The 417,266-nt window shown below is 39.5% G+C and overlaps 15 protein-coding genes, 1 long non-coding RNA gene and 7 other non-coding genes across 38 annotated transcripts; 8 read left to right on the top strand and 15 right to left on the bottom strand.

Annotated features, from left to right (window-relative positions):
• The first annotated feature begins 2,527 nt into the window (after nt 1–2,527).
• armc7 (armadillo repeat containing 7) lies at nt 2,528–13,328 on the top strand. Its single transcript, XM_022208109.2, has 4 exons — nt 2,528–3,477; nt 4,814–4,957; nt 5,065–5,431; nt 12,424–13,328. Exons 1-3 carry the CDS (start codon nt 3,390–3,392, stop codon nt 5,406–5,408), a joined length of 576 nt encoding a protein of 191 aa, XP_022063801.1. The 5' UTR covers nt 2,528–3,389; the 3' UTR covers nt 5,409–5,431; nt 12,424–13,328.
• acsf2 (acyl-CoA synthetase family member 2) lies at nt 8,911–71,580 on the bottom strand. The gene is made up of 16 exons (XM_022208107.2): nt 71,247–71,580; nt 67,618–67,813; nt 61,236–61,364; nt 59,409–59,462; nt 59,202–59,320; nt 58,034–58,196; nt 57,357–57,452; nt 55,007–55,158; nt 29,600–29,691; nt 29,419–29,495; nt 14,684–14,791; nt 14,438–14,589; nt 13,408–13,549; nt 12,389–12,499; nt 12,228–12,296; nt 8,911–10,428 (listed from the first exon to the last, which is right to left on the bottom strand). The coding sequence occupies exons 1-16, from the start codon at nt 71,363–71,365 to the stop codon at nt 10,372–10,374; spliced, it is 1,836 nt and encodes a 611-aa protein (XP_022063799.2). The 5' UTR covers nt 71,366–71,580; the 3' UTR covers nt 8,911–10,371.
• On the top strand, nt 19,546–28,847 carry chad (chondroadherin). The gene is made up of 4 exons (XM_022208108.2): nt 19,546–20,603; nt 24,799–24,962; nt 25,846–25,997; nt 27,294–28,847. Exons 1-3 carry the CDS (start codon nt 19,818–19,820, stop codon nt 25,985–25,987), a joined length of 1,092 nt encoding a protein of 363 aa, XP_022063800.2. The 5' UTR covers nt 19,546–19,817; the 3' UTR covers nt 25,988–25,997; nt 27,294–28,847.
• A 3,455-nt stretch (nt 71,581–75,035) lies between the features above and the next one.
• On the bottom strand, nt 75,036–104,305 carry LOC110960748 (antigen peptide transporter 2-like). Of its 2 annotated transcripts, none has more exons than XM_051939786.1 (12): nt 104,178–104,305; nt 85,921–86,468; nt 85,044–85,158; nt 84,778–84,908; nt 83,809–84,014; nt 81,103–81,300; nt 80,836–80,964; nt 80,560–80,748; nt 79,677–79,850; nt 78,271–78,430; nt 76,107–76,243; nt 75,036–76,035 (listed from the first exon to the last, which is right to left on the bottom strand). In XM_051939786.1, the coding sequence occupies exons 2-12, from the start codon at nt 86,423–86,425 to the stop codon at nt 75,841–75,843; spliced, it is 2,139 nt and encodes a 712-aa protein (XP_051795746.1). In that variant the 5' UTR covers nt 86,426–86,468; nt 104,178–104,305; the 3' UTR covers nt 75,036–75,840. The 2 variants fall into 2 exon arrangements, with proteins under 2 accessions (XP_051795746.1, XP_051795747.1); XM_051939787.1 differs by lacking the exon at nt 104,178–104,305 and adding an exon at nt 87,517–87,782.
• On the bottom strand, nt 88,248–102,856 carry LOC110947617 (antigen peptide transporter 2-like). Its single transcript, XM_051939788.1, has 11 exons — nt 102,721–102,856; nt 100,408–100,496; nt 100,145–100,275; nt 96,278–96,483; nt 94,371–94,568; nt 92,487–92,615; nt 92,217–92,405; nt 91,118–91,291; nt 90,491–90,650; nt 90,020–90,156; nt 88,248–89,948 (listed from the first exon to the last, which is right to left on the bottom strand). Exons 2-11 carry the CDS (start codon nt 100,479–100,481, stop codon nt 89,754–89,756), a joined length of 1,593 nt encoding a protein of 530 aa, XP_051795748.1. The 5' UTR covers nt 100,482–100,496; nt 102,721–102,856; the 3' UTR covers nt 88,248–89,753.
• Nucleotides 104,306–105,527: 1,222 nt separating the features above from the next.
• On the bottom strand, nt 105,528–125,821 carry slc16a5a (solute carrier family 16 member 5a). The gene is made up of 5 exons (XM_022208104.2): nt 125,627–125,821; nt 119,676–120,130; nt 115,516–115,659; nt 113,734–114,573; nt 105,528–108,127 (listed from the first exon to the last, which is right to left on the bottom strand). Exons 2-5 carry the CDS (start codon nt 120,034–120,036, stop codon nt 107,865–107,867), a joined length of 1,608 nt encoding a protein of 535 aa, XP_022063796.2. The 5' UTR covers nt 120,037–120,130; nt 125,627–125,821; the 3' UTR covers nt 105,528–107,864.
• A 1,164-nt stretch (nt 125,822–126,985) lies between these two features.
• kctd2 (potassium channel tetramerization domain containing 2) lies at nt 126,986–140,925 on the bottom strand. The gene is made up of 6 exons (XM_022208105.2): nt 140,232–140,925; nt 139,290–139,398; nt 139,119–139,210; nt 136,822–136,917; nt 135,755–135,880; nt 126,986–133,252 (listed from the first exon to the last, which is right to left on the bottom strand). The coding sequence occupies exons 1-6, from the start codon at nt 140,601–140,603 to the stop codon at nt 133,223–133,225; spliced, it is 825 nt and encodes a 274-aa protein (XP_022063797.1). The 5' UTR covers nt 140,604–140,925; the 3' UTR covers nt 126,986–133,222.
• A 772-nt stretch (nt 140,926–141,697) lies between these two features.
• On the top strand, nt 141,698–153,267 carry tubgcp2 (tubulin, gamma complex associated protein 2). Its single transcript, XM_022208103.2, has 18 exons — nt 141,698–142,021; nt 142,389–142,549; nt 142,703–142,831; nt 143,278–143,454; nt 143,589–143,748; nt 143,860–144,067; nt 144,645–144,844; nt 145,574–145,763; nt 145,850–145,995; nt 146,075–146,255; nt 146,466–146,646; nt 147,128–147,300; nt 148,606–148,734; nt 148,817–148,937; nt 149,018–149,161; nt 150,740–150,856; nt 151,205–151,368; nt 152,679–153,267. Exons 2-18 carry the CDS (start codon nt 142,400–142,402, stop codon nt 152,752–152,754), a joined length of 2,646 nt encoding a protein of 881 aa, XP_022063795.1. The 5' UTR covers nt 141,698–142,021; nt 142,389–142,399; the 3' UTR covers nt 152,755–153,267.
• Nucleotides 153,268–154,228: 961 nt separating this feature from the next.
• On the top strand, nt 154,229–175,036 carry LOC110960743 (zinc metalloproteinase-disintegrin-like 2d). The gene is made up of 23 exons (XM_022208102.2): nt 154,229–154,676; nt 156,052–156,158; nt 156,843–156,916; nt 157,007–157,082; nt 157,468–157,544; nt 158,788–158,989; nt 159,389–159,454; nt 159,534–159,596; nt 159,669–159,838; nt 159,918–159,999; nt 161,027–161,166; nt 162,932–163,118; nt 163,427–163,516; nt 164,519–164,717; nt 165,413–165,515; nt 165,595–165,760; nt 165,843–165,923; nt 167,810–167,894; nt 170,329–170,449; nt 170,530–170,689; nt 170,776–170,817; nt 171,560–171,610; nt 173,089–175,036. The coding sequence occupies exons 1-23, from the start codon at nt 154,637–154,639 to the stop codon at nt 173,215–173,217; spliced, it is 2,511 nt and encodes an 836-aa protein (XP_022063794.2). The 5' UTR covers nt 154,229–154,636; the 3' UTR covers nt 173,218–175,036.
• A 5,348-nt stretch (nt 175,037–180,384) lies between these two features.
• On the bottom strand, nt 180,385–206,959 carry LOC110960740 (inhibitor of nuclear factor kappa-B kinase subunit alpha-like). The gene is made up of 22 exons (XM_051939507.1): nt 206,816–206,959; nt 206,242–206,360; nt 203,788–203,882; nt 202,094–202,211; nt 201,212–201,281; nt 201,023–201,111; nt 200,857–200,946; nt 200,174–200,298; nt 197,605–197,712; nt 197,275–197,410; nt 196,817–197,011; nt 194,837–194,939; nt 194,608–194,731; nt 191,658–191,809; nt 191,519–191,580; nt 191,311–191,420; nt 188,064–188,113; nt 187,859–187,964; nt 187,366–187,513; nt 185,727–185,863; nt 184,744–184,843; nt 180,385–183,294 (listed from the first exon to the last, which is right to left on the bottom strand). Exons 2-22 carry the CDS (start codon nt 206,344–206,346, stop codon nt 183,229–183,231), a joined length of 2,289 nt encoding a protein of 762 aa, XP_051795467.1. The 5' UTR covers nt 206,347–206,360; nt 206,816–206,959; the 3' UTR covers nt 180,385–183,228.
• A 2,270-nt stretch (nt 206,960–209,229) lies between these two features.
• Nucleotides 209,230–320,679, bottom strand: LOC110960741 (PH and SEC7 domain-containing protein 1-like). Of its 9 annotated transcripts, none has more exons than XM_051939255.1 (17): nt 320,065–320,650; nt 283,924–286,346; nt 283,384–283,501; nt 279,569–280,109; nt 277,370–277,837; nt 268,982–269,173; nt 264,957–265,037; nt 262,733–262,845; nt 260,899–260,957; nt 257,157–257,246; nt 232,708–232,751; nt 223,871–224,064; nt 222,064–222,134; nt 220,118–220,275; nt 217,731–217,875; nt 216,705–216,848; nt 209,230–215,861 (listed from the first exon to the last, which is right to left on the bottom strand). In XM_051939255.1, the coding sequence occupies exons 2-17, from the start codon at nt 286,072–286,074 to the stop codon at nt 215,595–215,597; spliced, it is 4,836 nt and encodes a 1,611-aa protein (XP_051795215.1). In that variant the 5' UTR covers nt 286,075–286,346; nt 320,065–320,650; the 3' UTR covers nt 209,230–215,594. The 9 variants fall into 9 exon arrangements, 8 of the variants coding, with proteins under 8 accessions (XP_051795215.1, XP_051795211.1, XP_051795214.1 ...); XM_051939251.1 differs by having other exon boundaries at nt 268,982–269,176; nt 320,065–320,648; XM_051939254.1 differs by lacking the exon at nt 320,065–320,650 and adding an exon at nt 312,227–312,330 and having other exon boundaries at nt 268,982–269,176.
• trnaf-gaa (transfer RNA phenylalanine (anticodon GAA)) lies at nt 304,485–304,557 on the bottom strand. The gene has a single exon. It is a non-coding gene; the product is annotated as a tRNA-Phe (tRNA).
• On the bottom strand, nt 305,471–305,543 carry trnaf-gaa (transfer RNA phenylalanine (anticodon GAA)). The gene has a single exon. It is a non-coding gene; the product is annotated as a tRNA-Phe (tRNA).
• On the bottom strand, nt 305,941–306,013 carry trnaf-gaa (transfer RNA phenylalanine (anticodon GAA)). The gene has a single exon. It is a non-coding gene; the product is annotated as a tRNA-Phe (tRNA).
• trnaf-gaa (transfer RNA phenylalanine (anticodon GAA)) lies at nt 306,852–306,924 on the bottom strand. The gene has a single exon. It is a non-coding gene; the product is annotated as a tRNA-Phe (tRNA).
• trnaf-gaa (transfer RNA phenylalanine (anticodon GAA)) lies at nt 307,382–307,454 on the bottom strand. Its single transcript has one exon. It is a non-coding gene; the product is annotated as a tRNA-Phe (tRNA).
• trnaf-gaa (transfer RNA phenylalanine (anticodon GAA)) lies at nt 308,367–308,439 on the bottom strand. Its single transcript has one exon. It is a non-coding gene; the product is annotated as a tRNA-Phe (tRNA).
• On the bottom strand, nt 308,746–308,818 carry trnaf-gaa (transfer RNA phenylalanine (anticodon GAA)). Its single transcript has one exon. It is a non-coding gene; the product is annotated as a tRNA-Phe (tRNA).
• LOC127531052 (NLR family CARD domain-containing protein 3-like) lies at nt 319,796–340,193 on the top strand. 7 transcript variants are annotated; one of them, XM_051939260.1, is made up of 11 exons: nt 319,796–319,934; nt 329,227–329,344; nt 332,544–332,675; nt 333,272–333,344; nt 333,505–333,712; nt 334,942–336,718; nt 336,796–336,969; nt 337,324–337,497; nt 337,668–337,841; nt 338,222–338,268; nt 338,419–340,193. In XM_051939260.1, exons 3-11 carry the CDS (start codon nt 332,587–332,589, stop codon nt 338,961–338,963), a joined length of 3,261 nt encoding a protein of 1,086 aa, XP_051795220.1. In that variant the 5' UTR covers nt 319,796–319,934; nt 329,227–329,344; nt 332,544–332,586; the 3' UTR covers nt 338,964–340,193. The 7 variants fall into 7 exon arrangements, with proteins under 7 accessions (XP_051795220.1, XP_051795219.1, XP_051795224.1 ...); XM_051939259.1 differs by lacking the exon at nt 319,796–319,934 and adding an exon at nt 326,674–326,981; XM_051939264.1 differs by lacking the exons at nt 319,796–319,934; nt 336,796–336,969 and adding an exon at nt 326,674–326,981.
• Nucleotides 340,194–345,256: 5,063 nt separating this feature from the next.
• Nucleotides 345,257–360,041, top strand: LOC110969333 (elongation of very long chain fatty acids protein 6-like). Its single transcript, XM_022219392.2, has 4 exons — nt 345,257–345,542; nt 351,324–351,455; nt 353,448–353,599; nt 355,072–360,041. The coding sequence occupies exons 1-4, from the start codon at nt 345,445–345,447 to the stop codon at nt 355,500–355,502; spliced, it is 813 nt and encodes a 270-aa protein (XP_022075084.1). The 5' UTR covers nt 345,257–345,444; the 3' UTR covers nt 355,503–360,041.
• A 4,034-nt stretch (nt 360,042–364,075) lies between these two features.
• On the top strand, nt 364,076–398,429 carry LOC110969334 (transmembrane protein 150A-like). Its single transcript, XM_051939278.1, has 8 exons — nt 364,076–364,257; nt 366,000–366,081; nt 371,614–371,661; nt 375,850–375,936; nt 378,263–378,330; nt 384,288–384,415; nt 394,700–394,877; nt 395,901–398,429. Exons 2-8 carry the CDS (start codon nt 366,017–366,019, stop codon nt 396,146–396,148), a joined length of 822 nt encoding a protein of 273 aa, XP_051795238.1. The 5' UTR covers nt 364,076–364,257; nt 366,000–366,016; the 3' UTR covers nt 396,149–398,429.
• Nucleotides 398,430–398,779: 350 nt separating this feature from the next.
• Nucleotides 398,780–415,220, bottom strand: LOC110971551 (S-adenosylmethionine synthase-like). Its single transcript, XM_022221916.2, has 16 exons — nt 415,102–415,220; nt 414,927–415,032; nt 414,071–414,180; nt 413,794–413,891; nt 413,531–413,663; nt 411,189–411,261; nt 410,503–410,575; nt 407,029–410,380; nt 404,267–404,344; nt 403,120–403,242; nt 402,902–403,014; nt 402,638–402,781; nt 401,284–401,502; nt 400,803–400,985; nt 400,309–400,442; nt 398,780–400,176 (listed from the first exon to the last, which is right to left on the bottom strand). Exons 8-16 carry the CDS (start codon nt 407,396–407,398, stop codon nt 400,074–400,076), a joined length of 1,467 nt encoding a protein of 488 aa, XP_022077608.1. The 5' UTR covers nt 407,399–410,380; nt 410,503–410,575; nt 411,189–411,261; nt 413,531–413,663; nt 413,794–413,891; nt 414,071–414,180; nt 414,927–415,032; nt 415,102–415,220; the 3' UTR covers nt 398,780–400,073.
• On the top strand, nt 404,351–416,217 carry LOC127531055 (uncharacterized). Its single transcript, XR_007937916.1, has 3 exons — nt 404,351–406,059; nt 414,883–415,057; nt 415,684–416,217. It is a non-coding gene; the product is annotated as an uncharacterized LOC127531055 (long non-coding RNA).
• Nucleotides 416,218–417,266: the final 1,049 nt, after the last annotated feature.

The raw sequence follows: 417,266 nt of genomic DNA, 5'->3' as shown, positions 1-417,266 counted from the left end.
TGTTTTTGTCACAAAGTACACTTCAAAATATGATTATAGCTGTAAGTCATTAATCAGACTGATTCAGATGTGCACAGTTTGAGAACCACTGGCTCAGTTGTCTGCACTCACTGTGATATTAGTGTCTAACATGGGCTGAGCTTAAAGAAAAGTAGGATGACTTTAATTAGCAAAAAGCAGAATGTGTCACATTTTAGATTCATTTTACTCTGGGATGGTTTTAAATATCGGGCTATAATATAAAGATTTGTGGGAAGAGCTCCTCATGTGTCAAGACTGAGACAAAGAATCTGCATGTAAGGTAAACACTTTTTAGTTTTTACGTAAAGTATAAATGACGTTTTAGAAATTTACAGGTGCAGTGAACGTCTCTTACCTGTTAAAGAAAGCTGTAGCCAGTCCAACAATCAGCGTCCCGAACAGGATGGGTTTGGTTAAACGCTTTTTGGCGGACAGTTTGCGAGGCTCCATTGTAGAGTAGAAAAATACACAAAAAATGAACCTACATGTGGTTTGGAGCTGACCTTTCCACACAGATCTGGCACGGACGCTCCTGCAGACTGTCACGTAACCACACACTTCCGTACGCGCTGACGTCACCATCCCTTACGCCAGTTAAGGGAAACGTTAAGAATTTTTTTTGTTGTTTTATATTGTTTTTATTGTTGTTGTTTTCATAATTTTAAGAACATTAGATGATAAAATGTATTTTTTATCTTTGAAAATGCTTTAAGTACAGAGTTTGGCATAGCCTCAAAACAATAAATGGACAAACATAAACTTTTTACCATAGACTGAAAATATCTTGATATACAGTCTATAATTTTTACATAACTGCAGGATTATAAGACAGTTGAAGTTTTAAATGAATTTTCTCACTCTTACTGAAACCATTAAACAGCTACTATCCAGGTTCAAACGGGCGGACATTTTTAACAGAAAAGGGACTGTTTTCGGCCTTGATCTTTAAAGAGTGATAAATATGTATGTTTCTAAATCTAAAAAAAATATTTAACTTTGGTGTTTTATAGTATAAACTGAGATTATTATTTAGATTAACCATTAACTGCAATAGTCTAGCAGTGATTTTATAAAGCAATGTTATCCCAAGAAACAAAAATAAAACATTACAGATAAACTTTAACCATTTACGAAAGTTTGATTTGTGTTTGCATGTTTAGCTTTTTTAAATATTACATGCAGTGGCGGATCTTCCGTGGGGGCACGGGGGGGGGGGGGGGGGGGCAGAGGCCCCTCCGTGATCTGATTGGCCACCCTGTGTGCCCCCCCCAAATTTTTTGTTGGAAATTTACATTACTGATCTCCGATTTCTGACACTTCTGAACGCAACTTCGTTGTCCGACTGCACCTGAATGCTAGCCTAGCCACATTAGACCCATGCTCTGAAGACGCAAGGGTCTAGGCATGCTGGACAGGGAGGGAGGCAGGCTAAAAAGGTTGTCTATCAAATCACTCTGCAGCAATTGGGTAGGTATACAACCAATCAGCGCAACAAATAGGCTGATAGGTTTCCTTCTCATTTCTACTCTGAAGCTCACCTTCTCCTGCTCAAACTGCTGACAAATGTTTCTGCTGCTCTAAAGTCTGGTCTCCAGAACTTCCTAAAAACTCTCAAAGTCTCTTCTGCTGCAGGTTGCTTTGTAGAACTGTTCCAGAAAACCTCACTAAACCACATGGAGGGACCTCAAGATAATCATCCAAATGAAACCGTACAAAAACCAAACTAGTACAACCCAAACGCTAAAGTCTCCTGCAGCCTACCAGAGAAGCTCTTTAAACAGAGAATCATGACAGGAACTCTTACCTTCTGGACAACCAGTGTTGGTGCACAAACAAGAATACAGAATGTGTCTGACCAAAAACCTCTAAAGACTCACTACAGCCAAGATAAAGACACAACTCAGTTGCACCAAATCCACTAATCACTGCATACATTAGCACCATGTGCTGACTGTGGCTAAAGAAGCACATTTACCAAGACAACTATCCAGTAGAAAGCCCTAAAACACACCAAGAAACACATTAAAGAGGATTTTACTGCAGAAAGCTGCAAGCCAATGCCTAAAGAACAAACTAAAGCAACGGAGCCAAACCCGGTTCAGTGAAGAGAAACAGAGGAAATGTTTGACTGCAGTCATAAAGCAGGAAGACACTGAGCTACTCAGGTGTTCCTGATTATACCAAGCAGCCACATGGACAGCCAATAGGAACACAGCTTACTGGAAGTCCAGAGGGCTGGCTTAGTGAAGGAAATTTAGTTTGAAGTGGAAGCAGAAAGTTAACAGAGAAAGTTCATCTCTTGACTCACACTCCAGTCCAGTAGGTGGCGGTAAATGCACCTAATAGTTGGGTGCCAACCACCAATAAAAAAACGAAAGAAAGAAAGAAAAGAAACAGAGGGTGGCTGAATCCCAAACCGCCCCCTACACACTATCCCTACACACTACCCCTCCGTTTGTGCGTTCCTGCGGAGGGTCCTCCATATTAAGGGCTGTCCCAAACCGCGTAGTGCAGAGGGGGAGTGGACTGTTCAGCCCTTAAATAGCGAGTCTGCATCGATGCTCACTCTGGACAACTTTTTCAGGAAGTGCAACGTCGAAATGGAGGAGGAAGCAACATTGATTTGAGTTCCACATGCGTCCATTATTTCTCCCACGCCTTTTTCACACTGACAGAACATCACAAAAAGAGTGATGTAAAAAGATAAATCAAAAGAAACAAATCTTCTTCTCTGCTGACGTTTGATTTAATTGTGCACCCCCTGACACCTTAAAATTTGAACACAACTGACAGAATTCATTTATTCATTCATTTGTTGGATTTGAAATGCCAGATAATAGGATTGGAAAAAATATGAGTGAAAAAAAGTGGGATGCTTTCGTCTTCTGGAAGCAGCAGCGATCCTTGTTAGTTGCAACCTGTGCCACAGCGCTACAGCCATGACAGTAGGCGTCTTTCTGTTACCATGGCGATGACGTCTTCCGTTTTCCGGTGAGGCGACAGGGCGTCCCATTCCTGACGATCGTATTTATACCCTCCCCCTTCAATAATAGGTGCCCTCCACGGCTGCGAGTGTGACTTCTTTTGGAGTGACACTCGGTAGTGGAGGGGGAGTGTGTAGGGGGCGGTTTGGGATTCAGCCAGAGAAAGTTGAAAACCACGTTCTGATACCTGAAATTTTCACACGAAGAACGCCTGAACACATATTAAGCGGAACTGTAGATTTACCCGTGTAGGTTCACGGACATATTTTAGCGACGGACCAAACAGGGAAGCGAGTGAAAAACATCGGCTGATTTGTTTACCCGCTTGTTGGTTTGTGTTTTGAACAGAGGGGTTGAAGTTAAGAGCAAAACTGAGGCTGGAAGATGTGGAGAAGAAGCTCCGCTGAAAGCTCCGACCGGTTTGAATATTTACAGACTTTGGTGACGGAGTTTCAGGACACCGACAGCGAAGGTGAGAAAGATTTAATTTGAATATTTCACCGATTTGTGCTGAACAGAATCAGTCCCCTAAAAACACAGAGCCTGAATGGAGGTGTCTGTAAATTAACAAGTAGTTCGTTTTATTATTTAAAGACGTAATCTGTAATGTGAACAGACATGATATTTTCTCCACTTAAATCAGTTTCTGAAGCTGCATCACAAAACACTGAGTTTTAAATAGACTGCGTTAAGAGTCACACTGAACTGATGCAAATTAAGTCTAACTGAAAATTCTGTGGTAAATCGTTCCTCCCTGAAGGTTCTAATCTTCAGTTTGTGTTGTTGGACTGTTTGTTTTATAAGGAAAATGATTTTAATGCTCATTCAAGAGTTTTTCTTCGTTTGTACTACTTTTTCTTCGTGCTGATCCTCCACGATGAAATCCATTTTTAATTCTATATCCTCCTGAGAACCGAGAAGAAAAAAAGTATCTTTCACTTTCCTGCCTTCTTGGAACCAAAACAACTCACAATATAGAAATATCTTTATTTTAGATTTCACATTATGTCCACTGTAGTGCACAACAGAACAGGAAAAAACAAAAACAGCGACACCTGGAAATCAAAACAGGCAGACAAGAAAAAAGAATGTCAGTCCATTTTCCAATAACAGTTTAACCCTCCTGTTATGTTACAGGTCAAATTGACTCATTTTAAAATAAAATATAAAATCAATTTCTTAGTCAGAAATTGTTAAAAAAAAGTTTTTATGAAATCTCTTCTTCTGAGCTTAATAAGTAAATGAATACAGCTTGTGGTATTTAATGTACATTTATGACAGGAACATAAGAAATACGACTGGCTTTTGTTATGTAAAATAAAGATAACACTAAAGTTGGTGGCCACAGTTTAACTGTTGACACTGATTTTGACCAGATCTTTCCATTTCAGCCCTACTGTACTTTCAAAATACTTAAAACATCCATAAGAAATGTTTAATATTCATATTTAGATGTTGATCTGCTTTTAACACACCCATAAATCACTGTTATTTCTGGAGCATGTTTAACAAACATTCACCCAACCAGCTTCCCCATAGAGAAATAATGCTACAGATTTACCCAACAAGTTAAACTATTGGGGTTAAGTCACTAGAATATTGTTTATTTTATATCTTTGCATGAGTACTTTGCATAATATTAATGTCACCCACCGGCTTTCAGCGCCTCCTGGTGGACTAAAAATGACCTTCAACTTAAATCAACCAACATAATGACACCAGCATGCTTGTGATCAGTGCATCTACTTTAAGTTAATTAATTCTGGTGGATTTTAAACATTTAAACTCTTTTCTTTTGTCTACATCAGAGGCGAAGGAGCAGGTTCTGGCTAATCTCGCCAACTTCGCTTATGACCCAAAGAACATGGATTATCTGAAGGAGCTGCAGGTGGCCGATCTCTTCCTGGACATGCTGACTGAGGACAACGAGAACTTTGTGGAGTTCGGGTTGGGTGAGTCTCACACTCTAAACCCACTCTAAACCCTTGTCACCACCGTCTCGTTGTTTCCACGGTTACCGTCGTCCCGTTAACTCGTCTCGTTGCGCTTCGTGTTTCAGGCGGGCTGTGTAACCTCAGCATGGACCCTGAGTGCAGAGACGTGATCCTGCAGAGCGACGGCATCAACTTGGTCACAAACTGCCTGTCCAGCCAGAGAGAAGAGACGGTTCTGTCGGCCGTCACCACCCTCATGAACCTCGTCACGCCGTCGTCTCACTCCCAGATCACCCATCCGTCCATCCTGCAGTGCATGCTGCGCTTCTCCCTCTCAGAAAGCCCTCGACTTCGGAACCTGGCCGCCGTCTTCCTGCAGGACTGCTGCAGCGAGGAGCAGGTGAGCCGAGCCCAGCAGCAGATGGAGGTCCAGCAGACGGCGGTCGGAATCCCGCTGCCGAAGGACTGAACCACGGAGAGCAGCTGCTGCATGTGAGTGCACGAGTTTTGTTTATTTTACACACAGCATGGCCAAAACTACGCAGACCAACATCACAGACATGCAGCTGTAAAGGACCTCCTAAAACAAATCACCTGTCAAATCCGTGTCTTCTCTGAAATTTACTACTTTAATGGCAGAGATTTTTTTTCTTTTTTCATTTTCTTTTTTATTCCGCTTAAATTTGCATCTTTCCATAAATTTACTATTTTAATCTTGCATATTAAAGTCTTATATTTACAAGAAAAAGGGACCAAGCTTTTTAATACTTGGGAATATTGAAGTTTTTTTTTTTCCCCTAAATGTGCCACTGTAATGTCTTCTCTTAAATTTACCATTTAAATATTAGAATATCAAAGTTTTTGTTTTTTTAAAATTGTAAATCTACCATTTAAATCTTAGAATATCAAAGTTTTTTCATCTTAAGTTTGTGTCTTCAGATAAATTTACGACTTCAATGACAGAATATTATTTATTTCTCTCAAATTTGTGTTTTTCTTGTGAATCTAACTCTTTAATCTCACACATATTCAAGTTTCTCTTTTCTTAAATTTACAATTTTAATCTCAGAATATCAAAGTTTTGTCCTTTTTAATCGTAAATCTACCATTTTAATCTTAGAATATTTAGGGTTTTTTCATCTTAAATTTGTGTCTTCAGATAAGTTTTCTAGTTTAATCTCAGAATATTATTTATTTCTCTCAAATTAGTGTTTTTCTTGTTTGTTTCTTTAATCTCACACATATTCAAGTTTTTTTCTCTTAAATTGACCATTCTTCAACAAACACAGCAATTTTAATATAGAGCTATAGAGAAAATATTTTTACTTTTCCTGGAAATCTAAATTAGTTCCAAACATCTGCTTTCTGTCTGCTTGGTTGAAAACAACTTGTCCTCCAACTATAAGCTCACAGCTGTCCAGGTTGATGCTTTCCACCATCGAAATCCATTAAATGTAAAATAATTTTAAAGCTGTGTATTTTATTAATTGCTTCACAAATGGGTTATTCCGTTTTAGTTTAATTTTTAATTATTCATATTTGTGCTGAACATCTAAAAAATCAAATCCTATTGCGATTATTTTGACAGTTGTTGTGATTTGAATTCACCTCCATGATACAGATGGAAATGACAAATAATGTAACTTAAAATAGCCGATTATTTCTAACAGGACAGCTGCACGTTAGACTTCTGAAGCTTTACATTTAATGTATTTAAACACACGATACTGAAAAAAAGTGCATTTAGGTCTGATAGTGTCGCTTAATAATTAAACATTCTCTGTAATAAATACCAACTAACTAATAGATTTTAAAACTAAATATAAAAAGCGTATTTATGCATTTTCAGGTTTCTGTGTCAAAATAACAGACCGTTAGCAAAACCGTACCTTAATGTTGACTTCCAGTGGGATTATTAACCTGCAGCGTAACGGAAATATGTTCAGGAATAGAATTACTGACAGGGAGACGCTTCTTACAGCCGTTTTAAATCTGAAACTGTCAAAAAACTTTCTCCAGAGCAGCAGAAGTTCCAGGTTAACAGAGATCCACCTTTATGAGGCTGAAACCTCCACATAGCTCCCTAACCCGCTGCTTTAGCTCCGTACGACGCCCTCCTGGCTGCAGGGATGTCGGGTGAAGAGGTCTGACTCTCCTGGATGTGGTTGAGGTCTTTGTTCAAACCAAAGTGGGAGAAGAACCATTTCTGTATGGAGCTGAAACGGGGGGAAAGAAAAACCCAAAATCCTGCCACAATGTTGGAAATTCTACAAAAGGTTAGGGCCACTTAGAAATGTTGATATTCTTAAAAGAAAAACAGTTGTTTTTATCAATGAAGATAAATATTAGATCCATATTAAATAACTAATGTGGAGCAACTTTAACTATCATAGAGCAACTTTAAGTAATATAGAGCAACTTTAAGTCATACAGAGCAACTTTAACTAACAGAGCAACTTTAAGTCATACAGAGCAACTTTAACTAACAGAGCAACTTTAAATCATTTTGAGCAACTTTAACTAACAGAGCAACTTTAAGTCATAGAGAGCAACTTTAACTAACAGAGCAACTTTAAGTCATAGAGAGCAACTTTAACTAACAGAGCAACTTTAAGTCATACAGAGCAACTTTAACTAACAGAGCAACTTTAAGTCATACAGAGCAACTTTAACTAACAGAGCAACTTTAAGTCATATAGAGCAACTTTAACTAACAGAGCAACTTTAAGTCATACAGAGCAACTTCAACAGAGCAACTTTAAGTCATATAGAGCAACTTTAACTAACAGAGCAATTTTAAGTCATATAGAGCAACTTCAACAGAGCAACTTTAAGTCATATAGAGCAACTTTAACTAACAGAGCAACTTTAAGTCATATAGAGCAACTTCAACAGAGCAACTTTAAGTCATATAGAGCAACTTTAACTAACAGAGCAATTTTAAGTCATACAGAGCAACTTTAACTAACAGAGCAACTTTAAGTCATATAGAGCAACTTTATCCTATTTAGAGCAACTTCATCGAATTTAGAGCAACTTTGTCATATAGAGCAACTTTAACTAACAGAGCAACCTTTTCTTATTTAGAGCAACTTTATCTTATTTAGAGCAACTTTAACTAACAGAGTAACTTTAAGTCATATAGAGCAACTTTAACAGAGCAACCTTTTCTTATTTAGAGCAGCTTTAAGTGGTAGTGTACTTTTTGTTGTCCAAACAATGCGATGTGATGCTTCTTGATTTTCCACGTAGTTTTGGCCGCTTTGTGTGTTTTTATTCCCCTCATGTGCTTTAATCTAAATGCTGTTCACTGTCTGACCACATGAGGGAGACTCTAACTTCTATTAAAAGAAGAACTTTAGCAGAAGTTTGGCAGCAGAGAGCCAGAGTGATTGAGAGATTAGTACAGTTAATACGAACAGCAGCATGTCTACAGTGTCGTTTTCTAACTTCTAAACCAAAATCTGGAGTGCAGAGAACCAGACTGGCTCGCTGTCGTCTCCATACCTGTTTGCCCACAAAAATGCACATTCTTCTGGCCTTCAAGTGATTTCCTCCAACCAGGGCGGCCGCTGGATCGCGCTGAAGCCAACTCCTCCCCTCAGGAAGAATGCCATGTCCTGAAACATTTAATCCAAGCCCGAAATATGTCAAATAAAAACTGCTAAGTAAACTCTGAGGTTCCCCGTTAAGAGCCAGGAGCACCGTTTGTTCTCTTCTGGGCTTTAAGGAGCTATTTCTGGGCCGAGTCCTTCAGGTCTAGACAGGAGACGACATCCGATCCTACTGCACATGTAGCTGCTCAGGAAATTCTTTACAGCTTCCAGTGCGTGTCCACGATATCCGCTCGCTTTAAAGTTCCCTTTTTTTTCTATAATCTCGACCCGTGTGAGTGTTTCTGAGGCTGCACCTGCCGCCGAGATCAGTAGAAATACCTCCGTCCTTCCCGTAAAAACAGAAACACCCACCGGTGGTTTGAACAATGAAAAGAGTTTATTTCAAGTTGATATAAAAAAACCTCATATTTTTAAAGCTTTCTGCTGGATAATAAAAAGTACAGAGCGGCAAAGTGAACAAATCTCATGAAAACACGAAAATCAGCGTCAGAAATTTTCATTTTAAAAAGGCTCAGAGTTTCCTCTTCTTCATGGGGCCCTTTAAAAGTCATTTTTAGCTGTTTTTTTCTGCCGATACATGAAAGAAAAGACGTTTGCAGAATTATTTTTTTTATAGAAATCAAAATATTTTAAAAATCCTCACTGTGACTAGACAGAAATGACTAAAATTATGACTTAAAAAAATATTTGAAAAAAAAAGAAAAAGAAATGACTAAAATTAGCGTTGCGTTAGTCGGTCCTTAAATATAAACCAACTGATTTCTCATAAAAACAAATATTTCATTTCAATAAAAACAGACATAACAGTGAACTGGAGCTGTTGTAGGTTTAAAAATTATAAAAAGTCTGAGGTTGTAAAGTTGTATGTTTGTAATTATCACGTTTTAAGTCTGTAGTGGATTTTATAAAACTAGTTTAATACTTTCTCCTCATTTTGTGACTAATCTGAGATACTGTCCGAAAATATGAGGTTTTGTTGTAAATTTACCGAGTTTCTTTCTTTTAAACGTGTGTTTTTTAACACTTCAATCTTTATTAACCTCAGAATATCCACGTTAATTTCTCATAAATGTGAAACTTAACCTCTTTGTAATCTGAGAATATCCACGTTTTTCTTCTCAAATTACTGTAAAGTTTTTTCTTGTAAATATTTCATTTTAATCTGATCATTATTTTTTAAAAATGTTTACAGCATAATCTAAATGTACAGAATTCTGACTTTTAATCTCAGAGAATATCATTTTTTTCTCCTAAATTAGATCCCCCCCCCCCTCGAATTTACCACATTAATTTTAGAGAATTTTGGGAATTTTATCTCTTAAATTTGGAGATTTTCTAACGACTTTAATCACAGAGAATGTCACTTTTACTCTCTTAACTTTGCATTTTTTCCTCTAAGTATTATTCCCCTCCCCCTGACTCTGTAAAATCTTTTATTTTTTCATTTTTAAAAGCTACAACAGTTCAGATTTGCTTCCTCTAATGTCTGGTTACTGGTAAACGCTGTGTCTGTTGGGGACTATTTTCTGCAGATTTGTTGTTTTAGGTTGCATTCACAGCAGCAGGACGGTGTAACGTTGGTCTGAACCATTTTTTGGTGTTTTCATGTGATTTGTTGACAGTTAACCCTTTAACTGCTGCTTCCAGGAGGAGACACACGACCTCCCAAACCATCACACATCTGCAGAAAACGTTCCGTCTGCAGATGTTCTGATGTTCGGTTGTGTGAATCCTGACTGGGCTTTGTTTTTACATACGAGATATTTTCATATATAGTAACTATATTCTCTCCATACGTATACGGAGTCCTCATTCTCATTTCTTCAGCTGCAGCTGCTTCTCAGCCACCTCTCTTAGTTTATGCTTCTGGATCTGAGAGGAGAAAAAGGAAAATATGTATTTTAGTGGTGGGATGCGATCAAATAATGGAAAAAAAAAAAACACATTTTTTTACACCCCATACATCTGAACATAATATAACCCTGAAAGAAAATTTAAAATAGAATTAAAAAAAAAAAACCAAAGCAAAAAAGACATAAAAATAAATTAGAATTTATGTAAAACATAGAAAAAATAAGCAAAATAAAACCAAAAAAATACATGATATGTACTATTTTCAAATTTAAGTTGTGAATCTACCACTTTAATCTCAGAGAAATGTGAGTTTTTCTCTTCTTAAATTTGCTATTTTAATCTCAGAAGTTTTCTTCTCTTAAATTCGAGTCTTCTCATAATTTACCACTTTAATTTCAGATATTTTTTTCTTCTTAGGTTACAGGATAAACATCATTTACAAAATTCTGATTTTCTAATCTGACATTATTTTTTTGTAAACCAATTTCAAAGAATTGTCGCAATTTTATCTCTTAAATTCATTTTTTTCTCATAAATTAACTAATTTAATCTCAGTTTTTTTTCCTTTCAAATTTACCATTTCAATCTCAGAATGTCAAAGTTTTCTTCTCTTAAATCTGTGAATTTACCGCTTTAATCTCAGATAATTTGAATTTAATGTTTGAATATCCGAGGTTTTTCTCTTCTTAAATGTGTGTCTTCTCACAGTTTTACTACTTTAATGGCATATTGTTTTTTTCTCTCAAATTTGTGTTTTTCTTGTGAATTTATCACTTGAATATATGTGAGACTAAAGTTTTTTTCTCTCAAATTTGTGGATTTCATCTCACTTTTTTAGGTTACAGGATAAAAATCATTTAGAAAATTATAATTTTCTAATCTCAGACAGTAGTTGAGTTTTTTTCTCTTAAATCTGTCGGTTTTCTTTCTCTAAAACTTGCCATTTAAATTTCAAAGATTTTTTGCAGTTTTATGTCTTCAATTTGCACTTAAAAAAAAATCTAATCTCATAAAATGTCAGTATTTTGTTTCTCTTAGCTTCATATTTTTTCCTCTAAATTTACCATTTTAATCACAATATGAAAGTTTTCTCTTAAATTTATGAATCTACCTCTTTAATCTCAGAGAATTAGATTTTTCTCTCTTGAATTTACCATTTTAATCTGACAAAAAGAGTTTTCTTCTCATAATTTACTACTTTAAAGGCAGAGAATATTTTTTATTTCTCTCAAAGTTCTGTTTTTATTGTGAATCTGCCACTTTAATCTCACATATATTTAAAGTTTTTTTGAAGGAAAGACCTTAAATCAGCAGCGTTGATTAAAATTATGTTTTTTCTGTTTAGTTAACTAAAATGCATGTAGTTGCTGTGGGGTAAAGTATATTTTACTAATATTTTGGTGAAAACGCCCCCACAGTCTGTTAAAGCCTCATTTGATGCCTTATACTGAGATATCGACCTGTGAGGAGCTGAAAACAGCAGATTTTCTGTATTTTTCTGCTGTGTTTCCATATGTTTTCATTAGATCTGATCCTATCTTTGGGATCTTACACTGAGGGTGTGGTTTGATCTGATTTGCCGCCCTGCTGGCTTCGTCTAACGGGACTGGGTTGCGTGCAGACGGGTTAATAGCCGCCCTTTTAGCCGCCCTTCCCTCCTGTCTGGAGGCGTTCAGGGCCGAACCGTTCAAATTATTCTGAACTGCATCCCAGGAGGGAAAATTATCCCAGCTGCTGCTAACTGTACATCTGGTCCTCGCTCTGGACGATCAATAAAGCCGTTTGTCTGTAATTTATGTCGTCTTGGAGGAAATTACCTTTCCAGTGACGGTGAGCGGGTAGCTGCTCACAAACAGAACGTAGCGAGGAACCTTGAAGTGAGAGATCTGAAAGGAGAAAAAACAAAGACGGAGACGCTGAGCAGAGCCGCCCAAAGAAGGAAAATACTTCCTGATTTACTACAGGTAGACGTCCCAACCTGTCCTTTGCAGTAATCTCTGATTTCCTCTACAGTACAGTCGACTCCATCGGCCAGCCGGATGCAGGCGCAGATCTCCTCCCCCATACGAGGATCCTGAACGCCGACCACCTGCAGGACAGAAAGCAGAGAGTTAGTGGATTAAAGAAGAAAAAACTAAAGTCATGAGGAGAAAACAGGTGCACAGAGGCCACGATAAAAGCCAGATGTGGACACTGACGCGCTCTGCACTAAAATATGAAACGTTTAATGATTTTATTCATACTTTTTTCTTGCATTTTTTTCTTATTTTTTTTTTGCATAGTCATTTAATTTTTTTGTACAAATGAGTAGCTTTCATCCTGTAAAACCCACTACTGCAGAAATACATCAGTTAAATTTTTTATTATTATAAAAATATAATAATTTTATTATATATTTTATGTGGGGAAAAAAGAGCACAAAATAAATAAAATATTTTCTATATATTTTACAAATATATATGCATATATATATATATATATATATTAAATTAAAATTATTTATTTCTTTTTTGCTATTTTTTTCTTTGTACATTATATTTAATATACATATATACACATAATTTTTAGTTTTATTAATTTTTTACAATTTTTTTGCTATATTTGGGTTTATATAATTTTTTTATTTATTTTCCATGTATGTATTTATGTATTATGCTTTATATATATATATTTTTTAAATGTATAGAACTTTAGTTTGAGTTTCAGTTTGATCTTAAAATCAGCAAAGTTTGTAAATTATTCTTGTGCAGCTGGTTAAAGCTGCAACTTTTTAATTTTTAAAAAAATAATATTTCCTGTTCTTTCTTAGCAGCAGGAATATCATTTTGTGCCGATCTGTCTTTAAAGTTCAGACGCTGTGTGTGAATGTATGATAATAATTCATCTTGAACATACAATAAAACAGAATCCTGTTTTGAGACGCCTCTCTGAATGTCCTCCTGTAATGACCGCTCTTGGCCACTAGGGGCGCTGTTCCTCCTGGCCGTTTGAACTCACCTGAGCCTCCTTCACTTTTTGATGTGTGTGTAGAAACTGTTCAATCTCTGCAGGATAAATGTTTTCTCCTCCTCTGATGATCATGTCTTTAATCCGGCCCTCGATTTTACAGTAGCTGTAGGCGTCCAAACTGGCGATGTCTCTGGATGGGGGTAAAAAAAAAAAAAAAAAAAAATAGTAAAACTCTCAACAACTGGATCAAAATAAAGATAAAACAACCTTTGAACCAAAATATAATTTATTTTTAAATTCCTGCTCTGCCCTCAAAATTGGATTTTTTCTAATTAAACTAGAAATTTGACAAATTATTATTTTAAGCAAAGTATTTTTTACACATCTTGCACATTTTAAATAAAAATATTTGCGCTTAATTGCATTTAAAATTTTAGGTAGTGACATAAAATAAGCATAAATTACGAAACTAGAGGCTGCAACAGTTCACTGATTAACACCAGCTATTGCATTATTTCTAAAGAAACAAACATTTCCTAATTTCTGCTTCCTAAATGTCAAAAATCTCTGATTCCAGCTTCTTAAATTTGAATATTTTCTGGTTTCTTTTCTCTTTCATGATAGTAAACTTTATATCTTTGAGTTGTGGACAAAACAAGACATTTCGGGACGTCATCTTGGACTTTATACGGCCGTGATGGACTTTTTTTCCACCCTGTTTGGATATTTTTCGCCATTTTCTGACATATTTCTAAATTTTCAGACATTTTTGGAATTTTTTTTTACCAATTTTCTGACATTTTTCACATTTTTTTAAATATTTTTCGTCATCTCTGACAATTTTCGGACATTTTTCTGTAATTCTCACCAATTTTTGGATATTTGTCACCATTTTTCGACAGTTTCTGACATTTTTCTGTAATTTTCCGCCATTTGTTCATCAGTTTCTTACAATTTTCAACATCTTTTGACATTTTTCACCATTTTCTGACGTTTCCTCGGCCAGCCAGTCAACCAACGATAAAAATAATCTTGACTTGCGGCCCTAAATCAGACGGATCCAGTGTTTTTGACTCACCCGGTCTTGTACCAGCCGTTCTTGGTGATGCATTCTTGAGTTTTGGGCTCGTCGGCCCAGTACTCCAGCATCACACAGTATCCTCGGATCATGAGTTCTCCGGTCATCCCCACAGGGACGATCTCTCCGGTGGTCGGGTTCACCACTTTAGCCTGAGAAGCAGATAGATCGGGTTTATTTAGATAAGTAAAACTCCTTACTAGAGATTAACTACATTTACACAGAATAAGGAACACGTTGAAGCACCTCTAAGTGATCCATGATGTAGCCGACCGTCTCACTCTTCCTCTCCATGTTGTCCAGCGGAGATCCACAGAAGGTCACTGGACTGTTCTCTGTGGTTCCGTATCCAATCTGACAACCAGCAGAACATCAGAGCATCAGAGCAGAACCAAACACTAGACCGGGACTGAAGAATCTGTACTTTCAGGTTCAGTTTTTTGTGCCGATAACTAGAGCGTAAACACCAGGAAATGGAGCAGGAATGATTCTTTCTGACTCTGAAATGAACTCTAAAGCGCCTTAAACAAGGAAGCTGAAATCCAAAAAAAACTGACTAAAACATACTGTTTTGTGTTTATTGGACAACTATGTTCAGTTTGATTCATTTTTTCATACAAAACGAAAGTGAAAAATATCAGCTGGAAAAATATCTTGACTTTTTCTCACTGAAACTAAAAGAAAACAGTAAATAAAGTCAAAATAATAAAGAAAAGAAGTCCATATTTAGACAGATGTGGAACTACTGGATTCACTAGTTTTATTTCTGTTGAAATTGTGGAGCAACTTGGAGGCAAACTTTGGAAATAATGCAAAGAAAACCAAAATCAGCTGCTTTGGAGTGAATAAACGCGGCTGCATAAAGTCACCAGAAGGTGGCGCTACAGGACATGTTACACATGACTGGAATAAACAAAGTAGAAGAAGTGAGAACTAAGGAATGGTGTAGCAAATGTTTTTCTAAGGTTGATGCTACGGGTACGGACCGTACCCGTAGCATCTGTACTAGAGGTACGGACCCGTTAAGGTCAGTGAAGAGCTGGCGCCGGTTAACTACTATTTGCTGCACATTACAGGCAGTTTATATGAATGACTTTGACGGCGAACATTGTATAATTTAACCAAAAATACACCGTCTCCTCTCACACTTCAAACATTGCAGTTTTTACGCTTTTAGACGCCGTGTCTAAATTGTTTGAAGTCCACAGGCTCAGCACGCAGATTCACCTCGAATCACGGAAGCGCCTTCATCACTCCAAGCCGGCTCATTAATATTTATGTACGTCGGATTACCAGCCAATCACAAAGCGCGTTCATCAGTCGGCTCATTAATATTCATGTACGTCTAATTAATATTTATGAAAGGGAAAGTGCCGTATCCGTAGGCCACAGGCTACGGGTACGGTCCGTATCTGTAGACACTACCAACATGAAAGTGACTGACGTGCAGTGTCTGTGTGGACAGACGTAGAAAATACGTCAGGGTTTTGTTTAGGTTGTTAATATGTAATAGTCTGTCGCTACTTTTGAAGGTAAAAAAATACTTGTAGTTTGCTGGCTGTTAGTTCCGCCATTTGTTTTGTTTGCTGTTTGTGCTTTATTAGAACAGGGTCACGTGAATAAAAAGTTTTGCTATTTTTAATAGTAGTGCTGATTTCAACCCCCAAATCGCTGTCCGTGAAAAAGTCAGATAATGATATTTATAAGACATTATGCATGATAGAAAAGAGAACAGCAGATGACTGACATGACAGGCTCGTTAGAAAAACGTAGTGTCTACAGATACGGACCGTACCCGTAGCCTGTGGCCTACGGATACAGCACTTTCCCTGACCATAAATATTAATGAGACGGACGTGAATATTAATGAGCCGTCTGATGAACGAGCTTTGTGATTGGCTGGTAATCCGACGTACATAAATATTAATGAGCTGGTTTGGTAATCCGAGTGATGAAGGCGCTTCCGTGATTCGAGGTGAATCTGCGTGCCGAGCCTGTGGACTTCACACAATTTATACACGGCGTCTAAAAGCGTAAAAACTACATTGTCTAAAGTGTGAGAGGAGACGGTGTATTTTTGGTTAAATTATACAATGTTCGCCGTCAAAGTCATTCATATAAACTGCCTGTAATGTGCAGCAAATAGTAGTTAACCATCGCCAGCTCTTCACTGACCTTAACAGTCCGTACCTCTAGTACAGATGCTACGGGTACGGGTCCATACCCGTAGCATCAACCTTTTTCTAAAGTGTCAAAAATCACCTCAAATTAACAAAACTGAAGTTTTTCGCTAGTTTTGTATTTTCCGTTAACTTTCTCTGCTGAAAATTGTCAAAATGCAAAAAAAAAAAAAACGTGATGGAAGCAAGACTGAAGTGACTCACAGCTAAAAATAACTGATCATTATCAAGAAATGATTTATTGATTGTCTTTTTGACTATTTTCTGAAAGCCATGATAGGTTATTGTGCTTCCATTTTCTGTAAGTTTTCATCAATTTTCAGACTTTTTTAAAATTACTTTGGTTTCCTTGTTTTTTGATTTTTTTTTTTTGCATTTTCTGACATATTTCAGAAATTTTTGGACATTTTTCACCGTTTTTCTGTCATTTTTTTGAAATATGACATTTTTCACTATTTTTGAACATTTTTCACAAATTTTCAGACTTTTTTTTTTACCTTTTCTATCATTTTTTTCAGCATTTCTTGGATGTTTTTTTTTTTTTTTACATTTTGACATTTTTCACCAATTTCTAGACTTTGTTTTTTAAACCCTTTTCTGTTATTTTTTTTCCTAATTTTGTATTTTTGTCATTTTATGTTTTTTTGTAATGTTTGTCCTGTTTTTGTTGTTTTTTGTCTGACTTATGTCATTCCTCATGTTTTAGTCATTTGTTTCTCGTTTCTGTCGTTTTGCGTTTCCTTTTTGTCTCGCTTGTGTTTTTGTTCATTTTTTGTTGGTTTGTAACTTTTATGTCTCTTTTTTGTTTTGTTTCATGTCATTTCATTTTTTAAATTATTGTTATTCATGTCTTTGGCGACATTTCAGAGGGAAATAAATCACTTTTTGCTCCATAATATTTGTCTGAACTCTGCAGATTCGCTGTTCATTTTTTTTTTTTTTTTTTTTTAAACCATTTTCTGCAGAAAAGTCCAGATCTGAACAAACGGGACTTGCACGGCATTTTAGACGTGAGAACTTCAACCTGAAATATTCAGGGAGGAGGAGACGATATTGCCAATAAAATGTGAGATTTGTTGAGTAAACTCTAGATTCCGTTTTTCCCGGGTGTGTCCATCCATCTTCTAAATGAATCCACCTAAAGCCAAACCGTTTTCTGACCCGAGCCGCTGAAAAAACGTCGTGTTCTCGCCTGGAAGCGGCCGTTGCATAACACCGCAGGCAGGAGAAGGAATGCACACAGGAATGTAAAGTGGCATCTGAAGCTTTCACTCCTGCCATGATGGAAGGATCCTCTTTTTTTATTATTTTAATTGTTCTCACTTGAAGCAGCATCTGGAGACGATTACAGGTTCAGGAGAGGAGACGCTCCTTTTTCCTGCCGCCGCAGACCGAAAACAATGGAGGCGTCTGAGATCCAAGCTGACCTCGAGCCACGTCGTCCAGCTTCCACCGGGAGGATGCTCACATGTTTTAGACCAGGGGTGTCCAACATGCGGCCCGCAGGCCAGAACCGGCCCTCCAGAGGGTCCAATCCGGCCCTCAAAGTGTAAATATTGCAGAGAAGACATTAACTATGAATTAGTAAAACTATAATTTCTAGATCATGACACGTTTTGATCAGAAAGTAAAATACAAGATTGTTCATTGTTCTTTTGTCATTTTGTCATTTTTCGTCTTTTTTGTTTTGTCTCATTTGTTTCGTTGTCATCATTTTTGTTTTGTGTTGTCATTTTGTCTTACGCTTTTGTCGTTTTCTCATTTTTGTGTCTCATTTGTTTCGGTTGTCATTTTTTCGTTTTTGTTTTGTGTCTTGTTTCTGTCATTTTGTCTTACGCTTTTGTCGTTTTCTCATTTTTGTGTCTCATTTGTTTCGTTTGTCATTTTTTCGTTTTTGTTTTGTGTCTTGTTTCTGTCATTTTGTCTTACGCTTTTGTCGTTTTCTCATTTTTGTGTCTCATTTGTTTCGTTTGTCATTTTTTCGTTTTTGTTTTGTGTCTTGTTTCTGTCATTCTGTCTTACGCTTTTGTCGTTTTCTCATTTTTGTTTTCTTGAGTCTCATTTTTGTAATATTTTGTCTTGTTTCGTTGTTTTTTTTTGCCTGACTTTTGTCACTTGTCACTTGTTTTTGTCAGTTTTTGTTTCCTTTTTGTCTCGCCTGTGTTGTTTGTCTACTTTGTTTTCCTTTCTCGCTTTTGTCATTTTCAGTCTCTTTTGTGTCATTTGTTCATTTTTGTGGCTTTGAAACTTTTTGTCAAATTTTTCATCATTTTGTTGTTTTTTTCTCATGTCTGAATTGTGTTTTGTCTCATTTTTTTGTCGTTTTGCGTTTTTTTGTCTCGCTTGTGTTGTCTCATTTTTTGCTGTTTTGTTTCTTTTGTCTTTTTTTTATCTCGTTTGAGTCGTTTTTCATAATATGTTTTCTCGTTTTTGTCGTTTGTCCATTTTTTGTCACTGTCATTTTTTTATCTCGTTTTTGTTTTGTTGGTTTCATTTTTTTTTTTTTTTTGCCATTTTGTGTCTCATTTTTGTCATTTTTGTCATTTTGATCATAAAGTAAAATCCTCTCTGGTTCAGCTCCAGATGACTGAATGTTGTGTTTTGTGTTCCTTTGTGAACACTCTGATCTGGAAGTTGTAATGTGGAAATGATAAACTGAGGCTGAATGTTGGTGAAATTTAACTTATTTTCATTCAGAAATTTCAGGTTGTTCATGTTTTGTAAAAAGATAATTCCTTAAATTGTACTTTTTTGCGCTAAAACAGAGGAAACGTGGAGTTGTGGTTACTTCTAGGTTGTTATGCTGTGATTTTTCTGGTCACTGGAGATGAAATTGGGCTGAATGTGGAACCTGAACTAAGATGAGTTTGACATCGTTGCTTTAGGGCTCTTTCTGATGCAGCTCAGTGTCGCCGTTTGATTGCAGCTCCTGCAGAAAGTTGCCGCCTTGCTGCTCTTTGAGGGTTAAATTCTTACAGACACTTGACTTCCTTCTCGCCCCAACACCCTGGCAAAGCCCTCCTTTTTTCCCCCTTAAGTAAATGTTATAAATAGCGCTGTGTGTTCTGTCCGTCGGCCGTCCTCCTCCTCTCAAAGTCTCTCAGCTCTGCCCACCTTCGCTGCTTCTCACAACACCGACACGCTTCGGTTCGGCGTTCCTTCTCTGGACTTTCCCGCTGAAGAGTGGCCTCCTGCTCAGGATGCGTTGCGTGAGCTGGCTGCTGCTGGGAACCTGCCTCCTGGTGCTCGGCCCGGCGGTGCAGGGCGCCCCGAGCCAGTGTCCCACCCTCTGCCACTGCCACGGCGACCTCCAGCACGTCATCTGCGACGGCGTGGGGCTGAAGAAGATCCCTCGGGTGTCGGAGGCCACCCGGCTGCTGAACCTGCAGAGGAACAACCTGGGCGGCATCCCGACCGGAGCCTTCAGCGACAGCAAGGGGCTCATCTCCCTGCACATGCAGCACTGCCAGCTCCGGGAGATCGGATCGCAGGCCTTCAAGGGGCTCAAGAAGCTCATCTACCTCTACCTGTCCAACAACGAGATCAGCAGCATCAAGCCGGGCGCCTTCGAGGACCTCACCGAGCTCACCTACCTCTACCTGGACGGGAACCAGATCGCTGACTTGGCCAAAGGCATCTTCTCCCCGATGATCAACCTCTTCATCCTGCAGCTCAGCGACAACAAGCTGAGGGAGCTCCGGCAGGGGACGTTCGCCGGCGCCAAAGACCTGCGCTGGCTGCACATGAGCGGCAACGAGCTGACGACGCTGCAGCCGGGCTCTCTGGACGACGTGGAGAACCTCGCCATCCTCCACCTGGACCGGAACAAGATGTCCGTCTACCCCGGCGCTGCCATGAGCAAACTGAGGGTGGTGGAGGAGCTGACGCTGGGGAGGAACCCCATGAGGAACATCCCCGACAACGCCTTCCAGAGCTTCGGCCGCTACATGGAGAAGCTACACCTGGACGGCATGGGTCTGGAGAAGGTCAGTCCAGGGTTTACGGGCTTTACTGGGGATTCTAGTGTTTAGCTGAGCAAGAAAAGGTGGGATTTTTGGCCTGAAGTTAAAAGGATCTCTATGTTCAATCAAAATACTTTAAAGTGTTGAACCCCAAAACCTTCGGATAAGTTTAAAAGTTATGTTTTTTTCAAAATTACACCATTTTCCAGAACCAGAAAGTGTAAAAGCAGTAAAAGTTGTGGAATTGCTCAAGTTTCTGATTAAGTTCTTAAACTTAGAGAAAATAAGATAAAACAGAACATTCTCGAGCCCGAAGGAACTTTTTGTGTCAGATATCTCAATAAAAAAAAAAACACAATAGCATGAGAATAAACCCCAAGTAGTACAGAATTGTATGAGGTAACAGCTGATAAAACGAGAACAGAAGAATGCAGAGGGGGAAAAGTACAATTTCAGTTGTTACTGAACCGAAATTGCACATAATATTAAGAAACTTCTATTATGTTTCAGTTTATGACGTTTTTGTGGGAAAAGTCCCACACCTGTTATTTCACATCTCTTAAAATTTTGCCAAAAATAAACCCTTTCTATTAACAAAACTTTGTACAAATCTAAAAATTATGCGTTTTTTGGTGCAACTATGAAGCCATCATTGACTCAGCTGCAAACAAAAGGCATATTTTAAAAAATTCAAGGACTTTTCGGTTGAACTGCAGGCACCAGGGGTGTCAAACTCATCTTAGTTCAGGTTCCACATTCAGCCCAATTTGATCTGAAGCAGGCCAGAGCAGTAAGATCACAGCATAATAACCTACAAATAACCACAGCTTGAAATTTTAATCACAGGTGTCTGGAACTGAACAACACAGTATTTTACTTTATCATAAAATGACAAGTCAGACAGAAAAACCGACCAAAAACAAGACACAAAATGACAAAAAACAAGGGGGAAAAAAGACAAAATATGAGAGAAATGACACGAAACTAAACAAAAAAGTGATAAAAGTTACAAAACGACAAAAAGATGGACAAACGGCATACGCAAGACAAAAAACAAACACAAAATGACAAAAATGATGCACAAGGCAACGAATAAAGCGGAACACAAAATGACAAAAAATTAGTCAAACAACATGAAACAAAACAAAAAAGAGACTAAAACTTGGACAAACAAGTTGCAAAGCGAGAAAAAATTGGACAAACAACAAAAATGAGACAAAAAATTATACAAATGACACAAACAAGACAAAAAATGACAGGAAAGGAAACAAAACGACAAAAACAAGACAAAATTTTTCAAAAATGAGGCACAAAATAAAAGAAGAATGAACAATCTAGTATTTGACTTTCTGATCAAAACAACTTGTCATGGTCTAGAAATTATTTTTAAATTCATAGTTTTACAAATTTACAATCTGCAGTTAATGTTTCGTCAGATTTTCAACCGATTTTTAACAGTCCTTGTGTGAAAAGCTGTTAATGTGGCCAAATCTCAGCTTAAAATTAGGATATTATGTCAAAAAATACTTGATTCTGCACACTAAACATCAAAACCTGCTAGAGGGGTTGAAATGCTTGTTGTCTTTAAAGAAAATTCCAAAATGACACCATTTATCAGCACCAGAAACTGTAAAATCTCATCAGATTTTCAACAGTCCCTGTGAAACAAGTGTGAAGAGCTTATAACATAACCGAAACTAAGCCTAAAATTTGAATATTATGCTAAAAAAATACTTGTTTCTGCAGTCTGAACACCAAAACCTGCCAGCCTGCATGTTGTCCTTCAAAACCTTCCAAAATTACACCATTTATCAGCACCAGAAACTGTAAAATAAATAATCAGATTTTCAACCGTTTGTAGCAGTCGTCGTTTGAAAAGCTGTTAACATGACCAAATCTAAGCTAAAAAATTGGGATACTGTGTTAAAAAATACTTGATTCTGCATGGCTGATTTAAAAATTCTGCAAAATATAAAATTGTTTGCACCAGATCCTGTGAAAAATGAAATATTTTGTGTCCCTCAGTGTAGTTGAGAAGCCATTAGTGACTATCAGCTACAACCAAGAATCACAAAACAAAAATTTAGAGTTTTCTGCTGAACTGCAGGCTGTGTTCTCTCTGCTGCTTTCCTTAGAGATGCAGGACTTTACATCGCTGTGAAAAATGAGCCCACAGTGAATAAAAATGACCAAAAAACACCCAGAAGCTGCAGAGGACTATTATGTGAACCATCCTTTTAGCAGTGGAACCTGAAAACATGGGTTCGGGTTCAATATAAGCTCTCTGCTGCACCGTGCTCCTTTCTGAGCGCACATTTGCTCCATACTTGAGGTTAATCTAATATTTGAGTGTCCCTGCGCCAAACTGTGAAGGCATCCCAGAGGGGAAAACTGTAAAATAACAAGCTTCTCACGCCGAGGCCCAGCGAGAGCCAGGTGGAAGCAGCAGCAGGAGGCAGGTTGAGCCATTTTCCAGCCCAAAAACGTGGGTATTTTTAGGTGTTTTTGTTTGCTGGACCTCGGCCAAGCATGTTCGATTCTAATTATTACACAAGTGTTATTTTCAGCGAGGTGCGTTTTCTGCTTTGGGTCCTGTAAACAGGTCAGGAGGGGTTAGGAGACAGGTAAACAGAGGCAGGGTGTTCCACGCTGCATGAAGAGGAGTATTTTTAGCCTCTCTTGAATGGACAATCGGGCCCTTTGCGAGCCTTTCCTGGCAGAGCAGCAGCCCGAAGAGGGAGACGACAGAAAGACCGAAAACACCTCGGCCACACTGGAAGTCGTCCATCTTCCATTGCTTCAGAGCACCAGGCGCTCGGCTACTTTGGAAATTTCCAAACGGCCTCACCTTACGTCCTCCAGACTCGCATAAAACGTCTCTTTAAAGCGTCTTCCGCCTGCAGGAGACAAAACTTGACGCAGGTCGGCTCATGTAGCACCTCTCTGAAGCTTTTAGCGCCCTCACAGATGCATATGAAGCAGAGGGAGAAGAAGGAGGCCACTGACTGAGTGTTTACTCAAGGAAGGATGAGAGGAGGCTTTCATGGCACAGAAACACTGGCAAGAGTCCCTCATTCAGCATCTGTCTGCTTCCTGACAGACACAAGGGTTCATGGGTGGAGGAGGCGTGCCAGGGTTTGAAGGACAACCGTGGACTCCAAACAAGCAGAACGTTTTAACCACTGATCATAACACCGATTATCTCTTCATCATGGATCCAGTTAGTGGGTTGGATTTACACGACTGTTCAAAAGTGTGGGCTCACCAAGAAATGTCCTTATTTTTGAAAGAAAAGCATTTTTTCCCACTGAAGATGACATTAAATGAATGATAATCCAGTGTAGACATTGTTAATGTGGCAAATGACTGTTCTAGCTGGAAACGGCTGATTTTTAATGGACTACCTCCATAGAGGTACAGAGGAACATTTCCAGCAACCATCAATCCTGTGTTCTAATGCTACATTGTGTTAGCTAATGGTATGAAACCCTTGTAGCAGTTATATTACCACATGAATAAAAGTGGGAGTTTCCTGGGTGACCCCAAACTTTTGAATGGTAGTATACAACTGCTGTCTTACTAAATGTCAAAGTCACTTTAAATCACGGTGCCTTGAAATGTGTAAATACTGCATATAGAATTCTAATTACATTTAGATCATCTATCTACAGTCTATCATCTATCTGCCCATCTAGCTATAGTGTATCCATCTATAGTCTGTCGTCGATCATCTAACTATCTATCTATAGTCTCTCCATCCATCTACAGTCTATCATCTATCGTCGATCATCTATCTATCCATCAGTCTATCCATCTATCTATCTTTAGTCTATCTATAGTCCATCCATCCATCCATCCATCCATCCATCAGGTAGCAAGTGAACATTTTGTCCTCAAAGCTGATGTGTTAGAAGCAGGAAAAATGGGAAAGCGTAAGGATTTCAGTGAGTTTGACAAAGGTTTGAACCAGCGACAGAGTCATGGACGATCAAGGCTCAGTGATGACCGTGGGGAGGAAGTCTGACCCGTGTGGTCGTTCAGATTAGATAGATGGAAACGTGTCAGAATACACAGAGCATCGCAGTTTGTTGGCAGCAAAAACGGGGACTGACACAATGATAGGCAGGCGGTCATAATGTTATTCCTGATTGATGTATGCAGAAAAAGTTAGAGAAATTTAAAGATGATGTTTAATGATGGGTAAATGTTCCCTTTCTAGTTCTCTGATGGGGCGTTTACTGGCGTGACAGCGGTAAAGTCGCTTCACCTGGACAACAACAAGCTAAAGTCGCTTCCCAGAAGCCTGGAGTTCGGCACTATCACCAACCTCACCATCTCCAACAACCCGTGGAGCTGCACCTGCCAGCTGGCTCCACTACGCAGGTAAGAAACTCACCTGAAACACAACAACACAACTATAATCCCCAAATGGTGCTTTTCTTAGATTGTTTTAGGGTGTTTTTACAGTTAGAGGAACAGGAGATTGGGAGAAAGAGTGACAGCAACATGCAGTTCCCCAAATGTCCACTAGAGGCTGGAATCATCCCCATAGATCTCCATGTTAAAATGACCAACTTTACAGCAAAAACAAACATATTTACAGCCCGGTTCAGGTCTCTATAGCTAAGTTTCATGTACATAGCAACAGCACACGGTGAGAATTTTTAAATTATTCACTCGTTTAAATTGTATTTAGGCTTAAAGTGACGCTTTAAATGACAGTTCACGTCATCACAGTTAAGTTCATGGCCCACTTCAACTCCAACTAGTTTTATGAGTTGTAAGAACCTTTTAAGAACCCACAACTTGGAGGTTCGTGCATCTTTATATACAGTTTGTGGGAAAGAGTAAAGGTATTTGCACCCACGTTGAATGTGAAGTTAAAACTCGACTTTTAGACCGACCAATTTGTTACATTTTAGCAGTGGAAGGATCCTTAAAAACTCATAAAAAGACCTGAAAGTCACCAAAACAATCAAAATCTGAAAACTTGGTCGTATTTAAGAGGAATTAAGAAGCTGCAGAGCTGAACAGGATGCACGAATAGTGATGACTGACGGAAACTGAAGAGCATTTTATTTGAGTAGTGGCCTGCAAATCTTTGCATCTGCACTGATTTATGATCTACAGCTTTTCTGTGTTGTTTCTAAGCAGATTTGAGTCCGTAGTGTTGTGCAGACCTAATACCTGCAGAACAAGCAGCTACACAACAGGCAAAAGGGAAAGTGTCTCCTTTGTGCTTCTTATCTTTTGGTTTGACCTGCAGGTGGATGGACTCCAGCCGTAACCGCCCAGATGCAGTTTGTGCATCTCCACCTTCACAGAAAGGAAAACAAGTCAGAGACAGCCCGGCCTTCAGCGGCTGCAGAGTGAAGGTGAAGCGAGCCAAGAAGGGAACACGTCACTGAAGCCATGAAGGTATGAAGAAGACGATGTGACGAGAAAAATGTGTCATGTTTACTTTAAATATGAAGCTACAGCAAGCAGATGATTAGCGTAGCTTAGCATATAGACTGGAAAGTACGATATAGTTGTCGTCTTTCTAAAGGTTACCGATTAACTCGCTCACTGATTAACGTCTAGATTCTGTTTGTATGCACAAGATTGACTTCATTCAATCACCACGGAGGCCCCAAAGCAAAATCTGTTGTTGGGTGCAAACGCCCAGAAACCTAGCAGTGCTATAGAGCTGAAAAAAAAAAATCAGCCAGTTCAGTCATAAACTAGCCTTTTGGCTAACTCGGGTGCATTTACATTTTTATAAAATGTTTATTAATGTGCAGTGTCCCTCCAAAACAAATAAAGGAAATGAATGAATGAATGAATTTTCATGAACAGACGCCAGACTAACAAAAAATAGACAATCAACCCAAGTGAGACAACATATAAAGGACAGAATGACAAAAACGAGACACAAAATGACAACAATGACAAACAAAACGACAAAAACATGAGACAACCAACTGTTGGTTCACTGCACATATATTTATGTTGCAGGTTTTTATCTATTGTATATATTAGTGTGTCTCTTTATACTTAAATTGTCTTTATGAGAGTGTTTTTATATTGTTTTGATGGCTGAAACCGGGACCAGGGTCCTGTTTCGTATTGTTTCATGTGCAAATGTGGAATGATATGACAATAAAGAACCTTTTGACCTAAAGTCAGACAAAATGACAAAAAACAACAAGGCAAAATATTACAGAGATGAGAAACAAAACAACAAAAACTGAACAATCTAGTATTTTACCTTATGATCAAAACAACTTGTGATGGTCTAGAAATTGTTTCAGATTTATAGTTTTACAAATTGCAGTCATCGTCTTTTTCTTTTGTAATTTTTACACTTCATACCTCTGCACTAAAACATCTGTAACATCTCCAGACCTTTGTGTGTATTATTTTGCGTTTTTACCAGGAAACATTCTGCATAAAGTTACCTGATAGTTAGATCTCCCCTCACTGATCTCTACTTAGTTCCTCTAAATCAGCTCCATGCGGCTCCAACTCGAGGCTTTATGTGGGAGTTCAGGTTTTGGAGCTGCTCACATTTGGCTCTGCACGGTTTTCCACTTTTCTCTCTCCCTGACCACAGTCCTCCCCTCTGTCCTTGTCTGAACTTTTCCATGTCGGTCCGGAACACCGAGTCCAGGTCACCGGGTCTCACTCTGTTTGATCTGGAAGCTCAACCTGTGTTTCTTTTTCTCCCAACAGGAGGCGCTGATGAGGAGGAGGAGGAGGAAGAGCCTGTCCAGGAGACCGGCTGAACGCTAACTGATTCTACTTTCAGACTATCCGTTGTCGCTCTCTGTCTGTCTTTCTCAAACACATGTGGACCGGTTTTACTTTCATATCCAAGATGGAGAATAAAGTACGAGGAAGCAAACGAAACGAAAGAAAGCGTTTGTGGAAGAAGAGGGCTGAAGGAAGCAATTAAGGAGAGAGTAAACAAGAAGGAAACAAGGTTCAGGTGCTTGATGAGCATGAAAACATTAAGAGTTAGTCGGAAAACTGATCCTTAGCTTAGCATACTTAGCATAAAGACCGGAAACAGCTTCCTTCTGCAGCTCATTATTTAACACTTTATATCTGGTAATAATCAATATCTCTCTGCTATCAGTATCCTCAGGTAGCTCTGATTAACCCCATTTCCCAAAATGTCACAAAATATTCCTTTAATTTATAGATCTTTTTTTAGTTATGTGAGGAGCAGCGGAACAAAGTGAAGTTGTAATGCAGATGTTTTGCTGAATTTTTCTCCAAATTTGGGCCTTTAATCCACACGTAAATGTTTTTAAGGTCACTCAAACTGAGATTTGAAATGCAGATTTTTAGAAATTGTGCATCCCCATTGGTATTCTGTGAAATGAGCTGCACAAACAACAAAAACACTGCATGTATACCAGTTTCTTTAAGCTTGGTTTGCATTATAGTGTAAAAAATAAATAAAAATCTGCAAGAAAATGTTAATAAGTTGCAAAGATGCCAGAAAAAAACAACAACATTCTAAACACTGAGGAATGCAGTAATGTTCAAAAACTTAAAAAAAAAATTGTGAAAATAATGGCAAATATCTGTTTTTTTATACTGATTAAAAAGTGGTAAAACTAATTTTACACACACTGTAAAAGAATGGTAATAATGTTTAATGTCGACATTATTTACAGTTTTGTCATGTTTTTTCCAACATGTAGGAGCTTTATTGGTTTATTTTGGGATTAATGTTGCTAGAAACAGAAAAAATGTTTAAAAAACTGTCCTGCGTTGATTATTATTTTTTTAACTTATAATTCAAGAATTAAATGGAAGAAACTTACAGAAACTTTATTCATTTATTTAGTTTTTTCAGAAGTAAAACTAAGTACTGGATGAATAGTAGTCCTGTTAAATTATTTATAAGCATCCCTCATGTGTAATAAATTCATCTATTGTTGATAAAACTACAAGGTACAGCTTTAATTTTTATATTTTGAAGGTTAATTCTACAAACAAGGGACCAATAAGACTGTAAGAGGTGCAGAAGCTTAACAAGAGTCTTTTTTCTGTATTTTTTTTTTCCTTCCTGAAGAGCTACAAAACTGGATTTACTTCATTTTTTTGTCTGAGAATGTAAAAGGAGGAAAAATGGATGTGGGATCATTAATGCAAATTCTGTGTAAACGTTTTATTTTACAGCAACTATCTCATGTATATTCAGCATCTTGACACATGCAGGACTTTTGGATGTGGAGACCAGAGCTCACATCCAATAAAACTTTTACAAAAACAGCCTCCGTCTCTGATTCTTCTACAAGACAACGAGTCTCTGCAGAACACGACTCCAACAGGAATCAGTGTAAGTTTGTCTCCCCCTGGTGGTGTAAAGATGAACTGCATCCCTGAATCTTTCACTGAGATGCATTAATTCTCGTAATTACTAGAAACAGCAGCCTGGAAAATAACTGTCAAATGGCTCCAGTTTGATTTTACAGAATCAAAACCGGCACAACCAGTCACGAGTGCAATTTACTTAAAGAAAAGCACCAATTTGTTAATTTTTACTAAGATAAAATGTAAAATAGGATTTTTTTTCTCTGTATTTGCATGTACTGAAAGCAAAAATGCATATAGTACTATAATATATATGTACAATACCCCTGTATAACAAAGTCAATCCTCATCATCGCTGCTACTTGCACACTTTGCTGCATCCATCAGTAGATTTGAAACCTTCTTGTTGCTTTTCTCTTCCTGTTCATGTTTCTGCTGACATATTTAACAAGTGTTTGATGAAAACTACCTCAGTTTCAGTTGCAACGGAAGCTGCTTTATTGATTTTATCTTGTAAAAATGGACTCACTGTGATCCCCTTGATGCCCATCTTAGTGATGATGGTCTTCGCCAGCTCTGAAGGACACGGAGATCCAGCAATAAAGCCTGAAGAACCAAAATAATACAGGAAAATGAACCAGCTGAATGAAATATTCTCAGACTAAGTTAAATATATGTGTGAAATCATCACTTCTGCTGCAGTGTTTTACCTGCAACCACCGATGAAAAGTCAAATTTGTTGAAGTCCGGCTGGCTGAGCATGTCGACGTACATGGTGGGAGTACCATAGATGATGGTGCACCTGAGAGGAGAAAGAAGATGGCAGAAAATATAATTAATTACAGCAAAATGTATCTAAGAAATGAGTCTGCCTATTTTACACACACAAAAAAAAATACAGGTATGACATGAAAAAGTAAAAGTCAACACAACACTTTAAGACTGTCGCTCTTTCAGTCAAGGCTCAAAATCTACCTTTTGAGACTCCGAGAGCCATTTTATTCATGTTGTCCAGAATGCCTCATTTATTGTTACTGTTTCTTCTGTGCTGCTTTTGGGTTTTATCCTTTTTAAGGTTTTATGGTTTCTATGGCTTTTATGCTTTTGTGGTTTTTATGGTTTTGTTAACCAAATTGTATTGTTTTGTTTTATCATGCTGTTGAAAAGCACTTTGGTCTTCTTTTATGATATTGTAAGGTGCTATATAAATAAATTTTGATTGATTGATTGATAAACTATGAAGTTTTTTTGCACATTTTGTACGACATACTAAACTATGACGTTTTTGTCAAATTTGGGACGACATACAAAACTAAGACATTGTTGTCAAATTTTGGACGACATACTTAACCTCATGTGTAATAAATTCATCTATTGTTGATAAAGCTACAAGGTACAGCTTTTATTTTTATATTTGGAAGGTTAATTCTACAAACAAGGGACCAATAAGACTGTAAGAGGTGCAGAAGCTTAACAAGAGTCTTTTTTCTGTATTTTTTTTGCTGTCGCGTTTCGGACAACATACTAAACTATGACGTTATTGTGAAATATCGGACGACATACTAAACGATGATGTTTTTATGAGGTTTCAGAAAACACACCAAACTAAGACGTTTTTGTCAAATTTCGAACGACACACCCAACTAAGACATTTCTCTCAAATTTTGGACGACATACTAAACTATGACGTTTTTTGTCCATTTTCGAACGACATACTAAACTATGATGTTTTTTGTCCATTTTCGAACGGCATACTAAACTATGACTTTCTGTCCATTTTCGGACGACATACTCAACTATGACTTTTTTTGTCCATTTTCGAAGGACATACTAAATTATGACGTTTTTATCATGTGTCAGGGCGCCTGTATAGCTCAACAGGTTAAGCAGGTGAGCCACACATAGGGGCTGGTCCCTGACACACAGCGGCCTGGGTTCGATTCCCCCTTGCGGCCCCTTGCTGCATGCCTTTCCCCCCATTTCCTGTCTCTCTGTCACTTCAGCTGTCCAAGAAAAGGCCATTAAATTTAAAAAAAATAAATAAATCATGTGTCGGACGACCAACTAAACTATGACGTTTTTGGTCCATTTTCAGATGACATACGAAACTATGACATTTTTTTGTCCCTTCTCGAACGACATACTAAACTATGATGTTTGTTGTCCATTTTCGGACGACATACTAAACTATGACGTTTTTTGTCCATTTTCGAACGACATACTAAACTATGATGTTTTTTGTCCATTTTCGAACGGCATACTAAACTATGACTTTCTGTCCATTTTCGGACGACATACTCAACGATGACTTTTTTTGTCCATTTTCGAAGGACATACTAAATTATGACGTTTTTATCATGTGTCAGGGCGCCTGTATAGCTCAACGGGTTAAGCAGGTGAGCCACACATAGGGGCTGGTCCCTGACACACAGCGGCCTGGGTTCGATTCCCCCTTGCGGCCCCTTGCTGCATGCCTTTCCCCCCATTTCCTGTCTCTCTGTCACTTCAGCTGTCCAAGAAAAGGCCATTAAATTTAAAAAAAAAATAAATCATGTGTCGGACGACCAACTAAACTATGACGTTTTTGGTCCATTTTCAGATGACATACTAAACTATGACATTTTTTTGTCCCTTCTCGAACGACATACTAAACTATGACGTTTGTTGTCCATTTTCGGACGACATACTAAACTATGACGTTTGTTGTCCATTTTCAGACGACATACTAAACTATGACGGTTTTGTTCATTTTCGGATGACATGCTAAAGTATGACATTTTTTTCCATTTTTGGACGATATACTAAACTATGACATTTTTTGTCCATTTTCGAACGACATATTAAACTATGACGTTTTTTGTCCATTTTCGAACGGCATACTAAACTATGACTTTTCTGTCCATTTTCGGACGACATACTAAACTATGACATTTTTGTCCATTTTCAGATGACATACTAAACTATGACATTTTTGTCCATTTTCGGACGACATACTAAACTATGACATTTTTGGTCCATTTTCAGATGACATACTAAACTATGACTTTTTTGTCCATTTTCGGACGACATACTAAACTATGACATTTTTTTGTCCCTTCTCGAATGACATACTAAACTATGACGTTTGTTGTCCATTTTCGGACGACATACTAAACTATGACGTTTGTTGTCCATTTTCGGACGACATGCTAAAGTATGACATTTTTTGTCCATTTTCGAACGGCATACTAAACTATGACTTTCTGTCCATTTTCGGACGACATACTCAATGATGACTTTTTTTTGTCCATTTTCGAAGGACATACTAAATTATGACGTTTTTATCATGTGTCAGGGCGTCTGTATAGCTCAACGGGTTAAGCAGGTGAGCCACACATAGGGGCTGGTCCCTGACACACAGCGGCCTGGGTTCGATTCCCCCTTGCGGCCCCTTGCTGCATGCCTTTCCCCCCATTTCCTGTCTCTCTGTCACTTCAGCTGTCCAAGAAAAGGCCATTAAATTTAAAAAAAAAATAAATCATGTGTCGGACGACCAACTAAACTATGACGTTTTTGGTCCATTTTCAGATGACATACTAAACTATGACATTTTTTTGTCCCTTCTCGAACGACATACTAAACTATGACATTTGTTGTCCATTTTCGGACGACATACTAAACTATGACGTTTGTTGTCCATTTTCGGACGACATACTAAACTATGACGTTTGTTGTCCATTTTCAGACGACATCCTAAACTATGACGTTTGTTGTCCATTTTCAGACGACATACTAAACTATGACGGTTTTGTTCATTTTCGGATGACATGCTAAAGTATGACATTTTTTTCCATTTTTGGACGATATACTAAACTATGACATTTTTTGTCCATTTTCGAACGACATATTAAACTATGACGTTTTTTGTCCATTTTCGAACGGCATACTAAACTATGACATTTTTGTCCATTTTCGGACGACATACTAAACTATGACTTTTTTGTCCATTTTCGAACGACATATTAAACTATGACGTTTTTTGTCCATTTTCGAACGGCATACTAAACTATGACTTTTTTGTCCATTTTCGGACGACATACTAAACTATGACTTTTTTGTCCATTTTCGAACGACATATTAAACTATGACGTTTTTTGTCCATTTTCGAACGACATACTAAACTATGACTTTTTTGTCCATTTTCGAACGACATACTAAACTATGACTTTTCTGTCCATTTTCGGACGACATACTAAACTATGACATTTTTGTCCATTTTCGGACGACATACTAAACTATGACTTTTTTGTCCATTTTCGGACGACATACTAAACTATGACTTTTTTGTCAATTTTCGAACGACATACTAAACTATGACTTTTCTGTCCATTTTCGGACGACATACTAAACTATGACATTTTTGTCCATTTTCAGATGACATACTAAACTATGACATTTTTGTCCATTTTCGGACGACATACTAAACTATGACATTTTTTGTCCATTTTCGAACGACATACTAAACTATGACGTTTGTTGTCCATTTTCGGACAAAATACTAAACTATGACCGTTTTGTTCATTTTCGGACAAAAAAAAGGACGTTTCTTGTCAATTTTCGGACAACATACTAAACTATGACTTTTTTTGTCCATTTTTGGAGGACATACTAAACGACGGCATCTTTGTCCATTTTCGGACAAAAATGACGTTTTTTTTTCCCATTTACGAATGACATACTAAATTTTGACGTGTTTTGTCAATTTTTGTTCGACATACTAAACTATGACATGTTTTTCCATTTTCGGACGACATACTAAAGTATGACATTTTTTTCCATTTTCGAACGATATACTAAACTATGACTTTTTTGTCCATTTTCGGACGACATACTAAACTATGACTTTTTTGTCAATTTTCGAACGACATACTAAACTATGACTTTTCTGTCCATTTTCGGACGACATACTAAACTATGACATTTTTGTCCATTTTCAGATGACATACTAAACTATGACATTTTTGTCCATTTTCGGACGACATACTAAACTATGACATTTTTTGTCCATTTTCGAACGACATACTAAACTATGACGTTTGTTGTCCATTTTCGGACAAAATACTAAACTATGACCGTTTTGTTCATTTTCGGACAAAAAAAAGGACGTTTCTTGTCAATTTTCGGACAACATACTAAACTATGACTTTTTTTGTCCATTTTTGGAGGACATACTAAACTACGGCATCTTTGTCCATTTTCGGACAAAAATGACGTTTTTTTTTCCCATTTACGAATGACATACTAAATTTTGACGTGTTTTGTCAATTTTTGTTCGACATACTAAACTATGACATGTTTTTCCATTTTCGGACGACATACTAAAGTATGACATTTTTTTCCATTTTCGAACGATATACTAAACTATGACTTTTTTGTCCATTTTCGGACGACATACTAAACTATGACATTTTTTGTCCCTTCTCGAACGACATACTAAACTATGACGTTTGTTGTCCATTTTCGGACGACATACTAAACTATGACGTTTGTTGTCCATTTTCGGACGACATGCTAAAGTATGACATTTTTTGTCCATTTTCGAACGGCATACTAAACTATGACTTTCTGTCCATTTTCGGACGACATACTCAATGATGACTTTTTTTTGTCCATTTTCGAAGGACATACTAAATTATGACGTTTTTATCATGTGTCAGGGCGCCTGTATAGCTCAACGGGTTAAGCAGGTGAGCCACACATAGGGGCTGGTCCCTGACACACAGCGGCCTGGGTTTGATTCCCCCTTGCGGCCCCTTGCTGCACGCCTTTCCCCCCATTTCCTGTCTCTCTGTCACTTCAGCTGTCCAAGAAAAGGCCATTAAATTTAAAAAAAAAATAAATCATGTGTCGGACGACCAACTAAACTATGACGTTTTTGGTCCATTTTCAGATGACATACTAAACTATGACATTTTTTTGTCCCTTCTCGAACGACATACTAAACTATGACGTTTGTTGTCCATTTTCGGACGACATACTAAACTATGACGTTTGTTGTCCATTTTCAGACGACATACTAAACTATGACGTTTGTTGTCCATTTTCAGATGACATACTAAACTATGACGGTTTTGTTCATTTTCGGATGACATGCTAAAGTATGACATTTTTTTCCATTTTTGGACGATATACTAAACTATGACATTTTTTGTCCATTTTCGAACGACATATTAAACTATGACGTTTTTTGTCCATTTTCGAACGGCATACTAAACTATGACATTTTTGTCCATTTTCGGACGACATACTAAACTATGACTTTTTTGTCCATTTTCGAACGACATATTAAACTATGACGTTTTTTGTCCATTTTCGAACGGCATACTAAACTATGACTTTTTTGTCCATTTTCGGACGACATACTAAACTATGACTTTTTTGTCCATTTTCGAACGACATATTAAACTATGACGTTTTTTGTCCATTTTCGAACGACATACTAAACTATGACTTTTTTGTCCATTTTCGAACGACATACTAAACTATGACTTTTCTGTCCATTTTCGGACGACATACTAAACTATGACATTTTTGTCCATTTTCGGACGACATACTAAACTATGACTTTTTTGTCCATTTTCGGACGACATACTAAACTATGACTTTTTTGTCAATTTTCGAACGACATACTAAACTATGACTTTTCTGTCCATTTTCGGACGACATACTAAACTATGACATTTTTGTCCATTTTCAGATGACATACTAAACTATGACATTTTTGTCCATTTTCGGACGACATACTAAACTATGACATTTTTTGTCCATTTTCGAACGACATACTAAACTATGACGTTTGTTGTCCATTTTCGGACAAAATACTAAACTATGACCGTTTTGTTCATTTTCGGAAAAAAAAGGACGTTTCTTGTCAATTTTCGGACAACATACTAAACTATGACTTTTTTTGTCCATTTTTGGAGGACATACTAAACTACGGCATCTTTGTCCATTTTCGGACAAAAATGACGTTTTTTTTTCCCATTTACGAATGACATACTAAATTTTGACGTGTTTTGTCAATTTTTGTTCGACATACTAAACTATGACATGTTTTTCCATTTTCGGACGACATACTAAAGTATGACATTTTTTTCCATTTTCGAACGATATACTAAACTATGACTTTTTTGTCCATTTTCGGACGACATACTAAACTATGACATTTTTTTGTCCCTTCTCGAACGACATACTAAACTATGACGTTTGTTGTCCATTTTCGGACGACATACTAAACTATGACGTTTGTTGTCCATTTTCGGACGACATGCTAAAGTATGACATTTTTTGTCCATTTTCGAACGGCATACTAAACTATGACTTTCTGTCCATTTTCGGACGACATACTCAATGATGACTTTTTTTTGTCCATTTTCGAAGGACATACTAAATTATGACGTTTTTATCATGTGTCAGGGCGCCTGTATAGCTCAACGGGTTAAGCAGGTGAGCCACACATAGGGGCTGGTCCCTGACACACAGCGGCCTGGGTTTGATTCCCCTTGCGGCCCCTTGCTGCACGCCTTTCCCCCCATTTCCTGTCTCTCTGTCACTTCAGCTGTCCAAGAAAAGGCCATTAAATTTAAAAAAAAAAAAATCATGTGTCGGACGACCAACTAAACTATGACGTTTTTGGTCCATTTTCAGATGACATACTAAACTATGACATTTTTTTGTCCCTTCTCGAACGACATACTAAACTATGACGTTTGTTGTCCATTTTCGGACGACATACTAAACTATGACGTTTGTTGTCCATTTTCAGACGACATACTAAACTATGACGTTTGTTGTCCATTTTCAGACGACATACTAAACTATGACGGTTTTGTTCATTTTCGGATGACATGCTAAAGTATGACATTTTTTTCCATTTTTGGACGATATACTAAACTATGACATTTTTTGTCCATTTTCGAACGACATATTAAACTATGACGTTTTTTGTCCATTTTCGAACGGCATACTAAACTATGACATTTTTGTCCATTTTCGGACGACATACTAAACTATGACTTTTTTGTCCATTTTCGAACGACATATTAAACTATGACGTTTTTTGTCCATTTTCGAACGGCATACTAAACTATGACTTTTTTGTCCATTTTCGGACGACATACTAAACTATGACTTTTTTGTCCATTTTCGAACGACATATTAAACTATGACGTTTTTTGTCCATTTTCGAACGACATACTAAACTATGACTTTTTTGTCCATTTTCGAACGACATACTAAACTATGACTTTTCTGTCCATTTTCGGACGACATACTAAACTATGACATTTTTGTCCATTTTCGGACGACATACTAAACTATGACTTTTTTGTCCATTTTCGGACGACATACTAAACTATGACTTTTTTGTCAATTTTCGAACGACATACTAAACTATGACTTTTCTGTCCATTTTCGGACGACATACTAAACTATGACATTTTTGTCCATTTTCAGATGACATACTAAACTATGACATTTTTGTCCATTTTCGGACGACATACTAAACTATGACATTTTTTGTCCATTTTCGAACGACATACTAAACTATGACGTTTGTTGTCCATTTTCGGACAAAATACTAAACTATGACCGTTTTGTTCATTTTCGGAAAAAAAAAGGACGTTTCTTGTCAATTTTCGGACAACATACTAAACTATGACTTTTTTTGTCCATTTTTGGAGGACATACTAAACTACGGCATCTTTGTCCATTTTCGGACAAAAATGACGTTTTTTTTTCCCATTTACGAATGACATACTAAATTTTGACGTGTTTTGTCAATTTTTGTTCGACATACTAAACTATGACATGTTTTTCCATTTTCGGACGACATACTAAAGTATGACATTTTTTTCCATTTTCGAACGATATACTAAACTATGACGTTTCTTGTCCATTTTCGGACGACATGCTAAAGTATGACAATTTTTTCCATTTTCGGACGACATACTAAACTATGACATTTTTTGTCCATTTTCGAACGACATACTAAACTATGACGGTTTTTGTCCATTTTCGGACGACATAGTAAACTATGATGTTTTTTGTCCGTTTTCAGACGACATACTAAACTATGACGTTTGTTGTCCATTTTCGGACAACATGCTAAACTATGACGTTTGTTGTCCATTTTCGGACAACATGCTAAACTATGACTTTTTTGTCCATTTTCGAACGGCATACCAAACTATGACTTTTTTTTGTCCATTTTCAAAGGACATACTAAATTATCATGTTTGTATCATGTGTCAGGGCGCCTGTATAGCTCAACGGGTTAAGTAGGTGAGCCACACATAGGGACTGGTCCCTGACGCACAGCGGCCTGGGTTTGATTCCCCCTTGCGGACCCTTCCTGCATGCCTTTCCCCCATTTCCTGTCTCTCTTTCACTTCAGCTGTCCAAGGAAAGGCCATTAAATTTAAAAAAAAAAAATATCATGTGTCGGACGACATACGAAACTATAACGTTTTTTGTCCATTTTCGGAGGACATACTAAACTATGACGTTTTTGGTCCATTTTCAGATGACATACTAAACTGACTTTTTTGTCCATTTTCGGACGACATACTAAACTATGACATTTTTTTGTCCCTTCTCGAACGACATACTAAACTATGACGTTTGTTGTCCATTTTCGGACGACATACTAAACTATGACGGTTTTGTTCATTTTCGGATGACATGCTAAAGTATGACATTTTTTGTCCATTTTCGGACGACATACTAAACTGACATTTTTTGTCCATTTTCGAACGACATACTAAACTATGACGTTTGTTGTCCATTTTCGGACAAAATACTAAACTATGACCGTTTTGTTCATTTTCGGACAAAAAAAGGACGTTTCTTGTCAATTTTCGGACGACATACTAAACTATGACTTTTTTTGTCCATTTTTGGAGGACATACTAAACTACGGCATTTTTGTCCATTTTCGGACAAAAATGACGTTTTTTTTCCATTTACGAATGACATACTAAATTTTGACGTGTTTTGTCAATTTTTGTTCGACATACTAAACTATGACATTTTTTTCCATTTTCGGACGACATACTAAAGTATGAAATATTTTGTCCATTTTCGAACGATATACTAAACTATGACGTTTCTTGTCCATTTTCGGACGACATGCTAAAGTATGACAATTTTTTCCATTTTCGGACGACATACTAAACTATGACGGTTTTTGTCCATTTTCGGACGACATAGTAAACTATGATGTTTTTTGTCCGTTTTCAGACGACATACTAAATTATGACGTTTGTTGTCCATTTTCGGACAACATGCTAAACTATGACGTTTGTTGTCTATTTTCGGACAACATGCTAAACTATGACGGTTTTTGTCCATTTTCGGACGACATAGTAAACTATGATGTTTTTTGTCCGTTTTCAGACGACATACTAAATTATGACGTTTGTTGTCCCTTCTCGAACGACATGCTAAACTATGACGTTTGTTGTCTATTTTCGGACAACATGCTAAACTATGATGTTTTTGGTCCATTTTCAGATGACATACTAAACTGACTTTTTTGTCCATTTTCGGACGACATACTAAACTATGACGGTTTTTGTCCATTTTCGGACGACATAGTAAACTATGATGTTTTTTGTCCGTTTTCAGACGACATACTAAATTATGACGTTTGTTGTCCATTTTCGGACAACATGCTAAACTATGACGTTTGTTGTCCCTTCTCGAACGACATGCTAAACTATGACGTTTGTTGTCTATTTTCGGACAACATGCTAAACGATGACGTTTGTTGTCCATTTTCGGATAACATGCTAAACTATGACGTTTGTTGTCCATTTTCGGACAACATGCTAAACTATGACGTTTGTTGTCCATTTTCGGACAACATGCTAAACTATGACTTTTTTGTCCATTTTCGAACGGCATACTCAACTATGACTTTTCTGTCCATTTTCGGACGACATACTCAACTATGACTTTTTTTGTCCATTTTCGAAGGACATACTAAATTATGACGTTTTTATCATTTGTCAGGGCGCCTGTATAGCTCAACGGGTTAAGCAGGTGAGCCACACATAGGGACTGGTCCCTGACGCACAGCGGCCTGGGTTCAATTCCCCCTTGCGGACCCTTGCTGCATGCCTTTCCCCCATTTCCTGTCTCTCTGTCACTTCAGCTGTCCAAGAAAAGGCCATTAAATTTAAAAAAAAAAAAAATAATCATGTGTCGGACGACATACTAAACTATGACGTTTTTGGTCCATTTTCAGATGACATACTAAACTGACTTTTTTGTCCATTTTCGGACGACATACTAAACTATGACATTTTTTTGTCCCTTCTCGAACGACATACTAAACTATGACGTTTTTGGTTCATTTTCGGACGACATACTAAACTATGACGTTTTTGGTCCATTTTCAGATGACATACTAAACTGACTTTTTTGTCCATTTTCGGACGACATACTAAACTAGGACATTTTTTTGTCCCTTCTCGAACGACATACTAAACTATGACGTTTGTTGTCCATTTTCGGACGACATACTAAACTATGACGTTTGTTGTCCATTTTCGGACGACATACTAAACTATGACGTTTGTTGTCCATTTTCGGACGACATACTAAACTATGACGTTTGTTGTCCATTTTCGGACGACATACTAAACTATGACGTTTGTTGTCCATTTTCGGACGACATACTAAACTGACATTTTTTGTCCATTTTCGAACGACATACTAAACTATGACGTTTGTTGTCCATTTTCGGACAAAATACTAAACTATGACCGTTTTGTTCATTTTCAGACAAAAAAAAAGGACGTTTCTTGTCAATTTTCGGACGACATACTAAACTACGGCATTTTTGTCCATTTTCGGACGACATACTAAACTGACATTTTTTTGTCCATTTTCGAACGACATACTAAACTATGACGTTTTTTGTCCATTTTCGAATGACATACTAAACTATGACGTTTTTTGTCCATTTTCAAACGGCATACTAAACTATGACTTTTCTGTCCATTTTCGGACGACATACTAAACTATAACTTTTTTTGTCCATTTTCGAAGGACATACTAAATTATGACGTTTTTATCATGTGTCAGGGCGCCTGTATAGCTCAACGGGTTAAGCAGGTGAGCCACACATAGGGGCTGGTCCCTGACGCACAGCGGCCTGGGTTCGATTCCCCCTTCCTGCATGCCTTTCCCCCATTTCCTGTCTCTCTGTCACTTCAGCTGTCCAAGAAAAGGCCATTAAATTGAAAAAAAAAAAAAAAATCATGTGTCGGATGACATGCTAAAGTATGACATTTTTTGTCCATTTTCGAACGACATACTAAACTATGACGTTTGTTGTCCATTTTCGGACAAAATACTAAACTATGACCGTTTTGTTCATTTTCGGACAAAAAAAAAAGGACGTTTCTTGTCAATTTTCGGACGACATACTAAACTATGACTTTTTTTGTCCATTTTTGGAGGACATACTAAACTACGGCATTTTTGTCCATTTTCGGACAAAAATGACGTTTTTTTTTTTCCATTTACGAATGACATACTAAATTTTGACGTGTTTTGTCAATTTTTGTTCGACATACTAAACTATGACAATTTTTTCCATTTTCGGACGACATACTAAACTATGACATTTTTTGTCCATTTTCGGACGACATACTAAACTATGACGGTTTTTGTCCATTTTCGGACGACATAGTAAACTATGACGTTTGTTGTCCATTTTCGGACAACATGCTAAACTATGACGTTTGTTGTCCATTTTCGGACAACATGCTAAACTATGACGTTTGTTGTCCATTTTCGGACAACATGCTAAACTGTGACGTTTGTTGTCCATTTTCGGACAACATGCTAAACTGTGACTTTTTTGTCCATTTTCGAACGGCATACTAAACTATGACTTTTCTGTCCATTTTCGGATGACATACTAAACTATGACGTTTGTTGTCCATTTTCGGACGACATACCAACTATGAGAGTTTTGTTCATTTCCGGATGACATGCTAAAGTATGACATTTGTTGTCCATTTTCGGACGACATACGAAACCATGACTTTTTTGTCCATTTTCGAACGACATACTAAACTATGACGTTTTTATCATGTGTCAGAGCACCTGTATAGCTCAACGGCTTAAGCAGGTGAACCACACATAGGGGCTGGTCCCTGATGCAGCGGTCGGGGTTCAATCGCCCCTCGCGACCCCTTGCTGCATGCCTTTCCCCCCCATTTCCTGTCTGTCCCTTCAGCTATCCAAGAAAAGGCCATAAAAAATTTTTTTTTTAAAATATCATCTGACGGTTTTGTTCATTTTTTTTCCATTTTCGAACGATATACTAAACTATGACTTTTTTGTCCATTTTCGGACGACATACTAAACTATGACATTTTTTTGTCCCTTCTCGAACGACATACTAAACTATGACGTTTGTTGTCCATTTTCGGACGACATACTAAACTATGACGTTTGTTGTCCATTTTCGGACGACATGCTAAAGTATGACATTTTTTGTCCATTTTCGAACGGCATACTAAACTATGACTTTCTGTCCATTTTCGGACGACATACTCAATGATGACTTTTTTTTGTCCATTTTCGAAGGACATACTAAATTATGACGTTTTTATCATGTGTCAGGGCGCCTGTATAGCTCAACGGGTTAAGCAGGTGAGCCACACATAGGGGCTGGTCCCTGACACACAGCGGCCGGGTTCGATTCCCCCTTGCGGCCCCTTGCTGCATGCCTTTCCCCCCATTTCCTGTCTCTCTGTCACTTCAGCTGTCCAAGAAAAGGCCATTAAATTTAAAAAAAATAAATCATGTGTCGGACGACCAACTAAACTATGACGTTTTTGGTCCATTTTCAGATGACATACTAAACTATGACATTTTTTTGTCCCTTCTCGAACGACATACTAAACTATGACGTTTGTTGTCCATTTTCGGACGACATACTAAACTATGACGTTTGTTGTCCATTTTCAGACGACATACTAAACTATGACGTTTGTTGTCCATTTTCAGACGACATACTAAACTATGACGTTTGTTGTCCATTTTCAGACGACATACTAAACTATGACGGTTTTGTTCATTTTCGGATGACATGCTAAAGTATGACATTTTTTTCCATTTTTGGACGATATCCTAAACTATGACATTTTTTGTCCATTTTCGAACGACATATTAAACTATGACGTTTTTTGTCCATTTTCGAACGGCATACTAAACTATGACATTTTTGTCCATTTTCGGACGACATACTAAACTATGACTTTTTTGTCCATTTTCGAACGACATATTAAACTATGACGTTTTTTGTCCATTTTCGAACGGCATACTAAACTATGACTTTTTTGTCCATTTTCGGACGACATACTAAACTATGACTTTTTTGTCCATTTTCGAACGACATATTAAACTATGACGTTTTTTGTCCATTTTCGAACGACATACTAAACTATGACTTTTTTGTCCATTTTCGAACGACATACTAAACTATGACTTTTCTGTCCATTTTCGGACGACATACTAAACTATGACATTTTTGTCCATTTTCGGACGACATACTAAACTATGACTTTTTTGTCCATTTTCGGACGACATACTAAACTATGACTTTTTTGTCAATTTTCGAACGACATACTAAACTATGACTTTTCTGTCCATTTTCGGACGACATACTAAACTATGACATTTTTGTCCATTTTCAGATGACATACTAAACTATGACATTTTTGTCCATTTTCGGACGACATACTAAACTATGACATTTTTTGTCCATTTTCGAACGACATACTAAACTATGACGTTTGTTGTCCATTTTCGGACAAAATACTAAACTATGACCGTTTTGTTCATTTTCGGACAAAAAAAGGACGTTTCTTGTCAATTTTCGGACAACATACTAAACTATGACTTTTTTTGTCCATTTTTGGAGGACATACTAAACTACGGCATCTTTGTCCATTTTCGGACAAAAATGACGTTTTTTTTTCCCATTTACGAATGACATACTAAATTTTGACGTGTTTTGTCAATTTTTGTTCGACATACTAAACTATGACATGTTTTTCCATTTTCGGACGACATACTAAAGTATGACATTTTTTTCCATTTTCGAACGATATACTAAACTATGACGTTTCTTGTCCATTTTCGGACGACATGCTAAAGTATGACAATTTTTTCCATTTTCGGACGACATACTAAACTATGACATTTTTTGTCCATTTTCGAACGACATACTAAACTATGACGGTTTTTGTCCATTTTCGGACGACATAGTAAACTATGATGTTTTTTGTCCGTTTTCAGACGACATACTAAACTATGACGTTTGTTGTCCATTTTCGGACAACATGCTAAACTATGACGTTTGTTGTCCATTTTCGGACAACATGCTAAACTATGACTTTTTTGTCCATTTTCGAACGGCATACCAAACTATGACTTTTTTTTGTCCATTTTCAAAGGACATACTAAATTATGACGTTTGTATCATGTGTCAGGGCGCCTGTATAGCTCAACGGGTTAAGTAGGTGAGCCACACATAGGGACTGGTCCCTGACGCACAGCGGCCTGGGTTTGATTCCCCCTTGCGGACCCTTGCTGCATGCCTTTCCCCCATTTCCTGTCTCTCTTTCACTTCAGCTGTCCAAGGAAAGGCCATTAAATTTAAAAAAAAAAAATATCATGTGTCGGACGACATACGAAACTATAACGTTTTTTGTCCATTTTCGGAGGACATACTAAACTATGACGTTTTTGGTCCATTTTCAGATGACATACTAAACTGACTTTTTTGTCCATTTTCGGACGACATACTAAACTATGACATTTTTTTGTCCCTTCTCGAACGACATACTAAACTATGACGTTTGTTGTCCATTTTCGGACGACATACTAAACTATGACGGTTTTGTTCATTTTCGGATGACATGCTAAAGTATGACATTTTTTGTCCATTTTCGGACGACATACTAAACTGACATTTTTGTCCATTTTCGAACGACATACTAAACTATGACGTTTGTTGTCCATTTTCGGACAAAATACTAAACTATGACCGTTTTGTTCATTTTCGGACAAAAAAAGGACGTTTCTTGTCAATTTTCGGACGACATACTAAACTATGACTTTTTTTGTCCATTTTTGGAGGACATACTAAACTACGGCATTTTTGTCCATTTTCGGACAAAAATGACGTTTTTTTTCCATTTACGAATGACATACTAAATTTTGACGTGTTTTGTCAATTTTTGTTCGACATACTAAACTATGACATTTTTTTCCATTTTCGGACGACATACTAAAGTATGAAATATTTTGTCCATTTTCGAACGATATACTAAACTATGACGTTTCTTGTCCATTTTCGGACGACATGCTAAAGTATGACAATTTTTTCCATTTTCGGACGACATACTAAACTATGACGGTTTTTGTCCATTTTCGGACGACATAGTAAACTATGATGGTTTTTGTCCGTTTTCAGACGACATACTAAATTATGACGTTTGTTGTCCATTTTCGGACAACATGCTAAACTATGACGTTTGTTGTCTATTTTCGGACAACATGCTAAACTATGACGGTTTTTGTCCATTTTCGGACGACATAGTAAACTATGATGTTTTTTGTCCGTTTTCAGACGACATACTAAATTATGACGTTTGTTGTCCCTTCTCGAACGACATGCTAAACTATGACGTTTGTTGTCTATTTTCGGACAACATGCTAAACTATGATGTTTTTGGTCCATTTTCAGATGACATACTAAACTGACTTTTTTGTCCATTTTCGGACGACATACTAAACTATGACGGTTTTTGTCCATTTTCGGACGACATAGTAAACTATGATGTTTTTGTCCGTTTTCAGACGACATACTAAATTATGACGTTTGTTGTCCATTTTCGGACAACATGCTAAACTATGACGTTTGTTGTCCCTTCTCGGACAACATGCTAAACGATGACGTTTGTTGTCTATTTTCGGACAACATGCTAAACGATGACGTTTGTTGTCCATTTTCGGATAACATGCTAAACTATGACGTTTGTTGTCCATTTTCGGACAACATGCTAAACTATGACGTTTGTTGTCCATTTTCGGACAACATGCTAAACTATGACTTTTTGTCCATTTTCGAACGGCATACTCAACTATGACTTTTCTGTCCATTTTCGGACGACATACTCAACTATGACTTTTTTTGTCCATTTTCGAAGGACATACTAAATTATGACGTTTTTATCATGTGTCAGGGCGCCTGTATAGCTCAACGGGTTAAGCAGGTGAGCCACACATAGGGACTGGTCCCTGACGCACAGCGGCCTGGGTTCGATTCCCCCTTGCGGACCCTTGCTGCATGCCTTTCCCCCATTTCCTGTCTCTCTGTCACTTCAGCTGTCCAAGAAAAGGCCATTAAATTTAAAAAAAAAAATAATAATCATGTGTCGGACGACATACTAAACTATGACGTTTTTGGTCCATTTTCAGATGACATACTAAACTGACTTTTTTGTCCATTTTCGGACGACATACTAAACTATGACATTTTTTTGTCCCTTCTCGAACGACATACTAAACTATGACGTTTTTGGTCCATTTTCGGACGACATACTAAACTATGACGTTTTTGGTCCATTTTCAGATGACATACTAAACTGACTTTTTTGTCCATTTTCGGACGACATACTAAACTAGGACATTTTTTTGTCCCTTCTCGAACGACATACTAAACTATGACGTTTGTTGTCCATTTTCGGACGACATACTAAACTATGACGTTTGTTGTCCATTTTCGGACGACATACTAAACTATGACGTTTGTTGTCCATTTTCGGACGACATACTAAACTATGACGTTTGTTGTCCATTTTCGGACGACATACTAAACTATGACGTTTGTTGTCCATTTTCGGACGACATACTAAACTGACATTTTTTGTCCATTTTCGAACGACATACTAAACTATGACGTTTGTTGTCCATTTTCGGACAAAATACTAAACTATGACCGTTTTGTTCATTTTCAGACAAAAAAAAAGGACGTTTCTTGTCAATTTTCGGACGACATACTAAACTACGGCATTTTTGTCCATTTTCGGACGACATACTAAACTGACATTTTTTTGTCCATTTTCGAACGACATACTAAACTATGACGTTTTTTGTCCATTTTCGAATGACATACTAAACTATGACGTTTTTTGTCCATTTTCAAACGGCATACTAAACTATGACTTTTCTGTCCATTTTCGGACGACATACTAAACTATAACTTTTTTTGTCCATTTTCGAAGGACATACTAAATTATGACGTTTTTATCATGTGTCAGGGCGCCTGTATAGCTCAACGGGTTAAGCAGGTGAGCCACACATAGGGGCTGGTCCCTGACGCACAGCGGCCTGGGTTCGATTCCCCCTTCCTGCATGCCTTTCCCCCATTTCCTGTCTCTCTGTCACTTCAGCTGTCCAAGAAAAGGCCATTAAATTGAAAAAAAAAAAAAAAATCATGTGTCGGATGACATGCTAAAGTATGACATTTTTTGTCCATTTTCGAACGACATACTAAACTATGACGTTTGTTGTCCATTTTCGGACAAAATACTAAACTATGACCGTTTTGTTCATTTTCGGACAAAAAAAAAAGGACGTTTCTTGTCAATTTTCGGACGACATACTAAACTATGACTTTTTTTGTCCATTTTTGGAGGACATACTAAACTACGGCATTTTTGTCCATTTTCGGACAAAAATGACGTTTTTTTTTTTCCATTTACGAATGACATACTAAATTTTGACGTGTTTTGTCAATTTTTGTTCGACATACTAAACTATGACAATTTTTTCCATTTTCGGACGACATACTAAACTATGACATTTTTTGTCCATTTTCGGACGACATACTAAACTATGACGGTTTTTGTCCATTTTCGGACGACATAGTAAACTATGACGTTTGTTGTCCATTTTCGGACAACATGCTAAACTATGACGTTTGTTGTCCATTTTCGGACAACATGCTAAACTATGACTTTTTTGTCCATTTTCGAACGGCATACTCAACTATGACTTTTCTGTCCATTTTCGGACGACATACTCAACTATGACTTTTTTTGTCCATTTTCGAAGGACATACTAAATTATGACGTTTTTATCATGTGTCAGGGCGCCTGTATAGCTCAACGGGTTAAGCAGGTGAGCCACACATAGGGACTGGTCCCTGACGCACAGCGGCCTGGGTTCGATTCCCCCTTGCGGACCCTTGCTGCATGCCTTTCCCCCATTTCCTGTCTCTCTGTCACTTCAGCTGTCCAAGAAAAGGCCATTAAATTTAAAAAAAAAAAAAATAATCATGTGTCGGACGACATACTAAACTATGACGTTTTTGGTCCATTTTCAGATGACATACTAAACTGACTTTTTTGTCCATTTTCGGACGACATACTAAACTATGACATTTTTTTGTCCCTTCTCGAACGACATACTAAACTATGACGTTTTTGGTCCATTTTCGGACGACATACTAAACTATGACGTTTTTGGTCCATTTTCAGATGACATACTAAACTGACTTTTTTGTCCATTTTCGGACGACATACTAAACTAGGACATTTTTTTGTCCCTTCTCGAACGACATACTAAACTATGACGTTTGTTGTCCCTTCTCGAACGACATACTAAACTATGACGTTTGTTGTCCATTTTCGGACGACATACTAAACTATGACGTTTGTTGTCCATTTTCGGACGACATACTAAACTATGACGTTTGTTGTCCATTTTCGGACGACATACTAAACTATGACGTTTGTTGTCCATTTTCGGACGACATACTAAACTATGACGTTTGTTGTCCATTTTCGGACGACATACTAAACTATGACGTTTGTTGTCCATTTTCGGACGACATACTAAACTATGACGTTTGTTGTCCATTTTCGGACGACATACTAAACTGACATTTTTTGTCCATTTTCGAACGACATACTAAACTATGACGTTTGTTGTCCATTTTCGGACAAAATACTAAACTATGACCGTTTTGTTCATTTTCAGACAAAAAAAAAGGACGTTTCTTGTCAATTTTCGGACGACATACTAAACTACGGCATTTTTGTCCATTTTCGGACGACATACTAAACTGACATTTTTTTGTCCATTTTCGAACGACATACTAAACTATGACGTTTTTTGTCCATTTTCGAATGACATACTAAACTATGACGTTTTTTGTCCATTTTCAAACGGCATACTAAACTATGACTTTTCTGTCCATTTTCGGACGACATACTAAACTATAACTTTTTTTGTCCATTTTCGAAGGACATACTAAATTATGACGTTTTTATCATGTGTCAGGGCGCCTGTATAGCTCAACGGGTTAAGCAGGTGAGCCACACATAGGGGCTGGTCCCTGACGCACAGCGGCCTGGGTTCGATTCCCCCTTCCTGCATGCCTTTCCCCCATTTCCTGTCTCTCTGTCACTTCAGCTGTCCAAGAAAAGGCCATTAAATTGAAAAAAAAAAAAAAAATCATGTGTCGGATGACATGCTAAAGTATGACATTTTTTGTCCATTTTCGAACGACATACTAAACTATGACGTTTGTTGTCCATTTTCGGACAAAATACTAAACTATGACCGTTTTGTTCATTTTCGGACAAAAAAAAAAAGGACGTTTCTTGTCAATTTTCGGACGACATACTAAACTATGACTTTTTTTGTCCATTTTTGGAGGACATACTAAACTACGGCATTTTTGTCCATTTTCGGACAAAAATGACGTTTTTTTTTTTCCATTTACGAATGACATACTAAATTTTGACGTGTTTTGTCAATTTTTGTTCGACATACTAAACTATGACAATTTTTTCCATTTTCGGACGACATACTAAACTATGACATTTTTTGTCCATTTTCGGACGACATACTAAACTATGACGGTTTTTGTCCATTTTCGGACGACATAGTAAACTATGACGTTTGTTGTCCATTTTCGGACAACATGCTAAACTATGACGTTTGTTGTCCATTTTCGGACAACATGCTAAACTATGACTTTTTTGTCCATTTTCGAACGGCATACTCAACTATGACTTTTCTGTCCATTTTCGGACGACATACTCAACTATGACTTTTTTTGTCCATTTTCGAAGGACATACTAAATTATGACGTTTGTTGTCCATTTTCGGACGACATACCAACTATGAGAGTTTTGTTCATTTCCGGATGACATGCTAAAGTATGACATTTGTTGTCCATTTTCGGACGACATACGAAACCATGACTTTTTTGTCCATTTTCGAACGACATACTAAACTATGACGTTTTTATCATGTGTCAGAGCACCTGTATAGCTCAACGGCTTAAGCAGGTGAACCACACATAGGGGCTGGTCCCTGACGCAGCAGTCGGGGTTCAATCGCCCCTCGCGACCCCTTGCTGCATGCCTTTCCCCCCATTTCCTGTCTGTCCCTTCAGCTATCCAAGAAAAGGCCATAAAAATTTTTTTTTTTAAAAATATCATCTGACGGTTTTGTTCATTTTCGGACAAAAAAAAATGACATTTCTTGTCCATTTTCAGACGACATGCTAAAGTATGACATTTTTTTCCATTTTCGGACGACATACTAAACTATGACATTTTTTGTCCATTTTCAGACGACATACTAAACTATGACATTTTTTGTCCATTTTCAGACGACATACTAAAGTATGACTTTTTTGTCCATTTTCAGACGACATACTAAAGTATGACTTTTTTGTCCCTTCTCGAACGACATGCTAAACTATGACATTTTTTGTCCCTTCTCGAACGACATGCTAAACTATGACGTTTGTTGTCCATTTTCGGACAACATGCTAAACTATGACGTTTGTTGTCCCTTCTCGAACGACATGCTAAACTATGACGTTTGTTGTCCCTTCTCGAACGACATGCTAAACTATGACGTTTGTTGTCCCTTCTCGAACGACATGCTAAACTATGACGTTTGTTGTCCCTTCTCGAACGACATGCTAAACTATGACGTTTGTTGTCCCTTCTCGAACGACATGCTAAACTATGACGTTTGTTGTCCATTTTCGGACAACATGCTAAACTATGACGTTTGTTGTCCATTTTCGGACAACATGCTAAACTATGACTTTTTTGTCCATTTTCGGACGGCATACTAAACTATGACTTTTCTGTCCATTTTCGGACGACATACTAAACTATGACGTTTTTGGTCCATTTTCGGACGACATACTAAACTATGACGTTTGTTGTCCATTTTCAGATGACCTACTAAACTGACTTTTTGTCCATTTTCGGACGACATACTAAACTATGACATTTTTTTGTCCCTTCTCGAACGACATACTAAAATATGACGTTTGTTGTCCATTTTCGGACGACATACTAAACTATGACAGTTTTGTCCATTTTCGGACGACATACTCAGCTATGACGTTTTCTGTCTATTTTCGAACGACATACTAAACTATGACATTTTTATCACGTGTCAGGGCACCTGTATAGCTCAACGGGTTAAGCAAGTGAACCACACATAGGGGCTGGTCCCTGCCGCAGCGGCCGGGGTTCGATTCCCCCTCGCAACCCCTTGCTGCATGCCTTTCCCCCCATTTCCTGTCTGTCCCTTCAGCTATCCAAGAAAAGGCCATGAATTTTTTTTTTTTTAAATATCATGTGACGGTTTTGTTCATTTTCGGACAAAAAATGACATTTCTTGTCCATTTTCAGACGACATGCTAAAGTATGACATTTCTTTCCATTTTCGGACGACATACTAAACTATGACATTTTTTGTCCATTTTCAGACGACATACTAAAGTATGACTTTTTTGTCCATTTTCAGACGACATACTAAAGTATGACTTTTTTGTCCATTTTCGGACGACATACTCAGCTATGACGTTTTCTGTCTATTTTCGAACGACATACTAAACTACGACGATTTTCTCAAGTTTTGGACGACATACTAAATTATGATGTTTTTATCATGCGTCAGGGTGCCTGCATAGCTCAATGGGTTAAGCAGATGAACCACATATAGGGGCTAGTCTCTGACGCAGTGACCCGGGTTCGATTCCCCTTCGTGGCCCTTTGCTGCATGTCTTTCCCCCATGCTTCTCCCCCATTTCTTGTCACTTTAGCTATCCAAGAAATGGCCAAAAATGTTTTTTTATTTTAAAAAAATATCATGTGTCAGATGACATACTAAACTATGACATTTATTGTCCGTTTTCGGACGACATACTACACTGACATTTTTTGTCCCTTCTCGAACAACATACTAAACTATGACGTTTGTTGTCCATTTTCGGACGACATGCTAAACTATGACTTTTTTGTCCATTTTCAAACAACATACTAAACTATGACGTTTGTTGTCCATTTTCGGACGACATGCGAAACCATGATTTTTTTTTGTCCATTTTCAAACGACATACTAAATTATGATGTTTTTATCATGTGTCAGGGCACCGGTATAGCTCAACGGGCAGGTGAGCCACACATAGGGGCTGGTCCCTGACGCAGCGGCCGGGGTTCGACTCCCCCTCACGGCTATATGCCTTTCCTGTCTCTCTGTCACTTCAGCTGTCCAAGAAAAGGCCCTAATTTTTTTTTTAAAAATATCATGTGTCGGACGACATACTAAACTATGACATTTTTTGTCCGTTTTCGGACGACATACATTTTTTGTCCATTTTCGAACGATATACTAAACTGTGACGTTTTTTGTCCATTTTCGGACGGCATACTAAATTATGACGTTTTTATCATGTATCGGGGTGCCTGTATAGCTCAACAGGTTAAGTAGGTGAACTATGTATTGGGGCTGGTCTCCGACGCAGCGGCCTGAGTTCGATTCTCCTTCGCGGCCCTTTGCAGCAAAGGGCCGCGAAATGGGGGAAAGGCATGCTGCATGCCTTTCCCCCATTTCCTGTCTCTGTCACTTCAGCTATCCAAGAAATGGCCATAAAAAAATTTTAAAAATGTGTGTCGGACCAAATCCTAAACTATGATGTTTTGTGACATTTTGAACGACATACTAAACTATAACGTTTTTGTCAAATTTTGGATAACATACTAAACTGTGACGGTTTTGTCACATTTCAAGCGAGATACTGAACTATGACCTTTTTTGCCCTTTTTCGGACGACATACTAAACTATGATGTTTTTTGTCCATTTTTGGACGACATACTAAACTATGACGTTTTTGTTGTGTTTCAGATGACATACTAAACTATGACGTTTTTTGTGACATTTTGGCCGACATACTAAAGTATGACGTTTTTACCCCAATTTGCTTTGATGTGTACCTCTCGGCTGTGCCTATCAAATAAAGCCAACAAAAGGCTAAAAAAAAAACCTGAAAAGTCAGTTTCGCATGTCACTCATAAAACGTTATAGTAGGTCTGTCAAAAAGTGTCATAATAAAGTATCTGGTTAAAAAAACTGTACTAGTAGTATTAATAGTCCAAGTACTCATTGTAGTAATACTACTTCCAGTAGTAGTAGTATTAGGGGATGTACTAGTGGTATTAATATCTGTATTAGTAATATGAGTCGTAGTACTTGTAGTGGTTGTAATCTTAGTAGTAGTACCAGTAGTATCAGTGGTAGTCATGGTACTAGCAGTAATATTAGGAGAAGTAGCAGTTGTAATATTAGAAGTGCTACTAACAGTGGAAGTAGTAGTACATGGATTTGTTGAGAGCAAAGCTGATTAGAACAGTATGCTAAGTGGTTGATGCTGCTCTGATGCTGAAGGAGCTGAACTGTGACAGCTGCAATACAGAGTTCAGCTCTTGTACAGCTTGTATTTGTACTTCATTTTTCTTCATCTTATTCAGATCATACAGTATAACTACTTCAAAGAGGCAAAACTGGAAAACAGGTTGTTCTTATCAGTGATGCTGATCTACTCCATATGAACAAAAGGCCTCAGTCATGTTCACCTCTGGCCTAGATAAGACTCAACGGAGCTGCTTTACATTATGTAATCGTAGTAGAGCCGTTTCAAAAATACTCCACACTTCTGCCGCTGAAACACAGACGCTGAAGCTTTTTGTCCTCAAGCAATGAAACAACAGGAGATATCTGATTTCACTCAGGAAGTCACTGATGTTTACCAGACGTCTCGCTGTGAAACAAGAACAAGCAGTTTCTCTTCATGGACCTTATATGTCTGCACTCATGCAGTTCTTCCTACCGAAGACAAGTAAACATCGGATTTACTGTTTGAATTCCTTTAATACTTCGTTTTACACTTCAGATCTACAGTGTGCGCAGTTTTACAAGCACGGAATGTTTTTTTAATTTTTTTTTACCACAAGTAGAAGCATTAGGACTATTAGCAGCAGTATTAGCAGTATTAGCGGTATGTTGTTGTTTTGCTGTTGTTGTTGGTAGTAGCTGTTGGTAGTACTAGTAGTTTAAGTAGTTGTGTCATCAGTATTTGTATCAGTGGTAGTAGTCGCATTAGTAGTAATAGTATTTGTAGCACTATTAGCAATAGCAGTATTAGCAGTATGTTGTTTTGTTGTTAGTAGTTGTATTTAGTACTCGTAGTAGCAGTAGAGCTCGTAATTTAAGTAGTAGCAGTATTAGTATCAGTAGTAGTAGCGTTAGTAGGAGTAGCATTAGTAGTAATAGTATTAGTAGTAGTAGTATTAGCAGTAGCAGTCTTAGCAGTATGTGGTGGTCATCGTTTTGTTGTTAGAAGTAGTTGTATGTAGTACTAGTGGTTTAACTAGCAGCAGTATTAGTATTTGCATCAGTAGTAACAGCATTAGTAGCAATAGTAGTATTAGTAGCAGTGTTATTCGTAGCAATATTAGTAAAAGCAGTATTAGTACTAGTTGTCATCGTACTAGAACTAGTAGTAGTAGTACTAGTAGTAACAGTAGTAGTAGTATTGACGGTAATAATAGTAGTACTAGTCGTCATCGTACTAGAACTAGGAGTATTCGTAGTAGCAGCAATTTTTGTAGCAAGTAGTAGTAGTATTGGTGGCAGTGATCCTAGTAGTGAGAAGTGTTTTTGTTACCTTTCACTGTCCATAGCCACTAAGTTTGCCCGTCCATTGTAGCCAGTGGAGGGGAAGACCAGGGAGATCCCGTGGACGGCCATACACATGGCAGCACCGACCGACCCGAAGCAGTGGTACAGAGGGACGGGAACGCAGACACGGGTGATGGGCTGGAGGACAAAATCAGGAATCATTAAACACAATTATTCTACTCTCTGTACTTTGGAAACACTGTTGTATCCCATTCAATATGGAGCTGTGGTGCAGTGTGTTGCTTCCAGCTGTTTAGGAGTCTTTCCTCTAAGTTTATTAGAGACAAAAAAGAAAGCAAACACCTTTTCTCATTCCTTTTTCTCCATTTCAAATCTATGACAAACTGAAACGTCCATTTAAATAAGGCTTTACTGTGATGAAGGCAGACTGTAGCTGACAAAACCTTAATTTGCTGCTTCAAGTTGTATTCAAATCTTTCTTCTGAGTTTATTAAAAGGCAATTTGTTGCCAAAAATCACAAAAACCTCTCATTTGTTTGCTCTACAGTTTAACATTATTCCAAACTCCAGAAAAATAAAAGTAGCCAAAAGGGTCAGATTAGTAATATTTGACAATGATGAATGTAATTCATGTTTTAACCAAAACCTTAACAGGAGCTGTGGTTTAGGTTGTTGCTTCCAGCTGTTTAGGAGTCTTTTCTCTGAGTTTATTAAATATCTGCAGCAGGATCCATACATATCAAATGTCAAAATCAAATCTCCATAAAAATAAAGCTTGACTGCAATGAAGACAGATACTGACATGTTTCATTAAATAGCTTCATCAGTTTCACATCCATACTGCTAATCTCCCACTAGATCACATCCTTCAGCTGCTCAGGGATTAAAATCTGGTGACTACAGACATTAAAGTCCACTGAACTCGCTGTGACGTGTTTTATTAACCTGCTGCCAACTGTAAATCTTAATCTCTGGCCTTAAAGAGGTGCTTATGGTCAGCAGCAACTCTCAGACACTGTTGGAATTAAGGGTCCTATAGTGTGTCAAGAACTCATTCCACACACTATAAAACCACCAGCAGCTCAGACTGTTCACACGGAGAACGTTGGAACATCTGCAGCCTCAGCAGACATTCCTCAGACCAACATTGTTCTAGCATTGTTCCCCCGCTATCTCATATTTCTGTCCTCAGATGGCAGGGGCGGAACCAACAGACTGGAATCCGTTCACTTCAGAGTTGGGTTACCCGAGTTAACGTCTCCTGAACACGATGTTCTCATTGGAGAAGCTGTGTTTGTTTATTCTGACTGAACTCCAGGGAAACCATAAGGAGAAGCTTCAGAAACGCCCACCAACATATTTTCTCTCTGTTGTCAGCATCAAGATTCAAGATATTTGTCATTGTACCGTAAAGGTCGTGCTTTTGCCGTTTTCTGTCTCGCTTTTATCATTTTGTCATATTTTTGATGTTTGTCTCATTTTTCTCTTTTGTGTCTTGTTTTCATCATTTTATGTCTTGTTCTTATATTTTTGTGTCTACTTTTTGTAGTTTTCTGTCTCTTTTTTTGTCGTTTTCTGCCTTTTTTGTGATTTTCTGTCTCATTTTTGTCATTTGCCATCTTATTTTTGTCGTTTTCTGTCTCATTTGTCATTTTCAGTCTCGTTTTATGTCATATTTTTGTTGTTTTCGGTCTCGTTTCTCCCTCTAATGTCTTGTTCTTGTAATTTTGTGTCTGCTTTTTGTAGTTTTGTCTCGTTTTTTGCCTTTTTTGTGATTTTCTGTCTCATTTGTCATTTTCTGCCTTGTTTTTGCTGTTTACTGCCTTATTTTTTTGTCATTTTCTGTCTTCTTTTTCTCTTTCATGTCTTGTTTTTGCTATTTTGTGTCTCATTTTTGTTGCTTTGTGTCTTGTTTTTATCACCGTCTCATTTTTGTCATTTTGTGTCCACTTTGTCGTTTTCTATCTAGTTTTTGTCATTTACTGTCTTGTTTTTGTTGTAGTCTACCTTCAGATTTTGGATTCAAGTGAGGCCTTTTGTGTTGTCATTTTTTACTCTTATACAGCTCAAAATTATTCATATTCTTGGAAAATTTTGACTTAATCTTACTTTTATTCAACCAGGAAGTATTTTTTTTTTATTGGAAATGACACAGGCTTCCCCCAAAAGATAAAACAATGTACAAGAGGTGTGTCTAAAACTATTCATACGCATTGCAAACTGTCACAATCTATGGGAAAATCCAGGAGTATTAATCATTTCTACTATATCACACCCCAGACTCAGCTTTCTACATAAATATAGCTCTGAAGGTATTAAAACAAATCCACTTCATCAAAAGTTTGATGAAACACTAAAAGTCCGTCCACACTCACCCTCCAGTGGTATCCCATTCTTCTCCCAACAAAGTAGGCGTTGTTGACGATGTTGTGGTGCGTTAAGGTGGCGCCCTTCGGAGCCCCGGTTGTGCCCTGATGACAGATATTAACATTATCATGATAAACGACTGGATTTAAAAGGCCATACATCAGTTTGATCACAGTGGCTCAGACAGGCAGCTTTTACTGCTCTGGAAACGTTGATCTAGAACAGAGTGATAAAGAACGCTGTAAATGCAACAGGCAAATAAAGATCCGTTTTAATCTGACTTTTTATTTATGCTCATTTTCTGTTTTTAAGTCTGCAAAGCACAGTGGACTGTATCTTTAGATGAAAGGTGCAACACAAATGAAGTTACTATCACAGCTTTCTTACAACACGTACGGACCTGCAAGACTGTTGAATCTGCACTAAAACACCAAATCAACTCCTTGTAAGTGAAATTCGCTGCAATAAACACTTTGAGATTCTGATTATTTGAGCTGCAACCAGTGACTGGTTAATCTGCAGATGATGATAGAGTTTTTTCTACTTTAACCCTCGTGTCGTCCTGCAGGTCAAATTGACCCGTTTTAAAGTAAATGCTTCATTCAGTTTGCAGGCATCTTTCCTCGTGTTAATGGTTAAAATATTACTGCAGATGCTTGAGGACATCCATTTGTGCAGCAGTTACCGAGGTGAACTGGATGTTTATGGGGTCGTCGAACTGCAGCGTCTTCTGTAAATCCTGCAGCTGCTTCACGTACTGGCTGCTGCCGGCCTGCATCACGTCCTCCAGGTGAAACATTCCCGGCTGTCGGCTGTCCAGAACGATGACGGAGCGAAGGTCTGGGAGTCTGAGGGGGATAAATGGAAACATGCAAGAATGTGGGTCAGCCAGGGAAGTGAAAGTTCTACTGAGCTGCTCTGATGGTTCCTGCTGGAGCTGCAAGTTGCTGTTTAATGCAAGTCCAGTGGAAGTGAATGAAGGTCAGGAGTTCAAACATGTCCACAGCCTGCTAGCCTGTTAGCTTTCAGCACTTACCTTGCAAAAATGTGTGAATGAATTTTGCTTTGGAACTTTCAAATGTGAGCTGGACGGTGTTATAGTGGTTAGCACTTTAGCCTAGCAGCAAGGAGATCCCCGGTTCAAATCCCGGCCTGGGGTCTTTCTGCATGGAGTTTGCATGTTCTCCCTGTGCATGCGTGGGTTTTCTCCGGGTACTCCAGCTTCCTCCCACAGTCCAAAAATATGCTGAGGTTAATTGGTTACTCTAAATTGTCTGTAGGTGTGAATGTGAGTGTGATTGTGTGTCTGTATATGTAGCCCTGTGACAGACTGGTGACCTGTCCAGGGTGTCCCCTGCCTTCACCGAGTCAGCTGGGATAGACTCCAGCACCCCCCATGACCCTAGTGAGGATGAAGCGGTGTATAGATGGATGGATGGATGGATGGAACTTTCAAATGTGATGCAAAAACATCAGAGCTGTTGCTTTTGCAGCAGCGTTTGCATGTTCCAAGATGACGGTGCCAGGATTCATGGGCTCACACTGAGAATGAGAGGATCAGGGAGCAGGAGATGGATTGTCCTCCACAGAGTCCAGACCTCAGACCCACTGAGGATCTCTGGGATGTTCTGGAGAAAACTTTGACTCTCCCGTCATCCATATAAGATCTTGGTAGAAACTTAACGCAGCTCTGGACAGAAATACATGCTGTGATGTTGCAGAAGCTTATCGAAATGATGCCACGGCGAATGAGTGTCGTACTCAAAACTAAAGGCGATTTAACAAAATATTAGAGTGTACAACTATTTTTTTGGCGTTCAGTGCATTTAGTTGACCAACACCAGCTGCTGTACCTGGCGCTCTTGAGGTCTCCTGGACTGGCCTTCTCTATTTCTGGACAGATCTTCCTCAGCATGTCGCAGTATTTCTGAGTCTTAAACTGCGTCGGGCAAACTATGGCTTTAACGCCGACCTGCACAAACACAGACAGAGGATTCAGTTCAACGAGATGCCGTTAGTCTGCATATAAAACATTAGCATCAGTCTGTAAAATCACGCACCTTCTTCAACGCAAACTCCACCTCCTGCAGCTGGTACGCTGGATTCACCGACACCTGGAGAGAGGAAACACAAAAAGGGTTATTAGGACAGAAAAAAAAGCTGTAAAAGGTTCTACATATATTTTGTTTAGGTTTTTCCTCATTAAAATTGATCAAAAAGAGACAAATTTATGCTATAATACTTTTCCTGATTAACACTGACTAATAAGTTGAAGAACAAGGCTGATGATTATTATGCATTTTCCTAATTTACATCCGTCTTATGAAAAGCAAATCATTTATGGATCATTCTGTAGCAAACAAACAATTTCTGCTAAAACTTTTCTGCGTAAAATATATAGTGACCTGTCCACCTTAAACAGCATAAAATGCGGATATTTAGAATGGTATTTTTCAAATTTTAGCTTGATATAGAAGAAATTCCTTTGGAATCAATAGTTTTCCCTTAAATTTTCTGAGAAAAAAAAATTATTTAGTTTTTCTTTTTTTTAATAAAATTAACCCATTCTGGGCACGATATTCACACACTGAAATTTGAGGCTGAACAATTTCTCAGGAATTATTAAAGATAAAAACCTGAAATTATCACTATTTTTCCTCATCATGTTATTGATTCAGAATCTGTAATACTGGACAAGCAGATCAAACAGTCTGATTATGGGTGCGTTCAAAAATGAAAAACAAATTGAAGAAAAGTAAAATCTTTCTGCCTGTATTAACAAAAAAAAAAAAGATAAAGCAGGAGTCACAAAGTGATCATTTCTGAACCACGTTAAATTAAAACAGCTGGAAACTGTAGCTTTTAGCAAAACAGAGTAAATGAGGAATTAATTCGGGACTATTTTCAGCAGCGGATGAATACTAATAATAAAAAACAACAAAGTATTTCCAGAAGATTTCCCCTCATGTGGTGTTTTGATGCTGCTGCTGGAGAATGCTTCTAAACAGTCCAAAATGTCCCATAAGTGTTAAATTAGGCTGAGATCTGGTCACTATAAAGGCGTTTTCATTTTTATCAAACTGTTCAGTGACCTCTGGTGACCTGTAGATGGAGGCATCATCCTCCTGGAATGGCCATCATCAGAGGATTAAGGCGATCACTCAGAACAACTTGGAGCTGGTTTCCAGTGAACCTTCCCTCTAAAGCAGAGAGTCGAATTCATTTTAGCTCAGCTTCCACATTCAGCCCAGTTTGATCTCCAGTGACCAGTAAAATCACAGCATAATAACCCAGAAATAACCACAACTCCCAATGTTTTCCTTTGTTTTAGTGCAAAAATAATAATCACATTTAATGAACTCTTTTTACAAAAGACTATGAACAAATTTTCTAAGAAAAATAAGTGAAATTTCAAAACATTACACCTCAGTTTATCATTTCCACGTTACAACTTCTAGATCACAGAGTGTCTACAGAGGAACACAACATTTAGTCACAGCTATCTGGGACTGAACACGATAGGATTTTACTTAATGATCAAAACAACAACAAAAAAAAAAAAAACAGACAAAATACTACAAAAAGGGGACACAATAAATGAGACAAACGACACGGAACAAAACAAATATTCAACAAAAAAATGAACAAAAGTCACGAATGAGACAAAATATGACAAAAGCGGAAAAATTACAAAAAAAAAATAGGTAACGCACACACAAAAAAAAAAAAAAAAAAAAAAACACAAAGCGACAAAAATGATACACTAAACAACGAAAAAAAGCGAAACAGATCCGGAAAGGTCTCAGTTTCTGAATTTTTGGTCTCAAATCTGGCAGCAAGAACAGCAAAGTTTCAGCGGTATAATCCCACCCCCCGTGTTGGCTCACCAGTATAATCCCAGCTTTGGCTGTAGCGAACTGGAACACAACCCATTCATAGGTGTTGGGGCCCCACATACCGAGCCGGTCCCCCTTCTTCAGTCCGAGAGCCAGCAGGCCGGCAGCAGCCTGATCCACCTGCAGAACAGAAAACATGTTTAACTAAAGACGATACAATGAAGCATCCTGGAGATTCTCTACATTCCATCCATTTACATGGCTTTAGATCTATTTAAATCAATTAATGCTGTATATAAACTGAGTGTAATGCTTATTTTTGAATTAAATAAATCAGTATATATACAGGGTCTGACAGAAAGTGTCCCCAAATGTACCATAAAATGCGGAAAATCACCTCAATGTCAAACCATTCAAAGTTGGATCATTGTGCAGTAATTACATTACTTCTAACTTGAACAGGGTTTGTTTGGATGCCACAATAAAAAACAGTTTAGAATACAGGAACTTAATGCATCAAAAGCAAACACTCATCCCATTACAGGCATCCAGCGCTTGGATATTTTCAGTCGCTCACATGTTGCCTGTTAATTTACTTTATATCTGTAGAATCAAACCAATCAGCAGGATAGATAGAATGTTGTTTAAAAATATTAGAAATTTTACTGATATATTTGGAATCACTTATTTTTAGGATTTTTTTGGAAGATTTTTACTCATTTTTTGAAAATGTTTACACGAATTTTATTGCCAAATTTGGGGGAATTTTTAAAAAAAATCTAAAACCTTTAAGGGAAACTCTTAAAGAATTATTGGAATTTTTTTCCTGAAGGTTTTGCATATTTTTAGACATTTGGAGAATTTTTGGGCTGATTTTTTTCAGACGAAGAAGCAACATTTTTGGTGCCCGTAAACGAGGACAACAGGAGGGTTAAAGGAACCACTGAACGCCGACTTCAAGAACCTCATCATGGTCAATTTATATCTTCCCTTTTCTTTAGTCTTCTATTTTATTTGTTTTGGCACCAACATTGTAATTTTAACACGTCTGTCATTCACATGTGGTCATACCTGCTGTCATTCTGATCAGCTGTCCATCAGTAATGCACTCATTTAAACCACGTTCACCTAATTAAAGTATTTTTTGGAATTACAGACACCACAAAAGGGACATCAGCCCTCTCTGATGGAGGATGTACCAGACCAGAGTTAATGATATGCAAAAATCCACATCTGGAAGCACAGTTTTGAGCTCTTCTATTCCATCGAGTCTTCCAATCCAAGACTCCTCCTTTCTGAGAACAATCCTTCATCATCATCATCATCACGACACACACAAACACCTTTCAGTCGCTAGAATTTGGTGCATCTTTGCTAAATTATCTTTCCAAAGACACAATTTACAGGCTAACAAATTAGCCTATTATCAAATTGACGGCTGCTTCCAGGTGTTGTCTCTTTCTCCTTTTCCCTCAGAACGCCACATTTCAAACTAGGGCTGCAACTGACGACGCGTCGACTAATCGTCTGAGCACGATACGTCATCGAAAGCGGAAGTGAGCGTGCAATGCAACAGAAATCAGCGTCTGACCAGAGCACGGAACACGGACGGACATCGGCGCGGCATCGTGCATATATTACGTATGCATGATACAGCGCGGACATACACGATCTATCGTAAACACGTTTACTATACAGCTGTATCTAAACACGGACATCCGCGCTGCATCATGCATACATAATACATGCATGATGCAGCGTCAATGTCCATCCGTGTTCCGCGCTCCGGTCGGACGATGATTTCTGTTGCATTGCACGCTCACTTCCACTTTTGATGACGTATCGTGCTCAGACGATTAGTCGACACGTCGTTAGTTGCAGCCCTATTTCAAACGTAATATTAATCCCAGTGTCACATAAAAATGTTGTGTTCTCTTCCTTCCTTTTTCCGTCGTTCACATGCTATCATCTTATTTGTTTTGTTGTTCATGTTACTGTGTGTTGTTGTTACAATACAAAAAATAATTCCCCTTAAAATTCCTGAAGCTCTTCTCCACAGCGAAACAAGAGGTGCTTCATTATTAGATTTGTCTAACCTAAATAATATCAGGTAGAGTATGTAATAATTCTGCATAAAAACCTGAACCCCATTTGAGCAAACATTTATTCTGCATTTTATTATGGTGGAGAAACAATATTTAATAATCTTACAGTTATATTTGGTGGAGAAACGTTTTAAACTTCACAAACATGAATTAAGAAATCCTACAAGCGACATTTAACTCAACATCGACACCAAGTCTTCATCCACATTCTCTCCTTTTCTTCCTTCTCTGCTTCCATTAAGCTTCTTAATAAGTAACATTAGTTTGTTCTTTAATGCTGTAAAATGGCATTAATAAGTAAATACCAGCACTAAAACAGCAAAGATATGAATCCTGCTATCTGAGCGCGGTTTGACTGAACCCTTTGTCGGGTTAAAGTCGCCGATCGCTGATATCACGGTGACTTGACAGTGACTGGGAGGTAACTGGGTCATAGTTTACAGCTGGCTGTCCACGTAGACTTTGTCACTGCTGCTGGAACAGGTCCTGATGTTTGCTGTGAGAATGTTCTATAAAAAGCCGCAGAGACCCTTTGATCTGTAGCGCCACCACTAACATAAACGCAGCATCAACAGCTAGGCATTGAACGCATCACAAGTCTGTGCTCCCTGCAGCTGTGATGAACGAATACCTGCATTGTCTGTGGACTGTAGATTAAATATTAAACATTACTGCATGCGTTTCGAGGAGGAGGAACAACCGACATGAGTTATTGTTCTTCCAAACATACCTTTTATAAAAGGATGGATCACCAATGAGGAACAGGTGCCAAGAGTCATTAAAGCAATCCTGCACTGCAAAAACTCAAACTCTTACAAAGTCTGTTTGTCTTATTTTTAGTCAAAATGTCTCATCCCACTTGATTTAAGATAAATTCACTTAACAAGTGACATTTCAGCAATAAGGAGGGACTCGTTTAAATACCTTGTTAAGTCAAACAATCTTGAAATTATGTTGTTTTGAGTTGTACTTTATAAGAAAACTCAAAATAAGTTTAACCCTCGTGTCGTCCTGTGGGTCAAAACTGACCCGTTTTAAAGTTTGAAAATGTGATAAATAAATATTTTCACAGTGAAACTTCCAGTGTCCACGTTTTCATAATTTTTGGGACATTTTTGAACATTTTTTGGTGAGAAAAAAAAAATGTTAAAAATGTTTCTTAAGAACATTCACAAAAAAAAAAAAATCAACCGAAATCCAGCAATTTTGCAGGATTTGGGGTGATTTTTTTTGTGAATGTTCTTAAAGAAAATATTAGGAAGTTTTACTGATATTTATGTAATCACTTTAGATATTTTTAGGATTTTTTTTCAAGATTATTACTCATTTGTTGAAAATATTTACAAGATTTTTTTGCCAAATTTTAGGGATTTTTTAAAAAATAAAATTTTTAAGGGAAACTTTTAAGGAATTATTGGAATTTTCTTCCTGACGGTTTTTGCTAAATTTTTAGAAATTGTAGGAATTTTTGTTGCTGATTTTTTTGGATTTTTTTTCAGACAAGGAAACAATATTTTTTTGGTGCCCGTAAACGAAGACAACAGGAGGGTTAAAACATCTCAAATTAGGCGGTTATATGAAACCAAAAATCTGTTTGAGTGAAAATTTGCTTCTTTTTTTAAGCATATATGGCTTATTTTAAGACACCTAAGCTTGACAATTCTGGTAAAAAAAAAAATGCTTAAAATACGTTTTCCCAGCTAATTTTAAGATCTCAATATTCTAAATATCAGATCTTATTTCAAGAAATCTTACCAAGCCATTTTTCAATTGTTCTATTGGCAGATTTTTTCACTTATTTCAAAGTAAAAGTTCCTTGAAATGAGTTTTTTTTTTCTTGTTTTGAGGGGGGCATTTTTTCCAGTGTAAAGAGACACAAGACGGCAAAAAAAAAAAGCCGGCGACCAACCATAAAGAGAAACAAAAAGATGCAGAAGAGATGAAAAAGGGACAGAAAGCAGATGCAGAAGAACTGCTACTATATGCAAAACAGCTGAAAATCATGAAAAAAAAAAACCACTCAAAATGACCAGAAAGAGATGCAAACTGACCAGAGGTGACAAAAAAACAGATCATAAAGACGAAAGCAGTGCCAAGACACACAAAAAGACAGCAAGGAGACACAGAACTAGAGCAAAAAACAAATGCAAAGACATGCAAAACAACCACAAAGGCTCAAATCAACCACAAAGAGATACAAGAGGTCAGGAAAAATGCAAAAATGATGTTAATTCACTGCAAAAAAAATGTGAACAACAACTCAGAGATGCACAAAACAGATAAAAAGCACAGCTCTGTGTGTGAAAGCACAGAAAGAGGACACATTACTAGAAGCAAATAAATGCAAAACATGCAGAAAAACCTCAGAAAAACAACCAAACTGACCACAGATTGACAAAGCTGGTGGAAAAGAAGTGGGTAAGAGGATGTAAAGGTAAAAGCAAAGCTAAGACACACAAAAAGCAGCAAGAAGAAATGTCACATGATGTAAAATGGATGCAAAAAACCCCACAAAGCCTGAAATAAACCACAAAAAGATGCAAAAAAGGACCTGATACAGACGCAAAATTGATGCTAATTCACTGCACAACGGAAAAAATCCCTCCAAGATGCACAAAAAGGCTGCTACTGCCACAAAGAGACGCAAAATCAACAGAAAGAGACGAAAAGTGATCAGAGACAGAGCTGACAAAAAGAAAATGCAAAACAAATAAAAAGTGATGTAAACAGGGTAAAAAAGGCAGCAAAGAAACACACCGGATGCAAAATAGAAGCAAAACAGCCACAAAGTTAACCAAAAAAAAGATGCAAGAGGAACAGAAAGAGATAAAAATGGATTAAAATGTAATGAAAGAGACACAAACCGATGAGAAACAGATGCAAAAGGAACAGTTAAACGACCCACAAAAGAACAGCAAGGACACACAAAAGGACCATGGCTAGATGCAAAACAACCACAAACACTTAAAGAAACAGTAAGGACACAGAATGATGAGAAAGAGATGTACAAACAATTAAAAACAGATCAAATCAACCCAAACAGATGCTAACTCAGTGTAAAGAAAAAGAAAGACATCTTCAAAACACCAAATGAGACCACGGCCAGACGTAAAAAAGCTGCAAAGACTCTCCGAACATCTACTCACAGAAGCAAACCACGAAAAAAAGATGAAAAACTAACATTAAAGAACACAGACAGACAGACTGATTTTTGTAGAGAGGGTTAGGGGCTTTTATAAGTCTGTAAAATGCAGAATTTCTTTCATTATTTCTATTACAAACCGTTTCCATTCTCATCTCTTATCTGCTCTGAGCAAACACAGTCTGCAGTTCAATCCGCAGCTGTTGGTCTGAGCTGTATCAGTACCAGGGCTGGACCCGAATATCCTGAATATTCGTTTGCTACAGCGGTATCCGGATATTAATTTTGGTATCTGAATACTACATTTGTAGGAAGCCTTTTCCAGTGTTTTTTTTTTAGATCACATATTTTGTATTAATAGTGCATGTTTTTACGTTGACAATAAAGTACACCATACTAAAATCAGTTGAGAAATGAGCAAATTATGATATATTTTCAATGTACATGCATTGCTTTGAATGGGAACTTTGCCCTCTTCAAGATGGCCGCCATGTAGGCACATGGATTAGCCGGCTGCTACAGCGAGCTGGTGCATCTACTCTTCATATTATCTAGGTTTGTTACCACCACCTGAATGGCCGGGTTGCTGCTGACTCTGACGTCACGCTTCACTTGGTTGCATAAACACAAGACAAGATGCTGAAGACCTCCGCTGTTTGGGAATTCTTCAGTTTAACTGAAGAAAAAACAAAGGCAAAATTTGGACCCGGGAGACCAGACGAACGCCCCCGCCCCCCCCCCCCTGTCGGATGTTACGGGACGGAACGAATATTCGGATATTCGTCTTTAATAGGGCCCAAATATTCAGAGGCCAGAAACCACTATTCGGGCCAGCCCTAATCAATACTGTGTTTGCATTGCAGAAGTTTTGATGTTTGGGATGTATTTGGAGCAAACAGCTTATTTTGGATTTTCATTTAAGATGGGAGACGTAGAATAAAGAGATACTGATGAAATATTGCGACTTTGTCGTTAGATTTAGTTAAATTTCTCGATTGAACCACACGTCATGGGCTGTCGTGAAGTTCAAAATCCAACATTTCTTCTGCTTTTTGATTTCTGGCTTCAATAAATTGGGTTGTTTTGTCTATTTCTCAAAACAAAATGTCTGTGAGGTCTTATTCCGCCTCGTTGTTTCCGGTTCGTCACACTGACCGGCACTAATATATACCTGAAAATTACTCACATCTTGTTGAAACTCTGCGAACGTCTTGCGGACTCCGTCCTCCATAAAAACCATCGCCTCCTTGTCCGGATGGAGCTCCACAGACCTCAGCAGGGTTTCTGCCACTGTGGCCTGCAGCAGCGGCGTGGACGACGTACCGTGGGCGTAGCTGCTGGTGAGAGTGGGGATGATGGGTGGACAGTCCACATGGATGCCGCTGGAAGGAAAATAACAGTTAAAACAACAGATGATGTTCACAACACAAACTGTCAGTTTATAATTCCAGCTGTAGGAATCTTATTGTTCATGTTTGTGATTGATGTGTTTCAAACTGCGTGACCTCCAGAGAACCTGCAGCCTGAGGGGCCTTAGAGGTAGGGCTGGCTGATAAATCGAATTAATTCGCCTTTTTAAAACCTGACGATTTGAAAATTTGCCAAATCGTAAAATCGAGGCGAGCTTAAATATATAACAATACAGATTATTCTCCTGCCTTTCCCGACTTGTACACTGGCGTTTGCTTCCGCCTCTCATCTCCTTCCTCCAAAACACTCACACCCCCGTCATGGCGGACAGAACAGCAGACGAAGAGTTGGTCGCGAGAAAAGGGCCTCATGTTACATCGATTATAAGGAAGTGGTTCGGCTTTGACAAGACTGACACAGAGCAAACTACAGTCATGTGCAAGGTTTGCAAAAGTACTGTGAAAACGAAGAGTAGCAGCACAACTAACCTCTTTCAGCACCTCCAGCAGAGGCATCCTAAAGAATGGGAAGAGTGCTGCAGCTACGGGAGTGCGGCATGGCTAGCACTAGCCATAGCAAACAGAGCGCAAAGAAACAACAAAAATCGATTAAAATTGTAATCGTCCAAGATGACTAAAAAAAAAAAAATAGAGATTTTATTTTTTGGCCATATTGCCCCGCCCGAGTTTCAAACTGCGTGACCTCCAGAGAACCTGCAGCCTCAGAGGGTTTGACATCTTCAAGATCTGGGGCCCAAAGAGGGCTGTGGTCTACAGCAGCTCCAGTGCAGTCCTCCTTATGACTGAATGAGCTGTAAATGTACATTCCTGCTGTGGTTGGAGCTGCAGACCTTTGGCCTGCTCTGCTCACACATGTCCGGCTTCTCTCCGATATCAAACAAGACCAACGTGCCAAGAAAAACAAAAAAAACATGTTGGCAGGCAAAGGTGGAAAAACAGTTGAAATCCTCTAAGAAGTCCTGAAGTTAGGGCTTTTTATGGATGCACTGGTGCTGACGCAGCATTTTACTGCTCCAAGTTCGGTTACTTAATCTACTAGATAAAATAAAATTTAAGACCTTTGGTTGTCAACATGGGGGTCAAGGTCTCTGGAGGGGTCACAACATACATCTCAGGTACGATGAAATGATTAATGGGCGAGATTAGAAGAAGTTCTGATATCTAAATGTGTTCTATCACTATTCTTTTCTTCTTTTTTTGTGAAACACTGAACAATTTTACTCAAACTGTAACTTAAAGTCACTCTCAGGTCATTGATTAAACCAATAAAACTCATCTTGGTCTATTAAAGTCGCACATTTAGAAGCTGTTTGCGTGAAAACAATCCACATCACAATAGAATCTACTCTACATACATGTTTAAATCTTATCATTGGGAGGCAAAGGAGAAAAAACTCTTTACATGAGTAAAACAAGTCCCGAAGTTAGCTTTTTTTAGACTTTTAGCAATGACAACCACTGCTAAAAGTCTAAAAAAATAATCTGTGCTGATGCAGCATTTTACTGCTTGAGACCCAGTTACTTAATCTATTAGATGCAGTCAAACCTCAGACCTGAGGTTCTTAACATGGGGGTCAAGGTCTCCTGATAGGCCACAAGATAAATCTTTGGACTGAAGAAATGATAAATGGGCGAGATTAGAAGAAATTCTGATATCTAAAAGTGTTCCATCACTATTCTTTTCTTCTTTTCTTGTGAAAATACTGAATCATTTTAATGGGGGGGGGCTTGTGGTAGAGACGCCCGAATATTCGGATCCGTTCGTCTGGTCTCCAGGGTCCAAATTTTGCCTTCGTTTTGTCTTCATGGGGTGGGGGGGTGGGGGTTTGGGGTGGGGTGGGCGAATATTCGGATACCAAAATTAAGATCCGGATACCGCCGTAGCGAACGAATATTCGGGTCCAGCCCTAAAAACATGATTTTTACCAGAGGAGACTTTCAAAATAAACTATTTTACAAGTTTAAAGTGAAATGTTTCAGATGGACCTGCTAAAACCCATCTTTTTGAGATTCTTGGACACAATTTTCTGTCAGTTTTTGGTTGTTTTAAGTCCTCTGACATCATTTTCTGTCCATTTGAGGTTGTTTTGTATCTCTTTGTGTTCATTTAGTGTCTATTTTGAGGAACTTTAGCATCATTTTGTGGCAGTTTGAGGTTGTTTTGTGTCTTTTTGGGGTCATTTAGTGTCTATTTTTAAGTATTTTGAGTCCTTTCGTGTTGATTTGTTGTTGTTTTGAGTCTCTTTGCCATCATTTTCTGTTGGTTTGTGGTTGATTTGTGTTTCTTTAGCATCATTTTGTGTCAGTTTATGGTTGTTTTGTGTCTGTTTGCAGTCATTTAGTGTCTATTTTTAAGTATTTTGAGTCTTTTGGCATCATTTTGTGTTGTTATATGGTTGTTTTGCATCTCTTTGGTGCCGTACTGCATGTTTTTGGGCATGTTTTTCTTTTCCTTGTGTTCATTTTACTCATCTTTGTTGCATTTTTTTTGGGAAATTAAAGCATAATAGATGGCAGCTTTGTTATTCTAAAACTAAATGTAAAGTCTCAGAAATGTTTGCAATCTTGCCTCAGGAGTGATCCATACAAACTTTATATTTATGTATAAGATGAACTTAGTGTTAAAATTCTGTTGCTCCTTTTGCTTCATATTAGATGAGAAATAACACAAACATTTGTTTTAATCAAATATTTGAAATTAGTTTAGATTAATCATGAAAACAGACACGTTATAATCAGAGAGTAAGGGCTCTATTGAATGATGTGTTGCATTTTACAGGCTCAGAATGTACTTTTTAGAATAAAACTATAATCAGAAAAACTTAATGACTCAGATCGATGCAGTGGAGTAACGAGCAGATTGCTTTTTGAAATGTGTGACAGAAACCATCTTAAAAACGTCCAAAAGTGCACTTCTTGAGTGAATCTAATTTTCTTGCTGATGATATGAAGTGACCTCTGACTCCTGCTGAGTTCAGTCTTTTGTTTAAACCACAATCATTTTTATTTTAGATGAAACGTTCTGCAGGCTGCAGGGTTGAATCAGAACAGGAAGCTGCTGAAGTTGTAAAGAGGTGGACACAATCTGAACACAAACAACTCAGACTGGAACAACTATATCCATCCTTTTGTCTCCTCCCCTTCCTTCCGCGGTTTGCAGAACTTTTCATGCACATACTTCTATCACTGTTGTAAAGTTTGTGCGTAAAAACAGCTGAAATGGCGCTAATCTAAAATCAGGTAGAGATTGCGTAATAGTGAACAGTTCTGGAGAAGAAAAAAAACGCTCCCTTGGAGTCACGGCACTCATGTGATCCTCCAGGGGGACCGCAGTTATTTTCTCACATACTGAACAGAAACAGTTTTCCTCCACTTTTCCACTCACCGGCTGGCTGCAGGTAATCCTCCCTGCCGCGTCCACCGTCTCCACAGCAGCTTCCCGGCTGCGGGTAAAGCGCAGCTGTTCCGCAGAGACTGGAGGCTCTGAGCCGCCCTGGGGATCATCGTGAGCTGCTGCAGTTTACCGCGTCCAGATGCACAAACTTCAGGAGAGACTGAGCGCGTCAGGCCGCAGAGCTGCTTGGATCCGAACGCAGCGCACCGCGGGACGCACCGGACAGGACGCAGCGAACTGGAGGCACCGGATTGGAGGCACCGGGAACACTCAGGGGTGTGACTGAGTGCAGCTGTGGGCGGCTACTGCCTCGAACCTTGGTCCTTCAGTGTTGATTTGCTGTTTTTATGGAGCTGATCTGGCCTGCAGGGGGCGCTGCAAGAGGATCCAAACATTTGCCCAAAACAGAGGCGTGGATCTGGGGGGAGACTCAGAGGAAACTCCCTCTGAAAGTTAAAACAGGAGCTCTGTTTTCTTCCCTGCATAGGCGTTTCTAGCCCATTTTTGGGGGTGCTCAAGCACCCCTAAATTGAATCCCAGCACCCCTAAAATTTGAGAGATTTCTTTTGTATTGCATGTTCTTTTTTAAAAAAAACAAACAAACCAGAAAACTGTAAAAACCATACAGTACTTGGTTGATACGTAATATTTTAACGACAAAAATACAGCATCCCCCTATCTTGCCTCAAAAATGGTTTGATCCAGCATAACTTTTCCAACTAGGGCTCTGAGCCTCTACTTGCACAGAGCTAAGCGCTGCGTCCCACAGAAGCGCATGTGCTGTAAGTGGTGCAAGTACCTGGTTTAAACCAGGATATGTGACACAGGTCTTTACTTTTAGCACTCATTACCAGCAAATTATTATCTATACAAGTCCTCATTTTTGCTGCATTTAATCATAGGTCAGTGTTTATGTTGTTAGGTAGGAGTTAGCTGACGTTATTTCTAGCTAGCAAACGTCACAGGTGGTCAGTGTCTGTTTGAACTGGACTGAGACAAGCGAGCTGTTGTGTCAGTGCATGTGTTAATATTAAAGCCAAGGTGCTGCTGACTAGCTAACTGACTGGATGCACATTAACATTATAACTCCTATTGTGTGTGTGTGTGTGTGTGTGTGTGTGTGTATAGACAGATCATGGACATGATTGTTTTTTTCTAAAAAAAAAAAAGAAACAAGAGCCAGGATCAGGTAGGAGTGTAAGATCAAATGGTTTATCTATCAAGAGTAATATTGTAAGTTGGATCAATGTATCAGTGTTTATATCTCTTATTAGATATGAAACACATTGTTTGGTTATTTGCCTTTAGGTTGACAGTACAAAGAGAGAGAGAGGACATTATTTATTCATATTCTTATTGGTATTTTTCATATTTATGTAATTTTTCATCGAGTTGAATACAATCTATTTGTGTATGATTGTCAGTCCAAAGAGGGAGAGACAAAAAAAGGGGAATGAGAGAAGAGAGTGCAAGGTCAGGAAGAACCAGGTAAGAAAACAAACAGAGAATAGTGGCACGCAAAACAGCAACTGTTAAGCTGACAAAGAAAAACATCCATTCACAACATAATTTTACATATATGTCATGGATGTTATGTGTTCTCCCCACATTATATGCTTTCCAGAAGCACACTTAACAGATATCAGTGGACTTCATTCTAAACAGGACATCATTACATTTTACTCATTATCTATATGCTTTACTATTTGCTTAATTTCAAAACTATACAAGGAGGAGAAGAACAGGAAGAGACTCTGGGAGATGAGAGAGAGCAGACCAGGGAAAGAGATGCTGTGTATTGCATTTCAAATAAAAGTCAAAAAATAAGTCCAAGGTCCATTTTAGGTGTTTTTGGTTCTTAGTATAGTTGGCTGGTTTACTCCAGAAACATACATGCTATTTATGTGTATGCTGAGGAGCTGCTGTATCTAAATGAGTCGTCTTTTCCCAGAAATTAGGTTTACGATATGTTTCTTTAAGATTCCAGTGCATTCCTCCTTTGCTCTGACTCAGCATTTAAATAACCTTTATCAGATTGGATGATTAGTCACAGACTTTTTCAAAAAATGTTATGCTTTTCTTTCTCAAATGTGGGAATGAAATTGCATCAAAATGTACAAAACAGTGAAATTTATCTTGCCTGGCACCTCTGGGTGCTCAGCACCCCTAAACCTCTGATCCTAGAATCGCCCCTGCTTCCCTGCAGGGTTTTCTGTTTTGGTTTGTTTTGTACTTCAGTAACACGAATGTGATGGTAAAAGAACTTTGTAAAAGTTTGTTTTTGAAGTCCCATATAAATAAAATCATTAGTGTTATAATGATATTTGGAGTCATTTTGTCTTAATTATTGTTTTTGATTTGAGTCTGTTTGTGTCTCCCTCCATATTTAGAACACACACATTGTTATTTTTCTCTTCATGTTCTTGTTTTTATATATTCAGTAATATGAATGTCATAGATGAACTGGTAAACCTGTGTTTTAAAGTCCTGCATAAATAAAGTTATTATTATTAATAATATTTTATTCTATTTTTAAAATGTTTGTTCTTCTTCTTGTTATTATTGTTTTTAATTTTAAGTTTTTTTTGTTTGTTTTTTTTTGCTTTGAGTCTCTTTGTGACCCCGTCGGTGTTTTTTTTCAGGGTAAACTTTTGTTTGAAAATCTCATATAAGTAATTATTATTATTAGTAGTAGTAGTATTACTTAATTTTTAAATTCTTTTCTTTCTTGCGCTGAGTCTCTGTGGTCCCCTTCAGTCTTGACAACACAATCAGTTTCACAGTCAGCAGGTGATAGTTTGCGTTTTTTTCCTGATGGTGGCACTAAAACAACTGGACCATGCACTTCAGACTGACAAATGATTGTTTTCACAGCTGATTTTGGCGTCTGTAGCTGCTTTAAAAAAAGGCTCTTAGAATTAACTCAGAGTCGTCACAAGATGCAATCAATCACAATCACTCCTTAGATGATCAGACATCATTCCACGAAGAGGATTTGATTAACACAACTGTCTATCTGTAAAACTGTAAATAACACTTCTGTTTAATAGTTTGGGGTCACATAGAAATGTCCTTATTTTGAAAGAATTTTTTTCAAAGAAGATAACATTAAAAGGATGATAAATCCAGTATAGACATTGTTTATGCGGCAAACTTTATTTATTTTACCAGGTGAGTTAGTTGACAAGTTCTCATTTGCAATAACGACCCGGTAAACTCTATTCGAGCTTAGATCCTTCTGTTGTCATTTTGCTCATCTTTGTGTCGTTTTCTCTTCCTTTACAGTCGTTTCACTTCTTACTGAAGTTGGTTTGCATTTCTTTGTGACTGCTTCAAGTCTCTTTAGTGTCATTTAGTCTTTTGTTGTGGTGATTTTGCATCTTTTTGCTGACATTGCGGATAGTTTTGGTTTCGTTTCCTTGTCTTTGGGGTTATCTTTGTGTCGTTCTGTCTTTCTTAGTGGTTATTTTAATTCTCACTGAAGTTGGTTTGCATTTATTTACAACTGTGTAACGTCTCTGTGGTGCCTTTAGCCTTTTGTCGTGGTAATTTTGTGTGTGTTTGCTGTCGTTTTAGATCGTTGTGGTCACCTTTGTGTCTTCTACTGGCATTTTGCAGGTAAAATCCATTTTCAAAGCCAACGTACTTATGGTCTGTTAAAGGAAACTATCATAGAAAACTGAAGCTGTCCTTTACTTTTGATAAATTTGCTGCAGAGAAAGAAAAGCTCAAATAACTTTTTGTGTAAAAGTGGCAAAAAAAAGTTTAATGAGTGTGAGGTATAAACACAATCAATCAATCTTTATTTGTATAGCACTTTTCCTCTGATGAAAACGCACCACAAAGTGCTTCACAACATTAAAACATTGAAATAAAAACAAGAAAATCTTTCCCTCCCACCCTGGGTATGTACAAAGAACACTTGCTGTAAAACAGTACTGATAATTCATCAACTCACAAAGTTTCTACACTTTCACTTCCTTCAGTCTAAAGTCGCTGCTCTCTGAATAGTTTCACTGATTTACTCTCAAATCCTCTCAATGCAAACAGTAAACATAATCTATGCAGATAAAACCACAGCTTTAGAGAGAGCAGGTTCAGTGGTTGGGAGAGGTCTGGACGATGTGGGGACAGAGAGATGCATGAGGGTCAAGGTGCAGAGCATCCTGACAAATCCCACCCATCCTTTGTACAGTACTGTGTCTGGACAGAAGAGCAGCCGCAGCGACCGTCTGCTTTCAATGCGCTGCAGGACGGAGCGCTTCAGGCGATCCTTCATCCCTTCAGCCATCAGAATACAGAACTTCTCTTAGCTCCCCCACTTTCAGCTCGGTTGCCCTTTTTATGTTTTTATGGTTTTACATGTGACGATGTTTTAATGTGTTCTCTTAGGTGTTTAATATGAGCTGCCGGATACAACAATTTCCCTATGGGGATGAATAAAGTATCTATCTATCTTTAAATAATGGAGATGCTTTTTGAACTAAGAGTGTTTCTTAACATTATCAGACCAAAATCAGGACACAACTCAACCACCCAGTTTTTATCACAGCTATCAAACAAACAGAGACTACAGCAGCTTTTCTTAGTTGCTCTGAGAGAAAAGCTCCTCCTTTAAGCGATGGTATCGTCCTCTCCTGGCCATCAGCTCGCTGTGCGTCCCCTCCTCCATGATCACTCCCTTCTCTATGAAGATAATGTGGTCCGCCTTCTCCACGGTCTTCAGCTGATGAGCCACGATCAGAACCGTCCGGCCTCGAGCCAGAACCTCCTGCACAACCTAAGGCATGAAATAACGTCTTTACGGCCATGTCTGTCTGGTATTAACGGGATGTTTCCTTTCTAACTTACAGCATGCTGCGCGTCCACATCCAGTTTGCTGGTCGCCTCGTCCAGGATGACGACCTGCGGATCTCGAACCAGAGCTCTGATGACGGCGATGCACTGCTTCTGCCCCTCGGACAGTTTGCCTCCACGCTCTCCTACGTCTGTAAAGACAAACAATGCAGTTTAAAATAAACGTACACACCTATAGATGGTTTTCTGGAGCACGTCTGAGCTTGTTCCAGAAACTCCATCAGAATTCTACAGTCAGTTGTTGAAATATTCGGTCCGGTGGCCTGAACCTCTCATCCTCTTATGACATCTGCTGTTTAAAGTTAATATTTCACCACTTTTACAACTGGACTAGAGTCGGTTTTACTGTCATTGCACAGAGTACAAGCACTGAGACAACACAAGCTCCAGTAAAGTACAGTCCCTTGTGACAGTATTCGGCCCCCTTGAACTTTTCAACCTTTCGCCACATTTCAGGCTTCAAACATAAAGATATAAAATTTTAATTTTTTGTCAAGAATCAACAACAATTGGGACACATTCGTGAAGGGGAATGAAATTTATTGGATATTTTAAATTTTTTTAACAAATAAAAACCTGAAAAGTGGGGCGTGCGATATTATTCGGCCCCCTTGCATTAATACTTTGTAGCGCCACCTTTTGCTGCAATTACAGCTGCAAGTCTCTTGGGGTATGTCTCTATCAGTTTTGCACATCCAGAGACTGAAATTCTTGCCCATTTTTCCTTGCAAAACAGCTGGAGCTCAGTGAGGTTGGATGGAGAGCGTTTGTGAACAGCAGTCTTCAGCTCTGCCCACAGATTCTGGATTGGATTCAGGTCTGGACTTTGACTTGGCCATTCTAACACCTGGATACGTTTATTTGTGAACCATTCCATTGTAGATTTATCTTTATGTTTTGGATCATTGTCCTGTTGGAAGATAAATCTCCATCCCAGTCTCAGGTCTTTTGCAGACTCCAACAGGTTTTCTTCCAGAATGGTCCTGTATTTGGCTCCATTCATCTTCCCATCAATTTTAACCATCTTCCCTGTCCCTGCTGAAGAAAAGCAGGCCCAAACCATGAGGCTGCCACCACCATGTTTGACAGTGGGGATGGTGTGTTCAGGGTGATGAGCTGTGGTGCTTTTACGCCAAACATATCGTTTTGCATTGTGGCCAAAAAGTTGGATTTTGGTTTCATCTGACCAGAGCACCTTCTTCCACATGTTTGGTGTGTCTCCCAGGTGACTTGTGGCAAACTTCAAACCAGACTTTTTATGGATATCTTTGAGAAATGGCTTTCTTCTTGCCACTCTTCCATAAAGGCCAGATTTGTGCAGTGTACGACTGATTGTTGTCCTATGGACAGACTCTCCCACCTCAGCTGTAGATCTCTGCAGTTCATCCAGAGTGATCATGGGCCTCTTGGCTGCATCTCTGATCAGTCTTCTCCTTGTTGGAGGTGAAAGTTTAGAGGGAAGGCCGGGTCTTGGTAGATTTGCAGTGGTCTGATACTCCTTCCATTTCAATATGATTGCTTGCACAGTGCTCCTTGAGATGTTTAAAGCTTGGGAAATCTTTTTGTATCCAAATCCAGCTTTAAACTTCTCCACAACAGTATCTGGGACCTGCCTGGTGTGTTCCTTGGTCTTCATGATGCTCTCTGCACTTTAAACAGAACCCTGAGACTATCACAGAGCAGGTGCATTTATACGGAGACTTGATTACACACAGGTGGATTCTATTTATCATCATCAGTCATTTAGGACAACATTGGATCATTCAGAGATCCTCACTGAACTTCTGGAGTGAGTTTGCTGCACTGAAAGTAAAGGGGCCCAATAATATTGCACACCAGGTGCAGGTTTTATTTACAGTTTTTACTGATTTTATTTATTGGTTTTATAGATTTTATCTATCATTTATTACACATTGTATTTATTGATTTTACAGATTTCAATCATGATTCTTTACAAATCTTATTTATTGTTTTAAATTATTTCATTTATTGTTTTTCCAATTTTTCTTTTTGCTTTTACTAATTTTACCTCCTCTGGTGCAATCATCAACAAGGACCTGCTATTTAACCTGCTACTTAAGTGCTACAACATTAAGGACTGAGAGGTTTCAATGGTTACTGTAATAAAAACAGAATAACGTGTGTCTGTGTGAGCTACCTGTGTCGTATCCGTTCTCCATTTCAGTGATAAAATCATGAGCTTTGACCCTCTCTGCAGTTTCTTTTATTTTCTCTGTGGTGCAGCCCTTCAGCCCATATTCAATGTTGTATTTCAGGGAGCCAGAAAACAGCACAGGATTCTGGGAAACGAGGGCTACCTGCATCAACAAACAAAGGAAGAACACGTCAGAGAGTCAAGGAAACGAGGTGTGTATATATAGCTTATTTTACATGTTCTTTGATGAGGAAATGTGGATAAAAACTTAAAGTGGTAGAACAAGACAAGAATTAAGCTTGATGTGAAATTCATTTAACAGGGATGGGAACAACAAGTTCTGATTCCAGCGGAAAGTTGTTGATGGGGGGGGGGGCAACTTCCAATCGCTGGGCTGTTTACAATCGAACGACAGCTTGTTAACATCGTTAACAAGCTGTCGTTAACGTCGTTACCATCTCGCGGGAGTATCAGCGACAATAAAGTGTTCAAACTTGAAATGAAATTCGCGGATCCGTGGAAAATTCCCAACCCTGATTTAATCGGAGCAGAACATTTTTGTGTAACTGGGGTCTCTTTATCTACTTTTAGGGCTCGTATGAAAATCTACTGATGAATTCACCTTCAAATTAGCTGCTAATCCTGAAGATTCACATACATTTGCCACTTAAAATTGAATAATTTTCTGTGATAAATAAATAATAATACAGCAAATGATTGTTGTCTAATTTGTTTAATTGGGGTCTCTTTATTTACTTTTAAGGTTAGTATGAACACTTAATAATAATAAATGTTGTAGAAAGTATCTACTTCTAGGTCTTTTGCCAACAAAATCACCTTCAAATAAGCTCCTAATCTTGCAAGTTCACATACTTTTGCCACTCAGAATGGATCATTTTTCACAATAAATAAACGGCCAAACATCTCTCTCTTTATCTACTTTTAGGGCTCGTATGAAAATCAGTGAATTCACTGCTAAACTACCTGCTAATCCTGAAGATTCACATACGATTGCCACTGATATTGAATCATTTTTCACAATAAATAAATGACCCATTAGAACATTTTTGCCTCATTCATTTAACCGGGGTGTCTTTATCTAGTTTTATTTCACCCTTCCTGACTGCCAGAGTTCTCCTCAGTGAGGAGAACTCTGGCAGTCATCCAGGGTTCATAAAACCGTGGTTACATGCGTAACCTTCGTTTTATTTCACCCTTCCTGACAGCCAGAGGCAGTTCTCCTCACTGAGGAGAACTCTGGCAGTCATCCAGGGTTCATAAAACCGTGGTTACATGCGTAACCTTCGTTTTATGGCTTGTATGAAAACGTTACTGTGTTTTTGACCATATTTCAGCAGAAATTTAGAAAATTCTAGAAGGTCTCCCAGCATCACCGTCGTCCCATTTACCTTCTGATGCAGGTTTTTGTGTTTGTAGCGATGCAGCGGTTCTCCATCCAGGAGGATCCGTCCCTCCTGAGGTTCGTAGAGCCTCTTCAGGAGGCTGACGCAGGACGACTTCCCGCTGCCAGAGAGTCCCACCAGAGCCGTCATCTTCCCCGGCTGCAGCTCCATCGACACCGACTGGAGGGAACAGAGCAGCGATTAGCCAATTATGGATCGTAATCACTTCTCATTACTCCACCAAGGAACGCGGCGGAATTATGCGAGGATCTGCCTACGTCTGTCTGTCCGTCTGTTAGCAACTTTACTCAAAAACAAACTAAATGATTTGGATGAAATTTTCAGTGAAAGTCAGAAATGAAACAAGGACCAAGTGATCAGACTTTGGCAGTGATGCAGCTTTTAGTCTGGATCCACTGATTTGTTAAATATTTCTGTGTCATTGCCAGATAGCGTCATGGCGTCACTGTAACCATGACAACAAGTGAACACTACACGATCACATGATTGTGATGCTACTACAAATCCACCAATGAGGACTTATATGACAGAAATGATACAAGGAACAGCTGATTAAACTGTGGGGGTGTTTCTGAGTCCCATCAATTCCAGCCACCCGCTACATATTTAGGTCACATGATTCCGTATCCGTGCATAACGTACACATGCATAACTCACACCTGTACTCAGTGCATTGTCATTTAGTTTGTGGTTACATCTATAATAAATGGACACATTCTGATCATCAATAACTAACAAACAAATGCTGCATTTCTGATAATGTCATATGGGAGAATGGACAGCCTTTCTCTCTCTGAGTGCTTTTATTGTTCTGAATATAATGACGCTGTCTGACACAAACGATTACACAGAGCCGTCCTTTATTTACCTTCAGGGCTGGTTTATCTGGAGCTGAGGGATAGCTGAAGGTGACGTTCTGGAAGACAACTCTTCCCTCCAGAGTCTCAGGAGCCAGCTCTCCCTCCTTTTTACTCTTCGGCGTCCTGTCGATGTATCCGAACACTTTGGAAATGACTCCGACTGTGGACACGGTGTCCTCATAGCAGTGCAGAATCTCCTGCAACAAAAACAAAAATAAATCAAAGTTTATCAACAAAAAAGAAGTTACTACTCAAATACCTAAATTATCGGTGCCTCGGCTCACCTTTAAATTCACTGACATGGGCTTCTGGTAGAGGAAGAAGGACACGAGGCTGCCGATGCTGAGGCGACCGGATGAGATGAGGCTCCGGGCCTGAACCAGCATCAGGATCTTTATGCTCAGAGTCAACAGCTAAATGGAACAAATGCACAGAATCACTCACTCTGGAGTTGGACTTATAAACAAACAACAGACAAAAAATAAACCAAACTTCAAGCTGTCTGTGTATGTTCCTGGTGGAAAAGTCCACTCCCTCCACGGCCTTCTTACCCTCCGTGTGAAGCCAAAACAAACGCTGTAGATCCCTGAGCGTCTCTTCAGGCTGCACATTCTCTCCACGGCCTCCTGGTACCTCCTCACTTCTCCTTCCTCCGCCTTGAACCTTCGGACCGTTCGGATCCCGCTGATGGTCTGAGAAACCCGGTCCCGGTTCTCAGCGTGGCAGTCCTGGATCTTCTCCTTCAGCTCCTGTTAGACAAAAAATACAGAAGCAAACATCAGCAATTAATGTTGCACTCATTCTATATTTAGTTGTCTCACTGGCCTCCATTTGCCTCCTCGTAGATATTTTACTGTTCTTTGTGTTGATTTACGATCTCTTTGTGGTTGTTTTGAGATGCTTTCTAGTTGTTTTACTGCTCGTTGTGTTTATTTAGTGTCATGTTATGATAATTTTTTGCCTCTTTATGTTAATTTTTTTGTCTCTCTCTGGTTGTTTTACTGCTGTTTGTGTTCATTTAGTGTCTCAGTGGTTATTTTGACATTCTATATGATCATTTGGTGTCTCTTTGTGGTCATTTTTGCCTCTTTCTGGTTGTTTTACTGTTCTTTGTGATTAATTAAGGTCTCTCTGTGGTCAGATTCTGCCTCTTACAGTTTTATTGCTGTTTGTGACAATTTTTTTCTGCCTCTTGTTTTTATTTTACTGCTCTTTGTGGTCATTTTTGCCTCTTTGTTTTTATTTTACTGCTCTTTGTGGTCATTTTTCTCTCTTTGTTTTTATTTTACTGCTCTTTGTGGTCATTTTTGTCTATTTGTGTTTATTTTACTGCTCTTTGTGGTCATTTTTTGCCTCTTGTTTTTATTTTACTGCTCTTTGTGGTCATTTTTGTCTATTTGTGTTTATTTTACTGCTCTTTGTGGTCATTTTTGTCTATTTGTGTTTATTTTACTGCTCTTTGTGGTCATTTTTTGCCTCTTTGTTTTTATTTTACTGCTCTTTGTGGTCATTTTTCTCTCTTTGTGTTTATTTTACTGCTCTTTGTGGTCATTTTTTGCCTCTTTGTTTTTATTTTACTGCTCTTTGTGGTCATTTTTTGCATCTTTGTTTTTATTTTACTGCTCTTTGTGGTCATTTTTTGCCTCTTTGTTTTTATTTTACTGCTCTTTGTGGTCATTTTTTGCCTCTTTGTTTTTATTTTACTGCTCTTTGTGGTCATTTTTGTCTATTTGTGTTTATTTTACTGCTCTTTGTGGTCATTTTTTGCCTCTGTTTTTATTTTACTGCTCTTTGTGGTCATTTTTTGCCTCTTTGTTTTTATTTTACTGCTCTTTGTGGTCATTTTTGTCTTTGTGTTTATTTTACTGCTCTTTGTGGTCATTTTTTGCCACTTTGTTTTTATTTTACTGCTCTTTGTGGTCATTTTTGTCTATTTGTGTTTATTTTACTGCTCTTTGTGGTCATTTTTTGCCTCTGTTTTTATTTTACTGCTCTTTGTGGTCATTTTTTGCCTCTTTGTTTTTATTTTACTGCTCTTTGTGGTCATTTTTGTCTATTTGTGTTTATTTTACTGCTCTTTGTGGTCATTTTTTGCCTCTTTGTTTTTATTTTACTGCTCTTTGTGGTCATTTTTGTCTATTTGTGTTTATTTTACTGCTCTTTGTGGTCATTTTTGCCACTTTGTTTTTATTTTACTGCTCTTTGTGGTCATTTTTCTCTCTTTGTTTTTATTTTACTGCTCTTTGTGGTCATTTTTTGCCTCTTTGTTTTTATTTTACTGCTCTTTGTGGTCATTTTCTCTGTTTTTATTTTACTGCTCTTTGTGGTCATTTTTCTCTCTTTGTTTTTATTTTACTGCTCTTTGTGGTCATTTTTCTCTCTTTGTTTTTATTTTACTGCTCTTTGTGGTCATTTTTCTCCCTTTGTTTTTATTTTACTGCTCTTTGTGGTCATTTTTTTGCCTCTTTGTTTTTATTTTACTGCTCTTTGTGGTCATTTTTCTCCCTTTGTTTTTATTTTACTGCTCTTTGTGGTCATTTTTTGCTTCTGTTTTTATTTTACTGCTCTTTGTGGTCATTTTTCTCTCTTTGTTTTTATTTTACTGCTCTTTGTGGTCATTTTTTTGCCTCTTTGTTTTTATTTTACTGCTCTTTGTGGTCATTTTTTGCCTCTGTTTTTATTTTACTGCTCTTTGTGGTCATTTTTCTCTCTTTGTTTTTATTTTACTGCTCTTTGTGGTCATTTTTTGCCTCTTTGTTTTTATTTTACTGCTCTTTGTGGTCATTTTGTGTCTCTTTGCAGTATTTTTGTGTCCTTTTCTGGTTGTTTTGAGATTCTCTGGAATCATTTTGCATGTTTTTGTGGTCGTTATGAGGCTCTTGTGGTGACTGTTTTATTTCTTTTCATGGCCACTTTCTGGTCATTTTGCATGCTTTTGATGCAGTTTTAGATTTAGAGGCCCAGAGGTACTATCAGCTTGTTGGACACAAGGAATTGACGCACTGTAAAGTTACACTGAAGTGAACAGAGAAAGTTTCCTTTTGTAGTAGATAAACGTGAAAATGTCCTTCTGGCCCATCACAGTGTATCATTCTGCACAGTGAAGCTCAAATATCCAACATCTAGAGAAGCAGCGATGAGCAAAACACATTCTTAAACTCCTGAGTTGGAAACATCTCTTAATTTAAAGTTAACAGATTCATCCTTGTATGTGCTGCCATCCAGTGGACATTTCTGGTAACTGCCGGTGCACTTACCTTGGCCAAGGTGATGTATTTGTTTTGCACTAGAGCTGTCAGCGGCATCTCTATGCAGGTGAGCACAGTCAGCTCCCAGGAAAGGTTCAGCATCACTGCAAACATGAGGCCGGCTTTGACCGTGCTGCGAACCGTAGCGTTAGCGTTTAGCGCTACCGTCCGGCCCATCCTGTCCACGTCCAGGTGCAGCCGGGAAGCAAGAGATCCTGAACAAAAGCAGAGTTCCAGAATATTCATTTACAGCCAGGTTTCAATGTTTGCTACAGATTATGAAGGAACAGCTGATCTCATGTTCAATAATGCAACTTTAATGGAGGGGTGCAACAAATAATCAATCAGTTTTAAGCTATTAAATTAATCTACAACTATTTTCATAAACAATTAACATCGGATCTGATTCCAGCTTTTTTTTTTTTTTTTTTCAGATTTTTGTATTTTTTTCCCGACGAGGAAACAATTTTTTTGGTACCCGTAAATGAAGACAACGGGAGGGTTAAAACATTTCAGATTAGGAGGTTACATGAAAGTGAAAATCTGTTTCTTTTCTAGCATGTCAGGCTTATTTTAAGACACCTCAGTTTGACAATCCTGGTAAAATACGTAGAGCTTAAAATAAGTTTTTCAAGCTAATTTTAAGATCGCAAGATTCTAAACATCACACCTTATTACAAGAAATCTGACCAAACAATTTTTCACTTGTTCTATTGGCAGATCCCCCCCCCCACACACACACACACACACACACACACACACTTATTTCAAGGTAAAAGTTCCTTGGAAAAAGTTTTTTTTTTGTTTTGAGAGGGGCAGTTTTTCCAGTGCAAAGGTGGTCTAATCATTTTTCTCATGACGGTACGTTTGACTACCTTTAGAAAAAGATGTGGAGAAATAAAAAGACACCCTGTTGACCCAGTTCAGTACGGCAGCTCTTGAATAACTGAACAGAAATGTCAGATAAGCTCCTCTTACCGGGGTTATTCTCCTCAAAGAACTGCACTTCCTGCTGCAGGAGGCTCTGAAACAGCAAACCCTTCAGCCTCTTGTTCAGTCTGGCCAGAGTCAACATGAACGTTCCTCCTCTCAGGCCAGAGAACAGCACGCTTTAAAGACGGATAGAAAAATACAGCTTAGTCCTCAAATCAGGCAAACTAATCACACTGTTTACTGTTAGAATGAGGCTGCAGGTGACAATAACGATGCTGTTGTTTCTAGAAAACCCAAAACAGAAAGATTACCTTCCAAGAGAGACAAATGCCAACCATCCGATGGCGTAACCGAAGCTGCTGTGAAGCACTTCACCTCGTAACATGTCGATGACCTTCCCCTGATACAAGGGAATCAACGAATCACCTGTTAGGAAACATGAACGACATCAATCAGATAAACAGGGACACTTTCGGCCTTCTTGTTTATGTATTTTTGTGTCTTCCTGCAGGTCACAATTTAACCAGTTTTAAGTTTGAAAATGTGGAAAAAAAATGTTCACAGTGAAACTTCTGACGTCCACATTTTCGAGAAATTTTTGAACATTTTTTGGTGGAAAAAAAAATATTTCTTTAAGAACATTCACATAAAAATCAACCAAAATCCAGTGAATTTTACTGGATTTTTAAAAATTTTATTTTTATGTGAATGTTCTTAAAGAAAATATTAGAAGTTTTACTTATCACTTCAGATATTTTTAGGATTTTTTGGGGAAGGCTTTTCCTCATTTTTTGAAAATATTCACGAATATTTTCTTGCCAAATTTGGGGGATTGTTTTTTAAATAAAACTTCTTAGGGAAACTTTTCTCTTCCTGAAGGCTTTGCAAATTTTCAGAAATTTGCAGAATTTTTTTAGAAGATTTTTACTCATTTTAAAAAAAAATTACTAGAATTTTCTTGCCAAATTTGGGGGATTTAAAAAAAAAAAAAACTTCTGAGGGAAACTTCTAAGAAATTATTGGAATTTTCTCTCTGAAAGTTTTGCAAATTTTCAGAAATTTGAAGATTTTTTTTTTTTTACTAAATTTAGGGATTTTTTCAGACAAGGAAACAATATTTTTTGGTGCCCGTAAATGAAGACAACAGGAGGGTTAAAAAGCTGGTGAGCATCCGTTTTTCACACTCACAGATGACGGCTAAGATGAGGAAACCGAAAGCTGCGACCAGATAAAGAGCGTCTGGTCTGAAGAGCTTCAGCGTCCTCATGAGCAGCTGCCCGGTATCCAGTTTGCCGCTGTCCTTTTTCCCCTTTCCGTTCCCACACAGGCCCTTTTCCCAAACCAAACAGGCCAACACCGAGGCCGCGGGGCCCAGCAGCAGCATGTTGAAGTCAGGAGACGGTTCTGAATACGGCTCCGACGGAGAGGATCCAAGAAACCGTCCACTTTCAACTGCAGGAGTGAGGAGGCAGAGGAGAGCCACCAACCTGTGGAGCACAGCCTGAGGATTTCCTTCAGTCAGTAATAAGGTGAAAACGTGGAGACAGATCCACTTTACCGTCCCGAAGGCCCACACAGCTGCCAGCCCCCCACAGCTGGAGCTCTGCATCAGCAGCCGTCCGGCCCACAGAGCCGAACACAGAACCGCATCGAAGAGGACGATGTAAAATCCACACGCAGCCACATCCTTCATTCTCCTTTAGTGGATGTTCAGACTGACAGAGGCTGAATCTGACCTGAAAAGACAAATATTATGGATACTAGATAAAGCTGCTACACCCAATAATGAGACTGAGCTGAATGTTACAAATAATGTGCTTTTTTTAACAACAGAGTCAAAAAAATTAATTATACACCTGTAAATGTGTAGATTATGGGCTCTTTAACTCACAGTGTAATCTAGGACCAGTGTTTTGGCTCAATGATGCTCAAATATTTCACTTGCACAGTGATTTAAGAGCTTTATTTCATCAAATTTAAGTAGATTTATTTCGGTTTTAAAGAAAAATGCACCAACAGATACTGTATTTGTGATAAATTAAAAGTGTCTTTTGAACATTAGAGCAGAAATAAGCCTTTAAATGTGCAGAATATGGGCTCTTTAACCACTTGCACAGTGATTTATAAGTGCTTTATTCCACCACATTTGAGTGATTTATTCCAATTTTAATACAAAAATGCACAAACTGATGCTGCAGTTATTAAAAATAATGTGTTTTTTGAACATTAAAGGACGTAAACACATTCTACTAGAGTCAAAGTAACAAAATTATGAACATTTAAACTTCTAAATGTGCAGAAACTGAGCAAAATTCGCTGGCAGCTACAAGTTTGTAACTCTGTGTAAATGATCATAAATAAGACTAATTCACACACTGCTGAAAACTGCTTGTCTGGTCTGAAACAAAAGCTGAGCACAAAAAACACAGAAGAATGACCTTAATATACTGACAGAAACAGAAAGAACAGTTATATCACGTTATGCTCATTTCACTCTGAAATAAGTTAAAACACGACTGGGCTGAGCTAAGACAATTATATTCCAAAATACTCTGCCTAAAGCTCTACAACATTACATTAATTTTGAAGCTAACTTTTTGTAACTCAACCACAGTAGGTAGCTACTACTAGCTAGTTTTAGCTAGCTTATAGCCTCGATGCTAGGTGGCAATAGCGCTTTAAGTGTCCGCTGTCCGGCTGCTGTTTAATATTTAGCTGCACAAACCTGTGATACTCTGAAACATATATGAACCGAGGTTATGTGGATGAATTTGAACGACCTACCGTGTGTTTATCCACCGCTGACTAACTAACGGCTACATGCAGCTGCTTCACTTTCAGTTTCATTTTCAGTCGGATGACGTCTGCTCGACCTGTTTACGGCTCCGGACATCTGGAAAAAGGCGTACACACGCAAAAGATAAAACTCAGGTCTCATTCTGGTTATATTATCTCTTTCTTTATGAAGCATGAGTGCGAGTTCTGAAAGTTTGGGTTTCCTGAGCTCCAACGGCTGTTTCACACAGCGGCCACAAGATGGCGGCAGATCTCTTCAGGCAACCGTCTTATTTTTTCTTCTTTTTTTTTAAAAAAAAATACACAAATAAATATTCCTGTAAAATAACTCAACATGGCTCAGACTTAAATCTTCAAAACAAATAAATGAAAAAATAAATGTGCATTTTTTGCACACTTAAATATCTTAATACACTCTATGAAGTGAAGGGTCTATTTCAGGCAACTGGACTTATTCTTGTGATCTTGAAGACGTTTCCCCTCTCATCCCAGAGGCTTCTTCAGTTCTAAAACCAGTTTGGAGAGTCTCAGGTATTTAATCATTAGAGGTGAAGGTGGTTAAATACCTGAGATTCTCTCGATTAGTTTTAGAACTGAAAAGGCCTCTTGGATGAGAGGCCAACGTCTTCAAGATCACAAGAATAAGTCCAGTTGCCTGAAATAAACCCTTCACCTTAAGATGACCTGGACGACTGAGAATCTTCACAGACACAACTCTATGGAATGGAATGCTCTTTTATTTCATATTAATTAAACACTTAAATAAATAAACAAATATGTCAAATTATCACCTGGTGTATCCAGCACTTTCAAAATAAAATTAATATCTCAGAAATTATTGAAGCTAAAACTCTGAAATGATTGAGAATCTGTGACATGTGCAATAAATACATCAAATATTATACTCACAGTACATTCATTGGGTAATTCAATCATAATACATGGCAGACTGTTTTATATTGGGTAATTCATTGCATTGAATGGGTCTGGGACACATCACAAGTGACAGATATCAAAGAGAAATGTTAAAATCTACAATCATAGCAGCTAAAATATAATTATTGAAAAGAGTAAAAATTAACTCGAAAGCACTCAGAGTGCAGTATTCTGCCAAGGCCACTCAGTCGTTGTATCATTTCTGAAATATTTAACCAGTCCGTGGATCCAGACTATAAACCACATCACTGCCAGAATCTAATCACTTGGTCCTTGTGTCGTTTCTGACCTTCCCTGAAAATTTCATCCAAATCCGTTAGTCTGTTTTTGAGTAAAGTTGTTGACGGACAGACAGACAGACAAACCAACACAGTTTTGGTCATTTCACAACTTTTCAGTGCAGTGTTAGATCTTTCTGTTGTCATTTTGCTCATCTTTTTGCCGTTTTCTTTTCCTTTACAGTTGTTTCACTTCTTACTGAAGTTGGTTTGCATTTCTTTGTGACTGCTTCAAGTCTCTTTAGCGTCGTTTAGTCTTTTGTTGTGGTGACTTTGCATCTTTTTGCTGACATTTTGAATAGTTTTGGTTTCATTTGCTTGTCTTTGGGGTTATCTTTGTGTTGCTCTGTCTTATGGTCTGTTAAAGGAAACTATCATAGAAAACTGAAGCTGTCCTTTACTTTTGATAAATCTGCTGCAGAGAGAAAGAAAAGCTCAACTTTTTTGTGTAAAAAAAGGCCAAAAAATGTAATGAGTGTGAGGTTTCAAAACACAGCAAAGAACAACAGTTGTTGTAAAACAGTACTGATAATTCATCAGCTGACAATAAAGTTTCTACACTTTCACTTCCTTCAGTCTAAAGTTGCTGCTCTCTGAGTAGCTTCACTGATTTACTCTCAAATCCTCTCAATGCAAACAGTAAACATAATCTATGCAGATAAAACCACAGCTTTAAATAATGGAGATGCTTTTTGAACTAAAAGTGTTTCCTTTTTTTAAACATTATGTTCTTGGCCTTCTCGAGGCTTTATTGGATAGGAGAGCGAGAGAGAGACAGGAAAGGGGGAGAAGAGTTGGGGGAAGACATGCAGCAAAGGGCTGAGAGCGGGAATGAAACCCTGACCGCTGCGTTGGAGACCAGCCCCTACACGTGGTTCGCCTGCTTAACCCATTCAGCTATACAGGCGCCCCACTAAAAGTGTTTCTTAACATTATCAGACCAAAATCAGGACACAACTCAACCACCCAGTTTTTATCACAGCTATCAAACAGAGACTACAGCAGCTTTTCTTAGCTGCTCTGAGAGAAAAGCTCCTCCTTTAAGCGATGGTATCGTCCTCTCCTGGCCATCAGCTCGCTGTGCGTCCCCTCCTCCATGATCACTCCCTTCTCTATGAAGATAATGTGGTCCGCCTTCTCCACGGTCTTCAGCTGATGAGCCACGATCAGAACCGTCCGGCCTCGAGCCAGAACCTCCTGCACAACCTAAGGCATGAAATAACGTCTTTACGGCCATGTCTGTCTGGTATTAACGGGATGTTTCCTTTCTAACTTACAGCATGCTGCGCGTCCACATCCAGTTTGCTGGTCGCCTCGTCCAGGATGACGACCTGCGGATCTCGAACCAGAGCTCTGATGACGGCGATGCACTGCTTCTGCCCCTCGGACAGTTTGCCTCCACGCTCTCCTACGTCTGTAAAGACAAACAATGCAGTTTAAAATAAACGTACACACCTATAGATGGTTTTCTGGAGCACGTCTGAGCTTGTTCCAGAAACTCCATCAGAATTCTACAGTCAGTTGTTGAAACAACTAATTTTATTTTTACAGATTTTATTTATTGTTTGTACTGATTTTTTGCCTTTACTAATTTTACCTCCTCTGCTGCAATCATCAACAAGGACCTGCTATTTAACCTCAAGCAGATGGTTAAAAATACAAGAGAATTTTCCACTGCAGCTAAGAACTTGTGGCCTCACATTAAAATACATGCAAGAAACAGAATAACGTGTGTCTGTGTGAGCTACCTGTGTCGTATCCGTTCTCCATTTCAGAGATAAAATCATGAGCTTTGACCCTCTCTGCAGTTTCTTTTATTTTCTCTGTGGTGCAGCCCTTCAGCCCATATTCAATGTTGTATTTCAGGGAGCCAGAAAACAGCACAGGATTCTGGGAAACGAGGGCTACCTGCATCAATAAACAAAGGAAGAACACGTCAGAGAGTCAAGGAAACGAGGTGTGTATATACAGCTTATTTTACATGTTCTTTGATGAGGAAATGTGGATAAAAACTTAAAGTGGTAGAACAAGACAAGAATTAAGCTAGATGTGAAATTCATCATTTAATCAGAGCAGAACATTTTTGTGTAACTGGGGTCTCTTTATCTACTTTAAGGGCTCGTATGAAAATCAGTGAATTCACTGCTAAACTACCTGCTAATCCTGAAGATTCACAAACGTTTGCCACTGATATTGAATCATTTTTCACAATAAATAAATGACCCATTAGAACATTTTTGCCTCATTTATTTAACCGGGGTGTCTTTATCTAGTTTTATGGCTTGTATGAAAACCTTACTGTGTTTTAGACCATATTTCAGCAGAAATTTAGAAAATTCTAGAAGGTCTCCCAGCATCACCGTCGTCCCATTTACCTTCTGATGCAGGTATTTGTGTTTGTAGCGATGCAGCGGTTCTCCATCCAGGAGGATCCGTCCCTCCTGAGGTTCGTAGAGCCTCTTCAGGAGGCTGACGCAGGACGACTTCCCGCTGCCAGAGAGTCCCACCAGAGCCGTCATCTTCCCCGGCTGCAGCTCCATCGACACCGACTGGAGGGAACAGAGCAGCGATTAGCCAATTATGGATCGTAATCACTTCTCATTACTCCACCAAGGAACGCGGCGGAATTATGAGAGGATCTGCCTACGTTTGTCTGTCCGTCTGTTAGCAACTTTACTCAAAAACAAACTAACGAATTTGGATGAAATTTTCAGTGAAAGTCAGAAATGAAACAAGGACCAAGTGCTCAGATTTTGGCAGTGATGCAGCTTTTAGTCTGGATCCACTGATTTGTTAAATATTTCTGTGTCATTGCCAGATAGCGTCATGGCGTCACTGTAACCATGACAACAAGTGAACACTACATGATCACATGATTGTGATTTTACTACAAATCTACCACTGAGGACCATAAATGTTTATAAAACTGTAACTGTAAATAATTCTGACTTTTTAAAGAAAATTTTAATCATTTGAATACATTTTAAAATCATTTTGGACCCATTTTTAGTATTTTTTAACCCTTCTCAGCCGTCGTAAACAATAACTCTTTTTGGACAGGTTTTGAACAGTTCAGGAGGATTTTTTTGAGCAAGTTCTGGACAAATTTGAGTCATTTCACACATATTTAGTGTCATTTTTGACAAATTTTGACAACATTTAGAGAGCATATTTATTTTCTGAGGTCAAATTTGAGTCATTCTGGACGCGGTTTTATTGTTTTTAGTCATTTTTGGAACCCTTCTAAGCCATCCTAGATGTTTAATTCATTTTGGACAGCTTGTGAACAGTAAAAGAGGATTTTTTGAGCAAGTTCTGGACAAATTTCTAATCAGACGGTCATTCTAATTCTAATGCTAATTCTAACTAATAAACAAATGTTGCATTTCTGACAGTGTCATATGGGGGAATGGACAGTCTTGGAGGAGGACGCTGTCTGACACAAACGATTACACAGAGCCGTCCTTTATTTACCTTCAGGGCTGGTTTATCTGGAGCTGAGGGATAGCTGAAGGTGACGTTCTGGAAGACAACTCTTCCCTCCAGAGTCTCAGGAGCCAGCTCTCCCTCCTTTTTACTCTTCGGCGTCCTGTCGATGTATCCGAACACTTTGGAAATGACTCCAACTTTGGTCACAGTGTCCTCATAGCAGTGCAGAATCTCCTGCAACAAAAATAAATCAATGTTCATCAACAAAAAGGAAGTTGCTACTCAAATATCTCAGTTATCGGCGCCTCGACTCACCCCTAAATTCCCTGACATGAGCTTCTCGTACAGAAAGAAGGACACGAAGCTGCCGATGCTGAGGCGACCGGATGAGATGAGGCTCCATCCCTGAACCAGCATCAAGATCTCTATGCTCATTATCACCAGCTAAACGGAACGAATGCACAGAAATGAATCACTCACAGTGGAGTTGGACTAAAAACAAACAAAACAGACATCAGACAATAAAAATTAACCAAACTTTAACCCTCGTGTCGTCCTGCGGGTTAAAATTGACCCGTTATAAAGTTTGAAATGTGGGGAAAAAAATTTATTTTCACAGTGAAACTTCTGATGTCCACATTTTAAACATTTTTGGGAAATGTTTGAGCATTTTTTTGGTGGAAAAAGAAATGTTGAAAACGTTTCTTGAAGAACGTTCACAAAAAAAATGTACCAAAATCCAGTGAAATTCGCTGAATTTTGTGGTGATGATTTTTTTCTGAATGTTTTTAAAGAAAATATTAGAAGTGTTACTGATATATATATATATATATATATATATATATATATAAAAATCACTTTAGATATTTTCAGGATTTTTTTTAGAAGATTTTTACTCATTTTTAAAAAAATATTTACAAGAATTTTCTTTCCAAATTTGGGGGATTTAAAAAAAAATTTAAACTTCTAAGAAATTATTGGAATTTTCTTTCTGAAAGTTTTGCAAATTTTTTTCTCAATTTTTGGATTTTTTTTCAGACAAGGAAACAATATTTTTTGGTTGATGCTACAGGTACGGGTCCGTACCTGTAGCATCTGTACTAGAGGTACGGACCCGTTAAGGTCAGTGAAGAGCTGGCGCCGGTTAACTACTATTTGCTGCACATTACAGGCAGTTTATATGAATGACTTTGACGGCGAACATTGTATAATTTAACCAAAAATACACCGTCTCCTCTCACACTTTAGACATTGCAGTTTTTACGCTTTTGGACGCCGTGTCTAAATTGTTTGAAGTCCAGTTCCTATTAATTAGTTTACCGCGTTCAGTGGTGGAAGCGGCTGACGAACTCCATTGCAAACGTTCCCATTTAATTTCGGACGCTAATTTACAAGATAAAGTTAAGGATGTCGAATATGAAACAAACACTCGTGAATGGTGAGGAGCAGCTCTTTAATTCGGCATGAATTTAAAAAACCCACAAACTCGATTTACTGTGATATTGTGAGATTTGTTTGTGGTTATGTAACTTAGCCATTCAACAGAGTCCGCTAACATTAAAGTGACTGTGACAGTGTCTGTGTTGACAGACGTAGAAAATACGTCAGGGTTTTGTTTAGGTTGTTAATATGTAATAGTCTGTCGCTACTTTTGAAGGTAAAAAAATACTTTTCGTTTGCTGGCTGTTAGTTCCGCCATTTGTTTTGTTTGCTGTTTGTGCTTTATTAGAACAGGGTCACGTGAATAAAAAGTTTTGCTATTTTTAATAGTAGTGCTGATTTCAACCCCCAAATCGCTGTCCGTGAAAAAGTCAGATAATGATATTTATAAGACATTATGCATGATAGAAAAGAGAACAGCAGATGACTGACATGACAGGCTCGGCACGCAGATTCACCTCGAATCACGGAAGCGCCTTCATCACTCGGATTACCAAGCCGGCTCATTAATATTTATGTACGTCGGATTACCAGCCAATCACAAAGCGCGTTCATCAGCCGGCTCATTAATATTCATGTCCGTCTCATTAATATTTATGATAAGGGAAAGTGCCGTATCCGTAGGCCACAGGCTACGGGTACGGGTCCGTATCTGTAGACACTACCATATTTTTTGGTGCTCGCAAATGAGGACAATACGAGGGTTAAGCTGTCTTTTTATGTTCCTGATGGAAAAGTCCACTCCCTCCACGGCCTTACCCTCCGTGTGAAGTCGAAACAAATGACGTAGTTCTCTAAGCGTCTCTTCAGGCTGCACATTCTCTCCACGGCCTCCTGATACCTCCTCACTTCTCCTTCCTCTGCCTTGAACCTTCGGACCGTTCGGATCCCGCTGATGGTCTGAGAAACCAGGTCCTTGTTCTCAGCGTGGCAGTCCTGGATCTTCTCCTCCAGCTCCTGTTGAGCAGAAAATACAGAAACAGTAAACATCAGCAACTCATGTTGTACTCATTATAAACAGGATTACAGGATTTCTGACTGCGGTTTCTTAACTTTTGTCCGGTAAAGCTGACATAATATTTAGTTTTACAGTTCTCGCACTGGTCTCCATTTGTCTCCTTGTAGTTGTTTTATTGCTCTTTGTCTTAATTTACGGTCTCTTTTTGGTAATTTTTTGCCTCTTTTTGTGGGTTTACTGCTTTTTCTGATCATTTAGCGCCTCTTTGTGGTCATTTTTGCTCCTTGTAGTAGATTTAGTTCAAAATATTAGGAAGCACTGAAATAGGTATAGGAATTTGGGGAAGATAATCATTTTAACAGTGTTTATTCTTCCACCCAGCAAAAGTGGCAGCAAGTCCCATTTCTCAAAATCTCGTTTTATTTTGGAGAGTAGCGGTAGATAGTTTGCTTTATAGAGTTCCTTGTGGTCACGTGTAATCCAGATCCCTAAATATTTTAATTTCTGGGGACTGATTTTAAAGGGAGTCAGAAATGAAGGCTGGCCTGTAAATTCTCCAATCGGCATTAGTTCACTTTTTTGAAAATTCATTTTGTAACCCGATATTTTCCCAAATTCTTCAAGTAAAACCACAGACTGTATATAAAGATGGACGTAGCGCCTGGCTCCAAAAACGAAGCCTACCTGGAAGTGTCAAAAACTTGCAATATCACACCGTCCACCAGGGGCTGGCTCCAAAAAGCTCCACAGACCTAGCCTAGCCGCGCTATACCCATGTTCTGAAGGCACAAGGGTCTAGGGCCGCTCGACAGGGAGGGAGGCGGGCTAAAAGGTTGTCTTTCAAATCACTCTGCAGCAATTGGGTAGGTATACAACCAATCAGCGCAACGAATAGCCTGACGTAGTTCCGAGAGCGCCGGATTGTGGCTAAGTCCCATTAGCTTCCCAACCAGCGGAGCCAACTGGTATATTAAGGATTTGCCATATCCCGTCGGCATAAGTCCAAATACGTCTTTCTTCTCAATGAAACACTTCAGTGCCGTCCTTTGTTTATCTTTCAAGTTGAATTTTAGCTTCAAATCTTTAAGGGCTGTGGCCAAAGCCGAGTCGAAAGATAACTGTTTATTGTGCGCCGGTTGTTTCTGTCAGAATCGTCACGCCTCTGTCGTCACTTCATGGTGATTGGTCCGGCCAGTTTTAGGAGAATCCAGCCTCGAGGCTTATGGAGGGTAACTAGATCCACCCTGGCAGAGAATTAAATTCGTTGCCGTGGGTTGTCTAGCGCCGCCAGGCTACCATAGACCCCAATTCATCACGGGAAACACTAAAATTTGATAGACTGATTTTCTACAGCTCAGGATTTTTTTTTCCATTAGCTGTTATGGTCAAAACGAGAGATCAGGTCGCTGATCTTAAAATAAACCAATGCTGAATTTTATAAAGAGCGTTAAAGTTTTGCGTGGAATACTCGATGTGGTCCTGAAAGTGCAGCCTCTGCCTCTGTTGACAAACTTACTGGGGCCAAAATGAAAGTGACATACTCCTTGAGGAACCTTTTAAATTCTAAGTATATTTTGAGTGAAATCACCCTGTAAAGCCGTAAGTTCCGCATTAAACTATAACTTGTGTACTTTTGTGATCAACCATTGTGGTAACTTTGCTCTAAATGTGCGACCGGAAGTGTGCAGGCCTCTCGGTGCAGCCATACCCTTCTCAAGGTGAAATATTTGATTTGCACTACAGCTGCCAGCGGCATCTCTATGCAGGTGAGCACAATCAGCTCCCTGGACAGGTTCAACATCACTGGAAACATGAGGCAGGCTTTGACCATGCCGCAAACCGCTGCGTTAGCGTTCTGCGCTACCGTCCGGCCCATCTTGTCCACGTCATCGTGCAGCCGGGAAGCAAGAGATCCTGAACAAAGACAGAGTTCAAGAATATTTACTTACAGCTAGGTTTCAATGTTTGCTACAGATTAAGAAGAGAAAGCAGTCAAGCTAATCCCGTGCTAAATAATGCAACTTTAATGTAGGAGTGCAACAAATAATCAATTAGTTTTAAGCTACTAAATGAATCTACAGCTATTTTTGATCATAATAATATCTGGTTTGATTCCAGCTTCTTTAATTTCAATATTTTCTGTCCTTTTCTTTGACAGTTTACAGAATATCTTTGAGTTGTGGACAAAACAAGATAAACAACCAACTGATTATTTCAAAAAATATTTGACAATTTACCCCAAAATTTAAAAAAAAAACCCTCATAAGTTGTTAAGTACTAGTTGTTTGAGTTCTTACTACTAGTTAATGGGAATTTTAATGGATACAACATTAGTTTGTACAACAGTGTGATTCTAAATATGTGTTTCTCTTTATCCAGGTCCATAAAGAACTATATTTTCCCAGGTTGCTGTGGAAGAATCCCACCGGTCTGCCCAGAGCCCTGACTTTACAAACTGAAATGTCCACAAACACTTTACGACAAATGAAGACGCTCTATAACGAGTCAGACTAACGAGACTCATCAAAACATTAAAAGATGTTTTCTGTTTTTGCTTCCAGCTTTTTGTAGGATTCTTGATTGAAAACCTGCAGAAAATGAAATTATTAAGCTTGCTAGTAGTTTAGACTATTTATCATTTTCATTTTTATTGCATTATTTATTTAATGTCTTGCCAAATCTCTAAAATGTTACTGCTCTTTGTGGTCTTTTTTTGTTTCTTTTCGGTTTTTTGGAATCTTTTGTAGCCGTTTTGAGACTCTCTGGAATCATTTAGCAGGTTGTTGTGAGTGTCTTACCAGACAGATGAAGCCACATAAATTGAAACATTCAATCCAAACAAGTTCACACAACGCCGACTGAGCCTATCGGCAGCAGAAAAATCTTGATATTTCATACTATACTAGAGTTTAAACCTGGTGTCTGTGGTGATATTTCTGCTCTGGTGCAGCAGTAGTGATGCAATTTACACCAAGCAGTAATTAGTGGTTTGCAAAAGCTGAAGAGGGGAGAAGTCACTGCAGCATAGTGGAGCCTATGATGGGGAAAAAAGGGCAGACTGCAAAAAACTGCAGATAAAAAAAAAATACTGCAGAGAGACTTCCGGGTCACCAAGGGATGGCTGCTTAGCGCGTGGGTCCCCGACCAAAAACAAGAAATTGCCCCCAAAAAAGCCAAGCAATACCTATAAATACTATTGTCATACATTTCTCAGAAAGGGGAGAAGATCGCTTCTACGTAGAAAAGTAAATCCGGCAACCAAAGAAATGGATGTGCGGGTGGACCAAGAAGTTAATGCTAATGCTAGCTCCATCGCCGCTAACCTGGGAGGAGACGAGGCAGGTGAGCCTCAAATGGAGGTGACGAACAACGCGATACTCAAAGAACTTCGCGAATACAGGCAAGAAATAAAGACAGTTCGAAAAGACAAATACCAGACTGAATGAAGCCGGAAAAAGAATCAAAGGAAACAAGGGAAAGTTGCAAGACATTGAAGAAGTCGTGGTGGAAACGCTGAGAATGCAAGAACAACTTAAGGAGAGATTAACGGATCAAGAATGTAGATCGAGGAGCGAGAACATCAGGATTTATGGAATTCTTGAGCAAAAAGAACAGAGCCCAAAGACAATGATTTCGTTCATAGGGAAACTGCTCAGAGAAAACCTTGCCATCCCCGCTACTCTGGATCTGCAGATACAGAGGGCTCACCATGCGTTCGCCCCACAGCCCCCACCTGGAGCCACACCGAGATCTATTGTTGTTAAATTCCAGAGTTTTATGGTGAAAGAAGAAGTCATCCGTTTGGCATGGCTCAAGAAAGGCTTTACTCTGGATGGCCAAAGATGAGCTTGGATCATGATTATGCTGCTGCCATTCTGCACAAACGTAAAGCATATGCCGAGGCGAGACGAGTCCTCAAAGAAAATCAAATGCGTCTTCAGGCTCTTTATCCTTCTCGAGTTCATTATGAAGAAGGGCGGGTTCTTATGGCACAGCGGAGGAAGCAACAGTGGACATGGCAGGTCGGGGCTTGATGAAAGTGATTGAGCAGCCAGCGACATTGCTGGAGAGGATTCCCTTTACAAGCTGCAATTGCAGACAAAAGACTAGCAGAACAGTTAGAAGATGCTAGTCCATGGCTTGACCATACACTAAAAATATGGCATAAAATAATTAAAATCTGCAAAATAGGAAACATGTTAAACAGCTGTAGGTGGTGTGACCATGACAGAGATTTCCAACCAAACAAGGATGTTAAAGATTTCAAACTTGGAAAGAAAAAGGACTGACAGCATACATTTCCTTCACACACAAAGGGATATTACAGAACTTCCGGTCCCTGTGAACTAAGTTTGGTTTGAAGCAGAAAGACTTCTTCAGGTTCCTCCAAATGCATGACTATTTTAACACTGGTGGGTGGATATTATCAGACATCCCGAATAAAAATGCAGCAACATTGTTTGTGTTTTTACTGGACAAAAGTTGTGCTTTCCAGATTTTTTATCCACAATTCGGGAAATAATGTGTCAAACAATCACATGGGAGGATATTTGTCTGTTCACATACAGCGATGGAAGAAATTATTAGACCACTTTGTCATCAAAAACCATGGTTTTGAATCAGAACTGACTCCTGCGTGGATCATGTGACTAAAACAGACAAAAACGAAAACATGGAACGTCTAAAAGCTGTTTTTGGCAGCACAATGCCATAGCTACTGATAGAAGAACTCAAGTGTTTTTGGTTATAATCAAGAAAACCACAGAAATTGTCCAGATATCAGCGCTGAAACTAAACTCTTATGAGCCATTTTTGTTGTACCTTTAGATAGATAGATAGCTATTTTATTAATCCCGAAGGAAATTTAAGATTTAAAGGCATTATGGAGGATGTGTTTTTTTCTTTAATTTGTCTGATTCACATAAAATGAATATACTGACCTTTAGTGGACTTGTATGTATGGGCTCTAAAAGAATAAAAAATAAATAAATAACTGTGGACATGGCAGGACCTGAAAAACATCAGCCAATCAACGCGCTCGGACCGAGGCGTTTAGTTTGCTCCCTTTCCTGTCAATCAAAAATCTTCCGGCTCAGGCCTAGTTACGTAGATTACGTACGCCTTGGACTTACGTGTTTTCTGTATGTGTTGCTTTGGTATAGCTTCGTAGTTAGCTGGTGACTTGTTTTGCTCATCTTTTTTTACATAATGGCAGATAAAGATCCAGGGGGACCCAGCCGTAAAAGACAACTTCACGAGTGCTACGCAAGTTTCTGGAGGGGGGCGTTTCTTCGTAAATGTTAAGAGGGGGGAGGTTAGAGGGGGGTGAGGGAGAGGTTGTATGTGCGCATGCTACGTTCAAAGTCGTAGGAAATTAAATTTCCTCTAATGCCTTTAAGAAATTTAGTTGTACCAGGCATTAAAATGAACAAAACGAACAACAAAACAAGGGTGGTCTGACCATTTTTTCCATGACTGTATGTTCAGCCACCTTTAGAAAAGACACCCTGTTGACCCAGTTCAGTACGGCAGCCCTTGAATAACTGAACAGAAATGTCAGATAAGCTCCTCTTACCGGGGTTATTCTCCTCAAAGAACTGCACTTCCTGCTGCAGGAGGCTCTGAAACAGCAAACCCTTCAGCCTCTTGTTCAGTCTGGCTAAAATCAGCTTGAATGTTCCTCCTCTCAGGCCACAGAACAGCACACTGGTAAGATGGACAGAATACATCTTAGTTCTCAAATCAGGCAAACTAATCACACTGTATACTGTTAGAATGAGGCTGCAGGTGACAATAACGATGCTGTTGTTTCTAGAAAACCCAAAACAGAAAGATTACCTTCCAAGAGAGACAAATGCCAACCATTCGATGGCGTAACCGAAGCTGCTGTGAAGCACTTCACCTCGTAACATGTCGATGACCTTCCCCTGATACAAGGGAATCAACGAATCACCTGTTAGGAAACATGAATCGGATAAACAGGGACACTTTCTGCCTTCTTGTTTACCAATTTTACCCTCGTGTCATCCTGTGGGTCAAAATTGACCCGTTTTATAGTTTGAAAATGTGGGGGGGAAAAAATATTTTCACAGTGAAACTTTTGATGTCCATATTTTCAACATTTTTTGGGAATTTTTGAAGCATTTTTCGGTGGAAAAAATAAGTTTCTTTAAGAACATTCACATAAAAATCAACCGAAATCCAGTGCTTGATTTTTTGTGACTGTTCGTAAAATAAATATTAGAAGTTTTACTGATATATACAGGTAAAAGCCAGAAAATTAGAATATTTTCATAAACTTGATTTATTTCCGTAATTGCGAACAAAAGGTATAACTTTTACATTATATGTAATCATTGCACGCAGACTGATGCACTTCAAATGTTTATTTATTTAATTTTGATGATCATAGGTGGCAACAAATGAAAATCCGACATTCCGTGGGTCAGAAAATTAGAATATTACCTGAGGCCAATACAAAAACAGGATTTGTAGAAATGTTGGCCAACTGAAAAGTATGAACGTGAAAAATATGAGCATGTACAGTACTCAATACTTGGTTGGAGCTCCTTTTGCCTCAATGACTGCATTAATGCGGCGTGGCATGGAGTCGATCAGTTTCTGGCACTGCTCAGGTGTTATGAGAGCCCAGGTTGCTTTGATAGTGGCCTTCAGCTCTTCTGCATTTTTGGGTCTGGCATTCTGCATCTTCCTCTTAACAATACCCCACAGATTTTCGATGGGGCTAAGGTCGGGCGAGTTGGCTGGCCAATTGAGTACAGAAATATCATGGTCCTTAAACCAGGCACTGGTAGATTTGGCACTGTGTGCAGGCGCCAAGTCCTGTTGGAACATAAAATCCCCACCTCCATAAAGCAGGTCAGCAGCAGGAAGCATGAAGTGCTCTAAAACTTGCTGGTAGACGGCTGCGTTGACCTTGGATCTCAGGAAACAGAGTGGACCGACACCAGCAGATGACATGGCACCCCAAACCATCACTGATGGTGGAAACTTCACACTAGACTTCAGGCAACGTGGATCCTGTGCCTCTCCTGTCCTCCTCCAGACTCTGGGACCTCGATTTCCAAAGGCAATGCAAAATTTGCTTTCATCAGAAAACATAACTTTGGACCACTCAGCTGCAGTCCAGCTCTTTTTTTCCTTAGCCCAGGTGAGACGCTTTGCGCGCTGTTTCTTGTTCAAAAGAGGCTTGACACGAGGTATGCGGCAGTTGAAACCCATGTCTTTCATGCGTCTCTTGGTGGTGGATTTTGAAGCACTGACTCCTGCAGCAGTCCAGTCCTTGTGAATCTCCCCCACATTTTTGAATGGGTTTTTTTTCACAATCTTCACCAGGGCGCGGTGATCCCTGTCGCTTGTACACTTTTTCCTACCACAGTTTTTCCTACCCTTTGCCTCTCCATTAATGTGTTTGGACACAGAGCTTTGAGAACAGCCAACCTTTTCAGCAATAACCTTTTGAGTCTTGCCCTCCTTGTGCAATGTGTCAATGGTTGCCTTTTGGACAGCTGTCAAATCTGAAGTCTTCCCCATGTTTGTGTAAGCTTCAGAACTGGACTGAGAGACCATTTAAAGCCCTTTGCAGGTGTTTTGAGTTAATCAGCTGGTTAGTGGGTGGCACCAGGTGTCTTCAAACTTGACCCATTTCACAATATTCTAATTTTCTGACCCACGGAATGTCGGATTTTCATTTGTTGCCACCTATGATCATCAAAATTAAATAAATAAACATTTGAAGTGCATCAGTCTGCGTGCAATGATTACATATAATGTAAAAGTTATACCTTTTGTTCGCAATTACGGAAATAAATCAAGTTTATGAAAATATTCTAATTTTCTGGCTTTTACCTGTATGTAATCATTTTCGATATTTTTAGGATTTTTTTGGGAAGGTTTTTCCTCATTTTGTTGAAAATATTTATAAGAATTTTCTTGCCAAATTTGGGGGATTTTTTAAAATAAAACTTTTGAGGGAAACTTCTCTCTTTCTGAAGGTTTTCCAAATTTTAAGAATTTTTTTAATTAAATTTTTGGATTTTTTTCAGACAAGGAAACAATATTTTTTGGTGTCTGTAAATGAAGACAACAGGAGGGTTAAAAAGCTGGTGAGCATCCGTTTTTCACACTCACAGATGACGACTAAGATGAGGAAACCGAAAGCTGCAACCAGATAAAGAGCGTCTGGTCTGAAGAGCTTCAGCGTCCTCATGAGCAGCTGCCCGGTATCCAGTTTGCCGCTGTCCTTTTTCCCCTTTCCGTTCCCACACAGGCCCTTTTCCCAAACCAAACAGGCCAACACCGAGGCCGCGGGGCCCAGCAGCAGCATGTTGAAGTCAGGAGACGGTTCTGAATACGGCTCCGACGGAGAGGATCCAAGAAACCGTCCACTTTCAACTGCAGGAGTGAGGAGGCAGAGGAGAGCCACCAACCTGTGGAGCACAGCCTGAGGATTTCCTTCAGTCAGTAATAAGGTGAAAACGTGGAGACAGATCCACTTTACCGCCCCGAAGGCCCACACAGCTGCCAGCCCCCCACAGCTGGAGCTCTGCATCAGCAGCCGTCCGGCCCACAGAGCCGAACACAGAACCGCATCGAAGAGGACGATGTAAAATCCACACGCAGCCACATCCTTCATTCTCCTTTAGTGGATGTTCAGACTGATAGGGGCTGAATCTGACCTGAAAGGACAAATATTATGGATACTAGATAAAGCTGCTACACCCGATAATGAGACTGATCATAGCAGTTCCTCCATCGCCTCTTCTTGATCTGGAGTTTTCTGCTACATATTATGATGTGATTTGAATTGAAATATAATCTTTTAACATGCGTCAGTTCATTACCTTTGTTTATTTGATTAAAAACATGTTAAAAAAAGAGCATTATGACCAGGGATACCATTACAAGTGTCACACAGGAGGACAACAAATAAAACCTGCTACAACCAGCTGCAGGATGAAGAATTTTTGCCATTTAGATGCACAGATTATAAAAACCCGACAGACAAGTGGAGCTGGGAGTTGAAATAATGTGTTTTTTGAACATTAGAGGTAAAAAAAAATGTAATTACAAACCTGTAAAATATGCAGAATATGGGCTTTTTAATTCACAGTGTAATCTAGGACCAGTGTTTTGACTCAAGAATGCTCAAATATTTCACTTGCACAGTGATTTAAGCGTTTTATTCCACCAAATTTAGGTGATTTACTTCCGTTTTCATATAAAAACGCACAAGCATATGCCGCAGTTGTTAATAACAATGTGTTTTTTTTTAATTAAAGGATGTAACGTTTCACCAGTAGGAAAATCATTCAAAACACAAGGTTTAAATGGGCTGAGCTAAGACAAATACATTCCAAAATGCTCTGCCCAGAGCTCTATAACGTTAAATTAATTTACAAGCTAACTTTTAAAAACTTAACCACTGTAGTTAGCTAGTTTTAGCTAGCTTATAGCCTCGATGCTCGGTGGTAACAGCGCTTTAAGTGACCGCTGTCCGGCTGCTGTTTAACATTTAGCTGCACAAACCTGCGATACTCTGAAACATGTATGAACCGAGGTTATGTGGATGAATTTGAACGACCTACCGTGTGTTTATCCTCCGCACGTTTATCCACCGCTGACTAACTGACGGCTGCTTCATTTCCTGTTTCCCTTTCAGTCGGATGACGTCTGCTCGACCTGTTTATGGCTCCGGACATCTGGAAAAAGGTGTAAACACGCAAAAGATAAAACTCCGGCCTCATTTTGGCCATATTATCTTTTTCTTTATGAAGCATGAAATAAATCAATCTGTCTCCGGCTGCTCAAAATAAATAAATGTAAAATAAAATTAGCATTTTCAACCCACTTCAGTGATATCTTCATGGATTCCATGGAATGCTGTTTCATTTAATATTAAATATATAAACACATAAAAATATTTCTGTGAAATAAATCAACATTACATAATAATGTAATCTCATAAATAAATGATTTAATTCATAGATCTTCACAATAAATAAATTAGGCAACAAACATGTAATAAATAAAGCACTGAACTACCACTTTTATTTTTTTGGGCAGCATTTTTGTTTCCTGATATATTTCACAGGCATATTTGTTTATTTCATGGGAATGTTTATTTGTTTTGTTTGTTTTTAATGTGTGTTTGTTTAATAATAAAGGTAATGGCATTCTAAAAAAAACACTACAGGCAAAACCTTTTTTCTTTTTTTATGCATTTTTATGCATGGTCAATTCTGAGATTTTAAATGCATTTAAGTGTTTATTTTATCATACAACACTAAAATTTATTTATGTAAACTCATGCATATATAATGTAACAGCCCCAATCTTTTATATATATATATATATAGATATATTATTTTTTGGCCTTTTCTAGGCTTTATTTGATAGGAGAGATAGAGAGAGCCAGGAAATGGGGAGAAGAGATGGGGGGAGACATGCAGCAAAGGGCCGCGAGCGGGAATTGAACCCACTGAGCTCTACAGGTGCCCCAAACAGCCCCAATCTTAACAGTTAAATGAAATTTTTTAGAAAATTTGTACTACAAACAGGTGAAACATCTTGCAGAACCATAAAGAGGTCAGGTGTCTTCAACTGGAGCGATTAAGCTCCATTAGTAAAGTTCAAACATCTGTATACACTTAAGAGCCCAGATCCAATGAGTTTATACATTTTCTTTTAGACAAAATAAGCATCTGTGTCACCTCTAATGACTCTTCTTGGGAGTTCATGGGTCAGTTCCTGACAGCTGTTGGACATCTGGATTAAAATCCGTTTATAAATGGCACTAAGCTACACACTGGGCGTGTTCTACGCGATAAAACCATTAGAAGAGATTATTTTTAATAACATCAGAGGGCAAATGTCACTGTTGTTGATGTTTTAAGCTCTGATCAGACACACTTAAAAGAAAAATCACAAGAGCCAACTTTGATATTCAAACATTTATTTATCCCCTGATCACAATGTATAAATAATTTATACATATAATAAAGATATAATTTGGCCCACAGCAAGACAAGCCTCTAAAAATTACTCATAAATCCTCTGCTGGGAAAGAGGTTTGTTTACTGGAATATAGCTTGTACCTGAAAGTGTATTTGATTTTCAGTCACTTAAAACAGCTTTGATAAAACCTTAACTGGAGGTGTGATTGTGTGAAATTCACCCAAAGACGAGTCTCTGATTGGAACTCGTGTTCAGTGTGGTAAAACTTTGATCGTGTCAGACGCTCGGTGCTTTTGAGATGTTCCAAACCTCTGAACGGCCGACAGAGTTGAAAAATCATCCGTGTTCCTGAAAAGGTGTGAAACTATCCTGTGTTAGTGAGTCACCATTAAAAATACACCAGCTATGTAAAAAGGCACTGTAGCATCAAGGAATGAGAAGCATGCTGAGAAAAAAAAAACATGATTAATCTACTGCTGCTACACCTGACAGTGAACGACAGACAGACGTGTCTTATGTGCTCATATAGTCATCCACATCGGTGTAAACCTGCTTTAAATGTAATAAAAATGTAAAAAACTAAACAAGCCTGCCATCTGCACCCTGTTCAAGCTGATTAAAAGCCCACTATAACAACGTTTTACGGTTTAGTTGTTAGCGTTAAAAGGAAAAGGCTGGAGCTGCTTTATATTATTCTTACAGTGAAACAAATCCCATTAAAAAAAAGAAATCAACAATAAATTAATCTGAATAACAAATATTGTGTGCGTAAAGCGTGATAGATCATTATTTTAAAAAAAAAAAACAACACATATTCCTTCATTACCATAAACGTGTATTCATCCGCAGCTAAAAATAGTCCCCAACAAATGCACCTTTTCCTCAGACCCCATGTGAATCCCAAACTCAGAAGTTAGCTGTGCAGCATCTGTTACCATGGTGATCTAGCAAGTGAAAGGCATCACAGAGAGCAGTGTGAACTTACACAATAAAAGTCCTAATATTTCTCAACATAAGCTCAGAATGTCCCCATTAAAGGCGTGAAGGGTTTCTGTCAACACCGGGTGAGCTCCAAATGAGCATGTTTAGTCTAAATCCAGTTTTGTTTTCCTAAATAAATGCATCTTAAATTAGTGAGGTCATGCAGTTTTCCAGCGCCGGTGCACTGGTCTGGTAGCCTAGCCGCGCTAGACAACCCACGGCAATGAATTTAATTCTCTGCCAGGGTGGGTCTAGTTACCCTCCATAAGGCTCGAGGCTGGATTCTCCTAAAACTGGCCGGACCAATCACCATGAAGTGTAGAGTCAGAAGGCGGGCGTAACGAAGTGACGACAGAGGCGCGACGATTCTGACAGAAACAACCGGCGCACAATAAACAGTTATCTTTAGACTCGGCTTTGGCCACAGCCCTTAAAGATTTGAAGCTAAAATTCAACTTGAAAGATGAACAAAGGACGGCACTGAAGTGTTTCATTGAGAAGAAAGACGTATTTGGACTTATGCCGACGGGATATGGCAAATCCTTAATATACCAGTTGGCTCCGCTGGTTGGGAAGCTAATGGGACTTAGCCACAATCCGCCGGTGCTCTCGGAACTACGTCAGCCTATTCGTTGCGTTGATTGATTGTATACCTACCCAATTGCTGCAGAGGGATTTGATAGACAACCTTTTAGCCCGCCTCCCTCCCTGTCGAGCGTCCCTAGACCCTTGTGCCGTCAGAAACATGGGTATAGCGTGGCTAGGCTACTGGTCTGGTGTCCAATCACAGATGTTCTGTTTGGGATTGTTCACTCAGATGTGCTAACTTTTCACATTAGTATATATAAAGGGGGTTGCTTTTAGTGTTGTAGGATTTGTTTACAATAAGACAAATTTAAAATAAAACCAGCCATTGACACTTGAACACGTTTCCTGCTGGATCATCACCAACAGGAACGTACCTCTTCCTCAAACACCTTTTCCAGCCATCGTCTAGCTGTGATTTCCATTTAAAACACGGGATCATGTATGCGTCACGACTTGATAAAACTGAGTGTGAAAGATTGTGTCATAAGATCAGCAGCATTTTACAAGAGAACAGTACAATCACTTCGTAGTTCTAAGTGCACATCTGTTCATTTTGGTATGGAACCGCGGCCAGACGGCGCAAACCGTTCGTTTGGACTTCTATGGAGGGGTGGACAGCACAAGGTCGTCCAACCACACTAAAGTAAACTCTGCAGCACCTGGCGAGCTGCCCGCAAACATTAGGAATCATCTGCCGAGCCGTCTGAGCCGGAGTGCGACGTGTTGAAGGTGACCCACAGTGTGAGGGTTCAGACGCTGGTGATGTATTCCGCCCCATTGGCCGAGGCCTTGTCTTTGTCGCCCTCTGTGGGGACGCTGCGGTACTGGCAGCCGGGGGCCACCTCGATGGAGGCTTCGGCCGGCGTGGAGGGTTGACCCTGCTGCAGCGCCTTCCTCTCCTTTTTAGCCAGCAGGTAGAAGGACACCATGAGGAAGAGCGCGGACGAGGCAACGATGGCGCTGCAGACGAAGAAGACGTGGTAGTACTGGCCTGTTCTGTCCACCAGAACTCCTGCAAGGAAAGAAAAACACAACAGAGTCAGCTGGTCAGCTTCAGATCCTAAACTTTCCTTCTGTGCAGCTACAAATTAACCCTCGTGGTGTCCCGCAGGTCAAATTGACCCGTTTTAAAGTTTGAAAATGTGGGAAAAAATATATATCTTCACAGTGAAACTTCTGATGTCCACATTTTCAACATTTTGGGAATTTTTTTAGGTGGAAAAAAAAAAAAGTTTCTTTAAGAACATTCACAAAAAAAAAAAAAAAAAATCAACCAAAATCCAGCGAAATTCACTGGAATTTGGTTGATTTTTTTGTGAATGTTCTTAAAGAAAATATTACAAGTTTTATTGATGTATATGTAATCACTTTTGATATTTTCATTCATTTTTTGAAGATTATTACTCATTTTTAAAAAATATTTACAAGAATTTTCTTGCCACATTTGGGGAATTTTTTTCAATAAAACTTTTAAGGGAAACTTAAGGAATTATTGGAATTTTCTTCCTGAAGTTTTTGCAAATTCTCAGAAATTTGGGGGAATTTTTTGCTGAATTTTTTTGATTTTTTTTAGACAAGGAAACGATATTTTTTGGTGCCTGTAAATGAGGACAACAGGAGGGTTAATGTTATCTTCATTGAAAAAAAAAAATGCTTTTCTTTCAAAAATAAGGCCATTTCTTAGTGACCCCAAACTTTGAACAGTAGTGTATATATTTAGAAGCTTTTTCTACTAAAATAATCCCTTCCTGCCCTAATACTCTGTCCTAAAAATGCCAGTTGTGTTGGTTCTACACCGTTTCTTGGAGTCAGAAATGCTCAAAACTAGAAAAACAGTTGGATTTTCCACTTTCAGATTCTCCTTGAACTATAAATTAAACTATAAATCATGACGTTTCATCGAAATCACTGATTTTTTTTAAAAAAAAAAAACAAGCCAAAATTAAGATGTTGCTGGAGTTGGCTGACGCCAGTAGGGATGGGAGTTTCTAAATACAGAAAACAACAGTGGTCAGTTTGCATGTAGCTGCTAATCATTGACTAATGGTGGAATCAAACGGTCTAGCAGAGAGTTGGCAATAGTAAAAGGTGACTGAATCAAAGGGTCTGGGTTATCAATGACAAAGCAGGGCTCCAGACTCCGACGAAATGGTCGCATTTTGCAACCAAAATTTGAGCGAGTGCGAGTAAATTTTTCATCTATTTGTGCATGTGCGACCAGTAAAATTGCCGATTTCTTTTTAATTATTGTTTTTATTTTGTTTTGTTACTGACAAGTGTCTGCTCCACGCTTCAGCCCAGTAGACAGAAATGCGCAAATGAGCTGTTTGCCAACAAACATTAACTCCAAAAGAAGAAGAAAGGAGACGAACACCAACGAAGAAGACGGTGGGCCAATGAGCACGGGGCGAATGACGGTGAAGCTTCTGATGTTTCACAAAGCCTTTATTTACGTTCAGCCTTATTTTGAACACAAATTCACCTTTCTGTCCTTCACTCCTTTCTTGTCCTCATTCCAGCTGCTTCTAAGTTTAGACACATCCTTTGCTAGACAGCAACAGCTGGAACTGTTTTCTTTCATCTTTACGTGAATTTTCAGACTTTTCTGCAGCGTCTTCGTCATGTCAACAAACCTCGTCTTAAAGAATCATTTCCTGTGCCACTGGAATGGTTACAAAATAAAAGCTCGTAGCATTAAAAATACGCCTTCAAAATAAAAGCCCGGAGAGAACGGTTATTTTAACACAAGCAAAACAAAGGCTTGCAAAAAGTGATGAATTGATTAGCAGACCTTTATAAGAGTAATTTACATGTGATTTGGTATAAATACATAACATGCACATGCATAACACATGCCTGTGCTCAGCACAAGGTCATTTTATTAAAGTTTTCATCTGTCAGAAATGATTCATCAACTGAGCAGCCTTGGTGGAATACTGCTCTGAGTGCTTTTCTTGTTATGTTAAACAAAAAAAAACAAAATTGCACATCAGCTTCGATAAAGGTTGTGCCTTGACAGAACTGCACATGTAAGTGTTAGCCTTAATACTCAGGAGATATTCTGAAACATTGAAAATGAACAAACATGCAAACACTGTTGCTTTTTCACTGTTTACCGACTGAATTCATCACTGACTTTCAATTACATGTTAATCAACACTCAACAACACTCAATATATGGACTGGGTGTTTGTTTTTTGCTGCACTATAAAATGTGAATTGAAAACATAGTTTCTGCATTTATTGTGCAAGTATTTATCAGTGAAAATGAGAGGAAATGTGAATATTTATTTTGCAAGTCGATTTTGGTATGCACGCCTAAATTTTCTGCTTGCGCTCCTAAAATTTTAAGTTAGGGTCCACTGTGCTCCTCGGAAAAAACGTTAGTCTGGAGCCCTGCAAAGGTAATGGAGTAAAGAGTGACACCAGTGGTAGAAGGCCGTCTGTCGATAAATGATGTGCTATTTTCATCATCAGAATAAAGTCCCCCCCCTCCCTGGAAATAACAGTCATAACTCCATAACTGGATTTATTGCAGCACCAAATGCATCCTCCTGTAAAACTGATCTGTTTTAGAATGTGTTTCTCTTCTTTCTCTAAATACGAGCAGTTAAAACCCAAATCCAACCGTAATCTGAGCTGATCATTTCTATGTGACCATGTCAGACGTCCAGCAGCAGGAAAGCGATCCGTTGTGTCTCTCTGGTTACATCACCGCAGCAGATAAACATAGGAGGCATCTGAAACCTGAGCTCTGCCCTTTTCCTCGCTCTGCTGCCCATATTGACTGAGAACAGGAGGTTATTTACAGCAACAGCCTGCAGCGGCTCCGTCTCCCGCATCTCAGCCATTCACGTAAAACACAAGTGGAAACACGTGCACGAGACAAAACGCACGTAAACAACGGGCAGAGAGCGTCGTTTATCAGCGGGTTTCTGTCATTTCTGTTTTAGTTTATAGCAGATGAGGAGAAAAGACTGAGCTTCACTGTGATGATGCTGGATTTTTAGGTTTTCTGAAACACGTTTCCTTGACCTTCATGGAAACACCAGGAGGAGATAAGAAAAGGAAGCAACGTTCTTTAGTGCTTAGATCATTCGATTCTTTCCTTGTGAACTTTTCCAAAAACAGACTCTTCGACTGCAGGATTAGTGATTCTAGTATCGATCAGAGGTGGACAGAGAGCTACAGTGGCCCTGAGAGCTCAATGCTCTGCTATCTGACAAAAAACAGGCAAAATAAGAAAGCAACTCCACCTGAGAAAACTCTTCCAGATGAAGTAACAAGTAGGGACGGGCATTTTAGCAGAGCTGAAGCCACATTTCAAATCATTCAAACACCACAGAGCAGCTGCATTTTGGTTTTAAGCCAAGTTAAAAAGGAAAGTCCGATAAAGAGGCCATTTGTCGGATTCGCAGTTAAAAAAAAAAAAAAAAAAAAAAAGGTGGAGTTTTGATAAGACAGAATAGAATGACATAACATTAGGAAACGCAGTGAAGCAGGATACAACTAGAAAAGCACTCGGAGAGCGCAGACCTCCGCCAGGTCATCTGTCTGTCTGTCTGTTAACAGCATAACTCAAAAAGTCATGGATGGATTTTCATCAAATTTTTACAGGATGTCCTGGTGGCCATCTCTCAATTGTACAGAGTCCTTCAAAAAAATCCTGGATCCAGACGGTGATCCCAAAATCTAATCGATTGTTACTTTTGCTCTTCCGGACATCCTGTAAAAATTTGGTGAAAATCCGTCCATAACTTTTTGAGTTATGCTGTTAACAGACAGACAGACAGACAAACAAACTCCGATGATTGCATAACCTCCTGGCGGAGGTAATAAGTGATACTGATAATAAACTAAGTATGCTAAGATAAGACGATAGAATAGAAAAGTGAGCGGCAATACTGACAAACATCCTGAGCTGGAAAACAAATATCACATGCGACCATGAAGTACTGCACGTGAAACTGGAATATTGCACAGATGAAGATGCAAAGTCACTTCTGAGGCAACTTGAAAGTGTTATTTATGCTGAAGATTATCACGCGTTTCCTCTGTAAGCGCTGCAGAAAACAAACCACAGTAATTGTTCTGTGCATTTTTAATTTCATTTGAAACTATAATGAGGCTGCAACAGTCGAAACAAAGGCCTTTTCAGTGTCAGATTTCCTCATTTTGTTTGCCTGTCGATGCTTCTGTTGATCGTTTCGCCACACAAAGAGGGAATCTGCCACTAAATAAACGGAAACTTTCGAAGACGTCCCACAAGTTGAGATTTGCAAACGCCTCGCATTAGTTTGAAAGGAATATATATTTGCACAGAAAGAGGGCTGCGGACTTTTCATTACGTAGGACTCTTATTTGGGGCCAGTAGAAACAGGAGCGAGCAAAACCGGTTCCGGAGTTTAAAAGGGCATCTGGCAGTCGTAGTAAAAATGTGAATCTGTTCTCTAAGCCGCTTATTAGCTGAGCCCGTACAACATACAGAGTGTTTATGTAGGGAATCACAGGAGTGCCATAATAAAAGCTAAATAAGGAAATAAATGTGCAAATATAAAGAGGAATTGAAATAAAATAAATTAATTTGTTAAGAAATACGGAAATAAATGTGTAAATACAAAGAGGAATAAATAAATGAATAAATACATTAAACAATAAGGAAATAATTGTGTAAACATAAAGGGGAATAAATAAAAGCATGAATACAAAATAAATCTGTTAAAAAAGGAAATAAATGTGTAAATATAAAGAGGAAAAAATAAAAGCATGAATAAAAAATGAATCTGTTAAAAAAGGAAATAAATGTGTAAATATAAAGAGGAAAAAATAAGAGTAAATAGAAAAACAAATCTGTTAAAAACAAGTAAATAAACATGTAAATATAAAGAGGAATAAATAAAAGAATAAATAAAAAAATAAATCTGTTAAAATATAAGGAAATAAATGTGTGAATATAAAGAATAATAAATAAAAATAAATAAATCTGGAAATTAAAAGGTAAATTTTGTCTTTGCTTTACCCTTTTCCCTTTGCCTTTGCTTTTATTTGATGGACTGAGCTGTCAATCAAATAGCTTTGGGCGGGGCTTTCTGTCCAGGAGAGTAATCAGTACCTGATCACAGGATTCCCGCCTGACGCTAGCTCCTAGCACGGCTAAAGGGAAGGGATGCCACCGGGGGGGGGGGCTTCAGCTGATTCTACCAGCAGACACTGAAAGGACTCCGATAGTTCAGTAAGTTAATGTTAATTTTCTTATCGGCGCAGCTTTTAAAGGACTCTTATCTACAACCAACGACAGAGATGGAGCTGAAAATAAACTGCAGATTGTGCAGCCTGAGGAGGAAAATAAAGACTTAAATCTGTGGATTAGCTTTAACGAGCAGCAGCAACATAAAACTGTTGATTGATCTGTGCTTTTACTGCAGAAAAATGTTTGCTTTCTTGAGTGTACCTTATTATCTGTGTCACTTCATGTGTACCGTGACTAAACGTTCCTCCTGCCTGCAGGCCATAAACCTGCTTGCTGAGGTAGATCCTGTCTAGATGTTTCTGATTACGGTGTCCTACATTCTCGCCATATCTCTGCTCTGGATCTCCCCCTCTCTGCGTTTACTTTACCTGCCAGCGGCGGCCCGATGAGCAGCGTGATGCTCTCCATGATAGCGAGGAGGCCCAGGGCGGAGGGGAAGCGGCTCATCTCCACGGTATCCATGAGAACGGTAAACATGAGGGAGCCCACCATGCTCATGGAGAGACCGTAGATCACCACGTACGCCAGCAGCACGGAGAAGCCGGGCCCGATGGAGCAGATGCTGTTACTGAGCCCGTTGACCAGCAGAGCGAAGGCGAACACGTAGATGTGTCGTCCTTTGAACCAGGGCAGGTTGAAGAGGACGCCGACAGGAGGCCGCACCACGATGTTGACGATCCCCAGGATGGAGAGCAGGAAAGCTGCCCGGCTCTGCTCCATGCCGTGGGCCGTGGCGTAAGGAACCAGGTAGATGAGGGGCACCACGAACCCCAGCATCATCCACGTGATGCCGATGGCGTACACGCAGTACCGCGGGTTGTTGCAGAACTGATCGAAGGCCATGTGTTTGCTCAGGGTGGCCAGCAGGCAGCTCCATATCGTCCTCACCGCCCCCTTTTCCTTCCTGCCGTTGTCCTCGTCGGGAGGAGGGGGTCCGTGGTTCATCAGCGGCTGCCCTCGAGGCCTGTTGGGCTGCAGGGGCCTCATGACGGCTCCGCAAACGCAGCAGTTCAGCAAAACGGCCCCCAGGACCAGAAAGCTGCCCCTCCAGCCGTACTCGGTGTGGAGGTAGTTTCCCAGGAAAGGCAGCGTGCACAGTCCCAGGGCCGTGCCCGTGGAGGACAGGGCGTTGGCGAACGTACGGCGGCGCACAAAGTAGTGTCCAAGGATGGTCACGGCTGGCTGGAAGCTGAAGCAGAAACCGAGTCCTGCAACAGAACAAGTGGACGGTCAGTTCCAGCATCAACAATAACACGAATAACAGTCGTGTAGAAAAGTTGTGTTGTTCCCAATATGTTCCAGCTCAAGTATTCTGCTCTACTTTAACCCTCTGAACTCCAAAAAAGTAAAATGTAGGCTAGAAAACTTCTCACTTGTGGATCCAAAACTGAAAGGTACGTTTCTTTCTTTTTTTTTTTTGAAAAATCACTGAAATTGCACAAAGCAAGAAACTGTAAAAACGGAAAAAAATTGTTGGATTTTCAGGTTTCTGGCAGTCATTGTACTAATCTTCTGTGATGTTCTATTCCATCAGGAAGCTTTAAATGATCATATTTCATTCATTTATTCCAGAATAGAATAGGTCTAGAAAGCAAATCTCGTTGCTTTCTAGCGTCCTGAGCTTTGGATACAGACCACAACAAAGAGCGATCGCCAGGTAATGTGGAGGTTTTCGTTCACTTCTCATCTCTAGTATGTTGTGGGACACTCGTTGAGACTATCTGAGCCGGTCAGTGTGGGGAAAAAAGCACGTTAGGGCGGACTTTGACGCGGGGGGGCCAGCTGCCCCATACTTTTCGCCAGCTGAGCTGCTAAGCTGCCTGCCTGGCTAAATGCTGGAGCTATGTCGAAAATTCATTTCTCCATCACTCACATGTATGAAATGACATATGGAAACAGAACCCAGGTTGGAAAAACCGAAGTTCCCCTTTAAGTTGCAATAAGTGATTTTTAGACAACTTTGGGGCTGAAAAAGTTGCAACAAGACACCAAATTTGTTTAGAAAGGTCCACAGTCTGATCGGTTTGGGAAAAACCTCTGACGCTTCAGCTGCCTCATGTTCCCTGAGCCGTCTCCTGGCGTTTGGTGTGGGCAGGTAGTCAACAGTCGTGTGTCAGGTGGGATAATAAACGTGCCGAGTGTTTGCTGACCTGTGATGACCCCGGCGGTGATGTAGAGCTCGGTGATGGACCGGGTAAACGAGCTGGCCGCCATTCCCAGCCCGCTCAGGACTCCGCCTAACATGACTGTTGCTCGGCAGCCAAACCTCCCCACCAGCACGCTACAAAAGGGACCTGTGGATCAGATTTAATGCGCTTAGTTTAATGCATGCTGGAGCAGAAGTGGGCAGAGGAGAGGCTGTTTTCTTAATCCTACCGACACGTTTCAGATAACTGCCATACGCTGGAATCTGCCAGATGAGTGACCTTCTTAAAACCTGGAAGCATGACTGAAAACATGTTTGCTCTCTGGCTCACTTTCTAATTCATGTGTGCGTATAAATCTGGCATGGACTGGTTTTTGGACCCACACAGCTGAAGATACACCGAGTTTGTGTACAGAGCAGATTTTCCCATCTGCTAAATATCATTTTACCTCAACTGTTGCTCATAAATCCCCTTTGATGGAGAAGGAAATTTCACTTGTGTGTTTGAAAGCCTCTGTACTAAATACAGTAGTGTACGCTGGTTAAAGGTCACAAACGGGGGTTAAATTTAACTCGGTCTGAATTTGCAGTTTGGCAACAGAGCTGCAAGAAACTGATGAGGGTAAATGTTAGAACAAGCTAAGATCAGTTTTTCTACAAAGGAACAACATTTAGCTATCTGGAACTGAATGATAGTATTTTACTTGATGATCAAAACAAAAGTCAGACCAAAGAAAACAAAACAAGACAAATGAGAAACAAAATAACAAAAAGACAAAATGTTACAAAAATGAGACACAAAATGACAAAAGAACAATCTAGTATTTTACTTTATGATCAAAACAACTTTTCATGGTCTAGAAATGATTTAAAATTTACAGTTTTATTAATTTACAACCTTCAGTTAATGTCTTCTCTGTAATTTTTCCACTTTGAGGGCTGGATTGGACCCTCTGGAGGACCGATTTTGGCCCACATGTTGGACACCCCTGGTCTAGTAGTGACTTCACATTTCAGTTTTAAATCCTGCTGAACTGAACAGAAACTTGGTGGGAGGCGGCTGCTTTGATTCGTGTCGCTAAACGAAGATAAAACTCGGATCCATGTCACATTTCTTTCAGCTTAAGGGTAATTTCTAAGATCAAAGCATTCCTGCCTCCAACATTCATGAGAGCTTTGTGCAAAAACGAGCTGCGACTTCTAATTCTCTCATCTTGGCGCCCCATATCACTGTAGTTTCTGCAGAACAAAGTAGAACTAACGGTTACTCCTGATATTCTTCATTTGTTTGTAAATAGTAAACCACGAAAATGCAGAACCAACAATGTGTGATATAACTAGCATTTTAATGCTCTGGTTCTGCTTTTAAATTATCCCATTCATAAATTCCTCCTTATCAGTTAAACCTATAATTGAAACGATGTAGTCATCAAAATCTTACAGCATCAGGGAAAAAGGAGGACGCTGTTTTGCAATAAACCTTTACCTCGGGTGTGGTGGGTAGTGTGACAATAGGCAAATAAAAACTGGACTTTTTGCCATTGTGTCCATGTTTATTTGGAGAAGGGATTTCTAAAGAGGCAGCCTTATCAGTCAATAATCAACTAAATACCACCACCGTTTTTAACCCTTAAAAAGCCGGGACCGAGTATACTCGTTCACGCTTACTCGTACACACAGCCGAAACCGAACATTCTCGGCTCAACACGTGACTTGTTGATGATTGCTAATTAACATAAAATATGCACACATCCGTATGTTTGGTAAGATATAAACATTGGCCTCAGATTTGCTTATTTCAAACAATAAAGCCGTATGAGACGTTATAACGAAGCCGCAATTACGAAGCTCTTATCGCCTACCAGCCGAAATTCAATATGGCGAACGTCTACGACACTGCGACCTCGCAGGACTTGATCAATATTTTTATGGATTAGGTGGTTTTGGTATATCTACTTCTCCAGAAACATGGCCCTGTAAGGGTTAAGATGCATTTCACATTGAATTTTCTTGCACACAGTCACTTTTTAATGTTGAATACAGGCTTTTTATTTTTCCCCTTATGGTTATTGCCACCCAAGGAGGTGGAGTCTTGGTGGAGTCATAAGTTATGTGACGATTGGTGTTGGTTTGTCTGTCTGTCTGTCTGTTTGCAACATTACTCAAAAATGGAATCACGAATTTGAATGAAATTTTCAGGGAAGGTCAGAAATGACACAAGGACCAAGTGATTAGATTTTGGCAGTGATGCGACTTATAGTCTGGATCCACGGGTTTGTTAAAGATTTCTGGATCATTGTGGGATAGCGAAACGGCGTCACTGTAACCATGACAACAACACTACATCAGCTGCCTGCTGATGATCACATGATTGTGATCCTACTACAAATCCACCTCCGAGGACTTATCCGTCCAAAATGATCCAAGGAACAACTAATTAAACTGTGGGGGTGTTTCTGAGGCCCATCAATTCCCGCCGTAAAATGTGCTCGCTAGCCTACAAAATTGGATTTGAGATTCTTGGTATTCTAACGTTGGAATATTGTTAAAGACAAAAAATATACAGAATATAAAGGACTTGAGTGCCAAATTAAATTAAACCAATGAATAAGACTTGTATGAATTTTACAGATAAAGTAGAGAATCACAATAACCTGGCACACATTTTCACTTTATCATTTTGATCACTGAAAAAACAAGAGATCCATTCAACAGTTCAGAGAACCAGACTGTTGACAGGCTAAACACAGAAAATCCATGCCAAAATGTCAGGCATAATAAATGGAGCTTAGAGTTGTGTTTTCAGGACAGGAAGGGAAGAAGGTAGGAGCTGGAAAGCCCTGTGATAACATGAACCTACCGATTGTTTTGGTGTGGCCTCAGGTTTCTTCCGATAAAAAAGTAGTAATTACTGAGCACCGCCCACAACCAACTACAATTATTCTGTATGTGAACGAAACAGTCCTCCTTTAATGTTTTCTAGCCAATAAATAAATCTTAAGGACTCTTAAAAATAACATTAATGCAAAGATGCATCATGCCTGTGACTTCTTTTGAGCAATTACTGCAGTTAAATAGGAGGAATTATCGAACTGTTCTGATAACATGCAGATAAAACACAGTAGCTTTTTGAAGCCGCTTTTAAAATACTGACAGTTCAGATTACTGATTGGGAAACACCTTACAACGTTTACCACCAAGATATTCTATTCAGTTAACCTGCTGCTTATCAGTCTAAACAAAAAGGCTCCCGAGTGACCATAAAAGACCAGATTAACAAGATTCTCTCCAGCTACGGTGTGCAGGGGTTAGATATCCTGAGAAATGACTTTTGCCACACTAAAGGAATCACTGCTTAACGAATAAAACACTTGGATGCATTGAATAAAGTTTCCAAAACAAACATCTGTTACTAATAAATACAGTATTGCAGCCATTCACCTTGAAACTCAGTATTAGCCAACTAAGTTCATGGCTTTAAAGTTTGGATTATTGTTACTACTTAAGCTAAATTCTTGATTTAGCGTTAAGTCCTAATTCAAATATTTAATTCTGTTAAATAAGGACACAAATAGAGGAGAGTCGGTCACAAAGCCAGCGGTGAGGTGGTTGGAAAACTAATTTAACAATGTCAGCATGAGCCTCCATGAGCCCTGCTCATACCAGACCAAGTAGGGATTTAGCAGCAAAACCCCCGAGTGTACCGATTCATGGAAGGCTGTGTTCTTTTGTTTAACTTCTAAAAACTGCAAAATGAGTGTATAGATATAAGTTAATGTAGTTTATCACCTTTGTAACCCTGAATCAGTCACTGTGGGCTGAGAGAAACAAGCAGGCTGCAGTTTCTCATGAAATAATCCTCTTTAAATCAACAGCATCACAGCAAGACCGTTTGATAAACACTCGGATCCTTCCTCTCAGGTTTCATGCCTTTCAGGACGATAACATCAGGTAGGACTTCAAATAACCCCGAGGCTGGGGGCATTTAAGGGCAAATAAGTGACCAAACAAGCCTGCAATAAAACACTGAGCCCACAAAAGCCCAAAGTAACATTGTGTAATTAAGTGACCTGTGACCTAAAAAAAAAAAAGGAGGAAGATTTAATGGTTCACTGACTAAGGTTACACTTTAACTCCACAGGTGACTCGGGCCGGTCTATTTACCTCCTGCATGCAGAACTGATGTCATGATGGAGGGCACCCAGGAGGTTTCGCTGTTGGAGGCGTGGAACTCATTCTGCAGGTCGGTGTAGTAGATCCCCACACAGGAGGGGAACGCCAGGGTCAACGCCAGGACTATGATGGTGGCAACCAGCACCACCCAGCCCCAACCTCCATCTGGAGCCGTTACTGCCCCCGCTGCTGGCCCCGAGTCTCTGGCTTCGCCTCCCGACCGCCTCTCCTCGGATTCACCGTCGTTGGCCTCCTGAACTTTCTCCATGCCGTTGGCCCCTTTGAAAGCCTCAGAGGCCTCCGAGTGGAGGGAACGATCGCTCGCTCCCCTGATTCCATTTCTCTGAGTCATTTTCACCTTGGCAGCTCGGGCATGGCTGCCGTGTTAGCTCTGCAGGGTGTGGAACCACTTCTGTTGTCCATGTCACTGCAACCTTTAAGGACACCTACGAGCACAAAAGCAAACAATTAGTCAGAAGTGGAGAGTGCTTTTAAGAGGCGGTTATCGGTCCACTTTGGTCCAGACCAAGATATCTGAATAACAGCTGTACCGTTCTTGTTCACTGGAATATAAATCCTAATACTTTGAATGAGCCTCTGATGGTTTGTGGTTTGATGTTAAATGTCTAAACAAATATATGTGGTGCATGTTCCCCTAAAATAATCTTTGGAGATCCCTTGATGTTTCACCTGCTGACATCTACTTCAAAATCAGCACATTAGCATGCTAGCAGGCTAACCTAAGGTGGTGAACATGGTACACATTATGACGATCAAACATCAGCATTGTAGCGTGTAGTTACATCCTCAAAGAGCTGATGATTATTTAGAGTTTCAATGATAACTGGATTAATCAACTAATTGTCAACTATTAAGTTAAACCCAACTAATTTGATTCACTGGTTCAAGTGACTTTGTCGGGGTATTAAGCAACAACTCTCTCAGTCCAGCTTCTTAAAAGTGAATATTTTCTGGTTTCTTTCCTCTGGTAAACTGAGTATCTTTAGGTATTGGACTAAACAAGACATCTGAAGACGCCGTTTTTTGCTTTTGAGAGTGATGACCACCGTTTCTAACCTAGAACTACTTGACTAATGGAGCAAAAAAAAATAAAAATCAATGAACATAATTTAACTGCAGCCACTTTGGTTTCACTACAAATAAGTCCTGTGCTGGGTCTTACAGTAGCATATTAGTAGTACAGCAGTTGTCCTTGTAAATGGTGCTAAAAGTTCTACAAAAGTTTCCTGTTCAGAGCTGTTGAAAAGCTGCTGAGAGGAACTGTACTTTTCCAAAACATCTGGCAAACATGTAACTTGCAGTAAATTACATAACTCGTCCAGTTTCACAAATGACTCCTCAGTCTCAGTCCAGACCCTCCCTGGACAAATCAACAACTGGTTAGCAGACTTCAGGCTATTAACACAGGTAGATGCAAAGAGACGAGCAATAGCTAAAGGGAAAAACCTGTGCAGGAAAACCTGTGAAAAGCCTGCGTTAGTAAACTAGCTGGCTTGAAGCAAAGGCGCCGATAAGAGTTATAAAATGAAGGAAACGTCCAAATCTTGGCATCGCTCCTGAGCTAACAGCTGGCGTTACCGTAATGTTTAGAAAAACTTTAGACAGACTCATGAATCAGCTGAAGATTTTTCGTCTTCTGCGTAGAATAGAAGCCATGAGGGGATCCAGCAGGCTGCAGACATTTCCTGTGTAGGGCAATCACTTATCAGACGTTACAATCAGAAAGTGACGTAACATTGAGGTCTGCAGCCGAGACTCTGGGTTCGTTAACAGAGAAGACGTCTGCTGAGCCTCAGGATGAACTCGCCTGTGGATGTACAGGGGATGTGGCTAACACGAGCCTGAGAAAACCTTCAGATGAATAGCCCTCTGTGCAAATGTCCCAGAAGAATTCCCCCCAAAGATATTTAATACCATTTCCAGCTCTCCAACCACTGAGGAGGGCAAGACTTTCTAAGATTACATTCCTCTTCTGTATTCATTCTCGTGTGGGTGGACTGTGGCCAACATTACACTGATAAATGGTTCAACTTTGGCTCAGTTTTAGGAATAAATGCAGAGTTTCAAAGCACAAAAACACAATCAGCTTGATAAATACTCACCAAAACACTGAATGATATAAGTTATTCAGAGTACAGACACGTCCTGCATTTTGGCACAACTTCCTGAATCAAGTTTAATTGGTTTTATCATGTTTTTTCAACTTTATAATTACCTGTGCAATTAGAAAATACAATTTAGTCTCTTCTGATTGCCAAAATATTGTATTTAGTGACTGTTACAGCAGTGGTTCAGTGTCATATGCAGTATTACTGTAGCTTTAGTGTATGTTAGATGATTAACCTATCCGATATTTGGCATTTTGGATTTAAAAAACAAACGGTGGCACAAAGCACAAAAAGTGAATGGATGCAGAAAAGTCACACATCTATGTTTAAATGAGGGATGTACCAGAGAGTAAAGGTGAAAATGAGTTACTGTCTGACAGCATAAATAATAATTCTGATTATATTTTAAATTTAAGCATAGTTAGAATCAATAACGTTGGGATTTTTCTACATAATTTACTTGGATGCATGCAGATGTTTTCATTTCGTTTGTGATTTTTATGTCAGAATTTGAGGAGTCACGCTACCTTGCAATTTCCTCTTTATTCAAGCTGTGCAAACACTGTTTCAGGCTGTTATCTGCGGTGTTATTACCTTGACTACAAGCAGCGACTTCCTGGAATCTCTACGTGTGCCGGGCAACTGAAAAAGGCTGACGCATAGTTTAAACGCCCTCAACATGATGATTTATCACACTGGCATATCAGTTTTTAGGCAAAATAAACAAAAAGAAACAACGCCTGAATTACTCAGGTGGAGATTGTTGAGCTAGAACAGAACCGAGCTTCCCGTTTCCCGTCCTGTAGCTTCATATTTACAGTACAGACAGAAGCCTGACTGAGCAAAGCAAACAGAATCTATTTAGTGGCATCTCTGAAGCTCACTGCTTATCACAACATTTCCTCGGTCAACCTGTACAAACACCAAAGAGTAAAAATGACAGATTATGATTTTATAGGGGACAATCTGTTGAACTTATTTCTTGGCTTGGAGCCAGCAAACTGGAGACGACCAATAAAAAAAAAATATCTGGCACAAACTAAACCCCCTGAAAATTGCTAAGTGGCTGTATTTAAACTAAAGTCTGTGAATACATTAAACTAGCCACATTGTGTAAGTCACTGAGGTGGATTTAGTTACCTTTCAGTGCCTCTTTACTACCTTTATGCTAAGCTAATCAATGCTAGGGGCAAGTGTTAAAATCAGAGTAACTACACTTTTACATCTTCCCATTCCACTTGAAGCTACGGTCAGCAGCTAATTAGCTTAGTTTACTGACTTACATGCTGATATAGCTGTAAAAGGCCAACATCAGCCTGCAACAGCGCCTGAGAATGCTCATTAGCCTTTAGCATCAAACCAAGACATTATCTGGAGAGTGTAGTCAGAGCATTGCTGTGTAGAATGGTCTGACTGCACCTCTTCATCATTTTCCTACAGGGAAGAAAACACTCTTGCTTGCTGTATTTCTATAAACTGATCACAATCGAAGGCAGGCTGAAGAACTAAACGTAAAGATGGTGTTCACTTTAAAAATAACAGCTCAGCAAAATACAAAAAGACTAGCTTGAATTTTTTACCATGTAGGTTGCTATCCAGAGGTCATTGCTTCCCATAGTGAAGGGACTTTTGAAAACAGTGTCACTAAGATTGTGTAAAGGAGAAATTCATGGGAAATCAAAAAAAGATTGGCAAACTTATATACTTGGTTAACATGGGGAGTCAAAATAATCTGGAAATAACAGTCATGTTCAGTTTGAACATCATTAACCAAAAACAACAAGGTTTAATCAGTTATACTAGTATGTACAAGGTTTTCGTTTCATGAAAAATATTAATATTTTGTTTGTGACCACTGAAAACACTGTAGAATGGTCTGAATGCACCTCACTGTCATTCTCCTACAGGGGAAAAACCCTCTTGCATGTTGTATTTCTTTAAACTAATCACAATCATCTTGGGCAGGGCTAAGAACAGGATGCAAAGATAGCCACTTAAAACAGTTCAGAGAGGATTTGGGGACAAAGTTGTTGCCGACCACAGATGTAATATTCCATGGAAGGAGAAAAAAAAAAAGCCCCAGAAACAAAGTACACAAGAGTCTGTGGACATAACGGGGGTGTCTGCATACTTCTGGCTATTATGTGAATCTTTCTTTTGTGATTGTGTAGTGGAAGTGGGAGGAAACTGAGGCCTCGGCGAACCTCATGACATCCTGTTTTGATCTTTCACCTCATGCACTCTGCACACACTGATGCACACGACTGAACTGTAGCTGCACTCATCACATTTTGACAAAAGAGTCCAGCGAACAAGAGGTGAGATGTCCGGTGACGGTCTGCAGAGATGTCCACGGACCGTTTCATGACCTCACGGAGCTCTAAGATTGGAGGGACATTTCCAGACACTAACCTCTTCTTCATAGGAGACGATGTTGACAGAGGATTCTACTCTATGGAGACAGTCACACTCCTGGTTTCTCTTAACGTTAGGTTCCCGAAAATGAATCACAATTCTCAGAGGGAACCATTTATTCATTTTCATTCTTGTATATATTCTACATATTATCATTTCTGCACACATGATTAGTGCTGCTTTGAAAGATGTTGCTGCTGTAACACTGGAAATTTCTTCTGATGTGGTGAGCAATAAAGGACTCTCTCATCTTATCTTGATTCTAGCTGCACGCATCGCTGAATTGCAGCTGCATGTCTTATTTTGTAGCTGTGCACATGTTTTAATTTTAGCTGCACATCTCTTAACAGTAGCTGCACACATGTCTTTATTGTAGCTGCACATGTAGGTACACACATCTCTTAACCCTCCTGTCATCCTGCGGGTCAAACTGACCCGTTTTAAAGTTCTTAAAGAAAATATAAGTTTTACTGATAAATATGGAATCACTTTAGATATTTGTAGGATTTTTTGGAAGGTTTTTATTCATTTTTAAAAAAAAGATTTACAATTTTTAGTTTTAAAATTTTCATTTTTTGCCAAATTTGTTTTTATTACACTTTTAAGGGAAACCTTTTAGAGTTTTCTTCCTGAAGATTTTGCGAATTTTTCCAAATTTGGGGAAATTTTTTTACTGAATTTTTGGATTTTTTTGAAGAGAAAAGGACAATATTTTTTGTTTCCTGTAAATGAGGACAACAGGACGGTTAATTTTAGCTGCACACACGTCTTTATTGTGGCTGCGCACATCTCAACTATAGCTGCACACGTATTAATTGTTGCTGCATACGAATCTTAATTAAAGCCGCGTATCTCTTAACTGTAGCTGCACACATACGTCTTAATTGTAGCTGCATGTCTCTTCATTGTGTTGCTGAAGGTGTCAGGAGGCAGGGGGAGGGTTTTAGGGAAACATACCTTCCTTTATTCTCTCCCCTGATAAATAAAAGTGATGCTGATCTCCCCTGTGGTGGGACAGCCCACAGAGGGATGTCAGCTCTGCACAGCTCCTGGAATCCACACACTGGATCCATCCAGCAGCTCATACTGCTCATTCCCAGCCTGGAATATTTCCTCTTTTTCCAGCTCAGCCGCGTTCACACGGAGGCTGTTTCTCCTCCACGTTCACCCACGTGGCACCGCGTTAATATTAACTCAGAGCTCAGACCTCATCCCTGCTCTTATCCTTGGAATAACTGGAATTGTGTTTTATTCGGAGTGATTTCCATGAAAATCTTCCGCTCCCATCAGTCTAATTCCCGTCCTGACAGATAAACAGCAGACAGCAGCAAAAAGGGGAAGCGGTTCCAACATCTCACTCTTCCGTGAATCTGTGAATAATAAAAGACATTTACTCGCCTTTTGCCCCTCCGCGCTGATCTCGGCGTGTTTCGGCTCCACACAGGCGCGGTCGCTGCTTGATGACTGCCGGAGCAGCAGCGGCCGTCCGGGGGTCTTATCGTCACCGAGCTCCGCGGTGGGCGGGGACTGGGCGGTGGGATGCGGGCTGCGCAGGCCCCACGGAGCTGCTGCATAATGAGCCCTAACGGCGGACACATGCGAAATGCATGTGAAAGGAAGCTCTACAAGCAGCACATTTACTCAACTACAGTACTCGAGTATTTCCACTTTCTGCAGCTTTTAACTCCTCCTACAGTAAAATTAAAAGACAGAGGCTGGAATTTTCACTCCACAACATTTTTTGATACTTTAAATTACTTTGCATTCAGATTAATAATGCATGATGCAGTTTATGACATCCTTTGCAGTATTTAATTCACTGCATTACATCAGAGTTAAACAGTCTCTGCTCTTGTGTAAAGTTAAAAAACAGTTTAGATTTACTAGATTGTAGAAAATCGAAGTTTTACCTGCTTTTACGTGTATTTTTCTAACGGTGCTGTCTTAAAAGATCCACCTGTTTTGTTAAATTACATATAAGAACTAATAGAATCTCTTTAAAAAAATATTATTTAACATGTTAACAGAAACAGGCCAAAATTTTGAATAATGTTCTCATTAAAAATCTACATTAATGTCTGAATTATAAAAAATACATTATTTATTTCTGGATTTAATAAAGCAAAAAAAAGTACTCATACTTGCAATTATTTGGACAAAAATCTATGTAAAGGATTTAAAAGGATAGAGCATTTAAAAGTTATTCTACACACTAGCTTTTTTATTTTTACAGATAGTAACTTATTCTTTTACATTTTACAGATACTATTATATATTATAACAGAAATCTACCATTATTTGAATAAAAAGTCATGAAAATGAGGCCTGAAAAAACTTTTTTAAACTGTTATTTTATATATTCATGAGTATCTAGAATAACAGTATTCATGAGGCTTTTTTTATGGACTTTAACAAACTTTAGTGTTGCAGGTTTGTATCGGATTAAGTTTTTCATTCTTTGGTAGAGGCTGACTTCATGAACTGTCCTTCACTTTATCTGAATTGTTACACAAACTCAGATTTCCACCGATACATTTCTGAAGCAGCTTTTGTTTTTGTTTCGTTTTTCAGAACCGCACTGTGAAAGTACAACTTTATTTCTCTCTCTATATATATATTCTGTATAAAGTAGTAAACGGACCAATCTCATCTATTTCATGATTAAATTTGTATGATTAAATAAAACCTTTCATGACAATGTAATGAAATAGTAAAAAGACACAGTAAACGGCACCAATAAATAGTCAGTGAGCCACGTTTTAAAACACAGACACATTTTATGATTAAAAACCAGACTGGGTTTTGTTAAAATTGATACATGTAAAGAAACGACATTGGTAGACAAAATTCAAAAAATATAAAATAAATAAAAATGAAACAAACAATCGGACAAAATGTTTTGTCAGCTTCCAAACATTTCTCCACAGTCTCCATTGACAATATTCACATTTGACATCAATACTGTTGATAAATGAACACAAAGTAAGTTAATAGGTGACATTTTCAATACGTCTAAATGAGTGTACAAGTGTGCATGTCCACAAATGCATGCAGGTGTTTACAGATTAACTGGCAAAATGATCCATGAATTAAAAAAATCTTTTTTTTTAATTTCTTATTTTATGTTTTTTTTTTTTTTTTTTTTTTGCGTGTTGACCTGTAGGTCGCATAAATGCTATATAAACCAAGGTTGAGGGTGGTAGGGTCTGCAGTCTGACTGATTGGTTAATTTGTGGTCAAAGCTAGCTATTCTTTATCTACCGTTAAGTTAAATTGACGTGACGAAGATACAAAACCAACAAAGAAACGGAACATGTGAGTAGAGAATATGTCTAGTTGTAGACCAACCGTTCCACACTAGAAATCTACACCTACAAACCACAGAGCCATGCCGTCTCTCTGCTCCCCCACCATGCATCACATACACTTTGCACTAACACAGAGGTCAGACAAAATCCAGTACACAACATCATAATCTCTAGAACAATGCATGCTCTCATGTTTTCACGTGCCCAAACAACAGAGATAATTTTTTTGCAGATTTGTTAACATTGCACATTATCTGGAGACTAACTAGTGCAGGTGAAAATAAAATCCAATGGTCAAAAGTTCCTTTTTTGTTTTAAATAAGTGGTTTTAGTCAAATACTAGGATAATCACACGACAAAGTTCAGCTAGTTCAGTGGCTCCCAACGTATTTTGGCTTGTGATCCCTTAAAATAAAGCAAACCCCAATCACAGGTTGCATACGTCTACGGGGTGTACCAGTTCAAGGAAAAACATCTTCCACTTTTCTGACTTGAATATGTATTTGGTTCCTAAAGAAGTAAAACAATCTGGCAATTCGCAAGAAAACACTCAAGATTCTACAGCCATGCTAGCAGCGAGAGGCTGCTAATCACATCCTTAAAGCCCGAGGGTCCATGTTTACCTTGTTAGCCATTTTAACTTAGCATGTTAGCATGGTAACATTACAATCATGCCACTATTACAGTTAAAATGGACAGCCATGCTAGCTTGAAGAGCTTTGAGCTAAATACCAACATTAGCTTTCTGGCATGTTTAAATTTAAAGGACATACATTTCAGCTGTTAACCATCTTAGATTCACATGTTAGCATGCTAACATCTATTCACTAATATTAAGCACAAAGTAGTCATTGAATTCACACTGTTAACATTAGCTTGTTAGGTTTACAAAATACATATTTTTTGCTAATCATCTTAGTTTATCATGTTAGCATGCTAATATTTATTTATTAGCACAAAATACAGCTGACTGGAACGTGCACTAACCCGTAAGATCACTCTGTTAGGAGTCTACAGCCATGCTAGCAGTCAGAGTACAATATTTAAGAACAGCATTATTTTGAGCTAAATGCTAACGTTAGCCTACTAGCATGCTTAAATTTAGAAGACATGCATTTCCGTTGTTAACCAGCTTAGATCTGCATGTTAGTTACTGAAGTCGCACTGTTAACATTAGCTTGTTAAAAGAGTTAATTTCACAAAGTATAAATGTTTTTGTTAAACATCTTAGTTTATCATGTTAGCATGCTAACATTTATTTATTAGCACAAAGCACAAAATACAGCTGACTGGGATGCGCAATAATCAGTAAAGTCATTTGGTTAGGAGTCTACAGCCATGCTAGCAGTGAGAGGCTGCATTTAAGAACAGCATTATTTTGAGCTAAATGATGACATTAGCCTGCTAACACACTAAAGTTTAGAAGGTGTTTTCCCATTTTTAGCAAGCTAACATTGTACTAGCACTAAGCATGAAACATAGTTAGCTATGATGTGCATTTTATTACACATCACCTAAAACATTCGCTGTTTGGAGAATATTTCACAAATGTTGGAAAAAAGAAAAAAAATCAGTCCACAGACTGTTTTGAAAATGTTCCCGAAAAGTAAACATTCCCTGGACTTGGAACCTTGATTGAGAAAGTTCCCTGAATGAGAAAATGGGAGACTTTAGGGATAGAAGTGAAGCTAAATGCTAACACAGCTAAACATGCTCACAGTGACAACGCTAACATGTTGATGGCAACTATGACGTTTATCATGTTCTTCCCCTTAGCTTAGCATGCTAACTTTGTAATAGGTCTAAATAATGTTTATCTGAAATTGCAGCCTTTTCAGGTCACTAACTGCATCGTTTCTAATTTCTGTTCCATTTGAAATCTCTTAATGGTTCAGTTCTTGCTGCTAGCATGGCCGACGTGATAAAAGCAGCGACTGAAGGAAAATCTAAAACATTGCAACTTTCTCTTTTTTGCTTTCTTGCCCACTCTGAAGTTGGGAACCACTGAACTGTGCAACCAAGGTAAGATCAAACAGGGTTCACAAAGTTACAGTAAATGCTTTAAAACGTTGATTACAAACATGTTAAAAAAAAAAAGAAAGGGTCATTATAGGTGGTTTCAGCATGCAACTCAAGAAACAAGAAGCAAGTTTGTAGTCGAATCGATTCCCGATATCAAGTGCACCGCTGGAGTTTTACTAAGATACAAGCAGAACGGTCTTCCCATTTGGTTGTGGTGTAAACACGACAACCAGCCACCGCGAGTGTTTACAGCAGATATGGACACAATTTTGAATCTCCAGGAGCCTAAGGGATTGTGGGTGGATTTAGCTGTAAAGCAATGGCACAAAGAAAGCAGCTGTTTTGTCGGTATATATATATATATATATATATATATATATAATAAAACTGAAAATAACTCGAGGGATAACGGTTTTGTTTGGCTTGCCTCTTACTGGAACACGAACAACAGAAACCAACCTGTATACACTACACCTCAGGTAGGTGCCTCCTGGCTTTTTTAAGGTATGAGAGGCACCGTATGATAAGAGGGGAGTACAACTGTGCACAACACAGGTCAAAGGCACAACACCGGACACAGACGAAGGGAAACGACACCCAAGGTGCTTTGCAAAGGGCCCAGAGAACAACAAGAGAGAAAAAAGGTGCTCCTCAATGAGACGTTATGGGCATTTTCAGCAGCACACGGTCTGCTCATGATTAGTAGAATAAAACTACACAAAAACACACACTCGAGAGGAAATAAAAATAATAAAAAAACAAACAAAGAAGAAGTAGTCACATCAAAGTCTGAGCTCTGAGGCCTGACTGGTCAGGGAGCATGACGACAGCAATTTCTTTTTTCCCCCCCTGTTTAAAACGCATTCTTTTTGTTCATGCTTGGTATCTGCATCAGATATGTTCTCTGTACAAACGATGGGTTATCAAAGTGATCGATGCCACGACGGGTGTCGGCGATGATAAAAGCTCCTTAGCTCTACAGGAGCAGCGATTAAAACGCGAACAAGATGTTTGGATTCACCATCTGATATGTGTAAATATGGCTCACACTTTGCATTAAGTTGCTCGTGTGAAAAGGCTGCGTTTACACCAACATCACAGTCACATTGTAATATAGCCGACTGACAGAAATGAAGAGTTTCACTATTAATTCACCTGAGTCATTTATGAAGCAGAAATGCCAAAATTTGTCACTTTTCCCTTCTTCTACAGGTGCAAAATTGCTTATTTTTGAGTTTTGGACTGTTGATATGCCAAAAAATGACACTTGGAGATGCACTGTTTTGCCATTTTCTGACATTTTATCGCCCAAACAGCAGCGTGTTTAATTGAAAATGAAAGCCAAGTCTGTTGTTAGTGGCAGGAAGAGCAAAAGTAAGGAAGCTGGGGTGGCTGCAACCAAAATGGTAAGTCTCAAATGTGCAGAAATGGTTTGTACACTCCAATCAATTAGTATAATAACTTTCTTTAAATGAATTTTGCTAATTTTGGCAAGATGTTCAAACCATTTTTTTACACTTTTTGCACACACAAAATGCCTGAAAATAGTAAATTATCAGCATATTTACCCAAGAAGGCATCTGTAAATTGCTTATTTTTGAGTTTTGGACTGTTGGTATGTCAAAAAAGACACCCGGAGGTGCACTTTTTGCTATTTTCTAGGTCAAATAGTGACGTTTTAATTGAAAATGAGTGCAAAAGAGCAAAAGTAAGGAAGCTGGGATGGCTGCAACCAAAATTGTAAGCCTAAAATGTGCAGAAATGGGTTGTACACTCCAATCAATCAGCATGTTAATTTTTTAAAAATGAATTTAGCAAATTTTGACAAGGTGTATGAACTCCTTTTTTCACTTTCTGCACACATAAAATGTCTGAAAATAGTAAATTCTCAACACATTTACCAAAGATGGCATCTGAAAATGTTTTTTGTTTTAACAAACCTCATTTTACAATAATAAAACAGAAAAAATGAGCAATTTCTGCTTCATAAATGACTAAAAAGTAAAGAGACATTTTCTGCCAGTTTTAGCTCTTGATAGAGCACAAAAATCACCAAATTCTCATGCATAAACTGGAATCAGGCGGGCTTTTATGTCTACGTCAGTGTTCAGAAAACAGCGCGATCACACGGCAACTTAATGGAGTACATTTCCAGAGAAACGCGCTTCGGCCGCGTTAGTACCCATCCGCCGGCACGGAAACAAAACGTCACACAACGTCTGAAATAAAGGCTTCCCTCAGAAGCTCAGAAAAGAAAAGACTGAGGACGTTTCCCATCTGGCAGGTTCACTCCCGGTGTGTGAATCTGTGGTGATGCAGGCTCAGGTGTCTCAGGGCTTTGAAGCGTGAGCGGTACAGTTCAGCTTGCGCCACGGTTGCTACAAGTGCTGCAGAACGTGAGACAACACAGTCGTTTTGGGCGTTAAAAGCCGAGGAGCGGCGACGAGAGGCGGCTGCAGGGTGAGCGAGTGTCGGCGTGGGATTAGCACACGGATTCGAGGCTTTGAGGCAGCATACAGACTGGCCACGGTCCAACCGCCGCCACGCCACGCTTGTCCGGACAAATGGCGATGACAGTAGTTTTCCTTATCCCTAATTACAATTTTAAGATATGCAATAGATCAAAGTAGGATATTTAAGAGAAAACCATTGACAGTAGCTGTTTTTTCTTCTTTTTTTTCCCTCGAGGAACACTACAGAAAACGTGCAGCTGAAAAACTGGTGATATTTCAGTCATGGACAGAAAGCAGAGAGGCACTGCGTACACAAAGCCACACCCAGGCGAACCGGGCGGGAAAACTGATATTCTTCTTTCTCCATCGTTTTAAATAGACTCACCCACCGGAATATGTAAATATATGACAACTATGATACAGAAATCAATAATTACACCATTTGCATTCAATTTTTCCATATAATTTCATCATGTAGCCTATATAGATTTATATAGATTCCTCACATGCCTTGACAAAGTGTACACTAGTGTAGTTTAAGTCTTTTTTTCTTTTTTTTTTCCGAGTCATTTCTTTTCGTGGAAATTCTCACAGATCGAATCGAGCCAGAAAACTGGAAAAAAAGAGGAGCGGGGCGTCGTGATCGGACCTCCGTATCGAGAGGTTTGTTGTGCCGCCGCCTGCAAATCCACGGAGTCGGCGGCCGTCGACGATCGCTCCATCGACAGGTTCAGGTAGAGAGAGGCTCAGTCAGTGGAGTTGTTTTCATTCCTTTATGTCCTTTGAGAGTCCTGAGGAGATTTCTGCTAAATCGACAGCCAAACGTGTAAGAGAGGAAGGATCCTGTTTGATAAAAGCGATGGAGATGACGATGTAAAGTAGCTCCGCGCTGGGCGTCCATCCACCAGCGGCAACGAGAGGCTTCAATCGGCACCGTAGCCTTCGCCGCCGCGACACTGACCATCGAAAAAAAGCTGCGATGAAGAAAAACCACTGGCTTGTCACCTCTTTTAAACTGGAGGAGAAGAAATGGGACGACAAGTCGGGGCGGCGTTGCAGCACTGAAGGAAAGGAGGAGGGCGCTGTGGAAAGGCACACCAGAGGAGAAGGGAGCAGGATGAGGACGACGATGATGATGGAGGCGGTTTGATGAAAACTGGAGAAAATGTTAATGTTGATAAAGTGTTGCTGGGCTCAGGATCTGGGTCTCTTCACATCCGCGAGCCTCGTTCTTGAAGGATCTGTGAGGGCAGGAGCAGAAAACACGCTTCATTGTCAGACCGTTCTAAACAGTACGTGGCTCTGTGACGTCATTCAGCAAATTAAAATAACACAGGAGGTCCTCCACTTACATCAGAGTTCCATTTCTACTCTTCAATGTAAGCGAATTTTGCCGTAAGTTGGAACTATAAAAGCCGGTCCGTGCATCACGACATCGATCAGTTCTTCATAAACTCACGACTACCGACGACTTTCATGCATGTACGAATCATTTTACTAGAAGATAACAGAATATTGTAACAGACTGATGTTGTTGTTGAGGTTTCAGTGTTTATTGTTCAGTTCCAGATTTACCTAATGTCAGTGAACGTGCCATGTTTAGTTAGCTCACCTCCGTTTTGTTTCTTATTTTTGTCCTTTTGTGTCTCGTTATTGTCACTTTGTGTCTCATTTTTGTCCTTTTCTGTCTGGTTTTTGTGATTTTGTGTCTCATTTTTATCATTTTGTGTCTCATTTTTGTCGTTTTGTGTCTCTTCATTTCGGTTTTGTCATTTTGTGTCTCGTTTTAGTCATTTAGTGTCTCTTTTTAATCATTCTGTGTCTCGTTTTTGTCATTTTGTGTCTCATTTTTGCAGTTTTGTGTCTCGTTTTTGTCATTTTTGTGTCTCATTTTTGTCGTTTCGTGTCTCGTTTTAATCATTTTGTGTCTCGCTTTTGTTGTTTTGTGTCTTGTTAAAGAGAGCACTGTGGGAGTTTAGCATCAACAGGCACCATGACCAAAGAGTAATGAGGAGGTTCATGATCTGAAACATTCCACCTTTAAATTGTAGGAGCTTCAGGAGAAACCAGCGGGACTTCTCTGGAAGACGTTCACCACGAACCTGAATGAGTTTGTTGAGGTTTCAATGTTTATTGTTCAGTTCCAGATTTACCTGATGTCAGTGAACGTGCCACGTTTAGTTAGCTCACCTCTGATTGGCGGAGAGTCAGCAGTAGAGAGAGCTGGGAACGGCGGCTAATTCTGGAGCTAAGTTTTGGGGTTTTTCTAGTTATTCTGGAGCTAAGTTCTGGGGTTTTTCTAGTTATTCTAGAGCTAAGTTATGGGGTTTTTTTCTAGTTATTCTGGAGCTAAGTTATGGGGTTTTCTAGTTATTCTGGAGCTAAGTTATGGTTTTTTTTCTAGTTACTCTGGAGCTAAGTTATGGGGTCTTTCTAGTTCTTCTGGAGCTAAGTTCTGGGGGTTTTCTAGTTATTCTGGAGCTAAGTTATGAGGGTTTTCTAGTTATTCTGGAGATAAGTTATGGGGTCTTTCTAGTTCTTCTGGAGCTAAGTTCTGGGGGTTTTCTAGTTATTCTGGAGCTAAGTTATGAGGGTTTTCTAGTTATTCTGGAGCTAAGTTATGGGGTCTTTCTAGTTCTTCTGGAGCTAAGTTCTGGGGGTTTTCTAGTTATTCTAGAGCTAAGTTATGGGGTTTTTTTCTAGTTATTCTGGAGCTAAGTTATGAGGGTTTTCTAGTTATTCTGGAGCTAAGTTATGGTTTTTTTTCTAGTTACTCTGGAGCTAAGTTATGGGGTCTTTCTAGTTCTTCTGGAGCTAAGTTCTGGGGGTTTTCTAGTTATTCTGGAGCTAAGTTATGAGGGTTTTCTAGTTATTCTGGAGATAAGTTATGGGGTCTTTCTAGTTCTTCTGGAGCTAAGTTCTGGGGGTTTTCTAGTTATTCTGGAGCTAAGTTATGAGGGTTTTCTAGTTATTCTGGAGATAAGTTATGGGGTCTTTCTAGTTCTTCTGGAGCTAAGTTCTGGGGGTTTTCTAGTTATTCTGGAGCTAAGTTATGAGGGTTTTCTAGTTATTCTGGAGCTAAGTTATGAGGGTTTTCTAGTTCTTCTGGAGCTAAGTTCTGGGGGTTTTCTAGTTATTCTGGAGCTAAGTTATGAGGGTTTTCTAGTTATTCTGGAGCTAAGTTATGAGGGTTTTCTAGTTCTTCTGGAGCTAAGTTCTGGGGGTTTTCTAGTTATTCTGGAGCTAAGTTATGGGGTTTTTCTAGTTATTCTGGCGTTGGCTACGGCCCACAGCAGCCTGTGCGAGGGTTCAACAAACCAGCAGAGAACCAGATAAAGTCTCACTCATTCATCACAGAGGGACCCCAAACATTTGAACGGTAGTGTTTGTGTCGCTTTTACTGAGATCTTTGTGAATACATGACAGTGAAATCAGATTCAGAATCTTTGGCTGAACAAATCCATGATCCACAGAAACAGGGTCTTGCTATTACTTTTACAACCCTCCGCATTCAGCTCATCCTGTGACCCCCTGAAAGCTGGAAACCATTGTTCTAGTGAGTATTTGGAGCAGCAGGAGGTGTGTGTGGGAGAGAGTCAAAGTAAACCCCAGTGTGTGTTCGTGGTGTCCAGTGGTGACACGTTGGAACAGAAGATAAACTGCTAGTGGGACACCTTCGGCCTTTTCGTGGGATCAGCTGACGACGAGAACAACACTTTGTAGAGGATGAAATGTCCGCTCACCTTGGCCTTCTCAGTGGGCTCGATGACGATGCCGTTGGTGGAGTTGTTGAGCTCCCGGGAAACGACACATAGAAACTCCGCCTGGTCCTCGTTGCCGTAGTTATACGAGGAGCCGATACTTATGAGCTGAGGGCAAAAACACAGAAGACATGCAGTCATAAAAATACCCCATATTGGAAAGTTACACCAGAGATGTGAACTTCCTCTACGTGGGCATGTTTAACCCTCTGATTCTCAAAACCAGCTGGTGGGTTGGAAAGGTGTGATATCTTTAAAAAAAAACAAAAAACAAAATGGCATTACTACTTAACTTACAGAAGTTATAAAAACACAAAAATATCGGAATTTTCAACTTTCAGATGAATTGTGAACTGTGTGACGTGGAGTTTTTAAGTTTTAAAACGTGATATTACACCAAAATAACTTTATTCTACACGTGTCTTTAAATTTTAGCCAAAAACATAAAATTTGCACAAAGCAGATTATGTTAAATAATAAAAAAAATTGCACTTTTTGGCGTAACTCGGAAGCCATCGGCAACCAGCAGTCATGCCACAAAAATTCAGACACTTTTCGGCTAAATTGGGCTGAACTGCAGGCCGTGTTTTCACAGATCAGACAGGAGACGTATGAAATCAAACTCCAAATGTAATTATTTATGTCTATATAAAATACTGTAGGTATTGTCATATTTTTTCCAGTAATGGTAACACCTGTCAGCACTTAAATATATAAATATTCCACTTTCCGTTTGTCTTTTTTATGATTCATGCCGCTGTAACTTAGTTGTAAAGTATTAAAGACATTTCTGAGTTCTCTTTACTTCTAGTCTGCTGTTTCCATAGAGGTGCAGAACTTTATGTTGCAGATATAAACAAACCCAGAGTGAGTAAAAAAGTGACAAATAAAAAACATCTAGAAACTGCTTGAGGTTCAGAATATTAAACCATTTACTCCTCAGTCTCTCATTTAGTGATAAATACCTCAAAATCTGCTCTTTAAAATCGACCTCCACACTGCAGCTAAAAGACGAACTAAAAAAGCGTTTTTTAAAAAAAAATCTGCACCTGCTCAAACTTCCAGCCGTCCGACATGGTTGAAACCATCTGTGTGAGCTCCTCCTCTTGGCACTGTAGTACTCGGTACACATGCTTCACCGGGCCCTGAGGACACAAACACACACAACAGCACAAAAACGGCATCACTAACCTGCATGCCAAAAGCTATTTTGGTTATAAACTACGTGTCCAAATAAAAAGTTGCACACTCTGATGTTTTGTTGGACCCCCTTTAGCTTTGAGTACGGCGCTAATTCCCTGTGGCATCGATTCCAGGGCTCCAGACTAACGTTTTTTCCTAGGAGCACAGTGGACCCTAACTTAAAATTTTAGGAGCGCAAGCAGAAAATTTAGGGGCGCACACCAAAATCGACTTGCAAAATAAATATTCACATTTCCTCTCATTTTCACTGATAAATACTTGCACAATAAATGCAGAAACTATGTTTTCAATTCACATTTTAAAGTGCAGCAGTTGACACAACATAACAAGAAAAGCACTCAGAGAGCAGTATTCCACCAAGGCTGCTCAGTTGATGAATCATTTCTGGGAGATGAAAACTTCAATAAAAATGACCTTGTGCTGAGTACAGGCATGTGTTATGCATGTGCATGTTATGTATTTATACCAAATCACGTGTAAATTACTCTGATAAAGGTCTGCTGATCAATTCATCACTTTTTGCAAGCCTTTGTTTTGCTTGTGTTAAAATAACCGTTCTCTCTGGGCTTTTATTTTGACGGCGTAGTTTTAATGCTATGGGCTTTTACTTTGTAACCATTCCAGCAGCATAGAAGTGTTTCTATAAGACGAGGTTTCTTGACATGACGAAGACGCTGCAGAAAAGTCCGAAAATTCACGTAAAGATGAAAGAAAACGGTTCCACTGTTGCTGTCTAGCAAAGGATGTGTTTAAACTTAGAAGCAGCTGGAATGGAGACAAGAAAGGAGGGAAGGACAGAAAGGTGAATTTGTGTTCAAAATAAGGCTGAACGTAAATAAAGGCTTTGTGAAACATCAGGAGCTTCACTGTCATTCGCCCCGTGCTCATTGGCCCACCTTCTTCTTCTTTGGTGTTCGTCTCCTTTCTTCTTCTTTTGGAGTTAATGTTTGTTGGCAAACAGCTCATTTGCACATTTCTGTCTACTGGGCTGAAGCGTGGAGCAGACGTTTGTCAGTAACAAAAAAAAATAATTCAATAATAATTTAAAAAGAAATTGGCAATTTTACTGGTCGCACATGTGCAAGTAGATGAAAAATTTACTCGCACTCGCTCAAATTTTGGTCACAAAATGCGACCGTTTAGTTGCAGTCTGGAGCCCTGGATTCAATAAGCTTCTACAGCGTCACAGCATTTATCTCTGTCATGATGAGTTCATCACTTTATCCGCCTCTCTTCTTACCCTGATGCCCCCATCTGCTGGTTCATCTTTGACTCCTCTGGACTCTATACCTACCGTCAGGCATGGAGGTGGCAGCATCATCATACTATCAATTTAACAGACTCAAGTCTGACACAGAAAGACGACAAATTTAGTAGGAATGCACCAGGACCAAAATCAAACCTAAACCAGTCCAAAAAAAATGTGCAGAACCAGTCAGAATCCAGTCTGAATCCAGTCCTAAAAAAAGTCAAAAACCAGCACAAAGTCAGGACCAAAACCAAACATAAACTTCTGCCCCCATCACTCTGGAACAGGGTAAATCTGGACTCATCAGACCTCATGACCTTCTTCCACTGATCCAGAGTCCAATCTTTATGCTCCACAGCAAACTGAAGCCTTTTTTCTGATCATCCTCACTGATGAGTGGTTTTCTTAGAGCTACAGCTGTTTAGTTCCAATCCTTTGAGTTCCCTTCATGTGGAAATGTTCTTACTTTCACTATTAAACAGCCGTGAGTCCTACTGTTGATTTCCTACGATCATCTAAGAGTTTGTTCCTGAAGATGATGGTTCTCTACTATCCTTCAGGTTTTAATGACCCGTTGGGCGGTTCTTAACCTGATTATAGTCGTTTCATCTCCTTTGTTGTTTTCTTTGCTTAATGCAGGCCAATGATTTGACCCTTCTGAGATAGATTAACATCTTTTATGTCTTCCAACACGGTTGTTTAAGAAATGAGAAGCTCCTCACTGCATCAGCTTGGGTTAAAGAAGTTGTCATCATCACTGCAGTAATTATCCAATGGAAGGCTCTTACCTGTTGGCCTAGTTAAAGCCAGGTGGAGACTTTTTTTGACAGTGTATTTGCAGTAGAAGAGCGTCTGGTTTACAGATTTCTGCTCCCATTGTTTCGTTTTCTGTACCTGAGACGTGCGGTTCTCGTTGTCCCGTATCCTCTCTTTCACCAGCCGGACCAGCGACGCGATGTTGTAGAACTCGGCTTCCTCGAGAACACCTGGAACACAAACGGAAAGTGAGACGTCGATGTTTGGGGTCTGACGGGTGCAGCTCTGCGTCACGTCTGCAGCTTTTACCTTCTTCAGCCAGATTCTTGTCCATGATCAGCTTTCCGTGTCGAAGGTAATTGAGGATGGGGCCGAAGTATGTGGGGTCCCTGTCGATCAGGTAGGCTCCTGTCTCGTCCTGGAGGAACACCAGGTAGCATCTTAAAACACTTTGTATAAACCAGAAAACTGAGGAGGATTATTAAGTTATAGAAAGGAGAAATGTGGCTTCTCTACCACCAAAACCCAGATATCAAATCCTGACAGACGCACTAAGTGGACCAATATTATCAGCAGATTTTTACCTTTTTATAGATACACTAATACCCGCTGATATTCCAATCTAGATGTGATGTTATTGAGATCATTTGGTGGAAAAATGAAGCATCTGAGCAGCTCAAAAAAAACCCACAAGACTGTTGTTGCATTGTTTTTCAAAATTCTATTGAAATTTTCACTTATTCTCAAACAATATAATTTGTTATTATTTAATAATAATACATCAACTCAACCATAATCAGAGACTATTTGATCTACTTGTCCAATATTACATATTCTGAATCGGTGATATGATGACAAATATCAGTAAAAATGTCAGTTTTTTATCTTTGATAGTTCCTGAGTTATTGTTCATAAAATAGCATCATTTTTTGTCGTTTTGGGTCTCATTTTTGTAATATTTTTTGCCCGTTTTTTGTCTTCTGATCATGAAGTAAAGCACGATATGATTACAGATAGCTGGGACTAAATGAAATGCTAAACTGAGGTACAATTCAGTTAAAATTGAATTTGTGTTCAGAAATTTCAGGTTGTTCATAATGCTTTGTAAAAAGATAATATTTTAAGTGTTTATTGTTTAGTTTTATGCAGAACATTCGGTAGAGCTCTGTTTATGTTTTTTTTAGTTCCTATTTGGTTTGTGAACGTGTTTAAACCTGAGCTGTGTTGGTGTTTTCTGACAGAATAACTCACTTTGTCAGAGTCCAGGTCCGGGTCCTCCTGACACAGCCTGAACAGGAAGGACTTGGGGTCTCTACACAGCGTCTGTTTGGTCGTGATGAAGTAGGTCCCGCCGACGTTCAGCCGGACCCAGCGGGAGCCCGGCTTGTCCACCGGTTCGGACGAGGAGCTCGGGTTGCTCTTCACCGGGAACCCGAACACCGACCTGGCTCCACCGCCGCTGCCGCTAGTGCTCGACACCCCGCCGGGACTGAGCTGGCTGCTCCGCGGAGGAACCATGAGAGTGGGCGACGCCAGACGCACCGAGCCCCGGACCGAGTCGCGGTGCTCGGGCTGCTCTATGGTGCCAGTGCCGCTCGGTTCCACTACATGCAGTTCAGCCATGTTTTCGCCTCCCGTCTGAAAAACACTCTCTCGGTTAGCTAACGACACACTGCGGGGAAACGGGCTCTCGGAGCGACTTGTAAACAGCGACGGGATTTCTGACCGACTCGGCGGCTCATCAGGGCGTTGCTGCCCGCAGTTGACCGCCCGCTCCGCCGGCACCGAGGATTAACACGCCGATGTGACTACGGAAGGCTTGACGACGTTGGCAGCATCGCGTTTAACCGTCTGTGCTGGAGATAAATCGGTCATTCTTTCTGTTCAAACGTTCATCAGAGAAGCGCAGTGCTTCCGGGTTGTAACGTGATTACTGTTTACTACCGCTGTGTCGCGGCTTTTCAAAATAAAAGCCGCCCCAGATTTAACTATACAGCCATGGCCATAAGTTTGGACACAAGTACCATGACGCTTGTGAATCTTAGAAAATACCACAAAATTGTCACTTACAATACAGTACACAACTCCTGAGAACTATATTAAGTTTCATATTTTAAAAAAAAACATCAAAAGAGTTTGGTGTGATTTTGTTATTCTTACCAAATTCGGTCGTGAAAGTACTGCATTTTTTTTGTTATTTTCTTCTAATATTATGTTTTGGGAACAAAGTTGTTCCAATTGTTGGAATTTATTGATAATATTATATCCCTTGTTGATTTGTTGACTAATTAAACTGGTGCTGTCAAAAAATATTAGTTATGTTCTGTAATAGACATCAAAACAGACATAGCAAGTCATGCTGTGTCCAAACTTATGGCCATGGCTGTAGCTGAAAATTCCAGCAGGGCCTAAAACCAGCTTTATTGAATTCATTGAAGTCATGCAAATGTATTTATATTTTTTTATTTCATTTTACCTTCACGTTATGCCCTGATATTGTCGAATAAATATGTGCGGATGTGCATGTTTACAGGTGTGTATATCTATCTATTTATCTACACACATACATATATACACACACATATTTATATATATATATATATATATATATATATATTTACATATACATATTGTAATTGTTTTTCTTTTAGAACAGGACGTTTTCAATTCTTGTCATAATTGCATTTTTTATTAATCAAAAAGATAATCATCTTTATAATTTGTTAATCCAGATGTCCGGATGTGATCTATGTATCGATCTATCTAGGTTTTGTCGTAGTTTCTCTTGGACATCGAGGATGTGCAGATGTTGAAGAAAACGTCCGTTGATACTGTTTCTATCTATCTATCTATCTATCTATCTATCTATCTATCTATCTATTATCCAGTAGCTGTAGGACGCTGTTTGGCCTGTAGGGGGCGAAGCGGCGTTAAAAGCTGCTCAGATTACAGCCGTAGAAGAAGAAGGATTTGACTGTCGGAGGGCGCGTTAGCTACCTGCTCTGCTGAACGCTGCTGGACGTTTATAACACCTCCGACAGGTACACTGCTGATTTCTGACTGTAGTTACATCTATAATAGGGCGTGATATTACTGAGCTACGTTGTTATATGTGTATATTCACATATTATTACATGTTTCGTTTGCTACCTACTAGTTAGCATCCTTATCTTGCACGCCAGTTAGCCAGCTAGCTTTAAACAACTGTTAGCTTCGCATCACCACCAACAGAGAAGTTATTACAGAAATACACCCTTTATTATAGTGTTTTATTATCAGTGCATGTGTCAGCTAAGCTATAGATCATTTTTCTCATTAAGTGTTTTGGTTTTATGTCCTCTGTAACGCGGCTAAGATGCTCTCCTCCTCCTCTGTTCTTCAAAACAAACCCCTCTGTCTTCCTAGCAGCTGTCTGAGCCATGAGTGAGTTCAGGATCCACCACGACGTGAACGAGCTGCTCAGCTTGCTTCATGTGCGAGGAGGTGATGGAGCTGAGGGCTACATAGACTTACTGCAGAAACACAGGACTCCATATGTCACCACTACTGTCTCTGCTCACAGCGCCAAGGTGGGTGATGCTGCAGTTCAGTTCGATTTTATTTATATAGCGTCAATTACAATTAAGACTGTCTCAAGACGCTTAACAGAACCCATATGCCTGAACCCCTAGTGCCAGGCTCTGACAGTTACTGTGGATCAGCAGGTTTTTTTTCATTTTCAGGTGAAATTAGCCGAGTTCTCTAAAACCCCGGAGGATTTCTTGAGAAAGTATGAAGAGCTCAAGTCCAAAAATGTTCGCAACCTCGACCCTTTGGTGTATCTGCTCTCCAAACTTTGCGAGGATAAAGAGGTAATTCATAATTTATGCTGCTATTTATATGGTTATGTTGGTTAATAGTTATCAAATTAATCGATCAGTACCATGAATTTGAAATATTTTGCTGGTTTTATGCATTTTTGTGCTGAAAGCAGGACAAAATACTCTAAAGTTTGCTCATTTCAAGTAAAAATATCTTCCAAAGTGGTACAAAAAATGATGTAACAAGTTTTCTGGAAACTAGTACAATAATTTTGCCACTAGAAAAACAATCCAGCTTAGATTTAAGTCAACAGCTTCAAGTTTTAAGTGCTTTAAATTAGACTACTCAGTTTTGGAGGAACAAAGTCTTGAGCTTGAAACAGATTCATGAGGTGCCTGAAGTGTTCTAGATGGTCAAGCAGAAAACAGACAAACAAGACATGTTCATTTATGTCCCCTGGATGTAAAGTCACATCTTTGTTGCATTATTGTCACAGACGCTCCAGTTTCTGCAGCAGAATGCCAAAGAGAGGTCAGAGTCATCGGCAAACACGACCTCGACCACGACTACGAGTTACTCTCTGCCTCAAACCAGCACCAAGATTTCCATGCAGGAGCTGGACGAGCTGAGAAAGAAGCTCGGCAACGTGACGGCAAGCTCCAACGCTCCTCTGGTGAGCATTTCTTACTCGTGTGGCAGATCCATGAAGGACAGATCATGATAGTAGACTGAACTGCATCATCTTGCCCTAGCTGATCATCTGATGCTGCTCGTACCTCATCAGTGTCTCTTTGAATTCTCCGGCAGCCTGCTGAAGTCACACGGAAGATGCTGAGAGACAAACACAACAAGAAGAACCCGACCCAGCCGAACCCGGTGTTTCCTAACTGGGTGTACGACCGTCCCGCTCTGCTCGGAGACTTCATCACCAGCCCGACTCCTGCAGGAGATCCAGCTGTGGCCGTCGGTACGCCGCTAAACTTTTACATTCACCTCATCTACACTTAAAGATTACTCCTGCATTTATTAAAAGGTTGCGTGGGTTTTTATAAATGTGGTGTCGTCGTTGTGTGGTCAGGTACGTTACCTCTGCCGACTCAGGAACAAGCTCTAGTTGAGGATCTGCTGTTTGTCCTGATCGGAGTGGATGGACGAGACATCACCGCTCAGCCCGTCCTGGGGAGGCAGAACCGCTCCTTCATCGTTGACTCGACACTCGACATGTCTATCAAAGAGCTGGTCAACAGGATATTACCGGTCGCATCGTATTACTCCACGATAACACGGTAAGAGAGAGAAAACATCACCCAGGTCCTAGAAAGACTGAAAAGCACTGAGTAAAAGGCTTCTAAAGGTGTGGAAACATCCTAAATTTGTTTTTATAAAGGTCTTAACACTGTAAGCATCATTTTACAGTGTTATTATAAGTCAGGAAGTAATCACTTTTGTTGTTAAAATGCAGACATTAGATGTTGACTGTGAAGTGAAATAGTTAAATTGTTCGGCTTAATTGTTATCCTGTGAGGCTTGCAAATGCAACCACAAAGAAGAATGTTGTGTTGTTGCAGTAAATGAGCGAGTGGCGGAGCAACATGGTAGTTTTACTGTTGTCGTCGTGTAAATGCCTCCATCCGTTTTCTGCTACTCATACAGGTCAAGATCAAGTTTAACGAGTGTTAAATGATAATAGTGGGAATTATTGTGATTTAAAGCCGGAATGGAGCAGCAAAAGTGTAACATAAATGACCCTGGTAAACAAATAAAGGTCATATCATCCTTTCTGACTGTTACTCAGTAGTTATATATGAATCACGTTGTTGTGAATCCTGTAGGAAACCCTGTAACATGTTGTTTGTCCTCCAGCTTCATTGAGGAGAAGTCGTCCTTCGAGTACGGTCAGGTGAACCACGCTCTGACGGCGGCCATGAGGACGCTGATGAAGGAGTATCTGATCCTGGTCACTCAGCTGGAGCATCTCCAGCGACAGGGTCTGCTGTCCCTGCAGAAGCTCTGGTTCTACATCCAGCCCACCATGAGGACCATGGAGATCCTGGCGTCTATTGGTAAGAGTCTGAACACAAGCCTCATGGTTAGATCTTCTATTATTTGTTTGTTACCATTTAAAAGTTTGGGGTCACCTCGATCATGTCACGCTTTCCATTAAACTCCCACTTTTATCCATGTGCTAACATAACTGTACAAGGGTTTTCTAATCATCAATGAGCCTTTCATCACCATTAGCTAACACAATGTAGCATTAGAACACAGGAGTGATGGTTGCTGGAAATGTTCCTCTGTACCCCTATGGAGATATTCCATTAAAAATCAGCCATTTCCTGCTACAATAGTCATTTACCACATTAACTATGTCTACACTGGATTTATCATTCATTTAATGCTATCTTCATTGAAAAAAATGCTTTTATTAAGAAAAGGAAATTTTTAAGAGACCCCAAACTTTTGAACGATAGTATATATTTTGTGTGAAGTCCATTTAAATACAGCAAATTCAACTAGCACAACTTATTCAAAGAAAGCGGCAGTTACTTACTTTAACCACTGGAGGGCGATGTCAGCCAGATTTAGGCAGATTTCAGAAACAGGAAGCTGGACCGAGCTGTTGTATTTTATCACTAAATTGATGGAATACAGTTTGTCAGAAATAAACCAAACATAAATGAGACTAAACACTTCCAAAGTACCTGTTAAATATTTCAAAAATATGGATGCAGTCACTCCAATAATTAAATGCTTTAGTGAAATTAAGTAACGTCTTTCTGCTGCTACCTCAGCCTCCTCGGTGGATAAAGGAGAGTGTATGGGCGGGTCGACACTGAGCCTCCTCCATGATCGAACCTTCAACTACACCGGAGACAGCCAGGCCCAGGAGCTGTGCCTCTACCTCACCAAAGCAGCCAGCGTCCCTTACTTTGAAATACTGGAGAAGTGGATCTACAGGGGCATCATCAAGGATCCATACAGGTTCAGCTGCTCTCAGAATATTCACTTTAAGCGGTTTAAAATGCTGCCATAAAGCTCATACGTGTTGGTATTTTGTGTCGACGCAGCGAGTTCATGGTGGAAGAACACGAGCTGCAGAAGGAGAAGATTCAAGAAGATTATAACGACAAGTACTGGGATCAGAGATACACCATCGTACAGCATCGGATTCCCTCCTTCCTGCAGAAAATGGCAGACAAAATATTAAGCACAGGTGACAAAAAAGCACGAAAAACATGCAAAACATTTTAAGGCAGTCTTTAGACGGTATGTTTACGTGTGTTACTGTGCAGGGAAATATCTGAATGTGGTGCGGGAGTGTGGCCGGGACGTGACGTGTCCTGATGCTAAGGAGGTTCTGTACACTCTGAAGGAAAGGGCCTACGTGGAGCAGATAGAGAAAGCTTATAACTACGCCAGCAAGGTGCTGCTGGACTTCCTCATGGAGGAGAAGGAGCTGGTGTCACGCCTCAGGTGAACATTTGGTGTTTTTCTTTCAACGATGGAGCGCCTGTAAAGATAACACACGTAAAAATAATAATATATTAGATAGGAAGCTCTTTTTACACTTAGAAATACATTAACCTAAGTAAGAACAGAAATAGGTCCAATCTTTACCTGTATAGTGATGGACTGATGGTGTTAATTTTCACCGTGAATCTCGTGTCTGCCGTGTCACTTCAGATCCATCAAGCACTACTTTTTGATGGACAAAGGAGACTTCTTTGTGCACTTCATGGACCTGACGGAGGAGGAGCTGAAGAAGCCGGTGGACGACATCGTTCCTCCCAGACTGGAAGCTCTGCTGGAGCTGGCTCTGAGGATGAGCACGGCCAACACAGACCCCTTCAAAGACGACCTGAAGGTGGGCGGAAATGAGCTGATTTGCTTAGAAAACCAATGAACTGCTGCTGTCCCCGCACCCTTCAGGAATAAAACTCGCTCTGCATCTCTGATTGATCATTGAAGCTGTAAATTACAATTTAAAACACTGATATGATTCTGCAAACCTGCTAAAATGGATGGACGGATGGATGGGGAAAGTAGTTTAAATATTGATGTCATTAACAGTCGGTATATTTCTGTATCCTCGTTAACCAGTTTGAATGTCCTCGTATAGTTTTTAGACCCATTTGTAAAGCCTGACAGAAGACACGGTCGTCTTTACAGTCACAACTTCAGCAGCTGCACAACTCTCAAAGATACAGAAGCAATGTTGAGAAACAATAAAACATTCAGCAGCTCCTTCATTCCACCATCAGTGATCCAGTAACATGAAGTCACTCACTGATCTCATGATAAATGAGTCACCGTTTCACACTTTCTACCGTCTCCTCTGTCCACAGATCGACTTGATGCCTCATGACGTCATCACCCAGCTGCTGCGAGTCCTGGCCATCGAGACCAAACAAGAGAAGGCGATCATCAACGCCGACTCGACAGACGCGGCCCTCAGCGGGCTGGAGGCCTTCTCCTTCGACTACATCGTCAAATGGCCGCTGTCGCTCATCATCAACAGGTTCGGCAGATCTCAGCTGTTTTTACTGCCCTCGACTTCTCAGTCTGAGCGGCCTGGGGTTCGTTTGAAATGAAGTTTAGAATTTCAAACTATAGTCCACAAACATTTTAAAAATATGTCCATGTTGATGATAAACTTCCATGGAGACGGCTTTCATTTCCTCCAAGTATCAGAAGAGTCTGACTTGTGCTTGGGAGCCATAATGAAGGACAAAAAGTCAGTGAATGTAGCTCAATCCAAGGTGGAGTACAACCGGAGAACGGAAACAAAGCTGTCTGATAGCGCCGTGTGACGACGTATTCGCCAACTAGTTCCACGTAACGACAAAACGCTGGAGGTCGATGACGTCTTAAACCTCCTGTTCTCTGCTTTTCAGTGCAAATGTTTTATAAAAGGGGTCACAAATGTACAGTGTAATGAAACAAAAACAGCTCAGTGGTTTCCTAAAACAACCAGGCACAAGAAACTGGAGGTTATAGTGGATTTGTTGGGAATATTTCAGATTAACACACGTGATGCTGCGGAGTCAAAATAAACTCGATATGTGCTGATGACACTGAAGAAAAAACGACAGCCATGCAACAGTCTGATGTGATTTTTGCGATGGAGCACAGAGGAATCAGGGTTCTGATGCACACGACGATTGTTAGGAGGGCATGTTTGTTAGCCTAGCCACGCTAGACCCATGCTCTGAAGACACAAGGGTCTAGGACCGCTCAACAGGGAGGGAGGCGGGCTAAAAGGTTGTCTTTCAAATCACTCTGCAGCAATTGGGTAGGTATACAACCAATCAGCACAACGAATAGGCTCCTAGAGCTCCGGAAATCAGAGGATGCGGTAGTTCGGTGAAGCCTTATTTATACAGTCAATGGGTGAAGCTCAAGTATATTACAGACATGTTAACAGAAAGATTATTCAGAGTCGGTGCTAATGGAGCTCAACGACTGTTGTTGTTTTTGTTGTCGACCCTGGCAGAGAATTAAATTCGTTGCCGTGTGTTGTCTAGCGCGGCTAGGCTAGTTGTTTCCGGTTGTTTCTGTCAGAATCGTCGCGCCTCTGTCGTCACTTAATAACGCCCGCCTTCTGACTCTACACTTCATGGTGATTGGTCCGGCTAGTTTTAGGAGAATCCAGCCTCGAGCCTTATGGAGGGTAACTAGACCCACCCTGGCAGAGAATTAAATTCGTTGCCGTGGGTTGTCTAGCGCGGCTAGTCTACATGTTTGTAGGAGTTTGTCGGAAATAGAAAATTCACGCGGGTTTCACGATCAATAAGAAGCTGTAATGTTTGTTTCCGTTGTCCAGGAAAGCGCTGACGAGGTACCAGATGTTATTCAGACACATGTTTTACTGCAAACACGTGGAGCGCCTGCTGTGCAACGTGTGGATCAGCAACAAGGACTTCAAGGAGTACGCCTTGCACTTGGCCAAATGGTGAGCCGACGTCCGGTTTTGTGTGAGTTTCTCTGAAAATCAGAGCCTTCAGAATGTCCTCACGCTGTGTTTGAACGACCAGGTTTGCAGCAGCGTTCGCCCTCCGACAGCGAATGCTCAACTTTGTGCAGAACATCCAGTACTACATGATGTTTGAGGTGATGGAGCCGACCTGGCACGTCTTGGAGAACAACCTGAAGACGGTGAGTGAATCGAGCACAGAGAGGTTTGAAAATGTGTGGGTTTTTTTTTAATGCTAAACGTCTGTGTTCTCTCTCACCAGGCCTCAAACATCGATGACGTTCTCTGCCATCACACGAGCTTCCTGGATAACTGCCTGAAGGACTGCATGCTGACCAACCCAGAGCTGCTGCGGATCTTCTCCAAACTCATGTCCGTCTGCGTCATGTTCACCAGCTGCATGCAGGTTTGTCCACATTGGGACTAAATTGTTTCTGATCCTGCACCTTTGATTTAGGTTTGACAGCGTTTTATCAAACCTAAATCCTTCTGACGCTCCTATCAAGCTTGGCTTTCATCCTGCTCGCCTCGTTAACCCTTTAAGGCGGTAGTCTACCCTAATTTCTTAAACAACTTATGCTGTTATAATTTCTAAACAATGCAACCAATCAACAAAAAACTTGGCACAAAGAAAGATAGATTTAGTAGAAGCATTTTACATTTGGCTAAAGTCTGCCACATTTTATAGTTTCCATAAATACAGATTGGGTGAGATACAGAAAATGTTGGGGAACAAATATCTTCAGAAGGAAAACGGCTATCAACACCAAATTTGGTGTGCTGACTCCTTATGTTATGTATTTTTTAAGCAGACACTTTTTTTCCTATTTTTGTATACTTGAATGATAACCATGAAAAGAGTCCTTTTTTCTATTTGAGCAGAAATATTAGATGAAGTAAAAATCTGTCTAGTAAATTAGGGTAGACTACCACCTTAAATCCCACGAAGGCCGCACCGCTCGCTCTTTAAATTACCGTAACTCCTCAAACATTTGCACGAGAGAGAAAATTCAAACGGCTCCTGAAAGAAGAAAGATGCACTTTACGAGGTATTCCGGTACATCAAAGGAACCACATGCTCCAAGTATTATAAAATTAAAATGTATGTAAATATGCATTATAGTTCATATTTTACATTTTTGTTGTTTAATATATTGTTCATGTTCAACTCCAGCTCCTAATTTAGCAAAATTCGCTGGATTTTGGTAGATTTTTTTCCTGAATGTTCTTTCAGAAAATATTAGAATTTTTACTGATCTATATGGAATCACTTTAGATATTTTTAGGATTTTTTTTTGGAAGATTTTACTCACTTTTTCAAAAATATTTCTAAGGGTTTTCTAGGCAAATTTGAGGATTTTTTTAAAAATAAAACTTTTAAGGGAAACTTTGAAGGAAATCTTGTAATTTTGTTCCTGAAGGTTTTGCAAATTTTTGTGAATTTGGTGATTTTTTTGCTGACTTTTTTTGGGATTTTTTCAGACAAGGAAACAATATTTTTTAGTGCCTGTAAATGAGGACAAAAGGAGGGTTAAACGACTCCTTTTATGTGAACAGTTAGAAGCAGAAAGCCTGAGCTGACAAAGAAAGTAGAAAACCACCTTTGTTATATCTGTGAATTCAGTTTCAGTTTTGTTGAGCCGACAGAAAGCCCGGCTCTGTTGAACTTGCTTTAGTTTGTATTTCAACCCTCACGATGCGTTTGAGTTGCTCTGATAGAACTGCTCTGGGGCACCGTGGTCGTATGCGACCCGTCTCTGATCGTCTAACTGAAAAGCTAAACGTCCTGTTGCACCTTTACATAGTTTTTAGTACTATAGTCGAGCATCTCCAGCAGCTACGTTAGCGTCACCTGTTCAGGAAGACGTCCCCGATCAGAACTAAACCCTTTATCTTCATGTCTGTATCTTTGCTCTGCTTGATCGAACACACGACTGAACCTGAAAACGACGCTAGCGCTCGCTTCGTTTTGTTTTCTTTCCAGCGCTTCACACAGAGCATGAGGCTGGAGCGTCTGTCTCTGGAGCAGGGCGGCGTGGACGGACCTCCAGCTCAGAGCGAACACGCTGAGGAGGCAGAGAAGAAGAGGCTGGCCACCAAGGTATCTACACAACATCCTTTTACTTTTACAGATGTTAAACAGCTGTCCTGTTATTAAATAGTAATATCGTGTTTAATTTATGTGAGTTAAATCCTGCCACCTGATGGCGCTTTTGTGTCTGAAATCTGGATTTTAAATGGTCTTTTTCCACCTGGACTACCTACGCTGGCATTTTAGAGTATAAATAACCTCACTCTGTCCCTGAACTTTAAAAATCTGAACATTTTGTGAGACGAAGAGGTGATTAGAGACACAACTGAACTGATCACAAACCATCAGGAGCTACTGCAGCATTCAAAACGTCTCATAATCCAACATATTTGCTGTTTTCCTCTTTCGCTGCCTCAGTTTTTAGCCGAACACGCCGACGCCATCCAGTCGGACGCAGGATTTGAAGCCACCATCAGCAAGTTCGACAGCAACTTCAGCATGTTGCTGCTGGACCTGCTGGACAAGCTGAGCATCTACAGCACCAACGACTGCGAACACAGCATGATCAGCATCATCTACAGGTAAATATGTCCGTCTTAAAGGAGATTTTAGAATGTTTTCATCTGTATTTTACTGGAAGCTAATGTTTTCCTTATCAGCTTCCTACTATTGGTTTCCATTAAGTCCCATATTTAGCTTCTTTTTAGGATAGTAATCAAAATTTCACAAGTTTTTCAGCTGAAAATATTGCGAAGATGGTTCATTTCACCGTGACCGTGTAACTCCTGGTTTTATGTCTCTTTTCAATGAGCTGATTTGCTCAGAAAACAAAGAACCGCCCCCTTCAGGAATGAAACTCTCTCTGCATCTCTAGCTGTGTTTCCATTACCCTTAAATGTAAACGACGCAATAAAAAACTGGTAATGGAAACACCTGAATTTCGAAAAAGGACTAAAATATCGCAAAAAAGTTTTTACGCTCTCATGAGGTGGTTTTTCAGACGTTTCGATATTGAAAAATATCGCAAAAGCGCAATGGAAACACTTTTTCCGCAATTATACGTCACCGGACGTGACGTACCTGGTCACATGACCAGTTCTCTGAGTAAACATGGCGCGGTACGTGTGGACAGAAGAGGAGACCGAGACTTTTCTTGCCATTATTCTTGAGAAAAACATCACTGCCATACTAGACAGCAAACAGCAGAGGAATGCAGAGTGTTAGAAGGAGATAGAAGCGTCCGTGAAATCTCGCGGGATGATATTTTACGAGAGTTACGATGCTTCTGCCCAGAACAACCTTCAATGGAAACACGTTCAAAGCGCAAATATACTTTGTCGACATTTTAGAAATATCGCTTTTATTTTGCGAAAAACTGTAATGGAAACCCAACTTCCGATTGAAAAACTGATATGATTCACTTCAGCTGCAATAGTTGATATTTTTGTACTAAGAACTAATTAAATTTGCTGCAATAAAAATAAACAAAAAAAATCTAATCTGTCTATTTATTTACCCAAATTTAGCAAAAATTAGCTTTATATATATAAAATAATCTAAATAAAAGTAGAACTGATGTAATTTTGCAACAGTGGGTTTTACAGGGTTAAAGTGATGATAGACGCCAAAAAATGACAGAATTAGGATTTTATTTCATGCAATAAACTTTAGACAAACTCCAGCTCCGTATTTTTCATCCTAAGTGATCGCAGAATACCTACAATGTTAATATCTTTAATTTTTAAAACATTTTACAGCACTAATGTCCACTTTTTTTAGAGCTACAGTAACTCTGAAAGTAGCTAAAACTGATTAAAATCCAATATCTAACATAAACCATGTGTGTTTTTGTTGTAAATGTTCTGACATATTTGTGTAAACGGCTCCACAGGCTGGACTTCAACGGTTTCTACACGGAGCGTCTGGAGAGGATGGCCGTGGAGAGGAGTCAGAAAGCAGCAGCGTAGCGCGTTGTCCACCGTTTCTGCGTATTTACCGCAATAAAAATTCCCGTGCTTCAGTTCACCGCCCAGATAGAAACGATTAAAGCCGGATCAGACCGGGCTGTGTGTATATTAATGTTATATATTCTAAACTGTTTGTTTGCTGCCTCATTTCACTGCTCTGATAACGTCTCACTCCTTCTGGGTAAATTATTGTACCTGTACAGTGAAAAAGTATGTTTGTATCGATCTTCATTAAAACCAGGAGACTGAATTATTTAGAGTCCTGATTTGTGCCTCAGAGAGACGCTAATAATAGAAAATAAACCTGATTTTTCAGCCTTTTCCTGGCAGCTGTGACTGAGTCTAAGGTGAGTGTGTAACCGATGATGTAATCAGCCTCAGATTGTGAGTTAATTTTTGTGTCATCGGAAGCAACAAAGATATTACAGCCTGAACACTCCCTGGTCAAGTTAACACATGGAATGGAAAGACTGAGATTTCAAAATAAAAGCATGCAGTGTGTTTTTGTTGGCAGATATTGATTAATGTGCATTAATATCAGCAACTATGCTTCTATGGAAACAGTTTAACTAAAATAACACGTATGTTGCTGCTTATGCAACAGAAATGTCTCTAACATTTTATTATTTTATGGATAAACCTCAAAGAAATCTCAAAATTGACAAATTCATGCAAACAGTAATTTGATAAGTGATTATTTGTGGAGTTTAAAGAATAAAAATGTGAAATATTTTCTGATATGTGAACTCTATTTGCTAGTTTCATAGTTTGTGCAAACAACAAAAAGTCATTGTTTTTGATTGTTGGTCGGACACAAAACAAGCCGCTTTACAGTTAGAGCGTTTGCAGACGTTTTCTGTACACTGTTTGAGCAATAATACCAAAAATCACTGCAGCTGGGACTTAAATGTGAATATTTTCATAGTTTTCTGTGATTTTCAGTTCAATACGTTATGATTTTGGGCTGTTGGTCGACCAAAAAATGCAATTTGAGTCCAAAAAGAAGTTTAATAGTTGACTTTTTCAATGTCCGTCTGTATCATTAATGTGGGGGAAGTATTGTGATTTGGGTCATTTTACCTCAAATTTCAAATAATTCATGTGCAAAATACTAAAACATGCCGCTGCCGTGTAAATAAGACCAAATCTAAAAAAACTAGGTGAAAAAAATGTTTGAAAATCATTTTAAAAATACCAAATAAGTCTGAAATTCCTCCTAAAACGTCATTTTTCTCATCCCACAATCTCAAATAAAACTGTTCAAATTCAATTTCTGAGCCAATCAAGCCTTTGATAGTTTATTACCAATTTGAAGCAGAAAACTGTAAAAGAGAAGGTTTATTTTTCAAACATTTTGAAGCCCAAATGTCCGCCAGTTATTCTGTTTTCATCGCAATCTAATTTACAGTCAGGTTTCATGAACACTACTAGATTAGATTAATTATATTCATAAAATGCCAGAAATTCACTGGTATCATTTTTTAATGTGAATATTTGCTGATTTTGTAGTTTTCTGTGAGTTTAAACTCAACATATTTGGGATTTTGCTTAAATATAGACTGACTTTATGAATCTTCAGAGGGAAATTCTGTTGTAACAGCAGCTGATATTCAACAAGACAACAGTGAAGGTAAAATAAATAAGAATGTAGAAATAAATATCTAGCCAGCACTGACCTGTTTTAATTCCTCTGAGACTCATTCAGTCTCTGCAGGTTTGATTTTGAAGTTTCTTTTTTAATTTCCTGGAAGTGTAACGACGACAGCTGCTGCTCTGACGGTGCTTTCCGGTAAATGTGTGAGGCGGAGATAAGCACCGGGGGCGGGTCCTGACCACCAGCCGCCTGCAGAGCCTGATCATCGGCGGAGTTTAACGGAGCATCATGACGGGAACCGGAGCTCTGACGGTGCTGCTGAGCTGCGGTGAGACTTTCTTCTAATTTAACATCAGTTTATAATTTATTACTGAAAACCGGCTGCTGGTTAACCAGGAGGAAAGTGAAGGAAAGCTCGTTAATGTCGGAGCAGAAATGATGTTTTAAAGCCTCACATTTGTCCTAAAGCTGCAGTAAAACTGTTTCTACAGAAAACAAACAGCTGGAGAGGAATGGAACTGAGTAATTTTACTCTATTACTAAAGTATTTTGGTTTCATGGCTCTTTATTTCTAAAAAAAATTGCACTTTAAAAATAGCAGAAATATGTAGATATTTTATAGATTAAACTACTCAACAGTGCAGAAGAGAAGAGCTGAGTCTTGAGTGTTTAAACTGAAGTTTTGCTGCTTTTTCTATATTCTTATACAGTAATTTTCTTTAGTTTTTAGTAGTTTTGGAAGCTTTAATTAAGCACTGTATAAAATAAACTGGATTTTAAGCCTCAAATTTGCTGTAAAGCTGCAGTGAAGCTCTTTGTGCAGCACATTTACTTTAACATCTCCATTTTCTGCTTCCTCATTTCTAAAAAAAAAAAAAAAAGAAATGCACATATAAATGAACACAAATATAAACGTGTATGTTTTATAGATTAAACTACCAAATACTGCAGAAGAGAGATAACATAATTACAGGATAAAGAATGAATGTTTTAATGTTTCAGTGGTAAAAATGTGAAGATTTGCTGCTTTTTCTTTATAAAAACTAATAATTTTACTTCATTTCTTCTAGTTTTGGACTCTTTTTTACAAAACACTGTGATGCAGAAACTAAATTTAAAGCCTCAGATGTGATGAAAAGCTGCACTTAAATGATTTTATGGTTTTAGGTTAAAGTAACTAAGTACATTTACTGCGTTACTCGACACTTTATGCTGTTTTTATATCAATATGTAAAGATTTTCTTTGTACTTCACTGCTGCTTTATTTTCTAACACGCTGACAAGCACAAAAATGCTTTTCTTTTTTATTTATCCCTCTAATTTTACCTTATTTCTGATAGTTTTGATCACCTTCACACTGATAAGGCGGTGCTTTATATTATTATTTATAAACCAAACACTTAGAGAGCAGTAATTAGTTACAGTCCTGAAGAAAAACAGCTAAAAATGAGCAGAAATGGAACCGAATCCAACTTTAAAACGCTGCTTCCACACTGATATACTAGTGATAATATTTTAAAGATATAAAATAACCGTACTTTAACGAGTAACTGAGGATTTTAAGGTGGTATTAGTACTTAAGGGCTCTGAATGCTTCTTCCTGCTCTGCTACAAAGAGTATTCAACAGTAGATAAAAGCAGACTGACTGTTTATTCTCATCATTTCTGCTTTATATCGTCTAACTCCAGCCTGTGTTTTGCAGTCGGTTTCGTGCTCGGCTCTGGCTCGTTGTCTCACGTGGAGCGTTTCGAGGTGGTTCGACCTCAGAGGCTTCAGCAGAGACAGAAGAGGAGCCTGCAGGACGACCAGGTGAAGAAACGCTCACCTTTCATTAACTCATTCATCAATTATTCATTTAATAAACGGAGAGTCCTGGCAAAGACGAGCAGCAGCACAAACCAACAAGCTACAGACATAAAACAGTTTAAATGACGTTTACATAAAGATTAAGAGTCTTTTCTCCAATTAAGTACAGGCTCTGGATTCAGTAAAGTAGCTTTTAACGATTATAGATCCATAAATAAGAAGGAGAAAGGCCAGTGATGGTTTAGAAATGAAAACAAATGAATCCAAAAAGAAGAAGAAAAGCACTCGGAGAGCTCAGTCCTCCTCCAAGGCTGCTCATTCCCCAAACAGCACCATCAGAAAGGCAGTAAATAATCAGCCCTATTTTAAGTAATTGTGTAAAAGCAAACTTCTAAGCTAACTCTAATTGATTTTTGTCTTTTCTGTTCCAACTTTTCTGTTAAAAAAAACAAGTAGTAATAATCTAAGATCATCTAATTCATCGCTGTAGTTCCGCTGCTCATTTTAAAATCATAAAAAAATCTCATTTAATTTAATGTTTTAAACAACATAAAGCAAAAATACATCTTCCTGATTGTGGTAAAACATACTTAAAAGCAGGATTTCCACCTTTAACAGCATTTTTCTGTGATTTTTTGGTTGTTTTTTTTTTTTTTTTAATTCTCAATGATGGAACATTTTCTGCAGATTTATCCTGACTCGGTTCGGTACGAGTTGACCATCGAGGGGAGAAACCACACCATTCATCTGGAAAAAAACTGGTAAATTACACATTTTGTCCAATAAAAATACATCGAAATATGTAAATATATTGAGAATAAAATATAAAGCTTCTGTTTTGTACTTAATAGGAATCTTATTGGGAGAGACTACACTGAAACGCACTATTCAGAGGATGGAAGACGAGTGGAAACGTCGCCAAAGGAGGTAAAATTTAATTCATAAAGTTAGTCGTGATGGTTAATAATTGTGTTTTTTGGCATTTTACAAACAAAAAAATGTGTTATTTTGTTGCACGTTGGTTAAATTACACTTTTCTTTGCCAAATTAGTTAAATTTCTGTAATTTATCTGCAGTTTTAGCTGCAAAAAACACACAATATTAACATTTTAATCCATTTGGGTGAAACAAATAATCTGTAAAACGTTTGTCTGGCTTCATATCTGAAAGCACAAGTTCTGCTTTGAGGGATTTCTCAGACATTATTGCCTGCAAGTGACCCAAACGTGGTGAATATCGGACATTCCTGCGCTGTGATTCATGGATTCATGCAGCGTTAAAAACAAAGACGCTCTTTGACTGTTTCCTCCAGGATCACTGCTTCTATCAGGGAACGATCCAAGGAGACGACGAATCCTCGGTCAGCGTGGGGATTTGTTCCGGCATTAGGTGAGAAAATAAACTGTTTATCTGCAGTGGAAACGTGACGCTTCATCGTGTTTCGTTTGTGAATATTACCCACATCGAGTGAAGTTAACTTCCTGTGCAGACTGATCCGATTACTGCACTAAAGCTGCATTTCTGCTCATTTATTTAACCCTCCTGTTGTCTTCATTTATGGGAACCAGAAAATTTTGTTTCCTCGTCTGAAAAAAATCCAAAAATTCTGCAAAAAAAAAAATTCCGAAAATTTCTGAAAATTTGCAAAAAATTCAGGAAGAAAATTCCAATAATTCCTTAAAAGTTTTATTGAAAAAATAATTTGGCAAGAAAATTCTTGTAAATATTTTCAAAAAATGAGCAAAAATCTTCCAAAAAAAATCCTAAAAATATCTAAAGTGATTACATATTTATCAGTAAAACTTCTAATATTTTCTTTAAGAACATTCACAAAAAATCAAACAAAATCCAGCGAAATTCACTGCATTCTGGATTCGGCCATCTATCAATATTTTTTCCTTTTTGTGGCACAACTTGTCAAAGTTAAATAAAAAAAACACACTTTTTTTCTCTCTCTTTTAAAAATTTGTCCAAAATTCTGATAAAAGTTTAAAAATATGTAAACACTCTCCAGAATGCCTTAAAAAATGTTCTAAAAATGACTTAAATTCAGGTCTGCATCCACAAAATAGCAGCAAAATGTCTTAAAATTTGTTCAGGATGATAAAAAAAAAAAAAATCCAAAAGGACTTTAAACTTCTCGTCTTCAGTGATGAAAAAAATGACTGAAATGACTGAAAACCTCCTCAGTGATTAAAAACTACCCCAAATGACAAAAGAAGTGCCCCAAATTATTGAAAAAATGTCTAAAATTAGCTTAAAAAACAGACCTTTATAACACACTGAAGGAAAAAGCAGCTACACTATAAACTTTTCAAGGTTTATGTTGGCGTTATAAACCTTTTATTGTGTGTAACTGAGTCCAAACATGATTTATTTTATTTTGAGTAAACAAACTGAATAAAAGTGGAACCAGAAAGCAGATTTAAAACACACAACAGGAACTAAAAAGCAGAATCTGGGCTCTTTAAGCTTAAATGTGGAGCGTGGTGATCGATAAAAAGCATATTTAGGTTGAATTTTGAAGCAAGTCAGCGATGGTTAGGCAGAGTTTGAAATGTCTAAATCACTCCGTAGGGGTTTCATTCTTCGATTCTGTAAATAAAAAGTTGTTTTGTGCGACGCTGTGCAGCGGCTTCCTGAAAACTCGGCAGCAGGTTTACCTGATAGAGCCTCTGGAACAAACCGACGACGGGGAGCATGCAGTCTACAGACGAGAACATCTGAAGATGAGCAGCAGCGTCTCCTGTGGATCTTCTAACAGCACCATGACGTACGACCAGGACCAGGATCTGGGCCCTCAGCTCGCCGGCCTCTTCAGGTCCAGATCATGGGTAAGCAGAACATCAAGACGTCCCTTAACAGGAAATAGAGCTGGTATGACTCTAAACACTCAAAGCAGGACACTGAAAGTAAAAGAAGACACAAAACCTTCACATTTTACCACCAAGAGAATTCAAGCAAAACAACAAAAGACAAGTGGAACAAAAAGGAAACACAAAGCGACAAAAATGAGAAACAAACCGACAAAAATATGAGACAAACGACAAAAGTCAGACAAAAACAAAACAAAAAACGACAAAATATTTTTTAAAAATGAAACACAAAATGACAAAAACAAGAAACAAAAGAAACAAAAATGAGACAAATAATTCTAGCGACATTTCGTGGTTCTGAAAAGCTGCAAACAGAAACTTTCAATAAAGTTCTGAATGTTTTTTTGTCCCTTTCAGAAAACTAAACCAGTCGCAGGTCCAGAGAGGTTTGTTGAGCTGTTCGTTGTCGTGGACAACACCGAGGTAAACATCTGATTTTCACCACACCTTCACCTCCACCGCTGCGTGGATCTGATCTGCTTCTTCTCTCCTCCTGCTTCAGTACAAACGATACGGCAGTGACACCAAACCCAGAATCCTCACAGCTGTCAATCACATCGACAAGGTAAGCAGCTTTAAAGCTTCTGTGATCCGTTTGGCAGCATTTTGTTCCTGAACGCCTCCTCGTCTTCTGCAGCTGTATCGACCTCTGAACATCCGCGTCATGCTGGTGGGTTTGGAGATCTGGATGCACAAAGACTTCATCAACGTCGAGCTGAACTCAGAAAGGACTCTGGACAACTTCCTGCTCTGGCGTCAGTCTGACCTCCTGAAGAGGACGAAGCACGACAACGCTCAGTTTGTGACGTGAGTTTCACCGTCCGACATCAGTCCAGATGTTCAGAACACACAGCTTCATCTGACGTTGGACTTTTCTCCTCGACAGCGGCAAAGACTTCGACGGGGACACGGTCGGACTCGCCAACAAGTTCGCCATGTGCACCGGGAACTCAGGCGGAGTCAACCAGGTAGAGAGACGAGCTCTGAGCTGCAGAAACTCAAACTCTTACCAAGCCTATTTGTCTTATTTTTAGTCAAAGTGTCTCATCCCACTTGATTTAAGATAAATTCTCTTAGCAAGTGACATTTCAGCAGATGGAGGGACTTGTCTTAAGACAATGCATCTTAAACATCTTGTTAAGTCAAACAATCTTGAAATTGTTTTAACCCTCGTGTTGTCCTGTGGGTCAAAATTGACCTGTTTCAAAGTTTGAAAATGTGGAAATGAAAATATATATATTCACAGTGAAACTTCTACATTTTCAACATTTTTGGAAAATTTCAGAATTGTTTGATGGAAAAAATATTAATATTGAAGTGTTTCTTTAAGAACATTCAGAAAAAATCCATTAAAATCCAGTGAATTTTGCTGAATTTTGGTTCATTTTTTTCTGAATTTTCTTAAAGAAAATATTAGAAATTTTACTGATATATATGGAATCACTTTAGATATTTGTAGATTTTTTTGGAAGATTCTTATTCATTTTTGAAAATATTTAAAATTTTGATATTTTTTTAAAATTTTTATTTCTTGCCAAATTTGGGGATTTTTTTAAAAGTCAAACTTTTAAGGGAAACTTAAGGAATGTTCTTCCTGAAGATTTTGCAATTTTTTTTAATTTGGGGAATTTTTTGCTGAATTTTTGGACTTTTTTCAGACAAGGAAACAAAATTTTTTTGTTGCCGTAAATGAAGACAACAGGAGGGTTAAGACACCTAAACTTGACAATCCTGGTTAAATATAGTTTAATAAGTTTTCCCAGCTAATTTTAAGATCTCAATATTCTAAATATATCTTATTTCAAGAAATCTTACCAAGCCGTTTTTCACTTGTTCTGTTGGCAGATTTTTTTCACTTTATTTCAAGGTAAAAGTTCCTTGAAATAAGTTTGTTTCCCCTTGTTTTGAGAGGGACATTTTTTCCAGTGTGAGCTGCAGGTGAAGATTTACGTGAAATGTTTAGGATTTAAAGCGACAGATGTGCTCCTCCTCCAGGATCACCATGACAACCCCATCGGCCTCGCCTCCACCATCGCTCACGAGATGGGACACAACTTCGGTCTTTCCCACGATGCAGCGGGGTGCCTTTGTGGTCCGTACGGCAGCGGGAACTGTGTGATGGCAGAAAAACTCAGGTAGGAACCCGACAGCAGAGTAGAAACGCTGGATTTATTTTACTCTGGCAGGGATCTGGGGAATGTTTCACTAAAAAACACCCCAACATGCATCCATAAAGTATTTTAAGGTGCATTTTGATGTATTATATTGGAAAAAACATCATAGAAAAAGGCTAAATTTGAAAAACACTTCCCCAATTTTCCAAATAAATATGCTTTTGCTTGCTTGTGATCATTTTTTCTTGTCTAGAAAAGAGTTAAAGCACACCACAGTGGACAGAAACACCTTTTTTGAATTACTTTGAATTAGTTTGGATGTGGTAAAGTATTTTAAGGTGCGTTTTCATATATTATATTGGAAAAACTTAATAGAAAAAAAGGCTATATTTGAAAAAGACTTTCCCAATTTCAGAAAAAAAACTGTTCTTGCTCACTTGAGATGGTTTTTTGCCTTTTTTTAAAAAAGAGCTAAAACCCATATTAGTGGACAGAAAACACTTTTTTGAATTAAATTCCCTAAAAAACATCTCCACATGCTTCTGTAAATTATTTTAAGTTGCATTTTGATGTATTATATTGGAAAAATGTCATAGAAAAAAGGCTAAATTTAAACAAAAAACTTCCTCAGTTTTGCAAAAATTGTGCTTTTCTTGCTTGAGATCATTTTTTTCTTTTCTAGAAAAGAGTTAAAGCACATATTAGTGGATAAAAACACCTTTTTTGAATCATTTTGAATTAGTTCAGATACAGTAAACATTAAATTCACTAACAAACACCCCAACATGTCCCGCTTGTGTGTTTTATTTTTGTCATTTTGTGTTTTGCTTTATTCTTTTTTTTGTGGTTTTGTGTCTTTTGTCATTCTGATCATAAAGTAAAATACTACATTGTTGAGTTCCAGATATGATGAAACATTGTTTTCCACTCTGATCTGTAAGTTGTAATGTGGAAATGTTAAACTGAGGTGTAATGCTGTTGAGATTTGACTTATTTTTCTTCAGGTTGTTTTGTAAACAGAGAATTCTTTAAACATGAAAATGATCAGAATGTACTATTTTGCTAGCCTAGCCATGCTAGACCCATGTTCTGAAGGCACAAGGGTCTAGGAACTCTCGACAGGGAGGGAGGCGGGCTAAAAGGTTGTCTTTCAAATCCCTCTGCAGCTATTGGGTAGGTATACAACCAATCAGTGCAACGAATAGGCTGACGTAGTTCCGAGAGCGCCGGCGGATTGTGGCTAAGTCCCATTAGCTTCCCAACCAGCGGAGCCAACTGGTATATTAAGGATTTGCCATATCCCGTTGGCATAAGTCCAAATACGTCTTTCTTCTCAATGAAACACTTCAGTGCCGTCCTTTGTTTATCTTTCAAGTTCCATTTTAGCTTCAAATCTTTAAGGGCTGTGGCCAAAGTCGAGTCAAAAGATAACTGTTTATTGTGCGCCGGTTGTTTCTGTCAGAATCGTCACGCCTCTGTCGTCACTTCATGGTGATTCGTCGGCCAGTTTTAGGAGAATCCAGCCTCGAGCCTTATGGAGGGTAACTAGACCCACCCTGGCAGAGAATTAAATTCGTTGCCGTGGGTTGTCTAGCACGGCTAGGCTACTATTTTGCGGTAAAACAAAGGGAAAACGTAGGAGCTGTGATTTCACTGCTCCGGTCCACTGGAGGTAAATGTGGCCGTGAACTAAATGACTTTGACCCCCTGCTCTGCAGTTCAGACTTTATGTTGAATCAAAGCTGTGAATCCTCCGTTAATCTGGAACCTCTCTGCTCCTCCTCAGGACGGGAAACGCCGTCTTTCCGGAGCTCTTCAGCGGCTGCAGCGTGGATCAGCTGGCCGAGTTCCTGGAGCGAGCTCGGCCCAGCTGCCTGCAGCGGCCGGCCTCGGTGCGGACCCTGGCCTCGGGGCCCCGCTGTGGGAACGCCCTGCTGGACCCCGGGGAGGACTGCGACTGTGGCACCGAGGAGGTAAAACACGAAGCCACTCGTCGCTTTCGGGGCGTTTAAACGCATCCTCTGGTGAAGGGAGACTCCGCTTTCCGTTCCAGCTGCTGGCGTGGCTTCCTGTGTGTGAGGCTAATAAAAGAGGAGGTGACGCTTGTTTACGGAGATTAAATAGTTCTGTCCTCACTTCTTATCACAGAGGAGGGATTCTTGGCAGACGCTGCTCATGTGGGAGGTTTAGATCTGATCTGGTGACCCTGAGCTTTCATCACTGCCGTCCAGCTCAGGGTGGAACTCTTTAAACAAGAGTTTTTTTTCCTGTTTTTTTCCAGGAATGTACCAACCCGTGCTGTGATGCTTCGACCTGCCGGCTGACTGAAGGCTCTCAGTGTGCTCATGGAGAGTGCTGCGACGGCTGCCAGGTACTGAAAGCTGCTCAGCGGCCTCGAGTACAGCTTCAAATCTGGGCCAGAAATGCAGAATAAAGACGTATTTGCAGTTTAAATGTAAAAACACAAGGAGGAAAAGCATGAAATCATTTCAAGAGCTCCCTATAACCAGATTCTATCTCCTGCTGCTCTTGTTTTAGCAAATCTAGTTGTTTTAAGGCTTAAACGTTCTAATTCAGGGATGTCAAACTCATCTTATTTAGAATAGAACAGGAAGTAGTTATGCTTACAGTTACATTGAGGTAATAACTAATATCACACATGATAAACTCGAATTATTGTCCATTGCATTGACAATTTAAAAAGACATTTGTGAAGTTTTAGCTTTATTTAACTTTAAGTTTTGATTTTGCATATTGAAATTTGAGGCTGAATGACAGCATCACAGGAGCTTTTCAAAATAAAAGCCTGAAATTTCCACTGAGTCTTGAAACTCAGATTGGATTTTCTTGCTTTTCTGGTATATCTGCTAAAAAAAAGTTGAACGAAAATAATTTTAAAAACATTTTTTGTGGCCAAGCACTTCAAAATAAAAGCGTTCTACATGATTTATTTTGTATTATTGTTACATGCAGCTACATATGATTCAGAAAATGTCACTAATTAAAGTCTGCATTATCAATTTTTTCATTAATTTGTGCTCGGAAATGGGATTTTCCATCACTGCTTTATTTGTAGATTTTATCTCACCCAGAAACAGTCATTATTAGATTTTCCTGTCCAATATTGCAGACCTTAAATCAATGACATGATGAGAAATAACAGTGAAAATTCCACGTTTTTATCTTTAATAGTTCCTGAGATACTGTCGCTCAAACAGCCTCAAATTGCAACAGACGAAAAAATGATGCTGACAGATACATCGAGCTAAATTAGAGACGGTCAGGCAGGATTTATGAAGCTAATTCTATTAAACACTGATGGATTAAAAGTCCCTGCTGCTGCTCTGACCTGAAGCGTTCCTTCAACCCTCAGCTGAAAGCGTCCGGCAGCGTCTGCAGGAAGTCGGTGGGCGACTGCGACCTTCCAGAATATTGCACCGGAGCGTCCAACGAGTGTCCAGAAGACAGCTTTGAGATGAACGGAAAACCGTGCTACAGCCACAGTCAGGGCTTCTGCCACGACGGACGCTGCCCGAACCGACAGCAGCACTGCTGGAGGCTGTTTGGACCAGGTACCCTGTGAACAACGTGGCTGTTTAAGGTGGAAAAAGTAAATACTGAGGTCATTTAAGGTGGAAAAAGTAAATACTGAGGTCATTTAAGGTGGAAAAAGTAAATACTGAAGTCATTTAAGGTGGAAAAATTAAATATCAAGGTCATTTAAGGTGGAAAAAGTAAATACTGAGGTAGTTTAAAGTGGAAAACTAAATATCAAGGTCATTTAAGGTGGAAAAATTCACTATTGAGGTAATGTAAGGTAGAAAAACTAAATACTGAGGTCACTTAAGGTGGAAAATCTAAATATTGAGGTCATTTAAGGTGGAAAAATTATTGAGGTAATTTAAGCTGGAAAATTCAAATATTGAGGTAATTTAAGGTGGAAAATTTAAATACTGAGGCCATTTAAGGTGGAAAATCTAAATATTGAGGTCATTTAAGGTGGAAAAACTAAGTATTGAGGTAATTTAAGGTGGAAGAACTAAATACTGAGGTCATTTAAGGTGGAAAATTGAATACTGAGGCTCCAGTTAAGATTTTAACAAAAAGTCTGATAAGACACAATAAAATCTGCATTTTCTCAACCATTCTTGCAGTTTTTGCAGTCACATTTTCACTTAAAAAATGTCCCCTCCTTTAAACTTTTGTGTAAAATTTCCCAGCAGACTAAAGATTATAACCAATAACCTCCATTTGTTTGTTCTTCTAGGAGCCAAAGATGCTCCAGATATCTGCTACAACCTGAACAAACGAGGAGAAGAAGGCGCAAACTGTGGGAAAACCAAATTCGGCTTCACTCGTTGTGCTTTAGCGTACGTATCGCTGCACCAAACAGACGGTGAATTCTCACCACGTTCTGGATTAATTTATGTCTCTGTGTTTATTCTGCAGGGATCAAAAGTGCGGCTCTATCTTCTGTGAAGGCGGCGGTGAGTCTATAACGGGGAAACGAGCCTCCTACACCGTGTTCAGCCTAGAATGTAAACTGCCCGTGGAGGACGATAAAAGCAGGAACCTCGACATGGTGCCCAGTGGAGCCCCGTGTGGACCAAACAAGGTAAATAAAACATTACAAGGAGACTTTTTCTACATTATTTTGGATGTTTTTGCTTAAAAAAAAAATCTAACTTTTATTGCAGGTTTGCCTCAACAACAAATGTGTGGACGTTTCCGTTTACGGGAAAAAGGAGGAATGTTCCAAGAAATGCAACAACAACGGGGTGAGATGATTATTTTAGTGTTTTTAAAGCTCCTTGTTGAGTTTAGTCGGTCATGTTTCATGCTGGTGGGTGTAAAAACTAAATAAAAAATCAGGAAATGCGCCTGCTTTGTGCTCGAGCTGCTCTGAGGAAGAATTTTATCGTGTTTGTAGATATAAATGTATTGATTTCTGTGAGTCTGAGGCTGTTTAACTGAACTATACAGATGTTTCTAATTGAAAAGCCTTCCTACTTTCAAACTGGACCTACTAACTATTATTTTAATCATCAATTTACGCTATTTGGTCTTTAAATTGTGAGAATTTTTTTTTTACAAAAGTCTGTCATAAAATCCAAGATATCGTCTCCAGATGTTCAGTTTGTTGTCAGAGAGAAGAAAACAAACCAGAAAAACACACACATTAGATGCTGAAATAGGAGAATTTAGGCTCATTCCTCCTTTAAATAATTACTCAAACCAAAGGTTGCCTAAACAGTTGCAGCTCTAATTTGGAAATCGTTCAGCTTTAAGAGGAAAGTTTCAAAATCGACAGTTCACTCGAGGACACAGAACTAGAATTGCTTATTTCTTTCAAGGACGAAGCTTCCTGTGTTTGACAGAATAGGATTAAACCTACTGCAAAAAAATTATAATTCTGATTTTAACCTTAGAATTCAGAGAAAAAAGTGACAATTCAGCACGGCGTCACTGTAACCATGACAACAGGTGAACGCTACATGATCACATGATTGTAATTTACTACAAATCCACCGTTGAGGACCACGAATAAAACTGTAACTGTGAAGAATTATAATTTTTAAAGAAAATTTTAATAGTTTGAGGCCATTTTAAAGTTATTTCGGACCCATTTTTAGTCATTTTTTTAACCCTCCTCAGCCATCATTAACTCATTTTGGACAGGTTTTGAACAGTTAAGGAGGACTTTTTGAGCAGTTTCTACTAATTTTGCATGTTTCAGGTCATTTTTGACAAATTGTGACAACATTTAGAGAGCATACTTACTTTCTGAGGTGAAACCTGAGTCATTTCGGATGTTTTTATTGTTTTTAGTCATTTTTGGAACCCTTCAGAGCCATCCTAGATGTTTCAATAATAATATCTGAGGAACTATTAAAGATAAAAGCCTGAAATTATTATTAAGTTATTTCTCATCATGTAATGAATTCACAATCTGAACTATTGGAAAAACAGATCAAATAATCTGAGTGTAAAATCGGTTCCTCTCAATCAATATTTTTTGGCACAACTTGTCAAACCTGCTCAATAAGTTGTAAAAGTTAAATTAAAAATCATTTTTTTCTCTCTTTTTTCTGATAAAATTTCCCAAAAATTAGTTAAACACTCTCCAGAATGCCTTAAAAATCTTCTAAAAATGACTTAAATTCAGGTCTGCATCCACAAAATGTCTTTGAATTTGAAACTGTGCACTCAGAAGTGATTCCACGGTTGCGTAGACGAGTGCAGAATTTTTACTTTTTTCCAGATTTTGATTTAAGCAAACTGTTTATTTATGGTATTTTAAATAAGACGTGTAGAAATAAAGTGGTTTAGATGAAACATCACGATTTTAAGCTCAGATTTGGTTAATTTTCCAGAAAGACGGCAGCAGAAAACTTCCCCAGTTTATTACTTGCAGTAAAACTGTCATTTTTAGTACTATAGGTTTTCTAAAATTGTATATTTAAACATGCAAATGAGTTGTTATCCATCCAAATATGCAGCGATTTGCATTAATTTCCAGAACAGAAGCGTCACACGGGCCTGTTTGTACTGAAGACGTATTAGATCGTGTTGAATCAGGCGACTGAAGTTCTGTTTTCCTGAAACTAAAGCTAAAATCAGACTCCACTGGCTCTTCTTATCTCTAATCTGTGTTTTGTTTCAGGTGTGTAATCATAAGAACGAGTGTCACTGTGATCCCGGCTGGGCTCCTCCGAACTGCGACCTCCAGTACGCCGATTTACCTCAAGGTACCCAACACTTTTTAAACCTTAAATATCAACTTTCTGGACAAACTGTTGTGTGTAAACGTAAAAAGAAGGTCAGTGGTCCAGACAAAAGGAGGTCAAACCAGCTGCATGAATCATTCTTCCAGTCAGAAGCAGGAATGATTCATTATGACTGATATGTTTAACTAAACCTCAGGGCTTTTTCCACAAACGGTATATTGCTGTAATTCTTTGCACATGAAGCTTGAAAGCTGCAGAGCGATTGTGAAACTTTTCTCTGAGCAGAAACAGAGGAAGGAGAAGAAGCAGTTTGTTCTCTGATCAACAGAACTGAAATGATGAAACTATGAAGCCAGGATTTATTTTTAGCAAACAGCTTCACCGCAACTTTTCCTCAGAACGTTACGAAATCTGTTGAATGAAGAAACGATACGTCTTGTTTATTCTTGGTTTCTGCAGAAATTAAGCTTTAGAGAGTTCTATTCTCCACCCAAAACTGTTCATTTTATAACATTTTTCTTCATTTAACCCTCTGAACTCCACAGTACTTCTTACTTTTTTACTCACTTTTGGTTCATTTTTCTCTCTAATGTAAACTTCTACACCTCTATGGAAACAGAACAACCATGGCTAGAAGTAGAGAAATGCCCATTATATAGTAGAATTGAGTTCTAATGCCATAAATCTTAAAAAAGCAGAGATTAAAGTTGAATTTCCTTGAGACGGCCCGAATATTCGGATCCGTTCGTCTGGTCTCGGGTCCAAATTTGCCTTCGTTTTGTCTTCATCTAATCTGAAGAATTCCCAAACAGAGCGGAGGTCTTCAGCATCTCGTCTTGTGTTTATGCAATGAAGTGAAGCGTGACGTCAGAGTCGGCAGCCATCAGGCGTGAACTAACCGTGACGTCACCCGTTGGTTTCAATGCCGAGAAAATGAAGCGCGGATTTTGCTACTTCCTGGTCGCCATTTTGGATTTTTTGGAGCCAGTGACATAAAAAGCGTCATCAAACAGACTGGACCGGAGAGCAACTTGGGGCAGGACCAGTCAATGGGACTGTCAATCAAGTATAGCCACGCCCCCTGGCTCTGCCAACTTTAACGATTTATTTAAAATTCAGTATTGATTTATTTTAAGATCGGCCACCTGATCTCTCATTTTGACCATGAAAACTAACGAGAAAAACGGGTTTGGGGAGATATTTGGATACCAAAATTAATATCCGGACGGCGAACGAATATTCGGGTCCAGTCCTACTTAGAATACTGAAAAACGTGCAATTGTGACACTACAGTCCATACTGTAGATATTTTACTTTTTACACACTCGTCTCCTCTCTGCTGTGTAAACACGGCCTGCAGTTCAACCAAAAACTCTCTGAATTTATCTCACATCTCTGTTCATCGCAGCTGACTCACTACCGGCTTCACAGTTGTGCCGACAAATGCAGAATTTTTTGATTTTTACAGAATCTGGTTCGAACAAACTGTTTATTTTTGGCATGTTTTTTTAAATAAGACGTGTAGAATAAAGAGGTTTAGATGAAACACGATGATTTGAAGGTCAGATTTGGTTAATTTTCCCAAAAGAACCAGATGACTAGTTCAAACATCAGATGATTCTTTCAGTTTTTGCAGCTTATAGCTTTGATAAATGGGTTTTCATTAACGTTAACGTGCCTTTCAGGCTTCCAGTGGGTTCAGAGGATTAAAAATAGCCTTTTTAGTACAACAACATTTAGTCATGCTGCTATTAAACAGCTATTTTTGATTAAACAACATTTCCTGCCATAGAAACATAAATTAATTTTATTTTATGCAACTTTACAGATATTCTGCCACATTTCTCCTTGTTATAACATCAGCTGATATGTTTTAATACAAGAAAATGAGGATAAAAGATGCTTTTTCTTCCTTATTTAGCAAAAAATGCTTCTTCTTCTTCCCTGTCTAGGAGGTTTTAGACGCTTTCTGTGAGAACCAAACAGTAGTAACTCGTGTTTTTATTTGGATTAGCTGCTTGTGCTCCGAGTTACCACTTTAAACTACATGCTGATATTTGCTGGTGTCATTTTAACTTATTAGTGTTGTAGCATCACAGTTTTGTGTAAATACTGAGAGTTTTGCTGCCATTTCGTTACAAAAAAACTAATCGAACAGACGGAAAGTTAAAGTCGACAGTTCATCCTCAGGGGACCATGAATGTTTAAAACAAATTTCCTGATAATTTATCCAGTAATTCTTCAGATATTTCTCTGTGGACTGAACTGAATGGACAGCATTTACATCCCTGAAGCTCCACTGCTGATGAGGCTAAAAATTAGCAGCACACCATTTTTTTTTGTAAACCTATGTACATTTTTTTGACTTAAAAGTTTCATTTTCAGACAGACTGACCTAAATTGTGTACTAAAGTGTTGTGTAACTGTCGTGTGATTGTTCTTTGTGTGTCTGCAGGTCAGACGGGGATCATAGCCGGTGTCTGTGCAGCTCTTTCCATCCTGCTGGTTATAACTTTGCTGGTCGCTGGACTCATGTGCTGCAAGAAGGACAACATGGACAACTACACCTCCAAAAGGTCGGTTCTCTTTTGATTAGGCTTCTCGTTTGTTTTTGTTGTTTTTTTTACCTCACAGCTGATTAAAGTTGTCTCCACAGGAAAGTGCATTCAGCTCCAGACAAGCTGAACCCGATGTTCCAGGAGGGCAGCGTTAAAGACAGACCTCAGATCAGCCAGCCCACCTTCATGGAGTCGACGGCCACTCAGGCCTGCAGCCCTCTGATGGTTGCCGTGACGCCCAGCAGACCTGCTCCTCAGGTACAGACATCACGACGTTAACCACGTCACAGAGATTCACCGTAAACCATCAGAACGTTCACAAAGAGCTTTTTTTTCTCCTGCAGCCACCAAAGAAAGCGTCCAACACATCAGCAGAAACTGAGCCGGTGAGCTTTCTCCTTTTTAATCTTTAACGTCCTCTAATACATAATGCAGACTGAGGATCAGATCAGCCTACAGTCTGCTAAAGTTCAGAAAGTCACATTAAATAATTCAGGGAGCTACCTGAGGAACATTAGACCTGCTGTCAAATTTAGAGTTCTGACTTTAACCTCAGAATTTTGAGGGGGAAAAAAAAGTCTGAATTTTGACAAAACGTTTCTCCAAGAATTCTGAGAACAAAAATCTGTGAATGCTCATAGAAAAGTTGGAATGCTGAAGGGAAAAAATGTTGGAATTCTGACTTTAAGAGAAAAAAAGTTCTAAATTTAAAGACAAAAGTCAGCGTCCCGACTCTTCAGAGTTCAGACACGAGTTTCTTATCGACAACAAATCAAAACAAACCTGGACTTTATCTTTGCTGGTTCAGACTCCAGGATGTTTGTCTGATTAGGGCCAGATCAGACGATTAAAGAGTCAAACGCTGGACAAACGACAGATCTCATGTCGACCATCTGCTTCTAGTTGAGGAAACTGAAGGTCTGAGCAGAAACCGTTAGAAAACCACATCTGTAAACGTTTAAGATCCACTTCCATGGATCAGTTCGATCTGTGTTGTTTAGAATTTGTGAAGCAGCGAAGTAAAGAAAGACGCATTCTGAACAGATAAACTCTAAAATCTGCATGTTTAACGTGGAAAATGAAGCACAGATGTCTCTTTGACTTCCTTCTTCTGATGTTTCACCACAGACCAAACCTCTACCTCCATCCAAACCTCTACCTCCGCTCAATAAAACACAGGTGAGTCTCTTTACAGGTAAAACAACTGATTCTGAACATGTTGGTTACAGCTTATAAAATATGAATATTTTTACTTTTTTCAGTTTTAATTGCTGTAAACTGATTGTTTTGGGGGTTTTAACTGTTGGTTAAACATGTAAAGACGTCTTCACAGTAGCTGGGAACTATGATGGGACGAACAGCAGATTAGTTGCAGCCATAAATGAAACTACTTTGAGCCATAATATGTGTAAAAAAGTTGAACTCCTTTGAGGACAACATCTACACTGATTTCTTTCACCTTAAACTGGATAGCGTCCACTTTATTCTGGTGTTGAAGACTGCTAAAATGGAGACTTGTGGAAACGCTGCTAGTTTTTGGGGTTGTGTTTTCGTTTGGATGGGCAGAAACTTAAAGACTTTTGGAGAAACAACAACAACAACGCTTTGTCGTTGGGTTATCACGAGACCTTTTTCTGGAAAAAAATGCCTAATTCAAGACTGAGAATAAATTTCAATTTGCTCACATTGTTTTCAGCTGCAGATCCACCTATTGTTGGTCCAAGATAAGAAACCTCTGTTCTCACTTTTGGAAAACCTGAAGTCTTACAGGCAGATTCTGAAAATAAGAGTTTGATTTACCTGAAAAAATGAGAAAACTAAACTCTAGAATTACACACAGGCTATGACGATAAAATAAAACTGCACAAAACAGAACATTTACGAGGTGCAGTCAAAAATTAAAAGACTGGACCAATAAAACTCAAAAAGTGTACCTGATTTAGATTCAAATTTAACTGCCATCCTCTTCGATGGAATCTCCTCGCTCTGCTCCCAGTGCTCCTGAAACACTTGGTTAACATGTAAAAACCATCTGCGCCTCCTAAACTTTGGCAAAACAACAACTTTCAACCTGAACTTCACTTTATGGAAGAGAAAGAAGTTACAGAGAGCAGCCATTGTGTTATTATGTCCAAAAATCTGCACAATCACTGAAGGATTTAGTCAATGTTGTTCATAATACGACAGCAGTAGTTTCAAAACTTAAAGAAATGAGACAAGAACTAATAAGTGACTTGGTTCTTTTGTTCCTGTACACTGATATTCTCCTCTGTAAAGTCATTCTCTAATATTTACTGTTTGTTTAAGGCCTCTGAACATGCACTGAGACTATTTAGTTGTGACAATGAAGCGTGTACTTTACACAATAGAAGCAACATGATACATAACACATGCCTCATTTAGTTTAATTCATTTCTTTTTAATAGTTGTTTTCATGTTCTATGTCGAGTTGTTGCTGCTCCCTCTGGGGATCATTCAAGTCTAATTTTGCAGCTGAATCTAAGTCACAGGTTGCACCACTACTCTTTGTTTGGACCAAATAAAATTCCCCTAAAATGACACAAAACCCTCCCACCATCCTCAGCAGGTCTGAGTGCAGAAGCGGCAACTTCACTTTTACACATTTTGACTAAAATCCATCCTGTTTTGTGTTTCAGCATAAAGCAGCCAGACCCAGTCCCCCTCCTGTACCTCCAGTGAAGCCCAGCCCTCCTCCTGCAGCCAGATTTAAACCTTCTACTCTTCCTCAGCCTCCAGCGAAGCCTCAAGCTTTCAGACGCTCATGAAACTCTCATTAGGACTTCCATCTTCAACCAAAGCATTCATGGCGTACACACAGGAAGAGATGGATCCTCTGAGGTGTCGTCAAGTTTAGTCACAGAGGCCAGAGAGTTTGGAAAAGTTCCCTCTTCAGGAAGTTGATCAGTTGAATCTTCACCGATTGAGAATGTGTTAAAAGACACGAGACCAACAGCTGCTCAGCTGCTGTGGAAAAGTGATTTATTTTGGTGCAGACATTTGAATTTAACTGCTGTTGCAGTTGTTACTGTTCTCCGTTTGTTAAACTGTCCTTTCTGCTAACTTTATCTTGTTGCACTTTTATAAGACGCTCAAATGAAAATGTTGTTTTTGAATATTTATTTAATGTCTAATTTAGGGACTGTATGAACACTTTTTAATGGGGAGAGCAGGGCAAGTTCATTTAGATTTAGGTTTTAATTTAGCTTTAAACTGAGCTGCCTAAAGCTTGATTAACACTCCTGCATTGAACAACAACCGGTCGCTCATCCACATGACACTGCAGAGATTTATCTGGTTAGCCTGTAGCTTTACGTCACTTTACAGAGTATTATAGCAAGGTTTGGCTCATTGATTGGCTGTTTGGCAAGAAACTTCACTGTCTCGGGTTACTCTTGCCACTCTTAAGCTGGGATCTACATCACTCGGACACACAGATGTGCCTTACAGATGTTATTTTCAGCAGCAGATGCCACCATATGCCTTAAACTACCCGTCTAGCTGGTAACCGTAGTGGAGCGTTTGGCAGATACTTCCCTCAGGAGGTGGTGGAGACCAAAATCAGAGCTAAAAGAGACAGAATATTGGACTTGGATTGACAGCTGGATACAAACATGACTTCAAAGGAATAAAAAGTTCTGTAACTGCTGCATTTAGAATAATAATAACTTGGTTCTGCTGCACAAAAGTGGCCAAAAAAAATCTAGTGGCGGTTCTATGTCTCTCATATTGAAAGTGAGTGCTAGACCTTTGCATATCAATGAACATGTGCTACTTTCAAGCCAAATGAGTAAACGCAATGCTGATTAAACCCTGTTAGCTTCAGGTAAATTCCTCTGTGGGAGTTTTTAATCTCAAGCTGGTGCGGTAGCAACCGAAACCACAACTGTAGCAGCAGATAAGCTGGTGGAAAAACCTAGGAGGTATTCAAGAAAAATTGCTGATAAAAAAGAAAGTCTACGTAACGGACTAAAAAAAACAAAGCATGACGAGGCATATGTTACAACTGTGCAACAACATTTCTATAATTACAATCACTGCCAGAAGTTTGTGCAAAAGTTGTGCACTGCAACAAACTAATAATATACAATTATTGCAGGAATCCTAATTCAAACTTGAACACCGTTACATTCTGATAAAATATTAGGTGGGAGTTGTTTCTAAGCCGAGTGGGAGCCTAGTTTCCTTTTTTAGTTTTCATACAGTCCCTAAACTGGGTCTAAGGTCAGTCTGTGCCTTCTACCAGGTGATTTTTTTTAAACACTGTACTTGAAAACCTCTGCATGGTACATCAGTGTGGGAGTTTCTGCACACTTCAGATAACCGGTGTGTTACTGTGGTTCAACCTGAATCCCTTCTTTGTTTGTTTTCAGTCCCAGTTGGGTGTATGACTGAGCCTCGAGGAGCAATTACTTTTCAGTTTTTATTTTACTGCACTGATATCTTCCTGGGGCAAAAGTCACGGGGGTTTTATACCTTACAAGTTAAATCGGGTGCTCCAATAATGCTTAAACGTGACTTGATTGTTAAAACTTTCCTATGAGTGGCTTTTTGTTGCATTGAATAAAGTGCACTTTATTTCAACAACATGTTGCATCAGCAGATTTCACATTTTTCAGTGTTACAGAAGCGATGTCAGAGAATTGAGTTTCATCAGTGTCCTGTGCTGCTTTTCTTTCATCCTTGTGTAACATCTCTATTAACCTATTGACAAGCCTCTTTCCAGCGAACATCAGTTAACAGTTAATTCGTATTTATTGCTCTCTAGTGAGGAGCTCCAGGAAGGGAGGCAGCAGTGAGTCAGAGTTCTCATCATCCAGACTTCCTGCTAAGCTAATTTAACTGTTGGACACAAAGGCTGATGGGGTTTTCTGTTTCTACTTTAAGACAAACTCAATGCTCTTGTGGGTAAAAACGAAGAAACTCTAAAAGTGAATCGAAAAACAATATCAGCTTATTGCAGATGTTAGAGTTTACTTGTAGCCAAGTAGTAGTGCTTTTTTTTTTTTTTTTTTAAATAGATGGAAACGTTGGCCGGTTCACTTTGGTATAAACTAATTTAAAATTCTTTGTCTTGATAACTCTTGGCTTTACTGCCATGAAAAGTGCTGCAAACATTCATGCTTCAAGCCCGCTGAACTGTAATAACTTTGCTGAGGCTTTTACTTTTCTTCTGTCGCAATCATCGGGTCAGATCTGAAACGCTCCACTTAACCGCCAACAAGCTAAACTGAAATGGTGACTGAGGTAAACATTACGTACTCGGTGGTTTTCCACTACAGGAACTTGTCGCAGATGTGAGGTGGCCAAACAGTTCTATTTATGGATGGAAATTTTGGTCGGTTTAACTCTTACAGTATATTTTAAAATTCATATGACTTTGTTTTGGCAACTATTGGCTGGACGGCCATGAAATTTGGGACATACGTTCATGTTTTACTCAGGATAAACTGTAATAACTGTGTTCATGCTTTGACTTTTCTTCTGCTGCAATCATCCCGTCAACACTCTACTTAACCGCAAACATGCTAAACTAAAATGGTGTATAACATCATTAGACAGCTTCCAAATGCGGGAATTTGGGGCAGATGGAAGGTGGCCAGATAGCAGCATATATGGATGGAAATCTTGGTCTGTTTACCACTTTGGTCCAGACTAAAGTATCTTTTGAAATACTTACAAATTTGTCTTAACAACTAAGAGCTGGACTGCGGTGAAAGTTGGTACGTACATTCATGTTCCACACAGAATGAACTGTAATAACTTTGTCAAAGGTCAAATCTGCAATGCTCTACTTAACTGCTAACATGCTAAACTAAAATAATGATCATTGCAAACATTAGTAATACTATTTATGCTAGACCACTTTGGTCCAAGCTTAGTTTTCTTTAGAAACTCCTATGACATTGTCTTGACAACTATTGGTTGGAATTCAGTGGAAGTTGCAATTATTAAGTCACAATCTGAAATACTGTCCAATGCTCTACTTAACCGCCAACGTGCTAAACTAGAACGCTGATCGTGTTAAACATTAGTAGGCAGCTTTAAACTGGATGGAAATATTGGTCACTTCACCACTTTGGTCCAAACTGAACTATCTCCTGAAAATTCTTATGACTTCGTCTTGACAACTATTGGCTGAAGTACCATTGACGTTTCAACTCAAACTCTGAAATTTGTCCAACGCTCTACTTAACTGCCAACATGTTCAACTAAAACAATCGTGGCAACATTAGCAGAAGACTATCTACGGCAGAAATACAAAAGGAATGCTAATGTTTACAGAAACAACTTCGTAATTGTGTCTTTTGACTTTTTTTGCTTCCATGGCAGTGTAGAATTCAACAACGTTGACACAGAATGCACCCAAACAACAACAAATAGTAGTTAATGGACTCAACTCCACTTCTACGAGCACGCAGGAAACAGAACAATGGAGGTTTGTTGGGTTATCCTATACGGCGAATCATACATTGTTAATAACATCTCTGTGCTTAAATATGAAAAAAATTCCCGAACATCACTTCACAGAATTCAAAGTATCGTCATGCCTACTGGAAAGCCTTGTGGGGAAAATGTCAGTTTCAAATGTGCTGCATAAATAACGATGATTTCAACTTGACTAGTTCAGACTTGCAGCATATTGTGAGTGATAAAGAAACATTGCTAAGAGTGCTATCACTACTGTTAAGGTAAACAGTATGCTCATTCAGACATGAGGCCAACATGCTCAGATTAATGGATTACTGTGCATTTTGGGAAGGGTTTTTAGTCACAACTGTTGGCAAAGTGTCTAAAAAAGAAGGCCTTGTATGTTTAATACGTCCATAAAGACTAGAAGTTTGTTCTTGGGACTGTTTATACCCACCAACATCTGTATGGACTCTGCAAGTTTGACATATTTTTTTTAAAACTATGTTCTCAAACATATGTGGACACCCACACAGCTCAGTCTTGATTATTCAACATGTCATTAATCTAGAGCCTCGTCTCTTCTGGTTTCAGATTTTCCACCAGACTTGCCCATAACAGCATAACTGAGGTCCAACACTGATGTCGGGTGATAAGTTCTGGCTCCACAGTCAGCGTTCCAGCTCATCCCAAAGGTGTTTGACGGAGCTGAGGTCAGAACTCTCAGCAGGTCAGCCAAGTTCTTCCACAGCAAATTGGGGAAAACATTTCTTCTTTCTGCAAAATCAACGTATACCGAAGACTAGCAGAGCATCAGCTGTCTGTCACACTAACCCCCACAAGTGTTAATGTGCAAATCTAACTAAAAATGTGAGAAAAACCACATTTCAAGCACCGCTGCAGATCAGCAGCTCAGACATGGGAGCCGAGTTTCGAGGAATGTGGTTCCTGAGCAGGGGGTTGGTTTCTCACCGTCTGATTCAGTCTGATTCACAAACCAAACAGCTAATAAAACATCTCGGTTTACAACAAGAGCGGCTTGTTCTACAGCGAGGCTTCGTCCTTGCTTGTTGCTGGTTTTACTGTTCGCATTCTGCAGGAGATGATATGCGATGACGACATCCCTCCTCAAAGGGTTTGTAGGGCGTTGACTCAACCGTGCAGCTCTCTGTGCGTTTATTCTGGTTTAAACTCCGCTTTGAGAATAACCCACAAGAAAACCACAAGACTTTCCAACTAAACAGACGACAGGACAATGCAAAGAGTTTCTCTGTTAAACTTTATCTTTTTTGGCTGCTTTCTGGCTTTCTCAGGCCCAGTACAAAACAAGATGACAGTTTATTAAATATTTCAGTGTGCAGATGTGCCAAACACTCAGATCGTAATCTGAAACACTTGTAAGGGAAACAGAAGTGACCTGGCATGACTCCTCTTGCTCGCAACAAATCATTTCCTGACAAGCAGCAAAGCAGTCGAGCCTGAACTGAGCCAGAAAAGCCTTGAAACGGGTCATGAGAAGGGAGGAAGAAGTCAACAAGATAATCTGCTCGGCTTAGTGACTCACTATTAATCACTCAGATCGAAGGTTGAGCCTCTTTGGTTAAATAGTTGAGTCAAATTATCTCGATTGTTTCCAGCTTTTCCTTTTTCAGACTCAGACAAGCTGCTGCTGAACTTTTTCCAACAGTGTTATCTGTTGAGTCACAACTTTTAAACCTCTCTGAGCAAAGACATCGTAGTTACAACGAATGAAATCCTGTGACAAACTCATACCAGACTTTTCCTTCCTTTTGTACAACTCAGCAACTGCAAGCCGTTTCCTCTGTTCTTGAACCTGATTATAATTAGTGAAATGGACAACCCATCGTTTCCAGCTTGGGGTTTAAGATCTCCCAAGATAAATCTAAGAGCCAATTCTTACTTTCTGCATCCACAAGGGTCTGGAAGGGTAAATAAGATGCAAGTTTTCTCATATGCCGACATCCACAAGACTCTGCGAGAACTCCTTTGCAGACATCAGAACTGTCTGGTCTGCACACATTCCAGGAAAACAAAAAGATTTGTTATGAGAGGCTGTTCAAGGAGATTCGCCATCATCCGCATCTTTATAATCCATCCTTTTGCAGTCTCTAACTTCCTGTACAGACCAAAGGCAGCGGGAAACAAAGATGCCGCCTGCCCTCAAGGCCAGGTACACTTAATCTCAAACAAGGCTGCATGTTTAAAACTCCAGTCCCTATGGTAAATCATGAGACAAAAGCTGACAGAAGTCTTACTCACACTTGTCGGGATGCTGACCACACAGGAAGGTCCCGCATGTGTGGTCTGTAGAACGTCCTGCATCTTTACAAACAGGTTAAAAACTATATACGTGTACAGGGAATATGAGCAACCATGGACAAAACAAAGCTGCTCATATTCTTGGCTAATTGCCCAAAAAGATCTTGTTCACCACAAACCAACAACTATATTTTGCTTTGTAAAGGGAACATTTTGCCATATTTTAAAAGTATGTTCACACAGCTAAACATATCTGGAGATCCACTCTTATCTTTCCACCAGATTTTAATTTTGGAGGTGCTTCGATTTGAAAACGCTTTCCACCCGAACACGGTTGGAAGTGCTAAAATTCTAATCTTGTGCTACAAAAACTGCCCGTCGAACCTCTTTTAGGGCTGTTATTGGGTCTGAGAATAATACCGACTCCCCAGTACTTACGTCACAGCAAACCTGAGAAGCTATTGAAGCAGGTCTCAATATGATTGGTTGAATTCAAGCACAGATTAAAGTCAGAGAGGAGAACAAGCATCATGTTTTCTGCCCTTCAGATGTCCTCATCAAGCAGTCCTCTAACATCATCATCATGAAGTCACAACCATCTAGCATTTGTTCTCACTGTAGTGCAGTAGTAGTTTAGCCTAGCCGCGCTAGACCCATGTTCTGAAGACGCAAGGGTCTAGGCACGCTCGACGGGGAGGGAGGCGGGCTAAAAGGTTGTCTATCAAATCACTCTGCAGCAATTGGGTAGGTATACAAAGGGTATACCTACCCTCAAAGAGTTGATATTTTCCAAAGCATACAGATATATGGGTTTTTCAACCCAATTGCAGAAAACTTCATGTCTCTCCTGTAGAGGAATTAACATATTATTAAGTCCACTTTTATCGTGTTTGCCCACTTTTCAATGGACTGAGACAAAATACAAGTTTTCAAAGGTACACATTCACTGGGGAAAGATGAATTCAAGTTAAACATGCAATTTATTTTCACAAAACATTTTTAAACAGAACTAAACTTTAAACCTGACAGGTGTTCTCTGCCTGTCAATGTTGATTTTGGATTGATATTAGTATTTCATTTTAAAGTCTATTTCGTCCAATACCGACTACGATGTTATCATTGTGCATCTCCATTAGATTCTGTTTCCTGTAATTAAGTTGACCACATGCTGAAACCAAGAATAAAACATTATGAATGGAATCCAACAGTTAATTGAACCAAAACCAGACAGATCAACACAGGAGTCGTGTCAAAGTCATTTATTTTATTACCAGGTAAACATTTGATCTTCATACAATGAAATTTCTAAAACTTAAACATTCAGAGACAAATTCAAACCATCAGATGGAAACAATACTCGAATGCGAAGAAAACTGACCGATCGATTGACTTAAATACAAAAAAATATTTTCTGCCATTGCACTTTCACTTCATAAATACAACTAAGAAGGTTTGCGTCTCTCTGCCCAAAGGAACCAAGTAACCGGCCGTGGATTTAACACCAGCAGTGCATTCAACAGTTTATCATACTATATTTCCTGTAAGCGTCTCTGCTGTAAGAGCCAATCATTGAGATTCATGTTGCTGTGGGTCAGCGGTTGAAGAAGCCAGACTGTCACACTTAGATGTGTAATGTTGCTTTGGGATGGATGGTGGCAAGGAAGAGTTGAAACGATTGCCCCAATGACTAAGCAGCTGTTGGACAGAACTATATTTTTATAATAAAGTGAAAAAGCCAAATGTTCTCATCTTCCTGTTTCTAAAATGCGAGGACTTGCTGCTCTCCCACTTCACGTGGTTGATAGCTGGTAAAATAAAACCACCACAGACCGTATATTAAAGACGGATGTTGCCATGGTGATGTCATCATTTGGTTTGTGGACAACCAATCAGAATTTAGCTATCTTGATCTATTTAAACAGTATGTGACAAGTGAAGGGTGGCTCTGACAGAAAACTGTAGGGTTCTACAAACCCTGATTTCAATCACAAGGAGAGCCACCCCATTAAACATGTCCTGTTTATCATCCATTTTCCTCTAAATTGGACCACAATTTACAAAATCATGGTCATTCTGTCTTGACAGAGATTTGAAACTGCAGATTGAGACCATAAACTCATCAGGTTAATGTTCACAGGGATAATAAATCAAGGGAGAAGTAGGATGATTTCCACATAGACTTCTATACAATCTGGCTTCTTTTTGCAACCAGGAGTCGCCCCCTGTTGGTTGTTAGAAAGAATGCAGATTTAAGGCTTCACTCTTCAGACCCAGAGGTTACGTCCATGTCTTATACACAGTCTGGATTAAACTATCAACCTGAATAGATCAAAAAAGAAAAGGAGCAAATTCTCACAATGATGAGGACAGAAAGAGAAAATATTCTGACATTAAAACTTAAGCATGTTTACTCTGCTTTTTCAGTGTCTTCCATATTTTTTTTTTTCTGAGCAGGAATACAAGGATAAATGTTAAATATCGTGGAAAAAATTGTTTTATCAAAGAAAACAAAATGCAAAACCCAAATTGCCAAGAAGAAATTGCATGACGCACGTGAACATAATAATGAAACTCCGGTTACATCCACACTGATGTTTTCACTTTAAAATGCGCTTCTAAACAGAAATGATCTCCAACCAGACCAGCATTTTAGCTCAGTTTCAGAAATATCCTCTGTGCAAATTAACTAAGGAAGAGCAGTAGAGGTGAAAGGTAACACTAGACATTACCTTAATGGCACAACAGCCTCTAGCGGAGACAACAAAGTCGGCAAAGTCTCTAGTTTGACATTTTTTGTTGAATTAACCACCAGTTTGTTTGTTTTTCCTGGAAAACAGTCACATGAGAGAAGCGTCTGCGTCATCCTTTCAGAAAAATTCTGTTTACTCCGTCGCCTGTCCATACAAAAATGCAACTTCAAAGTTTTCAAACTAGACTAGAGACAGCAGAAAGTCTCCATATTTGGGGTCCTAAAAGTCTGGAGTAGCGTGGACACGAGCTGGAAACATAGAATTAACCAGATAAAAGTGGAAATGTTTTAGCATAGATGTAATTTTTATCACCTCTTCATCTAGGACTGAATGAAGATTTAGCTCCATCACCTGTTCATTTTCATGCAATTATGAATGGAAAGCCACGCTATTTTGAATTTTCTTTTGCCGATTTTCTCCAATTTAACCTTTTTTTTTTTTTTTTTTTTTGCTAAATTTGACTACAGGCTAATCGTTTCAACTCTACATGACACGAACAAACCACCCACTGAAGGACTACGTGCACATGAATGAGACAACGAAACCTACTGCATCTCCATGACAATTAAAAAGACACAGGTACAGTACAGACATCTTATAAACATAATGGCCAGCCACGTCTGTCACTTAAAACAAGACAAAAACACTTCTGCCTATGATATATAACATTATTTTCCAAAAAACCCAGACATACCTAGATAGAATTTAAACCCCCACATGTTGATAGTAAAATATATCAAAGTGATTATGAGCGACAGGAACGGTTTCTGTAAATTCTGCGACAGTTTTGGCAGCCTGGAACGTTTCCGCTACTCTTCACAGAGAGGACATTTGGGAGTATCAAAGTGCTGTTTGCTTGATTGTAATTTCCTCCTGGAACCCACCACCTTCCCCCCGACCACTTCCTGTGCTTCCTGCATGTCACAGAGTCAAACTAGCTCGTGTGTTTCTGTCCGATGTGATCGATCCGCCTCAAAAACCCTCAAATCTGGTGCTACAATTTTGCAACGACAGTGAAATCCTCATTTTATTTGTCTATGATGAATATTGTGCAGCATAAAGAAAACGAGTAGAGAGACACAGCTTTGTTGTTTTGTCATATAAAAACAAGGTCATTCGTCAACATTGGGAGTAGACCGACACCACTGGGCATGTGTGAACTCCGTCTTTTGTTTTTACAGATGATCAGGAAAGCTGTTTTTTTTTTTTTTTTTTGAAAAGGCAATGTCCCGAGTCCATGTACAACTGTACAACGTTTGAAGCCACTCCGCTGCGTGAACAGCTTACAGTCCTTAGTGTTACTCGGAGAACAGGCGGGGATGGAGGACGTGACGAGGTTTACGCGTTCCGCTTTTTTAATTTTGTCGTTAAAGTTTCGTATTTTGTCCAGCTCCAGTCTTGGTCCTTGAAAGAGGAAAAATCAAATAAACAACCAGATAAATATCATGTGTCTGTGCAACAAAAAAAAACAAAAAAAAACCCCTAATTTTTATTCCCCCCCCCCTTTTTTGGGGGATATTTTCACCATCTTACAGGAAATCATTTCATGGACTGTCTTTAAGTGGACTTCCTAACTGTATAACAACAAACCATATTTATTATCTGTAATTTAAATAAATCCTTTGCTACCCAAACTAAAATCCTTTGCAGTACACACTGGACACTCCTGTTATACACACTGTAGATTTTACTGTGTTGATTTCTGTCCGTGAAACGTCAGATTAAAACGCTGTAAAGGGAAGACTCAACAATCCAAAAAAAGAAATAGAAAACGGTCTGCTATGACCACACTTGCTCCTCTTTAGTGTCACTGCTGGTAAAAGCACAGACCTGAAAACATTTTGTACTTGTTAGGGGAGTAACTTTTTGTATAATCATCACAAAACACTCAGTATGTGAAGTCCGGGGTGAGACTTTTGCTCGACATTTCCTGTAATTTACGTTCTTGTGTCCGGAAACAAAAAAACTCTGAAGTTAAAGTTGCAGCATGCTGTCAGATGTGTGTGATTTTTATCAGCGCACAAACACACGAATCGACCTTCCTGCAGCCAGAACCTGCAACTTTGTCCACAAACAATAAAGTTTATTCAAACAAGATGGTTGTGTTGTCAGAGTCGACAAAGTTAGTGAGACTCTGTGCGGCTCCAAAGCTTTAACTGCCGGCGTTTTTACATGATTTACTCATTTATGGACATGTTGCACTTGTCTTGTTTGCACATTTTTATTTTAGTCAGCAGGTAAGACTTTTTTATTGACTGTATTATTTAAAAGCGTTTATGTGCTGCAACTGTAAGAATTATGGTGAATTAGACACCAGAATATTTTCTTTTATTGGAAATAAAAGCACAGAATTGTCTATTTTATGCATTTATTTATTTTCCTGCACTGTTACACCCCTAATACTTTCACATTTGGCTTCACTAGAAATTAATTTCAATGTTTGCGTCTGGTCAACCTTATTTCTGTGTGATCTTTATCTTTTTCTTCTTACATTTGCTACAATATAGTTTCCTTTAAATTAAAAGAATCTTTAAAAAGTGATTTAAGACATTTTCAAATCAGCAAACTAAAGCATCTCTAGTAAGACAATGTGACGCCTTAATCACATTCTTTTCTACATTTGAACCCTTTTCTAAATTGTAGATTGATTTTTATGAAGCTTTCTTTAAATGCCAGTGGTTGTCTCCCAGTTCAAACATTCCCTTAATATTAAGTACTTCTCAGACATTTTCAATAGATCTGCAACATCAGAACATTTTCAAGGTTTTCCAAAGCAGAAATCGACTGCACAAACTAAAATGACGGCTAATTTAATGAAGGCAGCACTCCACGGGTTAATTGTAGTGAACTCACCACTATGCTGTTGGCCTGGTCGTCTGCAGCCTCCTGCATCAGGCTGGTCAGCTGACTGAGGTACTTCTGGTTCTCCTGCAGCAGCCGGGGGGCAGCATCACTGAAACATACAGAAGACAAGTCAGTCACATGTGGACCTCGTTCATGTGTACAACGGTTTCCTGTATTACCACCGGCAGGGAAACCCAGAGGCTGAATCCACAGACCCACTACAGCACGTCTATACATTTATCACCAAACATCTGTTGCTGCGTCAAAGACTGAGGTCGAGTATTCACCCCGCGGCTTTTCTCACGTTTTACAAACACTGAATGGATGCATTTTTACACTGATTGAGAAAACATACAAATCTACCCCGGTGCAGCCAAAAACTGGGACAAACTTGTCCACATTTAGATATGCAGCGGTCCCTCGTCTAGTGACCATATTTGTTTTATTATTTATGCATATTTTAAGGCTTATAATATCCTTTTAATTATCACTTTCTATGTATTGTTTTCAATTTTGTTAGGCTAATGCTAATTTTACTGCAAAAATAATTAAAATAATGTAGCAATTTCGGGGTGTTGGGGGTTTAAATGTCACTATTGTGGTTTATGTTAGTGTTCCAGACAATCCGGGAAAGGGTTGGTGGCACAAAAAGTATATTTTCTGATCGAAATATTTTGTAAATATCATGTCTGAACTATCAGCCTTTACCATCAATGTAAAAGTACATTATCCAAGACAGCTGTTCATTAAAAAAATTTCCCTTCGAGGACGAATAAAGTCATTCTATTCTATTCTAAAATGCAAGGTTTACCAAAAAAAGGCGATAAGAAAGACGAAAGCTGGTCGCAACTATTCTACTAGTGAAAAAGTTGGTCTGGACTACTGCAGTAATCATGTTGCGTTTCCATTTTAAGCTGAAATTAAACCAGCTTTTCCCCACAAAGAGGCATGAGACGAGTCAAAAGAAAACACCACATGAATGAGTGTGTTACCTGTCATTTGGCCCGGGTAGGGATGTTAGCGGATGTGGGGAGCTGACTGGCTGAGCTGACTGCGACCACTGGGAAACCTGCAGCAGGTTGGACGACTCCGGACTGGCTGCCATCGAGTTTCTTGACGAGTTCTGAGCCTGAAGGAGGAAAACAGATCACAGTGGTTCAGGCAGCAATAATAAAATCACGTTGTGTGTGTCCTAGAGCAGGAATGTGGGCAGGACGCCCTCCGAGTCCGGGAACAGAAAGTAGCACAGCTGGAGAGCAAACGCTGACCAGCAGGACATAGTGTGGAGCTGAGCTGGTTGGTTTATTGACGGTTAGATCTAATAAAATCAACAGTTTTATTTTTTCCTCAAGTAAAAAACAGCAAACATTAAATCATCAGGGGCTTTCTGATAGACCATCTCTGAGTTCTAATCATAAATTCTGAATATTTAAAATGGTATCTGTGAAAATTTAGACTGATATATCGAATACTTTCCAAGGTAATAAAACAGCCTGTTCACACGTTGAAATTTGAGGTTTTCTGAAGGACGATATCTCAAGAACCATTCAAGATAAAAGCCTAACATTTTCACTTTGATTTCCCATCATGTCGTTGATTCAGAACCCAAAACGCTGCACACGCAGGTCAAATCATTTCCAGTTATGGTGGAGCTGAAAGTCTCATTTTTGAGCACATATTTCCAAAATAACGTACACGGTAGATGTTAACTAATGATGTTTTCTCAGTTGTAGGCAGCTGCATGTGACAATAATAGAAAACTAAACACACAGAAAAGCTTTTAATGTGAAATAATTGGTCACAAACATAAAGTCATTTTCATTAAACTTACTCAGCGGGTATGACACGTTGTACCACAAAAACAAAAATATTGCTGCATAGCCTGATAAAAGTCGAGCAAAAAAAAAAAAAACAACAACATTCTGGAGTTTCAAAATGGTTCTCCAAATATAAATAAGACAAATTTTCAGACACGACTTCAGTCTAATATTTGGCTTTGAGGAGACTTTGATGTGTGAAAAACTTGCTAGAAGTGGGTCAGCGGGTATTTTATATTTATTTTTTAAACCTCAAAGTATTAGATATATCAGCTAGAAATTCAGAAATATCTTTTTATATTTCATTATTATAGAATGGTAGAGACAGGTGAGCAGAAAGCGTTCTAAAAAAGGTGACGATTTGAGGCCGAATAATCTTATTGTAAAGATTTATCGATATTGTCTGAGATGATATCAGTTAATTATGAAAATAATGAGCCACAGGAAGCGAGATAATGAAAATAATTATGCAGCTGGGGCTTAGTAATTAATTAAAAGTGGTATCAAAAAACTGCGATACAACAAAAACTGCAGCCGAAAAAAAAATATCGCATTCATTTTCATATTATGCGACAAATATCCATCAGAATATTTTAAAACATGATTACTTTTTGTACATTGTTCAGGCCCAAGACAATGCAGTGCAGTTTTATTTAGCTGCAGCAGATTATTCAGACAAACGTAGCCTTCTGTAAGAACATATTGATATAAAACTTCCTGCTTTTCACATCCTGTTTCGTAATGCATTTCTTAGTAAAACAACAAAATCTACAGAACTGATATGGCTGATAATAAACAAAGCACAATTACTCACACAGGCGATCTTGAGCAAATGCCAGAACTCCCTCTGTCTCTTTATCTGCATCTGCATCACTGTGTTGTCGGCGTCCTTGATGCTCTCCAGAGTTTTCTCGATTCGTGGAAACAAGTCGATGATCTTCTGTTTGCTGATAAGGATCTTACTGTTGGAATGAGAATAGAACAGTCAGCACTGGAATGATGTAGTGAACAGTAACTTATTGTGTTGATTTGACATCTGAGAAAGCCAACAGTGAATTACTATCATGACCTTTAGAGGAAAACACAAGGAAGATTATTTGGCCGTTTGCAAATTAAACCCACAGCGAGGAAAACGGTAAAATTACAACTCTTGATGCCCGGATAGCTCAACCGCTTGAGCAGGCGACCGTTAACAGGAGCTATCGTCCTCAACTAAGCAGCCTGGGATCGATTCCAGCTCATGGCTCTTTCTCCATTCTTCTTACTTGCCAAAAAAAATAAAAAAAACACCCCTTGAGGAGTCTAACCTGAGGTGTGTGAACAGATCTTTGAGGACCTTGTCTTGGTTCTGGACAGTCTGGATGATGGCCTTCACCATCTCTGAGCTGTCGCTGCTCACATCCGAGTCAGGAACTGAGAGGAAAGAATCCGAACACACATCCAGTTTAGAAACAAAACACATTAGCGAGACATTGAGTGAAGCGTTACTGCAATCATTAAAACGCTCCTTACCTTTGCATTTCATCTTCAGCTGTCTGTAGAGCTCGATGGCTTTTTCTTCTCTGCAATAAAACAAATTAGCCGCATTGAAACTCTTCAGCTTTTCACCGTCTTTACATCACAATCTGATGCTTCGTGTTTAAAATGCTACAAACATCCTCGCTTCCTCTTGTTTGCCCGACGGGAAAAAGACACCAAAGTGTTTACAGCGGCACAGAAGACGGTTTGTCTTTGAACAACAATCCTTTTAAAGCCAGAACTCTGGACTGCAATCCTGCTCGTGACACAACAACTATTCCCAGGAATCACAAAAGGAAACGCAAGAGAAAGCGGCGGCTTGTGTAAACATTTCACAAAAGGCCAAACTTCCTACAAACTTCTTGCACACTATAGTGACGTAGAGGATAAAAAAAACCTCATGACCAACTGTGCATTTCTTCCTTGCTGTAACCGTCTTTACTTCGCTCCATTTACTTTGTGATATGAGTGATGGTGGAAGCATCTGTGCACATTTCTGCTGCGTCATTCTCTGTTTACTAAACAGTTGGGGGTTTTGGTGATCACAGGGTTTACAGAGGAGATGCCTTCACTGGATATCAGTGAGAAAGAGATCCAAGACTCTTCAAAACTGCTCGTCTTTGCTCCAATAATCTCCAACAGCACCAGAAAAGAGAAACACAAGAAGCCCTGGTGTGTGTAAAGTTACATTTTTGAGCAAAATGATGAGTTTTGCATGTGTTTAGTCAAATAATCACGGTGGTGCTGGGAACATGAATGACTTTACCGCTGTTCATCCATAATGATTGAGAAGGTCAGCTTTGGAGCTAAATGCTAACCTCAAGAACACGTGTTGCAGAATAAGTCTTTGTCTTGGTTATAAATTCTAAAATGATATCCAAGCCTCTTTCCTGTTTGAAAATCCCAGAATCAATGAAAACGCTAATATTTGTCACTTCAAAATCTTAATCACAGGACAGAAAATGCCTCCTACTTCACTGATAATCATCAGCGTTTCTGCAATAAACTGAGGAATTTGAAAATAGCCTTCTGTTGTACTGTGTGTTTGAAAATAGCCTCTCTGTGACTTTTCTGATGCTACTGCAGTTACATTTCTTTCACATCAAGCTTCAGTTCAGCGTTCACTGTGGAATAACTTTAAAAGGCGTAACTGAGCTTTATAGCGTGAAACAGCATTAAAACTGAGACAGAATGAGTTTGGAAAACCACCGAGTATAAACTCTGGCTCAGACGTGCGGCCATTAAATTACAAGATTGTGCTGCTGTCAGTTGAATTACAGCCTAAACTACGTAGTTTATACCGATCAAATATAAACAATCAGCGAAAGTTTAAACTTGCTTGAACTGATTGAAGCTGAATTACAGCATCAGTCTCATCATTTAATAGCCACAACCTTCACATTTCATTTAAAATCAATTCATTGTTCCACTTCTGGCTACTGAATCCTGGTGTTCAATAAAAATGTTTAAATATTGAAGGAGAGATAATCAGCTCTGCTATCAGTGTTTAGAACGTTGTGTTAAGGCCTCTACACACTGTGTGATTTTAACAATCTTATACGCTCACATCTTGCTACGCTGTACGACATGAATCTAATCCTAATCTGTGCAGATTGAACGATGAACATGCAGCTGAATCTCAGCCTACGACGTACATGAGTCAACGTGAATGCACAAGAATAAAATATCATAAGCAGGCACAGTCCATCCATGAAAATAAACAACTGAAGCATAAATGGAGCTCCTACAATCACAGAGGAACATTAAAGGAGCCCTCGCCCTGCTGACATTTATGTGTTTGGAGAAAAGAAAAGGAGGAGGAGGAGAATACGGACGCGGGCGTGGCTCGGAAAGAGATGCAAGGGGAGCTTGAAGTCTGTGCCTGTTAGCATCTACTAGCATTTAGTGAAAAAATAGCCATGAACTAGCTCGTTGTTTCGCTGCGGCTGCGCTGATAAATTCAGTCTGAAATGGTGACAGCTTTATTTGAACTCTCATTCAGATTATCAGCTTCACAGTTAAAGTGCCTGAAACAAAGGATGCTGTCTTTAACCGGATGTTTGTAATAGTGGTGGAAAAAGTACTTCAACTATGAACACTGCACAGTAAAATACTGCCAGAGAAAAAGTCCTGAGCTGAATAAAAGTGAAGAATCCAGCACAGCGTACTTACATTTACTTATTGTCTGTAAAAGTTGGATCTTTTCAGTTTGACTCTAAGATGAATATTTTATATAATAATGAATATTTTATTTAGTGGGTAAAGCCCGTCTCTCCAGTGCTCTAATCGTTCCCACCAACACAACATTAGCGTCTATGAAGGGATCTGTTCAAAAGGTTCGTTTCTTTTGCAGGAAATAATTATCGCATGTATTTGAGATTTAAATGATTTTATTATACTGTAATTTATTGTAGTGACTTGATCAAAACAATGCTGCTGCTGCGTGAAACTCGAAGCTGTTCATTTATAAACAGAAAAAAGTAATCTCAATCCTCTTCCTGATATCAAAAACTGGATTGATGAGCAGTATACCCAACCATCTCTACATTCTACACATTAATGAGAAGCATCGCTGCCTAAAGCACACTTTTGAGTGGAAGCTTAACCGCTTCAAGCTTCAGGCGCTTGCAGTGGCGTGCAATCGTAATATCCCGGTTAGGAGTCTGTCTGAGGCGCCTCTGCTGCATGTGATCCCCTCAACACTGTTCAGTCTGTGCCGTCAAACTCTCAAAATAAACCTGCTAACCGATAAAGGGCTAATAAATAAATCTAAGCAGTAACAAGTTCATTACAGTCATTTCTCTCACAGACAACCAGAAAATTAAATATTACTTATTTTAGCCACACTGCGAGCAAAAAAAAAACTAAATGGTAAATGGTTGTATTTATATAGCGCTTTTATCCAAAGCGCTTTACATGATGATATGTCACATTTACCCATTCACACACTGATGGTGGGAGCTGCCATGCAAGGCGCTGACCACAACCCATCAGGAGCAATTAGGGGTTAGGTGTCTTGCTCAGGGACACCTCGACATGAGCTCGACGGGCCGAGGATCGAACCGGCAACCCTCCAGTTACAAGACGGCCACTCTACCCACTGAGCCATGCTGCCCCCAACCTAAAAACTAAAACCTTAGCTTGAGCAGTACTTAAAATACTTCTAAAATGATGATAACTGTGTGAATGAATGACTGTAGCGTGTGACTGCGTCCTCATGTTGGACCACGTTAACACTCACAGCTGCTCCATCTTCTCTCCTTGGCGTCGGGCGTAAGGACTCCTCTGGAGCTCCACTATCTCAGAGTGCAGCGCCATGATCTCATCGTCCAAATGGCTCACCTCTGCCACCTGCAGGACAAACCGGGAATCAAACGGCAGCTGCCACAGCAAGGCCCTGTGCTGCTAAACATCACTGGCCAGCTTTATTTTTCAAAAACACGCCTTACCTGTGCGAAAGCTGCTGCTCTCTCCTCGTTCTCCTGCCAGGCCTTCAGCATCTTTTCGGAGGCTTTGAACAAAAACAGACAACCCATGAGAACAAACCTCCTCTCGCTCGGCGCCATCGACTCGAGAGCGAACACTCACAAATGCCGTAGTGCATCTGGTCGCTGTACTTTTCCAGGTCGTACTGGATGCTGCTCTTGAAGAAGTCCAGCTTGGCCTTGAGCTGCTGGGAGAAGCCGAACATGCAGTTTTTACACCTGGTCAGGTTGGTGTTGTAGCGCAGGAGACTCAACCTGAAGAAAGAAGGACGAAGGGAAATAAATAAAGCAGAAACAGGTTCGATCTGTGTGTAGTTTTGCTTCTTGTTTGTCTGAATGCACCGTCAAAACTGAAAATCTCTCTCCTGCATGATTACTTTCTAAGTGTCGTTTCTATTGTTTTTAATTCTTTGACTTTGATTTTTAATTTCTAATTTTAACCCTTAATTTTCAAACTGCCTAGTTCCTTTGTTATTGCTAATCTAGCTAATTGTTCATTTAATTTATTAGCATTTTTACTATTTATTTTAACCGACTGCTCTGATTTGTCTCCGATATCTTGTTTAATTGTCTGTGTTGCACGTTTTAACTGTCAAACCACTTTGTGAACACTTTGGCAAATAGAATACCCAGCATAGACATGGGTGTTGATTCTGTGAGTCTGCTTAGATTATTATTACACTGACAAGGACATTTATTTATTTTTCATCTTGACCTTTATTTTACCAGGTAAAAAAGTTTGAGAACCAGTTCTTATTTGCAAACATGACCTGGAAAAGAGGTGCCAGCAGGAACAAATACACATGTAAGCAACACACATATAAACAAAACACAGAACAAAAGTAAACGGGTCAACAAGTAAGAAGCATGGAAGCTTGTACATGTGAGTGAAAAAATGTGCAGGAAAGTAATGTGTAAGCGTGTAAGTAAGGTGATCAGCAGGAGACAGAGTCAACTACAACTTGTTGGAGTTTAAGCTTGAAGGTGGTGAGTTTTGTACGGAGTTCCAGTCGCTAGCTGCTGCAAAACGAAGAGCGGTACGGCCAAAAATAGTAGAAGCATTGGAGACGATGGGAGAAGAAGAAAAAGAACAGGCAGGGAAGTGTCTAATAATTACTGCCAATATTCAATCAGTTAAATGTTGCAAGAAGGTTGTACAGGAATGAACTCAAATGAAAATGCTTCTAAAAAAACTGTTTAGTCGCCATACCCAACAAGCAAATATGAATTATGAACAAACAGTATTATGTGATTGCAATCGTCATATTTCTTGTCTATTGTGTTGTTTTACAGTGTGGTCAAAGAAAAGATGACCTTGTCCTTGAAAATAAGGCCTGCATTTATGTTTTAATACCTCCCATCACTATTTCTAATAATTCCTAATCGTATAATTGACCTTGAGTCAAACAAGCAGCAACACTGGAAGGACGCAATAACTAATTAAAATGATTAATAAAAAGGTAAATTAGGTCAACTTCCTTCCTCCTCTAGCAGCAGCAGCGACAATGTTTGCAACAGGTCTGATTTTGTTGACTAAAACTCTACGAAAATACCCAACCCACTGCTGAGACGATCCCACTTTTAGTTTCTAGGTGTATAAAAGTCCCAGTCTGTCTGCAAACTGCAAATACCAAAGGCGTTTTATAACTGAGCTAATGATAGATAAGAGAAAAATGCTCCTCCTGTAAATACCATGTTTGCTGTGCAGACTAATTTTTCCAAAGAGATCTGGCCACTTTGAACCTGCATATCTGACATAGCCTGCATTCTGTTCTCGTACATCTTGTATACTGAACCGTCTGTGACCTTCGTTCTGAGAGGAAGTCTGTAAACATGCTGCCTTTTGTGTGCCTCATATTAAAAAACAAAAACAAAAACAACCTTCTACCTCAGCAATTTCCTGCACAAAAAATGTCTTCTGCAGAACTGTAATAAGAATTTGGGGCCATTATGTTCATTTAGAAGCTTTTCTTGGTCTCGGCTCGGCTAAAACATCAAATCCAACTTTAAAAAAAAAAAAAAAAAAAAAAACTCCAACTAATTCATCACTCCCACGTGAATCGAGGAAGCTATTTAATAAACTGACTCAACACCCAACGACACCAATTTAAAATACTAAGACATCTCAAGTTAGTTTTTTGTTGTTATGAGCTTGTTTACTCCTGTAACATTTGTAAGCAACAATGTAAAAGTTCGAGTTTTGTTCCTATTGGACGTCATAATTTGCAGTTTAATATTTGCACGTCAGCAGTTACATTTTGTCTCTAAAATTTATTAATAACCAAAATAAATGTTTGTAATCTCAAAACCGACACAATGGCTGCTTGTGTTTAAACTAGGGCTGTGAGATTTCAATTAACCAGCAGATTATTTGATCAATTTAATGATTTGTCAGAAAACACAGGAAAAAAAAAAGTCAAATGCAACTTTAGAAAGTCTACAGATGTTGAATTATTTGTCTTAATGGCATTGCAGATTATTTGTCTGTTGTTTCACCTCTTGTATAAACAATATTTACTCTTTTATAACTTTGGCTTTTCCGAATAAATACAACAAGTTCCAAACAAGCTGCATAACCGACATAACTTGTATTTTCTTCTTGCGTATCTTCCACCCTGAACAGTCTGTGACCTTAGTTCTGAGAGGAAGAATGTAAATATATGTTGCAGACACAAAATAAACAAACTTCTACCTCAGCAATTTCCTGCACTGAAAACATCTTCAACATAACTTTAATATAAATTTGTGGCCCGTGTATCTGCTGTGCTATCTGAGGATCAAACAGGCTAAAACATCAGATTGTTAATGAAATATAAAATGCTCCAACTACCAAAAAGCTAAACTAGTTTGAGCTTTTATTACTCCCAAATTGACTGAGGGGGGCTTTTAATAAACTAACTTAAATTAGCAACAAAAAACTAAATTGAAGGTATTAAAAGTAATAAGAAAGCTCTGTTATCTTACTGCTATGACTTTAAAAAAAAGCAGAGTTTTTATTGCCAGCAGTTGATTACACTCATACTGCATGATTTGTGGTTAAATATGCAACTCACATGGCAGCTCTCTGTCCTTGGAAAAGTCTGCTGTAATCATCTTTCAGGCCACAGATGTAACTCACAGCTTCCCCCCAGACTTTCTTCAACACCACCAGAGGCAGCTGCGTCTTGGCGTCTTGCACTGCCAAGGAAAAATGTGACCGACGATAATTTCACAGACCGGAGGAGGCGACAGCGCTGTCATCTTGTAGATTAGATAGCATCAGGCAGTAGTAAATAAACTCACCGATGGTGTTGACTTTCTCAGACAGCCGCCTGGCGCTGAAGGGACCGGAGTACGTGGTGATGCTTTTGTCAAACAGGTAGACGATGTAGCTGTCCCATCCTCTCTACACAGGAGGAAAGAAAATCACCGCTGATACAGAGTGAAAACACCTTTCTATTGTTTCAAAGGAGCCTTACTGTTTGGGTAGAGTCCCTTAACACTGATTCAGTCGGTGTGGGCTGAGTGACAATGCTGGAGGATGAAGCTTTTTCTGCATCGTTTTAGGATTTCTCTGTATTTTCACACAGCTTTCTGTTTTGTTTAGGCTGTGGTCATTTATCCATTTATAACAAGTGGAAGTAGTAGAGAGAATATAAAGAGCAACCACAGATCAAACTGGATGAGCCCTCAGTAGAAGGCAGAACCACGCCCTCTGCTGGCGAAAACCCTGTCCTCCCTATATAACTGATGCAATATGTATCAATTTTGATCATCCTACATATCTCCCTCCCTACTTGATCCGCTGACCTGTAACTCCACACCTAAGCAGGGGACCTTAGACTGATCTTCAGTGCCAAGTTTGATTATCCTGAGTTCAGCGGTTGCAGAGATATCGGACCGGACATAGCCACATACATACATACATACATACTTACCCAGCCAGATACCACACTGAATGCAATAACCCCGCTGACGTACCCGTCGGGCGTGGTTAATAATACTTTTTTTTTTAAAGGGCCACCATAGATTATTGGTGCTCAAGCAAAGCAGATATCAGATTTTTATTTGTAACCTCTATACATTAAATGCAATATTCTAACCACAAGTGATAGCAGAGAACCTGTCATTCACACTTCTTCATTGATAATGGTGACTATAGCTGAATATCCATCCATTATCTAAACACCGTTTAACCCTCATTAGGGTCATGAGGGGCTGGAGTCTATCCCAGCTGACTTAAAATGAAGGCAGAGGACATCTGGACAGGTAACAGTCTATCACAGGGCTACACATACAGAAAACAATCACACCTACAGACAATACAGAATCACCAATTAACCTCAGCATATTTTTGGACTGTGGGAGGAAGCTGGAGAACCTGGAGAAAACCCACGCATGCACAGGGAGAACATGCAAACTCCATGCAGAAAGATCCTGCAGAAAGTGGTGACGCCAACCACGGATCTTTTAGCTGCAAGGCGATAGTGCTAACCACCATCCCACTGTGCAGCCACATAACTGAATATGCACGATAGAAATACGAGTGATTAAATTAGGATTCTCTCTTGAGATTGATCAGTTTGTCTCCTGCTGTTCTTCTCCATTTTCCCAGTAATCCAAAGTAGTTCTATTACTTTAATGGCCCACTAAGATCCTCAAGTATTAATTTTTGTTTTGGAGACCGTCTCAGGGTTAGATGGCTGCCATCTAACTTAGCCGTTAGCTGCTAGCATAGCCTTAACCACTGAGAAAAGCTATGTCTACATCACTCAACTTTTACAGAGAAAAAATAAACCATCTTTAAACCTGTATACTATGTCAGTTTTCAGGAACAAGATTTAGATCTTTCTGTGTGAAATGAACTTCTTTGTGCGGTCATAAGACAGAAAAAAAGCAAGGTTGTGCCTAACTACGCAGGTAAAGTGTGGGACAGTCCTCCTTTAGTAAAATGACAGAAAGACATGCCGAGTGGTTTTGTTGCTGACAGATTTCCACCAGAACATCCGCTGATGAAGGTTTTAACTTTGACAGGTCGTCAAAAAACTCAAAGGCTGCATTTTGCAATTAAAGGGTTCAGGCGTCACTATCAGCACATTTAAAGGCTGGAATCTGTGCCAGGTCAAACACAACCTCTCCACCGATGTGTACAGTAACTTAATCTGCACAGCGACCATTCAACATTAACAAAACAGATCATTCCAGAGGTTTGGCGAACACTGCAGCTGCCACCAATGATTGTAATTCAACAGTGAAATCATAGCTGCAGCAGAGTCAACATACCACTCCATCCAGGACACACTGTGCTGCAGGCTTCCTGGGGTCCAGCGACACTCCCGTCTCCTGCAGCAGCTCCTGGTTCACCACCTCGATCTTGGTCTCGGCCTCGATGCGCCTCTGCAGACTGTGGAGACTCTCGTCTGGAGTCAGCTGGAAGGAGTGGACCTGAGCCGTGGTCATGTTCAGGATGTGGACGACCTGAAGAGAGAGTAGAACAAAACACCATTTAATCCGGGGTTAGACTATTTGTAAGATCTAGCGCAGACATGTGCAAAAAACTTACACTTTCAAGTCTGACAGCGTGCAAGAGTCTGCTTAAAAACAGTGCACAAAGAGTTGCTTGTAATAAACAGTAAAAACAACAGAATGGCAACAGACATACAACTGTTGACCCAGATGCAGCTTAAGAACACTGATCAAAGTGTACCTTGATCAGACAAGCAGCTCTTCTAGCGGCTCACCTTCATGCTCAGGATCTGCTCCAGCTTTTCAAAGCACTGGGGTTTCCTGGTCTCGGAGTTTATTCTGCCTCCTCTCTGGACAGGATCCCATTTTAACATCAGCTGAAGCAGCTCCTCCATCGGCTCCAGCAGCGTCCTACAAATGTGGGTTCAAGGAGAGAAATTAGCGCCAGTCCACATGCTCAGGGCTGTTTTATTGTTTTTATTTTAATTACTGCAGCACTGCGACATTTTGACGACATAATTTGTCTTCACAGGCGGGAAAAACAAAATCAACAAACGAGTGGCTTTTACAGGTTTTCTCGGTTAAAGAGGTTTTAGGGTCCTGACCTGCTGAGATTGTTGGGGTAGGGGAGATGTGTGGAGAACCTGACTTCTCCGTTCAGCTCCTCTGTGGCCATGATGTCTTTTGGACCTTTATTCTTCACTTCACTGGCCCTGTGGAGGGAAACAAACAATCATGAACGGTCTTAAAACTGCTCAGTTACAGAAGCTGAAATATGTTCGGTACAAAAACATCTTTTTGTCTGGGAACATGCCGTTTTCAGTTCATCAACACTGCAGCAATTTCTTTAACCCTCCTGTTGTCCTCATTTACGGGCACCAAAAAAAAAAAACAAAAAAAACAAAAAAAAAACAGTTTCGTCTGAAACAAATCCAAAATTTCAGCAAAAAATTTCTGAAAATTTGCAAAACCTTCAGGAAGAAAATTCCAATAATTCCTTAAAAGTTTCCCTTAAACGTTTTATTTTAAAAAAAAAATCCCCCAAATTTGGCAAGAAAATTCCTGTAAATATTTAAAAAAAAAAAAAAGTAAATGTCTTCCTGAAAAATCCTAAATAAATATCTAAAGTGATATATATATATATATATATATATATATATATAAAGTAAAACTTCTAAAATTTTCTTTAAGAAAATTCACAAAAAAAAAAAAAAAAAAAATCAACCCAAATCCAGCAAAATTCACTGGATTTTGATTGATTTTTTGTGAATGTTCTTAAACATTTTTGACATTTTCTTCCCCACCAAAAAAAGTTCAAAAATGTTAAAGATGTGGACATCAGAAGTTTCACAGTAAAAACATTTTTCTTTCCACATTTTCAAACTTTAAAATGGGTCAATTTGACCCGCAGGACAACACGAGGGTTAAAAATCTGTAAACCCGTTCCCTTTTCTGTAGGCATTACAAACATTAATGCATTCATTATAAATTCAGTTCATAATATTAGTTCAGTCGGTTTAGTCCAGACTGAAGGAGGAAACAACTAGATATTTCTGCATTTTAGTTCTGGTTTGGTTCAAGCTCACAATGACTTGTTCTTACAAAAAAACAACAAGAGGAGCAAACACAAAGGTAGGAGGGAAGATGGGAGATAAACTGTGGATTTTCAGTCCACAACGTTATGACCACTGACAGGTGAAGTGAAAAACATCAATCATCTGGTTATAACGGGTTGCACAGTGGATGGTTAGCTCTGTCGCCTTGCAGCTAGAAGAGCGCATCCGCATGCCGACACTTCAACATATTTGGCGTGCTCGACATTACAACCTACTGACAAGGAGCATTGGTAAGGAAGTGATGCTGTTAAATCTCACTGGTAGGGCCAATATTAAAGGCATGCTGTCAGCGTTGTGGAATGAAACCAGGAACCATCTGGATTATTACTTTCATACCAGCTCAGACAATCTGCACTAACTGAGCACCACGCTGCCAAATCCTTCTTGTTTCTTAAAACGGGTAAATCAGGAAGTAGCTATGGTTTTCATTTTAATTACAGGTGTATTAAAAGCAGGAATGATCCGTTTAAAATACGAGGGGACTTCCTCACTTGTGTTTTGTCTGAGCGGCCAATCGGCTCAGGTTTTTGTTGCTGTGATAAACAAAGTAAATTTTGTCATATTAGTATCTTTGATTTGGCTTCCACTGTGTCTCTTTGCCTCAGTTGATTTAATTATACTGTGTTTATATCCAATTTACCCGCATTTGTAAAGCTCATTGTTGACTTTCTAATAGTAAAAGCCTTCAACAGCCGGAATAAAAAAATGGTAATATGCGGCTTCCCTTTCCCCTTGAATATCTGGGTTAATGTGGGATAATGTGGGCAAATTGACACTATTGAAAAGTGGCATGAATGAGCTATTATCAGCTCCTGTTTGTCGTGTGCCCATGAATGTACAAACAGCTTCCACTGGATCACCGTGACACTGAAGGAAAGTGTGCCGATCTTCATTAAGTTTGATACGAAGAGCAGGTTTTTAACGTTCAGAACCCAAAAACTCACTGGAAGATTTGAAAGGCGTGTTATCTTAGAGAGAAAAAAAAAAAGTCAAAATTACACTATATATCAGAGCCAGAAGCTGTAAAAACAGAAAGAGTTGTTGGATTTTCAGCTGTCTGACAGTCCTTGAACTAATCATGTGTGAGGTTTTCTTTTTCTATGATTTATGGCATTATAACGGCACCGCACAGAAGACAATTTTAGAATTCTCTCTCACTCCATGGAGGTGCAGCACTTCATATTTCAGTGAAAAATAAACCCACAGTGAGTTAAGATGCGACAGGAGCAAAAATAACACCCAGAAACTGCTTGGGGTTCAGAGGGTTAAGCTGCATATTTATGAAGGACACCAGAAATAATGACGTCCTTGTCAGCTAAAAGTCACATTGAATTTAAAAATATGTGCATCATGTCTGTGTGTTCAGATCTGACTGAGATTTCTGATGCAAGTTGCAGCTTTTAGGCGCTAAAGCTGCAGCAGCTGTTTAACTCCACCTCTGCTGCACACCGACAAGGTTCCTCCAGGTAACGTTGCTCTGATTTATCACGTCTTAAACACGCCTTCCTCCAGCCCAATAAAATAAATCACTGTGCTGTGCGGCCGGTCAGTTTCTTACCACTGCACGGGCTGCAGGTTGTCCAGGAACGGACGGAAACCACAACTGCATTCAAATATCATCGTTCCAAAGCTCCAGTAGTCCACAGTGACAGTGTACGGCTTGTTCTCAAACAGCTCGGGTGCCTGCAGACGAAAAACAACAAAGCACAGCGAGACTAATCAATCAATCAGACTTTATTTATACGGCACAAACAATAAAGCGACATAAACAACCCTCCACTCCAACAGTCAAGATATCAGCACAGGACTCCAAAATACAGAGACTGAGGAGACACTAGATAAGATAAGTAAATAAAATTAAACATCTATTATTAAAACAGAGATAGGAATAGAAGCAAAAATTATAAAAACAGAATAAGAAATGATAAAAAGTTAAGTATTAATGATAAATACATAACAACAGGATGTAAATAAGTGAATAAATAGAGAAAGCGATAAAATAAATCAGTTTCAAGAAGAGTAAAATAATAAATAACATCCATCAGATCAATCATAAAGCAGGTCTTGAGTTTGCTTTTAAAAATATCAACACTCTCTGCTGCCCTCAGGTCTTCCAGAAGGCTGATCCAGAGATGAATTATACATCTCTACATGCAAAAATAGACAAAGGCAGGAAGAAAAGCAAAGGATTTCAATGCATAATTGGAACAACACAGACCGAGAGGAGAAGCGTTTGTTTACCAGGTACTGAAGCGTGCCGACGAAGGAGGTGCACAAACTGCCCTGGTCCAGGTCTTTAGCGTAGCCCAGGTCGATGATTTTGTGAACCAGCTGCAGGAAAACAGCAGGTTATAAAAAGAGGTGCAGTCACACAGAGCAAGAGCAGAGCCAGAACGCCGTCGTTCACCTTTCCGTTGATGTCTTGCAGCACTATGTTTTCAGGTTTGAGGTCTCTGTGTATGATCTTGTTTTCGTGCAGATACTGGATACCTGATCCTGGAGCAGAAGGCAGCGGTTTAGGTCAGCGATGAAAGAAAATGAACGAACGGATGAAGGAACGAGCTGCACACACACACGGAGGAAACAGTAGACCTACCAACATCGTTGAGTAACGAAAGCACCTCGCTCTCCTTCAGACCGCAACAGTTTTCAGGTTTGCCCAGCATCTGGAAAGCCACAGTATTAGGACAACTTCAGACAGAACTGTGGGGAGTTTGTCGATTAATATAGTGCAAAATCATACTTATTACCAGACAGTTTAATGGCTCAATACTCAGCTCCACTAAAGCCCCTTTAAAGGATTTATTTCTCCAGGAGAGAAATAATCCAGTCCAGAGAAAACACATTTCCGTATTTACCTCCTGTTACTGAGCAAACTCTGCTCCTGTAACTTCAGTCTGGTCTGGAGTGTCGTCTTCACATTTCAAAGCGAATCTCTGACCAGTTTTTGGTGTGAAAAAGCGTGTTCAGATGGACCTTTGGTGGGTGATTACACATGAAATGAAGCATGCTCGGTCTGCGTACAGTAAAGGAAATGAGTCTGCATTTCCTTATCTGACAGAAATCTGTGCATTTTCCTGTTTCTGTTTCCTATTCCTGAGCTTTTGGTAGACAGAAATATGTATTCTGCTTCAGTAAATGAAATTCAAACTAACAAAACCGGCTTTGGTGTAACATTTGTAAGAAGAAGAAAAATTAAATCCAAAATATCCGCGAGAAAGTAACGTTGCAGGTAGATGCTGCTATTCTACTCTGAGCCCTGTTTTTAGCTTGTATTTGTTCTACTAGCAGTTCCATTTTATAACATCTAAACCTCAATCACTGGATTACTTTAACAGCAAAGACAATAAAAACTGTAATGCACTTTTTTCTATGTTTTCAAACAGGATCTAAGGTTGTTTATTAAATTCTCTCTTGCCACCTTACGTGACGTTAATTCCGCGTGAATGAAGTCTAAATCTGCCTTCCAGTCGCTCACCTTCCTCAGGTCTCCTCTGGAGCAGTACTCCATGGCCAGCAGTGGAAGATCATTTAAGGCGATGTACTCTATTTCCTCTGGGACGTCTTGAGCCGTCACAACATTGATGTGATTCAACCTGAGTGAAGGAGAAAGAGGAGATGTAACTGCATTACTTTTTAATCATCCCCAGACACTTTTTTTTTTTTTGCACAGTCATCCACCACTGCAGCGCATTAAACCGGTTTCTGGAGGTAAATGAGAACTTAACACGGATGCACAGTATATCATTTGTAGCATCGACGCTGCGACGGGTGTAAAGTGAGGAAAATGGCCAAACTGTTTATGCTGCTCGACACAAAAACAAAACCTGCACGGTTTTCTTTTTTCCAGCACTAGTCTGTCTGGCAGAAAATCATTTACTCGGGTTGTTGAAGTGTTTCTTAAACCATTTAACCCTCGTGTCGTCCTGCAGGTCAAAACTGACCCGTTTTAAAGTTTGAAAATGTGGAAAAAAGTACATATTCTCACAGTGAAACTTCTGATGTCCACATTTTCAACATTTTGGGAAATCTTTGAACTTTTTTTGGTGGAAAAAAGAAATGTTAAAAATGATTCTTAAGAACATTCACAAAAAAAAGAAAATCAACCAAAATCCAGCGAAATTTGGTGGATTTTGGTTGATTTTTTTTGTGAATGTTCTTCAGGAAAATAGAGGTTTTACTGATATATATGGAATCAATTTATTTTCTTGGAAGACTTTTACTCTATGTTTTAAATTTTTACAAGAATTTTCTTGCCAAATTTGGGGGATTTTTTTTAAATAAAACTTTAAAAATTTTCTTCCTGAAGGTTTTGCAAATTTTCAGAAATTTGGGTATTTTTTTCCTGAGTTTTTGGCTTTTTTTTGAGACAAGTATATTTTTTGGTGCCCACAAATGAAGACAGTAGGAGGCTAAAAAGGCGTACAGATTCTACATGCACACAGAAAAATGTGGAACAGGAGGAAAAAAAAAAAAGAAGAAGATTTTGCAGCAAAAAGTCAGCAAATGTCAGCTATGTGGAAGTATTCTGGCAGCAGAAAGGTGCGGGTATTTTGTCGCCACAATGAAGGAACACAAATAGATTTATTAAACTGTTTCATTCAGCTCTGCATGACAAGTGCAAAGCCAGATCTGCAAAAAACCACTATGAAGAGCATGAGAAAGGCTCAAAATGTCAGAGAGAGTCACTGATGCAATAACTTCTCACAACAAAGATGATTTTAGAACCATGACAAGCGATACGTGCCACCATCACGACCTTATTTTTCTCAACTTGCCATCCAAAATACTGGAAAGTACAAGAACAAAGCAGCCAAAAGGAATATTATGCTTCTTTAAGACACAACAAAGGCCTGTGTAAGTCTATCCTCTCTGGTAAAAAGCAGTAACAACTGAAAAGCTCCAGTTTTCCCTGGATGGCGGCCCTCGATAAGCGACCACAATCTACACAACGACAGATAAATCAGTGAACATGATGAAGGCCCTGAGTACGTGGACCAGGCTGCAGTGCTTTGGCTTCCATCTTACAGCTGCTAAGTTAAACCCAAACTATCTTTACTAAGGCGCTTTTACATATCACAATATCACTGCAGTTTCCCCCAATATTGTGCAGCTCGACTGTGTAAAAATGATATCAGTGTGAGATCGAATGTGGGCAAAACAAGTACAAACTTCTTCATGATCTGGATTTCTCTGCTCCATCTGTCCTTGTTCCTTGGTGTGAGCTCCAGACGGCACATTTTCACAGCTAGTTTTTCATTTGTTTCCTATAAAAAAAGAAAAAAAAAAAAAAACAGGCAACAGAGATCATCAGTACACAAATACATAAAACCCAAAAATAGCAGCTTGGTTGTACTTTGGAAGAAGCCACTTCTTGTGAGGTGTCAGAATATAGAAGGCTAATTATACTAATTTACTGATTACCAAGCACAAACGTTCTGTCAGTTTCTAAAGTTCAGCCTTCTTCTTTCCTACAGTATACAGGAGCGACTAAATGGAGGTTTAATATTAAAATGATTCAAAAAGTGTACCACCTTACATTGCCTGGATTATTTTAGGGTATTTCCTCTTGAGAAAAATTAAAAACTAACACTTCAGATTTAATGTAGTAAAGACTCAGGCCCTACAGTGGGAACATAAGGCAGCGTACCTTTCATTCATGAGATTAAAATCTAATGGAATAGAATGGCTTTATTGTCATCATACACGGCATGACGGAAATATAAACAGCTTCTGCTTGACGGTGCACAACAACAAGCAATAAGAAATAAAAATACCAACATTAAATAATAAAATCTAATGTACATATTTAACAAACAATATTAAAAATGACACGATCTGCAAAGAAGGCCAGGTCTAGACGATATGGGAGGTAAATGAAATGGAATAAGAACCAGTAAAATAGAAGAAATATGTCAGGAAATTGCACAAAAGCAGCAAATGTGACATTGTGCATTCAGGTAGACGTGTGTTTGGTGTTCAGGAGTCTGATGGACCATGGGTAGAAACTGTTCCTAAGGCGGTTTGTTCTGCATTCTGAGGATCTCAGCAGGCTCTCCTTCATAAATCAGACACCATTTACCAGTCTGTTATCCGCTTTGCTCCCACCACTGCAGCTTATACAAACGGGTGAACCGCTTTTCTCTTCACTGCTGTAGACGGTTACACTGGTTTCTTTTCATCTACCAAACCTTCATTTGTAAAACACCACCTAATCTGTGCTCATTATTCACCATCCCCAGCTCCACTCGTACTCTTCGTTCCAACAGTTTCATTCACTCCCACTCTCAGTCCATCCTCATTTCAGTTTTCTGCCGCTAATGACTAACTCTCTACAAAAGTCTCTAAAACTTTCTACTTTAAAAAGTCTTTGTGTATGTTGTTATTGTCATACTGTCTGATCTGCTGTACATGTAACCTGTTTTTTGCTGTTCATCTTGTTGTATGCTTCCTCTTGACCCGATCGTTATTGAAAATTGTTTTCACCTGGTAAAATAAAGGCTGAATAAAATGAATACAAACTAGTGGCACTACACTGGTCTACTGCTAATAATACATGGTAAATGGTCTGTATTTATATAGTGCTTTGCTATACCTGCAAGGTACCCAAAGCGCTTCACAGGATACGTCACATTCACCCATTCACACACACACTGATGGTGGAAGCTGCCATGCAAGGCGCTAACCACGACCCACCGGGAGCAGTTAGGGGTTAGGGGTCTTGCTCAGGGACACTTCATGTCCACTGTGGGATGCTGCTGCTGACCTTCCTCCAGCCCTCCGCTCCCAACTCCCCTTTTCCACCAGTCAACTCTGCATCGCCTTCACTATACTTGTTATGCTAACTTACATACTGTTTGAATTTTACTGCTAGCTATATATGGAGTATGTTTAATGTCAGAGCCGTACATCATAAGAGTAAATTATGAGTCAGTTTTCAATGTCAGCTTATACTTTGTCTGTGTCACATATCCTGTCATACATGTATCCAAATGTGTGTTGTGTTTTCCTTGCTTTCCCACCCCTCCCCCTTGCCCTCCTCTGTCCCGCTCCACCCCCCTGGCCAGCAGGCAGATGGGTCCCCCCTTTATAGAGCTGGGTTCTGCTCGAGGTTTCTTCCCTGTTAAAAGGGTGTTTTCCTGCCACTGTCGCCTTTGGGCTGCTCTGGGGGTCAGGCATATGGGTTCTGTAAAGCGTCTTGAGACAATTTGACTGTAATTGACGCTATATAAATAAAATTGAATTGAATTCAACATGAGCACAACGGGCCGAGGATCGAACCGGCAACCCTCCAGTTACAAGACGGCCACTCTACCCACTGATCTATGCCGCCCCACATTGATGCAATTAGGGTAATTGGAATCCACAGCTCAGTCTCAGATTGTTTTCGGCGATCACATGTGCTTTGTGCCGCATTTGGAGCCTGTTCTTAGAATCCTTCCAAAGTTTTTGTTTTTGATTGTTCAAAAGAGGAAATACTCTTAAAAATAAAGCTGTTGCTGAAAGGTGATGCAGTTATTAATCATTTGACATTTAAGTGATGTTGCACTAACTTCTGTAGGACGCTGTGTGTGAGGTTTGGGGTGAGATGTGCGGCAGTGTGTGGGTTTGTGTCTCCACTCTCACCTGATGCTGGTAGAGGTAAACATGGGCAAAGCCGCCCATTCCCAGCCTCTCTTTCAGCTCCCAGTCTCCGCAGTTCTGGTTCTGCCTGAACGGAGGTTTCTCCATGGTTGAAACGCGAGCTGGACCAAAATGTGGACAAAATACACAAGTCAGCAACTTAACAACATTCACTGTTATTGTTTTATAACTGACAAACCTCTTTAAATGTCTACAAAACACAGGGGCAGGGCTACATCCTGGTAGAGGTGCCAGGCTAATGTCAGTTAACATTAGCACAAAATTAAATGGTTAATAAGTGAAGGTGTGGCACAATGGACCGTTTAATCCTGAAGTGACATGCTTACTATTAAATTACATGTAAGACAAATACATAAACAACTGCATTTGTGCTGCTAACAAAGCGAGCAGCAGGCTACAGCTAGCCAACAGCCCCATATACACACAGGCCAAGACATAGACGGCGCCGCTTACTAGCTCTGTAGCATTAGGAAATGAAGCCGTCGTCGCCAGTTAAGCGGCGTTTTTGTGAATGTTGTTGAGACGAACCGCCGTTAAAGAGCGTTTTGAGACTTACTTGGGGTTTCTATGAGAGCGTCATGAGCCGTCGTCGGCAGAAAGTGAGTCTCTGTGTCAGAGTCCTGTTGTTTTCAGGTCGATGCAGCAGCGCTGTACTTTCCCATTTATACGTCACCACAAACCCCGGCTGGAAGTGAAGCGGGGTGCGTTCAGGGACACAACACATGCTGCGTTCAAAGATGCTCGAACTTTTTGACAACCAGCAGAGAACGAATTTAAACCAAATGCGACCAATAAGATGATTTATGTCATTATAAAAATACAAAACCATAGAAATATGCAACTTTTGAAAAAGAAAAAGTAGTAATAATTCACAAGAAGTAAAGGATACAAATGACACTGAATGCATCTCGTATCGCTAGTTACAACTACCTGGAATTCAGCTAAATCAAGTTTTCTTTCATAAACCTAAAAATTACACTTAAAAATGATTTCAATTAAATTTAGTTTCATGACTTCATAACTAATAACAAAATGTAAAGTAAGACACAAAAAGCAAGCAATGTTTTAGGCTCTTTACACTGGCTTCCAGTATGTTTTAGCAAAGATTTTAGGAATTTACTGATAAACTTTAAAGTCCTTCATGGTCTCTCTCCTAGTTATAGTTTCTTATCTTTTAGTTCCTTGTGCACCAACTGAAAGCAAAAGGAGACGAAATATTTGGTCTCAGGATCCCCAGGGTCTCTTCTTAAGACATCGGAGAGTATTTCCTGATTTTATTTTATTTTATTTTATAACAATACTGGGTTGTGAGTTTATCCTTCTCTACAGTCTGCTGATTTTATGACTTGTCTGCATATTTTGTTGCTTTGCGAACCACTTTTTATCCTAGATATGAAAAGTGCACTATAAATAGTGATTATATTATTATTTCAATTATTATTATCTTCATTATTAAAGACTTTACTAAATGATACACAGAGATCAATATGATGAGGAGACGCCGCTGATGCTAGTTTCCTAAAAAGTAATAATCCTGTTTTGCTTAGTTATGGTGGATATAATTAGAATTTTATGTGTTTAAGCTGACTTTAAATCCCATATTTCACTGTTTAATTCCTGATTATTTCATTAAATTAGTTTGTTGATGCATCAAAGGTGGAACAAGGAAACATTTTGATCAGATTAACTGCACTTTCTCCGTGTCCTTTAGATGCTGTAATGTAGAGAGCAGTGAATGTTTTTTTAGATTTTATATAAGATTTGTGCAAAACATCAACAATAAAAAAAATCTGCATGATTTACAAATAATAATCTTTTTAATTTATTAATATTATTGGACTTAATTTTCTGTATTTTGATGATAATTTTAATGCACTAATTTGTATCTTTCTCCCAAAATTTATGGTGGAAATGTTTTTATTTATGTAAACAAAAAATACATTCAGGAGCCAGGTGACTATTTAAAAAAATCTGAAAATTGTCTGCAATATAATGTAGTAAGGCTCTCAATAATTGATTGTAATTTTCAAATATTTATTATTCTGTACATCAACTTTTTTATTCTCATGGACATCGCTATTTCTCGTAAAATTTTAAGATTTTTTTTAAAGATTTTGATGAATATTACATGTAATTATCATATGTTTATTAATTATACCAGTGTTAATGGAATATATCTCTTAAGGCGTCTTTAATCTGGGTAAATATGATGAATGCAGCTGACAGGTGGTTTATTTTAAGTTTAATTTACGCTCACATAATGTGGAACTTCGGGGTAAGAAGTGGCTGCATCCACTTGTTCTTGCAGCTGTGATTTGAACCATGTAGTCTTATTTGCTGTATGTGGACCGAATTAAAGTGGATTAGGACCTAATCTGGTTTGTGAGTGAACTGATTTCCATTCCTCAGCCGCAGAAAGGTGACATTCATTTAGTTTTTGTGCACAAAAAAGCACTGGAATACCCAAAAAAGGTCAAAATGGGAACCGTAAAGATCCTCAGGCTCCTTCAAACTCACATTTTCACAACAAATACTTGAGTTCTTTGTCATTTAAATGATATATTAGAATATTTGCACTACTTAAGTACTCAAAATTGACATTTTGTTTTCCACATATGCTCTCATTTTCCCATTATTTTGCAGATTTAGGATCCAGTGCCCAGTCTTGATGATGTTATTGTGGTATAATCATGTCAAATTTAGTGCAAGCAGCTCTTAACTTGAGATAAAAATGCATATAAAAATGTACTAATCATGCCTCAGAATGGCTCCTGGTTATTATTACTCATACATTAACATATAAGCAGCATTTTAATATCATAGGTCACAAGTTTGAATCATTTTGTCGCGGTTTAATGCACATTTTTGAAGTGTCTTAGCATCAAATTTGCATAAAAAGGCTCATAATGCCTCAGAAATGCACTCAAGCCGAGCCCCTGAACAGCTGCACTTCAGTCACAGGACACAGCAAACCTTTCAAAACACTTTTATTTTTGATCTTCCGCGCCTCCCGGAACGAGAGGCTCAACAAACAACATTTTTCCATTGGTGAGTTTTCAACAAGGCAGTGACACACATAGCTCACTGTAATGTTTAGCATCAAACGGACGTCGCCTTTACCCGCACCGCTCTAAAAAACACTGAGATGGATCACATCAGAACCTCCTAACGTGTAAAAAGAGTTCATATGAGCTGGCTCGATTCTCTAAAACACAACGACAGCTTTAAATATCATTCACATTGATAGAAAATAAGAAAAAAAGAAAGAAAAAGAAAGAAAAATGACCATGAGCTCAAGGACAGGAACAAAACGTCAACCTACCTTATATATAAACCCTCTAACCGTAGTAGAAATGAAAGCAGGCCGTAGTATCTCATGCTTTATTTACATTCAGAATGATGGGAGCAGTTTAAAGGAGCGTTTCCTGCGTCTGACAGCTTCGCCGTCGCCACGGGAACCAGACATTTCCACGCTAACCGGAGACCCAGCAGCTGCTCTTTGATGGAAGCGATGGGTGACAACACGAGAGAGGAGGAAGGATGGACCTCAGAGGCTCTGGAGAGCTGCTTTTCTGTTCTTAGACATCCATCTGTAGCGGAGGGAGGCTTAAAGAACAGCAATCAATGGATGTTCTCTCTTTACATGGTTTGATTTAGTCGCTTTTTGGATCTTATATCAGAATATCGTTATAATTAATAAGTAATCTGCATTATTTACTCGTCACACTGGTATCTGAACTCACAAATTTAACACTTTTAGGCTTAAAATGAACCCTTTCATTTTTAATTTTTATGTATTTTAATGTCTACCTGTTTAATAAACTCTCTGCGGTCGACTTTAACGCAGTTTTTTCTTCAGAATGTTAGATTTCAGATTTTATTTTCTACGTTTCATCAAATAAAAACGTAATCATTTACCCTTTAAATGATATGCCTTATTCTGTGAGGGACTACTTCTGTAATTTCAGTGTAAAATCTTGTGTTTAACACTGAACTTTGAAGCTCGACCCTGTTTTCTGTGTTATTAAAATGCTGCTGACGTGTGGTTTAGTTTTGGTTCACTTTAAATTAGCTTTTCGTGCCAGAAATTAAACCCAGCGCTGAGGTTTGACCTGTTCTGAGAGCCAAAACCACGGTTGTAATGTCGCCGTATGTGAAATGAACAATCTGGCTGCAACAAATGATTATTTGTGATTATTAATTGGTCGTTAAAAAATCAGAAAATAGAGAAAAATATTGATTCCTAAAGCCTAAGATGACAAATATTTAATATACTGTTATAGAGAAGGAAAGAAAGTGGAAAATAATCACATTTAAGAAGCTGAAATCAAAGAATCTAGCTATTTCTTTAAGTTAAAAATGACTGAAACCAATTATTTAACTGTCAAATCAGTCGGTGATTTATGTAATTTTTGACTAATTTTTTGCCCCAAGAGCCCCAGATGAACCAGTCAGCTGATTTCAAAGCTAACGAGTTAATCTGGCCTTTAAACATGATATTAAATACTTTCACAGACAAGTTATTGATGTGATATTGTGTGCAGGAGTCACACCGACGAGCCACAACATTAAAACCACCTGTTTAATACGGTGTGCAGCTAAAACAGCTCTGACCTGCTGAAACACGGACACAGGACTTCTGGCTGTGATCCTGTTCAGTTCATTCGCCCTCCGTGGAGCGGACTCGTTCCTGGACTGTGATCTGGGGAGTTCGGAGGCTCTTGGTCGTGTTCCTCGAGCCGTTCCTGTGCAGTTTAGCAGTTTAGCAGGGCAGATTATTTCAGCTAAAGAGGGCTTCTTCTGTTGGGACGAGACTAAAGAATATTTTAGTGGGTGCAGGACTCAAGGTTTCCAGCAGAAAACTGTATTATAATCTGATATTTTATCTATATTTACATATACATACTCTGATGTTTTCCTATGAAGTGTCCACTACGATTCATGCCGCTACTGTCAGAGATTGGCAGCAGAATTTCACTGTATTTTCATGTGTATTGATGATAAAGGCTTCTTTAATCTCTTAAATCTTAAATAATCCATGATATTTACTTCACCTGCCTGTGGCTTTAATGTGGCTGATCTGAGACATGAATATAATCTTTTATCTTGTGTACATTAAACTGAAGAATCTTATCTTTTAGGACTTTAAGGGGAAAATCCCATACTTTTGCAACAAATTACATAAATATTGGTGTAAAATCTTTACAATCCAAACTGATTTCCTGCAGGAATAAAGAAAAGAAAAAACATCTGAGTGGTTTTGTTTTGCTTAAAGACTGCAGAGCTAAATCGATTGACAAAATAGCTGTAAATTAACTGATGACTTCTGGATGCCGGAAGCAGCAAAACAAAGTAGAAATGTGACTTTTCTGTAAACCTGAAGATGACTGAACGCTTCAGAGCAGCTGCAGGCGGCTCCTCGTGAAATGTTTTAAACTAAAACGATGAAAACGTGCACAGAGATGTTACTTTCAGTCCAAAAGCAACACGGACGAGAGCTTGTTAGGAGTGAAATTATAATAAATGTGAGTTTCCAGGCTGAAAAATCTGAGAAGTGCTTTTACATTTACGCAATATTGGCATGAGAGTTCTGTGTAAGTGAACGCTGAGGAGCTCAACGTGAGTCTGGCTGCTTTCTGACATTATAAACAGCAGAGTCAAACACTATTAATAAATACACAACCGTAAAGTCAAGTTACATAACCGCTAAAAGGTACAGGGCGTCAGTTATGGCAACAATATACACATGAACCTTTTTAAAAACACCAGAGTGAGCCACGGAGGAGAAAAAAAAAAGAAAAAGTGGGAAGAGCAGACAAGAAAAGCTGAAGATGAGATGAAAATAAGCCGTTACTTTCATTACTGATGAAGAAACAGCATCGGAAATGTCTTTGAATTATTATTTTGTCCGACGAACAGGACTGCAACCAATGATTAGTCTAATGATTGAGTGTTTTCCCGATTAATCGATTAGTTTGGTCTAGAAAACGGTGAAAATCAAAAGCCCCAAATGAAGAGAATCAGTTTGTTGTCACAGAAGAGGAAATAAACCGTAAAATAATCAGATTTAAGAAGCTGGAATCATGGAATTTAGACTTTTTAGCTTAAAAAATGAATTAGCTGACAACTAATCGATTAATCGATTAATCGTTGCTGCTCTACTGACAAACAGCCCAAAGAAAGTCAGTTTCAGCGTCACACAAGACAATAAATAGAAATAAATCCTCATGGGTCAGCATATAACCGCAGGACTTTTTGTATCAGAGTCGACATTTTTGCCGTTTTCAGGCCTAAAATCAGCATCTATAACCAAACACCACACGGCATTTTAGAGAAAGATTCTTCTAAATATTATACGTACAGTTAGTGAAATTTAAATTGAAAGTCATTTATAAAGACATTGCAGTAAACCTGTTGACATGCGATGATTTTCATGTCATTCTGGACTAATTTTCTGTAATTATGGATCATTTTCAAGTCATTTTGGACAAGCTTTGAGTCATTTTCAATTAGTTTTAATGTCAGCTTGGATCGTTTCTCATCATTTTTGTGTCTTTGGAATAATTTTCATAACATTTAGGACAAATTTCATGTCATCCTGGACTAATTTTCTGTAATTATGGATAATTTTTAAGTCATTTTGGACAATTTTGAGTCATTTTTGTCAAACTTTGAGTCATCTCAACTTAAGAAAAAGAACACAATCCAAACTATTTCTGATTCAGCTCATTTTATTATTGTTTAGCTCATTAGAAGGTGGTTGTTTTTAAATACGGACGGTTATTTAGTGAACATTTTAGGGATATCCAGTCATTTTTCATTAATAAGTGATTGTTTTCATAATAAATAATGATGGAATTTGTAAAGACGTGATCATAATGAACTTAGAAAACATTACTTTTTACTTTTAATAAAAATGTATGCAGATATACGCCATGGACTTCAAAAGACCCTAAATTATACATTGATTCAGACAATTTTTGAGTCATTTTTAACAAGTTTTATGTCATGACGACGATCATTTCTCATCATTTTGCACCATTTTTGAGTCTTTGTATATAACAATCACTAATTTTCAAGTGATTTTGGACGAGTTTTGAGTCAATTTGGACAATTTTCAACTTCAAAAGTCTCTCAGTTATAAACTGACCCTCATGATGGAGAAGCTGGAGCTGAGAATGTTTGAGATTTTTTGCTTTAAAATGACCCAGACGAAGGCGAAAACACTGTCAGATTAATGTTTGAGCTCCACACTGCAGCAGGAACACGACTGACAGACGAACACTTCGCTACGCTGAAGCCTGAATATTCAGCCGTCTGTGCTAGAAACTGTACAAATTTAAACTACGACGACACGGGGAGCTGCTGCTGGACGACGACAAACCCAAAGTGAACGAACCAGCGCAGTTCCCAGCATGCACACGCCGACACACACTCCCAACACGCAAACACACTCCACATCCGCAGGTAAAAACAAACAGGTGCTGTCTCGTTGGTTTTTTTAGTAGTTCTTTAGCCCTGCGTCGCCCCTTTAGGCCAACGACGCCGTGCATATCGACTGCAGGTGCAGCAGGTGTGATTATGGCTGAAATGTTGACAGCTCTCCCTGCTGGTTGAACGCTGGCGCTGCAGCCGCTCAAAGGTGTAAGTGTGTGTTTTTTTTTTTCTTTTTTAAAGCCTGAGTAGAAAATGGCTATGCATCGATAATGCTATGAGGTGTATGGCTACCAAACATTACGTGGTTCCATATTCTAGACCAGTCCATCCCCCTGAAAACACACTTATACATTCCTCACCCTTTTTCATGCATCTTTAAGAACAGAATCAGCCCCGATCCGACTAAAATCATGCTCGTAGCAAACCATGCGCTGTCTTTGGATTATTTCCTGCGCAAACCTGCCAAAAACACCTTTTACTAATCTTTGATAGGTACATACTATAATATTCATATTAAATAATAAAAAAACAACACGTGATTATCATGTTGCGGGACTTACACGAAGATAAGTGTACCTGTAATGCATCGTCACGTCAGTGTGCTGAATATATTGTAAATATACCGTCATGAATCCTACAATATAAGCAGGTGGTGCGTTATATACAACATATCCTGGGTGTTTACAAAGAGTATGGGTAACATATTTCCTTTTACATCTTCAATATCATATTTCATCGTACACTTGACACACACAGGAGGCTCGACGACAACAAATGACTGTAAAATACCGTAAAAATACAGAGAAAACAACGACATTCAGGGTCTGCCCGGTGAGTGTCAACACAGGGTTTACAGTAGAAATGAGCGGCTAGAAGTACAGACAGAAGATGGTTGGGTTATGGCACCGGCATGAGGAGAAAGATGTGAAACGACCCCCCGCAGAACAATTGATTTGGTGCTGCGCTCAAAGTAGCAAAAAGGCCCTAAAAGAAGCTGCGCTGGATGCAGGCATGCGGATCACTGCAGAAAACAACATTCGGCCAAGAAGCAGAAAGAGAACAGAAGCACGTCACGGGACAAGAAGCAAAGCAAACTGGGAAAGAGATGTTCGAGTAGAGCAAAGAAAAACGGAACAAAAACAGAACCACAGCCTCTGTCTGTGAGACGCAGTTCTGTCGCTGCATATCAGAGTCTGTAACGTCCGCTAACGGAAGAGAGACGAGCTGCACGTCTGCTGCAGCCGCAACTCTTTCAACCTGACGCCGCCTTCAGGCGAAACGCAGAGAAGCTAAAAAAGCTGTAACTTCCGGCTCCTGTGTGGAATGTGAACACACCGTGGTGATGTGGCAAAAGAAAGGAGCTGGAATGTGAGCCGGCGATCAGTCCGCAGTCAGCCGGCTGCGATGCGATGACAAAGTTCAAGTGTGTAAACGTGTTTGGTCCCGAAAAAACAGAGTGCAAGGTCACGAAAAAAAAGGCGGGAGAATGTGAGGTGCCTCGAAAGAACGAAAGGGGAGGAAAGGATGGTGGATGAGGGCCCCTGTGGAGCCCCGGTCATCCGTCTGCAGCTCGTGGTGAGGCTGCTCAGCTCAGTCTGTTGCTGCTCCCAGTTCCTAAAGACACCTTCATCCCTGCAGACCTGTGACCTCCTGCACCTCGCTGCTGCTTCCAGCCGCTCTGCCAGTCACAGGATCTGCACCTCCTCTGTTGAATGAGAAGATTGGGGTGCCGGGTGGGGCGTCGTGGTCGGGGGAGGGCGTGGGGTCAGACCCTCACTCCTGCTCCCCCTTTCAAGCAGAGCTCCAAACCCTCCTGGATCTCAAATAAAAGCCGGTGCAGGGAGACGGCCTGATGCTGGCAGTGCAACGCCGTGCCGCTCCCGGCCCCCCGCCCCGCCTCACTTCTTCACGGCCTGCCGGTAGCTGTGTCTCTGGCCTTCCTGCCGAGGCTTGGTGCCGCTGCAGCCGCTGGCTTTGCTGCTGTTGCCTCCGTCCCTGGTGCTGCTGGCCAGGCTGGCCTGGCTGCTGTCCTGCAGCGTGGGGCTGGAGTGCGCCCTCTGCAGGCCGTTGTCCTCCAGGAGCTGAGACTCGAACACCGACAGGTCGTCCTCGCCGCTCCGGATCTTAGCTCGAAGCAGCATCACGTAAGTCCCGTATCGAGTTTTCTGGGAAGACGAGGGAGGAAGAGACAGAATAAAGTTAGAATTTGACCACTAAGTAAAACTAATAATAATAATAAGAAGAACTTTATTCATACAGTGCCCTGAACAACAGCGTTCACAAACGCTTCGACATAAAACAGGCAACACAGACAGCCAAGCAAGATATAGGAGACGAGTCACAGCAGTTAATTAATCCTCGTGTCGTCCTGTGGGTCAAATTGACTCGTTTTAAAGTTTGAAAATGTGGCAAAAAATACATTTTCACTGTGAAAACTTTTGATGTCCACATTTTCAACATTTTTGGGAAATCTTTGAACATTTTTTGGTGGAAAAAAGAAATGTTGCCACACATGCCAAGTTTGAGCGTTTTGGGGTATGATAAGACCGCCAAAAGTGCGATCAAAGTGGTGGGCAAAGAAAGTATAATAATAATAATAATAATAATAATAAATAAACCTTAGGGCCTCAGTAGGGTCCTTCAGCACCATCGGGGCCTTGGGACCGTCGGTGCTCGGACCCTAATTAAAGATCTTATTGCACCATATTTCCCGAACAGAGAACTTCACTCTGTGACTGCAGGTTTATTTGTTGTTCCAGAAGTAAAACAGGATGTAAAGCCATCAGACATCGGCCCCTCTGTTGTGGGTTAAAGCCGGCTGAGGGTCACATGAACCATCTCTGAGTGTTTACTGTTCTCTTATGTGTTTCTTGGTTCTCCAGACGTTCTCCAGGGATGTTTTCTGAGGTTGGAAGATGTTCAAAGGTTCAGGTCGTCCTAAAACCCGCCTGCGGTGTAAAATTTCCTCCTGAGAGCTGCCTGACTGCCCACAATGATGCCTTCCTCACCTCAAAGTCCAGGTACTCGTCTCGCTGCCGGTACTCCTCCAGCTCGCGGCCTTTCACCTTACGGTCGGGAGGAAACGATCGCAGCTCGGCCAGCTCGGTGGAAATAGCTCTGAATCTCGTTTCATGGGATCTGACCTGCTCCTCCTGGAAGCACAGAGTGAAGACGAACACACTGAAGGAAACAATAAACACCTGCTGCTCTCATTCATCTTCATTCTGTCCCACTGACTCACACCTGCTCCTCATTTCTTACTCATCTCGTAATTCATTCACAGTTAAAATAGTTTGAACACAAACTCTAATAGATAGACGCTGCTGAATAAATATTAATGGATCACAGATTTGTTTAGCTTTCCAGGATGAACGTCGCAAAAAACTCAAACATCTGCATCTTTGTTGGTGATTCTAATGTGTGGAAACCAAATACTTTAACTCCTCACTATTGTCCTCATCTATTTTCATTCATTTATTAGTAGTTAAGTCTGATTGGTGAGTAGGAGACGTAAAAGGTCAAACTGATTGGGAATTTAAAGTCGCCCCCTGCTGGAGCTCAAGACAAACTACTTCTGAATGTAGTTAGATTTTTTGTGAATGTTCTTAAAGAAAATATTAGAAGTTTTACTGATATATATGTAATCACTTTAGATATTTTTAGGATTTTTTTGGAAGATTTTTACTCATTTTTTAAAAATATTTACAAGAATTTTCTTGCCAGATTTGGGGGATTTTATAAAATAAAACTTTTAAAGGAAACTTTAAAGGAATTATTGGAATTTTCTTCCTGAAGGTTTTGCAAATTTTCAGAAATTTGGGGAATTTTTTGTTGAATTTTTGGATTTTTTTTCAGACAAGGAAACAATATTTTTTGGTGTCCATAAATGAGGACAACAGGAGGAGTTAAATAGGTGTTTTAAAATGTGCTGCATCAGTGAACTTGATTAAATTTTACTGGACTGGACTCAGATTCGTCTCAGAACCGGCTCGGCCTCCTTTCTGGCTGACGAGCGTCTTTTATTTTGGCGGTACCTCGGTCAGTTTGGACGTGGTCCCCGGCAGCAGCGGTCGGCTGAACTTCTTCTGGGATCCGATGGCGGCCGGGAAGGGAGGAGCTGAGAACATGGCGGCCACCGTGTTGATGCGAGTGATCCAGGACTGCATCTGCTCCGCGTTCCTGCAAACAAACAAACAAACAAACAGGCAAAATTAATTAACAAACAAATCCCCAACTCCCAAACGCACGGCGCAGGTAGAAACCCACTGATCCTCGGCCGGATTACAGCATCAAAGGGGTAATTATGAGAGAGCAGAGCTGCTGTTGACAAAGAAATTATTTTGGAGCCAATTAAGGCGTGAGAGAAAGGGGCCTGTTTTACACTAACAGACCCATTAGGGGCCCATGAGAAATATCATATGGAATCAGACAGCCTCGTCTAAATCCCCGAGGAGAGAAGGAAGGCGAGGTGGAGACAAAGAGAGAGGAGAGGCTCTGGGAGGGTTTGGTATCTGGGACAAACTGCAACTGGAGCACAGAGCCGTCCTCCTGGGGGATGGAACATGTGGACGGTCGTGTGCCACTTCCTGGATCCTGTTTTACATCCGCACACCTTCACCTTCAGCACGCTCAACATGTGAAGGCTTCAGCCATCCGTGTGCACACGAACACGGATGCATCACATGTTGAAGGCTCAGCTGCTGAATGAGCTGAATGTGGAGCAGCAGAGAGTCATCCTCAAACCACAAAGTGGGAGGAAATGAAAAGAAGAAGAAGAAGAAGAAGAAGAAGAAGTGTGTTTAGAGGCGCTGGTGTAACCGGGTTGCAGGCTGGATGTAGGTGATCAGAGAATCCTGGTTTCCTCCAATGAGGGACAAAGATAGCTTGGTTTGAGTAAAAGTTTTAGGAAGTTACTTCTTATTCTTCATTCACACACCGGGTGCATCAACCCTCCTGCTGTCTTCATTTACGGGTGCCACAAAATATTGTTTCCTTGTTTGAAAAAATACAAAAAAATGCAAAAAGAACTCCCCAAATTTCTGAAAATTTGCAAAAACTTCAGAAAATTCCAATAATTACGTAAAAGTTTCCCTTAAAAGTTTTATTTAACAAAATCCCCCGAATTTGGCAAGAAAATTCCTGTAAATGTTTCCAACAAAATGAGAAAAATCTTTCAAGAAAATCCTAAAAATATCTAAAGTGATTGCATGTATATCAGTAAAACATCTTTCGTCTTCTGTTTGATCCAGATCGCTGTCTGTGGAGTCCAGTAAATACTGCTATCCATCCCAGTAAATACCCTGCACCCTATTATTAATCAACTGCATTTGATAGCTGAGCTTCCAGAGAGTCCGCCTGACACGTGCTGACAAAATGACGAGTGCGGAGGAATTCTAAATGTCTGATGCAGGCGGCTAATTTCTGTTTCCTTTGAGTCAGACTGAAAACAAACCTTTAAAGTGACTCATGTAAAAATCAGCTCTTTTGGAAAGCTGCAGGGAGCTGGTGCTTGTTGCAAACATGTACACTGTTCTGTCTGTTTTATCTCTAAAAGAACCCAAATAATTAGAAATACCAAAGGTGCAAATGAACTAAATCACCTTTAAGTTCATGTAAAAGCACTAAACTGTGTTCAGATTTATGTTAATTTGAATTTAAGATGTATTAAAAAAACTGACCGTGCATAAGAACAGCAGCATCCACATATTTTGGACTACATGGGATAGTTTGGATGCAGACTGCAGGTCAGCTTTAGCTTGTTTTATGCACGTTTTTCATGGCTTGGATGCTGATGTCCATCCATCCATCCATCCATCCATCCATCCATCATCCATCCATCCATCCATCCATCCATTCATCCATCCATCCATCATCCACCATCCATCCATTCATCCACCCATCCATCCATCCATCATTCATCCATCCACCCATCCATCCATCCATCCATCCATCCATTCATCCAGCATCCATCCATCCATCATCCATCCATCCACCATCCATCCACCCACCCATCCATCCACCCATCCATCCATCCATCCACCCATCCATCCATCATCCATCCACCCACCATCCATCCATCCACCCATCCATCCATCCATCCATCCACCATCCATCCATCCACCCACCATCCATCCATCCACCCATCCATCCATCCACCCACCATCCATCCATCCATCCATCCATCCACCCATCCATCCATCCATCCATCATCCATCCATCCACCCACCATCCATCCATCCATCCATCCAGCATCCATCCATCCATCATCCATCCATCCATCCACCATCCATCCACCCACCCATCCATCCACCCATCCATCCATCCATCCATCCATCCATCCATGTTGTTGACTGTAGCTGTGTTTGACTGGACATCATGTGTTTGTGTTTATTCCGGCTCAGCGAGGATCATGAAGACTCACGGTGCCTGGAAGAGATAAACCCTCCAGTCGGCGGTCCTCAGGTAGAAAACGTTGGGTCTCTTGCTGTAGTCGGAAGCCTTCATGGCCAGAGAGTGATGGATGGAAACGGCGTTCTTCAGGTCCTCGTCTGACAGCTGCTTGTCAGGCCTGTACTCGCCCTGTAAGAAAGAAATAAACAAAACGATTAACACATTTATTATAGAAGATATTGATTAGAAACAGCCGATATTCTCCAAAGACACAGCTCTGTTTTCATCCATCTCAACCTCAAACTCATCGACTTCTGGATTAAGAAGCAAAAAGAGTGAGAATTTTCAAAACCAACAAATATAAATAACATCTTTGCACACAGCATATCTTGCTTTAATCTCATGTTATTTTTCTATGTTTCATCTTTAACTGAATGATTATATTCGCCTCGTTGCAGCTTTGAGCGTTCTTCTTCCTGCTTCAGCTCTGTGGAGCACCTTGTCTTGAACAATGCCGTACAAATCCACTTTTTATTGGTAATATTGTAGAGAACAGAGCCACAGCCTGGCTGCAGGTCGAGTCGATCACGTTTTTCTCAGCAGCAGCGGCTCTGTTGTGCTGGCAGAGGTTGACCCGGACCACAGCCAGGTCCTTCAGCTCCGTATGGTTTCTCTGCAGGCCGCCAGGACGTTATGTCACAGCAGCTTTCAGACTGTAAACAGGAAGACTCCCCCTGAAGCTGGACGGCTGCTGCTGTCCCTGATATCTGGTTTAAATAAAGCATTCTCAGAGAGCTGAGGGCTGGACTACGAAGCAAATTAGTGGGTTAATGAGGTGCACTGCTGTTCAGAAGTTTAGGGCTGCTTAGAAATGTCTTTATTGTTGAAAGAAGAGCAGTTTTTTTTCAATGAAGATAACATGAAATGAATGATAAATCCAGTCCAGACATTGTTTATGTGGTAAATGACTATTCTAGCTGGAAGCTGGAGCTTTATTTTGTGTAGAAGAAGAATCAACGCCCACTTTAATATGAACAGAGTTTAAAGCCGAAAGAGTTGACAAAGAAAGTTGAAATCCACCTTCATGATCTCTGTGTAGGTTCTCATTCATCCAGGTCATGGTTATCCAAAGTAGTTTAAATCAATCCACTGGACTTTAAGAAGGTTTCTTGAAGACGTTTCACCTCTCATCCAAGAGGCTTCTTCAGTTCTGGTGGTGGTTGGTGTTGCCTCAGCTTTTAAACCTCTGTGAGGTGTGTCCAGGGTCTGTGACATCATCTTTCGCTAATGTACAATCAGGTCCTTTCAAAACTCCCCAAAAGAACGACTCAGCAGACTCATGCTAATGACCACCATTAGCACATGAGGGCTCAGTGACGCATTTCAAAGACCCCCACCGATACTCACAACGACCGTCATTGAGTAGTCAGATGACTTTTGGTTTCGGTCGTTGGAATAACAGCCCTGGACACACCTCACAGAGGTTTAAAAGCTGAGGCAACACCAACCACCACCAGAACTGAAGAAGCCTCTTGGATGAGAGGTGAAACGTCTTCAAGGAACTTTCTTAGAGTCCAGTGGATTGATTTAAACTACTTTGGATACACCTCCATGATACCCGTTAACTCTGACTCAGGTTTTAGTTTTTGTCCGGCCGAATCACACAAAGAAAGCCTGGATGTGTTGAACTGGCTTCGTAGTTCAGCCCTCAGGCAGCATCAGGTAAAAGAAAACAAATTTCTGCTTTGTTTCTACGGAAACAAACACCATCGGGATAAAGATTTTACTTCTGCTGGCATCAGAGTGAAATAGGATGTTTATGGAGATGCAGTCAAGCGTTTTTTAAAAGGTTGAATAATGAATATCAAGCAGGAGCTGTTACAAATCGCTCTGCCTGTTTATTTATTTACTGGCAGTAGTAAACATGCAGGTGATAAATATTCTCTATACGTGTGTACAGCGTTATGAGGAACTTACTTTCTGCAGGTAGAGAATGAGCCCTTTTAGGATGGCGTAGAAAGTCTTCCAGCCTCGTTTCCCTCTCGGTGCTGCAGGAGAAGAAAACACGTAAATAATGTAAATACGACACGCATGCACACATGATACTATCAGGCTGTCAGGTTTTTAATTTTACACTTGAACAAACAGCATAAAAACAGAAGCCAACATGAGGAGACGCTGTGTATGTGCAGTGAATCGCTCTCCAAATTTAAACGAATAAAAAGCATAAAAGACGTGAAATGGTAAAATAATACTCAGTAACATGCAGTGTTCTCTGCTGCAGGTGCTTTTTATCCACAAATTTCACGTCAAACTGCTCCTTAATCACCTGAATGTTGTATTTCTTTGAATGCATTTGCACACTTTCACTGCTCCGTATTTTGCATGTGTTGCATTCTTTACATTTACACACAAGAAAACTGGTTTAGACGTCATTTTAATTAAAATACACACTCAGTTTCCAGTCCATGACATACAGTTAGTCAAAACAAGCTCTCTGATAGAACAATCCTCTAGTAAATCTGCTCTCTGTGATGTTTATTTTGAGTTAAAGTGATTTTAGAGGCGACTTTAAACATCTGGATTTGAGATCAAAACGCAAGAATGAGACAAAGTACACATAGGATTCAGCTGTAGCATCTACATATTTTTATATGAATATCCAAAAGTTATGTGCATGAATCTACTTTGATAATACATTTAAATACTGATTAGGTTCTACCATACACCCCCTGTCAAAAGTTTTAGGACACTTTCTCATTCAAATAAAGTAGAACCTGTCCTACAACTTTTGACAGGGGGTGTATCTACCAAATTTGGTACACATATGCAGCACATCAGGCTGAACAAAAAAGTCAGTGACAGCCACATTCCAAACCCAACAGGAAGTGAGCTATTTTGAAATGCCAGATTTTGCCCATTTTTCATTTTTTTCTAGAGCGAATTCCTCCTAGGGGGAAACTCCAATTCACCTCAGATTGGGCCAGTACATACAGGAGGCCTTAATGATCCAAAGTTATTAAAATCTTTTTCCTAAGTCAAAGGGCGTGTCCATGGCGGCCTCTGGAATTTTGATCCTTTGCCATGAAATTTCAAATGCAGTGTAAATGTCCTGAACATGCTCCAATCTGCCTGAAACTTCACATGTATGATCAGAGTCCTGCCCTGATCACATCCATGTGATGAAATACACCCCCTGTCAGAAGTTGTAGGACAGGTTCTACTTTATTTGAATGAGACAGTGTCCTAAACTTTTGACAGGGGGTGTATGTGCGATTTACTCCCTGCTATGTTTCTAGTTTTATGAGCGTCTGCAGCCCTTTCTGATCGGCTGCACTCTACCATTATCTGATCAGCACTGAATGATAAATGATAAGTTCTCTTTAATTTAAACAAAACATTAACAAACAGAAAAATTTCAATGATAATTTGTGTTACTATTCTATAGTACACTACAATGTATCACCTTATACTATAGTATAATATAAATAAATAACTTCACAGAGCAGAAGATGGGACTTTTTGTCATCCCTTCTTATGAACTTTATTATTCTTGTGAATACTGATGTTTCTGTTCAAAAGTGGGCTACATTTAACTGTATTTTATAGCTAATGTGATCGTTTATATGGGTTATTTTAATAGGAATGAAAGCAGCGTTACAGTGGTGTGTGCTGGACATAAACTGAGATTATCCTGGGTTGTTTTCAGGTTGTTTTCTTGCTCTTAAACAGATATAATAGCGTTGGTACTGTACTGCAGATGTGAGAGCTTTGCATCTCGTACTTCTCTTCCCGTCGGAGTCGGCGTGGACTTTCCGGACCAGGAAGCCGTTCTTGTAGAGCAGCGTTCCCGACGGCTCCGTCTCGTCGGACAGGGGCTTCCCGCTGCTGCCGACCCTCTTCATGGACCTGGAGGTGTTGGACTCGCACAGACTGTCCCCGAGCTCCGAAAACGACTTCCGCAGCTCTTCCTCGTCTCTATGGAGACAACCACAAGACTCCATGGGGATCAACACTTATGTGTCATGTCTCATTAGCAATAAACACATCATCATTCATCCTGCCCGTTCGCCTCCCTGTCGCACGAGGACAAGACATTTCACACTCGTTCACATGTACACATGAGTAATACAGTATCGGTGCAGCGTTTTTTTTTGCTCTCTGAGACGTTTACGAAGCGCCGCATCGCTGGGGGAAACCTGACTCTTCAAAGCTTTAACTGTACGCTTCCCCCTCGGTGCTCCGGAGAACAAAGTCCAGTCTCCTTGATCAAAAGGCAGCACAGGAACAGATGACACCATCTATCTTGCTCCAGCTTTGAGGTGAAAAACAGGGGCATGTTTACCCAGAGGGCCGGATGCATCGCTGCAACTCCTCACAGCAAGAAGAAGAAGCAGCAGAACAGACTTCACTGTAACACAAACTGAGGCTCTGAAGACTTTTCGAGACACAAGAAACCTGATTCTGTCCCAAAATGAGACCTCTGTGGCCATTTTCAGTCTACAAACTCAAAACTTACGAGCCAACATAGGTGTTGAATCAGTAAAAATATCGACACCTTATTAAAATAATAATTTTTCAGGTTTTTCAGAAAACACAAAAGACTGAGCCACACCACACTGAACTCTGATCCTATTTTATTCATACAGACCCAATCTGATATCAAATCAGAGCATAACAACCTGTAAATAACTAATGCTTCCCTTTGTTCTAGGGCATAAAAGTACATTCTGAAAATGTTCACATTTAATCGTTTTACAAAACATTATGAACAAACTGAAATATCTGAAGAAAAACAAGTGAAATTTGAACAACATTCCTCCTCAGTTTATCATGTACACATTACAACCATAGAATGTATACAGTCTATGATTACAACTAACAGATCAAAGTGGAACTGGATGATAAAATATTTCACTTCATGATCGAAACAACTTGTCAAGATCTAGAGATTATTTTACATTTAAACTAATTTTTACATCTGTATAGTAACCCTTACCTCCTGAACTGACACATTATTATACTGCATTTATACTACACTATACCATATTATACTATACTGTACTATGCTATACCATACCATACCACACTATATTATACTACACTATATTATGCTATGCTATGCTATGCTATATCGTACCACACTATACTACAGGGTGACCCAAAGGTTTGGAAACAAATGAAAAGTCTATAATCCAAATAATATAATGTTATTTCAATAAACCAGTACCACAGATATGTTCAGAAGAGTAACAGATTAGTGTAAAACAAACATATTTCGACATGTTCATGTTTGTTTCTTATACAAAGACGTGAACGTTTCCACCAACTGGCTGCACTGGAATCTTCTGGAATGTACCTTCATTCATGCTTATGAAGGTTCCTCAAACTGGCCAGTAAATGTTGCCTCATAGTACTTTTGGATGTTTAAAAAAATTAAAACTGTCAGATACTTTACCATCAAGAGTTTTGAAATCTGACACTGATGGCCTGCATTTTGAAGTTATGCTCCAGCATTCCTGGACCTTTTGGTTCTATTCATTTTCTTCCGAGATATTGCACTCGGCAAATACTATGCTTTTAAGTTATTTTATTATGCTATAACAAAAATGGGTGAAATAAGAGTGAATTCATGCAGCCCCAACTCAAATAGACACTGCAGTTAAACTTTGTTTCCAAACTTTTGGGTCACCCTGTATACTCTACTTTACTATGCTATGCTATGCTATGCTATGCTATATCGTACCACACTATACTATGCTATACTATGCTATACTATACTATGCTATACTATGCTATGCTATACTATACTATACTATACTTTACTATGCTATGCTATGCTATGCTATGCTATGCTATATCGTACCACACTATACTATGCTATGCTATGCTATGCTATGCTATGCTATGCTATGCTATACTATGCTATGCTATGCTATACTATACTATGCTATGCTATGCTATGCTATACTATGCTATACTATACTATACTATACTATACTTTACTATGCTATGCTATGCTATGCTATACTATGCTATACTATACTATGCTATACTATGCTATGCTATACTATGCTATACTATACTATACTTTACTATGCTATGCTATGCTATGCTATGCTATATCGTACCACACTATACTATACTATACTATGCTATGCTATACTATGCTATGCTATACTATGCTATACTATACTATGCTGTGCTATACTATGCTATACTGTACTGTACCACACTATACTATACCATACCATACCACACTATACTATACTTTTCTATGTTATACTGTACTATACTGTACTATGCTATGCTATGCTATATCGTACCACACTATACTGTACTATGCTATGCTATGCTATGCTATGCCGTACTGTACCACACTATACTGTACTATGCTATGCTATGCTATGCCGTACCGTACCACACTACATATACTATACTATACTATACTATACTATACTATGCTATATGTTTAGTTTTTCACTCTGTTTTTTACAGTTTCTGGGTCATGACAAATGGTGTAATTCTTGAGAAATTGTGTAATTTTGACATTATTAAAACACTACTTACATGATGGATGCAGGGCTTCAGAGGATGAATGACTTCTCTCTGTCTAAACTTTGTTTTTATTTAGTGAATTAATATTCTACACTTTTAATACTGCACTACCGTTTTAATTATAAGAAATCTGCTCGTTCTTTTGGTTTCTGTTCTCATCTGTTCATATCATTACATCAAAGAATTGCTAAAAGTCTTTCAGCCACATTTTTTTTGTCTAATAATAAGATATTACTTTCCAGTTTAACTGCAGGAAAAAGGCAGTTTTCTGGTACAATAACAGAACCAATGCGGCATGTTGGATGTCTCACCTTTAACTCAGAATCAAATGTTTACAGCTTGTCTGATTACCTGACTGTGAGTCTTCGCTGTGAAGAAACCGGAGCGCTGACAGATGATTTACTTGTCTCTTTATTAAACTGAGTTTTGGGGCAGTGAGCTGCTGCTGATTTGAAGCTTCCATTCATTAGAAACGGGCCTCCAGGAAGCATCGCTCTAAATGATGAGGCTTCATTTCTTTCTAACGGCTCTCATGTGAACTGTGAGTCTGAATTTCTGGGAAGAAGAGTCTCATCACGACTTTATTTTCCCACTCTTAATCCAAAAAGGGAAAAGAATCTCTGTTTAGAAGGCTGTATTTCTTACATAACTAGCCCCTTTTCTGTGTTTAAATGAGCTTTAATAACATTTTTTACTGTTTCGGTTCCACTTTTTATCCATTTTTAATGTTTCATCATCAGCTTTAGCTTTCATCTTCCTGCATATTCTCCTTCACAAGCCCCTCTTTCATCTTTAATGTCTTTTATTAATATTAATATTGCTTTAAAGTCAATTTTAGTTGTTTTTGCTTGTATACTCACATTTTTTTATTTGTAAATAATTTTGTTTTATTTTTGCAAAATGTTTTCTCAACAAATTTATTTTGCACATTTCCTTTTCTATTTCTGTTGTGTTTTATTTGATTTTAACTAAATTATTGCCATTTCTAAATATACTTCATGAGCCAATATTATATATTTTTTGGATTTTTATCCTCTGCCCCATTTTCTCTTTCTAATGTTTGAATTTTTGTACGGTTTTGTTGAATTTTGTCAAATGTTTTCTCATCAATTTTAATTTTTTTCAACCAGTTTTTCCTAACTGCAAAATGCTTTATTACTTTTTTCACCGTTTTGCTTTTTTTTAAACTACTTTATGACCTAAATTTGCATTCTGCTCTTGTCCATTTTATCTTTCAAATGTATTTTAGTTTTTACAATTTGACTAAATACTTTCTCTTTTGATTGAGTGTTTTACATTTTTTTCTTTGCTTTAGTTTATTTCTTTAAATTATGTAAATTAAACTTTGTAATGTCATTTTGTGTCTTGCTCATATCACATTTTAGCATTTGTATTGGGTTTGATTTAGATTTTTTTCTTTCTTACTGTACATAAGCATTTCTTGTAGCCCTTTAATCCATTTCTAATATTGAAATATCGATTTCTTCCTGGTAGTTTTTGTTATTTTTAAAAACAGCATCTATTTGAACCTTTTAATCTCCTGCTTGCCTCTGCTCTTTGACTCCAAATCCACAACATTATTTCGTTCGTCGGTATATTACACATTTCTGAAACATTCCAATGATTGAATATACCAACAATGTACATCTCCACGGCGGCGATAATCCCATTCTCTCCTAAATAATCCCCTACAATGCACGGTATGCATATTTTGCTTGGTAAAGGGATTTGTCTCATTAGGAGATGATAGATGCTTTGCGCTGCAGCATCTGCCCAGCAAGGTAACGCGGCGATTCCACTTGTTACCTCGCCGGGCGGCACCGATGCAAAAGTTCAGCCTGAAAATAGAAAATGGCTGGATGCCGAACCCCCCCGAGACCACGCTATGAGTAACCAACAGCACATAACAGCAGTTAACCCCATGCAGGAGCCGGAGAGAGAACGAGAGGCTGAGATGGAGCCAATGAGCTCGTAGCCTGTTGCCTGGTAACCGCCTGGATCCCTCTTCACACTGAGGCAAAGTGGAGCTGAGAGCGGGGGGATGGATGGATGGATGGATGGATGCTGGATGGATGGATGGATAGATGGATGGATGGATGGAGGATGAATGGATGGATGGATGAATGAATGGATGGATGGATGGATGGAGGATGAATGGATGGATGGATGGATGGATGCTGGATGGATGGATGGATGGGTGATGGATGGATGGAGGATGAATGGATGGATGGATGGGTGATGGATGGATGGATGATGATGGATGGATGGATGGAGGATGAATGGATGGAAGGATGGATGGATGATGATGGATGATTGGATGATGGATGGATGGATAGATGGATGATGGATGGGTGATGGATGGATAGGTGGATGATGGATGGATGGTGGATGGATGGATGTATGGACGATGGATGGATGAGTGAATGATGGATGGATGGATGGATGATGGATGGATGGGTGGATGGATGTATGGACGATGGATGGATGGATGGATGATAATGGATGGATGGACGATGGATGGATGGATGGATGAAGAAAGACAGCAAGAAAGACAAAGAAAGAAAGAAAGAAAGAAAGAAATTAAACCAAGAGAAAGAAACCGTGCTGGTGTGACCTGGACAGATGCAAAGTTGAAGCAGTGCATTGTGGGATGTTTGAGCTGCTGGATCAGGAACCAGGTGGAGTTAAAGGACAGGACGTCATCCATGATGACATCCCATAATAATCCACTCTGATTTATCTTCACGTCGTTCAGAGAACATTTTAAAGTATTTATCTGTTAATTATCTGAAGTTTATTACAGCTGAGCTCCAACATTAAACCTGGTTTACCTTTAAATATCAAAACAAGCTTTTTTTTATCTTTACTTTGACAGATTTAAATGTGTAAACTGATCTCCACAGCGCCCCCTGCTGTATAGACGTCTACAGTCTGTATACTCGTATAACATTAAAGTAATTCTATTTCTACTTATTAAACCATTGTTTTTGTGAATGTCTTTGCATCTCCTAATCTGTCATCTTTTATTTTATTTTATTATATTGGGGGTTTTTAGAGTGTAGTTTTGTATTTTTATCATTTTATTAATTTTTTTCATTTCTATTGCATTTACAAAAACTAGTTTCTCGTTGTTTGTACATAAACTTGTCATCAAGGTCATTTTTTCCCCCATTTCTAATGTTTATAAATGTATTTTTTTTTACAGTTTTATACCATTTTTAAAATAACTTTTCAATTACTTGTGCATCTCCTTTGTGAGATTAATAAAGTCTATCTTATTTTATCTCTTTGCATTTCGTAATCTGTCATATTATTTCACCACCAAACACAGTTTTCAACCCGAATATATGCCAATTAAATGTTTAACTAATCAACAAAAGCTGCACCATAACTCCATTCAGAAAAGTAAATCAAGTCATCTATCGTCATCTGTTTAAAGGTGCAGGTGTCCTCTTCAATTAAAGCCTCTAACCAGATTCCTGTTACGTTTAAATGAGAAATTATTGAGCATTAAACGGCTCGCAAAAGGCAAAGCTGGCACCGGCAGGCGAGCTTTAAATACCCCGGCGTTACAGTCGGCAGGATTCGAGTCGACGGCAACAAATGTGGCCTCCCGCTGCAGGTGAGACAACGGGAAGACGGGATGATTAGAGGCACCGAGGGAGGACGAGGAAAGGGATTAGAAGGAATAAAGGAGTGGAGGATCTTTCTCCATCCCTGCATCCTCCTGCATCTCCGACTTGTTGCGTCTCCCTTTCAGAGCACGATGCCCACCACCACCACCAGCAGCAGCAGCACCAGCAGCTCCATCCCTCGGCTCTCCACCCCCGCCGCTCAATGAGGAAGCATGTGTGCTCTGTGTACGTCTGTGGAGAACATGTGGGTGCATCCAACTGCACCGCTCACAGTGGCCATGTGCGTGTCTTTCTTCCCTCGCGGGGGTGTGAAACAACATCCATCGCTTTTTTGCATCGGGGCGCAAAAAACCCCCACAAACACTGGAAAAAATGCCCCTCTCAAAACAAGAAAAAAAACTTTTTTCAGAGAATTCTTACCTTGAAATAAGTTTTAAAAAAATCTGCTGATAGAACAAGTAAAAAATGGCTTGGTAAGATTTCTTGAAATAAGATCTGATATTTAGAATGTTGAGATCTTAAAATTAGCTGGGAAAACTTATTTTAAGCTCTAATTAACCAGGATTGTCAAGCTGAGGTGTCTTAACCCTCCTGTTGTCCTCATTTACGGCACCAAAAAATGTTGTTTCTTTGTCTGAAAAAAATCCAAAAATTCAGCAAAAAAAAAAAATCCCCAGATTTAGAAAAATTTGCAAAATCATCAGGAAAAAAATCCTTAAATGTTTCCCTTAAAAATTTCACTTTGAAAAAATCCTCAAACTTAGCAAGAAATAAAAATTTTAAAAATAAAAACAACCCTAAAAATTGTAAATATTTTCAAAAAATGAATAAAATTCTTCCAAAAAATCCTAAAAATATCTAAATTGATTCCATATATATCAGTAAAAATTCCAATATTTTCTTTAAGAACATTCAGGAAAAAAAATCAACCAAAATCCAGCGAATTTCGCTGGATTTTGGTTGATTTTTTTTCCCTGAATGTTCTTAAAGAAACATTTTTTTTAGCATTTCTTTTTTGCCACAAAAAAAATGTTCAAAAATCTCCCACAGAATTTTGAAAATGTGGAAGCTTTCACTGTGAAAATATCCATCTTTTTTCCACATTTTAAAACTTTAAAACGGGTCAATTTGACCCACAGGACGACACGAGGGTTAAAATTTCTGACTTAAGATATTTAAGATGCGTTGTCTTCAAACAAGTCCCTCCATCTTGCTGAAATGTCTCCTGTTAACTGAATTTATCTTAAATTAAGTGGGATGAGACATTTTGACTAAAAATAAGACAAACAGACTTGGTAAGATTTTGAGTTTTTGCACACATGCACACACCTGTAAGGAGATTTCACATTCACCAGTTTGTGTTTTCGTGTCTGAATATCGCACCTCCATCGAGCCTCAATCTGGAAGTAAATTAGTGAATCAAAGCCGGGCCGACCTAAATATAGAGAAGAATAGAAAGCGAGCGTTTGCAGCCTCGGAATCGATGCAGAACTTGCATCGATGCAAGCGAAATGTGATGAAAATATGCATCGGGGTGTGAAAGCGGTGGCAGAAGTGACACTAAAATATCAACAAAACACAAACTGAACACGCCTCAGACCGCCACAATCTCTCAATCTGTAATTTATTTTGGCTGGCAGGTGGATTCTCCTGCTTTTCACGGTGTTTACGCGTCCAGAAATGACATCTCTTCCATCCCAGCGCGGCCTCGCTGCTTAAATAGCCGTCTGCATGTCAGAACTGGATTGCCTGCCTCTCTGTGGATCTCCTCCTCGATCTGCTCCTCTGACCACTTTTTATTCGGCTGCTTCGGGAGCGCTGCTGCTGCTATTTTTGGAAAGGCAGTGGGAGGCTGTGGTCACACCTTTGTACAGAATGCAGGTAAAAGAGCCGCTCGGATGGAGTTTCTCTCTCTGCGGCTCGTTCTCTTTTCCCGTTTATCTTTTTATTCACTCGAGTGCGGGGGGGGGGGGGGGGGGGGGGGGGCATCGTGTTGGCATGCGCACGAATATTTACATGTGCAGTTTATCTCTCTGCTGCCGTGTGTGTGTGTGTGTGTGTGTGTGTGTGTGTGTGCGCGCGCGCGCTCGCCGAGAGAACACGGGGAGGAAAGAGCAATGCGGTAGCTATGGAGTCGTATCCATGGTGCCGTCGCCATGGCAACAAAGCTTGGAAAGCTGACTTAATTGGCATCTCCGAGGCGCTCCGGAGCTGTGATCCAGAATAGCAACCCTTGACACACTAATGTTTCCCTCACATGCCAGACAACACTCACGTCATGATTGAGGACGCAAACAAGCTGATCAATGCCCCCTCATTGTTTGCCGCCCTCCTCTGAGGAGGACAGACGGACGGACGGACAGGTGGAAACAAACGGCAGCTTAAGGTGAGCGACAGTAAAGAAAGGAGTCGATGCAAAATGACTTACAGTGTCCATTGCAGCTTCTGATTCTTGATGGAGTTGTAAAGAGCCTGCAGGGGGAAAACAAGAAAATCACATTTTCAGACAAATACAAGCTCAAGTGGAGATCTGATCAGACGGCTACAGGTTCACTGTGTTCTGTCCTGCGAAGGGCTTCATTCAATAAACTGTACTCAGAGGAAAGCCATCTCTTTTTGCCGCCCTTTCGCCCGAGCTTAACTCATTTTCTTCGCCGCACAATCCATCAGTCATCCAATCAGCCGGCCGCCACATCGCTAACGAAGCCATTACCCGGCCTGCCGATACGCAGACGAGGCAATAAATAATTTAGACTTTGAAGCAAACGCATCGACCTGCGCGGAGCAAAATTAAGTTACACTTCGGGAACAACAACAACAACAAAAAAAAACAGCTAACTTAGCCGTAATTATTAGTTTTCATGCTGCAGAGCTGAAACAGTCATTTTCGTTCATTTTTAAAGCAAACATTTGCTGCTTACAATTTTTCAACTGAAAAGTTTTGCTGCTTTGTGTCTGAACTGAATAATTAAATTACTGTAGATTGATTCACTATTAAAGTGCAGAATTTTAATTAAGTAATAACATCTTTGACCAAGCACCATTAGCAACACAACGGGTCACTACAGTATTAAACAGAGGCTACCGGGTACTATAGCTAGTAAAATACTTTCTGTAATGGTATGGGGATTGGGACTTGGCATAAGCAGATGCGAAAAACAAAAACACTCAGAAAGTGTATTCTTCCAAGGCTGCTCAGTCGTATCATTTCCGACAAAATCTTAAACTACCTTGTGGCGAGCACAGGCGTGTGTTCTGCATGTGTACATTATGTACGGATACCAAATCATGTGACTAAATATGTAGCGGGCGGCAGGAACCGATGGGACTCAGAAACACCCCCACAATTTAATCAATTGTTCCTGGAATAATATCTGATGGATAAGTCCTGATAAGTCCTCAGAGGTGGATTTGGAGTAGGATCACAATCATGTGATCGTCAGCAGGCAGCTGATGCAGCGTAGGCTTGTTGTCATGGTTACAGTGACGCCGTGCTGCTATCTGGCAATGATACAGAAATCTTTAACAAACCCGTGGATCCAGACTATAAGCTGCATCACTGCCAAAATCTAATCACTTAGTCCTTGTGTCATTTCCGACATTCCCTGAAAATTTCATCCAAATCTGTTTGTCGGTTTTTGAGTGATGTTGCTATGAGACAGACAAACAGATGGACAAATGTATGCCGATCGTCACATAACTCCTTCGATCCTTGGCGGAGTAATAACAGAAGGTGTTGATGTGGAGGAAAAATGACTCTTTCCCCTTTCTAAGATCATAATGGCCTTTAGACAGGCAGATGCGGCAGAAGATTGTACTAAATATAAACCCAAAGATCAGAAAGAATCCCCAGAACTGATGCTGGCATTGTTTGCATGAACTGCTGCTCTGTCGGTGTCTGTTTTTGAGTAACGTTGCTAACAGACAGACAAACATACGCCGATCGCCACATAACGCTGCCGTACGTCACAAACATATCACAGGAAACATGCTTTCCTCTAAACCTAATCGAGAATGCAGTTTAATTGTATCGTAAAGTCATTTTTGAGGGCTGACTCTGGAGAAAACGAGTGTATATCTCAGCTTTTCTCAGACTCTGCATCGTCACCAGTTAGCGCAAAGAAGCGCGGCATGTATTTGCATTTCAGCTTCGCTTCTGCAAACCTTATTTGGGTTATGTTTATGTTTTCTCATCTCAAAATCCATTTCAACTCCTCCACTCCTTTGCACCAGTTGTGGTAGTGTTTTTGGGTCACTGTTTCCCCTCTTTTACTTTCATTATCGTCACGATCAAGAGGCAAAAAAGCGACGTAGCAGAGAGGAGGTGCAGCAAAGGAAAGCTCCACACGTTTAGCTTGTACCTCCTCAGAATGCGCAGTGACAGTCGGGACTTTTAGACACTTTTCACTCAGTGGCCCCCGGTGGCTTTGAACGCGATAAAGCGACTCCGTTTCACAGCCGGTCTGCTGCAAAGGAGCCGGAAGTCCTCGGATGTGACAGGCGAGGTGATGGAGAGGACACTTGGAGGCAGTTCGTCTCCACCTCATTCACCTCGGAATTCCTCGTAGGCCGACACTACGCCACGTCATAATTGCCACGTAGGAGGGGAAGAAACCCCATTTTCCATTACACTTCTTTGATTAGAGAAGCGCTGCTGCTCGTCGTTTTAGACCCTCAACCTATTACGAATATCGTTCTGTCGCATTGTGAGTTTAAGTCAAATGAAATTGGTTTTATAATGGGCTTTGATTCCACGTGCCTAATCAGGTTCACTTGCTGCTTTTTCTTTGAAACGGGGCTCCTAATCACAAACACTTCATGAATATTAACGAGCGTCCAGCGTGGACCGTTGCGGATTTGGTTCCGTTTCACTCGCTCTACTGTCAAAGAAAAAAAGAAAAAGTTTCAGCGTTCGGACGACGTTAAAACGCGCTCATGCATTTTAATAATCGGACAGAAAAACAGACCAGCCGCTTCCTGGAGAGTAGAAGACAAACTGCTTCTGTAGCACAAATCCGGTCAGCATCAAATATTAACAGTGAACTGATCTGAGGCTTATCGTGGACGAGTGAGGGAAAAAAGTGCTTCATTTTCAGATGATCTGGCAGAGAAACTAAACTGAAGGATGTAATGACGGAATAAATTTGAATGTAATGATTATATGTGTATGATGCAGCAGTTAGGTGGCTGTTTGATGCATAAAATGTAAAAAAAAATAGTGAAAAATACCAGTGGGAGATGATTAAAGGCAAAAAAGCAGGTGGAACATGACTTTGTGTTTTGTTTGAAAAATCCATGAATCAATAATTAAAACACAAACTTGAGTGAGTAATAAAGGTGCATTATCCAACTATTTTCATCATAAAGAAAAACATATACATCTATCTATCAACTATATCTTTGGGTTGTGGACAAAATAAGACCTTTGAGAACGACAGCTTGGGCTTTAGGAGACACTAATCGACTATTTTCACATTTTTCAGAGCAAATGACTTACTGATTAATCAAGAAAACAATCGATTAATCGACAATGAAGATAACCTTTAGCTGCACCCTTTCCAATTTATATCTGCTAGTAAAAACCACGTGCTGAAGGCCGCAGAGCAAAGAGGCTGCATTTTTAGTGTTTTATTTGTGTTGCATCAAATTCGGCAGAGTTGCAGTTGAGAGTTTTTAGGTCCAATAACATCACTGTCACTGACTCATTGTTAAAAAGGTTGTCGTTCGCTCCGCTTTGATGAAGCGGAAGTAAATAAAAGTCAAGGAGTTTTTCAAATTTGTCCCGGTGACAGAGAGGACACAGATTTAATGTGTTTTAAAATTAAAAATTCAACATTTTGGTTTACAGTTGAGCCACTAGCGACTAATTCTGGGGAAGTTTTACATCAAAAAGTAATAAAAAAATGAATCGTGGATAGGAGCATTTCTGTCAAGTTTTTATTAATTTAGATTAAATATTCTTCACAATTAAGATATTTCTAAAGGATTTTGTCTTTCTGGGAGCATCTTAAGCTGGATTTTGTTATATGTAAGTTTAGTACCGTGGTTGTTTATTGTACTTGTTGTTGTCATGTTTGATTATATCATTTTTTTGGACCTCTATAACAGCATGGCTTCTTGGTTTGATCTCCTTAGAAGAAAGTGTTTTAATCTGAAGGGACATCCTGGTTAAACAAAGGTTAAACACACATTAAAATATATATATTTGCACCTATTTCCTCATCTCTCCGTGTCGAGTGCCAGTAATGTAACTCCAGAACAACTGTGTCACAGCTGAGGAGTATTTCTCACTTGTACAAATACACTTATTTGTACTGTAACTCCTGAGGGAAGGCGCAGCGTTCGCAGCAGAGCGGCTGTGTAAACGGAGGTGGAGCATAAATCAATCAGACTCATTCAGTCTGGAGGCTCAGTGAGACGAGGATGGATGATCATCACCTTCACCTACTTGCTTCATCAACGTCACCGAGTGCCGACAAATGAGAGCCATTACCCCTGAGTGGTGGCTGTACATAATCTGCTGCACCGAGCCGAGGCCTTCATCCTCACTCAGGATGCTAACGGTTAATACATGCGGTACCAGTATGTTGACCCTCTGAACTCCAAGCAGAAGTTTCTGGGCTCATTTTTTTACTGCAATGTAAATTCCTGCACTTCAGTAGAAAAAGAACAGCTGTGGCTAGAAGTAGAGAGAACTAAATAACGTCTTCTGTGCAGTTATAGCGACAGAAATCATTTAATAGTGTTACCAATAATGGGAAATTGGTGGTTCTGCTGTAAAAATACTTTGATTTTTTATGGAGTTGTGTGAATGGTGTTTGTCTGTCTGTCTGTCTGTCTGTCTGTTAGCAACTTTACTCAAAAACAGACCAATGGATTTGGATGAAATTTTCAGATAAGGTCAGAAATGACACAAGGACCAAGGGATTAGATTTTGGCAGTGATGCAGCTTAAAGTCTGGATCCACAGATTTGTTAAAGATTTCTGCATCACTGCCAGATAGCGGCACAATGTCACTGTAACCATGACAACAAGGGAACACTACATCAATTGCCTGCTGACGATCACATGATTGTGATCCTGCTACAAATCCACCACTGAGGACTTATCAGGACTTATGTATCAGAAATGATCCAAGGAACAACTGATTAAACTGTGGGGGTGTTTCTGAGTCCCATTAATTCCCGCCGCCCCCTACATATTTAGGTCACGTGATTCGGTATCCGCACATAACGCACACATGCAGAACACACGCCTGTGCTCAGAGCAACGTCATTTTGTTTGTGGGTGCATCTATATTGAATGGACACATTCAACGGTGCTGTGATTTCTGCCACAAATTTTTTTAAGATTTCGGAAATGATAAAGCTGAGCAGCCTTGGCGGAGTACTGCGTTCTCTGAGTGCTTTTCTTGTTTACCCATGTGGTTTCAAATGTGATGTTGTAAAGCGTCTAACAGCAGCACTTTTAAACTGTTAAATGTGGCTTGTTTACATATTGAGACTTCTCGTGTTGCAGGAGCACTGGGAGCAGAGTATCGCTGCATGAAGCTGCATGTTTCAGGAGAAATATTTATTTCTGGAACCAGTCATCAATAATGGATCAGAAAACGAACTGATATGAAATGTTGTGGTTTCTGGTTCAGATAAGTGATATCAGTTTGTTGAAACAACATGCTGCCAGGTTTGGAGTTTCTATGGCTTAAATGATGGCTCTAAAAATGTTTTACTTCATTTACAGAGTCTAGTTATCAATGATGGTTTATTTTTTGGGTGATTTTTAAATAATACAAGCAGAATAAAGTAATGCCAATGAGGTTCATTACAATAATCGTGTCCTTTTGCTGCAGTGCAAGCTCTAATTCAAAGAGATGCAAAACTGCCTTCCGTTGTTCTACAACAAAGACAATAGAGATCAATTTAGAACATAGAGTTTTTCAATTCTATATTTTGATTTTAAGTCAAGATTTGGTTGTTTTTCAACAAAATGTCACAGATTAGTAGTTCAAGGACTGCAGGAAAGAAGGAAATATGAAGATTCTCTTGGTTTTATGTTTTTTCCGGCTCTAATAAATTATGTAATTGAGGTGAAACAACATGCTTTTCAAACCTGTTGCCGGGTTCAGAGGGTTCAGTAGGTGGCTATGAATAAACAAACTATGATCCAGTGCTGAGTAAGATGTCACCCATTAAGACAAGTTGTAATTAAATGATTCGTCTGTGGGTTTCTGCTCAGATTTTTTGCGATAACTAAAAATGATCAGGACAGCTTTCAGTACCTTCCTCCTCTTTCGGGCCTGGGGGTGGTTCTGTCCGTCCTGAGCTTTGCCCAGCAGGTCTGGAAACACCAGGGGCTTGAGGGAGCGTGAGCGCGGGGTTCTGGGATAGCGGAACGGGTCCATCATCCGGAAGTCCCTTCCATAGCGCACAGTGCAAAGAGAGCGTGAGCGTAGGCGCCCCGCCGAGTGCAGGCTGTTAACACCGATCATGGTCAGGGAGCACAGATTACACAGAAGAGTCCAGAGATCGTTCAGAGTCAGATGAGTCAGGCTTTATTTTTAAGTCCTGCCGAAACCACGCTGCTGCTGCTGCTAGAAGAAACAAAAAAAAGTTGATCCGAGTGTGAATTGAGGTTCTGGAAGGAGTCCAGTAAACGCTGGGAGAAGCTGATGTGCCAACAGACAGCTGGGAGTGAATTCGGCAATTAAAGAAAGCAGCCGGTGATCAGCGGAGGCCGCGGAGGGAGGCAACACATCATCACGCTGCTGTCAGGCATCGGCAGACCGAGCTATCAGCAGGCATCAAAACCCAACGGTCTCATCTCCTGGACGTCTTGATCAACGCTCAGCGGGCCCACCTGATGCTGAATTATTGATAAGGCAGCCATGTATTATACATCCTCTGAGACGGTGAGACTCTCTCCTGCAGGTGAGAACCGCTCGCAACTTTTCCTCGGCTCGTCCGTCGAAGCTTACGGGAGAAATAAACTGCAGTTCGTAGCCGGATGATGCATCGCCTCGACAGGACAGCACACTACTGTCCTTAAAAGATGCGCTCACAAAGAAGCTGACACTCTCACAGATGGCAGAGGTGTGAACGGAGAGCCAGCATGAAACAGATGGAGGTAAAAAACACACATACAGTAAGCTCTTTATGCCTATATGAAGGCACAGTAGGGAAAAAAAACTGACAATAAAATGAGATTCAGAGGAGTGGGAGGGAGGCACGGCCGCCCTCGGACTTCAGAGCAGGGATTCCAAAGAGCACCCTCGATTTCGTCACAAACCCAAAGATATCAGGGGAATAAATTCAACGGAGTAAAAAGAATAAAAACACAAAAAGACGCAGAAAGAGCTGAGGAGGAAGAGTGGAGGTTCCTGTTGCTCCCGGTGTAAAATGGACACCATCAGTGTAACAGTCACAGCGCTGATTGTCAGATCATCCGCTACACTTCTTCCTCCTGCTTTCTGTCCACGAGTGCAGGTCCGCTGTCATCCTCATCCCCCCCACATCTGCGATCCACTTCTCTCAGTCAGTATTTGCTCTCACACTCTCTTTGCACTGGTTTCTTCCCATCGGCGGGTGTGGGTGTTTGAGGGGAAAAGGAAAAAAAGAAGAAGAAGAAGAAGAGAAAACGCCGCTCTCCTGTCGCTGATGTCTTTCATACCTTTCCCGTCTTTTGTTTGCTGATCCCTCGGTTTGTTTTTTTCTTTTTGTTGCGATCTTCTTCCCTTCTCCCTCCTGCTGCTGCTGCTGCTGTGGAGGAGGAGGAGGAGGTGGAGGAAGAGGAGGAGGAGGAAAGGAAAAGGAGAGCTGGCCGCCCGAATCACAGAAAGAAGCTGATAGGGACAGTGCTCTCCCTCTCTCTGCCTCTCTCTCTCGCTTCGTCAATGCGAAAACCTCCCTCCCTCCCTCTCTCCTGCTCTCAGTCATCGCCAGCAAATCACAGACTTCCAGCTGCCTCATCCATGCATGTACACACACATGCAGCCGAGGCTATACACAGGGACGCTTCTTTAAAAATACACTCGCGACGGCAATTAGTATGCAGAGGTGGTCTGCTGGGAGGTAAGGTGAGAGCAGGAGGAAACATATGAAGAGTCTGCAGCACAGGGACAGCGAATAAAAGGTGTCTACGACCAAGATGCCAAACTGATTTAAAGGAGTAGTTCATCATTTTAGGAAGAGGGCTAATAGTACGGAGCTGGGGGAAACAGGTAGCCCAAACATTAAGTCTGCAACCACTGTTAGCCTATATGGTGAAGTCTGAAAGGAAACTGAAATGAACGCTAGCTTATACCTTTCATCTGGCGAGTCAAATTAGCAAGAAGGAACCACGACAAAGTCGTCTGTGAGGCTTAATGACCTCTAGCAAGTATACTTACTGTGCAACAACTGGAGATGAAAGATTTCAATAATGAACAATAGATGGAAGAAAAGAGAAGAATCTGCAGCACAATAACAGTAAAAAAAAAAGGTGTGTACAACCAAGATACCAAACTTATTTAAAGGAATAGTTCATCATTTTGGGAAGAAAGCGAATAGTAAACAAGTAGCGCCGCGCTAAGGCTACAGCCACTGTTACGTTAGCATACATGGTGAATTCTGTAAGGAAGGACAGAGCCAACATACCTACATCCTAAATGCTGCATCCTACATCCGGTGAGTCTGGCTAGTAATAGAGCATCATGACAAAGACTTCTTTAGAGTTTAATGACCTCCAGCAGATGCACAAGTATGAACTCAAATTAGGACAGCAAAATGTTAAACTCACTCTTGGAAAGAAAGCAAATAGTTCCCAAAACTATTCTTTTGAATCTCCCAGAAACAACATTAATTATTCATCTATATTTACACTTTTGCTTTTATTCTGCTAACTCACTCAACCTCACATCAAAATTTAAAAAGCAACCCAACACATCCTCTGCAGTAAATCCAAAAAAAGAACAATTTGAGGGTCATATCTAGGGACCGAACTAGAAGTTACATGAAGCCGGATCTTCAAATTCCTTTCGGTGATTACAGCAACCAGAAAACTAAACAAAAACCACACAGTATTTAGGCCAAGTGAAAGCAGGAGAGAAAAAGATAGAAAAGACTGATGGTCTGGCTGAAATGGATGAAGGGTTTCCCTAAGGGAGGCTGGTCAAATACAATTATTGACTTACAAATCTGGAGCTCCAGGAGTGTGACCTAGAGTTTAATGACCCTGTCAATCAAAGAGTAGGGGCAATAAATGAACAGATTGTTTTAAGATCTGCAGTCACAACAGATCTGTAGCAGCATCCTGACTGCATATAAAATGGGCTGAGAGGATTTGATGGAAAACATTAGGAAAGTTGTGGAAAACCCTGGTCTCGTCCATTAATTTTATATTTGTCTTCATTGATAAACATCATCATTTACAATGTAAACAAACAGCAGCCTTTAAAATACTTTGTGTTTTGCTGATACTTTTCAAACACTGCATGCAGAATTTTTTACCGTCTCACAGATTAAAGAACTCTAAATGACCCCAAAATGGAGCCACAGCTGTTGATGTTTATCGCTGTGAAAAAAGCAAAGAAATCAATAGGCAAATCCTCAGAGGGAATCAACTAAACGGAAACTACTCAGTGAATGGCGTAAAGAAACATTCAAGGTAATGGATGAAAAGGAAATACTCAAAAGGTCTGAGGATGTCTATGTACCTCTGACAACAGTAAAGGCTTCTCTCAGTGAAATTAAAACTAAGGCTTTCGCGTTCTGTTTTGGTGACCTCGAGCTGACCTCACTGGGGGCATACAAGAAGCAAAAAGCAGGACACGTTTGCTTAATTACTATTCAGCCAAAACCTCCAACATTTGCTAACCCTAACGAAAATGATTTAGTTTCCTGAAGCTAATCACACGTGAGATCGACCGACCGTCCACTCCAACCACCTCCTTACTACCACCATGATGAACAGATTTTGCATTTTACATTATCCAAACAACAATTACACATATTTTTGAGTGTCGACCACAACATTTCTGAATTTTCACAGCTGTGATTGTGGTCCTGTGGTGGCATTAGGTTAGCCTAGCCGCGCTAGACCCATGTTCTGAAGGCACAAGCATCTAGGACCGCTCGAAAGGGGGGGAGGCGGGCTAAAAGGTTGTCTTTCAAATCACTCTGCAGCAATTGGGTAAGTATACAACCAGTCAGCGCAACGAATAGGCTGACGTAGTTCCTAGAGCGCCGGCGGATTGTGGCTAAGTCCCATTAGCTTCCCAACCAGCGGAGCCAACTGGTATATTAAGGATTTGCCATATCCCGTCGGCATAAGTCCAAATACATCTTTCTTCTCAATGAAACACTTCAGTGCTGTCCTTTGTTTATCTTTCAAGTTGAATTTTAGCTTCAAATCTTTAAGGGCTGTGGCCAAAGCCGAGTCGAAAGATAACTGTTTATTGTGCGCCGGTTGTTTCTGTCAGAATCATCGCGCCTCTGTTGTCACTTAGTTACACCCGCCTTCTGACTCTACACTTCATGGTGATTGGTCCGGCCAGTTTTAGGAGCATCCAACCTCGAGCCTTATGGAGGGTAACTAGACCCACCCTGGCAGAGAATTAAATTCGTTGCCGTGGGTTGTCTAGCACGGCTAGGCTAGTATTAGGTGGCTTTTCAAGTCTTTTCATTTCCAGTGTGTAAATCCAAAATCTTAGACCACAACGTTAACTCCGAGTGCACCAAAACAATGACAACGGTAGCTAATGGATGTAATTCCAGTTCACTGAGTATAAAGATAATAGACCAATGGCGGACTTGTGTTTTTTTTTACATTAACCCACGTGGGGAGCTTTAGGGATGTCCCATTTTTGCTTCTGACTTGATTTAGTATCCGCCAATACCCAATACCATTGTCTGAGGTAATACACAGTTCAAGTATTGTAGATTAGCTGTAGTACATGAGGTGGTTTGACCAGGCATTATATAATACTGTAGCATCGGAGGAGCCGGGCAGCTCCAGTGTCGGCAAATAGAGAGCATTGTTTAGTAGTTTAGCTCATAAGAGGGCACCATGACAAAGTCTTACATGGTGTTTAATGACCTCCGACCAGCATTAGTACCAATTCAAGTAGAGAAAATGTACCTGTCTTACAATGGAAGCAAAGCAAATTGGGTTTAGCTTCCATCCATTCATTATTTATATGCCGCTCAATCCTCATTAGGATTGTGGGGGGGCTGGAGTCTATCCCAGCTGACTTAGAGTGAAGTCAGGGACATCCTGGACAGGTCACCAATTTATCACAGGGCTACATATACAGACAAACAATCACATTCACATTCAGACCTACAGATAATTTAGTTACCAATTAATCTCAGCATGTTTTTGGACTGTGGGAGGAAGCCGGAGTACCCGGAGAAAACCCACATATACACAGAGAGAACATGCAGACTCCTTGGAGAAAGATCCCGGGAAAGCCGGGACACGAACCAGGGGTCTTCTAGGTGCAAGGCGAAAGCGCTAACCACCCAAGCCACTGTGCAGCCACCTTCCTATACCAATTGTGACTGTAAAATTTACAATGTAAATGGGAATGTCAAACGATGTCATGAAGAGGGCAGAAAAAATGGCACCTGTCGTCCTCTCAAAGTGAGTTTTACAACCCAGACAGCAGCGTTTTAGTCCTGCTGAGAAGTATCTTCGCTGAAGTACGCACTGTTTTCTCCACAATGCTTCCAAAGGGGCAGTTCTTGCGGTTTGAACAATGCACAAAGGTTCAGGCCAACGCAACAGCCAGCAAGTTCCTGCAGTGTAAAATTGCTTAATGTTGACTCATTTTCAGCTCCAGGACTCAGGCCAATGTATTTTGGCCAATACTGAGTTTGGCAAGACTTTGGCGAACACACTAAGGCCAAGTTATTTCTTCTATTCTGCCAGACTTGGGCTGTTACGAGGCAATTCTGGCTACCTGGAGCGTATGGCAAACAAACACTAAAATGTATATTCTGCGTGACAGGTTTGTTAGATGGTTTATATCACCACACGACAGAGAGAGTGGAAAATATTGGATAAAATTAGATTGCTGTTTTTTTAATACTTGACTCCTGACTCCTATTCTTCTGTCTCTTGGTTCTTTGTTAAATTTGTGCCTGCTGTACTATGCAGCATGAACTAAAAAAAAAAAGAAGGCAAAAGAGAGTTCCCCCTCATGACCAGCATCTGTCTTTTGACATCAGCGTGGACATTTTGGTGAGCCGAGATGTTCCCTCTGGCGTCTGCGACTCTATCAAGAGGAAAAAGAAAAGGAACATCAGCGAGCCGGGGGGAACACAACTCGCCCAAAAACCCAAACAGCCTGCATCAAGACAGCAGCCTGGTGCAGCAGGAGGTAAAAGCAGCCCTCTCTCTGACAATTACCCTTCCTCCCTCGCTCTGTGGGCGGCGGCGGCCGTCGCGGTGCCTCTGAGCAAGGCACTTAACCCCGAATTACTCGAATCACATCCGACAAAGAACACCTGCTCGACAAAAGCAAACCGAAACGGCGGCGCAGATCAAAATAAAAGTGTCATTTCTGTTACCTTATGCCCTCTATCATCTGTCAGTCTCTCCCCTCCCTGCCTCCCTCCCACTCAATATTTCACATCCTGTCTAAATGTCTCCTTCTGTCCCTCTCGGAGAGTCCAGACAGCTCGGGGAGAGGGGGATGCTTCCACCGCCACATGTCTCCGCTGACCTAAGCAGCTGTCTCTTCTTCACACTCTGCCTTTCCTTGATCGTTACATCTTCTTCGGCCCCTTCCCCATCAATAGCGCCGCATTTCATACATTTATTTTTAGTGGAGCAAAACTGTCCGAGATCCGATCAATGTCTGCTGTTCGCTGCAGCGTTTGTTGCTCTGGACAGCAGGTGCTGGAGGAGAGAAAATCCGTTTATCTCTGAGGATGCGAGCGGCTTGAAAAAAAACGATCTCTTCTTGAGTGGACAAATCAAAATAATGAAAAAAAATGAATCATTTTTGATTCACGAGGACAAACGTGCAGGCTCCATTCTTCTTTTTCTACTGCTTCTTCAGTGCTGCACCTACAGATTTTTCTATTTACTGGCTTCAAAAGAGCAGCTGCACGGTTTCACTCACAGCTGATCTCTCAGCTCTGACATGCTAAAACACCACAGCACTTAACGCAGAGGTCTCAAACTACTGACCGCAGGCAAATTTCTAAGCCTTCCCACAGGATTCTTTTCTGCTTGGTGTTTTTTTAGTATGGCTGCAAAACTGAGGCCTTAAAATTAGCTTTTCACTTTGCAAGATAAGAAGAATAAGGCTGGAGACAGTGGGCCCACAGTCCATTCTTTTCTATCTGTACCCTCAAGCTATTTTTCTTTTATGTTTCTACCTCAATCAGAACCAGCTCTGTAACTATGAGGACGAAATTAACAAACTTGTGTTCTATAAATTTTAAAATAAAAACATGCAAACACTGGCTGCACCGTTCATACACTCCCAGATTTCAAACCACACCAGTGTCTTTTGGAAACTCTCGCTTTTATTCAGAAAAGATCCCCCAAAAACAGATTTAAGGTGAGAAATAAACCATGCAGCTGCTGGGTCTGTCTTCATTTTAGATCAACATTGATTATTTTAAAAGTTTCTGGGAGTTTCAAGAGATGGAAAGCGGCAACTAAACATCCCTGATTTGCAAGAAGAAATGAAGAGAGGGTAACGTAACGCCTCCTTTGTCGAAACACAGCACACTTCTACTAGAATGCATTGCATGTCGGCTAAGAGTAGAAATAATCGATTATACGGGCATTTGCCATAAGTGACGCATTTAGGTTGTGAAGATCTGGACTTAAAATGTGAAAATAAGCCACTGTACATGAGAACATGATAAAAATATCTTTATTTTTGTGAAGTAAATGACACATTTGTACTAAACGGAAGCTGGATCATTTATTTTGGCGGTACCAGCTGTCAGTGGCGCAGTAACTTTATCACATCTAGAGTCAACTTCCGTCTATTCATGCTACGCTAACTCTGTGAATAACTCAAAGTTCCTTAGCGTTGTGCTTGTTTTAAGAACTGATAGTCGGACTCACCAGATGTAGACTGTGGGTACACATCTCCCCTTCCAGCATCTACAAATTACTGTTTTCAAAATCCCTTTTACTACAGAAAACAACAGCCTCTGAGTTCCCAAACTACCACTCACGATTTCAAGTTTTGCAGAGGTGGCCATGCTACTTTTCTCGGGGTGAATTTTCCATTTTAATGGCAGTGCTCACCTCCTTGTAGGGCTGGGCGATATGGCCAAAAAATAAAATCTCGATTTTTTTTAGTCATCTTGGACGATTACGATTTTAATGGATTTTTGTTGTTTCTTTGCGGTCTGTTTGCTATGGCTAGTGCTAGCCATGCCGCACTCCCGTAGCTGCAGCACTCTTCCCATTCTTTAGGATGCCTCTGCCAGAGGTGCTGAAAGAGGTTAGTTGTGCTGCTACTCTTCGTTTTCACAGTACTTTTGCAAACCTTGCACATGACTGTAGTTTGCTCTGTGTCAGTCTTGTCAAAGCCGAACCACTTCCATATAATCGATGTAACATGAGGCCCTTTTCTCGCGACCAACTCTTCGTCTGCTGTTCTGTCCGCCATGACGGGGGTGTGAGTGTTTTGGTGGAAGGAGATGAGAGGCGGAAGCAAACGCCAGTGCACAAGTCGTGAAAGGCAAAAGAAGAATCTGTATTGTTATATATTTAAGCTCGCCTCGATTTTACGATTTGGCAAATTTTCAAATCGTCAGTTTTTAAAAAGACGAATTACTTCTATTTATCGCCCAGTCCTACCTCCTTGTATGTAAATGTACCACCAAAACAATTATTATTCATAAATTTACATCTTTAAAGCTCTTTGGTGCCAAAGTCAGTTTAATTTCAAGAAACACAAACGAGCTTTTGTCTTAATGAGGTGCAGTCAGACCATTCTTCTGTGCTGCACTTGTAGCATATATACACTCAGCTCCACAAACAGTCTGCATACGTTATGTGTTTAATGTAAATAACAGCCTTATAAGATTGAATTGGCAAAAGTGATGCTACTGAACCTGTTCTAAAAGGCCTCAGCTGCATATCTACCAAATTTGCTGCAACAGAAACGAAGCACAGCGATTCTGCAGCCGACATAATCACAGATTTACCGGGCAATCTGTCCAATTCAGTGCATCACACTTGGAAACCATCTCAAAATGGCAGCAGGCTGCGTTCTATTAAGCCTGTCTGGTCTGGATACAAGGTTAATATATAAGCTTTTTAAAAATTACCATATACTTTGCTTTTAATTAAAATGAAAGATCCGGGCGTCGTGCATTGTTGATTTCTGGTGAGTGTTTGCGACAGCAGGACGGTGCATGTGGGACTGAGTCAAAATAAACAATGGCTGTGCTTTCAATGGAGCTCCTTGGCACGAATATTTCCAACTAATTTATTGTGGGTTTTTCTGATTACACTGATACAGACTCATCCTTTAACATTCAGCAACCTGCAGCCGACCGCGCTCTGATGTACCGAAAACGTCCTCAGCTTTAGGAGAATTTATAATGTTTTCATGGAGTTTAATGCGACTGCTTCCAGTCTCTTCTGCAGCGGGAAGAAGGTTCCTCCCCATAAATAAGGCAGCAATACACAAGTAAAGGGCAGTATGCCATATGAGGAGGAGGAGAGGGTAAGAGCGAAGGGTTGTTTGGATGTGGAGTGGCTGTAAATAGTTAAAAATAGAAGAGGACGACCCGTCTCGTGACCCCGCAGTCATGTGAGGTTCAGACACCGAAGCTGCAGAAGCTTCGCACAGAAGTCGCGTGTTTCACCATTTCCACTGTGTGTTCTGTCTCTGCGTGTGCACATAGCGGTGCGTGTAAACGGTAGCATCTGTCCTCAGCCATGACCTGCTTGTCTTTGCCCGGGCTGCCGCTGCGTCTCCTGTGCAGATTTTCAGACACATTCATAGCTGGGCCAGGCCGACAGCGGGGACACGTGCGAGAATGATTTCCTCTCCCCTCATTTGTAAAAACAAATAAGTCATCCGTCTTCTCCACCCCCCACCCTCGCAATCGATGCTGCCACGCGATCGATAACATCAGTGTACCTAATTAGTGTTTGAAGAGCGCGCTTCGGCGTCTGATTGAGCTGTACAACATTTTCATTTCAGCAGAATTTGTTCTCCTGCTCTACTGCGGGCTGGTAACCTACTTCAGTGCATCATTAGCTCCCACTTCAAGCTTTAAGCCCTGAGCGCTGCTGAGAAGAGAGGGAGGGAGGGAGTGCAAACCGATGTAACTCTGAGCCTCACAATAAAAGGAAGAAAGTTTCCTCTAAAGCACAGGCTTGGGCCGGCAGCCAGAGCTTCAAATTCTGCAGGGGGCAACAGTAGCTACACAGCAGCTCTGTTTCTCATGCAGGCTGGTACAGAAGGGAGAAGGAACATGAAGAGGTTATGAAGGCTTAACAGCTTACTGAGGCGCTGGGACCACAAGTCTTCATCACTCCTCTTTGTGGTAAACATTGAGCCACTCATCGGACACATTTAGACGAAATACTGCAGCTCTGCAGAAACCGATGACATTAATAATTAAATGAACAAGTTATTAAATGTCACAAAACTCAGACGTTTACAGCTCAGTCTTGCAGAGACGCTAAAGGGAAACATGTCAGCTTTTATCTTTTTTCTGACACATTTTGATCATTTTCAAGTTTGATTCAGTGGTTAGCACTTTCGCCTTGCAGCTAGAAGATCCTGGTTCCAGTCCCAGCCTTCCTGGGATCTTTCTGCATGGAGTTTGCATGTTCTCCCTGTGCACACATGGGTTTTCTCTGGGTACTCCAGGTTCCTCCCACAGTCCAAAAACATGCTGAGGTGTGAATGTGAGTCTGATTGTTGAAAATCCAGCATGTTTGATAGGTATGTTTTCTTTAAAAAAAAAAAACACCAACAATTCTGCTGAATGACACTCAACAGACTGAATTTTCCAAATGTATCACGTCCTTTCAAAGCCTAATACCAACAAAATAATAAATTTAAATGTCTGATATGTGCTCCTTATGCAACTGTAAAGCTACAACTTACTCAGCTTCTCGACTGAGCGGCAGGCAGTGTTAAGAGGAAAATAAAACACACTTGATCAATAAAATGAAAGTAGCATGCCTCAAAACAGCATCCAGAGGAGCAAGTTGTTGGAAGATACATTCAACATGAGGAGCATGTTAGCATGTTGATGTTAGCATTTAGCCCAAAGCCTCTGAAAGTCTATGTGACTTTACAGAACTGCTAGCACAGCTGTAGAGTCTTCCGTAATAGTAACTACAAAGGAAAATATTGGCACTGTGGATCTTGGAAAAACCCACCTTCCAACTTTCTAATAATTTTGCATCACTTTGTGGTCGCTTTGGGTTTTGTTTCATGTCTCATGTTGTTGTCTGAGCAACTTTTCAGCAAGAAATATGACATCACTTCAACTATTTCCACTCCAAAATCCATCTTTGTCTTCTATAAAATACCTCCACAGAGAAGAATTCTGGACATTGATTGGTGCAGCTCAGGTGGTAACTAAGGTTTAACTTGTACGTTTTGGACAAACTTTCTGGATAAAATGACAAACACATCATAAAGAGCAGCACAGTGTGGTTATTACAGATGGTGGCATATGGTGGGGCTTCATTCTGACTGCAGCAAACATTAAAATGGTTCTGAACCACTGAACCCGGTGGCTAAAACAGAAATCAGCTGCCTGCTGGACTGGAAAATAATGAGAGCAGCTTTGCATCCCCATGACACCTATTTCCACGTCCCTCCCTAAGGTAGGCTACACTTCTTCTTTCATCATCAATTAACTCCTTTCTTTCTCTGTTTTTTCCCCCTGTCTTGTTTTATGGCTTTATCTTGCTCTCTCTATTGTTGCAGGTTCTCTCTCTGAGTCTCTCTCGATTATTCCCTCTGGACTCTCCCTCTCTTTCTCCTTCTCACCAGTTCAGCGTCTTTTGATTAAACCCTCTGATATGTTTCCTATTACCACCACAATAGAGCAGCAGAATGGAGCAATCTCCTGAACCGAGTGTTCCAAGCTTCGCCTTCACTACCGACTCTTGCACTTACCAGCACACTGAAGTAAAACATTTTTACTGCATCTCCACGTCCGTGACAATGAAACAGTGGAGATAAACAAAGACAAGGTGCTTAAGCAGGTACAGCTCATGTCAGCGACGCTGGTCAAGTTTACACCCAAATTTATTGCAAATTTTAAAAGAATGTTCAAGAAATTGGTGAAAGAAAAAAACCCTTGAACTCCCAAATCAGCTGGAAGGTGTGAAAAGCAAATATTACAACAATTATCAGAGCCAGAAACTGTAAAAACAGAAAGAAATGTTTGATTATTGACTTTCCAATAGTCCTTAAACTCATCATGTGAGATGTGCTGTTCCATTGGGTAACTAATCAAATCCTGTCTATTTAAATATTTCATTCTATATGTCTCATTTTAAATTTTGTCAAAAATGAACAATTTACACCAACCAGATCCTGTAAAAAACTAAATTTTCTGTGGTCCCAGGCACAACCAAAAAGAAATTAGTGGCTCAGCTGCGACCAACAGTCATGCTTCAGACATTCAGGGACTTTTTTGGTGGACTTGCAAGCAGTGCAGAAAAGATGGGAAGTAAAAAGAAAAAAATTAAAGCAGTAAAACAGCTATTTTTCTTTTCAGTATTAGTAACTAAATGTGGACTTTGAAAAATGTTGGACATGTTGATTCCAGATTCCAGACTAACCCTTAAGTTGCCTTCACAGATTCAATACGGCTTTGTTGACAGAAGAAAGAGTTGAACTGGTATTTATCAGTGGACGTGAAGGATGGACAAAGATGGTAGATTTAACGTCATCCAAAGAGGATTTCTCTTGGCTTTTCAACGATGGTGAAGGTGGTCAAAAAGTTTAAAGAAATGGACAGTGCCATGGACAAGCAGCGTTCTGGACGACCAAATGAATCAGTCGAAACTAAAAGATTGGTCATGGCTAAAATGGTAGCCCCAAAAAAATCTCTTCCCTAACCTTACTAACCCTAACCCTACTAACTCCAACCCTATCTTTCGATATGTCCATCCTCCACGTCCACTGAGAAGTACCAGTTCAACTCTTTCTTCTTTCAACGATAATCTGTGGAGGCAAAAACAATGATAGTTGACTTTAGGGACACCTTGTACATTGGACTGAAAAATGAGCCCACAGTGAAGAAAAAATATGACAAAAAGCAAAAATCTGGCTTTCAGAGGGTTAAGTTCTTGTGGAGATAATTAAACCAGCATCAAGCTCTAACTACTCCTCACTAGTTTACAAGTCATGATTCTGCAAATCTTTGGCCTCTAATTGTTCAATTGTATTCTCAGGTTAGTCTCTAACTGTGTCTGTCTGCTGGTTGGTGTTGATCAGAGGGTGAACAGTGACTTTTATTGGTGTCTAAAGCTGCTGAAAGTGTTGCTTCATGAGCAGTGAACCAAAGAAGAAAAGCAGCAGAATGGAGAGCATGGTGTAAAGGTGAAGACAGGAGCAGAGCTGTAGTCATCTGATCCATTAATTCTATAAAATTAGAATTAAAAGTCCTTTAAGAATGTTAGTCTCTCATTTTACTCACATTTTACAGCACAAATACACTGCAAACTCTGGTTAATTTTCAGTGTTTTTGTATAGCGGCATGTTTTTCACCATCGACAGGTTTGAAAGCAACTGTCTATTTAGCCCGCAGTTATTTTTGTTTAGTCCTTGTGTTTCTATGCTTTGTTTTGTTTCACTGCAGCCCTGAACAGAGCACCATTAATTCATGCATTAGTTTCAGGCCATATGTTCGTCTAACTTGATAGGAAGTTGATTGCGGCAGAGTTAAATGTTCATAAAATATGAACACTGGCACATGTGGAAACCGACTCGACGTCGTTAAAACCCAGCAGCAGCAGCAGCAGCGGGGACGGACTGACGTGTACATGCAGCACATGTCCGATCGAGTGCTGCCGCTTGTTTGTCTCAATCAGTGTGTTCTTGTTCTTGGATTCATAATGAGCCCATAAACCATCTTAATGCACTCCGGAGGATATTTCCTCTGACACGCTGCGAGGTCAGTCAGCAGCCATGTGACGGACTGACAGGCTTCTGGCAGCTCAGCAGAACATTCATTCCTAATCACACACGTGCAGAATTTGATAGTCAAGTCAGGTTTATTCTGGTTTGTTACAATTCAGCTCATATTTTCTAATGAGAATTGAGGTTAATAGCTGAGATTTGGCTAAACTGCTTTCCTGATTATGTTTACTTGCAACTTAACCCTCTGAACTCCAACTAGTTTCTGTTCCTGTCACTTTTTAAGTCACAGCTGGCTTATTTCTCACTGCAATATAAAGTCCTGCACCCCTCTGGAAACAACACAGCCAAGATTAAAAGGATGAAAAAGTCATAAATGTATACGGTGCAGTAGGACACAACTATAATTCCATAAATAACAAAACAAGGAAAATGAACTTGAACTTCTTGGATTATTTATTTTATAAAAATGAAATGAAAAAAAAAACTTGAAATCAACTTGAACAACATCTTTTCAAGCACTGCTACCAAGACCAATAAGAAAACATAGAATTACCATATATTAACGACATTTTGATTTGTTTCCATGCACATACACAGCCTGCAGTTCAACCTGAAACTCTGAATTTTTGTCACATAACTGTTGTTTGCTAGCCTAGCCGCGCTAGACCCATGTTTCTGAAGGCACAAGGGTCTAGCACCGCTCGACAGGGAGGGAGGCGGGCTAAAAGGTTGTTTATCAAATCACTCTGCAGCAATTGGGTAGGTATACAACCAATCAACACAACGAATAGGCTGACGGAGTTCCTAGAGCGCCGGCGGATTGTGGCTAAGTCCCATTAGCTTCCCAACCAGCGGAGCCAACTGGTATATTAAGGATTTGCCATATCCCGTCGGCATAAGTCCAAATACGTCTTTCTTCTCAATGAAACACTTCAGTGCCGTCCTTTGTTTATCTTTCAAGTTGAATTTTAGCTTCAAATCTTTAAGGGCTGTGGCCAAAGCCGAGTCGAAAGATAACTGTTTATTGGAGCCTGTCCTCAAACCAAAAACGACCACATAGGTCGTCTGTACACACCCGTATTACGACCCAGTGATACGTTTTGACTATGCGACCTCTGGCGGTTGAGTAAATATCGACACTCTGGAGTCGCAGGTGAAACATCACCATGAACAAACTTTTATCTAACACTATCCCTGTCCCTATCCCTAACCCTAACCTTAACCATAACCCTAAAAACGTGTTGGGAAAGTGAGAAAAAAGCCGTTTTGCGACGGAAAAGCCGTTTCGCGAATTAAATCCCGTAATGCGTTCGTTTTCCCCGTAGGGGCGCAAACGTTCATACGACCGCATAGGTCGTATTCCGGTGCACGGTGCAAACGACCAATGCGGTCGTATGAATTGGAGGACTTGTTGGTTTATTGTGCGCCGGTTGTTTCTGTCAGAATCGTCGCGCCTCTGTCGTCACTTCGTTACGCCCGCCTTCTGACTCTACACTTCATGGTGATTGGTCCGGCCAGTTTTAGGAGAATCCAGCCTCGAGCCTTATGGAGGGTAACTAGACCCACCCTGGCAGAGAATTAAATTCGTTGATGTGGGTTGTCTTGCGCGGCTAGGCTAGTTGTTTGCGTCTGAATTAACACAAACTGTTCATTTTTGGCATTTTTGGAATAAATAGATACACAGTGGTGGAAAAACGTCCTTTAAACACCCTTAAACTTTGACACAATCTCAAATATTATCATGAGATATTTGTGGAAAAATCTTTTCTTGTATTTCAAAAGGTTTCGCTGCATTAGACAGACACAAACAAATACAAATTATGTTTTTTTGTTTGTTGTTTACAAGATACACTAACTAACTTTGGTGTAAATCATATGTTTTCTGAATTCTGAAGTGATTTTGATGATATAACTGAATTTTAAGCAAAGAGTTGGAGATTCTTTACGTTTCTACGGCTTCTTACATGTGGAGCGGTTTATTTTGTAACTGGGTGAAAACAATGGACAGAAGGACATGAACATGAACAAAGAAGGAATCAAATCCTGAGATGGAGGCAGTTTTGTGGCTCTTTGCTAATGTCCTCACAGCAAACACAGAGACCAGACACGAAAGGGGAAATGGGAAAGTAAGAAATGAGCGGAGGAAATGAGGAATGCATGGAGGGCGGAGGATGTGTGTGGGGGGTTACAAGTCATTTAGTGGCAGGAAATCATGAGGCGATAACAGAGAACAAGAGGAGGACAGGAAAAAACACAAAAAGAAGAGAGTACACTGTAAAAAAAATACAAAAAATGGTCATTTTTAAATAATTTACTGTCATCTTCCTGATGATCCCTATTTTGTCAAACATATTTAGAGTAAAATCACTAAAAATACATGAATTAACATGCTGACAGTTAAAAACAAGCCCACACTTTCAGCTTCTGACAGCCTTGAATTAATTATCTTTGATGCTTTGTCAGAAAAATCTACCAAATCTAAGCTTATATTTGTATTATTTCATTTAAAAAAATCACCAAAAATAAATCATTTGCACCACAGTTTACAACTTTATCGACTGAAAAACAATTCCTGAAGACCTCTCTCCATTTTTCTCTCATATGCTGCCAAATTTTTGCTTCTTTCTTCATATTCTACCACTTGTTTGGCTTCCAGCTTTTTATAATTTCTGCCAACAACGCCACCTTCTGACAACCATTTTCGTTTACAAAGTTTGCTTCAAATTTAACTGATAATTACATTAAATGCTTTTATTAGCTTTGCATTGTACGCTTCATTCTGCAGAGAACAAGGACTCGAAGATATAATATCCCAGCCACTATGAGAAATAAGAAGAGCTGCAGCTGCAAACACCTCTCCGATTGTTTTCGTTGGACGCCAACCAGTAAGACCTTCAACACGAGTAAATATCTGCTGACATACAACCCAGGAAAGGATGAGGGAAGATGGGAAAGGAGAGGACAGAGGCAGATATGACAGAAGTCGGGAGGCTAGAACTGGGTGGAGGTGAAAGATAACAGCAGCGCTGAGATTAAACTAGACGGAGCTAAACAGAGCCGAGATAAGGACGGAGCGAGAGAGTGGGAAGGAGGAACATTTAGGGAGTCCGAAGACAAGAGAGTCTGGCTTTAGGGTAAGAAAATGGAGAGCACAAAAGAGCTGGTGCAGAGTGGAAAGGCCTGATTAAAGAGGCTGTTCCTGGATTTATGCAGGCATAAATAAAACAGCTAATGCACGACTCATCGCTCGCAGCGTGGATGCTATCTGCTCCTAATAACGGGCTTTTCATTGCAGACTTCATTCCCGTCATTTGGTGCTGAAGGACGTGGCCTCTCTCTCCCTCGTGCATTATAAATACTCCATTACAACTTGTTGACTGGCGCTCTGGGCCCCGGTGGCATGTCCACGGACCACTCTGCAGACAAAACTCCATCAGCGGCATCGTCATTAGCAGCGCCGACGGACGGACGAGCCGCTCTGATTGGGTTATGTCGGCGCACCACGCAGCCCCGAGGCCTCCGACTGAACCTCAGCACCGTCCTTTGTGACCGACTGGGTTAAGCTAACAGGCTAATGTAATGCACAGATCGACCTGCCGCCTGACTATTTAACCCTCGTGTCGTCCTGCGGGTCCGAATTGACCCGTTTTAAAGTTTGAAAATGTGGAAAAAAATATTTTCACAGTGAAACTTCTGATGTCCAAATTTTCAACATTTTTGGGAAATTTTTGAACATTTTTTGGTGGAAAAAGAGAAACGTTTCTTAAGAACATTCACATAAAAATCAACCAAAATCCACCGAATTTCGCTGGATTTTGGTTGATTTTTATGTGAATGTTCTTAAAGAAAATATTAGAAGTTTTACTGATATATATATGTCATCACTTTAGATATTTTTAGGATTTTTTTGGAAGATTTTTACTCATTTTTTGAAAATATTTACAAGAATTTTCTTGCCAAATTTGAGGAATTTTTTTTAAAATAAAACTTTAAAGGGAAACTTTTAAGGAGTTCTTGGAATTTTCTGAAGATTTTCCTGAAGCAAATTTAAAGCTTGAAAATGTGAAAAAAAAATCACAGTGAAACTTCTGATGTCCAAATTTTCAACATTTTTGGGAAATTTTTGAACATTTTTTGGTGGAAAAAAAGAAATCTTACTTAAGAACATTCACATAAAAATCAACCAAAATCCAGCGAATTTCGCTGGATTTTGGTTGATTTTTAGGTGAATGTTCTTAAATAAAATATCAGAAGTTTTACTGATATATATGGACTCACTTTGGATATTTTTAGGATTTTTTTGAAGATTTTTTTGAAAATATTTACAGGAATTTTCTTTCCAAATTTGGAGGATTTTTTTAAAAAAATTGTAAGGGGAAACTTTTAAGGAATTATTGGAATTTTCTTTCTGAAGGTTTTGCAAATTTTCGGAATTTTTTTTTTATTTTTTTCAGTATTTTTCGGTGCCCGTATATGAGGACAACAGGAGGGTTAAGCTAATAGGCTAATCTAATGCACAGATCCCTCCATCGCCGTGTGCATTAATATCGCTCTTCCAGCTCGTGCTGAGGCTGCGGCGTACCAGGAAGTGGCGGACCCAGGCAGGGCTCTGATTGGAGGCCTCTGGAGAGGAGGCGAGTGCCAGCTGGCAGCGAGCGGCGGCCAGCCAGCCAGGCTCAGTCGCACAGATCTGAGCGACAATACAATGCTGGCAAACACAGCCTGCTCGCTCTCATTAGGGATGTTTGTGTGTCTGTGTGTGCGTCGGTGCTATTTTAGACCCGACAGTCGCTTACTTTGAGCAGATCTTTGGAGAAATCTTGGCCGTCGTTCAGTCCCTCCAGGTTGCCGATGAACTGCGTGCACGACATCCTCTTGCCGATGTTCTGGAGGAATGATATAAATTCACACTTTATGTTGTACTAAAACAGTTTCCTCTTAGTAATTAACTATCAGCACCCATGAAAGGCAGGTTAACTTTAACAAAATGGACAAAATTACGACGTTTATTGTAGCTGGAAGCTGTGAAAATAGAAAAAAATCCTCACATCTTCAGCTTCCGGCAGCCTTGAATTATTTATCTTTGATGCTTTGTCAGAAAAATCTACCAAATCCAAGCTTACATTTGTGTTATTTCATTAAAAAATAACTAAGAAAAAATCACCAAAAATACACCATTTACACCAGATTCTGTATAATCAAGAAGCCTTGATTGACCCAGGTTAAGTTTCCAAATGGCACACAATATCAGTATTTCTGTTCTTCTGCTTATTCCTAATACTTTTAACTATCTAACCCCAAAAGACAGGAGTGAAAGGCATGTTATCTATAAAAAAAGTCCAAAATGACTCCATTTATCAGAGCTAGAAACTATAAAAACTAAAAAAATAATCACATTTTCAGCTTCTAACAGACCTTGAACTAATAATCTGTTATGTTTTGTCATCAAAATCAGTCAAATCTAAGCTTAAATAGTTAATAATTCCTCAAAATAACTTTGTTCTGCATTGGCAAAAATAATATGCACCAGAGGTCAGGTAAAGACTTCCACACTGAATCACACAACATACAATAAAAACATTAAACTGCATCACTTGTTCTTTTTAAGTGAGCAGTTAACCCCAGCTGTTCTCTCTATTTTTAAACACGTTTTATTATAAGATAAAAATATTTAAAAGTTTAATCATCGTCCCGCCTGGCAGGATTTAAAAAGAGGCAGATGATTAATATTAAATACTGTCACTGGAGTGTTGCAGTGGATTTTTTAAAGTGAGGTTGGACAGAAAAGCTGATGACACGTGTTATAATCCTGATCAGGAGCTTTAAAACTAGAAGTACAAAGAAAAATAACGGAAACTTTATAATTTATTAACCTTTTTGGACATTGTTTGATCAGATATTTACTGATTCAAGTCAAAATGATGCAATTTTAAACTACTTTTTGGACAAAATCCCTTAAAAGTCGCTTATGTTCACCTGCTTTATATTTCATTTTAGCATCATTTTTTTTAATTTTTTTTACATTTAAATTACCCTAAAATGTTAGAATTTGTATAATTTTGAAGTTCTATCAGAAACTTTTATTCCTTCAAAGCAACATTTTCTGTGATTTGTGAAATCCTTCACATCATGATGCTGCCTCCACCGTGCTTCACATCATGATGCTGCCACCGCCGTGCTTCACATCATGATGCTGCCACCGCCGTGCTTCACATCATGATGCTGCCTCCACCGTGCTTCACATCATGATACTGCCTCCACCGTGCTTCACATCATGATGCTGCCACCACCGTGCTTCACATCATGATGCTGCCACCGCCGTGCTTCACATCATGATGCTGCCACCGCCGTGCTTCACATCATGATGCTGCCTCCACCGTGCTTCACATCATGATACTGCCTCCACCGTGCTTCACATCATGATGCGGCCACCGCCGTGCTTCACATCATGATGTTGCCTCCGCCGTGCTTCACATCATGATGCTGCCTCCACCGTGCTTCACATCATGATGTTGCCTCCACCGTGCTTCACATCATGATGCTGCCTCCACCGTGCTTCACATCATGATGGTGCCTCCACCGTGCTTCACATCATGATGCTGCCACCACCGTGCTTCACATCATGATGCTGCCACCGCCGTGCTTCACATCATGATGCTGCCACCGCCGTGCTTCACATCATGATGCTGCCTCCACCGTGCTTCACATCATGATACTGCCTCCACCGTGCTTCACATCATGATGCTGCCTCCACCGTGCTTCACATCATGATGCGGCCACCGCCGTGCTTCACATCATGATGTTGCCTCCACCGTGCTTCACATCATGATGTTGCCTCCACCGTGCTTCACATCATGATGCTGCCACCACCGTGCTTCACATCATGATGTTGCCTCCACCGTGCTTCACATCATGATGTTGCCTCCACCGTGCTTCACATCATGATGCTGCCACCGCCGTGCTTCACATCATGATGCTGCCACCGCCGTGCTTCACATCATGATGCTGCCACCGCCGTGCTTCACATCATGATGCTGCCTCCACCGTGCTTCACATCATGATGCTGCCTCCGCCGTGCTTCACATCATGATGCGGCCACCGCCGTGCTTCACATCATGATGTTGCCTCCGCCGTGCTTCACATCATGATGCTGCCTCCGCCGTGCTTCACATCATGATGTTGCCTCCACCGTGCTTCACATCATGATGCTGCCTCCACCGTGCTTCACATCATGATGCTGCCTCCACCGTGCTTCACATCATGATGTTGCCTCCACCGTGCTTCACATCATGATGTTGCCTCCGCCGTGCTTCACATCATGATGCTGCCACCGCCGTGCTTCACATCATGATGCTGCCACCGCCGTGCTTCACATCATGATGCTGCCACCTCCGTGCTTCACATCATGATGCTGCCACCGCCGTGCTTCACATCATGATGCTGCCACCTCCGTGCTTCACATCATGATGCTGCCACCGCCGTGCTTCACATCATGATGCTGCCACCTCCGTGCTTCACATCATGATGATGCCACCACCGTGCTTCACATCATGATTAAATGAAAAAGTTAGAATTTGTATAATTTTTAAGTTCTCTTAGAAACTTTTTCCTTCAAAGTGAGGTTTTCTGTCATTTTGTGAAATGCTTGTGACGGTTTTAAGAGATTCACACTGCAATGAAACTGTTGTAAAATAAAAAAACTCAAGCTTTGTTAATAAAACCAGATTACAATGAGCTGTTTCACGTCTATATTGGGTTTCAGGCACTGCATCGACAAAAATATTCCCAAATTTTACGTAAAAACAGTTTAATAATCAATAACAAGGGCATTTTTTAACTGTTTTGCCCATTCAAATTGTTAATAAAGGCATTCTTAAGCAAAAATAAACAACAATTCAGCTTCTAAATTGAGATGATTTACCTCTTTTTTTGTCATTTCTATATCACTTTACATTTAACTTGGACAAAAGCAACAAGAAGTTGTAATTTTGGACTCATATGATACAAATAATGGATTAATCAATAAATAATCTGCCCTAATCCTCTATCAATGTATCAATCAGCCCTCTCTTCCATCACAACGATCAAGATGACGAAGACAGCTCGACTTAGAGTCACAACAAAAGTCAATTTAAATCCTTTAAAATGTGTTGAAACTTCGCTCTCAGAGCTCATCCCCAATCCCGTCACCTCGATAGCTACTTTAATTAATCATTCATCCACCGAGCTGCACTATCACAGAGACGAGCCGCCAGTGGCCCAGATTTGCAAAAGGAAGGCTCTGAGTATAAAAGCTGCAGATTAATGACGGTGAAAGGAGCTCAGCGGGCAGACCTGCAGATCAGATGGTGATCAGGCTCAGTCGCACATTCACTAAACTTAATCAAAAGGGGCCTTTTGAAGAGAACGCAGCTTTAAAAACCTTTCTTTGCTTTGTTTGTAGCGAGCGTTTGCACACTTTCTGTACAGCAGCTTCATGCACACAAGCGTCCACAGACAGGATTAGCTCAGATGAACAAAACCCAGTCAGTCACCTACCTGACCGTGAAGATCAGTGTTGAGCAGCATTAGGGCACAGGTGAGCGTGTGGACTGCATCTAAAATATCAAAACAACGTGTTAGTTTCACTCAGACATGCAGAATCTGTAAAAAGTATTCACCCCTATTGGAAGTTTTTCATATTTAAGGCATAATAGGCAAAATAATTTGGATTTTCCAACAAGAATTTACAAAAAAAAGAGTCTTTAATGTCAAAATAAACAGATTTCTACCAACTAATATCATTGACTTAAAATGTAAAATAATAATAAGCATCCAACAACGATGATACTGCCACCACCATGCCTCACATTATGATGCTGCCATCGCCATGCTTCACATCATGATGCTGCCACCGCCATGCTTCACATCATGATGCTGCCACCACCATGCCTCACATCATGATGCTGCCACCACCGTTCCTCACATCATGATGATGCCACCACCGTGCTTCACATCATGATGATGCCACCACCGTGCCTCACATCATGATACTGCCACCACCATGCCTCACATCATGATGCTGCCACCACCGTGCCTCACATCATGATACTGCAACCACCGTGCCTCACATCATGATGCTGCCACCACCATGCTTCACATCATGATACTGCCACCACCGTGCCTCACATCATGATACTGCCACCACCGTGCCTCACATCATGATGCTGCCACCACCGTGCCTCACATCATGATACTGCCACCGTCATGCTTCACATCATGATGCTGCCACCACCGTGCTTCACATCATGATACTGCCACCACCGTGCCTCACATCATGATACTGCCACCGCCGTGCTTCACATCATGATACTGCCACTGCCATGCCTCACATCATGATACTGCCACTGCCATGCCTCACATCATGATACTGCCACCACCATGCTTTCCATCATGATACTGCCACCGCCATGCTTACCATCATGATACTGCCACCACCATGCTTTCCATCATGATACTGCCACCGCCATGCTTACCATCATGATACTGCCACCACCATGCTTTCCATCATGATACTGCCACCGCCATGCTTACTATCATGATACTGCCACCACCATGCTTTCCATCATGATACTGCCACCACCATGCCTCACATCATGATACTGCCACTGCCATGCCTCACATCATGATAATGCCACTGCCATGCCTCACATCATGATAATGCCACCACCATGCCTCACATCATGATACTGCCACCACCGTGCTTTCCATCATGATACTGCCACCACCGTGCTTTCCATCATGATACTGCCACCACCGTGCTTTCCATCATGATGCTGCCACCTTAATCCATTTCACTAATTCTGTGACTTAAGCACCAAATGGCTGCACCTGCCTTGAATTTGTCACTTTAAAAGGACTCAATATTTATGGATTCACTTGTTTTAGATGATAGATTTTTAGTTATTCATACTTATACTTTGACATGAAAGAGTCTTTTTGGTAAGTTATTGTCAAAAAAGGCCTGATTATCTTTCTGGGAAAACGCAGAGTGCATCAAAATAAAGAAACACCATCATGTTTTAACAATTAATCATGCAAATAAACCTAAAATGTTGGAATTTTAAGGCAAGAGCCTCCACCATTTCAGATCCACATTATCTCAAAACAGTCACACATGCATCTATAATTTATTTATGTTATTTATGTTGCACGCTGTGTTCCAACGCCAATTTCTCCTCCTGAATTTATACATTTAAATCACACCAGAGCTGATTATTTAAGGATGCCTGGGTGCATTAAATATTCAAGAATAGATGTGTAGTTTTTTTTTTGTTTTTTTTTGCAAAATTTTCCATTGCTGCTTGTGAGCACACTTCCCTTCAGCACTTACCTTCTGATGGCATGACTTTAGGGTTGCAGTCCAAGTAACGCCTAGAAAAGTGTGACAGCACCCTCTCCCTCTCCTGAGTCTCCCCCATCAGAGCGAACTGCCTGAGGAAAGTCCTGCAGCACAAACACAGAGTTAGCAGATGGTTTCCAAACACCAAACCGGTCACAGAATGAAGATGACCTGCTTTAAAGTGCTAGAAAAGCACCGTCGCTGCACAGAAACGGAGTGTTTCATTACTGTTTATGAGCTATAAACTCACATTAATGTCTTTAACACATAAAATTACAACAATAGAATCAAATATATTAATTCAAGTTCTGTATTTAGGCACATTTATGAGGTAGTTTACACTTATTCTTCATTACAGGTACGGGGGAACACTCCACTACTACACAACAGATGTAGCTGCATCTAATAAAATATGACGACCAAAAAAGATTGAAGAAGTCACCTGCTGCTGGATTAAAAACCCTCTGAGCCTCAAGCAGTTTCTAGCCATGTGCTGCTCACATTGTTACTCATCTTGGGTTCATTACTGACTCCAAAATAGTTCATTTTTTACTCTAATAACATGCTTAATAATAATAATAATAATAATGATCTTTATTTATATAGCACTTTTCATACAGCAGTTGTAGAACAAAGTGCTTTACAAACAGACAAATAATTAAAATAAGATAAAAGAAATCATGAACCAAATCCACCCCACCCAGCCCCGAACCCACCCACCCCGCAATCCATACACTGTATTGTTAAAAAGCAACATAAAAAATAAAGGACAATAATAAATCAGGGACATTGTTATACTCAGTACGTACTGAGGAAACACCATCTTAAAGGTTTAAAATAGGTAAACACTGGAGGTTATTTTAAAATGTAAAATAAATAAATAAAAATAAATGAATAAAATAAAATAAATCCATAAGTAGATCAGTAAAATAAATAAGTAAATAAGTAAATACATTCAATTAAATATATCATATAATAAAATTAAATAAACTGAAACAGAATAAAAAATAGATAAAATAAATTAAAATAGCAATAAAGATAATAATAATAATAATGATACTGATAATTATAAATTGGGAGTTGTAAAAAGAATAAAAACACTAAAAGGTAATTCAAGTAAAAGCCTGACTAAAAGCCATAATGTAATAACCTGATGCTTCTGTTTAACATTTCTGAGCCATGCTGCATTCATTTTATGACTTTTATTTTGCTACCAGCCTCTTTTTTGTTGCTTGCAGTTCGGCCAAACAGCCCCTAATTTTAACGACGTGACTGCGCAGCTGAGTCATTCAAGGCGGCTCGGTTCCCACCAAGGACCTCTGAATTTTTCATTTTACTAATTTATTTATTTTAGATCAGTGTTTTTAAATAAATGACACGTGTAGAATGGAGTTATTTTGATGAAATATCCTAATTTTAAGCTCGCTACACATGTTTAGCTTAGGGACAGTCAGAAATTTAAAAATCCAACTATTTTATGATGATTTATGGTGTAATTTAAGAGATTTTTTTATAAGATAAAACTGCCTTCATATGTGCCAGCACGCTTTGGGGTTGAGAGGATTAAATATTAACACATCAGTGCTAATAATACAATGATATTACAGCTTGTGCAACATAAAAATGTGACAGGTCTCTGCATAATAAATACTTTAACGGCACTATTTTCTTGCAATATGTCTGGTAATTTTACATCTAATGGAGGATGTTTACAGAGTATAACTTCTGCTTTTACTCTAGTGAAGAATCTCTGTACTTTCTGAGGAAAATCCAGACCTAAACACACATTTTTCAGTTTAAATAACAGCACAAATAAGACGATGAGTAGCAAAAAACGCAGGATGCAACCCAGTTTTAAGAAATCTGAACAGATAAAATGAATATACTACGGAAGAAACCTAATTAGTTACTGTAGATGCTGTTCAAACTGCGATTCCATTTTAAGTGCAGCACCACAGCAGCCCTCTAGAGAGCAGTGTTTACCAGCAGCTGACAGCTAGAAGCCTGCATGAAGGCATCAAAAATGGAAGTTTCCATGGAAGTGAGGTCAGACCAAAGCCACCAGGACACTCAGAGGAAACAGGAGAATGTGAATACTGATGTTTTAACGCAGTCATGACATAAAAATATACACTATAAATACATTTTTAACCAAAAAAATGTATAGATTGTGCTTAAAACCTGTCAGGGAGCTGGTTTGTGTTGACTTTCTTACCGCAGTGCTTGGTCAAGAGCGAGGCCTGTGAAGTTGAAGAAACTCAGATATTCTTCTGCAACCATGCGGCTGAAGTCATTACTGCAGACAAGCAAAAGAAAACAACAGAAAATAACATAAATAGGGGTGTAAGGCACAATAAAATCAAATACAAACAAGGAATAAGAGGTCAAATGGCAGCTTTCTCAGTGAATGGCCTCAGTTTGGGCTGTCAGTCAGTCAGCGTTCGCAGCTCCAGATGCAAAGAGGAAGAAGAAAAAAAAAGAGGGAGGAGATTCCCAGGGTGCATCTGTCAGAGAGCGAGGAAACCCTTTAATCCCGAATTCTTTCTCATCAGCACGAGCGAGCCGCTGACAGACTGACGGCCCGAACGAGCGGCGCTGAAGGAATGCAGATCCGTCAGAACGCAGCGCTTTGTAGGCAGAAAGTAACAGGAAGACGGTAAACGTACAGCAGATAGAACCAGCAGCCATTAAATAAACATGAGATGCAGCAGGGAAGAGGTTTCTCCAACGACACGCAAATTACAGCACAGTTAGAGAATACCTAACATGCTGGATAAGACGAGTTTACATGACTTTTACAGCATCATAAGTGGCGGTACATGTAGTGGGAGAGAATCCACAGAACTGATGCTCTGTCGGCGTCATTCTTCCTGATATCAGTAAACTTTACTCACAACTTAACCCTCCCGATGTCCTCATTTAAGGACACAAAAAATATTGTTTGCTCGTCTGAAAAAAAATCCAAAAATTCAGCAAAAACATTCTGCAGATTTCTGAAAATTTGCAAAGCCTTCAGGAAGAAAATTCCAATAATTCCTTCAAAGTTTTATTTTTAAAAAATCACCCAAATTTGGCAAGAAAATTCTTGTAAATATTTTCAAAAAATGAGTACAAATCTTTAAAAAAAAAAATCAAAAAAATTGTATATCAGTAAAACTGCTAATATTTTCCTTAAGAACGTTAAAAAAAACAACAACAAAATTTTGGTTTATTTTTTTAAATGTTCTTAAAGATTTCACTGTGATTTATTTTCACATTTTCAAGCTTTAAATTTGCAAAATCTTCAGGAAAATCTTCAGAAAATTCCATGAACTCCTTAAAAGTTTCCCTTTAAAGTTTTATTTTAAAAAAATCCCCAAATTTGGCAAGAAAATTCTTGTAAATATTTTCAAAAAAAATAGTAAAAATCTTCAAAAAAATCCTAAAAATATCCAAAGTGATTCCATATATATCAGTAAAACTTCTAATATTTTCTTTAAGAACATTCACATAAAAATCAACCAAAATCCAGCGAATTTCGCTGGATTTTGGTTGATTTTTATGTGAATGTTCTTAAAAAACGTTTCTCTTTTTCCACCAGAAAATGTTCAAAAATTTCCCAAAAATGTTGCAAATGTGGACATCAGAAGTTTCACTGTGAAAATATATTTTTTCCCACATTTTCAAACTTTAAACCGGGTCAATTTTGACCCGCAGGACGACACGAGGATCAAACAAGTCCCTCCATCTTGCTGAAATGTCACTTGTTAAGAGAATTTATCGTAAATCAAGTGGGATGAGACATTTTGACTAAAAATAAAACGAATAGACTTCGTAAGATTTTGAGTTTTTGCAGTGTCCTCTCTCGACATCGCTGAAATTGCCGTCACAAACAGGACCTCAGCAGAACAATGACTAAGCGTAAATTTAATTTGTTGTAAACTGTCATGTCTGAGTTTGAATGAACAGGAGTTAACGTTGACGACGAGTGACATGAGAAACCGACTAAACAAAGGCTAGCTTTAATTGTAAAACAGAGCTCAGCTATTTATTTATTTTAACCCCACCTTTGTTTAGAACTAATCTCAGGTTTAATCATTCTTTGCTGCTGAGTCACAGCACCGGCGTTAGCATGGATTGCTAACAGGGTTCTGCTATCACAGGGCTCACACACCTGGATGGTTGCTAAGTAGATCATTGTGGTGTCGTTTTGTGTCTTGTTTTTGTCATTTCGTATCTTGTTTTTGTTGCTTTCTGTCTTGTTTTGGTGTCTTGTTTTTGCAATTTTTGTCTCATTTTTGTCGTTTTGTGTCTTGTTTTTGTTGCTTTCTGTCTTGTTGTTTTGATGTCTTGTTTTGTCGTTTTGTGTCTTGTTTTTGTTGCTTTCTTTTTTTTCCCTCTGTCTGCATTTATTCTCATGGTTTAACTCCACGGAAAGGGTGTCAACATTATATGAGATTAATGCATATTTTAGTCTTGCAGCCAAATATTTTATTATGTTTTTGTTGCTTTCTGTTTCACGTCTTTGGTTTTGTGTCTTGTTTTTGTCATTTTGTATCTTGTTTTTGCCACTTTCTGTCTTGTTGTTCTGGTGTCTTGTTTTGTCTTTGTGTGTCTTGTTTTTGTCACTTTCTGTCTTGTTTTGTCTTTGTGTGTCTTGTTTTTGCAATTTTTGTCTCATTTTTGTCATTGTGTGTCTTGTTTTTGTCACTTTCTGTCTTGTTTTGTCTTTGTGTGGCTTGTTTTAGCAATTTTTGTCTCATTTTTGTCATTGTGTGTCTTGTTTTTGTCACTTTCTGTCTTGTTTTGTCTTTGTGTGTCTTGTTTTTGCAATTTTTGTCTCATTTTTGTCATTGTGTGTCTTGTTTTTGTCACTTTCTGTCTTGTTTTGTCTTTGTGTGTCTTGTTTTTGCAATTTTTGTCTCATTTTTGTCATTGTGTGTCTTGTTTTTGTCACTTTCTGTCTTGTTTTGTCTTTGTGTGTCTTGTTTTTGCAATTTTTGTCTCATTTTTGTCATTGTGTGTCTTGTTTTTGTCACTTTCTGTCTTGTTTTGTCTTTGTGTGTCTTGTTTTTGCAATTTTTGTCTCATTTTTGTCATTGTGTGTCTTGTTTTTGTCACTTTCTGTCTTGTTTTGTCTTTGTGTGTCTTGTTTTTGCAATTTTTGTCTCATTTTTGTCATTGTGTGTCTTGTTTTTGTCACTTTCTGTCTTGTTTTGTCTTTGTGTGTCTTGTTTTGCAATTTTTGTCTCATTTTTGTCATTGTGTGTCTTGTTTTTGTCACTTTCTGTCTTGTTTTGTCTTTGTGTGTCTTGTTTTTGCAATTTTTGTCTCATTTTTGTCATTGTGTGTCTTGTTTTTGTCACTTTCTGTCTTGTTTTGTCTTTGTGTGGCTTGTTTTAGCAATTTTTGTCTCATTTTTGTCATTGTGTGTCTTGTTTTTGTCACTTTCTGTCTTGTTTTGTCTTTGTGTGTCTTGTTTTTGCAATTTTTGTCTCATTTTTGTCATTGTGTGTCTTGTTTTTGTCACTTTCTGTCTTGTTTTGTCTTTGTGTGTCTTGTTTTTGCAATTTTTGTCTCATTTTTGTCATTGTGTGTCTTGTTTTTGTCACTTTCTGTCTTGTTTTGTCTTTGTGTGTCTTGTTTTTGCAATTTTTGTCTCATTTTTGTCATTGTGTGTCTTGTTTTTGTCACTTTCTGTCTTGTTTTGTCTTTGTGTGTCTTGTTTTTGCAATTTTTGTCTCATTTTGTCATTGTGTGTCTTGTTTTTGTCACTTTCTGTCTTGTTTTGTCTTTGTGTGGCTTGTTTTAGCAATTTTTGTCTCATTTTTGTCATTGTGTGTCTTGTTTTTGCCACTTTCTGTCTTGTTGTTCTAGTGTCTTGTTTTGTCTTTGTGTGGCGTGTTTTTGCAATTTTTGTCTCATTTTTGTCATCGTGTGTCTTGTTTTTGCCACTTTCTGTCTTGTTGTTCTAGTGTCTTGTTTTGTCTTTGTGTGGCGTGTTTTTGCAATTTTTGTCTCATTTTTGTCATCGTGTGTCTTGTTTTTGCCACTTTCTGTCGTTTTGTTTCTTGTTTTACGTCCTGTGTTTGTCTAATATGTAGCAGAAAATTGTAAAAAAGAAGATTTATTTTTTAAAAATCCTGAAGCCCAAATGTCCTCCAGCTCTGGAACGACTCGTGCATTTGATCACCTCACAGCAAACAAACCGTCTTCTGACCCTAAAACTTCCCACATTAGAAAACAAAGAACCCTCCTCACTTCTTGCTGAGGTGTCGCGCCACATCGGACTTCCTGAAGCCGTCCAGGTTGAAGAGACGTTTGGCGAGGCGTTTGGCGGCCGCCACGTCGGCCCGGTGGCTGCCGTTGGTGAGGGTGTCGCTGCTGCCCAGACCCAGCCGGTCGCTGAGGTCCTGGTCCAGCTCCGAGTCTGTCGCCAGACGGGCCTTTTCCCTGCTGAGAGGAGGGTCAGAGGTGGAAGACACAGCAGAGGGAGCGATTAAAAGGAGGCGCTGAGAAACAGATGGACGGTAAGAAATAAATGGAAAAGGAAGAAAAAAGATGAGAAACAAAGCACATTATGGTTCAGGAGAAGTAAGTGGAACAAAGTGGTAAATAATTAAAAAGAACTGTGAAAAAAGGATAAAAGTAGGAGCTATGAATGATTGGATATAATAATAAAACTAATAACTCCAGTATATCAATAATTGAAGAATACTAATATATGATTTCTCCTTAAATAAGAGACTCTGGCTGGTATATAATGAAGCCAAGATTAGAAAAATACAGGAGAGGGAGATGAAAATAGTGAAGCGGAGCAAGAGAAAGTCGCTTAATAGAAAGAAAAATGTGTGTTAAATGAAGTGAGACTGAAAAACGTGGCAAATGACGAGTAGAGAAGACAACTGAGTAAACAAAGAGCATTTTTTATATTAATTTGTATATGCAAATCTTCAAACATAACATGTGGTGATCATACAGTTTAACCCTCCTGTTGTCTTCATTTATGGGCACCAAAAAATATTGTTTCCTTGTCTGAAAAAAATCCAAAAATTCAGCAAAAAAAATTCCACAAATTTCTGAAAATTCGCAAAACCTTTAGGAAGAAAATTCCAATAATTCTTTAAGTTTCCCTTAAAAGTTTTATATAAAAAAATCCCCCAAATTTGGCAAGAAAATATTTTTAAAAAATGACTAAAAATCTTCCAAAAAATGACTAGAAATATCTAAAGTGATTACATATATACATATGAGTAAAACTTCTAATATTTTCTTAAGAACATTCACAAAAAAATCAAACAGAATCCAGCGAATGGTTGATTTTTATGTGAATGTTCTTAAGAAACATTTTTAACATTATTTTTCCACCAAAAAATGTTAAAAATGTGGACATCAGAAGTTTCACTGTGAAAATATTTTTTTTCTCCGCATTTTCAAACTTTAAAACGGGTCAATTTAGACCCACAGGACGACTCGAGGGTTAATGAACGCACTCAAATCTCCTTTTTTCTTATCATTTCCCAATTAAGCCCCTCCAAAGCTGTAGCCTTCAGTCTAAACCAGTTCTACCTGAATTATTCTGATAATTTAAGCGTGTTATGTCACACTGAGGTAAAAAGAGAGCCACTTTTACAGCTTCTGCTAAAGTGTGGATGACAGAAACGAGGTCTCTGAGTTCATCCGCTGAATATTTGACATGACAGCGACTTGAGCTGCGAGTCCATTCCGGTCACGTCGGCCGGCCACAGAAAACAATGACCGTCCAGCAGCCCGGAGTTGTAATCCAAAAAAGCAAGAAACACTTCCTGAACAAGGCGAGCCAAGAAAACCCACAATCCCACGGCTTTGCTTCTCTCATTCACACATCTTAGACGGAGCATTAGTCAGGCAAATCACACCAGAGCAAACAGGAATTAATACCACCAGCTAGCAGGGTTCTAAGGTCAACCGTGGTTTCACAAAGAACACAGAGGATCGAGACAAAAGACTCACTCTGATGATTAGCGGGTGTAATGTTCACCAGCTTCACCACCTTAAGTTTAGCCTGCTAGCATGCTAACGTTTGCTAATGGTATTTCTTTGTAGACATCAATCAAAACATCGAACACAGCAGTCTGAATTTGAAAAGAATGCATGCAACAGTGGTTAAAATGTAAATAAAAACAATCTCCAAATGTTAACCTCATGATTACTTTGTCAAATCGTCCAATTCGATTCATCATCTAGGACAGGGGTGTCAAAATATGCGACTCCTCGACCGAAACTGGCCCTCCAGAGAGTCCAGTCCGGCCCATAGGACGACTTTGCAAAGAGAAGACATTAACTGCAAACTGTAAATTAGTAAAACTATAAATTTGAAAATCATTTCCAGACCATGAAAAGTTGTTTTGATCATAAAGTAAAATACTAGAGTGTTCTTTTGTAATTTTGTGTCTCATTTTTGTAATTTTCTCTCTTGTTTTGTTGTTGTTTTTTTGTCTGACTTGTCGTTTGTCTCATGTTTTAGTCATTTTGTTTCTCGTTTTTGTCGTTTTGTGTTTCCTTTTTGTCTCGTTTGTGTTTTGTGTCTTATTTGCTGTTACAACTTAGTCACATTTATTGTTGCATGAGAAACAAATCCAGCACATTTCAGTGTTACCACTTAAACATTGAGGCTTTTGGGTTCATGAGTTGCATAGTTTGTAGAATAGTCAAATAATACTGTTGTCTTAAGGGAAGTGAACAGGTTCCTGACACCTCAAACATCCATATGCGTCCCTCAGAAAGGTGGTGGAGACCAAAAATGGAGCTAAAAGAGAGTAAATATTGAACTTAAAATGTATGATCTATATAACTCTCATTTTCTCCTGCTGCCAAGGAACCAAAGTATACTTTTAAAGCTTGAAATTGTAATATTTTGCTTTCAAGATAGACCGTCCACTCTAGAAACCACACGCATTTCAGTGCTACCACTTTAACACTGAGGCTTTTGGGTTCATGAGGTTTTCCAGAATAATCAAATAATCCTGCAGTATAAAGGGAAGTGAACAGGTTCCATAAACAGCACATTTGAATTTTCCTTCTGGACGACCGCTAATCAGATCTTCATATGAAATACAGGTGGGACAGGTTTCCTGGGTGGAGACGTACCTGTGGCAGGACCGCCTATTAGCCAAATACCTCTCCTCCCCGGCAGCGTTGGAAACATGACAGCAGAAGACCGACGGCGTCCTCATTCCCGTCTCCCGGCCGGCGCTTCCCCTCCGACTGAGCCCTCGTCTCCCCCTCGACTCGTACCCTGAACGCATCGCCGTCCAGATCTAGGTAACACCTGTAGTCGCTCCCAAGAGGCCGGCAGACATCTGAAGTTTCCTCGGCTCGCTTTTAAATCCGACTTCATGGGTTCCTCTTTTCTTTTTTCCCGGCCACTTTCTCACTCTCCCTCTGTGTTTGCCGTCATTTGATCTCCACAGCAGGCCTCCTTCCCCCCCAGCTAAAAGAGCCGTTTGTCCTGCGGTGCCTCTCCGGCTCTATCTTTTCCCCTCCGAGTCTGTTTGCTGTTGTTTCTCTTCCCTCTTTTTTTCACTCCTCCCTCCCTCTCTCTTTCTCCCTCCCTTATTCCACTGTGTAAACTCTCACTGTCCCCTGCTGACCTTGGATTCAAAGCATGGCATGAGACTTGGCTTGTCTTTCAGCTAAAAAACCTCCTACAGTCCATTCATTCCTCTCTCCGTCCCCTTTTTCTCCTTGCATCTCCAATTACACCCACTCAGTGAGCCCATCCTCTGGGTGTTGTACGAGTTGTAGTCCACCTTGTTTGTGTGTTTGTCAGCTTTTTCGCACACCTACGGAGAAGATATGAGGTGTCGGGTTTAAACTCGTTTAAACCGCCCTGAGGGGGAATTAACGGGCGGCTTTCAGTAAACATCAGAGGCCACGGTGGAGTCGCTTCATGTGCAGGAGCGTTCATAACCGTGAGATTAAGCTCCGCCACCTGTTGGCATTGTCTCACGGAGAGGCAGCACAATGCCCAGAGGTCCTGAGAGAATTCCCCCGGTGTCAGCCTCTGCTTTAACGGTGTCCTCGTATAATTGAGCCCTCTCTCGGCTCGGCACAAAGAGCCAGTGTCTGATGGAGCAGGCCGTCTGGAAAGGGGTGATGAGAGGGGAAGGAGGAGGGAGAGGAGGAGGTACGGGGAGTGAAATTCCAACTTTCATCAAAGTATGGACGGGCCTTCGCAGATATTTGCCTCGTCGTCTCGCTCCTGGATTCCAAGGCTTCTGGGCGGCTCGTAAAAGTGCGATAAGATCGGCGATAAGCAAACATTTACCTCCACGGTGTGAGATTTATCAGGAAGCTCAGCAAAAACCTGAACCAAAACTGAAGCTTGTAAAAATAAAGCTGTAGTTTTTTAAAAGGTTGTATTTGGGGGCATTCAATGCTGAGTGTTTTGGATATATTTCGTGGCTCCTGTCATCCTGTGGCTCAAATTGACCTGTTTTAAAGTCTGAAAATGTGGGAAAAATACGTTTTCACAGTGAAACCTTTCATTTTCAACATTTTGTGGAAATTTCTGAACATTTTTGGTGCAAATAAACAAATGCTAAAAAAAAAATGTTAAAGAAAATTTGGAAAGAATCAACAAAAATCCAGCGAATTTCACTGGATTTTGGTTGATTTTTTTGTGAATGTTCTAAAAGAAAATATTACAACTTTTACTGATATATATCACTTTAGATATTTTTAGGATTTTTTTGGAAGATTTTTTTTGTTTGTTGAAAATATTTAAATTTTTTAAATTTTTATTTCTTGACAATTTTAGGGATTAAAAAAACTTAAGGGAAACTTTTAAGGAATTTCTGGAATTTTCTTCCTGAATATTTTGCACATTTTTAAAAATATTTTGTTGAGTTTTTGGATTTTTTTCAGACAAGGGAACAATATTTTTTGGTGCCAAACAACAATTTATTTAGTGGCTCTGTGGCTTAATCCTCCTGTCGTCCTGCGGGTCAAATTGACCTGTTTAAAGCTTAACAATGTGGAAAAAAATACATTTTCACAGTCAAAATTTCCACATTTTCAACATTTTTGCGAAATATTTGAACATTTTTGGTGCAAAAAAAGAAATGCTACAAAAATGTTTCTTTAAGAACATTTTTTTTTTCTTTTTTAAATTTTTATTTCTTGCCAAATTTGGGGATTTGGAATTTTCAGCAAGTAAATTTTACTTGATAAGAAATCTTGAAATAAGATTTTTAAATCTAGAAATAAGGTCTCAGTTAAGTATCCAAAAAAATTGAAATGTAAGCAACGCTACGTTAATAAATCGATTTTTATCAGGATGCTGAGTAAAAATCTGAACCAAAACTGAAGCATGTTTTTAAGAGGACTTTTTGTGCAATTCAAGCTTTTTATTTGATTTTTTTTGCATACATTTGTGTCTTGGACTGAGTCCAACTAAGGCCGCACTACAAATGAACTCAGCACTGACATTGCGACGTGCCCTTGTGTCGTTATTGAACTATCCAGTGTGAAGGAAGCCGAATAAATTCACACAAGCTTGATAGAAAAAGAAAACTTGCTCGGTTCTCATTTTCCATCACGAATCTACTAGTAAAGTCTGTCTAATAGAAAGTGTGACTCCAAGAACCCTTAAATCAGATTAAAATGACCACATTTTAACTTAATTTAAAAGATATAGCGTTTGTAGACATGTAGGCTCCACATGTGCACAGTCTTTCCTTCACAATTTGAGTTCTATCAAAAATTTGAGTCAAAACCGAAGCATGGGTGCACAAAAATAAAGCTGCTTTGTTTTTAAGGTGAGGGGGAAAGAGTAGGGGTCAGGATTGAAACATTTGCACTCATCTAGTTTGTACTTTTATTACTTTACTATCGGGACGCCCTGATGCTTCTTTGTTTTCAACATTTCTGCATGAATCAGCTGAAACCTGACGCTGGATTCCTCTGTGTTACACACAAACACACACCGCTGCTCACAGTTACCCTCCTGCATGACATTCACTCATGTCGTCCTGCGTTTGAAGCTGAGATTACGGTCCTCTCCTGCCATCTAGTGGTCACACCTGCAGCCGTGCAGTCCCTCTACCTCTGCAGTGCTGTCACTCCGAGTTAGGGTGACATTCACAGAGCCAGTCCACCTCCCCGTCACAAACAAACACCGTGCCAGACGTCTTTTAATAACGGTTATAGGGTGAATCTGTCACAGGGAGGGTTTACGTGCGGTAAAATAAAAAGGTTCCAGGTGTGTAATGAAGTCTCATGAACTGCAGGTGGAAGTCTTTGGGACTCCGACAGTCAAGGTGAGTCCCTGATTGCTGCAGCAGCCATCTGCCGCTGTCTCGACATGACTACACAAAGCACACACCCACAACAAAAGCACCTACAGGTACGCGTGCATGCACAAACACATACAAGACGACATGCACAGATGGATGCATGCACACACACTTCCTGACACAGCAGAGGGACCACAGGCAGCCCTCCAACGACCTTCACGTCGAGCTCCAGAACAGCTCTGCAGCAGCGCTCTGTACGAGCAGAACGACAGACTGAGACGCTCATTCATCCGGAGTCTGACAACAGGAAATCAAAGGTGCGTTAACGCTGAATAAACATCAGAAAGTCTGCCATTTATATCTGCATATGAGTCCAGTTTTACTTTGGGTTTTGTGACCAAACAATGCAAACATACAGCTGAATCTGAAGCCTTCAACTTAATGCATACAACTTAAAAAAAAAAAACCTTAACCCCTGTTGCTTTATTTCAGAGAAGAACGAAGAAAGAAATCAACCACATACATGACACAGATCCTCCAGCTGTCAATTCTCCTTTACTGTTAATGAACAGAAGATGTTTGCTTCAGGCCTGTGAACGTCTCACGGTGCATGATTATTGATGTGACAAAGACAGGTTAAAACGTCTTTTTGATTCCATGTCATGGCTTAGACTGAGCGTACGGGAGAGAGTCCAACTGGAGCTGCAGGATTTATCATTTCAGCATCAAAATTACACAAGAGCTGTGATGTGAAGTGAACAAATTAACTCAAACACATCATGACATGAGAGTTTTTGCTGCTTGATTCAAGAATAAACTCGCAGGGTTCTCGTTTCCCAGGACAAGTCTGTCTAATAAACCGTTATTCTGACTTATTTTAACCCTCGTGTCATCCTGCGGGTCAAAATTTAACCATTTTAAAGTTTGAAAATGTGGAAAAATATATATATTTTCACAGTGAAACTTCTGATGTCCACATTTTCAACATTTTTGGCAAATCATTGAACATTTTTTAGTGGAAAAAAGAAAGGTAAAAATGTTTCTTAAGAACATTCACAAAAAAATCAACCAAAATCCAGCGAAATTTGCTGGATTTTGGTTGATTTTTTGTGAATGTTCTTAAAGAAAATATTACAACTTTTGCTGATATATGTGGAATCAATTTAGATATTTTTACTCATTTTTTGAAAATATTTACAACAATTTTCTTGCCAAATTTGATGGATTTTTTTAAAGTAAAATTTTAAGGGAAATTTTTAAGGAATTATTGGAATTTTCTTCCTGAAGGTTTTGCAAATTTTTCGACATTTGGGGAATTTTTTTGCTGAATTTTTGGATGTTCTTCAGTCAAGGAAACAATATTTTTTGGTGTCTGTAAATGAAGACAAAAGGAGGGTAAAAAAAAAAACAGTCTGTTGGCATGCAGACTCCACACATGCACAGAAAAATGAGCGAAAAACAGAAAAGAAACACTGAAAAGGAGGATTTGATCCATTTTAGCAAGAGAAAGGATGAAGCTAACCAAAAACATGTATTTTGTCAGCAGTCTCTTGCAACTGTTATCACCACAGAAAGCAACACGACTGATCTGACCATTTAAATCTGCAACACAACGCTCTGCATGATAAGTGTAAATCTAGATCTGAACGGCATCCGAAGACAAAACTATTCCTGAAGCCAGGGTCACATCATGCAGGAGGTTAGAGAGATGGTTTAAAAATAATAAAAAAAAGTAGTATGTGACAATGCAAAGCTACAACAACCTTGTAGTCCAGCCGATAACAAACCCCTACGTAAGTTTTACAATCCACTAAATTAATGAGACTAACGATAGAAAAGTTGATGTTTGAAAGCAGCATTTTCCCCAGATGATCATACAAGTCAGAACAAACACATGAAAGGAACTCCAGCTGACATTGTGGTGAAGATGATGAAGGTTGACGCCCTGAACCAGTGGGTCAGACCACAGCGTTGAGGCCACAAGCTGCATCTTGTAGTTGGTAAGTTGTACACAAACTACATTACCTAAGCTGTTCTTTCATATCACAACACATTCTATACCGCAGAGAAACACAATTAAATTTCATGTTTCTTCGCGTTACCAGTGTCTGTTTTCTTAGCGTGTAGCAGCCATTTTGCACATGGACGTGACAACAGCGGATGTTGCGATGTGCACAGATGTGACATCATATCAGGGCTGTAAATTCGAGTAAAATATGTGGGGGGGAATTCACAAATGACCAGAGATGTCCAGGGAATACTAATTGGGCATAAAACATCATTGCTGTGTCAACAGAAGGCAGAAATGCATCAAAAACTTTGCGTTTCATCCTAAAACTGCTGTCGTGAAATCGGGGCCTTGGTAGCTCACCTGGGTAAGGAGAACGTGGGGTTGCTGTACCAGCTGCTGCCCAGCTGTGAACACTCTTGTCCTCTGGGCGGCGTATCGTCCGAACCGCTGCTCAGCCTCTCGCTGGACGGCGCTCTGGTGGCGTCGGAGTCCCCCGTCACCGTGAAGATGGAATCAGACAGACTGGGCCTCTCGTCGTGAGCCAGCGGGGCGAAGCTGAGCTGGACGATCTGCCGGGCGCTCTGACACACCGGGCCGTGGATGGCCGGGGTCAGCGTGGGCAGATCGAAGGTCAGGACGGTCTGAGTGCTGGAGGTCAGCAGCTCCTCGGAGTCCAGGCTGTTGTAGGACGTCCCTTTGGCTCGGTGCGACTCCATGATGCTCTCAAAGTGGCGGCTGAAGGTGTCCTCGGCGGCCAGGCGGGGCCCAGACACCAGGATGGGGGACTTCAGGGCCGGGTGGTGGTTGTCGAAAAACGTCTCCATGGGTCTGGACAGAGAGGGAGGATTTAGTGACACTGCAACAACAACACAGCTGTGGAAAACATCTGGAACACTCAGAGAGCAGTCCTCCTCCAAGGCTGTCCATTCCCCCATATGTCAGAAATGCAGCATTTGTTTATTAGTTATTGATGATCAGAATGTGTCCATTTAAAGCTTGTGTCCGGAGTTACTGTTTGTTTTCAATTTATGTATCATTTTTTAACAAAGCTTAAATGTGTTAGTCTAGTTCGATACTATAATATAAAGTTAGCATAACGCGATATGAAAATTTATTCCTGAGCTCCGCCTTCCTCTCATAGACCCCCATGTTATTCCAAAAAGCGCCGGTTGCTGCCGACCAATCAAGTTCGAGCTTCAGCTTTGTCATGCTGTCAATCAACGGTTACGCGCACAGCAAGCAAGCCCATGCAGAGGTGGGCGAGCTACGCACTACGCAACCGCGCGCACATTTGTTTTGCTTGTGGAGGAGAGAGCATCAGGGCTCAGCAACTTCCAGAAAAGTTACCAGTCCCACGGCTTGTCAGGCCAAGAGACTGCAGGACGTTTTTTGGCTCGGGGTGCTCGCGTCGCTCCCCGACCACGGCCTCCATAGCCCGCCTGACGGCTTCGTTTAGATGCCCGACCTCTGGAGGAAGATGTTGGGGCGTCTGGGACATACTCTTCGTCAGAGGAGTCATGCAATTCTGAACTCTAGATAGAAATAAATAAACAATGTAACACATATACACGCGTAAATGCACTAAGTTTGATAAACAACGTCATCCAGAGGGATACACGAGTGTAATCACATATTGAAACTTTACTCGTTCGTCCTAGCAGATTCATGTTATTTTGGTATTAGGACAAGTTAGACTCAATACAGCATTCTAACGTAATTCCTTTATTATTTACTAAATGTACTAAATGTAGAAGAGTGGAAAACAGCAAAACAGGCGAGATGCTGCAGCACTCCGGGCACTCCTCTCATGTACTGCGCGCGTGCACAAATAAAGGGGAGAAATCAGAGGGAGGGACCAACAGTGTTTTGGGAGACGCTGCGATTCAAACTCCGGACACGAGCTTTAAATGTCTATTTTTTTGTTAATTTAAACTCTTTTTGCTGTTTTTTTTGTCTTATTTTGTCATTTTCACCCTTTTTGTGGTTTTCATTTTAAATTTCTTGTCAATTTCATCTGTTTTTGTTGGGATTTTTGTCTAGTTTTTTGTCATTTTCAATCTCTCTTTCTGTTGTTTTTATGTTTAGTCGATTTAAGGCGTGTGTTATGCATGTGTACATTATGTACCAAATCATGTGACCTAAATTTGTAGCAGACAGCGGGAATTGATGGGATTCGTAATCCGTCACTGTGCCGCTATCTCGCAATGATACAGAAATCTCTAACAAATCCATGGATCCAGACTATAAGCCGCATCACTGTCAAAATCTAATCACTTGGTCCTTGTGTCATTTCTGACCTTCACTGAAAATTTCATCCAAATCCGTTAGTCTGTTTTTGAGTAAAGTTGCTAACAGACAGACAGATTCACGATCGTCACATAACTCTGCCGAGTAAAAAGACACTCCACCTGTGATTTTAGTAAAACTACTCTACTGTAAGTGACTAATTAAAGCAAAAAGGCCTGTTCCTGACCGACTTCAGAAGTAGGCTACGAGTGAGATCCAGTTTCAGATCAAAATGTGGGTCAAAGGAGGAAAACATTGTGGTTTGTGTTTCACCTCTTCAGAAGGTGTCCGAACACCTCCGGTTCCTCCTCGGCTGCGTGCTGCTGCTTCCTGCTGTCTCCTTGCATCCTGACGCTGGCCCAGCTCACCATTTCCTCCTCCTCTTCCTCCTCATCATCCTCATCTTCCTCTTCTTCCTCCTCCCTTCCCTCTCCTCTCTCTCCCACCTCCTCCCGATAAGCCAGCCCCCCCAGAGGGCTGCTGCCGGTCCCGGAGGTTCCCTGGACGCTCCGGTTGCTCCCGAACGCTGAGTCTGCGTCGTCCTGCTCGGCCAGCAGCACCTCGTCGATGTCCGTCTCTCGGTAGCAGCGCAGAGGGACGGCGTCCAGGTCCGTCTCCGAATATTTCAGCGTCCGGCGGATGATGCCGGTTTTGGGGGACGTCCCGACGACGGCCGGGGGAGGAGTCACCAGCTCCACCTCCACGTGCTGCACCTCGTGGTTAGCCGACAGCAGCGGCAGGGAGGACGGGGGAGTCGGGGTGGGAGACTCGCTGGAGTTACCACTAGGAGGCGCTGTGGAGGCTTCCAGGGAATCTGCAGAGGAACCAAATGAAATTTAAACTCAGTAATGTTAAAATGTGGCTGAAAATTCTGATGGTTTTTGCGACTGCACTTTGGAATACATTCAAGGCTTTTGCAAATTTCCCGACTGACTGACCTTCAGTTATTAACCCTCGTGTCGTCCTGCGGGTCAAAATTGAACCGTTTTAAAGTTTGAAAATGTGGGGAAAAAATATATTTTCACAGTGAAATGTCTGATGTCCACATTTTCAACATGTTTTGGAAATTTTTGAACATTTTTTTGAAAAAAATGCAAAAAAAAAAAGTTTCTTCAAGAACAAAAAAATCAACCAAAATCCAGCAAATTTTGCTGGATTTTGGTTGATTTTTTTGTGAATGTTCTTAAAGAAAACATAAGAAGTTTTACTGATATATATGTGCAATCACTTTAGCTATTTTTAGGATTTTTTTTGGAAGATTTTTACTCATTTTTGAGAATATTTAAAATATTTACAAGAATTTTCTTGCCAAATTTGGGGAATTTATTTTTATTTTTTAAAAACACTTTTCAGGGAAACTTAAATTTGGGATTTTTTTACTGAATTTTTGGATTTTTTCAGACAAGGAAACAACATCTTGTGGTGCCCATAAATGAAGAAAACAGGAGGGTTAAATACTTTATGCTAATTTATGAGTCATGTGGTTAATGAATAGCCAGAAGCAACCTCTGATACCACCTGGATGTGTTTAGTTTAGCTGGATTTAAATGATAATGCTGCTGATATTCTTACAAAAACTCAAAAACTCTGGTTCCTACAAAAGATCTAAATATTTATGGACTAAAGCATAGTTTTGTCTTGTGGGTACTCTAGTCTTTAGGAAGCAAGCAGGTGGGAATGTTTTATTTATTGAGGACTATTCTGAGTGGATTAATAGTCGTTTGGTGCTCTAGTGAGTATTTGGGGCAGCAGGACAGTGTATGTGGGACTGAGACTAAATAAACTACAGAGTGTGATGGTGGTAAAACAGCATGTGACCCAGTGCTGCTCTTAGATTTCAGCCCTGGATCACAAAATATAGCTTATCCACACAACTACTCTGCATTATCAATGAAGTCTTGAGCACACTGTATTTAATTTCTTTTACTTCTTTACTGTCATTCCTCAACGAACTAATCATATGTTTAATGAGGTGGAAATATCATCAAGAAAATAGAGAATAAGTTTCAAACATGTTGTTTAAATGGTTGTATTTTAACTCTTTAAGCTTCAGTCAATTCCAGCCGTTTTCAGTACAAAAAATCGCTAATATTCTATTTTTAAATTTAAAAAATGACGAAAAATACAGGGAATATTGGACGCACATCGCGAGGTGCATTTCCTTGAAAACGACCGATTCGTGGATTTTATACCGACTTCAGGACATGTTTTGGACAAAATAGTTTACTGGCTTGTGTCATCTGGATGTAAAAGGTTGGATTATGGCCGTTTTTTGTGGAATCTTTTTTCTGTGTGTAATAATGAACCCGGAAATGTGAGTCGCGCTGTGTGCGTTGAAGCCGTGTATAGAGAACGGATGGATGAATATTTGTTTTTGTCGGACAAATGTGTTTTTCTCACCCGCTGTGGTAATCGCATCTGAAAGTGGTTTATACCGGCGGATTCATGAGAATCTAAGCTTTCCATCGGCGTATAGTGTTTGTATAATCGCGTTTGCAGCCGTCGGACATTCTTGAAATTCCTATGCAAATTAGTAGGTGTACCTACGACGCACTGAAGCGTAAAGGGTTAACCTAAAATGTGATATTTTCCTAAAACCTCATCAGGAAATTTTGATGCAATGAGTGGAAATGAAATTTAAGTCCTAAAATGACGGCGAAAGTCCTGTTGCTCTATTGTAATGGCCTAAAAACACAAACTAACCCTGTAATTATTTAGCCCAGTGGTTTCAAAATTGAGTAAGAAAAGCCAGAATTTAATCAAGCCATATTTCTTTCAAAACATATTTTTAAAAAAAATCCTGTGAATCTGCAGCTCCTAACCCACTAAACGTGCACTCAGGACTATAGTCTATGAATTAAGATCATCTGTGACTGATGGGTCCAGCTACTAGCCTATATTAAATTACTATGAAATAACATTATTACTGTTAGGGCGCTGTGTCCTCTTGTGTTCTCTTCTTCCTTTATTTTGGAGGACGAAGAGCTGAAACGTTTGAGAACTCCTGGTTTAGACGAATATATCTTAGATATTTGTAAAACTCTTTAGCGTTACTGCTGAACTACATGTTCATGTTGTTTAGATTAAAAAATATGTGTTTCCTTGTGTTTAACAAATAACCACACTGTTGCTGCAAAAGATCAAGGGATTGTATTTTGCTGTACAAATAAAGAATTAAAAAGAAAAAAGAAGCATTTTCTTATATTTAGCTTTTTGCATAGCAGTCCTAAAGAACTGAGTTTGCCGATTCTTATTAGATACATGCAACACTTGTTAGTAGGATTATTTTGTTGGTAGCGGTGTTTTCGATGTTTATGTTTAACATTTTTAACATTAAGTTTGTGTTTTTGTATTGAGTGAATAAAACTTTGCAAAGAAATATGTCCATAAATTCAATAACATATTAACCCTCCTGTTGTCTTCCTTTATTGGCACCACAAAATACTGTGTCCTTGTTTGAAAAAATACAAAAATTCTGCAAAAAAATTATTCCCCAAATTTCTGAAAATTTGCAAAACCTTCAGAAAATTCCAATAATTCCTAAAAAGTTTCCTTTAAAGGTTTGATTTTTAAAAACTTCCCCAAATTTGGCAGGAAAATTCTTGTAAATATTTTCAAAAAAAGTTTAAAAATGTTCCAAAAATCCTAAAAAAACATCTAAATTGATTACATATATACAAGTAAAACTTCTTATGTTTTCTTTAAGAACATTCACAAAAAAATTCTACCAAAATCCAGCAAATTTTTTTGCGAATGTTCTTAAAAAAACATTTTTTTCATATTTTTCCACCAAAAACGTTCAAAAATTTCCCAAAAATGTTGAAAATGTGGACATCAGAAGCTTCACTGTGAATTCTTTTTTTTTTACATTTTCAAACTTTAAAAGGGGTCAATTTGACCCGCAGGACAACAGGAGGGTTAACTCTGAATACGCTACCATAAATGACATTCGGCGACACTGACGAGCAGCGCTGCTACTTGACAGACTTTTCATCTGTGTGTGAAATAATCTTGAAAGAACAGAAAAGGAATAACATGAGAGACAATGTGCAGAAACCAGATGCAGCGTAGATGGACGTTGCTCTCACTTTTCTCCCCCCTGCCGGCTGCCTCCTCAGCAGGAGTCCCGAATAAAAACTCCCACTTTGCTCGTGCGATCCTCTGACAGTGAAGCGAAGGAACCGGAGCTGCACATCCGCTGTCCGTCTGCAAGACACGTGCAGAGACAAAGGAGATAATGACTCTGCAGTGCAGCAGGAAAGGAATAATCTGACATTTTAGGGAAATAATCACCTTGTTGCAGGGAGTTAGAGGAGAGAAGCTATATGAATGTGCTGCAATTAGCTTATGTTAGTTAAAGACTGGAGGCAAGTCTCTTAAAGTAAAAATACATCTACCAACATGTATGAATCTCACTAGCTGAAATAGACTTGCATCTCTTTGATTGAACTAATGCATTAACACAAATCAAGGCACATGCCAAGCTAGCCATTTAGCCCTGCTTCCAGCCTTTCTGTTAAGCTTAGCTAACACCTCCAGGTTGTATCTCAGCACTAAGTGCACAGAAAATCTTGTGTGTCAAAGATCATTTAAAGCCAGCCAAAAATTCAAAACCAGCCAGCACCAACCTGTATTCCTGAGGTGGCGGCTCCGGTCTCGTTGCTCTGGTGACTGGACTGACTGGATTCTGGGGAAACACAGTCCCTGTCCCCCAAACTTCCTGTCACCCCACTGGAGCTCCGCGAGGACGAACCTCCCATCGCTCCATTCTGCTCCACCTCTGCAGGTTCTTCCACCCTCTGTGGAGCACCGTATCCCTCCACCTCATTGCCCTGTCCTTCCTCATCGCAGCCCTCATCCTCCTCTGCAGAGTCGAGCACCACAGGACCCAGAAGAAGGATCTCCCTCCTCCTCTGCTCAGCCCTTTTCTGCTGAGCCGTCGGGCTGAGCGGCCGGCGGCGCTGCCTGGGTTGATGATCAGGAGTTTGGTCACTGTTGGACTCAGGCTGAGGGTTTCGTCCCGGGTTGTTCTCCGTGAGGTCCCCCCACTGCTGTCTGGAAGTCCAGCTGACCGGTGCCTCCTCAACACTCTGATTAATGAAGAGCCTGCGAGCAAGCTCAGTGCAGTCCCCTTTCTCAAAGCAGCTCAGGTCTCCTCTTCGGTCCAGAGTCGGGGACCAGGAGTCTCCGGTGTACTGTGGTGGCTGTCGGCGGTGCAGGGTCGGGGTATCCGGAGCTCGGAGCTCAGTCTGGAAAAGCCTGGGGTCCCTGATGGGAGAACTGAACTCAGTGGGAGGATGAGAAGGACGAAGGACACGTGAGGGAAGAGCAGGAGAACTCTGAGCTGCTGATAAGACGGAGCTCTGATGCTGGGTTTTCTGAATGCAGTCCTCCTGCTGTGTGTCATTGTTGATATGGGAGTTCGTCTCATGTGACTGCAAGACAGAGTTTTCAGGCTGGTGAGAGTCTGTGTTTTCAGTTGCTGGCGTGGGTTGGTCGTTTAAAGGGATGTTCATCTTAAGCATTTGCTTAAACTGTTGTGCATTTGGAGCTGATTCTCCAGAGTTTGAGCTGCTTGCGAGCTCGCCTAAAGCGTTGTGCAGTGAGGACCTCCTGGCCTCGGTGAAAATCGACGATACTTTGGTTGCCTCCTCCGCCAGCCTGCGGGCGACTTCAGGGCTGTGAGCTGGAGACGAAGATTTGCTGTCGCTTAACTGGTTCAAACCCTCGACTCCGTTATTGCCAAGTTGTAGGATCGCTCCCTGTGGTGAAGCGCTCCTGTTGCAGGTTCTGTGTCTTTTGGAGGCTGGACTTCCTGCAATAGTTCTGTCCTGTCCCGACCAGTGAAGGGGGCTTTGGGGTTCTGCACAGGACCCAGGTCTGGAATGAGGCCTGGATTGGAAAGACAGTTGGTCAGACGCTGGGCTCCGAGGCAGCCCACAAATAGCCTGGCTCCTGTCTGCGAGGTGGTCTTTGGGGTTTACGCTGATGTTCTGCCGCTGAACAGGAGACCCGGCCCACGACTGACAGCGTGGCTGTTGGTTGTAGCGTGAGGATGAGGTGTGCTCGAGGGCATGGGCCAGTTTAATCCTCAGTAATGGGGAGCCAAACTCCTCCACAGCCCTCTGGGTAGCTGCCCTGCCGATGGGGTCCAGGTGAGGCTGGCGAAGGCCGGGGGAGAACGTCTGCTGGTGACTTCCCGGAGATTGGAACGTCAGCTTGGGACTGGAGCTGCACGATGAATCAGGACTCCCAAACCAAACTGGGTCGCTGAAGCGTTTTCTGACGTGGGAAGGGGTCGATCGTTCCTCTCTGGTTCGTCTCTCGCACACGGAGTTTCGTGGACTGTCCAAAGTCTTTACATTCGACTTTTCAACGTAACTGAAGGTGACCACAGATCGCTTCCCATCGCTCTGGCCGATGGGAGGAATGTGAGGAACCTTCCCCAAATTTGGTGAAGAGTGGACGGGCGAACTCCAACGCTTGGCAACTGTCGGTGAGCTGCCAGCTTGCTGGAGCTGGAAGCTAACAGAGTTTTTAGACGGAGACTGGCTGTGTGTGCAGTCCTGAACCAGGCGGTGAGCCGTGGAGGCCTTGCTGACCGTCTGGCAGGTCGTCTGGTTTGCTAGCTGAGAGAGGAGCTCCGCAGGACTGTCCTGAACCGAATGCCCCTGAGCAATCCCTCCTTCACTCTCCCCAAACGGCCCTTTTCCTGCATTCTGATCTGGGGCAGACCTCACTTCCACATACAGATGAAGGACTTTTCCAGACTGGGACATGACCTCCCTCGCTAATGAGGACAGAGAAGCAGAAGTGGAGCAGAGAAGGAGTTGGGCAGGGTGAAAGAGAGGTTCTTCTTTGTCCTTTCTTTTTTTTGCCCTTTTTTTGTGAGTCGGTTTTGGTTTCTGCTGGTGGTAGGTGTCAGTTTATTTTAGACGGTCTTTCTTCTGCCTCCCAGAGCGTCTGTGTGCAGAGCAGAGACACAGCGGATGATCGGCCAGAGGACAAACATGCCCACGGGACACCTCCAGCAGCTCCCTATTCCTCATACCTGTGAATGAAACAAAGCAGGGACTGTTAGCTTATTCATATCCTCGGATGACGCTTGACACACAGACGATATTCTAGTATTTGTGACGTTCACACCACAAAGATACAAAAGCTTCGGTTTGCTTTGTTAGAACGGCTCATTGGAAACCTGCTCATACCTTTCTGATTCCTGATTGGGTGGCTGTGTTTCATCATTTCTGCATCCAACATCCAAAAATCACACATACTTTAAGCGACGACTGATAAACTGTCATTCTTGGCACAACTACTTTCATGTAGCACCATGAATGTCTTCCAGGAAAGACTGTCTGAAATTGTGTGCTGATAGAAGCATATTTAAGAGATACCCAGCCTCCCCTTTCTTTATAGATGCCAACTTTTCTCTCCCTCATTTTGCCTTTAAACACAGAGTCTTGGGTAGCCAGACTATTTTTAACACTGACACAAGGATGTGCAGAATGGTCTGACTGCACCTCAGCATCACTCTGTTATAACAGAAAAACAGGCACTGGCTTGTTCATATTTCGAAAGGGCACTCATTGACATACTTTGAACTTCAAAATTTCAACCCTAGAGTGTTATTGGAGGACTTAAGATATTTTACTTTTGTGACATTTTTCAGAATTTTTAATTTTCATGTTGAAATTCAATGTTACCAGATATGGTTCCTTGCCCGTTAGTGGTTTAAAAAAAAAAAAAAACAGGAAATGTGTGTCATCACTAGGGCTGGCCCGAATAGTGCTTTCTGGCCTTCGAATATTTGGGCCCTATTCAAGACGAATATCCGAGTATTCGTTCCGCCCCGTAACATCCAAAGGGGGGTGGGGGGCAGCGGCGGCGGGGCTTGTGGCAGAGATGGACCGAATATTCGGATACCAAAATTAATATCCGGATACCACCGTAGCGAACAAATATTCAGATATTCAGGATATTCGAGTCCAGCCCTAGTCATCCCTTAGCACAACTACTCAACCATAAAATATGTGAGTTTCGTCCACGAACGATGGTTAGTTTTGACGTTTCAACCGAAAATATGGAAGAGGACCGAGGCGCAAAACTGGGCAAAATGACAAAACAGCATCATAAATGTCCCTGAATTGCTTATTTTGTCTGACAAACAGGACCGCAACTGATTATCATTATAAATTTAGAATAATCTACTGATTGTATTCGTAATAAATCGATCATTTTAGCGTACAAAATGACAGAAAATAGTAAAACTATAAATCAGTGATGTTCCTACATGGCATGTTTTGTTGACAAACCAAAGATATTCAGTTTACTGTCATAGTGGAGGAAAGAAAACAGAAAATATTCACATCTTAAAGGCTGGAATCAAAGAATTTAGACTTTTTTATTCTTAAAAAAGTTTCTCAAACCAATTCATCGACTTTTAAACCAAGCAATTAATTGAGGCAGCCCTAATTTCTACATGAACACCTTCAATCAGACAGATGTTAATATTGTTTGAGGTTTTTAGCTGCATATAAATGCAAATCTGATGCAGTAGAAATGTTCATTATCTCCAACCGCGCTGTAACTTTTTAACTTCGAAAACTGGAGCTACTTTTTCTTCTTGCAGCCCGTTTCTTGTCACACTGATTTTATCCTCACACCGACATTTTTATCTCAGTCAAGCACAAAGTTTTCTATTTTTTGCAATCATTTTTTCACACTCATGTTCCTGTTTGTACCGAAAATGTGCGTTAAAACCATGCGTGTGGAACTGCAGATAATGACTGACAAAGACATGATTTGCTTTCTCAAATCTCCAGGGAGACGTCAGCACTATGCTCTGTCACACTGCTGCCTTTAGGATTTGAATTTCGCCTCGAAGATCATTTTCTGAGGAATATCTGAGGTGTGTAGCTGAAAACATGGTGTCTGAGGGAACGTGAGCTCATCCTGACAGGAGGGTAAACAGGAAATTATCCGACGCTTCCTGTCCTGCTCTCTCACTCAGCATTGATAAGACCTGGTGATGGAGTTTATCTGAGACTGAATGAGACAAGTCGACAATCAGGATTCACTCAGGAATCCAGGATATGCACAGGTTCAAATGAGTCGTAGAAGATCTGCACTGAAAACAGAACATAAATGAATTTCTAGTTCACCCAAATTTAGAAGACTAATAATTTCAATGCCCCTTTTTTAAGTAGATAAATCGTTTTATTCAGGGGTGTCAAACATGTGGCTCGTAGGCCAAAAGCGGCCTGCCAAAGGGTCCGTAGACGACTTGTAAAATTATAAATTTAAAATAATTTCTAGACCCTGACAAGGTGTTTTGATCATCAGGTAAAATATCAAATTGTTCATTGTTCTTTTGTCGTTTTGTGCCTTGTTTTTGTTATTTTGTGTTTCATTTTTGTCATATTTTATCTTGATTTAGTTGTTTTTTGTCTCATTTTTGTCGTTTTGTGTTTCCTTTTTTCGTTCTTTTTTGTCTCGCTTGTGTCATTTGTCCATTTTCTTGGCACTTCCTGTCTTGTTTTTGTTGTTTTTTGCCTTTTTTGTGACTTTTGTTGTCTGGATCATAAAGTAAATTACTATATTGTTCAGTTCCAGATAGCTGTGACTAAATGTTGTGTTCCTTTGTCGACACTCTGTGATCTGGAAGTTGTAATGTGGAAATGACAAACTGAGGCTTAATATTGTTGAAATTTCACTACTTTTTTTTGAGAAATTTCATCTTGTTTATAATGTTTTGTAAAAAAGATAGTTCATTAAATGTGACCATTTTCAGAACATACTTTGTTGCACTAAAGAGACGGAAAAATGTGGTTATTTCTCGGTTATTATGTTCTGATTTTAGCCCATGTCAGATCAAACTGGGCCTCAGAACTAAAATGAGTTTGACACTCCTGATTTAATTCCTCTCAAATGAATAATATGTATTGCTGCAACTTAATTTTAAGAAAAGCCAACATGAAGATTTTAATTTTCCAACTTAAATATTTGCTTTACCTAAATGTAAAATGTAAAACACGATTTTGAGATGACTTGCAACTAAAAAGTTTGATGAAATGTGGACATCAAGGAGGGGGATGTGCAATGCTAAAGGAGCAGCACACATAATTGTTTGCACTTCTACTGAAATTAAAACACCGGCTGAAAGGGAGAAAATAAAATTTAAGGTAAGACACCAAAGCAGATTCAGTATGTGACCATAAGTGTAGCTCAAATACACTTTTTACAGAGCAATTAGCTACATTTCATCAGATTTTTTTTCAGGAATCGCTGTGATGTTGATGCAAACGGATTAATAAATGCAAAAAACATTAAACATTTAGTACCTCATCTCTCCAACTCCAACATAATTCATGCACCCAACAACAAACTCTTATCACAAAAATGTCTTTATTATTCCACGTTTCAATCCATCGCGGATAATAAACCCAGTCGAGCTGAATTCCCTCCAATTCTCGTCGCTCTGTTTCATGCAGAACGACTTTCCACGCCAATAACGCCGCAGACAACAGAACTATTGTGAAAAAAAGTCACTCAAACGGCGATGGTGATCTGCAGCCGGCTGCCAGCAGCGACAGATTGTGGCGGCCTTATGGTAGCAGTGGGAGACAACGTGCACGTCGAAAATCCAAGTTGACAGAACAAAGAGAACTTGCGAGCAAGTTGGCACGAAGGCGAGCCAACTTTCCCCCATCTTTAACCCCAACCGATGCTCCAGCTCCACTTCAGAGACGTCACATTTAATCTCACCTCCAGCCCAACTAGCTCTCCGTTAACGAATCCGGCTCCTGCAGCATTTGGTTTGGCTGTTTCGCTGCAGGGCCGGCCCTCTAATGAAGCTTTTACTATTCATTGTGGACAACAGCATTAACCTTCATTTGAAATGCAATAAAGCGTTTCTCTGTTTCTTTTACTGCCTCTCCATTTGTCACACTGTGTTTCACACCTCGGAGCTACTGTTCCCACGGCTACCATCAACAATAAAGGCCTTTGTCCAGTTGTTGGTGCCTCCAAGGGCTCCTATTGTTTAAAAAGGTGTGATGAAGAAGACGAGGCTCCTCAGCTGGTGGAGGGATGAAGCAATAATCATCACCACCAAGAGAGAAAGTGTAAGTTTACACTGAAACAGATGAATTTAGCTCGATTTTAGTTTGGAGATCAACTAACTGGTTAGACTTTTGCAAGGAAAAAAACAGTCAAAATTCTCAGATTCTAGCCTCTAAAATCTAAGTATTGTCTCGTTTCATCTCTCCTCTATGACAGTAAATTGAATATCTTTGGACTGTGGACAAAACAAGACATTTTAGGACATTAACATTAACATTTTATTAAAAATGTTAAATGTAGTAAAATATCTGTAGCATTTCCCCCAGGATTAGTAACACCCATGGGTGCTTAGAAAATTGTCGGACATCTAGTTTCCAGGTTTTTTAAAATTTATGTCAAACAAATAAACAAAGAAAATCCACTTTAATTTTTATTTTTCCATGATTTATGAGATTACAGGTTTGTTAAACTGCACAGAAAACCTGCTTGAACTCTCTCTATTTCTGTCCATGCTTGCTCTGCTTCCATAGGGGTGCAGGACTTTACATTATAGTTATAAATGGGTCCACGGTGAGTAAAAATGTGACAGGAGCTAAAAGAAATTGCTTCTTCACTTCATCACAGCAGACAGAGTTGCTGGAGGATCTGATCTACAGAGAGGAAGTCTGCAGGGAAGACGACGGCCGGTATCGATCCTGCTCGGAGCTGATGAGCCTGAACTTCGTTTGTGCCCCTCTGATCCATTAACTCATCATCTGACTGACACAGATGTTGATGGTAGCGAAGCCAGATGAAGTCGGTGGAGCACGAGATGGACGGCGATGGAGAGAAAGCGTAGAGGATGAAGGAGGGATGTCAGGATGGAGAGAGGAGAGCTGGCAGTCGGCCAGAGGGATGGGAGTGTAGAGTTACAGTTGAAAGCAGCAATGCAACTGCACATCTGACACAACCCTCTTCTTCTACACAATAACAAGAGACTGGAGTCCTCCCTAGACCTGGTGGTATCTTGTCTTGCAAGTCATTCTGGTTCTCTAATTGTAGCAAAGACGACAAAGCTTCTAAGGATTTGCAGCAACAGATTTGACAGCCTATGATCATTTACAACCTTTACCTCCATGTTTGAATGCACACAAGAGCACAAAATACAAAGCAGTACACAGGAGGTCCACGGTTTGCGACGTCATCGTTTCATCGTTACGTTACGAGTGGAGCAGATGAATACATAGAAGACAGCTTTGTTTCCATTCTCTGGTTGTACTCCACCTTGGATTGTGCTTCATCCACTAACTTTTTGTCCTTCATTATGGCTCCCAAATGTAAGTCAGACTCTTCTGATGCTTCGAAGAAAAGCAAAGCCGTCTCCATGGAAGTGAAATTAGACAGAATAAAATGACGGGAACAGGAAGAAACACCGACCAACATGGGTGAAGTTGTAAAAACAGGTCAACACACTGTAGCGACCCTCTGTGATGAATGAGTGAGACTTTATCTGGTTCTCTGCTGGTTTATTAAAATTGTGTTTTTATGATTAAAATATGTGTTTTGTCTGTCTACAAGAAAAGGGAAGTTAAAAAATACTACTGTCCCTCTGTGATTATAAAACTACTTTCATACCAATGAGCCTTGTGTGCAGTAAAACCTTTTTACATGACAACCTAACATTTGGATTGTGGAAAAGAAATGTGCAACATTTTAAAGGTTTTATCATTCATACTTTGGGAGAATCACTGTAAATGTGCCCAAAACAGCGGCTGCAGAAATGGGTTAAAATCAGAACCAAATTTGAGGCTGAATTTTAGCAGAAATGTGCCTAAAGTGATGCTTTAAACAGTAATAACATCACCGCTTGTTGATGTGAAACAGGGAGCACAGTGTCTTGTATTTGAATGTTTAACTGGTAACCCTTACAAGTCAACATTTAACATCCTTTCTTCTTGTTGAAGCTTTTATTGCAGCAAGGTTTAACACATACCAAATTAAACAGCACAACTTCACCTTTCTAGTAAACCTTGTTGCTTATCTGTGCAACAAAGTGCCAGTGAGAAAAACTCTTTTGAATATTTCTATCATAGTGCCAACAGTGCATCTCCACAGCTATTGCTCTGGTTTGAATTATTCATAAACTCTCACTGCAAAGACATGTTAATATCCAGATCTGTTCATATCTATGCAAAGCAATCACTGCACAGATATTTACATATCGACTTTGCATATCTGGTTTGCCACCTCTGCAAGTAGGCGACTGTATGCCAACACTTCAGTGATTTAGATAAAGATATTTCCGTTAGGAAAGCGTGAAGCACATTTTTATTTTCCACCATCACGGCTCTGATATCGCCAGATTCCAGACAAACTCACCGACACAACTATGAATAGGAATCTCTACTGCCAGCGTTTTGTAATGAGATGCAGGCAAAAACATCATATTTTCACAGTGAAATGATAATAAAGTTTTATAGTATCAGTATTATAGTATCAAATGATGGAAAACCTGAAAAAAAAACAGGATATAGCATGTTTAGCTAGCCTTTATAATGACCAAGATAAGTGCAATTACCTTAAGAACAGCCCAGGCCTCACTGAGTTAAAGCTAAAAGCTGGTAAAAGATGATCCTACACGTATGACACTACAAGAATCATGTTAATTCCCCATTTTTAAGGTGGTGCTAGTACCGTCCTTCTTCGCAGATCTGAACAATAATCTTAAACCCTGGATGCTGCAGTGTTGGTGCCCTTGAGCTCCCAGTCTTCTGACAGTCGTCCAACTTGGCAGCAGTTCTGGTGGGACGCCGCCGTTGTGCCAGCAGTTACAATAGAAAAAGACCATTACCACTCGCCACCTGCCACACTGGGCCTGATTTACAGCGGACCACTTCAATCACACGAATTAGTCAAACTTGAACACGAATCAACGAGGAAACTCCCCTTCCAGCAGCCTGCTGCAGTATTTGTCTACTGTACTAGTAAAAGTTGCTAATGTGCAACTTCAGTTGAATTTATCTGACAAATGTAGATTAAGATTTTACAAACAAAACCATCTTGTGATTGAGTTATAGATTAAAAGACGAGAAAGTGGTTAAAACAATCTCATATTGAACCTGCAGCAAATCAGCAATTAATTTCTTTCGGACAAATATCTGAGTCACTTTATGTAATTTGTATAAAAGCCCTAAATAAATTTGTATAGAGGAAAAAAAAATAAAAGCTTGCATTTATGAACACATTAACCCTTTACGCTTCAGTGCGTAGTAGGTGTACCGCCGGCGGTACACCTACTAATTTGCATAGGAATTTCAAGAATGTCCGACGGCTGCAAACACGATTATACAAACACTATACGCTGATGGAAAGCTTAGATTCTCATGAATCCGCCAGTATAAACCACTTTCAGATGTGATTACCACAGCGGGTGAGAAAAACACATTTGTCCGACAAAAACGAATATTCATCCACGCGTTCTCTATACACGGCTTCAACGCACACAGCGAGACTCACATTTCCGGGTTTATTATTACACACAGAAAAAAGATTCCACAAAAAACGGCCATAATCCAACCTTTTACATCCAGACGACACAAGCCAGTAAACTATTTTGTCCAAAACATGTCCTGAAGTCGGTATAAAATCCACAAATCGGTCGTTTTCAAGAAAATGCACCTCGCGATGTGCGTCCAATATTCCCTGTATTTTTCGTCATTTTTTTAATTTAAAAATAGAATATTAGCGATTTTTTGTACTGAAAACGGCTGGAATTGACTGAAGCTTAAAGGGTTAAGTATCTAATATATAGATATAGCTATGAAATACTTGTCTATACTAATTTGAGGTAGCGATCACAACAGTACGAAAATTTCGAACATTTAACTTTACACTTTAAACCTACAGTAAACCCAAACTTTTTTTACGTCCACAGTCATACAAGTGTCGCAAATTTTAATAATTTTCTTCATTATAGCAACAATATCAATCAGTAAGTGACTCATTTCAAATAGAAATTCAGCACATTTTAATTTGTTATGTGCTGATATTTCTGTCTTAAGCCATAGAAACATGATACGAATGCAAAAGCAGCTGTTACATACACTACTGCGATATAGGAATGCTAACCTAGCTTCATTTAGCACATGTGCGTTGACCAGAGGGCATTAAGCACCGCAGTGGGCTTTGTCATGGTGCCCCTTGAGTAGCTAAACCCCCACAATGCTATCTGCTTACCGACATGAAACTGGCCTCATCCTCTGGTCGCCACAGTATCAAACAGTAAGAGACTCCGCCTGGTGGTGCAACCAGGTACTACAGCTAATCTACAATACTTGACGTGTGCGTTACCAAGAAAATCGGTATCCAGTGAAACTCAGTAGCAGCAGATACTAAACACTACATGGAAGATAAGCTAATTCCAGCTTCAATAAACTCATGAACGCTTTCCAAAAGTCATTAAGCATCACAGAAGTCTTTGTCAAGGTGCTCCTTTACTGGATAAATCTTCACAATGCTCTCTGCTTGCCACTCTGGTCACAACATTACTAAACAGTAAGTATCTTCATATTTTGCTGTGTGGATTAGCTGTAATATCTGGCGCTAAGTTACATCACTTCAAGTGTGTACTATCAAGGAAATTACTATCAGATTGAAACTCTGTCTCAGCAGATACTAAACACTACATGACTCGGACTAAACTATTCCACCTAATTCCAGCTTCAATAAACTCCTGCATGCTCTCCAAAAGTCATTTAGCGTTACAGAAGGCTTTGTCATGGTGCCCCTTTACTAGCTAAACCTCCACAGTGCTGCCAACACGGATCTGCTTGCCTCATCTGGTTGCTACAGTATTAAACAGTATTCAGCTAATCTACAATAATTAGTGTGCTTATCTAGGAAAATGCTATTAAATTAGATCCTCATATATAAAAAATATGTTTTTGTTTTTAATTTTCTTGACACTTCCATAGAAATAGGACTACTGATGTCAGCAGAATAAAATATCTCCTGGGGTCTTCCAGTGGATCTTAAACTTGGCAAACTTGTCCGTGTTCTCACATTTTAAAAGCAGCGACAGACCTGACGGGACAGCAGTAGCTGGATGAAATGTAAAACCCAGAGAAGCACCTCTCGCCATACCTCCATAACTAAAACGCCGCAGCTGCTTGGTATTGATGACTCATCCTGTTGTCGTCCCTCTGGGTTACAATGCTAACAGACGGACGCACACATGCACTCGAGCACACACACACATATATGTGGATGAACTCCGCCGGGTCCTCGCGCTCGGCTTTTATGAGTCAAATCACACAGGTAATTAAGCCTCAGTCAGCGTGTGCAGCTCTAACATTAGCTCCCTGGATGTGATGGGGAGCTGGAGGGGGGGCGAACGCTAATATTAGCTCTCAGCTTGCTTGTTGCTGGCGCCGAACGCTAGCAGCTATGATTTCAGCAACATGACAGGTTGTTCGGTTTAAGCAGTCGCACATTAAGGCCCCAGGAGATTAAGGAAGGCTTGTGTAGAGTTAATGGGGAGATGAGGGATATTCACAGAGCGACATCCAGCTCCTGATCATCCTCACTCACGGATCGAAGCCACTATTATTAACAATAATAATACATTTTATTTGTAAGCACTTCTCTCAACACCCAAGGTCGCTTTACAAAAGAATAGGTAACAACGATACATACAAGAAAGACGCAATTACAGTTAAGAAATAATCTTTAAAAGGTGAGTTTTGAGGTTTGATTTGAAGAGAGGCAGAGAATTAACTTTTACAGAGATCCGGTTGATCCAGAGTTTGAGTTTGAGATGAAATGAGGGGGTTTTGGAGACGATGTGAACGTCTGAGTTCTGGACCAGTTGAAGTTTCTGCAGGGTGTTATGATTGCAGTCGCGGGTCGTGTTTTCTGTGCTGTTTTTGGTCAGTGAAATAGAGCTGCGCTGCACCACCAACTGGATTGGACGACAGGATGTTGGGTTGGTGCAGGATTGGTCAAGATACCACGAAAACCGGTACTAAAGGTGGAAGGATGACGTCGTCTCTGGGTCGGACTGTCAGAGGGCATGACATTCATACTACCCTGCTTCCAACCAGCACAACTTATTCGATGTTAGCAGTCTGTGATTGAGGATAAAGTACAGTAGGAGTGACTGTGTATTTGCATTGTGTCGCTAGAGGTGAAATTTTTGGACCGGCGCAAATCGGATGAAAGCAAAAGCATTTGCCAAGAATGTTTTCATTAATCAAGAACGAAAGTTTCAATGAATCAGTCTCAATGTTGGCTTTTACTTGTATGCATCAATGTGTCTTATACGTTTCCTTGTTCCTCACCTTCCTCTACTTCTTCTGTCCAGTTAAAAGGGAATTTTTCTTGCCACTGTCACCTTAGTGCTGCTCTGTGGGTTCAGGCATACGGGTTCTGTAAAGCGTCTTAAGACAATTTGAATTGTAACTGGCTCTGTATATATAAAACTCAATTGAATTGAATTGAATTGATAGGGAGGCAAGGCTGTGTTTTCTGTTACCAGTTTTTGTTTCATTAAGTGAGTCTTGTTTAATAGATTAGTGGGGTTTTGTTTGTTATTTTTGATTCAATCAGAATTTAAGTTAAACATTACCACTGCTTTGTGTTGTTTAGCATTTAATATTTATTGTTAATAAATTATTCATTTCTTTGAGAAAACGCATTTTACGGCTGCTTGGGACCAGTGGGAGGATGGCACTTCCTGTTAGGTTCAAACATCCCTAGGTGGGGCGTAACGAGGGATTTGTGAGGGAGGCAAAAGAGGAGAGAGTTACAATAATCGATGCAGGATGTGACAAGACTGTGGACGAGGATAGATGTAATATGGGGGGTGATGTTATTGATGAGGGATTGGAAGGAATCGAGGATGACACCCGGAGTCTTAACCTGGCTGGAGGAGAAACTGAGTGAAGGAACAACTATCCATTCTGGATATTGTGGAAAGGATTGATTTCACTACACAGTTTCCAAGAAAACACCCGAAGCACACCAAACTTCCACCTCGTCGAATCCTAATCAACAAAGAGGTGGCTAAAGAGTACGAAGTGGATTTACAAAAGGCGAGCGTTGGAGCTTCGATACAAGGCTGCCTCGCTCGCTTCCCTTCAGAGACACATCCAGACAAAAGCCCAGGTCCGGTGACTCATGCAGAGGCAGCACAGAAAGATGCTCAGAGCCTCATTGGTGGAGAAGAGAAGGCAGAGACATTCAATTAGCGCCATGCCGGCCGTGACCTTGCTGCTGCACAACTCCTCCACTCACTACCTCGACTCACTGAATGGAGAATCTCACATAAAGTCTTCACTGTCGATGCAGAGTTTAATCTCAGTTTTGTTTCCTCTGTGTTTTAAAGTAAACGAGCCTCTCCGTGACTCTGCAGAGCCATCCAAGCACAAACAAGACCCAGATTTGGGTCACGCTGAAATGACTTGTCCAGACACACTGGAGGGGGAAACAACGCCGCCTGCAAAATGCAAAACTCTTCTGGAGAACTGTTTCAGTTTTGGATGCAGAATCTTTGGCGCATTTCTTCAGCTCCACAGCTGGCCAATAGCTGTGAGGAATGATGATGAATTTGGGATTGTTGGTGTGGAAAGTTACAAAAAAAACAGCTGGACATGGGCCTTAGATCTATTAGGATGCATGGATAATGTATTTAAAATACTTTAGTCAAGGCATATTTAAATGAACGGCCACTGTGCTAAAGTGATTATCACAAATTAACCCAACAAGAATGAATACTGGAGATGTAAATGGTGCATATTTACTCAATATTAGGGATTAAAAGCCTACCAAAACTATACAAAATACTGCTTTTCCTAGCTATAATGCACAGTACGGCTCAGACTCTACACTGTCTCGGCTAATGTAATAATTTACCTGAGACCATACACGATTATATGTTAATTTAAACCTACATTTTTGAAGTTTTTTTAATGAGCATGATTTATTTTATTTCTTTATTTTTATTCAATGTGGATTGTTTGTTTTGTTTTATTTTGTAATATATTATGCATTTTGTTATTGTGTTTAATTTCAATGAATGTGAGAGATCAAAACGTTTTCCGGATGTTTGTGTTTATGTTTGTACACAAACCTGAAAAAAATTAGTTTTTAACAGTTTTCAACAATAGATTTTCCATATTTTGTTAATTAGACTAATCAGTTGCATAAATATCTCAGAAAAAGCATTGAATTACAGCTTTAAGAATGTGAACATCAACATTTTTATTTTTACAAGCAGTAATTTGTTCTTTAACAACATTTGATCATTGTTTGGTCCAATTACATTTGCATTATTAACATAATATAATTCAATATAATTTAAATCATCTCCATTTTATGGATATTTACAGTTATTTGAAGAAAAAAATGTAATAAGAATTTGAAAATTGTAAGTAATTTCTTTAACTGTTATCTTACAGATTTTTGCCGAATTACAAATAATATAATATGATTTTTTCTTAAATGTCAATTTACAAAATAAAAACGGCCAAAACTGTTAACAATTTCCACATCAAAATTCTGTATTTTCACAGCAGAGAAAGAATGACAGTTTCTTTAGTTTGTAGCCGTCTGCTGAACAATCAGACCTAATAATGCTGAATTAAACGTTAACTGATAATCAGAATCATCCAGAGAGGAACATAGACGTATTATTTTACAAAGCAATCCATCCCAAACTGCATTTTTATCAAAGGAGCTAAAATGCCATGATAACACGTAATCAACGTTTGTGGTATTTTTTAATTTATCTACAACATTCATGCCTGTGTTCATCTCCAAGCCTACAGACCCCGCAGGAAAATCGCTATCTAATTTGTTTTATTGGACAGTTTCCTCTGATTTCTTGTCCTTCTTTGAGCTCTCAGAAACTAACTCACATTTCAAAGCAAATCTGAGGCCACTTTTTCCCACGAGGCCACTTTGTTCAGGCTAAAATCCCTCCTGAGGGGTCGCGTTCCACCGAATGGATCGATGTGGTCGACTTTAGAGAGGACGGTGGCTCAGTGAAAGGCTAAAATAAGACCTTCTGCTCCCCAATACAGCTTCAGACTAGAGAGATTTCAAAAACCCTTCTGGTTAAACCAAAACAGCCATGTCAACCAACAACTTTACACTGTTTATCAATGACAGAAGGCTAAAATCAAAGCAGAACTAAATGCAAAAATGCAAAGAATTAAATCACTCATTGGACTTGTCAGAGAAAAGGCACTGCAAACTCCACCTAAATGCACATCAGGTCAGAACAATTAATTGAAATTGCAATCGGAAACGAAGCAATTACCAAATTACAATGGCTGCACTTCAGGATAAAGGTTATGCATTCATGTAGGAGTCACAATTTTGAAGATACCTCAAGTTGGTAACGCTCAATCATGTTTTTAAATCATAACAAAGTGGAAAATGAACTCAAGTTTGATGGCAACAAACTATATTGCAAATGAAATCACAATATCTGTTACAATTATCAATAATTTCCCCAAATCGTTCAGCCGTAGAGCCCAAAGTGCAACATTAGACAACAAAAACAGGAGAAACTAGTTATTTTCTTCTGTTTTCTGACTGGCCAGGCAAAGCTGCACAACAATGCAAACAGGAATGACGCACAAGCTTAGATGCACACAGAGAAAAGGAGATTCAATCACAGGTTAGACGGATTCGAATGCCAGGTGTGAAGTGACTACTCAGAGCTGTCAGCTTGAGATCAGGACTTGTGAACGGGATCTAATTTACAGGCGATTAAATCAAAGGTGCTAAAACACTCTGTGGATTTGCCGGTGTCAATGCACCTCTTTGGCGCCGCTTGAAGAAACTTGCAGAAGTGGTGCAGCGACGTGAAGTTCAGTTGTAATTTAGCTAGCATGAATCAGACTGTTATGTATCTGCCATTGCTGTTGTTTACTCAAAGCATCAGTGAACTAAAACACCATTTGCATGTGGTTGAGAGGCCATAGCATGGAGAAAAATGTTTTTTGTTGTCCAAATTAGTGTGAACTAAGCCCAACTAAACATCCTTGACAATAGATTTGCAGCATCGAACTGCGCAGAATGACAAAATAGTGTCTATAAAAAGTGGTCCCCCCCTTTTTTTTTTTTTGCATTTTAACACCTAATTTACCACAGGTGCAGCCATGTGGTGCTGTCACTCATACACATTCTATATGTTTAATTAACTGACATTACTTTGTAGAGATCTGCTCTCAGTTTGGCATGAAAGAGGCTTTTTTGGGGGTAAATTCTTGCCATAAAAATCCAGTTAAAAAGAAAGAACCGAATAGAGGGAAGCACACATTATGTTGCTTTGATAAAATCAGATAAGGAAATCTATCAAATATTATCTGAATATGATTTGTGAGCAACCGATCGCCTCCCTTAGCAGCTCTCTGATGCTACCAATGACACCAGGAAGGAACTTATCATAAACATCGGTGGCTTTGCGTGCACTGACATGCCCTCACAAACCGATTATACAAAAATATGCAGTCCCTCATGTCACTCCTGTAATCTCATTCATGCCTTCACACTCTCACCCGCCCACACAAACACACAAAACACACTTTCTCCCGTGTCCACCGGTCGTCTCTCTGCGAGTCTCTTCCCCCCATGACGTGCACATCTGGATCATCTGGATCGCCGTGCGGAGCTGTCAGCTGCCCGGGAGCTTGTTTATCTTCATCGACCCGGCGCTGTCAGCAGAAACCGGAGACTCTCGCAGCTACATTTGTACTACAGACACACACCAAATCTTTCATCTCAACCTCACACTCACCTCTCCTCCTCTCACCGCCGCCTCATCCTGCAGGATTCACACCTCCCACATGCTTTATCTCATCCTCTCCGTCGTCCCTTCCTCCTTCCCTCTCATCTTCACCTCCTTCCTTCCTTCCTTCCTTCACTCCCTCTCTTCTCTCTCTCTGAGCAGTCGGTGCAGACCTGTCCGACCAGCACATCCAGCCTCCCCTTCCCTTCCTCGCCTTCAGCCTATTAGCACGCTGATATCACTTAGCCCCGCCCCCTTTTCCCTTCCCTCTGCCTCTCACATACATGCTGAGTCAGTGTGGAGCGTTCGGGAGGAGGGGAAGACGACAACGGCAGAGGGGCGTGAAGCGTTTAAAAGGCAGCTTCAGTTTGAATATAAAAGGCGGCAGATGTGAGGGGATGAAAACGGGGCATGTGGTTGGATCTGCAGGGCCGAAAGTCTCAAACACGTGTGAAGCCCCTCCTCCAAAACAACTCAAAAACGGGGAATAAAACCCAGCTGGTCACAGAAATGGAGATATGATTAAGCTTTACAAAAAAGGGGGAATTTAACACATGTATACCAGTATTATCATATAAAATGTGTATGGATGACAGATCAACTAAACTGATCCCTCTCTGGGGAAATTTACATGTTGCAGCAGCTCGATAGAGATAAGGAATGAAAAAATCAGGACAAAAGTCACAAAAAATACATTACAGCTAAAAAAAATGATAATGTAGTGCCCTGTATCCCCTAATTTATGACATCCAAATTCCTAAAAATTACATGTTTATAGTAATAATTCTACTATACATGTATTAAATTGCCCTTTTTTGTAATATTTTCATATTTGTGCTCATGCTTCCCTGTATTTAGCATTCAGGAAAAGTATTCACCCACCTTAGAAGTTCATTCTTTTCAACTTTGAGTCATGGTCAGTAGAATTTTGATTTTTTGGCAAGAATTAACCCAAAAAAAGACTCTTTCATGCCAAAGTGAGAACTGATTTCTACAAAGTAATGTCAGTTAATGAAACATATAAAATGTATATGCATGAAAGATTAACTTTATTGATCAATGTCTGGTGAAATTCACATGTTACAGCAGCTGGAGAGACAAAAGCAATGAAAGAAGCAGGACAAAAATCACAAAAAAATACAATAAGGCTCAAAAAGAAACTTATGCAGATCTGATTTAATTAACTGACATTACTATGCAGAAATCAGTTCTCACTTTGACATGAAAGAGGCTTTTTTTGGTAAATTTTGTCAGAAAATCCAAATTATTCTGGCCATGACTCTAAGTTAAAAAGAATTAACTTCTCAAGGTGGGTAAAAATTTTCATAGACGCTAAATACTAGGGCTGGACCCGAATATCCCGAATATCCGAATATTTGCTCACTACGGCGGTATCCGGATATTAATTTTGGTATCCGAATATTCATCCCGTCCCGTCCCCCCCGTAGGATGTTAGGGGGCGGAACGAATATTCGGATATTCGTCTTTAATAGGGCCCGAATATCCGGAGACCAGAAACCACTATTCGGGTCAGCCCGACTAAATACAGGGAAGCAGAAGCACAAATGTTAAAAAAAAAATATGATTAAGCTTTACAAAAAAGGGAGAATTTGACACATCTACCGCAAGAAGTCAATTTAAAACAAAACTTCATATTAATACGTAAAATATTGATCTGTGAGGTAACCAGGAACTTGCCAGTAAATAAATGTTCCTCTGAAATGGAGTTAAGTAGAAGTATAAAGACATACAAGTACCTCAAAATTATCCTGTATAAGAGCTACTTTGCTTAATATCTCTGGGTGTTCAGACCTTCAGCTGCTATCAGAGGAAATCTCGACACGGTTCACCCAGTTTGACTTCTCTGCACAGGACCACAAGTAGAACAGCGGCTGTTAATAAGACCTGATCAGTACAAGACGAGACATGTTCAGTAATTATATATGTGGGTGATAATCAGCTGTCCACGTACGTTTGGCCACGTTGTGTAACATCTATCTTTGGAACATGCTGTGATCACAGCGTTTGCTTTGCTCCAGCAGCTTTTTAATAATTCAGTGGAGCATATATGGAAGAGCGACGTATTAATGCTGCTGGAGGAGACGCATTACGATACACGACGGCCATTAAGTAGAAGAAATTTAATGGAAAATAAAGGAAAAATGAGGCATATGTGCTCTTCAAGGGTCTGAACCCTTTAGAAACAAAGATATAGTGAGTAAAAGCTCGATCGTGAAATATTTAAAGGATGCACGAACAAGACTTTCACTCAACGTTTCTCCCAATATAAACATTTTTGACTCAACATCCGCAGTCAAACATCTTTAAGGGTTCTTTCAGGGACATGAAACCTCAAAACACTGATTTCTTTTTTGCTTCCAACTTCTGGAGACATATTTTTACAAATATGCCGCATGAAATCCTTGAAACCTTTAAAAACTGCAATTCGTAGATCTGTAAAGGCAAAATATCTGTGCTGACATGATTTCCTCCTGAGTTTTCCAGCAGAGGTTTCGTGTTGTTCTGATTCAAAACCTGATTCTGACTCGTTTCTACACCTTGTCAGGGATTCCATTTATGCACAGCACTTATGACAGCAGCAGATTTACCACTCAAAACTAATTTGTGAACCACTGGGTGCTTGATTTCAGACAGAGCAGATAAAAACAGGCTTCTTGTTTCTCGTTTCTGGCAGATTAGGGCAAAAAAAAAATCCTGGAAATACTATGAAGAACCACAGATTTCCTATATAACTTGCTTGAAAATGCCATAGTAATTGATTGAATAATAGTTGCTATACAAAGATAAATACAATTTCTTTTGCCAAAATCCAGGATCAAACCAGGGACCTTTAGATCTTCAGTCGAGCACTCTCCCAACTGAGCTATTTGAGCCCTCAAACTGGCCTCCCACCAACGTCAAAAGACAGAACAATAAAGCAAACACAAAGGTGCCAAAACATGCAGTTCCTCCAATGGCCACTCGAGGCTGGCTCCAAAAGCAAGTCAATCCCCATAAATCAGCATGTGAAAATACCCAACTTTACAGCAGAAACAAACATGTTTAGAAGTTTGTTGTTGGCTGCATTTCTAGCTAACTTGTTGACATGATTTCCTCCTGAGTTTTCCAGCTGTTTTGCTACTTACAAGAAGTTTCTGATGCAAAATCAGATTCTGATTCCCAGTTTTGTACAACAGCGTAGCAGACTGAACCTCTTTCTGTGATGCTATACACTAATAGTATGGTAATTTCAGTAGTGGAACAATCCAAATGACTCGCAGAACCACCTCAAGTATGTCGTAGGAACTGATTTAATCATGGTTTCTGTACAAACATAATGTTGGCTCTTCATGCCGAAACCCGGGATCGAACCAGGGACCTTTAGATCTTCAGTCTAACGCTCTCCCAACTGAGCTATTTCGGCCCTAAAACCAACTACCTACCAACATCTGGAGACAGAAACATAAAGCAAACACAAAGTTGTCAAAATAATACCATCCATCCATCCATCCTCTATATACCACTTTATCCTCACTAGGGTCGCGAGGGGTGCAGGAGCCTATCCCAGCTGACTCGGGGGAAGGCAGGGGACGCCCTGGACAGGTCAAAATAATGCCGTTCCTCAAATGTTTACAAGCTGATTTCTGGCAGATTGGCCAAAACAAAAACAAGGTGGATAGCGAACTGCAACCAGATGCTGCATTCTTGTATGCCATACACCAGTAGCATTTTTTGAAGATGGTCCTTGACTTAATAGCAGCATAGTAATTGACTGAATTATGGTTGCTCTACAAATGTAAAGGGGGTTCCTGATGCTGAAACCCGGGACCTTTAGATCTTCAGTCTAACGCTCTCCCAACTGAGCTATTTCAGCCACAAAGTCACATTCCACCAGCATCCAACATGTGGGGACTAAATGAAAGGAATAAACACAAATGTGGAAAAACTGCAGTTCCTCCAATGGCCACTCGAGGCTGGCTCCAAAAGCAAGTCAATCCCCATATATCAGCATGTGAAAATACCCAACTTTACTGCAGAAACAAACACGTTTAGAAGTTTGTTTTGGGCTGCATTTCTAGCTAACTTGTTGACATGATTTCCTCCTGAGTTTTCCAGCTGTTTTGCTGCTTACAAGAAGTTTCTGATGCAAAATCAGATTCTGATTCCCAGTTTTGTACAACAGCGTAGCAGACTGAACCTTTTTCTGTGAAGCTATGCACTGGCAGTATGGCAATTTCAGTAGTGGAAAAGTCCCAATGATTCGTAGTACCACCTTGAGTGTGTCATAGTAACTGATTTAATCATGGTTTCTGTACAAACATAATGTTTGCTCTTCATGCCGAAACCCGGGATCGAACCAGGGACCTTTAGATCTTCAGTCTAACGCTCTCCCAACTGAGCTATTTCGGCCCTAAAACCAGTCACCCACCAACATCTGGAGACAGAAACATAAAGCAAACACAAAGTTGTCAAAATAATACCATCCATCCATCCATCCATTCATCCTCTATATACCGCTTTATCCTCACTAGGGTCACGAGGGGTGCAGGAGCCTATCCCAGCTGACTCGGGGGAAGGCAGGGGACGCCCTGGACAGGTCAAAATAATACCGTTCCTCAAATGTTTAGAAGCTGATTTCAGGCAGATTGGCCAAAACAAAAACAAGGTGGATGGCGAACTGCAACCAGATGCTGCATTCTTGTATGCCATACACCAGTAGCATTTTTTGAAGACGGTCCTTGACTTAATAGCAGCATAGTAATTGATTGAATTATGGTTGCTGTACAAATGTAAAGGGGGTTCCTGATGCTGAAACCCGGGATTGAAACAGGGACCTTCAGATCTTCAGTCTAACGCTCTCCCAACTGAGCTATTTCAGCCACAAAGTCATGCTCCACCAGCATCCAACATGTGGGGACTAAATGAAAGGAATAAACACAAATGTGGAAAAACTGCAGTTCCTCCAATGGCCACTCGAGGCTGGCTCCAAAAGCAAGTCAATCCCCATAAATCAGCATGTGAAAATACCTAACTTTACAGCAGAAACAAAGACTTTTAGGATTTTGTTTTAGGCTGCATTTCTAGCTAACTTGTTGACATGATTTCCTCCTGAGTTTTCCAGCTGTTTTGCTACTTACAAGAAGTTGCTGATGCAAAATCAGATTCTGATTGCCAGTTTCGTACAAGAGCGTGGCAGACTGAACCTCTTTCTGTGAAGCTATAGATTAGCAGTATGGCGATTTCAGTCATGGAAAAGTCCCAATGATTCATAGTACCACCTTGAGTGTGTCATAGTAACTGATTGAATCATGGTTTCGGTACAAACATAATGTTGGCTCTTCCTGCCAAAACCCGGGATTGAACCAGGGACCTATCTTCAGTCTAACACTCTCCCAACTGAGCTATTCCGGCCCTAAAACCAGTCACCTACCAACATCTGGAGACAGAAACATAAAGCAACCACAAAGTTGTCAAAATAATACTGTCCCTCAAATGTTTACAAGCTGATTTCTGGCAGATTGGCCAAAACAGAAACAAGGTGGAACACAAACTGCAACCAGCTGCTGTAGGCCTTATCCATGTTCTTGCATGCTACACATTAGTAGTATTTTTGAAGATGCTCCTTAGTAGCAACACAGTTCATGTTTCTGAAAACTGGTAGATCCTAAGCACATACTGTTAGTTGGCTTGTTGCACAGGGATAAAGACTATCCCTTCTGCCGAAACCCGGGATCGAACCAGGGACCTTTAGATCTTCAGTCTAACGCTCTCCCAACTGAGCTATTTCGGCCCTAAAACCAACTACCTACCAACATCTGGAGACAGAACAATAAAGCAAACACAAAGGTGCCAAAACATGCAGTTCCTCAAAAAGCCACTAGTGGCAGGCCCCAAAAGCAAGTCAATCCCCATAAATCAGCATGTGAAAATACCCAACTTTACAGCAGAAACAAACATGTTTAGAAGTTTGTTGTTGGCTGCATTTCTAGCTAACTTGTTGACATGATTTCCTCCTGAGTTTTCCAGCTGTTTTGCTACTTACAAGAAGTTTCTGATGCAAAATCAGATTCTGATTCCCAGTTTTGTACAACAGCGTAGCAGACTGAACCTCTTTCTGTGATGCTATACACTAATAGTATGGTAATTTCAGTAGTGGAACAATCCAAATGACTCGCAGAACCACCTCAAGTATGTCGTAGGAACTGATTTAATCATGGTTTCTGTACAAACATAATGTTTGCTCTTCATGCCGAAACCCGGGATCGAACCAGGGACCTTTAGATCTTCAGTCTAACGCTCTCCCAACTGAGCTATTTCGGCCCTAAAACCAACTACCTACCAACATCTGGAGACAGAAACATAAAGCAAACACAAAGTTGTCAAAATAATACCATCCATCCATCCATCCTCTATATACCACTTTATCCTCACTAGGGTCGCGAGGGGTGCAGGAGCCTATCCCAGCTGACTCGGGGGAAGGCAGGGGACGCCCTGGACAGGTCAAAATAATGCCGTTCCTCAAATGTTTACAAGCTGATTTCTGGCAGATTGGCCAAAACAAAAACAAGGTGGATAGCAAACTGCAACCAGATGCTGCATTCTTGTATGCCATACACCAGTAGCATTTTTTGAAGACGGTCCTTGACTTAATAGCAGCATAGTAATTGACTGAATTATGGTTGCTCTACAAATGTAAAGGGGGTTCCTGATGCTGAAACCCGGGACCTTTAGATCTTCAGTCTAACGCTCTCCCAACTGAGCTATTTCAGCCACAAAGTCACATTCCACCAGCATCCAACATGTGGGGACTAAATGAAAGGAATAAACACAAATGTGGAAAAACTGCAGTTCCTCCAATGGCCACTCGAGGCTGGCTCCAAAAGCAAGTCAATCCCCATAAATCAGCATGTGAAAATACCTAACTTTACAGCAGAAACAAAGACTTTTAGGATTTTGTTTTGGCTGCATTTCTAGCTAACTTGTTGACATGATTTCCTCCTGAGTTTTCCAGCTGTTTTGCTACATACAAGAAGTTGCTGATGCAAAATCAGATTCTGATTGCCAGTTTCGTACAAGAGCGTGGCAGACTGAACCTCTTTCTGTGAAGCTATAGATTAGCAGTATGGCGATTTCAGTAGTGGAACAGTCCAAATGACTCGTAGAACCACCTCGAGCATGTCGTAGTAACTGATTTAATCATGGTTTCTGTACAAACATAATGTTGGCTCTTCATGCCGAAACCCGGGATCGAACCAGGGACCTTTAGATCTTCAGTCTAACGCTCTCCCAACTGAGCTATTCCGGCCCTAAAACCAGTCACCTACCAACATCTGGAGACAGAAACATAAAGCAAACACAAAGTTGTCAAAATAATACTGTTCCTCAAATGTTTACAAGCTGATTTCTGGCAGATTGGCCAAAACAAAAATAAGGTGGAAAACAAACTGCAACCAGCTGCTGTAGGCCTTGTCCGTGTTCTTGCATGCTACACATTAGTAGTATTTTTGAAGATGCTCCTTAGTAGCAACACAGTTCATGTTTCTGAAAACTGGTAGATCCTAAGTACATACTGTTAGTTGGCTTGTTGTACAAAGATAAAGATTAACCCTTCTGCCAAAACCCAGGATTGAACCAGGGACCTTTAGATCTTCAGTCTAACGCTCTCCCAACTGAGCTATTTCGGCCCTGAAAGCTCATTTGTGTACCAAAACCTGCAATCCCTCTCATGTCCACTTGAGGCTGGCCTCAAAAGCGTATCGATATCCCATACATCTCTAATGTAAAATAGCAAATTTTACAGTAAAAATAAACATGTTTAAAGCCTGCTTTCTGACCACACTTACAGCTAACTTGTCGTCTTGAGGTTTCTGCTTATTTACATGACGGTATTTCATTCTTATACAATGCTTCTGCTATATTTCTGTATATTTCTATGCAATATTAAGCAAAAAAAAGGTTATACAGATATTTATCATTATTTGAAAGACAATTTCTGCATACTAAAAGGTGAAAATTCATAAATCACTTTTAAACTGTTCGTTTACTGATTTGTCTTGCTTAGTACGATTATAGACAATGTCTAGTAAAATCACTTCACTTGTTCAGTTTATTGTAAAAGAAAACAAAAGAAACCAGAAGATATTTACGTTTAAGAAGAAACTGATTATTCAATCATCAAAACAGGTGGCAGGGAATTTAATAGTTGAGAATCTTGAAAAGTTCCTTTGATGAATTAAGTAATAAATAAAGGCATTTCACTTTTTTGTGTGTTGGAGTTTGTGTTATTCTTAGTTTTGACACCAAGATTATCACAAAAAAGAACCCATTTGGTTGATCTTTACTGGTAAGTCTCATTAATTTTCCTTTTATGGACAATACTAGAAAGACACAAACTGCATTTATCTCTCTGTGATGTTTTTGAATCAACATTTGTGCTAAAATGTAGGAAAATCACTCCATTTCCCTCCATGCAACTCAACACTACACCTGTGTAACAACCATTAATCCAGGCAGTTAAAAGTGATTCAGAAACGTTACCAGGTTCAACTTAATAAGATTTCCGGAAAAGGCTGCTGATTCATACGCCATGCCGTCAGATTAACGGCGAGGTGTCCACGTCTGAAAGGGGCTTATGTGATCATCCTCTTTAAATAAATGTTTCCTGAATTAATTATCATCATGCAATCGTGAATCCGCTGCAGTGCGACTGTATTAAAAGTGAAGGTCAAGGAGACGAGAGGATGAACAAACATGCAGACAGATGGACTTCATCGAAGGTAGAAGGTCGAAGTGACATAAAAAGCCTCGGTGTCACATGGACAGACTGTTATTAACATATCTGTCATTACAGGAAACACACAAAAACAAAAACAAGACACAAAATGACAGAAGTGAGACACAAAATGGCAAAAAATGAGACAAACCACACAAAACAAAACAAAAAAGAGACAAAAAAATGAGACAAAGCAACAAAACACAGAACAAAAACATGAGCCGAACAACAAGTCAGACAAAAAAGACAAAAACCAGACAAAATATTAGAAAAGTGAGACACAAAATGATTAAAATGAGACAAACGTCAGGAAACAAAACAGAAACAGAGACAAAAAATTAGACAAAAAAGTTACAAAGCGACAAAAAAAATGGACAAATGACAAAAACGAGGCAAAAAAATGACAAAAGTGAGAAACTGAATGACAAAAGATAAACAAACACAAGTGAGAATGAAAAGGAAACACAAAACAACAAAAACAAGAGACCAACGACAAAAAATAGCCAAAAAAGGACAAAAAACAACAAAAAATTACAAACATGAGACACAAAAGGACAAAAGCCATGGTGTAGATTTTATTTTGAATAGTTTCATAAATTTACAGTTAATATTATTTCTGTAATTTTACACTTTGAGGGCCGGATTGGACCCTCTGGAGGACCGCTTTTGGCCCACGGCCCAATGTTTGACACCCCTGCTTTAATTAGTTTGACTGACAGCCAATTAAAGTCAATAAAGCCTGAAATATGTACCCGTATGTCACATTTTCCACATGGTGTGTGTTAAAGCTACAACTGAATAATCATTTATTTGTTTGATTAAGAAATACTCTAAAAATAGTGAAAATGTCCTCGAGATCAGTGTGATATCTCATCTTTATCGCCAAAAATACATCAATAAGCAAACTCAGTGGAATCAACGATCAGTAAGAGGAGACAAAAAATAGATTATGTGTCACTCAGACGTGGAACAAAGCAGCCAGAGGAGGAATTTCAGCTCCCAAAATGTTCCTGGACTGAAAGCCGAGACGCATCGATGGAGTCAACATGAAAACAGAAAGATTTGATGCAAATAAACACCAGACGAGCCACGTCAAACTACGATTTTTACATTCAGAATATCAGATTTAGAGGCAAACACACAGTCTGCGTTTGAGCGCTGTGTGTCTGACCTGTTTTTCTGTCAGTAACGTCTGTGTAATGTCACTGCGACTGACCCATAAACTATCAGATTTACACCCGGCGATAAACTGTGTCCTTCTCAAAATCACTTTCTCCTCCCAAACAGCCTTCGGTGACTCAAACCTCGTAAACATGACAGTCCTAATCAAAGTCTCGCTGAGTTGAAACTTTCTAAATGGTTCAAGGACTCACACATTCTTTCCAGCCTTCAATTAAAGTATACCTCCTCCCCAAATATGTTTTCTATCATATTGGGCTCCTCTTAAGACACTGAAATTTGTCCAAGAGTTTATTTTTCTGATGAGTTTGTGACTGATATCGATAGAGTCACAAATGAGGAGAAAACTGGACCAAAACGGTGTGGAAAATTTGACAAAACAGGTACGAATTAGAAAAAAACTGCATCAAAATGGCGTCAAATGAGGAGAAAACTGGACAAAACAGCAACAAATTTCGAGAAAAACAGACAAAACTGCCACAGATCAGGAGAAATCCGAACAAAAACAACCACAAATGTGGAGAAAACTGGACAAAACATCTAAAAACAGAGAAAAAAATGATCAAAAAGACAGAAATGAGGAGAATGTCTAAAAACAGTCACAAACAAGCGGAAATCTAGATGAAACAGCAGAAAATGATAAGAAAACTGACACAAAAATGGCCACAAACAAGGAGAAAACAGTACAAACGTGGAGAAAACTAGACGCAAATGGCCACAAATGAGGAAACAGCCGCATGCAAAGAGAAAACTTGACAAAAATAGCCTCAAATTATTACAAAACCTGACAAAAATAGCCAGAAACAGACAAAAACAGCCTAGAAACAAAGATAAAACTGGACAAAATGAGCACAAACTAGAATAAATCCGGACAAAACCTCCACATATAAATAGATGTGATTTGGTATTTGACCTCCAGTCAGCCCTTGCAGCAGCAGCAGCTCATTTATCTCCATAAAACCTCGACTGAGTGGAACGTCAGCGCCGTCAACTCACAGTTTCCTCTGACGTCGAGCATCACGTCTGACTCCGAGCAACGATATCGGCTAATCCTCTAAGAAGACGGATCCTGCAAACTCGCAGCCAAAGCAGCTTAAATTTACTCACATTAACACCTCGGAGAGTTTGGAGGATGACGTACCTCTGACTGGGGACTCATCGGGCTTTTATTTCCTCCCTGAAGTCTGACTGAACAAAGTGTGGGGTTTGTTAGCGCTGGAGGTGAAACAGGTGAAAGTGACAGGCGGCCATCAGCAGCAGCAGCAGCAGCAGCAGCAGCAGCAGCAGCTTCTCTCTGCAGACTGCACCAACGTCCACCTCGCCAGCTTTCAGCTTCCAGCAGCGTCAGCACTCCGCAGGCAGATGCGGAGGAGAGTGTCTGAAAAGCTTTCAAGCAACAACTCCCCGTTTCTATTCCAGATAAATAAAGTTAAGGACAATCGAATCAAGGAGATTAGGCTGATTGGTTCCGTCGGTGAACCTGAGAGTCCTGCGGGGACGAACAACGGTCTCATTGATCGACGGGGTTTAAAAATAAACTCCTCGGTGAGACAAGAGGAGGATCAACACTGGATGTCCTTCACTCTCAACTGCCTTTTAGCACTCGTGTAAGGTCAGGAATACACAGAGGATGGCATTTAGATTAGTTTTAAAATGATTAGTTTGCTGGTTGCACACAGAAACAGCCACAAGTGAGGAGAAAACTGGACAGAAAACAGGCAGGAATGAAGAGAGATTCTGAAGATAAACTAAGATACTGGGCAAAAACAGGTGCAAACAAGTAGAAACACTGACAAAAACAGCCACGCATGAGGTGAAAACATGAAGATAAACTAGAAACTAGGCAATAACGGCCACAAACAAGGAGAAAACTGCACAATAAACGGCCACAAATGAGGAGAAATCCCAAAGATAAACTTGGATACTTGGCAAAAACAGCAACAAACGGGAGAAAATGACAAAAACAAGCCACAGATGAGAAGAAAACCTAAACTTGAATGAACAAGGAATCCCAACAAAAAAGGCCGTAAATGTAGCCTAGCCACGCTACATCCATGTTTCTGACGGCACAAGGGTCTAGGGAAGCTCGACAGGGAGGGAGGCGGGCTAAAAGGTTGTCTATCAAATCACTCTGCAGCAATTGGGAAGGTATACAACCAATCAACGCAACGAATAGGCTGACGTAGTTCCGAGAGCGCCGGCGGATTGTGGCTAAGTCCCATTAGCTTCCCAACCAGCGGAGCCAACTGGTATATTAAGGATTTGCCATATCCCGTCGGCATAAGTCCAAATACGTCTTTCTTCTCAATGAAACACTTCAGCGCCGTCCTTTGTTTATCTTTCAAGTTGAATTTTAGCTTCAAATCTTTAAGGGCTGTGGCCAAAGCCGAGTCCAAAGATAACTGTTTATTGTGCGCCGGTTGTTTCTGTCAGAATCGTCGCGCCTCTGTCGTCACTTAGTTACGCCCGCCTTCTGACTCTACACTTCATGGTGATTGGTCCGGCCAGTTTTAGGAGAATCCAGCCTCGAGCCTTATGGAGGGTAACTAGACCCACCCTGGCAGAGAATTAAATTCGTTGCCGTGGGTTGTCTAGCGCGGCTAGGCTACCATAAATGAAGAAACTGCCATAAAAGAGAAGAAAACTGGACACAAACAAACAAAATTAGATCAAATGAGGATAAAAATGGTCCGAAAATGGACAGAAAAGGTCACCAAGGAAGAAACGGCCACAAACACGAGGAAAACCAGACAAAAACAAGCCACAAATGAGAAAAGTGGACAAATAAATGAGAAACCAGAGAAAACCAGACAAAACCGTCCACAAATGATTAAACTGCCAAAAACTAAACGACAATGGGACAAAAACGTCCACAAACGAGGAGAGGAATGGCCAAAAATGAGAAGAAAACTGGACAGAAAGGAGAAAACTGGACAGAAAGAGCCACAAATGAGATGAAATCTTGAACATAAATGAGGAAATTAGATGAAAACAGCCATAAACTAAACTTGTGGAAAATGCCACAAACGAGGAGAAAACTGGACAAAAAACAGTCACAGAAAAGTAGAAAACCAGACGAAGCAACCACAAATGAGAAGAAAACCAGACAAAACAGCTACAAATGAGGAGAAAATCTGAACATAAAGTAGGAAATTTTGCAAAAACAGCAAAAAAAATGAGGAAAATTGACAAAAGCAAACCACAAATGAAGATAAACCTGAACATACACATGGAGACCGGACCAAAGCATCCATAAGTGAGAAAACAGCCACAAACGAGGAGAAGAAAGGCCAAAAGTGGCCACAAAAGAGTAGAAAATGGGACAGAAAGAGCCAAAAATGAGGAGAAATCTTAAAGATAAACTAGGAAAACAGCCATAAATGAGGAAAGTGCCAGAAACTAGGAGAAAACTGGACAAGAAACAGCCAGAAATGAGGAGAAATCCCAAAGATAAACTAGGGAACTGGGCAAAAACATCAACAAATGAGAAAAAATGCCAAAAACATGAAGATAAACGAGGGAAGTGGGTAAAAATGAGGTAAAAACTAGACAATAGCAGTCACACATGAGGAGAAAATCAGACCTCAAATGAGGAAATGGCCACAAACTAGGAGAAAACTGGACAAGAAACAGCCAGAAATGAGGAGAAATCCCAAAGATAAACTAGGGAACTGGGCAAAAACAGCAACAAATGAGAAAAACTGCCAAAAACATGAAGATAAACGAGGGAAGTGGGTAAAAATGAGGTAAAAACTGGACAATAGCAGTCACACATGAGGAGAAAATCAGACCTCAAATGAGGAAATGGCCACAAACGAGGAGAAAACTGGACAAAAATAGCGTCAAATTAGTGGAAAACCCGATTCGTGTGATTTATGCAACTCAACACCTCAATGAGGCCCCTCAGAATCAGATAAACTGTGATCTCACTTTGCTGCTGGACACTTTAGCAGGACGCTGTGGGCTAGAAAATAAAAAAAATAAATCGATCGCTGGCACTGAAACGTTAGCAGACAGCCAGGAACGATCCCCTGCACTCATGTTGCAGCGCTACTGAGTGACCGAACGAGAAGGCGTTTGGGCAGAAAGAAGCGCCTCTACAACAGATTTCATTAATCAGGCAGGATCCAGGCCACTGCAAAGCGCTCCATCTGCACCGGAGCCAACAACAACAAAAAAAAGAAAAAGAAAAGCCTCGCAGATTGGAGCAGCAGACGACCAGTCATTACAGGGGGAACACAGCAGGACTGTAAAATGCTAATTCTCACCATCGTCCAAACGCTAAAAGGCCTCTTTGACCGCCTCACACCACACCTCCAGCCACTCTAGAGGTAATATCTGCTCTCCTCCAGACAAGAAAGCCGAGAGAACACGACGAGAAAAGAGCCGAGGCAGCGAGCGAGAGAGAGCGAAGAGTGGGAGAGTGTAGGAAGAAATAAAAACAGACGTGGGAAGCAGGGAAAAAAAAAGAAGCAGTAATTCAGAAGCGCTGTGGACACTGTGAGGCTGTTTTCTCAGCACCATTAACAACATGAGGATAAAAAGAGGCCCGGCTCTCCAATAAGAGCTGATGGAACCCAGACGTTGTTAGAGCTAAACAATGTAAGCTTTTATTATGGAGGCTCAGGTTCTATATTTCCACTTAAGCTCCACTGTGGTTAAAAAACACAGCAGGAAACACACACTGATTCTGTTCTGCTGACATAAATTTAGCCTGAATCATATGTCGTTTAAACATTTAATAGTCGAGTGTGACGATGAGGAATTTAAAAACGGACGTCATTTAAACTAATTATACTGTGAATAGTCAGAATTTTTACACAGAATATAAATAACGCCATTCCAACCGGAAAAACAACAGCTAGAAATGTCAGTTTGGAGTCAATAATCGCAGCAGAAATCTCAAATATCATCGGATTGGATTGCTAGAAATTGCCTTGAAATAGAAAGATATCATCAGCAAAGAATCTGTGCCGCACATTAAGAGTTTTATTCATTAGACAGTCGTTGGTTGAAATTTACTTCGGCCTCGACTTGTTTTATCCAGCCATGGTTGAGATGCCGCATACTAAAAAATAAACAGATTTTTAGAAACAACTTACTGTTATTTTGCAGATTTTCTGTATTTGTTAAATTACTGACAGTAGCTAGTAAAGTCACAGAAAAAAAGTATTAATTTTTACATAATGAATATTTAAAAAAATGTATTTAAATCACACAAAAATCACACATATATGTATATTTTCTTTTTTTTTTTCTTTCTTTCTTTGTGAAATTACAGACAATAGCTAGTAAATTCACAGAAAATAGTATTAATTTTCACATGATGAATGCTAAAAAAAATTGTATTTACTGTAAATCACTTATATTTAAATCAATATATATACACACACACATATATACATTTATATATATGTGTGTGTGTGTATTCTATTTTTTGTCTTTGTCAGTGAAATTACAGATATATACATATTATTATTATTATTATTATTATTATTATTATTATTAAATAACGGCAAATATTATTTTAAAAATATATTATTATTTTTAAATATATGTTTTAAAGAATATTGTCATTATTAATATAAATTATTATCATTATTATTATTATTATTAAATAACGGCAAATATTATTTTAAAAAATATATTATTATTTTTAAATATATGTTTTAAAGAATATTGTCATTATTAATATATACATATATTTAGTTTGATTGTTTTTTAAGACTATTTGAATATTTGCTGTTATTTACGGCTAAAACATATATGGAGTATTGAATGATTGTACTTTTTTTTATTTTATTTTACAGGTTTTCTTAAATTACCAGAAAATATCTAAAAAAAAAAACAAACTGAAACTGATCCTAATTGTAGCACAAGCTCAGAATTGCAGTGACATGAAACTGTACACCTGCATTTAAAGAATAACCTCAGTGGGTAGCTGTGGCAGAATCCAACTAAGTTTTTTATCCTACGTTTTACATCCACTTTACTACACTTTGTACGCAAATATTGCTTTTTTTCCCCACAGCACTACATTTATTTGAAAGCTCTATTTACTGTACAAATCCTGGTAATTAATACAAAACTAAATAAACTGGTGTATAGACCAACATTTACCAGCTGCAACATTAAGACTGCTCAGACGATGATGATGCCGCCTCCATGCCCATTCTACTTTCACTTTTTTTGCTTATGTTCTTAGTATTACTTCTTAAATTTTCTTAATTAGAAGTTCTGAATCTTTTTTCTGTCACTGTTAGTTTGGGCAAATGCAACCAAACAAAGGAACTAAATGGTCCGATTATGAAAATAAAGCTGCTGTAATGACTCAGAGGAGCAAATGTGCAACAGTGAGCAGCTGAAAATAGTCCAACAAATGCACCAGTTACTTCCGTTTGAGTAATCGCTGCAAAAAACGACTGTGCCCAGCTGTTTTAGGACACTACTGAATATATGCATGCAAGTCTGGAACAGGCCAGCTGCTGGTTTTAGTCATTTCATTTGATTATAATTATAAAGATCTTGATCAGAGTTTGGTCCCTGAAACCGATCTAATTGTAGCAGCAGCTCAGGATTGCAGTGGCATGAAGTTGTACATCTGCAGCGTAACAAACACCTCCAGCTTCCTCAGAGAGACGTGTCGACCGGCAGCCCAGTAAACGTGATGGAGTGGCTGTGAGTTTTCTGTGTGTTTTACTTCACTGCATGTCCTGGAAAAGGTGAAGAGAATGGAGTCTTTTTCTACCCCCACCGTCGTCACAGCCCAGAGTCTAGACCGAGTCCCAGATGGGGGATTCATAAACGGCAACAAATGAAGACAAAACGCTTCCAGCTGCAGCGGCCAACAGATCTGCTCTCAGGTAAGCGTTCAGGGACGTCTGACGGGGTCCAGAACCGGTCGTGGAGCTTCGTCCTCTCCGAGCAGCAGAGAAGACGCTTTTCCTGCAGAGCGATTCATCATCAGGAGCTACATTAGCATTCAGCCCAATCTGATGCTGTCAAGATTCTCCAGGATATTTATAGATTCCATGCAGCCGCAAGTGAGGATTTTTGGCTCATCTACTGATTGTTTCGTTGATTAATCTTGCGGTTTGGAAAAAAAAACGTTTTGTTCAAAAAGAATTCTCAAGATGTTCAGTTTAATGTCGCAGAAGAGATGAGCTGGATTTGTGTAAAAAACAACTGCAGCAGAAGTTTTTGTCGATCAGCGAATTGGCTAATCAGCTAATTATTTTGATTAATAATGTTTCATAAAATGTCAAAATATTCATATTGCTATCTTAGAACAGTAGCACAAGCAGAAACCGACTGAAATTTGCTTAATAAATACTGCAAAATAGGTTTTTTTTTGATCAGGTAAATGATTAATTAACTCACTATTTCTGCTCATTAATCTCCTGTTTGGGAAATACCAGGAAGAAACTTTTTCAAATTCCTTATTTTGTAAAAAAAAAAAAAAAGTAGATATTCACCATAATATTAAAAAAGAATAAGAAAAACTGAAACCAGTAGATTTTTGCTTTAAAAACTGCAAATCGGTGCTCTGTTGATCAGACAACTGCTCAATCAAACTGTTATGTTGTTGGTTAAATACACTTTTAAATGCCGTATTTTGTCAAATAACATTAAAAATATTAATTTTAACGCCATAGATTAGCTGAAACCAGTGGACTTTGACCTAAAAATACTGAAAATTCGCATTTTATGATCAGCTAACTGGTTATTCTGCTGATTAATGTTCTGTTTGGAAAAATGCCAGAAAAAAAACATTTTCAGATGGCTTACTTGGTCAAAAAAACACAAAAAATATTCAGCTTTTATAATATGTGCTGAAACCAGTAGATTTCTGCTTAACATTTTCTGGAAAAGAGGTTTTCGTTGATCAGCTAAATGAAATAAAATCAACCTGTTATGTAGCAGGTTAATGTTTTCTTTAAGAAATATCAAGAAAATATAACTTCAAATGCCTTATTTTGTCAAAAAAAACACAAAAAATATTAATTTTAATACCACAGATGAGCTGAAACTGATAGATTTTGGCCTAAAATATTGCAAATCAGCTTTTTGTTGATTAGCTTACTGGTTAATCAAACCCTTCTGGTGATTAAGATGGCTTATTTTGTCAAAAAAAACACCAAAAATATTCATCTTTATGTAATAGATAAACTGAAACCAGTAGAACATTTTATTGTAAATGAGGTTTTTGTTGATCAACTAACTGGTTAATGGACTAATTACTTTAATAATTAGTGGTTTGCTTTGAAAATGCCAGAATTAAACTCTTCAAATGCCTTATGTTGTCATCAGATCAGTGTTTTTCGGTTAAAATATCCGTTTTTGTTGATCAGCTAACTGGTTTATTGACTAATTATTGCAGCAGAAAAGTCTATGTATGGATGGAGAAGTTTTAAATGACGATTAAAGATTAAATCTGAATGCTAATCTTCATTTCTTGCTTTTCATTCATCAAAAATTCTCATCATTTATGCAAGAATCAAGGCAATAAGGCCAGAAATGTGACTTATTTGGCATTAAGAGGTAACGTGCACGTCCTGTAACAGCTCATGCACTAATCACCACCGTGCTGCATTCACCTGTACGTCTCCAGGTGCAGACTAACTCATCTACAATCCTCTCACGTACACACTCACCTCGGATAAAAACAGTCCAGCGCCAACTTTTCCTGCCAAGGACACAAACTTGCTAGTGGCGCTGTGCGGGGCTGAGAAGCGCACGCACAGCTGCGTCAATGACACCGGTAACCGTGACCTTTCTCCGGTGGTTCTGCATCCTACAGGTCCGGTGTTGCTCGGTGTGTCGGTGATGCAGCAGCAGCTACACTCACGGTAAGTTATGCACTTGACTGCGTGCATCCGAGGCAGCAACACAACAACACAATGAGGGGAAAACACGCAAAGAGCCGCGGCTGAAAAGGCGCGACACGGCGGTGAAGCGTGCACCGAAGCGGCTACTCACCAGGAGACGCGCTGCCGGTGCTGGATGTGCGGCTGCAGCGGCGCCGAAGATGCTGAGTTGCTGTTGCATCGCCGTCTGCTGCAGGCGGCGCGCTGCCGGTGCCACTGCGGTCCACATTTATCCGCGTCCTCCCCGCCGCTCCGCCGTGCGTGACCGTGCGCGTCGTGTGAGGAGATGGGAGGGACGGCGTGTCAGGTGGAAACAGACGTGATGCCGTGAAACGAGCAGTTCCTCGTCGGGATTTTACTGTCAGACATCTCAACTGTTCACCGTGCGTGTCTCTGCCTCCTCTCCTCCCTCCCCACCGGGCTGGGCATGCCCAGTCCCTGCCTCCTCCAGCTCCGGTCTAGCTCTGGCACATCCTTTATTTCAGCAGGGTAGAAATCTGTTAAAAACATGCATTCAGAGACATCCTCCTCTCAAAAATGTGTCTTAACAAATCCCACCTGTCCTCGGGGTTTGACCTTCACTGTGTAGGATGTGTCCTCAGAGTTGTTCTCCTTGAAGAGGGAAGTTTGGTTTTTGGTCTGTCTCTAATGTCAAAATGGGACATGAGCTTCAAAATCTCTGAAAGTTTTCCCCTTTTACTACTTTTCAACATTGAATCATAGTCAATTAAATTAGGATTTCTGACAAGAATTTCCCCCTAAAATATTCTTTCATGTTCCAGCGAAAACAGATTTCCACAAAGTAAAGCAAATTAATTTAAAATATAAAATTGCATAAGTATTCAACCACTTTACAGTGACTAATTTTGATAGAAGTCAAATAATTAGTGAAATGGAGATCTCCTGAGTGCAGCTAATGTGTCTGAAGTTATAAAGACAAAAATTTTTGGAAGGTCCAGTCGTAGAACTACTCTAATGCAAAAGAAGCCTACAAGACACTCTGTGAAAAGGTTATTGAAAAGCACAAGTCAGAGGATGGATTCAAGAAAATGTCTAGATCACTAAGTGTCCCTTAGAATACATTTAAATCCATCCTTAAGATATGGAGGGAATATAGTGGCTGTTGAGAGGAGGCCGTCCTCAGATTGACTAGACTACAGGCGATGTTTGGTGGACACCGATCACGAGACATTATCACAATCACACCATTTCCACTGTGAGGCATGGTGGTGTCAGCATCATGATGTAAAGTGTGGTTTTAAATAATTAATTAATTGACATTACCTTGTAGAAGTCTGTTTACACTTTGACATGAAAGTGTTTTTGTGAATTACAGTTGAAACTGTTCAACTGTAATTTTACTGTTTTACAATACTTTGTACATCACATTTTCTCTACTCCATTATTTTCTTTGCCATGAAGTCAGGACTCATATGACCCAAAATAAAAGCCAGAGACCCTTTCTCGGATGTAAAACATGTTATCTTTGAAAGAGTTGCATTTAAAATATATAATGGTCACAAATAATCCGACACTAATGTTCCTCCATAACAACACAGTGAGTTGCTGATACAGTCTGTGTCACTGTGTTCTAGTATTTTCTGACAAAGTAAAACTAAGAGTGACATACTCTCTACTGTACTCTCAAATATTTTGTACACTTACATTATTTCTGCAGTTACTGGCTTTTAAGCTGTTAGCTAACTACAGTGACATTATTGCTAAACAGACAAGGAGTAACTTCAGCTAGGTTAGCACAACTTTAGCAACGTAAATGAAAAGTCACTCGTCATGACACATGGCAAAGAGAGTTAAGATGAAACAGAAGCCATGTTGAGTCATTGTTAATTTCACTTACATTTTGGCTCCACCCACTCCTGTAATGTCTCCTGGCTGTAGCTAACTCCTGTAATGTCTCCTGGCTGTAGCTAACTCCTGTAATGTTTCCTGGCTGTAGCTAACTCCTGTAATGTTTCCTAGCTGTAGCTAACTCCTGTAATGTTTCCTGGCTGTAGCTAACTCCTGTAATGTCTCTTGGCTGTAGCTAACTCCTGTAATGTTTCCTAGCTGTAGCTAACTCCTGTAATGTCTCCTGGCTGTAGCTAACTCCTGTAATGTCTCTTGGCTGTAGCTAACTCCTGTAATGTTTCCTGGCTGTAGCTAACTCCTGTAATGTCTCTTGGCTGTAGCTAACTCCTGTAATGTCTCTTGGCTGTAGCTAACTCCTGTAATGTCTCTTGGCTGTAGCTAACTCCTGTAATGTCTCCTGGCTGTAGCTAACTCCTGTAATGTCTCCTGGCTGTAGCTAACTCCTGTAATGTTTCCTGGCTGTAGCTAACTCCTGTAATGTCTCCTGGCTGTAGCTAACTCCTGTAATGTCTCCTGGCTGTAGCTAACTCCTGTAATGTCTCCTGGCTGTAGCTAACTCCTGTATGTTACTGAGGATTAAATGGAGTCTGAGCTCCATGTTTCGGCACAGTGACATCATTCTGCGCGACTCTGACACTTAACAGCATTTACTGTTTTATGAGAAATTAAGAATATATCGACTCTGGCCAATGACGATTATTTTGAAAAGGGCTATAATCTACGGAGTTAATCAGCCAGCCCATAAAGACAAAGCAAGTACAGCTACACATAAGGACAGGAAATGTCAAAATAAAACAGGAAATAAATTGACCAAAACCCAAGACTCCTTTTAGGTACTGTATTCCTTCCACTTTATGAAATGCATAGTCAAAACATTTAAAAACAAAATCTAATTTAATGGATTAAAAATATTTTTTAGGAATTTTATAGTTTAAAAAAATGAATTTTATTAATTTTTATTCAAACAAAATGCAATGACTGTACTAAAAATATTGGTAATTGTTTAATTTTGAGTGTAAAAAATGGTTTTAAGGTTCACACACAACTTTTGTCTTAAAAGAAATTAATTTTAACCGATTTTTATTGGAGCAAACGTAATTTCCCATAAATATGATATTAGATTTATTTGATTGAAATAAACATGTAAAAATATTTTTTAAATTAATTTAAAAAGTTGTAGAAACTGATGAAATTTTGGAAAACATTTGGACGAGCTTAATGACATTTAGGACGAATAAGAGGTCATTTAGGATAATTTTTGATTAACTGTTAGACAAATTTTAAGTGATTCTGGACAATATTTGAGTCATTTTTGTCAACTTTTTGTAATTTTACATTTTTTTTAGTCATTGTGAGCAAGTTTTTAGTAAATCAAACTATTTGGAAATCATTTTGATCGATTTTTAAATAATTGTAGACAGGTTTCTGTCATTTTGGATATATTTTGAGTAATATTGACAAATTTGGATCATTTAGAACATGTTTATGGTGTATTTTCTCAGTATTTGACTCATTTTCTAAAAATCTCGTCATTTCGGACAAATTTTGAGCCAATGTAGAGACTTTCAAAAGTATTTCAGACAAATTTGGAGTCAGATTGGACACATTTTTTGTCAATTTCTATATATTTACAGGAGATTGGGTACAAATAAGGGATAATTTTCAATACATTTCTGCCATTTGGAATATTTTTGAACCCTTCAGGACAACTTTCTGTTGTTGTTCTGTTGTTTTATATCGAAATACAAGTTGGACCCGTTTACCAGTAAGAAAACAGAAGTGATTGTGTTTAACCTTCAGTGTACCGCCGGCGGTACACCTACTAATTTGCATAGGAATTTCAGGAATGTCCGACAGCTGCAAACACGATTATACAAACACTATACGCCAATGGAAAGCTTAGATTCTCATGAATCCGCCGGTATAAACCACTTTCAGATGTGATTACCACAGCGGGTGAGAAAAACACATTTGTCCGACAAAAACAAATATTCATCCATCCGTTCTCTATACACGGCTTCAAAGCACACAGCGTGACTCACATTTCCGGGTTCATTATTACACACACAAAAAAAGATTCCATAAAAAACGGCCATAATCCAACCTTTTACATCCAGATGACACAAGCCAGTAAACTATTTTATCCAAAACATGTCCTGAAGTCGGTATAAAATCCCCGAATCGGTCATTTTCAAGGAAATGCACCTCGCGATGCCCGTCCAATATTCCCCGTATTTTTCGTAATTTTTTTAATTTAAAAATAGAATATTAGCGATTTTTTGTACTGAAAACGGCTGGAATTGACTGAAGCTTAAAGGGTTAAGATAGAGTCATCAGTTCTGTGTTTCTTTATTCTTCACCAATTAGTCTGTGTATCGCAGTAAGAAAATTATAAGTTGGAATCTAATTTTCAGAACTCAGTGTGCCACACGGTGAAGGCAGATATTTTACTTTTCACTCCACTGCATTAATCCAACAGCTTTATGCTGGATAGATGAAGTTATCTGAGTGTAGTTGGAGCTAAAATCAGCTGCATTGTTGTGCTGCTTCCATATAAATGCTTCAGTAATGATTCTTGTCTTTTGACGGAAAAATTCATTAAAAAAAACTTTTACCACCAGGTGTCACCAAAGCACAGTCTGGATTCATTTTTGTGGCAACTCTTGTGACGTGAAACTGGAAAAACACACACAGAAAAACTAAAACTGCTCCATTTAAATGCTCAATAGTGAGAATAAACAATACAGAACTAAATCTCAGCAGATCTGGGGTCATTTTTCCTCTGTATATTAATGACTCACTGCATTAAGAAGCTTTTAGAAGATCAATAAAAGGAGTGCATTAGTAAACTGGGCTTTGAATGACTGTTTCTAATATGTTTTTTGTTTTCTTTTAACATTTTTCCCGTTTTCATTTTTCAATCTTGTTTTTTTTTGGTGTGCAAGTTAGGAAAATATGACTGTAAAATACAGATATTACAAGATATTTATGAGTCATATGCGTGTAAAACGGTTGAGGATTAAATAACAACATTTAAATTGCAGGAAAAATTCCCCTTTATCACAACTGCTCCTTATACAGCCTTTACAAACGTGCAGAAAAGTTATGCAAACAACACATTCATTTATTTCTATGCTAAACTCTGGGAAACGGTCAAATCATGTGAATACAAAATTACAAAAGAAGCTTATTTAGCTATTTTAGCACCTCGTAGCTGTGGAACATACAGAAAACTGGCAGAAAAACTTCCTTATTTATTTTCCTTCATGTGTTCTTGGTCCTGTTTTAGTGTCAGTGATGCTTCATTGACATATTCTATAAATCTGCCTCCCATCATCCATCACTAGCAGGTATTTTTCCACTGAAACGTGTTCCCTTTCACATTAACTGAAGATCATGTTCACGCTTGTCTCAACTGTCAAACCTCATTTCCAGCCCGAAGCATCAACACCAAATTACCTCAAATGCATTTAGATGGCAGCCGCTATAATTCCTGCTCTAATCCTTTTGGATCCACTATGAATGGAGTCAGGACAGGAGAGTGAATAATTTAAAGATATCTACCATAGGGAAGCAGTTTGGCTGTGTCTGCTGGCTTCTTCTGCAGCTGTCAGGACTCAGATTTGAGGCATTAATTTGTCCGTTTACACCTCCGTCCCCATTTAATCTTTTAATTCTTCAACTCTTCACCAACAACAGGTGTAAAGCCGCTGTCTGACTGATGTGTTTATACTGTGGACAGCATAAAGAGCATTAAAATCTTCACTTTCACTCTTAATATTGGCTTAATATTCTGTTTAAGCTACATACAGTCATGGGAAAAATGATCAGACCGCCCTTGCTATCTTCAATTTCTTGTTCATTTCAATGCCTGGTACCACTAACGGTATATTACCTGAAGAATACAATGACCACGACAATAAATGCAGCTGATTCTATTATACTTTATGTCCTATTTGACATGCTTCAGATTCATTGTATTCCAGGGTATATAAGAGGACATTTCATGTCATCACTACATATGCTTGTAGCCTTCGTCTACAAAGAGACAAAGGGAAAGAAATTAGGAAGAAATGGGACTGTTAGCTGTTGGACATTGGCACTGAAGAAGAAGCTGAGAGCCATATTGTAATTTAAATTTTTTTTTCTGTCACGAATTGCTGGAGTTGGCTCATATGCAGGGAATGAACAAGCCGGCCTTTGAACGCAACACAAGATTTTATTTACAGAGAAAATAATAAACTACAGAACAAATAAAGACTACAAACGGAAAACGAAAGCACTAGGCTTGAAAAACTATAGCGCCAGCCAGCGACAGGGTGGCAAATGACAATTTATATGGTAAAACGCAAATCCGGTATTGCCTGGGGACCAGACAGCCTTTATATTGTGTATTACAAATACACATAAAGTCAGTCTGGAACTGCTCCATTGAACCAAATCTTGCCCAGAGGCGGGACTACCGATCACAGCTTGAATTGGAGAGAGCCAATCAGCGTAACACATGTGATGCAATCACTAAGTGACCTAACAATTGCCTTTCCGCCATGATATTTTGTAGTTTTAACAGCTTCCTTCGCCGTACAGGGGTCCTGAGGAAAATCTAAGCTCTCCCTTTCAACAGTGGAGGGCAGCATTACGCAGTCTATCGTACAGCCTGCCGGAATTAAAAATACATCCTTTTTAAAAAGAAAAGCTTTAAGAGCTGCTTCCTGTTGAGGTTTTAAGGACAAATTCAGCCGGTGCAAAACAGAGGAAAGCGCACGAGAGAAACCTCACTCTGTTGCAGTCGCCAGCTCGGCCCTGAAGATGACGCATCGTTAACTCCCGCCTCTGGTGCTCCGATTGGTTCGGTCTGATCTGCTCGGAGCTTGACAACCTGTCAAAATGTGTCAATGGAGGAGGGCTAGACCGTATTCCCGTATATCCCTTATAACAGGAGTACAGTCTAGCTAAGCTAGGCTAAATCCGGTACACCGCTGAATTACTCAGTTAAGATACCACATCAGCTCCAGGATTACAACTAGGCACGGCTGCTCCTACAAGAGCAATACTACGAGTTACTCTAATACAACGACAGTCTCTAGGAAACTAAACTACGACACAACCTACTACTACACAGGAATGCTCGGGACGGGGCCACAGCGAAGTTGGAAACAGGTGAGTGGATGCCGGGACAGGTAAATCCAGTACTGCAAGAAACGGAGGACAGCAGCGGTTAGCGTGTTGCAGAAAACAAACAGAATTTCAATGCACTAGCTGTGAGCCCTACAAGCTCTGGTCACGATCCAGCACAAAGAGGTGGGTGGCATCTCCTTTTATGCAGCGTTGGTTACAGGTGTTCCACCTGTCCCAGATCTGGCTGATGAAGCAGATAGAGAGCACCTGTCGCCTCGCTGCATATACCTAAAAAGGACATGAGAGGGGAGGGCACTATCTAGGCCTGGCAGTGGCCAGCCTGACAGTTTCAGACGATATTTATATCTGACCTGCCTGTATTTTGTGTTGGAATTATTTTTATTATACATATAAAACTCTAAAAAATAAAAAGGAATCTCTAAAGTTGTTCCCACTGACTTGTAGCTTCTGAACAATTTGAGAGTCCATCTACTGAGAGCTTTGAATGGTGTTTCTCTGTTCAAGTTTCACTTCTGATTATTTCACAGCTGAAAGCATCAAACTTTCTGACAGCCAGAAGAATTAATCTAAACAACACATTCATTTCATAGAAGAAACAAATGGACACTTAAACATGAACAATAATATCAGTATTATTGGAAATGTGTGCAGTTTCAGTATCATGTGCAATATTCATTTACTTCCTCAGTATCTTCACCAGTTTTACTTATGAACTTTCTATTCTCCTCTTATTTCAGTTCAATTCTTTGGATTCTCAGTAATATTTGATTCTAATTTCTTATCAGTTTTGTCATGTCATTTTGTTTTCTGAACAATAGCTGCCACAAGAATGTCAAAACAGATCAGAGCCTCATATCAGGGTTTTATAGTTTTATACTGAGCCTGTTCAGAGGCCAGACCGGAAAGCTGCTGTCAAATAAAGTCTGTATGCCGATGACATTAGTTTATTACAGGAGGGTGCTAATGTCAAGTCACTGTTAATCATACAGCATGTTTTGTCATGAATCTAGAGGGTTGGACCTGAGCAGAGAGCCACACTACCAAGGCCGGGTGGAAATGAGAATGAGTTTTATTGTCAGGGAAGTGAGTGATGGCAGAGGGTGAGAGGAGCCGGTGTGTAGGGGGAGTGGCTGGTGGAGTCGGGGTTTGGGCCTGATGGTTCCAGAGCCGAAGGAGGGAGGACGTCGGACCCTGACGATCCGGGGGGCCAAGGTGTTTGGTGGGCCAGACAGTGACTAACGTCCAGGCGGGGGAATCTCCAGGAGGCTGTCGGGAGGCGACAAGCAGCCGGCTTGCTGCTGCGGTTTTCCGGGTCGGCGAGAGTACAGCTGGTCAGGGTTCCAAGGAGAGGGGTTCAGGCAGAATGGGGGATCCAGGAAGGGAATAACCGGTGCTGAATGGTTTCGGGAGGACAGACGAGGGATCAGGGCGGAGGGAGTCCCGGACAGCTGAGTCTGGACGAAGACAGAGGAGAAACAGGGTTAAAATAGTCACAAAACCCAACGGACGTCTGCAGGCTAGAGAGCGAACTGACTGGAGAGTCTTGTTCAACAATCTGGCAGGGAGTGGATGGTTGAACCGGTACTTATGGCAGGAGTGGTAATCAGTGGAATGTTTGTCAGCAGTCCGGGAGCCGTGGAGGTGGAGTTAGCTGGGAAGCTGAACTCCACTCAGGCGCCAAGCTGTAGGGGAAGATGGGGTAGAGGAGTGGATGGGAGACCAGGAAAACAACAGACAGAAAGACAGAGAGGTAGGGAAAAGTTTTTTTTTTTTGGGATGCCAGGTGTGAAACGGTGTGAAGAGGGAACCCTGACATGTTTAAAACTACTGACAGTTACTGACTGGTTTCGAACTGAGAAATAAGATTAAAATTACATAATTACCTGAACTTTTTAAAATGCAAATGAGAAACATCTGTTCTAAATTTCATATTTCGACCATCTGAGACTAAGTCCAGATCTTAAACCACTACATGTAGAGAGGTCAAATTAAACCAGCTCCAGGTGAGAAACCACTATGTAAGCTGAACTAGAGGTGAAGAAAACTGTGAAATATTCTCTTTTAAAGAGGAATGTTGACAACTGTCAGGGATTTACAGCCTGCTTATAGTTTGTTGTTTAATGAACCACGGGGTTTGTAGAAGTTGTGTCGATGTTCAGTGGCATTAAAAGGGTTGAATGTTGAAATAATCTAATCCGTCACGTGAAATCAGTCAGCCTGTCAAATGTGCTTTTATTGTGAAACACTGCCTGCTGCTTACTCACAGGTGGAGTCGTGGAGTCCTGACTGGTCCCAGGAAACGGCTCACCTGAGCCACTGATCGCGTCGAGGAGTCGACTGGGAACTTTATTTTTCTTCTTCTTCTTCAGCGCTTTGAATAAAGTGTAAGTTTGCTTTGTTTGCTGCTTTAACTTCAGTAATGTTGCTGTTTGTTTCTGCTCTGTCATGTTTCTCCATGTGCACTTCTTATTTCAGCAAAAACTCTGGATCACTGCTGTTTAAACATCGATCAATATTTATATTAGGTTATTGATTCACTGCAGTCAGTCACTGTTTATATTAGATTATTGATTGCCTTAAGTAAAGTTGATCAGCTGCTGATGTTTCTTTGTTTCTTAAGAATACAAACCGCGTCATGTCTTTTACTTTCGGTTTCCCACATATGGTTTCTCTGTGAGTCTCTGCTAGAGTGCCTGTATAACCAGAGTGGCGACAACTGGGGATTTGACACCATTTTGTTTCCATTCACTCAATATGGGACGCGCAGCGCGAGGTGCACATTCACGAAAACTAGCTATTTGTGGATTGTTTACTGATTTCAAGACATGTTTTGGACAAAATATTTTACTGGCTTGTTTTGTCTGAATGTCCAAGGTTGGATTATGGCAGTTTTTTGTTGAATATTTTCATCTGTGACTAGTTTTGAGCCTTCAAAGGTGAGTTGTGCTGTTTACGTTATTTGTTGTTTGTTGGACAAATGTGTTTATATTACCTGCTGTGGTAATCACATCTAAAAGTGGTTTATAGCGGCGGATTCATGAGAATCTAAGCTTTCCATGGGTGTATAATGTTTCTATCATCGAGTTTGCAGCTTTGGTGAATTTAGCAAAATAGGTTTGCACATGTATGTATTTCATGCATCTCCATGCATGAAAATGGTCAAAGTCAAAATAATCACAACTGCCTAAAATCACATCAAACTTTTCTAACTGTCATTCACCCATGTACTTTCATGTTACGATGTATGGGTGAATGACAGATAGAAAAGTTTGATGTGATTTTAGGCAGTTGCGGTTATTTTGACTTTGACCATTTTCATGGATGGAGATGCATGAAATAGGGTGATATCAGGTAAATTGGGCCATCAGGTAAAATGGGCCATTTAAGCTTTGGATGTCCTAGCCCCTCTGATTTTTAGAGTCAATGACAGCAAATGGTCTCAAATGTTTGCTACAACTGTACTTAACATGAAACAACAGATTTTATTGGTCTGTGGTTGTTTTTGTGGGCGGAGATAAGATTCAAATCCACACTGCACCGGAAAACTGCGTGGTGAGTGGACTGGCATAAGAATTTCTGATAAAAAATTATAAGGATGATAAGTCAATTAAAGAAACGTGTATATATAAAATTTTTGATGTATAATATCTGTCTTGATGACACCTATCAGAAATAATGCTTAAAGTTTGGTATTTGGACATTTTTTTCAAAGACTGACGTTTTTGTTAGTGACCCAATTTAGCTGAACCTATTCAGGTAAGTTGGGCCCCCTGGTTTCAGCTAAAATGGGCCACCCTTTTTGTCAGTCACACATGCACACATGTACACATTTGAAGAGAATGGAGTAGGCATTTATGTGAAAAGGATGCATCTGCCTAAAAATAATGATGATCAGTGTTTTTAGTAACAATCCACTGACTTTATCTGCAGTGAGTATGGCAAACAAGAAGCAAGTGAGAGGAAACGAGAGAGGGACTGAGAGATGGAGGAAGAAAGGAGACAAGCAGAGGAGACAGAAAGTGAGAGAACAGTTGAGGATAGATGAAGAGAGGAGGAACAAGGACCAGAGAGGAAAAGAGACGACCCAAAGGCAACAGAGGAATGGATCAAGTGTCTAGTGTTCAATCTGGTGCCATGAGAGCTGTGGCAAAGAGAACGGCATCTATGATTTGTGGTTTAAGTAACCTAGGCCATGACATATGTACCTACCCAAGCACACACACATTTTAAAATTTTGACTATTTAGATATTATCGAGGTTCAGTGTTTGCATTCATCCCATTTGTAGGCCAAGTAGGTTGCAGTTGTTGTTTTTTTTATCATTATTTATGTGTTTTTACCCAAGTTCACAGTGCCATGTGGATTCAATACATTTGCCATGAGCAGATCAGTTAATCATTTACAATGTAATGAATTGTCCTGATATTATTAAATTGTTCTTACACAGTATGTTGCCATATTGACAGTTTTTTACAATAAAAATTGATGACTATCCCTTTGCAGTTGGACTGGCCCAACTTGCCTGATAAGCGTCCCATTTTACCTGATCAGCTGGCCCATTTTACCTTAACTTTGCTTGTGTAAAAAAATTGGCACAGCTGACGTATCAAGACCTGTAGGAACTACACAATCCTATTTACTAGATAATTTCAATGCAAAATTAAAAGAAAACAACCATTACTAGCCATAAAACCACATTTTAATAGAATACATTGTTTTTTGTTAGTGCTACAAGCGATTTACCAAAAAGTGGCTCATTCTAGCTGATATCACCCTACGGGCCGCTGAAGTTTAACGGGGTAACCCGTTAAACTTCAGCGGCCCATCTGAGCTTCGACAACAGCCTCCCTGTTCATTCACATGATTTCCAATTCAACAAACAGCTGACAGTTTTCTGTTTCCTATTTTCCGTCCAACCTGCAGTCACTTATCAGCCTCATATGACCCGAACAGGCTCCGTGTTGTTCACATGTTTCTGGGCTGTTAGCCGCCGTTAGCATGAGGATGCTGTTAGCCACATGCTTACAGCTGCAGCACCGTACAGGCGGACGGGAAAACGTATTTTACTAAATTGACCGAAGCTGCAAGCTCGATGATAGAAACATTATACACCCATGGGAAGCTTAGATTCTCATGAATCCGCTGGTATAAACCACTTTCAGATGTGATTACCACAGCGGGTAATATAAACACATTTGTCCAACAAACAGCAAATAATGTAAACAGCACAACTCACCTTTGAAGGCTCAAAACTAGTCACAGATGAAAATATTCCACAAAACGGCCATAATCCAACCTTGAACATCCAGACAAAACAAGCCAGTAAATTATTTTGTCCAAAACATGTCTTGAAATCAGTAAGCAATCCATCGTTTTCGTGAATGTGCACCTCGCGCTGCGCGTCCCATATTGAGTGAATGGAAACAAAATGGCGTCAAATCCCCAGTTGTCGCCACGCTCATTATATAGGCACTCTAGTCTCTGCAGCTCCATGACTCCATCTGCTGGACTGATAGTAGAAGTGCAGCAGCTGATCTTTTCCAGGAGGATCTGAGTGGATCAATGATGTTTGTTTCCTGTGCAGGTGAAGGTAGAAAGTGTGTGTGAGCTGCTGTGAGTTGAACATCATGGATGAGTGTGAGGACAGAGAGGAGGGAGTCCCTCCCTTTAAAAGCTCTCTGTGTGGGGAACAGGAGAACCAGAGCAAAGCTAAGAGGTGAGACCACCATCCCTAACTGTCCAGGACTCTGTTGCATGTCAGAGCTCAGCATCACATCACTGCTGCATGATTATTCACAGGAATCCACCTGGACCCGGACCCGGACCTGGACCTGGACCTGCATCCAGCTGTGTGTCCTTCAGGAGTGACCAGTCTAAGGAGTTTTATATTGATTTTAAAGGAGAACAAGGTCCTGCTGCTAGTTTGATAGCAGACTGGCTCCTGATCAAACAGAACAAATGTTTTGAAGAAATGATGCTAACATGAACACCATCAACAGAGACATTAAAAACAGAACCAGGTGGATCACAGCAAGAACTCTGAGTTCACTAAAATATTAAGAAATAGTTTGACTGGATAAAACTCCAGCCCTGGAGCAGGAACGTTGAACCCCTATAAACAGTCCTGAAAGAAGTTCTACAGGGACGGTTCCTGTGGTCAGAACAAAGATTGATGATGAGCCAAAATGAAGAGAAAGTTGTTGCAGTGGAAAACAGACTAATGTTGGAATCTCTGATGAACATTATGGACCTTCAGCTGGTGTTTGTCTCTGTGTGATAAAGTGAGAGTTAACTGTTGATGTTGATCCACAGAGTGGAGCAGCAGAACTCAGAGTTTCCCAGAGCTCAGTCTGTCCAGCAGCATCACCTGGACTCCATATTCATGGTGAGTTCATGGACAACAAGTTGTTCTCCTTCTGTTGTGTTCAGGCGTCTCCATGCTGATCTTTGTAGACCAGTGGACTGTCAGCGTGTCCAACATGGAGCTGATGTTTGACTCCATGATTTCACTCTGATGGACTCATTGACACATTTCTGTGTTCCAGCTGCTGGAGAACAACATGGTGACTTTTGTGAAGAAGGAGCTGAAGAAGATGCAGAAGGTTGTGAGTCCAGGTTACCCAGAATGCTCAGAGAGTCAGAGGGAGGGTGATGATGAAGATGAAAGGAACAGCAGAGAGATGCTTGAGCAGATCACAGTGTTGTTCCTGAGGAGGATGAAGCAGGAGAAGCTGGCTGACCGTCTGCAGAGCAGTAAGAGGATTTGTGTAAAGACTGAAGCTGCTGATCAACAGAACATTTGCTAAAGTCTCTGAATATCTTCACATAGTCAGTCTTTAGGGGACAAACTGTCACCTTCACTTAGGGTTGGGCGATATGACCAAAATTTTATATCCCGATACGATATAATAACGATATAGCATATTTTTTGGTAAATTCAATGAATGAATGGGACCCGGCAGCGGCATACCTTTCAAAGTACAGTAGTTTGATCCTTGTCGGTCTTTTTAAATCCAAACCACCGCCATATGACAGAAGTTCCCCCTCTTAGTGAGTATAAAACACCCAAAATATGTTTTTGAACTAGAGGCTAAATGCTGTGGTTTATTATCCCCTGCCTCCACGAAGTGGAAAAGGGGGATATAGGTTTGGCCTCCGTCCGTCCGTCCGTGCTTCCGACATGAAGGGGACAGCTTTTCTCGAAAACTATTACAGCTAGGATTACGAAATTTAGTGTGTAGCTTCACACCATGGACACCTTGATCAAGTTCAAAAATGAGAGTTATGGCCCTTGATCACTATTTTGGATATAGACTCATAGACATCACATGTGGCGGGGGATATTGATGACCATGTCATCTTGTTTTAGCATGACAGTGAAGAAAACATTTTCATTTATATTCCGCTCTGTAAGTCTGGATGGGATCTGTAGTGACTTTGTGCATGCGCGATTCATCTGCCGTCTGGCCGTGGAGTGATGTGGGTCTCCCCCTCCCCTCACTGGGGCTGCTGCGGACTGACGGCCTGTCCTTTGGGACAGGGAGAAGCTCACAGCAGCACATGCTGCTCGTTGAGGACAGTAACTACAGAATGATCCGAGTTTTCCCTGTAAGAGTCTCCAAAACGGTACAAAAAGTCGCTAGATTTGTCGCTAGTCGCTTTTGACAAAAAAAAAGTCGCTAGGACGCTTTGGAAAGTCGCTAGATTTAGCAAGAAAGTCGCTAAGTTGACAACACTGCCGCTGCCGCGTGCCTGGGCTTGCCGTAAGGCACGTCGGTGATGTAAAATACTGCCGTAAAGCGTGTTTTGCGACACTGCGATATAAACGATAGGATCTTCACATAAAACGATAGACATTTACTATCGTCCAGACGATATCTATCGTCATATCGCCCAGCCCTACCTTCACTTTATTGCTACTTTGGTGCTTTAATATCCAGGTAAATTCGACTTCACTCCTTCTTTCTTGTGTTTTCATTCAGAACTTGCTGCTGCAGTTTGTGGACGTGAACTTAAATGTGGTCTGAAGAAGAAGTTCCAGAGAGTGTTTGAGGGCATCGCCAAAGCAGGACAGCCGACCCTCCTGAATGAGATCTACACAGAGCTGTACATCACAGAGGGAGGGACTGCAGAGGTCAATGATGAACATGAGGTCAGACAGATTGAAGCAGCATCCAGGAAACCAGACAGAGCAGAAAGAAGCATCAGACTAGAAGACATCTTTAGAGGCTCACCTGGAAGAGATGGACCAATCAGAACAGTGATGACAAAGGGAGTGACTGGCATCGGGAAAACAGTGTTAACACAGAAGTTGACTCTGGACTGGGCTGAAGACAAGAGCAACCAGGACATCCACTTCATGTTTCCATTCACCTTCAGAGAGCTGAATGTGCTGAAAGAGAGAAAGTTCAGTTTGGTGGAACTTGTTCATCACTTCTTCAGTGAAACCAAAGCAGCAGGAATGTGCAGCTTTGAAGACTTCCAGGTTGTGTTGATCTTTGACGGTCTGGATGAGTGTCGTCTTCCTCTGGACTTCCACAACAACGAGGTCCTGACTGATGTTAGAGAGTCCACCTCAGTGGATGTGCTGCTGACAAACCTGATCAGGGGGAATCTGCTTCCCTCTGCTCACCTCTGGATAACCACACGACCTGCAGCAGCCAATCAGATCCCTCCTGACTGTGTGGACATGGTGACAGAGGTCAGAGGGTTCAACGACTCACAGAAGGAGGAGTACTTCAGGAAGAGATCCAGAGATGAGGAGCAGGCCAGCAGCATCATCTCCCACATGAAGAAGTCACGAAGCCTCCACATCATGTGCCACATCCCAGTGTTCTGCTGGATCACTGCTACAGTTCTGGAGGAGCTGCTGAGAACCAGAGAGGGAGGAGATCTGCCCAGAACCCTGACTGAGATGTTCATCCACCACCTGGTGGTTCAGACCAAAGTCAAGGAGGTCAAGTATGACTGGAGTCCAGACAGCAGGAGGATGATTGAGTCTCTGGGAAAACTGGCTTTTGAGCAGCTGCAGAAAGGAAACCTGATCTTCTATGAGTCCGACCTGACAGAGTGTGGCATCGATCTGGAAGCAGCCTCAGTGTACTCAGGAGTGTTCACACAGATCTTTAAAGAGGAGAGAGGGCTGGACCAGGACAAGGTGTTCTGCTTTGTCCATCTGATCGTTCAGGAGTTTCTGGCTGCTCTTCATGTCCATCAGACCTTCATCAAGTCTGGAATCAACCTGCTGGAAGAACAACAACAAACAACATCCTGGTGGTCTGAACTGTTCCAGAGTAAATCAGCACGTTTCTACCAGAGAGCTGTGGACGAGGCCTTGCAGAGTCCAAATGGACACCTGGACTTGTTCCTGCGCTTCCTCCTGGGTCTGTCACTGCCGGCCAATCAGAATCTCCTACAAGGCCTGCTGACACAGACAGGAAGTCTCTCACAGACCAATCAGGAAACAGTGGAGTACATCAAGGAGAAGATCAGTGAGAATGTGTCTGCAGAGAGAAGCATCAATCTGTTCCACTGTCTGAATGAACTGAAGGATGTTTCTCTAGTGGAAGAGATCCAACAGTCCCTGAGATCAGGACATCTTTCCACAGATGAACTGTCTCCTGCTCATTGGTCAGCTCTGGGCTTCATCTTACTGTCATCAGAAGAAGATCTGGACGTGTTTGACCTGAAGAAATACTCTGCTTCAGAGGAGGCTCTTCTGAGGCTGCTGCCAGTGGTCAAAGCCTCCAACAAAGTTCTGTAAGTAGTTGGAGACTGAAGATACTTTTCAATTTTGCTGCTCTTTCATCAGTATAATCTGCTTTTTGTCTCTTCAGACTGAGTGACTGTAATCTGTCAAAGAGAAGCTGTGGAGCTCTGTCCTCAGTCCTCAGCTCCCAGTCCTCCAGTGTGACAGAGCTGGACCTGAGTAACAACAACCTGCAGGATTCAGGAGTGGAGAGTCTTTCTGCTGGACTGAAAAGTCCACACTGTAAACTGGAAGCTCTCAGGTCAGGACTCACACTTTGAAACTAAAAGAAATGTAAGATTGATCCTTGATTTGCTTCAGATGCATCAAATCTGCACCAAAATGTAGCTGAAAGACAAAGAAGAAAACAAAGAGTGAGAAACATCCAGCCAAGTTCAAATGTTTGACCACCTGAACAGTCCACCTTCTCACCAGCAGAGCTTCTGATTTATCCTGATGACTCTGTGATTCCTGATCACCTGATATGTGGACTTACTGCTGCTGTATTCTGGACATAGTGGGATGTATTTGTTGTCAAAATCACTGCTGTCTTTTCAACAGGACATAAAATACTGTACTTAATGTTTTGCTTCTTTGCTTATCTGTGTCTCTTCAGACTTAATAACTGTAATCTGTCAGAGAGAAGCTGTGGAGCTCTGTCCTCAGTCCTCAGCTCCCAGTCCTCCAGTGTGACAGAGCTGGACCTGAGTAACAACAACCTGCAGGATTCAGGAGTGGCGAGTCTTTCTGCTGGACTGAAGAGTCCACACTGTAAACTGGAAGCTCTCAGGTCAGGACTCACACTTTGAAACTAAAAGAAAATGTAAGATTGATTCTTGATTTGCTTCAGAATCATAAAATCTGCACCAAAGTGTAGCTGAAAGACAAAGAAGAAAACAAAGAGTCAGAAACATCCATCCAAGTGTTGTCCATCAGGTTTGTGTTGTTTTGTGTGTGCAGGCTGTCAGGCTGTCTGGTCACAGAGGAAGGCTGTGATTCTCTGGCCTCAGCTCTGAGCTTCAACCCCTCAAATCTGAGAGAGCTGGACCTGAGCTACAACCATCCAGGAGACTCAGGAGAGAAGATGCTGAGAGCTAAAGTGGAGGATCCACACTGTAGACTGGAAACTCTCAGGTACAGACAGACAGACACTCTCAGGAAGCTTTTAGCCTACCTTAACACAAAGAGTGGAAGCAGAAGAACACTGTTAGCTCAGCTACACACCATGGCTGAAGGGAAGAGGAAACTGTTAGCGTAGCTTAGCACATCAACATGACACACAGGGAACCTTTTAGCCTAGCTCCAGGAAGCATCAATGAGTAAAGCTGAATAATGAGTGTAAACTGAGCTGGAACGTGACGAGCACAGGACAGGACTTTAGAGATGCTGCATTCAGGTGTCTGTGTCTCCATGTTGGACTGGTCCTTTATCAGTGGAACAGTGTGAGAGCCATGTAACGTCCATGTGTGCTGCTGAAAGAGTCTCTGCTGCTCTGACCGTCCTCCTCCTTTCAGGGTGACGCCTGCTGGAGTCCGATGGTTGACACCAGGTCTGAGGAAGTGTAAGTGTGTTTGAATGGATTGATGGAAACAAAGCAGCACATTCAAGCATCTTCAAAGTGTCACATCTCTGAGGTCATCATCAAAGCTTTAATACTGATCACGTGATCCATCAATAACTGCAGCTGTGTTGTGTTTGTTCTCTCCATCAGATTCCTGTCAACTCACAGTCGACACAAACACAGTAAACAGAGAACTCATACTGTCTGACAACAACAGGAAGGTGACATTTGTGGAGGAGGATCAGTGGTATCCTTATCATCCAGACAGGTTTGACTGGTGGCCTCAGCTGCTGTGTAGAACTGGTCTGACTGGTCGCTGTTACTGGGAGGTGGAGTGGAAAGGAATGGTTCTAATATCAGTGAGTTACAGAGGAATCAGAAGGAAAGGAGACAGTGATGACTGTCTGTTTGGATTTAATGATCAGTCCTGGAGTCTGTTCTGCTCTGATTTTCATGGTTACTCTGTCAGACACAATAACAGTGAAACATCCATCAGGTCCTCCTCAGTCTCTCACAGAGTTTCAGTTTATGTGGACGTTGATGCTGGAACTCTGTCCTTCTACAGAGTCTCCTCTGACTCTCTGATCCACCTCCACACCTTCAACACCACATTCACTCAACCTCTCTATCCTGGATTTGGCTTCGGCTTTGGCTTCGGCTTCTTGTCATTTCGTTCCTCAGTGTTTCTGTGCTGAGTTCAGACTCCAGAGTCTCCTCCTGTTAGAGAAACAGTGTTGAACAGATAGTTCAGTCTCTACATGACTCTGTCACTCAGAAACATGTTTTCAGATTACAGACTTTCAAGGACACACTATACAATGAGATTATTGAACAACAAACTACTGTCAGCTTTTAGTAAGATACTATAATTCACTTCAACATATCTGTAGTAAAAATCTTCCAGCATTCTGACCTTTTCAAATGTGTTGATGTGAAAAACGGAATCTGCTTTGACATTTTGAACACATAATACTGAGTTGTTTCTTTTGAAGACGTTGTGTATCCACTAATGGTGGTCAGAGAAAAAGACTTTGTCTTTCTGAGAAGATGTTTTGCATCTAATGGAACCTGTTTGTCTTCATAAAAATGAAATGTTACTTACATTGTATAAAGATGTGCAAATAAACTTTGTAAAACTATAACTGATCAATGGATTGAACTCCAGAGTTTTCTATTTAGTACAAAAATCTGTTGTACTTGCGCTTTTTCTTTGAGAATCTGGATAATTTTCCACTAAATAAAAAATAAACTGATCAACCACCAGCAACTAGTTTCTTCCACACACTAAGAATGATGAAAAAACTATGTAAGAATGGTATGATAATGAGCTATAATATGGAAAGCTAATTACAGACCTGTCTGCTGTGGTAATGAAGCTGATGTGTGTTGAATGTCAGACTGCTGGACTGCAAGTGGCTGTTTTCTTGCAACAACGGAACTTGGGCTGATGCTTATGTTTTCCGCTGTTTACAATTCCCATGTAAATATTGTTGCATGATATTGTGTGCCAACTGCAGTTTTGTGCTTTGTATTGTTGTACCTGCTGTTAGGATGACCATGGTAGATGGTCACCCTCTGAGCCCGGTCTCCCTCAGGCTTTCTTCCTACAACCTAAAATGAGGTAGGGAGTTTTTCCTTACCACTGTTGCTATTGTGCTTGCTCAGAGGGTATGTGCAATGGTAAACCTTAGCATTGTGAAGAGCCTTCAGACGACTCTTGTGATTTATGCCATATAAACTCATGGAACTAATGTGATGATATTCATTTATGTTGTTTGTTTAGTAGGGTAAGAGGGGTAGACGTAGAAATAAAAAGCTTTTGCTTCTGCCTACACCCTTTCGGTTGTATATAGATTTAATGTATGGTTTTGTCTTGTTTTTTTTGTTCTTGATTCCTTAAAGAACCGAATAAATTTCTTTCTTTCTTTCTTTCATTCATTCATTCATTCATTCATTCATTCATTCATTCATTCACATGCGGCCTGACAGCTGCTGTTGAGTGATTGGGACTTGGGTTCCAGAAAAGCATCTTTTAATAACACCGACAAGTTCTTTCAAAAAATTCCAGCATTATTACAAACATTGAATGCAACACTTACTGTAACCTAGCAACTGACCCACAATTAATTGTGTTGTTCAGGAGGCACGTTTGAAAAGTTAACATTAGCAGTTCTATTTATGTGAGAATAGCAGCATGTCTTTTTCTACCCTGAAAAGACAAATCGGCGAAGAAAACCGTCGGTTTAATCTCGCATGGACTGACAAGTATTTATTTATTTACCACCAAATCCTAACGCCATATATGTGTATGTGTGTGTGTCTGTGTATATATATATATACACACACACACATTTGGAGGATTGTCTCCAAATTCCTGAGGAAAAGCTAAAATCATCAGCAGAAGATTGGATCATGTTGGGTGTTCCAACAAGACAATGACCCCAAACTCATCAAAAGTGGTGAAGAAATGGTTCAATCAAGCTATAATTAAGGTTTTAGACCCATCTCCCCAAAGTCCCAACTTAAACCTCATCAAGAAACAAATCTGTATCAGAAAGTCAGCAGATTTTACAGATTGTCAGGTTTAAAGATGCAACCAAGAACTTGACAGAAGCTTGTAGATGAGGACTAAAAGCCTAGTTCGGGGTTATGTATAGTTTTGACTCAACAGATTTGGTCTTATTTCCAGAAAACCTTTAATAAACCTGTGACAGAACCACAATTTATAGGTCTTTTATGACAAAGATGCATGTGTTTCAAAGATTCAACAAATGATCTAGAGGAGAATTAATATTTAAAAGTGACACAGAGTGACCGAAAGTCTCATTGCATTACATGTTTTGTTTTCCTTGACATAAATTCAGACATTTCTGCTACAAATCGATGCAGAAAAGACACAAACTGGTGCCACAAAATTCAAATTTCCTAGAGAAGCACAAACAGATGATAAACTTCCCCTAAAATAAACATTTCTGCTCTCTAAATGATGCGATTGGGAGCAGCTGGGCTGCTGAAAGACTCCGTTTGTTTCCTCTTCTGTCCTCCACCAGCTGCTGCTCTGACACTCTGAAGAGCAATTAAACGTCCTCGTTAAACTGCGTCAGTCTGTCTGCTGTTAGAAACAAAATGCTTGTTTGGAAACAGAAAACGTCTGCAGTTTTTCACAGCACAGAAGAAGAAACATTAAGCTGGATACAGCTTCATGTTTTTGCCCACCAGGTGGCACTCACGCTTTGTGTTTCTTATTTTTCCAGGTTGCTTGAGAATGAATTCATGCAACTAATATTCAGAGAGCAGAGAAATAATGTATTCATCTTCATTGTTTTATTAGATAATGCGACCAAGCTGTGAATTTTTTTCCACAGTCGTGACCTCGACCTCCAGCCGTCTGTCCGTTGTCTTCATTTTATCTGCTTCACCAGGAGTTAAAGAACGTGCAGACGGAACTAAACACCAAGACAGAGCTTCATTTAGTTGGTTTTTACCACCAAACTAGCAACATTTGAAAAGGTTTCTGTCATTTAGGACACATTTTGAGTCATTTTGGACACGTTTGGGTTCATTTAGGAAAATATTGGAGTTAGGACAATTTTCAAGCCATTCTAAGTAAAATGTGAGTAATTCTGTAAATTTGTTTTTTAATTGTTTTAACATATTTTGACAAGTTTATGTGATTTTGGAGTGATTTTGGGGGAAAAAAATACTGTCATTTAGGATACATTTGGGGTTATTTAGGACACATTTCTGTAATTTTTTTTGAGATATTTTAGACAGATTTCAGTTGTCTTTAGATAATATTTGAGGTAGGACAACTTTTAAGCCATTCTAATCTGAATTTTAATAATTCTGTGAATTTATTTTTTAATTTTTTGACATATTTTGACAAGTTTGTGTAATTTTGGATGGATTTAGGGAACATTTAGGATAATATAGGATATATTTGGGGTTATTTATGACAGGTTTGTGTAATACTTTGATACATTTTAGACAAATTTCAGTTGTTTTTGGACAGTATTTCAGTTAGGACAACTTTCAAGCCATTCTAAGCAAAATTTGAGTAAATTTATTTAGTCGTTTAAGGACACATTCTGACCTATAAGACTATTTCTGAGCCATTCTGAACAAGGCTGGAGTCTATTAGACAATTTTAAACTTAATTTGGATAGATTTTGAATCATTTTGAATCGATTTATGCCATTTTGTACAAGTTTGGGGTCACCCGAAAAATTTGTTTATGGATTTTGAGTCATATTTGAGATGTTCCAGTCATTCTGGGCAATTTTAAACAAATTTAAACAGATTCTGAGTCAGTTTTGACATTTTTAAACTTATATTTGATATATTTGGAGTGAATTTTGGACAAATTTATGTCAATTTGGACAAACTCTAAATAATTTTAGAATGTTTTTAGCAATTTAAGACACTTTTTTGAGCCATTCTGAAGTAATTTTAAGCCAATTTAGTCATATTTTGGAGAAGTCTCTGTCCTTTTGAATACATTTTGGGTGATTTGGGACAAACAAAACAGTCCCACTTTGCACAGCCAGGTGTGCTGCATTTTCCTTTTTGAATAGAATCTGTTTTTTGCCTTTTCATTGTCGGTCAGTTCTGTGAACAAATCACCTTTTATTGACTTTTCCTGTAAGTTTCATTTAATCACATAAGCAGTTGCATCACGGTGAACCTGGGACGATACCTTTGCCCTGGTTTGAGTCCAGAGCTTCTCATGAAGTGTCAGAAGGCGGTGATCTAACAGATGTGTGGCGTTACGTAACTGCAGGTCCAGATGTACAGCAACTGACTCACTGCCCTTTTGTACAGACGGACGATTGCACCAGTAAAGATAAGGAGTTGTTCTCAGAGAAGGAGGTGTGTGAGGGTTTTATGCAACTAAAACGTGATGATTAAAGGGTTTAACCCAGATTTTAAACAGAAAGTGATTAAAGAAAGTAATGCAAATCCCACAAAATTAACAATTTAGAGCTGCAGCTAATGAATACTATAATGATCAGTTGTTCTGTAGCTGGTTTCCTGATTGATTAAACTTCAGAAAAATGTGAAAAATGCTCATCACAGTTCCCCAAAGTCCAAGGTCGCGTCATCAGATGTCTTCTTTTTACCGATCAAAAGTGCAGAATCCAAGGATAATCAGTTTATGACCAGAAAAGACCAAGAAAACCGCAAATATTCACATTTCAAGCTAACTAATGAATAATAAAGACATTTAATTTGAGCTCATTTTGTCAAAAAGCAAAGAATTTTTTCAGAAAAATCTAAACTATAATAGTAATATATAAATAGAAAATTACTGAAGGATATGGACATATGAAAAATGGGATTTAATTTGAATTTAAAAAATACTAGTATCATTTTGATAAATATGATCGATACCAAATAAATAAATAAAAAGAAAATACAATTTTGGCATCAATACTGTTTTAAGTGCAGCAATAACTGTGCATGTGCTGCAGGTTTTTGCATGTATAATTCAACATAATATAATATAAAAATTATAATTAATATAATGTTAATATATAATATCATATCATTCTATATCATATAATATAGTATAATATAATGTAATATAATGAATAAAATTCTGCATTATTAACACTATTTTTAATAAAGAAATAATAGCATATGTGCTGTTGTTTTGTACATGTAATGCAATATAATTATAGTAATACTATATGATAAATATTACAGTTTAAAATAGAATTCCAATTAATGCTTAAAAGAAACAAAGCGAAGCAAAATGAAAAAAGCTCATGTGTTCAGTTGATACAAATAGATGCAAAATCTAAGAAAATAAAGACAAAACAGATGCAGAGACACAAACACATAAAACAACTAAAAAAATGCACAAAATAGCAACTACAAGATACAGAATGACAGCAAAAAGATGCAAAACAAGCAAAAGAAGATGCAAACAAAAAATGAATAAAATGAAGACAAAATGATTCAAAACAACTGCAAGGAAACACAAAATGGCAACTATAAGATTGAAAATGAGAAGTAAAAGTGTGATTATAAAGAGATGTACAATTAACACAAATACATGCAAAACAGACGCAAAAAATAGATTAAAACAGCTGCAAAAGAATAGAAAATGTCAATTACAAGCTGCAGAAGGACACAAAAGATGATAAAAAATGACCAAAAAGAGATGCAAACTGATTAAAATACACAAACAGATATAAAACCAACGCAAACAGACATGAAAGACAACAAAATATAACAGATAGGTTTAAAACGACTGCAAAGAAACAGAAGCTATGAGTGGCAGAATGACAGCTAAACAGAAAAAGACACAAACCAGCAACACAAAATGATTTAAAACAACTGCAGAGAAACACAATCTGGTGTCTATTTAATGTCATAATGATCAGAAATAGATGGAAACTAACTAAACTGGACTTTAAACTACGTTCGGCTCATGAACCTTCAGAGAACTCTTATGAAACATGAGCTGATTTGGTATAAAGTCTGAACATCTGGAAGTCTCACTGGTCTGACTGGTCCAAGTTCCTCTTCATAGGGTCATTCTGTCACTGCTCACGTTGACGCCTGACGATATGGCGTCACGCACAGGCCACGCCCCCATCTCCTCCCCGCCTCCGTCACTGCACGCTGCAGAACGTGCTCCGATCTCGTCAAAACACTGAGTGAGAGCGCGGGGAGAGCCGCAAATGGGCGCATCGACCTTCAAAATAAAAGTCCACAATGAATTAAGAGATTTAGTTTCAGCGCTTGATTAAACTAAGAGATGAAAATTGCAAGAAAGAAGTTATTAAAGCTCAGAATTAGCCTAAATCAAATATATTACAAATCTAAATATATTAATTTAATAAAAATGAAAAGTATAAAGTTATATTGTCATTATTATTATTCAATTAACAAATATAAACGAAATGAAAAGAGATGCAACAAGGGTCTCTCGCTTGCAACGTTAGATGTTTTATTCTGAAAGTCCAGTCCGGAACCGCTCCGTGTGTCGGCAGCAGCTTCCTGTCTGCAGCCTGTCAGAAGGACCTCTGCTTCAGCGCATCCTTCGGACTCTCCCCGCTGATAAACCTGATAATATCTGCGGGTTAAAGCAGCAGGAGTCCCTCCGCAGCTCCACACTTTCACTCTTCCGCTTTTAACGAAGCTTCCAGAAACTTCCAGAGCAGGAAGATGAACGACAGCGAGCCGAGCAGCTACCCGCTGGCGGAGTACGACTTCGAGCGGCGGTTCGACGAGAGACGGGCTATGGAATGGATGCAGGAGAACTGGTAGGAAGTTGGAGCACAAATTAACCCTTTAAATATCATTTAAACCACAAACTCAGTCTTTAAAAGCAGAGAGAAGCAGTTTTCTGTCTGTAAATTGTCTTTTCCGTGTTTGTCCAACCAGCTTCATCTTTTTTTTTTTACCTTTAGTTTATAGTCTACATAAAATTGTCAAAAATCAGATTAGAACTGATTCAAAGACGCACATTTTCTTGGATTTAATTGAAATTTGTATTCGTGTTATTAGTGGATGCTGTGAGCTGAGCTGCTGGAGCTGCATATCTGCTCTGTGTGGAAACTGATGGTTTAATTAGCAGCTAACAGAACAATTAGCAACATGTTAGCTTCATTAATTAGCAGCATGTTAGCTTCATGTTTCTATATTTACAAGACATGTTAGCTTCATGTTTCTTAATTAGCAGCATGTTAGCTTCATGTTTCTATATTTACAAGACATGTTAGCTTCATTAATTAGCAGCATGTTAGCATCATGTGTGTTCAGCTCAGTGTCCGATCAGCTGCAGCTATCAGAGGGAGTGATTCTTGCAGGACCACATTTTTCAGCAGTGAAACTGAAGCAGGCTAGTTGTCAAACAGAGAGCTGGTAAAGAGCCAAAAACAGCAGATTTATTCTCCACCGTGTGCAGGAAAACTGTGCACACCTTCACCTGTGTTCTTTTTATTTTATTTGCACAATGTTTGAATCTGCTACATTGAATAAACTTTTTTTTTTTAAAAAATCATGGCAAATAACAATAAATATCTATAAAATAAGGGTATTTGCATTGAGTTTAAATACAGTAAAACTAGTGTAATTTTGTTGTCAAATATTGTAGAAGAACACATTAATTACTATTTTTTTAATAGCCAGCGAGTAAATCTTTTTTTCTGTGATTTTATTGGATATTACCTAAAATTTATCAAAACCAGTAAAATAACAGTTATGTATGTTTATTTGTTTTTGCTAATTTAAATAGAGTATAAATAGTGTAATTTCACAACTTTTTGTAAAAATGTGCATTTTTGAAGAGCATGTTGTGCACAGTTTTGGCCATTTAGAAAATATATGTTGTTTTTATTTTAATTTTCTATTTTAATAATTAGAATGTAAAAAAAAATTCTGTCAATTACTAGGTATTGTCTGCATTTTAACCGATAAGTAAACAAAAAAGTTATTTCTGGGTATTTTATTTAACTTATGTATTTTTGCTGATTTAATGCAGTATAAATAGTGTAATTTTATTATAAACTTTTTGTAAAAATTCACATTTTCTAAGTAGACGTTATGTACAGTTCTGGCCTGTTTTTTTTTTTTGAAAAAAATCGGTATTATTATTATTTTAACTTTTGTATTTTCATAGTTGGCATGCAAAATATTTTTTCAGTGATTTTACTAGATATTTTCTGTAATTTATCGAAACAGATAAAAATAACACTTATTAATGAGTATTTTTTAGTTATCTATTTTTGCTGATTTTAATACAGTTTAAATTGTGTAATTTTACAACTTTTTTGTTTTGGCCTCATCATATATATTAAGACTTATTTTCTGTGATTTTACCAAGTATTATCTCTAATTTAACGAAGCAAGGAAAATCTTTAAGATAATATTGAAAAACTGTGTACTGTTCTGATCCAGCGTTGTTAAACAGTGACTTAACGTTTATAAAAGTGCACATTTTTTAAGCTTTCTCCACCTGAGCGGCTCCATAACTTTGCTGTAAAGCCTCACAGTTGGTGGATTATTAATTTTCTCTCAGCAGCTCGTTCTGAGGTGAAGTTCTGCAGTGACTAATTATCTTTTCTTCCTCTTTTGACCCGCCGCCTGTAGGTAAACCTGCTTCCGGCTTTGTGTCCGTGTCACTGCAGAGTTATGAAAGCTTCTGATTCAGTCGCTGATAACTCCATGCAGATTCCATGTCTTCCTTAAAGGGACAGCACACGTGTTTTCTGCAAAAATGAAGGTCCCATTTGGAGAAAATCCATTTTTATTGCGCTTTAAATATGGATGTATAAAATAAAACCTGTTAAGATATGAAATAATTTACCTCTGCCCTTTATCAGGTCTGGTCTTGCTAGTTTTACGAGGCCAGTTCATTTTTTCCATGTCGGTGTGCTGATGGGCAGACGGCAGCCCAACTCATAAAAGAGACGATTTTACAGGAAACAGCAGCTCCAGGGGCAGTAAAACGTCCACAGTGGGTGGACATAGCACAGGACTTCTGGAGAATTTAGGACTTCCTGCTGTTTTTGGGCTCCATCGACGAAAAAAAAAAAGTGATAATATACGATAATATCTAGTAAAATAATATCAATTAGTAATATAATAGTATTAATTTTATGATAATGTCCAGATCTGAAATATGTATTTTTACAATAGATTTTTTTTTTTTTTTTTTTTACAATTTCTGACGGTTAAATTACATTGTTCTACTTTATTATATTATATTATACAATTACAGGGTGGGGAAGCAAAAATGTCCTATTGACAAATTTGTATGTCCTGCCCAAACAGTGAGGGGAATCAAAACGATAATTAAAATCCAAGTTCCTTACCTTTAACCAATCTTTTTAGTATTTGTCAGACCTTGGTGCATTGTGAAGTGAGCAAGCAACAAGCAAAACGCAACAGGGTTTGTGATCTCCTGGATGCCCAAATCCCTCAGAAGGACATTTCCAAGATTGTTGGCATCAGTGAGAGGACCACTCGCCACATCCAGCATGCCAGACAATCCAGTTTGGGCACCAAGAGATCTCCAGATGGTCCTGGGAGTCTTGGGCTCAGATGGCAGTAAGATGCCCCTGTACTTCTTCAAGCCAGATCAGAAAATTGGGGCTGATGTGTACTACAAAGTTCTGAGGTACACCGTTTTGCCCTGGCTGAAGGCCACCTACCCTGACAACAACTATGTGTGGCAGCAAGATGGGACTCCTGCTCACACATCAGTCAAGGTCCAAAAGTTCTGTGAGTAGAATATGGAGAACTTCTGGCCCAAAGGCATTTGGCCCCCGAGCTCACCTGATCTAAACCCCCTGGATTTTTTCTGATGGGGCGCCATTGAGTTGAGGACTAATGCCAGCCCTCATGCCAATATGGATTTACTTAAGGCTGCATTCTCCAGGGAATGGGAGGCCTACCCCAAGGAGGATATCAGGAGGGCCTGTGGCTCTTTCAGAGGCTGTATCGAGGCCTTCATCATGGCTGATGGAGGACAGATTGAATAAACATGTTCTGAAAGCTTTAAATTTGTGTTCTTCAAGAAATCAGTTCAAAATTCCAAAGAATTTTTTATTTTTATTTTTTTCATTTCAGGCAATTTCAATAACAATGCAAAAACAAACATTCCAATATGGTAACATATGCATAGAATGCCTGAAAAGGGAGTAGAAGGAAGAAAACTTATTTAATCCTACCCCCAAGCTCATCTACGGAAACACTATGAGCTGTGACTCATCATAACAAGGTTATGTTACAATGACAAATACAATATAATACACAAAAGACAATTGGACAAATACCAGCAATTGTAATGGACAAAATACCGGAATGGAGAAATACCAGCAATGGTAATGGACCAATAGCAGAAATGGACAGATACTAGAAATGGACAAAATACCGGAAATTGACAAAATACAAGCGATGGTAATGGACAAACACCACAATAGGGACAATAGGGACACATTGATCAATCACATTTTTGCTTCCCCACACTGTATTTATATTTGCTGCTATTTGTTGGTGCCATATCTCACTAAAAATTCTTTGTATGTACAGTAAAAGATACTGTACATAACACGTTACATTTTTATGCTATAATCAGCGCAAAATACGATTATTTATTATTATATTATTTATAAGTATCAGATTTTTATGATTGTTGTTATTTGCTGGTGCTAGTCTTTATATCTACAGTCAAAGATCCTGTACACTGCATTTGTATCTTTATTTTGCAGATATTTATCACTGTTTTTACAGTTTTTGACCACTATAGTATTACACAGTTGGCAAATTTTTTACTTTTCTAAAACTAAATTCTTGTAATTTTACAGTGTAATGTCTCATAAATCTGCTGCTTTTCTGTGTTTTATATGATTTAAACATAAATGTCATCGTGTTGATCAGACAAAGCCAACAATTAAGTACGTTTTTATGCGTTTCTCGCTGTTTTCCGACATTTTAACCCCTAAATCATGATTTAGTTGCACAAAAAAAAGCTAAATTCTGAAGGAAATTCCTGCTTGTGCATCAGTGAACTCTGTTTTTGTCCCACAGAAGTGAAGTGAGATCAGAAACCCCCCGTATGTTAAAGTGGGTCAAGCAGCAGGAGCATCTACTGATATTTGTATCAATCAGGATTAGTCATCTGCTCTATTCTCCAGCGATGTCACGCACATCAGCAGCTTTATGTCGCTTTATTTACACATAAAGATGACAGGATTGTAACAAAAATTCAATTTAATGCAAGAAAAACCATCATCAGCGTCTACTTTTTTCATCTTGTTGTCGTTTCTTCTCATTGAAACTGTGATTTTTTATTTTTTTTTAATTAAACCGAGCAGAAAACTGCCTCATCACCCGGAACCGATCAGTCAGCGGTTAATCTCCCATCATCCTTTGCTTCGATTATAAACCGGGAAGCTGCAGTCAGGAGGCTTTTTTTCTTTAAATTTACAGTTTGACCTGGACAGGTTGTGCGTGTCCAGCCGACAAACATCCCAGCAGACGGTCGCATCGAGTCCTGTTTGTTTTTAATTGCAGCCGTCTGGTCCGTTCACCCTAATTGTGTAACTTTTTTATGTAAGAGCTCCACATCTGGAGGTGATTTAGGGTTCAACAGCTGTTTGTTGGAGGCTCTTCATCGTCTTCCTCCTCTTGTTTTGTGACCTGAGACTGTCATATTAAATAACGGAAGGAAAGTTCTCTTGAAATCAAACAAAACAAACACATGAATGGATCTTTTTAGTTATTTGCAGGTGCTGGATGTCAGTAAAAGATACCTACATACTGCATTTTTGTTTAAAGGATTGTTTATTATATTATATTATTATAAGATTATTTATTATTTGCAGGTGCTATATGTCACTAAAATGTATTTATATCTACAATAAAAGATACCTGTACACTGCTTTTTGTTTCATTTTTTAATATAAAATATTTTTTATTCTTAAAATACATTATTATTATTAAAAGATTATTTATATTAATTGTTATTTGCATGTGCTTAATGTTAGTAAAATATACCTGTACACTGCTTTTTGTTTCATTTTTTAATATAAAATATTTTTTATTCTTAAAATACATTATTATTATTAAAAGATTATTTATATTAATTGTTATTTGCATGTGCTTAATGTTAGTAAAATATACCTGTACACTGCTTTTTGTTTCATTTTTTAATATAAAATATTTTTTATTCTTAAAATACATTATTATTATTAAAAGATTTTTTATCTTCATTGTTATTTGCATGTGCTTAACGTTAGTAAAATATGCCTGTACACTGCATTTTTGTTTAAATCGATTCATTTATTGATTGATAGACAGCTCTGGAACATTTTGCAGTAGCACAAATTAGAACCTTGAATTTATGTTTGTAAAAATAAATGTATTTTTGTGAGTTAGACGATGTGAAGGAGCCTTAAACATAAAAACATCTGCAGCTATTTTATCCAGAAATGTTGCTTTCCATTGTTTGACTGTCATCCTATTCATGCCCTGTATGACAGAAGTACTTTTAAGGTGATAAATAATGTTAATTGTGTGTTTTTTTTCCTTCTGTGCAGGAGGCAGTCCTTCATGTTCTGTGGCCTTTACGCTGCACTCGTCTTCTTCGGTCAGCACTACATGAGGGAACGACCCAAACTGAACCTGAGGCGTCCGTTGGTGCTGTGGTCGCTCAGCCTCGCCGTGTTCAGGTGAGAAACGCCGCGCTCTGATTGGTCAATAGACAGGAAATCCGATCAATCAGTAAGGCCATTTACTAATTTAATGTATGAAAACGCTAAATTATTCACTCAAGCAAAGAAAATTGTTGGCTTTTCATGTGTGTTCTTGTGAGCTCAAAGCTTTCCCTCTGTGTTAGTTAAGCTTGTTTTATTGCATAAATTGCTTTCATTTTTAAAGCTTCTTTTGCACACTGCAAAAAACTTATATTTCAAACCATTTTTAACAGATTTGTGTGAAATTACAGATAATAATGGGTGAAATTGTGTTAATTTGAAAAAAAAAATCTGCTATAAATATCAGTATTTTATTTTTTTATCCTAATTAATGATTTATGGCATATTTTTTGTAAAGTGTAATTTTACATATTTCCCCTGTTATGTTAAATTCCAGAATACTTCAAGTAATTCAGAGTTCGGTTGTACTACAGTGTTCTACAGCTGTTAGAGGGTTTATTAACATTAGTCGGACAAGTCTTTATGGTTGTAGTAAAGTCTGAACAAAGCTCTGCTTCAGTCGTAGCTTTATGACACACGTTTGTGGCCGGTTTCTCCTTAAACACGAATCAAATTATCACACTTCAGAGACACTCCTAGTTTTACGGGGCTTATAAAGAAGCTGTACGTTGAACAATGCACATGTTATTTTTTGTTGAATCAACTCATCGACTTGCTCCTGCAGGATTGAACTCAGGTTAAAGATTTCACAACACTGCTGACTCACTAACTGGTGCTGCTTGAACCTGAACGAGCTGACATTTGTCTCTGAACGCTGTTGCAGCAACGTTTAATAATTTCAACACTGTGATGGCATGACGTGAAGTAAAGTAATAATAATAATGCATCGAATTTATATAGCGCTTTTTTGGTCACTCAAAGACGCTTTACAAGATAGACAGGGGAAAAAAAAGAAAAAGCCAGATCAAACAAGTGGGTTTTTAGGAGGGTTTTTGAAGGTCGAAATAGAGTCAGAGTTTCTTATGGGTGGTGGAAGTGAATTCCAGATTTGGGGGGCTGCGAAGGCTCGGTCCCCCAAAGTCTGATGCTTGGTACGGATGGGTGTCAGGAGGTTTGAGTGTGCAGAGCGAAGCTGACGGGAGGGTCGGTGATGTTGGAGGAGGTCAGAGAGGTAAGAAGGGGCCAGGTTATGGAGGGACTTGTACGTGAGGAGGAGGACAGAAGCTGTTTGAGGATAGGTGTGATGTGTTCCCTGGAGTGGGTGTGAGTGAGAAGGCGAGCAGCAAAATTCTGGATATATTGTAATTTTTGTAGTTTAGTGGAGGGAAGACCAAAGAGAAGGCTGTTGCAGTAGTCAAGTCTGGAGGTAATGAAAGCATGATAGAGTATTTCAGCAGTGGTGAGGGAGAGTGAGGGGCGGAGACGTGCAATGTTGCGGAGGTGAAAGAAAGATGTTTTGGTGACATGCTTGATGTGTGATTGGAAGGAGAGGGTGGGGTCCATGATGACGCCGAGGTTGCGTACAGAGGGGGAAGGGGTGACATGGTGACCATCAATTAGGAGTGTGAAATTCTAAGCAGAGGGGAGAAGAGATTTGGGTCCGATGATGAGATGTTCTGTTTTGTTAACCACGCCCAACGGGTACGTCTGCGGGGTTATTGCATTCAGTGTGTTATCTGGCTGGGTATGTATGTATGTATGTGGCTATGTCCGGTCTGATATCTCTGCAACTGCTGAAGTCAGGATAATCAAACTTGGCACTGAAGATCAGTCTAAGGTCCCCTGCTCAGGTGTGGAGTTACAGGTCAGCAGATCAAGTAGGGAGGGAGATACGTACGATGATCAAAATTGATACATATTGCATCAGTTGTATAGGGAGGACAGGGTTTTCGCCAGCAGAGGGTGTGGTTCTGCCACCTACTGAGGGCTCATCTAGTTGGTGTTAAGTTTTAGAAAAAGTAACACAACTGTCTCATATTGCTGACGTGTCGGTTGTTTCCTCTGCAGCATCATCGGGGCGTTCAGGACTGGACTCTACATGCTGCACGTCCTCACAAACAGCGGCTTCAGACAGTCGGTGTGTGACAACAGCTTCTACAGCGCCCCCGTCACCAAGTTCTGGGCCTACGCCTTCGTCCTCAGCAAAGCTCCGGAGCTGGGTGAGGAGACTTTCTGCTCATTAAGACCTAAATATCCACATAGAAAGTTATTAAACAGACACAGCAGCCACTGAAATGTTACTGGTCCAGAGGTTTGGAGGTCGTCGAGAAAAAATATGGACTCTCTTTGGTAGAAATTCTTTTTTTGAGGTTGTACTCAAATATGTAGCAGGTCCTATACACATTAAAGGTATGTAAATGCTGTTGAAATTTTTATTTTTACAGACTTTCCCCGTTAAATTAGAGATAACTGGTGTAGTCATAGAAAAAAGTGTTAATTTACATGTAAAAACAGAAAAAAATGTAAATATTGTCAACATTAAAAGTCTGTATTTTACAAATAGTTATTTCCTCTTTTGACAGTAAAGTTACTATGTATGTGTGTAACGTTCACCCTCAGTGACCAAATCATGCCACTGTTTGAACCTGTAAACTTTCCAGTAAACGTATCAGCAGACAATTATCCTAAGAGCTGCTCCTCTGGCCGATGATTCTGTCTCCATGTAATCTCGTCTCCGTCGGTAAGAGATCGTTCTGGGAAATGGAGTCGGATGCTGAGGTGGCAAGAAAATTCCATTAGTGCTGATTGATGTTAGCCAGGAAGGACACTTTCACCTTCCTGCTGCTCAGACTGGTGATATACCGCAGGATATAGACTGAACCGAACCTCATTATGAAGGAACACAATGTAATATGAGCTGTTTGAAGCAGAAATAAAGACTAATCCAGGTTTATAACGACCTGGGTTTTAGTTTAAAAGGTCCTGTTGGTAATAACTGGGAATAAATGAATAAATAAATCCAACAACAAAGATGGACAGATGACAAAAATGAGGCAAAAGAAATTACACAACTGACACAAACAAGACCATGAATGACAAAATCAAGAAACAGCAAAAAAAGTGGATTCACAACACAAGTGGGACAAAAAAACACAAAACGACAAAAGCGATACAAAACATCAAATAAAGCAAAACACAAAATGACAAAAATAAGACAGAAAACACGTGAGACAAAAAGGAAACACAAAACGACAAAAAATGAGGAACAAAACGACAAAAACATGAGACAAACGACAAAAATAAAGACAAACGAGACAAAATATTACAAAAATGAAACGCAAAGCGACAAAAGAACAATGAACACTCTTGGATTTTACTTTATGATGAAAACAACTTTTACAAATTTAAAATTTGCTGTTAATGTCTTCTCTGGAATTTTTATACTTTATAAAGTCGTCCCACAGATTGGACCTTCTGGAGGGCTGATTTTGGCCTCTCTTAATCACCGTTGCACATATCCCTGTCTACATTACACATAATTTCCCCATACATGTTCTTTTCACACTGTTACACATGTTTGTTTGGCACAAAGCCCACGTCTACACATTTAAAACAACTTACAGAGTCCTCAAGAACATGCCCCATCAACGTCCATGTCTGTAAATAACTTCCTGTCCGCTGTTTGTCCTAGGAGACACGGTGTTCATCGTCCTGAGGAAGCAGCGCCTCATCTTCCTGCACTGGTACCACCACATCACCGTGCTGCTCTACTCCTGGTACTCCTACAAGGACCAGGTGGCGGGTGGCGGCTGGTTCATGACCATGAACTACCTGGTCCACTCGCTCATGTACACGTACTACGCCGCCCGGGCTGCCGGCCTCCGGGTGCCTCGTCCATTCGCCATGATCATAACAGCCACCCAGATCCTGCAGATGGTGATGGGGCTGGCCGTGGTGGGGCTGGTGTACCGCTGGATGCACGAGGTCCGCTGTCCGTCCAACCTGCACAACATCACGTGGGGCTCCTTGATGTACCTCAGCTACCTGGTCCTGTTCGCCTCGTTCTTCTACAACAGCTACCTCAAAGGATCGTCCAAGGACAAAGGACAGAAGGCCCAGTAACTCGTCTGTACTGCGTTCACGGTCGTGTTAAAGTGTGCCATCAGAGGTGACCAACATTGAGAAGCCATGAATGTAGTCCAAGTGCCGGTACTACACAACAAAAACAATGATACATCTACGGATTTAGAGGAAGAGGAGACGACTCGGAGTCAGCACATTTTAATACGACCTCCTGAGTAGCTTGGAGTTCAGTATGGAGGGTGAAGAGAGGAGTAGACAGCACTTCATTTAAGTTATTGCACTGGTTACGTAGACTTTGGACTGGTAACTACAAACATCTGTCAGAGATGGGTGATGAAAGGCGCTTTTCCACTAACCCCTATTTGACTCGACTCGAATTGACTCGAATCGCTTTAGGTCGTTTTCCGTTACAACTGAGTACCACCTCATCGTGGGTGGAGTCGTCGTAGCACGGCAGCCGGAAGTCCTTTTACTGATTTGTGTGCGACACAAACGCAACACAACAATGGAGGACATGGAGGCGATGGTATACCTGCTGCTCGACCATATTCAAATTTTGCCAAGTTCCATGAAGAGCAATGCACACCGTCGCTGTGGCCAGTCTTTTATAAATTGGCGGGTTTGGTTTTCATGAAGGAGTCGCTCACTCCCTGTCCAATCATTGGCCTGCGCTCTGTAGACGTCACATTATCGGCTTGCTTGGAACCCCAGCTCAGTAGATGCTAGAACAGTAGCTGATACAAGGAACTAAGTCCTGATGGAAAACCTCACAAACTGAGTCGAACCGAGTAGGTGCTGGTGGAAAAGTGCTAAAATGTTTGTTTGTTGAGACTAAGAAGTGAGTCCTTGATGTAGAAGCACTTATTGGTTTTTGTACTGTTAAGGAAATGATTGGACGGTTGGGTAATTACGCCGAAAGTAAGATGGGAGGATCGAAATTAGCTTAGCATAAAGACTGAAAGCAGGGGATTGGAAAAGCACTTAGAACACTAACTGTATGAAATGTGACCTGTATATGAGCAGAAATGTTTGATTGGTTATGGATTTTTGGGGCCAGTGCAGATTTTTAGAATGTAAAAACTCTTAATATTGTTTTATTGGCCAGTATTTTTTATATATATCACATCGCAATTCACTGTGAAGACACCACTTGACTCCGCACCACTTTCTGCTCTGCTACATGTGCTGCAGACAGCTAAATCTTGGATATAATGGAGTCGGAGCCGCCCTGCTGGACAAACTATGCAATGACACCATTTCTAAATGACCTTTTAGTGTATTTTTCTGCATTAGGTTCGATGTATCTGTTATCAAATGACGATATCGACCAACTGATTTGTTATTCAGGCTCTAGTTTGACCCATTTGCTGTTTATATTTTTAGATAAATTCAGATTTTGCTTTCTTTACAGTCAAGATTCTCCAAAACTTGGCCAGTGTAGTCTCCGTTAGCATCTGTTGTTTGAGAACCTTGTCTAATTTCATTCCTATGGCAAAGAAACATGTGAACTAATGAGTTTCAGAGGCGTATTTTCCAGGTTAGCCGTTTCCCCCTGCTCTACAGCCTTTATGCTAAGCTAGGCTAACCACCTCCACCAGAATGTTGAACCATTCCTTTAAAATAGTGTCTGTTTTGAACTGCAACCTACAGGATAGGAACTAAAAGGGAATAAATACTAATGCACTGATCTCAAAGGGATGTTTTCCACTAACAGTAACAGATCTGAAGCTGCCTTTGGAAATAATTGTGTTCTCAGAATCACTGACCTGATGAAGGCTTCAGTGTTTAACCCTCCCAGTGCTGCTCATGTAAACCACAGACCTTTGTACTGTTTGTAGCTACAGTAAATGGCTCACCAGCTGCGTTTCCATTAAGGATTTTTATGCACACTTTGAAGTATTACATTAGGGGGAAAAAAATTATAGGAATGGCAGCATTTCAAAAATAAACTGTGTCATTAAAGACACGTTTATGTCATGTTTTTGAGTCCTTTTCGTTAAGGTTTTGTTGTTTCAGACACATTTCAAATAATTTTAGACTCATTTTAGACACAATTTGGTTCTTTTATTGGACAAATTTCAAGACATTTTGGACATTTTAGTCATTATGACTCATTTTGGACAAAGATTTATGTTATTTTTGACATTTTTGAGTAATTTTAGAAAGATTCTGATATTTTTAAACAAATTTCGAATGTTTTTGGACAGATCTTGTCTCACTTTGGACACTTTTGAGTGATTTTTCAAGACTTTTTGAACAATATCTGTCATTTTCGACAGATTTTGAGTCAATTTTGAACAAAATTCGATCCATTTCAGATAGATTTAAGGTTATTTAGGCAACCATTCTGTCATTTTGGACTTTTTTATGTTGTGTTGAGGCAAAGTGTTGCTATTCGGGACAAATTCCGTGTCATTTTAGACAAAGTTTGGGGCAACTTTCTGGTTTTAAATGAATTTATGATAGCTGTCTGTGTAACATACTGCCACCTTCTGACTCCACTCTGCAGCTTCGTTTGTTGGCTCCAATGATTCATGGAAAATGAGTCCAATTTGCATTTTCTTTTGTATGTTTTTTGCCATAAATGTGCTGGATAATTTGATGGAAACACAGCTGGTGACTGCTTCGGTTGGCGTTTATTTGCAAACACATTTGAACATCAGCGTACCATGACCTTGACTTCCTGTCTGCTCTTACCTCATGCGCTGTTTGTTGGTTCAGAACATCTGACTGATGAAAGGAAGCCGTCCCAGAGCAAACTGCTCCCAGGAGGTGGATTGTTTGAGGGTTAAACTTAAATCCTAATGTTCTCGTCCACTTTTTTTTTTTAAACTGCACATTCTGCAGAGACCACATGTATAGATGCAAACAGAGACAGGATTACTGTAAATGCCCCACTGCCTTTGTCACGTTTAGGTTAACACGGTTTGGTTTTGAGGCGACTGAGTGGTTTGGGTTCAAAAACATGACTTTTATTCTGTTATAATTGAGCCACAGCTTCACTGACTGGCCTTCTGCTGCTGTCTTTCCTCATATTTCTTGACTTTTTTTTAATGATCCTGTCAAAATAAAAAGGGAAAATGCCAATAAATGAAACAAAACATGTGCATAAACCTGCCGTTAAATTGTACGATCAACCAGAAAAGAACTTTTTCCTGATTAGTCTTTTTTTTAAAAAAAAAAAACATTTTCTAGTTGTTATCGTTCTATATGACCATTTATTGGACATTTTGCAGTCTGTCTGCTTCCATCATAAACAAACCATCAGTTAATTGAGAAAACAGTTTTCCATACAGAAAATTTTAATGGTTGCAGCTTTTTATTCTTCCTAAATGACACTTTTGTGCAAATTAGAAAACTTTGGCCAAATGATTCAAAAATCCAAACTGTCCAAAATGAGTTAAACTTGTCATAACTAAAAAAAATGTTCAAAAGTCTCAAAACTTTCCCAAAATTAAAAGAAGTTGGCCAGAATAACATCAACTCGCCCATAAATAACGTAATGTAGAGTTATTTTTAAAAAGCTGCCTGCTGTCACTGAAATTTCTCCAAAATGACAAAAAAATTGCCTGAAATGAATCAAAAATTTTCCACGATTGCTCCAAATTTATCCAAAGAAGCAGCAAAATAATTTTACAAAATGAACAAAAAATCCTAAATGATCTAAAATGATGTAACATTTGTCTGAAATAGGTTTAAAAATGGTCCAAAATGTCTCAAAATCAATTTTCTTATCAAGCTGTTAAAGAAGATGGAAGATACTGGTGGATCTGTTTGCTTTGAATCGTTTCTGCCTTTAAAGCAGAAAACTGGAAGAAACGTGATATTCGAAGGAGGGATTTCGTGCTCGGAACCAAAGTGTGTTTTGCACCTGAACCACTCGGTTTTCTCAAAGCATCTCGTGTGTAAAATAGATGTCATTTTGTTCCTTTTTCCATCCAAATATCACGTTTATCCACATTTAATCTGCTGACACACTGATCGTGAAGCCACTTTTGCCTCTTTACTCACTAATAGTAATGTTTGAATGTGTTTCATGTTAGTTTTTGTGCTTGATTTGTGATTTCGGACCTCGTCTTGTGTTTTCCACTGTGGACTTTCATTCCAGAAGCTGCTTCTTTCATGAAGTTCAACACTGAGGAGGAGTTCGGTTCATTTAAAGTTAATTCTGCCGTCATGTCCGACCACTGAAGGTGTTTGATCCAGATGGAGGTTTACATGTGTCTGTGGTTTAGAAAAGACAAAGTTTCCATCATTTCAGCTCCAACATCCAGTATCTTTACCGTTTACTTCCACTAGTTTGTCTTTCTCGTACTTTAAGTCGAGGAGAGAAAACTGCCAGAAACCATCTGATTCCTGAAAGTTGTTCTGTCATCTTGAACTGATTGTAATTTTGGATCATTTATGTGCCAAACGTTGCTTCCGTTTCCTTGTTCCTGTCATGCATTAATGTGAACCTAACGTTTGTCTGTAAAACACTGATTCTAACGTCAGCTGAGTTCGAAGGGAAAAACCACAATTTAAGGGCTTCTAATGTTGAAATGTTGTTACAATAAACCCATTCTGATTAGAAACGTCTCTGGTTTTAGCTTCTCAGATGTGTCCGTTTGCTGCTTTTATCGTTATATTTGATCGTTTATTAGCTATATTCCAGTTTTCTCTGCTGTCTTCTCCACTTTTACTTCCGGCCTAAACAAATGTTGGAATAAACCAAGAAGAAATGTACATATTGATGTCAAAATTGGCCTGAAAATGGTCAGGAATGACAGAGAATTTGGAATTACTGAATAGCTGTCATTTTTTGGCAATTTTTGGTTCATTTTGGACCAGATTTTGCGTAATTTTGGACACGTTTAGAGTTATTTTGGGCCAACTTTTGTCATTTTGAACAGATTTCAAGTCATTTAGCAGAAAGTTGTTTTGGTCAAATCAACCTTTAGAACTACAACTAGTTCTCGTTCAACTAGTACAACTAGTTTTTTAAACAGAAAGTAGTATTTTGCTTGAAACTAACATTTAAAAACATAAGCACTTGGACAGGAAGTAGTATTTTAGGTGAAATCAACATTTGAAACCAATTTTTTGTCAGAAAGTAATATTTGGGTGGAATAACCCTTTAAACTCCATGTACTTGAACATAAAGTCATATTTGGGCTAAAGTAAACCTTTGAAACTCCAAGTACATGGTCAAAAAGTAGTATTCTGGGCGAAATCAACATTTTAAACCAAGTTTTGTTAGTTATAAAGTAATATTTGGGTAGAAGAACCCTTTAAAGTCCAAAGTACTTGAACAGACAACAGTATTTTGGGGGAAATCAACATTTTAAATAATTTTTTTTAGAACATAAAGTAGTATTTGGGGTAAAGTAAACCTTTAAAACTCCAAGTCCTTGAACATAAAGTAGGTTTTTTTGGTTAGAATAAATTTGAAAACTCCCGAGTTCTAGGACAGAAAGTAGAATTTTGCTTGAAACTAACATTTAAAACCATAAGTACTTGGACAGGAAGTAGTATTTTGGGTGAAATCAACATTTTAAAGCAATTTTTTGTTAGTTTGAAAAGAATATTTGGGTAGAATAACCCTTTACAACTATAAATATTTGTATAGAAAGTAGTATTTGGGTAGAATAGACCTTTAAAACTATAAATAATTGGGCAGAAAGAACAACTTTTGAGTGAAATTCACCTTTAAAACCATAATTTATACTTTATATTTACCATCCAGCTCAGCAGGTGGCGCTGTTGAGTCACACTGGAGTCCTACAGCTGTGGTCCTGAATCTACAGCTGTTATTCTGCCTTCAGAATCCGCTTCTTTATGTCCTCTAACTTGATTCAGTCTCTAATTACCTCATTTTCTCACTTCTTCTTCCATTACTGAGTACTTTTACTATGTAGTTTGTCCTTTCCTTGAAGTAACGTCATCTGTGTGTCTAAATGTCTCTAGAGAACAACTAAAAAATACAATTTTGAGGAAAATAATCCTGTTTTCAGACTAAACCTCAGTCTCTATTGTATGATAAAGTGCCTCTATAATAAAGCCTGCATCGCCCCCGAGTGGCAGCTCGGAGTAGCTCCACACTGTAAACCTTTTATTTAAACATGATGTAAACCAGCTGTCAACCTCTGGATGGTTGGTCACACTGGGAGACACGTGACGGTGCCTTCAGGTGCTCTCACACAAGTTTTGTAGCTTCGTTATGTTAAAACTATAAAAAAAAAAAACACCAACCACACCAACCTGTGGTTAAATTTCACAGTATAATATTGTACTTTTTGTACTTTTGAATCCATTGTACAGCTTTATTTAACAATTACTGACTACTTATTGCTTTACTTGGTCACATTTGTGTTTTAGCACAAAAAAATATTTTGAAACTACATAAAATGATCCATAATAATGCAATAATTAAACATAAATGCTTAAAATTAGTAATTTGGCACCTTGACTAAAGTGTGTTTTGCTGATAACAGGTTTATGATACAACAAACCTTTTAAAAGCAGGATTTCTTTGCTCATAAATGACTATTTTTGCATTCCAGTGTTGCTTTTTATGCCTTATAATAAAACTAGAACACAAACAGACAACAGAAAATCTACTGATTGTTGTACTTTTACTGGTTTTTGGTACATGTAGAAATTATGTAGTTAGTAAAGGTTCAACAATAAAATCAGAAATGTGCTCCTCCATGTGGCCAAATAGAGGATCTACACGAGTTCAGGCTGTTCCTAGAAACACTTTTACTCTGAAGTGACTTTTCTAGGAAATAAACAAAGCAAAGAACTTCTGAACAAAACATGTTTATTGTTGAGTAAAGATCTGATTTAGCATCTATTGTTCGGTCTGCAGAGGCTGACGTACTTTTCTCTCAGGTATTTCCATGTTTAGCTGCGTTCAACTTCAAATATTTAAACTATTATTTAATCCTTTTTACACTTCTACAACTATCTATCTGAAATTAGACTTTAAATGATAAGTACATGGACAGAAAGCAGTATTTTGTGTGGAATAAACCTTTAAAAGTACAAGTTTTTGGACTGAAACTGGGACTTTGGGTAGAATAAACTTTTGATGCGACATCTTGTTGGTTGAAAAAACTATTTGGGTGGAATCAACCTTACAAACTACACACAGGAAGTAGTATTTTGAGTGAAATAAACTGTTAAAACTACAAGTCATTGGACAGAAAGAAGTACTTGGGGTAGAATAAACCTTTAAATTATGATTTATTAGTTGGAAAACACTATTTGGGGACATAAATTAGTTGGAAAGCACTATTTGGGTGGAACAAACCTTCAAAACCTGGACAGGAAGTAGTATTTTGGGCGAAATAAACTTTGTTTTTCTTCTTTTTCCCCCGGATATTCATAATACAACCTACCAACGTCATGCGTTTATCCATAATAAAAATCTAATTCTGTGATATAATAACATGAGCCTCACAGGTGCAGAATGATGTCTGTACTTTTACAACATTTACTCACAATAAACAATTTTTATATTGGTTTTATTGCTGAAAATCATAGAAAAGTGCAGCAAGAATAAAAACTGGGCCTTAAACCTTTATTATTTAAATACAACAGTAAAGTAAAAAGCATTTTATTTCAGATTAAACTATTCCAAGCAGATATATAGTAAAAAGTGGATGCATTTAAACTTTATAATCCAGTTTATGCCTCTCAGATGGACTCTTAATGTCATGTTACCTTCAAATGTTTCCCTAAAAATAAAATATCTTGGTTTTAAACTAAGCAGCATTTCACAGCTTGTCAGGGAAATAAATCTTCTGTTGCTTCTGTTCCAATGCCAAATGTTGAAAGTTTAGTTGTTTTGATGCTTTATTCACAGAGATTTTGGTGTTTTTCTCAGGATCTGACACAACAGCAACGTAAAAAACATTCAGATCCTTCACTTAACTGTAAGAAAAGCACCAAAGCCACCGTGTAAAAGTGCTCCAATGCAAGTAAAAGTAATAATAAATGTGAAAACCTACATTTATTGCTGATTTAACTTTTATTTTAGTGTACAAACCACATTTCCCATCATTCTCCTGTGTTTCATTCACAAAGATGCATCAGGACAGGAAAAATGAAACACATAAATGACTAAATAAGTAAGAGAATAAAAAGGAAAATAATCTTTTGTAATATTTTCCTCTGTGGGCATTTTAAACACCGTAATTAGTTTATCTTTGCTGCAGAAAATCCCGCATCAGTTCCATCCACAACAGATAACTGGGAATCCCGAGCTTTTAGTTGGCACCTGAATGCAGCATCTCTGCTTTCTCGGAAAACATTTTGAGCTCTTTAATAAGGAGGGAAAAAAAACTTTGGAAATCTAATATCTCAGACTCCAGTCCGGAGTCACCGCCGACTGATGCATAATTTAGCCGCAATCCGGTTGTGAAATAAGTTTCCAGGAAGTAGACGGAGACAAAATGATCAACAACATCCACTTCACGCACAGAAACGTTCAGTTTAGAAGCACAAAAATGACTAAAATGACTGATTTCATGACAGTATAGTGGATGAAACGAGTTTTTAGAGTAGAGCTGCGGGAGAAATGTGAGTTTTCCTGGGAGGAGTTAAAGTTTGAGCCTCCAGCTGTTCTCTCCTCCTCTCATCACAACACGGAGGATGAATGAAGAAACCTCCTTCAGCTCCTCCTGGACACAAACCTGCAGCGACTCTCTCACATGTGGACGATGAAACTAGAAGCAGCAGCTCGGACTTTATGCCACTTTTCGTGCAGTCTGGAGGAGCTGAGATGAAGCTTTTTCTCTGAAACAACGAGGTGAGTTCAGACGCGTCGCTTTACGCACCGAGGCTGTGCGTAAAAGTTCCGTGGATAAACTGTGGAGCGTAAAAGTCCAGCTTCTCCGGTACAGAATCAGAGACAAAAAAGAGGTTTTATGTGAAGAAGTGACATTAGTTTTAATGTCCAGACAGAAAGCAGAGAATAAAAGTATTTGTTATAAGGATTTTAGTTTATTTTTGGTGCGGTTTTGTGTTTTATTCATGTTATTATTTATGTTTTAAACTTTTTTTTTCCTGTTTTACTTTTTAAACAGTATTCTTGTGCTTAAATTGAATGTAGCATTTTATTTTCCAATATTATATGATTTTTCTGTGCAATAAACAAAAGTTTAAGCCAAGTTATTGTTTATTTATGACAATCTTTCAGTTTTTAACAGTATTTTGTGCGCTTGATCAAGATGACAGCACCAAAATTTCCAGTATTATATGACTTCTCTGTGCAACATACAAAAGAGTTAGATTTCCAAATAATTTTTGGACAGAACTTATCTCATTTTGGACACTTTTGACTGATTTTTCAAGAAATTTTGTGCAACATCTGTGATTTTGGATGAATTTTGCGTCATTTTGGACAAAATTTGAGCCATTTCAGACAGATTTTAGGTTATTTAGGCAACCATTCTGTCATTCTGGACAATTTCTTTTTTTCATCGTAATAGTTTTCAAGACATTCTGAATGATTTTCTGTCTTTTTGATTCATTTTGGACAAGTTTTGAATCATTTTTGACCAAATTTGAGACATTTTAGGCAGATTATCAGTTATTTTGGACAGTTTTATGTTATTTTTGAGACCATATCTGTGATTTTGAGCAAATTTTGAGTCATTTTTTATATTTTATTTTATTTTTATTATATTTTGTGCATTCTCTTCCCCAGTTCCCGTCTTATTTCTAAAATTTTAATACATTTTTTCTTTTTATTCTATTTTATGATTTTATTTTCTGTATTTTCTCTTTAAGTGTCTGTCTTGTTTCAAAAATTTTTAATTAATTTACTATTACTTATATATTTTTCTTCTTCTTCTCAACAACAACAACAATATTTTCAGAATATGATCAGACTTTCAGGGGCTCCTGAAGCTTTTCTGTTTCTCATTTTTCCTTGTAAAAATTTCTAGATTTCATTAAAAGAAAAACTTTAATAAGTAAAACATCCACTGAAATTCAGTTTTAACATCCAGTCACTCAAACTGTGTTCATTCCTCATCGTATGTGTTTAGAAAAGCTGCAGAGGGGCAGGAAGGAGGGGCAACAGAACTCCTTTTTGCCCCTCACATGTTAATCTGAGCATCTGAAAGTAGAATTCCGCTGATTTTAACAACTAATGTCTGTGTTTGTGGAGAAAACCTTCTCATATGAACACGTTGTGTCTCCTTCATTAGAAACAAAACACACCCGAGTCTCATGATCAATCAATAAATTATTGGCAAACATTCTGTTGTCTGATGCAGCCCTTTGTGAGAGTATTGATCTCGTTCCTTAACTGATTAATCAGTTAACCATTTAATCACACAGACACTCCCCAAAACCTTCAACTTACATTAGAAAAACAACAAATCTTCACATTTAAGGAGCTAAAACGAGAACATTTTTGACATTTTTTAAACTTTTATAAACAGCTTGAACAGTTAATTGATTATCCTAACAGTAGATTTTGCTTGTGCTGAGTTAATTTATGGTCTGTTTAAAGTGTAACTTGGTGTTTTTGTGTCTCTGCAGCTCCGTACTGAAGCATCATGTCCATGTGGATGTTTCTTCCTGTCAGTCTGCCCGTCTTCACCATCACAGGAATATGGGTCGTGTGAGTTTCTCCCACTTTTATTCTTAAATACGCCGAGCGTCAGCATTTACATGACCTTGTTGTGTGTAAATGAAGCAATTGTTTAAATATTTTGAACCTGAAAAATTCATTGACAGCTTAGTGTTTTTGTTATTCATGAGTCTGTAGTCGTGTTCATGAGTCTTTAATTGTGTTCATGAGAGTCTTTAGTCGTGTTCATGAGAGTCTGTAGTCGTGTTCATGAGTCTTTAGTCGTGTTCATGAGTCTTTAGTCGTGTTCATGAGAGTCTTTTGTCGTGTTCATGATAGTCTTTAGTCATGTTCATGAGAGTCTTTAGTCGTGTTCATGAGAGTCTGTAGTCGTGTTCATGAGTCTTTAGTCGTGTTCATGAGAGTCTGTAGTCGTGTTCATGAGTCTTTAGTCGTGTTCATGAGAGTCTGTAGTCATGTTCATGAGTCTTTAGTCGTGTTCATGAGAGTCTGTAGTCGTGTTCATGAGTCTTTAGTCGTGTTCATGAGTCTGTAGTCGTGTTCATGAGTCTTTAGTCGTGTTCATGAGTCTTTAGTCGTGTTCATGAGTCTTTAGTCGTGTTCATGAGAGTCTTTTGTCGTGTTCATGATAGTCTTTAGTCGTGTTCATGAGAGTCTTTAGTCGTGTTCATGAGAGTCTTTAGTCGTGTTCATGATAGTCTTTAGTCATGTTCATGAGAGTCTTTAGTCGTGTTCATGAGAGTCTTTAGTCGTGTTCATGATAGTCTTTAGTCATGTTCATGAGAGTCTTTAGTCGTGTTCATGAGAGTCTGTAGTCGTGTTCATCAGATTTTTCAGTCGTGTTCATGAGTCTTTAGTCGTGTTCATGAGTCTTTAGTCGTGTTCATGAGTCTTTAGTCGTGTTCATGAGAGTCTGTAGTCGTGTTCATGAGTCTTTAGTCGTGTTCATGAGTCTTTAGTCGTGTTCATGAGAGTCTTTAGTCGTGTTCATGAGTCTTTAGTCGTGTTCATGAGAGTCTGTAGTCGTGTTCATGAGTCTTTAGTCGTGTTCATGAGTCTTTAGTCGTGTTCATGAGTCTTTAGTCGTGTTCATGAGAGTCTTTAGTCGTGTTCATGATAGTCTTTAGTCATGTTCATGAGAGTCTTTAGTCATGTTCATGAGAGTCTGTAGTCGTGTTCATCAGATTTTTCAGTCGTGTTCATGAGTCTTTAGTCGTGTTCATGAGTCTTTAGTCGTGTTCATGATAGTCTTTAGTCGTGTTCATGATAGTCTTTAGTCATGTTCATGAGAGTCTTTAGTCGTGTTCATGAGAGTCTGTAGTCGTGTTCATCAGATTTTTCAGTCGTGTTCATGAGTCTTTAGTCGTGTTCATGAGTCTTTAGTCGTGTTCATGAGTCTTTAGTCGTGTTCATGAGAGTCTGTAGTCGTGTTCATCAGATTTTTCAATCGTGTTCATGAGTCTTTAGTCGTGTTCATGAGTCTTTAGTCGTGTTCATGAGTCTTTAGTCGTGTTCATGAGTCTTTAGTCGTGTTCATGAGAGTCTTTAGTCGTGTTCATGAGTCTTTAGTCGTGTTCATGAGTCTTTAGTCGTGTTCATGAGTCTTTAGTCGTGTTCATGAGAGTCTTTAGTCGTGTTCATGATAGTCTTTAGTCATGTTCATGAGAGTCTTTAGTCGTGTTCATGAGAGTCTTTAGTCGTGTTCATCAGATTTTTCAGTCGTGTTCGTGAGTCTTTAGTCGTGTTCATCAGAGCTTTCAGTCGTGTTCGTGAGTCTTTAGTCGAGTTCATGAGAGTCTTTAGTCGAGTTCATGAGTTGTGTTCTATGTTCATCTTGACCTCAGCTGACTGTTCAAAGTCCTCACATCTAGAAAATTTCCTCTTTCGAAGGCCAACACCAACATCTCAATGTTTATTCACCAACTGTGCCGCAGTCATTGTTGAAATTCCTCCCGGTTCATCTGATCCTGGCGTCTCTGCGTTTATCCTCCACCTTCCTTCCTTTTTTTTCTCTCAGTCATCTTCCCTCATAGGTGGAACATCTGCAGCAATAAGAGCTGCTTTTAAAACTTAGACTTTGGTGGTTTTATTAAAATAAAGTTGTTCTGGCAGCATGGATATTCAATAAAGGGTGAACAATAAGACAACACAGAATATTAGGGGATAAAATTGAGGTAAAATAAAACAAAAACTAAAATCAAATTAAAGTGAAATAAAGTAAAAATATATGTAATATGTAATAAAAAATCAACAGAATATACAAGAGTGACAGAATGGGCCTGGATGTGCTTGTTTATTTTATTATAATTTAATTTGATTTAGTTTTTTATTTAACTTGTTATTTTATTCAATATTCTTATATCATTCATTTTTTAAAAATATTTCTTGTATTTATATATTTTTAGAATGTTTTTATTTGTATCACTTTTTTAGATTTAGTAGAATTTTTAAATGCATTATTATTGCATTTTTGTTCATGGACTTTGGAGTTTATTTTAACAGTAATTGATTTCTGATTTGGGACATCTCGATGCAGAATAAATAATCATTCATTTGCAGCTTTATGCCTCCTATTTAACGCCACAGTGTGAATTCAGAGGCATCAGAGAGGTCAGAGAAATGATAGTTAATCAGTGTATAGTTGTGTTGGTCCAGATAGAAGACTTTACGTCTGGCCTGGTTGCTCACCGTCACATCTTCTAGTTAAATCTGCGGTCAAACATTTGCTCTGCGGCGGTCATGAAGCTCGTCACTTCCCTGATTAACACCTTCTGCAGAAACAGAGACTTTCTTCTCCTCCTTTCTCTCCTCGGTGTGATCACATTTACAGCTTTCACACCTTTTGTTTAGTGGATGAGAAGTTTTCACGTCGGGTCTCTAAAGCCGCCAGACATCAGGCTGAAATCCTCATTTTTCTGTCTGTTGATGGCTTTAAATGCTGAAGAGCTGCTGGACCCAGAAACTCTGCAGCTTCCACCAGCTGTGAGGAGGTTTAGTGGGAAAGAATGAGGAGATGTTTTACATTTTAACCAGAGCTGGGTGAATTATTTCTACCAAACAGAACCTTTGCAGTGTTTATGGAATTGTGTTTATACTAGCTTTGTGTCGTCTATTAGCTCCTCAAGAGCATCTTCTGCTCGATTTCACCATCCAGCTTCAAATCAAGTCCCCACTCTCTGCAGTTTTGTTGTTTTTTCTGACCTGTGAAGAGACCACAGATGTCATCAGTCCATCAAATGTTGAAACAGTAGTTCTAAACTAAATGTGCCATCTCTCTATCTCACTGCAGACCAGGCCAGAAATCTGGGTGTGGTGATGGACTCAGAACTCAGTTTCGGAAAACACATTAAAGCAGTTACAAAGTTGGCTTACTATCACTTAAAAAATATCTCAAGAATTAAAGGGCTGATGTCTCAGCAGGACCTGGAAAAGCTAGTCCACGCATTTATTTTCAGTCGGCTTGATTACAGTAACAGTATCTTTACAGGTCTACCTAAAAAAACACTCAAACAACTGCAGCAGATTCAAAACTCTGCTGCTCGAGTCCTCACTAAAACCAAGAAAAGAGACCATATCACAGTTTTAAAGTCCTTACACTGGCTTCCTGTCACTCAGAGGGTAGATTTTAAAGTCCTGTTGCTGGTCTACAAAGCTTTAAATGGTCTAGGACCAAAATACATCAGAGACCTCCTGACTCAGTATGAACCACCCAGACCACTCAGGTCATCTGGATCAGATCTTCTAGTAGTTCCTAGAGTAAAAACCAAACACAGAGAAGCTGCATTCAGCTTCTATGCTCCATATATATGGAACAAACTCCCAGAAAACTGTAGATCAGCTGAAACTCTCAGCACGTTTAAATCCATTCTTAAGATGTACCTGTTCTCAGCTGCTTTTGATTAAAGTATTTTAAATTATTTTAAACCTTATTTTATGACAGTTACTTTTAACAGTTATTTTAACTCTTATTTTATGACAGTTATTTTAAACAGCCCTTGTTTTCTGACTTCTGTTTTTGATCTCTTTACTGTTCTGACTTTTTTTTAAATGATTTCATAAATGTTTTCTTTTGTTTTTCTTTTAATAATCGTCATCCTCTGTTCTTAATGTCTTTGTAAAGCACTTTGAATCGCCTCGTTGTTGAAATGCGCTATATAAATAAATTTGCCTTGCCTTTTATTGTTAGTTGAAGTTAAAATAGATCCAACCTGAGTCTAATCAGCGATCAATACTCTCGTTTTTCACTTTGTGTTCAGTACAGTACAGCTTGTCCTGCTCAGTCTTGTGTGTCTTATCTGTGGTATTAAATGTATTTTAAGTTGTTTTGGAAAGACCTGAGACTTTATTGCAACACTGGAGTTTCTAGACCTATCTTTTTAGTAAGGCTCTTGATCAATTTGATAGATTTTATTTATTTTTTACTCTTTGTAGAACTAATTTTATTTATTGATATTTGCATGTTTGTATATTTAATGTAGTTTATTATTTAGTTTTTATACATTTTTATTCTTTTTTATTTTTACTTCTATCTCAGTGTTAATCATAAATATTTTATATTATTTTATTTTGATATTTACATCTCAGTGTTAGTAATGTTTTGTTTCATTTTATTTGGTTTTATTTGTTTCATTTTATTTTCCTCATTGCACATGTTACGTAGGACAGCGTTTCCCCAGTGCCTCAGTCCCTGTGATTTTTAGTCCTTTATCTGTTACAGGATTTTGACATTCATGATCTATTTAAGCCTACGATGACATAATATTTACATTTGGTTCACAGTTAGAAGAAGAATCAGGTGTAGTGATGCCTGGAGAAATGAAAATACTCTCAATTTATGACTGCCATTTTTTTTTAAATGAAAGTGATGAAAAAACACCCTCTTTTATAAACAGTATTATGTAAAACTCCTCTTTCATATTTAGTTGAAAATGTCAAATGAGGTAAAAACCAACTATTGACCCTTCGTGCATTAAACCGCATGCTGGCACCAGATTAAATGCTACCAATCATCATGAGGAAGGTTCATCCTCTGGGGAACGTGAACATCTGCATTAAACCTCATGGAAATCTATTTGGTTGTTTGTGAGATATCTGACCAGCTAACATCTGCTGCCGCTGCCTCTGAACATGAGCTTCATTTGTGTGTCTAATGAATTATCTCAGTGCTGCTGCTCAGCTGTGTGTTTGAGGAGTCCCTCATTGGTTCGCTGACAGATTTACGGGATTTAAAAAGCACCAGTGGCTTCACCGCAGAAGTTAAAATCCAGCCTCAGAGCACATGTGTGACGAAGACGAACCGCCTCGGTGTGTGAAAGCGACTCGGCGGTATTTCATGTGTGTTTTGTTAGTGAAGAAGAGCCTGGACTGGTGTTGATCCTGCTTTCAAATACTACATTTCAGTGGGTGAAACAGAACTTCTGCTGCACAGGAACTGATTTAACTCTTGACAAACACACAGCTGATAAATCACACATTCTGTCCAAACTGTATTAGAGTCTTTAAAACATCCTGACTGTTAAGATTTGTAACCAAAGATTGTGTTTTTTTTCTTTATTTCTACAGATATGCGATGTCCCTCTACAACCAGCACGTCTGTCCTGTGCAAAACTGGTACAAAACACACACAAACACATACACATGCTTCTTTGATATGTAATATGAGTTTGAAAGATTTGAAAAACTCTGTGTCCCTTAATTAATCTAAATTATTGATTTCCCTATCTTTTGTTTGAATTTGTAGTTTTTTGAGTGTATTTAGCAGCTAGATGGAAAAAAAATGTTAGAAAACTCTTGTTTCTTATGAACAGCTGGTTCATAAGTTGGTTGGTTGATCGGTTGGTTGGGTGGTTTGGTGGTTGGTTGGTTAAGTGGTTCATTGGATGGATGGATGGGCGGTTGGCTGGTTATTGGTTGGTTGGTTAAGTGGTTTTTGCTTGGTTGGTTAGCGGTTGGTTAGTTGCTCGTTTGGTTGGTTGTATGGATGGATGGTTGGTTGGTTGGTTGGTTGGTTGGTTGGTTGGTTGGTTGGTTAAGCGGTTAGATGGATGGATGGATGGATGGATGGATGGATGGTGGGTGGGTGGCTGGTTGGCTGGTTGCGTGGTTGATTGGTTGGTAAACTGGTTGGTTTCTTAGTCGGTTAGTAGTTGACTGGCTGCTTAGATGGATGGATGGATGGATGGGCGGTTGGCTGATTGTATGGTTGATTGGTTGGTTGGTTAAGTGGTTCATTGGTTGGATGGATGGATGGGTGGGTGGGTGGCTGGTTGGCTGGTTGCGTGGTTGATTGGTTGGTAAACTGGTTGGTTTCTTGGTCGGTTAGTAGTTGACTGGTTGCTTAGTTGGATGGATGGATGGATGGAGGGATACTTTATTTATAATTTATTTTATTTATAATTCAAGGTATCTAGCACCTTACACGTCACATTTAAGAAAAATAAGAAGCCTAATGTACAACAGATTGTGCAATTAATGGTCAAATTGTGCTGGTGTTAGAAAAAAGGTGCAAAATTGCTAATATTTAGCAAAAAAGGTACAAAAATTGTAGGTGAAAGAGCTCTGAAAAACAGTTGTATGATCAGATCCGATAACAGTTGTAAGTGGAGCAAATGAAGAACCAGATGTATCCTCCAGGAGTTGTAGATACCAAAACAGCACTGAAAGTGAGTGAATCTTAGACTTAAATGAACTTAAATATAATTAACATGATACCAAATAAATATTGCACAGGACATCCATCCATCCATCCATCCTCTATACACCGCTTTATCCTCATTAGGGTCGCGGGGGGTGCTGGAGCCTATCCCAGCTGACTCTGGCGAAGGCAGGGGACACCCCGGACAGGTCGCCAGTCTGTCACAGGGCCACATACACAGACGAACAACCACAAATAAATATTGCACAGGACAGTAGATGGTAAATGGATCAAATTAGTGACACATGACAGAAATTTGTTGCTTTATTATCGATTTTCAGGTCTTTTGGTTTTCCAGAAGCTCAAAAATGAAGTCTGTATTTTCAAATGCACTCAATCTGGGGACTATTTGTGAGGAAAAACACTGTTGATGTACTTTTAATGACTGTTTTGTATTACAAATCTCAGCTACGCTCTCGCTGGCTGTGAATAATTACTCATTGCTGTGAAAACTGTAAATCTTGTCGAAAGATAAAATCCAGTTTTCTCACCAGGTTTGTTTATGTAGCAGCGATTCAAGATTGGTGGTCTCCGTTTTACTGAGGAATCTTTTCTCCTCGGTTCTTGGAAGCTGCTCAGCCTCAAGTCAAACACTACACAAGATGGAGAAGGAATGAAGACATGAAGGAAATAAAGACAAATGTTGACACGAGGACAGAGTATGTGAAGGAAAAGTGGGAGTGAAACGATGGGATTTGGTAAACCGAAGCTGCAGCCGAGATAAAGAATGCAGACAGATGGTTTAAATGCAGGAAAAGAGGAGGAACTTGTCATCTGTGATACTGAGGGACTTCTTTGGTATGTGCAGCACAAGCATGGTTTAAATCACCGGTTTGATTCTTTAATGAAAACCTTCCCAGCTGGTACAGAAAACACACTAATAACCCCAACTACATCAATAACTTCTTATCTTATGTCAGATTGTTTCTAAAGACACAAATCAGGAGAAACTTATCAGTAAACAGGTGCATTACCTGAATATGTGAAAAGTTTATAAAGATATTTAAAAGGTGTTGTTGAATTTAGATTATATGTCCAGTTTCAGATAATTTGTCTCATACATGTGTATTTAAAAAGCTTTTATAACATGAAATATCCAAATTGTTGCTTGAAAAGGCCATAAGATACAGTCATGTAAAAAATTATAGGACTACTTTTGTGATGACATTTTATATTGAAAATGGAAAACACGAAGTCTGGATTGTTGTGGATGTAAATTGTGACTTGATTAGTTGACAGAAGTGAACAACCGCAATGCAGTAATTCTAGCTGACATTTGTAAGGCAGGATTGTATTTTTGCACAGTTGTGTTGGGGTCAAATTAGAAATAGATCATCTGAGAATCATCTGTATGAAAATGGAAAGTGACAACCAAAAAATAACATTCTCTTTTAAGAGAACAGAAAAGGGATCGAGGACAGAGCCTTGAGGGACTCCAGAAGTTAACTTGTAAATGAGTAATAACTACTAATAGCAACGTAGAACTTTTTATTTGAGAGATTATAAATACTAAAAAAGAGTATAAAGCTGAACCTGATGTGGCCACTAAATACTTAAGACAATCAACTGTATCCAAAGCTGCAAATAAAACTGTTTATGAAAACAATTTCTCATTAACTGTAAAGTCCACTCAATGTTTCACTGATGTACTGTGTTGTAGAAAACCTTTCCCATGTGGGGATTTGTTATTTTGACCATGCACCAGAACCCCTCATGCGTCTCAGAGTTGTATAATCCAAACACCACATGCAGCTGGGCATCTAAAAGACCATTCACCGAAAAACACTTTGGGTTAATTTTCTACTGTCTGTTGCGTAAAATGAGAGCTTTGATGCCATAAGTGATGCTGTCGATGCTCAACCATTAACAGAGTTTTGCTGCTGCTGCTTACTTTTCTGCAATAGATAGATAGATAGATAGATACTTTATTAATCCCAATCGAAATTCAAGTGTTCAGCAGCTTACATACAAAAACATAAAATAACAAGAAGGCAGGTTAGCACCATTAACATTAAAGGTTAGTATATACAGCACAGGACCCCCCTGTAGAGGAAGGATGGTCCATTGGTTGGTTGGGTTGTTGGTTGGATGGTTGGTTGGTTGTCTGGTTGAGTGGTTGGTTGGTTAGTTAGTCGGTTGATTGGATGGATGGATGGATGGATGGATGGATGGATGGATGGATGGATGGATGGATGGATAATCTGTTCACCTCTTTGGGGAAATTCAAGGCATCCAGTAGTTCATACATGTTACGTATAAGAAAAATAAGGAAACTAATGTACAAAACAACATGCAATTATTGTGTAAATTGTTCTGGTTGAAGAAATACAGTGCAAAAATCTCTGGTATTTACAATAAAAAAACAGGATTAAATAGTATAAATACAATGCAAAAATAGAAATAATAGTAAGCACATAGACAGAAAAAGCATTTAGGAGGGACATTGGGTTCCTGTTGGGTCCAGGATTATTGGCCTGCTGCTTACTTACCTGCATTAAGAGAGATTCATTATGAAATGTGCTTTAATCTTTGATCTAGAGAAAGCAGCTGATGTCTAAACTCAAAAAAGTCTATAAATATGTACAGTATCTGCTTACAGATTCCAATACGTGAATGTACGTGTGTGTTTGAGTGATTGGTCGGTTGGTTGGCTGGTTGGCTGGTTGGCTGGTTGGTTGGTTGGTTCAATGGTTGGTTGGTTTGGTGGTTGGTTGGTTCGGTGGTTGGTTGGTTGGTCGGTTGGTTGGTTGGTTGGTTCAATGGTTGGTTGGTTTGGTGGCCGGTTGGTTGGTTGGTTGGTTGATTCAATGGTTGGTTGGTTTGGCGGTTGGTTGGTTGTTCGGTTGGTTGGTTGGTTGGTTCAATGGTTGGTTGGTTCGGTGGTCGGTCGGTTGGTCGGTTGGTCGGTTGGTTCGGTAGTTGGTTGGTTGGTTGGTTGGTTGGTAGTTGATTGGTTCATTGGTTGCATTAAGAGAGATTCATTCTGAAACATGCTTTAAACTCTGATTTATAGAAAGCATCTGATGTCTAAACTTGAAATAGTCTCTAACTATGTACAGCATCTGCTTACAGATTGCAGTCAGTGAATGCATGTGTGTTTGCAGGCTTTACAATGAGTCCTGTGAGGAGCCTCTTCAACTGCAGAGGGGTCCTGTGCTGTGCTGCACTCTGGACAACATCCCACTCATCAGGTCGGTGACGCCGCCTCTGCCGCTTAAATAACTTCATACCACTGTACATTTAAACGTCTGGTTTCTGTAATGTTTCTGGTCCCCGATGATCCGAGCGGCTCTGCTCTGAGAACATTGAGTCCTGGTCTTCTAAAAACCGCAATGACGAAACACAAGGGTCCTCTTTCCGCTCAAACAATAGTAATAATATCAGTCAAACACAAGAAAACACTCGCTGTGCACACAATGAGACCACAAACCTCCATGATGTGAAAGAACAGCCTGACTCTGCTGCAGTCTGCGGTTTGAAGTCAGTTCTTTACGCTCCGGAATGTCTGGTTTTGTTTTCATAAATTGAAATAGTCGCTTGTTTTTTGGTCATTTTTTAGAAAATGTCCTCTTTTACTGAAACACTCAATTGTTTTTCTTGGTCCTCAGTGTAACCTGTGATTAATGAAGAAACTAATCAGTGGGATTCATGGACAAAATGTGAAATACAAGACATTTAAGTGGTAAATGTGCTGCATTTAAAGTCCCTTCTAAAGTCCAAATGAGTCGATTAAGGCCAGACAAGTTAAAGTCCTGACTTTACAAGCTTTTGCTCAACTTGCATTTCCTGTCTGATGTTTTCACACTTAAATGTTCTAATTAATGCTTAGATTATTTTGGTAACTTTGTCTTTCAGTATTTTTTTTTTGCTACCTAAGTTTGTTATTTGTGTGCTGACGTGTTTTGTTGTCTTTCTAAAGGAGACCTTCATACCTCAGTGTAATCAGAGTTTGAATGAAAGAATCAATTAAATGAATGGTAAAAAGCATCATCAACATTTAAAGAAAGGATCAGTTTAAGGTGCAACTTGCAGGTTGAGTTTTTAAATAAATGTGTACTTAATATATTGTAAATGACTGAAAGGTTATTTCACGATTTTATACGTTTTATGAGACGTAAAGGCAGAAATATTGATGAGAAGGTAGACGTTTTGAGCAGCTCTGTTAATGCACAGTGCAGCAGTAGGTGGTACTGAGTCTGATGGTTGGTCTTTTTTGCAAAATTCTTTGTATTTTACTTTGTATTTTGATATTGGAGTCAGAAATTCAGAGTTGGACAATATTGGCATATCGGTTATTTGCAAAAAGCCGATATTGGACATCCATATTGATAGCCCAGTCCAAGAGAAAGTGAATGGAACTGTTCTCCAATTAAAACTAAGAGAAATACCTTTTGCATGCAGCCAAATAATGTGATTATTGATTTCATTGCGTTGTCCAGAGTAAGTTTATCTAAAATAGTTCCTGACTTACTGTTTTTTTTAAGCAAAACCCCAACTTTCGCTGTCATAAAACATGCTTAAAGTGCATCTACGAGCAACTTGTACAAGCTATTATGCCAGAAAGTATTTCATATATTGGTCGAAATTTCTCAGCTAACATTTTAAACATCCGTAATTTATGGTTAAAAAAAGTTTCATGCAAGTCAGATCGTGTCGAGCAGAAGAAATCTGATGATTTGAGATGGAATAACGCTCTTGTTAAACTAAACTTTACAAGGATGCTTTTTCTTTACGACATCAGGACCGAGTTGGGTTGTTAAAGCGCGCATATCAACACAAATTGGGCTTTTTCCGACACATATTCGATAAAGTTACCAACCTGCTAATTGCTCAGACATTAGCTTCTAACTATAATCTGATCAAAACAAAACACAAAAACCAGAAAATAAAGCATCCAGAAAGCATTTCTGTCTGTTTGAGCCGGCTTCAGAGATATTTGGTGCACAGCTTGTTGTCCGTTTGACTCTTCACCTCGACAGGAAGCAGAGCTTTTGTCCAGTGTTGTGGATCCTTCAGCAGACTTTGAAATGTTGCTCCACCAAGTCGCATGATATAAACACTGATTTCCCCTCCTCACACAAAGACAACCAGGCTGATGAACGAGGGCTTCTGTTGCTGTGGATGCACGAAACCTAAGCCTTCCTCTGCTTGTCTTGAGAAAAATGCCGTTATAATGTGTTTTTTTTTTTTTGTGGTTTATAGATAAAGATCTCAGCGTCTTTCTTTCCTCGACCTCCCAGAAAAATTGTCCATTTATAGAGTTTCCAAGAAAAAAATGCCTGGCAGTGTTTTAATACCACAGAGTAGCTGAGGACAGTTTGAGGCCTTTCTGCTTTTTCACGACTATTTTTACGGAACTGAGAGCTGCACAGTAAAGACACAGGACCAGAAACTATGAGGAGGTGTACGACAGAAAGAACGGGAGGTCGAGGTTTGAACTCTCTGAGAACTCGTGTGAACTTCGGCCTGGACGTGTGCCTGAACTAACCGCCCTCCCCTGCTCTGTTTTCATTGTAGTAAATGTGGAACTCTGCCACCTGAAAGCTGCTTTTTCAGCCTCATATGCAGCACCGGATCCTTCATGGGTGAGTGTCAGTGCCGGCTCAGAAATCAGAAATGTGTGTGTTTGTGCGGAGATCTTTTTTTTTTTTTACCTTGGCTCATGTTTACCCAACATACTGCTGCTGGCTGAGCTGGACTCCTCAGGCTTGTTTTTTCAGCTGCAGACTCTCCAGCCGAGTCTCTGTTCCCCACAACCCGCTGCCAGGTCCCGCCTCGGCCCTCAATGCGAGGGAAAAATGTACTCTATGCCATGAATGGTGCTTTTTTGTTTTTTTTTGACTCACGAGAACTCACCCTCTGAACATTAGGGCAACCACTCTGCTTTTCTGTGAGCAGAAGCTGCTTTAAACACTCTATTTTGGGTGTTTTTCTGAGGGTTCAGTGCTCCTATGTGCACAGTCTGAATTGATTTTCTTTCTTTATTTGCTTTTGCAGGGATTCTGATCATTTGCACACTAAAAATCGACCATAAATGGGTTTTATCAATACTTAGATTGGACGATTCCACCGTAAACACCCAGGTTTGACATCAAATAGAGCAAAGCACTAGAGTTACGCCAGAGACTGAAGAAGCTTCAGTGAAGGCACCATTCAGATATTCTGCCAGGTTTTGCAGCCAAAGTTCATCTAAATTGAACTTTGACTTCCACTCTGCAGGATTCTGTCAGTGATGGGAGGCAGAAGTTATTGGAGATAATGATGAGAATGTTGGCAGGAAATATGAAACAGGATGCCGGGTTAGAAAAATGGTTCTGTGACTCTTGGTTCTGATTTGTAGCTGCTCTTCATTCTGTGCATCTCCATCTGAAGGCAGCGACAGTGAAGTCCTAGAGGGGAGCTGGAAGTTAAAACTATTCTACTATCAATGAATTTGTCAACTATTCACTGATTAGTTGATTAGTCTAAACAAATTAATTTCCTACAAGAACACTGAAAACACAGCTCTATACTGAACACTGCAAAAACTCCAAATCTTACCAAGTCTATTTATCTTATTTTTAGTCAAGATGTTTCAGCCCACTTGATTTAAGATAAATTCACTAAACAAGAGACATTTCAGCAGATGGAGGGACTTGTTTTAAGATTACGCATCTTAAATATGTTGTTAAGTCAAACAATCTGGAAATTATCTTGTTTTAAGTTGAATTTTACAAGAAAACTCAGAATAAGTTTAACCTTCGTGTCATCCTGCTGGTCAAATTAACCCGTTTTAAAGTTTGAAAATGTGGAAAAAAATCTATTTTCACAGTGAAACTTCTGATGTCCACATTTTCAAACATTTTTAGGAAATCTTTGAACATTTTTTGGTGGAAAAAAAGAAATGTAAAAAATGTTTATTTAAGAACATTCACAAAAAATCTACCAGAATTCAACAATTACTGATATATATGTAATATTTTTAGGATTTTTTGGGAAGATTTTTACTCATTTTTAAAAAATATTTACAAGGATTTTCTTGCCATATTTAGGAGATTTGGAAAAAAAACTTTCAAGGGAAACTTTTAAGGAATTGTTGGAATTTTCTTCCTGAAGGTTTTGCACATTTTCAGAAATTTGGGAAATTTTTTGCTGAATTTTGGGATTTTTTTCAGACAAGAAACCAATATTTTTGGTGTCCGTAAATAAAGACAAAAGGAGGGTTAATTCATCTCAAATTAGGAGGTTACGAAAGTGAAAATCTATTATTGAGTGAAAAACTGCTGTTTTTTTTAGCATGTCTGGCTTATTTTTAGACACCTAAGCTTGACAATCCTGGTACAATAGAGCTTGAAATAAGTTTTCACAAATAGTTTTAAGATATTAAGATTCTAAATATCACATCTTATTTCAAGAAATCTTCCAAAGCCATTTTTCACTTGTTCTGTTGGCAGATTTTTTTTCACTTGTTTCAAGGTAAAAGTTCCTTGAAATAAGTTTTTTTTTCTTGCTTTGAGAGGGGCATTTTTTTTTCCAGTGAACACCTTTGCACTTGACAGAAAGCAAAACATTTTTTAAAAATCCTGTTACGTCTGTCGACACCTCGATCCCATTATCAAACTTTGTCTTATGGCTCTCATCCAGGTTTAATGTCCACATCGGGCAGCACAAAGATGCAGAATCCACAAATTATCGACCTTTAAGCTGCTTTTACACCGTTCATACGCTGTTTCATGTTTCTGCACATGCAGATTTTGTAAAATCAAAGCTTACATCTTGTGTTTGACGACAAAAAAGGTGCCACTGAAGTAATTATTAGATATCTGCATGATGGAGGTGGTGGTTCATGTGTTTGTGGAAGGTGGACATAAAGTGCTGCAGATCATTCATCTCAAGTCGGCATTCTGGTAGTAGAAAAAGTCCGCATGTGCAGTGATGTAAATACAGATAAACACAACACAAGTCACACTAATGGGTCAGTATTTCTTGGTTACACAGCAGTAAGAAGTTAGGCTCTATTATTCATTTTCTTTGGTCATGTTGTGTCTTCAGTCTCTGTTGGAGGTTTAGGAGTTTATGTCAGGCTAGTAACATGGAACGTATTCTGCACTAACTGGTTAAACTTTATGACTTGAGCTTCCAGACTGAAGCCTTCAGCCTTTACTCTTTTATGTTCCTCTCCTCGGTGAACACCTGGTTTCTTGCAGGTTTTCTGAGAAATTGCGGGACGTTTAACGAGTCTCGTCCCAGCTCCGCGTCAGGGTTATTTATCTCGGCCGTTAACGCCAACCGAGTGTCCTTTGGCTCTGCACGACTGCACATAAACATGACACCAGGCAGACTTTTAGTATTTACATTTCACTGTTGAACACAAAGATCAGGAGAGCTTTTTATGTTTCTGTCAGTTCGTGGAGTTTACACCTTTAATTCTGCAGTACGGGTGATTTGGCTGCAGACTTTATGTGGACTGTAGCTTTAAATTCACAAGATTTCAATGTGTTTCAACAATAAAATACGATAAAACATAGATGAACATTAATACAGTAAAACAGAATGTCAATGCAGTAAAATAAAGTCTTAGTACAGTAAAAAGAATATTAATACAACAAAATAGTGTTAATACTGTAAAATAAAATCCAATACAGTAAAATAAAGTCTTAGTTCAGTAAAACAGAATGTTAATACATTAAAATAAAATCTTAACACAGTAAAATGAAGTCTTAATACGGTAAAATTTAACATTAATACAGTAAAATAAAATGTTAATACAAAAAAGGAATGTAATACAGTAAATTAGAACGTAAATACACTAAAATATAGTCTCAGTACAGTAAACTAAAGCTATGACTTCCTTTTGCAGCACTGCAGCTGCACAAATCATAGAAACTGGAATGAAAACAGTAAAAGTTTGACTAATTCTACTTTTCATCACAGATTTTTCTGATCAGAATATTATTGCTGTAGGACACATTTCATTGTAAGGCTGTCAGCACTGCATCATGATGACAATAAAGCTTCTAATTTGTGCTCAGCTACTGGTCAGAATATACAGGATATGATGATTGAAGTTATTAAAAACGCCACAAGTTCTTAGCTTAACGTCATGGATGACCAGTAAATGTCTAAGCTTTGCAGCTTCCTGTAAATGTTACATTTTGCTGCTGCTTTGTTTTCACTAAATTATGGATGGAACATCATTTCTTTTCTTTGTGGATACCTTCAGTGTCAGAAAATGATAAATTATGAGAGATTGTGAGTTAAATATCTGAGCTAAACCTTAATTCTTCCATCTATCGCTGCTCATCCTATTGTGTGACAAAATAAAACAGCAAATCCTCACATTCAAGAAGCTGTAAAAAGGAGAATATTTGGCATTTTTCTCATTATATGTGATGTTTTTTGGCGATTGAGTCCTATCAGCTGTAAGTTTGGGCGTTTAAGCTCACATTCTGGAATTTTTTCCAACATCAAAAGCTTCTCCCTTCATTTTTTGGATCCTGTTCTCTTAAACAATACTGGGTTTGTGTTGGTGAGGGAGTTTGTTTACCTCCAAGGTGTGGTGTGCGTGGAGATTAGAAGAATGCTAATTGTTGGAGGCCTGTGGATCCGGAGGTCGATGCCTCGCTGTGTGGATCGTACAGAACCCCAAACACGGGTTCCTGTCGCCGCGGACGCTCCATCATCAGAACGAGGCCGCTGCGTTCGCTGCTGGACGACGACAGGAACACGAAAACAGTCGCTGTGGGCCGTTAGCGGTGATGAGCGCCAGATGTGAGATGAAGTGTGGGAGAACGGCGGGAAACTGCTGCGAAGCTTTGATGGAGCCGTTCAGTAAACAGACGTCAGGAATCCGCTCCCACTGATCTGCAGCATCTTTAACTTTTACATCTGAGCTCTCTGCTGCTTTGACGCTGCTTTTCCATCTCAGGTTAAAAGTTTGTTCTGTGGCGATAGATTTCTTGTTGTGTTTCATTTTTCTGTTTGCACACTTGAAGCGCTTCACTGTTTGTACAGTATGCAGCACCTTTAGACTTTAAACTCTTGAATAAGATTATTTAAACTGTGGAGAGCTTTCCTCAAAATACAGTTGAAAAGGCATTTTTCAGAATGATTTTGTCTTGGGTTGTCATAACAAAATAGTCTATTTTACAGCCTGTTGTACTGTAATTGTAAAATAAACCGTCTTTACAAGATTTAGAGCTGAGAAACCGAAAGTCACACTGTGGGGACATGTGAGACTGATTAAATTGCTGAAAAAAAGTGCACATTATGGGATCTTTAACAGGAGCTGATGTTTAGTTTGTTGCTTCCAGCTGTTTGTAGGCCGTTGATGTTACGGAGGTGGAAGTATGCAGACCAAGTGATGTTATTGATGTGGGTTTGGAATGGCAGAGTGCCATCGAAGACGAAACTCAGACTCTTGACCTGAGGGGAGGAGGAGACAGAGGAGTTGTCAGTGGTAATGGTGAAACTGATGGGTGGGTTTGGTGGAAAGGTAGAGCTGGGTGTCGTCCGCATAGCAGTGAAACTATATTTACGGAATATGTGGTTGAGAGGGAGAAGATAAAAAATGAAAAGTATGGGACCAAGAACAGAGCCTTGTGGAACACCGAGTTAAAATGAATGTTAGTGCATTATTCTGCATTGTATCCTTGTTGTACTGCCCACTCCTGCTGTAGGACATAATTTGATAGCCTATCGCTGCTCTCTCCATCTCTGTGGTGTCTTTACATGTGGCTTTAATGTAAAAATGAATTCTGTCTGGATGACAGAATGTTGTCACTTTAACAAACTAATCAAGGCAGCAATGACTGGTGTCCTAGGTCTGAAAAGGACTTTATAGATAATTCACCAGTCAGATGAATATGCTGACATGAATGTTGAAAAACATGACAACAAAGACCACAACGAACTTTGTAATACTGTGATGTTTTCCAGAACTGAACTGAAGCGGTTCTGGTTGGCGTAGATGAGCTTTTTTTCCCCTAAACTGTGGGATTTTTCCTGCTCAGAATGAGTCTTTGGGAGGTGAAGAAACAACAATAAATGACTGGAGCATATGTAGTAAAGGCAATCAATCTGTGAAGCTTTATCTGACAGAAATCCATGCATTTTCCTGTTATTTTTAACTATTTGATTTATAAAAAAAAATGTCTGTTATCTTTGGGTAAATGGAACTCCAAATAACAAAACTGCTTAAAAATATACACAAAATGTCGTTTGATCTGACTTTATATCATTTTTGCTGTTGATGATGTTCTTTCAAATCTCTTTTGAAGAGAATAAAACTTCTATGCAGGAAAAACCATAAACTCTAAGACTTAAAAGAGATTTAAATGGCTCAGCTGAAACTGTGAAAGTGGTTGGATGATGAAATGAAACGTAAAGTGAGCTGTTGAAACGTGACCCTGACGTTGTAGTTTGCAGAAGGAGCATGCAGTTTGTGTGGTGGGCAGAGTTCCTGGAGGAGAAATCAACATGTTACCTCACTGTGTGACCAAACGGCTTCAGGCTGCTTCTGTCCTGATGTGTCGTTTCTTCCTCTCGTCATCGTTTCCTGCAGTGATGCTGATCGGCCTGCTGAGATACGCCCACGTCATCGAGAAGCACCAGAACTGCGTCCTGAACACGGCCGGACTCTCCACCGGCTGGATCTGCGCCGCCGGGCTCATCATGGTGGGAAACTTCCAGGTAAATCTTTGGATGTTAGTTTGACGTAATGAACAGATACAGAGCAGAAATGATCGTTCACTGTATTTAAATCATCTTCACTTACTAGCGTACAAGTGAACATTTACTGGAAATTCAAGGCTGAATTACCAAAAGTGACAAAGTGAGAAACCCTCCGTGACCCAAGATAGTAAGAAAACCACAGCGATAATGTGGAAAGTCTACGTCGAGATTTGCGTCACCTGGACTCACCTGGCAAACCCTCACGTACTCACAGATGCTAAAATCATAGCATCAGCTTTATGGTACGTGTCCACAGAATGCGTCATTTCCACGTTTTCCACTCATTGTGTTGGCCAGGCAATGCATTCTAGCAGCCATGTGTTGTGTTATAAGAGACAGAGGGGCTGTGTTTTTCACTTCTCACTTGCATAAAGCAGAGATCTTGGCTTGTTTATGCAGTTCTTGGATATCCAGTGTGACTCTCCGTCTCTAGAAACTCCCAAATAACTTTTAAACTCACCCTGCTGATCTAAAATCAGTTCAGATTCAGCAGCTTACACCGCTTACACTGGAAAAAATGCCCCTCTCAAAACAAGGAAAAATAAACTTATTTTTCCTTTAAATAAGCGAAAAAATCTGCCAATAGAATGAGTGAAAAAAACGCTTGTTCAGATTTCTTGAAATAAGATATGATATTGAGAATCTTGAGAACTTAAAATAAGCTGGGAAAACTTATTTTAAGCTGTATTTTATCAGAATTGTCAAGCTTAGGTGTTTTATCCCTCTTGTTGTCCTCATTTACGGCACCAAAAAATATTGATGCCTTGTCTGAAAAAAATCCAAAAATTCAGCAAAAAATTCCTCAAATTTAGATAAAAAATGCAAAATCTTCAGTGATAAAATTCCTTAAAAGTGTGCCCTAAAAAATATTATTTTTTGAAAAATATCCCCAAATTTGACAAGAAATAAAAATTTAAAAAATAGTGAAAAAAAATATATAAAAATTGCAAACATTTTCAAAAATGAATAAAAATCTTCCAAAAACTCATAAAAATATCTAAAGTGATCACATATATATCAGTAAAAGGTCTAATATTTTCTTTAAGAACATTCACAAAAAAAATCTGCGAAATTTGCTGGATTTTGATTGATTTTTTCGTGATTTTTTAAAAAATTTCTTTATTTTCACAAAGAAATTTAAAAAAATTCCCCAAAATTTTAGAAAATGTGGAAGTTTTCACTGAGAAAATATTTTTTCCAGCATTTTTAAACTTTTAAATGGGTCAACTTGACCAGCAGGACGACAGGACGGTTAAAACGAGATAATTTCAAGATTGTTTGACTTAACAAGATATTTAAGATGCACTGTCTTAGAACAAGTCCCTCCATCTTTCTGAAATGTCACTTTCAAATCAAGTGAGATGTTTTGACTAAAAATAAGACAAATATACTTGGGAAGATTTTGAATTTTTGCAGTGTATTCCTCATGTCAACATAACTCCACCGCGCTCCTTAGCGGAGTCATAATAATACTAGTTCTGCTTTGTTTTTTAATCCAGAAATGCTCTTTTTGAGTGCAGCTTGTCTCAAAATCACACTTTTAAACTTTTAGTTAAATTTAAATTAAGCTTATAGTGGTGCATATTTCTAAAAAGAATTTAAAAACTTATGACAAATCATTAGAGAATGCAAAGTGTTGTTTGCTTTTTGAGTCTTTTAGTAAAATAGAATGAGTGTGATGTGCAGTTAAAGGTGAAGGAGAACAAACACAAAGCTAGAAAACAGCAAAAAGACTCTTTAATGTTCATCCTGCAGCCCAGTAGTTAGTTAGAGGCGCTCATTCAATTCATCTGGGCTGTTTTTGTTATCTTATTAGTCTTTTAAAGAAACTATCCATCCGTCCTGTATACACCGCTTTATCCTCACTGGGGTCGCGGGGGGTGCTGGAGCTTTTAAAGAAACTAGGAATCAGGAATCAAAAGAATCTGATTGTGCTGCTCAAAGGCTCCAAATTACATAATCAGTCTTATGCAATCCATTCAGGTTTTGGTTTTTCTGTCAAAAAATAAATCACAAATAAATAAAACTTCCCCTCCTTTATGAATGCTGCGCTTTCAAAACGTAAGTTGCATAATTTTCAAACAATCATTCGTTGATTTAAGCTGCGTTTGGCTATTGTGTAGCTGCTTTCTTTGAAACTTCGCTGGACGTTTGATCCGTTCTGTATCGCAGGTGTAGCCGAACAACAAAGTCAGCGGGGCGGATTGTTATTTCTGCAGCGTAACACCAGGCCTTTATGCCGGGCAACAGAAAATACATCAATTCCAATGCAATTCTGTGCCTTTTTTCTGTCTTTTAGAGTCTTAAAATTGCTTCTTTCTCTCAGCTTGATGATGTTTCTCACACGGAGACTTTATACAGCGTCGAGTCGTTGCTGCTTAGATAAGACTTTACATGATTTATGGGTCGGCGTCATGGCAACTGGAAGCAGAGGACTGGAGACGACCACAAAGGTTCATCCTGCCTCCCTCCAGATAAAACACACACATGCTCAAAGTTAATGGACAAAATCTGAAAGAGCATTACATTCCCTGCATCGCTAATCACACCTGTTGCTGCATAAACTCACTTCAGACTGTTCAGGATCTCCAGAGGACGGTTTCAGACGATATACAGGAAATATTTGGACGTTTTCGTGAAGCTAAAGGAGCATTTTCCACTAGATAAAGTCCCTGAATGCTCCTTTTTTGCTAAGCTCACTGTGATAAATCTTTTGGGATCTTGTGTTCTGCAGGAAAAAGTTAAGTTCTACTCATTAGTGCCTCAAAACAGAAAGCTGTCGAGACTCTACAGCAAAAAAAAGCTTTCATTTTTAAGTTACAGTCATTGAAAGAGCCCATATTGTGCACATTTAGGGGCTTAGAATTTTATTTTTTGGGTTTCCTATAATAAGTTTGCAGACTTTAATGTTCAAAAAACACATTATTTTGCTCATATTGTGCATTACTGTAGCACGTTTTAGCTTCTGTTTCTTTAAAGGCCCTCTTTGGTCAGCTGATTGGTCAGCTGATCCAATGAAAGCAAGGAAATGTTAGTTATGTACCATAAATTTAGATCTCTGGATAAATTTAAAGAGCTAGTGTGGGAAGCATAACAGGGAAGTGGCTCATTCTTTGTTTGACTGTGTCCTAAATTAGCCAATAGACAGGCGTTATGCAAATGTGTTACATGATGATGTCGATACGTCACAGAAGAGAAATCTGGACTTCAAACGAGGTCCTTCAGAAGTTGGGTTTCCATTACAGTTTTTTGCTAAATAAAAGCGATATTTCTAAAATGACAACAAAGTATATTTGCGCTTTGAACGTGTTTCCATTGAAGGTTGTTCTGGGCAGAAGCATTGTAACTCTCGTAAAATATCATCCCGCGAGATTTCACGGACGCTTCTATCTCCTTCAAACACTCTGCATTCCTCTGCTGTTTGCTGTCTAGTATGGCAGTGATGTTTTTCTCAAGAATAATGGCAAGAAAAGTCTCGGTCTCCTCTTCTGTCCACACGTACCGCGCCATGTTTACTCTGAGAGAACTGGTCATGTGACCAGGTACGTCACGTCCGGTGACGTATAATTGCAGAAAAAGTGTTTCCATTGAGCTTTTGCGATATTTTTCAACATCGAAACGTTTGAAAAACCACCTCATGAGAGCGTAAAAACTTTTTAGGGATATTTTAGTCCTTTTTCGAAATTCAGGTGTTTCCATTACCAGTTTTTTATTGCGGTATTTACATTTTGCACATATCTAAGGGTAATGGAAACGCAGCTAGAGATAATCCTAAGTGTTCTGATGGATGCCACTGCTGTATTTCTTCAATTTGCAGGTTTCTGAGAGCTCAAACGTGTATAAAACGAAGAACACTTTGGATGGAAACAAGCTATTTAAACAACAGCAACAAAAAAGAACGAATCTGGCCTGGTGTTTCAGTTTGATGAGCTGCTCTGTGTGCGAGACGTTACTGTTTATGCATTCTTCCCTAAATAACAAACCTCAGGATAGTCATGTAAAGCTTACGTCTGGCTGAAATTACAAACAGCTCCACAAACATTTGATTAAAAACCCCAACAACAAGCAGCCGGACGCCGTCGCTGATGGATGAACTTCCTCCCTGCATCTTCCACACTTGAGTTGTGTATAATTTGTGGAGGGCATCGATTTTATTTTGAATTCTGTCAGAGCTCTCATGCAGTTGATTACGTTTGAGGGCTTTTACACTCGTTGTTAGACAGAAGTTACGCAAGATGATGACGCAGATAAAAAATGGAAGAAATTTCAAATAACAAACCACAAAATTATGTTTGAAGGGGAACGTAATTTCTTTTTGAAATAAATGTAATTCGTGACCAGGGATCATGAGGTTTAGCCTTGAGTTTGGTTTTTTGTCGCTGTTTTTGTGTTTTCACTCATTTTCTAGCATCAAAACTACGTCGTTGGGTTTAGGAAAGTATTCTATGTGTCATGGTTTGGGTTAATGTATGACCTTTTCGCTCCATATTTGAAGCTTTTCTGGGTTACCATGGCGACAAGTCCCACCCCGTCTCATGTACGATTGGTCGGTTGAGAAGGAGCGACGTTAAAGTCAAATGAAGTTACGTTTTAACAGCAGCAGGTTGTATTTTAGCAGAAGGAAGGACAAGAAACAAATTGAAATGTTTATTTTCAATCAGGTTTCTGTTTAAAACTTCATTACCCACAATGCAGCAGCTGATCCTGTACTACAAACACAACTCGGTTCTTTCCATCAGCTTTCTGAAAGATTAATGCTTTATTTGATCCATTTCACTGGATCCAATCAGGACAAAATGTTTTGACTTATTTCATGTTTTTAAGCGAACCCGTAAAATAAGTTGTTGTTTAGAAACTTACTTGTGATTCATAATCCAGCAGAAAATAGGCTTCCCTTGAAATGTAAGTGAGAATTAGTTGTACAGGAGCGTAATTTTGTGGAGACTGAGCTGATTTCAGGAAGGAGAGGAGAGAATAAATCCCTCTGCTGTGGATTTTGAGCCTCATAACTTTGCAAATCTTGAACGTGCAGAAAAAAGCAGCCGCATGACACACAAATACGAATAATAACCCCCCAAAAAAGCACAATCTGAGCTCTTTCAGTAGTTGTTTTTATTGTAACACACTCCAGGTGATTATGTGTAGGAGCTACTTCATAGTAGAAGCTTTCAGTGCACGGAGAAATCTGAGCATAGAATGTAAAAATCAACCTGTGGACGACAAAACCTCGTCTAGAAGCCCAGCTGCTTATTCTGGAGTAAAAGGACGATTTATTCTCAGACTGAAGGCATGAGATGGACTGAAGGCAGCTGTGATGATGATGATGCAGATCCCTCTGACGGATCTACAAACAACTCTTGAAAAAGCAGAAAAGGCATCAGAAACATGCAGTTACATAATAAAAAGCTGCTCCTATCAGCTGTTGTTTATGGCGGCTGCATGCCTAAACTCCTTTGCTTTTGCCTCCTGTGAGTCCAGTTTTGGTCTTTTGTTGCTTTGTTATCATTCTTATGTAAATCTGGTGGTAAAAAAATGAGATTGTCTTCTGTAAAGTGGAGTCTGGACAGGATTATGTCATTAAAGGACAGATACGATGCCCCTCTGATGTTCCTCTCGGCTCTTTGTAGACCTTCCAAGTCAAACCTGCTTTGATGTTCTGTCTGGAAGTCGTCTGCAGTGTCGTGATGTTAAAAAAAAACGGCATATTTTGTGTTGTTAGTCAGCGTTCCTGTCCTCGCTACACTCCGGTGCGGTTCAGTTTGCAGGCATGCTCTCATAATAACATTATTCTGAACGTAAAGGTCACTTTTAATGCTGATTTGTTGCAACTGCTCACTTTAAGGCAGGTTTATAGTAGAGAGGCGCTGCAGCACACGTATGTACAGGTGTGTTTTTACAGGAACATACTTCAGATACAGGATCACACCTGCAGGAACTTCTGTTCTAGTACCTTCCAACAGAGACTGCAGCATTGAATCTGAAGGTGAGGAACAAAACATGCTTCCAGGAATTCTAGTGACACGTTAATGCATTAATTTATCCACATGTAAGCTCACATTATCAGAACTGCACTCATGCATTTCACTGTCATAGAAATACATACCTGGAGCACAGCTGCACAGAAAAATGAACTCAGTTTCAGCAGCATTCAGCCTCAGTTTATCATTTCCACATTACAACTTCCAGTGTTTACAAAGGAACACAACATTTAGTCACAGGAACTGAACCAGAGAGGATTTTACTTTATGATCAAAACGACAAAAGTCAGACACAAAAAAGATTTAAAAAAGCAACCAAGACAAAATATTACCAAAAGGAGACACAAAAATGAGAAACAGAATGACAACAAAAGACACAACATGAAACAAAACAAAAAAGAGACAAAAAAGTCACAAAGCGACAAAAAATGGATAAATGACGCAAACGAGACAAAAAATAACAAAAGCCAGAAACAAAATGACAAAAAAATAGACGACACAACCTAGACTAAAAAAACGCAAAATGATACAAACGATACACGAAACAATGAATAAAAAAAAACACAAAATGACAGAAATAAGACAAAAAACACAAGTGAGACAAAAAGGAAACGCCAAGCAAGAAAGACACGTGACAAACAACAAAAGTTAGATAAAAAAAATGACAAAAAACAACAAAAACAAGACAAAATATTATCAAAATAAGACACAAAATGACAGAAATAAGACAAAAAACATGAAATAAAATAAAACACAGACAAAAAATAGACAAAAGTCAAAAAGCGACAAAAAATGGACAAATGACAAAATCAAGACAAAAAACGGCAAAAGCGAGAAACAAAACAACAAAAAATTGACAACGTAAGTGAGAAAAAAAATACAAAAAGATACGCGAAACAATGAATAAAGGAAAATACAAAATAAAACAAATGAGACAAAAAACAAGCGAGACAAAAAGGAAACACAAAACGACAAAAACGAGAAACTAATTTACAAAAAATTTAACAAATGACAAAAGTCGGACAAAAAAAAAAAAAGAGACACAACAATGAACAATCTAGTATTTTACTTTAGGATCAAAACAACTTGTCACAGTCTAGAAATTATTCTAAATTTATAGTTTTACTCATTTACAATCTGCAGTTAATGTCTTCTCTGTAATTTTTACACTTTGAGGGCCGGATTGGACCCTCTGGAGGACCACTTTTGGCCCACGGGCCTCATGTTGGACACCCCTGCTCCAATGTGGTGCATTATTTAAAACAGATTAAAACACAGATTATCTCACAGATCCACTTACATGTAATGATTTTCTTCTAACCTGCTAATAAAGAACTCCATATTTCTCCTCCGTTTCTGCCGAATGTGTGACTTGTTGCAGCAGGAGAAACACATTTTCTGCTCGGCGTGTTCAGTAGCGATGGCTGGAGTTAGATCACAGACGTGGAATGCAGCTGCTTTTAACGTGATCGATTACACCTGTGCTTTTCCTGCCAACATGTCTGCAGTGAAAAAAGAAGCAGTCCGGAGTGTTTTACTGCCTTTTACCGAACCTCGACCTCTTCTCTCCTGTTCTGGAGCTGAAAATGACAAATTAATGTAACTGTAGCTTCTAAAAATACTCTGAGTGCATGAAGGAGGTCTGAGTAGGAAGAAAAATCCCTCTAAAGTTTCTCATGAATGTCAGAAAACCTGGAGGTGATGCAGAAACTGAGCACATATGAAACACTGTAAAACATCAGAAGGAAGTCAGTCAAATCAGCTCATCTTCTCCGGTTAACTTAAGGTAAATATCTGAGTCCTTCCTCCTCCTCAAGTCGTGTGTTTGGAGATCTAGGAATTTATATTCAGTCACGTGTTGAACCGAGGTCGAGGTCTCACGCTACAGCTGTTCTGTCTCCACATCTGGGCCCCTTCACAGGCATTGTGGGCTCCCTGCTCGGCTCGGTTTCAGCGCCTTTCATCCATTAATTAGACGGGGCCCTGCTCTGGCTGCTGATTGGCCGCTGACCCTCCTCCTCTTCCCGTCTCCGTCTTACATAACGAGGTGTTTGAGTAAACATGGCGGCCGTTCTTTGGGTGATGTTCTGGAGAAACGTGTGTCTCATCACTCCACATGTGCTCGGCGATAAACAACACAAACCGTTTACGTCTGGAGGGTTGGTGCTGAAGAGGGGTTAAGGAGTCAGGAATGATTCAGAGAAAGATGAAGGTTCCTGTAAGACTTCATTCACTGGATTATGGCCACATTTTTAAACCATTAACATCCAGCCTTTCCTGGTTGTGGTGGAGTTTAGGCTGGAAAAACTGAATTATGCAACTATATGACTAAACTACAGTTTCAAATATGTATAGAAGGAAATGCAGCTTTGTTTAGAGCCAGTGACCAGTTTCAGGAAAGAAATCAGAGAATATTTACATTTAAGAAACTGGATTAAGAGGTTTTTGACATTTTTTTCCTTGAAATTCCTAAATCGGTAAACTGATTATCTCTTTAGTTGTTTTCTTTGCCTGATGCAGGCCAATAATTTGACAATTCTGAGACAGACTCACATCCTTTAGCGTGGTTGTTTCAGAAATGAAACAACCAGCTAGAGTTAAACAAGTTGTTGTCATCACTGCAGTGGAAGGCTCTGACCTACTGTATTTGCTTAGATAAATCCAAGTGGTGACTCTTTTTTTTGGCCAGGCGGTGTATACATAATATCAGTAAAATCCACTGCACTGCCTCGTCTGAGCTTGTGAGAAACTAATTACATGTTCAACTTGAACCATTGAATCACTGTTTTTGTTCATTTGTGCTCTGAATGCGATGCAGCCTGTTAAAAATAAAACTGAACAAAGAGCTTCCACCTGCTTTAAGTGGAATAATCACACATTTAACTCAGACTGAAGGAGCGTCTGCTGCTCTGCCCTGTAATTAAACCGCTTCTAACAGCTGTGCTCTGCTCCCATCATGCACCTCTCTGGATGCGTCGTCGTCACGCCAGCTGCTGTATTTAAAATAACGTCCCAGAGAACACAGGAAGCAATCAGGAGATCATAAATACAGAGAGGTAAACTTCCTGTGAAGACGCTGAAGCTGAGCAACAGGTGATTGTAGGAGCTGTTCGTCCACACTGACCCAAAAATCAGCTTCATTTCGGTTTTCTGATGCAGATTGTTCTGTTCTTTTTATCATATAATATTCTAACTGGTGATCCCTGAGAGCAGCAGCGTGAGGTCAGGATGATCTCTGGGTGTGAGTTTGTGTTTTATCTAAAGATTCTGCTCAGATGTCGAAGACTTTCTACCATCTGGATGAATATGTTGGTAGATTTCAGCAGTTTGTCATGTTTTTTTAAAGGCTATGAAAAGAAAACAAGTGTCTTTATTAGTGTACAGATGTTTGAGAGGTGAGCACATGTGAAACAGGTATCAAATCAAACTCGCCTTCTTAGCTTAGCATGTTGCTAATTAGCACTTAGTATAAATGAGGCTGATGGGATTCATTTTGCAGGTTTTTAGTCATAAACCAAAGATTTAACTCTCTAAACCCCCCAAAACACAAGCAGGATTAAAAAAGCATGTTATGAATTTCCCGATTTTTTTCTTTTTATTACAGGAAATATCCAATAAAATCCCTGAAAAATAAACATTAATTTACACGCAACTGTAAAAAAAAATGTGTCAAAACATCATGTCCACATAGAAAATCTGTATTTTACAAATAGTGATTTATTCTTTTACAATGTTTGACTAATTTTACTGAAGTAAATCAATAGTTAATTGCATTATTTTAAAGACATTTGGCATTATTTGAAAGAAAATTATGTATGTCAAGGACCAAAAAATGCCAAATAATTTTGTGTTATTATAAAAATTATAATGAAAAAAACTGATATTTTAAGGATTTTATATATTGTGTTAAATCACAGATCATATCTGGTAAATTCACAGAAAAAATGAAATATTTTGCATGTTAATTAAAAAATAGCAGGTCAAAACTGTAGGTAATGTTTGCATCAAAAATCTTATTGGAATTTATCTTTTTTCTTTTACGATATGCGACCATAATAATCCACACTGTTACTTTATTTAAATCAGCTGTAAATCCAATTATTTTAGAGATATTTATGGATATTTTCACCTTTTTCCCCACATTTTTTTCTGATTTTTCATTTTTTTTAAATAATGTGCTGTATATTACCAGTTAATCTTTCATGTCTGACATCTCCTGCCTGATCCACTGAGTGCTTCCTCTGTTTTTCTGTCTGTATCTCAGGTGGATTTTGCCAAAGTCCTGCACTACGTTGGAGCTGGAGTGGCCTTCCCGTCCAGCATGCTGTTCGTTTGCCTCCAGTCGGCTCTGACCTACAGACTGGCTAAAACCCAGGACGAGTACCGGATGGGTCACCTCCGAGTGGGGATGGCTCTGCTGGCTCTGGTCGCCCTGGTGCTCAGTATCCTTCAAGATAAGATTAAGATTGTTTTGGGGCATTTTTAGGCCTTTGGTTCCAAGTAGCAGTAAAAGGAGAAAGAGGTAATGTGGGAAAACACAGTAAGACTTGATGCAATAGTCTCTAACCGGGGATTGAACTGAAAACAGCTGTTCTGAGCATCCCTAACCATTCAGCTTTACCCTGATGTGATATTTTTCATAAAAATTTGACAGTGCCCTGAAGTGTTTCGGGTATTTTTTGAAGCCAACAACCTGTTGTTTTTATGGTGTGTGGTATTGTGATTCGGCTTCAGTTGTTTCAAGAAGCTCTGCAGAACAAAATTTGTTGATATTCAAAAAACAGCTCCCTCTAGTGGCTGTAGATGGATGGATGGATAGATAGATAGACTCTCGATAAATGGATGGATAGATAGATAGACTCTAGATAAATGGATGGATGGATAGATAGACTCGAGATAGATAGATCTTTTTTCGTCTTCATTTTACGGTGATTCCTTATTATGTATTGTTTTTTTCTTCCTTTGTTTCGTGGATCTTCACATGTAAACAGTATAAACTGATAGAGATAAATAGACTATAGATACACTGTAAAAAATAAATAGATAAATAAAAATAACTAAATCTAGTCTTAATTTAACTGATATCTTTTTTGTTCGTTTGTTTATTAGATATTTACATGTGTAAAAACAATCAAACTGTGTGCATAATATTAATATATTAGAAGGATTCATGAGTTTTGTTTTGAGAAGTCCTGTTAAAGTTGTGATACGGATCATTAAAGGGACGGTTTGAGCTTTTGCCATTGGGCCAAATATTTTTTTTGGCTGCCCACAGACCGCTATTTGCCCATCACTGCGATAAGCCTTCATAAAAGTTTGTCTTAACTACAAGAACTCTACAAGATATCACTTCCATACAGGCCACAGATGTAGAATTGTTTCAGGGGGTTATGTAACGATGTGTTTACTGACCCTCCGTCGTTCCTGCTGTGCGGCCATTGTTCTCCTTAACCTCTGCTCCCCAGGTGGAGTTTTCTTCTGCCAGGAGAGCTTCGCCCTGCAGCACACCTCCGCCATCTTCGAGTGGGTCTACTGCATGCTCATCATGTTCTTCTACGGGACGTTCGCCTTCGAGTTCGGGGGGATGTCGGGCGACACGCTGATGGTTCTGTCCAGAGGAGGCGGCCTGCAGAGCTTCTCCACCTCCAACCACAAGGCAGACGTAGGCGGAGGTCCGGGCCACCACCAGCCGGACGGTCTGTCGATCCTCTAACTGAGCTGGAGGTCAATCAGAAGACCCTAAAGTGGATTCTGGAAGCTGCATCCTGCCACGCTCACTATTGCACAAAGAGACCAAAGACTGGCAGACTTCTATCCTGCTTTGTAAAAGTAGAAGCTGCAGAACGTTGCACAGCATCATCTGCCTTAAAGTGCCTTTCTGAACATGTGTTTGTTTTCGTTCTGCTAACAATCGCTCTCTGAACTCTTGGCTGGAGTTGCCTTTTTGTCCTGAAAGTGCCTCAGATGTGCGGCGTCGTCAGCACTGGAGTTTCCTCTCCTGTTTAGCCGCTGAGACGTCGAGCCCCGTGATGTTTTTACTCAGGAAGTTTTGTTACATCATCGGCTTTCGCTCTTCACTTCGACGGCAAGGTGAAGCTTTCCAAAAACTTCTGACAATAGGTGGACGTTACCGTGTGCCAAGAATAATGCGTTACATTTCAAGTGCCTGAAGTGTTTATGAAAGCGTGCGTTTGCGGCCAAAAATTTGGCAGCAGTGTAAATGTTTTTCTAAGTAAATCCCATAATTCAAGTCATGATATCTGCTGCATCTCTTTATGGCAATATTTCCTAAATAGCTGGACTTTAAAACACCAAGAAATACTGTTCTCCGCCTTTGGAAGTGTTCTGCTTTGACTGCTTTTCAACACTGAATCATGAAAGGTTTAATTTGACTGTTTGACAAAAATTTACAAAAACAGACTTTCAGGTCAAAGTGAAAGCAGATTTTTACAAAATATTGTAAATTAATTAGAAATATAAAATGTAAAATAAGTGATTCCATCATTATTCACCTCCTTTAAGTCAGTATTTAGTTGATGTGCTTCTGGCTGCATTCATTTTACCTTTACAGGCCTGCTGCTGAGAAGCTCCCCGACATCATGATAATGCCTCCACCGTGCTTCACATCATAATGCCACCACCATGCTTCACATCATGATGCTGCCACCACCATGCTTCACATCATGATGCTGCCACCACCGTGCTTCACATCATGATGCTGCCTCCACCGTGCTTCACATCATGATAATGCCACCACCGTGCTTCACATCATGATGCTGCCACCACCGTGCTTCACATCATAATGCCACCACCGTGCTTCACATCATGATGCTGCCACCACCGTGCTTCACATCATGATGCTGCCTCCACCGTGCTTCACATCATAATAATGCCACCACCATGCTTCACATCATGATGCTGCCACCACCGTGCTTCACATCATGATGCTGCCTCCACCGTGCTTCACATCATAATAATGCCACCACCGTGCTTCACATCATGATGCTGCCTCCACCGTGCTTCACATCATAATAATGCCACCACCATGCTTCACATCATGATGCTGCCACCACCGTGCTTCACATCATGATGCTGCCACCACCGTGCTTCACATCATGATGCTGCCTCCACCGTGCTTCACATCATGATGCCACCACCGTGCCTCACATCATGATGCTGCCACCACCATGCTTCACATCATGATGCTGCCACCACCATGCTTCACATCATGATGCTGCCACCACCGTGCTTCACATCATGATGCTGCCTCCACCGTGCTTCACATCATGATGCTGCCACCACCATGCTTCACATCATGATGCTGCCTCCACTGTGCTTCACAGTCGTCTCGTCTGATTGAACCAAAAGCTCAGTTTTGGTCTCATCATACCAAATAACCTTCTTCTAACCTCCTTCTGGTGAGTTTTACTCCAGACTTATTATGAGCCTTTTTCAGTGACGTCTCTCTCTTATAACGTCACTCTCCTATGAAACTTTGACTGGTGATGAACAGGCAGCAGTTGTTGGTTGCAGAGTTCCTCTCATCTCAGTTGCTGAAGCTTGTAACTCCATCAGAGGAGTCATAGGTGTCTTGGTGGCCTCGATCACTGGTCTCTTCGTAGAAATCTGTTTTTACTTGGACATGGAGTCTGTCTCTGTAAATTCTTTTTTTCTTTTAAGCAAAATTATATTGACTGTGTTGAAAAGCATAAAAGGGAAAGACTTCCAAGGGGAGTGAATACTTTTTAAAGATGCTGTATTTCCCGGATGAGCTCTGTTCTGTTGTATATTTTGTTTTGTCCTTTATCAGCTCTTTGCCAAAAAGAAGCTGTATCATTTCTCTCAGTGAAAATGACTTTCTATAGCATTAATGGGACCAAACTATAAAGGAGCTTCTTATTATAATGCTGTGTTTGATCATAAACAGAAATACTTTTCTAAGAAATAAAATTCTGTAACGTATACAGACAAAAAGTAAACAGAAAAAAACACGATTTCACTATTTCATGGTTTTCAATCAGAAATGTATCGTTGATGAAATGATGGAGTGTTTCCAGGGACGGGGTGATGCTTCGCTTTGAGATGGGAAACGTGCAGGTTTTACAGGTTTCTCTTCAGGAAAAAGCCCTATTCTTTGGATCACATACCACTGATATGTTCAGATCCTTCTTAAAGGATTTGGCACAAGTTTAAAACCAAAAAAAAAATTATGCAATTTTAATCCAAAGTACGGACACTGATGCAGGTTGCAGATGTAATGTCTGCTGCTGTCTGTCATACGTCAAATCCTGAACTCAATCCTTACAAACGTAAAGCAACAAAAACATTCCAGGTATCTTTAGGATATTTTCATCTCAGTTTTATTCAGCTTTCTTTGTCTGCAGATATTAATTTAAAATGTTATCGCAGCAAATCATTGAAAACCATGACAGCATTTTATGGACTGCAGGGGAAGATACAGAGAGAAGGTTCTTACTGAAAAACAAAACAGTAAAAAATGTCTTTAATTAGCTAAATAAAGCCTGCAGACAGCTCTCTGAACATGTAGAAATATGCAGTATAAACGTTATGATGCATACACAGGGTTTCTCTGATTTACACAAACTTTTGAAACTTCTTTGGCACACATTTATCACCTTGTAAAAACCACGTGTTCTGTTCGCTTTGAGGTTGGTTTGAAGCTTTTGTTGTTCATTGCTGGTCTTAAAGAGATTCAGACTTTTCTAAATACTCGTCTCAAACATGGAGATTTGATTTCTTGCTAAAAAAAACAACACAGTGGGATCATAAAAGCTACGTAAACTTCTGTAAGTACCATTAACACCTACAGAAAGTCTGCAGTCAGCTTTCCAACGGATAAAATGCCGTGATGCCTGCAGGAAAAGACGTTTTCTTTGATTTATGAGCCTCTTTGTCTCATATTTATCACCTTTTGAGATCACGTCTAATGAAATCACAACTAAAAAAACTCCATCGATTGTTGTAAATAATAACTTTGGCGTCATTAATTATCCAGCGAAGCATTAACACCTGCAGGAACTCTTTGAGCTCTACAGAAATCAAGGAATCTACACTATAAATGTTACAGTGCATAGAGAATAAGACTTTTGAGGCCTTTTTAGCTCGTCTTTATCACGTTTTCAGATCACGTCTTATGATTGCTTTGCAGGTTAAATGTCGATAAGTCTTGAGGAAATTAAAAAGCTTCTAAAACTGCATTGAGCATGAAGCATCCGAATAAATCAAACATACAGCTCTGATTTTATGCTGCAAAAAGAAACCTCTGGACCACAAAACACCAAAAAAAAAAAAGTACTGTTAGTGGTCACAACAGCTGCAGGTTGTTACAGAAATTCTGTTGGTACTGAGCAGAATTTGAATGATAACATAGATTATTTTCATGACTTTATAAACTTATGCACGGCTAAAATCTTGTAAAATTTGGTCATTTACTCATTTTTGAACAGAAAAGCAAGAAAACTGTGAAACAAACCGTCTGCAGGTGCCAATATGTCTCAGATGAAACACCTCTCACCCAAATCTACCTCATACCAGTGAAACAGCATCATCTACACCCCTCTTTGATCCTTGAACCTTTCTCTTACTGGGTTACAGCTTCTGCATCTGTATATCTCTCACTAGAAGTTGAGGTTCTTTGGGATCTCCCAGGGAAACTCCTTCCTCCCAAAATGTCCATAACAGGCTGTTCTCTGGTAGATCGGCCTCTTCAGGTCCAGGTCTCTGCAGCACAGATGAAGATAAATTCAGAACAATCTACCATTTCCAAGCTGACGTATAATTTTGCTGTATGTCTTATCATAATAATAATAAAGCAGAAGAAGAACAAAGCAGCATTTTCAGAGTAATCCTGACCTGACTATGACTCCGGGTCTGAGGTCGAAGTTTTTATTAACGATCTGCAGCAGCTCTTTCTCGGTTCTCTGAGAGGAGCCGAAGGTGAACAGGGAGATGGAGAGAGGATGAGCTACTCCGATGGCATAAGACACCTAAAAACATAGACGACAGACACACGGGAGAGTACAGATGATGTCTGGGTGATCTCTGCAATCTGCATTTTACGATTCATTAGTGAAAAAAATTACGTAGATATACAAAAATTACAACCAAGCAGTGTTTGTGGTTGTTATAGTGCTGCTATTCCAGCCTTATTGGGAGTTTTTTCTACTAGTTTCTGTTACTGAGGTCCTGAACTGGTGCTGCATGATAACAGGTTCATCTCATTTCTCTTTATTGAACCTCTTTATTCCCTCTGTGCACCATCGTTACAGGATCTTTGAAGATGGTGCAGGAGGCGTTGGGGTGGGAATGGCAGGATTTTTGAAAGATTTACCATCAGTTGTTCTCACCTGCACCAGAACCCTCCTGCACAGTTTGGCCTTCACCAGAGACTTTGCCACCCAGCGGGCAGCGTAGGCGGCTGATCGGTCCACTTTGGTGTAATCCTTCCCAGAGAAAGCTCCGCCGCCGTGAGCTCCCCAACCTCCATACGTGTCCACGATGATCTTCCTCCCTGTGACTCCTGCATCACCCTGACAGAGAAACATTCACAGCATAATATTTTATATTATTATCTTACATGTACTCTGGTGTCTTTGAAACTGGATGACATTAAAAAAGATTATGTGCAGCTGTTAATAATAGCTTTATACACTAAAGAATATGAGTAAAGTAAGAGATTTATTTCCATCTTTCATGCTCTGAAACTTTCAAAATGACATCACATTTTGCCGTGCAGCGTTTATCAGTGTTGTCATATGATAATTCACACAGAACATTTAAACAGAAAATGAGAAAAGAGAGTAGTATGAAGCTGCTGTAAACGTTCACCTGAGGTCCTCCGATCACGAAGCGTCCGCTGGGCTGCAGGTGATAGACGGTGTTCTCGTCCAGGTACCTTGAAGGCACCACGGCCTTGATGACCTTCTCCTTCAGGACCCTCCTCTGCTCCTCCAGACTCACACAGTCGTCGTGCTGGACTGAGATCACCACAGTGTGGACTCTTTTAGGGATCACAGCACCATTTTCCTGGATGTAATGAACTGTTACCTGCATAAGTGTGGAAAGAATTTTCACATTTACTCCAGATTTTACAGCATATACAAGCTGTAGTAGTTCGACCCTGGCCCATCCCTCCACTTCTTGCCAGAATATTAGGGTCCGAGTACCGACGGTCCCAAGGCCGAAGGACCCTCATGTACTCATCATACATTGGTGAGACCAAGCAGCCTCTACACAGACGCATGGCCCAACACAGAAGAGCCAGCACCTCAGGACAAGGTCCAGAACCAGAGTCCTGATCTCACCATCATAGAGTCAGTTTGTATTCACTCAGAGAGACAAACTGGATCCACAAAGAAAGTGTGCCAAGTTCTCCAAAATGCTCAAAAACCAAGTCAGGAACAAAATCTAACAACAGTCCAAAAACAGTCTAAGACCACATCACAACTAAGTTCAAAACAAACCCAACCAGTTCAAAATTTGTCCAAATAAAGCCAGAAACCTGCTCCAAAAACAAAAACCCTGATCCTGCCATCATGGATTCAGTTTGGGATCACATGAAGAAACAGGAAGCACAAAAACAGACTGAAAGAAGTGTAAAAAGTTGTCCAAGACGCTCCAAAACCAACGAAAAAACAAGATCTAATAACAACCAAGTTTAAAACAAGTAAAAAACAACAACTTCAGAATCATTATGAAACAGTCAGAAACTCAGTCCTAAACCAGAGTCCTGATCATGAGTCCGTTTGGGATTACATGAAGACACAAACTGGATTCCCAGAGGTAGTGAGCCAATTTCTCCAAGATGCTCCAAAATCAACTCAGAAAGTCAAAGGAATGTCCAAGAAAACCACGTCAAATCCAAATCTGGTCCAAAACCAGAGTCCTGATCTCACCATCATTGAGTCTGGCATCATGAAGAGACAGAAACCAAAAAGATGGACTAGATCCACAAAAGTAGCATGCCAAGTTGTCCAAGATGCTCCAAAGCCACCTCAGGAACAGCGGAACAACAGTCTAAAACTAGTTTTGCAACGTCATAACCAGGTTCAAAACAAGACCAAGACCTCCACAAAAATCAATTCAAAACCAGGTTAAAAACATGTTCCTAAACCAGAATCATAAAGACTGAGTCCACAAGTTCTCCAAGATGCTGAGGAACCTTCCTGCCAGTTGGTCTTACCTGAGTCTTGGAGTCGGGTCGGAACCAGGGAACCGTCCCGTTTCGTCTCAGTTCGGCCATCTTTGCGTTGAGTTTGTGTGCGAGGACTATGGTGAGGGGCATACACTCCTCAGTCTCATCTGTGGCGTATCCAAACATCAGACCCTGAAACACAACATGAGTACAGTTGAGGCCTTCTCAGAAAGTGTATTCTCTGGTTTCAGTTTCTTTTAAGGAAGTTCTCCATGAATTCCTCCAGGATTTAGACTAAGAAACTCAGATGACCTGGTCTCCAGCTCCAATGTCGCTCTCCGGTCGGTCCACATGAACTCCCTGAGCGATGTCCGGTGACTGCTGCTCCAGAGCCACCAAAATGTTGCAGGTCTTAAAATCAAAACCTGGACAAAGAAAGTACATTTGTATCTGAATATACTAGATTTAAGCAGCAGATTCCCTCTGACAACAACACAAACCTGCAGATGTAAACTTTAGCTTCTTCTCACCTTTCTCCGAGTCATCATAGCCGATGTGTTGGATGATGTCTCTCACCACCTTCTGATAATCCACGGTGGCTCGAGATGTGATTTCTCCACAGAGCAGCACCATCCCAGTCTTACACACCGTCTCTGGAATGGATTTAGAATTACTGCAAAGTCAAACTGAAGTTACTATGGCTTTTTTGCTTGTTCTTTTCTGTTAAATCTGAGGAATTTGACATTTCATTCCCTGTTTGTCGTGCAGCAAAACCTTAGATATCGACTTTTTAAATTACACAAACGTCCCGCCTACATTACCCACAGTACAACTCAACCAGGAAACATGACATTAGAGATTCAGGTGTGTTATGTTTGCAGCATGGAGCTTCAGGACTGCAGTAGAGGTAAGCATGAGTGCAAGCTTAAAAAACTTGAAAGTTTGAGGTGACACATTAAGGAAGGAGTCTGGCATGCTATTTCCCGGATTCTGCACAAGTTTTATGCAATATTTGTGCTGTTTCTGCAGTAAATTATGGTGGAATTGTCTTTATTTACACAAAAGACAACAAAAATTCAGGTACCAGGTGACAATTCAAGACACGCAGCTCTAAACAGGTTTTTCACAGTGGATTTAGTGGTTGTATGAGCTCATAATTATCATTTTAAGAGTGAAAAAAGACCTAGTGATGAACGAGAAAAGACCTGCCCCCATCTGAGGTACAGTTGAGTCTGTTGGTAATGTTATAGATTATTTTATGTTCTAATCTGGGCTCACAAATCTATGAAATCTGCGACTATAGTGAGAAACATACAGTATGTTAACACCATACCAGCAGCTATCTTGTAGTCTTCTGTTTAGAAAATGTATTAGCAGTCTTTTCTATAAACACTAAAGGCTTCATACAACATTATATGAAGTAGAATTCCAAAACACCTGGAATATGTCTAAAAAAAGTTGGAATTCTCCTTTTAGCACGACTGCAAACCAGAATGGATGAAAAGAGTTTTTGCAAATATTTAGATCAACTGAATAAATAAATAAATGATCCACTCATCTTGGATTTTTATTTTTTATTAAATGAAGTTTGCACACGATTCAGTAAAAATGAGAGAAAACACTTCAGTTTTTCTTGTGTTTTGCTTCCCTCTGCTGGATGAAAGCTAAATAACTCACCACAGGCCACTTTAGCATCAGGGTCTTGTCTCAGGTGAGCATCCAGAACAGCATCACTGATCTGGTCACAGATTTTATCTGGAAGGAAAGAAAATGATTTAAAAACATCAGTGTGTGCAGGATTGTTCCTGCTGCAGATTGATGTCAGATTCCTTGTTTCTACAGAGACTGTAAATATCACATTTAACTGCTCCTTCAGAGAACTCACACATCGATCTGTCAGGAGTTACTGGACATAACAGCTTCAGTTTGGCGGTTATATTTTCTTTTTTTTTCTTTAATTATTTTGATGGGACAGTGCATATTAATGAACGTATAATCTCATAAGGTTACACAAGGTTGCAGTAAATAAGTCGGCTTATTTCCATTCCCACCCTTTAAAGAAAAACATACATATAAAAACAATATAATACAGCAAGGATTAAAGATTCTGGCTTGATTAAACCTACCCTAAAATACCATTATTTTAGTAAAATGCTTTCTAATAAAAAATGTTATGAAGTGCTCATAGTTAGTTTCAGACAAGAATATCGTCGTTTTTACTCCTTAACTTCAAAAATATAGTTACACTACTGTTCTAAAGCTTAGGCTCCCCTACAAATGCCCTTATTTTTGAAAGAAAAGCAGTTTTTTTTCAATGAAGATAAAATTAAATGAATGATAAATCCAGTCTAGACATTGTTAATGTGGTAAATTTCTATTCTAGCAGGAAATGCTTAATGGAATATCTCCATAGGGGTACAGAGGAACATTTCCAGCAACCATCACTCCTGTGTTCTAATGCTACATTGTGTTAGCTAATGGTGCTGAAAGGCTCATTGATAAAAACCCGACAAGTCCTCAGTGGTGGACTTATAGTAGGATCACAATCATGTGATCGTCAGCAGGCAGCTGATGTAGTGTTCGCTTGTTGTCATGGTTACAGTGCCGCCGTGTCGCTATCTCACAATGATACAGAAATCTTTAACCAATCTGTGGATCCAGACTATAAGCCGCATCACTGCCAAAATCTATTCATTTGGTCCTTCTGTCATTTCTTGAGACAGACAGACAGATGATGATCGTCACATAACTCTGCCGCTCCATGGAGAAGTAAAAATTAGTTTTAGAGGAAAGAAAACGGGACGTTGTCTAGAGAAACAACAAGATTGTTCAAGTGGACTTGGTTCCCGAAGACGTCTCATCTTGGATGAGAGGTGGAACATCTAAGAAGAAGACGTATCTTCAAGAAAGTTCTTGTGGTCCTTGTGTCACTTCTGACCTTTCCTGAAAATTTCATCCAAATCTGTTGGTCTGTTTTTGAGTAATGTTGCACACAGACAGACAGACAGACAGACAGACAGACAGACAGACAGACAGACAGACAGACAGACAGACAGACAGACAGACTGTAGCAAACCCACTTCGTTTTGTGCTTACTGTATCTCATTTTGTCCACCAGATGGCAGCTTGTTGTTTGTGAGTTATCTTTAGAAAATTAAAGTTTCATTGAAAATGCATTTTTGTGACATAATCTTCATACATGCTGAGTTTTATTATATGGGTTTTTCTTTAAAAATGTAATTTTACCTGCTTTATGTGTACATTTCTGGTGTTTTTGGAGTTAATGGTTCAGTTTTATATTGCCATGATTTTATTTTGAAAACTACCGCCTGCTTCCTGTCTGTATTGTTTTGCCGGGAATTCACTACGGATGAATGAGCTAACATAAAGCCATAAAAGTTCAAGCTAAACTACGGTATAAGGCATCAGACATTGAATGTATGTTTTGCAACCCCCCGAAGAGGCACAAGGTTAGTGTGTGTATGTGTTATGTTTATGATTGGAACGTTATAGATGATAAATATGTCAGAAAACTGTGCTAGCCATTTGCTCATGTGTTAGCGAACTTATAGTGTTGCTAAGTTTGAGAGCGCACTGTGATTCAAGAAGAGTTGTGAGACTGAAATGTGGTTGCTTTGTTTCTCTTTATTTTGTCAGTTTTCATGTTGGTTTTTGGAATTGCTTGTGGAAAGGCAATAAACTTGAAACCATCAGTCGAGTCTCTTACCATCTTTCGGAGGGTATGCTACACAGACAGACAGACAGACAGCGGCAATCGTCACATAATATGTTAATACCATTACCAAGGACGTGGAGCCTTGGCAGAGGAAAAACATGTTGGAGAGAGGACTTGATATCCTGACCTCAAGGTGAAGAAAAATGCAGTCGTCAAGCCACTTCCATTAAGCTACATCAACTTGAATTTAATTTTAAATCAACGAATGCACAAATTTGACTTTACTTTGCACATAGTATAAAGTCAGTACGTTTAGCAAAGTTATTATGTAAACACAATCCATCAAAATAATGTTTGCAACTTAAAAAAAGTCGATCTAAATCACTGCTACTTGTACTTTATACAACACAACCACAGATATTAAAGCGACTCCAACAGGAAAAAAAACTGTTCTTTAAACCCAAATACACATAAAAAGAAAGAAAATGTGATTCTGAGCGTGGGGGGAAAGTTATACATCGATTATAAGCTCCTATATTTATTCAAACTATTTTCTCTAAATCATTCAAAGTCATTTCTTCAACTTAAACTGATTTACAGTTACAACGGTACAGTCTCTCTTTTTAAATGAAAACTGCTCGGTCCCATGTGGATCTGCTCTCTGAGGCTCAGTGCCTTCATGCAGAGATCAGGATCCTCACATTCCTCAAAGCCGCCGATGATCCCTGGAACATGAACACAGGACATAAACTCCTCCACTCACCAGGATGTCCTTCTCCCACAGACTCTGAGGTGAACATGAAGGATCCGTCATGCTGGACCTGGTTGTAGTTTCCGTCCAGAGTGCCGTTCATTGTGACCGTGCTGCTGCAAAGTTCCTCCTGTGTGGTTCTCAGAGCAGTGCAGCTGGATGAATGTGGAGGAACAACATGGACCTCCACATGGGGGGAGGGCGCCATGTGAACCGCCCGGTCAGACCATTCAGAGGGAGGACAGGGAGGGTGGTGCTGATGGGTTGTTTTTATGTTCTCTTTGTGTTTTTCTGGTTGTTTTGCATCTTTTGTGGTCATTCTGTGTCTATTTGTAGTCATTTTGTGTCTATTTGTAGTCATTTTGTGTCTATTTGTGGTCATTTTGTGTCTAGTTGCGTTTATTTTGCATGTACTTTGTGAGATGTTGTGATTAGTTTGATCTTTTTCTGCTTCTTTAGGGTCATTTTGCAGGTGTTTTGTGCTTTGGCATCTCTATTTTGTAATCAGATCACCGCTGTGCATCATTTTTTACGTTATTTCATGCTTCTGCAGTCACTTTTGTGTCTTAATTGTGCATCAATATCCCTTTCTCATCCCTTTTTGTCTATTTGCAAACAAGAATTTGCATGTAGTTTGTGTCTTGTGCTCAATTTTTGCTTGTTTGAAGTCATTTTAGTTATTTAGTGCTTCTGCAGATACCTTTGTGTGTTTATTTTGCATTTATGGCCCTTTCTCATCCTCTTTTGTCTATTTAAGATCGTGTTGCAAACAAGAATTTGCATTTAGTTTGTGTCTGTTGCTCAGTTTGATCTGTTTCTGCTTCTTTTGAGTCCTTTTGTGTCTATTTGTTGTCATTTTACATGTAGCTTGTGAGATGTTGTGATTAATTTGCATCTGTTTCCATTTATTTTGAATCATTTAACAGTTTTTTGTGCACTGGTGGCCTTTTTGTTTCTCTACTTTGCAGTTTTGTCTCTTTATAATCAATTTAGTGCTTCTGCAGTCACTTTATGCGTATTAATTATGTAATTTATGGCCCTTTCTCATCCTTTTTTGTCTATTTGAGGTCATTTTGCAGGCGAGACTTTGCATGTAGTTTCTGTCTTGTGCTCAGTTTTTGCTTGTTTAAAGTCATTTTAGTTCAATTTTTACACTTTGCAGGTGTTTTGTGTCTATATTGTGCCCCTTTTGTGTCTTGCTATCAGTTTGTGTCTCATTTTGCAACCCCTTTGCATCTTTTTTAGTTGTTTTTTGAAATCTCTTTGCTGTTGTTTTGATTCTTGGGCTCTTTTTGCACCTTCTGTCATTGGTCTGTAACTCTTTGCAGTCATGGCTTTTTTCAAACTGCTCCTTGTCAGAATCCGGACTCGTCAAACTGGAATCTGTCTAATAAATCAGAGCATGCTTTGGTTTCATCACTTTGAAGCTCCTCGACCGACTCATTCATGCCTGAGCTTTGTTTCTTTGTACCTGGGGGCCCCTGAGCGGAGCTGCTGCCAGCACGACATTCCCAGAGAGCAGGAATAATGTGGAGGAGAGGCTGAAGAAATAATAAAATCATGGATGAACTGTTAGATTACAGGGCTCTGGGAACAGACCTGTAAAAACTCCCCATAAATATACGTAGCATCGGAGGAAGAACGGCAAACTAAAAGACGCAAAATAAGCTAAACATGTGTGGTTTGTGTGTCCTTGCATTTATTTTTCATGTATTTGTGTTTATTTTGCATCTCTTTTCCCATGCGTTTGTGCCTTTCCTGCCATTTTGCATCTATTCATGCCCATTCTACATGCATTTGTGCTTGCTGAATCTTTTTTTTTGTTAGTTTGCATCACTTTTGTGTTGTTTTTTTGTCTCTTTCTGATCAGTTTGATTTTCTTTTGTGTTGTTTTCTGTGATTTAGTATCTCTATATAGTGTCTCTTGGTGGTTGTGGTTGTTTTGAATATTTTGGTGGCCATTTTACATCTTCTCGTGGTCCTTTTGTGTCTCTTTCTGCGCATTTTGTGCGTTTTTGTTTGCTATTTTTCATGTATTCGTGTATATTTTGCATGGCTACAGTGACTCTGTGCCACTATGTCACAATGATACAGAAATCTTTAATAAATCCGTGGATCCAGACTATAAGTCGCATCACTTCCAAAATCTAATCACTTGGTCCTTGTGTCATTTCTGACTTTCCATGAAAATTTCATCCAAATCCGTTAGTCTGTTTTTGAGTAATGTTGCTGACAGACAGAAGGACAAACAGACAAACAACCATCGATTATTGCATAACTCCACCACGTTTCTTGGTGAAGTAATAGTGAAGATATTTCTTAACGTGCTTCCACTGGCTGCTCAGCGGAGTAGTGGTTAGCACTTTCGCCTTGCAGCAAGAAGATCCCTGGTTCGAATCCTGGGGTGGGCCTGGGATCTTTCTGCATGGAGTTTGCATGTTCTCCCTGTGCATGCGTGGGTTTTCTCCGGGTACTCCGGCTTCCTCCCACAGTCCAAAAACATGCTGAAGTTAATTGACTACTCTAAATTGCCCGTAGGTGTGAATGTGAGTGTGATTGTTCGTCTATGTATGTAGCCCGGCGACCTGTCCAGGGTGTCCCCTGCCTTCGCCCGAGTCAGCTGGGATAGACTCCAGCACCCCCCATGACCCTAGTGAGGATAAAGCGGTGTATAGAGGATGGATGGATGTGCTTCCACTGGACACTAAGTAACTCATCTCTTTATACTTTATTTGATCTTATGAGGGATTTATCACCTGAAATTAGCCTAAAACTGACTCTAGGTTGAGCTGAGGCCTGACGCCGACATTTTCTGGGATCAGAGCATAGACTGTATATAAAGATGGACGTAGCATCTGGCTCCAGAATTGAAGCCAACCCGGAAGTGTCAAAAACTTGCAATATCACGCCGTCCGCTAGGGTTGGCTCAAAGAAGCTTTTGCTCCATAGACCCCAATTCATTTTTGGAAAAAATAAAATCTGATAGACTGATGTTCTACAGCTCAGGATTTTTTTCCCGTTAGTTTTCATGGTCAAAATGAGAGATCAGGTGGCCGATCTTAAAATAAATCAATATTGAATTTTAAATAAATCGTTAAAGTCGGCGGAGCCAGGGGGCGTGGCTATACTTGATAGACAGCAACAGAAGCCTCTGTGGTAAAATGTGGGCGGGATAAGAGAGTCCTCAGCCAATCCTGCCCATAGTTGCTCTCCGGTCCAGTCTGTTTGATGACGCCGGGCTTCATTTTCTCGGCGTTGAAACCAACGGGTGACGTCACGGTTAGTTTACGCCTGAATCAGAGCCAACAACACATAGTGGAGACCGAAGTGGGGGATGAGGAGCAGAGTGGAGCAAACCAGAGTCCTGCAGGGGGCAGCAGAGAACAGGTCAGGAGGAATAAGAGGAGGAGGACAAGTGTAAACAACAGGACAGATGAGAGAATATTTATTAAGCAGGTGTGTTTTAAAGGTACACTCGTGTCTCACTTTGGTTTCTATTAGTTGCTTTCATCTTCTGAGCAATGATCCTGCTGATGTTTAAGAAGATCAGGAGGTTTATCTGTGGATAAAACACAAACAGTGGCGCTAAACTGTTTGTGCAGGAATCGAGGAATGAAAAAAGCCTTTTTATGCATATATTTTGAATCGCTGTATGCATTTACTGCAGGTGTTCTTGTGATTTGACCTGATTGGTAGCTGCAGCCTGTTAATGTTGTACAAAGAAGCTGTTTGTTGTGTAGTTTAACACCTGTTGATGTTTTATAGCTGCTTCTTCAGTTGAATATTCTCCTGTTAAAGGTTTTGTAACATTTTTTTCAACAATAAATTACTGGATTAGAAAAAAAACTGAATTATTGCATTCATTAAAAACAGTCTTATTTTAATTTTTCTAATGTTTCCAAACAATAAAAGTTTACTTTGAAAGCTGATATCTGCAGACTGCAGCTAGTTGTAACCATTTTAATCATTTGCCGTTATCTGAAATATTTTTCATGAGATAATGTGAAATTTAGGGAAACAAACTTATTTGCTTTTCATAGCAAGAAATTGGAGGATGCTGAGTCTGTTTGATAAATATGAAGCTACAGAAGCAGCCAATTAGCTTAGCTTAGTCCACAGCAGCCTCCTGGTCTGAGTGAAGGTGAGCAGCAGCAGCGTCTGCAGGTACAAACCTTCAACCAGCAGCCATGAGACGTTTGTCAGAACACAGAAGTGGAAGAAGGTCACTGCAGCTTTGCACTGGAACTGAGAGGACATAAAGGGAAATATTTACAATACAAATGGTTAAAACAGAAGAAAAAATCATGCATCTTCTCATGTAATTAGTTCAAAATGTGATTTAGTATGTTGAAGCAAACATTTTCAGCTTCATTTAAGTTCGTTTTGCATTTAAATTTGATCAATCAGGGCCAATTGTGCAGCTGAAATAAGGTTGATTAATTGATTAAATATTAGGCAGTACATTAATCTTTGACAAACTTGGAGACCATAAATACTTTTCATTCTTTTCTGAAGTAAAAATAGTCCAAGAATCCTGAAATATTGCAGCTTCCTGTGGTGTGAATGCTGCAGTTTGTGCAGGATTGCAATATTTCAGTTTTCAGTTTCATGTGCATTTTTTAAAGCATTTGTAATATTAAAACATTATATTAGCATACCACCTCAGAATCACTGTCAGTATTACCTCTTACTTTTCTATTCTAGTCTTATTTCAGCCTATTATTCTTAGTTTTTAGTAATGTATGGTGCACATATTTAATTGTTGTTCTATAAGACATTGCATTTATTCTCATGTTATTGCACTTTTTTTAATCGAGCAGGCGGATTTCTTTCCTGACTAATAAAGTTCCATCTTATCCTACTATAATATTTCTGATGTTTAGACTGTGTGTGTTTGCATCTTTGCTCATATTTGTAAACTAGACCGTAATTAAAAGGATTTACAGATGGATTTTGGATATAATCTGAAGAAATTATCTTTCTTGCATTCATTGCTTAGGTTATAATCTTTAATATACACCTCTCATTAATTAAATCAAGTTATTTGTGTGCATTAACAACATTGTAGTCAGTGTGTAGAGGCTGCTCTCACTTTTTGAAAAGTGAACAACTGTGTTATATGACTTAAACTGGTCCTTTAAAGCTACTTTGGTTAAAAAAAACCTTACTGGTAATAATTCAGGAGGTCAAATAATGCCAGGACATAAAGATAAAAGCAGCTGCTGACGTTTAAAGAAATGTATGGAGAACAGGCGCTCTGTGGACAGTTGGGCACACACCTGCTAGATGAAAAATAAATAAGTAAATAAAATGGTCTGTTTTCACCTACAAGGTACCCAAAGCACTTAATATGATACGTCACATTCACACACTGATGGATGCAAGGCCGCTAACCACAACCCATCAGGAGCAATTAGGGGTTAGGTGTCTTGCTCAGGGACACCTCGACATGAGCACGACGGGTCAAGGATCGAACCGGCAACCCTTCGGTTGCAGGACGGCCACTCTACCCACTGAGCTATGCCGCCCCTATAAGCATAAAAGCATAAAAACATTTAAATTAATTACTGTGTTGTCATTTACCTAAGAACTGATCGTTTGAGGAAGTTTTAAGAAATAATTAGCAATAATGAATAATTATTAACAATTAAATTAACGTCAACGTCATGTTCAACTGACGTTGCGTAGCCCAACGGCTGAGCTAATCCGACATCTAGCGGTTAGCAATGTAGCAGCTGATGTAGCTAACTGGTACAAATTTCGAGCTTATTTGGTAAAACTTCAGCTGCCTAAAAGAGCAAAACGGAGAACCGGCGGATTCATGAGAGCGTTCTGACACCCACCAGCATTTTGTTGCCGATTTTACCGAGTTTGGTGCTTGTCTTGCCCGCCGCTCCTGCGTGTAATTCTACTGCTGCCACCGGAGGCGGAGTTAGCATGCTAGCTTTAGCGTGCTAGTTTGTTAGCCTTCTACCTTTGTTTTTCCTGGTTAACTGTTCAAACCCTGAGCACCAAGCCACATCTGGACCAATAACAGGAAAATCCAGTTTAAGGCAAAGCATCTAATTTATTATTAGCAGTTTAACATATCTTTGAATAGGTGTTTAATTTTTATTTTAGCTACAATAATGTTGTGGCTATGTTGTTGTATGCTGTGCAAACCAGGGACGGGAGTTGAAAATTAGCTCAGTGCTACACACTCTATATGTAATGCATCGGTTCTATATGTCTGATGATAATTGCATGGTCCCTGATTAAATAGATGAATGAATGAATGAATTACTGTTTTAATCCGGTTAAAACATGTAAAATAGTACAGATTCATTGCTGTATGTTTACAGGTGCTGCTTCAGGTGTGCTGTGTCTCTTCCTTCTCGTTTTGTCACATTTAAAGATGCTGCTTAAAGTTCGGAGAGGATTTCATGAGCTGAACAATAAATGCAAAATATAATCAACACACTAATTGGTCATGAAAATCACCCCCCCAGGCTGCGTTGGCTGCCCCCTGCCTTACTGTGGATGCTGTGCAGTGGTCCATGCTTTTGTCTGCAAACAGCACTGCATCTTTGATGAGCGCAGCAAGACTCCTAAGTATGAAGCTCACAAACAGGTTTAGATGGATGTAGTTGCGTGTGCAGAACAGCTTCCTGGAAGAAAGAGGAAAATAGTCACGCTATCACATACTCTGAGGTTGTTGAAAATACCTCACAGGCTTAAAATGTGATGATTGCCATTATTTAACAGTGTGAAACTGTGTTTTCTTGTGTGAAAACCAACCTGAAACAGCAGAAAACCAGAATGGCGACGAGCAGAGCAGCCAGAGACACCCCATATCCAACACTGTAGATCAGCCTCAGAGAATCAAAGTAATTTTTCTGGTGCAAAACATTAAATATGCATCACTGAGTCACAGAGGCAAAAAAACAAATGTCTGGTTCTCTGCTGCAAAACTGGTTTAAATTAGACTAAACCTTTTATGAACTGCTATTGACTTCATTAAAACTATATGTACAGTGACTGGAAAGGACAGAGTGAAGCTTTGTTTCTGCTGTACCTCTCTCCCCATGTCTTCATCTTGCTCATAAGCTTCATGCTAACAGGCTTTGTTGTACGGCAGGCTCGGTTTGCTCCATCCTGCAGCTGTACAGTTCCTGCTGATCAGAGCTGTGGAGGCGAGACAGTGTTTCTAAAGGAATCTGAGAGTCCTCAAACTTCAGCTGCTTGTCCTGAAAAATAGTCTCTACAAGAAGATAGAGGATGTAACACAGTGTGGCTTTGGTGTCTTTCAGAGCTCTGCAGTGTTGGGCTGTTTATATAAAGTACTTTCAGGTTCAGTATTGTTAATTTGAGGATCTATAAACTAATAGATAACTAAAAGTGACTTAATAGTGGTGATTCGAGTCATTACGTTTGTGAGAATTGCTTTTTAAAATTTATTTTCCACTAAAAATTTATACATAAATGATGTGTTTTTTGCTTTTTTGGGGGTGGAGCTTCTCTGTAGCTCCATCATGCTTCATTTATAATATAATGTTGTGACATATTTTAAATTTATCAAATAAAAAATGGCAGCTCCTGCAATGTGGATATTGTCCTAGCCCGTGATTCATTGTGATTTCAATGATATTTCAATTAATTGTCCAGCCATAGTGCTGAACATGGAGATCTCTGTTGCTTACAAGCAACACCTTTGACAAAGTCACATGATCTACTGTTATTTTTAACTGTTGCACCTTTATTATTTTGCTTGTTCAAGTTTAAATTATCTTTCTTAAATGTGATAATAACTAACTTGTATCCCATACTTAAATACAGGCTGTGCTCTCTTTTCCAGAAAAGAAAAGTGACATGTTGTTGTTTTTCCAGAAGCTACACTTCCAGACTTTCTGCTGTGTGTCGATGACGTTCACCTGGAGGAGTTCTGGGCTTCAGCAGCAGCAGAGGACTGGACGGAGACGGTTTCTCCTTCAGAGGCAGATGGCCAACAGCTCACTCCATCCCACTGCATCTCACAGCCTGACAAGACAGACATCAGCATGTGGTAATCTTCTCTTTCATCTGATACACGTATCTAAACACTCGTACCTGAAGTTTTATTGCTGCTTGAATGAGGCGATGCAGCAACTGCAGTCTTCATTTTCAGTTTACACTCATTTTCTTTGTTTAGTAGATGTAAAACGATGGAACACGCAGGATGAGTCGAGTCGACCTGACAGAGGAAACCAAAGGCAGACATCACTTTTAATTGACTTTAATGCTCGTCACAACTTTATTCTACATATTTAACATCACGTTTACTACGATGAATCTTCCTGCCTTCATTTAATAATTTGTTAAACTTGAAAACAAATGCATAAATAAGTAAGTTTAACGTTTTCTTTAGATGGGTTTAATCACAGCGCATTAACTTAACGTGCAGGTTATGATGATCAGGATGTAAACAGCAGCCGTCAGAGTGAAGTCCATGACTTTAGAGAACGTTTTAAAACTAAAAAAGTTTAAATCTGTTGAGCATAGAGTCCCTTTTTGCTCTACTGAGACAAATAAAAATGAAATCAGTGTTCAGAAGCACTGCAATGCAAAGATGTTTTCCTTATTTATGCATTTTTGAAAACATCCTTTATGATTTAAATCCCACCCAAATATGTGAAAATGTCTCCTCCTCAGGTTTCATCTGCTGCTCCTTTCCTCCGTGCAGCTGGACTGACGTGAAGCACTTTGAAGCCGTCGGGATAAAAAGCATGACATCACCTGAGCGTTCATCCTTCTCAACAGGAAGTCCACGAAACGACAGCAAGGTGCCTTTTAGTCACTTCATAATTAATGCCGCACAGCGCTGACATGATGGAGACATGAGTCCTTGAGATCAAAACACTTTGACGCATCAAGGCCAATGTATATATTCCATTTAATTAAATGTAACTCTATTGCTTATGCAGACTTCATAATGTGATCTACATGCTGTGGTTTTAAGTTTATAGGTACCTGATAAAAGGCAAAAATGTTCCCACAGCTGGTTTTCATGCAATATTCTACTAAAAAAATTAGACCTGCTGTGAGAGTGACACAAACCAAGAAGTGAGAAAGTATTTGACTCACCGGATGTAGACGAGATATTAAATAAATCTGTTTGAGGGGCTCCAAAAATTCATCTATGAAGATAAAAACCCACAGCTTTTTAGGTGTGATTGATGGTAAAATGTCTTGATTTGATTTTTACAGCTCAAGCCGACCTCGTGTGGAATAATGCCATTCTAATTTTCTTTACCTTGAATTTCCAACAGTTCATTTCTTTAAGATGATTCTAAGAGCTAGTTTTAAGGTTGGATTCTTTTTTAATTGCTCGATTCTTCTGCTAGTTTCAAGAAAACATATGTAATTTTTGATTCACTTATTTAGTTTTGCTTGTTTCTAGTAAGAGTGTGATTGCAGTTTGTATGCTTTGAAGCATTGAAGAAGGAGCAGTTATTAGATATTTGGAAATGAAGACGGCACTGTTAAACTTAAATTAGACATGTTATTCAGCCATTAACACGCTTCGATTTAAACTCTCTAGAGTCTCTCAGGCTGAGTGACTAGAAAGCCAAAATTTATTGTTTTCTTTATCTGATTCCTTGAAGCTGCAAGTTTGAGGAAGGAAACACACCTCCACGTTTATGTCTGAATAAAATGTTTCTCTATTTATAATATCATGTGACATCACAGCAGTAAACATATTAAAACAGCTCAGGCTATTCTAAAAATTCTTATATTGTTTACTGGCTTGTATGTTAAAGTACAGAATTTATAGAATATCTTTTATGCATTACTTTTATGCATTATGTACATTTATACATGCAGCAGCTACATTATGATCCTGAGGATGTTGATGCTGTCATATCTCCCTCTAGTGTTTGATTCTATATTTGCTTCCTGAATATCACTTCATTTATTTACAGTGCTTTTCTAATTATTTTCATCTTGGTCCAAACACTTTACAATAAGTAAAAAGTCCTGTTTAAATATGAACTCTCTGATATGATCATATTGTCAAACCGTGGCCCAAAAACTGTTTTTATTTCGTAACTCACCTGTGAATTGGATGGGGGAAATGCAGCATTGTATGCTTTAAAACTGAAAGATTTGACCCTGATAGTGCGTCTGCCTCCAGAACCCAAATAGAAGCTGTTTCCTGAAGAAGAGCTGATAGCAGAAACTCTTATTCTGCTTTTGGAACCACAACTACACCTGCAGTCTGAGAGTGAAGTGCT

This window comes from Acanthochromis polyacanthus, chromosome 19, assembly GCF_021347895.1.
Source record: "Acanthochromis polyacanthus isolate Apoly-LR-REF ecotype Palm Island chromosome 19, KAUST_Apoly_ChrSc, whole genome shotgun sequence".
Lineage (NCBI taxonomy): Eukaryota > Metazoa > Chordata > Actinopteri > Pomacentridae > Acanthochromis > Acanthochromis polyacanthus.
Note: the sequence above shows the minus strand (reverse complement) of the source record. Positions and strands in the feature narration are given on the sequence as shown.

Excerpts from the sequence above, each read along its gene's own strand:
- armc7 (XM_022208109.2), top strand. The coding sequence starts at position 3,390 with ATGTGGAGAAGAAGCTCCGCTGAAAGCTCCGACCGGTTTGAATATTTA. Across the intron at positions 3,478-4,813 it reads TCAGGACACCGACAGCGAAG|AGGCGAAGGAGCAGGTTCTG; the intron begins GTGAGAAAGATT and ends TGTCTACATCAG. Across the intron at positions 4,958-5,064 it reads CTTTGTGGAGTTCGGGTTGG|GCGGGCTGTGTAACCTCAGC; the intron begins GTGAGTCTCACA and ends TTCGTGTTTCAG.
- chad (XM_022208108.2), top strand. The coding sequence starts at position 19,818 with ATGCGTTGCGTGAGCTGGCTGCTGCTGGGAACCTGCCTCCTGGTGCTC. Across the intron at positions 20,604-24,798 it reads ACGGCATGGGTCTGGAGAAG|TTCTCTGATGGGGCGTTTAC; the intron begins GTCAGTCCAGGG and ends TTCCCTTTCTAG. Across the intron at positions 24,963-25,845 it reads CAGCTGGCTCCACTACGCAG|GTGGATGGACTCCAGCCGTA; the intron begins GTAAGAAACTCA and ends TTTGACCTGCAG.
- acsf2 (XM_022208107.2), bottom strand. The coding sequence starts at position 71,365 with ATGATCCCCAGGGCGGCTCAGAGCCTCCAGTCTCTGCGGAACAGCTGC. Across the intron at positions 14,590-14,683 it reads ACATCATGGATCACTTAGAG|GCTAAAGTGGTGAACCCGAC; the intron begins GTGCTTCAACGT and ends TCTGCTTCTCAG. Across the intron at positions 12,297-12,388 it reads GAGATTACTGCAAAGGACAG|ATCTCTCACTTCAAGGTTCC; the intron begins GTTGGGACGTCT and ends TTCTCCTTTCAG.
- LOC110960748 (XM_051939786.1), bottom strand. The coding sequence starts at position 86,425 with ATGAAGGATGTGGCTGCGTGTGGATTTTACATCGTCCTCTTCGATGCG. Across the intron at positions 80,749-80,835 it reads CCATGTCAGTGAATTTAAAG|GAGATTCTGCACTGCTATGA; the intron begins GTGAGCCGAGGC and ends TTTTTGTTGCAG. Across the intron at positions 78,431-79,676 it reads ACAAAAACCTGCATCAGAAG|GTAGCCCTCGTTTCCCAGAA; the intron begins GTAAATGGGACG and ends TTGTTGATGCAG.
- LOC110947617 (XM_051939788.1), bottom strand. The coding sequence starts at position 100,481 with ATGTTACGAGGTGAAGTGCTTCACAGCAGCTTCGGTTACGCCATCGAA. Across the intron at positions 92,616-94,370 it reads GTTTCGACTTCACACGGAGG|CTGGTGATAATGAGCATAGA; the intron begins GTAAGGCCGTGG and ends CGTTCCGTTTAG. Across the intron at positions 89,949-90,019 it reads ATGTGGACGCGCAGCATGCT|GTTGTGCAGGAGGTTCTGGC; the intron begins GTAAGTTAGAAA and ends TTCATGCCTTAG.
- slc16a5a (XM_022208104.2), bottom strand. The coding sequence starts at position 120,036 with ATGACTCAGAGAAATGGAATCAGGGGAGCGAGCGATCGTTCCCTCCAC. Across the intron at positions 115,660-119,675 it reads ATCAGTTCTGCATGCAGGAG|GTCCCTTTTGTAGCGTGCTG; the intron begins GTAAATAGACCG and ends TCTGATCCACAG. Across the intron at positions 108,128-113,733 it reads CATCGGGCCGCCGCTGGCAG|GAGTTCTGGTGGACAGAACA; the intron begins GTAAAGTAAACG and ends CTTTCCTTGCAG.
- kctd2 (XM_022208105.2), bottom strand. The coding sequence starts at position 140,603 with ATGGCTGAACTGCATGTAGTGGAACCGAGCGGCACTGGCACCATAGAG. Across the intron at positions 139,211-139,289 it reads CAAGAATCTGGCTGAAGAAG|GTGTTCTCGAGGAAGCCGAG; the intron begins GTAAAAGCTGCA and ends TTTGTGTTCCAG. Across the intron at positions 133,253-135,754 it reads AGCCCACTGAGAAGGCCAAG|ATCCTTCAAGAACGAGGCTC; the intron begins GTGAGCGGACAT and ends CTGCCCTCACAG.
- tubgcp2 (XM_022208103.2), top strand. The coding sequence starts at position 142,400 with ATGAGTGAGTTCAGGATCCACCACGACGTGAACGAGCTGCTCAGCTTG. Across the intron at positions 142,550-142,702 it reads TCTCTGCTCACAGCGCCAAG|GTGAAATTAGCCGAGTTCTC; the intron begins GTGGGTGATGCT and ends TTTCATTTTCAG. Across the intron at positions 147,301-148,605 it reads CTGTCGCTCATCATCAACAG|GAAAGCGCTGACGAGGTACC; the intron begins GTTCGGCAGATC and ends TCCGTTGTCCAG.
- LOC110960743 (XM_022208102.2), top strand. The coding sequence starts at position 154,637 with ATGACGGGAACCGGAGCTCTGACGGTGCTGCTGAGCTGCG. Across the intron at positions 154,677-156,051 it reads GACGGTGCTGCTGAGCTGCG|TCGGTTTCGTGCTCGGCTCT; the intron begins GTGAGACTTTCT and ends TGTGTTTTGCAG. Across the intron at positions 171,611-173,088 it reads CTCCGCTCAATAAAACACAG|CATAAAGCAGCCAGACCCAG; the intron begins GTGAGTCTCTTT and ends TTTGTGTTTCAG.
- LOC110960740 (XM_051939507.1), bottom strand. The coding sequence starts at position 206,346 with ATGGAGAAACCTCCGTTCAGGCAGAACCAGAACTGCGGAGACTGGGAG. Across the intron at positions 201,282-202,093 it reads CCAGAGGAGACCTGAGGAAG|ATGCTGGGCAAACCTGAAAA; the intron begins GTGAGCGACTGG and ends GTGGCTTTCCAG. Across the intron at positions 201,112-201,211 it reads TTCGTTACTCAACGATGTTG|GATCAGGTATCCAGTATCTG; the intron begins GTAGGTCTACTG and ends CTTCTGCTCCAG.
- LOC110960741 (XM_051939251.1), bottom strand. The coding sequence starts at position 286,074 with ATGTCCCAGTCTGGAAAAGTCCTTCATCTGTATGTGGAAGTGAGGTCT. Across the intron at positions 269,177-277,369 it reads CCCACGTTCTCCTTACCCAG|CAGGGAAAAGGCCCGTCTGG; the intron begins GTGAGCTACCAA and ends CCCTCCTCTCAG. Across the intron at positions 232,752-257,156 it reads TCTCCAAAGATCTGCTCAAA|GCTCTTTACAACTCCATCAA; the intron begins GTAAGCGACTGT and ends TTCCCCCTGCAG.
- LOC127531052 (XM_051939260.1), top strand. The coding sequence starts at position 332,587 with ATGGATGAGTGTGAGGACAGAGAGGAGGGAGTCCCTCCCTTTAAAAGC. Across the intron at positions 336,719-336,795 it reads AAAGCCTCCAACAAAGTTCT|ACTGAGTGACTGTAATCTGT; the intron begins GTAAGTAGTTGG and ends TTGTCTCTTCAG. Across the intron at positions 337,842-338,221 it reads TGTAGACTGGAAACTCTCAG|GGTGACGCCTGCTGGAGTCC; the intron begins GTACAGACAGAC and ends TCCTCCTTTCAG.
- LOC110969333 (XM_022219392.2), top strand. The coding sequence starts at position 345,445 with ATGAACGACAGCGAGCCGAGCAGCTACCCGCTGGCGGAGTACGACTTC. Across the intron at positions 345,543-351,323 it reads GAATGGATGCAGGAGAACTG|GAGGCAGTCCTTCATGTTCT; the intron begins GTAGGAAGTTGG and ends CCTTCTGTGCAG. Across the intron at positions 353,600-355,071 it reads CAGCAAAGCTCCGGAGCTGG|GAGACACGGTGTTCATCGTC; the intron begins GTGAGGAGACTT and ends TGTTTGTCCTAG.
- LOC110969334 (XM_051939278.1), top strand. The coding sequence starts at position 366,017 with ATGTCCATGTGGATGTTTCTTCCTGTCAGTCTGCCCGTCTTCACCATC. Across the intron at positions 366,082-371,613 it reads ATCACAGGAATATGGGTCGT|ATATGCGATGTCCCTCTACA; the intron begins GTGAGTTTCTCC and ends TTATTTCTACAG. Across the intron at positions 371,662-375,849 it reads GTCTGTCCTGTGCAAAACTG|GCTTTACAATGAGTCCTGTG; the intron begins GTACAAAACACA and ends GTGTGTTTGCAG.
- LOC110971551 (XM_022221916.2), bottom strand. The coding sequence starts at position 407,398 with ATGACCACAAATAGACACAAAATGACTACAAATAGACACAAAATGACT. Across the intron at positions 400,986-401,283 it reads TCGTGATCGGAGGACCTCAG|GGTGATGCAGGAGTCACAGG; the intron begins GTGAACGTTTAC and ends TTTCTCTGTCAG. Across the intron at positions 400,177-400,308 it reads AGACCCGGAGTCATAGTCAG|AGACCTGGACCTGAAGAGGC; the intron begins GTCAGGATTACT and ends TCTGTGCTGCAG.